This window comes from Canis lupus, chromosome 3 (assembly GCF_048164855.1).
Source record: "Canis lupus baileyi chromosome 3, mCanLup2.hap1, whole genome shotgun sequence".
NCBI classification, from domain to species: Eukaryota; Metazoa; Chordata; class Mammalia; order Carnivora; family Canidae; genus Canis; species Canis lupus.
In genome coordinates this window covers 32,894,190-33,469,266 of record NC_132840.1, presented here as the reverse complement: position 1 = coordinate 33,469,266, position 575,077 = coordinate 32,894,190, and the positions used below count along the sequence as shown (strand labels likewise).

Below are 575,077 nucleotides of genomic sequence, written 5' to 3'. Positions count from 1 at the left end.
GCAGGCGAGGCCTTACCTACCGTTCAAGGTGAGACCTGGGGACCGCCGCCGTGGGCTGGGGAGGGCGGAGGGGCGGGGCTCCTGCCGGTCCCATTAGTCCGTTGGGCCGAAGAGGTGAAGGGTGGGGCGGAGGGCGGTCCTGGGGGGGTGAGGGGCAGGGGGTGCTCCTCCCCGACCTCCCGGAGCCAGCCTCGGGCCGCCACAGGGCCGCCGGTCGAGCTCTGCAGAAACCCCGACGGACACCGGCTGCGCGGGTCGCTCCCACCGGCCGTTGGGTTGTCAGGCGCGCGGGGGAAGCTCACGCCGACGCGCACCTGCCCTGCGGCCCCTGCAGAGGCAAGAGCTCGGGTGAGGGACGTGTGTGTCCGGCCGAGCACGCTCGTGCGCGACGCCGCGGGTTACCGAGAAGCGCGGGCCGGCTCCCCGGCAGGCCCTGGGCGGGGCCGCCACGGAGGAGCAGAGCTACGAGCACGAGCACGGCTCCACGAGGCAGGCTGAGCTGCGGGCTGACGCACACGGCCGTCGTGCGCCTGCACCTGGGCAAGGGCCGCGTGCAGGTGGACGCCGGCAGGTACAGGGGCAGCGGCAGCGGCGTCGGGGTGACGGTGCGCGACGACGGGCTGCGCGGCCTGGCCCCAGGCTGGGCCCCGACCCTGCAGGGCCTGTGCAAGTTCGGCCTCTACGAGGGCTTCAAGACTCGCTCCACCGAGCTCCTGGGCCCCGAGGCGGCGCACGCGTGGAGGACCAGCCTGTGCCCGGCGGCGTCGGCCAGCGCCGAGTCCTTCCCCGACGTGGCGCCGGCCCCCGTGGGGGCAGTGAAGGTGCGCATCCAGACGCGGCCGCTGCGCCGCGATGAAGTCCGCCTGCTTGGAGCGCACGGCGGAGGCGCCCGACGCGCGCGTGGTCCCGCAGCCGCAGCACCGGTGCACCAAGGCCGAGCAGCTCGCCGCCACCTTCGTGGCCGCCTACGTCGCCGGCACCTTCTGCGCCGCCGTGTCCCCCGGCCGACTCCGTCGTGTCCGTCCTGCACAAGGAGAAGGCAGCACGGCCTTCGGAGTGCTGCACACACCGGGCTGCGCGCGCGTGTGGAAGCGCCTGCTCGCCCGCATCCTCGTGATCGGCGCCCCGACTGCGTGCAGTGGTGCATCTGGGACTCGGTCAAGGTCCACTTCAAGCTGCCTCGGCCTCCGGCCCCCCAAGCGCCCCCAGACCAGGAGCAGCAGGAGTAGGAGTGGGTTTGTCAACGCCTGGGGCCACCCTTGGCCCGAGAGCCCATCCACTGGGGGATTGTGTCCAGGCAGCAGTGCCAGCGCGTAACGTTTTGTTTTCTGATTTGGGAGAGGTGACAAGATGTAGTCCAAGTTCTCTTTAAAAGGGCCGATTCCTTCCCCTTTTTGGCAATCCTAGGCAATTGCAGCCGTTTCCTTTAGGAACCCGAACCATTATCTTTGGGGAGTCTGCACAGCTGCTTTAACTCACTAGCTCTCCAGCTACTGTAAGGAGAGCATTCTTAACGGGAAGTAATGTTAGGTAATTTAGGGCCTCTAGGTTATTTCTCCTCTGATGCACCGTTCGGTGGAGATTCCTGAATAGCCCACTAATGAGGTCTTAAGGTCAGCACAACTATATGGGGCTGACAACAAAGTAAAATTCCGCTGCAAGTTATACACCCCAATAGAAATCGTGCACCTATTGAATAGATAAAGGACTCATTCTGTGCTTCCTGTTCGTGTTCATTACAAGTAAAAATTATTAAAAGTTAAACTGTGGCTTCTATTGCCTGATAACTTAGACTGAATTCACTATTTTCAAAGAGACATGACATGAGAAGATCTGCATTTTCTCATTTTGCTTTGTCCAATTCTGTTCCTGATGTTGCTGATTAGAACGTAGTTCTCTCCAGGAAGTTCTACAATTGGATCAATGTGGAAATCCAAAATGAGATGAAGGGCAGGCTCTGGAAATAAATATGTAAAGAAAAGCCTCTGTTCTCTAAAAATTTCTTTTGTACAACTCAGCTTTCAACAACCACACATCCAAAGATCATACCACCCTGACGTTTAAAAACACACACATGAAACCCTGCAATTCCAGTTTTTTGTTGAATGTTGAAGTGTGCTTTTGGTGACTTTGGGAGGAAAATCTCACTTTTAATGTCACAAATGCCATTAATTTAATGTGGTGCATGTTGCCATGATCTCTTACGATGGTTGAAGTTCATAAAATTTACTGAATTATAAGGCACATTCTCAGTTTTCTGTATCCTTCATATCGCTCATTGGGAAAATTATAAAATTAGTGAGACTCTGAATTAGAGATGTTTGTAGAATGTAAGCAATAAACTTCAGTGTGATAGTTGCTGTAATTTACCACACTGTTACTTGATTGCCTTAACTTGTGTTAAAGATGGCAAACTTTTTAACTATGTAATAAGAGTAAATTTAAATTGTTCAGTGGTTAACAGAAGTTAAAAAGTGCCTAAAGTTAACTAAGTTTTTTTGAACTGTCTTGATTGGATAATAAAGAACTTGGAGGAAAAAATCAGAACTTGTGAATGAGCTAGAATCAAATTTATATTTAATGCTTCTGTTTTGTTTATTATTGGGGAAGAGGATGGGAAGGATACTATGTATTATTAAGACACTGACTTTCCTTAGGCAGTTGGTGTCTAGTGTCCAGGTTTTTGAAAAAGGAAGTTCTCAAAGAAGTTAGAATGATAAATTTCATGGCACTAAATTGTGCAGGTTCTTTCCTGGAAAATTTTAAGATAAATATATTTCTGTCTACTGTTGCCTTATAAAATGTAGGAAATTTCTTTGGTCAATACTTTAGTAAGTAAAGTTCTTTCTTTTCTTTTTTTTTTAAGATTTTATTTATTTATTCATAGAGACACAGAGAGTGAGGGGCAGAGACACAGGCAGAGGGAGAAGCAGGCTCCATGCAGGGAGCCAGACATGGGACTCGATCCAGCGTCCCTAGGATCAAACCCTGGGCTGCAGGCGGCGCTAAACCGCTGCACCACCGGGGCTGCCCAGTAAAGTTCTTTCTATCCATACTGTAATTTAGGGATTTGCTGCAAAATCTTGGAGTTTCAGGATATCACTTGTTCTGCTCTGTCGTATTTCATGATTGTTCTATTGAGAATACGAGATAATTTCTGTAATATACACTGTATGCTTAGAGAGTTATAATCTAAGGAGAACTCTTTGGCATGATTCTATCATGGACATGGTCAAGGAAAATTACTTCGTTTGGGTTAGCAGTTTTTCTATTCAGTTCCTAGATTTCTGTTCACCTTTTTCTGTTGCTAGTTTACAAATGTCTGATTAAATAGGAGCCACGGTAGCTAACAATAAAGAATAAAAATTTAAGTAAGGTTAATAAATAAAGGTTAACAAACAAATATGTTTAAGTAAGATTAATAAAAGTTAATTAAGTAATTTAATGACTCTTACATTCAAAGTCATTGGGGATTTTTTTCCTAGTTACTATTCCTTTGGTACAACTTAAACTTCTTCTCAGTGTTTTGCTTTGTCTATAATTACCAGTCTGAAATTACATGAATCTGTTAGAATTAGAAAAGCCATAGTATATGTCTGTGAGTCATTTTTTTTAAGATTCATGTATTCGCCCAAGAGAGAGAGCATGAGCATGCACACACACAAGCAGAGGTGGAGGGCATGGGGGTGGGAAGGGGCAGAGGGAGAGGGAGAGACTCAAAGCAGACTCCTCACTGAGAGTGGAGCCCGCTGAGGGGCTGGATCCCCTGACCCATAAGACCATGACCTGAGCCAAAACCAACAGTCAAATAAATATTCAACAGACTGAGCCACCCAGGCTCCCCGGTATTGTGAGACATCTTTTACATGCATTTTCTCATAATCTCGATCCTTGAAGTTAGTACGTTTTATATATAAAGAAACTGAGACTCAGAAGCTAGGTAACTTTCTCAACATGATATAGCTAATAAGTGATAATAGTCTGAATCAGAGTCCATACTTTCTTCATTACTCAAGCTCAGCACCATGACACAACCAATAATTATCCTTTTCATAAACTCCTTTTTATAGTACCTCAAAAAATATTTTTAAAATTTCTATTTGTAAAAAAAGATTTCTATTTGTATATATTATAAAACTTTCCTAATTTTGCACTAATGGAAAGTTTGTGTTTCAGTTGTGAAAAACCTATGGATAATTGCTTAGAAGTAATCAAACTGCTACATACTTAAATATATTTAACTTAATATTTAATTTTTTTTTCATATCAGGTCAGTGCCTCAGTCCTAATTTGAAGGGACTGATGGTCATAAAAAACATTAGTCTTTTTTTTTTTTTTTTTTTTTTGTAATTTGCGGTACTGCAGTTTCAAGGCTTTATTTCACCACATTTTCTAATTCTTTAATCTTTAGTTCCTACAGCTAAAAAAAGCTTGTTTAGGCTATTTATCTTTTCCCCCAGGTGGTGATAAAAGTAGCTTTTTCAAGTATATGAAATTAATTTTGTGATAGGAAGCTGTAAGCTCATCCATTGATCTGTCCTTTGAGAAGTGAATAAAGAGAGTAGATAAAATCTTAAAAAACAAAGCCATATTTACATGTTTAACCACAATTATAAAGATTGGAAAGAATCAAGGTATTAATGTTATGAGTATTTTTCCTTGCTTTATAAGTGTGTCTTTAGAAAGCATTTCTTTTGAGCCTTTCAAAGCAAGAATAATCACTGAAGTCAGATCACATTTTGATAGGCAGCCATTCAATTATAGTATGCTTGTGCTATGTGCTCTTAAAGATCTTTTTTTTTAATCATAAGCAAAGAACTATTTGAAAGGGAGTTTATTTATTTATCTATCTGTCTATCTATTTTAAGTAGGCTCCACACTGGGTGTGTACTTAACTTACCACCCTGAGTTCAAGACCTGAGCTAAGATCAGGAGTTTGATGCTTAATCGACTGAGCCACCCAGGCACCCCTGAAAGGGAATTTACATTTTAATATTATTTTGAAAGCTTTGTCTTGTTTTGTCTTTTCTTTTTTTAAAAGATATTATTTATTTATTTTTTAGAAAGAGCATGAGCAGAGGGAGGAGCAGAGGGAGAGAGACAAGCAGACTCTGCACTGAGTATGGAGCCCAACTCAGGGCTCAATTTCACAACCCCAAAATCATCACCTGAGCCAAAATCAAGAGTCGGATGGTCAACTGACTGAGCCACCCATGCACCCCCATCTTTTTCTGAATGCCATTTTTGAGCAGGTGGATAAGTAGGGAAAGCTTTAGCAATGTAATTATAACTGAAATTTGTATGTATGTGTGTCCATTTTAATTCATGTATTTTGAGACCTTCAGTGATTAGAGTATCTAATTTTACAGGCAGTTTGGGAATTCTGCCCATACCCAGTCTATAACACTATTGATCAACACCTGTCATATACCAAGTGGTATGCTAGGCAGAAGGATTTTTGTGATGAGCATAATTCATGGTCACTGCCCTTGTGAAGCTTACAGTCTAGTAGGAAAAATAATTTACAGTTTTGCAAAGTGCTGCAAAGAAGTACAGGGTGTTACAGAAGTAAGTTTGAACGTGTAAGTCATGTTTGAGATGAGACCTGGAGGCTAAGTAGGAGTTAGACTGGCAAAGAGAAGATAGATGGCAGTGGACACAGTATGTGCACCTGTCCTGGAGAGAGGAACTGAGAGAGGTTCATTCTACATGAAGGCTTCCATTTGTAGAGGGGCTGGTATGAAATGAAGTAGGAAAGGTAAACAGAAAGAGGGTCACTCCCAGCTTTGTAGTTCATGTTTAAAAAAATGGGACTTCTTTGAGTGTTCATATGGCCATTGGAAAAACCATGAAGGGCTATGAGCATAGAATGACCCTCAGGCTGCTATGTGGAAAGAAATGGAATAGAGGGAGAAGAGATTAGTTAAAATGTTGCTGTAATCCAGGCGAGAGAGAATTTATCAAAGCCTGGACTAGGATGGTGACAAAGGGGATGTTAAAATATCATGAGGAGCCAAAAGGTAGAAACAACCCAAATGTCCATTGATGGATAAATGGATGGATAAATTGTGGTATAGACATACAATGGAATATTATTCAACCATAAAAAGGAACAAAATATTGATATATGCTACAATTTAGATGAGCCTCAAAGACCTTAAGCTAACTGAAAAAGCCAGTCACAAAAGGTCACATGTTATAAGATTTCTATAATACATCAGAATAGGCAAGTCCATAGACATAGACAGCAGATTGGTGGTTACCATGGGTTGGGGTGCAGGGAATGGGAAGTGAGTGATTACTTGATGGATATGAAGTATTTTTCTCAGGTGATAAAACGTTTTGAAATCAGAGAGAGGTGGTGGTTGAATCACCTTGTGAACACATGGCACTTAATTGTACACTTAAGATGATTGTGTGTTAAATTAATTTCACCTCAATAAAGATATTGTGAGATGTTTTATTCATAGGAGCCCCAAAGTGGAAAAAACCCAAATATCCATCAACCAATGAGTGGATTAAAAATGTTGCATATCCATACAAAGGATGGTTTTCACCATAAAAAGGAATAAAATACTATTTGACATAATAAAACACATGCTACAACATGGATGAACCTTGAAATCATTATGCTAAGTGAAAGGAGCCAGACACAGTCAAATATTGTATGATTTCACTTACATAAAATGTCCAGAATAGGCAAACCATAGAAAGTAGATTAGTGGCTGCCAGGGGCTGGTGTGGGGTTGGAGGGATGGGAGGGAAGAATGGGGTTGGAAGGATGGGAGGGAAGAATGGGGAGTGACCGCTAATGTGTACAAAGGTTTCTTTTTGAAGTGATGAAAGTGTTGTGGAATTAGTGATGATGACTGCACAATTTTGTGAATATACTAAAAACAATGATTTATCTTAAAAAGGTGAATTTTATGGTATGTGAATTATATCTCAATAGAGCTGTTGTAAAAAATGTCTTGAGACTGTTAAATACACTTCAAATATCTTTTCTTTCCCTGAGATACAGTCCTTACTTCTGTCTTTCTCAATCAAGTTAAGACTCTGGCTGCAAAGATGGTAACTAGATTTAATGTGGTGATCATTTCACAGTGTATGCAAATATCGAATCATTATGTTGTACACCTGAAATTAATATGATGTTGTATGTCAATTATACCTCAAGTGAAACAATAAGAAACCTAGTGTTTAAAAAAAAAAAAGACTAAAGCTGCAAAAGTATACTACTAGCTGTCATTGTCACATTAAATTCCATACAAATGAAGAGGGAGAAATCTATCACATTGTAAAGGCTGGAAATTGCCTCTAAGGAATGAATGATATCTTAGTCTCTTAGTGATGCAGAGAACATTCATTTTGGAGAATCACCTCACAATGTGAGTTGAGCCACCAACAATTGCGCCCTTTATTGTAAGAAAGAAAGAGGAGCAGATGAATTTTGAGAAAAGCAGATGTGCATATAATGTACAAGAAAACCTCAGTTAACCCAAATGTTCAAGAATTGGTGGTTTTATTAACTACAAGGTAACCAGAAATTTTTTTTTTATCTTCTATTCTTGATGAATTTTTGTCTATACGCTTGATGACTTCTCTTTTATAATATAGTGAATATGATTAACAATCAGAGGTTTGGAAAGCAGGACCCCTGAGTGGCTCAGCGGTTGGGCATCTACCTTTGGCCCGGGGTGTGATCCTGGGGTCCCAGGTTCAGGTCCCGCATAGGGCTCCCTGCGTGGAGCCTGCTTCTCCCTCTGCCTGTGTCTCTGCCTCTCTCTGTGTGTCTCATGAATAAATAAATAAAATCTTTTTTTTTTTTAAAGAGGTTTGGAAAGCCTCTTGGCTATCGGTTATGAAACTCAACGCTTATTGTCTAGCCATAGAAGGTGTAGGGGTTTTGGATGGATGCACACTGACCCTATACATAAGTGGATACGGATGTATGTGTGCGTTTAATCCCCAGGTCTACTTTGAAATCTTGTCATTTGCCTCTTTGCTAAAGCATAGTGAAGGGGAAAATCTGGTTTACTTTAAGATTACTTATTGAGTGTCTACTATATGATATTACTTCTATTCTGCTAGGTATTTCTACGTTATCTTAGTGTGTTTTAGTTATCTTTGTGTTCTATTAGGTTGTTTCCAAAACTGGTGATTTCATATGCAAACTACATGTAGTCCCGTGAGTTACGACAGGGCTCACAATGGTAGGCTGTACCTAAGAAAATGATATCCCTCAGTTATTATATGTTTAATATATGTCAGTGCATCTTGCTCTCCCGCCACAAAGACATAATACATGCTTTTGGAAAATACTAGTAAAATTTGGTATTCTGGAAAGAGATTCGGTGGGTTGAAAGCACTCTGCCCCTTCGTAAGGCTGGTAATTCACATTCGCGTAATTGTTAGTGTTCAGACATGAATCCGAGCTGCTGACAGGGCGATTGTCCGTTTGTAAGAGGATGGACAGAAACCTGGCAGGGAGCCCCAGTCCTTTCATCTCCATTAACGTCCGCACTAGGACTGCAGTTACATCTTACTCCCGGACACAGGATTTGTCGCTGCAGTCATTGTCTTAGGCCTCCACGTCAACCATCAACCCCGACCCTTACCAGAAATATAAAGCTTTTTTGTTGTGCTAAATCAGCACCATTCATTTGATTCATCTGTTGTGTTTGGAAACTTTTGTTCTCTTGGATCATCACCTGTGTCTGATACACGGTGTTACTAATATTTATAGCAACAATTCACTCGGCCAGGTATTATGGTACATAAAAGTATCATGTATTTACAACCAACCACCCTGTGAGGTAGGTATTTGTAGAAGTTTAGGTGTTTTTTTGTTGTTGTTTTGTTTTTACTGCAAGCAACACAAAACCCAATACACCACAGGTTAGACAATAAAAGACATTTATTATTAACGAGAAATCTGGAGATAGGTAAACCAAGTTCGGTTCAATAAAGGAGTGTTGCTCCAAGAACCTAAGCTCTTTCGGTCTGTCCACTCTGCCACCTTTAATGTGTCGATGATATTGCCCCTCGTTTTGAAGATACGGCTGCTGTAACACCAACCACCATGTCTCAGCAACAGCATCCAACTCAGGAAGCAAGAGGGGCAAAGGCAGCCCTCTTTCTCTTCTTTGTCTCTCTTATCAGAGAGGAAAATCTTTCTCAGAAGCTTCTGCCAGATTTCCCCTTTGGCCTCAATGGTCAGAATTAGGTCACTTGCTTTCCTGTGGACCCTGAAAACGGATCACCAGTAACAGCAATGGATGGCTTAGGTCAATGCAATGCACCTGCTGGGATTAGCCCCCCTGGGAGCCAAACAAACACCAGGATTTGTTGTTGTCACTGCTGTTAGCAAGGAAGAAGAGTGAACCAGCTCTTGGGCAAGCAAGCCTGGGCAAGCAAGCCCTGCCCTTATATCCTACCCTATTTCACAGACAAGAAAACGGAGGCTCAGAGAGATCAAGTGAGGTGAAACCATAGTGTCAAAACGAGGATTCACACCAGGGCTGTCTGCCCCCACAGCAGTTTGCTGTCACATTACTTGCTTTAGCTTGGAACTTGCTATGAGGCAGAGCTACTATAGATCATATCGAAAGAGATTTATTACTGAAAATGTCAGAAAAACCGCTTTTGAACAGTGACTAAATCATAATGAAGTCTCAAAGCCAGGAAGCTTTGGACAAGGGCAATCCGTGGATAATGAGATATGATTAAGTATAAATTCTGCTGTCAGGCCCTGAAAAAGAGAAAGTAGGTGAGAAAACACACACAGAGAAACACCTCAAAAGAAAGCAAATGTTTATAATCCTGTTTTGCTGGCATCCTCAGTCTTTTCATTGAACTACCCTTTTCCCCCTGTTGACTTTTCCAGAAATGGCTGATTTCCTTCAAATGCTGCATACTGGAAGAATCCAAAGGATTCATCAGACAAACAAATTTCAAAGTGCCACTACCAATTTTTTTCCTTAAGAAATGCATCAAGCATCTGATTTGCTCCTGATAAATTCTCTGTAAGTAGCATTATAATTAAGCACACACAAAACCGTTCTGTGTTTCCAAGAATACAGCTGGGCTGGCACTGAATCGGCGATAGCGCATGGGCAGCGATCGGGAGGGTTCCATTGCATCTCAACTACCATGTACCTTCTTTGTGTGGGGACCAAGCCGTCCCCCCTCCCTGCCCCAACACCCTCTGAATCGCAGGCCATTGCCCATTCACTCCGTGTCTGTCACTAAGCTGGTTTATTGGGCACCTTCACTGAGCCTTGAAGCTGGCTGTCCTGCTTCCAAGCCCTGGTCAGAAAAACATGCCAGGGAACCGAAATGGTGCACCTCTCCCAGCATGACTCCCTGCCACCCCCAGACTGGTAGACTCGGCTCATGAAAATGAAACAATGGTATGCAGCAAAACTGGGGAAAGAGAGCAACAGTGAGGGGTTGGGGATGGGGGGCAGGAAAGGGCTGAGTGAGTGATGAGACCAAGCTCCCAAACCTGGCTTCACCAGTGTTGGCTTGTGTGGCTTTGGCCAGTTACCTCACCTTCTGCTCCCCAAGTCTCGGTTTCCTCATGGGTAAAATGGGGAACCACAGCACCTACCTGGAAGACTGTGAGAATTAGCAATAAATTATATAAAACATATGGTATAAAATAAAAGCTCACCATATTATTATTATATTATTACTACCAGCTCCTTAGTAAACACTGAAGTCTGTTAGCAGAGAGAAAATTAGCCTGTATTGTTATTGTTCTTATGCTTGTTCTTGGATATATACAAGATATATTTGCTTTAATTTTTAATGCATCATAAAGTACATAACCCTTTGTGGGAAATGCAGTAGATAGGAAAATGAAAAGCAAGTAGCCTGGGGGTGTTGTGTGTATAAAAGCCAATAGTGGCAACCCCATCTCTCCCTGGCTTCTATGCAAACAGTTTCCTTTACAAATGTGTTTTTGGTATGCAAATCACTCTATGCAGATTTCTGTGTGCAAAATACAGCATAGAAAAATGGCCCTCTTGCCAAAGAAGATAGGAGATGTTGGCTGCTGTCAAATGAATTAGCAGCAAATTTTAGATTTCTTTTCCTACTGCTCTTTCTAACAATGGATGGGGTGAGTGTATTTTTTGGCACGTTAAACAGAACTATTTTGGCTTTAGATTGTGTGTTCTCGTGACAAAAGTGCGCTTATTGAAGCCTGTAACTACTTTTTGAAGCTATAACAATGTTTAGTGGTATTTAATTTAGCATTTCACAACAGCGTGCCACCTCCAGTTAGGAAAAGCGCTTGTTCTAAAGTCACAGATGGCTTCCCAGCTCAGGTTAGGCTGCTGGTCAACCTTACTGCCGACTTTTCTGTGAAGACTTGTGCTTACTAACAGATTTAAGTTTATGTTTTGGAAACGTCTTTTCTCATAATTAAGGTATGTCTTAAGGAAAGGAATATATTTAATATTAAAATCCTCCTTTTCTAAGGACAGGAACATGGGAAGCTAGCGCTGATTTCACAGGGCAGTGTTTTACCATCTAGGCAGATAACACATCTTTTTCCTGGTGTTCCTTACTTTTTTCAAAGTCTTTTCCTTTTCTTTTAAAAGTCTTTTTCCGTTGGCTCCTCCTGTAAGGCAAAACTTGGTGGGAGGTCACTTGTAACAAAGGAGCCCGCCTGGGGGTTTGTTTTCTTTTCTCAGTGGGGCTCAGGGGAAAAAAAACGGCACCTGTTGGTCAGTGACCCACCATGACCCCCACCCCCTTCTCGTCTCTCCTTTCTCTTCCACCCAAGCATCTCTTGTTACTTTGGGATGTTTCAAATTTGCCAAATGAGGCACTCATTAATTTTACAAAAACAAGGCTTAGGGCGGAGGCATTTTTCAACACAAAGGACCTCATCCGGGGGAGAGGACAAGTTAGCTTGCTTCCACTGGATACCGGGAATGGCCAGGGGAGAGGGAGGCGAAGGTATCTTCACTCATTTGTGCACTGATCCTGCGTGCGTGCATTCATTCATTCGACGTGGTGCTCAGCATGAGCTAGGCCTTACCTCGGCACAGGAACACAGATCCGAACCTGATCACAACTACTGCGGGCTCGCTGTCTAGCAGGAGCACAGGTGTAGACACAAACTACACCAAACTACACTGCACGGATGTCCCAACAGAGGAGGTACAACATACGAGGGCGGGACCATTAACTCCATCAGGCCCCCGGCGAGGAAAGGTTCCAGACAAGCTGCATCTGTGTTATGTTTTGGTTTTTGTGTGTGTGTGTGTGTGTGTGTGTGTGTGTGTGTGTGTGTGTTATGTTTTAAAGGACAAATAGGTTTTCTCCAGGTGGACAGAGGGTCGGGGGCCAGAGAGCCCTGAAGGCCGGGGGAACAGTAGGTACCCAGGCCCCGGCGCACCAGGGAAGGGTGGGACGTGTTCCACTGGAGGAATGTCTCTGGCCTACGGAAGGAGAACAAGGAGAACGGGAGAGGGACTGGAAATATCCTCAGGGGGCTCCTGCATCTGTTCCCCCATCTGCATTCTCACTCCATGCTGGGTCACCGCAGCGTCCACACTGTTGCCAGAGCTTGGAACTGACCCTGTTGCCCTCAGCCTCTTTCCCTACTAACGTGAGAATATTTCCACTGAGACTCAGTTTCCCCAACCGTAGAAGACGACTGCCTACCTTGTACTGATGTTCTCAGGTGATAAGCAAGAGTATGTTTATGAAGTGCCTGACACATAGTCAGTCCTTGGACATTCGAGCTCTTTTTATTACCATGATTTAACCTTTTCGTGAAATTCAAGGGATGGCAACCACTTAACCTAACTTGCTATGAGGATTGTATAAACTGGTGAGCAGGAAACTCCTATGAACTGAAAAGCCCTTCAGATGAAGCTAAGATGATTGGTATCTCTTAACACATTCATCATCATCTTCATTCATTCATCCACTTACTCATTGAACATTTGCTTAAAATTCCCAATATTTGGTACATCCTAAGCTCAGCATGGGGGAGACCGAGATGAATTTGAAATGTGCCCAGAGAGCCTCACTGGAGACTCACACAGGGAGGCAGTCAAGTCTACAACCAGATGGGGAACCCTGGGATCAGATTGGGCTTCGCAGAATAAGGGAAGGCTCCAGGCTTAGGGATGTGTTCCAGAACCGCAGCCCCTGTGCCTGGGTCTGCTAGGATGTGGTGCAGGGGAGAGAAAGGCATGTCAGGCTCAGGGGCTGGATCACCCTGCCAGAGGGGTGTGAGATTGCTCAGGGTGTTGGGAATCTGCCATCAGGGCCAAAGAACGGGGTCTGGGGCTAATGGGTTAGAGAGTGAGGTGGGGCCAGGTGGTCCTGGGGGAATTGGAGCAGAACAGGGGAGGCCGGGCACAACCCTGGCCTGGGCTGAAGGTTCTCAGTGCTTGTGGCTGGGATGGTCCCAGCAGGGCTGAGAGCTCCTTGAATGCAGAGATCAGAAATCGTTTCAGTTCTTTTTCTTCCCTCATGGTTCTCACAGCCCAGCTCATGGGGCCCCGTGCTGAGCAGTGAGTCTGACAGACCATGATGGGACGTTCTAAAGTGCAGGAAGGACTGCCGCCCCAGCCACCACCACCCCCCAGTTGTGCCCCCTGAGTCGCCAAACCCTCCTTCCTGGCATTGAGCAGTGAGGTTGGCTTGTTTTTACCAGGGAGCTGCAATACCCATAATGTAAAAATGCAAGTCAACAGGAAACTAAAGTTTGTGTTACAGAATTTCACTTTGAGTAAATTTTGCTCAAATGCATATGGTTACAAACTAAAGGACAGTCTGCCAAAGTGCTTTCAAGTTGCAGGAAATGATTCCCTGTAACAGTTACTCCCTTTAAAGCCTGAAGGACAAGGCCAACAACCATGTAGGTGTTAAAATAAACACTAACTTGTTGATCACAAAACAGGTATAGGGTACTGATTACAAATTGCTTGAAGTTGAGGGTTAATGACCTTTTTCCCCCTCCATATGTGGAAAAATAAGCACTTGGAACAGAAACACCCTCTATCCAAATAGGAGGAATCCAGTCAGATCTGGTACTATGTTACTACCACCCTCTGAAGTTAGATTTTGAAAATAAACACTTGAAAGTCTGCCCAGATTGTTGTAATCTTATTAATCTAACAAAGAGACTCAGTAACCGCCTCAACCAGGGGGATCTGTGTTTACCATGTAATTTGCAACAAGCTGATAAACACACCCCTGCCCCACTTGCAGAAAAATCTCCTGCTCCCTGCAAAGAAGCAGTTGGCAGAAAAATAGTAATAAAGGATTAGAGACCAAAAAAACCCATGGTTTAGGTCCTGGGTAAATGTTTGCTCATCTCCTCTACCCCTGGCCTCCCAACCTCCTGCCATCTCCAGGCTCAGAGGTATGGTGTGTCATTTTTCCTGGTCCTGTCCTCCTAAGGGTTTTGTCATGATGCTTCTGGCCCTTCTGGGCAGTCTACCAAGTTCTCCCTATGAGGGAATCTCTGCCCTGAGGTCTTGCTGGTCAACTCTGGAGTCATTCTGGATTCCCGCATGGATTTTTAGGCCTGTCTTCTCTCCCTAGACTGAGGGAGGTCCAGAGGGGCTGTGCTCCCTCCCCCTGGTCTCTAGCAGGCAGTGGTATTTGATAACACCACTAAGCATGGCTCCTCTAAGAGTTCTTGGTTGCAAACCACAGGATGACCTCCTGCTAACTCAGCAGAAAAGGAATTTATTGTGAGCACAGGGGCAGGAGCCCAGGAGGTTAGGCAGCCAGGGCTGTGCCAAGTTACCACAGGGCCAGTGCAGCTGCCCCAGCACATCACCCAGCCATCCCTTCTTCATGGCCACCAGCCCTGCAAATCATCTCCCAGTGTGGTCCAGCGCCTCTATCTCACTCACTCAGGATTAAAACCGCAGGAGAGGGCATGTGTTTGGCTGGCCCAAGCCCACCTTCTTACCTCCTTTGGGCAAAGTAAGCCCTGCTTCCCACCAGGACCCACACAAGAGATTTGGATGCTGGGTAGTCAAAAGATGAAAAATGTCCACTTCACTCCTCTCAATAATAATAGCTAACGTTCACTGTGCCACACACTAGAAGGGATGAACTCATTCAGTCCTCACAACAGGCCTGTGAGCCGGGGCTTCATGTTACAGATGAGAAACGGAGGCACAAGAAACTGAGCAACATGGTCAAGATGACCCAGCTAGAGGTGACCAGAAATATAAGTGACACTTCACCAGTGAGGGTCTAGACAGGTCTGCTGTTGTCTGCAGAAGCTCTGGAAGCTCCATGTAGACCTTGCCAAAACTCTGCCTCTCTCATATCAGCCAGCTCACTTGCTCTCCATCTCTAACCTCTCCTTCTTTCTGCCGTGTTTTGCTTTGCTTCCAGGCCCACTGACTCCCTCGCCCTCCCCATCCATCGTCCATCCAGGCTCTTGCCCAGGCCTGCTCACCCCCAGTCTGTCTGTGCAGCGCCCCTCCTGGCTCCAAAGAGTATGTGGCCCAAATCAGAAATGCATCAGGCTACAAAATGCCAAGATTCACTCTAATAAATTCCTCCACTGTTTTTTATTTTATTTTATTTTTTAACGATTCTATTTATTTATTCATGAGGACACAGAGAGAAAGAGACACGGGCAGAGGGAGAAGCAGGCTCCATGCAGGGAGCCCGATATGGGACTCGATCCCTGGAACCCAGGATCATGCCCTGGGCCGAAGGCAGACACTCAACCACGGAGCCACCCAGGGATCCCCCTTCCACTGTATTTTAAAAACTGTTTGTCCTTATGAGGGTCTGTTCCAGGACTGGAATCATGAAAAGAAAGGAGTATATTAACTTTTACAATGTTAATGTAATTAACATTACAATGTTAATGTAACTGATGTTTCTTTTTTTTATTTTTTAAATATTCTTTTTATATATTTTTTATTTTTTTTATTTATGATAGTCACAGAGAGAGAGAGAGAGGCAGAGACACAGGCAGAGGGAGAAGCAGACTCCATGCACCGGGAGCCCGACGTGGGATTCGATCCCGGGTCTCCAGGATCGTGCCCTGGGCCAAAGGCAGGCGCCAAACCGCTGCGCCACCCAGGGATCCCAAATCTGATGTTTCTAAGTCTGTTTTTTTTAATCTTATCAATCAATGATTATAACATGGATAGCAATAGAATTTGACATCTAGGGATTTCTTTTTTCTTTTTTTAATTGGCATGTTTGGAATCTGGTACATGGTGGGCCCCTAATCAACATTTTCTGCATTAAGAAACAAGAACGAGAGGCTTGTCACTCTGGTAATTACAGCCTTTATTGAAAGATTGACTTTTTTTTTTTTTTTTTGTGAGCATGTTACAAACAAAGCCTCACTTTCAGTCTTAAAGCATCCTATTTTTTTAGTCCTTTATTTCTCTGTTTCTTACCTCCTTTTAGATTACTGATTACCTCTACTTGCACTGTTGGAAAGGGCTTTTTTTTTTAAGTAATTTTTGTTCTCCGCCCCCCACGACACACACAGCATGAGAGAATTCTTCATGTTGCATGCCATTACTGAAATCTAAACATGGCGATTTAGATTCTGAATCTATCAGGCAGGAACGTGTATGTCAGTTTGTCGTCTTCTACATAACCCACATCCCACTGTGATTTCTCAGCAAGACATAATAATTATCCGTAATTGTAGTGGGCATGACTCATAAAGTCTGAACATTAAACTCATCCTTCAAAAAACAAAATATATGCAGCGCACTGTCTTTTGCAGTCCTAAGTTGTGGTTAAAGGTATCCCACAAGCTCCTTAAACTCAACTCTGAGTCAAGTTTCGAAAATGATAATGGGTCAATACTTTCAAAATAAATGTGTTTTAAATAAAAAGGTAATTTAAGACTTAAGATTCCAGGAGGGGGTTCCTGGCTGGCTCAGTCAGTAGAGTGTGTGACTCTTGATCTCGGGGTTGTAAGTTCGAGCTCCACATTGGGGGTAGGGATTACTTAAAAATAAAGTCTTTAAAAAGAGAGAGAGACTCCAGGAGTGATACAAAAAGGAAAGGAAAGGCCTCAAGATGCCTTTTCCTAAATCAGAATGATCGAATTTGTTTCCACCAGCTTGATCCTTTCCTGAAGGCAGTGAACCAGAGGGCATCCAGTCACCCTCACACATCTCATCAATTTCCTGCCACAAAAATGAATCAGTGGGGACAGTAAGGGACATCCAGTCCCTTACCCTACTTCCCTCAGCCAGAGCACTGCCAGGCTGCATTAGAAATGAGTGATGCCAGCACAGATGGAAGTCCACGCACTCCAGGGCTGGGGGGCCCACGGGAGAAGAGGAGCCCCCACAGCCCAACACTGCCTCTCCTCCCAGACACGTCGGGCTCACATTCCCTCCGGCGTGGATCTGTCACAACCCAGGGTCAGCAGCAGAGCAGCCGGGCAGATGTGCGCGTGGTCAGATGGTGGACATGCTGCCGCAGTGGAGTGGCTGCCAGGGCAGGTTTATGCGGGAGGGTGCGGGTCCATCAGCAGCTTCCAGGCAGGCCCTGCCGCCAGTTGCTTCGGGGGCTCGTCTCTCTAAGAGGTCTCAGCCCCATAAAAGTAGGGGGATCCCGGGGTGTCTCAGCAGTTTAGTGCCTGCCTTTGGCCCAGGGCGTGATCCTGGAGTCCTGGAGACCTGAGATCGAGTCCCACATCAGGCTCCCGGCATGGAGCTTCTCCCTCTGCCTGTGTCTTTGCCTCTCTCTCTCTCTCTCTCTCCCTGTGTGTGTTTCATAAATGAATAAATTTTAAAAATCTAAAAAATTAAAAAAAATAAGCCCCATAAAAGCAATTTCCTTAAAACTTCTCTAGGGTTGCTACTCATACTGTGAGCTCCTTGAGCGTGGCCACCTGGCCTGCCAGGGTGAATTTTTAGCAGGTGCTGCATCCACTGAAATGTCTGTGGCCCCAAAGCAGCCATCCTCCTTCTGCCTGGACAGGCAGATGAGAGTCTCCTGAGATCCCTGTGGGGCAGACAGATCTGGAGATAGATTGCAGCACAGCCACCAGGGCAAGTCCCCTAACCCATGTGAGCCTCAATTTCCTCACAGGAAAAATGGAGATAATAATACTCACCTCCAGGGGTTGTCATGAAGCTCAGAAGTGCCTAAGCACAGCACCTGGCGTGGCACCTGGATGCCCTAGATGTTCTCGTTTACTGGATGTGTTTATTGTCCAGAGCTTTCAGACGGCCACCCATGTGGCATTTAAGAGACTGTATTGAGGTCAGAAACAGTGATGAGCCCTGAGGGACTCCCAAGTACACAAGACTCTCCTTTCACTGAGCTCCCTAATGGTGTTTGGACTCCCACCTAGGCCCTGGGACACAGGCCTAGATTCCTCGGGGCTCTCCTTAGCTCGGTCTGTGACAGGGCTTGCCAGCCATCCTATGAGTGCTTCTCTTAAAAGCACTTCCCTCTCCTTTTGTGGGTGCGCCTTTCATAGTTGGCATCAATGACTTCCAAGAGCCAGAAGGGACCATACTGACCATCTGGCTCCCAGATGGGGTAAGTGAGGGCCGTGGCAGAGCTGTGGGTGATACCTCAGGCTCCTAGTCCAGTGCTCCTTCTGTTCCCCCATGCTGCCCTGGGCGTGCGTGTCCTGAAGTGGAGTTACCAGGGAGACACTGTTCAGAGGTGCTCCCCCACGGGCTTGACAGCACAGCTAGCTTGTGCAGACGGGAAGGTGGGCAGTGAACGCTGTGCTTAAAGCCTCTGTTTTGGGGTCTGGCCATGTTGCCTGGGGAGCCTCCCAGAAGGCTGGATGGGTCATCCTGGCCCCGCTGTCTAGAGACTTACATGACTTTCTCCCATGGCTCCCTTCAGATCCTGGGAAGTTTACACCCATGAGTGCACCCCTCCTCCCTGGCCAGCCAGCACCCCCCCCCCCCGCACCCACCTGCACACCTGTGTCCCTCCTCTCCCGGCCAGGCCCACCTCCCCACACCCACCTGCACACCTGTGTCCCCGTCCTTCCCCCACCTGCTGGCAAGCCCACCCTAAGGACATCCGCTTGGGTGTCCTCTGTGCTACCCAGGCTGCCAAGCGTGGCTGGCTTCTCAGCATTGCCGGGCTGTTCCCAGCTGTCACTGTCCCTGTTCCAGCCACCCCGCAGCTCCGCCCCTTGCTCCTCTCAGGAGCCCCCTGCCTCCTCCTCTGGGCCCCTGGCTCCAGCTCTCCCTAACAGGAATCTCAGCCTCCATGTTCCCTAAGCTGCTGGAACCCCCAACCGGCCCCCACTGCCCCTTCTCCTCGTACCTGGGGGTCAGTAGTCCTTGATCCCGTCTCCCTACGCTCAGGCTCTCCTTCCCCATTCCTGCTTCCCACACTCACTCTCGCCCTGCCTCCAGCCTGGCCCCTCACGCAGTCCTCCCCCGACATCCAGTAGGTTAGCAGGCCAGGTCAGAGTCTCTCCCCAGCCATGACCCTCAGGGGTACCCTGGCCTTCTGGGTGGGGCCTACCCCCAAATTTGCCAATATCTGTGGCCCCTGTGCTCTGGTGTCCTCTCCTTCTACGCCCCCTTCCTCCCTGGGACTTCTCTGAGCAGGTCCCCTCCCAGCCCCTAGGAGTCAGCTGGCCGACTCCTGGCCACCCTTTCAGACCCAACTGCTTAGCATCACCACCCCCTGGGGCAAGACCTAGTCTCTAGGGTCAGGTTACAGCCCCTCAACCCCACCCTTCTGTCCAGCCTGGATCCCAAGCCGCTTCTGTCTCCAACTTCACCTTCTACTCCTCTCGACTCCAATGACAAGAATGGGGCTACGCAGCCCGACAGCCCCAACTTCCAAAACTGACTTGACCACTAACTAGTCCAGGGACTTTGGACTCTGGACTCTGGACAACCCCTCTGAGCCTTAGTTTTCCCATGTGTAAAATGATGATAATGCCTGCCTCCTAAGGTTCTGATAAAAAATGAAAAGAGAGGATGCAAATAAGGGACTGGTAGAGGATCTGCATGTAGCAGACATGCGAAAGTGGAAGTTACTCTCCAAATGGGCTTTATTTTAGCCTGAGGCCTTATTGTGATTTTTAGGAACTGAATTCTATTGAAAGGCAAAAGACCAGCATTGGAAGGCCAAGTAAGTCAGCAAGTCCTTACCTGCATGCGTTTCCATCCATGTGAGAAGGTGACTTTCCTTCTAAAGGGGTCAGAGCTAATAATGCCCAAAACAGCCACTTTGGGAGTTTCAACAATGCTCAGCATCCCAGCAATCACCATGAATGGCTGGCAGGAGCTTACGTCTGCAAAATGCAGCCTTCTAGATGAAATTTGAGGCTTTAGACATCACAGTGTTTTCAAATATCATTATTACTGTTCTATAAATATCCCACGCCCACAGTGTATCAGGAGCCACATGGGAAATATTGGATTCAGTTGGAGATTTTCTTAAAAGACTCATAACAGGACCATATGCCAGTCATCTTGGATAATATTTATGTACATGCTGCAGAAGCAAAGATTAGCTGTGTCAATATGTATAGAAAAACCCCACAAAAGAGTCTGTGGTATATGTATTATCTGCACTTATGATCAAAAGCATTTGCCTAAATTGTTCTCTTCTTTAAGAGCTGTTTCACCCATAAACTACAGAAAGGTTGGAGGAGTGAAGAATTAATACAACAATAATCAAGGGGAAATTATCAGAGATCCCTGGGGTCTCCTACTACCACTAGTTCAGAGCCTCTGCAGCTAAACCGAGCAGTTCCATAGCTGTGAACAGCAATTAACCCTTCCATTTGCTTTTAACTACTGGGATTCAAACATAGTCCATTCCTTTGCAGTTGTCTTGCCAGCAGACCAAAGGGGAAATTGCTTGGGGGAAGAAAAGTTTTTGCGTGGGAGCCATGCAAGGGGAAAAAGTATCCCCACTGATACGATTCCAAGTGCAAATTTGCACATGAGCACTGTGCAAACAACCAGCCAGCTATTTTAGTAGGTGGGTGCTATGGACTGAATTGTGACCCCCTCTCCATGCATGGGAACTCTCCCTCCCAATGTGATGGAATTTGGAGATAGGGTCTTTGGGATGTAATTAGGTTTCGATGAAACAAAGAGGATGGGGCCCCCTGATGGAACCAGTGTCCCTTATAAGAAGCAACAGCAGAGGGCTTGCTTCCTCTTTCTCTGTGCCATATGAGGACAGAGTGAGAAGGTGTCCTCTACAAGCCAGGAAGAGTGAGCTCCCCAGAACTCAACCCTGATCTTGAACTTCCAGTCTCCAGAACCGTGAGAAAATAAGTATCTGACCTGTTGTTTAAGCCCCCAGGCTGTGGTATTTTGTAACGGCAGCCCAAGCAGACTACCACGTTGGGGTTCTCACACTGAGCTTTCATTGTAGGCAGTGATGAGATCAAATTCCAGGATTGCATTAAGCAAAGGGACTCACTCAAGTGGCCCTGCAGGCAGTCAGGTTACTGCCTTTGACAAACTGGTGGTGAGGGTGGGTGTCGCTGGTTAGAGCGCTGGTTATTGACTGAGAGGATTGTGACGATCTGTTAGGGAATCGGTCCCAAGCTGAAAATATGCAATTGTTTACTTATTTGGAGAACAGTGCAGTACTAAACGTCTAATGGCACCGAATGGTTTGAAATTGAGAAGCACTATTGTGGAACCCAGGCGGGTGGAGGGCGGGCAGGGAGAGGGGACAACTTGGTTTATTGTGAATTGCATTTCTCGTTACTACACAGTTTTATTTTTAATTGCAAAGTGTCTGGTTGAGCAGTTATTACTGGAATTTATTTTTGTAATAAAAGCCCTTTGTTAAATCACAGTTTTATTAACAGTGACATGAACTGGATTTTGCTCTAATAAATAAGCTGCTGAAGTGCTTTTAAAATTGGAAAAAAAAAAAAAACCCTCTGTAGCCAACCCCAAATCTTACTATGAGTGTGAGGCAGGAAAAGAAAAGTGACCTAATTGTATTATATGGGAATTCTTGGGGTACTTGTGTTGAGCATGCTGTGGGCTTGGCTGGCCTTAGGAGCCTGGTGTTCTGGATTCACCCTCAAAGAGCTGTGTGACGTAGGGCAAATCCCTTTCCTTCTCCGGGCATTGGTTTCCTCGTCTGTTCAAAACAAAACAAAAAACAATTTTTTAAAGACGTTATTTATTCATTCATGAGAGACACACAGAGAGAGGCAGAGGCATAGGCAGAGGGAGAAGCAGGCTTCCTGTGGAGAGCCCAATACAGGACTTGATCCCAGGACCCCAGGATTCCGACCTGAGCCGAAGGTAGATGCTCCACCACTGGGCCACCCACGTGCCCCCAAAACAACACAAAAATTTAAAAAATACACGGAGGCCAGATCCTTCTGCTCTGACATTCTCCTCAGGAATTTGAGTCCACTCAACAGCAGGCAGCTCTGAAAGATGGATTCCCGGCCCTGGCAGAAAATTAAAGGTTAGGGACAAAATTGAAGTATAAGAACCATTTACCGAGGTGAGGAAACCCCAGTTTGTCACCACTATCATCTTGCCCTTCCCTCCACGCTGGCGGCTGGTGGGGCGTTGGTGGGAATGGGCTCTAGGGCCACGTGTGGGAAGCTCCAGGTCAGGGAGAAAGGGCTCAGGCCAAGGGCTACCAAGCAGCGGGCACAAGAGTGGCCTGGTAAAGCAGGCTGTTCGGAGGTGCACCTCGGGCTGGTACTTGGGGGCTAGATGACTCTGTGCTCCCAGCCGGGCTGGGCAGGTGCCAGGTGAGCCCACAGCGCCATGTGCTGACTCCTGCACCCCAGCCTGAGCCAGCTCACAGCAGTCATTGAGGCCAGCCCTGAGAAGCAGACCCGGACAGCTCCAGCAGCCCTCCCAGCCGGCAGGGCTTCTGAATGTTGGGGCTTGGCGGCGTGTGGTCGTTTGCTCAAGCCACCAGAACAAGGTACCACAGGTCACATGGCTTAAACAACAGAAATTTATTTTCTCAGGGCACTTGGGTGGCTCAGTCAGTTAAGAGTCTGCCTTCAGCTCAGGTCATGATCCCCAGGGTCCCAAGATCGAGCCTCATCGGGCTCCCTGCTGGGAGCAGGGAGCCTGTTTCTCGCTCTCCTCCTCCTCACTAGTGCTCTCTGTCGCTATCTCCATAGCTATCTCTGTCTCTCTCAAATGAATAAATAAAATCTTAAAAAAAAATAAATTTATTTTCTCATAGTTCTAGAGACTAGAAGTCCGAGATCCAGGTGTCAGCAGGGTTCATGTCTCCTGAGGCTCCTCTCCTTGGCTTGTAGATGGTCCCTTTCTCCTTTTGTCTTCACATTGTCTTCCCACCGCCTATGTCCAAATATCCTCCTATAAGGTGTATTAGGGATCACCCTAATCACCTCATTTTCGTTTAATCACTTCTTTAAAGGCCTTATCTCTGAATGCAGTTGCATTCCACACGGGCTTCCAGATGGGAACTCTGAGCAGACACAGTTCAGCCCCATGACAGGATGTGCCTGGAACTTTATTTTCATAGGGACCTGTATTGGGGTTTTCTAGGGCCACTGTAACAAATACCACAGACTGAGTGCCTTAAAATAACCTTAATAATCTCCCAGCTCTGGAGGCTAGGAGTTTGAAACCAAGGTATCAACGGAGCCGTAGCGTCTCTGCAATGGCTCTAGGGGAGGTTCTTCTTTACTTCCCCCAGCTCTGGTGTTTCCTGGCAAGGCTTGGCATTCCTCAGCTCGAACAGCCTTCTCTCGGTCTCTGTATCCCCTTCACAGGGCGCTGTCCTCTCTGGGCCTGTCTGTGTCTGGGCCCCTTGCCTTACAGGCGCACCCTGACCTAGTATGACCACCCTTAACTTGGTTACACCTGCGAAACTCTATTTCCTAAATTAGGTTACATTCACAGGTATTGGGAGTTAGGCCTTGAACGTACTGTTTGGGGGGACAAAATCCATCCCTCAAGAGACCTCTTCTCCTTATTCCCCTGTCCTCTTCTGGCCTTAGAACTCCTCAGGTATCATTATTTTGCTGAAAGGTTCAGAAAGGGAGCTAACTGGTTTCCTTTATTTAATACTTTTTTAAAATGAAAAACATCTTTCTCTCTTCCTGGTCCCTTTTCTCTCCCTCTCTGCCTCTCTTTATCTCTTTTTTTTTCCTTCCTCCCCCCACCCCCCAGCTCTGCCCTGTTTTTGGCTCTGCTCTGCCTCTTTCTCCCCTGTCCCCACTCTCCTCTTGGCATCCCACCTTGTTTAGGTACCTGCCCAGAAGACATCATTTTTTTCTCAGACATGATGACCAGCAAGAATGTTTCTCAGATATTATAAAAATCCTGAATCTCTGCTTTGTCCCGGTGAGCAAGCAAAGGCTTTCCTTTCCAGCATGTCATGGCTTGGGGCTGCTTTTTTCAAGTGTTTTATAATAATTGTTTGGCTTTTCACCCTTCTGCATTCTTTCTGGAATTAATAAAGTTAAAAAAAAAAAAAAAAAGACTGGTTGTTTCCTTCTAAGGAAGCCCCAAACTGAGATGGGTCAGTTAATTCAACATGAGTCCACTCTGTGCCCGGTGGAGGAGACAATAGCTGGTCCCTTGTTAATAGGAGCCCACTGTGGGCCGCATGTGGGGTTTGTACATAGAAACAGGATCATGCAATCCCAGCTTTTTCTAAATTTTCCTTGTTAGCACCCTGAAGCTTCTAAACCAGATGTTTTTCTAGACTGCCCCTGTCTATCTGGTTGGTCTCTTCTGGATCCAAATCTTGGTTCATTGCCCTCAACAAGGAATACAGATGCTTAAGTCCCAAGGGAACTATTAGCAAAACAAATCTAGCAGAGTATTAAAAATAGGCCATGACCAAGTATGGCTTATCACAGGAATTCAAAGAAGATTCCAAGAAATGAACCACTGATGCACATCACACCATGGATAAATCTCAAAATCATTATTCTGAGTGAAAGAAGCCAGACAAAACAAGGGTACATATAAAACCCTAGAAAGCGCCAATTAATTTAGAGTGATAGAAAGCAGACCCTGGCTGCCTGGGGAAAGGGGTACTGGGGAGGGGTCAGGAGGGAGTGATTTCCAAGGGGCAAGAGGAAACAAAAGGGCAAGGGGTGTATTCTCTCTAGATGGTGGAGATGGTCTCACAGAAGATACACAGGTGCCAAAACATCAAAGAACACTAAAAAAAGATCAAAGAAGATCCCATGTTTAAGAAATCTGTTAACACAGTCAAGTGTACAAGATTTGGTACAAGGGCTACAGCTTAGCCAGGGCCCCCCAGCGAGGACAAGCTGGGACTTGCCCACAACTCCCTAAGAACCATGAGTCCCCGCTTACTCAGACCCCACGAGGCTCTTGCTGAGGGCACAGCTGGCCAGAGCCGGGGCTCCAGGTCTCTCCATCTCTCCGATCCTGTTCCTTTGTCTCTTCCACAGGGACCTGACTCCCACAGGGCCAGGCTTCAGGCTGAGGATAAGGGGGCTTTCTTGCCTCGGCTGCCCAGTCAGGGGAAGGAAAGAGAGCCTTGCAGTTGCCACCCATTTGGACAAGCAGGGGTCCTCCTGACACCCCAGGAGAGGCAGGCATCATCCAGGAGACTGGATGCCGCATTTTAACGACCTTTAACACCTGCCCATTGAAAAAAGAACATCCACACAGAGAAAATTAAATGAATGCCCTGCTCAAAAGACTTTCATTGGGGAAGGCTTTTGATCAGATCTGGGAGTGCAGCCAGGAAAAAATCATTTCCACAGCACTGCTGGGAATGGAGACAATGACCCTGTTAGAGAGTCTTTGGGAGGGGCCTATCTTGATGGTCCCCTCTGGAAGGGGTCCCTACCACCTCTTTTATCCTGAAACCACATCATCTACACAGTTCTTTAGGACCTTTGGTTGTTCTCTTCTTGAGAGAGGAGCTGGCCCCTCAGCTGGGGGCCAAACCAACTGTGATATATCCTTCCTGTGGAATACTAGTCAGCAATAAGGAGTGGACGACCCACACGTGAAGCAACATCGCTGAATCTCAAAAAGAATAAGTGAAAGAAGCCAATCTCAGCCCACATACTGTATGATTGTGTTTCTCTGAGATTCTAGAAAAGGTAAAGCTACAGTGATAGAAAGTATAGGGGATCCCTGGGTGGCTCAGCGGTTTAGCACCTGCCTTCAGCCCAGGGCGTGACCCTGGAGACCCAGGATTGAGTCCCACATCGGGCTGTCTGCATGGAGCCTGCTTCTCCCTCTACCCGTGTCTCTGCCTCTCTCTCTCTCTCTCTGTGTGTGTCTCTCATGAATAAATAAATGAAATCTTAGAAAAAAAAAAACCTACAGTGATAGAAAGTATAGACGGATTAGGGCTGGTGGTGGGGAGGCATCAATGGCAAAGGGTCCCCCGGGGAACTTCTGGGGACAAGGGAAATGCTCTGTTTGTCAAAACTTCTCAAACTGTGTTAAATAGGTGAATTTTATTATATGTGAATGATCCCTTAATACAACACCCTGACGATCACTGAAAAAGGAAGGAAAGAAGGGAAAGGGAGGAAGGGCGAGGGTGGCTGTGGCTGCCCCCCCATCCCTGTCTTCACGATCACCTGGGAGGGGTTCCTCCCTGAGCTCTCTGAGGAGGAGCAGGCCTGTGGAAAGCCCTCGCCAGGCCCAAGACCCATGGTCACTCACACTTGGAGTGGAGGAGGGACTGCAGAGACAGCATCACCGCAAGGTGCACCTCTGACCACAGCTCTCACAGACGACAGGGATGGCAGGTCCCTGACCCCACCCAGCAGATGCTCCTTGGCAGCTGCTGCCCTGGCTGGTTCCCAGGGACTGCCCCCATCCTTCCCCCTGACCCCACTGAGCCCCCTCTTGGGTGCCAAGTCCCCGAGCTGATGCCAGGACAGGACCCTTCCCTGGCGGTGCTCCCACTCAGCCAGGGAGGTGGAGCTGGGCACAGACAGGCAGGGCAAGGCAGACGGAACCCCTTGACCTCAGAACCCCAAGGAGCCACCTGTCTTGCCGGGAGGCCAGAAAGGCTTCCTGGCAGAAGCGGTGCTCACTGGGCTAGACTGAGAACTGGGTGGGAGCACTGAGCTGGTGCCAGGGGAGCATGAGGAACCAGGACAAGCAAGAGGCAGCTTGGGGTCGGGGAGGGCGTTTGGGGAGCAGCAGCAACTGGTCCTTGCTGGAGAATGAAGACAACGGCAGCTGATCAGGGACCTCTTGGTCCAGCCACCTGGACTTTGAACTGTCCGGAGGAGAGCATCGTCATCAGATTTTCCCTGTAGGAAGGTCCACGTGGCAGGACATTTAGATGAGCCCCAGCCAACACGCTGAAGACACAGCTGGCTCCCCCAGGACACTGAGGGAACAGACACGGAAGCAGTCTGCCGACTCGGTGCAGCTCTGACGACCCACCTCAGCGAGCGCTTGAACCCCATCTCACGAGGGAGGTGAGACTTTCCCAGACTCCCAGTCGCTCTGTGGCAGGCCGACCCCAGAGCTGGGTGCATCTCTCTTCACGCTCTGCTGAAGACACGGGAGAAAGGTCCTGCACACAATTTCTGTGTTCGGTGGTTGGGTGTCATCAGAGGCAGCAGAGCCTGAGCGTCCCGGTGGGGTGCCACCTGCCTGCGCCCAGGAGGAGTGCCAGGCCCACCTGGAAGGCCCCGGCCTGACGCGGAGCAGGGATGCACCCAACCTCTGAACCTCTGACCCTGCTGTAGAGGCCTGAGCTCACCTAAATGCCATTTGGGGCCATGACCAGCAGGGGGCGCCCCAGGACCGACGAGTTCTTTGCACGGGCCCACAAAGATCGCCCAGAAATCCTGTCCTTCACACCCTTAAGACCGGTGTGCCTGCTCTTCTTCTTCTTCTCAAAGCCTCGAAGGTGACATGTCTTCAGTAAATCATGTTCAGACAAGCCCTTCTGCTCCCGACACTCTCCATCAGGCCCGGCCCTGAGGAGCAAGCCCTTCTCACCAGGAGAAGTTTTTCCAGACGATGAGTCTGTCCCATTTATCAAGGAAGGTGGACAGATAATTTCAGGTGAAGGCTGGGGAGACCCTGACTAGACAAGGTGCCCGGGGGGGAGCCCGACTAGCATTCACCAGGGCTGTTTCTCGAAGCCCACTCAACCGGTCCCCTCTTCAGGCCCTCTCTCAGGGATCTGAATGGCAGGAGGAGTGTCAGAATCTTGGGACCCTTCTCCCACAACACCCACCCCGGGGCAAGCTTGGCTCTGACCCAAGGCCAAGGGTTTGGGTCAGGTTTATCCTGACTTCAGTTCCAAGGGTGGCCCAGAACTGCCCTGCGGGGCTGGAGGAAATCTTTAGTGCTTGTAGGGTGAGAGCAGACAGCCTTGCTCAGGAGCATGCAGGGTGCTGTGCAGATAAGCCTCAAGCAAGCAGTTTGGTGCTGTAATGAAGTCCTACGTACAATACGGTTAATCCCACACATGTGATGGCACTTGTGCAGCCTGCTAATTGGACAGAATAGAAAATGTTTTGCGTGAAGGACTATAATTAACCCTGCTTTTGCTCAGCAAACCTTATCACGGCTTCCTGTTCTCTGCTAGTGTTTTCCTGTCTAAAGTAGAGGTAACGGTTTCTTTCTTTCTTCTTTTTTTTTTTTTTTTTTGATAGTTTCTTTTGACCAGTTTCATGTCCATCCTACCCACCTGGACAGAAACATATATTTTTGGAATCTTCCTTTCTCACTTGTAGCCCTTGTGGTTTAAAGATTTTTATTTATTTATTCATGAGAGACAGAGAGAGAAGCAGGCTCCATGCAGGGAGCCTGATGTGGGACTTGATCCTGGGTCTCCAGGATCAGGCCCTGGCCTGAAGGCAGCACTAAACTGCTGAGCCACCTGGGCTGCCCGGTCCTTGTAGTTTAGATGGTGCTGCTATCCCCATGCCCAACCTCAGGAGTAAGCATGTGACCCAGACATGCCCAATCAGAAAATTGCACACACCTGTGCCCCAGTGATCACTTTAGGAATGGGTATGCAACCCAGTCACAGTCAATGAAACCCAACCCTTAGACTTTGGTTAGATCTGTAGGGATGAAAGAAACCTCTCTTTCTGCTAGCCTTGATGTGGAGAAAGTGAGGTCAACCCAACTTATGGTGAGTGAGGGGGAGAATTAAGAAAAAGGCAGAGAGACCAGGTCCTAGTGACATCATTTGATCTCCTGGATCCAACCATGCCTGAAGCCACCATGAAATTTTTAGTTAAAAAAATTCCATTTTTTGTTTGACCTAAGTCCAATTTGACTTAGGTTTATGTCACTTGCAAGTAGAAGTCTCTTACATTAGAGAAATTTAAGGCCAAAGGAAGAGAGATGGAGAATGAGAGGGAATCAATCAGATAGGAGGACCTGAACTTGGACAGGTACTAGGAAGAGGGAGAAGTAGACAGATTTAAGAAGAATTTAATAGACATCATCTGTGGGACTCCCGAAATGAATGGATTTTCTGGGAGAGGGAGAGAGAGGAATGAAGAGGAGCCTGGGGGGTGGGGTCCTGCTATTGTTACTATCAAAGCCAAATGGAGACCAGCCTTGAAATTTTCCTGAATGGACAAAACCAGTGTAGTCATATAAGCAAAGCTTTATTTAGTTTATTTTGCAAGGCTGACTTGACCTGGGTCATTTCTTGCTTATGACTTGGAAATTATAAGCAAAACTTGTTTTCCAAGGATGATATGAAGTAACCACTGACCAATTTCCTATCATTTAAAAAAATTATAATATTATAACCAATCACTGTGAAAAATAAGCAGTCATGGCTTTCTCACTAAGATAAGCTGTTTTACAACTACGTAGCCCTGAGCCTCATTCCATCCATGTTTTGGTTTGAGTGCTCGCAGTTTGCAAGCTGTCTTTTCTGATGTGTGCACAATAATTTTTTACAAACTACTACTTTGGTGATTCTTTGGTTTTATGTTGACTGTTCCTGAAACTTTGACATCATTCGCGGAGGCAGAGAGTATGAGGAGGAGGGGTACGTGAAAGCCACCAGCTTCCACTTTGCAAATATGTTGCTCAGGTGCCCTTGGGCAGCCAAATGGGCTGCTGGCCATGGGGATCTGAGGAGGCACCGTGGTAGGTCAGCAGAGCAGAGCATTTGGAGGCCTTGAGAGTAGAGATGCTGCGGGGGAGAGAGGATAGGAGGACAGGGTATCCTCAGTACTGACCTGCACCTGGTGTCAGGATCAGGAGCTTGGTGACTGCGCTAGATGAATGAGTGAATGACAGAAGGAGAAGCAGCAAGGCTGGTGGACTACAGATACAAATTTGGTCCAACTTCTTACCCCCCCAAAATCAGATTGGGCCGTTAGGACATCAGGTTGGCTTGTTGCTTGGGATGGGCACTTTGTCTGGCACCTCCAAGAGGGCCTGTCTCCTCCAAATCCAGGGCCAGAGTCCTCCCCCACCTCCCTCTCTCCCTTATGCCATCTCAAGTCACAGCCAGGAGGGAGCTGGCAGGGAAACAGGCCACTTGCTTTCATTTTCCTTTGCAAGAACTTGGTCTTCCCTTAATGTAGGTGCCTCTCAGTGCCTGGCTCTGGCTCCTCTGTCCTCTCCTAACTCCCTGGCAACTTGTCCCTCTCCAGACATCTTCCTCTGCTGACCACCATGGGGGCCTACTCAGACCCCGACGGCCAGTAGCCCGTGGGACAGGTGCCTGGCTGCCCATGGGCCCCCAAACCGAACATTTGCCACATGGAAACTGGTGTCTGTCCATGTACCCTGTCCCCCTCCTCCTACTCTCAGCCTTGGTGAATAGCATGCCCCTGGCCCCTGATCATCTTCACTCCCCTCTTTGTCCTCTGACCCCAGCACCACATTCAATTACTCACCCAATCCCTTTGATGCTCTTGCTAAATTCTTCTGCCCACTTTGCTCTTCCTCAATCCCTGTCTGACCTCAGACCTTTGAATCTGACTGGCTCGCCTTCATTCTTTACCCTTCCTCCTCTACCCCCACGCTCCCCTGATGACACAACAGGTGGGAGCCAGAACCAGCCTCGCCCTCATCCATCCCAGGCCTGCAGGGGCTGCTGCTTTCTTCTACCAAGGTTGCCTAGGCTCTAGGCACTGTCCAGCCCCAATGCAGTTATTTGGGGTGCTGAGATGGAAGCTGTGGGTGGAGAACAGGTGATAGGGCAAACAGTCTCTTTCAAACCGCCAGGAGCTGGAGAGCCAAACTGACTGCACTGCCTGAGAACCAACATGACAGAACTGAAATCGAAGCCGTTGTGGTCGTTGTAATGTCACCTTGTGGTTTTAATTTGCATTTATATCTATTGACTGATGACCTGGAGCACATTTGCATGTACTCCTATGCCCTTCCTATATCTTCTTTGGTGCTGTGTCTCTTCAAATCTTCTGCTCAACTTTTAAAATTGAATTTTTATCATCTTATTGAGTGGCAAGAGCTCTTTATATATTCTAGATGCAAGCCTTTTGTTGGATATATGTTGTTTTCTTCACAGCTTCACTGAAATATAATTCACATACCATAAAGTTTGTCCTTTAAAAATGTATAATTCGGGATCCCTGGGTGGCGCAGCGGTTTGGTGCCTGCCTTTGGCCCAGGGCGTGATCCCGGAGACCCGGGATCGAATCCCACATCAGGCTCCCGGTGCATGGAGCCTGCTTCTCCCTCTGCCTGTGTCTCTGCCTCTCTCTCTCTCTGTGACTATCATAAATAAATAAAAAAAAAATTAAAAAAAAATAAAAATAAAATAAAAATGTATAATTCAAAAAAATAAAATAAAAAAATGTATAATTCAGTGGCTTTTAGTATATTCACAAAGTTATGCATTGACCATCACTATGTTGGATGTGTTTGCAAATATTCTCTCCCAGTCTGTGGCTTGCTTTTTCATTTTCTTAACAGATCCCTTCAAAGAATAAACCTTTATGATTTTGATTAAGTCCAATTTATTGATATTTTTTCTTTTGTAATTTTTAGTTTAAGAAATCTTTGCAAAAACCAAAGTCATGAAGATTTTTTCCTATGTTTTCTCCTAGAAGTTTTATAGTATATCTCTTATATTTAGGTCTATGATCCTTTCACGTTGATTTTTTGTATATGGCATGAGATAAGAGCCAAAGTTTTGCTTGTTTATTTTTTGTTAATTTTGTTGTTGTTTTGTTTTGTTTTGTTTTGTCATTTTGGTCTTATAATTGCTCCAGCACTATTTGTGGAAAAGAGCATCCATTCACTTTTTTCATTTTGTTGAAAATCAATTGGCCATCTATGCATGAGCCTTTTTCTGGACTCTCTATTCTGTTTCATTGATTTATCTATTTTTATGCCAATACTACACTGTCTTAATCATTGCAGCTTTCAATAAGTCTTGAAACCAGTAGTATACATCCTTTAAGTTTGTTCTTCTCGGGGCAGCCCCGGTGGCTTAGCAGTTTAGCGCCGCCTTTAGCCAGGGATTTTGATCCTGGAGTCCTGGGATCCAGTCCCACGTCGGGCTCCCTGCATGGAGCCTGCTTCTCCCTCTGCCTGTGTCTCTGCCTCTTTCTCTCTCTCTGTGTCTCTCATCAATCAATAAATAAAATCTTAAAAACAAAAAACAAACAAACAAAAAAGTTTGTTCTTCTCTTTCAAAAGTCTTTGGGCTGTTCTAGATTCTTTGGTTTTATATAAACATTTTGGAATCACCTTGTGAATTTCCACACACTTACAAACAAAGCCTGCTGGATTTTTATTGGAATTGCCTTGAATCTGTACATCATTTTGGGGAGAACTTTTTAATTAATTAATTAATCTAAGAGAGAAAGAGAGGGAGTTGCAGGGGGAGGGGCAGAGAGAATCCTAAGCAGACTCCCCAGTGAGTGTGGAGCCCAATGTGTGGTTCCATCCCATGACGCAGAGATCAGGACCCAAGCCGAAACCAAGAGTCTGATGCTTAACTGACTCTGCCACCCAGGTGCCCCGGAGAGAACTGACTTCTGAACAATACAGTCTTCTGATCCGTGAACACAGTTGGTTTCTCCACTTATTCAGCTCTTAATTTTTCTCAGTATTGTTTCATTGTTTGGATCTTGAGTATCTTTTGACAAATTTGTCCTTAAGTAGTTAATTTTTTGAAATTATTGTATGATATTACTCTTAAAATATCAATTTCCAAATGTTTATTTCTAGTATGTAGAAATACAGTTAGTTGATTCCTCTACATTGGCCTTATATCCTGCAAACTTGTTAAGCTCCCTTATTATTTCTGGTAGCTTTTTTTTTTTTTAAGATTTTATTTATTTATTCATGAGAGAGAGAGAGAGGCAGAGACACAGGCAGAGGGAGAAGCAGGCTCCATGCAGGGAACCCAATGTGGGACTCGATCCTGGGTCTCCAGGATCACGCCCTGGGCTGAAGGCGGCGCCAAACTGCTGAGCCATCCGGGCTGCCCTCAGGTAGCTTTTTTGTAGGAGATGTAAGATTTTCTACATAAGCGATCATGTCATCCGTGAATAAAAAAGTTTTACTTCTTCCTTTCCAATCTGTCAGCATTTTACTTCTTTTTTCTTTCCTTATTGTACTGGCTAGCCCCTCCAGGATAATAGTGAACAGAAGTGATAAGGAGGACATCTTTGTCTTGCTCCTGGTCTTAGAAGGTATTCAGCTTTCTTAGAAATCACTCAGACTTTTACTGTTACATATATTAGCTGAAGGTTTTTTGTGATGCCTTTCATACCAGGTTGAGAAAATTCCCTTCCGTCCTTTGTTTGCTGAGAGCATGAGTGGAGACTAGATATTGTCAAGACATTTTTCTTGTATTAAAATGATGATATGTTTTTCTTTTTTAGTCTGTTGATATCTTAAACTCTCCTTACTTTCCTAGGATCGACTCCACTTAGTCATGATGTTATCCTTTTTTTATATACTGCTGGACCATTAAGAATTTTGCAACTAAGACTGGTGGAGAACACAAATGATTCCCTATTGTGTATGAGGGACATCGTGTCCCCTGCTCCACGTGGGTGGCTCTTTCTATAGCCTTGGGTTGTCTGCACACCACATGCCATGGTGAGTTCTCAGCTGAAGGCATAAGCAATGCAGACCTCCAGAGCTTTCTTTCCTGGCTTCTCTTCTCTGGTGCCAGTGGGCACTAGTGTCATGGCTCCTGGACTTTGTCTCCTCAACTCAGGGGGACCAGGCTCCACCGGGATTCCCCTAAATGTACCACAGCCTGAGCACGCTCTCCAGGCGGGAAGCTGAGGTAATCAAGGCTCTCTCCTCGGGGCAGGGATCCAATGTCCTGTACTGCCTGTTGTTCGATGTCTGAAATCCATTGTTTCATCTCTTCTGTCCAGTGTTTGTCTAGTGTTTCAGGTGGAAGGGTAAATCTGGTCCTTGCTATTCTGTCTTGAATGGACACAAAGTTCTTTTATGTGAGAACTGCTTTTAGGTAGTCAGAATTCTCTGTTTTTCTTACTCAGCATTTTAACATAAGCATTTTCATGGGATCATAAACATTCCACAGATGTCACTGTGAGGGATGCAAAATCTATCCAGGGCATGGCCAAGTTTCATTGATCCTGTCCCCAAGTCTGGATAATCCCCAGCCCGCCACCCCCAAGTCAAAAGAGGTGTGACCCTTCCCACAGCAGGGGCTCTGCTTTCCTCCTCAGACTTTGCCCATCACTCTGACGCACTTCCTAACAGAACACATTTTGTGCCACGAACTTCAATGAGGTGGTGATTAAGGACTGCAGAAGAAGCGTTTTTCAATTTAAACCTTTTTTTTTCCTGAATGGAGCAGGTGTCTGGAAGTCACAGTTACAGGAATGAAAGGATCACATTATTCACAATTTTCCTGTAATTAAACTCATCTACTTTCTGAATGAGGCCCTGTGCCCAAAATAATAATAACTAGAGCTCCCACTTGGGGAGCTCTCACTGTCTGCACCAGGAAACTTCTTTGGCACCCGAGCTGGGCTGTGGTTTGCGCCAGATACTAGTGAACCCCAAGAATGCCTCTCCAGGAGCCCAGAGCAGGCCAAGGCCTGTTGTTAGCTGGTGCTTTGTTTCCTCTGGTGCTCGTGGAGATCTTGGGGAGAAGATAAAGGGAGCACGTTATGAAGGGGTTGATAAGATAAACTCAGCAGCAAGGTAATACTTAATTACTACCATTTATCAAGACTCAGTGCTAAGTGTTTACTCCTCACAAAAACCCTGTGAGGGGCAGATTGGGAAATTACAGCTCAGAGAAGTGAATTAACTTCCTCAAGGCCACACAGCAAGTTGGTGGTATTCTTGGACAGTCTAACTCCAAAAACATTTCTTTGAACCACTATGATTTGTTCAGCTAATAGAAGCCTCCCCACAGCACCCAATTCCCATCTATCCTTCTCCCCCACGAGAAGCCCAGGGGAGCTTAGGTGACTGGATAGCCTGAGAAGTCCTGAGCCCCCAAGGAATCCTGACTGCGAATGACCCGCTTAGATCATCTGCCCAGTGCAGGTCTCTCCTGCCCCCATACCCACACCCTGCCCCCAGGCCCCAGAGCCCTTCTCCTGCCCTGAGCTCTAAAAGAATCAGAAAGTTCTTCAGTGAAGTCTGTCAATTGTCTTGCTGACCAACACTCCCAGTGTGGTATGTTTTCTTTTGGAATTCTCAGGGTGTCATTCTTCCAACTTTACTGATGAGGAAACCAAGCCCAGGGGGTAAGGGATAATATGTCCAGAGAAAGTAAAGGAAACAGGAAAAGAAACAGGGAAGTAAAGGAAAGGGGATTCAAACAGAGGCCTGCTGAGGATCCTGTCATGCCATGCTGAAAGATGACCCACTGGTGCCTTCACGTCTCATCTCATGTATCAATCTACACAAACTTACAGAGTGGACAACAGAAGGTGCTTTGTCCCCCTGGGGGGTGGGGTCCTGGGAGGCACATGGAGGATCAGACACATAATGGATATTACACTTTTAGTCCAAGGCCGCCCTGCCTACACATTGATTCTGAGGCTTCCTCTAAACCATTCTGTAGATTAATTGTGGCACGTACCCTTCAGGGTCGCTGGTGAAGGACAACAAAAATGGGCTGGAGCAGCGTGGGCAGGGAAGGAGCTCATTGAGAGGATATTTTACAGTCAGAGCTGACCTCACCGAGCCCTCTCTGGACCCAGGCACAGGCCAAATGCTTGACTTGCATAATTCATTTTATAGATGAGGAAACTAAAGTTTGGTGAGGCAAAGCAAGTTGCCCAAGATCAACACCCAGGACATGGGAGAGCAGGATTGCAATCTAGCCGGCTAGCCCTGGAGCCCACGCTCCCGAAAACCACAGTTGGCTCTCTTGCTGCTATCTCTGTTGGTCTTCCTGCTTCGTGTCCCTCCTTCAGGAGCCAAGGTACCAGCAGAGCTTTGAACTAAGTCCATGTCCCACCTTTCAGGGAGAGGAGGAGAGACTATCTGTTCTGCCTGGGTTTCCAGAATGGGAGGCATGGCCCTGTATCTCAACTGTCTTGAGATTCCGCCACACGTGGAAGGTGTTTCAGACACTGGCCAATCCTCAAAAGTCAGTGGCCCCTACTGGACTGAGAGGACTCCCAGTGAAGACTGTCTGCTAGGTGCAGCCCTCAAAACCTTGCACTGCCAGGTAGGGAGCTAGGCATGAAGACTTTGGGCTCCATAGCAAATAGGGTTGTTCTTGGGTTTGGGGGTAAAGTGGGTAACTTGGAGCATGGGCTGGTAGTCCTTTGTGGGGACAGTAGGGTTGGGTCCCCTCAATGTCCAGGAGCTGTCACCATACAGGCCAGAAGCCATGTTTCTCAGGACAGTGTCAGCATCGCTCAACCCGTTTTCCTGAGAAACGGTGGCGGCTGCCTCCTCATCCCTGGAGTCACATCTCAAGGAGAGCAGAGCTGCTATCTTTGTTTGGCATTTTTCAATGTCAGCAGCAGAGAAGCAAAATCAGCCCAAAGGGCTGTTTAATTGCAATATAAAAAATCATGCTTTTTCAAGGGAAAAAAGGAGAGTCCCCACCCCTTCGGTTTCTAGCGCAGTACCGTATCTGCTGATTCGGCCTCATTCAAATCCAAACAAGCACATTCATCATCGCAAAAAGTGCCATTCAAGCGAATGCTCTCCACAGGCCTGTGTTTCGCCTGAAATGTTCCCAAGCCCAATTAGGCCTCCTGCAAGCTCCTGGACCCCAGCAGAGCGCTGTGGAGGGAGACACTACGGCTGCACCCTAGAGAAGGCTGGCTGGCTGCTCCGCACTCCTGCCCCAGGGGCAGAAGGAAAGTCAGCAGGAGCCCTAGACTGACTGAGTCAGAAGTCCTGGCCCAAATGCCAGCTTGGACCCAGGATGTGTCCCTTCCTCTCTCTGGGGCTTGGTTTCCTATCTGTAAGATCAGAAGTCAGGCCAGATCAGGAGTAGCGAGTATGCGAACCTTGCACCCCCATTTCCCCCTCTCCTGCCTATGCCCACATCTCTAATTGCTCAAGGGTTTATATATTGAGCCCAGATTTGGTCTCCAAAACCTTTTCAACACAGCACTTCAGGCACTTGAGATGAAGTGCATTGCTGCCGCTGGGCTAGAAGAGTCTCCTGGGTGTCTTCCTGGTCACACACTTGAACTTTGAGAGCAGTAGTAACAGCCACCAGCCCCTTGCTATGTGCTTCCTGTGGGCCAATTTACGTGGACACTTACTTAACCCACCGTCTACCTCATGAGTATTACCATTGGCCCCACTTTATGGAGGAGGCCCAGACTTGGGGTAGGAACTTGCCCAAGGTTACATAGCTGGTGAGTAGAGGAGTCGGGATTCAGACTCTGATCATCCAGTTAAGACTCTGAGCTCTAACCCTTGATGATGAGGTAGGTCAGACAACCAAGAGCCAGCCTCTGCAGAAAGGCAGGGCCACACCTGGGTCATCTCGGCGGCCCCAGCATTCTGCACTCAATAAATGTTTGTCAAATCAACAAATAAATGACTGACTGAATGAATGAATGAAGTGAAAACTAGAGACGGCAGGGAACAACACAATAATAAAGACACTAAGGGGCTGCCACTTATTATGTGCTTACTGTTTGCCAGATGTATCCAATCTCCCCAACTCCAGAGGAGCTCACTATATATTTGTTTAAAAATGAGGATAGTACTACTTGTCTCAGTACCTCCACGCCCCTTTGAGGTAAGAACCACATGGCTTCATTTTATCCGGAGGAAAATAATCCCCATTTAGTTTCCTATGTTAGCAACGAGCAGAGCTGGGCTCTGTGCCCAGGACTCCTAGTTCTGCTCCTTCTGGACTCTACCTAAGTGCTAGGGGAGGATCAGGAAAGAGGGCAGTTGGGGAACTTGGAGTCTGGGGTGTCCTCGTTAACCTGCCTGGGGAACCCCTTCAAGTTGCTGAGAAAAAGCCAGTTAGGAGGCCAGCCTGGGGCAGCCTCCTGGTTTCTTTCATCCACACCTGGTGCTGGCTCTGCCTGGCCCCGGGGCAACAAGCAGGCTGGCTGGCGGGGGGCTGGCGGGGGGCACACGGAGTGTAGCAGAGCACGCGGTATCCCCTCCTGCCTCACCAGCAAAAGCCAGCTGCCAGGGAAGGGAACAAACAGCCTTACCATGCTCAGGCAGCGGCTTTTCAATCCTTTTGACTGTGACCCACAGAAAGAAATTTGTTTTACATAAACACTTGGAACAACAGTCCTGCAAAACAATATTTACCCTTTCTCATTGCCAAGTATTGTGATGATTTTCTATTCTATTCTATCCAAAGAAACTGCTAGTGGTGACGCACTAAGTTGATTTCATGGCCCGTTAGTGGGTTGTGAGATTTGAAAAACATCACTGTAAGGTCATATGTTAATTAATGGCTAATATTAATTGAGCACTCACTACCGCTGTGTAGCTAGGAGCCCATGTGACTCATACAACAGCCCTATTGTAGGTTAGTCCTATCTCTGTTTTCAGGTGAGGGAACTTAGACCCCGAGAGCTTCTGTGACTTAGCAGTGCATCGCGGATGCACCCGCCAACAACTGCCACAGAACTAGCAACCTCAACATCCCAATGTTGCAAGATAATAAGCATTTCTTCTGCCCTCACCAGTCCATGGGTTGGTTGCAGGGGCTTTCCTGTACATGTCTCATCCTTGGCCTGGGACATCAGACCAGCCAGGGCACGTTCTCTCCAAGCAGGTGTAGGGGCACTCAAGCCCATGGCAAAGCACACTTCAAGCTCCTGCTTGCATCACATCTGCCAACTCCAACATTGTGGGGATGCACTATTGCGCTCTCAATTAAGGCTTTGGGCTCTTCAGGAGAAAAGAGACTCATGCATATCAGCTCAGCAGTAGTAAGCATTCCACTGAGACTGCTTTTGGGTACAGAGGTAAATAAGAGGGAAGGAAGGAAGGAAAGAAGGAAGGAAGGAAGGAAGGAAGGAAGGAAGGAAGGAAGGAAGGAAGGAAGGAAGGGAGGGAGGGAGGGAGGGAGGGAGGGGGAGGAAGGAGAGAGAATCCAGAGGGTGGACATGTGAGTGAATGGCCTCACATCTCTGAGCTGAAATTTTTTCACCTTTAAAATGATGACACAGATGAATATGTTTTCACATGCTGTTGAGTGACAAAATTAGGTTATGGCACAGCATGGAAAGTAGGATCTTGTTTTCACAGCTTTGTATTCATATTTAATTAATATATGCATATGCATATGTATTTAGGTGCACATATGTCTGAAAAAGGTTCACCTAAATCTTACCAGTGGTTACCTTGCAGTGGTGAGATTTGCAGTGATTTTTTATTTTTCCTGTTCACTTTATCTACATAAATATTTTTACCAGGAGCATGTATTACATACATCATCAGAGAAAGTGAAAAGGGCAATCATATTTTGCTAAACAAAACCCAAGTCACCAGTGCTTATGTCCCATCCCCATTGCCCTCTGATGGAGGCAGCCCACCTGCTCCGTGTCCCTCTTTTGGTGCTCAGGCCAGCTATCTCCCAGAGAGGATGCAGACTCACGCACACTCCCTCCACATTCTGGCCTGTGTCCTTGTTCCTCCTACTCGCTGCCCTGAACACTCTGGACATCTTATCTGGCACATTTCATTTCCCTTCCCCATTCCCATGACCTTTAGCAACATGGAGTTAATCTCCACTAATACTCTGCGAGGTTGGAATTCATTCATTCATTTTTCCATATATTCATTCATGTATCCATCCATGTATCCAACATCCACTGGTGCCCACTCTGTACTTAACTTTGTACTGGATTCCAGGAACCCAGGGATAAATCAGATGCTAGCCCTCAAAATTCCCAGCCCAGCACATGATATGCGCCAGCTAATAATAACATGTGCAAAATGCCACAGGAACTCAGAAGAACACTTTATTTCTCCAGGTCTAACCTTCAAATTTACAAATAGAGAACTGTTATCAGCTTCCTTCTACAGAGACGCACGACAGAGGCCCCCCTGTTGGAGGTAAGGGAAGGCCCTTAGAGGCATCTATGAGGGATGATAAATACGTGGCAGATGTAGCCTCCCTTCTCCCAGCTCAGACATTCCTGATCAAACAGGCTTCCCCCATGAACCTAGGGCGCCTCTGAATCAACTTCTGCACTCTGATCCAAGCAGCTATACTGGGCAATGGGAGTTGGCCTGTGTGTTATCAAGTCCAGTCCTGGGTTGGGGAATAAATTTAGACTCAGGCTCAAGGGCACTGAAGGTCATTTAACAAGTTAATCTCCCGACTCCTTGCTTTTAGTACCCAGAGAATGGACCGCCTAGGGGTTGTACCAGGGTTTACTAGGTGCTGTTCCAATCTGCCTCCCTGCCCTGACTGGTGAACTCTCAGCTTTCTCCATTCCCTGCCTCCTGGCAAGCAGAGGGGAGAGATGATCCCCGACTGTAGAAATCCAGGAGGCGTGGCAAGGTGGCTTTTTGGCGGGCTCATAAATTGCCAAGTGGATTATGGAGGATAGATAAGCCGGAAGACGCCAGGTGCACACACGGTAACAGGCACAGCTTGGATGTATTTCATTTCTGATCACACCGGAATGGAGCAAGAATTATGGACAAAGTGCATAGACCCAAGCAGCCATGCTTGATCATTTACACTCCTCGCTGTCATTTTTAATCTGCGGTGTCTGCTCTCTCCAACCCCGAAAACACCAAACCCGGCCTCTTGAAGAACCTCTTCATTTGAGTCTTTCTCAATATGTCGAGCCTTTCTCAATATTTGGCATGGTTCCCATGGGAGCTTCCCCACCCTGTGACCCTGCTGTGGGGACTAAACACGAGAATGAGTCTGGTGGAGGGGGCACTTGACATCTGGTTTGTAAATTAACATCAACCACATGTGCATGTGCCCATATCCACACTCCTTTCTCCAAAGCCCCATCACATTTTAGAGATAAAAATGAGTTGGGAGCATAAGCTTTCGGGTCATGTGGAACTGAACTGGAATATTAATCCCAACACTTACAAATGGTGGGAGTTCGGAGGGGACATTTAATCTCTTTCAGCTTCAGTATCCTTATTTGTAAATGGGCTAATGACATCTACCTTATGGAGTTGTTGGACACGTGGGGTTGTGTCCATGCTGAGAACATGCATCTGACACTTGGTAGAGTTCATGGTACCCAGTTAAGACTTTAAGCATGACAGTTATTATCATGGTTATTGTCCAGACACAAGATGATGGACCTGCTCCCTGAGGCCAACTGAGATGCGTCCAGGCTTAGATTCACAGAGTCCATGACTGGACACAGGTTGGATGGATGGATGGATGGATGGATGGATGGACAAGTGGATGGCTAGTTTTGTGGATGGATAGGTAGATAAATGCACAGGTGAAGGGCCAGGTGGTACAATATCTGAATAGGCTCTATTTTGGGCAAGAGAACATCAAAGCAGGGATTTCAGAAGGCCCAAGTTTGCTCTTCCTGACATTCCTCTCAAAGGTGACATTTCCCGCTTCCCTCAGTAACCCATCACTCACCCACCATTAGAGAATTTCCCTAAACTCTTCCCAAACTCGTCAGCAGGACTACACAGATTCAGGCCCACCTCTCACCTTGCTCTGCCCCATCCAGTCCAAAATCCTTACCTTAGCACTTAGGCCCACTGCAGCCAAGCCTGTCCACCCCACTCCCCCTGCAAGCTGGGCAGAGCAGGGGTCTCCATGGAGGGCAGGGATGGCTCTGGAAGAAGTCAGGAGGCCTGCTTTGCAGTTCCACTGAGGCATATAGGGGAGGATCCTGCCAGCAAGCAAGCGGGAGTGGGGTGAGGTTCTGGGCCCCTTCAAATCTACAGAGCTGTACGGGGCCTCTGGTTCTCATCGCAGCTGGGCCCGTGGGCACCATTCCTTCCCAACTTTAATCAAAGGCTGCGAGTCGCCCTGCTTGGCAGCCCACCGGCTCAGCAAGATGCCCAAGGCGGCGCAAGGCGGGGGGGCCTTCCTTGTAACTCCTGCGGTCACTTGACACACAGTAAATTGCTTTTCATGAACTCAGGCAGGAGGCAGTCTGGGGGGAGCCACTGTCTTGTGACGAGTGACATTCGGAAGGTGCAATCTTTATTCCAAGCAGGCAGGGTTGGGGCCGCCTGGCACGGAGAGCCCACAGCAGCAGCTGGCTGCTATTCCCCGGCGCTGGCCCAGGGCCGAGCCCATCAGCGGGGGCAGGAGTGGGGGGCGCTCCTTGAGGCAGCCCCGAACAAAGACACAGGTGGAGGTGGGTGAGGTGCCCTGAAGGGAGCAGTGCTGGCTGCCTGCTGCTAGTTCCCTGGGCTGCAGTTTCCATCTCTTTAGAATGAGTGCAATGGCTTCTCCCATTTCACTGCATAATTCTAAGGATCAAAAAGCAGAAGTCATGACAATCACAGCAACGCTTGCATTTGTACAGTATTCTACAGTTAACCAAGGCCCTTCCTTACCAGCAATCCGATTCAGTTAATGTTCCCCCCTCACCTGTGGACTGCTGCCTAGGGTTCCACCATGAGACTCAAGTTGCTTTATCCTAAGTCTTTATTGCTTCCCTCCTGCTCCTTCTCAGAGGGCCACACTTCGTATGCCCCCGAATAGAATGTTCGGGGAGGAGAAGCAGCAAAGCAGCAGCTGGTGGCTCCCCAGCTAGGGCACTCTGTACACCCTGCCAATCATCTTCCATCTTCGCTGAGGGCAGGTTTGATGAGGAGCATCAGGGGGTGCTGGGGCCTCCCTCTGCGGGGGAAGGGTCAGCACAGGGGTTCTGGGATGCCACAGAGGAAGCTGGGGAGGATGGCAGGGGAAGGAAATGTCACCCTCAAGTGCCAGCTGTTTCCAGATACGTGCAGGGTGTTTCATCAAGTGTCATGTGATGCTCCCAACCACCATTCCTAGGTAGATCCAGATCAGTATCCCCATTTTACAGGGGAAGAAACTGACACCCAGAGAGGGGAGGAAGCATGTCCCAGCTACGAGGCTGGGAGATGGCCATGCCAGTATTTAGATCTGCTCTGTCTGAGGTGGGGGTGGGTCTTGGAAATGTGAATGGACAGGTGAGATGAGAATGGAAGGGTGGTGAGCAGTGAAAGGCCGAATTTGGAAGGTGCAGGTTAAGCCACAAGTTAATAGCAGAAGATTGAGTTAGGCCTCATCCCCACAGCACTGCATTCTCCCAAACTTCTCCAGACTGGGCTACAAAGGGACTTCTAGTCAAGGGCAGGAGAAGCCTTTACCTGGGCACCATCTCCAAGAAGCTTGGTGGGGGGGGGAGGGGAGCAGGAAGGGAGGGTGTGCCCACAGGGATGGAGAGAGAGTGGGAGCAAGAACATCAGAGGGGGGTGACTTCCTGCCAGTCCAACCAAGGCAGGTGGCCCCCTCCTCCTGCCCCCTGTCCCCAGAGGTATGATGGCACAGGCAGAGGGACCAGTTGGCAGGACTGTAGTGGGAAGTTCTACCTGCATGGAAATCGTATTAGAGGGACTCTGGTCTTCTAGAACAGTCAGCCTCACTCTTGTTGGAATGGAAGGATGCCTATGTAGGGGAAGGGGTCCCATGGAGTCCCAGAGTGGTCCAGCCCTGAACTGTTTCCCCCCTGGGGGCCAGCAGCCTCCCCATGTCTCACCAGGCAGGGCTGGCCCCAGGATCGCATGTACCTGGGGCTGGTCCTGCCCTGGTCCCTTTCCCCCGAGAGATTACACATTAAACACTTCTCTTTCTCTGAGCCTTGTGTTATTTTTAAATGTATTCATCTCCTTCCTCTTCTCCTGATCCATATCTGCAGGGACAGCCTTTCCTTCCAGTTGCCCAGGCTACTGGGGTCATCCTGAAAGACTCTGGCTTTGTCAGACACATCCAGTTGGTCAGATCCGTGACTCCTTCAGATTCCAGTGTCTCCCTCCGGGCTGAGCCCCCACCACTTGGGCCCAGATATTCATGGTAGCTGCCCATGGGTCTCCCTGTCCCCAGCAGTCTCTTCTCAGATTAGTGTCAAGAACGAGCCTGATCAAATCCACATTTGATCACAGTCCCCCTGAGCTCAGAACCCCTCGGAGTTCCCAGCTCAATTGAGCAAAAGCCAAAGAAAGTCCTTACAGTGGCCCCACCTGACCTGGTCCTGATCCCTCTCTGGTTCCTCTTTGCCTGCTCCTTGCTCATTCTGCTCCCACCTCACTGGCCTCCTGTCTGCTCCTGGTGATCTCCAGGCACGCTCCCACATCAGGGCCTTCACCTTGGCTCTTCCCTCAGCCTGGAGCACCCACTAACCTCTTCAATGCTGCAACCTATGCCCCCTCCCCCACCCCGGCCTGGGCCCCCACACAACGCAGCACACCCAATCTCCCTCACCTGCTCTCCTTTTTCTCTTAGCACCTTCTAACAGCTGCATCACTTACTTACTTACTGTGTCTATTCTGCACTATTCTCCCGCTCAGGTAAGTCAGAGGCAGGGATCTTTGTCTTATTCATTCATCTTAAATCTAGAACAGTGCTTGGCACATTGTAGGCACTCGAAAAATATTTGTTGAATAAATAAAAGTCATTAGAAATGTTTTCACTGTGTAAGTAATCCACCATGCTATAAAAAGTATGAAAAACAAAAAAGAAAGAAGAAAATTAAAATTACAGTTTTACCACTCAAACACAGCTTTATCATTAATGTCTTGAAAGAGTGTCTTTCAGTCCCTTTTGTTAAAATTTTTACAGCAAGATCCATGAGTTGCTTGTTTCCTACAGACACTATCCTAGACCGTTTCCAAAGATGATCTTATTCACAACAAGCCATGTGATAGGTATCACTCCTATTTTTCAGAAGAGGGAACAGGCCCGGTGGGATGAAGAAATCTGCCCAACATTAAACATTATCTTAACGAATTATGTTAGTACTGGATACAACATTTTTTTATCCTGTCCTTTTCACTTAATATCATGATCATGTCCCCATGTCATTAACACTATTTGTAAACCTAATTATTAATGGCTACAGAATATTCTTCCCAGGGGACATGCTATTGTTTCCTTCATCATTCATTGTTTAAAATTTTGGCTATTTTTAACTTTGTATTACTATAAATAAACAAACATTAAGCTTTTCCCACTTTTGTTGTTGTTGTTACTTCCTTCAGATTTCAAGAGAGGAAACTCCAGGTGTCAAGTTGTACAGACTTTCTAAACAGTCTCTGGACGCCTGTTACTGACTGCTGTGTTGATGTCTGTGACGGAGAGGTTCTCAGTGTGTGAATTATGTGTGGGGTGGTCAACTCTGATGTTTTACGGTGGTGTCTTTGTCCTATTCATGGGCCAGAATGGCTCACATTTCTCTGGGCAAGGACTTTGCTCATTATTGAAGTCTCCACCCTCAGCATGGCTACAGCCAAGGCCTCTGACCAGCCACATTAATATTGCAGCCAGGGCTCCTGAGGACCTAAATATTTGATCAGAGAGTGTGTTGGGCTGTCAGTGAGCCACATTTGGAGCAAGTGAGAGCCTCCTCCTATTCTGCGCAAAGTTGTATGAGGCCTGGCCACCCTCAGACAATGCGGCCAGTTGTCTGTGGAAAGGTACTCGCTGCGGGGAAGGCAAGTTAGCAATAATGACACACATTACAGCAGCCTCAACATTTACTCTTTGATTCCATGTCTGACAGCTGGCAACAGCATCCGCTGTCTGGGTGGGAGGGAAAGGCAGGGTCCATGACACCAAATCAAAGCCCTGGAGTACAGTAGTCCCCCTGCATGGTCATCTGTGAGTATATGGCTTGTCCTTGGAAGATGGGAATGTTCATTCAGTTCAGTCACTCAGCACTTATTAAGCACCTACTGAGTACCAGTCTCCATGCTCTGCACTTTGCACTATTTTAATTGCTCTCAGAAGAGTGCCTAGCACATAGTAATTTAAAAATAATTAGCTATTATAATGGTATTTATAAGAGTATAAAACTAACTTGTTACTCTTATTTTTTATCTCAATTCTGTGAGGGAGGCATGATCATTATTCCCATTTTACAGATGAGGAAACAGAGGCTCAGAGACTTATTAGCTAAGGAGCCAGGAGGCTGACCACAGACCTTGACCATTCATTCTAGATCTAGAACTGAACGTGAATGCCATGGTCCTGGCCTAGGCTCAGAGGCTGCCTGGGACTCCATACTTGTCTATCCAGGCTCCTTGTGCCCTGGCTCCAGCCTCATGACCCCAACACCAGCTCCTTGGCCAGCCGTGGCTACAGGGGGAAAGGAATAGGCAAACTCCTGGGGCCAGTGGACCTGCCTCACAGATCGACATAGCCCTGAGAAGAAAAGATCCTATTTCCCACAGAAGGACCCATAGGTCAAGTTGGCATCTTGCTTACTGCCCATTATGAAGCTCCATTGCCTGGGTGATAAGGACCTGAAAGGAGACAGTAGTGAGCTGTGGGGATGACTGGGAGGTGATACAGTACAGAGGTTGGTAGTGGAAGAGGCCCAAATCACACAGCTAGCCCTCAGGGACAGATTTGGCCATGTGACACTAACACAGAGCTGGCAGCCTGAGATGAAACCAGCTGGAACAGCCTTGGGCTGGGTCCTGGTGAAGAGCGGAGATCCGTGCTACACAGTGGCTAAGGGGAGAGGCCAGGACTCACTGTTTGTGTAAGGGTCATCACCTCATCACCCTGGACGGCCTCCCGACAGATGTGTCCCACTCCCCACGCTCTCCAGCTCTCTGTGTGACACCACATGCCATCCCATGTCCCAAGAATACCAAGGGTACTACCATGAACACAGTGGTGCTCATCATGGTGGTGGTAACGATAATGCTATATCCGCACGACCCCTCTCACAACGCAATCACTGACTCCTTCCTTCCTTCCTTCCTTCCTTCCTTCCTTCCTTCCTTCCTTCCTTCCTTCCTTCCCTCCATCCTTTCTTCCTTCCTCAGGCATGCAAAGAGTTAGCAGAATGTCTCTCCTCTACCTTAAATTCTGGAATGACTTCCTTCACACTTAAAGTAGAAATCTAACTCCTTACCTGGCCTAGAGGCCCTGCATAACCTGCATTCCTCCATTAGCATCAGCCCTTCCCTTTGTCTGAAACTCCCTGCCCCCCCCCCCATCCTGAGTGGTCTCCAGGTCTCAGCCCAGCCCTCCATCCCTGGCAGGCCTGGTGGCCCCCTGCCCCCCTCCCTTCACTCTACCCCAGCACCCTGTTTTAGTTGCTCAATAAATCCTTTTTTTAGTAAATTTACTTGTTTGGTGCCTACTCCGATTTTCAAAGCCGCAGGAGCACGGGGCCTGGTCTTGTTCACTGTGGGCCCGAGCGTGCGTGCTGATGGCTGGCCTTGGCAGGAGAGAGCGGGAGAGAGCCGGAAGGCCAGGCCAAGCAGCTTCTGTGTGAGCCGGCTCTGGGGGTACAGGTGAGGGGCGCAGCCAGCAGAGGCCGGGTGGAAGGCGGGGAAGGGCGCTGCGTGTGCCTATTGTGCCCCAGCGCCGGGGGTCTCTATCTCAGGAGAGGAATGGGACAGGTGTGACTTTGCCCCTTCTGCTCTGCGCTGGGACGTGCAGGTGCGGGAATCGACATCCCCGGCTTGCAGGTGCGGCCGGTGGGAGGAGGGGAGCGGCCGGCTGCTTGTCATTCCAGCCGCGGCTTCCTTCGCTCGCGCCCCCACCGCGCCAGGCGTGGGTTTGTGATAACGTCCGAATAAATTATTTAAGCGCCTTTCCGCGCGAGGGGATGAAACTCCGGGCTGCTGACCGCGTGGGGGGAGGGGGACATGCAGGGCTCCCGCCCTGGCTGGCGGGACCGTGGCCGCCCCGCCCCCACCCCCACCCCCCGCAGGTGCTCTGGCGGCTCCCCAGCAGCGCGCCTCATTTAGGGGGCAGGCCGGTGGGGGGGGCGACGGGGCGGTGGTTCCCTAACTGGGGCTGGAGAACCGCAGGCAGCCGCGGGGCAGGGAGAACAGGCCGGGGTCACAGGCCGAGAGAACCCGAGGGAGCGCCCCCAAGCCCCTCAAAGGGGAGAAGGCCCCTGGGGGAGTGGAGTGCAGGGAGGGCGGAGAGTGGAGGACCTGCAACGGGGATGCGGATGCGGTTGCTGCCAGAGGGACAGCCTCTGAATCAGGGGCAGAGATAGAGCCGGGCCTCACTGGCCTGGCCTTCTCACAATGGGGACCCAGGTGTGCCTGTGGGATCCTGGCAGTCTTTCCACGGGACCCAGCCCGGGCTCCTAACCAAGGCAGGGGACTTAAGGCAGGTGACTTGCTGCCTGTCCATGGAAGATAACAGCATGTCCCCTCAGGTCACCCAGCGTGGGGACGCGATGTAAAGCCTGGCCTGGTGACCACTCACGTGCCCAGGCATGTGAGTACTACCTTACTGTTTTTTCCTAAGAATCAACTCAATCTGCCCAAGGGGGTAGAAGGGGCCTTGTGGCTGAGGTTTGAAGTATAAGTGACGCCTGGCACTACGTAGTCCTCCAATCCCCAGCTCCCGATGCTAGCTGGCCTCGTGGGTCTGGGCCATGTAGGTCCTCGGGTCTCGAAGGGGCTGGAACCATGTGCCCACTTCTGCCTGAGGTCCTGTTGTTTCATGGCCCATATGTCGTGTCCCCCCCCCCCCCAGGACTGCTGTCCTTTCCCTCTGTGGGAATTCCTCCCCTTCCCCCTGCTTTCCTCAGAGTCCCCATCCCCACCCCCTAAGCTGAATTTTCTGGAGCTTTTTGAAATCCAGACCAGAAAGGGAAGTGTCCAGTAGGCAACTTCTGCTTGGGCCCTGCCACAAACCTCTCCTGAGCCAGAATAAAGCCCTTGTTCGGAAGAGGGAAGGGTGGAGCGAGATACCAGGAGAAAGACATCAACCATCAACCAGTGCCGTGTCCTCAGGGCACTGCCCAGACTTCATCCTTTCTCTGCACTGGGGTAGGTGACAGGGAGGGCAGCCTGGCGGCTGCAAGGACAGAGGCAGGGTCCAGTTGGCCCTGGGCAGGAGTACTGGTGGGAGCAGGAGGATTCTTGGCTGGAGAAAGGGCACTTGAGCCCTGGGTTTCTTTCTGAGTCTTGGGGGAAGTGGGTGCCTCGTTGGTGGGCTCTGTTTAAGGTGCCCTTGAAAAGTTTTTGCCTGGGGGACACCTGGGTGGCTCAGAGGTTAAGCATCTGCCTTCGGCCCAGGCCTTGATCCTGGAGTCCCCAGATTGAGTCCCAGGATCGAGTCCCACATCGGGCTCCCTGCATGGAGCCTGCTTCTCCCTCTGCCTGTGTCTCTGCCTCTTTATCTCTGTGTCTCTCATGAATAAATAAATAAAATCTTTAAAAAAAGGAAAAAAAATAAAAATAAAAATAAAAAAGAAGAAGAAGAAAAGTTTTTGTCTAGGAGATTGCTTGAGGCAAAGGACTCAAGCCAAATGGGTTTAAACCCTAGCTGCTGCGAGCCAGCTGTGTGACATTGGGCCAGTGTTCTGACCTCTCTGAGCCTCCCCCATCTCGTGTGTAACTTTTATGTAAAGCACTGTCACGCTCCTCCTCCTGTGGCCCTAGACCTGCCCAGGCAGGCCTGTGTGAGTCTCTCCAGGGCTCAGCACATAGGAGGTGTTCCTGAGCCCCGAGGGCTGTTAGGCAGAGAGCTGCTGTGGTGGTTGATGTGCTGACCTAGGAAATGAGGAGACCAGGAGTGAGTCCTGGTCCCGGTATGTGGTGCTGTGCTCTTAGGGAGCTTTGGCCCCTTCCTGGGCCTCAGTTTTCCTTCTGTTAGTGGGGATCAGAGCCCTTGCCCTGTCCACTCACAGGACACAGATAAAGTAAAACAGCTCATCCCCTGGGCCTGTTCCTGGAGGCTCTGTTGCCCTGAGTGCCGTTTGTGTAGAACCCACGTATCCACACGACAGCCCTGTGAGGCAAGCACCATCACCCCACTTTACAGGTGAGAGCACAGAGATGCAGACAGTTGGATGATTTACCCAAAGACACAGCCCACAGTGGCTAACAGTGGCTAAGGCCGGCTGCCGAGTGGGCCCTTCAACCATCCCGGGGTGCACTGGGGGCAGGGGAGGAATGGAAAGGATTTGCTTTCCAAATTCTTGGGCTAGCAAAGCTAGCCCCTGACACTCCTGAGACCCAGAGACAGGCAGGACTTGCCAAGGCCCCGGGGCCTGGTGGTGAGCTCCGCTCTGCCCCCTCAAAGTGGACCCAGACGAAGCTGAACGCAGGAACTGAGGCAGCTGGGGAGGTGGGTGGGGCTGAGGGGGGAGAAGGGAGGTCTGGGGGCGGGGGACAGACTGTCAGCAGGCTGCCACCTCATCCCCACCCCCTGTCAAGGCACAGATCTGTGTCCCCGGCAGGGCCTCCCACCTCCTGCCAGAACCCGACAGTTGCTCCCTGGTGAAGAGGAGTGGCTGCCCCGGGGAGGGCTGTCTGTGTGTGGCACGTGCCACGTGGGAGGCCGAGCGTCAGGGCCCCCTGGCACCCGCTGCAGGGTGAAAAGAAGGAAGCATCACTCCCACCGAACCTCTGCTGGGCCAGGCCCCAGAACACACTGCTCCTTTGATCCTGACAACAACCTGCAGCGTGCAATTGTGATGACAGCCCATTCGGCAGAAGAGAAACTGAGGGCTAGAGAGCGTGGGAAGAAAATGCACATTTTTCTTTAAAGATTTTATTTATTTATTCATGAGAGACACACACACACACACACACACACACACACACAGAGAGAGAGAGAGGCAGAGACACAGGCAGAGGGAGAAGCAGGCTCCATGCAGGGAGCCCGATGTGGGACTCCATCCTGGGACTCCAGGATCACACCCTGGGCCGAAGGCAGGAACTCAACCACTGAGCCACCTGAGTGTCCCAAAAAGGCATATTTGAAGGCAAAGGGGGCTGCTAGGCATGCAGGGTTTGAAGGCCCCACTGGTGGCACAAAGTGGCAAAAGGGCTAACGGCTCAGCACAGGCACCTATTTTGTCCCTGGCGATGTGTGGGGGCTGGTAGCTCCATTTTACAGATAAGCAAACTGAGGTTCAGAGAAGAGAAAGTATGTCTCCCTCCACCCCCCGGGACTGGGTCACACTGCTGGCTGTGTCAGTGCTGACTTGCAGCCATTCTCTGCCCTCCTGGAAGTTTCAGTCCACTGGGGAAACATTCATACCAGAACCAAGGCAACTGAACTGTGGTTGAGATGCACTGATTGAGATCAACTGATTCCTTTGAGAGACAGAGACAGAAGAGGGGGTGCCCGTCAAGAGCATTTCATGAAGAAGGAAAGGTGTCTGACTGGGCCATCTGGGCTGCCATGCATCAATTTATTTGTTTATTTATTTTAAAGAATTTGTGATTTTTTTATTGTAATTTTTTAAAGTAAACTCTACCCTCAAAGTGAGACTCAAACTCCTAACCCTGAGATTTAGAGCTGTACACTCTACCGACTTGAGCCTGCCAGGCCCAGCACCCCTCCCCTGCCTTTTTAAAAAAAGAATCTGTAATTTTTTATTGTATTTTATTTATTTATTTATTTATTTATTTACTTACTTACTTACTTACTTATATGCTGTGCAGCAGTTTAAAAGGCAAGGTGAAAAAAAAATAAATAAAAGACAAGGTGGAGTGTGTGTTTCAGTTATGGGAACAGTGGGAGCAAAGCCGGAGGTAGAGGGCAGGTCAAGGCAGCGCTCTGAGAATGATGTGGTGTCCGGAAGGAGCACTGGCCCGGAGCAGGGAGGGGAGGGAGGCACCGTAGCCCCTCTGCTGCGGTCCCACAGGGTATGCAGAGCCTCTTTGAGCTCTGAAGCCAGGGAAGGCCAATGGGAAATGGCTGGGAGGAAGGTGAACAGGGCCCAGGCCGCAGGGTGTGAGAAGGAAGAGCTGGGTTTGGAGGCAGGCTCCCGTGGGGCTCCTGGGGTCAGCTGGGCCAGTTGTCTGGGGCTTAGGCTCCAGCACCAAGTTCGTCTGGGTTTGAGTCCTGGCTCTGCCCTTACGTGCCGGGTGGCCTTGGGAAGTTACTTGCCCTCTCTGAGCCTTGGCTTCCCTCTATGTGAAGAACAGCCTCCTGGGGCCATTGTAGATGATGGCTGTGAGCCCAGGGCTTTTCATTTAACCCTCTCCACCTAGGAGGTAGGAGCTTTCATTACCCCCATTTCACAGAGTGGCAAACCAGTGCCCGGTCATGGCTAGGACAGAAAGGCCCAGACATTCAGACCCACCAGGAGATCTGGTGGAAGATCTGGTAGGAAGGGAATGTACCAGGAGGACAGAGGAAGCAGACTGAGGGGCTGGAGGGGCTGGAGAGGCTCCAGGGTGATTAACTCTCTGCGGGGCCAGCATTGCCCTTCAACTTAACTTCTCTCTCAATCTAATCTTGCTTCTGCTCCCTCCCTTCCCTGGTGTCAATCCCTAATAAATGCCCAACACATCATAGTCCATCTTGGGGTCTGCTCCTGGACAACCCTACCTGCCACTGGGCTCCTTTAGATTCCAGCCTGCATGACAGTCCTGAATCCTGGTGGTGCCTGCACACTGCTTTTGTGAGCAGCATGGCCTCAGAGGCCAGTCCTTGAGATGTCCCCACCCGCATCCTCAGGAGGATCCATGGAAATGAGGAACCAGCTGAGCCAGGAAGGGGGCCTCTGGAACCAGCCACTCTTGGCCCTGCAGTGAGGTGAATGGCAGCTCCCCAGAAGATATGTCCATACCCTGATCCTTGGAAACCTAAAATTTTACCTGATTTGGAAAGAGGGTCTTGGTAGATATATAAAGGTTGTGAGATGAAGAGCTCCTCTGGATTATTCAAGTGCATAAATCCAATTATAAGTGTCCTTATAAGAGTGAGATCGAAGGAAAGAGACACACATGCAGAAGAATGGGGTGTGGAGATGGGAGCGTGTGAGCACAAGGCAAGGAAGCTGGCAGCCCCCAGAAGAGGCAAAGGAGGAGAACTGTCAGTGCCCCGGAGGGAGTGCAGCCCTGCCATCACCTGGATTTCTCACTCCTGACCTCCCAAACCGAGAGGGGGTAGATTTCTGTTGTTTCAGGTCATTTAGTTTGTGGTCATTTGTTGCAGCAGCCACAGGAAAGGAATACAGGCCCCATATGTACTTCCCACCCCGCCCTCAAGAGGCTTTCCAGGAAATCCCCAGAGGCTCCGGGGGTCAGGCACTCTGCCAGCTGGGGCTGGGGTCAGAACGGAGATGTAGGCTCTTCAGAGGACGTTTTCTTTACCTTGGATTTTGACTTTGACTAGGAAGTACTTATCAAGAAGGGAAGAGAGAGGAATATCGTTTGCCTGGAAGAATTGATCATCACAGTGCCTTCTAGAAAACTCAACTTGGAGACATGGTAGGAAGGGAATGTACCAGGAGGACAGAGGAAGCAGACACAACAGAAGGCAAGGGCTTGATCTCAGAGGCCACTTGATGCTCATGCAAGGCTTGTTTTTCTAAACTATGTTTTGAAACAGTTTTAAATTTCCAGGACAGTTGTGAGGGTAGTACAGAGAGTTCCTAATCACCCAGTTTCTCCTTCCTCAGGATGGTATGTTGTTATGACTAACCAACCAATACCAGTACATTGTGGTTAAGTTAAGTCCATACTGTACTCAGATTTCCTTAATTTGGGGCAGCCCGGGGGGCTCAAAGGTTCAGCCCAGGGCGTGATCCTGGAGACTCGGGATCCCACGTTGGGCTCCCTGCATGGAGCCTGCTTCTCCCTCTGCCTGTGTCTCTGCCTCTGTGTGTGTGTGTGTCATGAATAAATAAATAAAATCTTAAAAAAAAAAAAAAAAAGATTTCCTTAGTTTTTACCTAGTGTCTTCTTTCTGTCCCAGGATCCCATTCGGATTACCCTGGTTGTCAAGTCGGCTTAGGCCACCGTTAGCAGTGGCACTTAGTCCTTGTTTTTGATTACCTTGACAGTTTTGAGAAGATCTTGTCGGCATTTCATAGAATGTTCCTCCACTGGGATTTGTCGAATGCTCTCACCATGATTCGTCAGAGGTTGTGGGTTTTGGGGAGAAAGAGCAGAAAGATAAAGGGCCATGTCCCTGACAGTGTAACGACAGTACTTACTGTCAGCACGATTTCTCCACTGGTGATGCTGACCTTCATCTCCTGGCTGGGGTAGTGCTTGTCGGGCTTCCCTACTGTTACTGGAAGGTTGCCCTCCCCCTTCCTGTACTGTACTCTTTGGAAGGTGGTTTCCTATGCCCAGCCCTGCCAACGCGGGGAAGAGAGGCTGGAGAGGTGAGGGGTTTCAAACAGGAAATGCACATGGTTAGGTTTTTCTTCTTTAAAATCCAGTTTTGGGGACACCTGGGTGGCTCAGTGTGAGCATCTGCCTTCAGCTCAGGACGTGATCCCGATGTCTCTACCTCCCTCTCTGTGTCTCTCATGAATAAATAAATCTTAAACAAAACCAGTTTAGACAGAGATGCGGGGAAATAGACACCCTTGTCTTCTGTTGGTGCAAGTGTAGATTGGACAGTGTTCAGCAGGACGATTTGACACATCCATCCAAATGCTAAATGCACATACTCTGACCTAGCAAGTCAGCCTTACAGAAATGCCCACTCACAAGCGCAGCAGTATCTAGACGAGAATGCCTGTGGCAGCAATAGTGGTAGCCATCGAAAATGTGAAATAATTGAACACCCACTGACAGGGAAATGAATGAGAAAGCTGTGGTAGATTCATATCACAAAAGACTAAGCAACCAGCTAAAAAGAGAGAGGTAAATCTATGTATGTGACGTGTGAAGTTCTCCAAGATGTGTTACAGATGAAAAATACTTGCAGGCTCTTATTTATGATATGATTTCATTTGCATGAATAAAAAATATATGCACATATGAATAGAAAATGTGTGTCAGGACCCACAAGGAACCATCCACCGTGGTGTGGTGGCTCTGAGGAAGGGGACGCTGTGGGGGACCAGAGGAGGAGGGAGATTTTTACTTTTCACTTTATAACTCTCTGTTTGACATTTTGCACAATAAGCAAGTCCTGCTTTCATGAGAAAATGTTTTCAATATTAAAAATACTTCCTTGAAGATCTTCACTGTAAGAATCCACTGTGGCTGCTTGTGAAGGATGCGTTGGGGGAACCAGGATGGGGTGGAGAAACCAGTTCCCAGCTATCAGGGTGTCAGATGACAAGTGGAGGAGACAGAAAAGAGGGTGGGTTTGGCAGTGATGGGGTCTGATTGAGGGGACTTGGTGACTATGGTGGCAGGGTGGGAGAGGGGTGAGGGTGTTTCTAGCAGAGGCCTGGTGGGAAGCAGATGGTGCACTCGTCAAGGGGGAGGTTTTGGGCCACCCCATCATTCCCAGGTAGGAGATCTTTTTTTTTTTTTTTTTTTTGGAGGAGATCTTTAAACACAGTTTGGTTTTTTGTGGAGGAGTTGGGAAGGGGTACTATCACCCCAGCCTCCAGGAGACTGGAGTGGTCACCAAGTCCTCAGAGGAATGACGATCCTGGAACAATGCCAGCAGGGTGTTTGTCAGGAGAACAGGAACCTGTTGACGCTGTCACACATTCTACAGGATTCAATAATCAGATTAGCTTGCAGGTGGGTCTGGGAAGGCTGGGAAGACTTGCAGGTGGCTCTGGGAAGGCTGGGAAGACCAGTGGGGAGAGAAAATGGCCCAGAGAAAGGCCTTCCTTCTGAATTCTCCTACTCTTGCCTCCCCACCTCCTTCTAAATCTTTACATCTCACCACCTAATCACCCTCCTCAACATTCATATGGGGAAACTGAGTCCCAGCAATGGGGAAAGGACTTGTCCAGGGTCACATGGTGTCAGGGATACTTTGGATATGCCCCAATTCTGTGTTTCTCTATGGGACCTGTTTCCTGGCCCCACTGGTGACAGTCTCATCCCCACCCCATAGAGTCCTCATGCATAATTTGCAGGGCCTGATGCAAAATGAAAATGTAGGGTCCCTCATTTAATGTTATCATTTAAGAATTTCAAGGGGGCACCTGGGTGGTGTAGCCGGTTAAGCCTCCTCCTCTTGGTTTCAGCTCAGGTTGTGATCTCGGGGTCGTGAAATTGAGTCCCAAATTGGGCTCTGCACTGGGCATGGAATCTGCTTAGGAGTTTCTCTCCCTCTCCATCTGTCCCTCCTCGCCTCTCTCTCAAATAAATAAATAAATAAATAAATAAACAAATCTTAAAAAAAGAAAAAAAGAATTTCAAGATGGTGACTACAGAGTACTAATCCCTTTGACTTCAGGGCCCTGTTTGAGGGCACAGATTGCAGGAAGCAGGCCCTAACCCCACCCCCAGCTCCACTGCTTAGCCCTGTTAACTCCTCCCTTCCTCCTGGTGCATCCCATCCCCCAATGTCCGGTGGGTCCCAGCCCTGGGGTGTCCCTCAGCAGTACTGGGGTGAGGAGGCATCACCTCTCACCGTCTGTAAGCTTCCTGAGGGGCCTACTCCAGAGTCCTCAGTGCCCAGCACAGGCCTGTGGGTATGTGTAAGTGATTAAGCACATTTCTTCCCACTAGGACACTGGGGGGAGGGACAGCTTGGAAGCCCCCTCCCACTCTGGCTCCCCTGGGGGCACAGCAAGGAGGGCTCTCAGACACAGTGCTTCCTTCCAGGCTCACCAGGAGGCTTCCCTCCTTCTGTGTGTGTGTGTGTGTGTGTGTGTGTGTGTGTGTGTGAAGGGGAAGGGAGAAGGGGGAGAAGGAATGAATGGTAGACTAAGGAAGATTAAGGTGATAAGGGGATTTCAAGAGAGTAGCTGTAAAACTCTGTGACAGGGGTGAGGATTAATAGATTAGTATCCAGGGCCAGGCCCCTGGCTCCAGACTCTAAACCCAAATCTTTGCTAAGTGTGGCTGAAATTCAGGGAGTTCACAGAGTACATCTCCCTCCAGACAATCAATCTGGGACTGATCATTGATATTATTCCCTTTGTACAGATGAAAAACTGAGACTCAGAGAAATCAAAACTCTTAAAAGTGGCTGAGATGCAGTTTATTTATTTATTTGTTTGTTTTTAAATTTATTCATTCATGACAGACACAGAGAGAGAGAGAGAGAGAGGCAGAGACACAGGCAGAGGAAGAAGTAGGCTCCATGCAGGGAGCCCGACATGGGACACGATTCTTGGTCTCCAGGATCACGCCCTGGGCTGAAGGCAGTGCTAAACCGCTGGGCCACCGGGGCTGCCCTGAGATGCAGTTTAAACCCAGTTCTGGCCCGAACTGCCTCCCTGGAGTACTGGGACTGTCCCTTGCCCCAAGTGAGTCAGGCCCTGTTCCCAGCCTCATGGCACTCATTGTCTAGTGGCTGAGACATACAGTGTAGTCAGAGAAGGCTTCCTGGAGGTGGTGGGGGAGAGATGCATAAGCTGTCTTTGAAAGCGTAACACACTCTCTTCAGGACAGGGTAAGGGTAGCTGTCATCTATAAACAGAGCAGCCTGAACAAAAGGGTGGAGGAGGATCAGTCACAGGGAGTCTCTACACAGGGTTTGATAGAATTGAGGTTCTGGAAGGGTCCCTAAGTGGAGAGCAGCCAGGCTGAAGAGTTTTGCCTCGGTCATCTTGACCAAGGAAGCTCAGACAGGGGCAGGTTGGAGGCCCTGGGGGAGGCTATGATGAGGCAGAAGGCTCCCCTCTGGGCTGCAAAGATCAGGGACCAGCTTGGCTGCAGAATGGTTATGGGGGGGCAGCTCCAGTGGCCCAGCGGTTTAGCACTGCCTTCAGCCCAGGGCATGATCCTGGAGACCCTGGATCGAGTCCCACGTCGGGCTCCCTGCATGGAGCCTGCTTCTCCCTCTGCCTATGTCTCTGCCTCTCTCTCTCTCTCTCTCTCTCTCTGTCTCTGTGTGTATGTGTGTGTGTTTCTCATGAATAAATGAATTTTAAAAATATCTTTAAAAAAATTTTTTTTTAATTTTTAAAAAAAGAAAGGCTATGGGGTCAGACTTAGGTCACCTGGAAGTGGCCAAAGGAAATAATCAAGGACCTGCTTCTGCAGAGTTCACTCTGCTGACTCCTTCCTAGTCCTGCCTCATGAGTCTGTGTGGAAATCTCAGTTCTAGCAGGCACCCCCTCAATTGTTTCAGGTGGAAGCACACCCAGAAGCCCTTGGATCTGTCCTTTCTGGCTTGGGTGCCTCACACGTGCCAGGCCCTAGAACAGAGTTACAGAGAGGAAGATGGTGACCAGCAAGCCCCCAGGAATGCCTGTGTGGCAGATGGGAATGTTGAGGCAGTAGGCAAGGATTTACCCCAGGCTATACAGTTAATGAGGGAGTGGCAGGTTGGGAACATTGGTCCAGGATGGGTCTTTTAATTCCCACTAGGGACAGGAACAGTTTTCAGTGAGCAGGCACACGTCAGGGGCCTGCAGAACAGGCATTACTGTCCATCCTGACTACTTGGCTGACATGCAAGCTCAGAGAGGCTAAGGCCCCTGCCCAAGGGCACACAGGTAGAAAGTGGGCAGGTGACTTCTCCACTGAGCCTTAGATTCCTCATCTGTGCAAGAGGGGATCAGGCTGGAAGAGGGTCCCAAGGAGCAAGGGGTTTGGGAACCTCTCCACACTCGTCTGAGAACAGGCTCCTGGAAATCAGAGTTCCAGTAGTACCAGGCCCTGACACCTGGCCAGACTCTCTCTGTCCCTGGGGCAGGGGCTGGGTCAAAGCCACCCTCAGAAGCTGCCCTTGGGGCTGTAGTAAAACCACCTTATAACAAGGCTGACAGCCTCCCAGTCATCCCTGCTCCCCACTGCTGGACACACAGACCCGAAACCAATGGGATCTTTAAACCAATGGGATGAGTCCCAGCCCTAAGGAGCCCATTGTATGCACATGTAGCTGCTGCAGGTTTCAGGAGCAGAAGGATGAACCTCAGGGACAAAAGAGTAAAGTGAAGGGAAAGTTTATTAAGTGAAGGTAAAAACAAAAAAAAAAGAAAAGCTCTCCATTGAAAGGGGTCCTGAGTAGCCTGCCACTGAGAGCTTTTATGGTCTTTCATAGGAAGCAGATCAGGGGACCTGGTAAATTTCTTGTCACTATCAGGGTGGGTTTGTAAATATCACATCTATATTTGTAACCATCATAATAACAAACAAGATGTTCTTGTAAATATCATGAACACAAACAAGGTGTTCCCTTCTCTCTGGTTAATATCTCCTCCATAACATTTCTCTACATCAGGGATTTCTGTGAGCCTAGTCAGGGAGCCCCCCTACCTATCTCTCCCTACCTAGCCTCACCTGTCCTGTACTCATGGTGAAAAGGGCACATGTGTAGATGAAGGTGGGGAGAGGAGGGGAGGGGATCAGGGAGTGGAGAGAAGAGTGAAGAAAGAAACCAATGGTCACTACAAAAGTGGGTCAGCACCAGGAAACATAAAGGTGAGGAAGCCCAGAGGAGGGAAACTTCCCAGCCTGGAGATCAGGGAAGACATCTTGGAGGAGGCAACTCTGGGGGAGGAGAAGAAAAGCAGGGGCAAAGCATCATGAGCAAAGGGAAGAACAGAAACAAAGGTGGGAGGAGGAGGACCAGCCTGCTATGTCTGGGGAGCTGTGGTAGTTTAGTGGAAGCTGTAGGCTGAGGGATAGGAAGGAGGCACAGAGCCTCAGAATCAAAGAGCCTCCAGTCAGAAATTAGGAGTTTACTCAGCAAGTGATAGGAAGCCACTGAAGTTTAGTGTGTTAAAAAAAAACCAAAAGTTTTGTTATAGACCATTTCATATATATATACTAGTAAAGAGAATGGGATAATTAGCCCCTATGTAGCCATCTTTCAACTTTCAATGGTCATCTGCTTATGACCAAGTTGTTACCTTCACTACCACCCTCCTCTGCAAACTGGATTATTTAAAAGCAAACCCTTGATAGCATATCTTTTACGTTACAGTTTTAATGTAAAGCTTCAAGAGTAAGGATTCTTTAAAATAATAATAATAATAATCACAATTGTTACAGGCTGAATTATGCTCCCCCCCCTCAACTCATATGTTGGGGTTCTAACTCCCAGGACCTCGAAATGTGTCTGTATTTGGCTTTTATTTTTTATTTTATTTTATTTTTATTTTATTTATTTATTCATAGAGAGAGAGAGAGGCAGAGGGAGAAGCAGGCTCCATGCAGGTAGACTGATGTGGGACTCAATCCCGGGTCTTCAGGATCACACCCTGGACCGAAGGTGGCGCTAAACCACTGAGCTACCCAGGCTGCACTGTATTTGGCTTTTAAAAGGGTCTTTAGAGGCACTGGGAGGCTCAGTGGTTGAGAGTCGACCTTTGGCTCAGGTCGTGATCCCAGGGTCTTGGGATCGAGTCCTACACCAGGCTTCCCTGCAAGAAGCCAGCTTCTCTCTTTGCTTGTGTCTTTGCCTCTCTGTGTCTCTAATGAATAAATAAAATCTTTAAAAAAAAAAAAAAAAGGTGGGGAGAGGATATTTAAAGGGGTCGTTAAGTTACACTGAAGCCATTACAGTAGCTTTAGTTCACTATGACTGCTGTCTTTACAAAAACAGATTAGGGCACAGATACACACAGAAGGAAGAAGACAGGAAGATGCAGGGAGAAACTAACCATCTACAAGCCAAAGAAAGAGTCCTCAGAAGAAACCAACCCTGCTGACACTTTGATCTTGGACTTCTAGCCTCCAAGACTGTGAGAAAATAAAGTTTTGTTGCTTAACCCACTCAGTCTATGTGGCATTTTGCTATAGCAGCCTGAGCAAACTATGGAAGATTTATTTATTTACTTGTTATATTGTTAAACTATTAAAACACTTTAAATATTATTCAGAATTCCTTAACATTGTCAAATATCCAATCCCAATTATCTCATGATTTTAGCAGTTGGTTTGAATGAAGATCCAAATAAGGTCCACATATTGCATTAGATTATTAGATCTCATAAATCTCTTAATCTGAGGGTTTCCCCCGCTTTCTCCCCCTACCTCACCATCTGGATTTTCTTATTTGCATTCCGGTTGCATTATTTAACATGTTCCTCTGTCCACTGTATTTCCTGTAAATTCATGGTTAGAGGTAGAGGCTTGATCAATTTTATGCTGATTTTCTAAAAAGAATAATTCATAGGTAGCATTGTGAACTTCACAGGAGGAATAAAATGTCTGATAGTCATTTTTTGATATTAGCAGTCATTGATGAACATAGACCCAATCCGTTATTTTATTAGGGCTTGGAAAATTAAGATATTCTGATGCCCTTATTCCTTTATCATTTTTTTTTTTTAGTTGGAATGTTTCTATAAAGAGAAACTTCCCTTTATCAGCTATTAGGTTACCTTGAGGAACAGTCACTGAAAGTGTTATAGTCTAAGCAGGTGTGGGATAGGATAAAATTTGCATTTCCTAAAAGAAAATCTTAAAAGACTAAGTACCACAGAATAAACCAAGGACATTGTTAAAGAGCTATTCTCTTAAACCATCATCCTCTAAATTTTTTATTATTTATTTTATATGTTTATTATTTTTTAAAGATTTTGTTTATTCATTTGAGACACACTGAGAAAGGTAGAGACAGGCAGACTCCGTGTGGGGAGCCTGTTGTAGGATTCGATCCCAAGACCCCAGGATCACACCCCGAATAGAAGGCAGATGCTCAACCACTGAGCCACCCAGGTGCCCCTAAATATGTTTATTTTAAATGCTATGCCTAGCATGGGGCTCGAACTTACAAAAGATCTAGTCACACACTCTACCAAGTGAGACAGCCAGGTGCCCCTAAATGTTTTAAAGTGGGTTTTTCTCAGCCTTTAAGGAATAGATACTGCCAGTGGCAAGTAAACTGTTCTGGGGCATAAAGGAAGGAGAACTTCCAATTATTTTCATGAAGGCAATTTAATATTGATAGCACAGCAAAGCGCAAAATAGAAAACAAAAACCAGTCTCACATAGGGCACCTGGGTGGCTCAATGGTGGAGCATCTGCCTTTTGGCTCTGGTCATGATCCCAGGGTCCCAGGATCAAGTCCCATATCAGTCTCCCCATAGGGAGCCTGCTTCTCCCTCTGTCTCTTCTCTCTTTGTGTCTCTCATGAATAAATAAATAAAATCTTTTTTTAAAAAATGTCTCATAAATATTGGGGGTGTGACTATCCTAAATGAAACACGTTTTAAGAATTGTAATGATTAAAAAAAAAGAATTGTGATGATTAGTTTATATGTCAACTTCACTGGGCCACAGGTATTTGGTTAAACCTTATTCTGGGTGTGTCTATATGAGAGTATTTCTGGGTGAAATTACCATTTTATTCAGTGGCCTGAGTAAAGCAGATTGCCCTCTCCAATGTGGGTGGGCCTCATCCAATCTGTTGAGAGCTTGGATAGAACAAAGGCTAAGGAAGGGAGAATTCTTTCTCTCTGCCTTTCAGCGCGTCTGGGACACTGATTTCCTGTCTTCAGACTGAGACTAGAACTGAAAAACCATCGGCTCTCCTGTTCACAAGCCTTCAGACTCACGCTGGAACTACACCATTTGTCTCCTGGTTCTGGACTTTCTGTCTCCATAACTGTATGAGCTAAATCTTTATAATAAATCTCTATCTGCACACAGGCACACGCACACGCCCATTGTGTTCTGTGTTCTGTTGCTCTGGAGAATCTTAATAGAGGAATGTAGTTTAGAATTCAGAGCATAGTAAGAAAATGGCACATGTCTGTAATTAATCTTTGCATGGGTCAATTTTAGAAAACCTATTAATGTGGATTAATATCAAGACTGTAATATTATAAAATGTCATCATTATAGATCAAAAGAAGAAAAGTATGTTATTTTATCTATAGATTCTGAAAAAAACACTTGCTAAAACTCAACTTTAATTCCTGGTTTTTAAAAACTTCTTGGTAAAATAGAAATAGAAGGATATTTCCTTAATAGGAAAATATATACAGGGGCAAAAGCATGGTATGTATAACAACTTGAAACATTCTCGATAAATTCATGAGCTAGACAAGGATTCTCTCTCACCAGGCTTGTTTACCATTACAATGGAGAACAAGCAACTATAATTCCACAGGAAATAGCAGGCATAATATCAGAAAGAAAGAGACAAATGTATTGTTTTTGAATAGGATATGATCATACAGTTGAAAAACCCAAGAAAGTAAAAGAATTGTTTCAAATAAGGTTAATAAGTAAGATAACCAGGTACAAAATTAAAATATAAAAATTAATAGCTTTCTTATACATGAACAGTGAATTATAAAAGATAATTAAAGGAAAAATCCCATCTACAAAGATAGCAAAGAAGACAAGATATAAAAATAAAATATCTAGCCATACATTTAATTAGAAAAATGCAAGTTCTATATGAAAAAAATGTAAATGATACCAGACACCTGAAACAAAACAGAAGTAAATGGAAACAGATAGCTGGTTCTTAGATAGGAAGATAGTAAAAGAAATCATTTTTTTCTGTATCAATACATATATATATATATTTGAAATTATTCCAATAAAAATAAAAAATAGGGTTCTTAGTAGTACATATTAATTAGTGTAAGCCAATTGTTTTAATAAATAAACCCAAGTATATATACCTAGAAAATGGTAGATGTTTATTTCTAGCTTATATGAAGCCCAAAAAGAGATATTCCTGATTGGCAGGTATCTGTGTGTGTGTGTGTGTGTCTTTCAATCAGACTTCTTTAATTTTTGGCTCTGCTATTTTCAACACATAGTTTCTAAGGTGAATGTGCTCATGAGTCTGAAGCTGGCAGAGGAACATGAATGATTAAGCGTGGGACTTTTTTTTAAGCATGGAAAATTTTTATGGACACACATCACTACCACTCACATGCCATTGGCTAGAGCTCTGTTGTATGACCACATTTAATTACAAGAAAGGCTAGCATATGGAGTCTATCTGAGTGCCCAGGAAATACAAAACTTGAGTTCAAAGTACTCTTGAGTTCAAAGTTCTCTTTGTCATGGGAAAATTTACAGATTTTAAAGTTCACATGAAAAATATGCAAGAATATTTGGAGAACATTATAAAGTTTATGCAAAATGCAACAATTTGGATGAAATGGACAAATCTTTAAAAATGTAATTCTAGCAAAACTGACAAAAGAAGAAATAAAAAACCTAAACAGACCCATATCTATCAAACAAATGGAATTTGTAGGGGTGCCTGGCTGACTTAGTTGAAAGAGCATGAGACTCTTGATCTCAAGGTCATGAGTTCAAGCCCCAAACTGGGTGTAGAGATTACTTAAATAGATAATTTTCTTTAAAGAAATGGAATTTGTAGTAAAAATCCTTTCTACAAAGAAAACTCAAAGCCCAGATGGGCTTCACTGGTGAATTTTTTTCAAACATTTAAAGAAGAAATAACACCTACTCTACACAAACAGCCTCAGAAAAATAGAGCTTTAAAATCAGCAATGAATGATGAATTTCGCCATCTACGAAGAAAACAGTATGAGCTTTTTCCAACTTGTTATATGGGATCAGCGTATGATACAAAAGGTTGATGAAGATAGGTGGCTCAGTGGTTGAGTGTCTGCCTTTGGCTCAGAGCATGCTCCCAGTCCCAGGACTGAGTACCGTATCGGGCTCCCTACATGGAGCCTGCTTCTCCTCCTTCTGCCTGTGTCTCTGCCTCCCTCTCTCTCTTTGTTTCTCATGAATAAATAAATAAAATCTTTTTAAAAAATATATTATGAGAAAAGAAAATGCAGACAATGAATATAGATGTGAAAATCCTGGGATCCCTGGGTGGCGCAGCGGTTTGGCTACTGCCTTTGGCCCAGGGCGCGATCCTGGAGACCCGGGATCGAATCCCACGTCGGCCTCCCGGTGCATGGAGCCTGCTTGTCCCTCTGCCTGTGTCTCTGCCTCTCTCTCTCTCTCTCTGTGACTATCATAAATAAATTAATTAATTAAAAAAAAAAGATGTGAAAATCCTAAACAAAATATTGAGTAGAATCCAGAAACATAATAAAAGAATAATACATCATAACCAAGTGAGATTTGTTCCAGAAATGCAAAGTTAAACATTCAGAAATCAATTAATATCTTTCATTATATTAACAAAAGAGAAAACCCGTATTACCATTTCAATAGGTGCAGAAAAATCATTTGACAAAATTCAAAACCTACTTTTGATTAAAAACTATCATCAGGGGATTCCTGGGTGGCTCAGCAGTTTAGCGCCTGCCTTCGGCCCAGGGCGTGATCCTGGAGCCCCAGGATCGAGTCCCCATCGGGCTCTCTGCATGAAGCCTGCTTCTCCCTCTGCCTGTGTCTCTGTGTGTCTCTTATGAATGAATGAATAAATAAATAAAATTAAAAAAAAATAAATGATTAAAAAAAAAAACTATCATCAATGGTGAAACACTGAGTTTTTTCCAAGCACAGGAATAAAGCAAGGATATCTACTCTCACCACTTCAATTTGATATTGAGCTGGAAGTTTAAGGTAGTGCAATAAAACAAGAAAAAGAAACAAAAGGTGTAAAGATTAGAAAAGAGTAATCTAAACTATTGGAATCTGCAGATGATATATTATTTACATAGAAAACCCTAGGGAATCTATAAATAATTATAGGAACTGAAAAGCAAATTTAGTAAGGTTAGGGGATATTAGGTAACTTGAAAAAAATCAATTTTACATCTATATGTTAGCAAAAAAAACAACTGGAAAAATGAAATTTTAGAAATATCACTTGCATTGTTATCAGAAAACATCAAATACTAGGAATGTATCATAAAGTATGTGTAAACCTGTATCTAAAAATATATAAAATATGACGAAAAGAAATTAAAGAGTAACAAAATGAACCGGGATATGCATTGTGGATTGGAAGACCTGATATATTTAAGACATCCATTCTCCAGCACCTGGGTGGCTCAATCAGTTAAGGGGCTGCATTCAGATCAAGTCATGATCCTGGGGTCCTGGGATGGAGCCCCACATCAGACTCCCTGCTTCTCCCTCTGCCTGCCGCTCCCCTTGCTTGTGTTTGCTCTCTCTGTCAAATAAATAAGTAAAATCTTAAACAAAAATAAGACATCTATTCTTCCCACATGGGTAGATTTCGAACAATCCCAATCATAATCACAGTAGGCCTTTTTGAAGAGGTTGACAAACTGATTCTAAAATTTATGTGAGAATTTAAGAGTCCAGAAGAGCTGAAACAATTTTAAAATGAAGAAGTTTGAAGAACTAATACTGGCTGCCTTAAAGACTTAAAATTACAGTAATTATGACAATGCAGTATCAATGTAAGTGTAGACAAATAGATCAAAGGAACAGAATAGAAAATACAGAACAGACTTTCCATATATGGTTATCTGAGTTCCAATCAAAGCACTGAAACAATTTATTGGAGGGGAATTTGTTTTTTAACAAATGGTGTCAAAACAATTGGATATTCACATGAGAAAATGTGAGTATGAGAAAACTCAACCTTGCTCTCACACCACACATGAACATTAGTTTGATATGGATTGTAAACCTAAATGAAAATGTCAAAATCATAAAGCTTCTAGAAGAAAACATAGGAGAATATTTTAGAGGACTTAAGAGGTAAGTAAAGATTTCTTGGACAGGACACAAAATAACCATAAACTAAAAGAATGGATGTGAGACTTGGAAATTAAAAGCTTCTGCCATCAAACGATATCACTGAGAAAATGAATAGGCAAGTTACAGACTGGTAAAAAAATAGTTGTAAAACATATATATCTGAAAAAGGATTGGTATCCAGGAAATATAAAGAACTCCTACAACTCAATAATAAAAAAGACAATCCAATTTTTAAAATAAGCAAAAAATTTGAACAGATCATTCACAAAGGAAGATGCACAAATGGCAAAAAAAGCGAATGAAGAAGTGCTTGATGCCTTCAGTCATCAGGGCAATGCAAATTAAACCATGTAAGATACAACTACACCCCCACCAGAATAATTAACATTTTTATTTTTATTTTTTTAAGATTTTATTTATTTATTCATGAGAGACCCACACACATAGAGGCAGAGACATTAGGCAGAGAGAGAAGTAGGTTCCATGCAGGAAGCCCGATGTGGGACTCGATCCCAGGACCCTGGGACCACGCCCGGAGCTGAAGGCAGCCGCTCAACCGCTGAGCCACCCAGGCATCCCGAATAATTAACATTTTAAAAAATTGGGAACATCAACTATTAGCAAGGTTGTGGAGCAACTGAAATTCTTCTTTTTTTTTTTTTTAAGGTAAGCTCTACACCCAACAAAATGGGTGTAGACTTGAATTTATGATCCTGAGATCAAAAGTTGCATGTTCTACTGACTGAACCAGCCAGGAGCCCCTGAAATTCTTATATATATTATTGGTGGGAATGTAAAATGGCACAACCACTTCTGAAAAAAAAAAAAGTCTGATAGCTTCTTATGAACTATACATATATCCACCCTCTGACCCAGCAATTCCATTCAAGAGAGATGAAAAATGTATTCATAAAAAGGTTTCATAAGAATGTGTGTAACACCAGGGTGCCTGGGTGGCTCAGTTGGTTAAACGTCTGCCTTCGGCTCAGGTCATGATCTCAGGGTCTTGGGACCAAGGCTGTTGTGCTCCCTACTCAGCAGGGAGTCTGTTTCTCTCTCTGCCTCTGCTTTCATGCCCCCGCCCCCAACTTGTGCTCTATCTCTCTCAAATAAATAAATTAAACCTTTTTTTTTTTTTTTAAATGAAAGGAATGTTTTAACAGCTCTTGGCAGAGTAAGTCCCAAACTAAAAATAGCCCCAGTGTCTATTGATAGGGGATTGGCTAAATAAACTGGAATATCCATATAATAGAAGAGCACAGCAATAAAAAGGATCAAACTATTGATAGCCACAACAACCTGGATAAATTTCAGAAACATTATGCTGAATGAAATAAGGCTTACATAAACAGGTGCATACCATACAATCCCATTTATGTGACATTTCAGAACAAGCAAAACAAATCCACAATGAAAAAACTCAAAGCTGTGGCCTCTGGCATGGTGGGGGTGGAAACTGGGAATCTTCTGGGAAGATAGAAATGTTCTGTCTTATTTTGAGGGATAGTCCCATATGTAGACAATTGCCAATTGTGTAATCTGAACACTCAAAATCTGTATTTTTTATTATATTTAAATTATATCACCAAAAAACCCCTAAAAAGAATAGCTGGGAAGATGATAAAAAAGAATCCAGAATTAGACAGAAACACATATGAAACTTTAATTTGATAAAGATGTCATTGCAAATGAGTGGGTAGAAATGGATTATATAATAAATGATATTGAGGTAACTGGAAAAAAGCAGGTTGGAACCGTATGTCATTGCTGACACCAGCATTAATTGTGGATGGATCAAAGATTTAAAGGTAAATAAACAAAACTGTGAAAGTACTGAAGCAAACATGGGTAATTCATGATTCTAAATCTGGAACTTTCTCAAAATGATTCAAATGCAGAAGCTTGGAAGAAAATATGAACATGATCTCTAAAATTGAACAGGTCTGACTGGAAAAAAGTTCCACAAATACAATTAAAAGAAAACAATCAAACATTTATGTATCTATAAGACCACAGGTCAATTTTTTTTTATCAAGAATCCAGAAGGAAAATGGGCACAGGACATGAACAGATGGTTCACAGAGTGTGTCTACAAATGGCTTCTAAACATATGAAAAGATGTTCATGCTCAGTGGCAACACAAGAAATGCCATATAGAAACTACATCAAGTTACCGTTTTCCCCTATTGGATGAGATAGACCACATTTTTTGTAATACCCCGTATTGGTAAGAGTAGGGCATCAAGCTCTCTCATGCATTGTTGACGACAGTATAGATTGTTCCAGGTCTTAGGAAGACAATCTGAAGATATCTATCAAATATAAAATTGCACATACCCTGTGACCCAGCCATTCAACTTCCAGGAATTAATTCAACAGATACACTTCATGTGTCCAGAAAGACGAATGACAGAGATATACAGTGCAGCCTTGTTCGCACTGGCAAATTACGGCCATCGAAAGGAGGCTGGTTGAATAAATGACCATGTCTGGATATAATGGAATTCCATGAAACTGCCTGAAGTTCACCAAAGTGGATTAATGTGGTCTCTCAGAATGTGGATCCTGCAGCCAGAATGCCTGGGCCCTAACCCCAGCTCTGCCACTTACTGGCAGTGTGACCTGGGGCCAGTTACCTAACCTTGCCTGTCTGTGCCTCTGTTTTCATATCTCTAAAGTGGGGGTTGTAATTAGCAATAACAGGAATAGTAATACCACCTACCTCAAAAAGTTATGCTGAGACCTTCAAAAAACCGGGTCTTAGGACATTTAGACCAGTGCCTGGCACATGGTAAGTATGTGTAGACAATAATTACTACAAATCTGAATGAATCTCCAAAATATATTAAGTACAGAAAGACAAGGTGCCATTCCAGCTGTATAAAACTGGGGTGTGCAGGATAGCTCTAAATATTCACACTTGTGTGTGTATAAGACATCTCTAGGAGGGCCTGGAAACTAGAGGTTGCATCTGAGGAGCGATCAGGGATGGGAGATGATTCTCAGTGAGTAACTTTTATGGTTTTAAATATATATTTTTGGGATCCCTGGGTGGCGCAGCGGTTTGGCGCCTGCCTTTGGCCCAGGGCGTGATCCCGGAGACCCGGGATCGAATCCCACATCGGGCTCCCGGTGCATGGAGCCTGCTTCTCCCTCTGCCTGTGTCTCTGTCTCCCTCTCTCTCTCTGTAACTATCATAAATAAATAAAAATAAAAAAAAGAATTAAATATATATTTTTACTAAGTATATGTATCATATATTCAAAAATTTTAAAATTAAAAAAATATGTATTTTGAAAAGAAAATCCCTTGGGGTGGTGGAACTGTTGCATGTCCTGGTTATGGGTGTGGTTAGACAAATCTATACGTGTGTTAAAATTCATAGAGTTGTACATCAAAAGAAAAATAAATTTGCTGTAAAAAAAAAAAAGAAAAAGTCCCTTTGGCTCCAATGCATAATACAGAGTAAGCCTGGAGGCCAGGAGGTCAGTGAAGAGGTGACTGCATTTTGGAAGAAAAGAAACTCTTGGAGCCCAGGGAAGGAGTAACAGTAGTGGAGACAGAGAGACGAGAATTCAGAACTGCACAGGAGAAAAGCTTGTGCTTCATTCTCTCATGAAACACAGCCTGACTTAGCAGCACTGTTTGCTGGGCACAGGCCAGGCACCTACTTGGCCTAACAATCCGAGCCCATTGCGGTAATTGTCATTCCAATTTTCCAAACAAGTTTAAAATCATTTGCCCAAGGTGTAAGTGGCAGGGCCTTTGAACCCAGTCTGTCTGACTTCACACTTCTACTCTTTTCCCTAATAAATAAGATCCAGGGGAGTCTGGGAATGCTTCACAGAGGAGGTGACATTTGAATGGGGGCCTCCAAGAGTTTCTCCAGGGTTCTGTCCTGCACCACTCCAAGCATTGCCATTCACCAGGTAGTCTCTGTGATGGGCTCCCCCTGCAGTTGTGCTCTGCATGGGCTGCAACTCTGAGTTCTTCACACAGAAATGGAGAAGGTGCCCCCATTGGATTTTGTTTTATAACAAATCACCTCCCAAATTAGCAGTTGTTTTAAAACAATAAACATTTATGTGTCAGCTAGTGACTTCTTCTAACCCCAGGTGGGCTTAATCCTCTACTTGAGACAGCTGCTGAGACAGCTATAAAGTGACCAAATGTCCTGGTTTGCTGGAACCTTCTCCAGGTACAGCGATGATAGACCCGCATGCCAGGAAGCCCGTCAATCCTGGGCAAATTGAAACAGTCAGTTGCCCTGGCTGACTGGGGCCGTCAAGTCTAGGCTGGCCCGGGCTGATATGGCTGGGGCCTCTCTCCATGGTGTCTTCCCACACCCAGCAGGCTGGCCGAGGCTGTTCTCATGGCAGCAGTGACAGGGATCCAGAGTGAGCAGAGGGCATGCCAGGCCTCTTGAGGCCTTAAAGCTCACAAGTGGCCTTTCTGACACAGTCTATTCATCAAAGCAAGTCATAAGGCCAGGGTGGATTAATGGGGTAGAGAACTTAGCTCCCCTGCTTGATGGGATGGATTGTAAAGTCCTGTTTGCAAAGGACATGGAAGCGGGGGCCAAGGATGGAGAACTGGGGCCGGTTGTGTAATCAATCAGCCACAGAAGGCAAGTCCCGACTCAGGCCCAGCAATAAGCCCAGCTGACTGGTAAATGCCTATTGTTTTCAACCAACTACTGAACTTGGAAGACGGTTTATTACACAGCAAAATCTGACTGATCCACCTTCTCCCCATCTCATGGCGTGTATTTGGGGAGCGGCAGGAAGTTCAGTGTGGCTGTAGCACGGTGGGTTGTCAAAAGATGGGGAGAGAGAGGAGGCTGGCTGGGTCTACATGCTTTCTCGTCTCCTGGACCGGCAGGACAAGGACAACAGGAGAGGGACCATTATTCCTTCATACAGGTGAGAAAGACAAGGGCCCAGAGAAGGCAGATCGCACCCAAGGCCACACAGTCAGTGTACGCAGGCAGGGATGGGAAGCAGGGCTTTCCCCGCGGGGCCCAGGAAAGCCGTGGGAGGAAGGGGGCTGGAAGGTACTTTTGCAATCTCTTTACTTAATACCCAAAAGCCATCATGTATCCATTAAAGAATGGGGAGGGGAGGCCTGCCGGACCTGGGTGGGTGCTGAAATCACGGAAATACCCCGCGGCACCTCTACACTCCAGCAGGACTACATTTATTTATTCTTTCAATTTGAATGATTATTTTCTTTCCTCCAAAAATTCCCTGGGGCTCCCTCTATATCATTAGCTGCAAATGGATTTGCAGGTGTTTAATTAGGCTAGAAAATTATAGACAGCCAGAAGCCTTGACCAGGACTCTCTCGCCTCCTGGGGAGACCCTCAGGCCAGGAAATCAGGCCAGTTCCAGGGAAAGGGCCTCCCTGCTGATGTCCTGGCCAGTCAGCTCTCTGTAATGCCACTCAGCTGCCACTGACCTTGTGGCTTTGGACTAACTGCTTCCCCTCTCTGGGCCTCAAGCTCCTGGTCTGTACCCTGAAGGGTGGACAAGGTGAGAAGGGGTGTGGTGGGATTTGAGACAGCAAGGAGACCGTGTGAACAAACTGGCAGTGGCAGGACCCACCCTGGCTGTGCCAGAGTTCGTTACAGCCCCCAGGGAAGCCGTGGGCAGCAGGCAATGCCGGCACAGCAAGGAGGAAATGGGAGGAGCACTATCCTCTCTTAGAAAGGGCAGAGGATCATCTGGTTTGACCAGCAGTCCTGCTTGTGGCCGATGGCTTGATGGCTCACAGTCTGCGCTGACTCACTTAAGCTTCTCTGCACTCCCAGGGGGAACGTCTGCTACCCTTGAGGACAGAGGGCAGTGACTGTCCCGTACTGCACAGCTGGTGTGAAGCATGGGCAGTCTAACCTGGCTTCCTGGCTCTTTCCACAAATCTGCTAGATGTTTGCAGCAGACCTTTTACCTGCAACTTCCCGGGACTGGACACTCTCCATTTGCCTCTACTATCTGCTCCACTCCCTGCATCACTGGGGCTCCCTTGCCCTTTGGCTTTTGGTTGGTTCCTCGGGTGGGAAGCAGCAGCAGTTGCCCGGAGGGTGGGAGGAGAGAGACAGGCTGGGGATTTGTTGCCTGGATCCCTTCCTGTTGGACCTGCTTGCTTCCTTCAGCAAAGCTGGCTGATGAAACTGGTACCCCACAAAGCCCTTTCCCTGCCCGTCCTCTGTCTCTGCAAATCTCAAGAGCCGGTATCTAGCATTTGCCTTTAATCAGTGCAATTTTCTGTAAAAGGTTGTTTTCTAAAAATTGAATCTGATTTTTAAAAAATAAAATATTAATTTTAGAACAGTTTTAGGTTTACAGAAATATTGTGAAGGTAGTTCAGAGATCAACTCACTTCTACTTTATTTTAAAGGGCAGCTTTTCATTATACTCACAAATGGAAAACCACCATGACTTGCCTCACATGGACTTCAATCTTAAAAATGAACAGGGAAAACAAAACAATGCCATTAAATTTTGAAAACTGAAATAAAAAATTAACAGCCCCATACAAGTACGAATCAACCTGATTGATTTGTTAAAATACATTCTGTGCAGAACTGGCCAGGGTCTCTGTGCGTATGTAGATAAAAGAGAAGGCAGGTTATGAAGCCCTTCACAGTGCAAGGCCGCGGCCGGGCGTCAGGTGCTTTGCCACCCTGACCCACATCCACCGGCCAGCGGAAGCACAGCCAGCATCGACGAGCTCCCACCTCTGGGGAGGCGATGATCTGAGGCCATACATCTATTAGCTCATCAGAGCCTCAAGACAACCCAGCAAGATGTTAGGTACTATTATTATCTCACTTTTTAAATGGAGAGATTGAGGTAGGTTGAAGAACTGTTTCAAGGCCACAGGCAGAAGCCACACTGAGGCAGTCGGGCCTCTAAGCTTGCATTTGCAACCGCTGTGCTCTGTTCCCAGAGAAGGCATGGACTGTCTTTAAAAGAGGATTCCAGGAGGGATTTCCACCTGGTTTTATTTTTACCCCATCAACTTTGTACTCTGAAATTCCTCGATTACACAGAAAAGGTGAGAGCCTAGAAATGAACGCCCTATATCCTTCTCCAAGATTCAACAGTTAACACTCTCTCTCTATAGTTTGTATTTTTCCATTTCAAATTGAAATAAACAAAGCCTCTTTGCCATGTGTCCTTGGCAATAATACCAGGTTTGATGTGCTCGTTATTGTTTTCTAAATACATTCAGGAATAAATAAACTACTGTGAAAATGAGGAGATACTTGCCCACGCATCTCCTAAAATCATCCTGTGCGCTCCTGCAGGTATGACTGCTATATACTGGGAAAATCAGGCCTTAAAATAGGAGGGATTTCTGTGGATCTCTGGTTGTTTTCAACAAGGCTGCCACCCAAACCCACCGGCTCCCTCCTGTGATAGTGTGGGGGCTAGGCGGGGAAGGCAGGAGCATCCTGCCTAAACTGGGATGGAGGGTAGCCCTGGTGGCGCAGCGGTTTAGCGCCGCCTGCAGCCTGGGGTGTGATCCTGGAGACCCGGGATCGAGTCCCACATCGGGCTTCCTGCATGGAGCCTGCTTCTTCCTCTGCCTGTGTCTCTGCCTCTCTCTCGCTCTCTCTGAATGAATAAATAAATAAATCTTAAAAAATAAATAAATAAAACTTAAAAAAAAAAAACTAGAATGGAGGCTATGGGACAGGGGACGGATGTGAGCAGTGTAGACTTGGCTTCACATTGGCTATTCCCTGTGCCTGGACACTCTTCCTGCATATGTGCAGGCACCTTCCCCCTCGGGTCCTGCTTGTGTGTCCCTCTCAGAGAGGCCAGCACAGTGCCCCTCACCCGGCTTGACCTGCCTCATTTTTCAAAGCGCTTCAAACCATGACACTGTTTTTTGCACTAGTCTAGCAGTTCCATATGGGCAAGGGCAAGTGCGTATTTCCTCAGCACAGCACCCCCGTGCCTGGCACAGACCCAACACTAGCGTGTGTTTAATAAATGATCACTGGATGAATAGATGAATGACTGAATCTGTGGCCTGGGGTTCAGATTCAGACTCTAGGCCTGGTGCCAACACCAGGGTTAATTTAGCCCTTGTCTGCAGAACCCCTGTGGTAGAGCATTCAGTCCCTATACTCCTAAAAGGTGACCACATTGGAGGGTTTCTTTTCCCATAGATCTGATTTTTTTTTTTTTTAAGATTTTGTTTATTTATTCAGAGAGAGAGAGAGGCAGAGACACAGGCAGAGGGAGAAGCAGGCTCCATACAGGAAGCCTGATGTGGGACTTGGATCACACCCCGGGCTGCAGGAGGCGCTAAACTGCTGTGCCACTGGGGCTGCCCATAGATCTGATTTTTGATGACCCTTCAAAAGCCAAGACTTCCCTGAGGAAATGAGAAGGAGGTTTTGCATAGTACAAGGTGCATATCAGGTGCTCAGGAAGAGCAAGGACCTTCTTTCTCCTGACCCCATATGCATATTTCTGAGCAATGGTCTAGTTTCTCAGCAGTCTCCAGGCCTGTGGGCTCCTTATGTTCCACAGTTTGCTTTTCCTCCCCACACTTCTTTACCAGTAAGGAGATGGGAACATCCTCCTCTTGGCTTAGAGGACTTATTGACAAAATCCTGAGCTGGATGAAACAGTGGAAAGTGCTCCGGTTGAGACACAGCAGTTCTGGGTTCTCTGCCACTATGATCCACTGTATAACCTTGAGCCTTGCCTTCCATTCCCATAAAATGGGGACAGTGAGCTTGTTCTGAGCCTAAGGATAAGAACACATTCTAGGTCAGATTTCTAAGCCCCAGGGGCTTTCTGCAAATAGCAGCTGAACCACCCCATCCCCAAAGGCCTCAGGCACAAATCAGCAGCAGAGAAACACCATAGCCTGGTTCACCTAAACACAGAATTATGGTGCAGGAACCAGGCGAGGGGCCCCACAGCAGCCTTATTCTGAGTGTCCATGTGACGCTCAGGACAAATTAAGTTCATAAAGTCAGGGTGGGCTGTGGCAACTCAGCAGCAAACCACTCCACTTGGCCCCCTTAGCCAGGGATTGGCAGGGTTGCCACTAGAAAGGCTCAGCCCAGTGTGTACCACGTCCACCCGACCTTCCCAGAGGCCACATGGAGACTGGGCACCAGGCTTTGCTTAGGCCGTGTTCCTGCCTGACATGCTTTCCCTGAGTGGCTCAGCCCCACGGTTTCTAGTCCAGGAGAACGGGGTTTGGGTGGGAGTGGAGGCATTCTCGGGGGTGAGGTGTCCCAGCTAGGAGTCTGGGTTCAAGGCCCAGCCTTGGGGCGAGAGCTGCCCCTGACATCCAAACGGTCAGGAATGAATTGATTCCCAGGCTGCATCAGGTATCTCTTCTACTGTTACTCTCACACCTGTATAATTACCACACATCCTTCAAGGTCAAGGTCAGTATCAGGACACTTCTTCCAGGAAGCCCTCCAGAATGGCCGGGATTCAGCCCCCTGATTCCTTGGCACGGGGGCTTCTCCTGAGGTGGAAATGTCCTGGGGCTGGGCCCAGCAAGGTCTTCAATGGCCACCCTGTGTGAAATTCCGGTATCCACCTCCACTTAGCACATCTGGTCCTCCTGACTCCACTTTTGTGTGGGAGCACAGTTCTTCTGGCCACGTGATGCACTTTAAGTTGGCTTACTGGTTTATTTTCTGGCTTTCCTGCTAATGTAAGCTCCACGAGGGGAGGGTCTTTGTCCTTTTTGTTTGCTTTTATATCTCTGTGCCTAAGCAGCACCTGTGAACAGTAGCCTCGAATATTAGTCAAACAAAGAGTGGATCACAGGAAGGCACAGCAGATGCAGAGTCTTGGAGATGTGAAGGCGCGGGGAAGTTAGAAGGCCCTGCAGAATATGAGACTGGAGAGGCCAGGGGTGGGGGTGGGTGGAGGGAGGTAGACCTGAACCAAAGAGGGAGGAGGGTCATGAATGCTAGACCAACAGTGGGGGGCGGGGGCATGGCAGGGTGTTAGATGGGGAGCAACAGTCCTATCTGGGTTTGCAAAGACCCTTGTGGCTGGGTGGGAAAGGAGTGGAAGTGGGCAGAACAATGAGGGGGCTGTGCAATAGTCAGATGAGGGAAGGCGGGCACTCAGCCCAGGGTGGGCGACATGGGGGGAGTTGTGGTGAAATCAGGAGAGTGAAGAGGAGGCCAGGACCAGGCTGGGGACTGACCAGTGGATGGTGTGCCTGGCAAGCCTCCCCACAAAGGACTGCCCCCACGAGGCACAGGGAGCTGGAGGCTCCAGCCTGGACTCTAGGGAGACTCAGCATCTTCTGTTAAAGGAAACCGGATCCACTGTTGCACACCCAGGGTCTGCCACGTTGAGCATGGAACAAACAGATTAAACCAGTGGTGGGGACGCCTGGGTGCCTCAGTGGTTGAGCACCTGCCTTCAGCTCAGGGCGTGATCCTGGAGTCCCAGGATCAAGTCCCACATAGGGCTCCCTGCATGGGTCCTGCTTCTCCCTCTGCCTGTGTGTCTCTCATGAATAAATAAATAAGATCTTAAAAAAAATAAAAATAATATAAAAATAAGCCAGTGGTGGACGCTTAACTGACACCAAGGGGTGTGTGAGGGACAAATGAGATCCTGGGAGAAATTGACTTTGCCCCAGAGCTGGGCACCTGGTGTGTACTACATACATAGCTGTTAGTATTACTCCCAGAAAGTCAAAGTTTATCTTATTTTTAAAAAAAGGTTTATTTATTTATGAGAGAGAGAGAGAGAGAGAGCTCATGAGCAGGGGAGGAGATGGAAAGAAAGTCCTCAGGCAGACTGCTGCCGAGCAAGGAGCGGATGCGCGGCCCCATCCCAGGACCTGAGACCATGACCCGAGCCAAAATCAAGAGCAGGCTGCTCAACGGACTGAGCCCCCCAGACACCCCCTAGAACTCAAATTTTATAAAACACCAGCACCTCCTCACGGCCCTCTCAGGGCCCTGTGAGGGGGGACCTCTACTGCCCTGGGGAGCAGGGGTAACAGGAAACTGTATGCCACTCACAGGGCTGGTGGGAGGATTAATTAAATGCAGGTAAAGTGCTAGAAAAGAGTCTGGCACCCAGCAGGTGCTCGATAAGGGCTAGTCATCAACACACAAGTCAGGCACTTTTACCATCACGGAGCTCGTGTGCTGAAACATGAGGCCACCGAAGCTTGAAGAGATTGAGACTTGTCCAAGGTCACAGGGCAAGTGGTTTGGAGAGGATTCTTGAGATGGGAAACATGTGACTTCCAGTAGCTGGGCAACGCCGTGAAGTAGGTTCTGATGGCGGGGCTGGGTTCAGGAAACAGTCCCTGGAGAGGGGCAAGGAAACCAGCAGGGCTGAGGGCTGGGGCTGCAGTTGGGCTTCAGCAGCTTGGGTTTCCTCCACTCCCTCCCAGGTTTGCAGCCTGAATCCAGCGCCCTCCATCCCTGCTTATCCACCCAGCAGGCCCTCCTAGTCCAGCTCTTTGCCTTACAGACGGGGAAATGAAGGCCGGACAGGGTGGCAGGGTGGAGGTGCCCAGGTTCTGGTCACCACATTCTCATCCCAGCCCTGCCACTTATAGCTCTGTGACCCTGGCCAAGCCTCTTACCCACGCTGATTCTCCCTTTCCTCATCTGTGATTCGTCAAAACTGTTTACCCTGCACCAGGCACCCAGCTAAAGGCTTTGCATGTACGATTCCATTTATTCTTGACAACGGTCCCATTTCATGGATGAGGAGATCGAGGCTGAGTCTTTCCCCAGGTCACACAGCCGGGGGTGGATTCAGAGTCAGGATTCAGACTCGGGTCTGGGTTCTGAGTGAATCCAAAGCCTGTGCTCTTGAAATGGAGAAAATAATGTGCACCTCATCCAGTCCTTGTGAGAACATGGGAGATAATAAAACATACGATAGTAGTTAAGACTTTCCTAGCCTTTAATGGCCAAGCCAGGTACTGTTCTAAGTAAATCACATATATTTAGACTTTTAACCCATGCCTCAATGCTATCAGGAGACACCAATGCTACTATGGTCATCTCCCTGTTGTAGGTCGGGACACTGAGGCATGGAGGCTAGGTAGCATGCCCAAAGTCACAAACTACTGAGTGGTAGAGTCAGGATTTGAACCCAAGCCTTCGGACACCAGAGTCCTTGCTTTTACCCACTACCCTATGAATATAGAGCACCATGCATGACAGCACATGATGGCCTCTAAACTCACATGGGCTCTTCTCAGCAAGGAAGATGCAGGCCCCTGGAATTTCCATCCCAGATGGTTGCAACTTCCATCACTGTAGCCCTACTCCAGGATCTGGCTGGGTACACAGGCCTTTACCACCAGGACAAAGAATTAACAAGCTGAGATCAGTGAGGGAGGCATGCCATCCATCTCCCTAGAAACCTGGGGCAGGGCTGGCCCAGCCAATACAGGAGGGAGGCATTTGCCTCCTAGTCTCCATCCTCACCCAAGGACCCCTCTCGCTCTGTTTCTTAAGCCTAGCTCTGTGACCCTTCTTGGGTCCCTTATCTCACCCCTCCAGGACCTCTTTTACAACATTGTTCCAATGTGCCCTTTCCAACCTTAAGCTTTTGCTCCAACTATTCCCTCTGCCTGAAGGGTCTCCCTCTGGAAAGACTTCCTCTTCCTTGTGAGCAAAGTTTGTCCCACCTTCCTCCAAAATTCCATGGCCCTAAGGACCTCTGTCATGCCCCCCATCACACACCATCACAACTGTGTGTCTGCCTCTCTCAAACCCTGGTCTGTGTACCTAGCAGTTTTTGGTTTTATTTTATTTTATTTTATTTTATTTTATTTTATTTTATTTTATTTTATTTTTAAATTTATTTATGTATGATAGTCACAGAGAGAGAGAGAGGCAGAGACACAGGCAGAGGGAGAAGCAGGCTCCATGCACCGGGAGCCCGATGTGGGATTCGATCCCGGGTCTCCAGGATCGCGCCCTGGGCCAAAGGCAGGCGCTAAACCGCTGCGCCACCCAGGGATCCCCTTGGTTTTATTTTAAAAGATTTATTTATCTATTTTGGCGAGAGAGCAAGGGGGAGGGGCAGAGGAAGAGGAATCCCAAGCAGGCTCCCCACTCAATGCACAGCCCCATATGGGGCCCGATCCCAGAAACCTGAGATCATGACTGGAGCCAAAACTAAGAGTCAGACGCTTAATCAACGGAGCCACCCAGGCGTCCCTGCATATGAGTTTTATACAAGCACAGAATCCCCTCCTAACACAGCAACACACTAAAAAACACACAGCCACACAGACGTACATCACAGCTCTCTTCTCATAGGGTCCACCCAGGTACCTACACCCCAATTACCAAAGGCATGCATGACCCCCTAACCAAGGCACCCATGTACACACTTAGATTCAAGCAAGCAACAAGGCAACGTCTGTGAACTTACACACACTCATGCACTCACAGTGTATGCCCAAGCACACAGGATCACATGCTTGCAGAAATCGCCTCTACACCCAAATACACACACCAGTATACAGAAGTGCAGAAACACGCACCACCATCCAGCACAGATGAGCTGAAGCGCACACATGCTGGTGTGGGTGCCTGGGGTGGCTGGCTGGCTCCTGGCTCAGCCTGGGAGGACATCTCCTCGGAGACAGGCTGGGGGCTCCTGGCAGGGCCTGGGAAAGTGGGGCTGGAGGGGAAGATAAATGATATGTCTATTGGGCTCCTGGGTGGAGGGTCCTGGAAGAGAGGAGTCCTCTTGGGCTGATTCCTGGCTCCCACTTTCTTCTTGCAGCTGTGCTTTCAGACCACCTGTCCCCTCAGTCCAGGCCCTGCCGTTGCTCTAGGCACCCTTGGCAGTCTTGTCTTTAAATAATCAGAACAAACATTTACCAGCGTCTGCTGAGCACAAGGCCAAACGGGGAGAACTCCACCCCAGGGGCCTCCCAGGCCTCAGCCCTGGTCCTGGCCCAACAGCACTGACATCATCTCCTGGGATTCTCCTGACACCATGGACTCATAGAATTATTTTAAAGGTGTGGAAATGGAGACTCAGAGAGGTGAAGGGATTTGTCCAAAGGGACACCGCCCGTGGATGATGGGGCAGAGATGGACCAGCTTTCCCGAAGGAGCTCCCGGTCCCTGGGCCCCCGGGGTGGTGCGGGGTCCCCTCAGGCCTCACCTGCCACCCAGAGAAGCAGCAGGAGCAGGGAAACTTTGGGTGGGGTGGAGTCTTTCTTTGGGTCTTGGGAAGCAGCAGGGTAGATTTTGCTGGGGAGCAGCCTGGACTTTCTGGCTCTGAGAAGCCATATCTTTGTCACATCAGGGTAGGGGCTCCAGGTCTGAAAGGGAGACACCAGTGGAGCAGCTCCAGCTCCTGCTACTTATTCTCTCCACCCCACTTCCAGGCCCTAACAGGCTGTGGCCTGGTTTCCAGGTGGAGGCAGTGTCCCTGACAGGTTCCTGGAACCCCAGACTCCTAAAACCCCTGATCAGAAGGAATCAAGCATCTCAGGCTACCCCAGTTCCTGTGAGACAACTGCTGGCGCTGGCGCCAAGGGTTTAAGAGATTACAGCAGAAAGAATTTTAAAAACTAAGAAGCCTCCACGCCAGGCTGATTGTCTCTAAGAATTCAGCCCAGCAGCCAAGTGCTGCCAGAACGGAGGTTTAGAAGAAATGTGAAACTGCTCCAGGCGTCACCCCTGCCTAGGCCCTTGGGGTGTCCCCTCCCCTTGCCTGGGACCCCAGGGAACACTTCTCTTGGGACTCTTGGAGTGATGTTGGATGAATCCAGGCTGTGTCTGGGCCTCAGCCTCCCCAGCTGCTGCTGGACACAAGTGGAGATTTTCAAATGTTGTGGGGGGGGCTTGGATGGACAATGCTGGCTCCAGGGCCCTAGGATTGCTCTTTGCCCTGCCACAGAAGCACGTGGTGCCACCACAGGCTGGCCAGCCTTATTTCTTCTTCCTGGGCACACAGAAAGACTGAATTTCTTGCCTAACTTGCCAAGAAGACAAAAGCCGGTGACTGGGGTGTTTGGAAGGGGCGTTGGCAGAAGTAGGGTGTACTGCTCCCAGGCCCAGCTTTAAAGCTCCTCGTGTGACACTCTGCTCTTTCCCTCGCTTCCCACAGTGGCAGCGTAGTGGACTCACATTGTATGCTGTGGCATCATAAGATGGAAGGAACTTGGGTCCCTGAGTCATCACATATGGAGAAAGGGTGCTCGGGAGAGCCACTGACCCACATTGTGTTTGTGTGAGCAAGAAATAAACCTTTATTGTGTTACCCCTTTGAGATTTCAGGGTCTGTTACCTTAGCAGAGCCCAGACTAGCGTGATGAATATAGTCCTCTTGGACAGATCTCACATCTTGAGGATTCACACAGGTTTTAATTTTTTAATTTTAATTTTATTTTCTTAAGTAGGCTCTATGCCCAATGTGGGGCTCAAAGTTACCAGTCCGAGATCAGGAGTGGCATGCTCCACCCATTGAGCCAGACAGGTACCCCCAGATTTTTATTGAAGAAAGAACTCTGTAACTAAAAGCCCACATCCAAGATGGCCTCTCTCAAGGTCCCCCCACTCTGACGTTTTGAGGGTCTATATCCAGACAGCTGTGGGGCAGTGGGAGCCAGGAGTCTTGAGCTTGGTCATATATCCTGTGTGGCTGTGGGCTGGTGTTGTATTTTTCAGAGCCTCAGGATCCTCATCTGTGAAGTACAGGCAGTGATACTTCACCTACAAGGGTGCGGTGAGGATCCAAAAGGAACTGTAGGGGCACTTGGGAGGCTTAGTCAGTTAAGTGTCTGCCTTTAGCTCAGGTCATGATCCCGGGGTCCTGGAATCAAGTCCCACTTTGAGCTCCCTGCTTTTCCCTCTGCCCCTCCTCCGTCTCATGCTTGCTCTCTCTCTCTCAAATAAATTAAAAAAAAAAAAAAAAAAAGAGCTGTTAACTGTAGGGGGGTAGATTGTGCTTCAGGGAACGTTTTCTACATCATTATGCACATTCCACCCCCTACACACACACACCCCACTCCAGGCAAGGACATAGAGACTTCGGGGCTTTATTTCTAAGTAGGGTACCTGGGAGTCCTGTAATCTCATTCATCTAGTCACTGAATGAGTCACTGTTTTAGTTGTAGGGGTACAGCGACAACACAGCAAAGTCTTTGCCTCTGGGTGTGTATACTGGTTGGGACACATCCTGCCCTGTGCTGGGTCCTGGGCCACACGTCTAGTCTCTGCAGTTGAATTGTCTCCACTCCATTAACAAGGATGGTTCATGCTCTTTGAGAGGTTACTATGTTCCAGGCCTTTATGATTCTTTTTTTTTTTTTTTGAAGATTTTATTTATTTATTCATGAGAGACACAGAGAGAGAGAGAGACAGAGACACAGGCAGAGGGAGAAGCAGGCCCCACGGAGAGAGCCTGACATGGGACTCGATCCTGGGACTCCAAGATCACACCCTAGACCCAAGGCAGGCGCTAAACCGCTGAGCCACCTAGGGATCCTCCCCCTTTATGATTCTACTGAGCTTCCATGAGGTAGGTAGATACATTCCTCATCCTTATTTTATAGTAGGAATGTGGAGTTACAGAGATCCTGAGTCACTTGTCCAGGGTGACATGGGTAGGACCTGTGGCAAGGGTGGTACGTGAACCCAGAGAGCCCTGCACCAGGGCTCACACACAGGACCCCTGAGCATGCATGTGTATGGATGCATGGATGCACAGATACACAGATGCTTGGGCGGCCACGAGGGATGGGGGAGGGGAGGCCAATCCGGGGTGGTGTCCAAACCCCAGCACAATAGTAAAATTTCTCTATTACTTTGTCTCCTTTTGTCTCCCTGACTTTCCCCAGTTTTCTTCTTAAGCTCATTTGATACAATTGTCCCTGACTTTATAGTACTTTGTGCCTCCCTGATCTTTCAGTGTTTTCTCACTGCCCTCAGCATAGAGCCCAGGTCCTTAGGCTTGGCATTCAAGGCTCCCGAGAAGTGCCCTCTGCAGTCTTGCTTCCGCCCCTGTGTCACCCTGTGCTGTGTGCTTCACTTAGACTGGCCTTTGTGAACAGCCCTTTCTGAGTCCAGCTGGCTCTTGCCCACCCACTGCTCCCTACATGTTGTCTCCTGTACCAAGACCATTCTTCCTCACTTGTCCCACCCAGCTCCCACCAGGCTTCCCTGAGTCCCCAGGTTGGGCTATGTTCTCCCCCTTGCAGGGCCACACCCCAGGCTGTGTCACTGCCATGATATGCTGGCTTGTCACAGTCTTCATCTCCACCTGAACCTGGACAGCTTTTCAAGGGCAGGGCCCAGACTGGGTCCTCACCATTGCCCGGCATAGGGTTGGGCACAGAGGGGGATGTCAGTGATCCTGGATGAGCCTGCACTGTGAATGAAATTTCCAGGACCCCCTAGAGGATGACCCCACACTGAGTGACAGGTGGAGAAGAGGGCAACATGGGACCTGGGGTAGGGTGGGGTGTGAGTACCAAGGGGCATGGATGTCAGATTGACCAGAAGGGTTCATCTGAGGTCTCAAGGACAGATACCCAGACTGATTCAGAAGAATGCCCAGGCCATTCCACAAATACCCTATTATACTGTGGTCAGACCATGGCCTTGGCATTAAAATTGTATATATTAAAAAAATAAATATATAAAAAATGTATATATTATGTAATAATGGATAAATACAAAACAGACATATATTGCATTTTTATTTTTTATATTTATTTATTTATTTATTATTTTTTTTCATATATTGCATTTTTATAAGAAGTAAATAGGCTAAGGATGCCTGGGTGGCACGGTTGGTTAAGTGTCTGACTTCAGCTCAGGTGATGATCTCAGGGTCCTGGGTTCGAGCTCCATGTTGGGCTCCCTGATCAGTGGGGAGTCTGCTTGTCCTCTCCCTTTCCATCAGCCCCTACCCCTACGCATGTGTGCATACACACGTGTGTGCTCGCTCTCAAATAAATAAATAAATAAACTTTAAAAAGGAAAAAATAGGCTAGTCATACAATTTATTATCCAAATCAGGACCTCTCTTAGAAAGAGGTTGCGATGATTCATTATGTTGGGACAACAGGTATAAATCAAGACTGTCCTGGGAATACCAGATGTATGACCACCCTGGATATGAAGCTTAATAATGGAAACCTTTGAACCCAATGAAGCTATGAGAGGACGACTAATACGTGGGCTTCATCCTTATCCCATCCCCCTGCCTTCCCTATAGAAGTGACTACTATCTAGAATTTTGTTTGAATTATTACCTCTGTTAAAAAAAACAACAAACTTGTATTACAGATCACATGTGTATGAAAACTTAAACACTATGCTTTCTTTTTGCTTGTTTTGGGGTCTTACAAATGTTGGATTGTGCTGTACGCAGTCTTCTGCAACAAGCTTTTCTACTCAGTATTATGTTTCTTTTCTTTTTTTTAAATATTTATTTATTTATTTATTTATTTATTTATTTATTTATTCATTCATTCATTCAGAGAGAGAGAGAGGCAGAGACACAGGCAGAGGGAGAAGCAGGGTCCATGCAGGGAGCCGGACGTGGGACTCGATCCCGGCACCCCGGGCTGCAGGCGGCGCTAAACCACTGCGCCACTGGGGCTGCCCCTCAATATTATGTTTCTAAGCTTCCTTCACACAGTTGGCTGCGGCTGTGTTTTGTTTATTTCCATGGCTGTATAGGATTTCATTATATGAACGTGGCACAATTTAGTACTTCATTTTCCTGCTAAGGATGTTAGCTTGGTTTCTGCGTTTTTGCCATTATAAGCAGCACTACCACAAACGCCCCTGTACGGTTCTCCTGGTGCTTGTATGCGTGAGTTTCTTTAGGGTTTATATGGTAATGAAATCCCAAGTTACAAAATGGTTGCAGTTTTCACTGCATTAGGAATATAGAAGAATCCTTGTTGCTTCACATCTTCACTGAAACTTGTCACTGTGACTACTTAACTCTTCTGTAGAAAATCTCATTGTGGTATTAATTTGCATTTTCCTGATTATTATAATGTTGAGCATCTTTCCTTCACATTTATGTTCCATTCATATTTCCTGTTGTGAAATACTTCTTTGTATCTTTTTCTTAAAAAAAAATTGAGTGGTGCCTGGGTAGCTCAGTGGCTGAGCCTTTGGCTGAGGTTGTGATCCAGGGTCCTGGGATCATAGGAAGCCTGCTTCTATCTCTGCCTATGTCTCTGCCTCTCTCTGTGTGTCTCCCATGAATAAATAAATAATATCTTTTTAAAAACTTGAGTTGTCTTCTTTTATTAAATTATTAGAATTCTTTATGTAATCTAAGTAGTAATGCTTTGTTTGCTATGTGTGCTGCCATATATCCTCCCAATTTCTAACTAGTCTTTTCAATGGTTAGAAAAAAGTTAACTTGGAGGAAGCAGAGACTATGCATGGTGATAAACACCTTAACCAAAACAACAACAACCACTATTGTTAATATTAACATCTTCAAATAAATAAGAAAAAAAATTGCATCCAAAAAAACCCCCACCCCCAATAAAATGCTATAAAGAAGATGTGGTCAGAGAACAAATAAGGAGCTTTGGGAAATATGATAAGAAAAAAAAAAAAAAACAACTCTGTAGGGAGTTGAAGAAATTTTTCAGAATGGAGAAAAAAAAGAGGTGGAAAAATATATATAAGGAATGTAGAGGGGCATCTGACTGGCTCAGTCAGCAGAGCCTGTGACTCTTGATCTCAAGGTTGTGAGTTCAAGTCCTGCATTGGGTGTAGAGATCACTTAAAAAATAGAAAATAAAAAAATAAAAAAAGAATATAGAAGACCGGTCTAAGAGGGTCAATGTTGAAATAATTTAGGAAAGTCAGAAAGAGAAGAGAAACCAACTATAACAACAGAGAAAATGGAGCTGAGGAAATCATTATAGAGGTAATTTTAAAAAATTTTATCCAAACTGAAGATGAGTTTCTCAAATGAGAAGGCCCACTGCATGCCCAATACAATCTGATGGAAATGGATTTATTCCAAGACATAATGAGGATACAGGAGACTAAAAGTTTCAAGAGAAAGAACAGGTTTCCTAAAAAGGTTAGGAAATAGAATGACATTGATCTTTTCAACAGAAACTAGAAGACAATGGATCAAGCCTTCAAAATTCAGAAGGAAAATTATTTCCAACTTAGAATTCTATACCTAGTCAAACTATCAATTATATGTGAGGCACTTTTTGAAATGCAAGGTATCCAAAAATATACCTCAAATACTTTCTTCTAGAAAGCTATGGATAGGTGTTCCTTCAAGTCCAGCAGTGAGTATAGAAAGAGGAAGACGTGGGATCTGGGAAGGAAGAAATTCAATATGAAAGTGGAGAGACCTTTGAGAACTCCAGGTAATGAGGAAGAGACAGTCCAGGATGAGAGCTGAGAGCTAAGCAGCTAGCCTTCCCATCCATCTGTCTGGGTGGAACAGTTGGAGATCTGCAGGGATTTCTTCCACATAAGTAAATACTTAATGTGAGTGAGTGTATTTAGAGATTTAAAAAAATTAAGGAGAGTTTGGGACAAATAAGGGATGAATACATAGAAAGTGAAGCAAAGAATGAAACAATAGAAGCCGAAATATCAATTATTAATTCTAGAAAAGACACAAAGTTGTGCAGGAAAAAAATTCATCATGACACACTAGTTATAGCATGTTCCATTATGATCACATAAAAATCCTTCCAAGATATGCTACCAGAAGCACAGGCAACAAAGAAAACATAGATAAATTGGGGTGTATCAAAAATAAAAACTCAACAGAGCAAATAAGCTACCCTTGGAATGGGAGAAAATATTCACAAATCACATATACAATAAGGGGCTAATATCCAGAATATATAAAGAATTCCTAAAACTCAACAACCTTAACCCCCAAACAACTTGATTTAAAAATGGGCAAAGGACTTGAATAGACATTTTTCCTAAGAAACTATACAAATAGCTAATAAGCACATGAAATGATGCTATCACTAATCATCAAAGGAATGCAAATTAGAACTCCAATGAGATACTACCACATACTCATTAGAATGGGTATCAAAGAAAGTAAAAACAAAAGCAGAAAATAGCAAGTGTTGGGGAGGATGTGGAGAAATTGGAACCCTCATGCACTGTTGGTGAGAATATAAAATGATGCAGTCACTGTGGAAAACAATATGGTTGTTTCTAAAAAAAATTAAAAGTATTTAATTTAGGATCATCATATGATCCAGCAATTCCATTCCTGGATCATCACATGATCCAGCAATTCCATTCCTGGGTGTATATCCAAATTAATTGAAAATGAGGACTGGAAGAGACACCTGCACACCCATACTCAGAGCAGAATTATTCACAACAGCCAAGAGATGGAAGCCACCCAAGTGTCCATCAAGGATAAATAAACAAAATGTAGACTATGCATACAATGGAATATTATTTAGTCTTATAAAGGAAGGAAATTCTGCAATACACTACAACTGGATGAAGCCTGAATACATTAAGTCAAGTGAGATAAGTCAATCATAAAAGATCAAAGAATAGGGGCACCTGGCTGGCTCCCTGGGTAGAGCAGGAGACTCTTGATCTCAGGGTTATATGAGTTTGAATCCCATGTTGGGTGTAGAGATTACTAAAAAGAAATAATAATAAACTTTTTAAAAAAGAGCAAACACTGTCTGATTCCATTTACATGAGGTACCTAGGGTTGTCACATTCATAGAGACAGAAAGTAGAATGTGGTTGTCAGGGGCTGGGGCAAAGGAGAATGGAGAGTTACTGTGTCGTGGGTACAGAACTTTGGTTTTTCAAGACGAAAAGAGCTCTGGGTAGACAGTGGTGATGGGGCATAACAGTGTGCGTGTACTTAATGCCACTTAATGAACTGTACACTTAAGAACAGTTAATATTGCACATTTTGTGTCATGTGTTTTACCACAATTAAAAGTGATTTACAAATAATAATAATAAAAAAATTTTAGGGATGCCTGGGTGGCTCAGGGGTTGAGCATCTGCCTTCGGCTCAGGGCGTGATCCTGGAGTCCCGGGATCGAGTCCCACATCAGGCTCCCTGCATGGAGCCTGCTTCTCCCTCTGCCTGTGTCTCTGCCTTTCTCTCTCTGTGTCTCTCATGAATAAATAGGTAAAATATGAAAAAAAAGTTTAAAAATCACATACCACAATGATAATGGAAGAATGGGCAGGGGTTGACTCAGACAATGAATGCATGGGTGTCTGTACGGCTATGCGTTTACGGGTGCTGGGTATGTGTGAGAGCCAAATCCTCATCTTCACAGTGGGAAGTCAAAGAGAGTGCCTAAAACTGAAAGATCAAAACATAGAAATGAGTGTGTTATTTAATGATAGGAGGTAAATAGCAAAAGAATCAACTGGAAGAACTGAAAGTGTTTGCCTCTGGGGAGAAGGAAAAGGAAGGAGAAAGTGAAGGACATAAGACTTTTCATAACAAGTCTTACAAAACTATTTGATTCTGGAAACAATGGGAAGTAAAACTTTGATAAGAAAAAATAAAATAAAAACAAAACCAAAACAAAAGCACATGGAAAATTGCTGAGCCTCTGCTAGAAAGCCCTGGGACTCAGGCAGTGGGCACTCAGGAACTGGGCGGTCACCAGGTCACCTTGAGGAACTCACTGTCCCAAGCAGAGCGTTCAAGGTTCCTGCCCTCCATCCTTTTCCCCACATTAAATGAGGGAAACAGGGACACCTGGGTGGCTCAGCAGTTGAGCATCTGCCTTTGGCTCAGGTCATGATTCTGGGGTCCTGGGATTGAGTCCTGCATCGGGCTCCCTGCTTTCCTTCTGCCTGTGTCTCTGCCCCTCTCTCTGTGTCTCTCACAAATAAATAAATAAAATCTTTAAAAAATAAATGAAAAAATAAATAAACGAGGGACACAGAGCTGGGGCCTCTGAGAGAAGCAAGATCCATCTGGAAGGATGGACAGAGGATCATTGTTTATTGGAATAGCCATGAGTTCTTTAATGTGTATTGGAAAAACATATTTAGCATCTCAAATCTGTGACTTCATGGAGATTATTACTTAGAATGAAGCTAAGTTTATTAAGTGAAAGGATTTATTTTTTATTTTTTATTTTTTTTAAAGTTTTTTTTTTTTTTTTTTTTTAGTTTTTATTTATTTATGATAGTCACACAGAGAGAGAGAGAGGCAGAGACATAGGCAGAGGGAGAAGCAGGCTCCATGCACCGGGAGCCCGACATGGGATTTGATCCCGGGTCTCCAGGATCGCGCCCTGGGCCAAAGGCAGGCTCTAAACCGCTGTGCCACCCAGGGATCCCAAGTGAAAGGATTTAAAGGAAAATCTACGCTGACAGGAGAGGAAATAGGTGGAAAGGGAGGAAGTCATCTGGGGACTTGGTGAGAAGGACGGATCATGGAAAATACTGACCAAGTCCAACGCCTCATGTGAGGGGGCGCAGAGCCCAGAGAGGGAAAGGTACCTGCCCAGTGTCCAGCAGCAAGGCAGTGAAGGAGGGAGATGCGACGCCAGTTCTCCCGAGAACACACGGCCAGGAGGCCAGAAACCAAGGCAGGGCTGGTCCTGCTCTGTCTGTGGTCTGTTGCGAAACCCTGAAATGCCTCCATCCTCTCAATTCCTGGGTATCTTCATCTATGTAATGAGGGGTTCTGGAGCTAACAGCAATGATGATCCCGGTAATTGTAGATAATCGTTATGCAGTGTGTACTCTGTACTCGCATTACTCACAGAAACAATAATAGCAAACACTTGTATAGGGCGTGCTGTGTACCGAAAACCCTTCTGAGCACTTTATGTATATTTAGTTAATTCCCACTAACTCGTGAAATAGTGCGGCAACCCATCTCCAAGGTGCCCATGGTGATTTTTGTCTTCTGGCTGTCATGCTCCCATATGTATTCCCACACGGGTGAGAGCTGACCTGGGTAACCAGTAGGATATTGCAGAAATGACTCAGTGTGGCTTCCATAGTTAGATCATAAAAAGACATTGTGACTTCCTCCTTGCTTTCTCCGTCTCTCTCTCGAATCAGGAACTGTCAGGGCAGTGGGCCACCATGTTGTGAGAACACTCAAGCAGCCCTGATGGAGAAATCTGGGTGGTGAAGAACTGAGTGGTCCTGCCAACAGTCAACACGAACTTGCCAGCCATGTGGGCGAGACAACCCAGACCCCCCAACTCCACTTAGACCTTCAGAAGACCACAGCCTCACTAACACGGTGACCCGATGAAGCTGCTCCCAAATTCCTGACCCACAGACACTGTGAGAGATAATAAATACTTATTGTTGTTTTAAGTTGGTAATTTTTGGTGTATTTTGTTACGTAGTAATAGATAATTAATACTATTAGGTAACATTGTCATCCCCATTTTACAGATAGGACATTGAGGCACAGAGGGTTCAAATAACTTGACTCAGATCAGATCACATAGTTAGCAAGTGATTTAAACCCTAGTGGTCTGATCTACAAAAAGCTCATGTAATGAATTAGAATCCCCTTTTTTATAGGAATGAAGATACTGTCTAGTCTGAGAGAGAAAGAAAGCAATACAGAGAGATTATGGCAAAGAGAAATTGACAATTGGCTCCCAGTGCAGCATGAAGGACTTGGGCTAGACTTCTGTAAAGTGAAGGTCACGGACAGTGGGAGAGCTCTGCTGCCCTTATAGCTCAGCTGTTATTAGCTCAGGTCACTGGTCTGTTACCCTGGCTGGTGGGTGGCACAGTCTTGGGTACATGGTGGTAGGAATCTGACACCCCCCGAGCAGCCCCATCTGGGGTTCTTATTACCCAGCACTGTCACTGTATGCCCTCCAAGGCAAGGGCGTAGTCTTGCTTATCTGTGCCCCTCACCTAGCACAAGGCCAGTCAAGGGAGTCTAGGGAGATGTATGCAGAAGTTCTTCTAGAAAAAAAAAAAAAAAAAGAAGTTCTTCTAGAAGGCCTTAGCTGCAACCTCTATGGAGGAGGCTGGAAGGCTTCCCAGGGAAGGAGGCACTTGAGCTGAGGATGAAATAGAAGTCAGGCAGTGCATGAGTGTTCTAGGCAGAGGTTACAGACTGGAATAAGCTTGAAGCTCCTGTTCTTGGGAGGCCAGGGTGAGGGAGTAGAGTGTGCATGGGCTGGGCCCCTGGCAGCTCTGGAGGCAGGATGTGGAGACTTAGGAGGGGCACCGTGCTATGCAGACAGCAGGTGGAATGTCACCTGTTTCTGCCTCATGAGGAGCTGGGTTTGAGGATTTTCCTTGGAAACCCAGAAGTAGGCCCTGTATGCTTGAGTTGGCCTAGTGTGGAGAGAGAGATCAGGTGGGGACAAGTCACCTGGGCAGCAGAAGCTATGCCTCAGTGTCCATGTGCTGTCTGGTGTCCGTCAAGGGCCGGGATTTCTCCATTTGCCCCTCCCTGGAATTCACCAACTTATGCGCCCTGAAAAATTCTGCCGCCTGGGTTCAACTGCTGGCTCTGCCATTTACTAACTGTGTGACCTCCCCATTCCTTAGTGTGTTCATCTGTAAAATGGGAGAAACACACGACCTGCCTCCTGGGGATGTTATAAGGACTAAACGGGTTAAAGCATTGAAAGCACTTAGATGGTGCCTGACCCCCAGCAAACGTGCAGTAAGAATTAGCTATTATAATTACTCGATATGATTTACCTTTTAACTTTTTCTTTTTTTTTTTTTTAAATTTTTATTTGTTTTATGATAGTCACAGAGAGAGAGAGAGAGAGAGGCAGAGACACAGGAGGAGGGAGAAGCAGGCTCCATGCACCAGGAGCCCGATGTGGGATTCGATCCCGGGTCTCCAGGATCGCGCCCTGGGCCAAAGGCAGGCGCCAAACCGCTGCGCCACCCAGGGATCCCCCTTTTAACTTTTTCAAACACTTAGACGTCATTTATTTAATGTGTGTTACGTGCCAGGCCTTGTATTTATCCTCTGAAAATAAGGATGAGTAAGTCCTCCCAGGGTACAGAAACCTCAGGAAGACAGAAACAAATATTGGTCAAACGTGCCCCATGCCAGAGACCCAGAAATGCAAGAAGGCTGCTTCCTGTCCTCAGGGAAGTCCCGGGCTGACGAGGGAGAGAAGGAAGTGGTCCAAATTGGCTGGAGATCGAAGAGAGCCTGGAGAACCTTTGAGGAGGGGCTGTTGAGAAATGAGGAGCTGCCCATCTTGGCAAGGGGATCTGGGGGAACCATACAAGCAAAGGGAAGGGAAGGTCGAGGAACACCTGGGCTCAGTCTTCATTCTGTGAGTGTTGGGAAGTCACCAGGGGTTTTTGAACAGGGAATTCTGTTTGAATAATAGTAAATAACTAATAGTTATTATGCACAAACTGTAGCTTTCATGCCACGCATACGTAATCTCACCTAACATAACCCTCATATCCCTGAGATGAGTTCTGTCATCATCCCCATTTTTATTAATTAATTAATTAATTTATTTATTTATTCATGAGAGACAGAGAGGCAGAGACACAGGCAGAAGGAGAAGCAGGCTCCCTGCAAGGAGCCCGATTTGGGACTCGATCCCAGGACCCCAGGATCACAACCTAAGCCGAAGGCAGACATTCAACCACTGAGCCACCCAGGTACCTCCACCATCCTCATTTTAGCTAAAGAAACTGAGCCACAGAGGTGAAGTGAGCTACCCGACATCATGTAGCTGGGAAGAGAAGGAACAGAGCTAAACCCAGGCTGTCTAACCCAGAGCTCATACCCTTAACCTCTCTACCTTGCTGCCTCTGAACTGCCATCCACACAAGAATCTTAAAACTAGAATCAATCTTGAAAATTCCCTGTCTTCCTCATTTCTCAGATGAGAAACTGAAACTGAGACTCAGAGATGGGGACTGGTTTTCTTAAGACCTTGGCGTGGAGGAGGAGGGGCTCATCCAGAGAGGTCAGTCTGGGCTGCTGGAGGGGCTCCATCGTCTCAGGCATCCTGCTGTCATGGTGGGCATCACTGTTTGGAATGGAACCCAAAGTTCTTGCTGTGACCCACAAAGCCCTCATGTGATCAGAGCCTCGTTGACTCCCTCGGACCTCAACTGATGCACCCTTCTCCTCATCATCAGGTTTCAGGCCAACTCAAGACCTCCGCCATGCTGTTCCCACTGCCAGGAATGCCCTTCCACCCGATCTTCACGTGGTTGGGCTCTGAGTCCATTTGGGCTGCCATAACAAAATATCATAGCCTGGGTGGCTTATAAACATCAGAAATTCAATTCTCACAGTTTTGGAGGCTGAATTTCCAAGATCAAGACACCAGTAGATTTGGTATCTGATGAGAGCTCACTCCCTAGTTCATAGATGGCCATCTTCTCGCAGTGTCCTCATATGGCAGAAGGGGCCAGAGATCTCTCTGGGGCTACTTTTATTCCATTCATGTCCTAACTGCCTCTCAAAGGACCCACCTTCAAATACCTTTACATTGGGGATTAGGTTTCACCATATGAATTTGGGAAGGACACAAACATTCAATCCATAGCAGGCTCCTTCTTGCCATTCAGGGAAATGAGACCTCCTCAGGGAGGTCTTCCCTGATCACTTGTTAGGTTTTTTCTCATCACTGTCACATCACCCTGTTTTATTTTATTTTATTTTTCACAGCAGTTATAATGATCTGAAATCTTTTTTGTTTTCTTGCTTTTGTGTCTGTCTCTCCCAAGTAAGACATAAGAGGGACCTCCTCCACTTATACAGTGTATTCCTGGGCCTCAGATAATGCTCTGCACAAAGTGGGTGTTCCATCAGTTTCTGTTGAAAGTGTGCATGCGTGTCATTGCCTGTGTGTTGCTAGTGTGTCTCCCCGCCAGCCAGGGACTTCACCGGGACTGCTACCATGTCTGACTCACCTTGGTATCCCCTAGGCCCAGGAAAGGATTGGCACAGAGCAAGGCTGGGATATGCTTGTTCAATGTCTGGATGAACAAAGGCTAGAAGGGCTAATGGCAAGAACACCGGCTGGGCTCTCTAGGGTCTGTGTCCCTCTCCTATGAGGTGGCCACAGCCACTGCCCAAGGGGGCTGTCCTTTGTGGTAAGGAATAGGCTCAGTAACAGGGCTGATGATGAGACAGTGGCTCCCAGGCCTGGGACTAACAGCTCCTGAAGCTCCTTCTTCTGTCCTTCTGCCATGGATGTGAAGGGCCAGGAGGAGATGGGAGAGGGCCTCACTGGGCCCAGACACCGGCAAGTCTGACTCTTTAGTGGCCAATGCCCTCAAACTTCATTCTCCAAAGACGGTTGTGCCAGGTCAGCCTCACTTACCAGCAGGCAGGGAAAATCTTGTCCTGAGTTAGCTCTCTGCACCCTGGCACAGGTGAGGTGGGGCTGTGACCTGCCAGAGAAGGGGACTTCTCCTTTACACAAAGGGTGGACAGAGGCCCTGCGTGTGTGTTCCCCATAAGCAGGGATAACACATCCTTTTGATGGAGCTCCACAGTCCCCGCCCTTCTCCATCACAGCGAAGCCTAGGTGTTGTCCCTGCAGGTCCCCCTGATTGCCCCTTTGCCTGACCCCATGGAGAGTGCTGAATAGGATCAATGCAGAAAGTCCGAGTGCCAGGCTCAAGCCATCTGCCTCACGTCCTCAGCCATGCCCCACATAAGCATGTAACATGAACAGAGGCACATGGGGACATTAACCGGCTACACCTGTGCACTGTATCTGGGTGGTAGCAGCTCAGGGGTGCAGAGGTTCCGCCCAGCTCCCCAGCGTCTCCCTGGTCTCCGGCGTCCTGGAATGCTGACTCTTGTTCACCACCACCAATGCCCTCTGCTCCGTGTGCACATTGCCCAGGCCCGTGCACCAGGGAACGTCATCTCCCCTCCCACCCAGGTTTACTCCTATGCAACCCTCCAGGCTTCTACTAGCCTGTCACCTCCTCCAGGCAGCCAGCGCTGCTTCCCGCGGCCGGTGTGCTACCTCTGGGGCGGGGACCTCGCCTGGCTCTTCCCAGCATCTGCAGCTCCCAGCTCCGCGGCTGGGTCACCCGCGCCAGGCTAGGGGGGCCTGCACGGAGGACAGGAGGGAGGAGGCCGCGGCGGCAGCAGCGGGAGGAGCGTGGCGCGGAGGAGGCGGCGGGAGGGGGCGCGCGCGCCGGCGGCGGCCGCCCAGGGCCGGGGCCGCGCGCCCAGCCTGAGCCCGCCCCGCCGCCGAGCGTCACGGAACCTGCTTGAAATGCAGCCGAGGAGCCGGGGCGGGCGGCAGCGGCGGCGGCGGCGGCGGGGGCAGCGGCATCCCCGGCGCCGCGGCAAGGACTCGGCGGGCTGAGGCGCGGCGGCGGCAGCCGCACGGGGTGCGCGGGGCGCGGCGGCCGGAGCCCGGGGCCCGCCATGGGCCGCCCCGAGCGGGGCGCGCTCCGGCCGCTGGCGCCGCCGGTGCTGCTGCTGCTGCTGCTGCTGCCGCTGCGGCTCCAGCATCTCGCGGCGGCGGCGGCGGCGGCGGCGGCTACACAGCGCGGCGGCCAAGGTGCGTGAGGCTGGTCCCTGGCCCGGCTCCGCGCCGCCGGAGCCGCCAACAAAGCGCGGCCCGCCGGCCCCCGGGCTGCGGGTGCGCGGGCGCCCCCCGAGCCCGGGCCTGGTGGGATGGCTTCTCGGGACCCAGCGATCCTTCGGGTGCCCTCGCCCCCGCCCCCACGCCTCCTGGTGGCGTCGGCCCTGCCTTCGGCACCTGCTCCTGGGGGATGGGCCCCGTGGGGGCAGGCGGGCCGGGAACTTTGTGCGTTTGTGTGTGCGTGTGCGGCCAGGGATGCTTGCGGGGGCGCCGCGTGATTCGAGCAGCGGGATGTATCCGGCGCGCGCCCCGCGGCGGCGTGGGGCCGAGCCGGGCGACCTCCCCGCCGACAATGCGTTTCCGGCGACCCCTGCGCGGCGGAGAGAGGGGCTGCGTGCCGGGCTGCGTCCGCGGCGGGGCCGGGGGCTGCTGTGGGCTGTGGGCGGGGGAGCGCGGGGGAGCGTTCTCGGGGGGGGGGGTCTGGCCAAGTCGTGTGACCCCGATTGCGTGCGCCTGGCCTTGCAGTGCCACGGAGCAGCCCGCCACCCCGTTGCCTTTCCGCGCTCCTGCGCCGAGGGTGCCCGAGGCCGCGGCGGGCGTTGGCTCCGTCATCGGCCCCCACCGGGGCCCCTCCCCGCCGCCCGGGCTGCGCTGTCCGCGGACCCGGCTCACGCCCCCTCTCCCTGGAGCAGGGCCGGCCAAAGTGTGCGAAGAGGACCAGTTCCGGTGCCGGAACGAGCGCTGCATCCCCTCCGTGTGGAGATGCGACGAGGACGACGACTGCTCCGACAACAGCGACGAGGACGATTGCCGTGAGTGGCCCGCCGGGACCCGCCGGGACCTGCCGGGGACGGGGAGGGGCGGCGGGGGGCGGCTTGCTCAGCGCGCACGTGGCCGCAGCCGCGGGGCCGCCTGCGTGGACCTCACTGCCGGAAGCTGCCCAGGTGTGGCCTCCCCGGGGTGGGGTGGCCCTTGGTGTGGCCCAGTCAGCCGGGCGGCCGCCGCGTCTTAACGGGGTTCGGGGCGGAGCCCGGGGCGGTGCGGCCAGGAAGAGGGCTCGCCCTCGCCGCGCCCGGCTTGCCGGCCTGGACTGTGGGCCGGGGCGCGCGCGGCAGCCCCTACGAGTGTCAAGCCTCCTGCCACCGGACCCCTGGACTCCAGCGTCCGCCCCGGAACGCGCCGGTGTTTCAAAGTTCTCGGCAATTCCGGGCCTCGCCTTGCTCCTTTTCCTGCTCGTTTTTTTTTTTTTTTTTTTTTGTGAATGAATGGGCTCCCCGGGGCCCCTGATTGGCTAGGCGAGGACCACCCCATAGGCCCCCGTGGCCGGAGCGGCCAATCGTGGAGCGGGCGGGTGTGCAGTTTTCGGGCGCCGGGGTGCTTGGGCCCTACCCCGGCCCCGCCCCGGTCACACCCCCGCGCGTCCCCCCGGGGCTCTAAGTGCGGGTGAGGCCGGGCCGCTGGTTGGCTCCCGGCGCCTTTCTGCCTAGTCACGGTGTAGTTCGCTCTGCCCCCCTGGGGAGCCTGCCTGCAGGGCCTGGGGGGAGGCTACGGGCGGACCAGGAAGGAGGGAGCCAGGAGAAGGAGTTCCGCTTCCAGAAGAGGCCCGAGGATCCCCGGGCTGCTCGGAACCCTCAGCTGGTGGTGGTGCGCGCCGGGCTGCCTTGGCTGAGCATGCTGCTTGCACCCTGGGGCTCTACAGCTTTGCAGGTTTCCTCTTGGGGTGCTTGTGGTCTCGGATATCTGCCAGGCAGAAAAACAGGACTCTAGAAATAGACGCAGGTGGTCATATATTCATGGTTACTGAGTGCCTCTGCTCCGGGACAGCCCTGGGGCGCTTTGGAGAACAGGCCCACCTTCCAGGTCAGGGAGCCCTGCAGGGTCTGCAGGAAGGCAACGGGTGGACAAATCCACAGCACCGCACAGGGGCAGGAGGGGTAGAGGGCCACCTGGACAGGCGTGGTCTGCTGAGTCCTTGAGGCTTTTTTTGTGGGTTTGCCGGTCAGCCTCAGGATGCTTTCCCAGATGCAATCCAGAGTTGGTTCTGTGCCTGTCTTCCCCTCCTGGCTTCACCTGACCACTTGGGCTAATGCTTCTCGGCCTGTTTTTGAGCACTAGTTCTAGTAATGTAATTGGAAGTAATGTGACTAACATATGCTGACTGTTCCCTGTGTGTCAGCCCTGTGGTCAGTGTTTATCTTGCATAAACTCTTCTACTCCTCTCAACAGGCTTATTTCACAGGCTAAAGAAACTGAGGTGCTGACAGCGTGCCTGGGTGGCTCAGTGGTTGAGTGTCTGCCTTCAGCTAAGGTCACCATCCTGGGGTCCTGAGATTGAGTCCCACATCAGGCTCTCTGCATGGAGCCTGCTTCTCCCTCTGCCTGTGTCTCTGCCCCCCCCCCCTGTCTATCATGAATAAATAAATAAAATCTTAAAAAAACCATTTTATTTATTCATGAGAGACACAGAGAAAGAGGCAGAGACACAGGAAGAGGGAAAAGCAGGTTCCATGCAGGGAGCCTGATGATGTGGGACTCGATTCTGGGACTCCAGGATCATGCCCTGGGCCAAAGGCAGGCGCCGAACCGCTGAGCCACCCAGGGATCCCCAATAAATTTTTTTTTTTTAAAGAAACCGAGGCACTGAGAGATTTTTTTTTTTTTAAGATTTACTTATTTATTCATGATAGAGAGAGAGAGGCAGAGACACAAGCAGAGGGAGAAGCAGGCCCCATGCCGGGAGCCTGACGTGGGCCTTGATCCCAGGACTCCAGGATGGCACCCTGGGCCAAAGGCAGGCGCCAAACTGCTGAGCCACCCAGGGATCCCGAGGCACTGAGAGATTAAGTTACTTGCTCCACAGTTAGTGAGCTGCTAAGTAGGAGCCTGAATTTAGTTCTTAAAGAGGCCTAATCATAACTCTTCCCATTTCTTCCCTGCTGCTATTGAAATGATGAAAATGGTGTTGCTGGGGTAAAATATTATAGTGAGTCTCATCCCTTGGAGTTGTGTTGGCCCTTTACAGGGGGAGTGGCACAGATGAGGCAGGGAAATGGAAATGGCAGTTCTGGGTTGGTTTTACCTTATCTTCCTGGCTCTGTAACAGCTGTTCTGTGACGGTTGTCCTTGTCATCTTTGTAGATAGGGATGCTATCTCAGAGACGTTGAGTGATTTGCCCAAGGTCACACAGCTGAGAGCGACAGAACTTGGTTAGGACATCCGTGTCTCCTAGCTCAGGGGTACTGTCTTCTGCAGTGGGGAATATGGCGCAGAAGGACCCGAGAGCGTGATCCGGGGGCTGGAAAGCTGTGCTCCACATGTTGGGCCTGTTGCTTTTCATCTCCATGTGAGGCTCAGGGTCAGATGGAGGAATGAAGGCACGGGGTGTCTGGGTGACCCCAGTGGGACCAGGGGAGCTCTCATGGCCAATGTGGGCTCCTGTTTTGCTTCTACAGTGGATGGAGGAAAGTCCCTGCGCAGAGTTCTTGAACAAAAGCGGACGAGTTTGAGGGCTTGGTGTGAGAGGGTGGGGCTCTGGCTCCTACCAGTCCTACATGGCCTAGTTGTTCCGAGCTTGTTTCCTCATGTGCCCAATGGGGCAGCTTGTCCTCCATTGTAGGTTTTGTGTGTGGAAGGTCTTCAGACATGATCGGCAAAGGGAAGGGATGAGTTCATACCTCCTTAGAACGGGACCCGTGGGAAGGCTTTGGGTGGCTGTGTCGGGCTACGTGTTTGAAAGTGGTCTTTCATAATCCTCTCCTTCCCCATGTGGGGAGTTTCCCACCTGCCCCTACCCCCGTTCTGGGCTGCCTGCCCAAACTGCATTTCCTTGAACTACCCTCTCCTCAAGTCTGTTGGCTCCTCCCTGAGCAGCCTCTCCTCTGTCTTATATCTTACCCCTTCCTTTGGCGTTCCAACCCTTCCACCCCATGAGAGAGCCTGACACCGCCCCCCATCCGTACCTCTCTGGGCCTGCATTGCAATTTGTAAGTGAAGTCTACGTGAGGTACATGAGAGCAAGCTCCCAAAGGGGCCAGAATGCCACCCAAGAATACCAAAAAGCTGATGGAGTCTGGAGGGAGGAAGCTTTTATGTGGAGGAAGCCAAGGTAGACTTCCTGGAGGAGGAGATAGCTAATCCAGGTCTTAAAAGATGATACCCAATACCATTCCCACGAGGCTTACCTTTTCAAAATAAGTGGTACGGTCCCCATATTATGGAGGAGGAAACGGGTTCACAGAGGTGAAATGACTCCCCCCTCAAAGTCACACAGCTTCTCAGAGTTGGAGCAGGAACTCAAACGAAGGCCTGCTAAAGTCCTGATCTTCATCCATGGTGGGTGGGACTTGGCACTTGGTGGAGATGTCCTTAGAACTGGGAGGATGGGGAAATAAAATGCTAGTAGGACTCCGGTTCCAGGCTCAAAAGACCTTCAAAGTGGAGGAAAGGGCTGGAAGCCGGATGGCTGGGTTCAAGGAAGCCCAGGGGCAGCCCAGCCCATCAAAGTGGGGTGGAACCCCTGGGTGTGGACCTGGTCACGTACGCCAGTTGGCTCCTTGGCCTCAGTTTCCTGTTGCTCCTTAGTGTCTGGGGGCAGAGTCAGGGGTTCTGGTCTCTGGCCAGCCCTTTTCTCCCAGAGTAACAACAACCACCACAGTGAACGCTGGCTGGGCACTTGCATTGGAGCAGGCGTTGTGCCGAGGTTCTCTATGCGCCGCCTCATGCTCCTCGGCTCTGTAAAATGGGGCAAGTCTCCAAAGTACCTGCCTTAGTACCATTTCACAAAGGGACAGAGTGGTTAAGTAACTGGCCCGAGGGTTATAGGATTTTTAAGTGAAATTGCTGGGGTGTGCACGCAGGCGCCTAACTATGCCACCTGTGCTGTCTCAAGCATGAACTGATGACCTCAGGCAAGTCCTTGTGACCTCCATTTCCCCTTCTTGAGATGATATTGAGCCCACCCCCACCCCCTGGTCCAGCTCTGGGAAGAACTCTGTGCTGCTTTTTGGGGCTGGGCAGGGGATACAGGTGGACCAGTTTTGTTCCGGTCAGATTCTTTCACCTGTTCAGCCCTCCACCCCAGGTTTAATAAAGAGTGGGCACACTGAGCCTCCCATGGCTGGGGGTTCATTAGTGGGCAAGGCTGGGCTGCAGAAGTGCCGAGGCTTGTTGGGAAGGCCCTGGAAATAATGAAAGCTCAGCCACAGCTCCCAGCTGGAGCTTGCAGCGGCATCTGCCTTCAGCGTGCTGCCTGGGCTTGGCCCCGTTCTCACTCTCCCGACCTCACGCCCAGCTTCATGTCCTGTTGGATGGACCGTATGGCTTATTTCTGCCTGTGAAGTCCTATCGACCAGGCTTCTCCACCATCCACAGTCTTCCTGAGCCCTCCACACACCCATAGGGGAAAGTCAACCTAGACACCTATGCATCGGGTTCTCTGACTGGCCCCTGTTGCCGCTCTCCCCCAGCCTCTTCCTAGAAGCCTGCAACCCTGAACAGTAGCTTCCATCTCACTCCTGCCTTCTACTGCTTCTCACCTCCAGGCCTTTTCGCACATGTCGTTCCATCTGCCTGGGACAGTCTTTCTGCAACCTCAGCTGGCTACCTTCTTATTGCCATCTTAGAAGATTCAGTGCAGGTATTATCTCCTCCAGGAAACCTTCCCTGCTACCCTCTATTCTCAAGGTCAAGATTAGGAGCTGAGAGAGAGAGAAAGGACTTAGGGAGCCATGTAGAAATTCTCAATGGGGCCCTAAATCAGACACATAAGATCACACAAGGTGTGTGTATCCTAGCTTTGACCTTTGGTTGATAGGGGTGATGATAGTCTCTCCCTTCCAAAGACATTGTGAGGGTTAAATGAGATAATGTGCCTGGTGAGCAGCAGGTGTTCAATGAATGGTAATAGGTATGATCATTCTCAGAGGGAGGAGCTTCACTGAGGTCTCTAGGTACCTAACTTGGTGGGGGGGGGGGCTGCTCTGTAGGCTACCCAAGACCCCCCCCTGCTTCCCCTGCCCCCATTTGCTTAGCCTGATATCTGAAGGTTCCTGCAGCTGATTGCCCAGCCATGGCAGATGTGGTCCCAAGGCCACTGAGATGGACCTGGAAAGGGCTGGAAGGTGCCCTGGGAGGGGCTGAGGGAAGAAATGAATCAAAAAGCCTGATTGGTCCCAGTGGATGGGTGGTGTGGGGCCCTGGGAGAGGCAGAGGGTGGCGTCCCTCTGGCCCTGTGTTGGTCCGGAAGCAGGTTTCAGTCTTGTCTGGCCAGTGTTCCTTTCCTCCTGGGTGTGCCTGGGAAGGGGAGGAAGACCTACAGCCCCCCAGGGCTCTGCCCAGCAGGCCCCAAGCTTCCCTGTCTTCTAGATCCAGGACTGTGCCCCCATGTCTGGTTGAGTCTCCCATGGGTTTTCCCACAGGCCCTCCTGGGACAAAAGAGTTCTGCTCCATGAGTGCCTTGGCTTTCTCAGGCCACAGGGATCCCAGGTGCCACAGACCTGGAGTAGGTCGGCTTTGTCCTCCTAGGTGTCGGCTGGTAGTTGGCTTGACAGCTTTTCCCTCCTTGGAGAAATAACAGCAGGTGAAGCAGATGCCCTGTGGGGAGCAGGACGGTGTGTGGACCTGGCTGTGTCCACCTCAGGGATGTAACCAAGTGGAAGCTCTCCAGGCCCCAGGGCTGGTAGTCAGAGGCCTGGGCCAGCTCCACCCCCAGGAAGCCAGACCTGGGGCCCCACAGATCTTGCATATCCAGATCACCCCATCTTTGGAGGCCTGGTGGGCATGCCACCTCCCCCAGATTGCCTTCCCTGACCCCTGGTCCTCCAGCGTCCTGGTCCCTGAGCTCCCACAGCATGTCCTTGTGCTTCCCTCGGTCTCAGATTCTCTTCCACATGGTCTGCTCTGCCAACCTTGTGCTGGGCACTAGGGATTCTAAAAGAAGTAGCTCCCTAGAGGAAATTACTCATAACAGATCCCGACTTCTTAACCCATGCCTGGCACCACGTTGGGCAGTTTGCAGTCATTAGCTCACAACCCGGAGAGACCGGTTTTTCTTATTATTCCCATTTTAAAGATGACAAAACTGAGGCTCAGAGAGATGTGACTTGGTAGTGTCACGAGGCATAAATAGTGGAGCCAGGATTGGATTCACATCTGCTCTGGAGCCTAGACTCTTCCTCAGACTTCTTCCTCTCCGAGCGCTTGTCTCCTCTAGTGGGGTCAGAAGGCCTGGGACTCGGAGGATGTAGAGAAAGTGGGTAAGTGGTGGCGATGTCCAGCAATGCCTCCCTGGGCTACAGGTTTCTGGATTGGGGCGGGGGGCCTCTCCCCTCTGGAGACCCCATGAAGCCTCTACATACGGTGGCCCCGGATGCAGCCTCCCGTGGGTATGACCCTCCACAATTTCTAAGGCCTGTCCTGACTATTGCTTGTGAGGTGGAGATTACTGTTTTGCCTGTACAGATAGGGAAACTGAGGACTCAGCAGATTGTTGCCAATACAGGTGAGTTGCTCTAGGAGTGGAAGGGTGCTTCCTCCAGGAAAGTTAAAGAGCCTGAGTCATCAAGAGCATCCATCGAGACCATCAAGGTGTGGTCTTCATTTCTCTGAACCTCCCATGCATGTTCCTGGTTCTGGGTCTTTGCACTTACTGATTACTACCCATCCTTCAAATCCTAGCTCACTGTCACCTCCACGGAGCCTTCCCCAGCTTTCTAATAACCTTTTCTGTGTCCAGTTACTCCTCGTAGGAACCCCAGGCTGTTTGGGAGAGTCTGAGCAGTTTGAGATAAGCACAAGGCCTGGCACAGAGGAGGCTTTTGGGGGATGGCATGCGAAGGCATAAACATGACTGAGAAAATGTCACCTACTTTTGAGGGTGAGAAGCTGATATTGGTCAGCTGGGGGGCCCTTGAGGCCCAAGAAGGGAGCTGGGTATCCCACAGGGACCTCATTCAGGCTCCTGGCTTTATTGGCAGTTACACAGGGTTGCTTCCTTCCCTTGCACGTGCACGCCGGCTTCTCAGTGCTCACCCTGCAAACTTGGGAGCTTTCCCAGCCTCAGGCTCCAGAAGCTGCAACCAGGACCCTGGTGTCCAGAGATCGGCCCTAGCTGTCATCAGGGGCCCATTCCCAGAAGCAGATGTCTTCAGTTCCCCGGGCTAGACTGGGTGGAGACTGTACGCTCCCCTCCCTGCTGCCCCTGCCCTCTCCGTGCCCTGCTGGGTCAGGGAAGAAGGTGTTTCAGGACCAGGGCTGGGCACAGGCTCCTGTGCGAGAAGGGGCTAGGGCCTGCTCCTGGATTGCTGGGAGCTGCTCTAAAATACTGGTGTTTGTTGTAACAGGAGTTAAGGAGTGTGCTTGCCGCTGAGGGCTTTCTCGGGCAAGACCTCCTCAGCCGAGATGGGGAGGGATCATGGCAGCACTTCACAAAGGAAAGGAGTGAGGTCCCTTGCTCAGGGCAGCCTGGCTGGGCAGTGGCAGGACTGAGCCGCGGCTGTCTGGCTGCAGGCTGTCACAAGGGAAAGGAAGTCTAGGCGCTCTCACATCCAGTCACAACAGTGACAGTGCGGCCTTTCCAGGTGCCCCAGGCACCCTTCTTGCTGGCCCCTGCTGCCGGTGGGTGTACTGGCTCCCTCCTGTGTGGCTCTGGCCTCTGGGTACCCTCGGGCAGGAGCTGGGGCTCCTGTTAACCCCCAGCTGTGCTTGTCCGACTCCTCACAGGCTGCCTTATGGCACAGACCCCAGGGACTGCCCCTTAGCTTCAGTGGCTCAGGAAGGGGCTCTGGCTGTGAGCTCCGCACCTGCTGCACCTGCTGTGACCTCGGTGTCCCTGGCAGGGCCCAGCCCAGAGGCCCACAGATTGGCTGCCTTAGGGGTGCAGAACTCAGCATAGCGTCAGGTCCCTCAGAATGTGCTCTGGTGACTGGGAGACTCACCCAGAGAGGCAGAGCCAGGAGGCTCCTGGTTCCCACACACGCCTCCCACCCTCCATAAACCTGTGGCTTGGAACACAGCAGGACAGACACCCAAAGCCTCTCTGGGGACTATCAGTCTAGGTCCACAGGAGTGGTCATGAGGCCAAAATCATCCCCTGCTGCCTCGGAGACCATTTCAGTGCCAGCCCTCTCAGCCTGTGAGAACCACACAATATGGCCTTTGTGGGTTTGTGCCTCATGGCCATCCTTGGAAGAGGGTGATGTAGGAGTTAATTATCATCCCCATTTTCCTGATGTAGAAACTGAGTCTTAGGGAAGGCACCGGGCATCCCCAGGGCCACAAAGCTAGTTGCCGGCAGTGCTGAAGCTGAAGCCCGCCTCAGTTGATTTTATTTATTTTTCCAATGGAAATAATTTTGATTAAGGGGGCCCCTCATGGCTCAGTCAGTTAAGCATCTGCCTTCAGCTCAGGTCATGATCTCAGGGTCCTGGGATTGAGCCCTGTGTCTGGCTCCCTGCTCAGTGGGGAGTCTGCCTCTCCCTCTCCCTCTGCTCGTGCTCTCTCTGTCTCTCTCAAATAAATAAATAAAATCTTTAAAAAATAAAAAAGAAACTATTTTGATTATGCAAAAGTAATCTTATGCTTAGAATTTTACGAAACACACCAGCAGAAAGAGGAAGGTGACCGCCCCCCTTGGCTGTACGATTGTGGAAGCAGCATCGCCTCCCAGGTGTTTCTCTGCATGTGAGCTGGAGTGTGTGAACATGTGTATTTTTTTCATTTAACAAAAATGAGGATGTGTTAATGCTAACGGTCTTCTCCCCACGCCAAATGTGGCTTTCCTTGTCAATTGCGGAGCTTCTTATCCTTGCTCCAAGGCGTAGAGAGTAGTGCACTGCAGGAATTGTCATAACTTAGCGACAGTCTCCTATCGATTGACATGTGTTCAGTTGCTTCATCCCACCCCGTGACGTGGTGCTGGGATATGCGCCCTCGCACTGTATATACCTTTGCACATTCGTCCTTTGGATGGATTCCGAGGAAGGATACTGTCAAGCATGGCAGTATCGCCAGGCAGGCAGCCGGCAGGAGCTTCCTCTTTCTTGAGCACAAGGCGCTCTCATGTTGGCCTCACGGGGCAAAGTAGCCAGATCGAGAGCACCGAAAGCCAGGCCAGGAGAAAGGACAACCGTGTTCTGGCCCCAAGGACTCCTCACCCCTGCCAAAGAAAACAAAAGGGAACAAAACCAGTCTTCGTTCTTCTCCAGATATTTCTAGAAATCCATCCCTGCAGCATTGTAATAGTTGTAGCTGTCTCTGCCTGTAACTTGATGAGTGACCCTAGGCAAGTGTCTCTTCCTGTCTGAATTTTATTTTCCCTTTCCCTTTCCCCATTAGTTCTTGCTCCACCTCCACTGCACCCACCACTCTGAGCAACTCCTCCCTGGAACTGGCTCAGGGCCAGTCCTGGCCTGGGTGGCAGGGGAGGCTATGGGCCTCGAGCTCCTTACTGCCTGGTGAGGGGCGTTCGTGGCAGCAGAGCTGGTTCAGTGGGTGGATTCCAGACAAGCAGATGGAGGGCACCTGGCTTTTCAGGATCTACTTCTAGAACTCAGCCCTGAGGCCCAGGTTCTTTGGGCCACTTTCCCTTTTGCCTGGTTCTCATGCCCAAGATCGATTGGGTTGGAGGCATTGCAGTAATGGAGTGAAATAGCCAGGCGCCCCCAGCCCCATGGGTAGCTGGGGTTCCTAGTGTGGGTCTTATATTCTGAGCCTTTGATCCTTGGTCTGGGAATCAGGGATAATAAGCCCCCCTCTCAGAGCGTGCAGGCCAGTGTTCAGCACCTGGCCCTGAAAATGAGCATCCCTGTTCCCCTTCCCGAGCCTATGATCCCTGTGCAGGGAACGGCCCAGCACAAGGGACGGTCAGCAGCTTCCCTCCTCCTCTGCCAAAGACATGAGGGGAAGCTGCTCAAATGGCAGCAGGAGAGATGTAGGTCAGCTGGCCAGGCGGGAGAATCAGCTGCTGGGGAGAACAGTAGCTTCTCAGACTGGGAAGTTCTAGGAATCCTCTCACTTCTGCTCCCGTCAGCTTGGGGTACCCCAGGGTGACTGCTTCCCGGGTGGCCTGGGGTAGCTGGCTGAGCAGATGAGGCCAAGGAGAACTGGTTCACTACAGGCCTGGCATTGTTAGTTGTCCAGAAAGGGCCTTAGTTCACCGGGTCCAGGTTAACATCAGAGAGTTGGCAGCCGATGAGAGGCAGGAAGGCCCCATTGGGGTTGGGTGAATAGCTGGTGGCCAAGGGTGGATTTTCCTGGTGGCCCGAATCCAGGGACAGTCAGACCGGCGCTCGCCCCTCCCTCCCTCTTCTACTTCCTGGACCCCAAGCTACCATCTGCCGCCCCTGTCACCTCAGAGCCCTCTCTGAGCCGTGTGCACCAGCACACATGTGTGCAGGTAGGGTGAGTGCGCTCCCAGACCGGGTGCATCGGGAGGCAGGTGACAGTTTGGACACACAAAGCTGCAGGGTCAAGGTGACGTTCTTCCTCCCACGCCCGCCAAAGCCATGGAGCAGAGCCAAAGCCATAGCCCCCCACTGGGTGTTTGTGGCAGGGAATTCTTTGTAGCTGGAGAGGCGCCAGCGGCCTCTGTTCCCAGCCTGTCCCCTGCCACGCCGCGGCAGCCTCTCCCACTAACCCCAGCCTTTCTGCGGCCCTCACCTGCCCCCACCCGGGGGGCTGAGGTTGATATCGCCCCATGGCCCGGATGAGAGGCCCACCTCTGCCCCTCCAGCTCCCGTCTTGCCGAGTCACATTGGCAGGTCCCTGCTTCTCTTAGGGTCTCTGCTCATTGGGAGGAGGGCATCCCTCTCAGACCCCGTTCTCTGGGAATCTTCTGTTTTCCCCTGAGAGCCAGGGTGTTGGCAGGAGCTGGAGTCTGCTATGGCCAGGCCCGAAGTGCACGGCCACGAGGAGCTGCCCCCTGGTCCCTGAGGCCAGGAGTTCCAGAGCAGCGGCTGTGAAAGCCAACCTGTCCCACGGGGCACGTGGCCTAAGCCATATATACACACAAAGCCAGACCTGACCATGTATCAGCAGACCCTGCATCCTCTTGGGGGTTTATTCTCTTGCTGAGCCTGGGCCAATTCTTTAATGCCCGTGAGCTAGTCAGTATGGACTTCGTATCAAGGCCATGGGCGATCATGTCCTTTCCCCTTCCCCTGACTGCTCCTTTTGGTGCGGGAAGGAGTGTGGCCCCCCAGCGCCTCCCCACCCCCCAGACCTGGGTCTTGAATCCAGTGAAAGAACCTGTAGTTCTTTCACATCCTAGTTGGAGGCCCTGGGCCAAGTCCCTCAAACCTGAACCTCAGGCTTCTGTACAGTGAGTAATAAGTACTTCCCAGCCTGTGCACAGTGAAACAGAGCCAGGACCTGGGCCGCCCTGGACACAGATGCCCGCCGGCCTGTGTGGTCGCAGCCCCTGTGCTCTGCCCCGCGCCCTCCCGCTCCCTGGCCTTATGTTCGTCCACACTTGCAGATTCTGTGCTGGGAGTGGAGGGCTCTGTGTGGTCACTGAACCCTACAGAGAACCAGTCCACCCCGGCTCTCAGTGCCCTTGCACCGGGACCTAGCAGCCTCTCCTTGTCACTGACTTGCTGAGTGATAGGTGAGTCTCTGCCCTCCCCTGGACCTCATTCCCCCCCCTCCCCTGGGCCTCATTCTCCCCATCTGTACTGGGAGGGAGGGAGGTAGAGTTGCATCTGGAGTTTCAGTCCTTTTGGACAGTGTTTGCCATTCAGAGTCCCTGGCGTGGTCTGGGCCAGACTACAGACCTTTGCTGGCCGGGTAGACCGGTGGGGGTCACAGACGGGAAGACCCCTCCCAAGTCCTCCTACCTCTGACCGCTCCTGCGAGTGTTGCACCATCCGTGAGAGCCTCCACTCTGACACTTGACAGCAGGGCCTTGAGCCAGATGGCTGGGGGGCGGGTCCGCACTTCACCTCTTTCCAGCGGGGTCACCTTGGGCAAGTTACTTCACCTCTCTGAGCCTTTGTCTCAGCTGCACAACGGGGGCCTCAGTGCCTACCTGGGCAAGGTGGTTGGAGGACTGTGTGAGTTCACGTGGGTAGCGCATGAAGAACAGTGCCTGGCCATGGTCAGCGCACAACTCAAGGTTTGCTAGGTTTCTGCTGATCTCCTTCCCTGAGCCTCCATGTCTCGCCAGTCCTGCAGGCGTCCCCTCCTGTGCCGAGCTGCTGCACTGCCAGGTGGGATGGGAGGAGTCAGGGAGCCCCTAAAAAGGCTTCTTTGTCCCTGCTTCTTCCCTGTGGCCCCAGGCCAGAACTTACTGTCCTAGTTTCATTAGGAAGAGTTCTTCCAGGGACTTCATGAGGAAATGAGTCCAGAGCCTCGGGGACCTCTGGGAGGGCGGGGCACGGGAGGAGGCTGTGTTGTGTGTGACCCTGCCCAGCCCGGGGTCTGTGCTCCGGGTGTGCCCAGGAAGATACGGGTGCTCGGTCCATTAGGGGGAGGGCGCAGACCTGTGGTGTAGACGGTGGGCAGCCACGGCCTCTATCCTTTGTCCCCTGCCGGGCGCCAGCTTCACCACCTGCCCCTCACTCCTGGTGCCCCTAGTCCTTGGCCTGGTACAGAGCAGGCCTTAGTGGTTATGTGCTCAGTGAGTGAGGGAGCGAGCTGGGCTCCTGGGGCTGCACCGGCAGCCTCATTTGGCCAGAGGAGCTTGGCCGGAGGAGCCTTCCCACCCGATCCCAACACAGAAATCCACTCAGCAGCCTTGGAAGTTGGAGAAGGTGATGGCCAACTTCTGCTTGAATACCTCCAGGGACAGGGAGCTCACTAATAGACCACATCACTTCTTCTGTTCCTTGATGGCTCTTTCTGTTAGAAAATCTCTTTCTTTCCAGTAAGACCAGGCCTACATCCTATGACCAGCTCTGTTTCTGGGGCCTCTGCTGAGAGAGGCCTATTTTCACCCCCAAGCCTGCTTAGCATCCCTTCCCAGCTATGACACTGACCTACTGTGAGGCCTCAGGTCAGGCCCATTGCCCTCTTGGGCTGCTGCCACTTGGGGCCTGGCAGGCTGCATATTCACCTCCTGTAACTGTGACCTGCTACCCAGGGAAGTGAGAGTGAAGACAGAGGTGCCCTGCCTATAGGTGAAGTGATGCCTCTCCAGGCATCTTGGTCTCCTGGTTAGTAGGGCAGCAGTTCCCGGAGCCCACAGTGACCTGCAGCCTAGCACATAAGCACTCGGGGCTGTGGATGGGCCTCTTCTGGCCCTGAGACCAATTGGCAGCATGGGCACCGCTCTGGCCTTGGTTAGGAACCTGAAGAGTTGTCACTACCCCTGTCTTTCTCACTTCTAAGGGTCACTAAGTCCTTAGATTCCTCCCCTGCCACCTGCCAAATCCAGTCCTTGCCCCATCCTGCTGTGGCCTTCCTGGGCCTCTCTAGCACTGCCAACCCAATCTCTTTTCTTCCCTTCCAATCCATTCTCTGCTCTGCCGTCAGATGCTGTCCAGCATGTCCTATCCTTGCTCAGCATCCTGCAGTGACATCTACTACTTGTAGGATCGAGTTTGCTTGACTGATATTCAGAGCCTTTCAGGACCTAACATGTACCTAGCATCTCTCCAGCCCCAGACCTCACCATCTACTTGCCTCCCAAATGCCAAGACTTTATTCTCTAGCATTACTCAAAATGAGGAGTAATGTCAACAGGGGCATCGTATGTACTCTCACATGTGGTTTCCTCTGCCTGGAAGGTTCTTCTCTGCTTGTCCAATAGCTCTTGACCTCAAGAGTCACCATTTCCAGGGAGTTTTTCCCTCCAGCCCCAGGTGGGCCTGGGCATCCTCTGGGCTGTCCATCCCTGTGTTTCTCTCTGTCCTTACCACTCTGCATTGGGATGGTCTGATGATGATTCTGGTTCACACCAGACCACAGGCCTTGGGAATTGGGGCAGGGGGATCCAGCCAGGGCCCGAGGAAGACAGGATGGAGCTCTGTCTGGGTCCACGTGCCCAGTGCCCCTCCCGACCTCTTTCCACTCCTTACATGGCACATGCCAGGTAGGGGTGTCTCTATGAGTCCTGGGGAAGTGCCTTTGGGCTAAGCTTCCCTGGGTAGGAGTGAGCACAGGTTTTGCTCTATTTCAGGGGAAATGCCCACGGCTGCATTTGCCCAGCAGCTTGGTGTGGCCCAGGGCCTACCCCATCCAGTGTGACTAACTCATCCTGGCTGGCTCACAGCTGTCCTGGTTTGACAGCGGAAAGTGCCAGTGTACCTGTGTCCTACAAACTCCCTCTACATCTGCAGCAGGGCCACCCCATTACTTGTGGGTTCTGCTGCCCTGGTTGGGCAGGGCTCGCTTGAGAAGAAAGAAAAAGCTGACCCTTCCGCAATTTGGGAGAATTCAAGGAGATGTAGAGCCCCTTGGAAGGCCCGGAGGAGCTCAGAGTATCCTGGTCAGGGTGCTGGTGTGGACAGGGCCAGGGCACTTGGCCATTGTTCTCATCCTGCATCTGACACAGCTTTGTGACTGCTGTGTCTGGGCCTCGGTCTCCCCAGCATGGCCCTGCTCACCTCATAGTAATATGGTGAGGATCATCTTGGTGACCCAGTCTCACTTTCCTGCTGCCATTTATAATCTTCAAGCTGTGTTTCTGTTTGTTCATGTCCCATTCCGGTCTCACCACTCCCAAGAGGAGTATTTCCTGTGTTAAATGGGAAGAAACTGAGGACACCAAGAACTTGCACAAGGCTCTACAGTTTATTAGGCCCTTCCCATGTGTTGCCTCTGGGCTCCTGGTACCCGTGGGAGGTGGGCCTGGCAGGATCTACTGCACCACTTGGACGGATGGAGACACTGAGCCCATAGGCCCACGGGGTGCAGGTGTGAAAACAAATGGGTGCTGAGTCTCGGCCGTGGTGTGTGGTGGTTACAAGTAAGTGGGGGTCATTGGCTTGGTCATTGGATGGTCCTTCTTCTCTCCCCACTCCCCCTTCATCAGTGTCTTCATCGGTAGGAGAAGATGGAGACAGATGGAAGGGAAAGGAAGACACGGGGAGGAGGGGGGAACGGGAGGATGGATGTGGGGTAGGGGGGTAGGGGGAGAGTGCTGGGGAGGCAGGGGGAGGGGGAGGGGCCAAACAGAGCCGCTACTTCCTCTTGTGGTTCTCACAGTCTGTCTGCACCAACTCCTGACAGATGGAGGGAAGGGGAGAGCTGGTGCCAAGAGGCTGTCACCGCAGGCGGGCAGAACTGGGGGGAGGGTGCTTTGTGGCCAGGGTTTGCATGGGGAGGGGGCAGCAGCTGGTGGTCTGGCTGCTGGGCTTCCTTGAAGCCAGCTCCCTAGGAACTGCAGTGGCCGAGGGGCATGGAAGCTGCTGGGCAGGAAAATGGGCAAGGGGTGAGCCTATCACCTGCCTGGGAATGGCCATGGCCTTGCTCTGCCCAAACGCGGACGGCCACTCCTCTCTTTCCATATCCTGTGTCAGCGAGGCCCTACCCCAGGGGACACTGAGTGTTGGGCTGGACCGGTGCTCTGGGGCCTGGGGCTGAGCTGTGGTCAGGGTGGACCAGGACAGGAGAGCATGGGCACCAGGAGGCCCTTGGGGCCATGGGGGGCTCAGAGCAGGTGGGGCCTGGCCTCATGTCTGCAGGGCCAGAACTTAGCCTGGGGGTTTCCTAAGGCCTCTTGATTTTTCTCTAGGCTTCAAGAAGGAGTGGACAGGCCTGTTCCAGGGAGACTGGTACCTTCAGCATCCCTTTATAGAGTGTGGGTTTCCCCAGGCAGAGTTAGGTCACTGCCATCTTTTCCAGCACCCCGTGCCCAACACAGGGCCTCACACACAGGAGGGGTTCAGTGGATGCTTGTTCAGTGAATGGATGGATCCTTGCTTGCACACCTTCTGGGGTAGAGACCTCACTTCCTCATATGGCAGCTCTATTTCCAGAAACAGTGTTCTTTCTGATTCTGTCCTTGAAAGGCCTCATGGGTCTCAGACCTGTCACAGGGGCCACACAGAGCCCCTTGCTGACCATGCTGCCTTAGAGCAGCCTTGCAGACCAGAGACACCCCCCAGCTCATCTGTCTCTTTGGTGGCATCGGACAGGGCTGGGTCTCCACCACGACTGATCTGTGGGTTATCAGTAATCACAGCTGTCATTTATCGACCTTTACTCCATGCCTGAGAGTAGCTCATTTGATCTCCCATCAGCCCTGTTCGATAGGTACTGTTTTATCCCCCGTCTTACAGAGGAGAGGAATGAGGTAGAAGGTAGCAGGTGGCTTGAGGTCATGTGGCTGATGTCTAAGTCAGGAGGTGAGGGGCGGCTGGGTGGGCAGGTTCTGTGGCAGAGTTTGGGAATATGTGGGGCTTGGCAGGGCTGAAGAGGGGCCATGCTCTGGAGGTGGATCTGCCCCTACCTTCCTCCCCACACTACTCCTGGGCAGATCTTTGACACTAGGGTTTCAACCGGGCAGTCCTTCGGGAGAGACCTGGGACTTGAAGCTCAGAGCCTGTCCTCGCCTTGAGAGCAGGGTGGCACCTAGGGATCTTACTGTGGCTGGGCCGAGCTGTCAGGTAGGTGGTGGGGAGCTGGGTCTTCTGCTGCTCCTTGATGTTGGTCCTGGCTGGAATTATCCTCCCCATTAATATTAATAATGGCAGTCATTAATGATAAATTATAGTGTGTCCACCTCGTGCCAGACCTCAGCTGGGTGCCCTGGGGGAATGCCAGGAGTAGACAGTGGTACCGATCCTGAGAGCAGGGCATGCACTTTCCACCACATTTATCTCTTCTCCAGAGCCTGTCACTGGCTGGGCACTCGGCGGGGGGAGGGGGCAGCTTAGTAAGTCTTAGTGGTGGAGAAACAGGTTCCTGGGCCCCTTTGGTGGGATGCAACTTCTCTCCTTTTTCCGTCATTCATAGACTGATTCCACAAACATTACTGCCAGGCCCTGTGCCCACCCCACATGGCCCCACCGACTGAGCTCACCCCTCACCTTGGCTCTTTAGTTACCCACTGGCTCGCCAGTGAGTGTACTGGGTTGCTCTGCTTGCTCACCCCCTTGGACTATCACTGCCCTCTCAGTGCCTCGGGTCTGTCGTCTGTACAGTGGGGTTCTAGCAATCCTCTCCTCAAAGGCCTGTGGGAGGATTAGATGAGGTGATGACCACAGGGCACAGTAATCACTCAGGAGGGAGTGGCTGAGATGAAGATCCCAGAACACGTCTGCCTTCTGTGGGTGGCCTCGTGAATCCCCTGACACCCCCAGCCCTCTGCTGCGGGGGTGGCGAGGCACAGAGGGGTGGGGAGATGCAGTGTGTGAGTGGCGAGTTCGAGCCCTGGCGGCTGGGCCTCTGAGGTCTACATATTTGCCACTGCACCAGGCGAGGATGAAGGACTTAACCTGAAAGCTCCTTTGGAATTAGAATTGCAGAAGCTCCTGGCTGAGCTCTTGCAGGCTTCCAGCCCCCAGATCCCAAATCCCTCCTAATCCTAGAAAGGAGGCAGCACCCCCTCCTCCCACATCACGTCCATCAACCGCTCCCAGAGCCCTCCCTGGGCCTGTCACCTCCCACAGGAGCCCCCAAGCGGCAGGCGAGGGCCGGGGCTGCGAGGAGGGGGGATTTCCAGCTAGGGTTGAGATCTGTCACAACATTAATGTTAATTAAGCCTCGTTAATTCAGTCCTCTGCTTACGCAGAGCTCCTGACAGCAAATTACTCATAAGTGAGGCGGTAAATTTATTGCTGCGTTTTCCCAAACACTCAGCAGCAAAGCACGTGCCCCCGGGAAAGTCAGAGGGAAGGCCTGGGGTGCGTGTGGCGTGGTTCCTGCCAGCCTAACACGCCTGGGCCCTGTGGCCCAGAGAGCAGCCGGGGCTCAGCGGGAGACCGGGACAGGATGGACTACGAGCCAGTCAGAGCAGGCTGCTGGGGCATGTAGTGAGCTCCCCCTCCCTAGAGGCATGTAAGCGGGAGGACAGGGGGTATTGCAAGTCCCTCTGGACCTGCCCATTATCTTTACCCTCATCCATCTCATGCTGCAGACGATGGAGCTCTGTGCTTTGTTTCCTCCCAGACTGCCTCACACAGTAAGGCCCCTAAAGAGTGAATTTGGGTCTGGACTCAAGCCCCATAACTGCTGTGCAGTTTGACAGGAGCTCAGTGGCCTCCTCGGGGACCGAGCCCCTGGTCTGCCGAGGCCGGACAGCCCTGCCAGGGATGCTGTGAAGGAGTCTGTCCCTGTCCCGGGTCGTGGGGCAGTCTTGGAACCAGGACCAGGCTCATGTCTGGGCAGATGGCCCTGGAGCCCAGCCCCCCTTGCTAGGCTAGGTATCAACCCTCCAGGGCGGGATATATCCCTGGCCCCACAGTCCTCCCCTCATACCTGCTTCTCTCCTTGGCTTTGAGCTGTGCCATGCCTGAGACGTTTGGAACAAACCCAGGCTCCGCGTACCTAGAATTTTTTTTAATTAATTAGAGCATTAAATGGTAGCCCTCTGGGAGAATCCCACCATCTGGCTGTCGTGAGAGAAGCAGGAAAATCTATGCATATTTGTCTATAGTGTGTGAATGTCATGTGAAGCCACCTGTGCATGTGTGGGTGTGCAGTCCGTGTGCTGTGGCGTGTGTGCACGGTGTGGCGTGTGTGTCTGGGTATGTTTGGTGTGTGGGGCACATCTCAGTGTGCAAGGTGTGCCTTTCTGTATGTGCGTGTGCTCATATGAGAGTACACGTGCCATGTGCATGTGCCTGAGGGTCTGCACGCCTGTCTGAGCACACTTCAGGCCTCGCTTTTGGGGGCGGTGAGTCATGCTGGGCTGTGTGCAGAGAGGGGGCAGACCTCAACCCTCCTGGCTGAGGTGGAGATCACAGAGTGGGCCTCGCACGGGGGAGAGCAGGGTGGCTTTGGCAAGTACACACGTGGCCTGCAGGGGGCAGGCGCGGAGGGTCTTGTTCCCCTTTTGACAGATGGGGAAGCCCAGGCCTGCCCAACCACAGAACCAAGGTGTGGAGGGGCCAGGACTGGCACTCAGGCTCTGGAACTTGCTGTGCCATGCTCATTCTGCTCTGCTGGCCAGTGTCTCTTGCCTTTGGCATCTTTTATGCTGTCGAATTTTCATGGTGACTTGGAGATGTTCTTGAGACAGTACCACCCCCATTTCTCAGGGCTGCTCAGAGGGCAAGGTCAGGACTTGCACTGCAGACCCCATGTCCATCCCATTTGGGGAAGGAGGCAGCTAGGCCACTGTGCTGGCAAGGAGGTGGCATCAGGTCAGGACACTGGGCAGATATAAAGCTGCAGGGACTAGGCCTGTCTTGTCTCTCTCTGAGCCTCACAGGGTGGTTATAAGAACTCAATGAGGAGAGGTGTATACAAAGAGCCTTGTAAACCCTGAGGTGCAGTGGATAGATGAGGGTCTGGACCATAATCAGGGCCACATGTCCCCAAAGTTCTCTAAGGAGATGGCCAGGAGGTGGCACCCTAAAAGGAGGCTGGTGCCCTCCCTAGCTTTGCAGATCGTGAACCTTTCCCCAGAACCATCAACCTGGGTGCTAGCACTGTCCCGCAGCTCCAGCCTCCCATATAACAATGAAGTAGAGCAAGAACAGGACCCATAAAGCAGTGGGACTCACCCTTTATCCAACAGGTGTGATACTAAGGCCCAGAGAGGGTGAGTAACATGCTCAAGGCCACACAGCCCTATGGTTGGTACCGGAACCCAGGCCTCTTGGCTCCTAGCTCTATTCTCCTTGGTACTATGGCTGTGTCTTTAGAAAGGAAGAAAGGGGACATTAGGAGTTTCTTGTCACTGGGGGGAGGATGTGGGAGTGCCAACCAACTAACTGGAGAGAACGTGGGATCCCCTGAAGCCCGGGTCATTATACATAAATGGAGGACTTTTATTTATTTATTTATTTTTATTTTTATTTTTTAAAATTTATTTATTTATGATAGTCACAGAGAGAGAGAGAGAAAGAGGCAGAGACATAGGCAGAGGAAGAAGCAGGCTCCATGCACCGGGAGCCCGACGTGGGACTCGATCCCGGGTCTCCAGGATCACGCCTTGGGCCAAAGGCAGGCGCTAAACCGCTGCGCCACCCAGGGATCCCTAAATGGAGGACTTTTAAAGCAGTGGATTAACAACGATTGTTTTTACTGTGTATGCAGAATGCAGTGTGCTGAATATGGTTTGTAAATTCTGTATAGATAGAAAAGACCCAGGGATCCCTGGGTGGCGCAGCGGTTTAGCGCCTGCCTTTGGCCCGGGGCGTGATCCTGGAGACCCGGGATCGAATCCCACGTCGGGCTCCCGGTGCATGGAGCCTGCTTCTCCCTCTGCCTGTGTCTCTGCCTCTCTCTCTCTCACTGTGTGCCTATCATAAAACAAAAAAAAAAATAAATAAATAAAATAAAATAAAAAAAAAAAAAAAGAAAAGACCCAGGCCTCAAGATTGCTTGTGTTCATTGACTCATTCGTTTGTCCCACACACATTCCCTAAGTGTCCCTTCACTGCCCACCGTGTAGACCTATCCTACCTCTGGTGAGTTGCTAGGCTGGTGGGGAAAGATAGTTGAGTGACAATAATCCAGGGTGATGAGTCCGTGACCAAAAGAGGCCTTGGGTCCCACATGGGGACATGGAAGACTTCATAGTAGAGGGGGAACGTCCAGAGAATGAGGAAGATGTATGAGCCTGTGTGACCCCCTGACCCCCCCAGCCTCCCATGAGCTTGACCTTGGACAGGCTCATCATTCACCCAGAAATGGGCCGTGGAGCACCTTCCAGCTGCCCGCCCTGATGTGGCTCTTCAGGGAACCGCCTTCCTACTTACACATGGAAAAACTACCTTAGAAAGAACCTGGAGGCCCATGGACGACACAGGTTAGGCCTCCCGGTGCCCTTTAGTGTAACCATAATGGGAACATCTCAAGGACCTACTACTATGTACAGAGTCAGGGAAAGGGAGAGCCACTGAGAAAGGTTGTACTTTCCATCACTGAACATTTTCTAATATTTCTATTTTCTGAAATGTTAGAATATCCTAGATATCTTCTAAGTGCCAGCCGTATGTCAGCGGATAGACGAATCTCACAACCAAGTACCCTGCAAGTCAGGATTCACCATCACAATTTTAGATGAGGAAAACCCAGGCTCTGAGAGGTCAAGTCACCTGCTGGTGGTCACATAGCTGCTAAGGGGAGGGGATCTAGGATGTCAGCCCTGGTTCCTTAACCTGCTCCTGGTGGGAGGGGGGCTGTAGTGGGCAGCAGACCAGTATGGCCAAACCTCAGTGCTAGGAAACAGTGTCTACTTGAAGACAAGGTGGAAGCGGCTGGAAGTCCCCGAGCAATGGGCATGTTCACAGAGCAGGCTATTTCAGAAGTGGCTTCCCATTCACTCACGCTGTGTTGGGACCTGTCTTGTTGGAGTTACCATGCTGGCTCAGAACCTCAGGGTAAGGGGTGAGCAGTGGCAGAGATGGCCAAGGCCTGGGCAGGATGTGAGGATCTGCGGGCACCTGCCCACCCCCTTCTCCACTGTTTCCTGCCTAGATGTGGCCCAGAGGCCTCATACCTGTCCTGCTGGGCCCCTGGCTGGAGGCAGTGAGTGGTATCCATGCCATTAACTCTGCCCAGATAGGTGGGTGGTCTCAGCCAGAGCCCTGAGCCCCAGCTCTGGAGCACCCTGAGATGTGGCCAGCTCTGAAGGTCTTTCCAAACTGCAGGGCTTGCCGGCAGCTAGCAGGGCACCTGGTACACAGTAGGCCCCTGGCTTGAGTCTTCTGGCTTCCAGCAATGGAGATCTAAGACTTTCCAGTTAGAGTAGGGGTCATTGGACCCTCCCCCGGTCCCTCTCAAGCACAGGACTGAGGGTGTGGGACGCGGGGAGGCCCTGGGGACCATTGCACCAAGCTCTCCCTGAAGGGCGCCTGGGGACCCCTCTGCCCTGAGCTCTTTGCCAAGCAGTCCAGTGGCAACGCGTGCGTGGGCCTGCCTTTCCTCCCCAACTCCAGCACGGCCGTCTCCTAGGAAACGGGGAATTTTTTCTCATTCCCATCATTAGGGTGCCAGGGCAAACAAACAGCCTAATCCAGATGAGCCCTGGGCCACAATCACATTCTCTTTTGGGGTTTTCTCTTTATTTCTAGCAATTTTGAGAAGACTGAAGTAATTGGTATTCCATACAGGTTAATAGAATTGCTGCCTTCTCGGTATTATGCCTTAATTTCCTTTATCGCGTAGCAAGTTGGAATTAATCGCTCCTCTCCTTCCTTTTTTCCCACCGAAACCTATTACCAGCCTGTCTGGTGGTTAAAGTCATTTTGTGGCAGCTCTTGGCTCCTTTCCACTTCCCTAGGAATCTTTCTGACCAGAGCCAAAGAACAAGGAGGGGTGAAAAACCCATTTGTACAAAGTGGGGATCTCCTGTTGAGAACTTATTTCCCTCTCTGTTCAAGAGGAAGGAACGCGTCCAGCCTCCAGCCGGCACAGCTGACTGAGTCCCCTGTCGCTGAGAGCATTCAAGAGGGCAGGATGGCCATATGTCAGCAGTGGGAACAGAGGATTCCTGCACTGGGTGGGGGAAGGGGCAGGCCTTTGCCAGTCCTGGCGCCTGGATGAGAACCTTCTGGGGCTCTGTCTTCTGTCTGTGGGTTTAAGATTCTCTCCATGATTTCAGAGTTGGACAGCTTCTTCGCATCCACGGTGCTAACCCTGGGCCATTTGGGTGCAAGTGCGTTTTAGACCATGTGTGTTAAGATTCCAAGGGCCTCTCCTAGAATTGAAATGTCTGTTCAGTGATTCTAAGAGTCTGTTTTATGACTGCGAGTCTCTCAGGCTGCAGTTAGTTCTGCTCCATGACTGGGTCTTGGGAAGGAATGTAATTGCTTTGCTGAGGCTGCCTTGGGAGTGTGACCTCTGGGTAGGCTAGGCCCTCTCTGGCCTCCGTTTCCCCAAAATGTAAGAGTTGGACCAGATGGCCTCTGGGGCCTGACTCCAGGTATGTTCTGCTTGTAATCTACCGTCCCGCCCCCCATGGCCCCGTCTGTACTGGCCACCTCCCGGCACCTCGGGGGACCCAGAGCATTCTCCCATCTGAACCGAGCCCCTTGTGTACTTGCCCTTGGCCTCTCCCCTTCCAGCAGGGAGGCAACCAAGTTTTCTTCCAAAGTCCCAGCAGGAAGGTCAGTGGAGGTGATGGTAAGAAACCACACAGTCATGGACAAGAGCTGCATTGCCTTTGTAGGCTGTACAGTTCACCAGATAATTTCAACACCTGCAATCTCCCGTGATCTGTGCCCTCCAAGGGGTGTAGTTAGGGTTAGCCCCATTTAATAGGTGAGGGAGCCGAGGCTCTGGGAGGTTAAGTAGCTTCCCCGTAGTCACACCGGTGGTTTCAGGACATCGAGTGCCCTGCTGACGGTGTAGGCCGCCCGCCCACTGGACAAAACATCAGCAGCCCGAGGTGATGTGGGAGCTGGAGGATGTGGGAGCTGGAGGCCCAGGGGCCAGCTCCCCCAGGAACCTGCTGGGCAGAGTTTCCACATTCCCACGTCCAATGGGAATGGGTTTCCACATTTCCATTCCTAGCCCCTTCCCCAGGATGTTGAGGGGCTTCGGAGAGTGGACCCCACTGCCTTCCAGAAGGACCAAGACACCAAAAAAAAAAAAGAAAGAAAGAAACCACCTTCTCCATCTGCTTTTAGAATCAAACTTTGACTTCTGGATCAAACCAGAGTCCCCAGTCCCCACTGCTGTCAACCAAAAGCACCTCTTCCCTGAGGTCCAGCCTGAGCTCCCAGCCCTGCCCTCCGCCCTGCCAGCTGTCTCCACTTGCAGAGACGGGAGGTGCTGGGAGGGCCAACACCCCCAAGTTCAGTGCCCTTGTCTTCAGCCAGGGCACTGAGACTCCTCAAAAGGGGGGCATGGCTGAGGCCACATGGCAACCTCACCCCCCTCAATTTCCTTGGAGAGCATTATGGATAAAAATGCCTAGTTCTGGTTCTGCTTGAGCCCTGTCACCTTGGGACAATCCATTACTTTTCTAGGGCTTTGCTGCCTCATCTCTCAAAGGTAGTGATGCCCCGGGCACCCTGTGTGCCCCCTCATAGAACTGCTGTGAAGAGCAGGGCCCAGGAGAGAGCTAGGGGCAGGGAGCTGGGGTCCCATATGCCATCAGCACCACCTCCATTTGGGATCTTAGTTCTGCACATTCCTGCTGGACTCTGCCGAGTTTCCAACCAGACAGTCTCCATCCTCACAGCAGCCCTGAGATCCCCCTCCCAGGTCTGCTGCTCCTCTGTGGCCCCGACTTTCAGGGCCCTTCCCCTCTCCCCATGGAACAGCCACCCAGAACCAGTTACCTCCTCTGCTGTCCCTGTCAGCCAGCTGCACCCCTGCTGCCCCTCCTGGAAGCAGGTGCTGACTGTGCTCAGCCCTGCCTGCAGGCCTGGAGAGCCCTTCCTTCATCTGTCCCTCCCGTTCTTGACCTGGTGAGGGCCCAAGGCAGGCCCATGAAGGACACACATGACAAACCTGACTCCTTTCTCCTCCCATGTCTAGATGAGGAGACTGAGGCACAGGGAGGGTAAGAGATTGGTCCAAGGCCACCACAGAGGTCAGGGAAAGCCTGCAGGGGAAGCTCCGAGGCCCCGGCCACTCAGAACCCTCTTCCCCAGCCCAAGCCTGGGTTTGTGGAAGGCTTCCCCCAGGGAAGCCCTGTGAAGGGCTTTCCTGTAGCCAAGGGCCCTGCTAAGATGAGACAGGGAGGGTTTGCTTCCGCCTGAGGCTGGCGTCATGGTGGGTAGCTGGGCCACCAACGGCTGGCTGACCACATCACTGGGATGACTTACTGAGCTCTCACCGTGCTCCGGTCTAGTGGAGGGGAGGCCTCCCCCGGCCGTTGACAGGGAGATGAATGCTGTTCTGCAGGGCTGCAGATCTTCACCTCGCCGCGGGCCGCCGGGCTGGGTGTAGTCTGGAAGGGCTTGCTACGGGCACTGCCCACATCTGACCTGCCAGAAATACGGCAGCAAAATAAGCAGCCATGGGAATGGAGTTTGTAAATGCTTTCCCTGAGTGCTCGGGCCCTGTGGGCCCCAGGCTGGGTCTCCACGCCTCTCTGCCTTGTTGGCTGCAGAGGGAGTGGTCAGACACCATCAGTAGTAGATGCTTGGGTGGCTCAGTCCATTGAGGATCCGACTCTAGATTTTGGCTTAGGTCATGATCTCAGGGTCGTGGGATCAAGCCCTGAGTCAAGCACCATGCTCTGCTCAGAGGCTGCTTGAGATTCTCTCTCTCCCTCTGCCCCTCCCCCTGCTTGTGCTCTGTCTCTGTCTCTCAGATAAATAAATAAATAAATAAATAAATAAATAAATAAACAAATCTTTAAAAAGAAAAAAAAGGTTCTTGAGCTGGTCTTGAGGAGGGAGGAGAGAGGGATGCACACCTCCTGCCTGGCAGAGCTGTGTCAGTCAAGGTAGCTGGTGGGAAAGCCCACGGTTTGTCCGTGACCCTTGTGTGGATGTGGAAGCCATGGGAGCCAGGGATGGAGCCAGAGCAATTAGCAGTGTAGCTTGAGGTGTCCATGAGGATTGTGCTGAGACACTGGTCATCTTCCTGGGGAGGTGGGAACCTGGCAGGACCAGGAAGGATGGTTTTCTGATTATGGAGAGGACTCCAGCGGAGCAACGGCAACTGGCTCTGGTTTTATGGCTCCCACCTGCAGCCACAGAGTGGGCTTACAGGGCCTAGGGACAGAGCCACAGTTCCCACTGTCTTTCATTCTCGCTCTGGACCTCGTGGTGGGTAATACTACACCTCTGGAGGAAAGGCACTAGAGAGCCTCTTGTCCAATCCAGCCATGCCGTGGAGGAAGAGACAAAGCACCCAGTAGGCAGGACTTATGCAAGGTCACGTAATAGAGCCGGGCCTCCCAGGCTAGACACGGGAGATTTGCTGCCGGTTTGTCACCAGGATGGCCCAGTGAGGCACCTCTTGGGAAGTGCACTTCTCCCAGCTGCCCAATTGGTGGAAATGTTTGCAGTTTCCCCTTAGCCAGGGCCACTTCCCCGTGTGGTCAGCCACTGACTGGCAGGTGGAGGGTGCTGCCTCGACATGACCACAGGGGCTCGGTCCCTGACTGCCTGTGGGGTGGGAGGAGGACCGCCCCCCTCCCAGAGAGGCCGGGGTCATAACTCCATCGTTCGCTCCCTGACCACCAGCAGGCCCAACCCGGGCTGTTGCCCCAGGCAGCGCCTGCCCGGTCTGTGTCCTTGGACTCCCGTGGCTTGCAGAGTCTGCCCAGGGAGCTCTTGAAACCTGAGCGGTCCGGTGGGGGTCACCCACCCTGTGGGTGCCAGAGCCTGGTTGCAGTGGGATCTGGAGTCTTTTCTGCAGAGGAAGAGGTAGAGCTGCCCCTTCTTTGATCAGGGGCTGGTGGTAGGAGAGCAGGGCCGGGAGGTGGGGACCTTGGCAGTCTCTGCTGTTGGCCCGAGGGAGGGGGAGCCATGAACCCCAGCTCGGGTGGCCTGGCTAGGGCTAGACCAGAAGGTCCCTGGGTGGGAGGAGGCTGAGTCCCCTCTGGGGCCAGCCGTCTGCTCTCCACCGAGTAGATGGGCAGCAGGAAGCCGGGAGCCCGGCTGGACTGTGGCTGGAGGTCATGCAGTTTTCCAGCCGCACCTCCTCCCTGGAGGCTCTACTCTGAGGGCACCACGAGTCTCCCTCTAGCTGTTTCTGGGGCTCTAACATCTCAGTGCCAAGTGGATGGCCCAGATCCAGGGTGGGAGCGGCCTGAGCTGTGTGCCACCTTATCATCTAAGCAGCACCCTTCTTGTGATGTTTGGTACTTTTGTAGGCACCAGCCAGGCCTGCGGATCCCATTCACCTCTCCCCACACCCACCTTCCCCCACCCCTACAGCTGTCGCTGGCTCAATACCTCCTGTGTCCACAAATCACTGTGACAGTTAGACCCCTTTGTCGTCAGTCCCTCGGAGACGCTCATCTTCCCCGTGGCGACAGGGAGTCCCACATACCCCAGCAAGGGCTTGAACCTCCCTTGGTGACGGTGGGACTGGGGGCCGGCAGTGTCTGAGAACAGCTATGATGTGCTGGGGCCCAGAGCAGGGTCTGGGCTTCGGAAGCCCCAGGTGACCCTTTTGGAGGGACAGCAACATCTCTGTCATAGAGCCACACACCTGGAATTTCAGAAGGGCGTCCTTAAAGACCTGTTCGCCTGGGGAAACTGAGGCACAGAATGGGAAGAGGTCAGAGCCATAGGTATTCTCTGAGCACCCACTTGGCGTGAGACCCCATGTGAGGGGGACAGCGGGATGAAGGAAATGATGGGAATGATGGTGAAGCACTGCTGTGCAAACAGGTGAACATCCAGGCTAAGGACGTTCAGGAAAGAGCCCTGGGCCAGGAGAGACGGGACTAGAGTTCAAGTCTCCCCAGGAAGACTTGCTTAGCCCCCCTCCCCCCCTGGTCCTGAGCCCTCTCTGCATCCTCACCTATGAGGATGGCATATCTCTTGAAGGACCCCGAGCTGAGGGCAGTATGGAGACCCCATCTCCTCATTTAAGAACAACGTAGTGTGGGCAGTTTGTGAGCAACATTTGTGTCCTCCTCCACAGCCGACCATGGGATGCCGTGCGGACCCTACCATCCCTCCGCTGCCCCTCCTCCAGCTGGGGAATCTGGCCCTACCCAAGTGCCACCTCCCCCAGGAAGACCTCTCTGTGGCAGCCTCCCATCCAGTCTCCCCTCTGACCTTCCAGACCTCATATCCACACCTTTTTGTTTTGTTTTATCATCTGGACAGGTTATAAAATGTGTAGCTTCTTAGTGGAATAGTTTGGAAGAGGAGGAGAAAACCTGGAAAATTTTGAGGGAAACTGCCGAATTTAGAAAGCAAAGATGCCCTCACCAAAGAGTGGTCCTCCCAGGCCCACTGCTTTGTTCTTCTTCTTCTCCTTCAACCCTTCTCATGTCCCCCTGTGGGGCGGCCCTCACCAGCCACAGCCTCAAACCCTCCGCCCCCACCGCCCATTCCCAGCACCTGCTGCTGCTTCATTTCCTCTTTCTCCCCAGGTGGGATGAGAGGGTGGGGGACAAAGCACACTCAGATGTCACCTGCTGATGGATGGTGGTGGCCGGAGGCCCCAGAGCCTGCTGGGCCGCACAAAGCTGGGAGCCAAGCCCCGCCCACCGCACTTGGTGGGTGTTAGGACACGGTGGGAACCATTTGCCTTTCCAGCACCGCCAAGAGCCTTGAGTGTGCTTGTCAGCATGTGGGGACGCTCAGATTCAGAGATGTGGTGCCTTGCAAGGATGGAGTTGGAGGCCATGCACAGCTGGTGGCCATGTGTGCCTTATGCAATGACGGTCCTGAGCTGGGACTGCCCGTCATGGGGCTGAAGGTGAGCAGATCACAGCGTGCTTAGAACCTTGGCTCCTTAGAGAGTTAGAATCTTAAATCCTCAGAAGCTGTTCTAAATGTTAGATTAGAGCCACGGGATCTTTTTTTTTTTTTTTAAGATTTTATTTTTAAGTAATCTCCACACCCAACATGGGCCTTGAACTTATAACCCCAAGACTGAGAATCATGTGCTCTACTTAGACTGAGACCACCCACCACTTAGACCCACGAGAATCCTTGACCAGAAGAATCGTAGGAACATCACAAATCCAGGAAGGGCTTTGGGGGGGTGGGAGTTGGGGCTTGAACCTGGTGCTGCTAGGGATAAGCCTTGAACCCAGGGTTTCATGCCCCCGCCCGGGGCCTGTTTCAGAATTGTTCAGGGGATGATGAGGAAATGGGTAATGTGTTCTCCCCTCACCCCATTTCTAGTAAGTAGTGCAGCTCCGTTTTTGCCTGTTTCATATGTCGAGGTTTTACTTGGAAAAAGAGTTCCCCTGCTTAAAAAAAAAAAAAAAACAAGTTTTCAGGCCCTGCACGGTGCTGCAGCTCCGTGCCAGGACCTGCCACAGCCAGGGAGGGTGGCTGTGGCCCATGGGTGACCGAGCAGGCAGCCAGGGGCCTCCCCGGAGGGGGTGCAGGTTGCTCTGGACCACAGTCTCCTCCTCCTCTCACCCCTGCTGTGTTGTTGCTGCAGCCAGAGAACACTTGGGGTCTGTCGTCCCGTTGACTGGGGTGACAGTTTAATAGTAGCTTCCTGGGCTGTCATTTAAATCTGCCTGCCAGGTTAGTAGGCCGGGGCGGGCTGGCACGCCCCCTGCCCCCACCCGGATCTTCATTCTGCTGGCAGCGGTTGTCTTGGCAATGCCAGGGCCTGGCGAGCTCTGCAGTAGGGTAACTGGCAGGGGTGGGGGCGGCTCTTTCATCTCCCGACCCGGGTACAAGTGGCCCAGCTGCCTTAGGGCCAGGCTGTGGGAGCCAGAGCCAGGTCCAGGCTTAGGAGAGGAAGTGGGAGCAGACTGGTCCCTCTGTGCCCTAGGAGGGGAAGGGAGCTACTCTTCAACAGCCATGTCAAGCTGGACTCTACCTTGGCTATGGGTCTTTGCTCTGCCCTCAGAGAATATTCCCCGGGGGCCCACGGCCTGTCTGCAGAAACCTGAGGGCTTGCATTCCTGACGACTCTCCTATCCCCCTGTGCCATGTGGCCCAATACCCGTCTCCTTGCCCCTGCTCTCCTCTGCACAGGTCCCTGCTCTGACAACCGGGATCCCCTTTAGCCTCACTCTGGGCCACGTGCCCTGTGAATACCTTCTCCTGTTTTTCATGGTTTGGTGGAGCTGGCCCAGAGACAGAAAACTAGGTACCGGCTTCAGCTGTGTGACCATAGGCCTTTGTGCCTCCGTGGGCTTCATCTTATCTGCAGGATGAGGGACTTGCCCTGCAGCAGTATTTCCTCAGATGTGCTTCATTGATGCACTTGTTTCCTGGGAAATTAATAGACGTGGCATCTAAAAAAGGAGGTTCCTTGGCTAAACAGGTTTGGGAAGTGCTGGGAGAAACAAAGTCAATCTGATATCTGCAGGCCTTCTCAGGACCTTCAGTAAGCCAGTGGGCATCATGGCTCTACAGAGGAGGAAGACAGCAAGTCTTATCTGAAACATCTGGGTGGATGGCTACTCCTCCCTTCTCTCTCTCCTACCCTTTGCCTCTCTCTTCCTCTGCTAGGGGCCAGTCATCGTCTCTCACAGTCTCACCAGATCCTCAGCCAAGCCCAGGCAGCTTAGAGACATGCGTATTTGTTGGCTACTAAGCAGCAGCCCCTGTCCTTAGTGGAGGCTGGGTGAGTTCAGGGGAAGGGGCCTCTGAGGGGCAGCGTGGGGCCAGGCAAGGCCAGTTGGTCTCCAGCCCAGGGGAGCTCCCAGGCCCCTTGCCTCCTCTCCAACCCCATATGGCCGTCTGCTGGCCCCTCCACACCCCAGGCCCTGTTGTCCCTCTTCTGGAATGCTCCTTGTCCCTCTCGTCACTCCCACCGGGTGGTTAACTCCTCTTATTTGGACTTGGCCCCCTCCTTCAGGATTCCTTCCTTGATTCCTGGGCTGGTCAGCTTCCTGGTCCCTGGCTCTCTGGCGTGCAGAATGGGAGAGCTGTGTGGGAGCTTGTGGCTCTGACAGGACAGAGCACTGATTGCTGAGTGGAGTCACACCAAGCAGCTCCACCTGGCAGCCCTGACCCATCTTTGCTTTGAAATCCCCTGTGTGCCCTGGGGCTGCCAGTGGGGTGTGGGGAACAGCAGTGTGAGGGATGTGTACTGTCCCCTGGAAGGAGGCCTGGAGGTGGAGGAAGCTGGGAGGGGCTGAGCAATCATGATAATTTCACAAGATCATAGACTCTGGGTGTTGAGGGATCTAAGATTCAGTCGGCGTCATACCTCCATCTCCCAACTGAGGCGGTGGCCCTATATGACTGATGGGCCTGAAGTCACGCACACAGCAGCCGAGGCTGCTGACTTCACATGCCTCCCTCAAACTTGCACCTTTAAGCTTCTCCGTTTATGAAGCCCCAACACCATCCTTAGCCCGTTCGCTTCCCACAACCTTGTGTGTTTGGTGAAGCAGGGTTATTATTTCTGAATGTAGGTGAGGAAAGTGAGGCTCAGAGAAGTTGTGTAACTTGCAAAAGGTCACACAGCCCATGTGTAGCAGAGTGGAGTTCGACTGACCACGGCGTGTCTGATGCTTTGCTCTGCCTGTGTTCTTGTTACAAGTGGCAACGCCTACCTCCTTTGTCCCGGATTTCCCATTCTCCCCGGACTCTGCCCTGGGGTCGGCTCCTCCCCACTGCCCTCTGGAATCCCAAATCCTCTGTGGCAGCCCATCTGTTACCATGGTAGCAGATTATGATGTCGCAGACCCTGGATGACTATGCACAGCTCCTGGATGTGGGGCACAGGGGCTCACAGAGGTGGGCATTGTCCAAGGGGCAGACTGGCATGGAAGGAAATAAATCCCTGGAAACTGGGGCCACGGCCTCCAGCCCAGCGAGGGAGTCCCTCTGGGAGCTGGAGCCAAGGCCAGGAATGGGGTCTGGCATGGCCTGCTCCTATGGCCTTGAAAGGCCGCTGAGCCCTCCTGCCGTGGCAGGGCTGTGTAGCCTCACACCTCTGCGGGCTCCTTGCGCTGACCGACCCAACACCGGGATGCTCACCGGGGTCTCCTCGGACAGCCCTGTTGCCTTTTGTCCTTGTACAGGTGCTGCCTGGGAAAGCCACGATCTCCGAGTGCCCGGAGAGGGAGGGAACTAGCCCAAGGTCACCCAGAGAGGAGGTGGCTGTGCCAGGATCCGGTCTTACCCCCTGCTCCAAATCTTTCCATCTGGTTACACTTTCAGATGTGGCGTACTGAGGTGATTTAGTTCTGGTCCACAACCTGAGAGCAACCATGCTGCCTCAGTTTCCCCAGAGTGGTCCATTAGCAGAGACGGGTCACAGGTGCATGTCTATTCTGGCACATTCCACGGGAATACTTTATGGGGTCCTCTGAGCCATGTGATAACACGGAGGTGGCTGACGGCCTTCGTGGAAAGAGCCCAAGCTTCAGCAGCTGCCACGTGGAATTAAAATCCCACTTCTGCTGCCTGCCGGCATCAGGTTCCTCTTCTGTCAGACGGGCTCCACAGCACCACCAGGATAGATGTGCAGAGTCCCTGGGGTGTTGGGTGAAAGGTGCCAGGCCAGAGCCAGGGTGGAAAATGTGCAAACGGGTCCTGACAGTGGACAAATCCCTTCTCTGCACACTGACATGGGACATCCATCCCTGAGGCTGCTGCTTCTGAACCTGGTCGGCCTCAAGGCTGCTGGGCTGCCCTCCAGGACTGCCCTGACCTCCCAGCCTGGCACCTCCAGGGCTCGGCACACGGTGGGGCCGAGCTCACTCCCAGGCTCCCAGAATGCTAGGGAGGAAAGGGACTGATTTTGATAGTGTCAGCTGGCCCAGACCTGTGACCGGGCCAGCCCCTCTGTCCCCTTCTTCTTCAAGTTCACCTTGCTTTTTTGGGTTCTGCCTGTTTTTCCTCACACGGAGTTCCTGGGGGATAGATTGGGCTGGTTTCTCTTCTGTGTGCTCAGTGTGGAGCCTGGGATGCAGTGAGCACGGATGCAAGCTCACTGAACGCTGAGCCGGAGCTTCTGCAGGATTTCCCCCCTCATTTGAGGCTTGTCTTCCACACCTGATGCCGCTGAGTGTTTTGTTTGAAGAGCCACAATGGGGAAGCGAGGGACCTGACTGTGAAGTCAAACTGTGGCCCTGCTCCCACCCACGTGTGACCTTGGCCATGTACTTAACGCCTCTGGGCCAAGATGTCTCCATGGGGTCAAGTGGGGACCTAAGTGGCCCTATGTCGTGAGGTTTCCTGGTAAAGCATCTGCACAGAGATGGGCACACAGACTGCACTTGGAGAATGTTACAACAGGATAAAGAAGACACTAGGATATACATTTCTTTTCTGCGGAGGCCGAGCTTCTTGTTCAAGGGATACGCTGGTCCTCATGTGGGACAATGCACCGGGTGCTGTGGTTCATAGCCGTATTTATTTCAGATGATTGTAGGCTGTGATTTTAAAAGACCGTATTGGCACCTGTTACCAGCACCAGCTCCTCAGTGCGGAGCTCAGGGAGGGCTGCTTGGGGGCTTGGGCTGGGAGGCTCGAGAAGTGGTTGTGATCCCTGCTTTGCTGTGTTTCCCTGGGCCAGCCCCTTTCCTTCTCTGGGCCTTAAAGCCCCCTCCCCCGCAAATCTGTAGGTATGCAGGTTCCTCTCATTTCTTCTAGCTCTGCACAGAGAGGTACTCTCCTAAAGAAAGTGTGAAGAAAGCTCATCTTAGAATGTAGATGTATTTGAAGGATTCCACTGAAAGGCAGATGTATAACTGATTCAGGAGACCCAGTGTCGGTCCCCAAATCCAGGCTGTTCAGGCCAGGGGAGCAGTCACATGGCCTCAGAGGCAGCCCCAGGGCCTGGGGGAGGGTTTACATCATCCAGGACTGGCCACTGGGAAGAAGCTTCCCTGGGAGAAGTGTGGGAGCAGAGGCTGGGCAGCCAAGCCCCCGTTTGGTCAGTGTCCCCAGTGACATCTGTCCTGACTTGGGTCCTGTTCTGAATCCGACAGAGTCCCTGCCCTGGAGGAATATCAGGCCAATACAGGGACAGGGACAAAGGCAGACTCTGGTGGCCCCTACCTTATTATCCCACTTTTTGTTACCAGCTGTGAGAATTTAGTCTCTACATAATGGCCCCTGTGAAGGTACAAAACACCTGTTTCCTTTGCTTCTAAGGCTCAATCCATAAAAACGGGAATAGCAGCAGGGGCACCTGGGTGGCTCAGTGGTTGAGCATCTGCCTTTGGCTTAGGGCGTGATCCCAGGGCCCTGGGATCAAGGGTCCCTGCATGGAGCCTGCTTCTCTCTCTGCCTGTGTCTCTGCCTCTCTCTCTCTGTGTTTCTGATGAATAAATCTTAAAAACCCAAAAAACCAAACCAAAACAAAAAACAGAGTAGCTGTTGCGGACTGCATCTTCTGTGCCAGGACCTCTTTCCATATTCTTCAGACATTGTAACTTGCCGCTCCTCCGCAGAGCCCTTGTTTGCTTCTTCCCATTGTATAGATAAGAAAACAGGCTCGGTGGTTCAGTAACACCCCCAAGGTCACGCAGACAGAGGCAGAGCTGGGATTCAGATGCCTGTGCAGAGCCTCCCTCCAAGGCTGTGAGTGCCTCGAGAGCACTTACTCGCGGGAGATGGAGTGGGTGTCTCACCCAGTAGATGCTTTTTTCATCACCCCCAACAGAACATACCTCATTAATCTTGTCTCAGAGTAATCATTTGCTTTTAGGATTCATTAGCAATAGCTCCCTGGTGCTTCCAGAGGAGCCTGGTAGGGGTAGCAGGACAGGCCAGTGAAGGGGCTGAAAGCTGGCTGAAGGGGCTAAAGTCATTGCCATAGGTGATCAGGGAAGGCTTCCTGGGGGTGGTGGCAGTGAAATTGGACATTGAGGGGAGGAGGAGTGAGGAATAAGACAAGAGAACAAGCAGTCCTTTGGAGGATGGATCCAGGTGCCCTTGCTGACCCTGAGGTCCTAAGCTTGGAGGCAGGGACAGCTGTCACCTGTCTCTACCAGATGCGCAGCAGATGCCTGAGGAATAAATCAGAGCTGCTCTCCTGTCCTCCCTTGGTTAGCGAGGCCCTCTGTGGCCTGTGGGGTGGTGGGAGGTCACATGGTCCTGCTTTCAGACGGAACATGTTCTGGTCCCCCCAGGGCCACTGGACTGTACCCTGTGCCCACTAGGCCCCTCATGCTCTTCTCCTTGTCCCACAGCCAAGAAGACCTGTGCAGACAGTGACTTCACCTGTGGCAACGGCCACTGCATCCCAGAGCGGTGGAAGTGTGACGGCGAGGAGGAGTGTCCCGACGGCTCTGATGAGTCTGAGGCCACCTGCAGTGAGTCCTGGCCCTAGGGTGGGGGTGGGAGTGCTGCTCAGCTTCCTCATCAGATCCTCCTTGTCAGGAGGTTGGGAGGCTCAGTTGAGGTGACCTGTCAGCCACCGCTCCAGACCCTCCTCGGGCCGCACCATCCGGGGCTCCCAGTGAATGGCCAGGCGTACCCAGTGCTAGTTTCTGCTGGTGTCTTGCAGCTTGGGTCCTGCTCCTGGAGCGCCCAGACCTAGAAGCAGCCAGAGCGTATCCTCCGGGTCTCCCTGCAGCCTCCCCCACTATTTTTCTGGAGGACTCTGATCATAATTCTAACAGTACTGGTAACAGCAGGTGCCTATTAAGTGTTGACTGTGTGCCAGACACAGTGCTAGGCTCTTCGTGTGCACTAATTCATCTTCTTCCCACAGCAGCCTTATGAGGTGGGGGACCATCACTTTCTGAATTTTGAATTTTTGAGACTCAGAGAGGTTGAGTGTCATGCCCAAGACCATCCAGCCAGGACTTTGAGGCCCTGGCTCTATCCTCTGAGCCAGCTGAGCCCAGGCACCCTGGCGTCCATGGCAGGCCGGGAGGGCAGTAGAGGCAGCCGGGGTAAGCTGAGGGCCAGAGCCGGAGCCCCAGGCCTGCCTCCCACGCTCAGGCCTTTGTCTCGCCTTGATTTCTTTTCCAGGCCCTAATCCTCAAAGCAAACTTACACCCGGCAGGTCATTCTGTGACATTTGTTAAATTAAAAAGGAGATGAGGAGGGGGCGGGGAAGTCCCCAGCAGTCCCAGGCAGAGCCTCAGCAGAGTAAGACAGAGACAAAAGGTTGGCGAGGAGCACGTGGAGGATGATTGGGCCAGGGAGGACCTCTGAGTCCCAGTCCCCATGCTTGTTAGGGGTCACATTTACCCCAGAGGCAGAGGCGGGGACATTGAGGCCTGCTGCCCATCCAGGGCTGTGGCTGGTGATAACTGGGTTTCTTCGTCTCCTAGCAACAGATCTACTACCAGTCTCTCCGTGAGAGAGAGAGAGAAAGAGAAAGGGAGAGCAGGAGCGACCCTGGGTCTCACACAGCTGCCTGCCCCCGCCAACCCCCCCCGCTAGGCCATCGACCCTGTGCTTTTTCTTACCCCCGGCAGCCAGCCTGTCCTGGGGCTGGTCCTGAGCTTTGTTCTGAGCCACAGAAGGCATGAAGCCTGGCCATGCCCATGGGGACTCTTATCCTCAGGGCAAGCTTGGATCCCTGTTTAGAGAGAAGGAAACTGAGGCTAGGATGTGTTTGGCCACTTGCCCTTGGCTGCCCGGCTAAGGAGGGGCCAGGACTGTGTGTGTGGGAGGGGGTGGTGGCCACAGGGGACTGTGCAGGGGGCACTGTAGCCGGCCGGCCTCGCTCCAGCAGCCACCCTGGACACTGTGGGCGCAGCAGGGGAGGGAGGGGAGCCTCAGCACACTGCTTCCAGGGTCTGTCCTCCAGCCTGAGAGCTGTGCTTCCCCTTCTTCCTGTGTCTTTGTCTCTTTATGTTGATGTTCCTTGTTCTCATTCCTGCTCCCCCTCCAGGGCCCTGCCCACCCTGCTCTCTTGGACCATCTCTCCCTCTACCTGCCCCCTACCCAGCCTCTCTCTTGCCATTCCTCTCCTCTGTGCCCCATGGTTCCCTGTCTTTCTCCCTCTCACCTATCCTAGCAGTTGCTGCCTTTCCATCCCCTGGCTGCACAGGGGCTCTCCAGCCTCACCTCTCCTGCCTCCCAGGCCTGCCTTGTGCCCACTGTAAGGCACTATAATTTGACAGTTGAATAACTGGAGAAGTCGAGGGCCTTGCTTCCAAGACACACAGGTTTGTGGCTGCCCTGTGGCCTTCTTTGATGAGATGGGCTCATTAGCCTCTCAGGTTTGACAGAGCACCTGTGGGAACAGGAGTCCAGGATGAACCCTGGGAGTCAGGAGGCCCAGCCCTCCTCTGGGTTCTCCTAGTGAATTTGCTGTGAGATCCTGCACACCTTCCCGTCCCTCTCTGGGCTCTAGTTTCTAACATCTCAGAATCCCAAAGACCATGATCTAAGATTCCTGGACTCTTAGGACCCTCTCTCCCAGCTGAGGCATAAGGCCCAGGATCCCACCTATTGTGCAGTTACATTGATCAGAGGTGGGCAAGGCCTGTGGGTGGGTTGGGGGGCGCTGCCCAGAGGAGGTGGGCCAGAGTAGGACCTCAGGGGTTAGCAGAATTTGGGACAGCAGGACCTGGCAGCAGGCTTGCTCACTGTTTCCCTTCCGAATGGGAACCTGGTAGCCAACCCACTGCCCATTTAACTGGTGTTGCCATAGCAACCTCCTTAGTCTACCAGGTTCACCTCTTTAGCCTAACCGGGTTCCTAGGGACTATCAATGGCAACTCAAAGAAAGATTATAGGCAAGGGCGCCTGGATGGCTCAGCGGGTGAGCACCTGCCTTTGGCTTAGGTTGTGATCCCGGGGTCCTGAGATCAAGTCCCACATCGGGCTCCCTGCAGGGAGCCTGCTTCTCCCTCTGCCTGTGTCTCTGCCTCTCAATCTGTCTCTCATGGATAAATAAAATCTTTATTAAAAAAAAAAAAAGATTATAGACAGGAGTAAAGTGTAGTGGGTTTGGTGTGTGATATAGTTGGGTCTAGGTCTTTTTTTTTTTTTTTTATGATAGTCACATAGAGCGAGAGAGAGAGAGAGAGGCAGAGACATAGGCAGAGGGAGAAGCAGGCTCCATGCACCGGGAGCCCGACGTGGGATTCGATCCCGGGTCTCCAGGATCGCGCCCTGGGCCAAAGGCAGGCGCCAAACCGCTGCGCCACCCAGGGATCCCTGGGTCTAGGTCTTGTGAGACTTCAGGCAGGTTGCTCAGTCTCCTTGAGCCTCAGTTTACTCATCTGTAAAATGGAGTGATGACATATACCTTATGGGGGTTACGAAGATGAGATGGAAAAGATACGGCAAAGTGTTGGTGCTGGAGTAAATGGCAGTGTTACTCTTATAGACTGTGTTTTGATTCCAGACCCTCTCTCCCATACACCAGTTTAAAATTTTATTTTTATTTTTTTAAAGATTTTATTTTTTGAATAACTTGTTATTTTATGAATAACATGATAGACACAGAGAGAGAGAGAGCGAGAGCAGAGAGAGGCAGAGACACAGGCAGAGCGAGAAGCAGGCTCCACGCCGGGAGCCCGACATGGGACTCGATCCTGGGACCCCAAGGTCACACCCTGGGCCAAAGGCAGGTGCTAAACCACTGAGCCACCCAGGGATCCCTAGTTTAAAATTTTATTTTATTTTATTTTATTTTATTTTTTTATTTATGATAGTCACAGAGAGAGAGAGAGAGAGGCAGAGACACAGGCAGAGGGAGAAGCAGGCTCCATGCACCAGGAGCCCGACGTGGGATTCGATCCCGGGTCTCCAGGATCGCGCCCTGGGCCAAAGGCAGGCGCCAAACCGCTGCGCCACCCAGGGATCCCCCTAGTTTAAAATTTTAGAGTAAGTAAGGGGGTTTGGATAGAGAAGGAAAGGAATTTGGGAGCAGGTCCCCATTTTCGTGCTCCCCTACTATGTCATCCACCCGTAGCTAGCTAGGGTTTCTCCAGGCTTTCTTTCCTCTGGTTCTGGGATTTGTGTCTATCAAATACGGCCAGGAGTCACAGTAGGAAAGCCTGGGACATTTGCCTAATGAAAGTGGCACTTCGGCTCTAATTATAGCTCACTTGATTGGGGACGCTTCTGACCCACCTTCAGGCGTCTGATGGGAGGGGTACGGGGTGGGGATGGGGAGGTTGATTCAAGGTGAGTGAGTTGCAACTTTGGGTACTGCTTATTGAAAATGGGATTTTATTCATCGTCTTAGAACCTTTCCAGTGGAAGAGGGACCTTACAGATGAACCCAGTGCCCCTTCCTATTATCGATCAGTCTGAGAGGCCCAGAGGCAGGCTAGAGGCTGACCAGCTAGGCGTCCTTTGCCTGAGCCCGTGGGAAGGAGGCAGGTCTGACTGCCCCCACCCCCCCTGCCGTGCTTCCTGGGCAGCAGCTGGACCCTGGGAGCCCTACTGCCTGAGTCCCTGGCCCCCCACCCCAGGAGCTGGCAGTCCCCAGTTCCTATCTGGAGGTTGCCTGCCCTTAAGCCTCACATGTCCGGATGGGATGCTGCAGATGTGCTTGCTCACTAAGCAGCCATCATACACTTTCATTCTTTTATTCACCAGACATTTCTCTTTTCATCAATTTGTGAACTCATACGTTAGAGAATGCCAGTGGATTGGATTTCTGGGGCAGGATTCTCTGGGACTTGATAATGCCTCCAGCCACTCTGGCATGCAGTTCCAGGTCCTTGCTGACTTTGGAGGATGCCTGGTATCTTAGAGATGGTGGGGCTCTTCACACCTGCCTCTCAGGACCTCGAGGACACTTGACAGGCCAGGGCATTCCTCAGGGCATCTTCCTCTGCGGAAGGCCCTGTGGACTCTGGTAATGACTACCCCAGGGATGAGAGCAGAGCCCACCCAGCCCCTTGCATTTGCATTTCATGAGAGGAAACAGGGGCAACTGGTTTCTGAGTTTGTTCCAGGCTCTGAGTGTCTAGATTTTCATGTTTCCTCATTTAAGCCAACAACCAATTCTAAGAGAGCATGTAGCCCCGTTTTCAGATGGAGCCTTGGCACAGAGAGGTTAAGTGACTTGCTGGCTGTCCTGAATGTGGACATGAGGTGGCCATGCTGTCTGAGTAAAGGCCCGGTGAGCTTCCTTCCTCTGGTGACCCTGTCTCCAGCCCAGAGGGATTGGGGGCACCAACGGGGCCTGCTTTCCTCATGGGCCGTGGTTAAACAGTGTGTTTGGAGGTAAGAGACCTGGGCTGGAAGTCCAACTCTGCTCTGTCTTTGAGCAAACACCTTACCCTCTCTGGGCTCTGCTTGCCTCATCTGTAAACAGGAGGTAGTAATAGCACTCCCCTCCCTCATAAGGTGATACTGCATGTCAGCACTTACCCAGACCAGCTTCCCAGGGCTAGGCAGTGAGGAGGCCTGAGCCGGGAGCCTAGAAAGTGAGGTTCGCCTCCTAGCCTTGGGGAGAAGCTGTATTAACAACAGCGATGGGGAGGTTCTCAGAGAGAGAGGTGGTTGAAACACCTGGTATCTAGTCTCCTAGATGGTCCCTTCCCCTCTTTGGGCCACTGTCTCCTGTTACCGTAATGGGTGCTCCTCCAGGTGACCTCTCGTGTCCTAGCATTCCAGGACAGTGCCTTGGCACTTTGAAGGTAGGAGGGCTGGTGTCAGGCATTGCTGAATCCTCCAGAGCCTGTAATTAGAGCTGTCTATTTAAGGACACAGCAAATGTCTTATTAATTATAAAGAAAGAAAGCAGACGGATTGTTTAATCATTGTCCTTGCTGAAAGGTTATGCAATTAACTATATAAATATTCATTAAAAGTTCAAGCGGCTGCCTGCTGCACTGGGGTATGCAGAACCAGGCCTTAAGAGGTGAGGAAAGATGGTGAAGGGCCATTTCACTCACCTGGGCTTTGAGGTGTAGAGTTTGGGGCAGGTTTGGACTACTCTACCCACAGGAGCCTGCAGGGCTTGATGGAAAGGGCAGGTTCAGTCAGAGGAACCAGGACTCTGCCTCTCACCTGCTGTGCATCTTTGGATCAGTTCCTTGTTCTCTCTGAGCCTGTTTCCTCATCTCTAAAACGGAGTGCCTATCTTAAGTACTGCTGCCCTGCTCTCCTCTGGGGGTGCTGCTAGGATGACCTTTGTGAATGGCACCCTGGAGTGGGCACTTACAGCCTGCAGGGTCTGCTGACCTGGGAGGTGGAGGGCGATGTGGGAAATGGCATAGCCTGATGCCCTGTGGGTGCTCAGTAAATAGGGCTTCCTTCCAGTTCCCTGCTCAAGTTCTGTTTCCAGAGGCCTGGCTCAGGATACATGGTCACCTCGTCCCTCTGTGTCACTGTTCTCTCGGGAGCTTGCAGGCATACAGAATGCCTCTGTCACCCTTATGGGGGGGAGTTTCAAGGAGATAAAATATTCTATATACTTTAGACTTGCAGAATTTTAACCCAACGACTCTCAGATGGGGTGCATGGGAATCACTGGGGCAGGGGGCAGGGGGACTTGCTGAAATGCATGTTCCTGGGCTCTGCCCTCAAAGTCTGGATTTGGTCTGATATGAGCCAGGCCCAGGAACCTGCACTTTTAGCAGCTCCTCACACCACACCCTGCAGTCAGGACTCTGGGAAACACTGGTCAGCTTCAGCTCCTTCCTGTGCTTACAGGGGTCCTGCAGTGTGGGGGCCATAGAGAGGTGTTCTGGAAGGGCCCCACCTCCCAGCTGCCATACCTCCTTCAACACCCTGCAGTACAGCCCCAAGGCAGCCTTTGTAAAAGATCTTGGAGGGTCAGCGCTCTCTAGGGCTCTATGCCACAGTTACTTGTGAAGGGGAATTTCTAGAAAATGAATCCCATAGATCCTGTATTCCCAATGGGTTGCCTCATATTTCATGAAATGTATTCCTAGGGATAACTCTGGAGTCCAAGGTACTCCTCCCCCTTGGCATAGCAGCGTCTGGGGGCCCTGCCTCAAACACCTGCCCTCTGCCCCATCCTATCCCTTTTCTCCATCTCTCTTGCCCTACCATCCCAGCTATGAAAGTCAGAGAAGGGGAAACTGGTCTGAGATGAGGGGGCGAAATTGAGTGAGGTTTGAGTGACCCTATGCCGGCAGGTGCAACAGACTGTGCCAAGCCTCTGGGGTCAGCCCCAGCTGACTTGGAGTCGTCACGCAGTTCTTAGCAGCTGTGTGACTAGAACCCAGTGCTTACCGCCCTCTGGTACACAGTAGCCCTCAGGACATACTCACTGAGTGAATGTACAAGTCCTTATCTGTCCGTTTGGAGAATACTAGCGGATAATCATCAGTGAGCACTGGGCTGGGCTTTCTTCTACGTGCCTGACAGATGTTAAAAATCCTACGTACTAGGGAATAGTATCAGCCCCACTGTCTTGGCACCAAGGTGAGGACTGTGGGCCAAGCTCACATGGCCAGTGAGTGACCGAATTCATGCCCAGGAAGCCAGGTTCCAGAGCCCCTGCCCGTGACCTCCAAGCTGGAGAGCTTGACATAATCCTCACCCTGCTGGGCTATTGTGAGGATTAAGTGAGTGCCTAGCTCTGTGCCTGGCACATCCTGGAGACGACAGCGTTTATACCATGGAGGGTAGCAGGGAGCCGGCCGCAGAGGTCTGAAATGCGTCTGCCACAGCTGGCTCTGTCACGTGGATCGTCCTGGGATGCTCGGGATGAGAGCTGTGCCCAGCCCTGATCAGGGTTCTCATTCTTTCTTCCAAATTGAGAATCAACCCTGGGGCTCCAGGCCCCTGATTGAGTCAGCCTCTGATTGCTGCTGCAGTAATTATAGCTGTGTGGTCCCGCTGGGCCCTGCAGCGCGGCACTGCTCTGATGCGGGCTCAGCACCATCACCAGGGGAGGGGGCGGGAGGGGGGTGGCGTACCCAGGGAGCTGCTCTGGCCTTGGTGAGCCCTCCTAATCCACAGGTTCAGATCACGGAGCTGCTGATTTGGAAGCCAAACCGAGGCCCAGTCGGGGCATATTTCAGCCCTAGCACACAGTAGGGAAATGGCAGAGAAGCATGAAGGGCAGGGCAATTTTGTGTTGCTGGAGCTCAAGGGGAGGTTTTGAAGGGTGGGAGGCAGGGCTGGTGAGGCAAACGGGTGGCTGGATCCAGGATGGGCCTGAGTGCCAGGGCCCAGGGGCCCACGAGAGGGCATTAGCAGGGAGTGGGGGGATCAGATGTAGGACTCAGAGGGTCTTTGGGGTGGACGACGCTGCTTCTCAGATGAAGAAACTGAGACCCGGGGCAGGGAGGCCCTGATGGATTCCCAAGGCCTTGGGCCAGGTGGCTGGGGTCAGGCAGGAGGACCGGTTGGCGCCATGCCCCATGTCCCCCTTGGCTAAGCCATGCATGTGTGTCTGTCTCTACAGCCAAGCAGGTGTGTCCTGCAGAGAAGCTGAGCTGTGGACCCGCCAGCCACAAGTGTGTGCCTGCCTCGTGGCGCTGCGACGGGGAGAAGGACTGTGAGAGCGGTGCAGACGAGGCCGGCTGTGCCACCTGTGAGTTGGGTTAGGTCCCAGGGTCTGCTGGGAAGTGAGGCAGCCTCAGGGAGCAGCAGCCGTTTCTGGAGGGGCTTTCTGGAGGGGCTCGGTGGGGGGAGAGCAAAGGGTAACCATGAGGACACTAGTAATGGCCAGGCGCTCTGGAGAGACATTTCTGGCTTTCATCCTCACAACCACTGCACAAGCAGCCATTGTCATCCCCATTTTATGGGTGAGGAAACTGAGGCTCAGACAAGCGAGGAATAGCTTCCAATGTCGAGTGATGGAACTGAGATTCAGATCTGGCTCTGGACAGCCGAGCCCAGGAGTCTTTTTACCATATCTGACATCTATTCATCCATTCCATCCGTCTCCACTGAGTTCCGAGCAAGGGCAGGGGGCCAGGGTTGGGCCATAGGGAGTCATGGTGGTGGCCTGGGCCAGGGCACTGGTGGTGCTGGGGTGGGGGAGGGGCAGACTCCTGAAGTGTGAAGGACGCCTGATGCTGAAATCTCAGACTCCAGCAGGAATGTCACAGGGCGGGAAGACAGACCCAGCAGCCTCGGCAGGAACAGATGGAAGCGGTCATTGGGGCAGTTCCACATCACTGAGCTTCAAACACAGGATTATCTCCTGCCCAGGGAGCAGGCCAGCAGGTCCTGGGCCAGTGGGGCTTATGCTTGTTTCAATTGGATGGACACCTACTGTGTGCCAGGCCCAGAGCCAGGCTCTGGAAGGGATGATGAGGTGAATCCTACGTGCCACCTTCCTCCGGGAGCTCATGATTAATAGGGGAGACAGACTGGCTGTCGATAACTAGGCTGCAAGGCTGGACTGAAATATAGGTGGTTTGGGGTATTATGAGGACTTTTGCCAGGCACTTATCCACCAGCCTCTATATTTACATCCCATCCATACTCCCTGGCCCAAGGGAAATGCCATCTCTTTCTGGAGGTGTCTGAGTCACAGCACTCTAGATTCCAAGTCTGGAGTTCTGATGTGTCTGAAGCAGGAAGCATCTGGGTGTGGGGAGGAGATGCTGGCTGGGACCAGCAGTTTCAGAGCCGTCCGTGGTGATGGCACTGGCTTGATTCCTGAGCTGTGATAATTTTGCAGGCCTTCACTGGCCAATATGAATCCTCTTCTCTTCTTACTCCGCACCCGCCTCCCACCACCATCAGATGTTTCCTCAGCTCTAAGGGCCATCAGCCACGATTGCACAGGGTGGGAGTATCTCTAACTAGGGCAAATTGTGTGGCAGGCATGTTCTTCATTAATTATGGGAGACGGGAGGGTGGCTAGAAGGTCCTACTGGATGGCTCTGCTACAGCTCTGGACCAGCTGGGCAGAGGAGCAAAAATTATTCTTTCTCTCCTCCCCCAGAGCTGCTTCCATTTGTGAGTGCTGGGAGTGGGGTCTCTGGAGGCAGGTGTGAGAATATGGCTCTTGAAGTCGTTGTCAACTTTAAAACCTTAGGGAGAACTCAGAATAAGGAAGGACTTCCTCCCAGAACTCTGAACTTAGTGAGTCTTTACCCACCCCCAGACACATGCAAGCTGAGTCTGGCAGGAAAGAGGGGAGCTTCTCCAGGCATCGGTGTAATCTTGGGGGGCAGGCACCACAAGGTAGCATGTGGTTTTCCCACCAGTGCCCCAACATCCGAAAATCCCAGAAGGGGGAGAAACGCAACTGTCAGAAACTTGATAGAGCTGTCAGACACACATGACGAGCTGCCTACATTGTGAAACCTAAGACATCATTCTATTTTATGTTCAATAACAATGAAAAATGACATTTTTCTATCAGAAAATAGAAGCAGACTCTTGGTGCCCCCACGTGGAGAGATCTGGTGCTGCCACCACCATCAGGTTACCCAAGGCTACAGCCCCCAGACCTAGCCGTGGCCTCTGTGTAAGGAATGAAGCAGGGAGGAGATGAGGAGGTCGCTGCTCTGAAAATGGCTTCCATTCCAGGAAAAGAAGAGAAAACAAGGGAACTGAGAGGGGTCAGAGTAGGAGAGAAGAGCCCCAAACCTGAGTTCTGGTTCTGTGTGACCCTGGGCAAGTTGCTCCTTCTGGGCCTCAGTTTCCCCATCTGTAAACTAGCAGTTGGGCTGGTGGTCTCCAAAGCCCTCCCAGCCTCTAAAGTGAGCAGTTCACTAGACAGAGGAAGCCCAGGGCCCCAGGCAGGGCCAGTGACCCGTGCCCTTGACTACTGCACATCCCTTAGTTACTGCCCACACCCATCCACCCACTGCACAGCTGCCCCCTGCAGGGAGCTCTGTGCCAGGCTCTCAGGACAAGCTGGGTCAGTCTCAGCCCATCCCCACGCAGTAGTTGTGAGGGAGACAGAAGGACATGAGACCCAGACACATGAGCGTGCTGTGAAGGGCACACAGAAGGAGAGCAGGGGTGGAGGGAGGCTTCCCAAGTAGGAAAGTACAAAGGGTGTTATAAAAGGTGGACGTGGGGCCCCTGAAGGATGAGTACATGTCACTGAAATACAGAGGCAGCGGTGGGCAGGAGGCGAGCGCCCAGCAGAGGGGACAGCTTGGGCGAAGGCCTCGAGGTGAGCAGGTGGACCAAGGGTCTAGTATGGCTGACTGAGGTGTTGGGGTAGAGCAGCGGCTCCGTGCCCAGCGGCCTGGATGCCAGGCCAGGGGACTGACCCGGATGCTGCGGGCACATAGCTGTGGGAAGAGGCCTCAGCCCTGCCATCAGGAGACAGCTCCAGACCTGATTCCTTGGGGAAGGGTCAGCGTCACGTTGGGTGTCGTGTCCAGGAACATCACCTGGCCTTTCAAGACCGGCCGGGCCTGCCGCCCAGGTGCTCCCAGCCCCACCTCCGTGCTGTTGCCCGAGGGGAATCATCCCCGCGAGGAGGCCGCGAGGTCAGGGAGGGCAGGGTGTTGCCCAAGGTCCCCTGCGAGGCCCCTGCTGGGATCAGAAGCCCCAGTGCCCTCCGGTCCCCCAGTCAGGCCCCCACCTGTGGCCCGTGGGCAAGCGTCAGGGTGTCGTCGTGTCCCCGCCCGCCCGCAGCGGGGCCGACCGGCTCTCTGTCCCGCGCAGTGTGCGCCCCGCACGAGTTCCAGTGCAGCAACCGCTCCTGCCTGGCCGCCGTGTTCGTGTGCGACGGCGACGACGACTGTGGCGACGGCAGCGACGAGCGTGGCTGCGCCGACCCGGCCTGCGGGCCCCGCGAGTTCCGCTGCGGCGGCGGCGGCGGCACCTGCATCCCCGAGCGCTGGGTCTGCGACCGCCAGTTCGACTGCGAGGACCGCTCGGACGAGGCGGCCGACCTGTGCCCCGGGGCCACCGCCGCGCCCGCCGCCTGCGCCGCTGCCGCCCAGTTCGCCTGCCGCAGCGGCGAGTGTGTGCACCTGGGCTGGCGCTGCGACGGCGACCGCGACTGCAAGGACAAGTCGGACGAGGCCGACTGCCGTAAGCCCCCGCTCCCTTCCACGGGCGCGCCTGCCCCCTCACTGCAGGCCCTGGTTACCCGGGTTACGGCGCCCGGGCTTGAGGCAGGTGGAGTCCTTGCTTGGAGCAGCTCGGGTCTGACCGCAGAGGCCGAGGGTCTTCTCCGGCCCTGCCCTTTGGAGCATTTGCCTCCTGGCTGCAGTGCCCGGGACCTTGGTACACTCAGGAGCTGCCCCCCTCCACCTGCTGGGCCTCAACCCTCCCAGCTGGGCTTCCCCACCCGGTACTCCCCGCCTCCCCTGAACCACCATCTCCTTCAGCACAGCTCTGCTGTGATGTCGTCTGTTTGTTCCTCAGCTCCCCTTCCAGTAGTACCTTGAGCTCCAAGAAGGTGGGGAGCCCCCCAGTAGTCTCTGGGTTCCCGACGTCCCACATAGTGCCCGGCATGCAGTAGGTGCTCAGGAAGGATTTGCTGAAGGGATGAAGTCGTTAAGTAATGAGCACCAACACTCAAAAGAGGGCCACGGGTCCACTGGGGACAGGTGGCTCTGGGGAGAGGTGGTGGATGGGAAAACGGGACCTGAGTTTTAGTCCTGGCTCTGCCAGCCAGAGTGCTATGTGATCCTGGGTGAGGCCTTCGCCCTCTCTGAGCTTCAGTCTCCCCATTTCTACACTGAAAGTGCCTTGGCCAGGTGTCCTTTGAGGACTCCCAAGCTCAGCCACTGGTTCTGTTCTTGCTGAGGGTGGATATGGTCTGGGCGTTGGGGGCTGGGGGAGGAGAGAGGTCCTAACACCACCTTGGGCCTGACCCACTCTCTTTGCCCTCTCTTGGCAGCTCTGGGGACGTGTCGTGGGGATGAGTTCCAGTGTGGGGATGGGACTTGTGTCCCAACACTCAAACGCTGTAACCAGGAACAGGACTGTCCAGATGGGAGTGACGAAGCTGGCTGTCTACAGGGTATGTGGGGTTGGGCCACAGGAGTGACACTCTCCCTGAAGAAGAGCCCTGAGCTCTCTGGGCTCCAGAGAGAGCAGAGTTCAGAGAGGTTTCCGCTCGGTCCCTGAGATGTGTCTTCCCCCAGAGCATCACTTGCCCCTAAATTACCTAGATTTACTTCCTGGGGTCCTATTGGCCCCAGAACAGGATTTTAAAGGACTTTGCAAAAGCTGAGAGGACTAGGGGTACATGAAAAGTCACTGTAGGATGTCTAGCCTCCATCATTTGTCCACATCCGGGCCTCCAAGTGGCTTCCTTCCCAGGAGTGGAGGTTCAGTCCCCACGGAGCCCCCTTAATTCTCAGATGACTGTTTGGTTATCACTCCCCGCCTGCAGGAGCCAGGGTCCTGATCAGGGGTCATCTGGGGTAATGGATGAAGGGTTGAGCAGTGAGGTGACCTCCCCTGTGCAGGGCCTCCAGGGCACAGGTCCACCTCAGATGGTCAGTGCAGCCCCCAGGATCTCTGTAGGGCTCCTGCTTTTCTGTCTCCGGGCCCAGCACTGCCAGATAGGCACACACCCCCACCCCGCCCCGGCCTTACCCAGCTAGATGATGCTTGGGCATCCTGATTATCCCTGGGGTCCTGCACTTCTGAGAGCTGAGCTCCCACCAGCCCTGTGTTCAACCATCTGTCCTGGGCCCTCTAGAGACCAGTAGGACTGGGGCTGGGGCTGGAACTCTGCTCGCCTCCCATGGACCTAGACCAGCCCTCCTGCCCAAGGTCTCATAGGTCCTGTCCACTCTCTTGTCCGGCCCGACAGAGTCAACATGTGAGGGTCCCCGCAGATTTCAGTGTAAGAGTGGCGAGTGCGTGGACGGCGGGAAAGTGTGTGATGCTCAAAGAGACTGCCGGGACTGGTCGGATGAGCCTCTGAAAGAGTGTGGTACAGTACCTGTCCACTTCTGGCTGCTGGACTAACCCCCCCACCCACCGCACCCCCTGGCATCCGGGCCCAGGCCCATGCCTTGCCCCTCTGCACACAGTCTGCTCTGACCCTCTCTCTGGACTCTTGCGCTGTCCTTTGGCCTCAGGTGGGACTCTCTGCCTTTGGGGCCTCTTTCTGTATCTCTCCAAATCGAACTGCCTCTCCTTTCCAACCCAGGTGCTCAATTATGCTTCCTCTCACAGACTTGGCCTCTCCTCCCTCCTTCCTCATTCAGACCTCTGAGTGTGTGCTCACTCTGAAACTTTCTTCCTCAGTGATTCTACCCTGCCGACCTAGCCAGTGCCCTGCCTCTGAGGCCTTCCAGGCCCTGTAGGAATCCTGGCAAAGGGGGAGAGATGGGACAGCAGGAGGTAGCCAACTGCGGTGCATCCAAGGCCGCCCACCTCAGGCCAGGCCTGAGTGAGAGTAAGGCAGACCCAGCAACAGGAGGTGGCACTATCCTGAGCCCCAAGGAGCTTGGACTTTCTGGGAGACAAGACTTACAGGCTGGGCATGAGTAAGGGGTGGAATGAGGGAGCTGTCCTAATGGCTAGAGCTGTCAGGGTGGGTTCCAGGCTAAAAAGAACAGGAGAGTCTGGGCTATAGGTGAAGTGGGCATCTGATAGAACATGCCGGAAACCCAGTGTGGGCTCCAGGAAGGTTCATTTCTGAGCTCAGGGGTTTGGACAGAGAATTCCTGGGAGCAAAGAGCCTAGATCAAGCCCTACCTTCCTGGCAGACCCGTTTTCACTCAGCACCTCCCCTCCTGGGCCCTCCAGGGATCCTCATTGTCTAGAACTCCCCAGGAGCAGCATGTTGCCACCCCTGGGGGAGATTTAAAAATTGATTTTGGAAGGAAGAGTAGTTGGGTGAAGGTCACCCACCCTCCACCTGAATTTGCAGGATAGGCGCTCCTCTTGGGCCCTACTGCTCCTGCAGAGGCCCTGCCAAGAAAAGCCCCAGAAGAAGGAGCCTAGACAAAAGAGGATAAGGAAGTGGGAGCACCTGAGTCTGGCTGCCCACCCCACCCTGATTTGGAGTTAGCCAGGGACTGCCAACCTACTAAATCTCTTCTTTCTGGTCTTTTGCATGACACACCTGAGAGAAGTAGGTATGCATGTATTTGTGTCTCTGTGCTGGTGAGAGGCCAGTCTCTGTGTCCATGGCTCTTCTTAGTAAGGCAAGGGAACCACATCTCGTGTCTCTGTGTGTCCCCGTGTCTGTATGAATGTGTCTATGGAGCCCATGGGCCTGTTGGTGCCTCTGCACGTAAACTGGCGTGTGTGAGCATGCAAATATGTGCATGTGCTGGGGAAAGTGACCCTTCCCCTTCCTTCCCTGGTGCCTCTGGACCACCACCCCTCCATCCCCTGCAGGCATCCAATGGAATCGCTTCCAGGCTAGATAGAACCGGGAAGGCCCAGGGAATCCCCTTCAGCCTCTCTGCCTTGGCGGCCGTGGCCTTCCAGAGCAAGGTCAACAAGGTCCAGACCCACTGCTCATTCTTTTGCTCCAATGCACCTCAGCCCTAGAGGACTCTGTGCTTTTCTTCTTTCAGAGAAATCTGAACCCTTTTCCCTTTTCAGAGCCATCCTACACGTGCTAGTCTGTCAAGTGCTTGGTACATACAGCTGTTGAATTGCTGCTGCCTGCGGGGGGAGGGGGGCAGTGAGTGGGTGCATGAATGAGATAGTGACTGAGCAGTGAGCAGATGGATGGACAGCCCTGAGGGAATAATACGGGTCAGGGAAGGCGTGGAGTGATGGAAGATTCCTGGTGTTGCAGTGGTGCCCCGCAGAGACCACCTCAAAATTGTCCTGGCTCAGCGCCCCCCAAGTGGCTGGGCCTTCCCAGGGCTGGGCCCATCTCAGTCACCCCAAACCTTCCAGTCATGGGATTGCTGTGATCTTGTTCTTTCAGTTCCACCAACATCCCAGGCAAACAGGAGGAGGCCCAGGGGTAATGGGGAATAATCCCTAAGCATGGCTTAGGCTGAAGGTGGGGCACCCACAGCTGTGCATGGCCTTGGGTGGGCAGCTCAGACCAGCTGTGTGCATGGCCATGGCTGGCTCCTCTCAGCTCTGCTTGGCTTGGCTGGAGTGGTGATTGCATGAACCTGGTGGGTAGAAGGGTGGCATGGCACCTTCTCTTGGCTTGCAGAGTTAACCTGTGATTCCAAAGTTCAGAAGATGCTGTGAGAACATGGTGAGCCTCGGTCCTGGCCTCTCTGACCTCCCTTAGGACTCTGCCAGAGGGGACGAGGGAGTGGAGGATGGGGAGAGCAGATGAGCTCCTGGCATCCCTTCAGCCCTTGGGGCAGTTGGTATTCCCGGGACCAGGCCTGTGACTAAGTATAGGAAGAGGGACAGGTGCTGAGAGGGGAGAAGGTGGAAATAACAGTACATCATATTTCATGGTAGGAGAGAAGTGGTCAAGCAGCAGCTCTGTGTAGATAAAGCTTGGAGTCCTACATAACCACAAGCTCAGTGGGGACAGCCTTTGTTGTTCAGACTGGCTGGCGGCAGACAAGTTCTGGGCCCTGTCCAGGGAGGGATGTGGACAGATGGGATGTGTCCAGAGGAAGACACTTGAATGGCAGGGCACCAGAAATCAGCCCTTTAAGGAGCTTCTGAGGGAGCCATCAGACTCTGGCCAACCCTACCTGGCAGAGCTGGAGTGGGAGCAGAAGCTTCAGGAAGGCCAGTCCAATGAGGAAGAGCTTCATAAAGAGCTATTGCAGATGGGGCCAGCTGCCTTAGGGGGAAGGAGGCTCCTTGAGGCTGGAGATGTTTAAGCAAGGGCATTTCAGAAGGGGTTCTTAAAGCATCCTGAGGGTTAGGTGTGGTCCACGCACCATGAGGTCACAAGGAAGGAGGAGCTGTGAGGCGAGTGCTTGTGAAGGAAAGGCCTCAGGTGGCCCTCACTGCCTCGAGCCTCCCAGGAGACAGAGTCCTGGCCTGGGAGACATAGGGCCTGAGTCCCACTCTGTCCCTGCCTCTGTGTCTGGCCTTGAGCAAGGACCTGCCCCTCTCTGAGCCTCCTCTTGACCAGTCGCCTGGTTAATGAGGCTGCAGCTCAGTGTGGATGGAGAGCATCTGGGCTCTGCGGGGGTCCTGTCATCCCGAGTCTCTACCTCAGCTCCCAGCCCTGCCCCTGTCCTGCCCCCACCCTAGCCTGGGCTCTGGGACCCTCAGGAGCCTGTGTCCCTCCCCAGGACTGAATGAGTGTCTGCACAACAATGGGGGCTGTTCCCACATATGTACGGACCTCAAGATCGGCTTTGAGTGCACGTGTCCAGCAGGCTACCAGCTCTTGGACCAGAAGACCTGTGGCGGTGAGACCCTCCCCTCTCCTGCCCCTGCCCACCCCCAAGCAGAGGCCGAGCCCCCTGCCAGTTCTGACCTGTGCTCCTCCTCACAGACATTGACGAGTGTGAGGACCCCGATGCCTGCAGCCAGATCTGTGTCAACTACAAGGGCTACTTTAAGTGCGAGTGCCACCCTGGCTATGAGATGGATACGCTGACCAAGAACTGCAAGGCTGTTGGTATGGGCGCCCCGAGGTGGGGGGAACGGGGCAGCTCCGAAGGGGTACAGAAAGCAACATGTCGCCACGTCTGTGAGGAGCAGATGGGCACACCTGTGCATGCACATGCATACACACACAAGGCAGGTTGCACACATGCTTGGACTGTAAGTGTACATCATGCACACAACACATCACACACTGACACCTGCATGGACCCTACATAGAGCCAGTCAGGATAGCATAGAGGGTGCACCTGCACCGCACACATTGTACGGACAAAAACTGGACCATGCAGACAGCACATGGAACAGGTCATCCCCATAGAGAGCATGACATGCGCAGACCTGCACATTGACCAGTTCAGCCACCTGAATACACTCTATTCCATTCTTTATGCTGAACACCTGACACTGTCCTAGGCGCTGGGGATTTAGCAGTAAGCAAAGCAGACACAGGTCCCCGTGTGCCCTTGTGCGACTCATATCCTGCTGGAGGACAGACAAGAAATTTGATAAATAAAATACAGGGTACCCCGGTGGCTCAGTCAGTGAAGCGTCTGCCTTCGACTCAGGTCATGATCCCAGGGTCCTGGGATTGAGCCCCATGTCAGGCTCCCCGCTCAGGGGGATGTCTGCTTCTCCCTCTGCCCCCCAGCTCATACTCTCATGCTCTCTCTTACTATCTCAAATAAATAATAAAGTCTTTTTAAAGTTTTTTTATTTGTATTTATTTTTTAAAAGATTTTATTTTATTCATGGGAGACACAGAGAGGCAGAGATATAGGCAGAGGAAGAAGCAGGCTTCATGCAAGGAGCCTGATGTGGGACTCCATCCTGGGACCCCAGGATCACGCCCCGAGTTGAAGGCAGACGTTTAACTGCTGAGCCACCCAGGAGTCCCTAAATAATAAAATCTTAAAAAAACAAAAACAAAAACACAAAAAAACAGAGCCTGGCAGATGGTGATAATGGCTTAGGAGGAGTAGAAAGTGGGGAAGGGGAGAGGGCATTGCAGGAGGGCAGACAGGGCTACAGTTTTAGAGTGGTCAGGGAAGCCTCACCTTCCTGAGAAGGTAATGTTTGAGTCAAGACATGAAGGAGGTAAAGGAAGGAGCCATGCGTTTATCTGCAGGAACCACATTTCAGGCCAAAGGAGCAGAAAGTGCAAAGGCCCTGAGGCAGGAGCATGTGTGGTGAGTTCAGATAATGGCCTAGCTAGAGCGAGGAGCATAGGAGATGAAGTCAGAGAGGTGACTTCGGGCACATCACAGAGGCCTTCTGGACTATCCTAAGCGCTGACTCTCCATTTCACTCCCAGTCAGTGGGGAGCCTTGGAAGGTTTTGAGTGGAGGAGGGACATGGTGTGCCTTACATTTCCATAGGCTCCTTCTGGCTGCTGTGCTGGGAGGAGACTCTGAGGGGTCAGGGTAGGAAGCAGGAAACCATGTAAGAAGTTTTTGCTATAACCCAGAAGGAGTGAGGGTGGCTTGGACCAGGGTGTCGCAGTGCAAATCGTGAGAAGCAGACAGACTCGACATAACTTTGAACGTCAGGACTTCTTTTGAAGCCACAGGATTCACATATCCATTGAATGCAAGGATGTGAGAGAGAGAGAAAAAAAAAGAGCCAAAGATTACTGCAAGGTTTTTGGGAAAACAGGATTGCTATTTATGGAGCTGGAAAGATGGTGAGAGGAGCAGGTTTGGGGGAATAGTAGGTTGATTTGGGCATGGTAAGTCTGAGAAAGCTGTCTAGACCACCACCCGAGTGGAAGTCGTGAGGAGGCAGTTGGACATATGAGTCTGGAGTTCAGATGTCCGAATACAATGCCCGGTGTGCAGACTATACCAGGACAGCAGCCACGGTAATGGACGCGCACTCTGCAAACTCAAAACCGTGCTGCCCCAACTGCACAAGAGGCGACATGGACATGAGCACATCGTGTGTCACATGAGGCTTGTTCTCCCCTCCCAGCCCTCCCTGTGTGGGATGCATGTAACCCACAACACGGATTATATACATGCAGTGGAGACAGCACACACCTGCCATGTAATCCAAGCCCCTGCAGATGAGCTTCCAAAGTGCAGTCACACAAAAACCCCAGTCATCCACATGCTGGGTTCCTGTCACAGACGGCTCTCAGTGGAGGTCTCCCCAAGATACCCCGTAAACCAGCTCCTGCCTTCTGAAGGTTGGTGCCACTGCTCTCGTTTGGGGGTGACAAGAATGGCAGGTCTTTGAGGTCGGCTTTCCTTCTTTCCCCTTCTGTACCCAGAGCTCTGTTTTTCTGGACTCTCTGCTGGTACCACGTCCTCCTCATCACAACACACAGGTCACAGGCCCAGGCCCACAGGGCTCTGCGCTGGTCCTTCCTGGCCCCCAGGGAACTCATTAGCCTGGCACAGATGCATAGTGACAGGGACCAGGTGCAACACAGAGGGAGAAGGCCCAGGCAGCACCAGGTACAGGTGTCGGTACTTGAGAGTGGCCCGGTAATCTAAAAACGGGCTGTGGGAGTGGCAGCCGGAGTTAAGTGCTAGTCTCTCATCAGCCTCTGGGATAGTGACCCTTGTATTGAGTAGCCAGGAATGTCAGGGTCACTAGTGATCTTCCTAAAAGTGGGTTTTGTGTGTGCGTGGGCAGCTGTGTATTGTCTCCACTGTCCCGTCCCTGCTGCTGTTTCAGAGTCAAGGGCAAACTCTACACCCAGCTCACAGGACCCTTCCCGATCTGGCCCCTGCCAGCCTCTGCAGCTTCATCCCTTGCCGTTTCCCCAGACACATTCCGCATAGACTACAGACTCCGGCTTCAGGGAGAAGAGTCTGAGACTGAGTCTCCTCTTTTAAATCACCCTAGTTCTGATGTTTGTCCTTACACTGTAGCCTCAGGCCCTTTCTAAAACACTTAATGCTCCTGTTTCTCCTTCTTGAACTGTCGCAGTGGGACCCTAAGCAGGGGCGTTAGGGAGCATTGCATTCTAGGGCGAGGGGACTCCTTGAGCAGAGGCGTGAGGCAGCCAAGCTCTGCTGCGGCTGGGTCATAATAGGTGGTCTGGTGGCTGGAGTCAAGGTGTGTTAGGGGTGAGTGACGAGGCCAGACCAGGAGCTCGGGGTCACACCACAGAAGGCCTTCAGTGTAAGCCTAAAGAGGAAACGGGGAGTCATAAAGGATGTGGGGGGTGTTTGTGTCTAATAAAAAGAATAAAAATCCTTCTGTTATGCGTGGTACTTTGTACCTTACTTTTTATACCCATTTTTCATCTGCTCCTTTAAGCTGTGAGTTAGGAATTATCACTCCTATATTATAGGGAAACGAGGCATCCTCACCCAAGCTAGCCAGGGGTAGAGCCCCGCCTTTTGCACTGACCCTTTCTCTCAACCATCCTGCATGGCAGCTGGCAAAAGCCCCTCCCTGATCTTCACCAACCGGCATGAAGTGCGGAGGATAGACCTGGTGAAGCGAGACTACTCGCGCCTCATCCCCATGCTCAAGAACGTTGTGGCGCTGGATGTTGAAGTTGCCACCAATCGCATCTACTGGTGTGACCTCTCCTACCGCAAGATCTATAGGTGAGCAGGGGCAGGTATCCTGCAGCCAGGCCTGGGCAGGGGAGGGGCCTGAGAGGAGAAGAGGAAGGGTGGCCTCTGTCCCCTCTCTGCCTCCAGGGTCCCCCAGGACAGACGGGGACTTGGGAAAGGACGCGGGATCACAGTGGATGGAACTGCCAGAACTCCTCCTGCCCCTGGGCTGGCCTCGGCTGAGAGCCCTGTTGGGAGAGCAGCTTGGGCTCTGACACCTGGGCTCTGACTGGCCCCTGGTGACCCAGTGGGCAGTGCAGGACAGGAAATGTTCCACCGGCCAGAAAGGACTTCTAGAGCAGCTCACATACCTGTGTATGGGATCCTGGGGATGACTCAGGATGACCCAGTCCAAGATGACTTGGATGTGGTCCTGCCTGGAGGATTGCACTCCTGACAGAGTGATGTTCATTATGCTAATCCTGAGGGTAAAGGACAGAGGGGGCCTCTTACCCAATCTGGGGTGTCTGGGAACTCTTTCTGGATGGCACTACCTCCAGTCCAGCCCTTACTTTGTCTGATGCCATAGTTGGTGGACTTTGGCTCTCCACAGGCCCCTCACACACATGAGGAGGTCCTCTCGTAGGTTTTTCTCAAATGCCACAAGCCTGCCTCCCTGCATGTCCAGGCACCTGTTTTGATGTTATGTCCTTTCTGTGTCCTGAGATCCACCTGGCAGGACTGCCAATGACCAAGCACAGGGTAGACTGTTGAAAGAACAATGGGATGGAAGGAGGGATGGAGGGAGGGAGGGAGGGAGGGAGGGATGGAGGGATGGAGGCAGATCTATAGGGTGGTACTCACTGACAACTAGACGCATAGCACACCCTGAACGCACAGACATACTCAGTTTACACTCACTCGTAGAAGCAGCTAGTGCTCAGCAGCTAGAAGCAGCTCAGCCCCTTCTTCCGTTCTTGCTGGCACAGACTCCCTTCATCTCTCACCCGGATGCTGTCATGGCGCCTGGCCCATCTCCCTGTCTTCATCCCCTCCCCTCTAGCGTATCAGGGTCCATGATCCCACATGCCTGTCCGACCATGTCCTCTTACCTGTCCGGTTACTCCCTCCAGAATAAAATCTGGCTGCTTAGCACGTCCTGCAGAGCCTGCCAGGGTGCGGCCCCTGCCTGCACTTGCCCCTGCCCAGTACCTCAGGATTCCAGAATATATACCTCTGGGCACTTGCATGTGCTGTCCCTTCTGCTTTCTGTCCCTTGTGCTCCTCATGACCAGTCTTTCAGGACTCACTACGGAGCCTTCTCCAGCCTTCCAGGATAATGGGGTTTCCCCTTCTCGGCTGCTGTAGTATCTGATGCTTTCTGTAACCACATTGTGCTCTGATTACCTGGCTAGTAATTCCTGTCCCCACTAAAATGGGCTCCTCCAGGCTAGAGGCCGTGGCTGATTCAGGCCAACCCCGGGTGGCCCAGGGAATGTGTGGGATAGAAACTAGCCAAGTTCCTCCAGAATCCACGGCCATATCCTAGAGAGGAGAGAGAGGGGGAAAGGGTTCCCAGGCAGCTCCAGATGGACCCATGGCCAGCTTTGGTTGCTCTTAGCGCCTACATGGACAAGGCCAGCGATCCAGCAGAGCAGGAGGTCCTCGTGGATGAGCAGCTGCACTCTCCAGAGGGCCTGGCGGTGGACTGGGTCCATAAGCACATCTACTGGACGGACTCCGGCAACAAGACCATCTCCGTGGCCACGATGGATGGCGCTCGCCGATGCACTCTCTTCAGCCGTGACCTCAGTGAGCCCCGGGCCATCGCGGTCGACCCCCTGAGAGGGTGAGTGTCTGACCCAAACTTCAGATTCTCACTGTAGGCACTCAGGCCCCAGGTGTCTGTCATCAGAGCTATCTGAGGACTTCGGAAGGTCCCGGGCCACTGAGGCAGCCCAAGACAGACCATGTGGGCCCCCCCAGATTGTTAACCCTTCTTTGGGTATAGTCACCAGGGTTCTCCTGGACTCTGCTGCTCATTCATCATGTCATAGGATCAGTGCATCTCAGAGCAGAGTCGGGCTCTAGAGATTCCTAGTAGAAGCACCTGGGGCAGGAAACCTTTCCTCGGGCCGCCGTCTGCTGCAGGTGGGCATCTGGTGGCTGCTCCCACACTCCCAGAGACACGGAGCTCATTACTTCCTATAGGGGCCGTTTCGTTTCAATGCAGTTCTGCCCATAGAGAATGTTTAGGATTATTTTTTTCCCTTATATTCCCAAATCTGCCTAACTTTGACGGTCTCCATTGGCCTCTGGAGTCCCATCAAGCATGTTACCCCCTGCCCTGCAGGACACCAGTAATACCTGAGGACCAAGATCACTAGGTCTGCTGTGCTGCAGGCTCCCCACCCCTGTGCCCACAGTCTCTGGGCCTCTCACCATCCAGGCTGCCCTGCTCTGGCCACACCTCCATTTTGGGGGTAGGGACTCTGAACAGAGCAGGCCTCCTCCCTCCCTTCCTCAGCAGGGATGTCCCAGGAAGTCATATTAAGTGTGTCAGGATCACCAGCTTCTTCCTGTTATTGTTTCTTTAGTTGTGAAATAGGGATAGGAAACCCCTCTTCTTCCAGTGAGGGCTGCTGGGGGCAGGGTGGCCCCTGAATGTGTGAGGCCTTGGGTGGTGACTGTGACAGCTGTGCTTTAATGATCATGCCTAGGTGTACCCAGCCCAGGGCCAGGCCCCCAATGGTGCTGAGTCGGCTCACTTAACCCCCACTTCCGCCCTGCTCCCTGTGTCCCCCCACACATGGTTATACCTAGCCCATCTGAAGTCCTAGTCCCAGCGGGAAACCCACCGCACACCCAAGTTAAGATCATTTGAGGAGGGCAGCCCCGGTGGCGCAGTGGTTTAGCGCTGCCTGCAGTCCAGGGCGTGATCCTTGGGGACCCTGGATCGAGTCCCACGTCAGGCATCTCTGTATGATGCCTGCTTCTCCCTCTGCCTCTCTCTCTCTCTGTCTCTATGAATAAATAAATAAAATCTTAAAAAAAAAAAGGTCATTTGAGGAGGGTCTGACGAAGGGACTAGTTACAGAGGAGTGGGTGAGGTCTAATGCTCTGTCCCTAACAGTGTAGGCATACCCGGGTCAGGAAGGAAAGGTGGTCACCTTCAGAGTAGCAGCCAGCCAGAGGCAGCTTTGTAGAGAGGAGCCTGGAACAAACATCCTGACCTTAGCCTCTCCCTTCTGCTCAAACATTTTGTTGAATGCAGCTGGAAGCCAGAAGGCCAGGGAGCCAAGCCCGTTGATGTGGCTCACATGTGGGTCAGTGTTTTGGTGTGCAGAGCAGAATGGGTCGAGAGTGGCTCCAAAGTGGCTAACAGAGGGTAGCCAGCATAACTACTCAGCTCCCCAGCTCCAAGTCAGCCTTGGCTTGACACTAGGTTTCAGCAGAGGCAGTTTTGGGGAGAGTTAAGCCCACCATTCGGCTTGACTTTGGGTTTTTTTTTTCTTATTTTAAAGATTTATTTATTCATGAGAGAGACAGAGAGGCAGAGACACAGGCAGAAGGAGAGAGCCTGCTTCTCCTTAATGCAGGACTTAATCCTGGATCCCAGGATCTTGCCCTGGGCCGAAGGCAGGCGCCCAACCGCTGAGCCACCCAGGCATCCCCCTCAGCTTGACTTTGTATTTAAATTTGAAGGCTGGCTGCTTCACTACGTAGTAACAGTGAGATCTGAGGGAAGTCAACTCCTTGAGCCACAATTTACTCATCTATAAAATGGGGCTAATAATTACACTGTCCTGGGGCTGTTATAAGGCTCGAATGAGAACATACATTGTCCAATTAATATTAAATCAGCATCTCTTTCTGTGTCTCACATGAGCTACCTGCCAGGTATACAATGGGGAACAAGACAGATGAGCCTGCCCCTGGTGGAGCTTAGACTAGTGGGGAAAATAGACGGTAAAATACACCAAACTCTCCAAAAGCACATATAAATAACTGATTGTATGAGTGCTAGGAAGGCAAGGGCCAGTAACAGGCACACTTACTTACAGAGTAGGATCCTGTACTGCAGAGACGTTCACACTGGGAGGTTGCCCCGGGATGGGTGGTGACCTGAGGCTCTGTGAAGACAAAGCTCTGTCTGACAAAGGCTTGGTGCCCTGGAGCCCCCTGGGGCACGCGTGGGGTTTGGAAGGGTAGAGTGGTGGCAGCCCCAAAGGGGCTGCCAGAGGCCTGGGCAGGCAGAGCTTTGTCAGCCATGGGAAGGATTTGTAATTTTATTTTAAGGGCAATAGGAGAAGCCACCATGAAGTTTAAACACTAGAGAGTGACAACTTATTTCGGTTTCTGAGAGTTCATTTGCCTGCTCTATAGGGAATGGGATTAACGGACCAGGGATGCTACATTCTCAGTACATGAGGTGAAACCTTTTAGCTCAGTGCCTGGCACATAGTAGGTACTCAATAAATATTTAAGAAAGACGAGAGAGAAACCCTGGGCTGAGTTCTCGCTGCATGACCCTGGGTAAGCTGGCCACTTTCTCCTTTGTAGACCAGGAGAGTAAAAGAGGGTTGATGGGGGCCTTTCCTGCTCTGGCCTCTAGGGCTCTGATTAAAGCTGCCAGAGTGGGAGAGAGGGGCTCAGAGGCTGTTCAGCTGAGGCTGGGGGGACTCTCGGGGTCCCGGCTTCCCCAGGCTTTCAGATGAGGGGAAGTTAACGCACCTGCTAACTCTTAGATTTGATGGTTCCAATGGATTTCAGAGGCCCTCCCAGTCCCCACTGAGTATAATCTTCAACATTCAATGGGTCATTGAGCCCTGTGACCCAGACCACCCACACCCTGGGTGCGGACAAAAAGCCCAATTGAGTTCTTCTTTTATTAGGTTCATGTATTGGTCTGACTGGGGGTATCAAGCCAAGATCGAGAAGTCTGGGCTCAACGGTGTGGACCGGCAAACACTGGTATCAGACAACATTGAATGGCCCAATGGAATCACCCTGGGTGAGCCCTGCCTTCCCTAGGTTGGGGGCCTGTCCTGCGACCTGGTCCTGACTATCATCTGGAGCTCCATGGCTCCTGTTTTAGATCCCCTTACAGTGCCGGTGCCTGTATTTGTGGATGGTTGCCCAGGCTGGCCTCTTTGTGAGGCCTGGCCTGGATATGTGGGTAGGGAAGTGGACACAGGGGAGCAGAGATCCTGGTTGAGGTCCTGAACTCAAGACCTGATGCCCTGTTCCTGTGTTCCTCCCTAAGATTTGCTGAACCAGCGCTTGTACTGGGTAGACTCCAAGCTTCACCAGCTCTCCAGCATCGACCTCAGTGGAGGCAACAGGAAGATGCTAATTTCCTCCCCTGACTTCCTGAGCCACCCTTTTGGGATAGCTGTGTTTGAGGTGAGCCCCAGGAGGGGGGACACTACCCAATCAGGAAGCCAAAGCCTAGGAAAGGCTCATTCAAAGAGGGTGGCTCTCTGAGATTTGTCCAAATGGAGACAAAGGGACAGGGAAGCCAGGTGACTTGTATGTCTGCAAACTGAGGCTTTGCAGCCTGTTGTCTTGTGCTTCCTTCCCAAGACCCCTTTCAGAGCACTTCTCACAGGTAAGTTGCTGGACTGCGTGTGTTCCTCTCTGTACCTTTAGCACCTGGCACTGTACCCCCTGTACAGGAGGAATCCAATAAAGGGAGGGAGGGAAGAAGGAACATATATTTCCTTAGAATCTCCTGTTGAAAGTAGCCTGAGAGACGCTATTCAGTTCCGCATACTCCCACTAACCGTGGCTGGAGCATGAGGTCGTAGAAGTGAATTGGACATCAGCTCGGTCCGGTCCTCACAGAGCTCCTCAGAGGGAGGAGAGGCCAGACCCTCCCGTGCCTGTGTTCTGACCCTGACAACCTTTCTCTTTGGGGAAGGAGGAAGCCAGAACCAACCAAGGTCTAACATATCTATCTCTTCCCCTGTACTCACTCTGCCCCCAAGGGGAGGGAAAGCAAGGGGACAGTGGTCTGTGGTGGGCATTGGCAATATTAGCTTGGAGTGACACACTCAGCACTGCTCTGAAATTGTGGGCAAAGCCCCACCTCCAAGTGCAGCCCCTGCTTCGACAGACAGGTGTGTTCAGACACGTGTGTGTGCTTGTGCATATACGTGGCATGTACGTGTAAAGTATGTGTGCATGTGTATACATAAAGTGTGCATTTCTATATGTGCTGGTGCTTGTGAATATGTAAATATGTATACCAGTACTTGGTTAAGTGTCATTTCAGTACAAGTATGCTTTTCTGTGTGTGTATGAACACATGGGTGTGTGTCCAGACCTGTGCACGAAGCTGCATGATTAAACCTGTAGTTGTGAGTTTGCCCACGGATGTACCTGTGGGCCTGTATGGACTAGATGCAGACATGTGTATACCCAGAGGCTGTAGGGGGACCCAACAGAGAATAGTCCTCTGTGGTTCATACCTCCCTTCCAGTCTCGGTCCCAGGCCTAGTAATGGTAACAACTGGCGAGATCCAACCCTGGGTTTCTGCTGGACTCGGGGAAGCAGGCTTAGCTCAGGGTTAATGAGCAGGCTTCAGGCCAAAGCACAGAATCCACAGATAACCATCTGTGACAGAAGGAAACCGGGGTCTGTGCCACAGATTCGAGGCTGAGAGCCCCCCTTCCTGTGAATCTGTGGATGAGGGGAGATCAGGGGAGATGTTGGGGCAGTTCCTCTGACTATGGTTTGGGGCTGAGCCCTCAGATTGAGGTCATGGGTGTGGGCTCTAGGCCTCCCATCCTCTGCCTCTGTACCCCACAGGACAAGGTGTTCTGGACAGACCTGGAGAATGAGGCTATTTTCAGTGCAAATCGGCTCAACGGCCTGGAAATCTCCGTCTTAGCTGAGAACCTCAATAACCCACATGACATTGTCATCTTCCATGAGCTGAAGCAGCCCAAAGGTGAGCCTTCCGTGGCCCCAGGTCCCCTGCCCACGTCCTCTCCCTGCACTAGTCAGGCTATGCACACGTTGGTGTGACGCGATGTCCCAGCACCCGAGGGATCTAGCTGCAGCCCCCTCTCGTTGGTACAGTGCTTTGCTGTCACACGTTTTATCTCATTTCCTTCAGCTCTTGGTGAAATAAGGCTGGAGATAGAAGCCATATAGACTCCTCTTTGTGCCTACAAAGAGCGGTTATTAGTTTTCTCCTTGAGAAAGTAAAGAAAAGTTGGCTCAGGGAGGTAAACAGACAGAGCTAAAACCCAGGCTCAGGTCTGTCTGATCCCAAGAGCTCCTTCTGCCCCGAGGGAGCACGTCGCCTCTCATTTATTATGTGTGCTCATTTTGCAGCAGTATCAGCAAATGTACCCCGGGGCCTTGTAGCAGTCCAGCTCGTGGGTTGGGACCAGAAGCTGGGAATCCTGCTACTGGGGTGCGCCAGGATCTAGTGCTGAGTCTACCTGTCACTCAGCTGTGGCCAGGGTGCCGGTGGGAAAGCACAGGGGAGCAAGGAGATGAGCTTGGTGCCTGATTCTAGATATAGAAATTTAAATAAGAAAGAGATGTGGCATGTGGCATAGGGGGAAACATAGACTTTGGAGCCCAGCAGACCTCAGGGTAAATTCCATCTGTAAAATTTACGGAGTTATAACTCTGATCAATCTGTGGTTTTTGAGCCTAGGGGTGTTTTGTCTGAGATTCTGGGGCATACAGCCGCCTCTCAGAGCTGCCGTCAGATTGAATGAAAGTGGTGGGGGGTGGGGGGAATCCCTGGGTGGCTCAGCGGTTTAGCGCCTGCCTTCAGCCCAGGGCCTGATCCTAGAGACTGGGGATTGAGTCCCGCATTGGGCTCCCTGCATGGAGCCTGCTTCTCCCTCTGCCTGTGTCTCTGCCTCTCTCTCTCTCTCTCTCTCTCTGTGTGTCTTTCATGAATAAATAAATAAAATATTAAAAAGAAAGAAAGAAAGAAAGTGGTGGGGAGAGGTAAAACATCAGGTACCAGTAACAGTGGTGGAGGAAGCCGTCTGAGCCAGCAGAGTGAGAAGAGCCTCCCTCCTTGGGAGAAGGACAACTTGGTGTCTCATCTTTGCTCCAACTCTCTCTCTCTCTCTCTGCCATTAGCTGCAGATGCCTGTGAGCTAAGTGCCCAGCCCAATGGAGGCTGTGAGTACCTGTGCCTTCCTGCTCCTCAGATCTCCAGCCTGTCTCCCAAGTACACGTGTGCCTGTCCTGACACGATGTGGCTGGGCCCAGACATGAAGAGGTGCTACCGAGGTATGCAGACCTACCAGGGGTCTGGCCCCCTTCCTGCTAAAATCTACTCTCTTGGCTTCTGGGGTGACATAGGCTCCCGGTTTTTATCTGTCTGTTCTGGATGCTTATTGCCTTCTTTACCTTCCTGGAATGCTGGTGTCTCCAGCCCTTCCCAGGCTTTCTCTTCTCACTTCCAAGAGAAACACATGTATACATACAACATTTTAAATTCAGTTTCAGGGTGTTTCTGGAGCCCTTGAAGACCTAAAATTAAGAACCCTTGATCCCTATGGCTTTGGTTATTGTTTCTGTGCAGGTGACCTCGAGCTTACCTATTCCTCAAGTACACTTTAACACAGTACACAGAAGCCTTTTTGTGATATGATTGGGACTAATAGTTCATACTTCAACCGTATAAGTTTATATTCATTGTCTAGTCTTGATCAAAAGTCAAGACCTTTTGTTTGAGATTGTTGTGATTTCCAGGTTCAGTCGCTTAAAGTGGAGTGAGAATTTAAATCTAGCAGTGTGTAACAATAGGCATGTAAAATCCTTCTAGATTTATCTGATTTCCCCTTCTCCCGGTCTTTACAGTGGTCTTGCCCACACCTGATTCTATAGCCTTGTTTTAATGACTTGTCTTAATCAAGTCACTGTGTAGTATAAACACAAAGTGCTTGGGATTCAGCTAAAGGAAAAGTCGGAGCCTATTCAGGAGGTTTAGGGAAGCCTTCCCAAAAGTGGCATTTGAGCTGAGCCATGAGGAGGAGTTTATAAGTATAATTCGTAGAGGCAATAAGTTAGGCATAAAGCGATAGAATACTCTGTCCGAGTGACCTCTGTGGCATTTCCTCTCCAGCACCTCAATCTACCTCAACCACGACGTTAGCTCCTACCACAGCGAGGACACTAGCCGACACCACGAGAGCCCCTGGGACCACCGTCCACAGCCTCACCTACCAGAACCACAGCACAGAGACGCCAAGCCTGGCAGCTGTGGTCCCGAGCTCAGTTAGTGTCCCCAGGACTCCCAGCATCAAGCCATCTACCCCAAGCCCTGGGACCAGCAACCACTCCCAGCACTGTAAGGAACTGAGTTCCACATTCTTCCAAGGCATGGGAGGGGGCCTTTGGGAAGCCAGGATGGGGCTGGGGTGGGTGGATTTGTGGAAGAAGAGATCATACCAGAGCAGAATCCCTGAAGAAGCAGGTAGAGGTGCCCTTCTATAATTCAGGAGTCTCGGGTGCCCCTAACCTGTAGAGGGTCTTGTGGGAAGCTACTTCCCATCTCTGAGCCTCAGTTTCTTCACCTACAAGAGGGAATGGTAATTACCCTTCTCCCACCTGCTTCACAAGATTGCCTGGAGAGACTGAGGAGGAGTGTAAACAGAAGTGCTCACATACACAGCTGCTGGGCCTGTGCCGGGGTTCACGCAGTGCTGATGGGTGTGTCGCAGGGTGTCCCTCTAATCTGTGGACCTCAGAAGCTCTGGTGTCGGTTCTTAGCCCCCTCTGCAGGTTCCCAGATAGTAATATCCATCACTGTGGTCTGCTAGGCCCGCTTTCCAAACCCCGGCATGAAAATAATTAAGCTCAGCACTTATTAAATCATCAGGAGCAGTAATTGTCACTGCTAGGAATGTTCTGTCTCATTAGCCAGCAGATACCTTTTTAATTGAGTCACCTGCCAAGGGGACTTCCCCTAAGAAGATAAACCACCTTTTAAATTTTTTCCCACATGTGGCCCAGAAACCAAGCAGCTTGGCAGCACTTTTCTCATCGGGCCTATCTTGCCTGCAGAAGCTGGCTTTCCAGAGCTGAGCACTTGCCTCGAAGTCTGGAGAGGCAGGTGGCACGTGGATGAGCTCTGGGTCCTCTCATCTGGGGCAGAGCCTCCGAGCATGGAGTCTCCCCGCTGGTTCCCTGCTGCTCTGGGCCTGACTCTCGCTGTCCAGTGCGTGCTCGTGAGCAATGGGGTGCGGCCCTGCCACAGTGTCCCCCTTTGCTCCCCCTACCACTTAGGTTGCCCGAGAGTAATGCAGAGAAACAGGTATGCCGTGAGGACGGTATCCGGGCCATTGCCACAGCAATCACCTGCCCTCCTGGAGTGAATGTCACTGGCAGTTCCTCTTCATGCCTCAGGGGGCTGTCGTGAGCATCCAGGAAAACAGCTTTTTAAACTAAAAAGTGCTATACAGATGTTATCGTAAAGATGGTTGTAAGACTGGGAAGGATGGTGCAACACACTTTGAAAATATGGTACATTTGCTGAGCACTTTCCAGTGTAGAATGTGCTTTTGTATACTTTACTTAGGCCTTGAAACAACCCCCTTTGAGCCAGGCAAGGCTGTGCCAGGCACTGGGCTAAGTAAGCATTCTATGTGAATTGTCTCACTTGACCTTTGCAGTGTCCCCAGGAGGTGGGTAACTTGCCCATGCAAGTAGTGAGGTGGAGAGTAGGGATTTGAACCTAGGGTGTCTGACCCCAGGAGCCTGTGCTGTTGATTCCACTACATTATATTGCATCCCATTTTAATTATTTGTTGAAAATAAGCTGAGAATCCAGGTGGACAGATGGACTATCCAAACAATAGAGACAGGCACTAGCTCCTGGCTGGAAAAGGCATTTGCCTCGATCTGTCAGCAGCATGGAGACCACAGTGTTCACTTGGCCAAGCACATCCCGCAGCTTCCTAGCACTGTGGTCCCATGAGAAGGGTGAGGGACATGGGGCACAAATCCCAGCTTTGGGTCTTAGCTCTGCTGCTTCTCTGTGAGTCCCCAGAACCCAGGAAGACTCTGCTTCCCTATGTGTGAAATGAAGATGACATCTGTCCTGCTCACCTCAGGGCAGTTTTGATAGGATCTGGGAAGACTGAATTGTTAGGCATGAGCCAGGATCATCTCTCTGGAATGGGGACAAGAAGCAGTTGGGGAGTTTTTTCAGCTTGAGGCCAGCAAGGACTTGGGCTCACCGTGATGGAGCATCATTCTGCACATTTGTGTTTTGCAGATGGGAACGAAGGTGGCAAGATGGGCTCAACAGTTACTGCTGCTGTCATTGGGATCATTGTGCCCATGGGTGAGTGTGGCCCCAAGTCACTGGGGAGAAGAGAGAAAGTGCACTCAAGCCCTGGGGAGAAGCACTAGGACAGGACAATGAGCACCCTGACCTGTCCCATCGAGGAAACTAGCTCAGAGATTTTTTTGCCCTGGCAGCCTTCCTGCCCATTCCCCAGTACTGCATTTTGGTTTCTTAGCTTGGCATGTAAGACCCTTTGGGACCTGGCCCCAGGCAGCCGTCCCAGGGCATCCCTATTCCCTGGCCTTCACACTCTGCATGCCACCCACCTGATGGCAAACTATAGGCTCCACGGGCACAGGCCTGGTGCCTCTCTTGCTCGCTACTCTCCCCAGCTCCTGGCAGTGTCTGGTAGGACAAATAGAATATTTGTCGAGTTAATTAGGAGAGCTGCTTGCCATCCCTTTAGCAAATCCTGCTGCCTTGCTTTCGTTCTGTTTGGTTTTCAACAAACATTTATCAAGGTGCTGTGATGTACCAGATTCTGTGATAAGTGGAGAGAAGGTGATTAAAAATGAATGAGACACGGTTCCTGTCCTCCGAACGTTGAGTCTTGCCGGAGAGATACGTGTAACAGACAATCTGATCACGACATGGGAAATCTAAAGTCAAGCCATATGTGGTCCAGAGGAAGTGCTGAGGAAGTACATAACTTGGCATCAGAAGAGAGAGGAAGAGGGCAGGGAAGGTTTACTAGTAGAAATGATAGGAAATTACTCACACTGAGGCAGCCAAGTGAAGAAGAATCCAGAGCAACCCAAGCAGTGAAAACAGCAGGAAGCAAAGGCCAGGAATGGGAAATACCACGGTGTGTGTGTGTGTGTGTGTGTGTGTATAACGAGAAGTTCACTGTGGCCAAAATATAAAATTTGCTTAAACCCCACAGAAAACCCTGGAGGCTGATTTACTCTCTCCCACCCCACTGTCTACATAGTACTCTGAATGTCCCGTCTCTTGCACCAGTCTCATCTCATCTCTTGGTGGAGTCTTCGAATGGCGCCCATTCATAGGTTAATCTCCCTTCCTTGCCCATGAGCCTCTCAAGGATGAGGACTTTGCCCATTTATCCCAGAAATCCCCAGTATGGTGGTGAGCAAGTGAAGGAATGTTTTCAGAAGTTTTGCGCTATGCAAACTGTGCCAAATGCCAGGGATCCAGGGAAGAAAAAGATGAAAGACTTTAAGAGCTTTCAGTCTTTAATCAGACTTGGTCATAGTAAGTGATCCGAGAGAGGTGTTAATGCGTATTACCATGTGCTGCAATAGAAGCGTGATGCCCTGCAGAAGAGAGGGAATGGTACTTGTACAGAAGGTGCCCTTTGAATTGGCCGTGAAAGGCTTTGACAGTCAAGATGATGGCTAGACCATTCTGGGCTGATCTGATTTTGAGTAGAGAGAGTGGGAAATACTTTGAACATTGTTTAGTGAAAGATAAGTCAAGCTCTTTCCTGCCATCCTCTCCTCTACAGAATGGCTGGTATGTGCAGTTTCCCTGATATAACCCACTCTGATATAATTAATATTTTTAATTTCTGCTCATCTGAGGGGTGAAAGAATAGTATTCTTTTCCTGGCATTTCCTTACGAGGTAGAGTATCTTTTCACAAGCTTAATGGCCATTTATATTTCATCCTTAATGAATTGCTTATTCACCGTCTTGTCTTGTTTTTCTATTGGCTTTTGATCTTATTCTTATTTGTAGAAATACTTGTGCATAACAAACATTAAAACTTTGTAATATACATTACAGATATTCTCTCCCATACTCCCACTTGATTTTTAAATATGTATGTGGTATCTTTTGCTATGCATGAATTTAAAAATTACAAGTGTCAGATATGTTCATTTTTTTGTGTTAGAATCTCTGGGTTTTGTGTTTTACTTAGGAAGGTCTGCCTCACTGTAAATTATTAAAATATATCCCTGCATATTTTTCTATTAAACTTTATTTATTTATTTAATTTAAATATTTTATTTATTTATTTGAGAGAGAGACAGAGAAAGCCAGCTGGGGGGTGATGCAGAAGGAGAGGGAGAGGCAGGCTCCCTGCTGAGCAGAGAGCCCAGTGTGGGGCTCAATCCCAGGATCCCAAGACCATGACCTGAGCTGAAGGCAGACACTCAACCAGTTGAGCCGGTCCGGTGCCCCATATTATTTTATATTTAGACAGTAATCCATTTGGAATTTATTTTAGAGTATGCTGTGAGGTAGAGATTTAACTATTTTTTTTCCTACAGACCTGTTTGTCTTGTTTTTCCAAGACCATTATTAAATCATCCATCCCTCTGATGTGAATCATCTTTATTATAAACTCCATGCCTACCCACACTTTGATCTGCTTCTGGGCTGTTCATTCATCACCAATTATCTATCTGTTCCTATTTGCTAGAAGAACTTCACACTATTTTTTAATAGAATACTGGGAGAACAACTTAGCTATTTTTTTTTCAACTTCTCTTCTAGCTGAACTTTAGAATCCTCTTAATTCTATAAAAATCATGATGAAATCTTACGTTTTGGATATATAAGTTGATATGGAGAGAATTCATGTTTTTACAATATAGAAGCTTTGCATCCAGTAACAAGACACATCTCGCAACTTATTTGAGCCTTCTTTTATGTCCTTCTGTAAAATTGTATAGATCATATAGGACTTGTGTATTTCTTATTAGGTTATTCCAGATATTTTGTAGTTTTTGTTGCGCTACTACAAATGTGTTCTTATTCCATTCCATTTTCTAATTGGTTATTGCGATTAGTAAGAAAGCTATTGACTTTTTATGTTAATTTTTGATGAACTAAAGTGATTTCTAAGTTTTTTATCTGCTTTTCCAAGATTTTTCTAAACATACAAAACTGATAATAACACTTTGGTTTCTTGCTTTCCCCTATGTGTCCTCTTCAGTTCTTTTTCTAATCTTACTGCAGAGCTAGATCTCTGAAACAATAAATTGCAGCAGTGCTAACAGGTATCCTTGCCTTATTCCTATCTTTAAAGGGTATCGACCATTACAATCTTACCAAAGTAAAAACTCCCTCTCTAGCAGCCTGGATAGCTGTCACCAGCCTCCACTTGAATGCTCATGATGATTGCCTATTATCTCATGAAGCTGCTTTGCCCCATCTTTGCCCAGCTGTGTTTGAGAACTTCCTCCTTTGCTCATTAATACATTTGTCTATTCCAACTCAGAGCCTGTGTCTCCTTCTAGAGATGCTCCTCTTTTTGCAGAGCCCTAGCTTTGGAAAGAAACGCCCCCACACCCCCATCTACCCTCCATTCCAAGGAAGCAGCTGCATTAGGACAAAGGTGTGGTGAAGAAATTCACTCATTCCCTCAGTACATGTTGCTGAGCTAGGCAGAGAGATGAGGAAGACACAGTCCCTGCCCACAAAGAGCTCGGTCCAGGCCGGGGTACCCGTATATGCAGTGCAGTACCATGCACTGGGGACACTCAGGAGGGGCAGCTGACTCTTTGTTGCTGGAGAAGTTGAGGAGACTTCACATTTGAGCTGGATCCTCAAAGATGAGTAGGTGATAGAGGAAGAGATAGGAGAAGGGCTTCCAAGCAGCAGAAGAATAACGGGGAGAACAGCCTGAAGAACAAGGGAAGTTAGAGAGGTGGCAAGAAATGCACCAACATTTGAGCAATGGGCTGGAGCCTCCTGGAAGCTCAGTGTGTGTGTCCCTTTTGCTAGCGGTAATAGCCCTGCTGTGCATGAGCGGCTACCTGATTTGGAGAAACTGGAAGCGGAAGAACACCAAAAGCATGAATTTTGACAACCCAGTGTACAGGAAAACAACGGAAGAAGAGGATGAAGATGAGCTCCACATAGGGAGGACTGCGCAGATTGGCCATGTCTATCCTGCAGTAAGTACCCCTTAAGTACCCCTTGCTGGAAGTTTGCCTTCCTCCTCCCTCTGTCCCTCCCTCCCTCCCTCCCTCTCTTCCTTCCTCTTTTGTTCCCTCCTTTTCTTTCTCCCTCTCTTCCTCCCTTCCTCCCTTCCTGCCTTCCAACATTTATTAAGAACCTACCATGTGCCAGGCACTATTCTAGGCCCTCGGGACACAGGGATGCTGGGGCCGGTGGTTGGGGTAAAAGTGTGTTAGGACCACCTTGTAGCTAGGGGCTCTTCCTAGGCTAAGGAAGCCAAAGGTCTTTCTTTCTGCTGAGTAAGTTTTCAGAATCTTTGGCCTGGAAGAATCACTGTGGCCATGCAAACTGTGGCCACATAATTCAAATATTTAGGTTTCAGCAAACCCTGTGTGCTGGCAGCAAGCCAAGCACAGCACCAGATATGCATGTTCACAAGGAAGGAAGGAGTGTACTTGCTTCCAAGAAGCTGGTGGGGGTGAGAGGGAGTCACTTACTATGTATAGCTGTGTGCGTAGTGCCCTGGTGGAGCTCAGGAGTCTCTCTTCCGGGAAGCTTTCCCTGGTTCCTTTGTTCTTCCACAGCCTGTCTCCATCACAGCTCCTGCCACAATGTAGTCCACTTGTCTTTTTGCTCATTGGTCTCCCCACGAGACCGTCAGCTCCTTGAGGGCAGGATTGTTCAATTAATCTGTCTCCCTAGTGCCTCGCACAGCATTGCTGGCTCCCAGTACATATTTGCCGAACAAATGCTATGGGAGCATCTACAAGGGAGGGAGTTTTGTTAATTCTGTCTGGGAAATCAGGCAGAGAATGCCTCACAGAGGTGGTGACAAATGAACTGTAATCCTTGAAAGGTTAATAGTTTTTCAGCAAGAGAAGGAGGAAAAGGGCATATTCCAGAAAGAAGCCTGTGCAAAGGTTGAGGGGTACAGTAGGACTTGGCTTCTTGGGGGAGCAAGGACCGCAAAGTGTCTGGAGCAGATGTCATGGTGGTGTAGCAGAGTCAGGGGGCTGAGTGTGACCTCATAGGTCATCCAGTCCATCCCCCTGTCAGGCAATCAGCAGCTTTGATCACCCACTGTGGGCAGAGCCCTGTCTTGGGGAGACCAGAGAACTGGAAGACCCAGCCCCTGCCCTCAAGGAGCTTTTTGTCTTGCCGGGGGACCCAAGGTCACAGCCGCACCAACTCCCGAAGAACCCTCTTTCCGAGCTGCCTGTCGTCAAGTGCAAGGTAGGGCAGTGCCACTTTGAGTCTGAGGGGCTGGCGAGTGAGGGCTTGAGCCTAGGCAAGTGCAGCCAATCCTAGAAGGCTTTCTGGTCCTGGAAGGCTGCAAACTGTAAGCTGGGTGTTGGGGCAAAGAGGAAAGATGAGTTCGTTGTAGACTGAGCAAATGGCGCATGGAAGAAATGATCGCGTATGGGGCAGAGTAGACTGCATTGGTGCTGAAGCACGTTATTCATGAAGGGGAGACATGGGAAATGACGTCAAGCGAGTGAGGAGGGCTGGCAGATGGCCTTGAGACTTCAGCCTCGGCCGATCACGCAAACAGGTGCTTGACCAAGTGTTAGACTAGGTGGGGGCACAGTGGAAGAAGCGCTGAGCTTAGCCTGAGGAGGTGGCTCCCGGTTTTTTCACTGCTCCGTAGCTGTGGTCTTAGTCACTTCTCTCTGCTCACTTCTATTTGTAAAATGGGAATGTTAACCCCCATTCTATCTGCCTCCTAAATTCATAGTGTTCTGGTGAGACAGCACACGTGCGAGAGCTTTGTGAGTTATAAAGCACTCTGTACGTGTGAAGTGGCATTGTGTCCCAGGGAGCAAACTACCACTCTGGAGGAGCGATTTCTGATGTATCTGAGGCCCGAGGAATCAGCTCCTGCCAGCTGCAGGAAAATAGAGCAGGAGAGGGAGGAAATCAACATTTACTGAGAACCTCCTGTGTGTCAGACACTACTTGGTGTTTTACATACATTTCCTCGTGTGGTCTTCACAGCAGCTTTATAAAGTTGATGTGATTAGCCCCATTTTGCAGATGAGGAAACTGAGACTGGAGACTTTGAATGATTTGCCTGGGGTCACAGCTAAGAAGTGGCAGAAGCAGGATAAAAACTCTAGTGTGTTTGTACACAAAAGTCTGTGCTCTTTCCACTTACATCATGGGGTGAATAGCCTGGGAGCTCCAAGAACTGGTGTCCTCAGCAACCTGTTGTCAGGTAGTGCCAGCATCACTTCCGAGACCTGCCTTTGGCCTAGAGATCTGTCTTGGAGAGAGCGGGAGGGTAACTGGACTGGAAGAAGAGAGTCTCAAGTGCCTATGCTAGTAGAGCAAGGCTGTGGCATTCATGCAAAACCACCAGTAACCCAAAGATGACTTGAAAGGCAGTAGGGTCACTTTTTATTGCCTGTAGGCACAATTCCACAGATGGGAAATGTTAGTCTGATTCTTTTTTATTATGCTATCAGGTTGATCTAGAATACTCTGGCCCCCATGTGTGTTACTGTATTAAGTACTCTATAGAGATCATCTCATTTGGTTTCTCAACAACTCTATGTGGTAGGACCTGTTACTACTCCCATCTGACAGATGGTAAAGCCAAGGCTCAGAGAGGTGAAGTGGTGAGCCCAAATTCACTTAGCTACAAGAAAGATATTGATACACTGGGGTCTGCCCAAAGGAATGTATCCAGGAAATGGAAGAGTGGGATACAGGGTTACATCATACCCAGCTAGGGAAAGCCAGATGTGTAGACTGGAGGAGAAAATACTCAGAAGGAAAGGAAGGGAACACAGACACTGTCTGCAGATTTCACAGGTTGTCTGTATAGAACTCACTGAGTCTACGAGGGTCAGGGAACTTCAGAATACTTAAACAGATTTCATGTGGGTGTAAGAAAGAAGTCAAATCCACTGTCCCAATGGAATAGACCAGCTCAGGGGTTAATGGGCTCCGTCCACTAACAGTCAGAGGAAGTCTAGCATCTAATAACTAGAAAGTAGGGTTGAGGGAAAGACAAATTAAATTTAATTGACCTGTATTGCCTTCTGTTCCTGTATAATCAGCTAGGAAAAATGGGGCAGATTGCCTTCCTAATTGTGATTCACAAGCTAGAGGCAAGCAGCTAATGGCCTGGGTGAAACATTTGCCAGAGCTGACCCACTGATGTTGAACAAACCTAAAATCCTATAAGGAAAAGGACTCAGAAAGTTGAGATCTCTAAGCACTGCTTTACATCAAGGCAGAAGGGAGTGATGAAGAAAGCTACAGCTCTGCATTCACACAGACCTGGGTTCAAATTTAAGTTCACCCACTTGCTATGTGATCCAGGACAAATGCTGTTAAAGCTCATTGAGTCAAAAAAAAAAAAAAAAAAAAAAAAAAAAAAGCTTATTGAGTCTCCGTGTCCTCATCTGTAAAATAAGTAAGACAAACCTGTCTCTTGGGGTAGTATGAAGATGATGTGAGCTAATGCCTGTAAAGTAATGGAATGTTTGCTACCTTGTGGGTACTCAGTTCCTGTGGGTCTAATGGTGATCTCTTTGCTCTGTCTCCCCAGCGAGTGGCATTAAGCCTTGAAGATGATGGACTGCCCTGAGGATGGGACCACTCCCTTCGTGCCTCATGGAATTCAGTCCCATGCACTACACTCTCTGGATGGTGTATGCCTGGGTGAAGGGGTTTCTGTACGTGGGTCTGTGTGAGTGAGTGAGCGTGTATGTGTGTAATTTCTTTTTAATTTATGTTGCGGAACGGTAACCACAAAGTTATGATGAACTGCAAACATCCAAAGGATGTGAGAGTTTTTATATGTATAATGTTTTATACACTTTTTAACTGGTTGCACTACCCATGAGGATTTCATGGAATGGCTACTGCGAAGTGACTAACATGATGTACATAACCAAATGGGGCGGGTGGTACAGTAGCTTACTCATCATTTTAAAAGTATATTTACAAGAGGGTATTTGGTTTTGGGGGGGCTTTTTTAGGTTTTGGAGTTTGGATTTGATTTTTTTTTTTTTTGGTATATAAAATGATTATGCTTTGTGGCTATCCATCAACATAAGTGAAAAAAAGAAGAAAACACTTCAACCCCCTCCTCCCACTTAGATTATTTATTAACATATTTCAAAAATAAGATTAGTTCTATAAATAATTTAGAGACATGAGAGTATTTATTTTTGGTATGAGTGGCCCACCATGCAGACTCTGTGTGCATTTACATTTATATGTGTATGTATGAGAGAGAGAGAGAGGTCTGTAGAGAAGAGGTGCACCTGTGGCTGTTCAAATCCATACGGATAAATGCATTGGAAAACAGTCCACAGAGGGATATCTGTAGTTTTCAGAGAAGCCTTTGGCAATTTGGCTCAAAAAAAACGGATGCCATGGTTTGTGTAAACATGTAGTGGAAGAGGCAGATCTTTCCCACCTCTGGCAATTCCTAGGACCCCCGTCAGTCACAAAAAGTCTTTCAGTTCCCCCGTGGCTGCTGTGGCTCCCACTTGGGCTTTCTCTTCTGTGGCTGAAGCCAGGGCACAGACTTGAACCAGTGCCAGAAGTTCTCATGATCTCCTGTGAGAATATGCCTGAACCTTGGCCGCTCCTTGTTTTAAAGTTCAGCATTTCAAGTAACTTCAGTTTCCTTCAGGATGCTTGGGTTGGATTCATTTTGTCTTCTCTGAAGCCCTCCTAGGGTGCCGTCCTTACTCATAGAGAGCTAAGCGCAGACATTTCTAGAACAGCTCAGGTTTCCTGTAGAGACTGGCTCAGGCACTGAACCTCTGAGATATGCTGTGGGTGAGGATAAGGACAGTGGAGTAGGTTCTGTTACATCTCTGTTTCTCCCTTTCCCTTACTCTCTCCCATTTCCTGTAAGTGAGGGAAACAACATAGGTTTGCTACCATCGTGTGTTCATATAGATGAGACTGGTTTTTGGCTTAGGTCAGAAAAAGTGGCCAAACTTGATGTCCTACGAGGGGGAAATGGTATACACAACACTATAGAATACTGGGTACATGTGTTCACACAGGGATTTGGTTTACTACTTTGTAAATAAAAGGAAAAACTCTGGGTATATGTATAGATTTTTTTTTTCATTATGGACACTTTTCTTTGTTTTTCCTGGGCCTTGGGAGAGGTGGGAGAAGTGCTCTTTTCTCTCTGTGGGGTCTACCATTGAAAACGTAATCCTACAGTCCCAGAAGGAAGTCTGTCCCCAGCGGATCTCATCCAAGACCTGATCTTTTCCTAACTCTGCTGTTGTGCCACTTCACGCCCGCCAGACAGCCAGGGACAAGACATGTGAACAAACTCTGACACCCCTCTGCCTTTGGGGCCCCCCAACTCAATGAAGCTTGGATATCTCACCAGCTTGATACCCTTCAAATTTCCAGGCGGGCATTTGGGAGTTCTGTAACCCTGCTCCTAGGACCTTTCTCCACATCACTCATGGTCTCCTAACTTCTGAGAAAACGTGTTCTGGAGCCTCGGCCCTATGCTTTGCATAAATAAGCAATTTTCCTCATGATACGCATGTGTCGATCGTCCCGAAACATTCGTTGAGAGGCAACTGACCTAGAGACCAATACCAAATAGGATTTTAAGAACAGGTGGCCAACTCCTATGGAGCTTAATCACTTGCTACTATTCTTTCAAGAATGGAAAGTAAAATTATTTTTGACTGAAGAAAAATGACAAAAAAATTTTGAGATTTACATGACACAAACAACTTTTTCTATGACCCACCTCCAAAGAAATAGAATTTCCTGGGGAAATGAGAACAGTGACTAACGTGTAGTTTCTAAACTTTCAGTCAGATCCTGGCCTTCACAGAAAAAAATAAATAAAAAGAATGAATGGAGTCAGGATGGTTCAGCCTGAGATCTCAAAATGATGATGAAACACAACTTTCTCAAAGACATCCACGTTTCCTGAATATGTTACAACTGCAGTTTGGAAGAGGTGGCTATGAAAGCAACCTGCAGAAGACAAATTGCAGAGTACCCACATGTCAGATGGTAGTCAATAAGATGAAATCTGAGGTGGTTAGGTCCATCCTCCCTCTGTAATCTTGGAGGCTTCTGAACTTCATTTTGAGGTACTATTGCATTTCTGTTGCCTTTTGCCCCTGTGCTATCATGCACCTACAGCCAATAACAGATCATAGAGTCCTTGGACTGTAGAGCTGGAAGGAAACCTACAGATAATGCCAGGAGGGTAGAAGATTTATCAGACTTTTTTTTTTTCCCTCCGTCTGAAAGAAACTGGTCCCAGACCTTTTCCTCCTTTTCCTTCTTCAGGTGACTACTTCGGACTGTCTGAACATTGTATGAAACCTGCTACCTATCTTATGGCCTATCTTTCCAGTGGAATTATGAAGACACTGGTAGAAATAGCCTTCCAGAAACAGAAAACTAAAATTTTATTTATTTACTCTTGATAACATGATTACTTATAAAATAGGTTGAGGTAACTTTTACCCTCAAGATGAGATCAGAGTTAAATTTATGGCAATAAGTACTGTGATCCCTCTAATCTTCTCCATGATGGCAGTATATTCATTCACTGAAACCATTTGGTAGGTACCAACTAAGTGCAGGCACTGTATATGTACAGGTCACTCAAGTGTTTTCTGTCCTTATGGAGTTCACAGTAACAATAGAGGAAGACATGTGGAAACAAAAAAGGAAGAGATTCTTTTCAGAGTATTATTAAGGCACAAGTGAGAGAGAGAGAGAGGTCATTTCTACATAAGGGGATGAGGAATGGGGTCAAGGAAGGCATTGTAGAAGTGACCTTATGCTAAGTCTTAAAAACTAAATAGAGGTGTCAGAGGAGACACACATGCATGAAACAGCATGGGGGCTTTCAGGAACGGCATGTAATTCATTGTAATGAGCAAAAGGCTCATGGGGGACTTAGCAAGAAATGAGGCTGGATGGAAAGACAGGTTCAATGTAAGCACTTTATAGAACACTTATGTTTAATTTCTGATTCAATTATGCAAACATTTCTTAGTCATTTATTGTGTACGAGGCACCACGTGCATCATGGAAAGTTCGTCAGGATGCATCGCCAGCACTTTGCAGACATGGCAGTCTTTAGCCTCAAGCTTTCCAGTGGCCAAAGGGAAATAGTGACTGCGTTTCGTATGTTTGAGTTGACCCTTTTTTGAATATAAGGGTAATGGAATTTTCACAGAAGTACTCCATGTTGTCAAGAGTCTCTGAGATTTTCTCAACATTGAGAAAACGATATTTGGGAGATGTGTAATCTGCACAGGGAACCCCAAGCACTGTCTAGTCAGGTGCCGGTGGGAGTCAGGAGAGAGCACAGGAATGTGAGCCTCACTCCTCTCCCTGACTCCAGCCATGCTCGTTATTTAACAGAATATAAATGAGTTAGCAATTAAACATTCAGAGTAAATAACTTCATTTCCCATCAATGCATGAAGATAAAGTATCGGAGTCTTCTCACAGTGTATTTTTAGGGTATTGGGGATTTTCAGGATACAGAGAACTTAGAGGTGGAGGAATTACAGCTTCAAATTTTCAGTTAATATAAGAAATCAGGAACTCTGTTCATTCTGGCTATGCACCATGTGCATAGTCAAGAATCAGCAGAAACCCTCTGCATTTGCAAACACTTTGTGCTATAAAAAGTAATTTTAAAGAAGCCACCTGTATATGTATATATATATTTAAAGACATGAAGGTTTTGATACTTTTTTACAAAAACTACAAGAGAAAACATACCTGTACAAAACCATGTGTTTTAAAATAGCATTTTGTTCTATACAGCTGTTGTTAATTTGGGGGTGAAGTACTGGTTTGCAGACTCCATCACATTGTACCCAAATGAATTTTCCTTGTTTGTCTTCCCCACTCCCCACCCTCAAAGGACCATATTTGATGTAACAGGCATGTTAGAATGTTGGGTCACACTAACAGTTTCTGCTCTTTTTGTCTTGTCATTCCGAGTTTCATTAGCTTCTGTACTCAGTGCCCTGTGCAGTCTGGTTTCTGTTCCAGAAGCAAAGGGTGGTGTGCTGCATCTCACTAGCTGTACTGACATCATCTTGGTGAACGAAAAACCAAATGTGAACATTTGTAAAATCAGTGCACTGTTTCTAGAGAGAGATTAAATTCATTTTTTAAAATCTGAAAGTGTTTCATTGTGATGTTTTAAGGGGGGAGGGGGTGGACCATCACTGATTGAGTCCCTACTGTGTATACCCAGTATTCAACATAAATTATTTTAGCCTTAAACAATCGATAAATACTATCGATACTATCATTGCGAAACGGGTGAAGGAACTACCCCAAGTCACACAGTTATATTTAGTAACCCCAAAGTACATGTAGCACATGGGGTGTTCTGTGCCTAGCTTGTCCTCCGCCTCTCCGTCTAATTTTTGCTTGTCCTTGATATTGCGTAGGACTGTTCCTTCACAAATCCTCCATTCTCTTAGACTCAGACCTAACCCGCAGGGTTGGGTAATTTCTGCTTCCATAACAAATTCTGCCTATTTGCATACCAGTACTTCTGCCTCGCCTCTACTTCTATGCCTCCGAGGCTGCTTTCACCAAGGTCCCTTGGGACTTCCTTGATTACAATTTTTTTTTATTTTTTTTTTATTTTTTTTTTAATTTTTATTTATTTACTTATGATAGAGAGAGAGAGAGAGAGAGAGAGAGGCAGAGACACAGGCAGAGGGAGAAGCAGGCTCCATGCATCGGGAGCCTGATATGGGATTCGATCCCGGGTCTCCAGGATCACGCCCTGGGCCAAAGGCAGGCGCCAAACCGCTGCGCCACCCAGGGATCCCTACAATTTTTTTTTAAAGATTTTATTTTTTCTTTATCCATGACAGACACAGAGAGAGGCAGAGACACGAGCAGAGGGGGAAGCAGGCTCCAGGCAGGGAGACCGACGCAGGACTCGATCCTGGGCCTCCAGGATCACGCCCTGGGCCGAAGGTGGCGCTAAACGTTTACCCTGAGCCACTCCGGGTATCCCTTGATTACAAATCTTACAGTTTCAGTCTTTCTCTTCCTTGACCTGGAAGCAGTATCTAACACCGTTGGCACACCTTAGAGTACTCTTATTTTGGCGCACATGACACCATATTCCTGGTTTTTCCTTACCTCTCCGGCCACATCTTAATCTCCTTTGCCCACCCCTTACGAATCCATCCACGTTTATCATCTCCATTACCATTATCTTGGGTGATCATCATTATTAGCAACTTCCTACCAATATTGCAGCTAGAGTGATTTTTTTTCTAGAAGGCAAGAGGTCACGTCACCACCAGCCTTTCTATTGTCCTGCTTAAAGTTCTTCATCTTGTTTCCCTTGCGTTAAAATCCAATACCTTTGAGTTTTGGGCCATATTCTAGTTTAATATGGCTTGTAAGCCATTTGGTTTCTGTCCCTTCTCCAACTTCATTACTATATTCACAACTTCATTCTGTATTCCAACCACACAGTTCTGGGCCCTCTATCTGGAACATTTCCTTCAGGAAGACTTCCCTTAGGCCCCTAGATTGGATTAGGAGCCATCCCATGTGCTTCCATAGTAGTCTGTGCTTCCTCTATTTGTAACCGTTGCTTCTACATTATAATTGCTTGTATGCTCAACTGCTTCCTCTGCAAGTTCTATAAAGGTCTGTCTTGTTCACCATTGTATTATTCCCAGCACATAACAATAAGTGCACAGACCATGTTCTTTCAGCTATACCATGTTGTCTCATGCCCCCAAACCTGGATCCAGTCTGACTGGTGTCCAGTTCCTTTAAGTTTTCTCAAAACGTTTGATATTTGCCACATCTGCAGATGCCCAGATTCAACAGTTAACAGTATAATTTTTATAAGTTCACTCTTGGAAAATAACTTCGTGGTAATTACCTGATGAATCTATATACTTAATTGAATTACCGCCTCAAGACTGTTGTGAGGATTCAAAGAATAAGCATTTGTAAATGGATTCACATTTATTAGGTGCTTAATACCTCGTGGTTCCCTTCTCTTTTTCATACAATTCCCTTGTTACCACCCATATCCCATGCTTTCTTTTTTTAAAGATTTATTCATTTATTAGAGGGGGAGGGGCAGCAGGAAAGGGAGAGAGAGGGAATCCCAAGTGGACTCCCTGCTTGGGAGGAGGGGGAGGGCCCAACATAGGGTTTGATCCCGGGACCTCAAGATCATGACCTGAGCCAAAATCAAGAGTCTAATGCTCAACCAACTGAGCCAGTCAGGTGTCCCCCAGTGTGTGTGTGTGTGTGTGTGTTTAAATAAAACACCCTATAGTTTTATAGCAATTTACAGTTGGCAAAGTATTTTTCCAATTTCCAAGATTTTGTTTTCTATTCTTACAACAGTCCTGCCAGATGTATAACATTATTTTTCTCATTTTATTTTTTATTATTATTTTTAAAGACTTTATGAGAGACAGAGAGAGAGAGAGAGGCAGAGACACAGGCAGAGGGAGAAGTAGGCTCCATGCAGGGAACCCGATGCGGGACTCGATCCCGGGACTCCAGGATCATGCCCTGAGCCAAAAGCAGACAGACGCTCAACCACTGAGCCACCCAGGCGTCCCTCATTTTATTTTTTATTTTTATTTTTTTTTTTTGTCCCTCATTTTAAAGATAAACTTGAGTGAACCTCGAGATTCACTGATCCTAGGAGAGGAAGGGACTGATGACTGTGGCGTGGAAGGTTAGTTCACACCTTCGATCATAGCGAATCAAATCACACAAGGATTATTTTAACACAAGCTTCCAGTGATTTTCCCTCTTCACACCCACTCTACACCAGTTATTTTTGGGGGGAAGAAAAGGAGTAATGCTAAGACTGGGAATGAGAATCAAGAGGCCACTGACCTCAATGAAGAACAGTATACAATTACAGTGGTCAGGCCCCCAGAATGATGCCATCTTAGCACGGTCTCTAGACCTGATTTCACAATTCCCTGCTCTCACTGGAACTTCCACGAACTAATGCAGTTTCCTAATAATTAGGGTTTTGACTGTCCTTTGCCTACTCAAGGAGGAAAATTTTCCACAGCCTGAAAGACTTCACAGAGGTCAACCAATTTGGCCTGAAAGGACAAGGGCCTCTTGGGCATCAGTCCTGCCCCGTTGTTCATCTGGGGCGGGGGGGGGGGGGGGGGGGGGAGGGGGCGGGGGGGGGGGAGGGGGCGGGGGGGTTTGCAAAAAAGTACCAACGCCCAGGTTCAGGGCGGCGAGAGAACCTGATTGTCTGGTTTGGGGTGGGGCCCAAGCATCAGTATTTTTAAGATGCTCCCGAATGACTCCGTTGTGCAGCCAGGTCGGAGAATCCCTGCCGGGTAAGCAGAGCCTAGAAAACGAGAAGGGGAAATTCCATATCCAGTTTAACCTCTACCCGCAGCACCTGCTCTAGAGACCAGTTAAGTAGAAAGGGAAAGGTAGGAATTAAAAAAAAAAAAAGTAAAAGTAAAAGGGATAAAAGGGAGAGGTCAGTTCCAGGGAAACGGCAGCGGCACCACGGATTCAGGAAAGGCGTCTGTGGGGAGCGTTTCCGTGAGCAAAGTTCGGCCGGAGCCAACTTCTGACCCACGCGCCAGCGCGTGCGGCGGTCCGTGGGGTCAGCTCCTTCATCACCGACGGTGAACAGCTGTCTCGGGCTCGCCCACGTTGGGCCCACGCACACGGAGGTCGAGCCTGGGGCGCAGCCCTCGCGGAGCTCAGCCGGACGTCGTGAAGCAGCGTCCCCAGACCCGCCGCCCAAGCCCGGGCGCCCTCGCGTCGCCTGCGGCCTCGAGCCTCGGGAAACCCGGGGGCGACCCGTGGCCGCGCTCCCGCCGGCGGCCGAGGGGGCGGGGCTGCGCTGACCCCGCCTCCGGGCGACGGGGCTCTGGTTTCCGCCGGGGGATGCGCCAGACTTGCCGCCACTTCCGGGAACGCAGACGGCCTGGGCCGCTTCGCCGCGACCGGCAGCCTCGCCTTGACGTCACATCCGCGCGCCCCGGTAAACGTCAGTGTTGGGCGCACAGCGCGGCGACGAGGTTTGCTGGTCAAGTTTCGTCTCCGTTGCCTCCTTATGAACCATGGAGAGTGACTTTTATCTGCGTTACTACGTGGGTCACAAGGGCAAGTTCGGCCATGAGTTCCTGGAGTTTGAGTTCCGGCCCGACGGTAAGAGCGGCCTCTGGCCCCGGCCGAGCGAGGACGGGGCCTGGGGTCGGGCGAGCGGGGAGGCCCGGGCTCCGGAATGTGCGAGGAGGAGCTAGGAGAGGACGGGAGTGATGACTGCGGCGCGGATCTGAAAGGGCCACTCCTGTGACCGCTCCGCTGGTTCTTCCCATGTGCACGAACTTTTTTTTTTTTTTTTTAACTAGAATGCTTCATTCAGCAGACACTGATTGCATACTTTGTGCCAGGCTCTCTTTCACAATTTGGGACAAGTTTCCTCTCATAGCGTATATATTCTGGTGCTGGGAGAGATATAAACAAACAAAGATTTCAGATAATGACGAGTGGTCAGAGCATGAAACAAAACGATGGAGTAATTGCTAAAAAGTGGACTGCTTTTAAGCAGAGTGGCCACTGGCGTGCTCTCTGGAAAGGTAGTATTTGAACTGAATCCTAAGTGACAAGAAGGAGAGCCAGCTTTGTGAAGCTCGGGAAGAAGAGCATTTTGGACAGAGGGAGTAACAAGTGTTAAGGCTTTGGGGCATGAACGAGCATGTTCCAAGTGGCCAGTATGGCTGAGGAAGTAGTGAGCTCCGAGGAGAATAGTAGGAGACAATGTCAGATAAGTAGGGGTACACCATGTAGGTCTTTACAGGCCATGGTGGAGAGTTTGGATTTTATTCTAAGTGCAGCAGGAAGCAACTGGAAAGTTTTAAGGAGAGAAGAGATGTGATCTCTTCCTGAAAAAGTATTCTAATCATGGAGTATGATTAGAAATAGAGTAATGATTAGAAAAAGTAATCTATTCTAATCATTGCAAGAGTGGAGACAGGGCAACTTATTAGGAGACAGTGAACAGTTGTCAAGGTAAAAAGGATGCTGGTTGGGACTAAGGTACTATCAAAAGCGCATAGAAGGGTTCAGGATACTGTTGGAGGCAGAACCAATAGGACGTTGCTGTTTGATAAGATCTGGGGGAAGGACCACTGTGGGGAGGAAAAGGAATCAAAGATGACAAAAATAAAAAAATAAAAAACCTCCCACTAAATGGGGGCACAAAGATGAATCTGACAAGCCCCAGTTGTAAACAAACAATGATAGGATAGTGTGTTTGATGCTGTGGTACAAAGAAACGGAAGGGACTCTGGAGCAGAAAGAAGGCAACCTAACCTAACCCTCAGGTAGCCTGAGGATGGGAGAAAGCTTCCTGCATAAAATGACTTGGGGGAAGAGGAGTGATAGTCTTAGTAATGTGCAGGAGTTGGTTAGGCATTTGGACATCAACATCAAAGAAGCTGAAAACCAAAAAGTGCATGGGATGTTTCAAGCAGAAACCAAGTAAGGTGGTTAACTCCAGCTGTGTAAGAGTGGACTATTGCAGGAGGGAGCCTGAAAGGCAGGCAGGGGCTCAGCTTAGCAGTTATGCCATGTTGAAGAATTTGGATTTTTATCAAGAAGGCAGTGAGAAGGGATCCCTGGGTGGTGCCAGCAGTTTAGCGCCTGCCTTTGGCCCAGGGCACTATCCTGGAGACCCGAGATCGAGTCCCATGTCAGGCTCCCAGTGCATGGAGCCTGCTTCTCCCTCTGCCTGTGTCTCTGCCTCTCTCTCTCTGTGTGACTATCATAAATAAATAAAAATTAAAAAAAAAAAAAAGAAGGCAGTGAGAAGCTATTGTCATTATCAAAGTGTTAGAGTAACCTGGGGCACCTGGGTGGTTAAGTAGTTGAGCGTCTGCCTTTGGCTCAGGTCATGGTCCTGGGGGCCTGGAATCGAGACCTGCATTGGGCTCCCTGAAGGAGAGCCTGCTTCTCCCTCTGCCTATGTCTCTGTCTCTCTCTCTGCATCTGTCATGAATTAATAAAATCTTACCAAAAAAAAAAAGTATTAGAGTAACCTAATTAGATTGGTCTGTTACTACATCACTTTGTCTACCGTATGGAGAATGAACTGAACCAAGAGAGACAAGGCAGAGATAGTGAGTGCAGTGAGGCATCAATTAATCTGGCTCTTTTTACATGTGTAATCCCAAAGGTAAAAATTCATCTATTTCCTTTTCTCTTCTTTTCCTTCATATCTAGCATATAGCCTTTTGGATGCATATACACACAAAAGGCCTTGTATACCAAATATGCTTAATAATAAAACCAAAACTTTTCCACCATAGGAATAGATCAGAGTATTGCATGGTCACATGAATAATATGTAAACAGCATTTTACAATTTTCAAACTGCTTTCACAATTCATCTGAGCCTCAGGAGGCCTTATGTGCAAGTAAGTTACCATCACTATCCCTGTTTTCAGCTGAGGACATTAACCTGCAGAGATATGATTTGCCAGAGTCACAATGTTCTGCTTATGTTCTTTTATCACACCTGAGCTGCCTTTTGCAAGAATTATAATTCAATGTCAGCAATATTCTGGCTTTGAAGCTACTTAATAGCCGAAAATAAAGAACTGAAAGACTGCTATTGTTGGAACATCAGAAGTTTGAATAGTAAATCTGGTAGACGCTGAGGGGAAAGCTAGGATACATTTTAAGCAACAGCTGATAGTCTTGGTGAGCTAATGAAGCTTTATTTATACGTTTTTAATATACACTGAATTTGTTTTTTCGCTCCTCACAGGGAAATTGAGATATGCCAACAACAGCAATTACAAAAATGATGTCATGATCAGAAAAGAGGTAATGAGCCTTCTGAGAGCCTTTCTTTCACTACAATTTAGCCTTTTGTCATGTTTTTGTTCTTTCTGGGAGTAAGTAGTATTGAAAAAGAATAGAGAAGTATAGACATATCTATAGACACCTTCTAAAATTTTTCTCACATCTTTTAGTTTATATTTTCTTTTACAATGTTAAACCACTTTTGTAATCATTTAAAGTCTTGCAAATCTTGGTTTAAACCCTGAATCTGCTATTTACTCTATGCCCCTGGGCAAATAACCTGGCTTGATAAGTTTTAGTTTCTTTGTCTGCAGAAACAGATATAATTAACCTGCCCGCCCCCCCCCCCCCAGTGCTATCACAGAATTAAATACATTATACCTAAAGTGTTTTGTGTATTTCCTGGTGCATAGCTTTCAGAAGAGCTCTTTAATTTGCATTTGGATGGGGGAAAGGGAACATGGGAAAGCAGTTCACATCATTGAATGCAGGTTAGATGCCAGGCTTGGCACTTGGTGTTTTACATATGATTTTATTTCACCCTGATTGTAAGCCTTTTTGATTAGCGGTATTATATACCCTTTACAATGAAGGCCCAGATGTTAATTATGGGGCTTGTTCAAAGTCACCTCATCCTGACGAGCAAGAGATAGAGTGGGAATTCAAAGCTATGCCTGCCTCTGTCAAGTCCATGTGCTCTATTTTGTTTAATTTCTGCCTCACTATTGAGGCTTCATCAAAGCTTCTCTTTCCTTTTAACCACTTTGTCACATTTGAAAATGTCTTAACAGTTACTATATCTTCATACTGTTATGTTTAACTAGCATTCAGTTTTATGTTTACCCACATGTCTCAGCCTGCTTATATACATATATATTTTATGTGTGGACTGATATACAAAATGTATTTTAAAAGATGTGTCTCTGGTCTTCATAAGCATGTCATCTTGGTAGGAATAACCAGGGTTCACTCACAGATCTTTTGTTCTGGGTTCAGGTGTGAATTCAGTCTGTAAGCAAGGAGAAGTTCCAAGTGAACAGGATGTGCCAAGAAGTAGAAACCGGTAGATGGGGTATGATGTATAGTCACTGGGCACTTCTGGCCCTGCCCTCTTGAGCATGCTGAGGTCACACCTGAATGCCATCTACCTTACAGTGGTGCCAGAGACCAGTTTTTATTAGCAGGTTTTTTTTTTTTTTTCTTTTTAATCTTTAATCATTATCTGAGTCAGAACACTTGCTTAGGGATGCAAGTTAAATTCCATTTTTTAATTTGCTTTCAGGCTTATGTACATAAAAGTGTAATGGAGGAACTGAAGAGAATAATTGATGACAGTGAAATTACCAAAGAGGATGATGCCTTGTGGCCTCCCCCGGATCGAGTGGGCCGGCAGGTGAGTGTTAGCAACTGTCCTATAGAGCAGAAGTTTTAAGAAGTAAGAGGAGTTTTACTGCCGTGCGTATGACATTGAATCTGTGTGTATGTATTAATGGAGCCCTACACAAAGTACATTACCAGCACATTTGTCTAAGGAAGCAGTAATCCCACAAGAAGGAACAGAAAGCCAGTGGTGCTTCCTGACCACCTGCATTGGTGGATTTCTTCATGACTCTTCCCCCTGCCAGCCCTTCTCAGAGGTTTTGTTGCCCACCTCACTTACTGAGTAACTACTATGGACAAAGCATTGTGAACATACAAAGAGAACCAGAACATGGTTATTTCAGCAGTCTAATGAAGGAATATCATGCAAGCAGCTAGATATATGTGTTTTAATTCATGGCTTATATATTTATTCTGAAAACCATTTATGGTAATTAAAATAAAAGCCACTGTCATATCTGTGTTAACAAGGAAGCTATTTCTCTCCACTTCAACTGCTACCTTCCTAATTTAGACTTATAATTGATTTCCTTTTTTCTTTTGTCCTGTATAGCCCATTTTTCTATCCAGACTAATCTTACAAAATATAAATGTATTCCACTCATTTTAAGTTCTCTGCTATCTTCCCACTATATCTGAAATAAAATCTGAACTCCCACCTTATCTTCTACCGTTTTCATAGTCTTTTGCCGCATTCAGACCTCACTCACCTTATTTCTGTTCCTCAGACACACCTAGGTTGTTCTTAGATTAGGGCATTTGCATTTGCTGCATCCTGCCTGGAATGTTCTATCCAACATTGTCTTTATTAGTGTAGGTTTCAAACATCTTTTCCTCAGTGATGTCTTGCCTATCCATCCAACCTAAAATGTCCCTCCCTATTGTTTTTTTTTTTAAAGATGTTTTATTTTCTTTGTAGCATTTATTATTATCTGAAATTGCTTTACTTGCTATATCCCTTTTCCTCCCCCTGCTGTAACAGATTGGCATATATCCCTGCAAGCTCCTTCAATACAAGGATTTTACCTATTTTTCCTCATTGCTATATCTGTAGAGACTAAAATAGTACAGTGTATAGTAAAAGTTCAATAATAATTACATTTATTAAAGACAAAAATTCATTTAAGTTAATTCCTAATTTACCTCAAAATGGCAGGGCAACTTTTTTTTTTAATCTAAATCCAATTTAGTTAACATTTAGTGTATTATTAGTTTCAGGAGTGGAATTTAATGATTCCTCAGTTGCATATAAACACCCAGTGCTCATTCCATCAAGTGCCTTCCTTAATGTCCATCACCCAGTTACACCATTCCCCCATTCACTTCCCCTCCAGCAACCCTCAGTTTGTTCCTTATAGTTTAGAGCTCTTATGGATTGTCTCCCTCTGTTTTTATCTTTTTTATTTTTCCTTCCCTTCCCCTATATGTTCATCTGTTTTATTTCTTAAACTCCATATATTAGTGAAACCAGATGGTATTGGTCTTTCTCTGACTTATTTTGCTTAGCATAAGGCTTTCTAAGGCTTTCTAAGCCTTCATCCACATCACTGTAAATGTCAAGATTTCATTATTTTTGATAGCTGAGTAGTATTCCATTATATATATACACCACATCTTCTTTATCCATTTATCTGTCGACAGACATCTGGGCTTTTTCCATATTTTAGCTATTGTGGACATTGCTGTTGTAAACATTAGGGTGGATGTGAATCACTTTGAATCACTAATTTTGTATCCTTTGGATAAATACCTAGTCTAGCTCCTGATGAAAGTGAAAAGAAAATCCTATCCTCAGTATTTTCTAAAGTTAACTTTTTAATTTATGTCCATGGGATCTCAGTAAAATCATGTATTTTGCTTTACCATTAATTTTTTAGCTCTATTAACTCATTCAGCAATCACAGTAGTCCTGTGAAGACGACAGGGCATACTCCTATACACTAGCAATGACCCTCTAGATAGGGTATTACAACAAAAATCCCATTCATCATTGCGGCAAAAGCTATAAAGAACTTGGAAGTAAGTTTAATAAGATATATAAGGTGGGAAAAGGCTTAAAAAAAAAAAAAAAAAAAAAAAAGATGGGAAAAGGCTTGATATAGAAGAACATAAAAATATATATCATTCTTATGGGTGGAAAAACTCAATATTTATATTAATTTCACTAAAATAATTTATAAGTTCATTCCAGTTCAAATCAAAATCACAACAGGATTTTTCCTAAAGCCTAAGAGAGCATTAAATTAAGGGAGGATCAAAGGGACAAGAGTAACCAAGATACTTTTGAAGATTTCTTGAAAAAGAACAATCATCTGTATTATTGAATTCCCTCAGAATTGGCCAGTAAACCAGTGGAGCAGAATAGAGAGCCCAGAAACAAACCCATGAATATATGGGAAGTCAGAGCAGGATAAGACAAAAGTAAACTTTCAAATTAATAGAAAAAGGATGGATTGTTTAACAAATTTTACCAGTACGATTGGCAGTATGTTTATATTTTAAAGTTAGACTATTTATAGAAATAAAACAAGATTTTAAAACATAAAATATAGACTTTTTTTTATTATTTCTAGGTAGAGAAGGAATATTTTAAATTGTTCAAGGGAAAAGACTGAGACATTTGATTTCTTTAAAGTTAAAACTTTTGTTTAGCCAAAGATATCATGATAAAGTTGAAAGATAAGCCACAGACTGAAGGATATGCAAAACATATCTGGCAAAAAGGTTTATATCTAGAATATTTCAAGAACTACAAATGAATAATAAAAAGGTAAGTCAGTGGCAAAATGTATGACAAAGGTTATGAGTAAACAATTTATAGAACTGGAAAAACAAGTAGCCAATAAATACATGAAAATTTCTACATTTTGAAAAATGAAAATCAGGAAAATAATGAGATACCATTTCAAACCCACTAGAATAGCAAAAAGTGAGGGTGAGGGGCAACAAGTTTTTTAGCTTTTTTTTTTTTTTTTTTTTTTAAGATTTTATTTTATTTATTCATGAGAGGCACAGAGAGAGAGAGAGAGAGAGAGGCAGAGGCACAGGCACAGGCACAGGCAGAGGGAGAAGCAGGCTCCAGCAGGCTCGGGAGCCCAACATGGGACTCGGTCCTGGGTCTCCAGGATCACACCTCGGGCTGAAGGCGGTGCTAAACCGCTGAGCCACCGGGGCTGCCCTGAGGGCAACAAGTTTTAAAAAAGAAAGGGGATCTTATATACTAGTGGGAATAACATCGGTACAACCATTTTAGGAAATAATTTGGTAGTATCTGACAAAATTGAAAAAACTTATACCTCACTTCTAGGAATTTTCCTAGAGACATTTTCACATGCCTACAAGGAGATGCATGGAAGAATATTCTCACCACATTGTTCATAGGTGATGCAGCGGTTTGGTGCCGCCTGCAGCCTGGGGTGTGATCCTGGAGACCTGGGATCGAGTTTCACGTCGGGTTCCCTGCGTGGAGCCTGCTTCTCCCTCTGCCTGTGTCTCTGCCTCTCTCTCTCTCTGTGTATCTATGAATAAATAAAATCTTTAAAAAAATAAATAAATTAGGAACTTAAGTATGCTTCAATAAGGATATGAATGGAATATTCTAAAACATTTAAAACTAATGAGCTAGATCACATACAAAAACAGTGTTGAATGAAAAGAAGGAAAGGATGCATATAGTATGATCATTTACATAAAAACTTAAAAACATATTACCAAATCTAAAAAACTTGCGGGAAGGAGAATGGAATGGGAGGTATGACAAGCTATTAATATTTGGTTGTTAAGAACATTGGTCTCATAGTTTCCTATATTTTCTATTAGATTTCTTTTCATAATTAAAGCTTTAAATCAAAAAGAATTAGGAGGGACACCTGGGTGGCTCAGTGGTTGAATGTCTGCCTTCGGCTCCGGGTGTGATCCTAGAGACCCGGGATCGAGTCCCATGTCAGCCTTCCTGCATGGAGCCTGCTTCTCCCTCTTCCTGTGTGTGTCTCTGCCTCTCTCTCTCTCTCTGTGTCTCATAAATGAATAAATAAAATCTTTAAAAAAATAGGAAAAAATTAAGAAAAAAAAAAAGGACTCACTAGATTGTAAATTTCACAAGGGCAGAGACCTTTGGTTTTACTGATCTGTCCCAAGTACCAAAAATAATGGCCGGCACACAATGAGCACCTTCATAGATATTTTTTAAAGATTTTTTTAAAGATAGTACTTGTGTCATTGAAATCCAAAAGCATACAGCTGGTAGTGACAAAGCTGGGATCAAACCCAAGATCTAGAATTCCTTTCCTTGTCCCATTTTGCCCAGAAAGGTTAGATTCTTGGTATTTTTAAAACACAAGATTTATACATGTTATTCCACATGCTTAACAATGAAAACTCCTATATGAAATGTGTAAATTCTTCCAAATCCCAGAAATGGTAGGGCCTCACAAAACACATCTTCCTCCAAGAGTATAAGCTACTCAAGGACTACACCAGTATTTATCTCTTTGTTTCTAGACCCAGTACAGTTTAGTGCTCAGAGTGAACTGGTCTTTATGTGGCTACCTGTTGTAAAGTTTGTATGATTTGACAGATGATATATCCTCTATGTGGTTGATGAAGAATCCAACTTGGCTTGACTTAGTTTTGTTTGTTTTTAATGCTTCTAGGAGCTTGAAATTGTCATTGGAGATGAACACATTTCTTTTACAACATCAAAAATTGGTTCTCTTATTGATGTCAATCAATCCAAGTAAGTGTATATGACCTTTATATCTAGATGTGTCTGTTTTGAAGCAGACTGCTATGAAATTCTGAACCATACTGGAACCATTATGGTAAGATCTGGTACAAATACAAGTCAGAAAGGGTGTCTGGGTGTATCAGGTGGTTAAGCATCTGACTCTTGGTTTCGGCTCAGGGTCATGAGATCAAGCCCCATGTCAGGCTGTGCACTCAGCACAGGGTCTGCTTAAAACTCTCTTCTTCTGCCCCTCTCCCCACTCTCTCTCGCTCTTGCTTGTTTACTTGCTCTCTAAAATGAACAAATCTAAAACAAAACAAAACAGAAGGCATCAGCTTTGTTTTCATCATTAGAGAGAGACTCCCAAATTATTCTCAGGGCCTTGGTCTGATGCTTTTGATGTTTTTTTCAGTCATTGTTACACACAGGGTAATGTCGTAGGAGGAGTAAAATAAGAATTTGGCCAGAACAGAAAATGAAGTATGTCAAAACAGGTGCTTGAGATAACTGTGGAGTCATTGGGTTGATCTGAATACCTTCAGTGTTGGCCATTCAGACTAGCACATCTTATAGTCTGACAATGGTGAAACTTGAAGAGTTTTTAGAATACAAATTTGGAAATTCATGTTGTCAGGGCAAATTATAAAGTTGAGGCATGAATCTGTATGCTACAAAGAGTCTTTAGAATTTAGCAACCTCTGGGGGTTCCTGAATAGCTCAGTTTATTAAGCATCTGACTCTTGATCTCAGCTCAGGTTTTGAGCTCAAGCCCCGAGTTGGGTTCTTTTTTTTTTTGTTTGTTTAATTTATGATAGTCACAGAGAGAGAGAGAGGCAGAGACACAGGCAGAGGGAGAAGCAGGCTCCATGCACCGGGAGCCCGACGTGGGATTCGATCCCGGGTGTCCAGGATCGCGCCCTGGGCCAAAGGCAGGCGCCAAACTGCTGCGCCACCCAGGGATCCCCCGAATTGGGTTCTATCCTGGGCATGGAGCCTACCTTAAAAAAAAAAAAAAAAAAGACTTTGGTAACCTCTAGCTCCTGTGTTTTGAGGATCTGGAATTAGATATGGCTCACTTTATTTTTTTAAATTATTTTTTAAAGATTTTATTTATTTGAGAGAGAGGGAGCATGAGCAGGAGAGAGGGGGAGAGGGAGAAGCAGGCTCCGCAGTGAGTAGGGAGCCCGACATGGGGCTTGATCCTAGGACCCTGGGATCATGACCTGAGCCAAAGGTAAACACTTAACCCACTGAGCTACCCAGGTGCCCCTGTGGCTTACTTCTAGTATGCACTGGGCTTGTCTTCCTTTGGACAGTCTCCTGTTCTTAGCCAGTTGTACCATAGTCATCTTCAGCCTCTTGGACCTGCTTAATACTACTCATTTTTTTTTTTTTTAAGTTTACTTAATTCTGAAAGTAATACATGCTTTCTGTAGAAAATGCAGAAAAGTAAAAAGGGGAAAATCACCCATAAACTTATCAATTAGACAACCATTGGTATCCAGTATTTCTTGTATATTTCTAGTGTGTTAAAAACTTTAAAAAAAAAAACACAAAAAAATATAATTGAGATCAGAAATGTTACCTTTATTATTTTTTTTTAATTTTTTATTTATTTATGATAGTCACAGAGAGAGAGAGAGAGAGAGAGAGAGAGAGGCAGAGACACAGGTTCCATGCACCGGGAGCCTGACGTGGGATCCGATCCCGGGTCTCCAGGATCGCGCCCTGGGCCAAAGGCAGGCGCCAAACCGCTGCGCCACCCAGGGATCCCGGAATGTTACCTTTAATAATGATTTTTTTCATTTAATATAAATAGGTCCCCATTAAAAACTACATTTTAAATGACCTCGTAAAAAAATAAAATAAAATAAAATAAATGACCTCGTAATAGTCTATTTTGATACATAGCATGTAGCCTTTTCTTTCTTTATGGACACTTGGTTGTTTTTGAAGTTTTAATTCTGTAAATTGCTTTATGTAAATACTCTGGGTTACTAAAGGTTTTATTTTTTGGGTTTTTTAACGTTTTTTCCAGATTTTTAAACCTGTTTTTCCTCTTGCATTATAGGGATCCAGAAGGCTTACGAGTATTTTATTATCTTGTCCAGGACCTGAAGTGCTTGGTCTTCAGTCTTATTGGATTACACTTCAAGATTAAGCCAATCTAGATTGATAATTGGTGTGGACACAAGGGGGGTTGGAAGTATCTGTTTTTAATTACCATTATCAGGAAATTTTTGTGTATATCAGGGCAATATTTTTTATAAGCTATAAATTAGTCTTTAATAAATACGTAACAAAATGCACTCTTGTTATTTTATAAAGACCTGAACATGTGAACTCTCCTCAATTGTTTTTTAAAACACTAACATCCTTTGTGAGGTACTGCCAAAAATCTAATGAACTCTGTGATATAACTACCAATTTACAGAAATAAGAGAACAGAAAGGTTAGAAAATACAACAAATCTAATCAACAATTTCCAAAGGAAACTCCAGGACAGAGGATCAGGCTTCTTCAATACACAAATTGCAAACATAAAATAAATAGAGATTGTGTGGGAACCAGTAGATTAAGGAGATTTAAGAGACAGTACAGGGGCAGCCTGGATGGCTCAGCGGTTTAGCGCCGCCTTCCGCCCAGGGGGTGATCCTGGGGACCCCGAATTGAGGCCTGTGTCAGGCTCCCTACATGGAGCCTGTTTCTCCCTCTGCCTGTGTCTCTGCCTGTCTCTCATGAATAAATAAAAAATCTTAAAAAAAAAAAGAGAGACAGTACATATTTGGACCCTATTTTGGTTCATGATTTCATGATTCAAAAAACAAAATCGCCATCATTAAGGAAATTTGAACACTGGATATTTTACATTAATGAAGTATTGCAAAATTTTTAGGTGTGAAAGGGAATTTCTCCCTCCACGTTTGTTGAGATAATTGAGGTTGGGTTTTTTTTTTTTTAATCCTCTTTTAAAGATACATCTGTACGTATTTCAGTATGGAGGAAAACATTTTGGCTTATTATAATGTAAGAGCTAAAATGCCTGGTCTCAGAGGTTTCTAATAATCCATTTTAAAATCAGAATACTGGCGGCTGCATGGCTCAGTGGATGAAGGGTCTGCCTTCAGTCTGGTCATGACCTCTGGGTCCTGGGATGGAGCTGGGGGCGCGAGTCTCCTCCCTCTCCCTGTGCCCCTCCCCTCCTCATGCTCACAAGCACACACTGTGTCTCGCTCTCTCAAATAACTAAATGTTAAAATCCGAATACCAGAAGTCATTAGGAACCGAGACCAGCTGTATGGATAGTCTGGGAACTTGTCCAGCAGGAAGATCTGCAGGAACTTCTTGCTGCTAAATTGCACTGCTTAGGCAAACTGCTGTTTGACCAGTTTGCGGGCACTGAAAGGAAGGCGCTGGGCTTGGGGAGTCTGACTTGAGGGGAGGTGACCAGGGTAAGCTCCCACCCTTAGGTAGGCCAGCTTGGGACACGTCCCAGCCCTGACTCCTAGGCCAGCGTCCTGCCGCCCCCCGCCCCGGCCCCTACACACCATCCGCCCCCTTCAAAGGCGACGGTGTGGAACTCGGGGCCAGATCTGGGACCAGAGACTTCAGGGTTCCTAAGTCCAGGTGCCCCCTCTATACATAGTGCGTAGGCAGCCAAGGCAGTGGTGAAGAGGACAGGACCAGAGGGAGAACCCCAAAGGCGGAGCGGCGCCCGTGAGCTGCGGGCTTCCGCGGCCTCAAGTGCCCTGGACGGGGGCACAGAGCCCAGGTTCAGCTCGTGCACAGCATACACCAGGCGCCCAGGGACCACCCGGCGACGGGGCCGCGGCGGAGACACGGTCACGGGCACCCCCCGAAGGAAAGAGGGCGGGCGGTTCAGAGGAGCGCCCAGCCCCCAGCCTGCGAAGCTGGCCGCGGGCAGGGGAACCCACGCCGTCTGAGGGGCCGCGCGGCTGTTGGGGGCAGAGACAGAGGGAAGGGCCAGCAGACAGAACTGAGGGGCAGGAAAAGCCCTGGCAGAGGCTTCGCGCAGGGACGTCGTGTTTGCTACGCGATCCCTCAGACTAGCATGGTGCCGCCAGGACACCGGCGTTCAGCAAACACCCGGAAGCAGGTTCGGCGGCTCTGAGCGCAGGCTAATCGTGGACTCACGAGACCCCGCCGGTCCCCTTAGAGGAGGGAAGGAGACAACACCGGCCCACGCGGGAGGCAGCTGCCACGGGTGGAGGCCCCGCCCCCTCGACGCACGCCGGAGATGCGCACCCGCACGGTACGCCGGCGGCGCCTACCGTTTACGACAGGCCGGAAAGCAGCGGCCGCCGCTGTCGCCAGGCCGAGTCGGGCCGAGCCGAGCCACGCCACTATGGGGGTGAGGCGGAGGCTGCCGCCGAGGCAGGGACAGGGAGGTGGCGAGGACCTGGGCGGCGGGAGTTCGTGCCAGGAGGGAATGAGAGGAGCGGGCTTGTGCTGGGAAGGAGCAGGGAGGCAGAGCTCGTACTGGGAGGGGCGGGGCTGGGGCAAGGTAGGCTGCGCAGGCGCGGTTGATGCCCTTTCTCCGGCCACCCCCTCTCCACAGAAAATTGCGCTGCAGCTCAAAGCCACGCTGGAGAATGTCACCAACCTCCGCCCCTTAGGCGAGGACTTCCGGTGGTACCTCAAGGTGCGGCTGGAGGGGCGGGGCCCTGGGCGGGAGAAGGGAGGGGCCTGAGAAGCCGCAGCGCCGCGAGGTTCCGAGTGGGGGAGCGACTCCGGAAGGGGCGGGGCCCTGGACGGGAGAAGGGAGGGGCCTGGGAGGCCGCGGCGCCGCGAGGTTTCGGGTGGGGAAGCGACTCCGGAAGGGGCGGGGCGCCAGGGGCGGGGAGAAGGGAGGGACCTGGGAGGCCGCGGCGCCGCGAGGTTCCGGGTGGGGGAGCGACTCCGGGAGGGGCGGGGCCCTGGGCGGGAGAAGGGAGGGGCCTGGGAGGCCGCGGCGCCGCGAGGTTCCGGGTGGGGGAGCGACTCCGGAAGGGGCGGGGCGCCAGGGGCGGGGAGAAGGGAGGGACCTGGGAGGCCGCGGCGCCGCGAGGTTCCGGGTGGGGGAGCGACTCCGGGAGGGGCGGGGCCCTGGGCGGGAGAAGGGAGGGGCCTGGGAGGCCGCGGCGCCGCGAGGTTCCGGGTGGGGGAGCGACTCCGGAAGGGGCGGGGCGCCAGGGGGCGGGGGCGGGGCGCCAGCGGGTGGCGCCGGGAGAGCTTTCCCGTGTCCAGGTCGGCTTATGAGGATCTGCGTCTTGGCAAGATTGGAAATGTATTACCCTTAAATGTTGTTTTCCCGACTAGAATTTGTTCATTTTTCAGAATGTATTGGTTAATTCTTAATTGGCAAGGGCTCGGAATTCCCTTTGTAATTTTTCCTCCGTGAAATATTTCATGTTACGGAAACACTAAACGAAAGGCTACTTTGGTTTACAAGAAGGGGTCTTGGGATTCTTTAGTAAAGAGAGGAATTGCACCTTGTGTTTCGCTTGTACATTGGGCTTTATTTCTCGTGAAATCGTCTTCATGTTGTTCTCCCCTCCCGGTACCGGCGAATCTGGTCTACGGAGGCCCCTCGTGCAGAGCAGGCTGAGGCCCTTAGCTCTCCCAGATCTCGTAGCTTCTGCTCTGTGTCGCTCCTCGTCTAAACCCCAGCGAAAGCTCTGTCCCTTTTAGGAAGCTTTCTAGACACCTTTACTACCAAATACTTTGAAGCTCGAGTCCCAGGGCTTATTTGAGGAATTCATGTTCTTCCGCTTCAGAAAGCAGAGTCTAGCGAAGGAGACAGACGTGGAGTAACAACAGTGATGAATACTTCTACTGGAAACCTACAAGGGAAGCCCCAGGCCCAACGAGGGGTGGGGGTGGGCGCTGTTGAGAGCATTTCTGCCCTTCCTGAGCCCTCGATGTCCAGCCAGACCGGGTACTTCTTAGAGGAGGGTGGGCAAGCCTGCAGGAGAAACACGTGACCTGTTCTGTGCCCAGAGAGAAATCCAGATGTGTTCTTGGGGCTGGTAGTGAAGAGGAGGTGAAACTGGATAAGAAGGTAGTTTGACCCTGCCTACGTCACACTTTTTTGCCGTTTCCTTGTCTGCCCACCTGAGCCAACAACTTTACTAATCCCTCTTTTTCCTCCCTCAAGATGAAATGTGGCAACTGTGGTGAGATTTCAGAGAAGTGGCAGTATATTCGGCTGATGGTAACTGCTTCCCCTACCACGATAGCTGCACACAAACACTTAGGCCTCTAGGCAGGGATCTGGGGAGGGAACTTGTGACCCTAATCTCTCAGGTCTTTGGACCATGTTTTCTGTGGTTTGGAAGGGCAGCCCTGGAACAGGCTTCTTTGGAATGTGAGACAGAGTTCAAAATCAAGGGGAATCCTTTTTTCAGTCTCAAGGAGCTCCCCAGGATTCTTATCCTGGCAGATGGCACTCCCTGTCAGAGTCTTGGTCTCTTCAACTGTCTAAGTGGTAGATGGGATCTTGTCTAATGAATGTGTGGTGACAGCTTCTGTTTACCCTTGCCAGGACACTGTGGCACTGAAGGGAGGTCGTGGCAGCGCCTCCATGGTCCAGAAGTGCAAACTATGTGCGAGGGAAAACTCCATCGGTAGGTCGGGCCACAAATCTTGAGCTCTGCCAGCTGGGCCACATCTTCCTGGTACTGGACCAAAAGCAGGCTCGTGTGACTGTGGGTGGACCTAGGCCTGAGGTGCCCAGGCCGTGGCAGCCGACTCTCCCAGAGCCACATCTGGGCACCAGGATGGGGGCAAGTAGGGACTCAAGTCAACTTTGTCTTCTCTTTGATGTTTCAGAGATTTTGAGCAGCACCATCAAATCTTACAATGTAAGTTTCCTGCTGTGGTGGTAGGTACGGTGCATTTAAATCTAAGCTGGGAACTGGGAAGCCTGGATTCCAGAGTTTTTTTCTGCACCAGAGTGACATGCCATGGGGCACTCATATTCTTACTTGTTCACTCACTCCTATCAGTCACTCACCATGTACTGGCTTTATAGGCAGAAGAGTCCTAAATAAGGCTATTGCAGTGCCTCTCTAATAAGCACTGGGCTATGGGAGCTCAGGGAACCTCTGGCCCAACCTGGCCACTCAGTTTCCATCACTGAAAGCACTTGCTTGTCTACACAGAGGATTGGGGAGCCATCTGTGGCACCCTCGATGTTGATGTTATTAGCTAGTTATATGTTACTGTGTAACAAATTAGTTCAAAGACAACAGAGGGAGGGTGTACTTTGAGTCTCTCTGTTTAAAGGGTAGTTACTTGTTTTCACCTATTCCTTAATTTAAAATTTTATTTATTTATATAAGACAGAGTATGGGCAGGGGGAGGGGCAAAAGGAGGAGCAGAAGGAGAAGCAGGCTGCCCGCTGAACACAGAGCCGAACGGGCTGAGTCCCAGGACCCCAAGATCAGGACCTGAGCTAAAATCAGACACTTAACTGAGTCACCCAGATGCCCCCTTACTTAGTATTTTTGAAACATGTTTGACTTATGCCAAATTTTCAGTTTTGTCTGGAAGTTAAAGGGAGAAGTTGTGTTTTCAAGTAAATGATATATAGTGGATGAAACACCAGTTAACAAAAAGCAAACTAGGGCCAACAGAGTGCCTCATCAGTGCCAGGCACATGGTTGGTGTGTAGAAATGATTTTACAGGGAATGACAGAATGAGACTGAATGGCATCTCAGAGCCCATGGGTCACTTAGGCATGAATTTCCTCACTATACTAGCCCCTTCAAGAGGCACCTCTTCCACATGAAAACCCCATTTCAAAGGCTTTTAATTCAGCCTCCTGCCTCATAGTATGGCAGAGGTTTGGAAGATTTGGATACTTTATAGCCTAACATTCTTGTTCATATTTTTTTTTTTTATGATAGTCACACACAGAGAGAGAGAGAGAGGGGGGCAGAGACACAGGCAGAGGGAGGAGCAGGCTCCATGCCCCGGGAGCCCGACGTGGGACTCGATCCCGGGTCTCCAGGATCGCGCCCTGGGCCAAAGGCAGGCGCTAAACCGCTGCACCACCCAGGGATCCCTCATATTTTTTATTTTGATAATTTTTATCTACCATTTGGGCACAGTGTCTGGCACTTTATATAGTTCAGATTTTCACAGCAAACCTGTAGTGGTTTCCCTCAGCCCAATCTGATAATCTTAGGCCCAGTTGGGAAAAGAAGCAGGCCTGTCTGAGCTCATATCCAGGCAGGCTGACTCCACAACTCAGTCTTTCTTCTGTAGCAACTATGTCCAAGAAGGTCTTATGAGGAGCAGGTGCCCAATGCAGTCTTCTTCCAGAAGGGGAGGAGTTGCCCCCAAGTCTCATTCTGGGCTTACAGGAAGGATAGGGGAATGAGGTCTTCCCAAGGGCCCAGTTGGACCTGCCCCCTTAACACACTTCCTTTCTAGGCTGAAGACAATGAGAAGTTCAAGACAATTGTGGAGTTTGAGTGCCGAGGTCTTGAACCAATTGATTTCCAGCCCCAGGTGTGTCTGTCTTCTTGGGGTACCTGTGTCTTTGGGGAGGGCATGTAGGAAGTAACAGCATAACTTTGCTTCATCCAGAGACCATGGACTAGGACTTCTAAGGATAGTAATTGTTATTTATTAGTGTCTACTATATGTTGGGCACTGTGCTGGTCACGTTTACATATTCATTTAATCCTCATGTAACCCTGTGAAGTTATTCATCCTATTTTTAAGACAAGGAAAGAAGTTCAGAGATTTTTGCCACTTGCCCAAGGTGACAGTAAGCGCTGGAACTGTCATTTGAACCCAGGTCTATCTGACTCCAGAACCAGTACTCCTCCCACTTTATTTTCACCTCATGACAAATCTGTGAAGCAGATAGACAAGTCCATATTCTCATCCCTGTTTCCTAAACAAGAAAACTAAGGTCCAGAGAGGAGAATGACATGCCCAGAGTCTTTCAGGAACACAGGGGTAACAGAAAGGTGTCTACCCCTCCTGCTTCTGGTCCGGGGCTGTAGTTTCAAGGAACCACTTCAGTCCTGGGAGAGCTGCCAGGACTGGGAAGTGCAGTAGTTACTCTAGAACAGGTGCTCGCACTGCACCTCTGTCCTCCCATCTTAAAGGTGGTGTGAGAAGAGCCTGTTCCCTGGCCAGCCCTCACATGCTGGACCAGTGCCTCCTTTCCTCCAGACTAACTGCTGTCTTCCTGTCACCAACAGGCGGGGTTTGCTGCTGAGGGTGTGGAATCGGGGACAGTCTTCAGCGATATTAATCTGCAGGAGAAGGTACAGGACGTGGGGGCCTTGCAGGACACTATTGGGTACCTGGTGGGAATTACCATTTCAGCGAACAAAGAGGACTCCACATTTTTTTTGTTTTGTTTTGTTTTTTGTTGGTGATTTTGGTGTTTAAATGGCCCTAAGTGTAGTGCTAAAGGTGCTATCTAGTGTCCCACAAGCAAGAAGTCTGGGATATGCCTAATGGAGAACATGCATGTTAGGTAAGCTTTCTTTAGCTATGAGTTATAGTGCTGTTGGCTAGGAGTTCAATATTAATGAATCAATTACCTATAAGGTGTTTTTAAACAGAAACCTACCCAAAATAAGATTATATATTGATTGGTTGAAAATGTCATCAGAGGTTTCCAAGATTACCTAACCCTGTATTTCCCCTGGAAGCAGTGGTTCACTGATTACTAATTATTTGTGGTGATTTTGCAGCATAAAACTACCATGAATAATGAAAATCATCTGTATTACTGGACAGGTTACTGCCTTACATAAGCCTTGTGATGAGACTTCAGAAGGAGGACAGAAGCCTCCTTCAGTTTGCATAGCACCTAATGACAAGTGGAATTTACTGAACTCTTACATGGCTTGGCACTATGTTAAATACTTTTACATGGGTTCCCTCATATGCTGCTTTTGACATTCAACATGAAGTCTGTTGTCCCTTTTTTTTTTAAGATTTTATTTATTTATTCATGAGACACACACACACAGAGGGAGAGGGGGAGAAAGAGAGAGGCAGAGACACAGGCAGAGAGAGAAGCAGGCTCCATGCAGGGAGCCTGACACAGGACTCAATCCCAGGTCTCCAGGATCAGGCCCTGGACTGAAGGCGGCGCTAAACTGCTGAGCCACCCAGGGATCCCCCTTTTTAATTTTTTAAAAGATTTTATTTATTTGAGACACACACAGGCAGAGGCACAGGCAGAGGGAGAAGCAGGTTCCCTGTGGAGAGCCCGACACGGGACTCGATTCTCAGACCCGGGATCACACCCTGCACCAAGGGCAGATGCTTCACCAATGAGCCTCTAGGTGTCCCTGTCCCTTCTTTAAATAGAAGACAGAACGGAGGCTCTGAGAAGTGACTTGCTCAGAATGCGCTCTAGCTCTGTTCTGGGACATACATATTCATGAGTATCTCAGTAAGAGCCTGAACTGGCCCTTTAAAGTCCCACAGTGCCCTTGTCCACACTGTCCTAAGCCATCTCGAGGCTGACAACCGCCTTTTTTTCCCCACAGGACTGGACGGACTATGACGAAAAGGCTCAGGAATCTGTGGGCATCTACGAGGTCACCCACCAGTTTGTGAAGTGCTGAACCTTCTTCCTGCACACTTGCCTCTAAGAACTGAGAAGGGACAACATGCCCCAAGCAGCAGAGCCATTGAGGCTAGGCCCCTTGTCCCTTGTCTCCCAGGAGCTGTCCAGGCCCTCACAGCCTGCATGCTGGGCTCTGTCACAGCCCCCCAAGCCCACTAATAAAGCCCCTGTTTGTGCTGCACTGCTGCATGAAGGCAGAGTCAGGCAGAAGGACAGCAACTCCTCCACAAATAAGAATTCATGTTGGAAGTCTCTGATTGCTTCCTGGCACGTTCCCACAGTTTAAGATCCAATTTGTAAAATATGCGGGAGTGCATAGCTTCTAAGGGCTCCAGCCCTTGGGGAGTGGGTAGGTCAATCCAAAGGACCTAAGGTGTCAAGGCCAATGGTGCTAAGGGCAGTTGGGCCTGTGGAATGATTCTATGAGCCCCATGGTCCTAAGCCAAAACACTACATTGACCACCTTCTCTCCCAAGTAAGCCCAGGCATTTTTAGCTGATGTCACTTCATATTCCAGGGCCAGCAGGGACTTTAGAGTTGGCAGTCCAGTCCTGGTATGAATCTGCTCTGAAATTCCTACTGGACCATCATCAAGTCTGTCTACTTGCTGAGAGGGGCAGTCCTCTTCCCATCAGAGGAGTCCATATGAAAGCTCTTCCTTCTGCTAAGTCAGCCTTTATGTTCCCTGGAGTTCCTCCTGCTGGTCCTGCTTGGTCACTTTGTGGTTATGCTTTCATGTTCTACCCCTGGACAGCCCTGTGGACGTCTGAAGACCGGAGTCGTGGCTCTGTGTGTCTTGTGGGCCTGGTTCCCTGGGTCTGAGGGTCCCCTGCAGAGTGGAAAGAGTTGTTTGGTATACGATTAGATCCTGAGGGCATGCTCATGCCTTCACGCTGGTGAACCCATCTTTTGGAAAACTTGTGAGAGACCTTACTATTCCAGTGTTCTGCTGGAGCCAGAATTCTTTGGAAGTAAAAATTATTACCTTAATTTTCTGGGAGGCCCACTGGGAAATGATCTGCCCATTTCCACACTGGTTGTGGTGGGGACTAGGAAGGGGCACTACCTCAGATTTCAGGTAAAGCTGGCTGTGTCCACAGTGGTAAAGAGATGCCTACCTTGTCTGTTCTCCAGTCTGGCATCTCCATCGTGTTCCCTCTATGCTCCCTGTGTTCCTGGCCCCTGCACATGCTCTTTTCTGCATCTGACATAGCAGAGCTGCTGTGGCCCTCCCTCTGCCACCAGGTCTATAAGGTTCTATCACCCACAGGGTCCAATCTGCTGCTTAGCCTGAAAACAAATCAGTGGAAGCAGCCTGAGAAGCAGCCTTTCTGTGTTTTAGTCTCTGTAATAGCCAGTGTGTGTGAAGCTCACAAAGACAAATAATAAAAGGATCTCAAGGTTTTCTTTATATTTTAGATTATTTTCTTATTTTTCAGGAGGTAGAAGAACCCAAATAATCACTAACAGATTAAAGGAAAATTAGATTATGTCAGCAGATGCAGAATAAGTGTTCAGTAAAATTTAGTATCCATTCAACAATAAAACCAACTATAGAAACTCTGAGACTAAGAATAGAAAGGAACTACCCTCACATCACAAAGTAGATCTGTAGAGAATGTAGAGCAAATGAAATGCGTGAAGTATTCCATTCGAGGTCGGGTGAGTGGAGAATACCGCTGATCACTACTACTCTTCCTTATGCTTGAGGTCCTGTCCAGTGTGCTAAGACAACAACAAAAAGTTAAGGGGAAAATATTGAAGAAACAACTCATTTTCACAGATTATGATTTTCCACTTACAAAATACAAAAGCATTATTAATAGGTGTTGGATTTAAGATCAATATACAGAAATCAAATGCACTTCAGTACACTGACAACACGCAAAATGTGATTCAAGGAGAAAGTACCATTTATAACAACAAAAAGTACCTCCAAAAGTAAGCAGGACTTAAATCTATCAAAAATGTTCATGACCTTAGTGGACAAAATTATTAAACTGCTGAAAGCTGTTAAAGCCTAAATAAATGGAGACCTATACTACTATCGGTGGATAGGAAGACTTGATATTATAAAGATCCTCAACAAACGTATTTATAGGGATCCCTGGGTGGCGCAGCAGTTTGGCGCCTGCCTTTGGCCCAGGGCGTGATCCTGGAGACCCGGGATCGAATCCCACGTCGGGCTCCCAGTGCATGGAGCCTGCTTCTCCCTCTGCCTATGTCTCTGCCTCTCTCTCTCTCTCTCTCTCTGTGTATGACTATCCTAAATAAATAAAAATTAAAAAAAAAACCATGTATTTATAAAGTTCTTGTCAAAATCTCAACTTTTTTTTTTTTTTTTTTTTTTTTAACAGAACATAAGTTGATTCTGAAACCTGTGATGCAACACAGGTGTGAGACTCCCTCTGCCAGACGCCATGATGTAATTAAAGAGCAATGGCAATTAAGCCAGCATCATACTGGCACTGTGACAAACCAGAGGAACAGTAGACAGACCCCTGTATGTATGAAAACTGGTTTATGACAGGTGCTGTTGCAGAACAGTAGGGAAAATTTTAACCCACCAATAATGGTGCTGGGGCAATTGTTTAAATGTATGCATTAAATGATATTGGGACCCTGTTTCATTCTGCATACAAAAGTCCATTCCAAGGTTAGTTACCTTGAGTGCTTTGGTGCAGCAGCATGTTGGAGTACAAGAACCCAGGGCTCAGTGTCGGGCTCACTATAAACACTGGGCAGGTACCGTCCCTCTGGCACCTCATTTTGTCCCTCTTAAAGAGCACTTTCAGTTCTGACATTGTTACTAGATAAAAATTAGTCAAAACGGTGTAACATGTTTGAGGCCTGCCCCTTTTCACCAGGAGAGTTAGCTCCCTGCCCCACACTCCAGGACTGGTCTCCTGCCAGTGGATGTATGGTCTCCTGCCATTAAAGCTGATGGAGATGGGCACAAGTGGAAGACGAAACCACCTGAGTCCTAAATTCCCTACTGTCTTGTTTGGACATTCCACAGAGGTCCTCAGTATCCTCTTATGTTATTCCTGAACAGATGTTTAAAAGGTACCATCTTTATCCAATAGCATTTTTTTTAATTCAGGCATGTTTGTAACACTTGACTTTTAATGAATAATGAGATGAAGGTTGGGGAACACGAAGCTGTGTCCTCATGTACAATGGTCATTTCTGTTGTTTCCCAGAAGGGCGGAGGTGCCCAGGATCTTTGCCTGTCCAGGAAGCCTGATCATCTCACAATGCTGCCCTCCTTCCTCTGTATGTCATGTCACACTGGGCTGAGCCCTCACCCTGGTTAGTCATCAGAGTTCCAGAGAAGGCTGCATGCCTAGCCTTCAGAAAGCTCAGGACTCCCAACACCAGACATCTTCACTCTCCTGACACTTAATGTGCATCTTAACTTTCATTCAGCCATCTTCCCTGAAGGCTTCCGCTGCAGCAAGCTCTAGAGGGAGGAAGACGATCAAACCCAAGCTGTCTTGTTCAAGAGTCAAGCAACAATAACCTGCTAACTGAAACAGTCACTCCCAAACAAACAGGTGCATTGGATCGCTGGGAAAGCTTCTGGAAAAGATATGTTATTCATTCCTACTGAATTAGAATCTCTGGGATAAGACCTGAGATTTTATTTTACTTAAAATCATTCTCAAATGAACTGGATATATCCAGACCACACCCTGATTTCACAGCTGAGCTGCTGCAGGGACTAAAGATAATGAAGGCAACATGTTCAGCACAATGTTGGGGGTGCTGTACAGCAGGGAAGGGAAGCAGGTCTGACTTGGTTAGAAATACAGTCCCGCTGTTCTCTAATGACCAACTACCTACATGTTGCTGCTCCCTAAACTGGGAAGCAGCAGTGAATAACTGCCCTAATTTCACAAGTATGGCTGTTCTGAGCCTGCTTCCTATTTAGAAAGAATCGGTTTGGAACCAAAAGATACAATCTAACAAGATAGCACAAATGCCAGGTATTGATTATAAAAACCCTATTAGATTTATAGCAGATAGGGATTGAGTTGCATGGAGGAAAGACCTGTAGATTTTGGATTAATACAAAATATCACCCTATGCCAACTGCAAACTGACTGAATTAAAAGTGATCACAGGCTAGATCAAAAGAAATAGTGGCAAGAGGTAGGGTGAGAGCAGGCCCTCTCCTCCCCCTGATTGGTCAATCCAGGCTGTGGTGAACTGTCCCCATTTGGTCCTCTGCACTTTAATGCAATTACAAACAAAACTCACTAAACCTGGAGATCATTCCTGTGCGGTATAGTCTGAGAACAGGAGAGGTTTATGCAGGAGAAAACACTAGGAAAGATGTGTTGGGGTGGTGGTGGGGGGCACAATATGATCTGCATTTACAGAGCCAAAGGATCCCTGCATGGGAGAGGGCAAAGACCATTATACTCCATACCAAGTGTAGAGTTTCAGGGAGATGGATTTTAGCTCAATATAAGAGAGACTTTCCTAATATTGTTCCAGAAGTAGAATGTGATACATTATAGATCATGAGCTCCCAATCCCTGAAAGTATTCAAGAAAAGATTATAAGGACTCGGGCCTCACATGTGACTCACACAAGACCAGATTTATCACATTAGAATTCCGGTTTTGATGCATCCAGGCAGGAATTACTGGGCTAGATAATCCAAGGAATTTTATGATCTTCAGTTAAGAATCGCTACTACAGACAAACATAGTGGTTGAACTGTCAAAGACTAATAATCAGTGAGAAAACTAAAAACTTTTTTTTTAAGATTTTATTTATTAATGAGAGACAGAGAGAGAGAGAGAGAGCGAGGCTGAGACACAGGCAGAGGGAGAATGGAGAAGCAGGCTCCATTCAGCGAGCCTGACGTGGGACTTGATCCCAGGTCCCCAGGATCAGACCCTGGGTGGAAGGCGGCGCTAAACTGCTGAGCCACCCGGGCTGCCCCTAAAAACTTTTCTTTTGAAATATCCTAATAACAATGTTTTAACAATAACTAGAGAGGAACATGAATTTGCAATCAATTCAATGAGCTAGCTCCTCTGGAAGACCTGGGCTCTTGCCAGGTTGCTACCACTCTTCCTACTCACCTAGCACTGTAGTATATGGAAGGCACTTCACTACATTCTATTTAAGCACTATTCCTTCTCTCTGCTCAGCTCTAGAACCTCTAACTACAGCAACAGTCATCATCTTGCTGTTCCATGGATTACATGGCTCATGTGCCAGGCACTGTGTTGAACATGGGGATGCAATAGCCTTCAGCTCTCAAGACGCTTGCTGGGCCAGTAAACAATCACAGTACAGGGCTTCAGAGGAATAATCAGTTCCCAAATATTTAACAAGCCCTGGGGCCCCCTCTTGTTGCCCACAGTCTAACAATGGAGAAAGTTGCAGACCCTGAAAAGTGCTGTGGGAAAGGTTAGCCTGCCGGGACACTTTGGGCTTATTCAGGAGGGGCACTCAGTCTCAGAGGATGGGCTGAGGGAAGGCTTTCTGGAGGAAGTGATATCTAGTTGAAACCTGAAAGTTGAGCAGATGGCCAAAAGGGCAGGGAGGGAATTGTGTCCCAAGCAGAGGCAACAGCATAGCATGGGATCCCTGAGGAAGTATAAGCCTTGTAAGAAAAGATCAGCTGGGTCAGCTCCATCAGGGACTCAACTGTCACAATGAGAGGTATGGACTTCTTCCCAAGCTAATGAAAAACCATTTTAGAATTTTGAGCAGGGATATGATCAGGCTTAAACTTGAGAAAAATTACTGGCTACAGTGAGAAGAGAGAATGAACTGGAAAGAACAAGTGGCGGCTAGAGGCAGAAAGACAGGAATGAATAGACTCCACCTCCTGATAGGAAGGTAACTTCGTAGCTATCCCTAGCTATGGGTGCCAGGAGGGAACAAGTCAGTGATCTCCAGCAATAACCCACTGTATCCAGCCTCTTAATGGCTAAAACACAAGTCAAAGCTAGGAATAGAAGGATGGAGGACGGGATGACCCTGCAACACCAAACCTCCCTCACTTTCTCCATGCACCACCTGTCTCATGTCTACCTCCTCAAGTCCTGGCTCCCATTCTTTGTCATTGTGTCACAGGAAGATAACTGGAGAGGTGTCACTAGATTTGGAAAGCATGTCTGATGTGGTCTAACTTAAAACATAAACTATTAGAAACCACAACAAGATACCACTTCACACCCACCAGAATGGCTATTTGGCAAAAAAGATAGATGGATGAGAAGTGTTGGTGAGCATGTGGAGAAACTGGAACCCTCATATTCTTCTGGTGGAAATGTAAAATCGTGCAGCTACTGTTGAAAACACCCTAGCAGTTCCTCAAGTGACTAAACAGAGCAATGACGTGGTTCAGCAATTCCACTCCTAGGTCTATACCCAAAAGACATGAAAGCATCTTCACACGAAAACTTATACACAGGGCAGCCCCAGTGGCGCAGCGGTTTAGCGCTGCCTGCAGCCCGGGGTGTGATCCTGGAGACCTGGGATCGAGTCCTGCGTCGGGCTCCCTGTGTGGAGCCTGCGTCTCCCCCTCTCTCTCTGTCTCTAATAATTAAAAAATCTTAAAAAAAAACTTATACACGAATGTTCACAGCAGGATTATTAATAGTCAAAAAGTAGAGCAACCCAAATGACCATCAACTGGTGAATGAGTAAATAAAATGTGGTATATATCCATATGCTGAAACACTATTCAGCAATAAAAAAAAAATAAGTACTGATACATATACTAGAACATGGATAAACCTTGCAAACATTGTGCTAAGTGAAACAAGTCCACTACAAAAGGGCTTACATCAGTAATATAATTCCATTTATATGAAATGCCCAGAGTAGGAAAATTACTGTAGAAACAAAAAGTAGACTGGTGTTTTTAGTGTTTGGGGGTGGAGGAGGGGCTGAGGGAAATGGAGAGTGACCTCTAATGGGTATAAAGTTTATTTGGTGTATGAAAATGTTCTAAAATTCATTGTAATGATGCTGGCACAACTGTGGATACGCTAAAATGACTGAATGATACAATTTACATAAGTGGAATGTATAATATATGAAGTATATCTCAATAAAGCTTTTTTTTAAAAAAACCATAAGCTACATGGTATCCATAACGCTGACTTTGGGGGTCCTGGGGGCACCTCAATGAGAAGCAAATGATTTCCAGAGAGGCTGGTATGGCTGTGAATCTGGAGATGTGCTACACTTGTTCTGGAGTTATGGACAGAGAAAGCCACCTGGACAAAACTTGCCAACTTCCCAAAGCCCACTCCTCACATGGGAGTCTCCATATGGGAGCTGCTTTAGGGTCAGGAGCAGCATGGATTCATTTAGCAAAGTCTGTTCTCCTGAGTTGGGAGGCCAGCTAGTTTAAGATGTAATTACTGGGGGCACCTGGGTGGCTCAGTGGTTGAGCCTCTGCCTTCAGCTCAGGTCATGATCCTGAGGTCCTGGAATCAAGTCCTGCATCAGGCTCCCCACTGGGAGCCTGCCTCTCTCTCTCTCTCTGTCTCTCATAAATAAATAAAGTCTTAAAAAAAAAAAAAAAAAGATGTAATTACTGGAAGCCTAGATGAACAGAAACATAATAGAGCCCTGGACAAGGAATCAAAAGAGCCTGTCCTGATCCTACCACTTACCAAGTGACCTCCCCAACTATCCATCTTCTGTAGATAAACTGGAAATAACTTCTGTGCATTCCAGAGTTGAGGGTATCAAATCAGCTGAATGCTTTACAAAGGTGCAAGACTTGAGTATGAGCCTCAAGTGGGTTGAGACTTCAGTGTTTTTGCCTTCCCAGGTACCACCGTAGAATCCTTCGCAGCAGGCATCCAGGACCAGGAGGAAGGGTGGGCAAGGTGTAAACAGGGATGCGGAACGCAGAGGCAGACCACAGAAGAGATGCCTTTAAAGAACTGCATGTCCCCAGGGTGTACTGCCCGAGGGCACATTCACCCTGAAACATAGGCATGAAATATGACATCTTAGCCCTGCAAGTTTCCCTCAAGGCTTTGGTCTTAAGAGCTCATACTAGGGGACACTGGCTCTTCAAGTGAGGTCAGCGTTTCCATAAGCAATGGAACAGCCTCCGCACGGACATCTCCGAGCAGCAAGAGAACAGGGACTGAGCTTCAACTGCTTGCCCGGTGCCTTACCTACATCATCACAGCTGCATCCCCATGCATAGGCACTGTCCTCGATTACGGAGAGGAGCTCACACACCAGAGACGGAATAACTGGCCTCTGGGTCATGCAGGGAGGACATGACAGAACCAGGACACCAGGCGAGCTCGGGTATGGGGGGTCCGGGGGGGCGGGGGTGTAAATAGTAATCACTATTTATGACAAATATATATTTTTTAAGATTTTACTTATTTATTCATGAGAGACTCAGAGAGAGAGAGAGGCAGAGACACGGGCAGAGGGAGGAGCAGGCCTCACGCAGGGAGCCTGACGTGGGACTCGATCCCGGGACTCCAGGATCACGCCCTGGACTGAAGGTGGAACTAAACCGCTGAGCCACCCGGGCTGCCCTATTTATGACAAATATTGCACATCCACGATCCTCTCCTGTCCTAAGTTCTCTGAAATGATGCCATCGGCTTTGGCCAGAGACGCGGTCATCTGACTCACCCACGCAGCAAACAGCGCCACACATAGCATAGGTTTTACACTTGCTTTTGAACTTACCTGTCGCCCTGTCAACCATTTCCTCAGCCAGCACAGGTGCACGAACCCCCTGGTGCGACGGCCTTCCGCGGCCCGAGGCCCGGAGCACAAAGCGGCTACCACAGAGCGCCGGAGCCCAGGAAGCGACCCCGGTGGGGCGGGGCCTCCGCTAGTGCTTCCGGGTGACTTGCGCACGCGCACAAGAAACACCTTTTCTTGATCAGTGTTTCGAAGAGGGCACGTGATGTTCACGTGCGCTGGCAGTGATCAGGTGTCACTCTCTGATCAAACCAAGGGCTGTAGGGAACCTGGTACCTGTTGGGGAGTCACTGAATGATGACTGAGCGAAGGACGGGGGAGTCCACTGAGAATATGTGAACTGTTCAGGAGAATGAAGGGGGATGATGCGTTGGAAGTGGTTCGTGACTGGCTTCTCCCAGAATTCAAATCCCAGCTGTCCAGTGAGTCGCTGGGCAATCCACCGGGAATGCAGCTACAACCAAACACAAACAAAACCCCTTCCTCTTCGAAACACAAGACAGAACAGGGCAAAATACCTTTCCTTTCATGTGATAGCAGTATTCTAACAATAGATTGTTAACAAAAAATGCTGTGTTCACTCAAAACCAGAGATTTCAAGTGCAAAATGTACAAAGTAGTCACAGGTACATTAGGCCATAGGTAGCAGGCAAGATTCAACTGATTAAATACATACCAATTAAAAATCGTCATTTGGCTGAAACAGCCAAATAATACTCCCCAAATCCATAGCAATACCCTTTACCAGTGCAGACTATCAGAATCAAGCAGACCACTTTCTAGAAAAATCAAGAGGATTTTTAAAGAGATGTCTCAGGAGACATAGAAGTTTATAGGGAGGATGAAACAGCACTTCCCACCTCACCTGAAGAACCAGGAGGCAGTGGGAACTTACTGAACTTAGTGTTGGAAAGTTCTTTGTGGAGATTAGGAAATTAGGTTCAACAACAACAACTAAAAAGAACCATCTCCAAGCAATAATTTTATTTCTGCTTCAACAATAAATACACCTAAGTTATCCTTCCAAATCCCACCTCCTGATTAAATGCCCTTAATATCGAAACTTCTCATTATCTTTACCTGTGATTTAGTCCCACTTGGCAATTATAAGGTTAGCTTTAAAACCATGACTTTGAAGCTTAAGCCTTACAGCACTGGCTGCTTAGGCACCTCGCAATTAGTTTCCTTTGTATACAGAATAGCACCTTTTGGCTACATACACCCCCAATTTTCATGTCAATGAAGCAATGGAGGCTTTTCACCCATCCAGAAGCTATGTTTTGATGCGTTTGCCTTCTATGGCATCAAATATGTCCTCTAAGGCCTTCTCTACACACTGGAGAAACTCCCGGGCATTGCGGCCTGGATAGGAGGAGACGTTGCAGCCTATCCACTTGTCATGAACAGCATACCCAATGCCAAAGCCATCAGGGACCACAGGGGCAAAGCCGCCAATGTTCACTGTTGAGCTGCTCAGTGTACTTGTGGACAGGATGTTGTGGTTTATCTGTCTGTATGCAGGGTCCAGGTAGAGCTCAGGCAGAGCAATCCCCTTGGCTGCTGCCAGGTACCGCAGAGCAAATAAGTGTCGGTCAAAGCCCTGGCCTGTTAGAGACAAAAGAGAAAACCAGTCTCAGAATCCCAGAACTAACTGAAAGGGGCCTTAGTAAAAACCCCCACCTGTGGTAGGAGGCCCCTTCACAGCATCTTTGAGAGTGGAAGAAGCGTCTACCTGCTTATGCATGCACACCTCCAACTCACTAACCTCTACAGCTGAGCCTAAAATGAAAGCACGACTTTTTAAAAATTTTGACAATGGAGGAGAGAGGGGGCAAGATGGCGGAAGAGTAGGAGTCCTTGATTCATCTGGTTCCCCAAACTTACCTAGAAAACTTTCAAAACATCCTGGACACCTATGAATTCAACCTGAGATGTAAAGAGAGAACAGCTGGAATGCTACAGAGAGAAAAGTGATGGCTTCTGACAAGGTAGGACGGCAGAAAAGAGGAAAGGTGGGGGGCGGGGAGCCTCAGAAAGCCAGGGAAGGAAGGCAGAGCAGAGGAAAGCTGCAGAAGGAAAGCGGTACAACAGACAATCAGGAACGTCAGAAATCTGCACCTGAAAGAGCCTTCCCTGACTGAAAAGTGCTCAGTGGGGAAATAGGACAGAATCACAGGAGGGCCAGTGAAGTCTCAATATTCCTGGAGACACAATAAGGATAGGGGTGCCCAGGAGAAAGCTCACCACAAACCATAGTCAGATCCGATAAAGGGCCGGAACGCTGCAACCCTCCTGGAGCATCTAGGAGAAGCTGGCCAGGGATGTGGGCCAGCTCCTGAGCTTCTTTACCCTAAAGCCCGGCAACAGATGGAGGCAGGCTGTACTCCATTCCCTTTGGGAGAGGCAGACCCTGGGAGCACAGGTCCTCAATCCAAGGGTGCTCCAGAGGACAATGCTGGCTATCTTCTCTTCCCTCTGGCACAGGCAGAACTGGGGAGGACCCAGGATGGCGAGAACTCTCCTGCTGCTGGGCGCCCTTCAATCTGTGCTCAGTGCCCCCATGCCTGCCCCTGGGAGCATGTAGGCCAGTGTGCACTGGGAGACTACAGTTTGGTACATGTGTGGAGCTCTGGGCTCTGGGGCTGGAGATCTGGCCACTGCCATTTTAATTTTCTTCTTATCACCTTTCACCTGGGTGAGGTGGCAGCCTCTAGGGAACAAAGGCCTCACAGGATAAACAGCTCACACTGAGCCAGGCCACCAGGCAAGGGGCGGGGCATCTCCCGCCAGGCATGGACACCTAAGAATCAGCCCAGCAGGCCACCCCCATCCCCCCAGAAGACCAGCTGGAAGAACAGGGGAAGAGCAAGTGTACTGAGCAAGTAGCACTGGAAAGCTCCAGGACTCAGGGAAAATAGTATATAGAACTTGAAGTTTTTTTTCTGATTCATGTATCTTTCAGGTTAAAAATTTCCAATATTTTTTTCTCTTTTCCTGCCTTAACTACAATATTTTACCAACTCTTTGTTTTTAAGTTTTTTCCTTTTTGACTTTCAGATTTCCATAATTACATGTCCTGGATATAGTCTTCATTTTGGGATTCCTTTCAATGAATTCAATTTAATTTTAGTAGATATATGAATTATGGGTTTTTGTATTTTGTTTCTTGTTTTTTCTAAAAGATTTTATTTATTCAGGAGAGACACACACACAGAGAGGCAGAGACACAGGCAGAGGGAGAAGCAGGCTCCCCACAGGGGACTCAATCCCCAGACTGGGATCACTCCCTGAGCCAAAGGCAGATGCTCAACTGCTAAGCCACTCAGGCATCCCTTGTTTTGTTTTACAGTGGTGGAAATTAGTGCTTTCTAACACAGAGACCAAAATACACCCAGAACCAAGTGGAACACCATGCTGATTCATTCTGTGAGACTATATTCTCTCTTCCTTCCCATTCTGCCCCCCTCTTTTATCTTATTTCTGTTTTTGTGGTTGATGTTGGGTCTCTATATAAGTTTTGCTGGTTATGTAAATTTGGAATTTAGCATCTTCTAACATACAGAATAAAATACACCCAGAACCAAGAGGATCACCCTCTAGGTCCACTCTGTGAGACGATATTCTCTCTCCACCACCACTTCCTCCCCACCCCAACCCCCTTTTAAAATTCTTACTATTTTTTTAATTTGTTTTTCACTTTCATGGTCCTTTTGTTTTATTTTGTTCTGTTTTTATTTTTCTTTTATTTTCCAGTCACTGACCTCTTTGGAATTGTCTAGGGTGTATTTTACTTAGGTCATGGCTGATATTTTTGACTCTGCTCACTCATACAGCCATTCTACACTGGGCAAAATGACTAGAAAGAATTCACCACAGAAGAAGGAACCAGAAGTAATACTCTGTCACAGACCTACTTGATATGGATTTAAGTAGTATGTCAGAGATATAATTCAGAAATACAATTATAAAATTACTGATGGCTCTGGGAAAAAAAGCATAAAGGACTCTAGAGATTCTCTTACTGCAGAACTGAGATCTAATTGAGTTGAAATAAAAAATACTCTAACTGAGATGCACTCTAAACTGGATGCTCTAACTGCTAGGGTTAATGAGGTAGAAGAGAGAGTGAGTGACATAGAAGACAGGTTGATGGAAAGGAAGGAAGCTGAGGAAAAAAGAGGAAAACAATTAAGAGCCCACGAGGAATGCTTACGGAAATAAACAATAGCTTGAGAAGGAATAATATCTGTCTTATTGGGATCCCAGAAGAGAGAGAGAGAGAGAGAACCGGAATATATTTGAACAAATCATAGCTGAGAACTTCCCTAATCTGGGGAAGGAGACAGGCACTCAGATCCAAGAGACAGAGAGGGACCCCACCCCTTCCAATCAACAAAAACTCATCAACACCCTGACATATAATAGTGAAGCTTGCAAATTTCAAAGATAAAGAGAATATTCTAAAGGCAACTCAAGACAAGAGATTGTTAACTTATATGGGGAGAAATATCAGATTAACAGCAGACCTATCCACAGAGACCTGGCAGGCCAGAAAGAGCTGGCATGATATATCCAGGCTACTAAATGAGAAAAACATGCAGCCAAGAATATTTATCCAGCAAGCTGTCATTCAGAATAGAAGGAGAAATGACGAGCTTCTAGGATAGACAGAAACTGACAGAATATGTGATCACTAAACCCGCTCTGCAAGAAATATTAAGGGGGACCCTGTAAGAAAAAGAGGGAGCCCAAAGAAACAATCTGCAGAAATGGACCATAGTATAGGTAATACTATGACACTAAAGTCATATCTTTCAACAGTTACTCTGAAAGTGAATGGGCTAAATGATCCCATCAAAAGATGCAAGGTATCGGACTGGATAAAAAAGCAAGACCCATCTATATGCTGTCTACAAGAGACTCATTTTAGACCTAAGGACACCTCCAAACTGAAAATGAAGGAATAGAAAACCATTTACCATTCAAATGGCCCTCAAAAGTAGGCTGGGGTAGCAATCTTCATATCAGATAAATTAGATTTTAAACCAAATACTGGGGACGCCTGGATGGCTCAGAGATTAAGCTCTGCTTTTGGTTCAGGGCACAATCCTGGAGTTCAGGGATCGAGTCCCACATCAGGCTCCCCTAAGGGAGCCTGCTTCTCCCTCTGCCTATGTCTCTGCCTTTCTCTCTCTCTCTCTCTCTCTCTCTCTCTCTGTCTCTCATGAACAAATAAAATCTTTTAAAAAATAAAAACATTGTACTAAGAGATGAAGAGGGACACTATAACATACTTAGAGGGTCTATCCCACAAGAAGATCTAACAATTATGAATATTTATGCTCCAATGTGGGAGCAGCCAAGTATATCAATCAACTAATAACCAAAGTCAAGAGATACATAGATAATAATACATTAGTAGTAGGAGACTTCAACACAGCACTCTCAGCAAAAGACAGATATAAGCAGAACATCACCATTACCACAAAAGAAAGAAGGGCCTTGAATGATACACTGGACCAAATAGATTTCACACACACACACACACACACACACACACACACACATAGAACATTCCATCCTAATGCAACTGAATACACATTCTTCTCAAACGCATGTGGAACTTTCTCCAGAATAGACCACATACTGGGTCACAAATCAGGTCTCAGCCAATACCAAAAGATTGGGATTATTCTCTGCATATTTTCAGACCACAATGCTTTGAACTCAATCACAAGAAGAAATCTGGAAGAAACTTAAACATTTGGAGGTTAAAGAGCACCCTACTAAAAGATGAATGGGTCAACCAGGAAATTAGAGAATTAACAAGATTCATGGAAACTAATGAAAATACAGCCGTTCAAAATCTTGGGATACTGCAAAAGTGGTCCTAAGAGGGAAATACATAGCAACACAAGCCTCCCTCAAAAAATTGGAAAAACTTCAAATATACAAGCTAACCTTGCTACCTAGAGGAACTGGAGAAAGAACAGAAAATAAAGCCTAAACCAACCAGATGAAGAAAGATAATAAAGTTTAGAGCAGAACTCAATGAAATAGAGACCAAAAGAACAGTAGAACGATCAACAAAACTAGGAGCTGGTTCTTTAAAAGAATTAATTAGCTAAATCCCTAGCCAGTCCTATTAAAAAGAAAGACTCACATTAATAAAATCAAACATAAAAGAGGAGAGATCACAACTAATACCAAGGAAATACAAACAATTTTAAAAACATAAGCAACTATATGCCAACAAATTTGGTGATCTGGAAGAAATGGATGCATTTCTGGAAACCTATAAATTACCAAAACTGGAACAGGAAGAAATAGAAAACCTGAACTGGCCAATAACTGGCGAGGAAATTGAAGCAGTTATCAAAAACCTCCCAAGACATGAAAGTCCAGGGCCAGATGACTTCCCAGGGGAATTCTATCAAACATTTTAAGAAGAAATAATACCGACTCTACTAAAGTTGTTTCAAAGGATAGAAATAGAAGGAATACTTCTAAACTTGTTCTATGAGGCCAGCATTACCTCAATCCCAAAACTAAAGACCCCACCAAAAAAGGAAAATTACAGATCAATATCCCAGATGAACATGGATATAAAAATTCTCACCAAGATACTAGCCAATAGGATCCAACAGTACATTAAGAAGATTATTTACCATGACCAAGTAGGATTTAACCCCAGGATGCAAGGGTGGTTAAACATTTATAAAACAATCAACATGATAGATCACATCAATAAAAGAAAAGACAAAAACCATATGATCCTCTCAACAGATGCAGAGAAAGCATTGGGCAAAATATAGCATCCATTCTTGATTAAAACTCTTCAAAGTGTAGGGATAGAGGGAACATTCCTCAATATCATGAAAGCCATTTATGAAAAGCCCACAGCAAATATCATTCTCAATGGGGAAAAACTGAGAGTCTTTCCTCTAAGATCAGGAACACGACAGGGATGTTTCCTCTCACCACTGTTATTCAACATAGCACTGGAAGTCCTAGCCTCAGCAATCAGACAACAAAAAGAAATAAAAGGCATTCATACTGGCAAAGAAATCAAATGCTCCCTCTTTGCAGATGACATGATATTGTATATAGAAAACCCAAAAGACTCCACCCCAAGATTGCTAGAACTCATATAGCAATTCAGCAATGTGACAGGATACAAAATCAATGCACAGATATCAGTGGCATTTTTGTAGACTAACAATGAGACTGAAGAAAGAGAAATAAGGAATCAATTCCATTTAGAACTGCACCCAAAACCATAAGATATCTAGGAATAAACCTAGAACTACACTCTAGTATAGTTTGGAACTACACTCCAAAAAATTATAGAACGCTTATGAAAGAAATGGAAGAAGACATAAAAAGATGGAAAAACATTCTATGCTCATGGATGGGAAGAATAAATATTGTGAAAACGCCTATGCTACCCAGGGCAATCTATATTCAGTGCAATCCCTATCAAAATACCATGGACTTTCTCCACAGAGTTGGAACAAATAATCTTAAGATTTGTATGAAATCAGAAAAGACCCCAAATAGCCAGAGGAATGTTGAAAAAGAAAATCAAAGCTGGGGGCATCACAATGCCTGACTTTAAGCTGTATCACAAAGCTGTGATCATTAAGACAGCCACTCTGGAAAACAGTATGGAGGTTCCTTAAGAGATTAAAAACAGAACTACCCTATGACCCAGCAATTGCACTACTGGATATTTACCCCAAAGATACTGATGTAGTGAAACACTGGGACACCTGCACCCCAATGTTCACAGCAGCAATGTCCACAATAGCCAAACTGTGGAAGGAGCCACGATGTCCTTCGACAGATGAATGGATGAAGATGTAGTATATATATACACACACACAAATAGAATATTACTCGGCCATCAGAAAGGACAAATACCATTTACACTGACATGGATGGAACTGGAAGGTATTATGCTGAGTGAAATAAGTCAATCGGAGAAGGATAATCATCATATGGTTTCACTTATATGTGGAATATAAGAAATAATGAAAGGGACTATAAGGGAAAGGAGAAAAACTGGGGAAAAATTAGAGAGAAAAACAAACCATGAGAGACTCTTAAAACTGGGAAACAAAGGGTTATGGAAGGGGAGGCAGGTGGCGGGATAGGGTGACTGGGTGATAGGCACTAAGGAGGGCATGTGATGGGATGAGCACTGAGTGTTATACTATATGTTGGCAAATTGAATTTAAACAAAAGGAAAAAATAAAAATAAAAAAGTAAAAAATTCTGACAATGAATCAGTTTAGTCAAACAGTCCAGAAAAATACATGAAGGGAGCTATGGATTCAAAACCAAAAATAAAACCCAAAGTCTAAGTCCAGTATAAAAGACAAGATTGAGGCCCTGGAACAAAATGGAAAAGGTCTTGACCAGGGTTCTGATCTCAGCTCTTCTTCTCATGTGTTGTGTAATGCTGAGTCAGTGGCCACAGTTTCTTACCCCTAAAATGGTGAGTGAGACCAGAATGTCTTGGAGATCTCTTTTACTTCCAGGACTTTTGGCTGCATGAAAGGACAGAACTGTGTGATCCTCCAGGTCCTTTCCAGGTCTAGAATTTTACCACAGAGAGGCAAAGGAAGGGTGATGTTTAGATTTGCGAAGAGTTTTTGAGATGGCTTATTTATAGGAACCCAACATACTGCAAGTGAAGTAAAGTAAGAGGGGGCTGCAGGATTAGAAATCCTAAACTGTCAAAAGTCAGTCAGATGACCAATAAATAACAGAAAGAGAATCGTGTGTCACAGCTGAAAGTGGCCTTAAATGAGGATGAAGTTAGACCCATTTCTCCATCCCTGCTAAGGAGGAATGAACATCCTGATCCCTAGTGGCTGATCTGGCTGTTCAGACTGCTAGGGTAGAAAATTAATAACTATCCAGGAATTGGCAGATGGATTAAACAATATGAAAATCACATGGAGCAGGATGTTTCTGAGGCTTAGCCCAGCGCTGAGGGCAACAAGGCCCAAGGGCCCCACCCCCCCATCTCACCCATTGCTGCTTCCTTGGTCAGCTGGCCATGATACGTGGAGCACTCGGCCATCATCTGGCAAAGCTCTCCAGCACTGTGTCTGGAGGGTTCCCTGACAAAAGCCTCGGAACACTTCTTTGTGAAGATGGAGGCTGGGCGGATGGCCTCAGTGCGGCCGTGCTTGAATGCTGCAGTGCTACACGACTCGTAGGTGGCCACTGTCCGCCCATACTGCCTCAGGAAGGCCATCTGGAAGGCCAGCTGAGCTACTGCGTCAGGGCTCAGCTTCTGGTTTTTCAAAAACTCTTTGCCCCCTCTCTGAAATTGGATGAAGTCGATGGTGAGGGTTTTCACGATGGCATCAAACTTGTCCTTAGCAGCACCAATGCTGGCCTTCATGGCATCATCCAGCTTGAAGTTAAGTCTCCGCACAGCAGCAGAAGAGTCAGTGTGGGCCGGCTGGCTCTGTGGGGTGATAGCAGGGGCCTGAGTGCTATCCTTAAACACTTCATTAAAAAACCTGAGCACTGCCACACCATCACCCCAGGCATGCTCAAAGTGGACAGCCGCAGTGCCATCCTTGGCTAGAATGAGGTTAAAGGACTTATCAAACCAGCGGTTTGTGCCGTCACTGTGCAGCATGGTGTGAGACAGGTGGACAAGGTCCTTAATGGGGAAGTCATCTAGGCAGAGACAGAACACAGCAGAGTCCACTTTCCTCAGGGCCTCCTCATTGCCACCACTCACCAGCCTCTCCCTGAGCTCTGCCCAGACGTCTCGGTTCTCAGTGGTCAGATAGGCCAGGGGAAAGTCAGGGGTGGCGCTGCTGTCTGAGAGAATGTACTTCAGATGAGCCTGGATTTCAGAGGCGCTCACAATGTTTCCATCTTGATCTAGGACATCAAAAACATAGAAATGTCCTTTCCTTAGGACCAGAAGGTGCCTAGCGCTCTCATCAGTGACAAGTTCATCACGAACAGGCCTGGGTAAACGAGTTGAATTGAAAAGCCGAAAATACTGAGACATATCCAGGGGGTATGCGTTAACTAAGTAGGCGCCATACCAGGACAGAGAGGAAGGCACAAAGCGTATGAGTCTCTTGAAGGTGTCGGTGTCACTTTTGGCAGGGTTCAAATGGAAAACCTCTGGTTCCAAGAGACCGGCCCGGAGCGTCTTCAGAAACCGGATGGCCGAAATGGTCATGTTGGTCGCCCTGATGAGCTGGTCATTATACTCCGACTTTGGGTCAGGGTTGAATGCCATGAATGGATTAAAGTTCAAGACGACGGGATCTCGAGCGGTTAGGTACATATCAAACCAGGGACCTGAAAGATAAAAGTGAACAAGAACATCACAAAAAGTTAATGTAGTCCCTAAAAATAAAATTTGAGAAGGAAAAATCATCAAGCATATGCAGGAAAAAATGATGTCAACCTCCAGAGGGTGAAAAGTCCCAATTATTTTTTCCATCTGCAGTAATTTGTGACATATAAATGGGATCACACAATATGTGGTCTTTTGTATCTGGTTTCTATTACGATGTTTTTAAGGTTCAGCCATGTGGTAGCACATAAAAGACCACATATTGTGTCACTCTTTTGTATTGCTGAATAATGTTCCATTACATGGATAGACCACATTTTGTTTATGTATTCTTCCATTGGTAGACCTTTGGTTGTTTCCACTTTTTGGTTATTATGAATAATGCTGGTGTATACAGGTTTGTGTGTGGATGGTATTCTCAATTCTCTTGGAGAAACAGCTAGAAGTAGAATTGCTACGTCATATGGGAAGTCTAAGTTTAGGCTTTTGGGGAACTGCAAGGTTGTCTTCCAAAGTGGCTGTACCATTACCACTGGCAGTGTGTGAGGGTTCTAATTTTTTGGCAACATTTATTATTGTTACAGTCTGTCTTTTTGACTGGAGCCATTCTGGTAGGTATATCATTGTGGTTTGGATTTGCATTTCCCTAAGTATATTTCTTTTTCTTTCTCATTCTGTTTCCTTTCTTGATTCTTAAAGAAGTACAGTAACACCTCACTTGCATTCCTACTCGAACAAAACAGTTGTTAATTCCCACCCAATTTCCTTATGTTTTTCTTGTTTCATCTCCTTCCAGGGACAACATTCACATTTGGCTGTCTCCCTAACATGGGGGAAAGCATTCATCATCAATCTGTGTACTCTGTACTTTTGCCCACTCACTTTTTTAAGAAATGTTTGAAAAGCAATTAGAAATAACAGTGCAGCGGGGGGGGGGGGGGGGGGGGGGAATCCCTGGGTGGCTCAGCGGTTTAGCGCCTGCCTTTGGCCCAGGGCGCGATCCTGGAGTCCCGGGATCGAGTCCCACGTCAGGCTCCCGGCATGGAGCCTGCTTCTCCCTCCTCCTGTGTCTCTGCCTCTCTCTCTCTCTCTCTATGATAAATAAATAAATCTTAAAAAAAAAAAAAAAAGAAATAACAGTGCATGTGGATCATCCAAACTAGCCTTCTAAATTCCTGGCTATTTTACCTGTAAAAATTCCAGAAGCAATGTTTTATCATAAAATGTGTCTTCCAGAGAAGTTCCTGTTGAGATTAGCAAGTGTGGATAAAGTCTACAACTAAAAACCATCGCCCACTGGAGGGAATAATTTTCACATGTAAAGCACTGGAGGAAGGATTAATCTATTATTTCTTTGTTGGTCCATTCACTCTATGTCATTCCTTGAGAACATGCTGTGCCATGCGCTGCCTAGTCTGGGGGTAGAAAGAGGAATGGGATGTGGACTCTGATCCAGATGAACTCTGGTGAAGGACACCAACAGAATTATAACAAGATGTGACACACTGAAATGGTAAGAGAAAAAGTATTATGGGTAAGATCCATTTGATGAAAGAAGACATGGATTTGTCTCTGATCCCTTCAATAAAAGAATTTTAAAGAGTACATAACCCAATAAGGCAAAGAGAATGAAACAGGAGACAAGAGAAATACTGAAAGTTGGAAAGCATTGAGACACCTGGTAATGACCAAAGCAGACTCAAGAATGCCAACTGTAAGCTGGTGGCTGAGAAAGCCAAGGGATAGCATGACGTGCACAGCAGAACCCCCAGAGTGCTCAGTAATTGGCAGCCTTGATGTATCTGATTGAAACAATGTTTTTAATTGGACCCCAACTCCTACCCCCCAGATTCCCTCCCTGCTCTAGTAGATTTAAGATTTCCTCTCAGGAGAAAGTAAAACTGGGGAGCTGAAGTCACAGCTAAGATCTCAAGCCTTCTTCCCTGATCCTACTCCTTCAACAGTAGCAACTGGACACATCCCTTTTGGCAGTTTAATGGAAAAGTCTTTTCGGGGAGTCTAACCAAGAGATATTAACATTAGGGGCCCCCCAAGGAAATGGTTTAGCCTGTGAAGTGAAGCTGTGATGGACCAGCTCCACCCTTATCCACAGAGCTTCCAACAGCTTTTTATTATCTCGCTTGAATCTAAGACAACAAAGATGGAATACGAAAGATCTGAAGAAAGGAAAGAGGGCAAAACAAACAGGAAAAAAACACCTTGGAGACAGACTATGAAGGAAGATGAGAGGATAAAAAAAACTTCCCCAACAAATTATTAAGCACATAGAAAACAAAACAAACGCATAAGAAATTATCAATGTCAGGAAAAAAACGTTCATACAGGAATAGGAACAATAATTTCAATATGCTCCACAACTCAGCTGACGATAGTGTTCATATGGTCCTAACAGTATAAACAGTAAGTATTGAGCAAACTAAAATGACAAGCACAGTGGTAACCATGGAACGGAATGTGTGCCGTACACTGTACACTGTACACTTGGGCATGTGGAAAGGATATAGACACTGCCCAAATCTGGTCTTCCAGCTGAAAAAGTGAAGATGTAGGAGGATGGGGATATGGGTCAAAAGAAGGACTGGCTGAAAGTGAGGAGCAAGAAACTTAGAGGAGGGTCAGGAACTTGCTGTTTTTCCAAAGAAGCCCAGTACAACTATTTGATTCTTTAAACTATGTGCATGTATAACTTTATTAAAATATAAACTGAATTATAGGACGCCTGGGTGGCTCAGTGGTTTGGCGCCTGCCTTCCGCCCAGGGCGTGATCCTGGAGACCTGGGATCGAGTCCTACATTGGGCTCCCTGCATGGAGCCTGCTTCTCCCTCTGCCTGTGTCTCTGCCTCTCTCTCTGTATCTCTCATGAATAAATAAATAAAATCTTTAAAAATATATACATATATATAAACTGAATTAAAAGAAGTGCTGTGGGAACAGAGGTGGAAACAACTGAATGGAGAGGGAGGAGGACTGAAAGTTTCCCTGGAAAAATCATGCCCACCTGTTTTTGTTTTTTCTTTTTGTTTTAAATTGAGATGTAACTGACAATAAAACATGATATTGCTTTTAGGTGTACAACCCAATGATTTGGTATCTGTATATATTGTATAATGATCAACACAATAGGTCTAGGTAACATGCATTACCCACTACTGTCACAAAATTGTCTTTTCTTGTGATGATAATTCTTAGGATCTATACTCTTAATGACTTTCAAATATACAATGGTATTATTAATTACAGTCACGATGCTATACATTATACCCCATGACTTCTTTCTTTTATAACTGGAAGTTTGTACCTTTTGACCCCCTTCAGTTTCCCCACCACCACCACCACCACCCCAACCCCCACCAACATTTATGGCAACCACATACTTGGGTCTTAAAGAAAGAATTTGCTAGGTTAAAAAATGGTAGTGGGAACAACATGAATAAAGACATAGAAGAACGAAAGACTAAAGGGTTGAGAGAACAGTGAGCTGCCAAGTTTCGTTGAGGCATGAGAGTGTGGGTAACAAAAGAGATGAGGCTGGAAAGATCAGTTATGCCATATTGTGAAGGATCTAGGATGATACACACAGGGCATAGGACTTAATCCTGCATCCTTTTCACAGAATCAATGATTAGGCTCTTCAGCACAAACTCCAGGTGAGATCTTAGTAAAGGAGGAACTCACTTGGCCTTAATGTTACCTCAGAAAGAGTGAATGAGACATTACTCTGGTAAGCTGGTCTTACCAAAAATATTTTAAGACCAAAACAGGAGGAAAGATGCCTTACTTTCCATTGTGGAGGGCTCAGGGAATATCACGCCCACAGTCCAGCCCACCTACCTGAAATGTAGCTCGTATGTTTATTCTGCTTGTCCTGAGCAACCAGCTGCTCATGCAGTTCTTTTCCAATCCCATTTTCAAAACTCTTGCAAAACTGTTCTGTTTTCCTGAAATGTTCAAGAAAAGACAGAATCAATCCATGGCAGGGAATATGTGATTTCTGGACTCATGGCCAAGAACTCTTACACTGAAATTTGGATTTCTGGTAGTATATCCCTAGGCTAAGACCAGAAAATCCCTCTGATCAGAAGAATAGCAGTCAATCCAAAACAGATAAATTTAGGAAAGCTTCTTAAAATGACTGGTTGGGAAGATCAATCAACATCTCATAAAACAATCTGTAATCTAGGAGCTGAGCATCTCCAGCTCAGCATGGAGAAAAGGACATAAGTAGGCTTTAGAGTCAAGAAGAGCGGAGTTTTTAATTCTAGCTTTGTCACTGTCAAACTAAGTGACCTTGGACATGTCACTTGATCTCTCTGAGTCTCAGTTTATGTGTAAAACTGAGATAATATACCACTTTATGAGAATAAAAAATATTTTTAAAGCTAAGGATTCAGGATAGTTTAAAACATAATACTTAGTAATTGGTAGCTATTAAATCATTACCATATCAAGAGAGGCTTCAAGTGACTAATATGAAATATTTAAAAGCAGAGGACTACATTATGAACGATTCATCTACATCCTCCACCATTGTCCAGGGAAGGACTCCAGGATTCTAATGACAGTGCCAGTTATCTGCACAAAACCTTCCAATATGGAAAAGTGAACTGCACTGGGATACAAGAACTTAACACAACCCACTTTTGACAATATCCAGTATTATCATCCAATTCCATGCTGAAGTAACTTCCTAGGACTGCCACAACATCCACAAACTGCATGGCTTAAAACAATAGAAATTTATTCTCTCATAGTTCTTTGAAGTCCAAAATGTTGACAGAACCATGTTCTCAGGACTCTAGGGGAGACTCTGGTCTTTCTGGTGTTACCAGCTATCCTTGTCATTCCTTGGTTTATTTATTGATGCATTCCAATCTGCTCTGTCATCAAGGTCTGTGTCTGTATCTCTTCTCCTCTTCTTATAAGGACACCAGTCATACCAGATTAAGGACCCATTCTACTCCAGTATGACCTTACCTTAACTAATTACACCTGCAACAATCCTATGTCCAAATAAAGTCACATACTAAGGTTCCAAGAAGGGAATGAATCTGGGGGGCATACTACCCAACTCAGTACACATGCTCACCAAGCAAAATTCTGGCCTGCCATATGCTCTCCTCAATGAACTTCCTATAGAGAGTACATGTACCAGCTGGCCTCCAGGCCCACCTGACAGGATATAGTACAAATTTGGCATTCTGGCTTACAAGCCATTGCCTGTTGAGTCTAGTCAGAGAGACTCTCGCTTCAGGGCTGGCTCAGCCCTTCCTGGGTGAAAATCTATTTCCTGAACTTGAAAATGTAAGGACTAGGTCCCAGGTTCCCAGAGACTCAACTAAATCACAGACATTTCCTGAAGCTAGGTCCACTACTAATTGCCAGCCTCTTTTGAACCACCCAACTATGGTCATTCATGGTTCTCAGCATATACCTGAACTGGCCATCGTCTAAGAGAGGTTTCTGTGCACGCAGGTATCTCTTAATGGTGTCTTCAAGTTTGGGAATAGGCAGCCTGGGAAGAAAATACGTTAAGTGTAAGGGTGACAATATGTGGAAGAAATCAGCTTCATAAACCCAAACTAATAAATAATTACTGGATAATTAATTTCCTTCCCCAAAAAACCAACAATGGAAAGCCACAGGCAAATCAGAATAGAAGGATTTACTAATGCAAGTGTCAATGGTAACTTTTTAAAAAGTAAAATAAGAATTTTTTAATGTCTTAATGATGAATTTTATAAGCAAGCTAAATATTCAAATAATAGATTCAAAATGGTGAAACAGAAGCTATCCCAAGCATTCCTGTTTCCTGGTCACAAGTCTGATACCTGTGCTAACCTTGTACTGGCAGTTTTTATTCTATCATTAGTTTGGACAACTGCTTTTTTCTCCCCTGAGATGGAGAAAAGAAAGTTCTATTTTTAAAATTTCTTGTGCATTTTATGACAGAGAATCATACAGAAATGAAACACAGGTCTGTCCAAGGGCCAGCCAAATATGGAATGAGCATGCAGAGAATCAGATCTTCCTGTTGCCTCCTTACTCATTCTCTACCAGTGCATTCCCAATGACAGCTATGGTGATGAAGCTCCTGGTCCACCATGAAAGGAAAACACACAGCACAGTGAGGTGTATCTGCCTTTTCATGTCAGTAATTTTATTGAATGATATATCCTGTAGTACCAAAACTTACTCATAGTTTGCCAAGTTAGCACTGCCAACTTAAAATTAACACTGATATATTCAAAATATCTAAATACAGCAGTCATTTAGGAAAACTGGAAAGTTATCCATCCATAAAACATAGTTTATGTTTAAAACCTTACTATAAGATACACTGTGATTCTTCAGTTTCTCTTTCAATGCATGTTTATCAAAAACATGATGTCAAAATTAACCTGAATTATTTAAAGCCATTATGGACTTAGGCTTCACTGAGTAATGATTCACACTTTAACACTGTTGAGTATGGTCTTTTTATTCATGAACTTACACAGAAAATCCCAAATACTACCTTAGATACCTCATAATTATAGTTACCTACTTACTTTTCTCAAGACTTTGTTTTAATATGATAGGGACATTAACAAAAGTTCTTCGCGTTAAACAAAATTCTAAATTCAAAGCAAAGGCAGTTTTATAAAAACAGTCCTTATTAAAAGCTCAAGTGTTAACTCTAGCCTGAACTTGTTCTAGTGGGGAAAAGCAAGTTTTTGGAATGATGATTTATTTGGAGGTTATTAATACAACAGAAACGGAATTTTCTCAATTTCCCTTCAGAACTAAATTAAGGAAGTATGGATAAAAAAAATCATAAACTTTTTATCATGGATACCATTTTTCTGTAAATTGCCTGTTTTTTATATAAAATTTTTAAAGATTTTATTTATTTATTTATTTTTAAATATTTTATTTATTTATTCATGATAGTCACACAGAGAGAGACAGAGAGGCAGAGACACAGGCAGAGGGAGAAGCAGGCTCCATGCACCGGGAGCCCGACGTGGGATTCGAGCCCGACGTGGGATTCGATCCCGGGTCTCCAGGATCGCGCCCTGGGCCAAAGGCAGGCGCCAAACCGCTGCGCCACCCAGGGATCCCGATTTTATTTATTTAACAGACAGAGTGAATGAGAGGGAGAGTGAGAGATCTAAATCTAAAGATCTTTAGATCTAAATCTAAAGCAGAAGCTGCCCTGAGCACAGAGTCTGAAATAGGGCTTGATTCCACAACCACAAGATCATGACTTGAGCCGAAATCAAGTCAGATGCTTAACTGAGTGAGCCATCTAGGTGTTCCTCCATATAAAATTTGTTTTAAAAGACAATGATATGCCAAATTTACCAGGTTTTTATTTTTGCCTTATATAAAATGCTTTCAGTGTAAATGCCAAATAGCAATACAGTCCACATCACCGGATTATCTAATACTTTAGCAAATGATGGCCATGGTTATGAAGTTACTGGTTCTCAGTGAAATGAAAAAACCAACAGTATAGTGAGCTTTCCACAAAGCTAAATGTGTTTCATTTAAAAGTCTGCCCTTGTGTGATGAGTACTGGGTGTTATACTGTATGTTGCCAAATTGAATTTAAGTAAAACTAAATAAAAGTCTGCCCTTAGTTCTGAGATTTTTTTGGTTGGGGGACAGAAGTCACTAAAAGTCCTTTAAAAAAATATTTTATATATTTGATAGCTCGAGAGAGAGAGAGACAGACAGAGAGAGTGCACATGCAGGGTGAGCTGCAGGCAGAGGGAGAGGAAGAAGCAGACACGCTGCTGAGCAGGGAGCCTGATGTGGGGCTCCATCGTCATGACCTGAGCTGAAGGCGGCCACCCAGAGGCCTCATAAAGATCCTTTCTTTTAGGAAATAATGTCAACAACAATATTTTTCCCCATAATTTTAATGATCTGTGAAATGTAAAAGTGTAAGAACTACTGCCACAGTGGAAAGAGAATGAGATGTAGAAGGAGACCTTGGCTTAAGTCCCAGCTCTGCTACTTCTTTTCTAGTTATATGGTTACAGGTGGCAAATTTCTTGCTGTCCCTCAGATTCCATCCCCTGCCTACGGGTTAGAGGGAGGAACTGCCTCACAGAGAGGTCTAGAATGCTATCAAGTTCCAGCTCCATTTAGCCCATGTTTATCACCAACATGTCTAGTATACGGAGAGGTGAAGTTCGCAGTCTTTGGAATCCCACAGATCTGGGTTTGCCCCCTGGACTGTCACCTACTATTCATGTAATCTTTGGGAAATTTCTCATCTCTTTGCTCCCTCTTTCTCTATTTGTTAAATAATAGCTCACTGGCTACTATGAGGATCAAATGAAATAATATCAAGTACTTAGCAACATATTATCTATTTCTTTCCATCTACTCAGTGACATCCAGTTTGGCCCCAGCTAGCTGTTATTCTTCATTGACTACTCCCACTAGATCTTCTAGGTATTTATTTTTAATTTTTTTTAAGATTTATTTATTTATTTATTTATTTATTTATTTATTTATTTATTTAGAGAGAGAGAGAGAGAGAGAGAGAGAGAAGCAGACCCCATGGAGGAAGCCCAACGTGGGACTAGATCCTGGGTCTCCAGGATCAGACTCCGGGCTGCAGGCAGCACTAAACTGCTGCGCCACCAGGGCTGCCCTATTTTTTAATTAAAAAAAAAAAAATGTGTTTAAGTAATCTCTACACCCAACATGGGGCTCAAATTCACAACCCCAAGATCAAGGGTCACATGCTCTTTAAACTCAGACAGCCTGGTGCCCCTCCACTAGATTTTAGAACCCTCATTCCAGGGGTACCTGGGTGGCTCAGTTAAGCATCTGCCTTTGGTTGAGGTCATGATCTCAGGGTCCTGAGATTGAGCCCCATATCTGGCTCTCTGCTCAGTGGGGAGTCTGCTTCTCCTTCTCCCTCTGTGATCTCTCTGGCTCTTACTCTCTCTCAAATAAATAAATAAAACCTAAAAAAAAAAAAAAAAAAAAAGAACCCCCCCATTGCATTCTGAATAAACTACCCTATATTTTATAACTTTTTCAGGACTTCTCTTACCTCCTCACCTTTCTTAAAATCTGACTATTTTGAAAATACCATTTGCTTTCAGGTTTCTCTCCAAAGAAAGCCACTCCCCAACTTCTAGGAAGGACCGGGACCCTCCTTACCCCATCAACAGCTGCCATCAACATTAAACAAGTCTCTTTCCTCTCAAAGCCAACTGTACCACCCCATCCTCATCTGTTTGCTACTCCAAGGGGTGGTGGGTTAGTAAACAAGCCCTTGGGTGGGCGGGGGGTGATGCCCTGATCTGTAGTATTTACCACTTTCTGAAAATCTCCTACCAGGCTAACTTCAAGTTGCCAACATGTCACTGAATGTGGAGCTGGGAAGAACTGGCTCTTAGGATTACAGTGATACACACAGAGGGGAGCTTGCCACTAAGATCCTTCCTCGAAACCTCTTCTCTGACCTCCACTGGCATGTGGGCTGACAGAGAACAGACACTGATGACTTCTTCCCTTGCCCTCTATCCATCCCTGATTCTTCTCTTGCACCCTTAGTGGGTTATGTGTTATGTCCCTCTCACCATCAGATTGCAAATTGTGAGATCCTTAAGGATGTCAAAGATGGAGTTAGAAATTCTCCCTTCCTAGATGCCTGGATGGCTCAGTGGTTGAGCGTCTGTCTTTGGCTCAGGTTGTGATCCCGGGGTCCTGGGATCGAATCCCTCATTGGGCTCCCAGAAGGGAGCCTGCTTCTCTCTCCATGTCTCTCATGAATGAGTAAGTAAAATCTTAAAAAAAAAAAAAAAGGAAAGAAAGTAAAGAAAAGAAATTCTCTCTTCCTGCCTGGTTGGTTTTTTTCATCATCTTTTTCGGAGTCTCTTTCCAAAATCTCATCATGTCCTCTTGCCCTTAAAGTGCACGTTTTCTCAAGATTCGGTCCTCTGCCCTCTCCTCACAGACTATATACTCTGTCACTAAGCCCCTCTGCTCAGATACTTTCATCTCTGACACTTACGCAGGCTCCTCTAAGCAGGTCCTGAGGGATAAAATGGAAGGTATGCAAGGGAGCATGACCCTGCCAACTGCAGATACATTCTGCCTAGGGTCAGTGTGGTATGCTGGCAAAGCATAAGCATCAAAGCCAGACAAAACTTTTAGTTACAAATAAGTTGTTTTTCAGAAGGTATGTCAATTGTTACCAGGGGTTGGAGGGGATGGGGAGTGACTGCTAATGTGTATGGGTGATTGGCGGCAGGGGTGGAGAAGGGACTGACATGAACCAGACAGTGGTGATAGTCACACAACTCTGGGATTATACAAAAAAAATCTCTGAATTTTTACACTTTTATTTATTTTTAAAGATTTTATTTGTTTATTCATGAGAGACACAGAGAGAGGGAGAGATACAGGCAGGGGAAAAGCTGGCTCCCTCTGGGGATCCCGATGCAGGACTCGATCCCAGGACCCCAGGATCACAACCCGAGCTGAAGGCAGACGCTTAACCACTGAGCCACCCAGGTGCCCCAATTTGTACACTTTAAAAAAGTGAACAATATCTCAATAAAGCTGTTAAAATTTTTTAAAAACAAGTTCCTTTTCATCTCTGGTGATCAGTTTTGTCTTCAGTGAGATGAAGGAACTGAAAGAGGTGGTCTCTAAGGCCTCTCCACAATTCTGTGACTGCTAACTCAGGAGTCACGTTGATTCCTCCCCCTGCAAGCCAGCACACTGCACAGTGGTTAATCTGGCTTCATCATTCACGACCATATGACTTTGCGCACACTACCCAGCCTATACCTAATTTCCCTCACCTATAAAATGGGGATACTATTAATATGTACCTCCAAGGGTTCTGTGCAGATTAAATGAGGCAATCTTTGTCAATGACAGAACAGTGCCTAAGACGTAGTAAGCACTTGATAAATATGAAGTTTTATTATCTACTCAGTCCTCAAATCTTATAGATCCAAACTCTGCCACTAGACTGTTCACGTCCCCAAGGAACTAGCACAGCGCCAGTCCCTCACAGCCTAGCGGAGCATTTCACCAGTTCTGTTGTTCTGTCTGCCTTCCATGTATTCCTGCTATTCTGGTAACAGCGCCCCTTCCTACTCAAGTTCCTTTGGTTCAGGTGGAGTGACTGACCAGTGGCCTTGGAGCTTACTGGTTCAGACCCAGTGAGACCCAGGAAGAACCTATAAAACTAAATTACAGGATTTTTTTTTTAACTGTTAGAAAGGGGAAATCCCTACTAGCTGAGGTCACTGAGAGATTAGAGTGTAAACGATGTTGTGATCGTGCCATTTTGTCACCATAAGGAGAGAGCCTGCCTAAGAATGGAATTACACAAATGCAAAGGGATGAGTGGAAAGGCAAAAGAGTCTCGATGACATCATTTGATCCCCCCCCCCTTTTTTAAAGATTTTATTTATTTAGTCATGAAAAACAGAGAGAGAGACAGAGAGAGAAGCAAAGACACAGGCAGAGGGAGAAGCAGGCTCCATGCAGGGAGCCCAATGTGAGACTCGATCCTGGGACCCCAGGATCACGCCCTGGGCCAGGGCAGGTGCTCAACCACTGAGCCACCCAGGTGTCCCTCATTTGAGCTCCTTAATCCAACCTGGATTTTTCAGGTCTGAGTCCCTATATTCCTGGTTGCATAAGCCAATTTAACTGGGGTCTCTATAACTTGTTACCACAAAGGCCAGTTACTGCTTTTCAATAAGTGTTCACTTACAGTCAACATTTATTCTCTATATTAGAAATCAAGTTGTGAGGTCACCCCTAGTCTCTCTGCAGTTCCTTAAAGAACAGCGAGGGCAGCCCCGGTGGCGCAGGGAGTGATCCTGGAGACCATGGATCGAGTCCCACGTCAGGCTCTCTGTATGATGCCTGCTTCTCCCTCTGCCTGTGTCTCTGCCTCTCTCTCTGTCTCTATGAATAAATAAATAAAATCTTAAAAAAAAAAAAAAAAAAACACCAAAAGTGGTTCTGCATACACTGCACTTCCTTGTGCCCCTGTAATGTGACTCACCAGAGGCCTTGAAAGAGGTAGAGTTAGAGCCTTGTGGGGTGCCTGGCAGGTCCATCCTAACCACGTGGGTTCCTCCCCACCTGCTATCTAGAAAATCCCTATCTAAACATGATCTGCTATAATAAAGGTGGAAGAAAAGTCAGCACCAAGAAGATTTATCTCCCTACTCATTCCCTGTGTAAATGACTCTGTTTAAGTATCATGCTACTTATTACCCAGAGCTGCCATGCAGCAGGCATATACTTCACTGTTCCTCCTGCCAAGAACACATCTAAACAGCCTTTCATATTTTTATACAATCTAGTTATCATTGGGATAAAGCTAATCTAAGGACATGCCTCTAGGGCCCTATTATCCTTCAGACTCAGGAACTTCTGGCCTCACAAGACCAGTCTCCCATTTGAATTCTAGAGAACCTGCCCATTATGTCTGGATCACCAATTATCATCTAAAGTGATTAGGGATTAAAAGAAAAAAACAGATAGACATTTATTGAAAATCAATTATAGGCCTAAAATGGTGACCAATATTTTTTTTTTAAAGACACATGGAGGGGGCGCCTGGGTGGCTCAGCTGATTGACTGTCTGCCTTCGGCTCAGGTCATAATCCCGGGGTCCTGGGATGGACCCTCTGTCAGGCTCTCTGCTCAGTGGGGAGCCTGCTTCTCCTTCTCCCTGCCACTCCTCCTGCTTGTGCGTACACTCTTTCCCTGTTAAATAAGTAAATAAAATCTTAAAAAAAAAAAGACAAAATGGGTCTTCCCTAATTGCTATCCTAACACACACACACAGACACACACACACATACTCAGCCCAACTAATAACTTAGAGCCTAAAACTTTGAGCTGGACCCTCCATAAACTTCTCAATATTTCCGAACATGCCATGTATTTTCAGGTTTCAGTTCCTGGGCACAAGCTGCTCTACCCTTTCCTCACTCCTCTCACTTGGTGATCTTCAAAGTCCTCAAATGCCACCTCCTCTATGAAGTTTTTCTTATTCAACCAGGCATTGTCACTCCGACCTCCACACAGACACAACACAATAATTGTCACCAACTATATCCTACACAGGCAACACATTTGCAGCTATAGTACTTGTGAATATCTACTGAGTACTTGTTACTCTGTGCCAGATTCCTACTAAGTGCTTCATATCAGAGTATTTAATTCTAACAATCCTGAGGGAAAGATAATATTATCGTTCCAGTGTTTAGGTTAGATGACCTGTTCACAGCCATGCAGCTAGTATGAAGGGGTGCTGAATTAAAAATCAGACCTGACTCTTGCCTCATGATCTTGTGGAAAACTGACAGGACTAGAGCCATTTTAAAAGGGAGTTGGAGCAGCCACGGTAGAGAAACTGCCTTACTTGATTTTGTTTGAACTGGCCAAACCTTTTGGACAAAATGTCATTGTCTTAAACAATTGTTTGAAAAGTCAACAGAAGAACAGACACCCTGATCACACGACTGATGGTTATGGATTTTCTGGAAAAAAAAAAAAAAGTCAGCAGTTAATGTATTACCTGGAGTAGTTTGGCTTGTAAACATGCATAGAAACTGTTTTTTCCCCTCTTTTATTCAACTCAGCTGTCTCCTTCCTGTTCCTCATAAAAATCTGTTGCTTTCACCCTATAAGCAGGAATACTATTTGGGTTTATTTACTTGAATCTGTGCTCCCCGCAATGCAGTCCTTTCATCCCAAATAAACATTCATTTGGATCTCATTGCAGCTCTTTATTTTCAGGTTGACAATCTTAGCCACTACGAAATGCTGCTTCCCATTTATCACATTCTTATTTTAACTATCTGTCTACCTGTCAAATCTCCCCCACTGTATGGTATGCTCCCCACCATGGCTGATTGGTCTCCAAATCCATACCAATAAATGTTTCTCAAATTAATAATGTGAGTACATCAGGCTGATCCACTTTGTCCCCTTGAGACTTAGTTTGATATTCTGAGGTTAACTGTTCAGTGTATATAAATATGGAACTTAAAAATAACACCTAATGGGATGCCTGGGTGGCTCAGTGGTTGAGCATCTGCCTTCAGCTCAGGGCATGATCCCGAGGTCCTGGGATCAAGTCCCTCATTGGGCTCCCTGCATGGAGGCTGCTTCTCCCTCTGCTTATGTCTCTGCCTCTGTCTCTGCGTCTCTCATGAATAAATAAATAAAATCTTAAACAACAACAGCAAAAACTTTGGTTAAAATGTTAAATTTGGGGATCCCTGGGTGGCGCAGCGGTTTGGCGCCTGCCTTTGGCCCAGGGCGCGATCCTGGAGACCCGGGATCGAATCCCACGTCGGGCTCCCGGTGCATGGAGCCTGCTTCTCCCTCTGCCTGTGTCTCTGCCTCTCTCTCTCTCTGTGACTATCATAAATAAATAAAAATTAAAAAATAAAAAATAAAAAAATAAAATAAAATAAAATGTTAAATTTTATGTGATATATATTTGAGCACACTAAAAAGGAGCAAAGAAAAAAATCATAACATCTAAATAAAAAACAAATGGCAGTGCAAAGGTACCTAGAGGAAAGTGGTCAGAAGGCAGCAATGATGGGGCACCTGGATGGCTGTAGGTGAAGCGTCTGCCTTCGGCTCAGGTCATGATCTCAGGGTCCTGGGATCAAGCCCAGAGTTAAGCTCCCTGTTCAGCGGGGAGCCTGCTTCTCCCTCTACCTCTGCTGCCTCCACCCCTACTCCTGCTCTCTTTCTCTCAAATAAATAAATAAAATCTTAAAAAGAAAAAAAGGCAGCAGTGATATGACAGGGACAGGAAGAGGGAGGGAGACCCAGTTGGACTACCACAAAGGGACTTCCCCAGGAAAACTAATTAGGATATTTTTGGCATCTTACTTCACTCTGCCCTCACAATAACCCTCTGAAGCCTGTGTTCATTCCTACCTTGCAGGTAAGAACTGTGGCTCAAAGAATTTAACGGAATTGCCTGAAGTTACAAAGTGTCACATCTAGAATCTGAAATCAAATTCTACCAGACTTCAAAGATAGGGTTTTTCACCAAGGGGAACATCAAAATGAGTGCCAAAGATAATACATTTTACCAGTCTAGAATCTGAGATAAAAGGAATCTCATCTCATCTAACCACCCACTTACAGCGAAGGTACTGGAGGCCTGGTGGTCCTTGCTGGAAGTTATACATGGGTGATGACTCAGTGCTACTCTTTGTAACTCAATTCCTATAGATGTTTGCTCTGTAGGTTGGAGGAAATGATCTCAAGTGTTACTCCCAGCTTTCCAATTCGAAAAGGGAGAAGATCCCTTTGATCTTAGATCTGAGCGGAGTCCAGGCTTACATAAAAGTCAAGTGCTACTGGGCCTGGCAAGTGAAGAGAGGCTCTGTCATTCTTCACCTTTCCCCCACATATCGGCTCAGCTCACACACAGGACGTTAAGGAGGAGGTTCTGTCCCAGGCTTCGCCCATGGGCATAAAGGCCATGTTTTCTTTTTCCCTTTCTCCTGACAAATTTAAGCAGTGGGGCTGGGGCTAGATAGTTTCATTTCAGTTTGCTTTAGATGTCTGCACACTGCTATTTCACAAGAACCACCTCAGATGCTATTCTTGAGAGTGTGGGGGAGGGAAAAGAGAACAGTGGGTGATAAGGTTGCTGGATATGGAGAAAAACAGCAACCCAGTAGTTGGGGGTGACACCTGGGATACAATCTCTGTTTGAGGGGTGTGGAGACCTGGCCTCCAATCCCTGGGCTGGGAAGATCCCAGGTGGCAGTTTGGTGAGAAAGGAAGTGAGAAGGGTTTTTGAGACAAATTTGGGACTTGGCACCAAGAACTAACTGGTGAGTGAGCAGAGAAGTTAAAGTCTGGTTTTTGAGGGTAAATGAATTTCAGGAAATTTCTAACATTGGAAAAGGAGCCCTAGCAGGTCAGATTAAGGCTGGGAGTTCAAAGACTGGAAAAACTGGAAGTTGAATTAAAGAAAATACTGGGTGAAAAAAAAAAGGCAAGAAAATAAATACTGGATGAGGGAAAGGGAGAGGTAGGTTTATTGGCATTGTTTTCATAGGGTAAGTAGACTCTGGGTGAAGTGTTTTAGAAGGTGGAGGGGGTAAGCTAAGGTGAGGAGGAACACAAAAATTTGGGTGTGTTCTAGATTTAAGCTGAATAAGAGTTTGGGATGGGCACTGAGGGTGTGGTCTAGAATTCTTCGAGGGTGCTAAAGCTGCAGAGGGTAATGTGGGTTAGGGAGGACATTTTAGGGAAAGAAACCTAGCAGGTAATCGAGGAAGGTCTGGAAGGGGTGAAGTCAGACTTAAAGGCTGAGGTTGGAGGAGAGTAGGTGAGCACGTGAGGAGTGTGCTGGGTGAAGATGGGCAGAGGATTGGAGGCATGCAGAGCCAGGGCTGAGCAACAGGCCTGAAGAAGGTGGAGCGCTGGGAAAAGCTGAGGAGGGTAACTATTATGTTATCAGGAACTGGCCTGTCCATATTCTGGGCAGGAATACAGGGCAGTCGTGAAAGTACTTCAGGGGACACCCTAGTTGGAGGGGTAAGGGTGGTACTGGAGATATGCAGGGTGGACATTTTTCAGGAAGAAATGTGAGGGACTCTTGGGTATCTGGATGGAAGCTGGGTTACTGGAGAGAGAATCAGAGAAGGGCTCAAAATGGAGAATCTGAGCGAGCAATGGGGGGCCTGGGGGTGTCCTGGTAAGGAATGCGAACGTTCCGAGGGTCCGGTGCCAGGAGATCCTCAAAGTGACAGGATTTCCAGATGTCGGGTTGCGACAGCGTCCCAGGTAGGAGTCTGGGGTGGGAGCAGGTTAAGCAGAAGAGTCGTGAGTGACTGGAGCGAAGGCTGGGGCCGACCCCAGCGGGCGGCGGGGACCGGGAGGCCGGGCTCACCTGGGCAGGCTGTCCTGGAAGTGCATAGTGGGCACGATGCTGCGCTGCAGGTACTCGCGGGGCCCCGAGCCTGCGCTAAGGCGCCGACACACGGGTCCTGGGCCCCCTGCAGGGCCCCGCGGCCGGGCGCGCAGCAGTAGCAGGCGGGCCACCATCGTTCCGGGAGGCTGCGGCGGCGAGAAGGCGGAGGATGCGGAGTCCGCGAGGACTGGGGTGAGGCCGCCACCCCCGGGGTAGCCGGGTCGCTGAGTCAGCAGGGACTCGCGTCCGCCCGCCGAGCCACTTCCGGGCCCGGCCCCGCCCACCGAAGGGCCCGCCCACCGAAGGCCCCGCCCACCGAAGGCCCCGCCCACCGGCGCGCCCGCCGCGGGGAGGGTGGCGCCACCGCCTCCGGGCTGTGCGGTCTCCCCCCTGGTCTCCCTTCAGCTCCCAGGGCAGCCGGGGAGACGGGGACCCGAAGCTGCTCCTTGCTCCTGTTTCGGAGCAAATAGAAACTGGAGCTGAAGGAAAAGCAAAGCTGAAAACAATGTTTAGAAACGTGTGAGCCGGGGATCCCTGCGTGGCTCAGTGGTTTAGCGCCCGCTTTCGGCCCAGGGCATGATCCTGGGGACCCCGGATCGAGTCTCACATCCGGCTCCCGGCATGGAGCCTGCTTCTGTGTCTCTCACGAATAAACAAAATAAAAAAAAATCTGCTAAACCTAAATCTGGTGGAGGCTCCGTCCGTCCCTACGAGATCGTGGGCAGAACCTTTAAACCTCTGTTTCCTCGTCTAAGAAGTAGAGGTTTACGACCGATCAAAGTACTTTTCTCGATCCTAGATATGAAATAAGGTGATTTGGTCGGTACAGTGCCTGGCAGGAAACGGTGGCGACGGTGGTGGTTGTAACTGGTGACCCGTGACGTCTGCCCTATGAAGATTTGGGACATAACCGCGGTCAACGCCGCCCAGCCGCCCTGCGACCGCCCCCGAGGTGGTGGTAGAGAAAATGTGTGCAGGAGCGGGAGCCCGTGGAGATGCCCGGCCGGCCTCCGGCTCCGTGGAGATCTGCCGCTGGTTCTAGGGAGTCTTCCGTGCTCTGTGGACTACACGAAGCTGCCTGTCACCACACAGCACCCCCAAGTTTCCTTCCAACTCGGACTCTAAGAGCTTAGGCCTGGGACAGAGATCTGTTGGCTCTCACCCATCACAAAGCAAATAACCCCACCACACTCGGATCCCTGCTCTCTGCTCCCATGTCATAGAAGAAAGAGAAGTATCAAAAGACATAAAACCACGTTGGCTGGCTTGAGGTACAGAATTCCATTCTGGGAACTTGGATTTTTCTTAGCTTCAGCTCTCTTCGTCATGGCCCTCTGTGATGGAGGTACTGGGTGCATTTGGTCTGTCCCCTGGCTGGCCAAGCAGTGGCGGAAGCTGGAGCACATCAGAAAGTGCACTGGCCGGAAAGTCAGAAGACCTGAGTTTTGGTCTCTGCTCTGTCTTTAATCTAGTTAGGTACCCCTGGCTGAGCAGAAAGATCACAGACCAGCTCTGACACTTATACAGTGGTAACTACAAACCCTTAAGAACTGAACATAAAACTTAAAAATACTGAATATCTAATCTGCCTTCCCTGAGGGGAAAACAGACAAAGCTGACCCAAACCTAACAACATCAGTGCCATTTGCCTACAGTGTATAGGGCCAGAGAGAGAGTATGAAATCTTTCCTTAAATAGATTATTCCACCAGCGGTGCTTGGGTGGTTTGGTCGGTTAAACTACTGACTCTTGATCTCAGGTCAGGTCTTGATCTCAGGGTTGTGAATTCAAGCCCTGTGTTGGGCTCCAAGCTCAGTATGGAGGCTACTTAAAAATTAAAAAAAAAAAAAAAAATCATTCCACCCAATTCAACAAACGTTAGGAGCTCTATATATAGAGCTAAGGGGATCAGAGGACACAGAGAAAACAGCAGACCCAGTAGAAGAACAGTATTTCTAGAAACAGAAGGCCAAGGAATAGTACTAATCCATCCAATATAACAGCTGGAAAAAGGGCTCAAAAGCCTTCCATGGGTGCATGACTGATAGGAACAAATCCAGCCCCTCATACCAGTGGCCAAGACCTTCCAATTCTGGCCCTCCTCTGCTTTTCCAATCCTCGCTGTAGGGTTGAAGGCAGGCCACACTGAGATAGACCACTCTGACTTGAAGATTCTTTTGAGTTGAAAGCAATCAAGACCCTACAAGCTGGAGAGAAACTTTTGCCCATCCTTTAATTACATAAAAGAATCTAAATTGGGGGGGGGGGGGTGTTTCCCAGAATAAGGATTATTAGCAGAGATAAATTTTATCTGAGTGACCACATGTATTGCAGGGCAAACATCTCATTTACCAAACATCTGCTCCCGTTCTTCTTCTTCTTCTTCTTCTTCTTCTTCTTCTTCTTCTTCTTCTTCTTCTTCTTCTTCTTCTTCTTTTCTTTCTTCTTCTTCTTTCTTCTTCTTTTTAAAGATTTTATTTATTCATGAGAGACACAGAGAGGCAGAGACCTAGGCAGAGGGAGAAGCAGGCTCCCTACAGGGAGCCCAACATGGGACTCAATCCTAGGACCCCAGGATCACGACCTGAGTGGAAGACAGACATTTAACCACTGAGCCAGCCAGGCGTCCCACCAAACATCTGCTCTTCTTACTGACCTATGAATTGTATTCCTTCCCTCTGAAGTCCCAGACTCCTATACCACTGCCCCTTAGTTCAGCATGATGCATATGCCTCATTTTGCTTGACTATCTTTGGAATGCCCGTGTCCATATGGATTCCCCGTATGTACACTACTAAATCTGATTTTCCCCTGTTCCTCTGTCTCCTGTCAATTTGGTGTTTAGTCCAGCTAGAAGGACTCTTGCTCATCAACACCAGCATGTCACCCCAGGGACCTATGCTGTAACACTGAACTACTCAGTATTCCCAGAAATTGTCCTTACTCCATGCCTTTTGTTTAGATGTGCATCCACCAAGAATGCTCTTTCCATGCATCTCTGCCTTGTACACTCCAACATCCTTCAAACCCCACCTCAAAACCCATAACCTTGAGGAAGTCTTCCTCAGTCTTGTCTTTCCTCTTTCCCACAAGGACATATCTCCCCCTCTATGGCTCCACAGCACTCTGTCCTCCAATGTAAACTGTAAATAGATTATGATTGATTTAATTAATAGTTCATATCACACAATAAAAGTTAAGGTCCTCCAAGGCAGAGATCTTGTTTTTATTTATGTGCCCAGGTGTCTAACACAAGGTCTGTCATGGATAGCTACTTTCCTTCTTTTTCTTTGGGATGGCCTTGGTGCCTCTATCACTTGGTTGGTAACCATGAGCGGGAAGACTGGAAACACCAACTTTTGCTGTGTAAAGGTCAAGAAAGTTCCTCTACTTAGAGAAAAATCCTGAAGAATACATTGTTTGTATCAAAGTAATCCCAGAATTCTGCTCTGCTACAAGTTCATATGAAAAAGCAGAACATAGTGAACAGGTTGTCAGGTTAAAGTTTTAAAAATATATGTATAGAGAGAGCCCCAGGATCTATATATAGTCCTGGGATCTATCTATCTATCAATGTGTATATATACATATGTATATATGTACATATATATATGTATTTTTTTGAGAGAGAGAGTATGCACAGGGGAGAGAGAGAATCTTTTTTTAAATATTTTTTAACCTTTTTATTTATTTATGATAGTCACACAGAGAGAGAGAGAGAGAGGCAGAGACACAAGCAGAGGGAGAAGTAGGCTCCATGCACCGGGAGCCCGACGTGGGATTTGATCCCAGGTCTCCAGGATCGCGCTCTGGGCCAAAGGCAGGCGCCAAACCGCTGCGCCACCCAGGGATCCCCGGGAGAGAGAGAATCTTAAGCAGACTCTGTGCTGAGGCTGACTGAGCATGGAGCCTGACACAGAGCTCGATTCCATAGACCTGAGATCATGACCTGAGCCGAAATCACGAGTCAGATGCTTAACTGACTGAGCCACCCAGATGCCCCTTACAGTAATGTTCTCATTCAAAACCAAGGTTCTTAGGGAAAATAAACTTCAAATAAACATCAGAAAATTTCACATTTCAATGAAAAAGAGACCCAGGTGTTCGAAGAAATTACAGGAACTAGCACATAGTATTGGCTTGGCAATCTCAAGTTCTTTGGTTCTATCAGCTCTTACCTGGACCAAATATTGCTTAAAATAAGGAAACTCATAGACCAGGACTCAAAAATTGATTTAGTGGGATTTGTTATATCAAACTCCAAATCTTTAAAGAGAAACAGCACGTGATAAAGTATGTAAATACAAAAAATTGAAACCCAAGTATAAAAAAATGTGCTCCCTGTCCCATTGTGATGGTTAATTTTATGCATCAGCTTGACTGGGCTAAGGGATGCTCAGCTCAGGCTGGTGGTAAAAACATTACTTCTGGTGTGTCGGTGAGGGTGTTTCTGGAAGAGATTGGCATTTGAATTGATAGATGAAGTAGAGAAGATTACCCTCACCAGTGCAGGGGGGCATCATCCAATCCATTGAGGATCTGGATAAAATGATAAGGCAGAGGAAGGGTAAATTTGTTCTCTGCTTGAACTGGACATCCATCATCTACTGCCCAACAACACCCATATCCCTGGTTCTCAAGCCTTCCGGTTTGGACTGGACCTACCTCACCAGCTCTCCTGGGTTTCCAGCTTGCAGACAGACTTCTCAGCCTCCGTAATCTTGTGAGCCAATTCCCCCTAATCAATCTCTTTCTTTACATCTATATATAATCTGTTGCTTTTGTTTCTCCAGGGAACCTTGACTGATACGCTGTTTAAAAAACTTTTTAAACTCATGTGTGGATACACTAGATATTTGATTAAACTAATGAATAAAGAATTTATGGTATGTGAAAAAAATCTGTCATTTTAACTTATAACTAATCTGACATTCACTTTTTCAAAAAAAAAAAGATTTTATTTATTTATTCATGAGAGACAGAGACACAGGCAGAGGGAGAAGCACGCTCCATGCAGGAAGCCTGATGTGGGACTCAACCCCGGGACTCTTGGATCACGCCCTGGGCCAAAGGCAGGCACCAAACCTCTGAGCCACCCAGTGCCATTCACTTTTTGAAGCATTGTCCAGACCCAATGTGAAATGCTGGGATTTGGGAGCGAATGGTCAAGAAAGAATTCTTGAGGCATCTTTGGTGTTAAAGGGTCGTCTTATTAAAGCATGGGGACAGGACCCATGGGCGGAAAGAGCTGCACTGGGGTTGAGGAGTGACTGATTATATACTTTCAGCTTGGGAGGGGGTTAGAGATAGTGTACTCTCCAAGGAATTTGGAAACAAGGTTTCCAGGACTTGGAGGGGTCAGCTGTTGTTAGGAAAAGGTCATTTACTACTATCTAGTAAATGCTTAGTCATGAGACCCTTCAGATGTATCAGCGGGCCATATGCTTGGGGGATGATTGCTAGCATGTACCTTGGAGGGTGGGGGTAGAGATAAAGGAAGTTCCCAAGAGGATTTTTTACAGGATCCTGGGGTTGGGCTAATGTCAAGCTAACGAGCAAAGTGTTAACATCGAGGCAGCTAAACTCCTTGAGGAAGATCACTCTGCCTGTCTCCAGTACTTGGGAATAGGCTGTAAGTTATAAGGAAGTTTAATTTTTCCCTTTTGCCTTTGTTTTCCACACCAGAACTACTGGAGGAAGAGAACAGAGAGTCAGCGCATAAAGATCTTACAGGGTCTCCAGGTGGTTTAGAAGGCGTACCTTCTGAAGTGTCCAGAGGACCCAGGTCAGGCAGCTCAGACAGGGGTTCTGGTCAGCTGAGCTGCCAGGCCGCTGGGTCCCTGGTTATCAGGAAGCAATGGACAAGGGGCTGTGAAGGCATCTATGCTGGGCTGGGGCGAGGGGAAACTGCTCAACCCATAGTTGAGCACATCTCTGAGGAAGGCTCTGCCCCTCTCTGGACCCGTGACAGTAGATTCCTGACTTCTGTTGTACCCCTGTGTGCACTGAGCTCTTCCAACATCAGAAAGGTTAAACTCACCTCCAGCCTCCTCCAAATGTGGCCATTTTTTCCTTGTGGACTTCTCTGGGAGGAGCAGCCTCTCTGCCCATCGTCCCAAGTCAGCACTGGGCAGAAGGAGAGAAGGGACTCTCAAGACACGAAAATAATGGCTTTGTCCCACCTCCAAGGTGTGATGGGATTATAATAAAAGACAATTTTCCGGGGTGCCTGGTGGCTCCTGGGATCAAGCCCTGCCTCAGGCTCTCTGCTCAGCATCGAGTTCTCTTCTCCCTCTGACTCTCCCTCTGTGATCTCTCTGGCTCTCACTTTCAAATAAATAATGTCTTTCCTAAAAAGAGAGAGGGAGAGACTATTTTCCAATGGAAAACTTTGTCCTCACTGGGTCCTTAGGCCCCTGTTCTTTTGTGCCCCTTTGCCAATTTTAATGGGCAAGACCCTAAATGGGAGAGAGAGAGAGAGAGAGAGAGAGAGAGTGCATGCACATGCTCTGGCTTAAAAAAAAAACTCACAGAATTTAACCACATAAAAACCTCCATCAGATGTTTTAAAAATTATATGAGAAAAGAACAATTAATGACAAATAATCCCATCAGCTCATGTCAATAATTTGGCATTTAAAAAGTCACACACAACTTCCAGGTCTATGGTGAGATCAGTGCTTCCCAAGGGTGACCCAGAGGCAATGCAAAGGTGCGCATCAAAGATGATGAGTATCTGCAGACAGGCCAATAAAATGAAGGCCTTTAGAACAATTTAGGCTTGAAATAAAAGAAATGACTGGCCAATATTCGCATTCTATTGTTCACAGTTAACAGAGTTATCTGAGCTATAGACAGCTATCAGGATATGTGGATGGATGACTGACAGGTGGAGAGGGATGTGATATGCACAGAGTAATGCCACATGGAAGCTAAATGGTGGAGGCATTGGGTAGACAGATAAATGCAGATGCAGAGAATCAGAGAATGCATTTTGAAAAGAGCTCCAGGGGAGTCATAGGGACATTAGTGCTTGAGAAACGCTGGTCTCTTCTGTTGGACCCACACCACCTACCTCATTCTAACAGGGAACATTTGTCAATGATATTTGTATATTTATCACTTTGTAATTCACAAAGCACACTTCAAATAGTAAAAGGAAAGGCAACACAAAAGCATTTACTGCATCCTGTGCTGTGCACTGTATCTATATGATCTCATTAACCCTTACGACCATCCTTCAAGATAGGCAAGGTTCCCAACAGGTGCTCCCAGAACTCGAAGAGTTTGACCGATGAAATCCATCCAGCATGGATTCCCAAATCAGACTTATTTAAAGACACCCTGCTGAGCCAGAGCAAGCCTGTGACTGTGACGAAATCCACATGATTAACATGTATCCTCCTAAAGGATCACAGTATTGTCCAACACATTCTTTTTGGCCCAGAGATCCTAAAGTTCTTTGGTTTAATTTCAGAATGCTACTTTAAATCAATTTGTTTCCATATTTTTGAGGACCTTTCAGATGGGATGCAACCAAAGCCTCTCTGTGATGCACCGAATGTCACGTTATCAGAATTTCCATCTACCTCATACAGCTTCTTTAATTAGCTGAACATGGCAGGAGGAACAATTTTGAACTGTGCTCTATGGGTCATCCACATTGTACTCTATCGGGTTCCTGATAATTTGAAATAGTGTAATATGAGATAACAATAAAGCCTGACTTTCTGTATACAACTTTAAAATAATGCAACTCACTGGAATTAAGAAAAAAAATCAATCAGGACAGATTTCAAAGCTGGGGTAAACTGTGGCTGGTGTTCATATTCCTGCCACACGGTGGTGCCACTGTAGCCAGTGAACAGAAATCCGCGCAGGGTCCTGTCAGTGCCACCTAACCAGGCTGTGGTTCACAGAGTCTTCTAGCAATCGTGTTGGTGGCTTTTATTTCGTTTTTGTGGTTTAAATTCTCTTTAAGTATCTTTTAACGATGTCATCCAGACCTGCCATGAGCGGCAGTGCTCCTGAGAGAGCTGGAAAATCGATTATAATCAAGGGAGATCAGCTGTGTGTAACCCCCTGATACCCTCTGCTGTTCATTAGCAGAGACCACGCCACAAGATATTTGAGATAATATTGAGACCAGACAAAGCAAAAGTATGCTACAGGGGCTGTTGACTGATGATTTCCTAGAATGCATTTCCCTAAGAAATACACTTAAGTGAAAATGAGCAGTGAGTGACGGGCACTTGGATTCCCACCCTGAGTTGACGGGTTTGTTTATTGCACGTTCTTACCCATATGCAGGCAGATCCCTGGTGACCAGAGTCTGGCTTGGCTGCTGGCTTCTCTAGCAGTTAGGCCCATGGACCATGGAGAGACCATCTGGGTTCAAGTCCTGCTCCCACTACTTCCCAGCAGCTTGTTTGGGGACAACTCGTTAACTCTCTGCATCTCATCAGAAAAATGGGCACTTGAGGTGCCCAGCTCACAGGGTTGCTGTGTGAGAACTAAATGTCTCAGTGCCTGGGACAGAGTATGTGCTCATTACCTGTTAGCCCCGGCCCCGGCTCAGGGCTACTCCACATCCCCTAGAGAAGGAGAGTTTCCATCAGAGACAGGGCTCTTCTTCATCTCTATTCATATCTGACACGAAACTAAGCACACTCTTCTCGGAAAAAAATCAGCGTGTTATTCAGCTCCCTGCCAATCTCATTTTGGAATCCGTGGGAAAACTTCTGAGTTTTCCTAAAACCGTAGGAGAGGCTGTGATAGCTCCATGAATCGATGCTGGCAAGATGTTGGCAGAGTCTTCAGGGACCCGTTCCTCCCTTTTGCCCTGTCCCCCCCTCCCACTTCTCTGGGCTTCTCTGGCCACTTCCTCACATCCCTGGACACAGCACCCCACCAGCCAGGCCCAGAGGTCTCCCTGCCCCTCCCTCGAGTCTCAGAGAGCTGCACTCCATTAGAAACATCCTTACTCCTCCTCTGGAGGCCTTCCTCCCATCTCTAGGGAACAGGCTACTTTAGGGACAAGTGCAATGGTGAGAAAGGAAAGAAGGGGGTGACAAGGACACTTTTCTCTCTCCTTCAGAATGGCATTTAGGTGGGAAGATTTAAAGGGGCCAGTTTTGAGGGCTGGGAGTGGAGGTTGCTTCTGATAGGGAGACTTTGACCCAGGACCCCCTAACTCAGCTGCAAAGGTCTGGAAAAGGGAGAGCAGGAGGGGATCCTTGGAGCTCCATCCCTGCCAGGGTTCAGAAGCTTTCTATTTTTTTCCCCATAGACCTGAAAGATTTTAGTTACCAAACTGTATTTGCATTTTTAAAAGAGTCTACTAACTTTTCCATTACACACACACACACACACACACCTGGGTGTATAAACAAAAGAGGGGCCTCAGGGAGGATTGTTGGGGTAAAAGACAGGACAAGAGATACAAGCCTTCCAATGGTCTAGGATTCAGAGGTCCTCACTTTGATAAAGCTCTGGAAAGAGCCCTGGAGACCTGGACTATTACCCTTAACTCAGCCACTAATTTGCTGTGTGACCTTGGGAAAGTCACTTTTTCCATCCTTAATTTCGAAAGTGAGGGCATCTGACAGCATGATCTCTGTGATCCTAGATGAGGGCTCCCCTCTCCATAAAAGGCTCTAGTCCCTGAGAGACACCCAGTCTTTGTTTCTGCCATAGTTCCTTGTACAACTTCCAGCACAATATAGGTACTTGGTACATTAAGTGTTTGATGAGTGAATAATAAAAACAGCTGTCATTGCTGGACATCTCCCATGTGCCCAGCACTGTACCAGGGACCTTTATGGATATTCGTATAATTCTGACAACACTTTGAGGCTGGGGATTTCTTTTTAGCTTCTGATGCAGGAGGTTGAGTTGGTCATGCCTCTTGGCTATTGTCCCGTTGTTGTCATTGGTCTGTGCAATGCTCTTTCTGCTTTAATCCCCCACCCCACCCCCACCCCCGCCACTAATCTCCACTCCTGTCCATCTCCTCTCATGGGTGTCTATTTTAACACCTTTGATACATCTGTAAATATGCATATATTCTTGTAAAATATGTTCTCTTGTTTTGTGCATGCTGTGTTTTGTGTTTATGTCCACAGTATTGTAATACATGTGCTCTGCTTCTTGTGTTTTTACCCAACACTGTTTTAAAGAGTTGCCCACATTGTGGTACGTGTCTAGTCCACGGCCTCTGACTGCTGTCAGAATCCTCCAACTGCAGCCCCACAGCTTCCTTGTTCATTCCTCTGGCGGGGAAACCCTTCAGTGCCTTTGTGGTCTGCTACCTCAGCACCACCGTGACTATCCTCCTACACATCCCCTTCTGTGTCTCTTGTAAGTGAATTTCCCTGGGATATAATCCCCCCCCCCCCAGGAGCCCCTATGGTCCCAATTTTAGAGCTGAAAAACAATGCTCACATCACACAAACAGAAATTGGGGATCTAAGATTAATTTCCAGAATCTCTGCCTCCAGATCCTGGTCTAGTTCCAAGGTGCCTCTATAAATAACTGGTCCAATCAGCTCAACAAGTAGTTCTCTGTTATGTGGATCTCAGTAATGAACTCAGATAAACCGACTGGGTTGTCTAGACATCTTGGCATTTGCTATTAAGGGCGTACTCCCCGTGGTGGGTACATCGCCCTGAGACTGTGGCTTGAGGAACTTAGGCTTCTTTGAATTATGATCTCTTGTGCATTACAGCAAAAAGCAGTCAAAAGCATGTCCCACATGTATCGTCTTACTTCTCATAACAACCCTGTGAGGTAGAAACAGTCATTTCCATTTTATAGTGATAGAAACTGAGGTTCAGCATCATTGAGCTGTACAGGGGCATGGCTGAGAACCAACTCTAGGCCTCTGGGCCTGAGTCTCGTGTAATTTCTACCACCACTCCCACCACCACTGCCCCCTCACCCCACCATCCACCCCTGGAGCTCCTAGCCTAGGGAAACAAGCCTGCCCCCCACAGTCAGGCATTTGGATGAGATCACAAAAGCCCAGAACCTTGAGCCAGTTGTTTGCAAATCCTGTCTGCAGATGTCTGGCATCTAGCAGCGCCAGCTCCAGCCAGGAGAGACCCCAACTGGCACACAGAAGGGAGAGGGACAAGGCGCCAGGCAAAACTTCTTGCCTGGGCGATTCCGGAACTGCGGAGCTCTCCACAGTTTGGGCTGGTGGCAGCAAGGTGCTGACCTGAACCAATGAGGGGACAATCTGGCTTCTCTCTCCTGCCCAAACCCCACCCTGCCCAGACAGTGAGAATGTTAGCGATGGCAGAAGAAAAACTAATAGCCTCTGCTTTCGAAGTCTTTCCTGATAAATATCTCCAGTTTACTTGATTCCATTCCATTCAGTTTGCAAAGCCGTGCACTTTGAAAAATGTACTGTAGGGATCCCTGGGTGGCTCAGTGGTTGAGCATCAGCCTTCGGCCCAGGGTGTGATCCTGGAGTCCCGGGATCGAGTCCCAAGTCAGGCTCCCTGCATGGAGCCTGCTTCTGTCTCTGCCTGTATCTCTTCCTCTCTTTCTCTGCATCTCTCATGAATAAATAAATAAAATCTTAAAAAAAGAGAGAGAAAAATGTGCTGTAGCTCCATCTGACAAACATTTGCCATCTACTCTGCGCCAGGAAGTGTGCTGAACACTGAGGTTTTAAATGATTAAGCTCATGAGTTATGGGACACTGAGCAAGGAACCTCACCCCTGTGAGGGGTCAGTGATTCACTAGTATCTACGACACAGGGTGGTTGCAGGGCGAGTGCTGCTCAGCACAGAGTGAACACTTGACAGTGGGTTTTGGTGGTGTTATTACTCCATGTGGTAAGTGAGGAAGGTGGTAAATATGAAATGTTAGGGAGCCTTGGAGAGGAAGAGCGAATGCCCTCTGGAAAGAGCAGTGAGGCCACAGTGGGCTCTTCTGGGCAGAGATGATATGTACCTGATACTGAACTGTGGGGCATCTTCCCTGGGGAAGAAGCATAGGCAGCAGAGGGAAGTGTGGGTGACATTATGATGTTCCTGCCCTCTGTAAAGTGCCTGTAGCCTGTGTGGGTCTCTTCCAGGTACCACAGGCAACCACAGGCTGTGGTTGCATCTATGTCCTTCCAAGCCTGTCTTCCCCGAGACTAGAGTGCCTGAGGCCTGAACCTATGTGGTCAACCCTTAGCATGGGGGCATCCACAAGGGAAGTCCCCATTAGGGATTTGTTAGGTGACTGAAAAACACAGGAGCATAAAAAAGCATGAGCCATACAAGCAGTGGTAAAGATTTCTGCTGGCTGGCATGTTGAGCAAACATTGGGAATGGCAGGGATCAAAGCTGGAAGTTAGCAGTGGTTAGGCTGTCAAGTGCCCTGTGTGGTGGGCAGGGGATTCCTCTGGATGGCTCAGACTAGAGTGATAGAAATGAGAGAGATGAAATGCAAAAGGGAAAAAAAAAAAAAAAAAAGATCAGTCCCTAAATGGATTTGTAGGGGTGAGGGGTGAGTGGAAAAAGTCAGAGATGGCATTCAGCTTCATCTTGAACTGGCTTCCTGCTTTGGAATAATTTACCATGTTTGGTAAATTTATCATGTTTAGTATATTTGCCAAGAGTTGACAAATATTTATTCAAATGGGGCCTCTGACATTTTGCTGTGGTTGGTTCCCATCTGGATTTCCTGGCATGAAAGGTACTTGAATTGGTCAGGGTTCTTCAGAGAAACAGATCCAACAGGCTATGTATATGCCCCATGTATATATAGATATGGGTGTGTGTTTGTGTGTGTGTGTGTGTGTGTGTGTACAGAGAGGGACAGACAGAGAGACAGAGAGAGAGACAGAGACAGAGGAGACAGAGAGAGATGTATTTTAAGGAGTTGGCTCATGTGATTATGGAGGTGCAAGTCTGAAATCTGCAGGGTAGACCAGCAGGCTGGAAACCCAGGCAAGAGTTACAGTTCAAGCCCAAAGGCCATCTGCTGGTAGAACTCCTTCTTGATCAGGGGAGATCAGTCTTTCTTCTATTCAGGCGTTCAACTTATTAGATGAAGCTCACTCCCATTATGGAGGGCAATCTGCTTTACTCAAGTCCGCCAATTTAAATGTTATTCTCATCCCAAAACACAGAAACATCCAGGATAATGTTTCAGCAAATATCTGGGCACCATGGCCTAGAAAAGTTGATGCACTAAATTAACCATCAGTACTCTAGAAATCAGCCACGTTCTTGACATGGGAAGGCCATCTACAGCAGTGATACTTTCTCTCTCTCTCTCTGTCTCTCTCTCTGTATCTGTCTCTCTGTCTCTCTCTCTCTGTCATTTTCACTCCAACAGGGTCACTTTGGGGAAAATTTCAGGGGATGTCTCCACCCCTGTTTTCCCACATAGGCCACGCCATCCATTATTATTCTCCCCTCAACCTAGGGGCCAGGATATATCTGTAAGGAAGCAATTTCTGTTGTCCTATCTTCAAGTTCACTTAACCTTTCTTCCACCTGCTCAAATCTGCCTTTGCATCCCTCTAGTGAATTTTTCATTTCAGTTATTGCTTTTTGCAGCTCCAGACTTTCTTCTTGCTTGATTTTCAAGTTTTCTCTCTCTTTTTTTTTTAATTTTTTTTAATTTTTTAAATTTTTTATTTTTTTATGATAGTCACAGAGAGAGAGAGAGAGAGGCGCAGAGACACAGGCAGAGGGAGAAGCAGGCTCCATGCACCAGGAGCCCGACGTGGGACTCGATCCCGGGTCTCCAGGATCGCGCCCTGGGCCAAAGGCAGGCGCCAAACCGCTGTGCCACCCAGGGATCCCCAAGTTTTCTCTCTCTTTACTGACATTTTCATTTCATCCATCAGTTTCTTCACTTTCTCCACATCTTCCTTTAGTTCTCTGAGCATCTTTAAGACAGGTGTGTTAAAGTCTTTGTCCAGTATATTTACCATTAGGTCTTTCTCAAGAATTTATTTTTCTGTTGATTTATTTTTTCCCCTTTGAAATGGCCATACTTTCTTTCCTTCAAATGCCTTGTGATTTTTGTTGTTGTTGTTGTTGAAAATTGGACATTTGAATCTAATAATCTGGTAACCCTGGAAATCAGATTCTCCTCCTTCCCCGGGGTTTGCTGGGTTTTGTTATTGCTTTTATTTACTGGTTTTGTTGTCTTGATTATTGTAGGCTATCTTTGTGCTGAGGATCAGCCTGAGATATAAACTTAACATCTTCTCAGGTCTCCTCTGGGCATATGCTTTCATTTTCTAATTTCTCTTGAAAAAAGTTTTTTTAACATCCTAGTCATTAATGTCTGTTTCCCAAAAGGGAAAATAAAAAGAGAGAAAAAGGAAGGGCAGTGGGAACCAGCCCAGAAAATTCCCAGCAAGTCACTTCAGCTGGAGAGGGAGGGGCTTGCAACAATGGCAGGAGGTGTGACAACAATGGCAGCCACCTCTTTGCACCTTCTGGGATCAGAAGCAGCAGTGTCAGAGCACAGATTCCTAGGAGGACGAGATTCTTTTTGCCTGCTCTGGTTCTTGCAAGTTGTGTGCAGTCTCCTCCAGGAACACATGCACAGCTGCCTGCCATGTGGCTGGGATAGGGGATGGGCAGCCGCTACTGTGCTAAGAACTAAAATTGATCAAAATTCACTACAATTTACTGTCCAAGTCTTCCCCCTTGGAATTTGCAAGCCTTAAGCAGACTCCAGAGTTCCAAGATAGTTATATCAGACAGATTCTTCCAGTGCAATTGTTGCCTAGGTGGGAAGACAGATTCCTGGTGCTTCCTACCACTCCATCTTCCCAGAATCCCCTCTTGTGTTTGGTCTTAAAGGATTGTTTGGCTCATTAGATGGGCTGAAAGAAGAGGGCATTCCAGGCATTGGGAATAGCATGTGCAAAGACTGTGACAAGAATGAGTATGAGTCTGCTGGGGAAATGAAAAGAATTTTAGTATACACATGGGACAATGGGAAGATGGGGAAGGGGAGGGGAAGTAAAGAGAGATGGAAACAAGAGCAGTCTTTGGCTTTTGTGGTAAATAAATCCTCATGGCAGAGTTCCTGCTGATGTGAAATTCAAAATTGTATTCAAAACATAGGATATACGGTGATCAACCAAAAGCCCTGCATTTGAAGTGTTAAGTAAATTTAATTTGTTCAGCTTTTCTAAACACAGCTATAAACAGAAATAAACAGAGCTTGAAAAGGATGTTTTGAATTTTTTTTCTAAAGAGGGCAGAGTCAGAAAACTTTTCACTATTTTCAAGGAAATTGTCTTCTCTGTGCTTTGGAAATGGTGCCTACCACCTTGCATAGTTAACAGAAGTGGAGGGTCCTGTGGTCCCAGCATCTCATATATACAACAACCTCTTGGAAGCCTCTTCTGAGGCTTCTTCCTGCAGGCCCTCTGCTTTCCTCACCTTTGCAGCCTCCGACATTTCTCCTCAGTGACAACCCAATAGCCTGTTTACCTACCATCTCAACAACCAAGAGAATCAAGGAACCCCATGGAGAAGGGGAGCAGTGGGTAATGAGAGCAGTTTGCATTCCATTTTATTGGCAATAAATGAGAACACAAGCTCCAGTTGGGCATTTAGTTCAACAATAGTCTCCAAGGTGAGTGTAGCCCCACAGCCAGCACCATCCAACTTCTGCTCACTCTGTGTGGCACTTGAGACTTTTCACAGCACTATTCATAAAATAATAGCATGCCAACTGCATCTTTAAAAAGTATTAAGGTCTGTTCAATGAGGAACATATTCAAGGGAATTTAGACCCTCTGATTTGGTCAACCAGAAAATTCTATTAACTAGAAAATTCCATTTTTCAAAGAATTCAGAGTAACAAAGAGTTCATTGGAATCTCCCTAAAATAAGTCTTCTGGATTTACTCCCCTAAACTTAATCTAAGGACTTGGGAGTTGTGGGGCACCTGGGTGACTCAGTGGTTGAGCGTCTGCCTTTGGCTTAGGTCATAATCCTGGGATCCTGGGATCGAGTCCCACATCAGGCTCCCCACAGGGAGCCTGGTTCTCTCTCTTCCTATGTCTCTGCCTCTCTCTCTGTGTCTCTTATGAATAAATAAATAAGACTTTAAAAAAAGAAAAGAAAAGAACTTGGAGTTGTAGCAATGCATTTCATCTTAACCTAGAGGGCTATTCATTCGTTTGACAATAATTTATTTAGCATCTACTATGTGCTAGGCATTGTACTGGTTGTAGTGGTTCAACTTCATAGGCAATGCTCCATAATGAAGGAGTACGAGCCTACATGTCCTCAGTTGAGCAGAATGGGGAGACTGCCCAATGGAAATAAAGACCCAAATGATAACAAACGGGGGCTATGGATTGAGAGCTTGCTGGAGTAGTTATCCCCCATCACTTGCATTTGGCAAAGACTCAAAGGCAGGCACTGGAGCCAGAAAGGTTTATAGTTAAATAAAGAGCCCCCAGGCTTCATGGGTCCTCTGCCTCGGTGCTGTTGCCAAAGAGAAGCCAGAAACAGCTGACTGGAAGCAGGGTGACTATGTGATTGGCTTGGGATGTCTTTGCTTTTCTCTGCCTAGTCCTGAGTTAGAAGTGGCGGCAAAAAAAAAAAAAAAAAAAAGGAAAGTTGACTGCCATTGATCAAGTCCTGACTGTTTTGGGCTGATTACTGCAGAGGTTTGTGGTTTTCCTTCCCAAGCTGGTTGTTGCAGAGGTTGTGGGTCCGAGTTCCATTGTCATTATGGTCTGGCTGTTGTCTGTTTTTATATTAGGTGTCTCAGGACATACACATCCCTGATTTTCATTTTCAGATTACTTGAGATGTTCATCAGACAGGACACAAGCCAGAAGCAGAACTGGGTTAAAAAGTGAGGAGTAGGGATGCCTGGGTGGCTCAGTAGGTTAAGCATCTGCCTTCAGCTCAGGTCATGATCCTGGAGTCCCGGAATAGAGTCCTACATGGGGCTCCCTGCTCAGCAGGGAGTCTGCTTCTCCCTCTGCCCCTCCCCCTGCTTGTGCTCTCTCCCTTTCTCAAATAAATAAATGAAATATTAAAAACAAAAGAAGTGAGGATCAGAGTTGAGCAGTGATGGACAGACAGCAGACACGGGAGTCCATGGTGCTATCAGTGCAGCTGGGAGACAGGTCTGGGATGTTGGACTTCTATGATGGCTCATCCTCACTTCCTTTCTATTCACTCTGTTTGCTCAACAAATATTTCTATTTGTTATTTCTATGTGAAAGGTTGTCTTCTCTTTTCTCCATGATGCTTCCCTCAGTAACCACCACCTATTCTAATGTGTCAGCAGGCCTCCTTCCCTCACATTTCTGAATCTCCCTTCTTCCAGTTTCTGAATTCTCTTAAATGGGTTGAATGGTGTCCTCTAGACCACACACACACATAAAAAAAAAAAAAAAAAAAAAAAAAGATATGTCTACATCCTAATCCCTGGCATCTGTGACTGTGACCTTATTTGGTAAAAGGGTCTTTGCAAATGTAATTAAGGATCTTAGGATGGGACCATTCTTAATTATCTGGGCAGGCCCTAAATCCAGTGACAAGAGTGTCCTTGTAAGAATGAGTCAGAGGGAGACCACACAGACACGAGGGAGAAAGTGATGTGAATATGGAGGCAGAGACTGGAGGAATGAGGCCACAGAGTAAGGAGCACCAAAGATTGCTGTTAGTCACCAGAAGCTGGGAGAGAGGCATGAAATGGATTCCCCAGCAGAACCTCCAAAGGACTGTGGCCCTGCTGACACCCTTATTTAGGATTTCTGGCCTCCAGAACTGTGAGTGGCTAGATTTCTGTTGGTTTAAGCCACTGTGGTGATTTATTACAACAGCCACAGGAAAAGAATACAGTCACCCATAGGAAAGAGTTACTTTTGTTCAGGTCACATAACTGTATGATTTTGAATGCTTAGTTTATAGAAACACAGTTAAAATCACCTAAAATTTTTTTCAAAAGAAACCAACAATATAGCCATGATCCTCACCAGGCATACTGCTTATTTCTATTCATGTTCTCTTGCATCCATTATACTAATAAGTATTGTAGAGCTAGCATTTGCCATGCTTCCCTTTCATGCAGCTTTACAATGGAGATGTTGTCCCATGCAGCTTCCTTGTCTCCACTGTGATAGTCATGGTTGTGGCTCTAGAGCAGGACAGCAAGCTTTGATTATTTAATCACTTCTCTGTTGTTAGGTATCTAGGCTATTGTCAAACTTTTTTGTTACAGATAATGTTACAATGAAAAAATCAAAACAGTAATAACCACCATTAGTGGTGTGCCCACGATGCCTCATATTCAGACATTTCACCTTATAAGGTTTTATTTAAGCCTCTCAATAAATAATTATTTGAAGCAAAAACAGAAGAAGCTTCTTTGAGGGGGAGACAGGTATTACAGATTAAGAAAATGGGGCTCTGATAGGTCAATCCACAGGCCCCCAAGTCCCATAGAGCTAAGAAGCAATTTGATCTTTCTGACTCCAAAGCCCACATTTTGTCATTAAGCCATACTGCCTCCCAAAATTTAGCACAAATAAAAATTTTAACTTGCATCATATCTTCAAATTACATTTCCAAGAGTGAGATGAGAAAGTCAGAAGTTAAACACCTATCAGGTTCTGAATGTGCGTCATTCAGATGGGCTGGGTATTTGCCATGGTGCCACCCCAGCTGCATCCATTCTGCATCCTTCTCTGCCCTGCTCTGTGACCCAGGAGGCTGACTCCTATAAACCCATCATGCAAGTGGCTTCAGGTTGTGTGGGAGGAGAGAGCGGTTGGATATTTCTTGCTCTGCCTCCTCTGCTTCTGAGGTTTGGACAGTGGCTGTAACCTTCGCCCTCTAACCCACCCAAGAGACTTTAGTCCTCTCTGTTTTCAGCAATGACAGCTTCTTGCGTCTCCCCCTCCAGGCCCACGTAGGACTTGTTCTCCTGTTCTCCTGTTGCTGGTCCCAGAGTGTTTCACCATCACTGGTTGGCTCCCTTAACTCTGTCCACTCCTGCCTGAGCATCCTCATTCTCTCCCTTGAGTTAACCTTCTAAGTATACCATTCTTCCTGCAGAATGGTTATACTGTTCAAAAATTTCTTGACAGTGAATGATCCCATTGAAGCCTGAGATCTGGAAGTGCAAGAAAGAGTTGCAGGACAGGTGTGGAATCCCTTTGGATGAACTTTCCTGTCAAGTCCTCTGGCCATGACTTCTGCATGAGGAGTGTGGGCTCAGCTTCCCTGACTCTTTCCCCAGGTAGACACCTTTTCTATATAGAGCCACCTTCTAGGAATTTGGAATTGTGACCCAGAAACTACTACTATTCCTCATGGTAGTGCTGTAGCAGAAAGGTCAGGTAGGTACTGCTGGGTCTGGGACCAATGGTCCACCATGGCATATTGTAACCTGGCCTATACAGAAAGAGAAAAGATCTGAGACTCAGATCTACTGGAGGGAGTGTGGGTGGTAGAAGGCATGTAACCTGAGATTCAGATCTGCTGGGGGGAATGTGGTGGGGGTGGATAATCCTAAAAGAATGACTTCACTTCTCTGTGACTTAAGTTCCTCATTAAATTGGAATGGTAATCTCTGACCACTTTACAGGATTATTGTGGGAGAAAATGAAATAATGGATAATGAAAAGATGGAAGGAAAGGAGGGAGGGAAGGAGGAAGAAAGAGAGGGGAAAGGATGACAATGGAAAGAGATGGGGAGGGAGGGAAGCGAAGGAGGATGATGGACAAGAAAGAGAAAGAAGAAAGGGTTACAGACAATGCTAGGTGACCAGCTTTTTATAGAGCCAACTCCAGGGCACAACAATATCAGAAAAACAGAAAAACATAAGGCCAGAAGTCTACAGTCCTTGCCTGCATTCTCCAGAAACCCTCTAGGGGAAACAGTGGTAGAAATTAGTTTGATCAAGCATGTTCAACTTCACTGTCTCTGTTGGATCCCAGTGAGCCTATCCTAGCAACATAGGAGTATTGTAGCAGGAGATGCTTTCAAAGAGCTTTTTGTCTTGGGTTTTCATTGCAAAACTATTCCAAACTTCGGGTCTTTCAGTCTCATGCACCTAGTTTCACCATTGAAAATATAAACTCTAAAGAAAATTAGCATGATAGCCTTTATTGGGAATTGATCGTTTTGAAGGGGGAAGGTAACTTTCTTGGCGAGTGACATGTCCATGTATATCCTGTATCTGAATTTTATTTGTCAGTGTTTTTCACCTCCACTTGAGCTACTCAAGAGCAAGGAACCCATCATATGCCCACATAGTAGATCCTCATCTCTATGCTAATTAGTTAACCAGTTAACAGACACCGAGAGTACTAGAGTTGATAATGGATAATGAATGCCTCTATTGCCATATTCTTCCAATATTTCTTACACGTCTGCCACCTGCCAGGCATTGTTCTAAGTGATGGGAGTACAGCAGGGCACAAATACTACAAAATGTAACCCCTCTGCCCCCCCACTATAAACTCTTGCAAAATCTTACCAGAAGCTGGGGCCATAGATTAACCAATTAGTAAAAAAAGACAGAAAAAGAAAAAGAAAAAAAAAGAAGAAAGAAAGAAAGAAGAAAGAAAGAAAGAAAGAAAGAAAGAAAGAAAGAAAGAAAGAAAGAAAGAAAGAAAGAAAGAAAGAAAGAAAGACTGCACTGCCTTATAATGCAGATTAGGATGCAGGAGATGGGTTCATTTTGAGCTTTTAGCGGTATAACCTTGGTAGAGTCACTTGACCTCTCTTGTCTCAATGTCCTCATCTGTAAAATAGGGATAACAGAAATATCTAATAAAATTGTTATGAGGATTAAATTAATGAAGACATGTAATGTGCTTAGAATAATTCCTGGCACATGTTAAATACCCAATAAACGCTGGCTGTTTATTGCTGTTGCTGGTTTAACAACCCTGAATAGGTCATCACAGCTCTGCTTCAGTTCTTCCTCTATAAGATGGGGGATGATATTAACATCTCCCTCAAGGGTAAAATTCAGGTGAGAGAAGAAAGTGGAAGCACTTTATAAATGAGGGGTTTGAGCTAGGGACTCAAAGCCTCTAGTGGCTGGTTGGCCAGGCCAATGAGGGGTGACGAGGTGGAAAGTGGTAGAGAGTCATGGGGACTATGAGCCAGCACGACGCCAACACCAAGCTCCAGCGATTGTGGTCATGCAGATGTTTCCAATGAAGCCACAAATCCAGATTTTTATGTAAGATTCCTAGTTTCTAAATGTTGGCAATTAAGTCAGATTTTTGTTAAACACTTTGAGAGCCAATCAAAACAAAGGTGCAGGCTGCCAATCTGTGACTTGTTATAAACTTTTACAAATATTACTTAATAAACCAAGGAAGGGGGGAGAACTCTGAAAACAGCTGATGCAATAAACCAGCTGGAAAGCCAAGAAATAATAACATTAATTGGGTGCCACGTGTTGTGCACATGATAGCATTTGATTCTCTTAGCAATCCCAAGAGCTAGGCATAAGCATCCCCATTCTACAGTTGGGGAAACTGAGGGCCAGAGATGCCTAAGGTCACAGACCTTATGAGTAGGGTTGGATGCCGTATCTCTGTGACCCCCAAACCCAACTTCTTTCCACTCTGACAGTGTGGCAAGATGTGCAGCACATCTCACCTGAGCCCACAAGTCCCCATCATGACTGCAGAACTAAAATGCTGAAGGGAAACCTACGTGAAGATATTAAAGTTAACCATTTTCTAACATTTGGCACCTGAATTGACCCTCATCTAGAAGAGGGTCTTGGGCATTAGGGTACTCATTCAGTGAGGCATCCGGTCAGGTATATACTGAGAGAATTAAGCAGATATTTCACTCATCCAACAACTATTCCTTGAGCACCTACTCTGTGCCAGGCATAATATTAGTGTTGGAAATATAGTAATCAATGGAAAAGCAACACCCTTACCCTAGTCTAGTGAGGGGAGAAAAAAGTAAACACAATAACATCATTTTAGATATAATTGTCAGAAAGAAAAATGAAACAGGTTAAGAGGATAGACTGTGATTGAGGAGCACATTATTTTATTGTACACATTTTTTTCATTAAGATTTTTTTGAGTAGGTAGTACATTTACATGTTTAAAATAATCAAAATGATAAAAAAAAAAAAAGATATACCTGGAGGGGTGCCTGGGTGGCTCAGTTGGTTAAGAGCCCAACTCTTGGTTTCAGTTCAGGTCATGATCTTGGGGCCATGGAATAGAGCCCCAAGTCAGGCTCTGGGTTCAGTGTGGATCCTACTGGAGATCCTCCCTCTGAGTCTGCCCCTCCCCCTGCTCATGCTATAAATAAATAAATAAATAAATAAATAAATAAATAAATAAATAAATTCCTAAAAAAAATACTGTATTTCTCCTATTTTGAACGAATTGACCGTCTTTGCATATGTTTAAGGGTCATTTGTGGCTTACCCATTCTGGTATCTTGCTCAGCTTTATCTGTTAGATTGATGGTCTTTTTCTCCTCTATTTCTAGAAGCTTTGCATATATTAGGGGGATTTATCCTTTCTGATACAAACTGCAAATAATTTTTCCCAGTCTGTCATTTGCCTTTTGACTTCAAGTTTTTCTTTAAAAAAGCTTTTTTGCTTGTTTTACTTTCATTTCTAATTTTTTTATTTTTATTTATTCATGAGAGACACATAGAGAAGCAGAGACACAGACAGAGGAGGAACAGGCTCCATGCAGGGAGCCCGATGTGGGACTGGATCCTCAGACCCCAGGATCACGCCCTGGGCCAAAGGCAGGCGCCAAACCGCTGAGCCACCCAGGGATCCCCTCATTTCTAATTTTTAAAAGTAAACCTAACATTTAGCTTTTGAAAGTCTGAATTTTGTAACTCATCCAGAATCAATTACAAAACTCACTAGTGCCTGTCAGAAGCAAGTGACCAAGTCCTGATGAAGAAAACTGAGATTCAGAAAAGATTAGTCCTTTGTCTACAACATTTGTATACAAACATTTACGTAGTATATATTCTGTGTCAGGACAAATAAAATGGTTTACTTTTTTCAGTTGTATTTTTTTCCTACAACATTTAATTACAAATATTTGCTGCTGTTTATAATAAGATCCAATAGATAGGGCAGCCTTGGTGGCTTAGCAGTTTAGCGCCGCCTTCCACGCAGGGCGTGATCCTGGAGACCCGAGATCCAGTCCCAAGTCAGGCTCCCTACATGGAGCCTGCTTCTCCCTCTGCCTGTTTCTCTCTCTCTCTCTCTCTAATAAATAAAAAAGATCTTTAAAAAAAGATCCAATAGATGAAATATTTTTCCATGGATGGGGCCAAGAATACAATATACAAAACAGGGTAGAATTTTTTTATTCCCCCAAAGAACAATTATTATTGTAAGAACCAAGCACTGATTTACAACTGAAATTCTGGAATGCAGCCCATTTGCAGTTTCCAAAAAAGTGGTTTGGTACATTTTATGTCTGTAACTCATACTAAGCTTTGTGAAGGCAGAGACCAGGTTCCCCACAGTGCTCACTAAATAATTCTGAGGACAGCTTACTAATTGGTTGATTATGGAAAAAGTGGTCTGGGTACATCAGGTCTGTAAGTGCCCACACCTGTGTACAAGCTGTTCTTGGGGCCTGGAGTCCTTCTGTATACCTGTTCTCCAAAGCCTGGGCCTTGGGAAGTGGGGCCCTTGTCACTTCTGGGTCATGCCCCCCCTCCCCCCACCTGGACTGTTGGGCCTGGGAGGGACCATTTCCTGAAGTTGAGAAGTAGACAATTGGCCAGAGCCTGAGAACCAGTCTTGGAGTGCAGGGTTCATCACAATCTCGGTCAGCCCAGACCCTGAGGCTACGAGGCCCCCTATGACCACAAACCCCCCTGTGAGCTCAAGATAACTCTTCTCTCAGGGAGCTTCTAGAAAGAGACAGAGGCAGAAAAGAGAAAATAAACTAATATTTACTTTTTACATATTTGGTCTTCAAAACCATCTCACTGAAATTGTAGTATCAGTGAATCCCCATTGGTAGCCTAAGGAAACAGGCTAAGAAAGGAAACAAGCTCAGAAACAGGCTTGTTTATGGTCACAGAACTAATAGACACCTGGTCTAGAATAATGACATTATCAGTAACAGCTAACAGTTATTGGAAGTTTGCCCCAGACCCAAAACTGCCAAGCTGTTCTAAGAATGCGCATGTTGGATGCGGTTCTGGTAAAGTTGGTGTGGCCACAGCAGGAAACAACAGGGCTTGAAAGTAAAACATTTTCCTCACAGATCCCAGAAGGAGGTCAGTGCCTGTCATGGGGCAGAGCCACAGGGGAAAGCACCAGTGCTGGTCAGGAGAGAGAAAGAGTGAGGGAAAGTCTAGGCCAGAGCCTTTGTTGGGATTTCTTCCAGAAAGATAAGGCAGGGCAGGGTAGAAAGTTGGAAGAATTCTGGCAGGCTTTGGGCTCTCGGGTGGTCTCTAGTACCAGCCCTGGGATGATTAGGGTTTGCTGTATGAGGGTTAGATAAGGAGGTGGGTGAGGCAGTATAGACTCAAGACTCACTGGTTTGCCTATAAAAGGCAAGGTCAGGGGTAGGTTGATATTGTCATTAGGAATTGCTGGCTCTGGGATGGTCAGCCTCTTCCTGGATCGATAAACCCAAGAAATGACAGTTAATGCAGTTGATTCTGTGGTGAATGGATGCCCAATAGACAAATCCAACATCTAAGGAAACACAGAACATAGTGCTTTATGTGTCAAATTATCTAATGCTCATGATTGTCCTCTTTTTTTTATAAAGATTTTATTTATTCATGAGAGACACACAGAGAGAGAGAGAGAGGCAGGGACACAGGCAGAAGGAGAAGCAGGCTCCATGCAGGAAGCCTGAGTGGGACTCGATTCCGGGTCTCCAGGATCGCCCTGGGCTGCAGGTGGCGCTAAACCTCTGAGCCACCGGGGTTGCCCTCCTGACTATCCTCTGAACAGGAACTGTTATTAACCCTGTCAGTTACTGATGAGGAAACTGAGTTCCCGAGAAGTTAAGTAACTTGCTCAGTGTCGTCCAGCTGGTGAGTGGTACACCAGTGGGATTTACACCTAGGTTCCTAGCACTCCTGGCCCACAGTGCCACCCTGATATTTCCCCTGTACCAAGCACTAGTGCTCAGAAGGGAGGAGGAAAGGTGCCCTCCTAACTGCTCCAGGTGGACTGAAAATTCTCCTCTGCAGAAGCCAGATGCTCTGGTTCTCCTTCAAAAAAGAAGGTCAGAAGTGCTGGGATTCAAATCCTTGCTCTGCCACTTGCTGGCTGACTGTCCCCTGGAAGTTCAATTTTTTTTTTAATTTTTTTAATTTATCTATGATAGTCACACAGAGAGAGGAGAGAGGCTGAGACACAGGCAGAGGGAGAAGCAGCCTCCATGCACCGGGAGCCCGATGTGGGACTCAATCCTGGGTCTCCAGGATCGCGCCCTGGGCCAAAGGCAGGCGCCAAACCACTGCGCCACCCAGGGATCCCTGGAAGTTCAATTTATACAGGCCTAAGTGATCTCGCTTGTAAGATAATGATGATAATATCTTCCTCACAGGGTTGTTGTATAGAATGGATGAAATCAGGTAGGCCAAAGACTCAGCACAGAATAAGTGCTGAGTAAGTGGATTTTCCCTTGGTGTATTGGTTGAGACCAAGGCCTTCATCCACACTGGGGGAGGTTATTTCTCTCAGGATACAGAGGTCTCCTCTCTAGCCCAAAAAAGTTATTTGGCTTCCACCGGTGAGGAGAAGGAGGTACTCTCTCCTTAGATGTGTGAGTGGTGAAGTCTGGGTGGGGAGAAGTCTTACTCCCATTTGCCTGACTTGTCCAACTGCTTCAGAGTCTGTTAAATATGGCAGTATATGCCTTTCTGTTGAGTCCAGGTTGGATTGCAGGAGAAGCTGGTAGAGCCACCAGTTTCTGTGCTTTATATTTCACATATGTGGAGATATTGTGCATCAGACAAGAAATCAAGAACCCAAAACATTTCACTTTCTTTTAGGACATAAACCCACTTCTCCTGGCATACTCAAGTTTCCTAGTTCTGTCTGGCTTTGAAGACAGAACCTTCTTCCTCTGTCGTGTTTGGCTTACTTATACCAAACAACAAATGATTTGAATGACTTGTTAAAATTGTTAGTGTTCTCTGGCATCCCAAGGGAGAGATGGTGCCTGTTCAACTAATATGCCATTAGTTAGTACAAGAATGTGAGCCTGGCTGGGAGGCAGGGAAGAGAGGTGCTGTGCAAAGAAGCTATGTTTTAGGCAGAATTTATTATCTCACTGGGTCATATCTTCCAAGTATATAGTCTCTGGACTGTCTTCCTAAAAGATATCAATATCAGACAAAATAGACTTCAAGGCAAAAAATATTGCCAGGGATAAAGAGGGTCACTGCCTTATGATAAAATGATCAGATCACAAGTTAATGAAAGTTAGTAACACAGCCTTGAGATATATAAATTACAAATTGAAAGGACAAGAAGAAAAAGACAAATGTCCTATCACATTAGTGGATTTTAACATAAGTCAATCAGTAATTGATCAGACACAAAAAAATAAGTACAGATACAGAAGATTTGAACTAATGTACTCTCAAGTTTGATTTAATGGGTATATATATAACAATGCACCATAACCTGCAGAATGTGTATTTTGTCCAAGCACATGTTGAAACGCTTATGAACATCGAACATCTACTGGATCATAAAGTACATCTCTACAAACCTGAAAGGATTACTGTCATAAGTCTTTATTCTCTGTTCACAAAAGGGTTATTAAAAATCAACAAGTTTTTTCAACAAATGTTGCTGGAACAGTTGGATATCTACATGCAAAAAGATGAATTTAGACCCTTACTCATACCACACACAAAAATTAATTCAAAATATATCAGACCAAAATTCAAGGCTAAAGCTATAAAGCTTTTAGAAGAAAACACAGGAGAAAATCTTCTTGACTTTGGATTAGGCAAAGAGTTATTAGATATGACACTAAAAGCATGATTCATAAAAGAAAAAATTGATGGATCAAACGTAATAAAATTTTGTACTTTAAAAGACACCATTAAAAAGATATAAAGAGGGATCCCTGGGTGGCTCAGCGGTTTAGCGCCACCTTCAGCCCAGGGCCTGATCCTGGAGACCCAGGATCGAATCCCACATCGGGCTCCCTGCATGGTGCCTGCTTCTCCCTCTGCCTGTGTCTCTGCCTCTCTCTCTGTGTCTCACATGAATAAATAAAATCTTTAAAAAAAACTATTTAAAAATACGTTAAGTAAAAAAAAAGGATATAAAGATAAGCCACAGACTAGGAGAAAATATTTGTAAATCCTAATTCTGATAAAGGTCTAATATCCAGAATATATAGAACTTTTACAACTCAAGAAGATAACCCAATTTTTTAAATAGGCAAAAGACCTAAATAGACATTTCACCAAAGAAGACATATAAATAGCTGATAAGCACATTAAGAAGTGCTCAGCCATTAGGAAAATGCAAATTAAAATCACAAGGAGATGTCACTTTGCACCTGCCAGGATGGCTATAATTAAAAAGACAAACAGTAATAACTGTGGGAGTAGATGTGAAGAAATCAGAACCCTCATACACTGCTGGCATTTTAAAGTCCCTTTTTTTTAATTAATGAGAAACACAGAGAGAGAGAGAGAGACAGGCAGAGACACAGGCAGAGGGAGAAGCAGGCTCCATGCAGGGAGCCTGACATGGGACTCGATCCCGGATCTCCAGGATCACGCCCTGGGCTGAAGGCAGTGCTAAATGGCTAAGCCACCTGGGCTGCCCACATTGCTGGCATTTTAAAATGATACATCCACTTTAGAAAATAGTTTGGCAGTTTCTTAAAAGTTCAATGTAAATTTGTGTTTAATGACCTAGTAATTTGGCTCATAGATACCTACTAAAGATAAATGAAAACATGTGTCCACAGAAAGATGTCCGTGAGAGTTTATAGCAACATTATTTTGAAAAACAAACCATATGTTACCCATACAATGCAATGCTGTTCACCAATAAGAGGAATGAACTACTGATAACATGCTACTAACAAGGATGAACTTCAAAAATATTATGCTAAATGAAAGAAACCAAAATTTTAAAAGTTCACATTGTATGATTCCACATACAATGGAATTTTCTGGACAGAAAATGTCCAGAAAAGGCAAATCTATGGAGACAGGCAGCACATTGGTGTTTGCCTGAGGATGGAGGAGGGAATAGGGATTGACTAAAGATGTGCATGACAAGTCTTTTGGGGATGGTGGAAATGTTCTACAATTGGATTTTGCTGATGATTGCACAACTCAGTACATTTACTAAAAACCATTGAATTGTATGCTTAGCAGGGGTGAATCATACAATATGTAAATTATACCTAAATAAAGCTTTTTAAAAAAATAACAAAAGATAAATAGGAAAATCTTATGCTGGGAAGTTAAGAAACAGACATATATATAAAAAAACAAAAAGTAAGGGCGCCTGAGTGGTTCAGTCAGTTAAGCGTCTGACTTGATTTTGGCTCAGGTCATGATCTCAGGGTCATGAGATTAAGCCCCACGTGGGGTTCTGTGCTGGGCATGGAGCCTGTTTGGGATTCTCTCTCTCTCTTTCCCTATGCCCCTCCCCACTCGCACTCTCTCTCTCTCTTTAAAAAGAAAGGAAAAATAAAAAGAAAAGAAGTTAAAAAGTAGAAACCCTTTTAGCAAACTAAGAATGAAAGAGAACTCCCTTAATCTGATGAAGAACATGTACAAAAAAGCCTATAACAATAATAATACTTAATGGCAAAATGTTTAAAGCATTTCTCTTTAAGATGAGGAACAAGACATGGATGCCCGCAAATCATGATTTTTCATTCAGCTCTGTACTAGAGGTCTTAGCCACCACAGTAGGCACACACACACACACACACACACACACACACACAGGTTATAAAATGTACAAGGACTGAAATGGAAGAAACAAAGCTGTCACTATTTGCTCATGATATGCCTGTGTACACAGAACACCTCAAAGTATAAGAAAATTTAGTAAATCAACAGGATATAAAATCCAGGTACAAAAATATATTTTATTTCTATACACCATAAACAGAAAATGCAGTAAAACAGGACACTATTTACAACAGCATCAAAATAAATAAAGTATATAGGACTAGATCTAAAAAAAAGATACTCAATTACAGAGAAAAAATAATAAAACTCTGAAACAAGATCTAAATAAATGCAAATAAATAAAATTTTTTAAATGTTCACGAATTGGAAAAGTCAATATCATAAAGATGTCAAATCTATCAAATTGATCAATAATTTCCACACAATTACAATAAAAATCAGAATTGTTTTCTTGGAACAAGTCTCTTTCTAAATTTTTGTGTGCCTTTATTGAAGACCTATACATTCCTGAAGAGGAAGAAAACGTTAAGACGTGTCTGGCAAGGTATCAAGAATTATTATAAACTTATAGTCATAAAGACAGAGTGGTGTTGACTAATATGTACAGAACCCAAATATATACAGAACTTGATTTTACTACAGAGAAGTCATTTTAGTTCAAAGTGAAAGAATAGATTTTTCAAGGTAGTACTGGGACAATTCACTAACTTTAAGGAAAACATAATTTTTGACTCTTACATTAGTCTTTAGCCAGGTTGGTCAGACCTGTATGAGAAAAGTATAAGTATACAAGTTTTAAAATTTACATAGAAAAATAACTTTATTAGAGTAGGGAAGATTTTTAAAAGAAGGCAAAGACAAATCATAGAGAAAAAGATTGATACATTCGATTACATTAAAACTAAGAGATATAGATAAGCCATAAACAAGGACACATATATAAATAATGTGTTGATATCCAGATTATATGAAGATCAATATGGAAAGACAAACAACCGAATTAAAAATGGGCAGAAGAAATGAATAGAAATTTCACTGAAGAGGAAACACAGATGGCTCACAAACATGTTAAAATGTATTTAATTTCATTAATCAGGGAAATGCAATATACACCATAATGTAATACTATTTCACACCTACCAGACTGACAAGAGTTAAAAATTAATCATTCCCAAATGCTGGAGCAAAATGAGCTTTCACCCCTTGTGGATGAATGCATCAGTGAGTCAAAGTAATTTGGAAAACAGGTGGTATTACCTAGTAAAGTTGAACATCTGCATAAACTGTAACTAATAACTCCACTGCCATGTAAAACATTGCTTAATCTATATCAGAGTACTGGGTTCTTTCGAACACATACCTTCTGTTCAGAGGAACAGAAAAGTTTCACATTCCCAGAGGTAATGATGCGGATCTTACAGGGGAACATTCTCCCCTCCCCCAATCTTGGGAATATTCTTGGCTGCTGGGGTTAGGTAGAAACAGCTCCACTAGCCAAGATTTTGTTGAGCTTTTACTCTGTTGTTCATGGAGTCAAAAAAGAGAGGATTTGTATTTATTTTCCAAAAATAAAATTAGGATATTGACTATGCTTTTTAATTTTATTTTTTAAAATAGATTTTATTTATGTATTCATGAGAGACCTACAGAGAGAGGCAGAGACATAGGCAGAGGAAGAAGCGGGCTCCCTGCAGGGAGCCCGATGTGGGACTCGATCCCAGGACCCTGGGATCACGCCCTGAGCCAAAGGCAGATGTTCAACCACTGAGCCCCCCAGGTGCCCCTTGACTATGCTTTTTGAAGGAAAACCTCCCCACCAAGGGATTGTGCTGCACCCCGTCCCTCCCAGAGCAGAGAATTATGTAATCAGATGACTGGTCTGTGTTTGTGCCCAGTTCTGATATGTGGTGTAGATGCCTGAGAAGGTCCAGGAGGGAAGGTCAATGAGCTGGTCTCCTGAGTTCTTCATTCCTGCCCTCGAGAAGGCTCATTTCTGGTCTAAGGATTCTCCGTGATCACTGCAGATCCCTTGTTAGCCAGGCTCTGACTGAGGGTTCCACTGGCCAGCCATCAGCACCAAATTTTCTTGTAGGATTGGCCCCCACCCCCAGCTCTAAGAAAGGGATATCACCCAAACACAGGCATGCATGGCGATGTGGAGGGGCCTGTGTATCATGGACTTTTCTGATGGACAGTTCTCAGCAGGATTTTCCTTAGTGTTGCCCAGATGAGAGTTTTCAGTGGTCACTGCCCATCCCGAAATCCAGGGATGGGTGGGCACTATGGGAGAGAGAGTCTGGAAAAGATCATTGAGGGCCTATAGCCTTGTGCCTTCCTCCCCTCACCTCCATCCCATCAGCTGGTTGAAGCCCTTCTGCTATGTGCTCCCAAGACATTATCTAGTTTTTGTTCATTTTTCTCTGGGAACAAGGAGTTTACTACTTCCAGAGGGAGTCTGTTGTATCTTCAAACATTTATAGTTGTCAGTTTCCAAAGGGCTGAGGAGGTAGGCCTTAAAAATAGTGTTGTAGGGAGAGAGGGGGAAGATGGAAGAGCTTTTGAATAAATTGTTCTTTCTGCTTGAGCTTTCTTAATTGAGATCTCGATAGCTTGCAACCACTTACTGAGCAGCTAGACATGCCAAGCTCATTAATTATTTTTCACGTAAGGTTCTAAACTTCTCCAAACCCCATGAATTAGGTATAATTAATATTCTCATTTCATGGACAAGGAGATAGAGATTCAGAGCAGTGAGGTCTGTCCCACAACCTCTTTGTAGCCTCATGAAGCAAGGAGTCATCTTTGAGTTGAGAAGGTAAAGGCTCAGGTAGGTCAAATGACTCCCTGGTTGCATTCCTTGGTGTCAGAACATGAACCTAAATCTTTGCCCTTCTCCTGACTCCATCACCCTCTGCCCAGAGCCTCCACATATTGATTGCTCTCATCTTGACTTTTTCCAGAAACCAAGGCTCTGTCCATTTCTTATTCAGTTCCTTAATCTGATTCCCAGCTGTGATCCCAGCTGCCCACGACCATCCTGTCACTGGCCGTCATGGCTGTGCGGACAGCTATTCTATGTCGCCCATCCTGCCTCCCCCATTCATCAGCCACTAACCTCAGCACCTTCCCAAAGGACACGAGCATCTGGACCCCAGCAGCAGCAGGGAGCAATGTGGACATGGTTGCCCAGGAAGTGGTAGTGGACGGTGTGTCTACAGCAGAGGGTCTACCCAGTTACCAGCACGCGGTGTAGGGGGTGGAGGCAATTCTGCACCATAAAGGAGATAGGAGCTGAAATCTAACAGCCAGTGACAGGATTCTTTGAGAAGTGTTTCTGGGTTTAGGGAGGACTTAGTGGAAAGAGAGAGACCCCAGTTCTGTTCCTGACTTGGCACCTGATTTCCAAGTGGCCCTGCCTGGGCTTCTTTCCTTCTCCGAGTCCCAGAGAGTGGAGCAAACATATCTCTGGGGCTCTAAACCTGGGTTTTGAACCCTGGATCTCTGACTCTTGGGGGCTGTGTAGATGCAAACAAGTGAGACACGGTGGGCTGAAAAGGAGTGAGAAATCACATGGATCAGACGTGGCCTGCAGTCTCCTCTGTACCTGCTGTACAGGGCAGGGGAGGGGAGGGGAGGGGTGTGCAGGTACCTGATGCCATGGAGGGAAGGGTAAACATCAGAGAAAGCAGAGCAACAGGGTACCTCGAGCAGCTGGTCCTAAGCAGCTGGTCTAAGCAGGGCACCTATAAGCAGCCTTATAGGAGATGTTAGGCAATTTACACAAGAAGGAAAAGAAAGTCGAGGTTAGGCATGATTTGCTAAGAGGTGAGTGACTAGGACGATGTGCCAGGCATTTTCAGTGTCTGCACAGTATGTCCAGTTTTCTAACTGCCACCACACACAGCTCCAGGATTACCACAGAGGTGGCAATTTTAAACAATGTGACCCTGTCCCCTGCCCCGACTGGCCACAGGTGATTGGCCCAAGCTGGGCGAATCATAACCTTCTCTGGGAATTTTGGATTTGGATCAAAACAGACCTGCTGGTAGTGATGGTTCCTTCATAAGGATTGGCACAGTAGCAAAAATGCTCCATTTCTTCTTTAGAGAGAGAATTATATAGCAGAAATGTCATCACCTGAACGTAGGCTCAATGAGAGCAGAGACTGTTGTCTATTTCTGTTTGTTGCTGTGTCCCTAGAATATGCCTGGTGCGTAATAATAATGATAATAATAGGAACATGTATATAGTACTCACTATGATCAGACAACGGTCCTCAGTGCTTCACAGGTGTAATTCATTTAATTCTCATAACAACCCTAAAAGATAGAACATCATTATCCCATATGAGAAACTGAGACACAGGGTGTCTTGTCTAAAGTCACACAAATAGTTGGTCTGGGGGCCAAGATTCAAACATGAGTCATCTAGTTCTGGAGTCTGTGCTCTTGATCACTAGTTGAACACAGAGAGGAGACAATGGCATTCTAAGAAAGGCAAATGATCAAGGAACTTTATGTCCTTTCTTGCTGGTGTAACTTCCCTGTGTTATCCAACCACCGATACTGAAAATGATATAGAAGAGAAAGGAAAGACAGGGCTACCCGTATAGTTCTGCTTCTCAGCCCTTCCTTGCTCACAGTAAACCAAAGGTAGAGAATGTACAGATAGAATGTACATGTATCAAGAGGTGAAACAAAGATTATTGAATTAGTTTTGTATGGTGTTTCCACTGTTCTTGTTAAGAACAAATACATACATATGTATGGACTACTAAATATACATTGTATGATTTGGGTGATTCTGCATACAAAATAAATGCTCTTATATTTGCATTTAAAACTGGCACTGCAGGGGCACCTGGGCAGCTCAGTCAGTTAAGCATCCAACTCTTGATTTCGGCTCAGGCCATACTCACAATGAAAACAGCTTGCCTACAAACTTATTTCCATAGAGTGATGCAGCTGCGCTTAGGATTTGCAATTCAGGGCTCATTTTTGACAAGACTGCTTATCTTCTCTGCCCGTAGCATCTCACTCTATGCAGCTCAAGTCACCTGGGAAGCATCTCCAGGCTTCCTGCTGCCCATCAGTTTCAGCTGCTCTGGAGGGCAACTCCTAGCTCCTTGGGGTGCCCCCCAGCCCCCCAGTATACTCTTGAGGTTTTTTTTAAGGGTTTTATTTATTTATTCATGAGAGACACACAGAAAGAGAGAGGCAGAGACACAGGCAGAGGGAGAAGCAGGCTCCATGCAGGGAGCCTGACGTGGGATGCAATCCCGGGATTCCAGGATCATGCCCCAGGCCGAAGGCAGGCGCCAAACCTCTGAGCCACCCAGGGATCCCCAAATCCTTGAGTTTTGAAGGTGATCCATCAAGGTGTTTTCAAGTGACATGGTAACAGAGACTTCATTCTAGTCTCATAGATCTTTACTTCTTTGTCAGAGTCACTTACAAGGGAACCGGGGTTAATGTGCAGGTGGTGACAGCAGAAGAGCCCCGTGGGAGGAAGAGAAGGAATGCTGTATCTGGGATAGTTGGTAAAGGCTTCAAGAAAGGTGGGGCATTAACCTGTGCCTTTGGAGTCAGAGGGAAAGACATTCCAAGCAGAGGACACAGCATGGGCACAGGTGTGGAGGTCAGAGAGAGGGGCAGGGCTAAGGAACTCACAGTGGGCAGTGTTAGAAAAGCTCCAGGCCTGTCGAATGGGAGGAGGTGGTGTGCTGGAGAGGTGGGAAAATGGATGTCTCTGCTCCAGAAGAGGGCTGAGATTCTGTATCCCCACTTGGAGACTTCCTCCACCATATGTTGTTAGTATTGTAAAACTAAATGGTGAAACTGATAGTAACTCCCTGTGAGTACTGCAAGGCACCAGGCAAAGCTCTGAGCACTTAGCATCCATCACCACATTTGACTCACACAATCTTGTGAACTAGGTACTGTCGTATTATTCCTATTTTATAGAGAAGCTAAGAAATTTACCCAACCCAAGATCACAGAGCTAGTAAGCAATAGACCTAACATTTGAACTTGAACAGTCTGACTTTGAACTGTCCTGGAGTAAAGAACCTGCTTAACTTTGTTTCATCCAGCATTTCCCAACTTGTTTTTTTTTTTTTTCTCAAGATTTTATTTATTTATTCATGAGATACACAGAGAGAGAGAGTCAGAGACACAGACAGAGGGAAAAGCAGGCTTCCTGCAGGGAGCCCGATACGGAACTTGATCCTAGGACCCCGGGAACACGTCCTGAGCTGAAGGCAGACGCTCAACCACTGAGCCACCCTGGCATCCCAACCAACTTGTTTTTTTTTTTTTTTTTTTAAAGATTTTATTTATTTATTCATGATAGTCACACAGAGAGAGACAAAGAGGCAGAGACACAGGCAGAGGGAGAAGCAGGCTCCATGCACCAGGAGCCGGACGTGGGATTTGATCCCGGGTCTCCAGGATCGCGCCCTGGGCCAAAGGCAGGCGCCAAACCGCTGCGCCACCCAGGGATCCCCCCCAACTTGTTTTAATTAAAAATTGTGCATATCTGGTAATATTGTAAGGCAATTGATTCTGTGGGCAATAGGAAGTTATTAAAGAGTTCTTACCCAGGAACCTTTTGATTTGATTTCCTTAGTAAGCTAATCATCAGTCACTCACACTTTAGTGTGAATTAGTCTTAGAGCCCCCTCAATTTTCTTACAAGCTTCCTAAGAGCAAGTACCATGTCACCTCATTGCTGTGTCCCCAGAACACAAGGAGACATGGCATAACATTGTGCTCTAAAAAATGTTTGCTTGAATGAGTTGTAATTTTGCATGTTGACGACAGTGGGAGCAGTGGAAAGAAAGGCCTGGAGTCTGGGAGGCACAGGGTGAAATTGTCAGAGTGGGAGGGACAGGAGGCAGGAGCCATTGTGGGGCAGCATGGGAATCAGAGGCTTGGGGCTGAAGTGGACAGCTAGACTAATCTCTATCAATGGCATGGCTCAAGGCCAGGCCTGAACATTGATTGAAACGCAACTCCAGGAATGCCTGGGTGCCTCAGCAGTTGAGCGTCTGCCTTCAGCTCAGGGTGTGATCCCAGGGTCCTGGGATTGAGTCCCACGTTGGGCTCCCTGCAGGGAGTCTGCTTCTCCCTCTGCTTGTCTCTGCCTCTCTCTCTGTCACTCATGAATAAATAAATCTTAAAAAAAAAAAAAAAAAACCACAAATCCAAATACTCAGAATATTTTGTCTTTTAGACAGTCACTAAACTCACTGGTTAATTGGAGAATGAGGCATGCTTTGGAGTTGAAGGTATATCAGGAAATTCCTGGTTTTAAGAATCAGAGTTGGAGAAAAAAAAACACATCTCAGACTTGTATCTACTCCACCCTCATTCCCCCAAAGTTACTGGCAAAGAGCAGGGCCTTTGGAGAGTTGGCTTGTTGAACTGAGGGGTCCTTAGAAAACACTCAGCCTGTTTTTCTCTTTTTTTTTTTTTTTGAGACTTTTTATTTATTTTTCAGTAGGCTCCATGCCCATCATGGGGCTCAAATTTATAACCCTGAGATCAAGAGTCACAAGCTCTACTGAATGAGCCAGTACCTACTCCTGCCCTCTTCTCTCATTCTAAGGAGAAGAAGACCGGGACCCAGAGAGGATGAGGTCACAGAGCTGTTTAAGTTGGGACCAACGTCTAAGGGTTCCTTCCCAGTCAGGAGCTCTGTGCACAGCTTCAGAGCCTACACCCGGGCCCCTCTGCCTGGCCCCAGCAGTTTCTTGGCCCCATCCTCTCCACCTTCCTCCTCCTCCCCTGTGTCAGGGGAGGCGGCCCTTGTGCACACCAGCCCCAGACCGCAGACTGCACTCCCTGCTGCCGCCTGACTGCCCCTAATGAGATTACAGACTAGAGTTAATTCCCACTAGCTTTAAAGGGCAGGCCAGGCCACAAGAAATTGCGAAAAGAAAACCTTTCACAAAAAAATTGCTAAACGTGGATGATGATCCTAACAGTCCTTTCCCCTTTCAGCACGGCACAGACCGCTGCTCTCACAAATCATCTCTGAACGGGATATTACACCAGTCCCAATGAAGTAGACGCTATTATGTTTGCCTTATAGATGGGGAAACTGAGGCACTGTGAGATTATATGGCTTGCCCAAAGTCACGCAGATGGCAAGTGACAGAGCTGGGACTTGAATAGGTTGGACTGTGTCATTTAAAAAAAATAATAGGCCTTGAGAGCCTACAGGGTTCCCTGCTTCAGGGCAAAGTAATCCTGTGAAGGATGCACAGCAATGAATGGGAGACCCCGAGTCTGAACCCAGATCCACTGGACTCAAATCCTACACTCTGCACAATGCTGCTAAGCACTTTCAAATCCATCTATCTGTCACTGAGGCACCAATCAAACCCACACAGGCCTGAACTCCACTCTGCTACTGCAGGCTCCGTGACCATGACCAAGGAACTCTGACTCCTGGGGTCTCAATCTCACTTTCAGGAAAATGAACAGGGGCACCTGGGTGGCTCAGTGGTTGAGTGTCTGCCTTTGGCTCAGGTTGTGATCCCGAGGTCCTGGGATTGAGTCCTGCATCGGGCTTCCTGCAGAGAGCCTGCCTCTCTCTCTGTGTCTCTCATGAATAAATAAATACAATCTTTAAGAAAAAAAAAAAAGAAAGAAAAAAATGAACGTTGGGATTTTAGGGTTGTTGGGGGGACCCCTACACCTCACACAGGTCAAGCAGGTGAGTGGGTCTGGCACACAGCACATGCTTTTTGCCCTGGTTTCCTCATCTGTAAAATAATACTTATAGGACTCACTTCTAGGAATTGGTATGAAGATTAAATGCACTAATACAAGGAATGTGCGTCTAGAACAGCACCTGGTACATAGTAAATGCTTAATCAGTGTTAGTGACTGCTAGTATCTTCTTGTCTTCAGTTCTTTCTGGAATAAAGTCGGGGTAAAAATCAAACTAACCAAGTGAGTGTCTCTCTGTTTCTCCCCTGTTTGAGAGGTGCACCGGGCTTTGAGGTCCAAACTCCCAGACCACGTGGCCTGCTCTAATTTCCCAGGCCCTAATCTGTCCCTGGCTCCTAATGATGCAGCTGGTAATAGGATTGTGGCTTCCCTCTGGGGCAGCTCAAAGGCCATGGCTGTGGGGCTGGTGACTGGTGCTTAGCAACTCTGCCCACCTGCCTGCTGAGCAGCTGGAGCCTCTGGCTGGGACCCTGTGCCCTCAGCTGGCCTCACGTGCATGGAATGGTGCTGTGCCCTGTGCCAGCAGGCTGGGCTCACCATGGTGCCAGGTGCCATCCTGGCACGAGGGAGGGACGTGTGCAAGCGAAATGGCCTGCTCATCCTGTCTGTGCTATCCGTCACCGTGGGCTGCCTTCTTGGCTTCTTCCTGAGGACCCGTCGCCTCTCACCGCAGGTCAGTCAACCGGAGCTTCTGGGGGGGGGGCTCCGTGGAGGAGGGGTATGTGGGCCAGAGGGATCTGGGAGTCACAGTCCCGCTCCATGGCTCATGGATGACATGATGGTGGGGGAGCCACTTTGCCTCTCTGGGTCCCCGTCTTCTCATCTGTAGCAGGGGTGCAGGACTAGAGTGAGATCTGATAAAATGGTGGAGGAAGTGGTTACAGATGGCACCACCAGGTGAGAGAGAGGCCAGGACGTGGCGTTAGGATGACCACAGGGTGAAGAGGCACGGGAGCGGGAGCCGGGGCCTGGGAGAGCGCGGAGCAGGCATCAGAGAGTACCTCCTACAGCAGCCCACACAATAGAGACCCAGGAAGGTATTGGGGGCAGAAGAATAGCTGGAGCCAGACGCAGGCCCTTAAAAGGTTTGGGTGCGTGTGGAGCAGGCTGTTCAGGGCAGCCAGAACACTCACTCAGGGCCCTGGGGAACTGGCACAAGCACGAGCGGCTTGGGCAGGGGCTGAAGGGGCCAGATCTCAGCCTGGAGAGATCATCTGGTGCTGAGTGCAGGATGAGGGAGTGGTGGGACAAGCAGGGGCCGGGTCAGGAGGTGGCTACGTGGGGGAGACCTGACAGCACCTGGGAGAACTGTCTCCAAAAGAGGAGTCTCCAGGATGTGGCAGCGAATTGGATGCAGGGCTGGGAATCAGGGCAGGTTTCCTCCCCAGCCCCCACCCCTGGGGTTCTGGCCTGTGTAACTACCAGGGGGGACGATGCCTTGCCTGGGCAAGGCTCCTTTCCCTCTTGGGACCAGTCTCCCACAGGACAGGGAGGGACGCTTACATGGCACTGAAGGAAAGATGATGCTGAGCCTTGTTAAAACAGTAAGGGTTCCCGGGATAGGTGTCAAGACCGTGGGAATAGGGGAAAGAGATCAGGCCCAAGTCTGAGACGACAATGACGGCTGGGGACTCACAGCCAATGAGCCTAGACGGGGGATAATAGACAATTGCTAAGAGGAGCCATGGAGGGTGGGGAGCTTCTGCTGAAGTTAGTGAGGGGGTATCCCCCATCCTCCCTAAACTGATGTAGCACAAGTTTTGCTGTGACTGGGCCAGGCAGGCCAAAGACAAGGTCCACGGATGAGTCCTGGCCAAAAACAGGGCCCTCAGTAGCCAGCCTAATGTTTGTTGAAGGAGAAGTGTTTGTCGATGGGTTCCTGGAAGATCCCTTATTTCATAAAATTTCTCTTCCTGCAGCTTACCCACACCTAAAGTGATTGTCACCTGGGGCTCAAGGCATCCGATGTTGCCTTTCCTGAAAAGGGAAACAACCCCTCCCTGAGAACCCAGCCCCTATGACTAGAGTAACACTATTGAGGTCTGGCCCTAGGCAGGATCCTAGCTCCTTTCTGGGCCTCATTTTCCTCATCTGGAGTGTGGGGCACTAGATATCTACTAGAATTGTTGCGAGGATAAACAAGCACTCATCAATGCCTGGCACACATGGCACTGAAGGGCTGGTACTTGCTCCTCCCTCCTTTATCTACCTGTCCAAGTCCTACCTGTGTCAAGAGCCAGCTCATATTCCATATCTTATAAAAGTTCTTCCAGACCTGCCCCCACCTGATATAATACTCTGCTCCCACACTCGCCCCCTGCTCAGCCTTCCACCGTAACCAGCTGCTGGCTGTCCTGCTTCAGAGGCATTTGTGCAGGTGTCCATTGCTCCCGTCAGATTTTGACTTGCTGAATATCACATGTTCTTGCATGAGCCAAAATGTGAGTCTAGCTCAGTGTTTGTCACAGAGAGAAGCTGAATTAAACCGGCCGCGGCACAAGCAATCTGCAATCTACTTTCTTTAATTTCCCTGAGCAACAAAAAATATATTTCCTGCAGGAAGATTATTTTGTGAAAACAAATTGGAATGCTTATTATTAAAAGCCAAGCTCATCTGGGGCCTCTTTTGCCAAAGCTGCCTGCCCCATCTGCTTGGAAATGCAAATGTGTTCCGGTCTGGATTAACCTGCCAGATAAACTGAAGAAGGGATGTGGAGTCTTAGAACAGTTATTTGGCAGGAATTGGCTTTCTCAGCATCTTACTTTGAAATCCAGGAGTTGTTTCTATGATCTCGGCCTGTGACTCAGAAACTAAACCCTTCTTATTTTGTAAGCTTATGCAACAGGCAAAAGTCGTAAACAATTTGGAAAATGGAAGAATGTCCTATTTGTGAAAAGAATTTACAAAACCACAAATTTTATCTTTGGAAATAGTATCTCATTTAAAAATATAGATCATTTTGAGGGGCACCTGGGTGGCTCAGTCGGTTAAACATTCATTTCGGCTCAGGTCACGATCGCTGTGTTCTGAGATAGAGCACCATGTTGGGCTATGCACTGGGCATGGAGCCTGCTTCAGATTCTCTTTCTCTCTGTCTCCCTCCCCTCCCTGCACATGCACGTGCACTCTCTCTCTTTCCCCTTCTCTAAAAATAAATTTTTTAAAAAAAAGATAGTTTTTAAAAAGATTTTATTTATTTATTCATGACAGACACAGAGAGGCAGAGACATAGGCAGAGGGAGAAGCAGTTCCTCTCAGGGAGCCCAATGTGGGACTCAATCCTGGGACTCAGGATCACGCCCTGAGTCAAAGCCAGACGCCCAACTGCTGAGCCACCCTGGCATTCTTGAAATAAAGATCATTTTAAAGAGTTTCAGTGAAACCATAGTGAATTTACAATTGCATTCATTTTCCTTTCCTTCCTGGAATTCCACTAAAATTATAGTAATGGGATTTTTTTAAACATGTAAACTCCCAAGAGAATATAAAAGGAGACAATTGAGAAAAGAAGTTGAGGGAGTACCATAGGAAGTGGATAGAGTTGAATGATCTCTCTTAGTAGAGCATAGGAAACTAAAACTTGAATCTATAGAAGCAGAAACCAGGTCAGTTTGGCTTGGAGAATTCCAGAAAGGTTCTGCCCTTGAAAGTGCACAGAGCTACAGGAGGCCACATGACATAAGGAGGTAAAGTCAGGGACATTGGTTGGAACTTTGAAATTGGAGCAGTTAAGCCTTCCAATTCATGTAATTAGGGGACTCCTCATCCATCCATCTCTACTGCCCTGTCTGCCCAAGGAGCCAGAGAAGCGTGACCTAGGGAATAGGTGACCTGTGTGTGTTGGAGTCAGGGAGGTGATGAGGCACATGCATCCCACAAATTAGCGGACATCTGCATTCGAGGGTGGGATCCCCATAAGACTGTTGTCAGCTAGGCTTAGGCACAGCCTCACCCCCTAGTTGGGGCTAAGAAGAGACTTCTTACTGAGCCTCAGGGAAAAGATCTCCAAATTCTGCTATAAAGGGGATTCCTCCCCCATCCTATCCAGAGTAAAAAAGACTGTCACCCATCACTTTTCCTTGAGGGACGTCACTTGACAAGTTCCACTCATGCACACAGAAATTTAGTGCCTCACACTTACATATGAGCAGAAAGCCAAAGTCAAAGCTTCTAACAGAAACACAGAGACTAAACAAACAGAAAAGATGGTCTCTAATGAAGCAGAGACAATGCAGGAAATAGAAGAATAATTTTAAAATCTTACCTTAAGTTCTTCAGAGATGTGAGAGAAGATATAGTGGCCATAAAACAGAACAGGATGTGAGATAAAAATGTCAATAGCAAAAAAAAAAAAAAAAAAAAATGTCAATAGCTAGGATAAAGTTGCAAAAATCTCCCAGAAAGTAAAGCAAACTGAGATGAAAATAGAAGAAAATCAGAGGTGTCCAACATCCAAACTCTCTAATTATTTAGAGAGAGCAAAAAGAAAAAAATGGAGAGAAAAATTTCCGAGAGCATATTTCACTTTTTTCAGAAGTGAAAAGTATGCACAGCACTCTGAATTTTCTTTTTAAAAGAAAGAAAGGAGAAAATCTCATGCCGTGGTACATCACCATGAAAATTACGGAAAACTGGAAATTCACTGATAGTCCTTAAATGGTTCTGAGGGAATAAAACAAGTCTCCACCAAGGAATAGGAAAAATGGCTCCAAACATCATAAGTGACACTAGAATCTAGAAGACAAAGGTAAATGCTTTTGAAATTTGGAGGGAAAATTCTTTCAAACTAAGAATCTTAAATATGGCCAGACTACCAGAGGTAAGCATAGAATAAAGGCATTTTTGCTCATGTGAGGACTCAAAAGTTTCTCTCCCATTCACCCTTATTTTGTAAAGATTTTCTGGAGCATTGGAAATGATAGTAGAATAGGACAAGGAGGCCTGATTTCTGGTCCTGCATTGTCACTGCTAAGTTCTCTCTGTCTCTTGGCTCAGCTGGACTAGAAGATCTTTAAAACCCCTTCTCAGTACCAAAATTCTATGAGTTGGGCTTTTCAAAGTATTAGATCATTAACCAAGTGTTTAGCTTTGGTTTCAAAAAAAAAGATGGTTGCAAGTGCAAAAATTTAACTTGGTTGGTGCTTGAAAGTCCCTGCAACTGACCTCACCCCACATTACCTTCAGGAACATGACCTCAAGCTAGGTTTGCCAGAAATAACAAAACTGAATTAAATTAAATTAAATTAAATTAAATTAAGAAATTTAAAACCCACAAAACAACAAAATTTGTTGTTCATCTGAAATTCAAATTTAACTGGACTTAGTGACCTCTTCTACTTCAGCTGTAGGTTCTGGTCATGGGACTCTGGAGACAGCTGATGGGGGGCACAGACTGGGTTCCCTAATCCAAGGCCCCACAGAAGGGCCTGTGAGGAAGTTGAATACAAGAACTTTCCCCTTTAGGAGCTCTTTATTCTGGGTGATGTCTCACCAGCTGCATCCGATTCTCTCTCCTTCAGCATTTTAAACGTGAGGACGCTGCTGGGGGCTGGCAAGAACCTGCGATGGTGTGGGGAGTGGGGAGGGAGAGGGGAAGGCCCCAGAGAAGGGACCCGGTGCAGGAGGAGACACTGACTCAAGAATGCTGTGCTGAGTCAGTCTCTTCGTAGACCTGACTGAGACCTTCTCCAGGGCAGGAACCCTGCCTCATTCATTCATGATGCCTGGCCAGTGTGGGTTGAATAACCTGTGAACAGTATCCGGCTCTGCCCCCTTGCCGCTTCCTGTCGGCTCCAGGAGACACACTTCCAGCACGAGTGGGCAGGTGAGCAGTGCAGAGGTTAGGGAGGGGTGACAATCCGGTGATGACTGAGCCTTATTCTCATCCCCGGGCTCTGCAGGGTGCTTTATGTGCCTCCCTTCATGTAAGCCTCCCAACATCTTACAAAGTGAAAACTCAGAGAGGTCGAGTAACTTGCCTAAGGCCACACAGCTAATTCTAGGGGGTCAAGATCAGAAGAACCCAAGGCTGTTTGGCTCCAAAGCCGGCACTTCCTCCCGGACTCTGCAGTCCAAGTGCTACACAGGAGCGCTCGGGTGAAACAGGGCTTTGAAGACCGTAAAGAAACTCTGAAGTCAGTGCCACCTGCTCTAACCCCAGTTCCTCCTGTATTTACAGGAAATTAGTTATTTCCAGTTTCCTGGAGAGCTCTTAATGAGGATGTTGAAGATGCTGATCCTACCACTGGTGGTCTCCAGGTGAGGAAGGGGCAGGTGTTTGGCTGGGAGTTCAGGGGAGAGGGTTCTGTCCGGACTCGGTAGGCGCCACGCTCTGGCTGTGGGGGGCTGGCCTGTGACCACAGGCCCTGGGAACAGTGTGACTGTGGGGTCTCTGTGGTCACGAGGATGTGGCACAGGCCATAAGTTGGTGGTCCCACTTATTCCAGTGCCGTTCAATGGACTTTTCTGTGGCTTGAACAAATGTTGTGGTATCACGGGACATGACCCGACTGCCGGATAGCTCAGGACCAGGGAGGGCAGGGATTGCTTCCCAGAGTGGGGCTCTCTATGGTCACTGCAGCAGTACGTGGGGAAAGACCAGGGAGGCGCTTGTGAGATGATATCTTGGCTCAGCTGTGCAACCTTGGGCAGGTTCCCAGACTCCCTTGAGCTTCAGTTTCCTCATCTGCCAAGTGAGAATAATAATGCCTTACTCCAAGTGGTTGTTGCAAGGACTGCCTGGGGCTATATAGATTTGCATGTGCTAGGTGTTGGGGGGCAGGGGCCTGGGTCACAGGGTGTGAGGGAGGATAGAGGTGAAGCTGGGGGCAGGGTGTTCTTGCTCAAGCCTGAAAGGACTTGTAAGCAGGCTAAAGAATTCACACTTTACTCCCTGAGGGAAGACCCCTGGAAATCATTGTCCCCTGCCACTGACATGCTGGGCCACCTAGAGCCAGCCCCACCCCTCTCTGGGCCTCAGTTTTCCCCATGTCTCAGGACCTGGCTGCTCCAGGAGTTGAGAGCCCTTCTTTGCTCTGAGGCTGTGGGTTGGGAATCCTCACCTCCCGGGACTTCTGTGCAGGGAGGCTTGTGGACACACCTCCGGGTCCTGTGTGTGTGTCGGGGGGTCATGGGCTCTGTCCCCTGGGGCAGGGACATCCTGAGCAGCGAGCTGGCTCCTCCCCCGCTTTCCTTCCAGTGGGGGGTGGGGGGGAGGCCTGTTCATGGTCCCCTCTGCTCCGCTCCCTTCCCTTAGGGGACAGGCGCTTTGTCAGGTACAGCTCAGCTTCACTTCCCGCAGGCAGCACATAGGGCTCTCAGGACTCAGCCTCCAAGGATCCTGCTTGAAAGGCTGCCTCCCTCCCTCCAAAAGCTTTCCCTGACTCCGCAACCCGCTCCAGTTGTTGTCTCTTTATGCATCTTTTGAGTCATTCACCGAGTCAGTGAATCTGTGAGGATCACCAGTAGCTCCCATGTTGCTAAATCCAAAGGCCACTGGGTTCCTGCTCTTCGTGACTTTTCTCCACAGCAGCTGATGCACTTGACAGAGCAGCTGATCTCACTTTGGCTCTTGAAATCCTCCTCCAGCTGCCTCCTCCCCAGTCCCTCTTCCTCTACTCGACTTCTGCTTGTGTGGTCACTTCTCAGGACTTCCCCTCCTCAGCTTTGACATTCCCCCTGCAGACCCAGAGCTCCCAGGTACAGACCCACCCACCGTGGGGGCCTCTCATCTGAGCACCACCTCTCCCCCATCTGACATCTCCCCTGGATGTTTAACAAGTGTCTCAAATAGTGTAAGCAATTTGAGATTATACCCTGCAAACCAGTTCCTTCTCCTGTTCCCGGCAGCATCATTCACCCAGCTCTTCGCACCCTTTCTTACTCGCTTCCCCCCGCCCACTACCAGTCAGTGATCAGTAACTGCTCTGGCTCTTCCTCCGGAATCCAAGCCAGCTTCATCCCCTCCACGAAGGGCCCACACTCCGCAGTCACCTCAGTGGCCCTCTTGCTTCTGTTCTTGTTCTCCACCCATTCTCCCACTCTGACCTCTGGAAGGGCCCTCTGGGCTGTGCTTTTCATGAACCTAAAACCCACTAGGGTTTAGGGCTGCAATGACATTTAGAACAAACCCTTCCACCCTTACCTTGGTCTCGGAGGCCCTGCGCCATCCTCCACTTCCTGCACCACACTTCATCCCAGGCCCCACTCATTCTGGTCCCATTGGCCTGGTCGACCAGAGCAACCCCTCCACCATCTCAGGGTCTCCACACATGCTGTTCCTTCTGCCCACAACACACTTCCCCACCATTTACATCTCTTCCTCCTCCTCTTCTGTTAGATCTCCATTTCACATCCCTGTCTTAGAAAGGCCTGCCCCACCCGTCCCCACTCAACACCACCCTCACTTGGCCTCACCAAGCCCTGCTCCCTTCTCTGCATAGCACTCACCATACTTTGTTATCCTGTGTGCATTCACTTGTTCCCTAGTTCCTTCAACTCCCACAGGCCTGCACACTCTGTAAAGGCAGGGATAGTCTTCCGTAGAGGTTCCACTCTAGGTCTGGCGGAGTGCCTGGTACATAGTCAGTCTCCTTAACACTTGTCAGGTGAATTGGGGAAGCAATCAATAATCATGTGTTGTGTTCCCATGGTGCTTGGCCCTGGAGATACAGAGCCCGCTGAGGATCAGTCCCTGAGGAGCTCATGGGCTGTGAGGGAGATAGACGGGAAAATACAAGGTTACAGGACGTCTACACAAGTGTGTTCATGGAGGAAGCACAAGAGTCTTTTTCTCTCTACCACCCCCCACCCCCACCCCGGCCCCAGGTTTCTTCTGATATAAGTGCAGGACTCCTGTCAGGCAGCTTTGCTGACCTTGACTGTTGACCATCCTAAATGCCTGGGCATTGCTTCTTACTCAGAACAGAAACACCTCACAGACAGAGGCTCTGGCATGGACCTGGAGTCACACAGGCCTGGGGTCCTGCCCTGGCCCTGCCATTGCCTGACTGTGTGGCCTTGAGCGCATCATTTAACTTTTATTATTATTTTTTTTCATTTAACTTTTAAAAAGTCCTGGAGTCAAGGATGCCTGGGTGGCTCAGTTGATCGAGCATCCATTCTTGATCTCAGCTCAGATCTTCATCTCAGTGTTGTGGAGCTCCATGTTGGGAGACTACTTAAAAAAAAAAAAAAAAAATCCTGGAGTCAGAGTCAGAAGCCAGGGTCCTGGACCTGCTTCTGCCACAATTATTATGTGATCTTAGGTAAGGCACCCTCACTCTGGGCCTTAGTTTATCCAGCTTACCTAGTGACTAAGGGCCTGTCTAGCTCTCCAAATCCTGGCTCTCAAACCCAGTCTTTCTCCACCAGATGAAAGTGCTTTCTCCTCGCCGGGAACGGAATGTGGTATTAACTTGAGAAAAGCCAGTGTGTGTTCACACATTTCCTTTGTTTATGATACAGTTTGGGCTGGTGCAGAGCAACCGTGTCACTGAAAAATGGAAGTGCTTTAACATTTTCCTGCTAAGGGAGAATTAAACCTTCTTGGGGGTGGGGGTTAGGAATTAGACATTTCTGAGTCCTCAACCCTCCATCCCTGGCCTCGTTTTCCTTTGGCTTTAACTGGTTGGTAATCCATCCATCATCCAACGGTCCCCCACAGTTTCCTTTCCTCCTGGCCAGTTCCGGGCTGGCGATCCCGGTCCTCAAGGAGCAACCACTCTGGTGTGGCGGTCATCACTTAGAGCAAAATCCCCGGAGCTGCTTTGATAATTCAGATGTCAGGCTTCACACCGGGCTTACTAAACCAGACCTGCCAAAGGGGCCCAGGCAGGGGTTTGCTTTAAACTTTCCACAAGTGTTATAATGGTTCAACAAAACGAAATGAAACAACCCTAATTTCTTGGAATCAAGCATTTGGGTGGATGGCTAAAGAACTTGGTGTGAGGGCTACTGCTCCTCAGTCTCTGGGAGCTCCAGGCTGTAACCCCAGGGCACAGGGATTTTTCTGCAGTATAATCGCTCCAGGGCAGCAGGAGGATCCATATTAAGGTACACTTGCTTCTAGTTCCAATAACTGGCAATTCTGAGCCCCAAAGCCTGGCACCCATGATTCTAGATGCTCCCACCTCTTTTCCAGCAGAACCTGCCACCCTGTTCTTACTCCAGGTCCCCGGAATCAGGCTGGTTACCTCATTGGTCCCTTAGTGTGCCACCTGCTTTTCTTCTTCATACCTTTGCTCATGTTGCCCCTTCTTCCTTGAATGCCCTCTTCTCTTCCTAATTAAAGTCCCACTCTGCATTCAAGGCCTAGCTCAAGGTTCTTCTGAAGTCCTCCCAGCTTTTCTATGGACGATGACCTGTCCGCACCGTGGATGCTGCCCATACCCTGGATGTACTCAGTATTGTTAGTGAAATGAATTCACAGTCACAGCTGGCATACTGCATGACAGGGTACAGACCCCCTGTTTTTATATAGTGGTGACATAGAAATAAATCAGCATTCCGATCTGGACTAGCCACTCCTACTGCTGGCTAAGAGTTCCCTCTGCCAAGGTCACCAGTCACCACGGCCCCTCTGAGGAGAAGGACCAGATACATCCCGGTGTTGTTCTGTGAGATCCTGGGAGGGGCGTCAGGTTCATTTTTCCCCTTGCCAATGGTGGTGGTCAAGGTAACAGATTTTTGCAGGAGATGAAAAACTAATAGACAAGCAAAGAGGGATGATGAGATGTAAAGAAGTCTGGGTAGTAATGGTGGAAAGGTGACACAAAGGATGAAAAGACCCTGTGCCGGCCTTAAAGGGTCTCACCATCTGGCAGGGGCACAGTCACAGAGACACTTTGTTTTAGAGAAAGTAGGCCCAGCTAGAGGGAGGTAAGGCCAGAGGCTTGGGTTGGAGCCCAGCTCAGGCAGTCTGCCCACAGTCCTGCATCTTCCAGTTCTTGGGCATCTTTTCTCTAGAATCCACTCCAAAATGGCACTGGCCTAAGCCCCCTCCTCAGAGGGCACATGACAGTCCCACTGAGGGCCACCTCCCATGGGCCTGGTGTGGCTTCTTAAGCCCCAATGAGTGTGGTGAGGCCCCAGGGCCTGCAGGCATGGCTGAGAATCTTCAGGACACTCCAGGGGAAGAACTGGGGCTTTGGAGTCACTCATTGGGAGTGTGAACCTAACCAAGTCTCTCAGCTTCTGAGGCTTAGTGACCTTCCCTATGAAATAGGAAGAACACCCATCTCCCTTCTGAGAATGAAATAAGATGTCCTTGGAGCACCCAGTGTAGCTCCTGATACATGATAAATGCCACCTGTTTTTTTCTGACTCATGAAAGCTTCATCAGGCTTCTCCCAAGGTGCAGATGAGATGTTTCATGAAACCCTCCACCTCGGTTTCTGCTCTCAGGCAATCCCTTCAGGTGACCCCTGCCTTCTTCATGCTTTTATTTAGTACCTGCAGCGTACTTGTCACTAGTCAGAGGATAGTCTTTGCCTATCTCCCATCCACACACATATCCCTTGCTTCAAACAGGGCACAAATGTAGCAATTTCACTGACAGGAGCAAGATCATGCTCGAGGATTATATTGAGAAGTATAAGCCCTTCAGCCACCTCTTGGTTCTGTCTCTCTGTATATTAGTTATCGATTACTGTGGATCAAATGACCACAAGCTTAGCTCTATCTTACCTACCACTTTCCATAGGTCAGAAGCCCAGGCCTGGCTCAGTTGGATCCTCTGCTTGGGGTCTCAGGAGGCCACAATCCAAGTGTAAGCTGAGCTGTGTTCTTATCTGAAGGCTTGGCCAGGGAAGCATCTATTTCCAAGCTCATCTGGGTCATTGGCAGAAGTCATTTCCTTGTGGCTATTTGTCTGAAGGCCCAGCTTCTTAGCGGCTATGAGCTGGAGGCCACCCTCAGGTCCTAGAGGCTACCGGCAGTTCCCTGTCTTCTGGCCCCTCCCAAAGGCAATTCCCCAAATGGCTTTTTGCTTCCTAAGGCCAAAAGGAGGATCTCTCACTCTCCAGCCTTCTGAGACAGTCATGTACCATAACATGGGAGTGACATCCCATCACCTCTGTCATATTCTATTGGTTAGAGGCCAGTCACAGATTCCATATACACTTAGGGAGGGAGATTATGCAAGGGTATGGATCACTGGAGGATCAACACAGGGTATCCATCTCTTTCTTTCTCTCTCCCTACCTTCCTTCTCTCTACCCCTATTCCAAGACCAGCCAGAAATTCTATCCTCCTTGTCTTTCAAAAGTGACCTCTAGTCATGCCCTGTTCCTGGCGGGGGGTAGGGTGGAGGTGCTACTCAGCTTCTGGACCACATGCCTCATCAAGGAGTTTCTTTCTTTCTGGACCACTCTCTTATCATAAACAAATTCTGAAGAAAATGAATTCCTCTAACCCTTTTACAGGGCCATCACAGGGTCTGCTATACAGTAGGTGCCTAATAAATGAGTTTTACATGAGTAAAGAGCAGGGGGAAGGGCAGCTAAGGCAGGATTCAGGGAAGTTTCATGACCAACATTTGAACTGACCCTCGGAGGGTGGTTAGGAGTTGCCTTTTAAAGATGTTTTTGTACTTTAAAAAATTCTATAATTATAAACATTTTAGACAATCAAAAAAGATCCTCCCATCCTCCCACAATCCTAATTCTGCTACTGTTATTTTTTCCCTCTAAATATTTGCTCTTATCATTCTTAGTAGTGAATCACCAGGCCCAGAATGTAGTCCTTGGCAGACTGGTTCAGAAGCTTACCCTCATCTGAGCCTCTGAGCTGGTCAGGCCAGTCCTCTGTTGCTGGGAAGAAGCAACCAAAAAACAAGATGCCAATTCATTCGTTCACAGAGATGAATACAATTGCCAGGGAGGACAGGTGCACACAGTCTCTGGCTAGAGCATTTCTCCCTGTAGGCTCACCACCTGGGGAACCCACTGGTTAAATGTTTGCTGGCAGGACAATCTAATTTTTTTAATATACAGCCAGTGGGACTCCGGGTCTGCATTTTAACTCATTCCTGGGTCCCACCTGGTGGAATCCCATCGTATGTGCATTTAACTTAAGCAAATTTGATTACACATGCTGTGGAAAACAAAGAGAATGTAAAGGAGGCAGGAGGCTGCCCCCATTCAGAGAACTGTGCTCCTGAGCGAGCTGCCATTAGGAGCGGTGGCCACGCTTCGCACTAAGCCAGTCTCTGTTCCCATGTGCTTCTCAAGGTGCGAGCATCTCTCTGCAGCAGTTGTGATGCTAGGCCCTGCAGAGAAAGGTTGGGGATTTTTTTCTTTACATCGTGGCTTCTGAGTGTGTGTTGACTGCTCCTGCTGGTGTTCACCTCAAGAAACAGCAACCCATTTCACAGCCAGGAAGAAAACTGTCTTGAGTGAACTTAAATAAAATTTCACCTACTCAACTTATGGTTGATTTATAGGATCTCCGAGGCAAATTTTACTAAACTTGGCTTTTCCTTTCTGTACTGACTTTGGAATTGAATATGCCAAATAAGGGCCTGCTCCGCTGTACAGTGGGAAGCCTAACATCTTCCTCTTTTGAGGCTTGTACTGATGCACTTTCCATAACTCTACATGAAGACTTTTTTTTTTCTCATGAGAGACACAGAAAAAGAGGCAGAGACACAGGCAGAGGGAGAAGCAGGTTGCTGCAGGGAGCCTGATGTGGGACTTGATCCCAGGACCCCTGGATCATGACCTGAGCCAAAGGCAGGTACTCAATCACTGAGCCACCCAGTGTCCCTGCATGCAGATCTTAGGGTCTCAAGGTCTTAAGGTATCTCCATCAAACCACAGAAGTCTCTCCTTTCCCTTGAACTAACTGTGCCTTCTTACCTTATATTTTCCATTTGAAAAAAATTTTTGAAGATTTTATTTATTTGAGAAAGAGAGACAGAGCACAGACAACGGGAGAGGGAGAAGTGGGCTCCCCACCGAGCACGAGCAGGGAGCCCGAAGCAGGGCTCAATCCTGGGATCCTGGGTTCATGACCTAAGCCACAGGCAGACACTTAACCCACCAAGCCATTCAGGCACCCCTGAAAATGTTTTCTAAAAATGAAATTAGCTGCAAGATTAGCTGTCTTTACCCATGGACATAGAAGCCTCAGACAAAATTTAGAAAATCCTGCCTCCCCTTGCATAGGAAGAGTCTGATGGTTAGGACCTGTTGCAGCACAGTCATGTCCTTGAACTAGGCCCCTCTCCCATGGGTGGTGCTTGGGCGGGTCCCGAGTGCTTTGCTGCTCTCAGCTCTCCATGCCCCACTGCTGACTGATCCCATGCTAATCACTCCTCTTCCACTAGAAAAGTCAAATCTTTGGAGCCTTGGGGGCCTTCCTTTCCCATTTTCTCTCAGCAATAGCACCTGTCACTACTCTGATCCCTTTTGCTTTTAATTTATTGTTTATCCCAAAGGGCATTGGCAACGTTCTGTTCCTTTAAGATCTCAGAGGAAACATTACTGTAACTTCTGCAAAAATAAGTCTATGTGTTTCTTCTTTTTTTTTCCTTTTACATTTAATGTGATGTTATAAGAATTGCCCACGCCGCACCTCCTCTCTATAATCTTGTTTTCATCTTCCACTCAGGCCGGAGTAGAGGTTGGGAAACGCTTTTTCTTTCCCAGGACATTTGGGGTGTTGCTGGATGTCCTCCTGGAGCATCACTGTGTCTCACGACCCTGGAGTTCCCTCAAGTTCTGTTATTGACCACACTCTTGGCCTCAGCCATAGAATAGACACAATGCCATCAGCTGACTTACAAAGTCATTCCCAGCAGGTGCTTTTTTATTTTTATTTTTTGGTGGCCCATCAAGCCCTGAAATGGGCTGGAGTTTGCTTCTAAGCTTGGGAAGTCAACTGCACCTTGTTTTCACTTACCCCCAGACAAGCGACACCAGGAAGCAGGGGTAGGTCAGACCAGCATCTGGATCCAGCGAGGGCCTCCAATTCTCCGCTTGTTCTTTGCCAAACCCTCCTCTCCCCTCATTCTTCAATTTCTAAAACCAGGCATCATTCAAGGGAAACTGAATCCATGTGTTTGTGATTCACCGATGCCGAACATGGCAGAGTGTTTTGTAAGCTTCACATCATAGCAAAGAAATCCAAGTGCGTGTGTGGGTTCCTGGGGGACTGCGTGGTGCGTGTCTTTACCTGTGTGTGGTGTGCACGTACGTGTGTGTACATGCATTCCTGCGTATGTGTTGTTTTCCTTTCTGTTCCTTGTAAGAATTTTAAGCTGATTTTTCTTAGAATCAGGAAATCATGTTTGGCCAAAGAAACCTAATACTCCCTTCTCCCCCTTCCTGAGGAACTCTAGCTTGGCAGAAAACACCCAAACACCCACGTTCTAACTTATTGGAGAAGGTCCTGGGCCGAGCAGCCGTTGGAGTCTGGTTCAGGAGCCAGGTGGGGGTGGGGGCAGCTGCCCGGGCTCCCCAGCACACAGTGAGTGGGAGACATGAGGAATGGGCAGCCTGTGCCCCGGCTCTGCCCTCCCGCCATGGGGCAACTTCTCTTAGCAGAGCTCTGCTGGCCTCTCTGATGGGAGCCCTGGGATCTGTCCTTGGCCCTCTTGCCCCATCAGCTGACCGCCTTACTCATCAGGAGGGGGAACATGGCCCAGCTGTGGCCTATGGGTGGGGTCAGACCATCAGCCTGGTGACTCCAAAAACCTCCCTGGTTTTATCACCCGTCAGGACTCCCGTGCTCTTTCCCCCACCCAGGTAGAGAATTCTTACTCAACCTGCAAGGATCCATTTGGCAGCCACCTCCTCTGGGAAACCTAGATTCCCAGGCAGGGGCTAGACCTTGCTTCTGGCCTCTCCCAATTATGGCCATGACCCACGGTCTGTGTGGTCTAGTGCAGGTCTCCCCACCAACTGGATGGAGCTCCTTGAGGACCACGAGCCCACCTCGTTCATTTCTGGGACCCACAGCACCCAGAGCAAGTGTGCAACATGGGTCAGGCTAGGAACATATCAGAATTTGGGGAGGTGGGGAGGTTTTGAAAAGTTCCCACTTCCCTTCTCCGTAGAGAACCACTGCACTGGAGGGTCTCATTTGACCTGGAGAAAGCCTCACTCGGGCAGCCCAGCCCAAGCCCTCAGTGGAGAGACACCAGGAGCCCCACTGGTGGAGGGAGAGGAGGAAGGAGACTAATGTTCCCTTAGACTCTGGGGGAGGGGGTGGTTGCTCCTTCCTCTGGCATGGGGCTCCTAACCATGGCATGGTGGCACTGGTCATAACCAGGCATCCCAGGAACTTGTTCCTAATGGTAGAGATGACAGTCTGCACCTGTAGAGCAGAGCGGTGGTCCTCCGGGGGAACACTCTGGCTCCCTCACACCTGATAGTCTTTGCTTTGTGGGAAAGAAAGGGGTAGGGGTTCAGCTCTCGGGGAGTTAGGAACTGGACTGGACCCTTATTACACTTGGGAGCACAGCCTTCCTGGGGCAAAGTGGTTGAGAATAGCCAATGATCAGACCAGAGCTCTGAGGGCTGCAGCGTCAGCGTCTCCAGCTTTTACTTCTGATTCAGTTCAAGCTTGGTAATTGCACATTACATGGGAGCTTGTTATTTGCAAACCCCAATGAAGCATCGTTCTGGGGCCCAGGGGTCTGCCTGGGAGGTAGGGACCTTCAGAGGGCAGTTGGGGAGGAGAAGGCAGCGGAGTCCCGCTCTGTGCCCGCCACCCACCCCGCCCTCCTCCTCTCCCACCCCACCTCTGCACCCTGAGCCCCACGGCATCTGAAGGGGAACCAAAGAGCTTCGGTCCGTGTAGCTCCAGAGGACAGGGCTGGGCCCAGAGTGGGGAATTCTCTTCCCTGGAGGTGGATTTTTTTCTGGCAGTGGAAAGGACTCTCTAATAAGCATAGCCAGCCCATATGGAGGGGCTGACAGAGGGTAGTGAGTTCTCTGTCCTCTGAAGTGTGCAAGCAGAGGCGGTAGAGAAATGTGTGCCCTTGCTACGGGGTGTGGGACCAGATGACCCTGACTTTAGCCAAGTGGGAGTCTGGGCATCCTGCCTCAGGTCTTAGAAGGAGTTGGCTTGCGGGTGCGGGTGTGGCAGAGCCATCTGGGAAGAGTAACGTGCACTAACGTGGCACTTGCTGTCAGCTGCGGGGCCTGTCATCTGCTCTGGGGAAGAAAGCAAGCCGTGAGGCTTCGAAGGGCAGAAGGGGTTCCGTGGACCCCCAGATATCTTCTTCCAGCTGCCTTTCTGGTGGGCTCTCCGCAGCTGTAGCCCTGGGCCTGCCTGGAGGAGCCTTCCTGATGGGTCAGCTGAGGCCAGAGCCTCGGGCTCAGGGCTCCTTCCTGTCTCTGGCATCCCAGTGCCAGGATGCTGTGACTATGAATGTCGTCATGCTAGTAAACCAGGGTTTGAATCTTATCTGGTGGCCTCAGCAAGTTGCTTGCACACCTACAGGCACCAGGAGCTCACTACTGCTCAGGGTGATCTGTTCCAGGGCAGAAAGTTACTCCTGGTGCTGAGCTGAGCACTCCTTCCCTGCGGCTTTGCCCAGCAATCCCAGCAATCTCCAGGTCTACTGTGCCCCCTCCTCCACAGCCCCTGCCCCTCGGCTGCTCCCCAGGCCTGCATCCCTGTCACCACTGCCTACCCCTGCTGCAAGACGCACGCCTCCCTCCCCTGTCCTTTTCCCAGCAGGTCCCAATGTCAGGGTGGGTCCCTCCTGGCCTCCTTGACAAGGTCCCCAGGTTTCTGACCCCACAGGCAGAGGGACACCAGTCCTTTGGCAGCCCCATTCCCTGGGTGACTCAGCAAGCTGCCAGCAAACAAACCCCAAAGTCCCCTTCCCATGTGCTGCTGCGGTGGCTCAGTGCAACCCCCGCCCCCCCTCGTGCTCTCCAAGTTGTGGAAGCTAGGTCTGGCCCAACATGTCCGGATGTCCGGGCTCAGTTTTATCATGTCAGAATTGGCCCTTGGTCCCAACCTGCTGGGATCTGCCTAAGTCCCAGCTTCCTTGTCCAGCACACAAGCTGTTCCTACCAGCTTCCTGTCCTCTGTAAATCTGACCACATGCTGTCGTGGCCTTGGCCGAGCCATTAATAAAAATGACCAGGAAGGAGAGGCTGAAAGAATCGCCTGGAAGCACACACCTCCAGGGACCCTCTCAGATTGTCCTCACTCAGGACAGGGCACTGCCTGGGACGGTCCCTTCCAAAAGTTCCCATCTCCTCCCCAAAGTCCTGGTGCCACCTGCTTCAGCATCACCCAGACATATGGTGCCAGGGTTATTTTCCGAAACCTGGCAAGGGGACCAAAGCTGGTCTAGGTGACTTGTCCTCAGAGAGCCCACCATGGACAATTACGGTCGTTAGAGCTAAGCTGACCTTTTAACAGTGTCATCTAGAATTACACTGTGGTTTAACATCACACACAGCAACACACCTGCACCCAGGCTGGGCCAGGCCCTGGGCTCTGAGGGCCGGGAACTGAGCCAGAGTCAGCCCTCCATCCACAGGGGCAGGCAGTCACAGAAGGGACAAAACATCATGACATTGGAGAGCAAATGCTAATAATTGGAAGGTATTGAATATTATGAGGTACCAGGCACTGTTCTAAACCTACGTTAACCCTCATAACGAACCATCATTACCTCTATTCTATCCTCCAGTGGAAACGGAGGCAGGCAGAGGTTCAGGAACTCGGCCTAGGGGTCCCAGTCATTGAGGGATACAGGTGGGGCCTCCAGGAGCTGCCTAGACCAGCCAGTGGGCTCCAAGGGGCCTTCAGAGGGAAGTGGTGCCCCAGCGGAGCCATGAAAGGTGAGCAGCAGTAGGAAGGGGGAGAAGACAGGCAGGAGGAGCAGGGGCAGGGGACTGGGCTCCTGTGAGGGCAGTGGGGAGCCTCCAAGGACTGGAGGTGGGTGGGGGCGGGGGTGGCCCGCAGTCCAAGGAGTCTGTCCATGGCCACAGTGAGGTGCACAGGCGGCAGTGGGTGCCTCCCAGCGTCGGGTGGGGTCAGCGGCTGGTGTGGGGTGAGGTGGACCAGGTGAGGGTCAGGAAACAGCGTCTTTGTCCTTGGGGAGCCTGGCAGCCACAGTCCCCCACTTCCACCCCCGCACGCCCACCCTCACATGTGGAGCGGTTACCAGATGGAGCTGAGCCCCCTCCCCAGTCACTGCAGTCTCTTAGTCCACAACCCCTGGGCTCTGGGTGGTGGCCTTACGACTCAGGAGGGAGTCTCAGACCTCTCAGTCCCTGAGGCTCTTCCCCAGGGCCCTGAAGGACCACGGCAGCTCCAAGGAGCCCCAGCCAGATTGGGAGCAGGGGAGGGAAGGTTACCTATTCTCTCCCCTCACCATAAATTATGTGCCAGAAGGGACATTGGAGGTCATCCTCATGACCTTCCACTCAGTCTAGAAGCCTCCATCTAGCATCTGAACAGGTGGCTGGCCATCCAGGCTCCACTTGGATACCTCCGAAGACGGGGAGCTCACCACCACAGATCCATCATGGGACAAGTTGTCATCTCTGAGAGTTGAACTCTAAAGGCATTACATGGACTCTGTCACATTAGAATCGTGGTCAGCCAAAACTAGAAGACACTCTTCTTGCATAGGAGTTACGCCAGCTCAGGATCATGGAGGGGCCCGGGAGCCTGGGAACCCCGCAGTGTTCTGAGTCAGAGACCCCTACAGCTGACCCTACAGCTACCAGCTCCGGGGCTCAGCCAATTATCTCCACCTCCCTGAACTCTCAGTTTCCTTCTGTAACTCAAACTGTGTAGTCCCATAAGGTAGCTACTAGTCACAAGTGGGTTATTGAACCCTTGAAATGTGCCTAGTGCAACTGAAGGGCTTAACTTTTTAAAAAATTAATTTAAAGTAGATTTAACACCTGAAGCAGTGTAAAAATGTTTATATTGATCACACACTGAAATGATAGTATTGTGGATATACTGGGTTAAATAAAGTATTATTAAAATGAATTTCCCTCCCAAAATGAATTTCACTATTTTTTTTTCACTTTTTAAAATGTGACCACTAGGGATATTTAATATTTTACAATTGTGGCCAACATTGTAATTCCATAAGGCAGCACGACTTACGATATTTTTCAAGGATCAAATGAGATGGATGTTCTGGTGTTTGGGGATATCTAAGCTCCAGACAAATTATGGTTTCTGTGGCTGCCAGGTCCTCAAGGGATTGTGTTTTCCACAATGCTCATTCTAGAAATAATAATGTGGATAATCAGTAAAAGAGGATTAAAAATTACCCATTACCCCACCACCCAAGCATAGCTACTGTAACCTCTCTAGTGTTTTCTCCTGTGCACTTTCATGCGAGTTCACACAAGCCACCCTGCTCCTGGGGTCCTCACAAAAGTCACTTCAACAGTGTGGCCGGAAAGCCTGAGACTTTGACCCCACTGGTCAATGGCAAGACCTTGAACCTCCTTTCTTGTTACTCTGAGTCCCTGAAGCACCCCACGTGCACAGGGTCCAGGCTCTCCTCTGAGCAGCTCCCAGCTGCTGAGCCCCAGCCAACACCTGCGTCCCTAGCAACTGGACTAGACAGGCAGCTCACCTCCCTCTCTGCTGCTCACCTCCCTCTCTGCTACTCACCTCCCTCCCAGCTGCTCACCTCCCTCTCCAGCTGCTCATCTCCCTCCCAGCTACTCACCTCCCTCCCAGCTACTCACCTCCCTCCCAGCTGCTCACCTCCCTCCCAGCTGCTCACCTCCCTCTCCAGCCAGTAGGAAAACCCCTCCCATTTTGGAGGTTCCAGAGGGGAACTGATTCAGGCCCCAGTGATAGAATTCCTTCCATGTTTCCCATCAGCCCTCCCCTTCCAGAGTTCCTGGGTCAGGGCTCCCTTGCTGTATCTGGAACCTACTCTCCTTCCCTTCCCACATCTGGGTCTGTCCCCGAGCTGGTAGCGCCCCTATGTTAGACCTCTTCTTCCGGGTGTCTTGGAGGGGCCCTTTGCCCCTGTCTGTGTGCACCTGATGGGCGCTCTGTCGTGGAGGCTCTCGCGCCCCCACCCCCCGCAGAGCTGTGGACCCTCTCTAGTACCCTGCTTTCTCCACCTAACGTCAAATATGAACATCTTTCCAAAGGCACCATCGCTTTGAAGGGCTGCTCAGAGCCCTGGGTGGATGTGCTCACATTCTGTCTAATTCTGCTTTGGCAGATCCTTAGGGCAACCTAAAATGCTTGAGATGAGAGATGCTTGCTCTCACAGCTCCCAGTGTCGTACCCTTCCCGTATACCTCACCTCGATGTGGACTAAGGAGTTCTTAGGTCTCTCTTTTCCCACAGCCAGCAAATTCGGCTGGATGAATGGTACTGGACCCTGCTTTTCCCTCTGCCCCCCTTGGCCTGCACTCGAGGCCACCCCCACTCCCAAGCACATCTTATCTATCAGCCCCCATATCACCATTCCTCATGGGCTCTGGCCCCATGAAACAGCACATACTTGCCAGCCTCTCTGTGGGCTTACTGCTGTCTTGTTGCCTGGGATATCTGCTCTACCTCCTCATCCTCCTCATCCTCCCAAGGACCAACCCAATGCCTCCTCCTCCAGGAAGCCCTTCCTGACTCTTCTAGCTGAATAAAGGTAGCGCATCCTACCCTCTCGCTTATGGTACTCATATGACCACCTTGTTGCGGGGCTACTTGAGTCCATGTAGACCTGAGCATCTGACTCTGTCTCCTTCTTGCCCTCCTGCCACACACCAGGAGCAACATGAGGTTGGAGAGTGATTTGGATTTCCTCCTCTGGACACAGGGCATGGCACAGAGTGGGCCCGCACTAAAGCTTTAAACAAATACATAAAGGGAAGAGGATAGGCCTGGCATCAGGGCCTGAATTCTGGTCCAGCTGGCCACCAGTGCTCTGTGTGACCTCGGGCAGGTCCTCCTCTCTGGGCCCGGCTTCCCCATGAGCTGAAGCAGTGGGATTCGGCTGTGGGGGGTTCTGTTGTGTCAGAGAGCTGTTTGGCCCTGGGCTGATGTGCTGGCCTCACTCCAGGGATAATCTCTCTCATGGATGATAAATGCAGGGCAGCCCCCATTTCCCCTTGCTGACACAATCCCATTATGAGCCCTTCAGGATTTATGTCTGAGACCCACCCCCAAGCCCATCACTAACATATGGCACACTGGCAGACAAGGGATGAACGGAGATTGTAAACATTCATTCATTCGTTCACTCCTTCATCAGCAAACTGCTACCAGACTGCATGCTGGCTGGGCTCTGTGCCTGGCTCTGTGGACCCAGCACTGAATTCAGACCCAGGCCCAGTCCCAGAGGCACTTTCAGTAAATAGGAACTCGGTGAGGTGGGGGCTAGGACAGAGAACAGCGTGGAAGCCTAGAGAAGGAGCCTTTGCCCCAGCCAGTGGTCAGAGAAGGTTTCTTGGAGGAGGGGACCCTCCAATTATGTCTTAACAACCCAGGGAAGAGCAGGGTACTCAAGGCAGCAGCTACAGCCTAGGTGGGGAGAAGCTTGCCATGCTCAGCTTGAGGCTGGATGCTGCCTGCGTGCAGTCTAATGATAAGAGGAGCAGGATGGGGAAGGATTATCTACTTTTGTTTACATGATTAAAACCAGACAAATACTTCCTTTATCTGAAAGAATGAAAGGGCTTTGGGGAAAAATCCTTTTGGCAGCAAAGCAAAGCACAAGCCTCTGCATCACTAATCTCTCCACCCACCCAACCAACAGCCATAACAAGAGTAGCTCTGGGGCTGACACTCACCCAGTAGGCAAGGCTGGCAGGGGTGGGGAGGAGCCAAGGGCAGAGAGACCCACAATCCCCCTCAACACAACCTCCCACAATGAAGAGGACAAAGGAGAGTCTGGGCCCAGGTGGCCACAGAGTGGCACCTCTCAGAGAAACCACAGCCCCATTTCAGAGATGGGCCCAAAGGTGTCCCACAAGCAGTGGGCAGAGCCGGGACTAGGGCCAGCCCAGGGCTCTGACTCATTCACATTCAGTAATTCACTCAGTAAGTCTGCAGTAACCACCTACTGGGTGGCGGCGCCGAGAGCTCCTGCTGCACGTGCACTGGGGATGCACAGAGAAGTCACACCTGCCCCTCTTGTCTCGTGTCCTCAGTCTGATGAGAGAGACTGGTAGACAGTGACAGAGGCCAGGGGCTGTGGAAGCCCCAAAATGAGCTCCTAACCCGGGGGAGAGGCAGGTGGCCCAAGGAGACTTCACCAGAGAGGTGACACTGAGCTTGCTCTTACCTAGTGAGTAGCAGGCAGTCCAAGTGGAGGAACCTGGTAATAAGACACCAGACACGGAAACGGCCCTGGCAAAGGCCTGGAGGTGTGAAAGGCACGACTGGGGGCTGGGGTGTGGGCCAGAGGACAGAGCAGGAAACCAGGCTAGAGGGGCCAGAGGACGGGATTGCTGGGGGCGGGGGACTACATGCCTGCACGGGCACTGTGAGGGTGCAGGGCAGAGTCGGGAGGGGTGTGAGTGGGTCCACCCGAGTGCCCCCCCCACCCCAGACCCTGACGACCCTGACCCACATTGCTCTCCCAGCCTGATGTCCGGCCTCGCCTCCCTGGACGCCAAGACCTCCAGCCGCCTGGGCATCCTCACCGTGGCGTACTACCTGTGGACCACCTTCGTGGCCGTCATCGTGGGCATCATCATGGTCTCCATCATCCACCCGGGCGGGGCGGCCCAGAAGGAGACGATGGAGCAGAGCGGGAAGGCCATAATGAGCTCAGCCGACGCCCTGCTGGACCTCATCCGGTAACTCCTGCCACTGACACCTGGTTGGGGACGCCATGCCTGGGCTGGGGCCACCGGCCCCGCGTGCCTACCAGAGGCAGCCTAGGGCACGGGGAGGGGGTGCCCAGGGTCCGCTCCTGCTGACTTGTGGCACCTAGAGAGGCCGCCCTGTGCCCTCGCCCCTGTGCCGCCCGCCGGGTTCACACCGCGCTGTCTGCCTCCGTCAGACCGGAGCACCTGGAGGGCAGGGCACGGGCGAGCTCACCTGGGAGCCAAGCCCCAGCGCGCGGCCTGGCACCGAGTCGGCATTAGCGGGCTTTTGCTGACTACCCAGCTGCTACTGGGGGAGGCCAGCGGTCACCTGCCCGCCTCTAACCGTCTGTCTTTTCCTGATTGATCCTCTTCTTGGTCCTCTTCGTGCAGACAAGGGAGCGAGGCTCAAAGAGCTGACTTTTCCAGGGCCATCCAGCGGGCAGGTCATGGAGCCAGGGCTCCACCTGGGCCTGACTCCAAGGGCTGTGATTTTTGCCCTGTGGTGCCCCTGCCTAAGCCTCATGGACGCTGTAACCATCTGTTTTGGGGATCTGAGCCCTGCTCCCAGGAAAGGGCTGTAGACCCAGCAATGCATTCAAGTCCAAACCCCTTTTCCCAAGACTCTGTACGGGCCATGCCCCTCTTCTCCATCACTCATTCTCTCTCTTGCCAAGGCCCACCCTGTGCCACGCACTCGAGCTTGGCCCTAGTCCCAGAGGAGGGAAAGGTGCATGGACAGACACAACAACACGGGGGTGGGAGCCCCGATGTGGGAAGCGGGGCTGTGGTGAGTGCAGAGAGCAGGCTCAGGGGAGGCCGAGCTGCCCCAGGTAAAGGGGGTGGTGAGTGGCAGGGCTGGGGAGCCAGGAGCCCATTCTTCATGAAGGCAAAGATATGCCAAGGTCCTGAGCTGAGAGGGAAGGTAGGGGGAGAAATCCTCACCCGCTCAATCTCCCTGCTGGGGAGGGGAGAGTGGACAGCCACTGCTGGGGAAGTGAGGGGGTCATATCATGAAAGACAATGTGACCCAGGCTGAAAACTTGCTTTTATCCTAAAGGGCACAGAAAATGGGCTCGGAACACAGAAGTGGATGATCCCATTCAAAAGGCTCACTCTGGCTGCAGAGTGATGGGGGGCATGGGTAGGAGGGGAGAATGGCAGGGATGGGACCCGGATCGTGGCCAGGGCACAGGAAGAGGGCAGACGAAGGCTGCTCAGAAGACAAACCCAGCAGGGGACGGGCAGGGGCAGAAGGGAGGAGGGGCTGGGGGAGGTGGGGGTACCGATCCCAATGGCCAGGACGCCCCACTGGATCACAACGTGGTCACTGAGTCACAGAACAATGCCAGAGCAGGTATGGGCAACCTGAGGAAGGTATCCACTGGTGGCTGGCTGGTGGATCTGAGTCTGGGAGAGTCTGAGTTAGAGACAGAGGTTGGGAGGCTGCCCATCACGGGCCACCATCACTCATTCTCTTATCCAGCATCCAATTTGTTGGCAAATTCAAGATAATATCCCAAACCTGTCCCTTCTGTCCCCCTGTGCCACTCTCACCATCTTCCAGACCACTATCACCTCTCACTAGAGTTGTCCAACCCCATCACTCTGCTTTCTCTCCACTTCCCTACGGCCTGTTCTCAGCACAGTCGCCACAGGGATCCCGCTCATGACTCACCACATGTCAGCACACTCTGCGGCACTCACTATGGCCTACAGGCCCTTCCCTCTTGACGCCTCCACCACACACGCGCTGGCCTGTGACCTCCAACTCTCCCTCTCACCCTCCAGCCACGCTGGCCTCCTGCTGCTCCCCAAATGTGCTTAAGATCCTGTCCTAGTGCCTTGTCCTCATCACTGCCTCTGGCTGGATGGACCTTCCCACAGGTATGCATGGCTCCTCCCCTCGTTCCACCTCTGCTCTGTGTCACCTCTTCAGAGGGACCTCCCAACCTCTGTTACTCTCTCTTCATAGCCTTTATTATTACCTGATATTATCCTGTTTTTTTTTATTTCTTTTGTGACTCTGCAACTGGAATAACATATGTTCCACGAGGGCCAGATCTTTAAAAATCTGTTCCCTGCTGCATCCTGGAGCCTAGAACAGCTCAGAGGAGGTGCTCAGTGTTTGCTGTATGCAGACCTGGGATACGGGGCCACCGATGTGGTTGGGATCTGAGCCGTGAGAGGAGACACACTTGCACGGGGGAAGGTGCCTGGGGTGAGCCTTGTCCCACAGCCACGTTGGAGGTTTGCTTGGATCTGACAGAGCAGCAGCAAGCAGAGGGCCAGGAGGAGAACTGGGACAGCAGACATCCTAGAGTCCAAGGGAAGAGGAATTTCGAGAAGCTTCATTTTTAAAATCCATTATTTCTAAGATTTGGTGGTTATGATTCATCCTTTCTTGGATTCTATGATTCAAAACAGTCTTTCCTCGTGGTGGAAGGAGCTGGTGCCCAGGGAGTCCCCGCCCTCCCCACCAAGGCCTCCCCTGCTGAGGGGCTGAGGGCTCTGGATCTCACACACGTGTCAGAGTCAAATGTTCCAGGAGTGGCTCCTGCTCTTGGTTGCTTTTCACGTGGTGAAAGTTGATCCTTCTGGTTTCAGGCTTTTCCCCAGTTGCTCTCAACCCCAAGGCAAGTTGTTTTGCAAAGCTGAGTGAGTGGTTGAACATCACTGTCACCGTTCCTTAGTCAGAGAGTGCGGCTGCCGAGAGAGGTCACATGCTTCCTGGGACAGGGAATGAGAACCTTGAGGATGTGAGGTCTTGTTACAGTTCTGCCAATAAGGCACAGTGTGGCCCTTCCAGGCCTCAGTTTCCCCAGTGGTTTTCAAGATCCCTTCTAGCTCTGTGGTTCTGAAACACAAAGGCCGACAAACCAGTGAGGAAGCTGCAGGGCATGAGCAGAAGCTCCTAGAGGTGGGTTCTAGGAGATGAGGTTGGGAGGACAGTGCAGAACCCAACCTTGAAGATCTTGCACCCAGGCTGAGGGGATTGGCTGCTATGCTTTAGAAATAGGAAGCTGGTGAGTTTGGGAAGGATGAATTGGAGCAGGGCAGAGTGGTCAGGATGTGACTGGAGGCAGGAGGATGCCCCATTTGGGGTGCAGTCACTCCTCCATTCACTACCTGCCCCCCTTTTAAAAGATTTTATTTATTTATTCATGAGACAGACAGAGAGAGAGAGAGGGGCAGAGACACAGGCAGAGGGAGAAGCAGGCTCCACGCAGGGAGCCCAATGTGGAACTTGATCCTGGATCTCCAGGATCACACCCTGAGCCAAAGGCAGGCTCTAAACCACTGAGACACCCAGGCTGCCCTGCCCCATTTTTATAAGGCACCTGCTCTGGGTGAAGACGTGCCGAGAGGGGGCAAATGTAAGTCCTACCCCAAATTGTCCTCTGTCTTAGGACAGACAGATGAGAAGAATGCATTGGACAGAATTTCCTAGATGCTCTGACGTTCTGAGAGGCTGTGCAGAAAATGAAAACACGAGGATGGCGGGTTCCAGGGGCACCTCACCCTCTCTGTGGCCCAGAGCAGGTGGCTAGCATGTGTGATAACTGAGTGAGGACAGGGATGGCCTGAGCAGGGAACTTGGAAATGCGGGCAGGTGTGACACATGAAAGGTCAGAAAGACATAGGGGCCAACCGAAGAGAGGAATGAGGCGGTAGGCATACCTCAGGTCCAGGAAGATAGGCTCTTCCAGAATCATCTCTCAAAGATGATTCTGGAGGAACACAACAGGCCATGCCCCCAGACAACTCATGGAGACATGAATTCATTTCCAGGGCTAATTCGAGCTGGGCCCCTTCTTTTTTTTCAAATCTTATTAAAACACCAGAGAGATGAGGTAATGAGTTGGCCCTATTTATAGCTTTCAGTTACCCTCTCAGGGGTGGGATGCAGCTCTCAGGAGCCATGCTTGGGAAGGAACAACCCCCACCTAGGGGTTGGGAACATGGGATAAGGAGCAAGTATGGAACGTCACAGAGGGGACTCAGGACGGGTATGGAGAGGAGTGGCACAATGGCCCTGCCCCAAGTGACGTGCAGGAAGGCCCAGGCCAGAGGGTGTGTGTGCTTCATGGGCATGGCTATTATCGTCTCCCAAGCACATTCCATCCACATTTAGGCCACCGGGAGTACAGGCTTCATGGGGCAAACAGGAGGACTTCCCGTGGGCATTCAGAGTCAAAAGAAAATGTTGTACATTTTTCTGTTTAATAGTCAAAAGTATAATTCTTCATTAAAGTCTGCAGGATAAGTTAGTTGATTATTAATATGAGCACATGTATGAGTCAGGAGTTGCCGTTGGCCGCTAGTTAAGAGAAACCCGGAGCAGCAGAAGCTGAACTACGGTAAAGGCTTTCACTTTCTCGAAATCAGCAGTCCAGCGTGGGCAGCTCATGGGCAGCAGACTCCCACGGCCCCCCTACCATGCTTAGCACTTGGCTTTTATTATCAGTATGTCCCATGGTCCAAGAAGGTTGCTGAAGCTCTAGCTATTGCACCCATGTTCCAGGCAGAAAGAAGGCAGTTGGAGGAAAGGACCAAAGGGTCCTGACTGAGTGGGCACCTTTTCAAGAGTTTTCCAGAAGCACCACCCAATAAGTCCCATTCATCTCCTGGGCCAACCCTTTGGCCAAAGAGGCTGGGAAACAGGGTTTGATGGCAGAGCCCGTAACAGGCTGGGGCTCCTGTTGGTAAAGAAGGAGGAGAGATAGAAACCTGGAAGGCAACTAGCTGTCCCTGCCACAGCCCATGTTTTAAATCATTCTAATTTTCAAGGAGATCGTAAAGAGATGTACCTCCTAGGTGTAAGCTCCATCTGATCTCCTACAACTTGAATGTTCCTAGTTTCTGCTCTGGCTAAAGCAGACTTCCCTCCAAGTTTCATCAGAAAATCACCTTGTAAATCCCTCACACCTCTGGGGTTGTGCCCAGGAGAGATTTTCAAACTATGAACCTCTGGCATCATCCTCTCTGGTCATGATTTCCTGGGGTCTGATGGACTGGTGCGTCCTGGCAGCATGTGCCTGGCGAGCCCCCAGCGCTAACCCTGGCTTTGGTGTTTCGGGTCTGCTTGATGTCAAACGCTCTTGCAGGCAGCTTCTATTCGGGTGGCAGGAATCTGCTTATAACTAGAGGGGGAAACGCCTCATTTGAGCTTATGAGATCCCAGTCCCTGATCCCTGACAGCTTCTTCTCTTTCTTGTGATAAAGCTGAAATGAATGGGAAGAGCCACGACCACTCTTTCCCAGTTTTCTGCCTTGGTGGCTCATTCTAAGCACTCTTCCTCCTGCCATTTGCTTAGACTGAACCTATATGTTAGCAACAGTGGAAAAAAAATTATAGTTTACACTTTCCAACAGTGGCTGCTGGGGTATAAGGTTAAGAAATAACACACACCCACACTCTTGTATAGAATTCCAGGTATGTACGAGCTGAGTCTTAAAAGAGGTTTGCCAAGAACAAGAGTGAGTGAAGGCTGGTCCATGTGGCCTGTTTAAGAAAATACAAGCACATGAACAAAATATTTGTCAGTGTCTCTAAATTAGAAAAGATTCCTAGAAGTGGATCCTAAAGACAAAGTTGCAATGGTTTTAATGATTTTAGCTCCTCAATAAGAATTGCAAATTGCCTTACAGAAAAGTTGCTGCCAGGAGGTGGGAGAGGGGCAGGGGAAAGGGTGGAGCTTGTCACCAAACGTCCTCAGCATTGAGCATTGTCATCTAAAAATTCTTTACCAATTTGGTAGGTGAAAATGTCTAATTTATTGATGAAGATGAACATCTTTTAAAAAGCTTTTTTCCACTACTTACGTTCCTTCCTTTGCTAGGTGAATTGCCTGTCCATGACTTTTCAATCATTTTTCTATTTTGGTTCTAATGTTTTTGTGGTCCAATTACTTATGGAGCAAATATATACACTGAGTTCCTGTTATGTGTCAGGCACTCTTCCAGTTGTTGGAAACACAGTAGTGAACAAAACAGAGATCTCTGCCTTCCAGGAAGCTGATGTTTTGGAGAGAAGAGACAGTGAAGGAGACAAAGATGACTTGTAAAAGCTCTTTATAGATTTAGGACGACAACACTTTGTCACATAGTTCCCCTTGTTTGTCATTTGCTTTATGATTTTATTTGTATTTGGAACTGTCTAAAGAACTTCTCAATTTATTTAACTTCTTATTTTGGCATAATTTTAAGTTTACAGAAAAGTTGCAAACATCGTAGAGAGAGTTCCCGCATACCTTTCTCCTAGCTTCCCCTGATGTTAGCAGCATACGTAACAATGACACAGATGTCAAAACTAAGAAATTAAATTAGTACGACACTGTTAACTAAATTACAGACCTAGTTTGGATTTCACTGGTTTTTCCACTACTGTCTTTTTTTCTACCCCCAAATCCAACCCAGGATACTATGCTGCACTTAAGAAATTCTTAATTTCTACATAGTAAAATCTATTGATTTGTTTATTGCTCATTTTTTTCTTAGAGGATCCTTCCATATTCTAAGATTTGAAAAATATTAACCTATATTTTCTTCTAACTTTTTATGGTTTCATTTTTTACATTACTTATTTCTTTAATGGAATTTATTTTGATGCAAAGTATAAATAAGAATTTTTTTTAAAAAATAGTTGGTTTGGCTTCATTATAGTACTCTATAATGAATTCTTCCTTTGCTCACTGATCTGTGACACAGCTTTAATCAAAAATGAAATACTTAGGGGTGCCTGGCTGGCTCAGTTGGAAAAGCGTGGGACTCTTGATCTCAGGTCATGGGTTTGGGCCCCACGTTGGGCACAGAGATTACTAAAACAAGTAAATACATTTTTTTTTTAAATGAAGTACTTAGATGTACTAGGTTCTGTTTTTGGGCTACGGGTTCTGTTCTCTTGATTTTTCTGTTGACAGCTGTGTCAATATTGCATTTTATTTTATTTTATTTATTTATTTTTCAATATTGCATTTTAAATTGTATCTTTATAGTTTATGTTCTTATCTGGTGGGATAAGACCCCTCCTCCCTTAGCTTTATGAAAATAATGTTAATAAGAATTATGATCTCATTTACGTGCCAGGTCATGTGTTGGGCATCCAGATAAGATAGGACCAACTGAGTTTTCAAGGAAGCCAGTCTGTGGGGAGGCAGACCCGTGAGCCCATGCCACACTGCAGCACACTGGAACATAGGTGACTCCCAAGGGGACGGTCACAGAGTCGACCATCAACCAGAGAAAGTGTGGCCTCCAACTGACTGGAGTAGGAGTCAGAGAAGCAGGAAGGACCTTCTAGGCAGAAGGAACAGTGTGGACAAAGGCCTGGGTGCTGGAAAAGTATGCAGTATCTCTAGGGAACTGTATGCAACTAATGTTGGAGTGTTGAGTACTAGGGGTCAGGAGGTGGAGTGGGGAGTGGCTGGTGGTAAGAAGAGAGAAAGCCATGGAGGGAGGTGGGCTAGGTCATGGAAGGCCTTGACTGGCTGCCAGGGGAGGTGTTCAGATGACCCCACAGGCCCTCCTGTCCTGGGCTGGGGAATTCTTCAGTTACTGACTCTCTTCCCAGGAACATGTTCCCTGCCAACCTGGTGGAAGCCACATTCAAACAGGTGAGTGGGGTCCTGAGGCCAGGGGGGTGGGCCAGGCTGAGAAGTGTCAACTTTACCCACCAAGTCTCCCTGCCTCCTGGAGAGGAGGAGAGTTGGGGAGACCTAGACCCTTACAGTCTCCCATGGCCACACCCCTGCCCAGGGTTCTAGCTTCTCAAGAAGAGAAGCGACAGTGGAGGGAACCCCCCCCTGCTCTAGGGGCAACACCCACGCTCACACACACCACCTCACTGGGGGCTCAGGTAACCCTGCCCTCAGTGTACAGCCCCTGTCTCCAGTGAGGAAACCTAGACTCAAGGCTCAGGAGGACTAACGGATCTGCCCAAGATCATACTGCTAGTAAATGACGGCGCTGGTAGGAAGACCCAGGCCTGTCTGGCATCTAAGCCTGTTTTTCCTTTAAAATAATACTTTTTTCCCCATAATAAGAATAGCAATAATATTCAGGGTAAAATATTAGGAAAATGCTAGAAAATATGAAGCAGAAAATAAAAATCATCTCTTGTTCCAGGACCACACAACAGTGGTTGTAGTGGGTACACTTCTAATCTTTTTTCTTTGCCTAAGTATGTTTTGAAAAGATACTAGTAGAATAGTAGTACATAGACAGTATATATCTTGCTTTTCTCCCCACTCCCATTATATCATGAGCATTTGCCCTGGTTATTAAGTGTTTTTTAAAAATACAATATTTGCGGTGATGTAAGAGCCCATGCTGCACGGGGAGAGAGGGGCTGTAATTTATTACCATCCCCTCCTTTCAGTGGGCCTCTAGGTTGTTTTCAGTTTTTCCTTTTTGGAAATTATGGTAAATATCCCTGTGTGCCAATTTTTGTCTGCCCTTCTAATAACTTCTAATTCTTTTCCCCTCATAAAATGTCGACTGGTTGGTTGACAATCCAGCAAGCACTTCCCGATCCCCTTGCTGGGCCCTGACTGGGATTGAGGATGCAAAGGAGGAGGTCAAGGGTTGGAGAGGAGGATCCAAAATAAGGAGCTGTGAAACTTTGAGCTAATCACTGTATCTTTCCTTACCACCTGGGCCTTTATCTATGAAATGAGCCAGATGGTGATGTGCCCCGAGGACTAGGCTAGAGAGTTCTGATTTTATTCCAGTAGTGATGGAGAACTATTGAAGGTGAGAGAGAGAAAGACTGAATGTTGCTCTACTTCATACCTACCTGGAATGTCCTTTGTCTTTTGGTGAACTCCTACCCACCCTTCAAGACCCAACTCAAATGTCCCTTTCTTTGTGAAGCCGTCTGACCCCCTGAGGCAAAGTAAATCCCTCCCTCCCCAAAGCTCTCAGAGCAGATTCACGTCTGGTTCATCTTTGTGTCTCTGGCATCCACCCCAGCATGTTCAATGTTGGAACAGTGATGCCAGTGGTAGTGGCATGGTAACAGTGGTAATGGCCACATCAGGCATGCCACACACCAGGTGCTGTTGTAAACATTTCATGTATGTTGTCTCCTTTAATCTAATGAGTTAGATACTATTGTTATCCCATTTTACAGATGAAGAAACTGAAGCACAAAAACTTGAGGTCCCATATATCTCCTGAATGGTTACCCCACTCCACTGCACACCCGGAAGGCTTACCTTATTGACACCGTGGTGTTGGGAGGATAGAAGACTCCCTTGTTTGGGCTCCTAGTGCCGGAGAAATGAGAGGGAAAGACCCAGGGACACCCTGGGGCAGAGGAGGGAAGGGAGACAGTGTGAATACTCAGTTCCTCCCAGCTGGGTCCTCTTCTCCTCTAGAAGGCTTGGGGCTAGTTGAACTTTTCAAAGAGAAGGTCCAAGGTTCCACCAGTGGCAGGCAGGGCTGGCTGGGGAAATGGATGCTTGGAAGGGATAGATGGGTGAATGGAAAAATCATCTGGGTAGAAGAGGAGATGGGTAGAGGGGAACCCAGTGATGCAGAGAAGGAAGAAGAGGGAAGAAGGGTTGGAGAGGCCCATGGCTGGGTAGTGTGTCCATAGATGAAGAAATCTCAATTTTCTTTTTTCTTTTTGGTAAACACTATTGTCAATCAAGTAGTTCTTGACCACATACAAATACGCCTCCAGGATGTTATTATTGTTGTTGTTGATGATATTAAGAACAACATTTGGCCCTGACTCCATCCTGGTTGGGTGTCACCCACTAGTACCGCACCAAGACCACCCCCATCATCAAATCCCCCAAGATGGCGTCGGAGGAGGCCGCTCCCCGGCAGATCCTCATCTATGGGGTCCAGGAAGAGAATGGCTCTCGTGTTCAGAACTTCGCCCTGGACCTGACCCCACCACCTGAGATTGTTTACAAGTCAGAGCCTGACACCATCGATGGCATGAACGTGCTGGGCATCGTCATCTTCTCTGCCACCATGGGTACGTGCTGCCCTGCCCACCCCGGCAGGGGCCTGGAGCCAGTCCCTCTCTGCATCTATCCTTCTCTACAACCCTGTGTCCACTAACATGAGTAACCTTGGAGTCTCCCAAGTTCCAGGTTTCTTTCCTATCCAGGGGAGTGGCTCAAGTCCCCCCTCCATGGCCAAGGGGTGTCTCTAGCCCTGCCCCAGCTGGCGCCCATGTTGCTCACTCCGAATTCTCCATCCCTGGATGCTCATTTGCCTCCAGGGGCCCCTTGGCCCTCTCCCAGCAGCCTGTTCCATTTCACTGAGGTCTGGGGGTACTGGGGCAGAGTGGGGGGGGGGGTACAGTAAAGAACAGGAAAAATCTAAGACTCATCAGTCAGCACCATCTCTCTCCCTCTACCTCCCACAGGGGCTTCTCACCGGCCATTCTCTCCTCAGGCATGTCTGTGTCATTTCTCCACCCACAGTTGGCCTCCCTGACCTCACTCTCCCCTTTACTACTTTTCTCGAGGTGCTGAGACCCCCAACCATAGGCTAGTACCATGAAGCTGGTAAAGCTTAACTTGCAAAGGCCCTTTTATACCCTTTTACAAAAAGAGAAAAAGGAAGTAAGAGAGAGAGAGAGAGAGAGAGAGAGAGAGAATTCTTTTTCTTAAAGAGGGCCCCAAACTATGTAAGTTTCAGATCCCACAGAAACTTCAGATGCCTCTGCCAGCAGTGCCCCCTCCACCACCACCGACATACCCACAAAAATCCTTTTCCTACTTGGGGACAAGCCATCCAGAACATTCCAGATCATCAGTCCCCCTGTCTTTCTAGACCATGCCAGAGGTCACTGTGAGTTTTATTCTAAAATTGTCATCAACCTCTTCATCTCCATCCTAGGCCAAGGGCCTGGAAGGGCCTCTTATGCCTCCCTGACTTCACAAGGTTTTCCCACCATCCTCCTGGTTGCTCACTTGGGAAATCCAGGTGCTGTTTTCTGCCTTGGCCTCTGCCCCAGCCTGCATCCAAATCTGTCAGGTCTACCCCAGAAACCTCTCTCAGAGCCCACATTTCCCTCTGCCCTCCACCACCACCGCAGTTCAGGGCCACCGTCATCTCTCACCTGGTTTCTGCAAGAGCCTCCTGAAGATCCCCTGTCCTTTGCGTCCCCCTCAGCCGCTGGCAAAGTCCTGCCCAGGGCCTCGGGGCTCTCCAGTGCACTTGGAAGGGGCCCGAGCACTGTATGCAGCCTGCGGAGCTCTGCACGATCTGGCCCAGCCTGCCCCGCAAGCTCCTCTGCTCCTGTTCTCTTCCCCCAGCCACACTACCTTTTCGTTTCTGGAAGGTGCCTCCCCAAAGTCCTTCCCTAAAGCCTGGCTGCTCCTGACCCTTCCTCTCCCCTGCACCTTTCCCATCCTTGCCAGGCGACAGGTCTATCTACATAAGCATCTCATCCTCAGCAAAGTCTTCCCGGCCAGCTGCCCAGACCAGTCAGGTGCCCCATGTTCCTTCTTAAACATTTGACCCTCCTGCAGTTATCGATTTGTTTCTGTGTCTAAGTTGCACAGAAGCAGGTGTAAGCTCCATGCAGGCAGAGACAGGAAGAGACCCTTGGACTCAGTTCAGTAAGTGCTTACTGAACATGTGCAACTGTCCATGTGTCAGGGCATATATGTTTGTATATGTGTCCAAACAGGTCTGTAGGTCTGTACATGTGTGTCCAAGTCAGTGTGTGCCTGCATGTGCCTCAGTGCCTCAGTGGGTGCCCGCATCTGAGTGTGAGCTAGCACACTTGCCCAGCTGCTCTAAATGGGGCTTTCTTTGGTCCCCTCCACGTAGCCTCCTCTTCCATCTCCTCCCTAGTGTTGAACGTAGCTGATGCTAAGTCCTCATTGGCCTTGACTATTGCAGGAGGCCTACAGCCACACCCTGAGGTGCCTCTTGGGAAACTAAGTGGAGACTGCTTCAGGCAGGACTAGCTCGAGAGGGGTTGGCACTGATAGGGGACTGGGGGATCCGAGCTCAGCGGGGCTTCCACAGGCCAGGTGGATGGGGCTAGGCTATGTTACCTCCAGCGTGGGCCTCTCCAACCCACACCAGCAGGGCTCCCGTGCCATCCTGTCATGTGGTAGCTATTCTGTGGATGGTGTGGGTCTGGGGCTTCCTGGAACAGGGAAAGAGCCTCTCTCTGGAGCCTCATAAGCCAGGGTTCAAATCCCTACCCTCTTCTCCCTGGCTGAGTCAGGTGATGAGTCCCCGAAGCACCCTGTGAGGAAGCTTTCCAAGGGCAGCCACAGAGTGGGGACAGCTGTCACTCATCACTGTTTCAGAAGTGGCCTAAGGGCGCTCACTTGCATACAGCTCACCATGAACACAAATGAACCCCCCACATAGGAGAATGACAGAGGCTCTAGGAAAGGCTTTATTATTCATTCCTTTTTTCTTTCATTGATTAGGTGCTTATCGTTGAGCATCTACAACATGCCAGCTAAGGAGATACCTTTGTAGCCCTCACGGAGCTAACCTCTGGGAGGAAATGTAAAGAACAACAGACAACTGGAAAATAATAGTTATAAGTTGTAATAAGTGATATAAAGGGATCAGAAAGAGATGAGACAGAGAAGAACAAACGGGGAGTGTGCCAAGGGGAGGGGCGATGGGTCTCCAGGCCGTGTGGGCAGCTGGGCAGCCAGTGTTTCAGGCACCAGTACCTACATGGGCGAAGGCCCTGAGGCAGCAAAAAGCTTGATATCTTCTGGGAAGGTAAAGAAGGCCAGTGATGCTAGAGTGTAGTGAGGAGGTGAAAAGCGGGCCAGAGGGAGGTGAAGGTGTAGACAGGGGTCAGGTCACTGGGAACCTGAAGCAGTGGGAAACTGGGCTATGGTCCGAGTGCCCGGGAAGCCAGTGAGGGGTGTTCGGCAGGGAGCATTTTCATGGATTGGAGAGGAAGAGATGACAGCCCTTGTGGGGTGGTGGAGGCCAAGGAGGAGGCAAGGGGAGGGTGTAAGCACAGGCACATCGAAACTGCTGGGAAGGCAGCCAAGGCCCAAGGTCTCCAGTGCACATGGCTCTGTCCCCATTTGGCCACCAGTGTGTGCTGGCACGTGCTGATTTGTGGCATCCATGACATTCTTGTGTCCCTGCCCCGCAGGCATCATGCTGGGCCGCATGGGTGACAGTGGAACCCCTCTAGTCAGCTTTTGCCAGTGCCTCAACGAGTCGGTCATGAAGATTGTGGCAGTGGCTGTGTGGTAAGCGTCACTGGAGCCAGGGGTGTCCTCCTCTACCCTCACCCTGCACCCCCTTTCAGCCCTGCCCTGGCTCCCTTTGCTCCCCTTGAGTGAGCAGAAAGCTGCACAGAGGCTCAGCCCTGCCCTGGGGCCTCCAGAACTGCACATTTTCCCCTGGATCCGGCCCCCTCACCTCCCCAGCCCTGACCTAGCCTCGTTCCAGCCCTGGGCCGGCTGTTTCCCCGCCAGGTCAGGCCCCTGGGAGGAAAGTTATGAGCTAAGCATAGCTCTGCTTGCCCGGCCCAGGTCCCCTATCACATGGAGTCTCATCAGCTCAGCGTTTGGAAAAGGCAAACACTGGATTGGGAACCAGCTGCCACGCTTGGTTTGGAGCTCAGGCCTTAGGAATCTTAGGAATCACATGTAGTGTGTGGCCCTGCTGGGGCAATAGGAAGGCTGGCTAAGGGCAGGACGTTCCTCCCAGGCCTGGACAGGCAAGCACAGGGACCAGAGGTTGCACAGGGCTGGGCTGGTTGAGGGTCATGGTATTAACGATGCCATGTGTTGGGCACCTTGGTACAGTCCCCCTGGGAGCGCAGGAAGGCTCGGGGGGCATGAGGCCAGGCAGCGATGCAGTGCCTGGGACACTTGCCTGCCTGGCACTGAGCTGACTGCTGGTCCCCATACTGCCCCCAGGTACTTCCCCTTTGGCATTGTGTTCCTCATTGCCGGCAAGATCCTGGAGATGGATGACCCCACAGCTGTCAGAAAAAAGCTGGGCTTCTATGCAGTCACCGTGGTGTGTGGGCTGGTGGTCCACGGCCTCTTCATCCTGCCCCTGCTCTACTTCTTCATTACCAAAAAGAACCCCATTGTCTTCATCCGTGGTGTCCTCCAGGCCCTGCTCATTGCATTGGCCACCTCCTCCAGGTAGCCCTGGGTGATGGACAGGGTGGGGAGATGGTGGTGGCTGAATTTTGTTCACCTGTCCAGTCATCATGTGTCCACAGCCGTAGAACCATGGCAGGTGTCAGTAGGGCCCACTGCACAAACCGGGGCGTAGCTATAGTAATGAGACCTATTTCTGAAACGGTCTAAATGGCAGAAAGATCTCGTTGCATCTTAAAGCCTCCCCTCCCCTATTGCCAGCATCCTTAAGGGGCACTCAGTCCACAAGGGGGTGGCTTCTGCATACCTGGGGTCGGGACAGCTGACTAAGGATAAATCTGCAATTGATTGCTGTCACCTTTCACCGCCACATGGTGATCTGTTGGAGTCAGGCCCAGCATTGGTCAGGGACTTGGTCTGATAAAGGCCACAGGCACATCCTGGCTGGATGCCCTGTCTCAACTTTGGCAGCGTTACTAGCCAGTGGGGATTTGAATCACGGTTCCCTCACCTACTGGCTGTGTGACTATGGGCAAGTCACTAGACCTCCCTGGGCATCAGTTTCCTCATACACAGTTTGGAGATCATGGTGGCCTCAGCCTCAGAGGGTTGCCATGGGAACGAGTGGAGATGACCCACTAAGGGCAGGAAGGCCGTCTGGGCTGGATGAGGCGGCACCCGGTCTCCAGGACCCCAGCCCACTGCGGAGCCCAGGGGAGCCCAGGGGGTTGGAGTCATGCAGACCTGACCGTCTATCAAGGGGAAGAAAGTGATCTTTACTCTGTGAAGAAAGGATGGCTCTCCCCTTAGCAAGTGCTCAAGCTCCACATGGAAGAAGTCACCTGAGCTCAGGCCAAAGCCTGGCTCATCCTCCAGCCCTTACTGCCTTCTCTTCTTTGGGCCTCACCTTCCCGATCTGTCAAATGGGAATGAAGGCCACCACCGAGCTCCTTCCTCACAGCCCCACAGCCCCACCCCTCATAGCCGAAGCACCTCAGGAAGGACTGAGGGGGAGCAGAGCCCCAGGGAAGCAAATCCCCAGATGCCTCATCCTGGAACCTCCACGAGGGCAGGGCCGGGACGTGGACAGGACAGACAGTCCCAAGTGGCTGCTGGCCCCCACGCCGCAGGCCAGCCCCGCCAGAGCCAGCAGCGTGGCAGGAACCACAGCCTGGGGGCCCAGCACACGGGGGCTCATTGGAGGCTCTGAAAGTGGACCTGGGCCCCCAGGCTCTGGCCTGTGGGAAGGGGGAGGCCCTGCGGCCACAGCAACCTGAGCCAGAGTCTCAGCACTGACGCCAGGAGCTCTGGTAGCAGAGCACCAGGAGCGGCTCCCGCGGCCGCGTGCTCGCCACCGCCAGACACTGCGCGAGGCGCTTCCCCGTTGAACCACCTCTGCGGTCAAGGTATTGTGTGGGGCCAGGGACCGAGGCCCACGGGACTGCCAGGGTCCCTCGGCTAGTGGGACGCTGGAATCGAAATCCAGCAAGTCGGCCCCAGAGTCCTGAGGTTAGCACTTCGTTGAAGCTGGGCACAGCCTGTGACTGGGTCAGCCCCTCGGCCCTCCGGCTTCGGGTTCTCCATCTGTCAAACAGGCTCAAACCACTGCCCCTCGGGGAAGGAGAAGCGTGTAAAGCACAACGCCCGGCACGCAGCAGGCGCTCTGTGGGTGGTGGCGCCCCCTCCCCGACCGTGTGCTTGGTGGGGTGTCTCAGGCCTTGGCCTGGGCGGGTCTGGATGGGCCTCTGCTGACACACTGCCCCGGACGGCGCCCGAGACCACCTGGACGCTCCCTCAGCCCGCTCCCCCCGTGGTGGCTAGGCCGTCGGGGCGGGGCCGGCTTCCTGTTCCAGGAGGCCCCAGCAGCGGGTGGGAGGCAGACCTGGCCCCTCTGCCCGCAGCTCAGCCACGCTGCCCATCACCTTCAAGTGCCTACTGGAAAACAACCACATCGACCGGCGCATTGCCCGCTTCGTGCTGCCCGTGGGCGCCACCATCAACATGGACGGCACAGCTCTCTACGAGGCCGTGGCCGCCATCTTCATCGCCCAGGTCAACAACTACGAGCTGGACTTTGGCCAGATCATCACCATCAGGTACACACCCGACACCCCACACCCGGAGTGGATTGGCTGGGAGGGAAGGAGGGCACCGGAGGGGCCTTTGGGGTTCTCGAGACCCAGATCTAAGGGGGTTTCTGAGGTGCTGAGGGGGCAAGGGGGGGAGGAGGGCCTGTTCCAGGCCACAGGGCAAGTCAGTGGCACAGCTGGGACTCGTAGTGTCTGCCTCGGGGCTCCTTCCCCAGCGGCACCCTGCAGAGGGGGAGCGAGGGCCGCAGACAGGCACACGCAGAGCAGAGGCGGGGGATGACGAGGGATGAGGGCGGGTGGCCAGTGTGGCTAGAGCGGAGGGAAGGGCGCTGGAGTGAGGGGCAGAGGCCGTGGGAAGGCCTTGCATGCCAGCTGGAGGAAGAAGTCAGGCCTTAGGAGCCAGGCCCCAGAGAGGAGCTGGGCAGGGCTGAGGGGCGGACGACCTGAATCTCTGGTCAGCTTCCGGGAACCCTATGGAGGCAGAGGCTCCGGGCACAGTCTTTTCCACAAACTCTCAGGAGGTTCTGCTAAGGCCAGGGACAGAGACCATGGGGCCAGAGGACCTTGAGCAGAGGCCTGCCCCTCCACCACCATGAGAACTTTCCCAACAACCCCTGCCCCATAGGGCTGTCCCCAGAGGCCCCGGCAATCTGGCTTCCTTCTTGGAACCCGGGCCCCAAAAGCGAGGCCTGCCCCTCCTGCTCCTCCTCTTCCTCTCCCTGCCCCTCTTGCAGCATCACGGCCACTGCGGCCAGCATCGGGGCAGCTGGCATCCCCCAGGCTGGGCTTGTCACCATGGTTATCGTGCTTACCTCCGTGGGACTTCCCACTGACGACATCACCCTCATCATCGCTGTCGACTGGGCTCTGTGAGTGGGGTTCGTCCCCCCACCTGCCCTACCCCTCAGGCAGCAGGCTGTGGGGGTGGCCCGGGGGTCCCTGCCTTCCTCAAGGACACCAGCCTGGCTGCCTAATGTGTGGGGCCCAGTGTTCAAAAATGAAAATGTGCCTACTTTTGTTAAAAAATTATAAAGAGGGGATCCCTGGGTGGCGCAGCGGTTTAGCGCCTGCCTTTGGCCCAGGGCGCGATCCTGGAGACCCGGGATCGAGTCCCACATCGGGCTCCCGGTGCATGGAGCCTGCTTCTCCCTCTGCCTGTGTCTCTGCCTCTCTCTCTCTCTCTCTCTCTCTCTCTCTGTGACTATCATAAATAATAAAATTTTAAAAATATATATCAAAATTAAAAAAAAATTATAAAGAACTTCAAGAGGGTGAGAGCAGAGCGTTAGACCAAGCCCAGGCCCTTCTACGGTTGGGCAGAGTCACGCACCCATGAAGCCAGCTGTGCATCAAACCTGTTTTGGCCTTGCCAAGGTGGGGGGTGGTAGGCTCAGGAAGACCAGAAAGGCCTTGCTGCAGGCGCTGCTGGGGTGAGCGCTGCCCTCTGCCAGCCCCTTACCCACTGCCCACCGTGGCTCACCAGGGACCGGTTCCGCACCATGATTAACGTGCTGGGTGATGCGCTGGCGGCGGGGATCATGGCCCACATCTGCCGGAAGGACTTTGCTCAGGACACAGGCACTGAGGTGAGAGCAGTGCCCCCTTGCTGGCCTGGACCCTCTGTTGAGTGGGTGGAGCTGGGGTGGGAGTGGGGGCAGCAGTTCCTCTCACCTGCTGGGTACCTGCCCATCCCTCCCTGCCTCTGGCCTTGGTCTCCTCACCTGTAGGGGGCTGACTGATGCCCCTAACGGCTAGTTGTTGACCACTTACCGTGGCTGTCGATCCGGGGAGGGGCACTGGTGAACAGGGTAAGATGAACCCCTGCCCTCAGGGTGCCTGTACCCTGTGTGGAGGTGGTATCTGTCCTGACTACCACAACACAAACATCTGTATGTCTGCATGGGGCTTCGTGGTCTTCAGGGCTCCTCCAATAACTGTGCAGCAGGCCATCCCACTCTGTGGGGAGGACAGGCCAGATAGCCACCAATTCCCTCACCGGAGGGTGTGGTCCCTCCTCCACTAAGAGCCTCAGAAGGAAGCAGGTTTGAACGTGGGGCCCAGAGAGGCCCTGGGTGACCTATCAAGGTCCCACAAGGCATCTAGAGGAAAACCCACTACATGGTTTGCTCGTTCAGTCCCCCCTAGTGTCTAACCTCACCCACTCCTGCTGCTACCAAGGTCTCTCTCCCCTCCCCAGAAACTGCCGCCCTGTGAGACCAAGCCAGTAAGCCTCCAGGAGATCGTGGCAACCCAGCAGAATGGCTGTGTGAAGAGTGTGGCTGAGGCCTCGGAGCTGACCCTGGGCCCGGCCTGTCCCCACCACATCCCCATCCAAGTGGAGCAAGATGAGGAGTCAGCTGCCACACATCTGGACCACTGCACCATTGAGATTAGTGAGCTGGAGACCAATGTCTGAGCCCGCAGAGCCGCAGGGGGCAGGGGGGCCCCCAGCATTAGGGCCCAAGGGCAGGATCTCCACTCACCTACTTTCCTAAGCACTGGACAGGAGCCAGGCTCACATTGTCTTCCCACCCTTGAGAGGCCAGAATCAGCCCCACTTGTCAGACAGCGGAGTCTCAGAAAGGGAAACACTGCCCGTGGGAGCCCCAGCTGGAGAATGATGAGCTCACAGCCCAAGCTCCGGCTGTGACAGCTCTACTGTGATGGCCTCTGAGGGTGGCAGGCAGAGGCTGTACGGTCCTACTTTCTGGATCACAGAGTTGAGGCTCTGTGAGCTGAGAACACTTGCCCCAGGGCTCAGAGCAAGTAATGCTTGCCGGGACTCTAACTCAAGTCTTCAAGCCTTGGCCACTCCTTCCCGAAGGACAGAGGCCTACAGGGCCAGATGCCAGGGGTCCCTGCCCCCTTCCAGGAGCTCTGCAGCCACCACTGCCTTCAGTTTATGAAGACATAACAACATCCTGGTTCTGCCCCAGCTGTGTCCCTGCCCAGCCAGTCCCCCCTCCCTGCCCTATAACATGTGGCCTCAGACAAACAGCTCTCCCCGAGGATGGCCCAGCCCAAGGTCAAGGCCCATGCCTGCCACGTGCCACAGCCCATCCCATCAGCTGTATCTCACAAAGCCCAGCCGATGTGGAGAGGGGATGTCTTCAGAAGAGCTGCAGGAACCCTTAGAGACATCTGGGCCAGGACTGGGTTGGCAGGCTTGCCTAGGATGCTGGGTCAAGCTACCCATGGAGCCCTGGGGTCAGCACTGTCCACAAGCCTGAGTGACGAAGTGGTGTTAGATTTTCTACTTCCTTTTGTGTTTGCAACTTCAGTGATAACTCAATAAAAGTATTTTGTTTTTCAAGTCTTGTGGGCGTAGCAACCAGACCCTGGCCAGCATTTCTTTATCAGGCTAATCTAGGCTGTTACAGTACAGACTGGCCCGACTGGGCAGACGGCATTCGGTCAGGCCTGCCCAGGTGGCCAGAAATACAGGCTTGTCCGTGTAGCCGGAGTAGAGACAGGTGTAGCTGGCCTGTCGGTGTATGGACAGGTCTGCCTGGACAGGGTGAATGACGACAGGCCTGCCTGAGCTGTCACAGGCAGGAGGCAGGGTACAAACTGGCTTCCCCAGGGGACTGCCTCACAGCCACAGCATCAACAGACTCCTTGAGATCAGTCCCCACAAAAGAGATTAATTTCCTCAATAGTCTGGCTCCCATTGGTGAACACTTTGCTTTAAGGAGGGGACGTGCCCACACATATTTCCAGACCCTCTCATTCTCCACAGCCCCGGGGTGCCTCCAGGAGGCTGGCAGGGACACAGAAGAGCCCTGGCCACACAGCCTGCTCTGAACGTGCCTTCGGACGAGGCTCTTGGGTCTTGCACAGAGGAGCCCATGAAGACACTGAGGATGGGTGAGGGGATGAGCTTCCCAAAGTCACTCAGAATCAGGAGGACACCTGCCCTCCCAGCCCTCACTCCTGAACGACTTTCTATCCTCCTCCCAGGGCCGTAGCCTGGGAATCCAGGAAGGATCCACAACTCCCGTTCCACCGCAGGGCCAGGGACTCCAGGGCCTACTATGGGAGCATCCTTCCTTCATTAAGGCCTAATCACTGAAGAGAGGTCAGAGGTCAAGCTATCCATCATTCCTGTGACCGTGTGGACTGGCTTAAACATCCCTTCCCTGTGTCACATCCCTAGGCCCTTTGAGCAATGGAGCCTGGAATCTGCTCTTTATCAGGCTTGACAGGAGGAGTGCTGACACACACCTCCAGCAGTGGGAGGGCACTGCTTCCTGGGCGTCTCACCCACCGTGGAGCCGCTCTGCTTGTCAGGGGTTCTTCTTTGCCCCTGAGCTGGGTGCTGCCCTTCCCGGTGCCAGCTCTGGCCCTGTTGGGGTGGTGGGAGCACTAGGCAGAGACCTGGGCCCCCCAGGTAGACTGCTCTAGCTCTCAGGTGTGCCTCCAGGCTCTGTCCCATCCCTGCCATCCTGGGGACACACCCTATCCATAACGCTCACTCCGTGCACAGGTGATCCTCCAGGTGAGCCAGAGCAGCCCAAAGCCGGTAGGTGTTCTGCTCAGATGCTGAGCCTCTGAAGTGCAGAGCGAGCTCACCTGCCCGGTGTGGTGGTCCTGGCGGGGCCTGCTGACCCCCACGAAGTGACGGGCTGCACAGGCCTCCAGGTCTCCTTACTTGTGACTAAACCCCCACAGCCCTGGACCTCTGCCTTTGTGATTACTCCGTGGGTCCAACGACTGAACTTTGTGCCGACTCCTGCTAGTCTGGACAGGCCCTGAGGTGCTTGTACCCTGCCCCCACTCAGCCGGGCACCAACCCAGCCAGCACCCGGCAGGAAGCACACACAGACACAGCCATGGGCTGCCAGAAAGGGGTAATGCTTTTATATTAGCTTTTCTGTAACAAGAGAAATCAGCTTTGAGTTCTTTATCATTTTTTTCTTAAAAAGAATTCAAAGTTCAAAGGCACCCAGAACTCCCCACAGGCCCAAAGGGAAACAAAAGATATGTCATTAGGGCAGCTAGGCCCTTCCTCCCTGCCTGGCCCTGCCCCTCCACCTCACTCCTGAGGTGCCCAAGGCCTCAGCAGCCCCAGGAGACTTTCCCTCTGGCCTCAGTGGGACTTCCATCAAAGACGTGCCTGTGGCCGGCCAGGACCTGGCAGGGAGTGACCCTGGGGGCCAGGGCAACAGTCCCACAGGGAGAAAAAGGAACAAAAATCAGCTTCTGTGGGTTCCAGAGGGTGGCAGGCACCCGGCCACAGAGAGCACCAAGATAATTCTGTCTTCTCCAGTGGACGGACGGACAGACGGATGAGCAGATGGCAAGCTGTTCTGGCCAGTTCTGGCTGGGGCAAGATATGTAGGTGGCAGAGGCCACAGAAGGCTGTTTGCATGTGACTTGGCTATGTGTGTGCACACGTGTGTGTGTCTTTGTGCACGCGTGTGTACACATGTGGGTCCAGGGCAAAGGGAGTAGGCACCCGTGAGTGCCAGGGCAGAGTCAGACCCTCCCGAGTCTGCATGAGTCCAATGGCATGATGGCAACGGAGGGCGTGGGGTGGAGAGTAGAGCTGTGTGGCGGGTGCCATGCAGCCGGCAGGGTGTGGGTGTGTCGTGGTGCCTGCACATGTCTGGCTGTGGGTGCTGCGGGAACAGGGTGGGGATGGGAGGCTGTGTCTGGCCTATGTTGTGGTGGCAGGTCACAGGGGCTGGAGGGGGTGGCACTGGGTATGTCTGTGAACATGGCCGACTGGGGCTCACAGGGCACAGGTACGTGCTGCAGAAAGGGGTCTGGTGCTCCGTTGTCCTGCAGAACACGTGGAAGAGTCAGGAAGGCCAGGGAAGACCTGCCAGCTTTGGGGAGGTGGATTAAAGCTAGGGGGCCCACATGAGGGGACTGTGGGAAAGCCAGGCAACCACAGGCCAGAGGGCAAGTGGCCCCTGGGAGCCCAGAACCAGCAGGCCACCTGCTGGGGGTGTTCTTGCTGATGAGACCAGGCCCGGCATCCACTAGAAGGCCTCTGGGTCTCTCTAGCCACTCCCCAGGGTCCCTCCCAAGGCCCCCGCTCAACAGACCCACCCGAGGCCAATGTCCCTCAGAGAGGGCAGGTTCTCTCCCATCCCAGGACCCCACAGCCCCCTCTGAGGACCACAGTGTCCTCACTGACATCACTGAGCCCTGGCTCTGCCCCAGCACAAAGCCTAGAGAGGTCGCCTCCACCTTCATATCCCCAGGCCCTGGCGGCAGAGGACAGGGACTTCTGAGCACAGCCTCTGGGCCTGTTCTCCAAGCTAGGGTGACCACCCCATGCAGTCTTCTGGCAGCCCCCTCACCCTCTGTCACTCACCCACAGGGTCCTCACCACCATTCTGCCGTCTCCTCTCTACCCCAGGCCCCTGCTCTAATTCAGGCCAAAACAGTGGCCCAGAGGCCCCTTCCCATGGCCACAGCCTGAGCCTGTGACTCCCCCAGCACAGCTCATTCTGACAGTCCCTTCCAACCACACCTCTCCTCCTGGCTGCTCCCCACACTGCGCCCACCCTCCACCGACCTTCCGCTGAGGCCCTGCCCGCCCACCCTCTGGTCTATACCTCCTTCCTTTCCCAGACTGGCCCCTGGCATCCCCAACGACTACAGCCATTCTCTTGCTAACACCCTCAACATCCTCATTCCTTACCCTTCTGTCCCACACACCTGGCCAAAAACCCCGCCACGGATGGATCCAATGGTCCATCTTCTCCACACCCACCCCGGTCTGCTGAGCACTTCCTGCTGCACAGAGAAAACAGAAGGCTGAAGGCATCAGGCTGATGTGACATCACGTCTGGCCACCAAGCCCCTAGCCTGTGTGTGACGGCAGCCACTTGGTCCCCCATCCCTCCTGCCACCATGGAAGGAGCATGGCCCCTCCTGCCAGAGCCAGTCCCTGCCACTGTCCCCACAGGGCTAGCTCCTCCCTGCTCCTCTCCTCTCGCATGTCTTTAACCCCCATCCAGGCCAGCGCCCCCAAACACCAGCATTCCAACAGCTCTGTTTCTGACAAGGGCACAAGGTAGATGGAGCTGGGAGGGACCTTCTCACCCCCTTCCCTCCTGCCACCCTCTCATCTCATCTCTTCACAGCTAAACTTCTTGATAGGGTTGTGTCGGCTCCTTGGGTCCACTGCACTGTCCCTGATGGCCCTCCCCATGAGGTCACGGGGTGGGTGGGGCAGGGTCCTCCTCGTGGATAAATCTGGTGGGCTCACCTCTACCTGTCTGTCAGCAGTACTGACACAGCTGCTCTCTCCACAAGGGCCTATGTGCCTGGGGATGCACATGTGTAGTCACACACACACACACACACACACACACACATCCTCCAAGTGTGCGCAAGCATGTACATGTTCTGCACCATGAATGTACCGTGAAACACCTGCGTGTGTGTCCACATGCACTATGTGTCCTGCAAGTGTGTGCTCTGAGTGTATGCACATTTAGACACGTGTATGAGTGTGGGTACACGTGTGTTGGTGCCCCATGTGCACGTGAGTGCTCGTGCGGCATATGTGCATGATCCCCCTCTATCTTTGGCTGCCTTTCCTGCCTCCTTCCCTCGCTGCTCCCCTCCAGTGCCTTCTGCAGGCTTCCCTGCCGCAGCCATGGCCTCTCGCTCTCCCCAAGCCTCCTCCCCCAGCCTGTTGAAGCCTAGTACTATTTCCAGGCTGATGATGTCTGGACCCCCATCTCCAGCCCAATCCTACATATCTGGCCCTACCCCCAGCCCCACATATCCAGCCCCCTTCCATCTAACCCAACATTCCTACCACCTCCACAGATCTGCTCCCCCAGCACTTTCACCCACCTGGGACCCCAAGAGCTCACTCTGGGGGCTTGTCTTCTCCCTCACCTCATGCCCAGTGGGACCACTGTGACCTCTGGAGTCCGCTTGTCCCTCCCCAACCCCCTGAAGTCCCTGCTTGTCTGTATCCTTGCTGCCTCCCCTATCACCTGCAGCTTGGCTCACAGCAGTAGCCTCCTCCTAGGCCTCACATCCATTCCCTGTTCCCACCATCCCAGCCCCTGTGCCTGTCCCATCAGGGCACTCATCACCCTTGGGAGTCCCCCCTGCCCCCGCCCCCGTGCTGGCTTCCCACAGCCTTGCCAGGCCCTCACCCAGGATCTGTCCTGGGGTCAGGGACAGGACAAGTGGGGAGAGGTTAACGCACCCCCCACGCAGATCACCTACCTATATCAAATCTGGTTCATCCTGTCACTATCGCCTCTCCTCTTCCTCCTCCTCGTCATCCTCATCTTCCTCATCCTCTTCCTCCTCCACCTGGCCCCGGTCCTTGGAAACGTCACCAAACTCAAAGTTGCCCTCTATGTCCAAGACCTGCAGGTGCTTCAGCCTCCGGAAGGCACTTTCCATCACAGAGCCCACAGCCAGCTTGTTGAACCTGTGCAGTCAGTGCGGTCAGTGCCAGAGGCCCAACCTCAAGTCCCCACACTCACCCACTCGAGAATGAGAACAGGAGGGAATAAGCTTTCCAGGAAGATGGCATAGAAGGCACAAAAGGGGTGCAGGGCGGGGGGTATGCGGGGGCAGGGAATGTAGGGGGGCGTGAGGGTAGGGAGGTGCAGGGGATGTGGGGGCAGGGGGCTTCAGGGGCTGTGCTGAGAAGCAAGGGCATCATGAAGAGTCCCGGCTGTTCCCGTTCCATATAACTATAGCTTAGGGGGTGGGGCAGGGGAGGACCCTGGGCCACTCATCTCATACAGTGAGGGGCAGGCCCCCACCTACCTAGCTCTCAGGTCTGGGGTGGCAGTCACAGGGGCCTCCTCTCTGCCTGGGATTAGCTCCCTCTGGGATTAACCCCAAACCTGAGGCTGCAGGGTGGCACCAAGGCAAGGCCAGGGTCAAGCTGGACCAGGCACGCGCTCGGGTTGAGGGGAGGCAGAGGCTGGGCTCTGATATCTGGCCCCCTCATCTCCTTGGGCCTTAGTCCCCACAGTATCCAAGGCACAGGTCACCCTCCTCCCCAACCCAGCCTGGGGCCTGCTGGGCCACCAGTCCCCCGGAGGTGCACACTCTGCCCCTTCTGAGTGCAAGGGGTGGTTAGGGAGGGTATTGGGCAGAACCACACTGACTCTGCTGTACCCAAGCTCCTCATTTCCTGGGGAGTTGGCTCCCCAGTTAGAATAATTCTAAGGAGCATCTGACTCTAGGGTGGCTCAGTCGCTTAAGCATTGGACTCTTGATTTCAGCTCAGATCATGATCTTCAGGGTCGTGCGATTGAGCCTCAGCTCCAGCTCCACGCTGGGCTTAGAGCCTGCTTGAGATTCTCTCTCTCTCCCTCTGCCCCTCTGCCCCCTCCTCTCTCTCTCTTAAAAAAAAAAAAAAAAAAAAAAAAAAAAGAAGTAGAAGAATCATTCTAAACCTCCAGAGCTCGGTGAGGACCTGAACATCTGCCACCTGCTCAGGTACAGCCCGGCCAGCTGTGGACACAACAATCACCTGTGCCCTCTGATACCCCTTCCTGCCACATTAACATCAATAATGTCCACATGCACTGCTTTTTAAAGTTTCTGAAGACCTTCTATAAATCTATAAACCTCACCAGGCCTGGCTAGGACTGTCCCCACCCTTGAGAGCTGAGGAAACAGAGGCTGAGGGGGGTTCTGGGATGTACCCAGGGTCATGCAGCCAGTCAGCATGAAGCCAGGCTTCAAACACTGCCCTCTAGCTGGGAGCTGTTCCCCTCTGCCTCAGCTATCCTGCTGGAGCCAGGCTGACCCCAGAGGGGCCTGTGCAGCCCCCCCAGGGGACCTCCTACCTGAGAAAGATTCCTTTGAGGTTGGGTGTGGAATCAAAGGCATTGGCAGGCACGGTGCTAATCTTGTTGTTCTGCAGGTACAGGTACTCGAGTGACTCGGGGAGCCCCTCAGGGATCTCTGTGAGTTGGTTCCCAGCAATGTCCAGCAGCTGTATGAGTGACCAGGGGAGTAAAAGCATTTAACATCTTGCAAAGATCCCACCAGCCCCTTGGCCTATCTAAATCTTATGATAACCCTGTGAGGTGGGATCTCTAACTATTCCATTTTCCAGGAGAGGAAACAGAGGCTCAGAGAGGTTAAGAGATCTAAGGCCACACAGCCCGTATGAGGCTGGACCCCAAACCCTTGTTCTGATATATGTCCTACCCAGCTCCTTCTGCCTTTCCACATGAATTCACAGCCAAGATATCTGGGTGGCAAAGTCCTTCCTCCTGAGCACACCTGTCACCCCTATCAGACTAAAGGGCCTAAAAGGGCAGAGGCCAGGGATCCTCCAGTCTTTGAATATTCCCACACCAGATGAGGGTGGGGGTGGGGTAAGGGTCCATATGAGTGTGGCTGCTCATTCATGGACTTCAAGGCCATGTGGGCAGGAATGAGGAGCAAGAATGAGGCCCACAGCAACCCTTGCATGGCAGCCAGTCCTAGGCTGGTCAGTCTCTGGGTCACCACATGCCTAGAATGCAGGAAGCAGGTGGCCAGGAAAAATGGGGTGGTTTTCCCAAGGAGGAACAAACATGCAGTAGGCAGGAGATGTGTGCATGGGTCCAGCTCACTGCCTTCCCCTCAGGCCATCAGCATACACTCGCTCACACACACCTATGCAAGGTGGATTCCATCATCTCTAATCTCCCTTCCTCACCCTGACAGGTGGGGGCTCAGGGTCAGGAAACTGGGGCCATGAATCTAGATTCAAGATTCAAGGGGAAAACAAGCTTTATACCTTAGGGAGCCTCCCTGTCATCTCCCTTACCCAGCAGGTCTCCCTGCTCCCCACTATGTTCCCTCCACACAGCTCTGGCACTTCCTCATTCATTCCAAACATCCTCGGTGCCCAGGGCTGCCGGGGATATGGAATCCACCGAGAGGCTGCCTCTGCACTGGAGGTTAGGGTGGGGGAGATGGACACAAAATCTGATGACGACAACTGGTGGAACTGGGCTGTGCTGAGGGAGCCCAAGGAGCGGCCTGACCCAGCCTTGGGCCAGGGGAGCACAGCAGCCAGCATCAGCGGGGCTCTGAAGCAGGGTGGGGGCAGCTGCTTATAGAAAGATCCAACAGTGTGAAGAAGAACCCCCAACCTCTGCAGATACCTCATCCCTGACTGAATCCACCCAGACTGCACCTGCCCATGACTGAGGGCTTCCTGAAAGAGATGGAATGGGAGCTAAGTCCTAGGTATATTATAAACTCTAGGAGGGTAGTGACCCTTCATCTGTCTTACTCCCTGCCAGGTCCTCAGTTCTAGAGCTGTGTCTGCACATAGGGGAGGCCTGGGACAGGCTGTGGGAAGAACAAGTGAGCAGGTGTTCCCAGGATGCTGTGCTTCAGCAGCAGGGCCAGTATAAATAAAGCCCAGTATGCCTAGGAGACTAGGGAGCTCGACTGGGAGCAGAGGCAGACCAGCCCTGAGAGCTGTGGCAAGGTTTCCGATCTGGGTTCTAAGAGCAACAGGGAGCCATAGAAGGGTTCTGAGCAGGAGTGTAGGTGAATGAGTGTTTTTTAAAGATACCCACCAAGTGCACATGGTATAGGGGAGTGGAGAGTCCTACGGAGCTGGGGTTCAGGTGAGAAATGGGGGTGTCTTGGCTTGGAGTACAGCAGAAGGGATGGAAGATAGTGAGTTGAGAGATGTGATGATAGAATTAGCAGAATTTAGTTAACGATGGGTGCCGGGGGGGGGGCAGGTGGTGTGACAAAGGGGTATCGGGTCAGCATCCAGGTCTCCCGTGGGCACCCCCTACAGAGAGTTAGAAAATGCAGCAGGAGGAGCAGGTGTGGAGGAGAAGACGCTGGGATCTGGACTCCTGAGGAAAACTCAAGAGGGAGCGGCCCAGGCAGCTGGATCCTGGCGTCTGGCCCTCAGCAGGGCCCTCTGGGTGAGGAGACCACAGCCAGCTGCTCCTGCAGGGCCAGCTGCTACCCCTGGCTCCCATGTTGATCTCCCCTCACCCATCTGCCCCCCACTCTGGGGGCTCTCCCCTGCACTCCCCTCAGATAGCCTCATCCTGACAGCTCTCCCAAAATACATGTACTGAGAGCCTAGCACACAGAGGTCCCTGGGTCCAGCAGTGAATACAACAGACGAAAATGCCTGCCCCTCATTCTAGCAGAGGAGCAGGCAACGAACCAGCAGACAGATGACCTAATGCCTAGAACAGATGAGGATTATGAAGAAAAACAAAGCAGAGGAGTGTGATGGGTGGTGAAGGAAGACCTCCCAAGGAGGTGACATGTGAGTAGAGCCCTGAGAGAGAGGGAGGAGCAAGCCATTGGGAAGAAGGCCCCCCCTGTGCCCCCACCCCGTCCAGGGCAGCAGAGTGGGGGAATGGGGGCATTTCCTGACCTTGCAATACTGAGGCCCTGCCTCCCAGATCTCTCTACTCAAGTTCCCTCTGGGCCCTCACTGAGTGGGAGCTGTCACCTACAGCCAGCTATCCCTGCTGACTGACCACAGCAGCCACACCCACTCAGCAGCCCCAGTATGCCTCGGGTAGCCTCCCCTAGCCCTCCGCACCAGGTGAGGGCAGCCTCCCTTCCAGGCCAAGCCTCCCTCCCCTCACTCAAGCCCAGCCACCTGTTTCGGAGCCTTCAGATGGATGAGCTTGACTCTCCAGTGCCAACCAAACTGGCCCTACCCCCCAGTCTTCCTGGAGGGTGAGTCCCCTACCTGCAGCCATGACCTCCCCTCATCTCCACAGCCCTCCTCAAGCCTGCAGGTGCTGAGCTCAGCCTGGCCACACTAGCCCCTCCTGCTGCACCCAGGCATGCCAGTCATACCTTCCCTTTCCTCAGGCTAGCAGGTCACCCCACACCCCGCCGGGCCCTCCTACCCACCCCTCACCTGAGCCAAGATGCGTGGGCTCAGGGCAGCTATGCCAGCAGCCCCTCACGCGGGCATGACCCGGCCCCAATCCTCTCCCGCCCCTTTCCCCTCACCTGCAGACGGGCCAGGTCGGCCCAGGCACGGGGACCCAGAGCCCGGCTGCGCAGCCGGTTGCCGGTGAGGTAGAGCTCACGCAGCTGGGCCATGCCAGCCAGCGCCCCGCGCGCCAGGGCGGCCAGCTCATTGCGCTTGACCTTCAGCACGTGCACGTTGCGCGGCAGCCCGGGGGGCAAGGTGTGCAGCCGGTTACCGGACAGGTCCAGCGAGCGCAGCAGGCGCAGCTTGCGGAAGGCGTCGCGGTGCACCTGCGGGCTGGTGATGCGGTTGTAGCTGAGGTTGAGCTCCTCCAGGAAGTAGGTGGTGGCGAAGTCGTCGCGGCCGATGCCGGTGATCTGGTTGTGCAAGATCATGAGCGTGCGCACGCGGCGGGGCAGGCCGCTGGGCACGCGCTCCAGCGCGTTGTTGTACAGGTGTACGGTGTGCAGCCGCTTGAGGCCCTGGAAGGCCCGCGGGTGGATGCCGCGCGCGTGTAGCTGGTTGCTATGCAGCAGCAGGTACTCGAGGCTGCGGATGGGCGTCAGCACGTCGGCGTCCACGCTGCGGATGGCGTTCTTCTCCAGGTGCAGGAGCACAAGGCTGCGCGGCAGCCCTGCCGGGACCCGAGACAGGTTGTTGCTGGACAGATCCAGGTATTCCAGGCTGGAGAGCTTCCTGCGGCGGGTGGGAATAAGGATGGTTGGCAGAGGCCCACCGGGTGCTTGTGTCCACCCTTAGTCCCGAGGCGGGGGGAGGGGCAGGGGCACTGGTCTAACTCGTCCCAGCTGGGCCCCTGTCTGGCCCACTGGCGACCTCTGTCCTCTCCAGACTCTCCCTGGGTTTATTCAATGCCCTATTGGTGGAGGAAGGACCTAGCATGGCTTCTGTCATGAAGGAGCTTCTTTGAAGACCGTCTAAGGCCTTTTGTAGCTACCCTGGACCTAAAACATGAGAATATATTTGCCTTCAACAAGTATACTCGCTTCAACTTTGTACCACGAAGCCAGCCTCTGAAGATGCCTCACTGGAATTCTGGCCTTGTCCGTACACATCACTCGTGCTGGGGGACAGACCTGTCAGCAGAGGCACAAGCCCCATGGTGCCCTCTCTGGGAAGCTGGCCAAGGCCCGGGGGCGGGTGTGTGTGAGAGACCTGGCTGCGTGGGCCCCAGGAGCAGCTTCCCCGGCACGGAGCTCACATGGACGGCCCAGCCGGGGCTCACCAGAAGGTCTCATTGTCCAGGCCCTCGTCGGTCAGGTAGTTGTTCTGCAGGTACAACTCACGCAAGTGGCTCAGCTCACTGAAGGCGCCTGGTGGGATCTTCTCCAGCTTGTTGTTCTGAGGGACAAGATGGTTGGGAGGGCAGCATGAGGGATGGCCAAGGGGCCAGGGCAGAGCCTCGGAATGAGAGGGGGCAGGGGAGCCAGGGGAAGGGGCTGTGGCTTGGAGCACCCTGCATGTGATAGGGACAGCCAGCTCCCCAGGCTTCTGCCTTGTTCTCCACAGCAGACACTGTGCCTGAGGCCCCACAGCCTCCCCACTGTGCCTCAGTGGACCTGGGCTCTTCCCTCACTGCAGGTCCCTGCTTTTCGGCTGCCCCTCCCCACACTCTTCCTCCCACCTTGAGGTGCAGCTTATAGAGCGCGGGCGGCAGGTGCTTGGGCACGTGGCGCAGGAAGTTGCTGGACAGAATGAGGATCTCGACATTGCTGGAGCCATTGAACATGTTGTCCGGCAGCCCAGCATCCGCCAGCTTGTTGTTGTGCAGGTACACGGACCTGGGGGATGAGGCACAGGTCCTCAATACCAGCTCACCTGATCAGCCTTCAGACCTTGCTCAGGTCAGAGCTGGGGCCCAGGGTACCATCCTCCCATTTGAAGAACCTCAGACCCCCCTGATCCAGTCCCCCTTGCACAGCCAAGGAGACTAAGGACCCACCAGAGGCTGCCCCACACATCCGTGGCAGAAAGGGGATTTCCCACCCCCCTGCCTGTGCCCCTCCATACCCTTCAAGGTCCTCAGTCACTCCCTGACTGTTGCAGCCCCAGAATCCCTGCCTGTCAGCCCCACGCAGCTGGTTCTGAGTTCTGTGGGTCTTCCCGTACATGGGGACTCTCCCTGCCACCTCTTCGTCTCAAGTGTCCAGTCCAGGGCCTGGCTCAGAGGATGTAACCTCTCATTCATTCAGCACATATATAGTGAGTGCTCCTACGTGCCAGGACTCTTCTAGACTCTAAAGATAAAAGCAGTGGACACAACCAACAAGACCCTGCTGTCATGCAGCTCACATATTAGAGGGACCAAGATCAGAAATAAGAGAAATGTAAGATGTTTCAACACAAGATATTCTAAACATAGAAGATATAACTCAGTCTTGCTGTGTTATATCTTGGGCCTCAGCCCTCTCATCTGCAGGATGGAACCACATACAGCCACCCCAGCTCCTTCGGGGTATGGAAAGAATTGAGTGGGGTGACAGATTTGGGGAGAGAAGCAGCACTGGGGGTTGTCAGTATCCCCTCTGCCCCCCCTGCACCACCCTGCCCTGCTCACACTCCTCCCAAAGCAGCTCTCACTAAGGGCCAGCTGTGCCTGTTGGAAGATGCTTCCTTCCCCCAGGGACCGGAGGAGGAGGGGAAAAACTCTCACCCAGCTCCTCATAATTCCACAGACATTACTCTCTGTCCTTGCCTCCCGGATGGATTCCTCCCAACCTTCAGGTCCTGCAGCCCTGGGCATTCCTTGCCAGAGCCCCGAGCCGGGGGCATCATGCCCACCCAGCATGCCTTCCTCCACAGCCTGGCCGGGCTTGCTCTGCCGTGCTCAGGGCTGGGAGCGTCTGTCTCAGCTCTTTCTCCTTCCCCAGCCAGGGCCCAGGGCCCCTGTCTGACTTCTCACCTCAAGTTTGGCTTCTGGCCAAAGGTGAGCCCATAGATCTTGGTGAGATAGTTGGCAGCAAAGTCCACACTGATCAGGGTGTTTGGTAGGAATCGGGGTGCCAAGGTCAGCTGGAAAGGGAAAAGTTGGGATAGAAAGACCAATGGAGGGCAGAGGCCAGCTCTGGGTCCCACTGCCTGCTACTCATCCGGGCCCCTTCAATTTGTCACCTCCTTATAACCAGAGCCATATTTCTAAACTGGAAACCCAGGGCGCCTGGTGGCTCAGTCGGTTGTGTCTGCCTTTAGCTCAGGTCATGATCCCGGGGTCCTTGGATTGAATCCTGCATCGGGCTCCCTGCTCAGCTTCTTCCTCTCCCTCTGTTGCTCCCCTCTGCTCATGCTCTCTCTCTCTCTTAAATGAATAAAATCTTTTTAAAAAATAAAGTAAATAAACTGGGAACCCATCCCACTCCCCTGATAACACAAAAACCAAACCTCCATGGCTTTCTGCATCCCTGAACATTCCAAGCCTTCTAGTCCTGTCCCTGGCCCTGCCTGTCCTCCTGGCCCCTCCCCTCACTGCAGGCCTGGGTCCAGGTGCTAGACATGTCCTGGGGAACAAAACAGAGAAATGCCCCCATTCCTACCCCCCAAAGCTTACATCTTAGTGGAGAAGACAAGAAACAAGGAACAAAAGCATCTGATAGTGTTAACAAGCTAAAACAGACTGGAAACAGAATAACTGGGTTGGGTGCTCAGGAACCAGGTGACACTTTGGGCATGAAGGCCTCCCGCTCGTGCCATCTGAGGGGCAAGCACCTGTGGCAACAGGGGCGGTGAGTGCAGTTCCCACTTGGGGGTTGCCACGTTTGGGAGCTGGAGGAGAGGGAGGGAGTGGGACGGGTGTTGTGAGGTCCACACAGAGGCCCTCCGACCACAGGTCCTCTGACCACAGCCATGGGGAGGAGCGTGGTTTTCATTCTGGGTGGAAAGTGAAGCCTCAAGTATCTGAGCTGGCAGGAGGTGGGGATGGGTAGAAGCAGGCATGATTTTTAAAGATCACTCTGGCCACTCTGAGAAGGAGCTGCAAATGAGGAAGCAGGGCTGTCCCGGTGTGTTGCAGGTGCGGTTGGTGGACCAGGCCGAGAGGGGAGTGCAGGCTTGCTGCGGGTGACCAAGGCACCCCGGGGTTTGTGGCTCAGATGAGTGGTGCTTTGGTGGTTGCAGATATAGAGAGGGGTGCTTATAGAGGTGGGGGGCGCACAGGAGGGAAGCAGAGTCCCATTTCCACTGGACATCTAGGGCAGGCATCAAGGAGTCTCAAGTGGGAGGAGTGGGATGGGTGGGGATGGCCACTGGACACGGCCATGATGCAGATGGGTGCTAATGCCCTGGGGAGGGGACGAGGCACCTCAAGAAAGCTCTGAGAGAAGTGGCCGGGCCAGAGCCCTGGGGCACACCAGCTATTTTGAAGTTGAGTGCCTCTGCCTTTCCTCATGTTGCCTCTTCCGCAGTGCCTCTCCCATGGGGCCCCCGGCTGAAATCCTGTTAGCCTTCATGGCCTGCTCAAATGTCACCTCCTCCGAGAAGCACTCCATGGACTCCCTCCCTGGTGGGAATGAGCTGTCACCCCCCACACTTCTAGAAGGCCTAGGCCTCTGTTTTCATTATCTGGCCATTCTGATACCCTGCATTAAGGTGTGGGGTCTCACCAGGTCCACGTGTGAACAGCAGTTGGGACCCAGTGGCCACCCTAGAAAAGGCCCTGGTGAAAGTTCCCAGAGCTCAGCCCCAGACACCAGGGGTCCCCTTACCTTGTTATTGGCCAAGTACAGGTAATTGAGATTGGTCAGATGCTCAAACGCCTCCTCCGGGAGCCCTTCAAAGGACAGGCATCGGTCAGAGCCCTGGATGAAGGAGATGCTACAGGGGAGCACGCCACCACCAACCCCCCCCACCCAGTGCCCACCCCACTTGCCAGGACTGGGGAGCCGCCCCCCCCCCCACCGAGACAGGTTGGATTCTGATCCCTTCCCAACCAGTCCCAGCAGGCCTGCCCAGCCCCCTTTTTCCCTTGCTCACCACCCCCACCACTGCTCAGAGGAGCAAGTGGAAAGGGCTCAGAAATGACCAATCCTTCACTTGCTCAGAGCCACCTCGGTGGGAATGGGTCTTCATAAGGTCAGGCCACAGGGCAGAGGACCCAGGCCCACCCTTCCCCATCAGGAAGGAGTGCTCCCCTGAGGTGTGGCCCTAAAGGGTCTCTCTGACCCTCCTGATACCCAGCTCAGGGCAGCACAGAGCTGTGGCCCTGGCACCTCCCGACCCCCTAGCCCACCCCTGCCCCAGCTGGCAGATGTAGTGTCAGGACTCGGCTGTTGCTGGGAGCCCAGCCAAACTGGCCCTCCTCCAGGCCGGAGGCCGGCCTCTGACACTCAGTTCTGGGCTCCTGGACCCTCAGATGCTGGGACTCACCCAAATATCTAAGGAGAGGGAACAGTTATATAAACTGTGCAGCGTCTCTGCCGCTGTGTAAAATGATGGCCACTGAGAGTTTTTAGGAACCTGAAAAATGCTGCTGTGCTAACTGCCCTATGGTGGTTATGGTATAGTATCTATCCTACAAGTTCAGCTATGAATTTTAAAAAAACCCAAAGAAAAAAGACTAGATTGGATTGTGGTGATGGTTGTACAACTGTATAAACTTACCCAAACTCATCAAATTGTACTTTTACATTGGATAAATCTCACAGTATAGAAATTATACCTCAATAAAGCTGCTTTTTTAAAAAGTGGATAGTCCAAAACATCAATAGTGATGAACTCCGTGTGTCAGAATTATGAGTGGGTTTCTTCTTTTCCATTTCATTTTCTACATTTCCAAATTCTCTATTATAAATTATTTTCATATCAGAAAAAAATATAACCTTTTACAATTAGAGGATTCTACAGCTCTTTGATTCTGAAGGCCTTCTGTAAACATACTGGTCCATGACAAAGGCCCTGGCAATCCAAGCTTCTCTGAAGCCTGTCCCCTGGTCCAACACCCAGCTCAGGGACACCTGGGGGTGGGGTGGCTCTCAGGAAGCCGCCAGCCCAGCCCTCTGTTTTCCGTATCCTAGGGTCTGCAGGGTGGAGCTCTTCCCATGGGCACCTGGTCCCTCGCCTGGCATCCCTGTCCCAGGCTCTGGGTGATCCCTCACCTCGGGAAGTCAGACGGTTGTTCTGGAGGTTCAGAGTTTCCAGCCGATGCAACCTGGAGAGCTCCTGGGGGTAGATCTTCTCCAGCTGGTTGTTCTGGGGAGTGCGGGATGGAGTGGTGAGGAAGCAGCCTCACCAGAGGCCCAGGCTCCTGCCTCACTCGAGGCTCACCCCCACTCCTGTCCCAGGAGCCAGTCCCTCTGTTGGGCACCTCCCTTGGGGTTCACCCCACACAGACAGACCTGGGGCTAGGCCAGGCCTGGGCCTCAGTATGGGAGGCATGCAGGTCCCGCCTTCTAGGAGCCCATACCTGGGCATCTACAGACAGTTCAAACTTGGGAGTGCCATCTCCCCTGCTCCCTCCATGTTCCTATGTGGTGACAGGCATCCCCAGCCCATTCTCCCCATCCTAAGCCAGAAACTACTTTGAGTTGCCTTTCCTGAGGGGGGGAAAAACCTGTGGTCCTCACTCCTTCTGGAATGCTTTAAAACACTGGGTGGGGGATCCCTGGGTGGCTCAGTGGTTTAGCGCCTGCCTTCGGCCCAGGGTGTGATCCTGGAGACCAGGGATTGAGTCCTGCATGGGCCTCCCTGCATGGAGCCTGCTTCTCCCTCTGCCTATGTCTCCGCCTCTCTCTCTGTCTCTCATGCATAAATAAATAAAATCTTTAAAAATAAAATAAAATAAAATTTAAATAAATAAATAAATAAAATACTGGGTGGGGTATCACCTCCTCCAGAAGCCTTCCTGAATTGGATTGAGGGCTGGATTAGGAGCTGCTCTGGGCCCTACCACGCTAGTCCTCTGTCTCCATCTGTTATCTTCAGCTGTTTAGATCTCTGCCTTCCCCCAGACTGTCCTCCCTCCATGACCAGCCCCTGATGCCACATCTGAGGTGTAGACCAGGTACCCAGGGGACGTGAATGAACCAATAGTAAGTGTTGCCTTAACTTGTACCTTTCTTCCACAGGCCACCCTGGCCTTGAGCTCCCTCTGCCCTCAACCTGGACGCATCAGTTTGGGTGACCACGGGCAGGTCCCTTTCCTTCACCTGGCTTGACCTCTTGAGATGAGTAGAACAGCCTCTCCCTCTGCCCCAGGGCCGCACAAAACCGATCATGGGTGCACCCACTGCCCCAGAATCCCCGTCTGGAACACTGTGTCCCGATTCTCACAAGCTCGCCTGTGCCCCAGCCAGAGAGGGGACTCTATCTTCTGAGCCTGCAGAGCACCCTATCAGATCCACTTTCTCTTATTTTCCTGGCCTGGGTGTCCAGGGCATCCTGCCCATTCAGAGGGTCAGCCGCTGGGCAGATCTGTGTCCATTTTTCACAGGGTCTGACTCTATTTATGGGTCTTAGCCCAGACTCCTCCAAGCAAAACAAAGCAGTTGTAATAGCACAGTACTCTGTGACCAGGACGTCGGAGCAGGGAGTGCCCTAGCGCCCTGTGTCTGGGGGTCTGGACAAGCAGGGGGGTATAAGCATTGTGGGTGGGGACAGGAGCCATGAGCTTAGGGGCCCACCCCTGTGACCGTGACTGTAGTGCCCGTGTCACCTGCAGAGACAGGTGGTTGGTGTGCTCAGGAAGGTCCCCCGGGAATTCGCGCAGGTCGATGCCACCACAGTCCACGACACCTTCCTGGGAGCAGGCACAGTCGCGGGGGCAGTTGATGGTGGCAGGGCCGGGCCCCGGCTCCTCGGGACTCAGAACCAACACTGGCTCCTCCTCCACAAATTCATTCTCTTCAGGGCTCAGGCTGTGGGCCCCACTTCGGCCAAAGCCCGGCGACCTCGCCGTGCCTACTGGTCCCAGCTGCAGCTGCGGTGGCAGCAGCAAGAGGACCAACAGCACCCCGCTCCGGGCCATGGTACCTGTGGGAGGACTTAAGTCAGGCCTCACCTGGCAGGTGCAGTGGACACAGGGCTGGGACCCACATTGTTCACACTGGGGCCTGCCTGGGCACAAGACAGAGCCTACTCGAAGGCTCTGGGCACGCATCTGATCTGCTCACTGCTACACTCCTGCACCACCCGCCTCCCCGTCATCAGAGCTGCCCTCTGGAGGGACGAGGTGAAGCCCTGTCCTCAGGCAAGTCAGCACCCTCACCAGGCCTGGCCCCAAGGCATCTTTACCCCCAATTCACAGAAGGGGAAGCTGAGCCTGGGGACAAACTGTGACTGGCAGGGCTTGGCTAGGACTTTGCCAAGCTCTTGCTGCCCCGGCATGGGCAGCGCTGGGAGGCTCTTACCTCCTCCAGAGCCATGGAGCCAGCACCAGCAGGGTGCATCTTCAGCTTACCATTCTAGGATGTTCAGGATTTGACCCTGTCTCTCTTCTAATACCCCCACCCTAGTTAGACAGGTCTACCTAGGAGATCCTGTCTCTAGGCCTTTGCACATGCTGTTCCTTCTGTCTGGAACTCCCTGCCCCTTTTTGTGCAGGCAGCAACTTCTCTAAGAATCAGTGTAGCCATTGCACCCCCTGGAATACCCTGAAAAACCCTGAGCTGACCCAGGGCTCTCATGGGGCATGGCATGAGTTGGGTCGGGCTGTGAATACATGAAGTTATCTTTCTCCCGCAGAGGACTGTGAGCCTCTCAGTGTCTGGGTGGAGGCCCAGCGCAGAGCCAGGCACAGAGCAGGCCTCCACTGAATAGAGCTGCTGCCATTCTCCAGGACCTTCTAAGCCTCTTCCTGATGTTCACACCCTCAGCTGGCCTCACCAGAGCCTACTGAGCTCACCTGACTGTCGCTACCTGCAAAAGACCACCCCCCAGCATGGTCCCCTAGGGCAGCAGGGGAGGAGGAGTGGGGATGGCCTCAGGCCACAAGGAAGATGCAAGGGTCCCTATCTTCTAGGCAGCGCAGGGGCCTAGCTTGGCTCCGAGCCAGTCCCTGGAGTTTTTTTTACAGAAACTCACTTAGCAAACATCTCTGGGAAATGCTAAGTTGTGAGAGGCCACAGCTCAGTTGCATGGACTCTAGAATCCCACAGACCCCAGTGGGAGTCCCTCTCCAGCACTTAGCATCTCTGGCCTTCCTGAGCCTCTCTCTTCATCTGACAATGCAATGATACATCCCAAACCACAGCAACTACAAGGAGTCAGCAAGGTAAGAGACGTGCAGGGCCTGGTACCTCCTAGGTGGTGAGGTGTGGTCACCACTGTGACAGCAATCACAAATGCAGGTACATAGCAAGCACTTGGCCCTAGGTGGTGGTGGGGGGGGCGTTGGGGGGAGTGGAGGTATGCCTCAGTCTGAGGCTCTCATGCTGGCACTGGATTAAGAACCACACCTCAGACGGCAGATACAAAGGTCTGAGTTGCTGGGCCTGAGGAGTCGGGAAGCTTGCCACTGCTGCTGAGGTCTGGTTAGGAAGGCGGGCGCTGGAGCCAGATGCTGGGGCTGCAGTCAGCTCGGGCTCTCGGTTGACCTTGGGCAAGTCACCCACTAAACCTCAGCTTCCTCACCCATCCACAGAGGTTACCAGAGCTGCCCTCGTGGGGAGACTGGGAGAGTCAGAGAGAGGCGCACACTGTGCACCATGAGTGCTCACTAAATGTTCGCTCTTTGTACCACTAATATCACGGGCCCTGCCCACTCCAGAGCCCCCCTGATTCTTCCCCTTCTCTTGCCTAGATCCTGCCTGGTGTTTGCAGTCTAGCCCCAGGCCCACCTCCCCACAGCTTTGCAGACTCTGGCCTCCTATGAATTCTGGCTGCCCTGAGGCCGTAATGGCATTTCAGACACTGCTTTGTCTCACTCGCTGCCCAGCCCCCTCTCCAAGGTGAAGTCCCCTCTGCCCTCAGCCCTGTGCTGGCGCAGGAGACACATGCAAGCTGGCAAATTGCCCTGCCCTCAGACTAGAGGGGGCAGCAGAGCCAGGACAGTAATGCCTGCCCCACCCTCCACCCCAGATGGGGTGAGTCCTGTGAGGCCCCAGAGAGAAAGGTGTGAGGAGTAGAAGAGGGGCAGCACCCTTGAATCCATCTAGGTCTGTGAGGCTTAAGAAGACTCAGGCCTCAGCCACTGGCCTGGCAGGAAACCAGGGACCTAGTACATGCACAGCTCCCGGGCCCCAGGGAACAGTTGGCAGGGCACACCCTGGCCCTATGCCCACCCTGTCACTCCCCTGTTGCCCCATCCCCTGACCAAATGGGCAATTCAGCCTCCAACAGTCTACAGACCATCATTCCCACGTACATTATAACCCTTCCCTTCCCCCCTGCCCCAACTAGCTCAACAGCCTTCAGCTCCTGGAAATATCAGACCAGAGTCCCCCTCTCTGCCTGTCTGTGTGACCCCAGACCAGGGTTCTGGGAGGGGGAGTGTGGGCACAGGCCTAAGCCCCAAATCAACCAGGGCAGGAGGCCAGGGAGAAGGGTCCTCCCCACATATCCTGTGTACTCACTAGACCAGCTAGTTTTCCTCCCTCCCCTTTAATTTGTAACTTAAAAATACTTTATATTAACATTATGAACCATATTGAAATGTTACCACCATCACTTTTTAAGGGAGCTGCAGCCCAATGGGATTGGCCAGTGCGACACAGCTGTTAAGTGGTGATGCTGAGCTCCAGCCGGGGGCCTTAACCATGATGCCCCTGGGCTCTCCCCTGGGCCAAGCACAGCTGGGCACTAGAGACCCACAGAGACCACTCAAGTTTGGCTCTTGCCCTTAAAAAGTTCACACCTGCCCTATCCAATGTGGTGGCCATATGCAGCTACCCAGCACTTGAAATGTGACTAGTCTAAGTTGAAAGGTACTGTAAGTATAAAACGCAGTGTGCATGGATTCCAAAGACTAGTACAAAAGAGGATGTAAGGGCAGCCCAGGTGGCTCAGCGGTTTAGCGCCACCTTCGGCCCAGGGCATGGTCCTGGAGACCCGGGATCGAGTCCCACGTCGGGCTCCCTGCATGGAGCCTGCTTCCCCCTCTGCCTCTCTCGCTCGCGCTCTCTCTCTGAAGAATAAGAATATCTCTCATGAATAAATAAATAAAATGAGGATGTAAATATCTCATTAATATTAATATTATCTCATAAATATTAATTTTATATTGATATATTTCAAATAATTGAGTTAAATTACTAAAATTAATTTTATCTGTTTCATTTTATTTTTTTAAATATTTTATTTATTTATTCATAGAGACACAGAGAGAGGGAGAGGGGCAGAGACACAGGCAGAAGGAGAAGCAGGCTCCACGCAGGGAGCCCAATGCGGGACTCGATCCCAGGTCTCTGGGATCACGCCCTGGACCAAAGACAGTGCCAAACTGCTGAGCCATCTGGGCTGCCCTCATTTTATTTTTTTAATGTAGCTTCACATTGCCTACATGGCTTGCATTCATGGCTCACATTATATTTCTATCAGGCAGTGAGGGCATGGATGCTAGATGTACAATGAGCATTATAGGCCCAGTGTCATCAGAGGTATGACGGAGGGAAGCTAGAGTCCACAGGGGGCCAGAGAAGAGCTAACCTTGTCTGAGATCAAGAAGACTTCTCCGAAGAAATGATGCCTTATCTAGTCATGAAGGCTGAATATCGGGCAAAAGGGAGAGGGTGACGTAACAAGGAGGGAAGAACCTACAAAGACACAGGTGCAAGAGAGCCCATCGGTGACCTCCACAGAGCTTGCTAGAGTGTCTGCCAGGTATTGGGGACTGGGAGGGATGCAGGTGGGTAGTCCAGCTAAGAAAGGACTTGGAAGCCAGGCTAGGGAGAGCGATCCTTATCTTAAGATCTCAGGAAGAATGAGGAGCCACTGCAGAGCAGGAGTGTGCCACAGGCAGGTTTATGGATGGAGCAGTGGGGAGCTCTCCGAGGCTGTGCAATGGGTACGGAGTACGGGCAATGGGTAGTAAGCCTGGTCTGGGCAGAGAGAGGTGCTGGGATGGCGAGGAGGAGCTAGATTCACAGGAGAGGAAGGAATATCAGACAGGGCTTGGAGAGTCTGGTCTCCTCCTCTGGACCTTGGGATCCTGGGAAGCCTCGGCTCCACCACCTGCTTTTCTGTATGACCTTGGCTACATTGTGGCCCTTCTGAGTCTCAACCTGTTGTTGCTGTCTTCTAAGAATGTTGAGCGAGATTAGCCCCTAAAGACCCTCTGTGTGCTTGGACAAGTTGGGAGCTGTGTGTGGAAGAGCAGCGGAAAGAGCAGGCCCCTTGGCTCTAAGAGTCCTGAGTGAGGGGCCCCCTGATGACGAACAACTCACACCACTGGGACAGCAAGTGGACAGCAAGTGGCTAGTGAGAGGGGCAGCTCGGCCTGCCCTGAGCTCTTTCTCAGGGGGAGTGCTTTTGCAACAGCAGGATCGGGTTCCCCTCCTGACTGCTGTGTGAGTCTGGACAAAGCACTTCACCGCCTGAGCCTCTACCAGTCTGGACAATGCTCATGAGGGTTAAATGAAATGACATGTCCATCTGACGTTGGTGTTGAGCAAGTGGGACACACGGGGTTACCATTCCCAAGGAGGTCCCTGCGACCTGCTGCCTCTCACCCCACCTAGCACCCCTGAGGAACCAAACCTCAAGGCCCAGAAAGGCTTACATGGGGGATTAAGGCAAGACTAGAAGAAGGAAAGGGAAGGGAGACCCAAACCAGGACACAGATCCTCAGTCCCTAGCAGTAGCTTCCTCCTTCGCTCAAATTTAGTAAAAATTCACTAATCACCTGCTTTGTGCCGGGCCACAGACAGCTGCATCTTATCATCTCTACTAGAAATCCCCAAACTAAGAGAGAGTCTTCCTACTCTGGAGATAGGAAACTCAAGCCCCAAAGGGGCTCGCATTACTGCCCATCCCCAGCAAACTCCTACTCAAATGCCCCTGCTCTGAGAAGCTGTTGCCCCTTCCTTGACCGGGTTAGGAAGTTCTTTAGTGCTCGCACAGGACCCCTGGCCCGCTGCAGCTTGCAAGACTTTCTGGACTCCCCAGGCATGGACTGGGTGCTCAGGAAAGGTTTGCTGAGTGCAGAGATGAATTTGTGAGAGGTAGAGTTGGAAATGATTTGCATCATTATCTGTCTGACCCGCCCCCGCCCCCGCCCATTTTACAGATTAGTATGTTGAAGTTACAGCCAGAACTAGAATCTGTGTCTTCTGACTGCTGCCCAGAACCTTGAACTGCTCCTGGAGGCCGAGTAGGAGCTCTCCAGGCAGACAAAGGGGAGGAAGAGTACTCCAGACAGAGGGAAGGGCATGAGCAAAGGCACAGTGTTGGGAGGGTGGGGAGGAGGTGCCTTTAAAGAAGGGATGAGGCAGGGGATGAGGTTAGGACTGGACGACCAAGTCTCCAAGGGTGTCAGCCACTAGGCTAAGGTGCCGGTGATAGGGAGCTGTCAAGGGTACCAGGCAGCTCATGGTCAGAGGTCTTATGTATGACTCTACAGCACCTTTAGGCCACTATTAGTCACCCATTCCCAAAGATTCAGATTAAAAAGAACAAAGTATGTTCCCGAAAGATTTCGTGAACACAGTCATGTGAATCTAACACTTCTTAACTCGCACTCACGCTGGAGCAGTGGGCCCGGAGCCCTAAAAGGGGCCGTGCGCCTCCTCCGCAGGGGGCTGCGGCGGGTCCCAGCAGGGGTGCCTCGGAGCTCTAGGCCCGGGTTCCACTGCCCCTCCCGCCCCCGCCCCCGCCCCCGCGCGCCCGCAGCCCGCAGCCCGGGAGCAGCCGCTCCGGGGTGCGGGCCTCAACAGGTCGGCGATGGCCTCCCGGCGCCAGGCGCGCATCCCTCCGCGCCTTGGGGACCAGGGACGGTCCGCGCCCCCGCACCTCGTCCGGCGCCTGCTCAAGCTCCGGCTGCCACTGCCCCGCGCCCCAGGGGCTGCCAGGGGCTCGCCCCGCCGCCACCCCGTCTTCCACCCCGCGGCGCATCAGGTATCCCAGCCCCCGCCCCAGCCTGGCGGTTCTGGGACCTGCAACCCCGGCCTCCCGCCAGCTGTCCCCGCGGGGAGGCCGCCGCGCAGACCGACAGACGGACACCAGGTGCGGGCCGAGAGCTCCGGCTCGGGGAGTGCGCGGCTCGGCGGGGGAGCCGAGCCCCGAGCCGGTCCGGACGGAGGTCGCGCGGGCTCCCGCCACACCTGTCCGCGCCTCCCGGAAGCGTACCTCGGGCCCCTCCGGGCCTCAGTTTCTCTGCCTGTAACCGGGTCGGAGGGAGGGCGAGCCGGGCGAGCTGGGGCGGGGGTCCACGCCCCTCGCCGCTGCCACCTGCCCCCGCATTCCCGCCGCCGCCCGGTCCTCCCACTCCGCCTCCCATCCGCCCTCAGATTCTTTCCAGATGTGCGCAGCGGGGGGGGGGGGGGGCAGTCTCGGGCCGGCGAGCAGGGAAGGCCCCCGCCCCGGCCGCGAGCGCGGAGGGGCCGCGGGGGGCTGCCGGGCGCGCGGGGTGCAGGGCTCCCCCCGGGGGCGAGTGCGGCGGCCGGCCCGGGGCAGCTGCTGCGGGAGCCGAGCCCACCGCGCGGGCCGCTCCCCGGCCGCCGCCCCCCCCGGCGCCGCCCCCGGCCCCCCCGGCCGCCCGCGCCGAGTACCTGCCGCGCCCCCGCGCCCCGCCGGCCGGCCGCGCTGTCCCGAGTCCCCGCGGCGCTCCGCGGGCGCGGGCTCCTTCCATTCAAGCCGAGCCGGGAGCTCGGCGACGCAAGTCTCGCTGTGGGCTTTCTCCTCCCCGCCTCCCCCCGCCCCCGCCCCCGCCGCACCGCGTGCATCTGCTGGACGCCGGCCTCCTCCGGACACGCGCGTCGGGTCCCCGCGGGCGCGCGGGGGCGGGGGCGGGGGCGGGGGTGGGGGTGGGCCCCTCCCCGGGAGGGAGAGCCCCCGCGCCGACCCCTCTCCCCTCCTCCGCCCCGGCCCGGCCGCCCCACCACGCCCCCGCCGCCCCCCACCGAGAGGCGGGGGAGGCGGGGTCCAGCCCGCACCGCGCCCTCGTTCCCGCCTTCCGCAGGGCAGCCGGACCCCCTCTAGGCCCCAGCACCTGAGAGGAGGGCAGGGCGGAGGCCCCTTCACCCAGGTGCCTCTGAGCCCACTTTCTTCCTCATGCCTGAGGATTTTGCAACCGCTCCAGGCACGAGTACCTCTCCGTCCACTCTCCCACCCTGGGGTCCTGGGCCGTGGCTAACGGGGCCTCCAGCCAGGACCCCGCTGGGCCCCTTCCCGGAAAAGTTCCCCGCCCTCCCCACGCCCACGTTGACCCTGCGCCCAGAGCCTCGTGAGCCTTGAAGGACGGTAAATTGGGCTGGGAGTAGGGTGCATGCGGATCTCAGTCGCCGGGAGACAAGGGGGGGGAGTAGGGAGTCCTCGCCGCACCATATTGCTCCCAGGAGCTGAGACCGGTTCCAAGTAAAGGAGCACTAACTGCTAGCAGCTGGAGCAACACTGTTTGGCGCCAGGGGCTTTGGCGGTAGACCGCAGTGGGGCTGGGTTTAGGTGGTACTTGGCACTTCCACTGCCTCTAGGACGCTCTCCCCATACCTGCTCTCGCCTGTGGGCAGGGCACCCCCAGCCACCTTACCTGGCTGCCCTCCTCCTGGGCAGGGAGAAGGGTAAATAACTCAAACTTGGGACCACTTGCTCAACTTAAATTGCTAATACCCTGAATGAATGAATGAATGAATGAATGGCTCATGTAAAGCATCTTTCATGGGCTTCTGCTGCTGCATCCAGACTGGACCACATACATTACTCTCTAAGCTTGACTATCCTGAAAGAAGATTGTTTTTGGCCCCATTCACGGGGAAGGAGATCACCTGACAAAGGAGAAGTGGTTTATGGAGCAAAATGGCCAGGTTTACCCTTCTCCACAGCCCAGGTTCTTTCCGTGACAAACATGGGCAAGTAACTTGAGAAGGCAAATGCAGAGACTGAATTTGAACCCAGAGCTGTCTGTTTCCATTACATCAATAACTCAAAAACTTAGCAAGCATGAGAAAGGGAAACATTTTGCCTTCTTTGGCTTCAGATTTCACTTCTCTCTGAGCTCAAACTTGAGAGCTGGTATGATTCACACAGGATTGGACAGGGGCCAACCCAGAGATGTATCTCCTGTCTTCTCAACATTGAGCCTAGATTCAAGTGGAGCTAGAAGAAGATTCTTCTGACTTGAATACCCATAAACTAAAGGAAATTTTCTAGAAGGACAATGAGAACTGGCACATACTGAATACTTATGAAGTGCCAGGCACTGTGTGAAATCCTTAAATATCTTAATCACCCCAATCCTTTGGGGAAGGTATTTTCTGTTACCTGTAACTGCTGGGGCCAGCCACAGCACACACCGTATCTCCCCTGCCCCCGCCCCCAGAGAAATAGGCTTTTCTGTGGAATGCCAAGCCGGTGCCCACACAAACACTGTAGCTGTCCAGCACTGTAGACACACTAAAATCAGCTGTCTGAAATAGAAGATGGAGGTATCACTTTGACTGTCTCTGGTGGAAAATGGAGGTGATCCTGGCACTCTAGAAGGAAATCCTCTAACCTTCCAAATAGCGGTAAAGAGTTGAGTTTGAAACTGAGGGTTCCCAATCCACTTATGCTGCTTTGGCTTCCTTATGCCTCATTTTCAGCTCCTGTTCATATTACTCTACTGCATGGTGTCAAGAACAAGCTTTGGACTTAGATTTGGGTTCAAATCCCAGCTGGGTTCAAATGGAGATATAAATAGTACCTAGTCCTTGCAGATTGTCTAAATTAAATGAAAAATTGGAAGTAAATAAGAAACTGGAAGCACAGAACCCTGCACAGCATCCGGCACATGTAAGTGCTCAATAAATGGCAGCTGTTATCATTGCAAAACTGTCACCGAGACCTGATTAAACATCTATGAAACATTATTAAAACAAATGACACGTGGCAAGAATTAACCAGAAATCTCTGCTTGATCCAGGGTAAGTGCCTTCTAATTCAAAACAGTAAGAAACAAGAAAACTCAAAGGAGGGGAGTAAAGACTGAGAGAGCTAGGAATGAAAGACAAGAGGGCTCTCATGGGGTGTTGGTGAGGATAAGGGGAGATAAGGTGTTGTTATACCTTCATCATCAGAAAAGAAAATAATTCTTCTTACTTTGACCCGAGGGCTCAAGACCTTTCCTTATTAAGTATCAGAGTCCCTACTCTGGGAGCTCTGGGAGCAGCTTGTTTTCTGAACATTTAGAGATCAAATCACATGGTGTTGTTTTGGTATAGGGATTCCATCGGAAGGATCTTGATAAAAGACAAAATATCTGGGGTGCCTGGGTGGCTCAGTTAGGCGTCTGCCTTTGGCTCAGGTCATGGTCCCAGGATCCTGGGATCGAGCCCTCCATGGGGCTCTCTGCCTGGAGGAAAGCCTGCTTTTCCATCTCTCCCTGCTTGTGCACGCTCTCTCTCTCACTGTCAAATAAATAAAGCCTTAAAAAAAAAAAAAAGACAAAACATCAAAGAACAAGCAAGGTATGATGGAAGAACCACACAGGCCAAGTCAGATACAGAAAAGGTCTTTTGGGCTCCTAGAACATCCCATAGAAACTTTTTATTATTGGACTCATTTTGCTGTATGTTTTTCCTCTCTTTCCCCCACTGGACTGTAAAGGCTTCAGGGCAGGGACCTCATCTCATGTTCTGTAAGGTCCCTTTCCAGTCCTAAAATATGACTGTAGTAGGCAGCATGAACCCCCCAAAATACCCACACCCTAATCCCTAGAGCCTGTGAATGTTACATTATGTAGCTAAAGGGACTTTGCAGATATAATTAAGGTTATGGACTTTAAAACAGGGGGATTATCTTGGATTATCCTGTGAGCCTAACCTAACACATGAGCTCTTGAAAACAGAACATTCTGTGGCTGGAGGTAGGAGGTAGGAGAGGTGAGGCAGAAGGGAAGATCAGAAAGAGGTGAAACATGAGGACTCGGCTAGCGGCTAGCGTTAAGGGTGAAGGAAATGCAGGCAGCCTCTCCAAGCTGAGAACCCTCGGCTGCCAGCACGCACATGGGGACTTCAGTCCCACAGCAGCAAATCACTGAATCCTGCCAACAACCTCAGTGAGCATGGAAACGCATTCTCCCCTAGAGCGCTCAGGTCAGAGCCTGAAGCAGCCAATGCCTTGACTTCAGCCTCGAGAGACCTGGAGCAGAGAAACCAGCCAAACCCACCCAGACTTCGGAGCTACAGAACTATAAGACAATGGACGTGGGTCAAGGTAGGCCACTACGTGCGTGGTAATTGTTACAGCAGCAATAGAAAACTAATACAAACATTAATAACTGAAACCAGTACATGGTACAACAGCATTTTCCCATATGTCATTTCACTTAATCTTCAACCACAAGTAGGATGGTATTATTGCCTCCTATTTTAGGAAACTGAGGCTCAGGGAGGATAAGAAACTTGCTCAGGTGACCAGCTAATGAGTGCTTGAGTCAGAATTCACACCCAGGATCCAACGTCAGAGAGAGTGGTCTCCTACGCTGCAGCTGCCATTCTGTGGCTTTAAAGGTCTACTGCCTTGAGCTAAGTAAAATGAACTTCAGAAAAGACAAAAACAAACACAACTGAGGCTGCTTTCACACTATGAAAACGGAAAAGCTCTGAATATTCATTTCTCTCTGTGTCTTCCAAAGTTATCTAGTAAGTCACAGAACAAGTGAAGTTATAAACAAGGAAGTATAAAAATACCTAGTCTTCTTTCTGACACATGGAAGAAAAGATTTTGATCAATGGCAAAAGGAGCAATCCTCAAAAGAGTGGCTGTCGACCAAGTATTTTCTCCCATTCAGATGCTCTTCTAGCCACTGTTAAGGTATATCTTGCACAGGTGCCCTGTTTTGCCAATCTGGTTTAGGGACGTCTCTGTGTTGGAGCTTTTTGTCCACTCTGGACCAGTTTTTATTTGTCAGGAAATTCAACTGACTTTTAGTCTGAAATTCCCCTTTTATAGTTCTTCCCCTTAGTTCTAATAACTAAGCAACACAGCCCCTCCCTCTCATTGGTCTTTCCATCTGTTGAATATCTGTGAACTGTTATCACCCCCTGCCCTTGGGCATCACTTTGCTAAGCTGAAGACTCTTGTCTGCTTGCCTAAATCTTTCCCTTATACTGCTTGTTGTATCTTCACATCTGAACTTCTTTTCCATTTATTTCTGTTCGAATGAGGTGTCTAATCTTGAACAGAGTGTATTGCACACTACAGAAGATGCTGTATTCTAAAAGGTGAACTTTACAATATTTTACAAAGAAAAAAGAAAACATCCTGCTGTTTGGTAGTTGGTAAGAAAACTGTAGCACTTACTGCTTCTCAGCCTGCAGCTTAAATAAACAGCAGACTGCAATGAATTTCCCCCAGTTTTACATAAAAGTTTATGACCACAAAATCAGTAAATAAAAGGCCAAATGCTTACTACATGCTGCTGAAAACAGCACTGTGACTATTTACAATGTATTTAAATGACTATTAATAGGATAGATTAAATGGACATCACTTTTTGCAATAAATTTTGGATATGATACATTAAAAAAATATTCCTCCAAGAAGTCTGGTTAAAATTCCATACCAGATTAAACTTCCTGCCAAATAGAATCAGACGCCACATTTCTTAAGGGCCAGAAATCTGGCTGCATATTCTCTGTTCTAACCAAGAACTAAAGAGCTGTTTGTTTGCAGCAGTCTCCAGATAGATATTAATACTGGACCTTTCCAGTAGATTTTGTAACTCTCTATTGAGAAAAACTCTTAAAATTTGGCTAGACACAGCTGTGGTTCCTGATAGCACATAATTCTTTCAGGGCCCTTATTAGCTGTTTAGTACTATACCCCTAATTCCTAACTCATATCAGTGTGGTCTCTAAACAAACCCAGTCCCACAGATTAATTTACCTACTGATTTACAATCTGGCTGATTACCATTTTTATTCTGGTCTATAACATCCAGTAAATTCTTTGTGTTCAGAAAGCAGTTATGCCATGGGCAGCTACAACTGTGATCTTTGGCTGAAATGCAAACCTTCTGAAAGTCAAACTAAAGAATTCTATATTCATTCACTAAGTTACAGAGACTATTAAATTTTAATGAAGAAAATATAAGGATGTGGACAGTCCACAAAAATACGCAAATTGTCCCCAATCCTGAAGCTAGCATATTATCTGAACTCAAAAGATTATCACAAAATGTTCCAATGAATCAATTCCTTCCTGTTAAAAAATTTCTCAAATAACATTAGGAACCATCTGTTAAGTACCTACTGTGTGGCTTGACATTTTATACCTATAATTGCTAATCCTCACAGCCAGCAAGGGAGAATTATTATTCCCTTTCTACAAAGGGAGAAGGAAGCTCAGAGTCCTTACTTATTATTAGCCCAAGGTCCCGAAGCTGTTTAAGTGCCAGAGCTAGGACCAAAACTCACATCTGATGGACCCCAACTTTTTTATACCAGGTTCCTCTAAAGTATTATTTTCTGTAATTGCTAATGTTTCAGATGATAAAGCTATTAATATAGGATTTAAGTTCATATTTATTTTTTCTAAGGTGACATATATTGGGAGAACAGAAGGGGTTTATATTTATATGTGATTGAAACTTTCAAAGGGATTTTACAATTTAAAAAGAACTTTAATGATCATTGTCCAAAACTTGAGAAACTTTATTGATGCTTACTCTGGTAGACACTGTATTAATACAAGAAACACAGAGATGAATAACAGAGTTTCTACCCTCAAGGTGTTCACGGTTCAATGAGACCATTAGAAAAGAATTAACAGTGTCCTCCTTTTGCACAGGAAGAAACTAGACTGTGAGGTCTAAGTGCCTTACTCTGATTTAGCTTCCCAGAGGCAGACAGGACCTGATCCAAGATTCTTCTGATCACAATTCAGTGACTCTTCCACAGGCCCTACCTCCCCATCCACTTCCTAATCATGTTCTCCATTATTGTTTACATATTCAACAAGGATTGTAGAAATCTGAGAGTCTGAATTAATCTGGACAAGTACAGCAGCAAGGCTAGTGATTTTAATGCACACAGAACCCAGTAGGTCACTTTTTTAAAAGCTGTGATCAAACCACAAACTGACTTTTCTTATTACTTTGGGCTGCTACAATCTTAAATTGAAAGACTGCTCTAAGCTGCAAATATTTTCAAAGAAAGAGCAGGGTTAAATCAGACTAAAAGAGAACTCTCTTTTCCTTCCTTCCTTCCTTCCTTCCTTCCTTCCTTCCTTCCTTCCTTCCTTCCTTCCTTCCTTCCTTCCTTCCTTCCCTCCCTCCCTCCCTCCCTCCCTCCCTCCCTCCTTTTTTCTTGTTTATTTGTCAGAGAGAGAACAAGCAGGGGAAACAGCAGACAGAGGGAGAAGCAGGCTCCCTGCTAAGCAAGGAGTCCAAAGCAGGACTCAATCACAGGACCCCAGGATCATGACCTGAGCTGAAGGCAGAGACTTAACTGACTGAGCCACTCAGGGCCCCCCTAAAGGAGAACTCTTAATGTTCTCTTCCATCATTAGGGCCATGAAGGTCATTGTAGTAGAGAATGCATTTCTGTGATGTGGTTCCTATACTCAGAAATGCCCCCTGTGAATTGTTTTTAAATTGTTATTCAACTCTCATTCATATACTTGATGACAGCAAGCCAAGACTTTGTACTGGAGGAAATGGATACAAGAAATGCAGTCTCTGTTCAGGGGAAACTAAAACAAATTACTACAAAGGAACTATTAACTCCACTTGTGGCAAAAAGGGACAGCTTCCTGAAAGCTAAGGCATGAAAAGGATGAAAAGGAATTTGCCAAGCGGATGGTGGGGGGGTGGGGGGGGGTGGGCAGGGAGAACAGCGAGATGCTGTTGTTGCTGTTGCAAGATGCGTGGTACGCGAGATGACCTAACTTAGAACTAAAAGCATTAGCTAATGTGCTTGCTCTGTTTTAATCACTTGGAAACGGAGCATATCACTACCAAATGGAACTTTTCTGTTCTTATTATTCATAGCTCTTTATGAAGCCAATTCCAATCTAGCTTTTATCCCTCCTACTCCCCTGAAATTGATTTTGTAAGTAATCACCAGTGACCTCCATGTTGCCAACTCTAATCCTATACACACTTTCGGACATCATTCTACTTGACCTTGCAGAGCAAAGGACATAGATGACCATTCCCACCTTTTGAATATATATACTCTCTTCTTGAGAAACTTCTCAGTCTTTCTAGCCCCTCTTCTTCATCCCCTTTGCCAGATCCTCCTCCTCTCCCTGATATCTAAAGCTGAAGTTCCTCAAGGCTTCCTCCACCTCCACCAAGCTCCTCAATGGCTGACAGCAGCCATTCCTATAGCTTTAAATATCACCCAGATGCCCATGGCCTCCAAATGTGTATCTCCAAGCTGATCTCACCTCTGAGCTCCAGTCTTATAAATCCAACTGCCTCTCTGATATCTCCACTTGGAAAACTCTCAGGTATCTCAAAGTTAACAGGTTCAAAAGTAGAGCTGATTATTTCAACTGCTCTCCCTAAAATCCACTTGTCCCCTCATCATATCAGTCAGTCAGGACACCTGGAAATGATTCTTGCCCTTACCCCCAGTCATCAAATTTTGTCAGCCCTCCCTCTGCCTACTTTTCCACATCCATCTCTGCCTCCAACACCCTAGTCCAGGACACCATTTTCTTGCACCTGGACATCCAGTCTTCAGCCTTCCACCCCCAGTAAAGGGGTATATTCTCTACACAGCAGCCACAGTTAAATTTTAAGTCATGTCATTACACTGCTTAAAGCCATTCTGTAATGGTCATAGTTCTTTCACAAATATTCAACTCTATTCTCTCCCTCTGGTACCTGGTAAGATTTTGAAGTTAGGTGGAGTATATGGCTTTCTTCGGATGATGAAATGGGAGCAAAAGTGATATGTATCACTTTGGGGTGGAAACTTTAAGAGCCAGAGTGTAGTTCACCTTTTTCTCTTCCTCTGCCTTCCTCTAATGATCACAATGCTCCAGGTGATAGCTACTCCATTAGCCTGGGTTCTAGACTTATGATATAATGGCAAAGTGGATATGCAGCATGAGTGAGAAATGAATGGATGTAAATCTATATCTTCAAGAGATCAAGTGCCTTATCGTAACTAACAAATTCCAATCCAATTGGTTGTGTCTGCCTATCCAACCTCCTCGTGGACCTACCTGTCCATCCAGCTCACTGGACACCACTCACATGGACCCCCTCCCCACCCTTTCATGCACTGTTCTTTGCATGGCTCACTCCTCAACCTTTACACCTCAGCTTAAATATTGGTCTTAGAGAGGTCTCTCTTAACTACTTTATCAAAGAAGGCCCCTCATTGTGATTCTTCATCACAGCACCCTGACCATTTCTTGCATGGCACATCAGTCTGTAATAATTATTCATCTTTGATAAACTGTCTCTCCCTTTAGGTTGTAAACACCATGAGGGGAAAAGCTCATCACCACCTCCAGTGCCTAGCATCATACCTTCAATATATTACCCTCTATTTGGTAGGCGTTCAATAAATATTTGTTTAAAAAGTAAAATGAAAAGATTCCAAAAATGGGACATAAGAAAACAATATAGACATCATATCACCTATCCCAGAGGCAAGACATGGCAGTAGCTGTGGTACTAGCATGGCAACTCACATTTACTGAGTGCCTATGATGTACGTAATAGGTACTTAGGTTCTCTCTCTCTCTAGATTCTCAGTAATCCAAGGAGGTCAATATTAATATCTTTACTTTATAGATCAGGCAACTGAGACTCAATCTGCTCAAGTGGCAAACCAGTAACAGCAGCAGTTTTAGCCAAGACCTGTTAACCTTTCCTCCAAACCATGATGCTTCCTTCTCTAGAAATTAAACTGCTACTAACCATATTTGATCATTGAGTTTCTATTATATATATAAATTGCATATATACAAATACATTCCTACCCAAGAACCAGGGTTTTTTGTGTGTGTTTGTCTTTTTTTTTTTTTGGTTCATCCTAGAGGCTATTTCACGCGTCTGTTGTTCTCTCGGACGAGTGATAGCAGAATGATAAAGCAAAACCAAACTACAGATAAATCAGACATTCTTTTGGAACTTTTTTCTTTAAGTATTTTTCTTCTCAGAGTAAGAAGCTACTACAATTAGGAAATAGGTCTGAATTCTGAGTTCATTTTCTAGAACTTGAGATGGGGTCCCTGGGTGGCTCAGTTGGTGAGGCATTTGCCTTCGGCGCAGGTCATGATCTCCATGTCCCAGGATGGAGCTCCACATGGGGTACCTTCTCAGAGGGGAGTCTGCTTCTCCCTCTCCCTCTGCCCCTCTGCTTGTGCTCTTTCAAACTCTCTCAAATGAATACATAAAATCTTTTTAAAAAAGAAGAAAGAACTCGAGATCAATTTACATTGGTTTAATGTGCTGTCTTTCCTCATCACCAGATGCTTCTCTGCTGGTCACAGAACATGTAAAGCTGAATGGTCGAAGGGGATCAGACCCATAGTCCTGATCTGATTAGCACGGGCTCCGGGTATCTGACAAATGAGCCTTGGCTTTTCTAGCTCTGACTGCCTTTTGGTGAAGTAACATGTTAACAGCAGAAAGGTTGAGTCTGTATAACTTCCGGAAGAGTTCTGCTGGGTTCTGAGTAGACTCACAGGATTATCAGAGCAGAAGGGACCTTAGAGACCATCTACTTAATCCCCAATTTTAACAGTTTAGTGAACAGGCCCAGCAGGCAGTTACTTGTTTGCCTAAAAGAAGCAAGACTCTTGTCTCCTGGCCAAGTGCTCTTTCCACTACAACACCCTGCTTCCCCAATCAAGAACTAGTCATTTTGTCAGAGTAACCAGTAGATGACACCTGAATAACACGGACTCTAAATCCCCCAATGTTTCTCTTAATCTCCATTGGTGAGAAGACCCTGAACAAAAAGAACATACACAATAAACACAAAGGAGATCAGGAAAAGCTATTTTAATTTTCTATTAAACATTCTTCCAAAAGCATTATTTTACTCCGTATCTTACTGAGTTATAAGAAATAACATTAGCATTAGAAAAAACAGGAAGAAAGATAAATTAAATGTGCATAATTAATTAAACTTATATGAAAAAGGAAAATGAGAACAAGGGACTGAGAGCTTTACAGAATTAAATATGAGATTATACTTTGAAACCTGTGCATCTCAAAGCAAACTTTATTTGTTCAGTTATTTTTAACAACAGCATTTTTTGACCAATACACTGATTTTTTTCAAGAAGGAAACTCATTTAAAAAATATTTTTACTTTAAAAATAGGCTGCATTCAGCTGTAGACTCCCCGCCACCACCCCAGGCTCTGATCAGATTTATTTTGATTTGGGAAGAAAGTACCATTTTGATGGCGTGAAATGCAAAATTTAAGTTTTTTTTTTTTTAAACAGCCCGCTACAGAATTTTAAAAACTATTAATGAAAAATAGATTAAAGTCATTAAGTGCACAACACTAATTATTGGCCAGCTCCTGGTATTCGGTTTCTTCCCTAGTTCTCCAAAGGAAAACTTAAATTGAATCTTCAGCAGAATGATCTTTAAACATACTTTATAAGCAAAATGAGAGCTTCTGTTTACATAGTTTTTAGATTTTGCTGTTCCTAATTTTATTCTGAAACTCAGTTTTACCCCAAACCATAATTACCATATTAACTTTGTAATGCACAGTTCTATGCAATTCAGCAAGCAGTAGTACACTATTAGGCTCTGTCCACCCCGAGCTTAGGAAAAACAAGATTGGTCACACCCAACTAAAGACAAATCTCACACTGTTTGCCAATGTGTAGTTTCCATCCAAGCCTTGACAATGAAATATATGGATATATATCTATATATCTCATCTTAATTTTCAAAGGCAGGCAAAGGGAGTTCTTCACAGCTTAGCTTTGCCTGGCTGAAGCTGAAGATTTTGTAACTTCATAGCCAGACCCATGTTGCCAGTGATTTTCAATTTGCCTTGAAAGAAGGCCTGTGAGTAAGAAGAAAGAAAATTTGTTACTCGGTGTTTTTTGTGATTGCTGATCTTTCTAGGCGATCCAGCCCTGAGATCATTTATTTATCCAGGTTTCTTAAACTTTCTTCAAAATATGAAACTTGGCTTTCTGGAATAGATTTAGAACTAGATTCCTCAAAAGGAAGGCTTTGTAAAAGGCATGCTTTACTAAGAGCAGTCATACGACTATCTCTCCCAAATGTCTTCTCTTAGAAATTGAGTCTACCTTTATCTGCCTTCGTCACCGATGGTACATTTTCCAAATAATAGGCAAAGTGGGTTTGAAATAGATGGATTTTGTTGAAAAATACTACATGTGGATCAAGAATATGAACTGAGGGGTCCCTGGCTTGCTCAATCAGTGGAACACGTGACTTGATCTCTGGGTTGTGAACTGGAGCTCCACATTGGGTATAGAGATTACTTAAAAATAAAATCTTAAAAAAAGAAAAAAATATATGAACCAAAATTTTCAGTAGTCTGAAAGAGAGAAAAAGCACATTCATAACACACTTAGATACTCTAAGGGTTCAATACACTGTGGATGAAATGTCACCAAATTTTTTTCCCCTTTCTAGGTCTACATAATAAAGGATTTATCCCTACAGAGGGAGGACAGGCAGCCTGCTGAGACTGAGGTGCTGGTGTTAATCTTTGGCTTAAGAAGAATCAAACCAACCCTAAGTGCAGAGCCACAATTTGCTCCATTTAACAACTGCCTGTGATTAGATCACTGATCACTTGATGTTTGCTAAATTTATCATGTAACAAAATCCCGGGAAAACTTTAGAGAAATGATAGCAAATTTGCAAACACAGCGTGATTTCCCTGCTATGATCTCAGTCTTCTAACTCAATTGTTAAAATAAGGAAGAGCTACATGCAACAAGTTTCTGGTAGTCTTAGCTTTTTAAGCAAGTATAATAAAGATGTCAGGAGCTCTTTTACCTTATCCCTAGGAATGCACAGAACTCTGCTTTGTCTACACCTCCTGGTAAGGGTGACTAATTCCTTTTTTTTTCCCCTCCTCTGTCTGGACAAACTAAATATTTCCTTTCTATATGGCACACAGCCTTCTCTGTCTGATGACTTAAAGGTCCGGTGTCTCAGAACACAATATATTTAACATATGTCCTTAAAAAATATGGACCAGTAGCACCTAAAAGAGAAACTCCCCATCTTTCCTTTCTTTAAAATTAAAAGAGAAAGTGACTTTTTATTTACTAATTATTATAGAGAAAACATGAGTCTTCACAATATCCAAACACAAGGATCATTTTAATCTGGCCCCTAGGTATTGGGTGTGCTTTACACTGGAGAGCACACTGCTTTGTTTCAACTGTAGCCAAACACTGATACTATAATTTCCAATGCATTTAACGGTTTCCAGTCAAATCCTCTAAGCATAAGGGAAGACCATTAGCATATTAATAGAATTATCTGCCATTTTTATCTTTAATTCCTTTGGGTGCTAACAGGTGCTCAGGAAAATGCTGATACTCTGCCCCCCAAAATGGGTGGTAAACAGATAAACCAAGAACCAGGGTAGCTTATGTGTGAAGTCTGATCACCCTGCCAAGGGAGTGCATGGAGAGTGCATAGTGGAACAAGGAACAGTGGGTGGGAAGGAAGAAGACAGCCAGCTCCTATACTGGTGGCCTCTGTTGTGTCCAGAATTTTTGGAGCAGGCTCTGAGGGTAGAGATGTCAATGCCAATGGTGTATATTAAGCTGAAACATCACAGATGCAAGTTTCTCACTTGTCAAAGCATCAACTACAATAGGCTTAGTTGCTTGGAGAAGGCATTTTAAAAAGGAATATTAGTGTGTGTCAGATTGTTGTTTTATCCAATCTTTTGAATTACCAGGAGGCTGTAGGAATAAGACCTAAAACAAATCAGGCTGAGGCAACGAAACAATAAGTTTACAATGGAAAGCAGCATCTCAGTTTCTTTTTTTTTTTCTTCCCCCGTGGCTAATGAAAGCTCAGTGTATCAAGTCTGTTCAACACTGGCTAATGATATACGAAGACCCTTGATGATTTGGGGACCAGGAAAATCCATAAGAGACATAAATACATTTCAGACAAATACAATTTAATCAAATTGTATTCAGATGAATACAAATTAAGCAATTGTTGAGTGAAAACCTAAAAATGTCAGACACTGTGCTAAGATCTTGAGACATGAGGACAAACAAAATGTGGTTTGTTCCTTTGAGACACTCACAACCTAATGGAAAGGAAATAGGCACATCATGACTAATATCATGTGACAAGTGCTAAGCTTTCTTCCAATTGATTGCCCAGAAGAGGGACTGGCTACAGTCCCCCAGTAACTTGTAAGGAGGTCTTTGGGGATAATATGTAAGCTAATTTGGAAAGAAAAGGAGTTTGTCAGGGAAGGCAGTTTGGACAAAGAGCATGGGCAGAGAGATGAAATGTAAAAGGTCACGCCTTTGTTCACACTGTTCACACTGCTCCCTCCCCATGGATTGCTCCCACTCTCCATCTGTGCACTGCTAACTTCTGGTCACTCTTATACTCAGTTTAAGTGTTTCTTCCTCTGTGAGACTTTCTCTGATGGTCCAGGGAGACATGGCTCCGCCCACTGCTGTCCATAAGCTAGGCATAGCACTGTGGATATTCGGATACACTTACTCTTTTACAGATTTGTCTCGTACCAAATTGTGACTGTCCAGTGCAGGAGAACTCTTTCTAATTCATCTGGTTTTACACAAGACACAAAACAGTACCTGGCACATGGCTTGTGCCACAAATGTTTGTCATTTGTTAAGTAACATTTTAGGGAACACTAAGTTTTGTCAGTTTGACCACTTTGCACTTTATGGTATAAGGCTGAGGCAGGAGATGAAATGGAATGGACTCAAAGACCCACCTACTAGGAGGAAATAAGCCCCTTTATACTTACCGACTGAGGATTCATTTTACCAGTCATTAAAGCCAGTAAGTCCGAGTCAGCCATTGTGATTGTGCAGTCGGCCTTCTTATCTAAAACAGGTATGAAGGAAGAGCAAGGAGAGTATTCAGTTTCAGGTATTCACCTCCAGTACTGGAGCAGTGCGGGGAAAACGTTACTCATGTACTCTTCTACGGCAGCCTGGTGAAATGTGGCATAAATTACAAGCAACCTCAATATTTAACAAGAGGGAATTGATTAATTACCAGGGTGCCTGGGTGGTACAGTCGGTTAAGTGTCCAACTCTCGGTTTCGGCTCACGTAGTAATCTCAGGGTCATGAGATTGAGCCTTGTGTCAGGCTCCGTACTCAGTGCGGAGTTGGCTTGAGATTCTCTCTTCCTCTCCCTCTGTCCCTCCCGCCTGTGCTCTCTCGCAAATATATAAATAAATCTTTAAAAGGAATTATCATATTCATATGATGGGATACAATGCAATCATTAGATGATGTGGATCTACATTTATTGACCTGAAAAAATGTTCATGTTACACTGTACCATGCATGATACTGTCATACAAGCCAGTTATAAAACAAACTGTGAGCATGGTCCCATTTCTGCTTTAAAAACAGATATTCAATTATATATGCATAGGAAATAACATCTATAAACTTAGATACCAATATATTAATAACAGTTACTGTGGCACCCAGACTCTAAGGTGATCCCTGTGATGCCTGCCTCCTGGTGTTCACGCCTTTGTATGTGCCCTTGAATATGGGCAGGACCTGTGACTTGCTTCTAGCCAAGAGAATGTGGCAAAGGAGATGGGATGTCATCCTTGTGGTTCTGTTATGTTATGTAAGACTCTGTCTTGCTAGAAGACTCTCTGTCTCTCCTGCTGGCCTTGAATAAACTAGCTGCTGTGCTGTGAAGTGCATATATGCAAAGGACCATGTGGTGCGGTGCTGGCTGTTAGGAGCTGAGGGTAGACTCTGGCCTATGGCCAGTAAAAAAAACTCAAGTTATCATTCTCCATGGCTGCAAGGAAATGAATCTCCAGCAACCGGAGTAAACTTGAACACCAACCCTTCTGCAGTCAAGCCTCCCGATGAGAACCTAGCCCAGGCCAATACCCTCACTGAAGTCTGTAAAACCCTATGCAGAGGACCCAGCTACATGCAGCCAACTCAGCCCTGGGAACTATGAGGTAATAGATGCATGTGTTGTCTTAAGCCACTACCTTTGTGGTCAGTTGCTATATAGTAATAAAAAAAAAAAAAAGAGTATACAGTTATCTATAGCAGGAGTTATCAAACTTTTCCTGTAAAAGATTGGCCACTAAGTATTTTAGACTCTGCCAAAAGCTACTAGGTCTCTATCACAACTATGCAACTCTGCCACTGTAGTGCAAAAACCACCATTGATGATATATAAACAAATGAGTGTGGCTGTGTGCCAATAAAATTTTCAAAATAGGTAGTAGACAAGGAAAGGATATACACAATTCATGTATCTGCCAAAAAAAAAAAAAAAAAAGAAAACAACTTGTATCCAGACTATATTAAAAAAAAATTCCTATCATTCAATTAGGAAAGGTTACATAATCTAAAATAAAAACAGGCAAAAAATAAAATAAATAAAATAAATAAAATAAATAAAAACAGGCAAATAACAGACACTGTACAAAAGATCTCCAAATAGCCAAAAAAGCCTATGAAACTGTGTTCAACTTCATTACTCATCAGGGAAATGTGAATTAAAAGCACACATGAGATACTATTATATATCTACCAGAAGGAATGGGCAAAAAAGGAAATAAAAAGACAATACCCAGTGCTGGTTGGGATATGGAGCAACTGAAAAGTTGATGCAATGCTGGAGGGACAGTAAAACGGTACAGCCACTTTAAAAAACAGTCTAGAAAGGGCAGCTGGGTGGCTCAGTGGTTAAGCATCTGCCTTCGGCTCAGGGCGTGATCCTGGGGTCCTGGGATGGAGTCCCACATCGTACTGCCTGTGAGGAGCCTCCTTCTCCTCCCTCTGCCTGTGTCTCTGCCTCTATGTGTCTCTCATGAATAAATAAATAAAATCTTAAAAAAAAAAAAAAAACAGTCTAGAAGTTTCTTAGACTAACCATACACGTGCCATGACTTAGCAATCCCACATTTAGGTGTTTAACCAAAAGAAATGAAAACATAGTCCAAACAGAAAAAACTGTATGTGAATGCTCATAGTGGCTTTATTCAAATGGCCAAAAGCTGGGGAAAAAAACAAATGTGTATCAACTGATGAATGGATAAACTACTCAGCCACAAAAAGAAACACAGCCCCCAGCCTCCCAGTGTCGCCAGAGCCTTCCAGAAGAACTCAAAGTTCAAACATATTCTACACAGCAGCTTATTCTATACATGAAGAGCAGACTTTTGTGGGTTTTTTTTTTTTCATTTTAATGATTCTCCAATGTATTAAAATTTTTTAATCGGAAGTAGTGGATTCCTAAAGGATTCCAAAGTCATCTGCAATTCTTTTGTTTTTGTTTTGTGCTGGTTTTTCCTTCATTTTAGCTTTGGGTAGGAGGGAGGGGCAGGTGACACTAAGTATATTTTTTTATTTTTGAAATCTTTTCCAATGACCAGCTGAAGATCTGCACTGAAATATAACTTACATGCTTTGCATTTTTAAAGCCTGCTTCTCGAATTTAAGCAGAGTGATAGTGTTCAAAGAACCAGCTCAGTCTGTAACATGTTTAAAAAGACATACTGCACTTTGAGGTCCCTTTCAAATGCCATTTGCTAGACCTCTCAAGTGTTTTAATTGCTACATTCATGTGCTTCACAAGTCCAGGATGTCGGATGTCCTATGGCATGGAAGACTCAAGACTTTGGGCAAAGCTTATGGGCTGGCATTGGGGGGGTGAGGGGGGAAAGGAACAGAATTTGTGTATTTGGTTGATTTAGAAATAAGGCATCTGGGAGATGCCATTATTTTCTGTTTAAATTAAACTGCATTTTTGTCTTTTGGTTGAAATATGAAATGTACTATCCCGATATAAAACAGTAACTATCTGACCTTTGGAAAAAAGTGAATGAATCTCAGTTAAAGAAGCAGGCTCAAAAACTATATACTGGGGACACCTGGCTGGCTTAGTCAGTAGAGCGTGTGACTCTTGATCTCAAAGGTTGTAAGTTCGAGTCCCACTTTGGGTATAAAGATAACTTAAAAATAAAACCTTTAAATAAAACAAAAACTACATCCTGTGTGATTCCATTTGTATGACATTCTGGAAAAGGTAAAGGTACATGGACAGATATCGGAGTAGTGGTTGCCAGGGCCTGAGTGTGGGAGGAGGGGATTGACTACAAAGGGACATGAGAACACTTTTCAGGGTGGTGGAAATATTTTATCTCTTGATTTTTAGTGATGGTTACACAATTATATGCATTTATCTAAATTCATAGAATTATACATCTTAAAAAGGGTAGATCTTACTGTATTAAATTATACCTCAATGAATCTGACTTAAAACAACTGCTAGTACCAGGTACTATCAAAAACGTGGAGCAAAAGAAACTCTCATGGAATGCAGAGGGTAATGTAAAATAGTATATTCACATCAAAAACTGTTTGGCTCTAATGTACCTTATGACCTAGTATTTCTACTGGTTATGTGCCAAGTGGAAATGAGTACATGCATCCACTAGAAGACCTATATAAGGATGTTCATAACAGCTTTATTCATAAGGCCCCAAAATGGAAACACTGAAAAGATATATCAACCATGGAATTAATAAATTCTGGGGCATTCACATAGCAAAAGCAAACTACTGCTACATACAACAATATTAAAGAATCTTATGATGCTGAGCAAAAAATAGACAAACCTAAGAAAATAAATACTATATGAGTCCGTGTAAATGAATTTCCAAAATAAATAAAATCAATCTACAGTGACAATCTGGAATAGTGGTTTCTTGTGGGAGTGATTAGCAGGGGGCGTAAGAGAAGCTTCTAGATTGCTGGCAACATTGTGCAGCTTGATCTGGGAGATATATTCATCTGTAAACACTTATCAAGCTGTACACTTCATATTTATGCCTTTTATTATAAGCTAGACTTCAATACAAATTTTCCACAAAACAAACAAAAAAACAGGTGGTAGGTTGTTGGATTTGGCCCACAGGCCATAGTTTATCAACTCCTAACATAGATGGTGGAATTATAGGAGAGTAGTTTTTCCATTTTGTTTCTCTACCTTTTCTAATTTTTTTAAAGATTTGTTTATTTTAGAGAGAGAGAAAAAGAGAGCACATGAAAGGGGAAAAGCAAAGGGAAAACGAAAGGGAGGGAGGGAGGGGGAGAAATGGGGGTTGGGGAGAGAGGGAGAAAGAAAGAGAGAGAGAGAAGCAGACACCCACCAAGCATGTGTGTGTAGACCTTGACACAGGGCTCCATCTCATGACCCTGAGATCATGACTTGAGCCGAAATCAAGAATTGGACATTTAACAGACTGAGCCACCCAGGTGCCCCTAAAAATATTAACTTTAATATCAAAGTATAATGAGTAAAAAAGTATACAACAAAGACTAATATCTCATTGCTAAATCAACCATGTCTACCTTGGACAAGTAAGTTTCAAGTGCAAAAGGAAAAATTCACCAAGAAAAAAAAAAACCTGTCAGCAGTGTTAGACAATTAATATGACCACAGTCCTCTAACAGTTGGCTCCTCCTCAAATTAAAGTTGGCCTTTCCCTGAAACCAAGTTGCTTTCTAGTTTACTACTGTTTTACTTTTCTTTATTGCATTTATGTCAAACTGCCTTACTTATTTGTATGTTTTTCTGTCTGTCCACTAGAACAGACACTTCACAGGGCCAGGGCCCTTGTCAGGTTTGTCCACTGCTATATCCCAGGTCCTTGAAGAGTGCCTGACACATAAGGGCAATCAATCCATTGAATAAGTAGATTACGTAGCATTCAAAAGATGATCAAATCATGGCCCAATAGCTAATCAGATAATCTGTGCCTTAATTAAGAGATTAGGGGTTGCTATGGTCTGAATGTTTGTGAAGAGACCCCCAGCCCTTTCCACCATCTTGGACTTCCAGGTTCCAGAACTGTGAGAAATAACTTCCTGTTGTTTATAAGCTACTCAGTCTGTGGTATTTTGTTACAGCAGCCCCAACGGGCTGCTAAGAGAGCAGTTAAGTTATGAAAGCACAGCATACCCATATTATCAAATAGTTCAAACATGATTGAAAGTTGTAAGTTTTATTATATGTCTTAAAACTCAGGGATAGCCCCTAAAAGACTGAGATTCAACAGCTATTCCATCTTTGCTTCTAACAAAATTTTCTTACTATTGAAAAAAAAAAAGGTGTGAAGTTTGAAAACGAAGGGACTTACAGTCTCGAAAATTCAGTTCTCACGTAGATTTATATCCTCAAAGAACAGGAGGAACAAAAGCTAGCAAACTGAGATCCTCGGACTTGATTTATAGTTGGACTTGATCCAAATATTCCAAGAAAGGACTCTTAATCATTGAAGAGTGAGTGTAGGGGTACTCAGTTGGCTTAGCTGGTTAAGTATCCAACTCTTGATTTTGGTTCAGGTCATGATCTCAAGCCCCATGTTGGGCTCTGTGCTGGGCATGGAGCTTGCTTAAGATTCTCTCTCACTCCCTCTCTATCTGCCTGCCCCTGCTGCCTCTCTCTCTTCCCACCTCTAAAAAAATTTAAGTTTAGGAAAATGAAGTCTGCTGCTGCTGTAAGATCAGCATCTATTGAGCGCTTCACATACATGACTCATTTGATCTTTATAACAACTCTATGAGGATTGGAGAGGTCAAACAACTTGCCCACAATCACACAGCTAGATTGAGCTAGATCTGAAAGCAGATTCCTGCTACTGAAGCTCATTACTCCCAAGTTCTATGGCTTCCTATCATTATAGGAAGGATACAAACATTGAATAGCTCAGTTTGTTGTTGTTGTTTCTAAGTAGGCTCCACGTCCAACACAGGGCTTGAACTCACAACCCTGAGATCAAGACCTGAGCTGAAAGCAAGAGTCGGATGATTAACCAACTGAGCCACCCAGGTGCCCTGATAGCTCAGTTTTAATTGGGCCTTCACCAGTTCATCAGGATCTGATGAATCTAGATGCTTCCTCAGTTCCCCAAGTCCTTTTGCAGAGTCTTGGACAAGTCTCACATTAATTAATTAATTAATTAATTAATTAATGTTTAATATATGTACTGGGGAGGAAGCAATGATTTATTGAGCACTTGCTACGCTAAAGGGCTTTATATATCTCATTCAATCCCCACAACAGCTCCATGGATAGAAATCATTCTATTTTCTAGACAAGACCTTTGGATTCAGGGAAGGTATACACCTAATAAGTGACACAGCTATAGTCTGAACTCAGTTTGAGTGTCTCCGAAGGCTATGCAATTTCTACTGTACCTTGGGGATGCAAGATCCTGAGCCCTTCTAGATCATGTTGCCCACAATGGGGCAGTGTTGAGAATTCAAGTAGATGCTGAGAGGGCAGAAAAAATGAACGAAAGATACTGTGTCATGTTAGATGAATCAAAGTTGGCTTCCTAGAGATATGCTATATGAGTTGTTTTAAAAGAGAGGAGGGAGGGGCGGAATTCATAGACAAAGACACCAGGCAGGAGGAAAAGATTATGGAAAATGCATAAAATCTAGAAGTCCTTAATATAACCACCTGTAAATCATTACCAAACTCTTAGAATATAAGCAAATGAAATACTTTTAAGGAAATCTTACTTCGTCAACAGTAAGTAAACCTCTCAACACTGTGTACATGCCAAAAGAACTAGCAATTCTCTTTAAGGTGGTAGTTCAAACTAGGACAGGTTATTAATGCTTTAACATACCTGATCCCTAACAAATGGGCATTTGTTGGCTGATGTAAAAGAAGCTGGCAATTTCCAATGGTGGCTTTTACTGGGTAAGTCCATATTTCAACGCCACTCCTAGCTGCCAACAAGTGTCAGTTTCAGCAGAAATTACCTTGCTCCAGGGGTAAAATCCCTTCAGGTATGGGATGGGGCACCTAATACGGGGAGAGCTCACAGCCAGGGTACATACAAGGTTTTCTGAAATTATGTAATAACTTTCCATAAACATATTATCTTTCATGACAAACAATAACAAAAAACAAATTTTTTTAGAATATCACCTTATCATCTGCCTGGGCATATCAGAATATAATCCTGAAATAACTATTTTCCAAAAGTTCTTTTTATTTTTAAAAGCTTAAATCTAGACAATGCATTGTTTTTCTTCCTACACCACATGAGAGTGGCAGCTCATAAAATGCAAACTTACAGTTCTTTTTCTGCCTACCCATTTGGAGGGAAAAAAAGTGACTATATATATCATTCGTGAACTTTCCACAACACCACCATGCTGCCCATATAAGATGCCCTTACTACTGCCTCTTTCTTCTATTCTAGTTGATTCCTTATTCAAAAGCACTACTCATAACATTTTCTCCTCTCTCCAAGCTCTAAACTCTATTCCAAGAGCTCTGCCAACGTCCTTTCTGCCTCAGAGTGTCCCTGAATATTTATCTACCCTCTCAGAGAAACAAGTATCGTCCCTCCTTGCTACTTGCTAGCCTTCCCTCTGTGCTCCTGATATCATGCACCACTCAATAATGTATCAGTAACAAAACTCTCCCATCTTTGATAGACTTCCTTCTCCTACACAGCTTCCAGATCCCATCAACTTCACCCCAAATACCCTGGTAACTACAATGTAACAACATCTTTTTTCTCACTGCCAATACTCAGGCTATCCTTTTTGCTCACTTAGACATGGCAACATCCATCTCCCCAATTGCTCTCTCTGTATCTGATTTCTCCCTTTCCAATTCATCAGATCTAATACACCTGCTTCATCCTCTAAAATACAGCCCTCACTTTTCTTTTCTACTTAAAAAGCTTTAACTGGATTGATTATAAATCAAATCACTCTCAAAGTTCATAGCATGGTATTTTAAGCGCTCCAAAAAAGTAGTCCTCATACATCATGTTTCTTAATAATACCAGACTCTCTGTGAGAAATGAACATATGAAACACATATAATACAACATACAAAATGTAACCTCCTGAATGCTTACTGAACACCATCCATTCATTTTGCTGTACATTTTTATTTTTATTTTTTTTTAATTTTTTTATTTATTTATGATAGTCACACACAGAGAGAGAGAGAGAGAGGCAGAGACACAGGCAGAGGGAGAAGCAGGCTCCATGCACCGGGAGCCCGACGTGGGACTCGATCCCGGGTCTCCAGGATCGCGCCCTGAGCCAAAGGCAGGCGCCAAACCACTGCGCCACCCAGGGATCCCGAGGGTTCAGAGACACAGAGAAAAAGAGGCAGAGGGAGAAGCAGGCTCCATGCAGGGAACCTGATGTGGGACTTGATCCCGGGTATCCAGGATCGCACCCTGGACTAAAGGCAGCGCTAACCCACTGAGCCACCAGGGCTGCCCAAGTCTCATGCTTTTAAAACCATCCCTACACTGATGACTCCCAGATATCTTTAGCATGGACTCAGCCACTGAACTCTAAGGTGTATATCCAACTGCTTAACTGACAAGTTTACTTGGATACTTGATAGTTATGCTGAAGCTAATATGTATAAAACTTAACTCCTGATTTGCTCCTACTCCCCTTTAATATTCTTCCCACCATCTTCTCAATCTCTATAAATTGCTTCTCTGTCCTACCAGTTCCGAGGTCAAAACCTTGAAGTTCTCATTGACTCCTCTTTTGCTCACATTGAGCAGTCTAATCCATCAGCAAATTCTGTTTTCCTCTACTACCTTGGTCTAAGTCTCTATCATTTTTCTTTTTGCCTGATTTTCCTGTTTCTAACCTTGCCCCCTGTAGGTTCTTCTCCACACACCAGCTGGAGTGATCAATCGGTCGATTGACTGATTGGTTTTTATTTTGGGGGGTGATTTATTTAATTTATTATTATTTTTTTTTTTTTGGAGTGATCATTTTGAAACTTAAGTTTGATTGTGATTCTCCTCTGCTCACAGCCAGGGTACATACAAGGTTTTCTGAAATTATATAATAACTTTCCATAAACATATTATCTTTCATGACAAACAATAACAAAAAACAAATTTTTTTAGAATATCACCTTATCATCTGCCTGGGCATATCAGAATATAATCCTGAAATAACTATTTTCCAAAAGTTCTTTTTATTTTTAAAAGCTTAAATCTAGACAATGCATTGTTTTTCTTCCTACACCACATGAGAGTGGCAGCTCATAAAATGCTTCTCCCTCTGCCTCTTTTTCTCTGTGTCTCTCATGAATAAATAAATAAAATATTTTAAAAATAAATAAATAAATAAAAATAAAAGCACGAGACCTGAGGAGATCCCCAGGGAGTGAATAGAGATAGAACTGAGCCTTGGAGTACACCAACATTAAGAAATTTGGAGATGAGGAGAAAATAGGAAGAGAAGCCAGGAAGAAACAGCCAATGAGTAAGAGGAAACCCTACAAATATATCATGAAGGCTGAGAATTAACCACTGAGTTTAGCAACATGGTGGTCACTGGTGACCTGGATAAGAATAGTTTTGGAACAGTGATGAGGATAAAAAGTGATTAGAGTAGGTTCAAGAAAGACTAGGATGAGAGGAAATGGAGATAGTGATTATAGATAGGACTTTTGAGGCCATGTAACCATATGCTGGACCATGTGCTTTATAGGATACTTAAGAGATAATTCTCTTAATCCTTCCATCAACCCTATGATATAGGTACCATTTATTATTCTCATTTACAGATGAGAAAACTGGGGCTAAGAGAAGTTAAATAATTTGTTCAAAGCCAGAATGTGTGAGTGGTAAGGCCAGCACCCCAACCCAAGTCTGTGTAAATTCTAAGGCCTAAAATTGGCAACTCTGTGATGGAGGCTCCCAATCTTTGGGAGGAGGTAGCTGTGACCTATCCCTTTTCCTAAGGATTCACTAGTTCTTTTAACAAGGTCCTATGCCTCTGAAGCCAGCCCTTTTGGAAAACACCAAAGCAGATCCCCATTTTCCCTTGTGTATTTGTTCAAGCCTCCTATTAATGAAGTCATTATTGCACTGACCTGAGTTAGGAAGCACTGATCCTTTGCCGTTTTTCACATCCACCACCCAAGTAGCTTCTTTCCCCTCAGGGCCATTCTTCACCTTGAAGGCAAAAATACCACCGATTTTCTTCACAAACTCTTCCCCTTCCTGGACAGGAAAAAATAAACAAAAAATAAAAAACCAAAATTCTGGGAGTTGTATTAAGTTTGTTTCTCAGGCTTTTTCTCTACATTGAATGTTTAAATAGATATATGATGTGAGCAGCTGGGCCAGCAGCAGTCGCCAAGCTCCCTCAGGATCTTTCACCCAGAAAAATCTGAAAGGCAACAACTCCCTCATCTGCCAAATCTTTTGTTAAAAATGGCTTTCCCAACACAACTGGTAGAAGAAAAGAGAGAATGAGGGTAGCACAGCAGCATGTTCTACTGAAGTAGCTTTCCTTTATCTCAATTTCTGAAAGATTCACTCTGGCCTGTCTAAATGTAGGAACCCCCACTCCCTTTTTTTTGCAGGTAAATTCTTTTACGTGTGTTTCTGGCTTCCCACAATCAGAACTTAAAGAGAAATGGTTCTGAGAGCAAAGTCTTTTATTTGGGCGGGGGGGTGTGAGTGGTTTATGGCAAATACATAAATAACATATTAATCGTTGAATATTTTAGAATTGGCTACCTTTTGAATTCTCTTATAATTTTTTTCTCTTATAATTTCTAGTAGTTTTTATTTCCCACCTTCTTTATTTCAGCTTTACATCCCTGCAATAATTTAGATATAAGATTCTTCCTTTTGGTATCATAATATTTATTCTTCTATTTTTTTAGCTTATTTTAGTTAAATTCAACTAGTTAACATATCATTAGTTAACAAATAGCTCAACTAGTTCAATTAGTTAACATATCATTAGTTTCAGAGGTAGAGTTCAGTTATTCATCCATTGCATATAACATCCAGGGCTCATCACATCACCCAGTTACCCCATTCCCCCACCCTCCTCCCCTCCAGCAACCTTAAGTTTTCTTCCGAGAAGTAAGAGTCTCTTACGGTTTGTCTAATATTCATTCTTTTAAAAAAGACTGAAGTGTTTACTATGTTCAGGCACTATGGTATAAGTACCTGAAATACTCAAATAATTATTATCCCTGAGGAACTTACATAGACTGATATCAGATACTAACCTCTGTTTCTATGTAAGCAGAGAACCTGGCTTAAGTTCTTTCTTTTTGTTGTGTTTTGTTTTACAGTATACAATTCTGTGGTATTTTAGTATATTCAAAGTTGTGCAACTAGCACCATTATCTAATTTTATTTTATTTTTTTAAGATTTTATTTATTTATTCATGAGAGACACACACACACAGAGGCAGAGACACAGGCAGAGGGAGAAGCAGGCTCCATGCAAAGAGCCCTATGCGGGACTCAAATCTGGGAATCCGGGACCACCCCCTGAGCCGAAGGCAGGCTTCTCAACCGCTGAGCCACTCAGGCGTCTCCCATTTTCTAATTTTAGAATGTTCTTATCACCCCAAAAGAAACTCATAGCCATTGGTCATCACTGCCCTCTACTTCCCTCCTGCTAGTCTCTGACAACCACCAATCTACTTTCTATCTCTGTAGATTTGCTCATCCTGGACATACTATATAAATGGAATCACACAATACATGGTCTTTTGTGACTTTCACTTAGCATCTTTCACTCAGCAAAATGTTTTAAGGTTATTCCAATCCATGCTGATGCATGGAATTTTTATGACCAAATAACATTCCATTGTATGGATGTGGCACACTTCATTTAGTCATTCATCAGTTGTTGATTACTTCCCCTTTTTAGCTATTATGAACAATACTTCATAGGCATTTGTGTACAAATTTGTGTACTTTTTAAGTATATATTTAAAAGTAAAACTGCTGAATCATAGGATAATGTTTAACCTTTTGAGAAACTGGCCAAACTGTTCTCTAAAAAGTAGCTACACCATGTTATAATCCAACCAGCAATGAATGAAGGTTCAATTTTTACACACTGCACAGACCTTTGTGTTTTTATTTTATTTTTTTTAAGACTATTTAATTTTTTTTTTTTAGTAACCTCTACACCTAATGTAGGGACCGAACTCAAGACCTGGAGATCAGGAGTTGCATGTTCTTCTGACTGAACTAGCCGGGCACCCCAGGCTTTTGTCTTTTTAATGTTAGTTATCCTAATGGGCATGTCAATCTTTTTCTTATTTATACTAGATAACACACCTGAACTTATTCAAAAGCAACCATGTGTCTTAGACTCCCAAGAAGCTATTCTAAAAATATTTAGTCTAGGCCTACTTATCTTGACTATCATGGGGGCATTTCCTACACGTGGGTGTCTTAGAATTAACTATTACTATTTTCTAGTTAAACCAAGAAACCAAAATTTCTTGTCAGATTTTTAAAGAAGAATTCTTATTTTGGCTTCCCTTAAAATATCTCACTCAAATCATTCTAAGTTAGCTTTAGGAGAAATTATTAATGACAATAATAATCTTTTTAGGGCTATAAAGTGTTCAAATCCTTTTATATACATTATTTCTTTAATCTCCATAAAACCTTGTAAGTAGGTGGACAGATATTAATATCAGCTCACTGAGCAGAAAAAACTAAGGCTCATAAAGGTTAAAAATGCTTCGGACTATTCTGTCTCCTATTGCCAAGTAAGCCATTTAACATAATCCATCTAACACACTAACGTAAGCCATCTAACACTTACAGGTGTGAATTTCTTAAAGGTGGCTCCCCAGAGCCTACAAGAGGAAGTCTGTCTTTACATATCATTCAAGATTTGTCATAATCTGAGGGATATTTATCTGTTCTTACCTTCAGTCACTTTTTTCATCCTCCTCAGGCTGTAGGTTCCAACAATACTGATCATCTTGAATTCCATAAACATATGAGCCTCCCATGCTCTTGCTTATGCCCTGTCCCAGCTCACTCACCTATTTACATTCCACCCCAACCTCGTGAAGTCCCCGCTTACTTGCTAATTCTTCTGGGACAGCTCTTCTATCTCTACTGGACACTTTGATAGCCATTTGCACATGTATCCATGTTTCTTGTAGTTATTATTTTTTTTTTCCAGGGGAAAATTTCCCCATGTCTGTCTTCCCACTAAACTCTGTTCCCTAAAAGGCAGGGACACATGGTTGTAAGTAGTACAACCAGAATTCAATCCCTGTTTGGTTTAACTTCAAATTCAGTGCTCTTGTCGTTTGACCATACCATTCTGCGAAGCAGGTTACATCAATACTTCCAACGTGAGCCTATGAAAGCAGTGTGTCTCCATAAATGAATTTTAAATTCAAGTCTTCTCTACATTCCTTAAGATCTTTTGTCCCTCAAGTTTCCATGAAGACAATCTAGAAGAGTGGGTTAATTATCCTAGTATGGTGGGCCACCCAAGAGCCAGGCTTCCTTTGGGGCCAGCAGCCCATGAATGACTATTTCTAGGTGCATCCATGCCATCTGCTTGCATAATGCCTCAGGAACAGACACCAACAAGTTAGAGCAGGAAAACACCAGCAAGTATTTAGAAATTCTACTTAGCATACTTGGAGAGAAATTCTCCCCACTTCCTTAAAACAGATGTAGACTAATTTGCACTTGCTGTTACTTTTAAAAATCAACTGATCCGGGCAGCCCCGGTGGCGCGGTGGTTTAGCGCCGCCTGCAGCCTGGGGTGTGATCCTGGAGACCTGGGATCGAGTCCCACATCCGGCTTCTTGAATGGAGCCTGCTTCTTCCTCTGCCTGTGTCTCTGCCTCTCTCTCTCTCTCTCTGAATAAATAAATAAATAAATCTTTAAAAAATAATAAAAAAATCAAATGTCCTCCTTTAAAAAAAATCAACTGATCCTTTTATAAAATAACATTTTTCATTGAAGAAGATGTGAGACAGGGTAAGGAAATGGACAAGGAGAGAGCTAAAAGGGGAAAGAAAATACACATTTGTTGTAGAACTAAAGTTCATTAATACTAAGAAAGTTCTAAGTTTGCTCCTTGAGTGAAAAAAAAGTATTTCTTTCTGAGTAGGCAAAAGGTCAAGGAGTAGGTTCTGTCTCAAACTTAATTGGAACAAAAAGTTAAGACAGAATTCAAAAAAGGGCAACAGGGTATTGCTAAGACAAAAGTGGAAATAAAATCTCTGGCCAGATTTCCTTTGCTAAGGCAGAAAATGCATGAATTGACAAAAGATTCCAAGACTTTCACTTTCTAGTCCTTACAAACATTTAGGAAACTTACAATCGTGGGAAGGAAACAAGGGGACAAGGTCTGCTCAAGTGAAGTTTAAGAGGGAGGAGAAAAGAATTAAAATAGGAGCAGGAGGGATACAACTGCAAAGCTAAGACTGTGAAATAAAAAGAGCACTTCTTTGTTAACCCCAATAATGAAGTATTCAGTGACTGACACATAGCTATCAGATATTCTCTAATTATTTTTATTGACAGAATAAAGTTGAAAAAAATGGGACAATTTGGCAGAAGCAATTATCCCATAGGTTGCTCTGCAGGCAAATGTTGTTGGCAAGGAAAAAAATTCAAGTTGAGCCCTTACAGAATCCAACTTCAGTTTAGTGGACAAATATAATGAAGGTAGTTAAACAATAATGAGAGGCTGGCTCAGTCATTACAGCATGGGCCTCTTGATCTCAGGGTCATGAGTTCAAGCCCCATGTTGGGGGTAGATTACTTAAAAAACAAACCAATAATGAGATATTTTTTCCTACTAGATTGGCAAAGATTTTTTAAAAACCAGCCAACACAAAGCACCGGAGAAAGTAGGAGGAAAAAAACAGTCACTCCCATGAATTGTTATGAGGTTTGTCAATCAGTATGCTCTTTTTGGTGGGTAGCTTGGCAATATATACCAAAATGTAAAATATGCATATCCAACAACTCAACGATTTCCCCCTTTAATTACTCATGCTAAGATGATCATGGCATTAAATATTTAAAGATGAAAAAAGAGGAAATTTATTATACCACTACTTTACTTGCAAAAACTTAAATACAAGCAATGTTCACCGTAGGAAGCTAGTTAAATAGATTATGATACATAAAAATCAAAGTGTACTAGGTGGTCATTCAAACTCATGGTAAGGATTTATATTTATGTGCCTGGAACACTGTCAAGAGAAAAAAGTGGGTTATAAAACACGTTTAACCCCCATGTAGGTGTATCCCCACAAGATGGTGGCAGGACAGGTCTGCAGCTCCTGAGCCAATGCCTGCCTGCCCAGAACCGGCAAACCTAGCCCCCTCTACCTCTGGAAGGTCATTGATCACAAAAATCCCAGAAACGCAGGGTCTTTTTTCAAGACACATCAGTCACATTGACTGTTTTCCACCTACAGTGCAATCACCTTAGATGTTAATAAGTTCTTTGTGCTACAATAAATTAGAAGATATGCACAATGTATGCCTTTCACACTGTAGCCCAAATGAAATACACAGCTTACCTATTCTGAATCCTTTTATTTCAGCCACTTTGGTCAGCTTAATAGATGTATAATTGGAATTGTGTAACTGTGACTATAATTGTGACTTCTTGGTTTGAAAATTAAAATCAGTAATAATATCCTGAGATGCCTTTAGGTTTGAAACAATGATATAAGTAGTAATTTTGCTTAAAGAAAATAGTTCTTAAAAAAAAAAGAATAGCTCTCTTTTTAATATAAGTTATTGTTAGATTGCCTTTGTATGATTATTATCTATGAAGAACTAATTATTGTACATAAAAATAAATTTGTATACAGAGTATAATTTAAAAACCCAACATGTATCATATGATCCCAGTTATGTAGAACTGCATATTCATATACAAAGAGAGATGTCTGAAACAATGTCAACCACTGTTCACATTTTAGTGAACTCCAAGTGATGGAAATTCAAGAGATTTTTAACTTTCTTTTTCATATGTTCTATATTGTGTGACTTTCTTTTAAATTAGCATTATTTTTAAAGAAAAAAACTACTCTGAAAAAACTGAAGCACGAGAGATTTTTTATAAGGAGTGTTGATATTAGGTACCTTTTAAAGACACATTTTAAACATTCTTTTTTAATGGTTCTAAGTAAAGTCTTTGAATTAAAAATTCAATTTTAATTCTTTTGAATTAAAGGGAAATTACACAAAATAAGTGAGAATCCTTTTACATATGACCTTGGTCCAAAATTATTATCTTCCTGACAAAGAGAGGACTGAGGAGAGTAACAAGGACTAGCCTTTCCTCTAGTTCAGATTATCACAGCATTTTACCATAGCTCTTTATAGAACTCAAGTATGGAGGCTTGTACATCTCTGAAATGCATTCTTACCAGAATTACAAAGAAACTATAACAGACACTCAGAAATACAAAAGACACTCACTACTTGACAATATTATATAAATTTTTAACTTGTATCACTTCACAGAAACACCAGAAATCTATTATCTGCTTCCTCTAGCTTCAAAGTCCTCCTGGTAGAATTTTATAAAATTCTTACTTACCTCTTCAAGCTTCTTCTCAATCTCCTTAAAGACCAAATTTGCCTTAAATCCATCAACTGCAGAGCTGGTTGGAACAGCCTCAATCTGATGAGTTCTGTAAGAAAATGGAGAAAAGAACCAATTTCAATCCATGGAGTCATACAGACACAAGGTTTTCACCATTTAACACTAGTAATTTTCAAAAAATCCCTAAGAACAGAGATGCTGTGGCTCTTACCCAAAGAAAATCATAATTAAGTCCATAAAACAATTAAGCTTTTCTTCCCATTTTTTTTAACAAATACTGAGTGCTCACAAGACACTAGGCATTGTCCTTAAAAATAAAGTAAACCAAAAAAATTTACCCTAGTTGGGGAGAGAGACAACAAACAAGCAAAAAAATAAATATAAGGGCAGCTGGGTCACTCAACTGGTTGAGCATCCAAATCTTGGTTTTGGCTCAAGTCCCATCTCATGAGTCCTGAGATGGAGTCTGCTTGAAAATTCTCTTCCTCTGCCCCTCTACCCACTCTTACACACACTCTCTTCTCTAATAAATGAAGGAAGGAAGGAAGCTACTATGAAAAAAATAATGGAGTACCTAGGTGGCTCATTTGGTTAAGCACTCAACTCTTGATTTCAGCTCAGGGCATGACTCTGGGTTGTGGGATTGAGCCCCACATCAGGCTCTGCACTCAGAGCACAGTCTGCTTGTCCTTCTCCCTCTGCTTTTCCCTCCCACTCATTCTTTTTTTTTCTCTCTCTCTCTCAAATAAATAAACAAATAAAACCTAAAAAAAAAAAAACTATGAAGAAAATAAGGCAGGTTAAGAGGATATAGAGAAAGAATATGTGTCTGTTGGGTATTTTATTTTTATTTTTTAAATTTTACTTTATTTAAATTCAAGGAATTAACATATAGTGTATTATTAGTTTCAGAGGTAGAGTTCAGTGATTCCTCAGGTGCATATAACACCCAGTGCTCATTACATAATGTGCCCTCCTTAATGCCCATCACCCAGTTACTCCATCCCCCCATGCACTTCCCCTTCAGCAACCCTGTTTGTTTCTTATAGTTTAGAGTCTCTTATGGTTTGTTTCCCTCTCTGATTTCATCTTATTTTATTTTTCTCTCCCTTCCCCTACAGTGTTCTATTTTAGATAGCCTGGTCAGATAGGCTTCTCTGAGGAGGTGATATTAGCTTTTAAATTATATAAATGAGCTAGCCATATAAAGATTTAGGTGGGGAAGCCAGTACTAAACTTCCAGCATAAAAAACTTAAGGAAAAAACTAGTTTGGCAGTTAAAAGAACTATAAGAAGGCCAGTATGACTGGAGCAGAGCAGAGACGTAGAAGGATCTAAGGTCACAGAAACACACAGAGCAAGATAATAAAGTTAGGTTGTTGTTGTTGTTATTATTATTATTATTAGGAGTTTGGATTTTAAGTATAATAAGAAGAACTGTATGGTATAAGCTACAGAGTAGCAAGATCCAATTTACATGTTTTAAAAAAACAAATCTGGGTGCCAGGTGGAAAACTATAAAGCTGCAAAATAGGGAAGCAAAGAGACTACTGCAATAGTCCAGGCAAGAACTGATGGTGATTAGATAAGCAGAGATTGGGCTCAAGATTTGTATTTTACCTGTGACACAGATATGAATTTAACAACTGTCTGCCTATTGGTTGTTTGATAGTTAGGGAACAATTATAGATGAATGACCTGATGTAGCAGAAGGAACATAGTCTTTAGAGCTACAAAGGCCTGGGTTTGAATCTCAAGGGTTTCTTCACATACTAGCTATATGATTCTGAGTAAATTACTTGACCTCTGTGAACCTCTGGTGGGGAGGTAGGAAAGAAAGTGGAGAGGGCCAATGACTTTACATAACTAAACAGAATCCCGGGGTGGGAGGAGGGTACCTAGCAGAGCCCCTGGCCCATGGTAAAAAGGGATAGCATGACTAGAATAGGCTCCAGAGCTTCAAGTATTAGATACAGACAGAAACTGGAGGAGTCTGAGGAAGAGGAGGATGTTAGATAATTCCTTTGACATGGCAAGCATTGTTCAAGGTAGTAGGAGTATAAGGGTGGACAAGTCCGACCTAGGCCCTGTTCTCACTGAGTTTATATTCTTCTAGTGGGAGTAGAAAAAGGAGTAAATAGATAAAATAATTTAAAGTAATAGGAAGAACCTACTTTAGGTAGAACAGTCAGGAATGACATCTCAGAGCAGCTGAATTTAAGCTAAGATCTTATTAAAAGAAGAAAAGGAGCTAGCCATTCAAAGAGGAAACTGCAAAGATCCTGAGAAAGGAGCTTGGTATGTTTAAAGAACAACAAAAGCAGTCACTACAACACAAGTGGGGGGAGAGTGATAATGAAAATGAAACTGAAAAACTGGGCAGGGGTCAGATCATAAAGGCTAAAGTAGGGAATTTGGGAAGCTACTGAAATGATTAAGCAGGGAAGTGAGATGCAGTTGACTCTTGAACAACACGGGTATGAACTGCATGGATCCACTTACATGTGGGTTTTTCCCATAAATACAGTACAGTACTGTAAATGTATTTTCTCTTCCTTATGGTTTTCTTCATATCACCTTCTTTCCTCTAGCTCACTTTATTGTAAGAATACAGTATATATATATATGTACATATATATATATATATAAAAGAATACAGTATATAGTACTTATACAAAATATGTGTTAACGGACCTTTTATGTTATCGGTAGGGCTTCCAACCATCAGTAGGCTCTTAGTAGTTATTAACTTTTTAGAGAATCAAAAGCTTTGGGGAATTTTCAACTGTACAGGGGGCCAGCACCCCTAACTTCTTCATTGTTCAAGGGTCAACCGGGGGATCCCTGGGTGGCGCAGCGGTTTGGCGCCTGCCTTTGGCCCAGGGCGCGATCCTGGAGACCTGGGATCGAATCCCACATCGGGCTCCCGGTGCATGGAGCCTGCTTCTCCCTCTGCCTGTGTCTTTGCCTCTCTCTCTCTCTCTCTGATGACTATCATAAATAAATAAAAAAAAAAAAAAAAAAAAAAGGGTCAACCGTAGTTTGTTTTGTGATTACTCTTACAACAGTGTGCAGAATGAACTGGGGAGGGTGTGTGTGTGAGAACAGAGGCAGGGAGAATAGTAAGGCTACTGGAATAGTCCCAATAAGAAGTGATGGTGGTTTGGACTACAGTGGGGACAGTCTGCCAGTGGAAATGGAGAGGAAAAAGTGTATATTTTAGAGACAGAATCCATAGGCTTTACTACTGGGAAATGAGGGGGATCTCACAGTAGGGGGAAGGGCAAGGATGATTCAGTTTTCCTATATAACTGAGGGGATGGCAGTGCCATATAGTGATAAAAGGAAGAATGTAGTGGGAGGGGATCAAAGTTCCATTTGAGGCACAGGAGGTATGAAATGTTTGTGAAACAAGAAGGCAGTTGGGTATGAGTCTGGAGCTCAGAGGAGAGATTGAGGATGAATATAAAATAAGGGTGACCATCAACATAATGAAAGTATTTAAATCCATGGGAAATGATAAACTTGCCTGGAGAGAATTACAGAAAAAGAAGAGAGCCCAGGACAACACCATATGGTACTCCATTATTTAAAGAGGAAGCACGAACTAGGGGTGGTAGAAGGGGAGGAGGGCGGGGGGTGGGAGTGAATGGGTGACGGGCACTGGGGGTTATTCTGTATGTTAGTAAATTGAACACCAATAAAAAATAAATTAAAAAAAAATAATTAACATAAAAAAAAAATAAAGAGGAAGCAGCAGCCAATGATACAAAAGGAAAAACCAGGGATCCCTGGGTGGCGCAGCGGTTTAGCGCCTGCCTTTGGCTCAGGGCGCGATCCTGGAGACCCGGGATCGAATCCACGTCGGGCTCCCGGTGCATGGAGCCTGCTTCTCCCTCTGCCTATGTCTCTGCCTCTCTCTCTGTGTGTGACTATCATAATAAATAAAAATTAAAAAACAAACAAAAAAAAAAAACAAAAAAAGCAAACAAAAGGAAAAACCAGGGATCCCTGGGTGGCGCAGCGGTTTGGCGCCTGCCTTTGGCCCAGGGCGCGATCCTGGAGACCCGGGATCGAATCCCACGTCGGGCTCCCGGTGCATGGAGCCTGCTTCTCCCTCTGCCTGTGTCTCTGCTCTCTCTCTCTCTGTGACTATCATAAATAAATTTAAAAAATTAAAAAAAAAAAAAAAAAAGAACAAAGAAGAAACTAGGACCTGGGTCTTTAAAAAAAAAACAAAAGGAAAAACCAGAAGAACATGGTGTTGCTGAAGCTGAGAAGGGAGATAGAATCTGGGAGGGAGCATTAAACTATGCCAATTACTGCCAAAGATCAAACACCCACTGTATCTGGCACCATGGAGAGTACAGGGAACTTCGACAAAAACAATCTGAAGAAGTTGGGGAAGGTAGAAGTCAGAGTACAGTGAATTAAAGAGTACACAGAAGAGAGAAACAGAGACATTTTGAGTTGATGGCATGAGAAAGATACGAATTTGGGGGCCAAGGACAAATTTTGTTATAGCAACTTGAACAGATGAAGATAGCAGGCCTCAATTTATCCAAGATAAAGCTCAAAACCAGAAAGTAGTAACAGAAAAAAGAAAAACTGTTCAAAATTGATCTAAGTGAAGGTAAATAAAAGTTTAACTATAAATTAAATGCAATTGGTCACAGCTCTTAAATATGACCTCTCCTTCTTATTTTTCTGTTCCTATTGCAGCACTGAACATTTCTTATCCACACACACTGCTACAACTGCCTCCCCTAAGGACTGCTGGCCTCTGGTCTCTGCACCATTCAAATCAAAGTAATGCCAGACTGATCTGCTTAAAGGGCAATATAACCACATGATCTTTTGATAACACTCATTCTGTGGGCTCAGTTCCAAATTCCTGAGTAGAGGATTTAAGGTTTCAAAACCATAATCCAATCTGGTTACAACTGTACCTCCTGTCACCAGCACACTATTGACTCTGCCCATCTACCAAGGCACACACATAATCTACTCTGTACCCACACAGTACAACCACTCATCAAATCCGGTATTTCAAATCTTTGTAACTATCTATGTACATGCCCGGAATACCCTTCCTCTAAGTTTCTGCTGGGCAATCCTAGTCATCTGGTTTAAATTTACCTTCTCCATAATAATTTCTTCCTCTGGGCTTCAACAGCATTTTGAAAAACTTACGTCTGCCTTCCCCACATACACAGAGGGCCATTCTTGGGGGTCTAAGCATGTAGCAGTTGCTCCATCAAAGTTAGCTAAATAAGGAACTAAGTAAATCAGATCATGTGCAATATAATGATTGATATTACCTGCAATAAAATGATTTATAAGAAATATTTGGTCATTCAGATGACTAAAATATACTTCTCAGATATATCTGGTCTTCATCCACAGTTCCTGAAAATGCTTCAAAGCCATAAAGGTGAAGTGAATGACTTGGTATTAATGAAAGTGACTTATGCACCCTACCACACATCACTACCAGTGAGAGGAAAGGAGCTGGAGGTTGATGAATCAATGGCCAATGGCTTGGTCAATCATGATTATGTACTGCAGCCTCCATAAAAACCCAAGACGACAGATTTTTGGTCCTTTTCAGAGAGCTTCCACAATCAGGAAACCAGAACCCTTCCTCATACCATTAAGCCAGGCCCCAAACTCCTTTGTATGGGACCTTGCCCCATATATCTCTTCATCTTATTATTGATTCGTACTCTTTATCATGTCCTTTAATAAACTGGTAAAACAGAAGTAAGGGTTTTTCAGAGTTCTATGAGCCACTCTAGCAAATTAATCAAACATAAGGAGGAGGCCTTTGGAAACTCCAACCTGTAGCCTCTTGGTCAGAGGCCCAGGTAACAAACTGAAGTTTGTGACACATCTGAAGTGGTGGGTGGGGGCCAGTCTTGTGGGACTGAACCCTTAAACTTTGCAATCTGATGCTATCTCTGGGTAGATAGTGTCAGAATTGAGTTGAATCCAGACCTACTGGTGTCTGAAAATTGCCTGGTGTTTGCGGACAGGTAGTGGGAACTCCTATTCTCCACGTTGGAACTGGGTCTGGGAACCCTAAAAGAATACCTTAAAATGATCTTGTTTAAAACTGTATTTGTACCATTAGACTCAAGAACCGTTTTCCCAGCTTTGGCCTTTATAGTGAGTTATGTTATATCATAAAACTATCAATACTACCTTCAATATTTTCTTATTAGTCATTAATTCTTATTAGTCATGTATACAGGTATCCCTGCTTTTCAAAAGTTCATGTTACTTTGCTTCTATGACAGGCCTATATTAGTACCTGTTTTTGCTAACCAAAAGAAATCCAAAGAGGATTTTGGTTTAAAAAAAAAAAAAAAGGAAAAAAAAAAGTTAAAAAGAGGTAATAGCATTTAACGTTTGTTTTGTAGCAAGCCATTTTAGAGGCAGTGTGTACATGGAGAGTGTCACCTCCCCCATGTTCTCTCCCCAAGAACTACACTAAGCAGGAGCCACAGCTGTGGCTGTGAGCATCTGTGCTTTTTCTCAATTTATTCTGTGCATCCGTTAGCAAGATGTGTCCTAACAGAAAAGCATAAAAGAGGTCATTCTGGGGTCTGGGAAACACTCAAGAATTTTTCCATATAGGTTAATGGTATAACTTCTTTCCTTCACACCATTTTGGCTTAAGAAAAATTTCACAGGAACGCTCTACTTTTGGACAGCAGGGGAAACCTGTATATCATCTGGATTTTTTTTCATACTTCTGCCTTCCTACAAATAACACTGTAGTTATTTTGAACAACTCAATCTCCCAATTTTTTAGTCTCCTGAAATTAAAAAACTATGAGACTCCCATGTTTAAAATAGAATTTGTTGCCGCCGATTCATAAACTTCTAATCTGAGCCAATTAGATACTATTCTAATACTGCAGTTAGCTCTTTATAGTTTGGCTTTTACCGAGTGTTTTCAACTCCAAATATGAACTAGATGGAATTCTAGAAGACAGTACAGACTGATGATCATCTTTAGGAGGAAAATTCGAAAATTCAACATCTTATCACCTTTTTATTTGATTCAATTCAAGAAACATTCACTCTTTATGACAGAGAGCCCTACAGGGGTTGAAAGAAGTCACAACAGTCTTAGACCTCAAGGATTTCATATAATAAGGGGAATAAAAGTGTGGATATACTACAACTAAGCCCAAACTGAATATGGGTCCAAAGGAACAGAGTGCTGTGGATATTTAAGGAAGATGGTACTGGAGATGGGCCTTCAATGATAGAACTCACAACAGAAATGATATTCCAGGAAGAGAAAAAAAAGTGAAAGCACAGAGAGAAGAGACTTATGAGCTTGTAAAACATAAGAATATAACGGATTCTGAAAAGAAGTGTGTCACATACCCTTTGTGGAACCGGAAGTGTGAAAAATAAATAATTACCAAGAATTTCCAGGAGAAAAAGAAAAAGAGAGCTAGTTAGTGTTGACAGCTACCGCAGGGTTAAAGTTAAACAAGAAAAGAAAACAAAGACAAGAACATTTCATAATCACCGGTAGCCTTACCTGATCTCAGTGGTGAGGTAAAAAAAAAAATAGACATTAAGATAGATACTTCAGCGTGGGGGAGGAAAAAAAGTGGCCCAGTATAAAAGGCTCATGGCAAAAGGAAATAAGGCAATAAAAAAATAATTGTTATCATATGTAAGACCTGACCATGTTTGCTAACAGAGGAAAGAAGTCAGTAGAAAAGCAAAGGGAAAAGACTCAAAAGGGAGAAGGTATAGTTAATATTTGGAACGAAGTTACAGAACATAGTTGGAAACAAAAGCATCCAAGGAGGTCAGCTAGGCCTTGGGAAGGAAGAGGGACTTTTTGCCTGTGGGAAGGATGAATGAGCACTAAAGAGACGGGAGCGAGGAAGCTGGGGGTCCTGAAGGCCTGGACCAGAAAGCGCTGGCGGAGTGGAGGTGCACGGGCATTTGATAAGGACAGGAAGAGAACCAGCAAGAGCCCAAGAAAAGGCTTCTAGCAGCAGTGAGGCCTTAGCTGCATTCAGAGTCATACACGTGCAGAGATCCAATCAGCGTATTTAATAACTTTCTCCAAACAATCTCAGAAACCTGGGAGGCTATGCAGGGAGAAAGCAATTCTGAGAAGGGAATCGTAAAAAGTGAATCACTCTGGTTGTCAGGTCCAAGACGAGTATTTTTAGGTCAGCACTCTCTTTTGACTGTGCTGGGGTTTTGGGGGGTCTGTTGTTTTGTTTTGTTTTAAGTAGTCTGCACACCCAGCATGGAGCCCAGTGGAGGGCTTGAACTCACCACGCGGAGAGCAAGACTTGAGCTCAGATCAAGAGTCCCTCCCTTAGCCCACCGAGCCACCCGGGCGCACCGGTACTGCCTCCTTTGTGTACAAAATTTTCCCAAGGCTGGTTAAGTCTAAAAGCTGCTAATTGCCAGTTCAAAGACCTTAAAGCCGGACCGGACCACCAAAGCAGAGCCATGTGGTATTTATTGAGTTCTGGACGATAAAATACGGACTTTGCACTTGTGCAACATCATCGGCTACGAAAAAAATCAAGGCTCGTTAGCAGGCGACACCCAGAGAGCCACTTACCTGGCAGCTTCAGGAAAGCCCATCTTGTAGAGCGTCACAACCACGGCTCCTCCAATGCCTAGATTGTGCTGCAGAGCAACCTTTGCACCGGGAACTTGCCTCTTTCCGGCTTCCCCTCTCAGCTGCCAGCAGAGCTCGGCGCACTGAGCCAGACCTGACAAGTCGAGCACCGAGCAGTCAGGCTCCGCGGCGCCGGCACGCGGCCCCGCCCGCTCCTCCCGCCGGACCCGGACCGGAGCCTACGCGGGATCGGGCTCGTGAGTAGCAGGCCCAGAGAATATTCGCATAAATAAGAACTTCGCTTAAAAGCCACGACAGTATCGGCGGCCAGTTTTGTAGGGTCGGTTTTTTTCCCCCCTCCTAAATCTGTACTTAGACAATATTCTTCAGGCTTAAGAAATTTCCTGCACTCTTTAAAAATCCAACCTGTTGGGGGGGGGGGGGGGGGGCTCAGAGGTGGAGCACCTGCCCTGGGCCCAGGGCGTCATCCTGGAAAATTAAGTAAACTGTGAATGGTTACAAAGTAGGCTCCTCTAGAACTGACATTTATAGAACCCCTGTCTCCTGATTTACATTTGTCTTTCTACCAGACCAACTATTCAAGGATACCCGAGTTAAGAAGATTCTAACAGGATAGACTGATTTCCATCCTGGAGGCAGAGCTCTACAGGTCTACCTACAATGTATGTTCTTCCATCTACATACCCAATCACGTGTTCTTTTTTTTTTTTTTTAAGATTTTATTTATTCCTGAGAGAGAGAGAGAGTCAGAGACACAGGCAGGCTCCACGCAAGGAGCCCGACGTGGGACTCGATCCCAGGACCCCAGGACCACGCCCTGGGCTGAAGGCAGCGCTAAACCACTGAACCATTTTCTGCCCCCAATCACATTTTCTGATTCCTGAGTTACCCGTGACAATTTCCAAGGAAAACCACAGGTCCAAAATGCTGTCATTTAGACTGAGTTCACAAACCAAGGCTTAAGTCCTCATCTAATTGTAGTTTCAACCTCCCCCAGAAATGCAGTCTTAACTAGTCAGGAATTTTTTGATCAGTGCCACGGAGTCTGCCACCTGGGCCCTCTGCATCTCCCAAAGATGAGGTAGCCTGCATGATAAGACCCTTTGCTTTTCCACCTAAGGGAAAGCACTCTGGCTGGAACAATCCTTTTGCTAAGAACTTTTTGCCTCACTCTCCTGTAAAAACCTTCCATTTTGTACAACCCTTCAGAGCCCCCCCTATTTGCTAGATGGGATTCATGCCCAATTCATGAAACATTTATTAAAGCCAATTAGGTCTTTAAAATTTAGTCAGTTGAATTTTTGCTATTTAACAGACCCAAACCTCCTCAAGAAATTTAACTGCAACTTATTTCCAAGCAGTAACTGTGTATTTACAGAATATATATCTTAAGCACTGTTTTATAATAGGTAACTCTACAACCTATAATGATTTTTTGAATTGTGAACATTCTGAATATTAATGAAGAAGATCAATGTGAAACTTTGGGGTAATTAATTTTACTAGAAATCTGCCCTATAGAAAGCTCAACCATTTAATGAATATCTGAAAGGCAAAAAGTATTCACACGCATCTTATATACACATGGGCAGAAAAGTACAGCTAGTTTTCTTCACAAAATAATAAATATACATAGTTCGTAATATTTGAGAAAATACTCAACCTTACTTTGGTTAAACAGAAAAATGCCATTTTTTAACCAAATTGGTAAGGATGCTTTTTTGTTTGTTTTGTTTTAGGTAAGAATGTTTAAAATAGGACTAATCAATGCTGGGGAGACAACCAAGACAGTCACTTCCATACAGTACTGGCGAAAGTTCAAATCAGTGCAACCTTTTTGGAAAGCAATGTACAAAATTAAGAGCCTTGAAAACCATTCTACAGAAATAAGCATAGGCAAAGTTTTACAGAAAAGGCTATCTTCATCATATTTTAACAGTGAAAAAGTAGATAATCTAGAATGGTTATATAAATTATGAACTATCCATCCATATAACAAAGCACTATGTTCCTATTTAAAACACTTATAAAATGTTTAACAATTTAGGAAAAATTTAGGAAAATGTTAAACAATTTAGGAAAACAATCGTATATATTATTTATATATATATACACAAAAAAACTGACATATAATCTTAGTAAAACATGCAAAGAACCAATATTAATCTAACCATCCATCTAACAAATATTTTATGGCCTAATATGTTCCAGACACTCCTCAAGGCTCAGGAGATCCAGCAATAAACAAAGTAGGCAACTTTTTTTCCCTTATGAAGCTCATAGTCTTGCAATATAAAGATGCAAGCATTTACGATACAGCCTACTATGGGGGTAGCATTATCATAATGGGGAGTGGCAGGTAAGGAGGCAGGCAGAATGAGAGAGAGCAGGAGGAGAAGAAGAAGGTCTTGTTATTTATTTGCTTTTGACAAAAGATGAGTGTACGAAAGCATACTGATTATTTGAGGTTTCCAGTTGTCTACTTTCATAATAAATGGGATTTCTTGAATTTCTAGAATCTGGACCTGTGAAGGTGGAAGTCAAAAGTTGACCTCAGAAATCCACTTAGCAAGAAGGCATAGCAGTTATGAAAGCATTAGCCTAGGACTTCACTACATATAGTCTGGTTGCTACTGAAAACAAACAACTCAAATATAAACCAAGCAGTCCACTATTAAATATATAAAGAATTGACAATGTAATATAAAGTGCTAATAAAGATAAGTACTAAGTGCAATGGAAAACCTCAGAATGGAAAGACTAGGGAAAAACATGTTGAGATACTATCTGAGGTCTTTTTCTTTTCCTGCTTCCTTGACCCCATCACTCTTCTTTATACCATTAAGACAGCCAAGTACAAAAAAGTCATAATTCAGTTTTAGTTTACATTAGACATCTAAAAGCCTTAAAATAAACAACATAAAAAAAGGCATGGTTTTCTATTATCAGATCCTGGCTTTTTGAGAAAGAAAAGCGTTGCTGAACTTCAAAAGCAAAAAACTTTACTAGACTCAGCATGCACCAAAGAGTGCATATTTATGGAAGAGCAGTTTTTCCCTCTAAAAGTTACCAACCCAGAATGCTATCAAATACAAAATATATTTCAAAACCAAAAGTAACATAAAAACATTTTTATTTTTTTTTTAAGATTTTATTTATTTATTCATGAGAGACACAGAGAGAGAGGCAGAGACACAGGCAGAGGGAGAAGCAGGCTCCATGCAGGGAGCCCGATGTGGGAATCAATCCCAGGACCCCAGGATTATACCCTGAGCCAAAGGCAGGCGCCAAACCACTGAGCCACCCAGGGATCCCCCTATATAAAAACATTTTTAAACACACAAAGCTGAAAGATTTCACTACCATACTGCAACATCCACACCACAGAAATGTTAAAAAGGAAGTCCATTAGGCAGAAGGAAAATGATAGTAGATAGAAAAAAAGATCTACACGAAGGAATGAAGAGCACTGGAAGTAGTAACTATATGGGTAAATGAATAAGGTCTTTTTTTATTATTTAAATCTCTTCAAATAAGATAAAAATAAAATGGAGTAAAAAGTAATCCAAAAAAAAAAAAAAAAAAGTAATCCAAAAGAAGGCTGAAAAAAAAAATAGGCAAAAGGGAGTAACGAATAGCAGTGACAGAGAGAACACAAATAACAAGACAAACTCAAACTAAGCATATTAATAATCACATCAAATGTAAATAATCTAAACACCCAATTAAAGGCAGAGATTCTAAGAATGGGGGGGAGCAAGACTAAATTAAATGATGCTAATGCATTTTATGTTTTTAAAGATTATCTATTTTAGAGAGAGAACAAGAGAGCAAGCAAGCAGGGGGAGGGGCAGAGGGAAAGAGAGAATCCTGAAGCAAACTCCCCACTGAGCACAGAGCCCAACATGGGACTTGGTCCTAGGACCCTGAGATCATGACCTGAGCCAAAATCTTGAGTCAGCCACTTAAACAAATGAGCTATGTAGGTGCCCCAATGTTAATGCACTTTAAAGTCACAAATAGGTTAAAAGTAAAAGGATGGAAAAAGATACACCACATTAACATTACTTAAAATGTGAAAACTGAAGCAACTATATTCAATCAGCTAAAGCAGATTTCAGAGCAAAGACTTGCCAGGGAAAAAAGGCCATCTCATAATGATAAAGATTTAAACACAAAACTGTCTTTATTCACAAATGATATGATTGTCTATATAGAAAACCTGATGGAGTTTTTTTACGGTTAATAAATTTAAAAAGTAGTTTTAGCAAGGTTAGGAGATGAACATACAAAAATTGGTTGTATTTCTACATACTAGCAATAGAAAATTGAAACTGAAAAATATCATTTACAGTAACATCAGAAATATGAAATACTTAGGGATAAATCTGACAAAACATGCATAAGATCTATATAGTAAAAACTATAATACATTCCTGAGAAAAGCTAAAGAAGACCTAAATAAATGAAGATAAATAGTTTAAGAGTCAGAAAACTCACTATTACTTGGATGTCAATTCCCCTTAAATAAATCTATACATTTAACATAATTCCCCCCAAATTCAAGGATGATTTTCTTTAAATGGAAATCAACAAGCTGATTCTAAAATTTCTATGGAAATGCAAAGGAGCTAGGATAGCCAAAGAAGAATAAAGTTGAGAGCTAAGGCTACCTAATTTCAAGAATTATTATAAAGCTACAGCAATCAAAGCAGTATAGTATTAAAGACAGAAAATAGATTAGTGAACAGAAAAGAGAGTCCAGAAATAATGCCCACATATTTATGAACAATTGATTTTTGACAAAGGCAATGCTATGGAGAAAATATAACTTTTCTAATAAATGGCACTATAACTGGAAATACATTAAGTAAAAAATGGACTTGGCCTCATACTTTGTGCCATACACAAAAATTAATTCAAAATTAATTACAGATCTCAATATAAAACCTAACATATAAAATATCTAGGAGAAAACAGAGGAAAAGGTCTTGGTGACCCTGGATTAGAGATTGCTTAGATACAAAACCAGAATTAAATCCATGAAAGTACAGATAGATAAGTGGGAGTTAATAAAAATTAAAAATTTCTGCTCTTCAAAAGACACTACTAAGAGGATGAAAAGGAAGTCACAGACTGGGAGAAAACTTTTGCAAAGCATGTATCTGATAAAAAAAATTTAGACACATAATATATCAAAAACTCTCAAAACTCAATAAAAAATAACCAGGGGTGCCTGGGTGGCTCAGTCAGTTAAGCGTCCTGGGATCAAGCCCTGCATCAGGCTCCCTGCTTCTCCCTCTGTCCCTCCCCTCTGCTTTTTGCTCCCTCTTTCTCTCTCTCTCTCTCTCTCAAATAAATAAATAAAATCCTTAAAACAAAACAAAACAATCAATTGTGTCCCAAAATGTGCAAAAGGTTTGAATAGACTCTTAAGAAGAAGATATACAAATGGCAAATAAGCACTTGAAAAAATGCTCAACATCATTAGTCATTAGGAAAATGTAAATTAAAACCACAAGGAGATGCCACTACACACTGGTTAGAATGACTAAAATTAAAGACTGACCATACCAAGTCTGATGAGAATGTGGAGGAACAAGAACTCTCATTCATGGCTAGTGGTAACGTAAAGTGGTTTGACCACTCTGGAAGTCAGTTTGACAGTTTCTCAAACTATGGAAAGAGATCAAGTGGCCATTGACTGATAAATGGATAAAGAAGATGTGGTACACACACACACACACACACACACACACACACACAGAAATATTAGTCGGTCATTAAAAAGAATGAAATGCTTTGCGATAAGAAGTGGGGAGTAATGAGTGATTACACAAAAGTATATAAGAAGAAACTTTTGGTTCATGGATATGTTCACTATCTTGACTGTGGTGATAGTTTCACAGATAAATACATATATATATCAGAACTTAAATTTTACACTTTAAAATCAGTTGATTATAAGTTGATTTTACCTCAATAAAGCCATTAAAATAATAAAATAAAATATGAGATATATAGGCACAATTTTCCTTTCCCTTCCTTTTACTTGGCAAGAGCAATAAAAGTCAGAGCCTGCTCCTAGTTATCTCTACCTGCCAACAGGTATCAAGAGTAAACACTCTTCACTTGGGTTTCATTTCCCCTTGCACTGGAGAGTATTCATTAGACTCTAATGATAAAACTTAACTTTCCTCACATCACAATGGCAAAAATGCAAAGTTCTTAACAATGGGAATAAGGCTACGTAGCCTGTAGAACATGATAAAAGGCTAAAATAGATGCTTTGATAAAAAGCTACTTAGGCCTTACTGACTTACTGACATTTTAGAGTCAGTATTAGATTTAGGTCTTGCCAGTCATCATCCTAGGATGTATTTCTTTTGGTGACCTCTTACAGAGTAGAAGAGGAAAGCCATAATTTGAGTATGCTAGGTCTGGTCTCCTGCCTCAAATTTAATTTACTCTCTTTCCACTTTCATCCAAATCTTTAAAACCTATGTTTATAATACCTACAAAAGTATTAAAACATGTAAACAAAAATCACGATAGAATAATGTGTACCATTAAATATATCAAGAACAATGTGAATTCAGTAGGACAAATAATTATATCACATTGTAGGATCAGAACATTTTCAAATTAGAAAGGATCTAAGATCTCATCAAATCTCAGGCCCTAACAAATAGGCAGTTCCCCTTACAACATTCACATCAAATTGGTAACTTGTATTTTTCATACACAGCCTCTGGGCAAGGAAATACATGCTCTCAGGAAACAACCAATTCCACTTTTGGGAAGCTATGTGAGACAGTAATTTCCTACATCAGCCCCAAATCTAGCTTCCCATGAATTTTTCCCAATTCTTCCCACACTAGACAAGTTTATCCTCTCTACTCCATGCCACCTTTCAGATGTTAAAGGAACTATAATTTATTCAACCATCCCCTTTACATTTGCAAACTCTTGTACTGAGCACTGTTTAGGGTACAGAGACGAAGGAAATACAGATTATGCCTTTATAGGCTCAGTCAAATGGGGAGATTTTTTTTAAAAGCCACAAATGTCATTTGTACTATACAAATGACATTTGTACTATAAGTACAAATGTCAAAAAAGAAGCACTGAGAAAGTATAATGAGTTCAAAAAAGAGAAAGATTAATTCAATCTATGGAAAGGATAAAGAAATTAGGGAAAGCATCATAAGGCAAGTAACACTTGAGACGGACCTTGAAGATGGGCATTTCTCCAGAGGAAAAAGCATTAGTCAGTATAGTGGTTAAGAGCTTGGACTCTAGAAATACACTGTCTGGGTCTGAATCCTAACTTTGCCACTAGTTTGGTGACTTTGGGCAAGTTACTCTGTGCTTTTATTTTCCACTTTTATAAAATACAAAATCAGACATGAGAATTGAATGAAGAATACTTAGAACAGTGAGTGCCCAGCACTTTGCACCATGTAAATGTTTGCTGTTGTTGTTATTCAGAAAACATCAAAGATAAGAGTTTGCAGAGGTGAGGAATTAAAGATACCTGGGAAAAGCAAACAGTTCATTTTAACTTAAACATTTCAACATTTTGGTTTCACCCAAACACCCAGCTAGATATAAATGTTAGCACAAAACCTGGCCTGTGGTAGGCAATTAGTAAATCTTTATCCTGCTACTTTTCTTTCCCGTTTTCTTCTCCTCATAGTTCTAGTTTATATTTTGCCTGAATTTGTGCATTGTGCCTTGCATAATGATTATTTGCATGATCACATTACTTGTCTGTAGTATCCTTCCTGAGGGCAATGTTCTCTTGCATATCCTAGCCCTAGATCCCAAACCCAGCTGTGCAGGAGAAGCTCTTGGCAGGACTTAAAAACATACAAGTTGTTAGGCTCAACCAGAAAAAGGACAGAGTATTTCCAAGGGAGGGCAGGAGTATTATATATTTTTAAAAGCTATAGGAGATTCCGAATCAGTACATCAGTAGACACCATATTTGAGAACCAATCACTTAGATCACCCAGTGATAAAGTAGGCACACAATAAGCATTTGTCGAACTCTCATGGACTGAAAAATGGAAGATCAGGACCTAAAACTAGGTCAAAGCCATACAGAAAAGGCACTGAATGCCAGGCTTAATTAGCACAAAAGGCCAAACTAAATAACCAACTTTCAGCTTCAAAACAACAATCCCTTCTAAGAAGCTTTATCTTAAATCACTTTCATGCCTTTTCAGCAGATCACAAATATTAATATGCATTTTCAAAAACAGGGATAGCTAATAATAAGCTAAAGTCAAATTTTATTTATTCATTTCAAACAAGTGTTCAGTAAACTTTAATGCAATATCTATGAAAGCACATTAAAAACAAATAAAATATGATACTATTATTTGGATACTAACAATTTAAAAATCTAAGTTTTAATGTGATTTTTCTAATTGGAAAAATCTAAAAGGGCGGCACCTGGGTGGCACAGTCAGTTAAGCATCCAACTCTTGGTTTCAGCTCAGGTATGATCTCAGGATCATGAGATCAAGCCCTACATTGGGCTCCATGCTGAGTGCAGGACCTGTTTAAGACTCTCTCTTCCTCTGCCCTTCCCACTGCTCTGTCTCTCTCTCAAAGAAATAAGTACATCGAAAGAAAGAAAGAAAGAAAGAAAGAAAGAAAGAAAGAAAGAAAGAAAGAAAGAAAGAAAGAAAGAAAGAAAGAAAGAAGAAAGGAAGAAAGGAAGGAAGGAAGGAAGGAAGGAAGGAAGGAAGGAAGGAAGGAAGGAAGGAAGAAAGAAAGAAAGAAAGAAAGAAAGAAAGAAAGAAAGAAAGAAAGAAAGAAAGATCCAAAAGGAATCATGATTTTGAACTAACAATAAACAAAGTATTCACCTCAAATGCTTAAACCCTATTTTTTCCTATTACAGGTACTGTTATGGCAACTAGAAGCATTTTTTCATCCAGATCTGGAAAAGTTAAAATTGGAAACCATATCATGAAGCTTTAATTTTAAAGCTAATTTTCCAACACTGAGTTCCCACCAGAGTAGCAATATCTTACAATTAAACTAACACCATTTGTAGAAGAACACTACACACTGTCCCCACCCCATCATAAGTTGGTATGTTTTGGAAGCACTTAACTATTTTCTGATTTTCTTAGAATCCTATTGCAATTTGTTATCCAAGTAACCAGGGCAAAATATTTAAACTACTTCAGAGCTGTCATTCTGATACATTTTCCAAGAATCTGAATTCTTTCTTGACTATAGCTAATAGCCATGTGTCAGATTTACTTGAACTATATTCAAATCCTAAATATGTACCAAGTAAACATTTATACTTCAATAATTCCTTATCCCTATTCAGACTACAAATCAAATCAGCAAAATCAGTACGTTTTCCTCCCAAAATGCTACCCCTCCACTAACCATTATCCCTAATGATCGATAATAAAAGGAATATGTTACCGACAGCATTGACTAAAATATTAGAAAGGGTGGGGTGCCTGGATGCCTCAGTTAGCTGAACATCAGACTCTTGATCTCAGCTCAGGTCTTGATCTCAGGGTTGTGAGTTCAAGCCCTGCATTGAGATCTACGCTGGGGGTGGAGCCTAGTTAAGAAACAACAATCAATCCATCCATCAATCAATCAATAAAAATATCAGGTGTTTTATGTTAGCTTTTTAGTGCCAGGGTTAAGAAGCAGATGAACTGCCAAGACTGACAAAATTTCTTACATTTGATAAAAGAATCTAATGTTGACATTAGATTTAAAAAGAAGTATTCCTGGGGTGTCTGAGTGGCTCAGTCAGTTAACTGCCTTCAGCTCAGGTCATGATCTCAGGGTCCTAGGATCAAGCCCCACATCAGGCTCCCTGTTCAGTGGGGAGTATGCTGCTTCCTCTCCTTCTGCCCCTCCCCACTATGCTCAAGCTCTCTCTCTCCAATTAACAAATAAAATCTAAGAACAAAAACTTTACAAATTTGATGAATAAAACATTATATTATTTTTAAAAATATAAGTACACTCTATTGTTGAGACTATACATTGTATTATCTTTTTTGAAAAAATTTGGCAATGTCTTCCAATTTTTAAAGATATACTAATCTTTGACATAGTGAGTCCATTGTTTTGAATTTATCTTGATCTACGTGCAAAAGTATGCAAAGACCCAAGGATGCTTATCACAGCATTGTTTATAATAGAAAAATCGACACCACAAATATGTCTACTAGGTAGGGCTAGGTAAATTTCTTATAATGAAAATACTGTGCAGGCATTTAAAAAGTAAATAATATCTATAAGTGATAATATAAAAAGATTTTTAAGATGTAAGTAAAGCCATCTACAACATGGTAATATACATATATATAACACATACATATAACACATACATATAGAAAGGTTGTATATAGCCAAGATATGGAAGCCGCACATGTGTCTATCCATAGATGAATGGAGAAAGAAGATGTGGTATATACATATATACAATGAACTATTACTCGGCCATAAAACAGGATGATATCTTGCCACTCACAACAACAATACCTAGAAGGCATTATGCTAAGTGAAATAAGTCACACAGAGAAAGGCAAATACCATATGATATCACTTATGTATGGAATCTAAAAAACAAAACGAATGAACAAGTAAAAAGTAGAAACAGACCTATACATATAGAGAACAAACTGATGGTGCCAGAGGAAGGGGGTGGGGAGATGGGCTAAACGGGTGAAGGAGAATGGGAGACAGGCAGTTATGCAATGAATAAGTCATTGGGATAAAAGATACAGCATGGAGAATATAGTCAATGGTACTGTAATAGCATTGTATGGTGACAGATTGTAGCTACACTTGTGGTGAGCATAGCACAATGTATAGACTTGTCCAATCACTATGTGATACACTTGAAACTAATGTAACATTATGTGTCAACTATACTTTATAACAACAAAAAAGAAAGATTGTAAAAATCACACATAGAAATATACATTTCTAAAAGCATAACAATTTGGGAGAAAATACCAAAAAACTAATAAAAGAGGTTGACTCTAAGGAATAGAACTAAGGGTAGAAAGGAAGAGAAAGACATGTTAAATGTTAAATTTGTCATCCTGCTAGAATATTAAAAACCATATGACAATCCTGTGGAGAACTATTTGGCAGCTTTTTATACAGTTAAACATACATCTGCCCTCTGATTGACCTATTTTACTCTGAGTTACTAACCCAAGAGAAATGTAAAAGGTATGTCCATAAATAGGTTTGTACAAAAATGTTCATAGCATCCTTATTAATAATGGCCTCAAACAAGAAGGAACTCAAATATCCATCAATAGGAGAATGGATAAACAAACTGGTATATGGAATACTACTTGGCAATAACAAATGACGAACTATTGATACAAGAAAAATTTGTATTAGTCTTAGCCTAATTGAATGAGAAGGGTTTAGAGAATGGGGAAGATGTCTGAGGGAAGTCAAGGTTCGTCTATGTTGTAGCATCTATCAGTACTTCATTTCTTTTATGCTTACGAATATTTCATTGTATGAATATACCACATTTTGTTTATCCCTTTATTAGCTGATGACAGACATCTAGGTTGTTTTCATCTTTTTGGCTATTATAAATAATGCTGCTATAAACAATTGTGTTTTGTGAAAATGGTGTACTTTATTACATGAAAGTCACATCTCAATTTTAAGAAAGAATATGGATGTGAAAAATCATATTGTTACTACAAAGCATGATTTCTGAGTGTTTCAGTGAATGGCAGAACAAAAATATCTCAGAATGGCAAACAAGTTAATTATAATAAAAATATGTTCCTTCAGGGGTGAAAAAAGTTATGTCGATAAAAGCAACCTGAAATGCCACATTCATCTCCTGATGAAAACAAGTGTTTCATATGAGAGCGAAGAAGCTGTCTAAAAGAATTTAAATCACTATTTTTAATGTAAACTGCAGTTCTTTTTTTTTTTTTTTTTGGTCTTTTTCTAAATTTTAATTCCAGTAGGGTTAACATATAGTGTTATATTAGTTAGAGGTATACAATACAGTAATTCAGTAATCCTACACATTACTCAGGGCTCATCAAGGTAAGTTTACTCTTGGGGCACCTGAGTGGCACAGCCAGTGCCCAAATCTTGGTTTTGGCTCAAGGTCATGATCTCAGGGTTGTGAAATCAAGCCCTATGTCAGGCTTTGCGCTCAGCATGGAGTCTTCTTAAAAGACTCTCCCCCCAGACCCCCTAAAAAAGAAAAAAGACTCTCTCCCTTGGGGCACCTGGGTGGCTCAGTGGTTGAGCGTCTGCCTTTGGCTCAGGTCATGATCCCTGGGTCCTGGGATTGAGTCCCGCATCTGCTTCTCCCTCTGCCTATGTTTCTGCCTCTCTCTCTATCTCTCATGAATAAATAAATAAAATCTTAAAAAAAAAAAAAAAAAACCTCTCTCTTTCCCTCTACCCTTCTTGACCCCCTGAACTCTCTTTCCCTCAAATAAATAAATCTCTAAAAATATATATTTACTCTTAATCCCCTCACCTATTTTACTCCCCCCCCCCACACACACACCCCTGCACTCTGATAACCATCTGTCTGTTCTTGGGCTGCTTCCATAATCTGGCTCTTGTATATACAGCTACAACAAACATAGGGGTGCATTTATCTTTTCAAATTAGTATTTGAGTCTCTTGTAGGCAGCATATACATGGGTCTTGCTTTTATATCCATTCCATCACCTTGTCTTTTGATTGTGGACTGTTTAGTCCATTTACATAAGGTAATTATTGATAGGTATGTATTTAGTGCCATTTTGTTACTTGTTTGATGTTTGTTTTTGTAGTTCTTCTCTGTTCCTTTCTTCTCTTGCTTTCTTCTCTCATGATTTGCTGGCTTTCCTTAGGGATATATATACCTGGATTCTTTTCTCTTTATTTTTGCTCATCTATTACTGGTTTTTTATTTGTGGTTACCAATAGGTTTATATATAACATTATGCACACAGCAGTCTTATTAAGTTCATGGTCACTTAAGTTTGAAGCTAATATTTACTCTTCTCCCCACCTTCACATTTTGGGTATAGGGTGTCACATTTCACATTCTTTTATTCTGTGAATACTTTGATTTTTATAGATATTTTTACTGCTTTTGTGCTTCCTACTTTTCTTATTCCTACTTATGGTCTTTCCTTTCCACCCAGAGTCCTCTTTAACATTTCTTGTAGGGCTGGTTTAGTGGTCAAGAATTCCTTTAACTTTTGTTTGTCTGGAAAATTCTTTATCTTTCTTTCTATTCTGAATGATAGCCTTCATAGATAGAATATTCTTGGCTGCAGGTTTTTTTTTCTTCCAGCATTTTGAATATATCATGCCACTCTTTTCTGGCCTGCAAAGTTTCTGCTGAAAAAAATCAACTAACAGTTTTCAGGGGTTTCCCTTGTATGTAACTTTTCTTTTTTCTTGATGATTTTAAAATTTTCTCTGTATCACTACTTTTTACATTTTAATTACTATGTATCTTGGTGCATCCCTCCTTGCATTGATTTTATTGCCTTCTGTATTTCCTAGATCTAGATTGCTGGTTTCCTTCCCCATACTTGGGGAAGTTTTCAGCTATTACTACTTCAAATAAATTTTCTGTCCCCTTTCCTCTCTTCTTCTGAGATCTCTATAATGCAAATGTTATTACACTTGTTGGGAGTCACTGAGTTCCCTATTTTCTTTTACTATTATTGATTTTTCTCTCTCCTCTTCATCTTGATTGCTTTCCATTATTCTGTCCTCCACATTGTTTATCCATTTTTATGCTTCCCCAATCTACTATTTATTCCATCTAGTGTATTTTTAATTTCAGTTTTGAGTTATCTCTGATTGGTTCTTTGTTATGTTATCTATCTCTGTTGAAGGTCTCACTGAAGTCCTCCACTCTTTTCTCAAGTTCAGTGAGTATTTTTACGACCATTACTTTTAAATCTCTATCAGGGATATTACTTTTCTCTGTTTTGTTTAGGTCTCTTGCTGTGATTTTTGTCTTGTTCTTTCATTTGGGACGTATTCCTGTCTCCTTATTTAGTTTAACTCTGTGTCTGTTTCTTTTTATTTTTTTCTGTGTCTGTTTCTATGTGTCAGGAAAGTCAGCTACATCTCCTACTCTTGAATGTAGCGGCCTTATGAAGGAAAGGTCTTATTGTGCTCTGCAATGCAATGTCCCCTATTTACCAGAATCTGGTGTCTCTTATGTATGTTGCATGCATTGTACTGTTGTAGCTGAGCTGCTTTTGCCTTCGGTCCAATCCTCAGTAATGACTCTCTTTGCCTGCTGTGGACAGGGTTTGGTGCCTGTGTTGTTAGTGGGTCAGTCCTGAGCCACCTTGGGCTTAGTTGAGTCAAGAAATTTGTCAGAAATGCAGTAGCACCAAACTGCGGGGCACTTTCCCTGTGTTGTCTCCTGGGAAACATGGGTGGGCAGGACCTGCAGTGTGACCAGATGTCTGCCCCTAGCCCACTGCTAGGGCTATAGTTAGACTGGTGTGTGTGGTTATCTTCCCCTTTCCCCAGGGCAAGAGTAGCTCTGGAGTGGTGCTGGCTCCTTTTGGGGCTGCCTGCACACTGCCAGGCTGGTAGCACTACTTTGGATGGGCCACAGCCAACGGTGTATGGGAAAAGGCTGTTCCAGAGGAAAATGTGGGGGTTTGGCATGCAGTGTCGGCATGGTCTGTGCTGGTCTGCTGCAGAAGGGGACCTGTAGTCATCCTGTAAAATTCTTACCGAGGCTAGCTAGGTTGGAGGGGGCAGGTCTGTGAGGACTAGGTCTACAGTTAGCAAGCTAGGTGGAGAGTGTTGGCACTGTACTAGTTCACAGGTGTCCATGTGTCTAGGTTGGGGGTGAGGGCCAGGGAGGGAAATGGCACCTGCCAACTCTTTTGTTTTTAGAGAAGTCTCCCAAAGAACCCTGCCCCTCCAGCACATGCTCTAAGATTTGTAGGCAAATCTCCCCCCTATATACCCCAGGTGTTTTGCAAACTTCTGTTTCTATGCTGTATCTCCACAGAGCTGTATGTTGTGCTATCCCTTTAAGGGCTGGGACTCAGATTCCTATAACAATAGTGCAGAAATATTTATTATCACTCAGATTTTTCTATGTCCCATTAGCAAAAAATAAACACTGAAGTATGACGAACTTTTTTGAGGGCTAAAGAAAACAGTTTAGTATATTTACCAAACGCAGAAAAATCACTTTATAATGTCTGTGTAGCACTGGGATCAAAATTTACATAGAGAAATGGATGCCTTGAGGCTGTCATATTGGAAGAAATATTATTTTCCTTATAAATTAAAGATTGTTCTTTCCCCAAAATGGTTGTAAATTATTTTTCATGTTGTGATACAAACATGGATTTTATTACTAGCTACAAACAGTTAACTGGATCCATTTGGCTTTTCTTTTTGTAAAAATAATAGGAGGAGGATACTAGCAATTATTGTTTTTCTACTCTGTTTTGGGAATTCTGCTAAATGCTTTACATATGTATATTTCCTCATTTAATCCACAGAACAACCCTGTAAGGTAGATACTACATTTTATTCTCATTTTGCAGATCAAACAAACAACAAAAACTAGGAACAACAAAGTTATATACTGAAAAGAATGAAGAGGGTAGGATCAAATCCAAGACTTCTTTCATACAAAACACACACCTGCAACCGAGGTACATCCCCTGCATCTTCTTTTCCATTCACAGCCGCTGTTCCTAATCTGTGCTATTGTTGCTACTTTCCCACTTCTATTTCTTTCTGTATTCCCATGTATTTTCATGTATAATATTTCAATAAAATTGTTCCAGTATTGCCAATACCTTGATAATAGCCAAATCCAAAGGACTTTTTTCACTCTATCAATCTAACTTTTCTGACCTGACCACTTAACTTTTGAAACATTCCTCCTTTGGATAACTGACCAGGTCTCTTCATTATTCTTAAATGTCTCTTCCCCACTTACACCTTTAATTTTTATATCCCCTAGGACTGTATTCTTGGTCTTTGTCCTGGATTTGCCAACATAGCATTTCACATAGTATTTCCTCTGATTAAGAAGCTCGTTTAACAGCCTCAATGAATGAAATACAGAAAGAACACCTGCTCACAGCATTCATTGGGCTTACCATGTATTCTATCACCCTGAAGCAGTTGGTCTGAATAATGTAAAGGCCTTTGGAAGACTCTATAATTGTGCCAGCAATACTTTGCAGGGCTGGAGTCATATCCTCTAAAATACTGAACATGCTGGGGCACCTGGGTGGCTCAGTGGTTGAGGACCTATCTGCCTTTGGCTCAGGTCATGATTCCAAGGTCCTGGGATCAAGTCCCGCACTGGGCTCCCTTGCAGGGAGCCTGTTCTCCTTCTGCTTGTGTCTCTGCCTCTGTGTGTCTCTCATGAATAAACAAAATCTTTAAAATATATATATTGAATATGTTCTGAATTGATGGTGCTATTTCTCAACAGCCTGAATACAAAATGGATCACTATTATCCCTGATGATCCACTAGCAAAATTTTACTTGCCATTCTTGAAACTTTGGGCTCTGTTAGTTTAAAAGTCTTGAAAACAACAGTAGCTTCACTGCAGTGAAAGAAGAGCTTGGTACCTGGCTTTTACTGCTGTATACATTTGACAAATGTATAACCACATGTGGCCACCATTGTAGGATGATATAGAACAATCTCATGCCCTAAAAATGCTCTATGCTATACCTACTCTTCCCTCCCTCTCCCCTAACCCATGATCTTTCTATATTTCCCTAGTTTTGCCTTTTCTAGAATGTCATATATTTGGAATTATATAGCATGTAAACTTTTCAGTTTGGCTTCTTTCACCTAAATAATATGCACTTAAAGTTCTTCCATGTCCATTCATCACTTGATTAACTATTATTTTTTTATTTTTAGCAATGAATATTACATTGGCTGTACCAGCATTTATTTATTCATTTACCTTTTGAGGGACATTCTGATTGCCTCTAAGTTTTGTCAGTTAAAAAGAAAGCTGCTATAAACGTCCATGTGCAGTTTTTGTGTGGACGTAAGTTTTCAACTCATTTGGGTGAATGTCAATGAGGACAGCTGCTGAATTTTGTGATGGGGGATGATTCATTTCTTTTTGATTAAGTTTTTTTTAAATCCAATATAATTAACATACAGAGTTACATTAGTTTCAGGTGTACATTATAGTGATTGAACAATTCTAGGGACACCTGGGTGACTCAGCAATTGAGCGTCTGCCTTTGGCTGAGGGTGTGATCCTGGGGTCCTGGGATCGAGTCCCACGTCAGGCTCCTGCATGGAGCCCGCTTCTCCCTCTGCCTGTGTCTCTGCCTCTCTCTCTCTCTCTCTCTGTGCTCTCATGAATAATAAACGAAATCTTTAAAACAAACAAAAAAACCAATTCTACACATTAGTCAGTGCTCATCATGTTTCATTTTGCAAAAACTTGCCAACATTTGGTGTTGTCATCATTTTGGACTTTGAACATTCTAATATGTATGTAGAGGCATCCTGTAGTTTTAATTTGAAATTCTCTAATGACACATAATGTCGAAGATCTTTCCATATGCATATTTGCCATTGTATATCATCTTTGGTGAGGTATCTGGGTCTTTTGCCCAATTTTTAATCATATTGTTCATTTTCTCATTATTTACTTTTAAGAGCTCTTTATATATTCTAGATAATAGTCCTTTAGCAGCTACAACTTTGGCAAATATTTTCTCCCTGTCTGTGGCTTGTCCCCTTATCCTCTTAAAATTTTGTCTTTTCAAACCCTCTTTTTCTTTATTATTTCCTTCTTGTGTGTTACATAGGTATTTCTAGAATATCATTTTCATTCTTGTCATTTTACTATATAATTTTTCACTATATATCTTTACTATATATTTTAAAGTTATTTTTTAGTGGTTGCTCTAGGGATTAAAATACCTTAATTTATAGCAACCTAGTTTGGATTAATACCAACTTAATTTCAATAGTATACAAAAACATTAGCTTTGCTCCCTCCACTCTTCTTTGTGTTGTTACTGTCATACAAATTATATCTTTCTGCAATGTATGCCTATTGACTCAGATTATTGCTTCATAGTATTGGATAGGAGGGGAGAAACTGACTAAAGACTACACTTATATTGTTCTTATATTTATCAATTTGGTTACATTTATTAATGCTCTTTACTTCATATGCTCTTTATTTCACGGTCTAGTGCTCTTTCATTTCAGTCTGAATGACTTTATAAAGTATTTCATATAGGGGAGGTCTAGTGATAAATTCTCTCAACTTTTATCTGAGAATATCTTCACTTCTTCATTTTTAAAGGGTGCATCAGGGACGCCTGGGTGGCTCAGCGGTTGAGCGTCTGCCTTCAGCTCAGGGCGTGATCCTGGAGTCCTGGGATTGAGTCCCATTTCAGGATCCCCACAAGGAGATTGCTTCTCCCTCTGCCTCTCTATGTGTGTCTCTCATGAATAAATAAAATCTTAAAAAACAAGTGGGGGTGTTTCACTGAACACAGAATTCTTACTTAGCGCTTTCTTTCATCACACTGCCTCAACGGTTTCTGAAAAGAAATCAGATGCTAGGCATGCCTGGGTGGCTCAGATGGCTAAGCGTCTGCCTTCAGCTCAGGTCATGATCCCAGGGTCCTGGGATCAAGCCCCACATCGGGCTCCCCGATCAGTGGGGAGTCTGCTTCTCCCTCTCCGTCTGCCCCTTCCCCTACTCACGTTCTCTCTCTCTCTCGGTATCTCTCTGTCTCAAATAAATAAATAAAATCTTAAAAAACAACAACAAAGTCCCCTGTTAAGCCTCACTGAGGACTGCTTCTACAGGATGAATCTTCTCTGTTTTCAATATTCTGTCTTTGCTTCCAACACTTTGACTATGATGTGTCTAAGCATAAATCCCTTTGAGGTAGTCCTATTTGAAGTTGTTGAACAAGAATATAAATGTTTTTTTCCTCAAGTTTGGGGAGTTACCAGCCATTATTCCTTCAAATACCTTCTCTGTCCCTTTCTTTCCTTCTGGGGCTATTATTGTGTATACATTGTTAGAGTTGCTGCGGTCCCACAGGTCTCTGAGGCTCTCCATTTTTCTTCACTTTTTTTTTTTTTTTTCTGTTCCTTAGCCTGGATAATTTCAACTGACCTACCTTAAAGTTCACTTATTTTTTATTCTGCCTATTTAAATTTGGTGTTAAGCTCCCCTAGTGAATTTTTCATTCCACTTACTGTAATCCTCAAAACCAGAATTTATTTGGTTCTTTTCTATCATTTCTACCTAGTAATTGCTATTCTCTGGTGATATACTGTGATATCTTCCTTTAGTTCTTTATATATAGTTTTCCTTTAGTTCTTTGAACACACTTAAGTAGATGACTGTCTCTGTCTAGTAAATCCATAATTTGAGCTACTTCAGTTTCTATTGACTGCCTTCCTCCTCCTGTGTATGGGCCATATTTTCTTGTTTCTTTGTATGTCTCATAGTTTTTTGTTGAAAACTAATATTTTATATAATATAACATGGCAAATCTAGAAATCACATTCTTCCCCTTTCCCAGAGTTTGTTGTTGTTGACCTAGGGACTTTACCAAACTAATTCAGTTTTTTCTTTAAGTTTTTTGATTGGGTTGTTTGGCCATTTGTTATCAGTACCTCAGGCAGCTATGTGGTTAAGCCAGTTGTTGCTAACTGTTCTTAACAAATGACTTTGAAGAAAATACTCTTTGCACTGCACAAGTTCTCTGTCAGGTTATAAAAAGACAAGCTTTTTAAGAATGTTTTACCAGGCAACTGCCAGACAGGTCAGATAAGGACAATTTTTTGGAATGGGGCTTTAAAAGAGCTCCAACTCCATTATGATTCCTCCAGTGCCAGCTAGGCTGATGATTGCAGGCTGCTCTTTTCAAGACTACCATGGAGCTGAAGAAAGGGGGAGTGGTATTAGAACAAGTCAAAATGCCATAAAGTTCAGTATTCTTATGGAGAGTCATCTGTTTGTTTTTTAAAATGTTCCCCCAAATTGTTGTCTTTGGTTAATTTCCAAACTTGATCTTGACAATTTCTGCAAGTGTTCTCAGAACTTTTATAAAGGAGAGCATTTGTCAGATGTTGTTATTCCATCACTCCCAATGATACTCTCATTCCCCTCATTTTCAGATTACTTTGAAATATATTAGACTGTTTAAAGAAATAATAACAACAGTATACAGTGGGGTTTATTACATATTTAGAAGTGTATAGATATATGCTGTTGTAAAAACCCCTTGTATTATATGTGAAATGGCATAACATTAATTGAAGGTAGACTGTGGTTAATTTAAAGATGCATGTTGTAGATCCTAGAGCAACCACTAAAAAATAGGAAAAACAAATAATTCAATAGAAGAGAGAAAATAAAATGCTATAAAATACCCAATTAATTAAAATACAGCATGAAAAAGAGAAAAGACCCAAAGAACAAATAAGACAAAATAAATAGCAAGGTGGCACATTATCCTGCAACTATTTATGTATGCATACCTGTCTACTTATCTTTTGATCTTTATCTATCTACATCTATTTTCTCCAATACTAAATTTCAGTGATAAACAGAAACAAACCAAAGTTAATTCCTGTAATGGATACACTATTAATTCTAACTTCTTTATTTGGAATTTGCAATAATTTATCAAAATTTTAATTAATATCTGACAATAAGAAAAAAATACAAAGCTCACCTATCTTCATAACAATAAATCCCAGATATTAGTGCTAAATTATTTTATAAACTGTACAATTTCATTCTACAATTAAGGAAACTAAAAGTCAAAGTGATTAATTGACAAATTAATTAATCAAAACGGTCACATGGCCAGTCAGCAGTAGAGCCCCAGTAAAATTCTTATTTCATAACTTCTAGTCTGGTTCTCTCAAGAAAAAAAATCTACATGTAACACCAACGACATCTACAACTATATGCAAATAATGTGCCCATTTCGAATTATTCTTATCTAGCAGGTCTAGCAAGATCTCTATTTGAAACATTTTAAGTTAAACCTTATACCTATTTAAAAGTAATCAAACTTTTAAAATATATATATACTGTTGAATTTCAAGTTTCAACTAATTCAAATTCTCATCAGTTATTATTGAAGTACACTGTACTTAAACTTTAAAAAAAATAAATTAAAATTAAAATTAAAAAAAAGAAACTTTAAAATACTGTGACTAAACAATCATTTAAAGCACTGGCTACCATGTTCAGAGAATACGATCTTTCATCCAAATCAATGGCTAAACCATTCATACTTATGTGAAATATGATAACAAAAAATCAGGAAATCTGTTTGTAGAATTACCTGTAGCTCCCAGTGGATGTCCCTTTGAAATTAATCCACCGCTAGGATTTATGACCCACTTTCCTCCATAAGTATTATCTCCCCTATCAACCAGTTCTCCACCTCGTCCTAGAGAAGGAAAAATAATATTCATAAAGGTTAAAAATAACATTGGACCAGGGGTGCCTGGGTGATTCAGTTAAGCATCTGATTCTTTTTTTTTTAAAGATTTTATTTATTTTATTCATTAGACACACATTGGGGGGTGGGCAGAGACACAGGCAGAGGGAGAAGCAGGCTCCATGCAGGGAACCCGACGTGGGACTTGATCAATCCCTTGGCTGAAGGTGGAGCTAAACCGCTGAGCCACCCAGGCTGCCCAGCATCTGATTCTTGATCTCAGCTCAAGTCTTGAGCTTTTGTTTGTGAGATCAAGCCCCTTGGGCTCCACACTGGGCATGGAGCCTAAAAAAAAACAAGACAAAGCAAACAAACAAACAAAAACATTGGATCAAATAATATGTTTTGTTTTTTTAATTTCAATATAGCCAAGAATTTCTTATAGCAAACATTTCTTAATAGTTCAAACATTGGGGTACCTGGGTGGCTCAGTCAGTTAAACAACCACCTTCAGCTCAGGTCATGATGGTTCTTGCTCAAGGGGAACTTACTTTTCCCTCTCCCTTTCCCCCTGTCTGCCACTTCCCCTGCTTGTGCTCACCTTCTCTGTCAAATAAATAGATAAATAATAAAAACCCAGCTCAAATATCAAATTCATAAAAGCACTTCTAAAACTTGCACAATAGGGGCATCTGAATGGCTCAGTTGGTTAAGCAGCTGACTCTTGATTTCAGCTCAGGTCCTGATCTCAGGGTTGCGAGCCAGCATCAGGCTCCACATTGGGCATGGAGCCTGCTTAAGATTCTTTCTCTCTTCTCTCTCTCTCTCTCTCTCTCTCTCTCTCTCTCTTTCTCCCTCTCCCTCTGCCTCTCCCCTCTTGCTCACGACCTCTTTCTAAAAAAAGAAAAAAGTTACATAATAAATATTGAGTAATAAAGATTTATATTTTCAGAACATTTCATGCATGAAACAGAGCTCTTAATAGTTCCTAAGAGTTCTCTGGCTTCCAAAATAGCTACAACTAAAATAGAGACTCAGAGAACCTGAAGAATGAAACTGGATATAATACTATAACTAATATAATTATATTAGTTTAAAAACCCATCATTTTGGGATCCCTGGGTGGCTCAGCAGTTTAGCGCCTGCCTTCGGCCCAGGGAGTGATCCTGGAGTCCCAGGATCGAGTCCCACATCAGGCTCCCTGCATGGAGCCTGCTTCTCCCTCTGCCTGTGTCTCTGCCTCTCTCTCTCTCTCTCTCTCTCTCTCTGTCTCTCTCTCTCTCTGTCTCTCTCTCTCTCTGTCTCTCATGAATAAATAAAATCTTAAAAAAAAAAACATCATTTTGCCCAATATTTTCATTTCCATTTTTAAAAAATATTTTATTTATTTACTTGAGAGAGAGAGAAATAGCACAAGTAGGGGAGAGGGGCAGAGGGAGAAGTAGACTCCCCACTGAGTGGGGAGCCCGACCTGATGCAGGGGCTTGAACCCAGTGATGAGGGAACAGAGGACTAGCTGGGGACAAAGCACACTGACAAGTCCTTGAAACAGACAAAGAGACATTCCTCTACAGACTCAACTGCCTCAATGTTTATACTTTGCTAAGGGCAAAAGGCAATCTTAGCCTGACCCCCAGGAGCCTGTAAGTCTACTTTAACATACAAAAATTCCTTTAGAAATTTCCTTTATCTCTAAGCTCCCAAGATAAATGTTGGCAATCATCCTCCAAACACATGGCCCACCAATACACATCTGAAGGGTCTCATGACTCAAGTTTTATTAGACGATAATAAGTGACCTTTTCCCAACAATTAGCCCCCTCAAGGTCCTGGAAACCTTGCTTCCAAAATTCCTTAGAGAGTACAGCTATCCTCAAAACCTTCCCAACTCCCAGGTATATAATCAGCCACCCCTCATAGGCCCGAGGCAGCAGTTTTTTCTGCCCAGGGGTCCTGTCCCTGTGCTTTAATAAAACCACCAGTTTGCACCAAAGATGTCTCAAGAATTCTTTCTTGGTCGTGGGCTCTGGACCTCACCTATATTCCAAAACTTCATCACCAGGACCCTGGGATCATGACCCCAGCTGAAGGCAGACACTTAGCCACTTAACCAACTGAGCCACCAAGGTGCCCCCACTTCCATTTTCAGCTGCACTGTTATATAAACATTCTTTGTAGATGGAAGGGATAACGTAGGGGGTGGCGGAAGGGCAGGGGACATGAAATGAAGGGCAATGGCTGAAAATACTGTTAAGACATAAATGCAAGCTTAAAAGAAAATGAAAATTACATGCTTGATAATTTCAACATTCCTATCAATTCTCTGGTCATTCTTCCAGGTTGTTAAGAAGTAAATTAAAATGAATGCATTGTATAAAATATTCTTCCAGCTAGAATATAATGAAGTGGAATCTCCAAATAAAGATGATACAGGTGGTTCTGGCACCATCAGAGGTAGCTAATAACTTTTAAGTATTCACCCTGTGTCAGGCATTGTTGTAATTATTTTCCATATATTTACATAATTTAACCCTCAACCCCGAGAAGCAGGTATTATTCTCATTTTATAGGAAACGGACACAAAGAACTTAAGTAACCAGCCCAAGGAAACAGTAGGGGATCAATCTAGGGTTAATCATCAGGTAGCCTGGCTCCATAGCTTTCCTTAATCAATATATTTTATTGCCTTCAAAAACCAAAGAGTTTCTCCATTGGTAAACTGAAATACATATAAGAATTTTTTATGGGACAGCCCCGGTGGCTCAGAGGTTTAACGCCACCTCCAGCCTGGGGTGTGATCCTGGAGACCTGGGATTGAGTCCCACGTCAGGCTCCGTGCATGGAGCCTGCTTCTCCCTCTGCCTGTGTCTCTGCCCCCCACCCCCCGTGTGTCTCTTATGAATAAATAAAATCTTTTTTTTAAAAAAAAAGATTTTTTTATGACTGATACTTTTTTTTTTATTTTATTTTTAAGTAACCTCTATCCCTTATGTGGGGCTCGAACTCACAATCCCACGATCAAGAGTTGCATGCTCCTTTGAGCCAGCCAGGCATCCCTATGACTAACACTTCTAATTTTACTTTAAATCTAGGTTGTAGATTAAAAACCACCTATTGAGGCATTCTTTTATTTTTTTTATATATTTCTGACATAGAACCTGATACAAGGCTCTGGTCATAACAGGTATTCTATCTGCTATTACAGCTTTTAAAACTCCTCCAAGTATTGTTACTGTACCAAGTAATACCAGACTGGACACAAATCAACCCCAAGAAATGAATAATTCACTGCGTGTTTTCTTTGATAATATATATAATTCTATTAAATATTGGAAGATTCTACTAGGAAGTTATCTTGAACTCATCATCTAAAAGTGGTAAGAAAATAAATGGAAGGCAATCATTGTGCCTATTATGTGCCAAAAACTGCCCTGGGAACTTAGGGATACAAGAGTAAATGAAACAAACATCCCCGCTCTCATGGAGTTTACTTCATTGTCAGGAGAGATGTGAGGAAGAGACAGATAATATGTAATGTAAGTAAGATATATAATAGAGTTGTGGTAAGTGCCATGGGGGAAAAAAAGGCAGGAAAGGATGTGTAAGGAGTTCACATTTTAAAACAAGTAATTGGAGAAAGCTCCCACTGAGAAGGTGAAATTTGGTCAAAGATCTAAAAGGAATAAAGGAACAAACAATACGGAGATATGTGAAGAAAGGCCCTGAGCTAGGAATAGGCCTAGAGTGTTTGAAGAAGGAGGCTCATGTATCTGTTGCAAAGTAAAAGAACCAGAGATGTGGAAGTCAGAGAGACAGCAGAGGGAACTAAAGAGAAAAGATCACATTTGGCTTTTACTTCTGAATGAGATGAACAGAGGAATGACATCAATCTGTGCTATGCTTTTAACAGGATCATTAAAGATTCATTATAGAGAACAGAGTGTAAGGAGACAAGGCAGAAGCAGACCAGTTATGAGACTACTACAATAACGTACAGGAGAAATAATGGTGGTCTGGACTACGCTGTTAGTGATTAAAAAAAATCGATAGGATATAGTTAGATTCTGCATATACTTAGACGGCAGAGTCCATAGCCAACAGGACTTGGGAACAGATTCAATGGGAGCTGTGAGAGAAAGAAAGGAACTGGAGCTACCTGGAGAATGGGGAAGACTGAAGAAGGAAGAAGTCTGGGTCACATCAGAAGTTCAGTTTGGACTTAGGTTTGGGATGCTAATGAGACATCCAAAATATCCCTGAAAATTGGGCAGTTAAACATATGAGCCTAGAGATCAGGGAAGTGGCTTAAGCTGGGGATATAATTTTAAAAATCATCATCATATATCAAAGTGTATACATATTTAAAACCTTGAAATTGGGTTCCAGTTCCACCAAGGAACATAGATTCACTATAGCCTGTGTCTCCTACTGTTTACAACTAAAAACATTGGGTAAATACAAAAAACAACTAGCTGAAGACTCTGAAAAGTAAACAAAAACAGAATAATAACAGAAGGAGTTAAAACTTGGAGAACCCCCTTGGTGAGTTTCAAGTTTTCTCATTTTAGGCTCTCACAACAACTTTGGTCCAAGGGTGAGCACAGTCCTGGAGCAGACTGGCAGCAGGACAGCACTACCTCTAACAAAAACCCCATCTTTCTAACCAGAGGGACCAGGAAAAGAAATCCATACCAGGTCAGAGAGTAAGAGAGAAAGCTCACAGTGGAAAGAGCCAGAGAAGAGGATCCCTTATTTCTATGTATGGACTTAAAAGTCTCAGACTGGGCAGCCCAGGTGGCTCAGTGGTTTGGTGCCGCCTTTGGCCCAGGGCCTGATCCTGGGGACCCAGAATCGAGTCCTGCGTCAGGCTCCCTGCATGGAGCCTGCTTCTCCCTCTGCCTGTGTCTCTGCCTCTGTGTGTGTGTGTGTCTCTCATGAATAAATAAATAAAATCTTACAAAAAAAAAGAAAGTCTTCGGACTCACTCTTGAGCTAAGCATACATAGGAGAGATCCAAAGCAGCACAGCAAATGCTTGGACAACTGAACAAAGACTTTAACCAGTACTCACAGAAGTCAAGACAGAAGGTATCTGAACACAAGTGGGTTGACTGCTTGCTAAAACAAAAACAACACTCTCTAAAGGATCTCAATGTAACAATCACCTGTCCCAGATACAATCCAAAATTAATACAGAAAAGAACTAGGAGGGCAGCCTCGGTGGCGCAGTGGTTTAGGGCCGCCTGCAGCCCAGGGCGTGATCCTGGAGACCCAGGATCGAGTCCCATATCAGGCTCTCTGCATGGAGCCTGCTTCTCCCTCTGCCTGTGTCTCTGCCTCTGTGTCTCTATGAATAAATAAATAAATAAATAAATAAATAAATAAATAAATAAGAACTAGGAAAAGGAAAGTTGACCAATTCTCATGGGAAAAGATAATCAACAGATAGAAAGCCCAAGAAGTCCCAGATCATAGAATTACCAAAGACAAAAATAGACTAAGAGGTAAAGAAAACACACTAAAAATGAATAAAAAGATATGAGTTCTCAGCAAAGAAATAGAACCTATGAAATGAACCAAATGAAACTCTTAGAATTGAAAATGCAATATTTAAAATAAAAAACTCAGGATGTCTGGGTGGTTCAATCAGTAAAGCAGCTGCCTTCAGCTCAGGCCATAATGCCAGGGTCCTGGTATCGAGCCCCGCATCTGGTTCCCTACTCAGAAGGGAGCCTGCTTCTCCCTTCCCTCTGCCTACCACTCCCCTGGCTTGTACTCTCCCTCTCTCTCTCTCTCTCTCTCTCTCAAATAAATAAACAAAATATTTAAAAGAAATAAATAAAATACAAAACTCACTCACTAAAGATGGGTTCAAGAGCAGAAAGAGGATGAAGTAGGAGTCCGTATATTTAAAGATATATATCATTATAAAGGTATAAATGATCAAATCTGGACAGAGAAAAACAGGATTTTAAAATGAACAGAACCCCAAGGACCCGTGGGACAATATTAAAAGGTCTAATAAATGCATCATTGAAATCCTAGAAGGAGAAGAGAGAAAAAAATGGAGCAGAAAAAAATACTTACAGAAATAATGGTTAGACACTACCCAAATTTGGCAAAAGACATTTTACAGACTCAAGAAGCTCAGAAAATCTCAAGCAGAGTAAATTAAAAGAAAAGCAAGCCTAGATACAACACATTTGACTGCTTAAATGTACTTCTCATTGGAAACAATGTAGGCCAGAGAATAAAACAAGATGCTTTAAGTGCTATTAAAAAAAAAAAAAAAAAAAAAAAAAAAGACCTGCCAACTCAGAATATTCTATATCCAACAAAAATCTCCTTTAGGAATTTATGCTAAGTAAAGACATTCTCAATGAAAGGTAACTAAGAGAATTCATCTCCAGACAATCTGCTTTATAAAAAAATGCTAAAAAAAATGCTAAAATAAATTATTTTGGCTGAAAGAAATCATAACGAAGAAAAACCTGTATCTTCAAGAAAGGAGAAAGAGGGATGCCTGTGTGGCTCAGCAGTTGAGCATCTGCCTTTGACTCAGGCGTGATCATGGAGTCCTGGGATCAAGTTCCACATCAGGCTCCCTGCACGGATCCTGCTTCTCCCTCTGCCTATGTCTCTGACTCTCTCTCTCTGTCTCTCATAAATAAATAAATAAAATCTTTTATTAAAAAAAAAAAGAAAGAAGAAAGAACAGAAATGATAAAAATCTGGGTAAATATAAAGAAATTTTGTCCTCTAAGATCTTTAAAATATGTGTAATTGTTGAAACAAAAATTACAACATTGTGGGATTTTTTTGTGTGAATGTACATAGAGTGCTTGCTTCGGTAGCACATATACTGAATGTACATAGATGTAATACATATGACAATTATAACAGAAGAGTTGGTGTGAGGCAGAAAGGAGTTGGTAAATGTATATATATGCTTGCAAGATTTCTACATTTTATGTGAGGTAGTACAATATTAACTCTACAGAGACTATGAAGGTTAGGTATGCATACTATTACACCTATACCAGCAGTTCTCAACTCTGAAATATTTTGCTCCTCCAGAGGACATCTGGCAATGTCTGGAGACATTTTTAATGGTCACAACTGTGGGGAAGTACTCTTGGCATTTAGTGGGTAGAAGCTGGGAATGCTGCTAAACATCCTACAATACACAAATCCCATGACTAAGAATAATCTCATTCATCAACAATGTTGAGGTTAAAAAACCCTGTATCAGCTAAGACAGAACAAAATAAAAAACAAAAATACTAAAGAGATACGGCCCAAAAGCAAATTTACAAAATAAAAGTCATACTAAAAATATTCAAATAATCCAAAAAAGCAGGAGAAGGAGAACAGAAGATCAAAAACCAGAGAGAACAATAAATAACAGATAATGGTCAACCTAAGTCTTATTGTATCAATAATTACTTTGAACATTAATGATCTAAATCACACTCTCAAACAAATATAATGCAAATCACATATGCACTTTGAAATTTTCTAATACATATTTTGTTTAATATATATTTTAACCCAATATATCCAAACTATTTTCACTTTGACAAGTAAGAAATAAAAAAATTAATAATAAAATACTTTACATTCTATTTTTCATAGTAAGTCTTCAAAATCCAATGTGTACTTCATACAGCACATCTCAATTTGGACTAGTCACATTTCAAGGACTCAATAATCACATACAGTTAGTGGCTACTATATCAGACAGCATAGGCTTAAACATCCAGTTAAAAGGCAGAAATTGACAAATGATAAAAAATACACTATTGCCTACAAATCTATCTACCTTATGCAGATAGATTAATACCATAAATATGTTAAGAGCAAATAAACAGAAAAAAATGTATCATGCAAACAGTAAGCACAGGAAGACTGGAGTGGCTTTTTTTTTTTTTTTTTTTTTGAGAGTGAGAGAGAGAGGATGGGGAGAGAGGGAGTGAGGGAGAAGCAGAGAGAAAATCTTGAGGCTCCACACACAATGAGGAGCCTGAGGAAGGGCTTGATCTCACAACCCCAAGATCATGACCTGAGCAGAAATCAAGAGTCAGATGCTCAACCAACTAAGTCACCCAGGTGCCCCTGGAGTGGATATTTTAGCCAGATAAAACAGACTTCTAAACAAAGAATATAACCAGACATAAAGAATGATATTTCATAATGAAAAAATGGAAGACATACAACGATAAATGTGCTTTATAATAGAATCTCAAAATAAATGAAGCAAAAATTGACAGAACTAAAGGGGAAAGAGACAATCCCACAATTAATATAAGAGATTTAAAAAAAATAAAAAATAAATTAAAAAAAAGAGATTTTAACACCCCTCTCTCAGCAACTGATAGAGCAAAACAAATAAATCACTAGAGACATAGATCTGAAAATCCTATCAATCATCTCAATTTAATTGACATGTTTAGAACATACGCCAGTAACTGCAGAATCCGCATTATTTTCCAAGTGCATATGATAGATAAATTCACCAGTAATATATACCATATGTTGAGCCATAAGATAAAATTCAAGAAATCTTAAAGGATCAAAATCAAAGTATATTCTCTGACTACAGCAGAATTAAATTAGAGAGCAATAACAGTAAGATTTTAAGATATCCAGGAAAATTCCAAATACCTGGATATTAAACAGCATACTTACAAATAATTTACAGGTCAAAGACAAAATTATAAGAAACATGAAAAATATTTTGAACTGAATAATGATGAAATATATCAAATTTTGTGAAAGGTAGCTAAAATACCATAGAGAAAAATGTACAGCTTTAAATACTTATATTAGAAAAGGAGAAAGATCTAAAACAAAAGACCTAAGGTTCTCTTATAAAAAACTTAAAAAAAGAAAACCAAAGTAAAACCAAGGTAGGTTGAAGGAAGGAAAATATAAAGAACAGGAATCAATGAGATGAAAAAAACATACAATAAAGAAAATCAACAAAACCAAGGCTGACTCTTTGTAAAGCTTAATAAAACTGACAAACCTCTAGCTAGACAGATCAAGAAAAAAAGGGAGAAAGAACATCAATCACCAATACAAGGAATAAAAAGGAAGTTATCTCCTTAGATCCTATAGACATTAAAAAAATAGAGAATAGTTTGCACAACCTCAGTCAATAAATTTGACAACTTAAATAAAATGGGTAAATTTCTTTAAAAATATAACTTATAAAAATTGATAGACACTGGAAGAAACAGAAAATCTGAATAGGTCCATATTTATTAACCAATTTTAACATCTCAGAAGTTTTCCCAAAAAGAAAACTGAAAATCATTTGATTACACTGGTAAATTCCACGAAGCAGTCAAGGAGGAACTAATACTAATCTTACACAAACTTTTTCAGAAAATACAGAATGAATGGTCACTGCTCAATTTGTCTTATGAGACCAGCATAACTTTAATGACACGTTGTCACAAATGGCAAGATCTCATTCTTTTTTATGGCTGAGTAATATTCCATTGTGTACATATACACAAATTAACCCCCCCCCCACAACACACACCCCACATCTTTATCTAGTCATCTATTGATGGATACTTAGGTTGCTTCCATATTGTGGCTGTAGCAAATAACACTGCTACAAACATAAGGGGTGCAAAATCTTTTCAAATTAGTGATTTTGCTTTCTTTGGGTAAATACCTACTAGTGACATTATGGATCGTATGATATCTCTATTTTTTTAATTTCTTGAGGTAAAGGCAATTAGTGAATTCCTTTTTTAGTGGCAAAATGAAATTTCCTCAGTGAAATTTGCTAAGTTAATCTGCATCTCACCAAAGATATTACCTTCTGGACAGAGTCCCAGTGCTTCATAAGTAAGGAGTTCATTGACAGAAAAGCAATCATGAAGTTCTATAACATCAATATCACTTGGTGTCAGGCCAGATTTCTCATAGCACTTTTTGGCAGCTTCTTTACTCATATCATAGCCAACCTAAAACCAAAACCACATATAAATACATTAAGGGCATCAATACTGGGACTTTTATATAAGATTTATAAGAGATTAAATGCATAATCTTTGTTGCTGAAAATGGAGTGCATATATTGAAATCTTGGTTGATTGTATATTACATAGAAGTCCAAATAAAAGAATATTCAGGATGGAGAATGTACAAATTAAATTCTGTACTATAAAGAACAGAATTTTTTTTAAGACTTTCTTTCTTTCTTTCTTTCTTTCTTTCTTTCTTTCTTTCTTTCTTTCTTTCTTTCTTTCTTTGAGAGAGCAAGCATAAGTTGGGGGCAGGGCAGAGGGAGAGGGAGAAGCAGACTCCCCACTGAGCAGGGAGCCCAACACAGGCCCAATCCCAGGACCGAGACCATGACCCGCAGTCGAAGGTGGACACCCAACCAAACGATCTACCCAGGTGCCCCCTGGGTGGCGCAGCGGTTTGGCGCCTGCCTTTGGCCCAGGGCGCGATCCTGGAGACCCGGGATCGAATCCCACGTCAGGCTCCCGGTGCATGGAGCCTGATTCTCCCTCTGCCTGTGTCTCTGCCTCTCTCTCTCTCTCTCTGTGACTATCATAAAATAAATAAAAAAAAAAATTTAAAAAAAAATAAAAAAAAATAAAAAAAAAAAAAGAATAGAATTTTTTTTTAACATTTTACTTATTTATTCATGAAAGACACAGAGAGAGAGGCAGAAATACAGGCAAAGGGAGAAGCAAGTTCCCTGCAGGGAGCCTGATGCGGGACTCGATCCCAGGACCCCGGGATCATGACCCGAGCCAAAGGCAGACGCTCAACCACTGAGCCACGCAGCATCCCAAGAACAGAATTTTAAATAAGATATATAAAAAGGGGGGGTAGCCCGGGTGGCTCAGTGGTTTAATGCCACCTTCAGCCCAGGGTGTGATCCTGGAGACCCAGGATCGAGTCCCACATCAGGCTCCCTGAATAGAGCCTGCTTCTCCCTCTGCCTGTGTCTATGCCTCTTCCTCTCTGTGTGTCTCTCATGAATAAATAAATAAAATCTTAAAAAAAAAAAAAGATATATAAAAAGGACTTATGGCAACCCAGGTGGCTCAGCGGTTTAGTGCTGCCTTCAGCCCAGGGCGTGATCCTGGAGACCTGGGATCAAGTCCTATGTCAAGCTCCCTGCATGGAGCCTGCTTCTCCCTCTACCTGTGTCTCTGCCTCTCACTCTTTCTGTCTCTCATGAATAAATAAATAAAATCATAAATAAATAAATAAATAAATAGGACTTATAATTCCTCAGGCCATATCTTGTGCAGTTACAAAAACTCTATCAAACCACAATGTGTTGTTGTGGTAAACAGGCTGGAAGATATTGACCAATAGATCATTATGACTCCGATACACTAAAAAATAAGAGGAATTTCTACATGAAAATAAACAATCTTCTTTTAAAAAAGTCATATAGGATTCCATTTTTCCAAATCCTTGCTTTTAACACCTCTTTGGTCTCAGATAATAACAAGAAAACTCAATTTTTCTCCTAGGCATAAAATTGTGGCGTAAATATACTATAATCAGAAAACCTGAGAAGTTCTACCTCAGCCACATCCCAGCTTTGTGATCTTGGGCAAGTTATAGACCCATTTTCAAATTCAAAGCATTATTGCAATATCATTTTTATCATAAGCTCTAATTACCTTATGATTGGTATATATGTGTGTATGTTATGCACATTTGCATTTTTTAAATATATGTGTGTATCTTCAAATATTCAACTAACTTAGCTCTGCATTCTCATTTTCTTAACCTCCTCCATATTTACTCAATCTTTAATTAGGATTTTTAAAGCTCTAAGGGTCAAGAAAATTCCCTGACGATATCCTTGTTTTTCCCTTAACTCTGTAAGAAAGGAGTTTTGGGCATATCTAGCCAACTCAAAAATTAAAAAAACAAAAAAACTAAACCCCACCAAAATAGCATGTCTAGTTAGTTAAAAATGCATGCGTGACAAGGATGGGTTATAATATTGAATTTTCTGGACTTCTAGAGCTAGTAACAATATGTCATCTTGACATTTTTAAACAGAAATCCCTCAGGCAGCCCGGGTGGCTTAGTGGTTTAGTGCTGCCTTCAACCCAGGGCGTGATCCTGGAGACCCGGGATCGAGTCCCACATCGGGCTCCCTGCATGGAGCCTGCTTCTCCCTCTGCCTGTGTCTCTGCCTCTGTGTGTGTGTGTGAGTGTGTCTCTCATGAATAAATAAATAAAATCTTTAAAAAAATCTTTAAAAAGAAATCCCTCAATTGATAAATAAAATTGAATCTCAGACATACCGCTTTAATAACGCTTTTCTCTTCAAATGAACTTGGCAAGTCAGTTACCATCTCTTGTGCCAAAATTTCCACAGCTTTGGATTGCAGGTTGTACTTCTGTACAAATTGTTCACTAGCCAAAACTGCTGCTGCAGCACCATCTGAAGTGGGGCTAAGAGGAAGTAAAAATAATTATTTACACCTAGTCCTTGTTCTTTCTATGCAGAAGGAAGAGCTGAATGTGCTCGCTAGTCATTGCACTGTCTTCTTTGTGAAACCTACCGTTAAAGATTACACATGCTTCCCAACTGAGGCCTGAACCTCCATCAAGAACTGAAATGGGGGCAGCTAGGGTGGCTCAGCAGTTTAGCGCCACCTTCAGCCCAGGGTGTGATTTTGGAGACCCAGGATCGAGTCCCACATCGGGCTCCCTGAATAGTGGCTGCTTCTCCCTCTGCCTGTGTCTCTGCCTCTCCCTCTCTCTCTGTGTATTCTCATGAATAAATAAATAAAATCTTAATAAAAAAAAAAACTGAAATGGTACCAGTCACTGTTTGGGCTCAAAGAGTCTCTCCCAGGAAGTTCTTACTCCAAAGAATCCTGGATTTGCCTCTGCAAATGTACCAGGCATCTTCTGGTGACTCCTGAGGAGTCCATAAGGTTAGTTCTATCCCATTACAATAAAAATTCTACGATAGGCCTAACTAGCTCCAACTTTGCTATCTCCCAAATAACCAGCCTTGGAATCCTTTTGAAAACTGGGAAAAAATAGAATACGAGATACCAGAAAGTCCAAAACAGAAAGTGGTTTAGTTAAGACTCTTGAGATCTCCCCAAAACAGATATTTTCCTGATAGCAAGCTCTGAAGGAAAGTGGCAAACACCAAAAGCCTTCTCTGAGTTCAGCTGGTCTTTATAAACGGGCAGACCAGTTACCCTGGGTGGCTCAGCGGTTTAGCGCCGCCTTTGGCCCAGGGTGTGATCCTGGAGGCCTGGGATCAAGTCCCACATCGGGCTCCCTGTATAGAGGCTGCTTCTCCCTCTGCCTATGTCTCTGCCTCTCTCTCTGTGTCTCTCATGAATAAATAAATAAAATCTTTTTTTAAAAAAATAAATGGGCAGATCTTCGTATTGCAACAGATAAAAGCTGACCCTGTTTGTTCACCGGCATCCCAGTCCATATCTTCCAGGTGAGAAGTGGGCACAGGCAGGAGCTCTGCAGTACTAATTCAATCTTCTGGGGGACAGATACTGTCAAGCACTTTTCAAGATGCAACTATTTATCATTATTAGAGGGTTTTTTTTCTTGTTTTTCTTGGTTTTTGTTTTTCTTGTTTCACATTTACTCTTAGTTACTAGCAGTGAGTAACATTTCCTAAGGTAAACGCATACAGCAGAGAAAACAAAATCCTCAAGGGAGAAACTCTGGACTCCACTGGCCTTCTAAGCCATATTTAAATGAATAAAACACAATTTTTAAGAAGTTGGTAGAACTCATGAAAGAAGGAAATAAAATGCATAATTTTCCAAGAGAAAACATGGTCTATCTCCAGATACTAATAGGAAGTAAAGGTCCTCATTCCAGAGTGAGGACTACATTAGCAGGAGTGCTATAAAAGCAGATACAGATACAGATTTACCCAGACACACAAAGCCTAAGGTTACCTAAGGTGGGAGGAGGGAGCAGTTACTTTTTTCTATTAAATATTAAAATGTGGGGGTGTCCGGGTGGCTCAGTCAGTTGAGCATCCAACTCTTGGTTTCAGCTCATGAGTGGTGGGAACTAGCCCCATGTCTGACTCCGCACTCAGCAGGCAGCCTGCTTGAAGATTTTCTCCTCTGCTCCTCCCCACCCTCCAGTCTCTCTCTCTCTCAAATAAATAAATAAATATATTTTTAAAAAATGAATACTGAATAAATATTAAAATGTGGTTTTCTTACCAACATTGTAAGATGGTCAAAAAATCAAAAACGTTTTGAGATGTCATCACTTCGTCTAAACTGAATTCCTTTTGGAACTGGGAATTCCTAAACACAAAATAAGTAGTTATAGAATATGAGGTAGCAATTACAATTTCTTTGAAAATGTTCTAATCCAGAAGTCAGAGAATAATAAGTAAATATTCTTTTTACAACCAAAAGACAGGCTTTTATGAGCAGTTTCAACCTTTAATATAAGTTGTTTGAAGTTTTAAAAAATCTGAACTCCAAAATACCATATGCTGTATAATAAAAAAAATTTGTCTAATTTTTGTCCTGGGTTCCTAGCAAGGAGCTTCTAAAACCCTTGCAATTTCCTGAGTTACAGGAGTGTCTTTGTTATGCTAATAGGGTAGTGACTCACAGTGGGCCCCTTGTTAACTGAGGGGGGAGTAGGTTGGACACAGGGGGCTGGTCACCAGAAACATCAACCATGTGAATACAGGGTTAGGACTTCTCAGCCTCTTTGACCCCTAAGGAGAAGGGAGGGGCTGGAGATTGAGTTCACTCATGTGGCCAATGATTTAGTCAAGTTTAATAAAGCCCCAATAAAAAACTCTGGACACTGAAACATGCTGGAGCTTCCTGGTTGGTGAGTACCTTCATATACCAGGAGGGTGATGTGTCCTGATTCCATGAGGAGAGGGTACAGAAACTCTGCTTTAGGAACATTCTCAGACTTTACCCTATGTGCCTTTTCATTTGGTTGTTCCTGAGTTGTATCCTTTATAATAATACTATAATGACAAGTATAACACTTTCCTGAGTTCTGTGAGTAACTCTAGTGAACTGTCGAACCTAAGGGGTCATGGAAACCCCTGAATTTATTGTCAGTTGGTCAGAAGTGCAGGTGACCTGGGGACCCTACTTGTGGCTGATGTCTTAAGTGAGGGCAGTCTTGTGGAGGACTAATTCAGGGGTCTGCATGAACTCGGGTGCTTAGTGACAAAACGGAATTACAGTACATCCAGTAGGTGTCAGATCAGTTGGAGGTTAAAATAGAATACCATTTTCTTTCCCCTGCAGAATTATTAAATACTAGTTCCTTAAAAGCAAAACAAGGGCGCCTGGGTGACTCAGTTGGTTAAGCATCTGACTCTTGGTTTTGGCTCAGTTCATGATCTCAGGGTTGTGCGATTAGAATCCCATATCAGGCTCCACACTCAGCATAGCATCTGCCTGAGATTCTCTCCTTCTCCCTCTGCCTCTCCCTCCATGCTCACACATGCTCTCTCTCTCTCTCTCTCATTCAAATACATGAATAAATAAAATATTTTTTAATGTTATACAAGGTGCCATGGGACATCAGAGGCTGGGCATCAGACCCAGATACCAAAGGGAGCTTCCTCTCTGGAAGCAAATAAAAGAAAGTAGGAGATAGAGAATTCCTGGCAAAAAGATCAGTACACACAAACCCTCTTTAGTTTAAAGTAGTTCATTGAAGCTAGGGCACAAAGTCTGGGAGGAAATGTGGATTCAAGTTGAAGAAGACAGAGTAAGAGAAATAAACAAAAATCAGATCGTGAAAGGCCAGTATATGGATTTACATTTTATACTGAAAACAATGAGGAACTACTAAAGGATATGTGACAATCAGACTTAAATTTAAATAAGAAGGCTACAAAATGGAAAAGGGATGGTAAAGGTCATCACCAAAAGCAACTAAACTATGAAATTAGGGCAATAATTAAGGCAAGAAATGATAAGGGTCTAAAGTAGGAAACTAAGAAGTGAAAGATAGAGAGAAGGGATGAATTCAAGAGAGTAAGGAGGCAGAATAACTAGGCTTCAGTTCATCCTCAACTCATCTGCAACTCATATGGGACACTGAGGAAGAAGGCAAAGTTAAGAGTGACTTCTAGGGATCCCTGGGTGGCGCAGCGGTTTAGTGCCTGCCTTTGGCTCAGGGCGCAATCCTGAAGACCCGGGATCGAGTCCCACATCGGGCTCCCGGTGCATGGAGCCTGCTTCTCCCTCTGCCTGTGTCTCTGCCTCTCTCTCTCTCTCTCTCTCTCTCTCTCTGTGACTATCATAAATAAAAATTAAAAAATAAAAAATAAATTAAATAAGAGTGACTTCTAGTCAGGGTGCCTGAGTGGCTCAGTAACCCGCATCCAACTCTTGAACTTAGCTCAAATCTTGGTCTCTGGGTCATGAGTTCAAGCTCCACACTGGGCTCCACACCCCACACGGGCTCCACACTGTGTGTGGAGTCTGCATTAAAAAAAAAAAAGGAATGACTTTTAGTTTTCTATAATTAGGTATATATTGATACATACTGATGTCATTCATGGAGAATACTGAAGGAAAAACAGGGTTGAGGGGAATGATACATTCCGTATGGACATGTTGACTCTGAGGCACTTGTGGAGCATCTAAGTACACACAACTAGGAGAAAGTTATAACTTTCATATATAAAATTATATAACAAGTCTGAGGGCTCACGTAGCATGAGCTATCCCCTAATTCTATCACTACTTATCACAGAATCTCACGGCCTTTAAGTATTTTTTTTTAAGATTTTATTTATTTATTCATGAGAGACACAGAGAGAGAGGTAGAGACACAGGTTAGAGGGAGAAGCAGGCTCCATGCAGGGAGCCCAACACAAGACTCAATCCCACGTCTCCAGGATCACACCCTGAGCCAAAGGCCACGCTAAACCGCTGAGCCACCCCAGGTATCCCACCCTTAAGTATTCTTATAATTTGTGAGAAAACATTTGAAAATAGTTTTGTAATTCAACCTTCTGAGAAATAGGTAACAGGGTGGGACGCCCATAAAGATGGTCTAAAGACTACTCATCCAAACCCTACAATCAGTGACAGCAAAGTTTTATTGAATATATACTATGTTCCAATAACCTGCCAGATAGTGAAGATTATTCACTTCAGGACAAGACAGGATGTCTGCTCAAGAACCACCATCATCAAGAAGAAAGACTTAAAAATAACTAAGTATGGTAGTGCGATGTGTTATAATAGAGGTTATACAGACAGTGCAACTGAGCTCATGAGAAGAGAAACAATTAAGCCCAGGAAGCTTTAAAAAGGGTATTAAGAGGGGACCTCTGGGTAGTGCAGTCAGTTGAGCATCCAATTATTGGTTTCAGCTCAGGTCATGATCTCAGGGTCATGGGATCAAGCCCCGTGTTGAGCTCAGCAAGGAGTCTGCTCAAGTTTCTCTCTCCCTCTGCTTTTGCCCTTTCCTGCACTTGCTTTCTCTCTTTCTCTCTCTCTCTCTCTCTAATAAGTAAATAAATCTTAAAAGAAAAAAAAAGATGTTAAGAGAAGTGACATTTGGGCTGGGGGATTGATGAGTAAGTAGATATCTACCAAACAAAAGAAAAAAAAAAAGATGTTAAGAGAATGACATTTGGGCTGGGGGATTGATGAGTAAGTAGATATCTACCAAACAAAAGAAAAAAAAAAAGATGTTAAGAGAATGACATTTGGGCTGGGGGATTGATGAGTAAGTAGATATCTACCAAACAAAAGAAAAGCAAAAGAATAACTAAAAACACAAAAGTGAGTAATGTGTACTATACTCAGGAAAAAACAATCTGGTGAGGATAGAGATTAGGAACAGCCAGAAAGTGGTAGGAAATAAGACTGGCAAAATAGAGCAGGCCAAATTATAGCCATATTATTATGTCATATGAAGCAATTCATATTCTATCATATAAACAATGAAAAATCACTAAAGCTTTTGTAATACCCTTATATCTTTCATAAAATACCCTTTGATCCAGGGCATGGGATTAGATACTATTTGTTAATTAGGTATGCCCTGAACTCAAACATCAATTTATTTATTTAAAAAAAAAATTTTTTAACTATTCCACTTACCTATTCATGAGACACAGAGAGAGAGAGGCAGAGACACAGGCAGAGGGAGAAGCAGGCTCCACACAGGAAGCCTGATATGGGACTTGATCCTGGGACTCCAGGATCACGCCCCAAGCCGAAGGCAGATGCTCTACCGCTGAGCCACCCAGGCATCCCTCAAACATCAATTTAAAATTAGGGTAATCAGAGGCACCTGGATGGCTCAGTGGTTGAGCATCTGCCTTTGGCTCAGGTTGTGATTCTGGGTTCTAGGATTGAGTCCCACATCAGGCTCCCACAGGGAGCCTGCCTCTCCCTCCGCCTATGTCTCTGACTTTCTCTATGTGTCTCTCATGAATAGATTAAATCTTTTAATAAAAAAATCAATTAATTAATTAATTAACTAAGTAAAATTAGGAGAATTAGCAGTAGTATGTAGTATTAGAAATATGTGGTAATGATCCTTTGGGGTATAAAATATTTCTTGTCATGGTTTTATGTTAGTAAATATGACAAAATCTGTTTAATAGTTCAGAAACAATTTACTGAGCACCTATCATGCTCCAAGCTCTATGCTAAGCATTAAGAACAGGAAGAGGGCAGCCCTGGTGGCTCCACGGTTTAGCGCAACCTTCAGGCCAGGGCGTGATCCTGGAGACCTGGGATTGAGTCCCACGTCAGGCTCCCTGCATGGAGCTTGCTTCTCCCTCCCTCTGCCTGTGTCTCTGCCTCTCTATGTCTCTCATGAATAAATAAATAAGATCTTTAAAACAAAACAAAACAAAAAAGAACAGGAAGAGATGACTCTGGCCCTCAAGGAGTTTATAATCTAGTAGGAAGAAATATAAACATTATTTTACCACTACTTAGAATGATCCTGTGCAAGTTGCTTTATTTCTGTAAGCCTTGTTTTCCTTATCTATAAAATGAGAATAAAGATATCTACCTTATAGGGTCCTTGAGAGGATTAAATCAAAATGCATATAAAAATGCCTAGCACAGTGACACAGAGTTGGCATTTAATAAAGCTAGCTATTACTCTTTCATTGCCTAGTGGTATTGTTTTCGTAGAAATTATAGTTATGTGGCACTTATTCAATTGCCAGTGAACCAATTTTATCAGCAACCATTAAGAACATGCTACGAACCAGGCATTGCACTAAGTTCTAGGGATTCAAGGATGAATGATCTGTAATACACAGGATTTAATTTTACTTAAGATCATTTAGGATATAAATAATCATATTATTCTACCAGAATAAAAGTTAATGACACTAACATGACTAAAACACATTACTAAAGCAATACAAATAATTTAATAGAAAGTAATTTATATGGCTACTGATAGGCTATTTGCAAACATTTTAAGAAAAGTTTTAAGGAATGGTTTAAAATGGTTATTTTCAACTAGAATTATCACAATAAACTTCATTTACTGCAGTTGTAATGCATGACCAGTTACATCTTTAACACCAACCATTCACATTCTTTCTTAAACTTACATGGCATTCTAAATATAAATAGACCCGAAACTAAAACTATAGTCAAAAGTTTACTTGGGCACAAGCCTTTTATATGAAAAACAATAAAACATTCTAGTTAATATTTTTGAGGTTTTGAATTTACTCTTTAAAAAAAAAAAAAGATTTTATTTATTTATCATGAGAGACACAGAGAGAGAGAGGCAGAGACACAGGCAGAGGGAGAAGCAGGCTCTATGCAGGGAGCCTGATGTGGGACTCGATCCCGGAACACCAGGACCACACCCTGAGCCAAAGGCAGATGCTCAACCACTGAGCCACCCAGGCGTTCCTTGAATTTACTTTTCAAGTATAAAGTTGTGCATTACACAGCAGGATAACCCAAATTTTCACTATTTCATATTTCCAAAATACTTACGGGTTATTAACTGAATGTTTATGATTTTTCCATCCAATTTTCGCAAACTGTTTAACTGTTGTTCCTGTAGAGAAAACAAACATCTATTAGTGAGATCATGCCTTCCTGTTGCTTATTAACAAATGTTGCAATGGACTGAGTGTCCCATTAAATATTTCCACATTTTCCCTTGTATAAATTATGAGTACTGACAACTTCAACAGATTTCTCACATAAATATTTCTTTAATTACACCTGAATATAATTAATGAATTGAATCTATTAATAAGCATATGAAATGAAAACAGTTCAAACTGGTCAAGTCTACCTAGTATAACTAGAGTCCAATTTCAAAAACCAGAAAATATAGCCTGGGATTCACAGTGGATATAAAGCAGGAAAGCACTGCCAGAAATTTTTCAAGGAGTCTGCCAAAGCATCTCAATGCCCCTAGACTAAGTGAATTTTATAAATCATACCCTCCAGGACCTGATCCTTCTCCTTCCTCATGATAAGGCAAAAGGGTCTTCAGAAAAGTTACAGCCTAACAAAAAATACGTTATGTTTTTAAATATCTTAACAAAAAGCTTAAAGATTAGTGTCAGAAAAACAAAAGTATATATTAAGAAAGTAAAATATGCAAGGTTTTTTTTTTACTACTTAAAAAAAAAAAATTTTATTTGTTTATTTGAGATAGAGTGAGACCCAGAAAGATCACAGAGGGAGAGGGAGAAGGAGAAGCAGACTTGCCACTGAGCAGAGAGCCCAATGCAGGGCTCAATACTAGGACCCTGGGATCATGAACTGAGCCAAAGGCAGATGCTTAACTGGCTGAGCCATCCAGGGGCCCCCACTACTTTTTTTTTTTTTTAAGATTTTTCTTTTATTCATTTGAGAGAGAGAGCACGAACAAGGGGGAGAGTCAGAGGGAGAGGGTAAAGTAGATTCCCTGCTGAGCAGGGTGCCTTACCCGGGGCTTGATTCCAGGACCCCAGGATCATGACCTGAGCTGAAGGCAGACACTTAACCAACTGAGTCCCCCAGGCACTCCCCCTTTTTTTTTTTTAATACTTTTAAGAAGACAAAGCAGCACAAGATAGGTTCTGAATCCTGCTTTAGAGCCAAAAGACTAAGGAAGAAAAAAAAAAGTCCACTGATAGGAGCTGATAATGTTATGTTAATGCATGGCACAGGAAAATGAAGAGTCCCCATTTCTGCTTCATCTCTATCTTCTCTGTCAGGAGGATGATCTTCAGAGCAGAAATGATATATGTATAATTGAGCAAATCTTGAAAGAAAGAAAGTAGAGTCCATGCCAGTGATCTTTTACCAATAAGGGTGATGATCAGGAGGCAGCCAACATGGATTCAGTAAGAACAAGCCATAGCAGATTAATATCTTTTTTTCATTGGTTTGACTGGCAGATCAGATGAAAACATAGTATCTGTATATCAGCAAGGCAATGAAATGTTTTAGGACATCTTTTGGGACAAGGTAAGGAAATACTATTGTTGGGTTTTGGTTTTTCTTTGCCGGGAGCATTTTGACGTTACTAAAAAAACAAGGGTTCTTCTGTCAAATGAGTTTAGATAATACTGGGTTAAACAAAGTTAAACAGATTTCTTTATAGCAAGACATTCAGAGCCTTTACTATTATTACATGTGTATTATTACTGTCTAAAAGGGGGTTAAAGGATGAAGCATCTCCCAACTTATCTGACTCATGTCATTAAAGAACCATACAAAGTTAATGTCCCATGGAACACATGCTGTGAAACCACCAGCATGACTAATGCGTATTAACCTGGAGAAAAGTCTCTAGGCTAATCTCTAACCTCAGTCATGCTCTAGCTAGTATGTCTACCAAAAATTGGATTAGGAAATTAAATATATGCTCACCAAACCTGAACCCGGGAAGGACTGCTTTATAATGCTGAATCCAAATAGATTTCAACAAGGCTTATTAACCTTATTAATGGGTTGGATCAGAATGTAATTAATTAAATGACCAATTCTATTCCAGAAACCCCAAAACAACCTGGGAAAAGAAGAAGAAACTATGAAAAAGGCTCTGAGGTTCTGTTTGACTACAAGCTCAATATGATTTAACTGTGTTACAACTACCAGCAAAGCTCACATGTGATCACGGTATCTGCAATGAGACCGGTGATGATGGCTCATGAAACAAGTCAGATGAGAAACGGTTAAGGAGAAGAGAAGTTAAGCACAAGGTCTGGCTGGCTTCGGATATCTGAAGAGCTATAAGGTAAAAGAGGCGCATCTCTTGTGAGCCTCAGAAGACAGAAACAAGACCATGGGTGGAAACTATAGAGAGATCTGAGTTCAAAGTGGAAAAGAATACTGTAACGATTGGAATCATCAAAAAAATAGAGTGGGCTCAGTTGGTGGCAAGTTCCTTGTCGCAAGAAGTACAAATGCTTTATTGTCAGGTATTAGATTTACAAGTAATTCATTCATGGATTGATGAGGGAAGAGGGGCAAATGAACTCTATAAAAGCACTTGGCATACTGTCTGACATAAGAGATATTTAAGAAGTGTTGATGTCTTTTCTTTTCGTTTTTTCTTACCCTAGGACCCAATTAATCTATAGAAGACAGCAACTCTTTAAAAAATATTCCGCCAGTGACTTACTATATATTTATTAAGCCTGGGTACTAATGAAAAGGCTTGTTGACTACTGATCCTGAACTGCTAATTCAGATTTTTGGTTATTCAAAGGATATGTCTAATATAAAAACATTTCAGGGATGTCTGGGTGGCTCAGTTGAGTGTCTGCCTTTGGCTCAGAGAGTGATCCCGGGGTCCTGGGATCGAGTCCCGCATCAGTCTCCCTGCAGGAAGCCTATTTCTCCCTCTGCCTATGTCTCTGCCTCTCTCTGTGCTCTCATAAATAAATAAATAAATAAAATCTTTTTAAAAAATTTTCAACCTCCTTGAGTCAAACTTTGAAGCCATAAAAATCTGCTGATTCTACAGCAGAACGTAAGCTACTACATTCTTATGCAATCATGTCTAGTCACAAACAGCAATTTCAAATGACAATTTAAAAGCCCGTAAGAGGGATGTCTGGGTGGCTCAGTGGTTGAGCGTCTGTTTGCCTTCCACTCAGGGCATGATCCTGGAGTCGGGGATGGAGTCCCACATCAGGCTCCCTGCAGGGAGCCTGCTTCTCCCTCTGCCTGTGTCTCTGCCTCTCTCTCTCTGTGTTTCTCATGAATAAATAAATTAAATCTTTTAAAAAAATAAATAAAACCCCATAAGATTCTATAATTTATTAATCTACTGGATGAAAAACAACGTTTCAACTAAAATACTGTACATTTATACCTCAAAGTTTGGGCTAGAAAATTGTCCAACTATTCTGAATAATATAAAACTTGAGAAAAGATATAAGCTTAAAAACACACCAGACACAGGACATCCAGGTAGCTGAGGACAACAATTTAGCAACCTAAATCTCTCTCTCCATATCCTCCAAAAACAATATAGAATGACAAGAAGATTTTTAACTCTTTGAGGAACCTCCCACACAGTTTTCCAGAGTGGCTGTACCAGTTCACATTCCCACCAACAGTGCAAGAGGGTTCCCCCTTCTCTCTTTTTTTTTTTTTTAATTTTTATTTATTTATGATAGTCACACACACAGAGAGAGAGAGAGAGAGAGAGAGAGGCAGAGACACAGGCAGAGGGAGAAGCAGGCTCCATGCACCGGGAGCCCGACGTGGGATTCAATCCCGGGTCTCCAGGATCGCGCCCTGGGCCAAAGGCAGGCGCCAAACTGCTGCGCCACCCAGGGATCCCGAGGGTTCCCCTTTCTCCACATCCTCTACAACATTTGTTGTTTCCTGTCTTGTTAATTTTCGCCATTCTCACTGGTGTGAGGTGGTATCTCATTGTGGTTTTGATTTGTATTTCCCTGATGGCAAGTGATGTGGAGCATTTTCTCATGTGCTTGTTGGCCATGTCTATGTCTTCTTTGGTGAAATTTCTATTCTTGTCTTTTGCCATTTCATGATTGGATTGTTTGTTTCTTTGTTGTTGAGTTTAATAAGTTCTTTATAGATCTTGGATGCTAGCCCTTTCTCTGATATGTTATTTGCAAATATCTTCTCCCATTCTGTAGGTTGTCTTTTAGTTGTTTTCTGTTTCTTTTGCTGTGCAGAAGCTTTTTATCTTAATTAAGTCCCAATAATTCATTTTTGCTTTTGTTTAAGGGGACAAGATTTATGTTATCTTTCCTACTTCAATTTTTTGGCATGGAACATTCTAGATACTTCCCATATGATGTTCTATATATAAATACTTTTTTCACAGCTAAATCCTATATGGACTATTTCTTCAATTTAATTAAAAAAACACTTTATATTTTATATATCCTAGCATTGTCCACAGATCCGAATAAATTCCTGTTGTTTCTCATCACATGCATACAACTAACAATAGGTCTAAAAATTTTTTTAACATACCATATTTTTCCATGTGCTCTTTTCCAGCACATGCAAACATCTGAGGAACAACTGGTTTGGCAGACAATCCATATTTATTGATGAAGACCTCAACATGCTTATCAAGTGGATTGGTCTTCTGTGAAGACTAAAGAAGAGGAAAAAAAAATCAATAAGTACTTGACATGATAAGTGTCTCTTTCAACTGTTACAGTGTTACTAAGACATACACATACTCTAAGCACATAGTAAAAAATAAGCAATGTGAATAAAATTAGTCAGGAAATGTTTTACAGGAAAACAAGGAAAGGAAAAATAATCAAATGAGATATTAATTTTTTCACAAAATATCTATAAATAATCCAGTAAGCAGGGTGTCTGGGTAGCTCAGTCAGTTAAGTGCCCAACTCTTGATTTTGGCTCAGGTCATGATCTCACAATATGGGATTGAGCCCGACATCGGGTTCTATGCTCAGCCTGGAGTCTGCTCTGGGTTTTCTCTCTCTCTCTCTCTCTCTCTCTCTTTCAATTAAATAAATAAAGTCTTTTAAAAATAATAAAATAAAAGAAAGAAAGAATTCAGTAGGTACTCATACTACTCAAGGTGCTGGGAATAAAATAGTGAGCAAAACAGATAAAAGCTCTGCTCCTCTGGCATTTACATCTGTGTCAGGGAGAGGGCAAAAGGTGATGAAGACAAAGATAAATTAGAATGTAAATAGGGGCACCTGGGTGGCTCAGTTGGTTAAGAGCCTGACTCTAGATTTCAGCTCAGGTCATGATCTCAGGGCTGTAGGATCAAGCCCCACCTCAGCCCTGCACTCAGTGCAGAGTCTGCTTGTCCCTCTCCTTCTATTCCTCCCCCCACTCACTTGTTCTTTTGCTCTCAAATAAATACACAAAATCTCTTTTTTTAAAAATGTAAACAATAATGCTATATAAAAGAATAAATCCAAGTAAGAGAATAAAGACTGAAAGTAGGGGATGCTTGGGTGGCTCAGTGGTTGAGCATCTGCCTTTAGCTCAGGACATGATCCTCGTGTCCTGGGATCAAGTCCCACATCGGGCTCCTCAGAGGGAGCCTGCTTCTCCCTCTGCCTGTGTCTCTGCCTCTCTCTATATATATCTCTCATGCATAAATAAATAAAATCTTAAAAAAAAAAAAAGACCTGAACTGTTAAGAATCAGATGCTCACCCAAATGAGCCACCCAGGCACCCCAAGAAAAAAATAGTTTTAAAGAAAGAAAATTATTGTTAGATATTATAAACAACTCAACAATCCAAAGGCTATATTAATATAAATGGGTCTTACAGAGCCTGAACACAGAAACCTTAAAAATAAGTACATATAATTATGTATTTGGATAGCCAGAGATGGAAATTTTTTTCCTATCAAAAGAAATTTTTAAAAAAGAGAGAGAATATGTTTGTTGCTAAGTAAAAAGGAAATGCTAATTAAAACAGTGAAATACAACTTCTACTTCTAGACATGATGGATTACAGAAAAACAGATTTATCCTTCTACCTTAACCAACTAAAAACCAGGATAAAATATAAAAAATCAATCATTTTCAGTCAAGTAGAAAGAATAGTATAGTGACCTCTGAGAGAAGGAAAATAAATAAGATGAGCATTATGACTGTCCTCAGATTACTACCTGGAAACAGTATGAAAGAGTAACATAGGGTCCAGTAGTCTTCCTAAGTTGAATAAACAGAGTTTAGAGAAGTCAAGCAATCTCGAATTCACAGAGAAAATAAAGTGAGAGAGAGGGTGAGCATATGCACATGCTCTGAACATCTAGAGTATTCTCCTTGAGTCTTCAGTGAGTCTGATCAATACATGAGTATGAGGAAACTACTTAGATAAGGGGGAAAAAATTACTGGATAGGAGCAGATAGAACAATTCCCAATGCACACACAAGGCCAGAAATAGTTTTTATTCTCAAACCACAATAGAAAGATCTCCTAATATATGGGTTATCAATAATCCTAAGGTTATTGCCTGGAAGTCCAGGCCAGTTTGGCCCACAAATAAAGGCTTTTCTGATTCTACCTAACAGAGCTTAAAAGCAAATCTCAAAAGGATCAAACCATTTCTAAAAGAAACTGCCCCAGAACAAATCCCCAAATAGTTAAAGGAATATAAAAATTCAACACTCAACAAAGTAAAATGTACAGTGTCTAGCATCCAATCATAAATTATAAAATATGTAATAAAATAGAAAAATAAAACCTGTAAAGAGTAGATTAATTGATCAATAGAAATAGACTTAGAAATGACACATTAAGACAGCATGTAAATATACTCTAATTGTTCAAGAAGGCAGAAGCAGAAGCATGACAATGAAAAATATGGAAGATATAAAAAAAAGACCCACATGAAACTTTTAGAGATAAAAAAGTACAGAATATGAAATTAAAAACACACTAAATGGAATTAACAGCAGACATGGCAATATAGCTAATTAGTGAACTTAGGTACATAACAAAATAAAACATAAAAAGAAGAACTCTAGAAAAAAAATTAACAAAGCATCAGTGAGTCACAGAACAACAATCAAGTTTAGTAAATGTGTCACTGGAGTTCCAGAAAAAGAGAAGATGGAGAGAAGGAGAAGTCAGAAGAAAAATATTTTAAGACATAATGGCTAGAGACATCTGGGTGGCTAAGTTAGTTAAGCATCTGACTCTTGATTTTAGCTCAGGTCATGATCTCAGGGTCATGAAACTGAGTACTGCATTGTCTCCATGCTCAGCACTCAGTCAGCTTGCCCCTCTCCCACTGCTCCTCCCCCCACTCATGCTCACTATCTCTCTCTCAAGTAAATTTTTTAAAAAAATCAAAGACATAATGGCTGAAATTTTTCCAAATCTGTTGAAGACTATAACCCACATATCCAAGAACCTCAACCAACACCAAGCACAAAAAACATGATAAAAGTTCAACAAAGGGGGTATGGGGGTGGCTCAGTCAGTTAAGCATCTGTCTTTTTTTTTTTTTTTTTTTTTAAGCATCTGTCTTTAGTTCAGGGTCCTAGGATTTAGCCTCCATCCAGCTCACTGCTCAGTGGGAAGCCTGCTTCTCCCTCTCCAGTCTCCTGCTCCCCCTACTTGTGTTCTCTGGCTCTCTATCAAATAAATAAAACCTTTAAAAAAATTTCATCAAAGTACATTATAATAAAATTGGTTAAAATCAGTGATAAAAAAAAATCTCAAAAGCAACCAGAGAAAAAGATATATTAAGAATATAGGAATAATTCGGGGTGCCTGGGTGGCTCAGTTGGTTAAGTAAGGGACTCCTGACTTCAGCTCAGGTCTTGATCTCAGGGTCGTGAGTTCAAGCCCCACACTAGGCTCCACACTGGGCATGGAGCCTACTTTATTTATTTTTTTATTTTATTTTTTATTTTTTTAAATTTTTTTAAGGTATTTATTTATTTATTTATTTATTTATTTATTTATGATAGTCACAGAGAGAGAGAGAGGCAGAGACACAGGCAGAGGGAGAAGCAGGCTCCATGCACCGGGAGCCCGATGTGGGACTCGATCCCGGGTTGGAGCCTACTTTAAAAAAAAAAAAAAGAATATAGGAACAACAACAGAAAAAGAAGGATAGCAGACTTTACATCACAAAAAATGAAAGCCAAAGACAGTGAACCAATATCCTTAAAGCACTAAAATTTTTTATTTTTTATTTTTTTATTTTTTTAATTTATACAGAGGCAGAGAGAGAGAGAGGCAGGCAGAGAAGCAGAGACACAAGCAGAGGGAGAAGCAGGCTCCACGCAGGGAACCTGATGTGGGACTCGATCTTGGGTCTCCAGGATCACACCTCAGGCTGCAGGCAGCGCTAAACCGCTGCACCACTGGGGCTGCCCAAAGCACTAAAATTTTTTAAAAAGTAATGCTAAATTAGAATTCTGTACCCACCGAATATATCTTTCAAAAAATAAGATAAATAAACATTTATTAAAACATACAAAAGCTAAGAGAACTCATCACCAGCAAACCAGCACTATACAAAATGTTAAAGAAAATTCTTCAAGCAAACAGAAAATGACCCTAGAAGGAAATATGAATCAATATAAAGGAATAAAGAGCACTGAAAATGATAACTATGTGTATAATTCAAGTTACCTTTAAAACTACTTTATTTTTTTTAATTTATTTTTTATTGGTGTTCAATTTACCAACATACAGAATAACCCCCAGTGCCCGTCACCCATTCACTCCCACCCCCCGCCCTCCTCCCCTTCTACCACCCCTAGTTCGTTTCCCAGAGTTAGCAGTCTTTACGTTCTGTCTCCCTTTCTGATATTTCCCACACATTTCTTCTCCCTTCCCTTATATTCCCTTTCACTATTATTTATATTCCCCAAATGAATGAGAACATATAATGTTTGTCCTTCTCCGATTGACTTACTTCACTCAGCATAATACCCTCCAGTAAAACTACTTTAAAATTATCTTTAAAAAATAAAAAAAATCGACTAAGGTAAATTCAATAACTGTTGTAGAGTTTATTATATATATATGTGTGTGTGTGTGTGTGTGTATATATATATATATAGAGAGAGAGAGAGATGTAAAATGTGCTTCTAGGAAGAAGCAAAAAAAAACTTTATAAGGTTCTTATAATACTATAGTGTACAGTCACAATACTACTCAAAGGTGGTCTGTGAATAAGTTAAAGGTATATATGGTGCTCTAAGAATATGTTAAAAAAAATCATTAACTACAATCAGTTGGGCTTTATTCTTGGGTTACAAGAGTGGTTTAATATCCACAAATCAATCATCGTGACACATCACATCAGTAAGAGAAAGGATAAGAACCATATGATCGGGATCCCTGGGTGGCACAGCGGTTTGGCGCCTGCCTTTGGCCCAGGGCGCGATCCTGGAGACCCGGGATCGAATCCCACATCAGGCTCCCGGTGCATGGAGCCTGCTTCTCCCTCTGCCTGTGTCTCTGCCTCTCTCTCTCTCTCTCTCTGTGACTATCATAAATAAATAAAAATTAAAAAAAAAAAAAGAACCATATGATCATTTCAATAGATGCAGAAAAAAAATTGACAAAGTACAACATCCATTCATGACAAAAGCCTTCAACAAAGTAGGTTTAAAGGGAACATACCTTAACATAATAAAGGCCTTCTATGAAAAACCCACAGCTAACATCATCCTCAATGGGGAAAAACTGAGAGCTTTTCCCCTAAAGTCAGGAACAAGACACTGACACCCACACTTCTACTCAACATAGTACTGGAAGTGCTAGCCACAGCAATCAGACAACAAAAAGAAATAAAAGGAATCGATATCAGTAAAACTTTCACTATTTGCAGATGACATGACACTATATATCAAAAGCTTGAAAGACTCCACCAAAAAACTGCTAGAACTGATAAACAAATTCAGTAAAGTCACAGGATACAAAATCAACATCAAGAAATCTGTTGCATTTTTTTACACCAATAATGAAGGAGCAGAAAGAGAAACTGAGAAAACAATCCCATTTACAATTGCACCAAAAATAATAATATACTTAGGAATAAACCTATCCAAAGAGGTGAAAAACCTGTACCCTGAAAACTGTAAAACACTGATGAAAGAAATTTAAGATGACACAAAGAAATGGACAGACATGGGGTGCCTGGGTGGCTCAATCAGTTAAGTGTCCGGGATCCTGAGATCAAGCCCTGCATTGGGCTCTGTGCTGAGCATGGAGTCAGCTTGTCCCTCTCCCTCCTCTCCTCCTCTCATTCTCTCTCTCTTTCAAATAAATAAATAAAATCTTAAGAAAAGATATGGAAATACATTCCATGCTCATGAATTGAAAGAACAAATATTGTTAAAATGTCTATTCTGCTTAAAGCAATCCACACATTTAATGCAATTCCTGTCAAAATACCACCAGTGTTTTTCACAGACTTAGAACAAACAATCTAAAAATTTGTATGGGACCCCAAAAGACCCTGAATACCTAAAGCAATCTTGAAAAAGAAAAGCAAAGCTGAAGACATCACAATTATGGACTTCAAGTTACATTACAAAGCAGTAGTCATCAAAATAGTGTAACACTGGCACAAAAACATAGATCAATATATCAGAATAGAAAATCCAGAAATAAACCCATAATTATATGTCTAATTATTTGTTTTTCTTAAAGATTTTATTTATTTATTCATGAGAGACACAGATAGAGGGGGGTGGAGGCAAAGACCTAGCCAGAGGGAGAAGCAGGCTCCATACAAGGAGCCTGATGTGGGACTCAATCCCAGATCCCGGGATCACGCCCTGAGCCAAAGGCAGACACTCAACCACTGAGCAACCCAGGCGTCCCTATATGGCCAATTAATCTCTGACAAAGCAGGAAAGAATTTCCAATGGGAAAAAGACAGTGTGTTGGGAAAACTGGACAGCAACATGCAAAAGATGAAACTATACCACTTTCTTACACTATACACAAAAATAAATTCAAAGTGGATTAAGGACCCAAATATGTGATCTGAAACCATAAAAATCCTAGGAAAGAGCACAAGCAATAATTTTACCAAGATCAGCCATAATAACTTTTTTTTCTAGAAAGTCCCCTGAGACAAGGGAAACAAAAGTACAGCAAAAGAAACAATCAACAAAACTAAAAGGAACCTATGGAATGGGGAAAAAAAAATTGCAAATATCATATCTGATAAAGGGTCAATATCCAAAATATAAAAAGAACTTATAAAACTTAACACCCCAAAAAACAAATAATCCAATTAAAAATGGGCAAAAGATATAAACAGACATTTCTCCAAGGAAGACAGACAGATAGCCAACAGACAGATGAAAAAGATGCTTATTATCATTTATCATCAGGGAAATGCAAATCAAAAGTACAATAAGATATCACCTCACATCTGTCAGAATGGCTAAAATCAAAAACACAAGAAACAGATATTTGCAAAGATGTGGAGAAAAAGCAACCCTCTTGCACTGTTGGTAGAGATGCAAACCAGTGCAGCCACTGTGGAAAACAGTATGGAAGTTCCTTCAAAAGTTAAAAATAAAACTACTTTATGATCCAACACTATTGGGAATTTACCCAAAGAATACAGAAACACTAATCTGAAGAGATACATGCATCCCTATGTTTATGCAGCACTGTTTACAACAGCCAAGATATGGAAAGAGCCTAAGTGTCCATCAAATGATGGATAAAGGAAATTTGATACACACACACACAATGGAATATCATTTGGCCATAAAAAAGAATGAAATCTTGCCATTTGCAATGACACGGATGGAGCTAGAGTAAAATGTTAAGTGAAATAAGTCAGAGAAAGACAAGTACCATAGGATTTTACTCATTTGTGGAATTTAAGAAACAAAATAGAGGAGCAAAGGGGAAAAAAAGAGAGAGACAAATCAAGAAACAGATTCTTAACTGCAGAGAGCAAACTGATAGTTAACAGAGAGGAGGTGGATGCAAGGGTGAGTGAAACAGGTGATAGGGACTAAGGAGTGCACTTGTCATGATAAACATCAGATGATTAAAATAAAAACATCTTTTGAAAAGTTAAATTATTGTATTTACTGTGTTTTGAGACTAAAAATATTCTACTGGAGAAAAATAAGAAAAATTTCTGTTGAATAGGAAAAAAATATACACTAGAAATCCTAAAAGCAGGACAAAACATTAGAGATATAGTTAATGAGCTTATATAACAACTAAAGCGAAATTACAAAAAAAAATCTCAGATGACAGAAAAAAAGAACAAAGAAGATATTGAACAGAAAGAAAACAAGCAGCAAGATAATAGATTTAAATTATGTTGTCCTAGTAAATGTTTAATAGCAGGATCACAAAGGTGGGAGAGACCTAATTGATGGATTTACCAATTTTTTTGGTATAAATATTTCCACTATAGGTAGTTTAAATCACTTAAAGCAAAGATGAAAAGAGATATGCAAAATCAGATCTTGCAAGCTGGTATGAGCCAGTAAGTATCAGTTTCAACAAAACACTAATTTGGGGCACTTGGGTGGCTCACTGGTTGAGCATCTGCCTTTGGCTCAAGTCATGATCCTGGGGACCTGGATCAAGTCCCGCATCAGGCTCCCTGCAGGGGTCCTGCTTCTCCCTCTGCCTATGTCTCTGCCTCTCTCTCTGTATTTCTTCATGAATAAATAAAATCTTTATTAAAAAACCCCACTAATTTAAACTCTATATATCAATAACCACAGTAAATGAAAAGGATATTAAAAGCCCAATTAAAAGCAGAGATTGATATATTGTTAAAAAGCAAGACCCAACTATATGTTGCCTACAAAAATCTAATTCAAAAACCACAAGATACCACCTTGCATAGCTTTTATTAAAAAGACGAGAAATCGCAAGTGTGAGGATGTGGAGAAAAAGGAACCTTTGTGCTCTATTGGTACACATGTAAATTTCAGCCACTATTAAAAAAAGGCATGGAAGTTCCTCAAAAAATTAAAAACAGAACTACCATATGATTCAGAAATTCGACTTCTGTGTATTTATCTAAAGAAAACAAAAACACATAACTCTAAAAATTATATGCATCCCCATGTTGTTTCCTGCAGCATTATTAACAACAGCCAAGAAATGGAAACAATCTAAATGCCCATCAATGGATGAATGGATAAAGAAAATGCAGGGTGGGGGCATGTAGGTGGCACAGTCAGTTGTGTCTGACTCTCAGTTTTCACTCAGGTCGTGATCTCAGGGTCATGATCCTGAGGTCATGAGATCAAGTCCTACAGTGGGCTCCATGATCAGCAAGGAATCTGCTTAAGACTCTCTCTTCCGGGGCAGCCCAGTGGCTCAGCGGTTTAGCACCGCCTTCAGTCCAGGGCCTAATCCTGGAGACCCGAGATCCAGTCCCACGTCGGGCTCCCTACATGGAGCCTGCTTCTCCCTCTGCCTATGTCTCTACCTCTCTCTCTCTCTCTCTCTGTGTGTCTCTCATGAATAAATAAATTTTAAAAATCTTTAAAAGAAAAAAAAAAGATTCTCTCTCCCTCCCCACTGCCTCTTTCCCCACTATCTCTCTCTCAAATACATTTTTAAAACTTAAGAAAGAAAGAAAGAAAGAAAGAAAGAAAGAAAGAAAGAAAGGTAGGAAGGAAGGAAGGAAGGAAGGAAGAGAAAGAAAGAAAGAAAGAAAAGAAAGAAAGAAAGAAAGAAAGAAAGAAAGAAAGAAAGAAAGAAAGAAAGAAAGAAGGAAAGAAAGAAAGAAAAAATGCAGGAGGGGAATAAATATACAATGGAATATTATTCAGCTATGAAAAAAATGAAATCTTGGGTCACCTGGCTGACTTAGTCAGGAGAGCATGCAACTCATGATCTCAGGGTTCTGAATTCAAGTCTCATATTGGGTGTAGAGGAGATAACTTAAAAAGCAATAAGAAGAATGAAATCTTGCCATTTACGATAACATGGATGGACCTTGAGACATTATGCTAAGTGTTACTAGCCAGAGAATGACAAATATGATCTTGATTATATGTGGAATCCAAGAAAATAAATAAGGTGCATCTGGGTGGCTCCGTCAGTTAAGTATCTGACTCGATTTCAGCTCAGGTCATGATCTCAGGGTCACAAGATCAGGCTATGTGCTCGGCTCCATGTTCAGCAGGAAGTCTGTTTGAGATTCTCTCCCTCCCCTTCTGTCCCTCCCCACTGCTCACATATGTGTGCATGCTCTTGCTTTCAAATAAATAAATCTTTAAAAATTAATTAATTAATTAAATATGCTCATAGATACAGAGAACAGACTGGTAGTTGTCAGAGGCAAGAGGTAGAAGGTAGGCAAAATAGATGAAGGGAGTCAAAAGGTACAAACTTCCAGTATAAAATTAAAAAGTCATTGAGGATGTGCCTGGCTGGCTCAGTTAGTACAGCATGCAACTCCTGATCTCAGTTCCGGACACACATTGAGTGTAGAGATTAATTAAAAATAAATTCTTTCAAAAAGTCAGGGAATATAATGTACAACATGGTAACTCTAGTCAATAATACTGCATTGCATATTCAAAAACTGCTAAGACTGTAAATCTTAAAAGTCCTTAAAAGTTCTCATCATAAGAAAAAATAGTCTATCTGCCTCATGATCTTGTGGAAAACTGACAGGACTAGAGCCATTTTAAAATGGAGTTGGAGCAGCCACGGTAGAGAAAACACTTTATCTGCTTTCGCTTGAACTGTCTAAAATCTTCTGGACAAAATAGTAATTATTTTAAGCAATTGTTTGAGAGGTCAAAAGAACAGACTTTCATCATTAGACTGGTGGTTATGAACTTTCTGGAAAAAAAGTCGACAGTTAATGTATGACCTGGAGTAATTTGCCTTGTAAACATGCGTAGAAACTTGTTTTCCTTCTTTTATTCAACTCAGGTAATTGTCCCCTTCTTCTTCCTCTAAAAACCTGTTGCTTTCACCCTACAAATGGGAATCCTATTGGGGTATTTACTTCAATCTATGCTCCCCACACTGCGATTCTTTAATCCCAAATAAATGCTCATTTGGCGCTCAAAAAAAATGTCAATAACTATGTTTGGTGACAAATGTTAACTAGATTTATTGTGGTGATCATCTCACAATATATGCAAATATTGAATCATTACGTTGTATACTTGAAACTAATGTAATTGTGTATGTCAATTATACCTCAACTTAAAAAAAATTAATTCAGGGACACCTGGCTGGCTCACTGGTTGAGCATCTGTCTTCAGCTCAGGTGGTGATCCCAGCCAGGGTCCTGGGATGGAGTCCCACATCAGGCTCCCCATGGGGAGCCTGCTTCTCCCTCTGCCTACGTCTCCAACTCTTGCTCTGTGTGTGTGTGTGTGTGTGTGTGTGTGTGTGTGTCTCATGAATAAATAAAATCTTTTTAAAAAATCCAATTCAGGGATCGCCGGGTGGCGCAGCGGTTTAGCGCCTGCCTTTGGCCCACGGCATGATCCTAGAGACCCGGGATCAAATCCCACGTCGGGTTCCCTGCATGGAGCCTGCTTCTCCCTCTGCCTATGTCTCTGCCTCTCTCTCTCTCTGTGTGACTATCATAAATAAATAAAAATTTAAAAAATCTAATTGAAACATAAAGACAGAATAAATAAAATCTTAAAAAAAAGGGGGATGCCTGGGTGGCTCAGTGATTGAGCATCTGCCTTTGGATCAGGGTGTGATCCTGGGCTCCCCACATGGAGCCTACTTCTCCCTCTGCCTATGTCTCTGCCTCCCTCTGTCTCTCATGAATAAATAAATAAAATCTTAAAAAAAAAACATAAAGACAGAAATAGGCAAAAGGATGGGAAAAGACATACTATTCTAATTCTATTCAACAGAAAGCTGAAATGCCTATATTAATATCAGACAAAATAGATCTAAAATCAAGAACCATTATAAGGGATAAAAGATGGTTATCCCACAATGATGGAGTCAATTTATCAAGTACCTAACAATCCTAAATATTACTATATCTTATAGCAGAGCTTCAAAATACATGAGACAAATACTGATACAACTGAAAGAAATAGACAAATTCACAGATTTGCAGAAGAGCTCAATAACCCCCTCAATAACTGATAGAACAAGCAGACAGAAATATCAATAAGGATATAGAAGATTTTTTTAAGATTTTATTTATTTATACATGAGAGATGCACACAGAGAGAGAGACACAGAGAGAAAGGCAGAGACACAGGCAGAGGGAGAAGCAGGCTCCATGCAGGGAGCCCAATGTGGGACTCAGACGCCAGGATTCCAAGATCATGCCCTGGGCCCAAGGCAGGCGCTAAATCATGAGCCACCCAGGCGTCCCAGGATATAGAAGATTTGATCAATATTAACAACCAATGTAATTTAGCTTTTATAGAACACCCAATAACATCAGAGTATATATTTATTTTAAGTGCACAAAGACTATTAATCAAAATAGACCATATTCTGAGCCAAACAGTAAGTCTCAGTAAATTAAAAAGTATATTCTCTGACCACAGAGATTTAAAACAGAAATAACAGAAAGATATCTGAAAAATGCCCAAATATCTAAAAATTAAGCAACACACTTTTTTTTTTCTTTTTTAAAGATTTTATTTATTTATTCATGAGAGTCTCAGAGAGGCAGAGATACAGACAGAGGGAGAAGTAGGCTCCTTGCAGGGAGCCCAATGTGGGACTCGATCCCAGAATTGGGATCACACCCTGAGCCAAAGGCAGACGCTCAACCGCTGATCCACCCAAGGGTCCCATGTAACACACTTCCAACACATGGGTGAGAGAAAAATCACAATGGAAATTTTTTTTTCAAGTCTTTAGATTCCAGTTAGTTAATATACAGTGTAATATTAGTTTCAGTTGTAGAATTTAATGATTCATCACTTACATACAACACCCAGTGCCCCCCTTAATAATCATCACCCATTAAACCCATCCCCCTCACCCAGCTCCACACTGGTAATCATCAGTTTGTTCTCTATTTGGGTATTAGTTCTCTTTTGGGTTTGTTCTCTATTTGGGTTAAGAGTCTGTTTCCTGGTTTACCTCTCTCTTTTTATTTTTTGGGGTAAAAAATTTTTCAAAGATTTTATTTATTTGAGAGAGAGAGAGAGAACACAAGAGGTGGGGAGGGTTACAGGGAGAAGGAGAAGCAGGCTCCCTGCTGAGCAGGGAGCCCTACACAGGTCTCTATCCCAGGATCCTGGGATCACAGCCTGAGCTGAAGGCAGATGCTTGACAGACTGGGCCACTCAGCATCCCTTTTTTTTTTTTTTTTGAAATTTTAAAATAACTTGAAATAAATGAAAAGAAAAGTATGACATAAAAAAATGTGTGGTTTGCTGCACAAGAGGTTTTTGGGTTTTTTTTTAAGATTTCTTTTATTTATTTGAGAGAGAGAGAGAGAGAGAGAGCTTGGTGTGGGGAGGGGCAGTAGGAAGGAGAAAAAATCTTAAGCAACAGACTCCATGCTGAGTGTGGACCCTGATGCAGGGCTTAGTCCCACGGTCCTGAAATCATGACTTGAGCTGAAAACAAGAGTTGTGAGGATCCCTGGGTGGTGCAGCGGTTTGGCACCTGCCTTTGGCCCAGGGCACGATCCTGGAGACCCGGGATCGAGTCCCACGTCAGGCTCCCAGTGCATGGAGCCTGCTTCTCCCTCTGCCTATGTCTCTGCCTCTCTCTGTGTGACTATCATAAATAAATAAAAATTAAAAAAAAAAAACAAAAACAAGAGTTGTGAGCTTTGGGGTGCCTAAGTGGTTCAGTTGGTTAAGCAACTGCCTTCGGCTCAGGTCATGATCCCAAAGTCCTAGGACCTTAAGCAACGTTTTAAAAAACTCTACAGCATCAAATACCTACATTTGAAAAAAGGACACATTTAAAAGCAATGACCTAAGCTTCCAACTTAATAGACTATAAAAATAAAGAGCAAGTTAAACCTAATGTAAGATAAAGGAAATATTAAGGATCACAGATCTAACTAGAAAGTGAACAGAATGAAATAGAATGAATAGAAATTAGCAGAATGAACTAGAAAAGAGAAAAAATTGAGAAAAATCAATGACAGTAAAAGCTGGTACTCTAACAAGATCAATAAAATTGGTAAACACTTTTATTTTACTGATCATGGGAAAAGGAGAGAAGATAAAGATTAACAACATCAGAGAAAGAGCAAGGACATATCCAAAGATCTTACTCTAAAGGTGTACTATGAGAATAATACAATCAACTTTTTGTCAATAAATTCAACAATTTAGATGAAGTCGATAAATTCCTGAAAGGGCATTATCAAAGCCCTCAAAAACAACAACAACAACAACAACAACAAAAACCACCCAAATAGTAATATATTTACTGAAGAAATATACTGAACTTAAAAGGTTAAAAACTTTCCCATAGAGAAAACTCTAGACCCCGATGTGGTTTTTAATAATTTTCAAATAAAAGTTATCAAGGTATTTATCATTCACCACTTAAGAAAAAAATCTATTTTTCATATATCATAAATGCTAGGTACTCCTATTAGGGACTTACCTAATAATCTTATTTTGTACTGTTCTCCGGCTCCTACCCTCCAATCTAGTTTTTCAAACTATCTCCTGAACATATTATTATTATTTTTTGTAGGCTCCACTCCTAACTCAGGGCATGAACCCACAACTCTGAGATCAAGACTTGCATGCTCTACTGACTAAGTCAGCCATGTGCCCCTGAACATATCATATTATGATCATTCCAACATCTATGACTTGGCATATGATGCTTTGTCCCATACCCAGAAAGATCCATCTTTCCCTCTCTTTTATTATCTTTGTTTTATTATTATAATTATCCTTATTTGTGATATAATCATTTCACATAATTATTATCTCTTATTGTCTTTAAGACCCAACCTAACATTTTCCACTTTCTTGAAATGTTTCCTGAGGGAAAAAGGGAAATAGCTCTTATTGATTTGAATGCCTATTCTGTGCCATTCTCATGATTACTAAGAGATTCTATATCTAATTGTTTATAGAGATATTTTAATGTTTCAACAGAGAACTGAATCAGATTGACCTCATAAATTAGATAAATAGTATAATCTTCGATGAATAGGCTAAAAGTTATCTTCAACTCGTTTTCTAACAATGGCTCTAGTTTTAGGGACGCCTAGCTAGCTCAGTCAGAAGAGCATGCAACTCCTAATCTTGAGGTCATGAGTCTAAGCCCCATGTTGAGTGTAGTGATTATTTAAAAAAATAAAACTTAAAAAAAAAACAGGGGTACCTAGGTGGCTCAGTCAGTTGAGCATCCAACTCTTGGTTTTTGGCTCAGGTCAGGATCTCAGGGTCCTGGAATCAAGCCCCACATCAGGTTCCCTACTCAGCAAGAAGTCTGCTTCTCCATCTCTGTCTGCCACTCCTCCCTGTCCATGCACTCTCACTCTTTCCCTCTCTCTTTCTCAAAATAAATAAATAAAATCTTTTTTTTTAAAAATGTCAGTAAGCCCATACCTATCAATAATTACTTTAAATATAAATAAAATAATTCTCCAATCAAGAGACAGAGTGGCTGAATGAATAAAAAGACAAGACCCATCCATATGCTGCCTATAAGAGAATCACTTTAGATGTAAAGACATAGAGATTAAAAGTAAAGGGATGGAGTGGATGGAACTAGAGGATATTATGCTAAGCGAAATAAGTCAATCAGAGAAAGACAAGTATCATATCTCACTCATATGTGGAATTTAAGAAACAAAACAGAAGATCATATGGGAAGAGAGGAAAAAATAAAACAAGACAAAATCAGAGAGGGAGACAAACCATAAAAGACTCTTAATCATAGGAAACAAACTGAGGATCACTGGAGGGGAGGAGGTGGAGAGATGGGGTAACTGAGTGATGGACATTAAGGAGGGCATATGATGTAATGAGTACCAGGTGTTATATAAGACTGATGAATCACTAACCTCTACCACTGACACCAATAATATATTACATGCTAATTAATTGAATTTAAATTTTTAAAATGTGCATTAAAAAAAAGTAAAGGGATGGAAAAAGACTTTCTATGCAAGTGAAAACCAAAAGAAAGCTGAGATTGCTATAGTTATATCAGATAAAACAGACTTAAAGACTAAAATAAGTGACAAAGGTCATTATACAGGATAAACTAAAACTTACTTCTATTTGTTACACATAAGATTCAAATATTCAATCTTTTTTTTTTCAAATATTCAATCTAAAGAAAAACACTTCATTATTTTGGCTGTCCTCCACATTCACATGTTGATATACTTATTAAAGTATAATTATGTTTGGTCTTATTATTTTAAGTCAGCTTTAAAACCTCAAAACCAGCCACCCAATGACAAAGGGGTCAATCCAACAAGACAACATAATATTTGTAATTATTCATACACCTAAGACAGGAGCACCTAAATATATAAACCAAATGTCAACAGACCTAAAGAGAGAAGTGGACAGCAATGCAGTAATAGTATTGTACAGAGAACTTTAATACCCTACTTGTATCAATCGATAGATTATGCAGACAGAAAATCAATAAGGAAACATTGGACCAGATGGACTTAACAGACATATACAGAACATTCCACCCAGAAGCAATAGAATATACATTCTTCTGTGGTACACATGGAATATTCTCCAGAATAAATCATGTGGTAGGCCACAAAACAAGTCTTAATAAATTTAAGAAGACTGAAATCATCAAGCATCTTTTCCAACCACAATGGTTTAAAACTAGAAATCAACTACAAGAAGAAAACTAAAAATTCACAAACAAGTGGAAATTAACACGCTACTGAACAACCAAAGGGTCAAAGAAATAAAAAAAAGAAATCAAAAAGTATCTTAAGATGAATGAAAATGGAAACACAACAACAAAAATTTACAGAATGCAGCAAAAGCAGTTCTAAGAGGGAAGTACATAGTGATAAACTCCACTGAGAAACAAGAAAAATCACAATATAAACCACACAAAAACAAACAAAAAACCCATTTAACTTTACACCTCAAGGAACAAGAAAAAGACACACAAACAAGGCCCAAAGTCAGTAGAAAAAGAAAATAACAAAGATCAGAATGGAAATAAATGAAAGAGAAAAAAAGCAAATAGAAATGAGTGAAATTCAATGCTGTTTTTTAAAGAAGATAAACAAAATGTCCATGCCTTACTTTCTCACCACTTCTCCATTAATTCAATCAAACATAATTATATCTTATCACACTGTCTTCCATTTAACATCCTGCCAATTTTTCATCTTTTTTCTCTTTAAAATGTATTCTAAATAATTATTTTTAATCTAGTCCAGTTTCACTAATTCTCTTTTCAGTTATGTACAATCTGTACAATCTGTATCTTTTTGATTTCTTAATTTTGATTTATTAATTTTTATTATTTTATTTTTCTCTTCTAAAAACTCTATTTGTTTTCATGTCTATAATGTCCCTTTTAGCAGTTTCCTATGTCCTTAGGATATTTCCAAGCTTGTCTTTTATTCCTTTAAACATAGTGTGTCTAAATCTACGTTCAAGAAATCCAGTTTCTGAGGTCTGAGATCACTTTTTCCTGTGCCTTCTTTCTCCTGGTTCCCAATTATGGTGCCTTGATCCTTTAATGCCTGCTTATCTTTGACTCCATGTCTTAGAAAATTACTTGAAGAGTTCTCAAAGTTTCCAAAAGAAAATGCTTTCCTCCAAAAGCAAATTCACACTTATGTCTGTGAAGTGCCTAAGTAACTACCATTCTGGAACCAATTTAGCCTCAATTCAAATTTATGGTTTGTTTTTTTTGTTTTGTTTTGTTTTTTTTGACTGCTCTGTAATGAGAATTTTGGTAGCAATCTCAATAAGGACTAGCTTGTAGTTTATTAATTATCAGTGAAAGGTTTTTCTGGGGGATTTCTTTCCCTCTCTTATTCACCCCTGTTCTACACAGGGCCATGCCAACTCTCCTTGTAATCTCATGAAAGTGTGGAAAAGAGGGCATAGGGAAGGAGGACAGTTTTTTGGGGGGTTCACACTTACCCAAGGGTTTGTCCCAGCAGAGCCCCAGTTTAATGTGGGGAGTGGATATTAAACTTCTGATCATGGGAGGACCTCAGTTTTGACTACTTTCCTCTTCATTCTAGGGGGCCATCAAAACTGAAGCTCACAACTTCCTGATCAAAGGCATTCAAGGTAAAAGCAGCTTCAAATACTGATCCTGCAATTCCCTTCTCTCTTTAGCACATGAATGCCTTTAGGATTTTTTTGTTTATATCCTATTCAAATATCTTAACTGTCATTGGTAGAATTGGTTCAAATAACCTGGCTTCCCATTACCAGAATCATAAGTCCCACACTTTAGTTATCCTCTTCAATGTTAAATGGAATTAATTTTTGAATTAATAACTCACAAGTTAAATAGGTAAGTCACCTCAAATTCGATTATTTGACCTCTCTGAACATCGGTTTCATTACTGACAAAAAAGTTAAACGAAATTATCTCTCTGATTCTTTACTGCTCTAATATACCAGAATTTATGCATATATATCCAATGTCACTTTTCAGATTGTGAATTGTATCAGCTCATTTAATAACTATGCCAAATTATGCTTTATAATGCTTTTTAACAGGTTCTATTTACAATAGTCAGATAGGCAAAGTATTCTCGCTGTGTTTTAACAACTCCAGAATAACAGTAAATAAGACTCACATTTAATAAAATGGCTCCCTTCTCCATCTTCTCAAACCCAAGAGCCAAGACACAATCTGCCACACCTTGAAAGAAAATGTAACTATTAGGGAAAATTAAATTTTCAGACACCTAGCAAAGTATCATTAAGTACTTTAAGGAATTTATATAAAATGGAAAAAGATGCTATAACTCTATAAAATGTTTAATAAGCAAAAAATTAGGGAAAATTCTTACATGATTCTATTTTTTTTAAGATTTTATTTATTTATTTATTTGAGACAAAGAGACCAAGAGAGAGCACAAGCAGGGAGGAGGGACAGAGGGGAAGAAGGAGGAGACTCCCCACCCAGCAGGGAGCCCAGTGCAGGCTCTCAATCCCAGGATCCTGGGATCATGACCTGAGCCAAAGGTAGATACCTAAAGGACTGAGCCATCCAGGTGCCCCTACATGATTCTCAGTAAGAGGAAAAATTAGGAAAGTATTAATTTTTCCTTTGATTCCCAATATGCTAACAAAACTTTTTATTAATATGGAAATATGGTTCAATGAAAAATAAACAGCTAATTTTGAATTTTACAATACTAAAGAAAATTTTTAAAATGTTTAAAGGATCCTAATCAAAATCTTTTCAATTTTTTTATTTATTTATTCATGAGAGAGAGAGAGAGAGGCAGAGACATAGGCAGAGAGAGAAGCAGGCTTCTAGCAAGGAGCCCCATGTGGGACTCGATCCCAGAATCATGTCCTGAGCCGAAGGCAGGCGTTCAATGGCTGAGCCACCAGGTGCCCCTCAGCTCAGGTCCTGATCTCAGAGTTGTGAGTTCAAGCCCTGTCTTGGACTCCATGCTGGGCACAGAGCCTACTGAAAGGAAGGAAAGGGGAAAGAATAAGTAAAGGAAAGGAGAAAGGAAAAAAAAGGAAAAAGGAAAGGAAAGGGAAAAGAGAACTGATGAAAGGAGGGGGCAATAACCTCATATCTATTTAAGCACACCAGACAAATAAGCGATCCTCACCACCCTGAATCAGATTCCGGGCCATAAACAAAGCAGTAGAACCAGTGGCACAGTTATTGTTGACATTTATTATAGGAATTCCAGTCAGTCCCAAACTGTGATAGATAGACCTCTGCCCACAGGTAGAGTTACCTGTATAAAAAGAAACAAAAACTGTAATATCTGCAACATGGGAATTTATGAAGCTGCAATGTAACACAGGATACCACATTAGGGTTTTTTTTTTTTTCAGTGTTATGCCTTTGCCTAGCACAGACACACGTGCTTAGGCACAACAGTAAACTACTGACATCTTATTCAGAAACAGTTTTAGAATTAAGCATTACTTACATTCCAAATATAAAAAGTCCTCAAAACACAGTATATGTATACTTTCTTTACGTGTTACAGATGTAGGAGAGTCGAGAAATGACCAAGTAATAGCAAACAATTCAAACTGGCTAGGACTACATGATAAAGGAAGCAATGTTTCATTTATACCTCAGCTATGAATCTTTAAAACAACACCAATTGATTAAAAGGCTATGATTTTCTCTTCATATAAAGGTTCTACAACTTCAAAAAGTTTAAAAGATCCTGTATGGCAGGGTGCTCCAGAAAAACAGTGATGCAAGCTGAATACACTTTTGACTCCCTTTCCCAAGTCACATGGACACCAAGGCAGGCATGCTGGAGCGATATGATAGGAATACCTGAAGGTACAGACTCTCCAAGAAGTCGTTAGGGATGGGCAGCCCCCGTGGCGCAGCGGTTTAGCATCGCCTGCAGCCTGGGATGTGATCCTGGAGACCTGGGACTGAGTCCCACTTTGGGCTCCCTGCATGGAGCCTGCTTCTGTCTCTGCATGTCTCTGCCTCTGTGTGTGTGTGTGTGTGTGTGTGTGTGTGTGTGTGTGTGTATGTATGAATAAATAAATAAAATCTTAAAAAAAAAAAGTCTTCAGGGAAAACAGCAAGGTTCAGGACCTTCTTTTGAATAAGTACATTGTGAACCTCTTTGACCTAATAAATTTCCTTTTGAGGATTCTCTTTATACCTTGAAATCTCCAAAAATAATAATAATAATAATAATAATGATAATCACAAATAAGCACAAAGATTCATCTACGGTAATGCTTACTATAGCCTTTTATGATAAGTAGAAATTAGAAACAATTTTAAATGTCCAATAAATACACAAAATGTCCACAAACAGGATATCATTACAACTACTAAATAAACTGTAGTAAATCCCCAAAACTAGAAAATCATGCAATCATTAAAAATGCTACAAAAGGGACGCCTGGGTGACTCAGCGGTTAAGCGTCTGCCTTCCGCTCAGGGAGTGATCCTGGAGTTCGGGGATGGAGTCCCGCATCGGGCTCCCTGCATGGAGCCTGCTTCTCCCTGCGCCTGTGTCTCTGCCTGTGTGTGTGTGTGTGTGTGTGTCTCATGAATAAATAAATAAAAATAAAAAATAAAACTTAAAAAAATAAATAAAAATGCTACAAAAAGACTGGGCATTCTAATTGTCCATTAAAATGCAGTGGATTGGGCACTTGGGCAGTTGGTTAAGCATCTGCCTTCGGCTCAGGTCATGATCCCACACGGGGCTCTCCCTCTCCCTCTACTCCTCCCCTCTGCTTGTACTTTCTCTCTCTCTTTTTTTTTTAAAGACTTTATTTATTCATGAGAGACACAGAGAGAGAGGCAGAGACATAGGCAGAGGGAGGAGCAGGGTCCACGCAAGGAGCCGGATGTGGGACTCGATTCCGGATCCTGGGCAAAGGCAGACACCCAATCGCTGAGCCACTCAGGCGTCCCTGCTTGTACTTTCTCTTGCACATTCTCTCTCTCTCTCTCTCTCTCTCTCTCAAATAAATAGATAAAAATCTTAAAAAAAAAAAAAGTTCTCTTTCTTCCTCTCACTCTGCCCCTCCCCACTCACTGCCTCTCTCCCTGCTCTAGTGCATATAAGTGCATGCACTCTCTCTCTCTTTAAAACAAAACAAAACAAAAAAGGCAGTGGATTTTATGATACATCTGTGCAATGGAATTTTACGCTATCATAAAAAGAGAAAGACCAAGGAAGCTCTTTATGATACAATTTGGAGCAGTAGCCAAGAACTACTAATTAAAAAAAAAAAAAAAAAAAAAAAGAAAAAGAAAAATCAAGATACAAAATAGTGTGTTTAGGGATCCCTGGGTGGCGCAGCGGTTTAGCGCCTGCCTTTGGCCCAGGGCGTGATCCTGGAGACCCGGGATCGAATCCCACGTCAGGCTCCCGGTGCATGGAGCCTGCTTCTCCCTCTGCCTGTGTCTCTGCCTCTCTCTCTCTCTCACTGTGTGCCTATCATAAATAAATAAAAATTTAAAAAAAAAAAAAAAAAAAACAAAATAGTGTGTTTATCATGCTACTATGTGTGTAACAAAAGAAAGGGGAAAGGGGAACTTACATACTCACACCCACTTGTATGTACAAATCACCTCTGAAAAGACTAGAAATTAGTGAAATTGGCTATCTAAGGGAAGGGAACCATGTGACAGGGAAACCGGAATAAGAGTGAGACTTTCCACTATATAACCATCCACTATTGGTATTTTTGTATCATGTAAATATTTTATCTATTCCAGAAAAAAAAAACTTAATCGAAAAAATGTTAATAATAATATAAAGAAAGACTTAATGGGGAAGATGAGAAAATAGAAAAGTAGATTACCAAAGGTATGTATGCTGGGATCTTCACTTTTTTTTTCTTTTTTTTTTAATTTTATTTATTTAAGTAATCTTTACACCCAACATGGGGATCAAACTCACAACCCAGAGATTAAGAGTTGCATGCTCTTTTAAGTGAGCCAGCTAGGTGCTCCAAGATCTTATTTTCTTTCTTTCTCTTTTAATTCTTCTTCTTCTTCTTCTTCTTCTCCTCCTCCTCCTCCTCCTCCTTCTCCTCCTTCTTCTTTCTTCTTCTTCCTTTTTCTTTTCTTTCTTCTTTCAAAGGATTGCTTCAAAACCATGCCTCACATAGACTCAATTTGACTACAACTTTTTTCCATGTTTTATTTTATTTATTTTCTTTTTCTTATGTTTTTACTTATTTATTTGACAGGAGGGGGGAGCACAAGCACAAGAAGGGCGAGTGGTAGGCAGAGGGAGAGGGAGAAGCAGGCTCCCTGCTGAGCAGAGAGCCTGTCTTGATCCCAGGACCCTGAGATCATCACCAGAGCCCAAGGCAGACATTTAACTGATCTTGTTTTCTTTCAGAGGAAATTCCATGTGCATGCATAATTACATACATTCATATTCACTGGAGGATTACATAAAAAAATTAATGGTAATAATTTCTGGACTGGACAATGGGATTACAGGTGACTTTTTTCTTGCTTTTTTTTTTTGTGTGTTCCTGTTTTTTGTTGGGTTTTGTTTTTGTTTTTTGTTTTTGTTTTACAATTAGTGTATACTGTTTTCCTAAATAGGAAAAAGTTTAACGAAGAAATTTTCTTGAATACAAAAAAGTCAATAAATACAAACTTTAAGGTCATAAAAGAGCAAACGTTTATCTTCTAAACAGTTATTATCTTTACATGGTAGAACTATGGGTAATTTTTTTCTTTTTCAAAGATAATGTATTTTAATTTACTTCCTGTTTTGGCAATAAACAATAGCAAAAAAACATATACTAACTAGGCTGGCACACAATGGTAATCTAGGAATGATGGGAATAAGACTCTGAATTCTGAGTATGGAAGGTTAAAATTCACAAAGGCCTCCGAATTGTTCATGAAGCTGCTGCTAGATTAGGTGAAACATTAAAAAAATATATAGTTTACCACATACCATAAACGTAGCCAATACATGCCTGTTCCACTACCGAATAAGGGATCTGTGCATCAGCTAAAGCCTTCTGGCCTATAAAAACAAAAAGGTTTTATCAAAGAGTGCTTTGAGTATTTTCTTTAGGTGAGTCAAAACTAAGTTTAGAGTTTTCCCAGAGTAGATCTACCTCTAAATAGTCCCTGTTCAATTCAAATGACAAATCCTTCATCAAGTCATCTCAGATCCCTACATTCAGAAGTAACTATTTCTTCCTCTATTTCTTCCTCTAAGCTACTACTTTTTCACACCTGCTTTTTGATACTTAACATCTTCTGTCCTAACTGTACACGTAACTATAAATACATTAAATCCCAAAGTCTTTTTTTTTTTTTTTTTAAATCCCAAAGTCTTAAAGCTCCTTAATGGCAAGGTCCTTGTCTTACTCATCTCTGTAGGTCCACTGCACATCTAAAGGACAAAACTATGAATATCATTACTAGGGGCGGGGGAATGTGGGGTGGTGGGACACTGCCACAGAGCCCTTCGATGTCCCAGCAAACAGCTGGACAGTACATAATATCAGGCCACTGTTTGCCCTGGCTATCTAGCAAAGAATGCCCAAACTCTTTTCCCTTTGTCCTTTCTAATGAATCAGTAGCAATTGCCTATATAGATTCCTCTTCCTTGACTGAGGCTCCTTTTTATGGTTGCAAGGCTACTCTACAACCAAGATAGACTATATAATAACTCTAATGTTCAAAGATCTAAATTTTATTACCTGCTTCTCTTGCCAAGTCAGGGTAGTCTAAATTCTCAACTCCAGGCTTCAGGAACTAGAAATATAGAAGGAGATAATAAATAGAAGAAATACAGTTAGATTTTTCTCACAACAGAGCCCTGCAAAAATTCATTCATCTATTAAATTTAACAAAAACATACTAAGCGCCTATCATGTTCCTGGACTCTGATATCATGTTCTTTGTCCTTACTAATCTACAGTATTAAAGGTGAGAAGTCAGCATAATGGTAAGCCTTTGCAGGTGAGGAGCCAGTGACTGAAAAAGAGCAAAAAGGATATTTCTGAGGTGCTGGTAATGTTCTATTTTCTTAGCATGTTTTTTTTTAATCAAATAAATGCAAAACAAACAAACAAAAAGCACCATGAGGCTTATAATAAGGCTTAAAATAAAAAATGGCAATCCTGTTTGACTACTCTCCACACACTAGTCTTACTTGTTCCCCAAACATCCACTTTTAACTCTTAGATATTTTTTCTTCTATAAACTGCTGCATTTATAAATATTCTATACTATTATATCTTTATCAATTTAAGAAATTATACCACAATCTCCAATAAGGGCCAGTGGAGATTAGGTCTCTTAGGCCCCCGCACATGTACATTTACACATCCCCCATCCTGCTTACACAACTGAATAAATAATTTTTTATTAAATCAGTACTCAGTGTTCACCTTATCAAGTAAATATTTAACACTGGGCCAAGTTGTGTGCTATGGTTACAGTTCCTTTATGGGACAATTTTCTTTTTCTTATCAACTGCCTCATTCATTTTTTTAAAGATTTTATTTATTTATTCATGAGAGACACAGAGAGCCAGAGATATAGGCAGAGAGAGAAGCAGGCTTCCCACTGAGCAGGGAACCCAATGCAGAACTCGATCCCAGGACTCTGGGATCACGACCTGAGCAGAAGGCAGACATTCAACCACTGAGCCACCCAGGTGCCCCCAACTGCCTTAAGAGTTTTAATCTTTTGGGGGCATCTGGCTGGCTCAGTCAGTAGAACATGAGACTCTTGATCTCGGGGTTGTGAGTTCAAGCCCCATATTGGGTGTAGAGATCACAAATAAATAAATAAATAAATAGGCGTTAAGAAGTAATAGTAAAAAAAAAAAGTAAGTTTTAGGAGTGCCTGCGTGGCTTACTTAGTTGGTTAAGCATCTGACTTCAGCTCAGGTCATGATCTCAGGGTCCTGGGATAAGCCCTGTCTGTAGTCCTGGGATAGAGCCCTGCATCAGACTCCCCATTCAGCAGAAAGTCTGCTTCCCCTCTCTCTCTGCTCGTCCTCTCCATCTGTTTCTGTGTGTGTCTCTCAAATGCATAAATAAAATCTAAAAAAATAAAGTTTTAGCCTTTTTAAAAGGTTTTTATTTAACTAATAAAAGTGTGTGTGTGTGTGTGTATGTATGTATGTATATACATATCTTAGTGAATTATTGTTAAGGCAAACATTCTTGCAACCACTGACAAAGATTCTCTTCTCCCGTTCTACCCTAGCCACACTCCTCTGAGCCCTTTTGACTAAGCCTCCACTCTGGTCTATAAAGACTTAAACACTAACAATTTCTAACAGCTCACATCCCTAGATGACCCTAGCCCTACTTAAAGTGTCTCAATGCTACTGAAAAGAAGTTACTATTTGTTCCCACAAACACCAGAAGATACTTCTCTGTCTCCAAGTCTCTGTGGGAGAGGAGGAGCCTAAGTTTGAATAAGCACCAGTTAGCAAATCCAGATGGATTCCACATAGACCAAGCCCCCCTGCCCACTACTTACAAGTTTTCACTTCCCTACTGAGCTCCAATTCACTCTCTATTCCCTCATTTTCCCTTTAAAACAGCCAGTCACCTCTGAATTAATCAATATTGAATTCAGTTCACACTGGACCTTCCCTTTCCCAATAGTATATTACTGACTGAAATCTGTCCTGATGCTTTACCTAGCCTAGCGTCTATTTTTCCTTCTTTGACACTACGACCCAGACCAAAAAACTGAACTTTGCCTTCTATTGCAGAAACTCTTCTAAGCACTCAGTCTCAAACTTAATCTCCATTCTATCCTCAAGGTAGTTATTGTGCCCTTACCATAATCACTCCCTTATGATATTTCATAATTTTATCATCCAAATGTTTATCTGTAGACAGTACAGTTTAGTCTTGCCCGTTTATCAAAATTTTGTGGGTCTTTTGATTCTTTTTAAATCTATAGGTCTTCCTCCACTTCACATTCCCAGTCTCTTCCCTCAGGACTGTAACTAATACCGCCCACACCCCCACCTCTTAACTTCGAAAAAGAAACAAACTACTTCTCAAAGGGTTAGAAAGTTCTGTGCTTCTCTCTACAGCCAATATAATCAGATACTCAACAGCCAAGGGAGGATCTGACTACATTAATATCATACTGAAAAGGCTTTTATTGGGATCCCTGGGTGGCGCAGCGGTTTGGCGCCTGCCTTTGGCCCAGGGCGCGATCCTGGAGACCCGGGATCGAATCCCGCATCGGGCTCCCGGTGCATGGAGCCTGCTTCTCCCTCGGCCTGTGTCTCTGCCTCTCTCTCTCTCTCTCTGTGACTATCATAAATAAATAAAAGTTGAAAAAAAATATTTAAAAAAAAAAAAAAAGAAAAGGCTTTTACTGTCCACCTATATTAGAAGTCCCCTCTCCTATGAAACAATAGGATGAGCTCCAAGTATCTGCTTCATAATGATTAGTTGACTTTTCTACTTATATGTTTTGATCAAATTATGTACTCTCACCCCATTTGGTAAGATAATAAAAGATTTTAGGCTGTTTTCTCAGGAAGAGCACTTCTACTTAGAAACTCTCTTTCAGGGGCGCCTGTGTGGCTCAAGTGGTCTACCTTCAGCTCAGCTCGGGTCATGATTCCGGGGTCCTGGGATTGAACCCCACGTCGAGCCCCACGTCAAGCCCCACGATGAGCTTTCTGCTCAGTGGGGGACCTGCTTCTCCTTCTCCCTCTGCCATTCCTCCCACCTGCACTTGTGCTCTCTGGGTCTCTCTGTCAAATAAATAAATAAAATCAAGAAAGAAAGAAAGAAAGAAAGAAAGAAGAAAGAAAGAGAGAAAGAGAGAAAGAAAAAAAGAAAGGAAGGAAGGAAGGAAGGAAGGAAGGAAGGAAGGAAGGAAGGAAGGAAGGAGAAAGAAAGAAAGAAAGAAAGAAAGAAAGAAAGAAAGAAAGAAAGAAGAAAAAGAAACTCTCTCTTTTTTCTCTTTTCAAAGCATATCCATTTAGTACTGTCCAACTAACATTCAGGATCTTTAGCACCAGGCATTCTCGAGGTACTACATATTCAGCAACAAACTAGACATGGTACTCACCCTGGAGGAACTTACATGCTGAGGAAGAATATGAACATATAAACAGAGAACTTCAGTATAATATAATAAGTATAGGTTTCCCCTGCTATCAACTGAAATGTCATAAAGAAGGAATTACCATTAACTTAATGGAAAATTTTTTGAGTGTCCTCAGACCCCAAAACATAACCTCTAGGCTTTGCGGATACCTTAGGACACATCTTGATAACGAACACACCAAATAAATCAAGATAAAGCACAGAGGCTCACAGAGGCAGTTCAAAGCGATGGCAGCTTAAGGCTAAGATGTTGAGGATATTTCCAAGGAAGGAGCTTGACAGTTCCACTCTGGCTGCTGTTTGGAGTGCTCTCTGCCTCTGTTAACAACTCCCTGCAAAACAAACGCTGGATGCTATTTTCACTTTTTGCCTTTTTCTAAAACCAAAGATCCTCTTCGAATTTCAGTTAATGAAAATAAGGTAGTAGCATAGGTCTTTTGTGAAGGTGAAGCGATATAACTTGAGCTTTCCAGCAGCTGGGTATATCTGCACCAAAGCAAAGGTAAGTACAGGCAGGGCTCTCCTCGAAAGTCAGAAGGATCAGAGACTTCTTGGAGAAGATCTGAAGTCAACCAAGTACAGTGAGAGTCTGGTTTCCGGCCAACCCCTGCTCTCAAGTCAGTCTCAGGCGCCACCGAGTGAGAACAAGAGAAGCAAAGCAGGAGAGATGTAAAGCAGTGTGGGGTGAAACGAACAGCAGTGTGGCATGACCAGAACGTGAAAGCAGTGGGGGGGCCAAGAAACGAGACTGGGAGCCCCTGGCTTCCTGAGAACCAAGCAGAGTACCACCTGCGGAACAGAAAGGTGGTCGGAGGATCCAGAAAACCTGCCGCTTGTGCCAACTTAACTAATGTTCTTGTGCCAACATACTGAACTTTAAGTGTTTCTCCTCCTCATCCTCACTTCTGATGTAAAAGGATCCTACAAGGGAGTCTCCTGGGTATACAGGGGGGGACATTCCCTACCTGCTTTCCTTTCCAGGGTAAGGAAGGTCTTGCCTCGTCCAAAGTCCACACACCTGGAACTTCACTCAGAAGCAAAGGAGGTGTGGACTTCGGGTCATGCTGGGGTGTATGTCAGCAACTCTGATCCAAGGAGAAAAGGGAAGGACGAAGGGGGGGGGGGGGAATGGCCGCAGGAACACCCCCCAGCCACTGTCATAGTTCAGAGACAGTTCTAAACCACAAGCCATCCGAGTAGCCAAGAGTCAAGACGCCGAAGCTGGGCAGTGGGATGCCTGCGACCCCCTCCCGGGAGGAAGGATAAACCACGGGGCAGCGCCAGGCCCTGATCTGCCCTTCCTCGCTTCCCGGTCACCTGGGGGCTCCCCGACTCCTCGGCCTCTGCCGACCAGAGCCGACCAGGGAGCCCGCCTCCAGGGGTCCGCGGCTCGTTTACCTTGGTCATCCCAACCCCCACCACGAACACCCGGCGCAGGGCCCCAGATGGAGACGCCATAGGGTTGGCTCAGACGTGCCCGGCGGAGGCGAGAGCGGCAGACCCTGGAGCCGCTGACGTGCGCGCGCACGGACTGAGGCTGCGGCGACGCGGGCTATCGCTCCGGGGCGGGAGGCGGGGAGGGGCGGGGCGGGAGGCGGCGAGGGGCGGGGCGGGAGGCGGCGAGGGGCAGAGGGACACGCGCAGTGAGGAGAGAAAGAGAAAAAAAAGGGGGGGGGGCGCGTGCGCGTGCGCGTGCGCGTGCGCGTGCGCGTGCGTAGAGGCGCCGGAAGGGCGCGCTCTTTTGAGCGAGGGGAGCGCTGCGTAGTTCCCTGCGGGCTGGGTTCGGCCGCGGCCCACGTGGCGGTGGGGGATGAGGTCCGTCTCAAACATCGGAAAAAGACTTTATAACCGAGTACAGCCATCTGGGTTTAAGTCCTCTATGATGAGAGGGAGTGTGGCCTGAAGTGGCGCCTGAGACTGACTTGAGAGCAGGGGTTGGCCCGAGATACGTCTGTGGAGTGTTGTAATGGTTCTGCATCCTGAGTCAGTGCAGGTGTTAAAACCCCTAGGGCCGTACACCAGCAAGAGTGCGGTGTTTTCAGCTTATATGAAATATGATTAATTAAACCAAGATAGTTAATTGCTAATTTACCATATCTAAAATAACCCAAATTGGGGCAGCCCGGGTGGCTCAGCGGTTAAGCGCCGCCTTCGGCCCAGGGCGCGATCCTGGAGGCCCGGGGTCGAGTCCCACGTCGGGCTCCCTGCGTGGATCCTGCTTCTCCCTCTGCCTGTGTCTCTGCCTCTCTCTGTGTGTCTGTCTCTCATGAATAAATAAATAAAATCTTTAAAAAATATACAAAATAAAATAACCAAAATTCATTTACTAGTTATGTGACCTCCCTTGTCAATATCTGAAACTCTCTCTTGTTTCGCTCTAGCAAATTATGCCCAGAAATGAGATTTGTCTTTGCCAATAGTTTATGTAGTACAGGTTCCCTGCAGGGACTCCTAATTTATAGTGGTATTATGTCCCAAGCCAGTAGCACACAGGTAAATGTGGGATCTGCGGAAACATTGGTACTGCTGCCAAATGTATGGGTGCTGGTGCTGCAACAGTGAGAGTGGGTGGGTCTGGAGCTGGTATTGGGCCAGTCTTTGGCAGCCTCATCATTGGTTACGCCAAAAACCTTTCACTGAAGTAGCAGCTAATCTCATATGCTATCCTGAGATTGACATTGGCTGAAGCTATGGGTCTCCTTTGTTTGATGGTTGCTTTCTTGATTTTGTTTGCCATGTAACAGAAATTATTGTTTGAAATGTTGGCATTCATATTAATTACAGATGTAATTCTGTGTATCTTACTGTGAATCCGAAAACTGTAGTATCGGTGTCTTGGAATATATGTTATTTCCAAGCTCATTTCATTGAAGATGAAAATTTAATATTTTTTAAAGATTTTATTTATTTAGTTGAGAAAGTGCACACTCTCAGGGGGAGCAGGAGCGGAAGAAGCAGGCTCCCTGCAGAGTAGGGAGCCCAATGATGATGATGATGATGATGGTGGTGGTGGTGGTGGTGGCAGCTCCATCCCAGGACCCTGGGATCCTGACCTCAGCCAAAGGCAGCCGCTTAACTGACTGAGCCACCTACGTGCCCCAAGGACTCTTTTATATAGTATTTTCCAGATTGTAATTTGTAGGCTTTTAGTTATTAAAATAAAGGAGAAATTAGTGTTTTCAGCTTCTATGAAATATGATTAATTAAACCAAGATAGTTAATTGCTTAAAAAAAAGTATGATATACCTTATGAAGAAAATAGGTGTTAGATAAACTTAGTTCGGACTTGAGTTATAGAGGCCTTGAGTTCAATGTTAACGAATCAACAATATATATCAAATAAGGTGCCGTTAAACAGAACATAAAACAAGGAAGGTTATGTATAGATAGGTTGACAAAACCAGAGACATCCAAAAGTCTAACTCTGTGTTTTTCCTAAGAGCAATGGTTCAGTATTTACTAATTTATTTTTTTAAGAATTTATTTATTTATTTATTCATGAGAGACACATAGAGAGAGGCAGAGACATAGGCAGAGGGAGAAGCAGGCTCCCTGCAGGGAGCCTGATGTGCGACTCAATCCCAGACCCCCAGGATCACAACTTGAGCCAAAAGCAGATGCTCAACCACTGAGACACCCAGGCTTCCCAGTAATCACTAATTTAATGTTCACAGCAACTTTTAGGACATAACTACCACAAAAAAATTAGAAGGGTATGTGTATGTGTAAAGAGGCACCTTCCTGTTGTTAGGGTCTGTGATAAAAGCTCCTTATGGATCTCTGGGACATAAAGCATCAGAATAGCTGGAAGTTCACTCCTAGGAAACCACCTATCATTGTTCCTAGGACTGCAAGGCCAGGTGTTCATTTCATAGAAATTCCTTGGCAGAGAAACCATTGGGCAGGAGGGGGAAAACAGGGTCGCTACAAGGAAGGACCAAAGGAAGGACCAAAGGAAAGATCAAAGGAAGGACTTGGGGCAAACAAAAATGTTCTGAGGCTGCAACATGCTGCCTCTGTGGGGGTTAAGTTCCCTGTCTCTGGGTGAAGAGATGTATTCAAATTGAGGCTGACTGGCCTCAGGGATACAGTGGGAGGCAGCCTTACCCCAGGAGGGAAATGGAACCAAATGGACCTTGAGTTCACAGGATATTTTCATGATTTCAAAAGGCCTTATAGAAATTATGATTATACTCACCATACTACCCCCAATAAAAATCACCATAGGTTCAAAACATCCATATCCAGACCCCATTTCATACCAAATCAGAGCCTCTGGGAGTAAAGCCTAGGCATCAACATTTAGAAATATCCTTCCAGGTGATTCTAAGGAGTTCCCCTCCCCCAACACTAGGTAAAGAACTACTGGCCCAGGAGTAGGTCCATTTAGTAAAATCCCTGGCTGCTCAGAGAAGGGGCAAAGAATCCCCCCGCCCTTTTCCTGCCTATCCGTAGAGCAAAATCCCTAGCACAAAGCAAGGCACTGAAGAAGCTTTTACTAAGTGCAGAGTTCTTTTTTGAAATTCTGATTAGCCAATAAAGTTAGTGATGTAACTGGTAAATAAGACAGGGCTACCAACCCAACAGAACAAGAAGTCACAAGATCCAGATTAATTATTATGTAACAAATCCTGGCTGTCCCCTGGATATTGGTTTCAAAGTAGAAGGCCATGGAAGTGGAAAGACACTAGTAAGAAAATAAAAGTTGCTGGAAATGTTAGGAAAGAACATTTTCATTTTCAGTGTGGAGGACTAGATAATCAAAAAACTCTCCTGCCGAGGACCCTGGATGGTTCTGTTGGTTGAGCAGTTGGCTCTTGGTTTTGGTTTGGGTCATGATCTCAGGATCCTGGAATGGAGCCCCATGTTGGGCTCCTTGCTCAGTGGGGAGTCTGCTCAGGATTCTCTCCTTATCCCTCTGCCTCCCTCCCCCCACCTCCACTGACATGTGTGCTCTCCCTCACACAAATAAATGAATCTTTAAAAAAATTCTCCTGCCAAGAAACACCCAGAAATGCTGGATAAAATAAAATAAACATTCTTTTAGGGACACCTGAGTGGCTCAGTGATTGAGCATCTGCCTTTGGCTCAGGGCCTGATCCTGGAGTCCTGGGACTGAGTTCAGCATCAAGCTCCCCATAGGGAGCCTCCATGCAGGGAGTCTGAGGTGGAACTTGATCCTGAGACTCCAGAATCACACCCTAGGCCAAAGGCAGGCGCTAAACACTGCGCCACCCAGGGATCCCCAATAAATAAACTCTTTAAAAAAAAAACCAATAAACATTCTTTTAAATGCATACAGTATGAAGGAGGGGCATTTTTTCTTTTAATTTCATACCCATCTGTACTGTTTGAATATTTTGACTTTGTGTATTACTTTTATTTTTATTGTATCATGTCTTTAATTTTTGTCATGTTTTGTTTTCATTTTATTTTTGAGGTAGATAATACTCAACACAGGAATTAAGATTCAAAAAAGACAAAAAGTCAAACTCAAAATTCTCCCTCCTACCCTTATTCCCAGTTTCCCAGTTCCTCTCCTCATCGTAGAAATATTTTATGTAACCACAACCAAATACATACATGCACACCTCAGTAATGTTACCTCCCTCTATAACAAATTTTAGCTTTCTTTACATGCTATTTCACATCTTGAATTTTTCATACAACAGATGTTGAAGATTTTATCAGTACATAAAGAGCTTCTTGTGTGGTTTTTTTTTTATAACTGCCTAGTGCTCAGTTTACGGATGTACCATACTTTATTTAACCAATCCTCTGTTGATGCATGTTAAGATTGTTTTCAATCTTTTGCTATGTTTTTTAAAGATTTTATTTATTTGAGAGAAAGAGAAGCATGAGCATTGGATAGGGATAGAGAGAGAAGCAGACTCCTCACTGAGCAGGGAGTCCTATGTGGGGCTTGATCCCAGGACCCCAGGATCACAACCCAAGCTGAAGGCAGATGCTCAACCAACTGAGCCACCCAGGCACCCCAAGTCTTTTGCTAGTATATGCCACATGCTGCAATAAATAATTTTGTGCATGTGCCATTGCATACCTGTGTGGGTATATCTATAGGTGAAATTCCTAAAATTGGAATTTGTGGATCAAAAAGGAGATAAATTATAATTCTGATACATTGCCAATTGTTCTCCATTAAAGACATTTCCACAGGAATGTGAGTGCTTTGTGTATATTCTTTTAAAACTATAACTATAGTTCAGGATAGATTACTGAGGGGGCACCTGAGTGGCTCAATCAGTTAAACTGCCATTTGTTCAGGTCATAATCCTAGGGTTCCAGGATGGAGCTCTGCATTGGACTCTCTGCTCAGCAGGGAGTCTGCTTCTCCCTGTACCCCTCGCCCCATTTATGCTCTCTCTCTCAAATAAATAAATAAATAAATAAAATCTTAAAAAAAAAAAAAAAAGGATTACTGAGGAATTATTTCTGCTTACAACCAGCAGGATTTGGAACGCCTGGGTGGCTCAGCGGTTTAGCGTCTCCCTTCAGCCCAGGGCATGATCCTGGAGTCCCAGGATCAAATCCTGCATCGGGCTCCCTGCATGGAGCCTGCTTCTCCCTCTGCCTGTGTCTCTGCCTCTCTCTCCCTCTGTGTGTCTCTCATGAATAAATAAATAAAATCTTTTAAAAAAACCCAACAGGATTAAAAAGGAGACAAAATGTTATTACCTATGGCCATATCGTTATTACCACTTTCGTCCTATCCCCATTGCTCCTCTGTTGATCTTCCCTGGAGTCTCAGAAACAATAATAATATAGAGGAAGGGGGGCACCTTGTTATTTTAAAAACCAGGCACCAGATTTCCTCTTAACAAAAAGGAATTCTTTTATTGGTATATTAGTTTACTAGTGCTGCGCAATGAAGTACTATAGATTGGGTGGCTTAACAGAAATTCATTTTTTCACAGTTCTGGAAGCTGGAAGTCTGAGATGAAGGCCTCAATAGGGTTGATTTTGTCTGAGGCCTCTCCTTGCCTTCTAAATGGCCATCTTCTCCCTCTGTCTCACATGGTCTATCCTCTATTCCTATCTGTGTCCAAATTTCCTTTACTTATAAGGACATCAGTCATATTATTAGATTAAGTTTTACCCTAATGACCTCATTTTAACTCAATTACTTTTTTAAAGTCCCTATCTCCAGACACAGTCCCATTGTGACATACTAGAGAGTAGGACTTCAACATATGAATTTAGGGGGACACCTAATTCAGTCTATAACAGTTAGCATTAACCTCATGAAGTGTGAGAAGTTGAGTCCCAAAGTTGCTCCCCAGCCTTTCTTTCTCACACAATCTGTGTCTGTTATTCTTTAAGGAGTGAAGGAATTGGAATTGTGTCCAGTAATATATAGAAAAGGGACACAGAGGGATGGCCAGATGATCCATAACCTGAATTAATTCATTGGAAGCAAAGGCAAGGGATGAAAAATGACTAGGACTGATGTAAACTCTAATTAATCTTTTAGGTCACAGAGGGGAACTTAGAGATTCCCACTAAACCCAGGAAGGAAATGAGAGTCCATTTCTGTTTAGATTTTAATGGACACAGTGGTGACCCCAGCAAGCACCAATGACTTTAAAAAGAGAGAATTTTATTTCTGGATCACCCAACAGTCCAGCTACTGGTTGGAGGTGTGGATTGTTAATGACTTTTGGGTCATTAACAAGTGGGAAGTGGGGGAGAGAGTATTCACTGAACACTCTTTATTGATCCACCCAGAAAGAACTCATCAGGGCCACTGCTGACCTCGGCAAAAGCAGTTTGGGTGGGTAGTGGGAGCAGAAGCTAGAGACTGACATTCACAAATATTTTTGTAATCTAATTGTTGATCATAAAATTGGAATGATTGAAGTGTAACCTGGGCAGTGAAGCAGTGAATGGCATTGTCCATTAATGTGGACAATGCCAGAATGAATAAATGAAATGACATTTTTAAAATGAAATAACGTTTATTGGGCATTTGTGGAAAAAGGTTCACACACCCCCATTCAATCATCATAATACAACCATGACATAGTGACAAAGATACTCTTCGTCACCAAACTCTAGTCCCGCTCCTCTGAGCCCACTTCTCTACTAGGCCTCAACCTCGGCCTACAAAGACTTAAACACTAACATAGTTCCTAGCAGCTCCAGGCCACATTCCTAAGATGACCCTAACCCACCCACCCCCTTTAAGTGCCTGCCTGAGAAAATTTAAGCCAGCTGTAGAAATTAACAAGAAACCTTACTAAAAAAAAAAAAAAAAAAAAAAAAAAAAAGAAACCTTACTAAAATTGCAGTCAGGTGTCTAGAAGGGGGGGGGGGTCTCTGGCATCCTACTACTAGACATCAATCACAGGCAGAATGGTCAGAGGCGGCATCAGGAGAGGAAGGACACTGTATCTCCATTTTTTTTTTTTAGATTTTATTTATTTATTTATGAGACTCAGAGAGGGGGGGTGCAGAGGGAAAAGCAGGCTCCATGCAGGGAGCCCAATGCGGGTCTCCATCTGGGGTCTCCAGGGTCACCCCTGGGCCGAAGGCAGGCTCTCAACCGCTAAGCCACCCAGGGATTCCCCGGGCACTGTACCTCCTTCAAGCAACTTAGTAGGTCAGCGGCTCAGCCAATGAGAATCCATCATCACTGAGAACTCTTGCTTTTCTCCAATGGGTCTGAGCTGCAAAACAAATCTTCCCAACTTTCTCCATAAAAGATGTTTCTCTCCCCTGGTGGACTAGCCTACGGTTGTTTACTGCGGCTTGTTTGTCCCAAATTGCAATTCTCTGCTATTCTTAAACCTATTTTTGCTGGTAAAATAACTTTTTTTTTTTAAGATTATTTATTTATTTATTCATGAGAGACATACAGAGAGAGGCAGAGACACAGGCAGAGGAAGAAGCAGGCTCCATGCAGGAAGCCCGATGTGGGACTCGATTCCGAGACTCCAGGATCACGCCCTGGGCCAAAGGCAGGTGCTCAACCGCTGAGTCATCCAGGTGTCCCTATACCTGTTATTTTTAAAGTCAACACTGCCAAAAGAATTTACTGCTTGCTGCAGCCAGCACCTGCAGACCACACCCCCCACCCTGTCCTTAGTTTCTGTGGGAGCCTGAGGTTGGACAGGCCTTGGCTTGCTGACCCCGGGCGGGTTTCACGTGGCCTAATACTTTTCCCGATTTTTGTAATCTCACTTCTCTGTCTTCTAGAGCCCGGGTCACTCACCTCCATGCTGTCTCCTCCTCCCCTTAGAGCTCTCAGTCACCTCCGCACAGACGGAAGCCGAGGTCAGCTCGCACCGGACATTTCCCCTTCGCAGCAGGACATTGCTGAGTGAAACGTGTTCTCGCTACTTTAGCCTCCCCCCTTATCTATGACCGTGGTCACTATCATTACCCCCGCTTTGGTGATTAAAACACTGCTGCCACCCCGGTCCCAGGCCGCAAGGTCGCCTAGCCCGGGCTCCAAGCGTCCCTGTGCGCGCTCGGCCGGGAGGTGGCGCAGTTGCGAAACCCTGGGGCCCAGCCGCGAGCTTTCCGCGGGACAGGAGGGACGGCGGGGGGCCCCTGGCACCTGCCCAGCCTGCGCCCCGATGCTGCGCGCCCTGACCAACGCCCGGCGCCTTGCACGGCCCTGGAAGGCCCTGCGGGCGCGCAGCTGCGCCTCCCACGGGCCGGCTGGGCCCCCCGAGATCCAAGTGCGCGCCCTGGCGGGCGCCGACCACGGTAAGCGCGCTGTCGCGGGGAGCGCCCCGGAGGCGGCCGCCCGGGTCCGAGCCGCGCTGCCGGCGCCGCGGCGGGGGTGGGAGTCACGGCCCGCGCGCTCACCAGGCGCCGGAGGACGGGTCGTTGAAGGGAAGGCGGGGCCGCTCGCTGCGCTGGGGGACTCGATCCCTTCCCAGGCCGGGCTCCAGGCGCGGAGGTGGGTGGCCGCCCTACCAGCCGCGCCGACCCCAAGTGAGCGGGAACCCAAGTGGACGCCAGGCCCTGCCGTCGCCCGGGGCCGGGGAGGAGGGGAGGGGGCGTCGCTCGGGGCTGCGACTCGGCACCGGCACCGCCAGCACCACCGCTTCCACCCCAGGAACTGCACGGGGCCCGGCGTCCCTCCTGGCCCGGAGTCCCGGCTGGGTTCCGGGTCCAGGCGCAGGAGCCCGCGGCGCTGGCCAGGCCGGCCCAGCAGCGCCCAGCAGCGCCCAGCAGCGCGGCGAGGACAACCTAGCGGCGGCCGCAGCAGCCGCGCGACTCCCCGCGCGCTGGCCCTGCCCTCGGGCCGACGCCGCGAGCTTCGGAATCCACAAAGTTCACGCTGCTCCCCGGTGGTGTGGTTTGCACCCTAAGGCCGAGAAAGAATTCTTGTTACTGATTAAGTTTTGGGACATAAGTGTCCGCTGCCCACCACCAAGAAGGAACTCTTGAGACGTCTTTGGTGCAAAGTGGTGGTTTTCTTAAAACACAGGGACAGGACCCCTGGGTCCTGGGAAGAGCTGCCGCCCCGGCCTGTGAGGGGTGGCTGATTATATATATATTTTTTAACCTTTTTTTTTTTTTTATTTCTTTTTATTGGAGTTCAAGTTGCCAACATACAGCATAACACCCAGTGCTCATCCCATCAAGGTGGCTGATTATATACCTGGGAGTTGGGAGGGGTTTGAGGATAGCTGTACTCTTAAGGAATTTTGGAAGCAAGGTTTCCAGTACCTTGAGGGAGCTAATTGTTGGGAAAAGGTCACTTATTACCATCTGATAAAACCTGAGTCATGAGACCCTTTATTTATTTATTTATTTATTTATTTATTTATTTATTTATTTATTTATTTTTATTTATTTTTTTTCTTCATGAGACCCTTTATATGTGTATCCGTGGGCCATGTGCTTGGGGGATGATGGTCAACATGTGTCTGGGGGGGTTAGAGATAAAGGAAATTTCTATTTTTTTAAAGATTTTATTTATTTATTCATGAGAGACACACAGAAAGAGACAGAGACACAGGCAGAGGGAGAAGCAGGCTCCATGCAGGGAGCCTGACGTGGGACTTGATTCCGGGACTCCAGGATCACACCCTGGGCCAAAGGCAGGCGCTAAACCGCTGAGCCACCCAGGGATCCCCTAAAGGAAATTTCTAAAGGAATTTATATAAAAAACATATAAGTTAAAGTAGGGTTACAGGCCCCTGGGGGTCGGGCTAAGATTGCCTTTTGCCTTTAGCAAAGTATGAACAGTATGAACATTGAGGCCCTGGAGTCTGTAGAGGAGTGTCCCTTTGCCTGTTTCAAGGACTTGTCAGTGTGCTGCCCCAGGCTCACGCCTTGTCCTCAGCTAGCCCTGGCATCAATACTAACTCGGTGCCAAAAGGTGGTTTTATTATAAAGCACAGGGACAGGACCCATGGACAGAAAGAGCTGCTCTGCGGTTATGAGGAGTGATATCTAAGATTTTCTAGCCTTTGGAGGGGCAGATAACGTTAGGGCTCCCGGACATTGAGTCTATAGGTTTCTGGAGAGGGCTTATTTTTTTCCTGTAAATCATTGAGACAGTTGCAAACTGATGAAGACTTAAGTCTTGCAGGACTTGCTTTTCCCTTTCCTTTGTTCTAGGGCAGCTGCGAGTGCCCCAGGGATGTCACACAGATTCCACCTGTGGGGGTGGGAAGTTGCAAGGTGTCAGCTTGTGCTTTGCCCTCAGCATGCCTTCTCCTCCCAAATTGATCGGCAGAGAACATTCTCTCTCTCTCTCTCTCTCTCTCTCTTTTAAGGTTTTATTTATTTATTCATGAGAGACACAGAGAGAGAGGCAGGCTCCATGCAGGAAGCCTGATATGGTACTCATCCCGGGGCTGTTGGATCATGCCCTGAGCCAAAGGCAGATACTCAACCGCTGAGCCACCCAGGCGTCCCACATTTTTTAATGCACCCATTGTGTTGTGTTGTTTTCCCCCTGGTGAGAGGGGACTTCAAAGTAGGTTCAATGGCTACTCATGCCTTCAAAATACTTCATGGCTACTCATGCCTTCAAAATACTTCAAAGTAGGTTCAATGGTTACTCATGCCTCAGTCCAATGCATGTTACCATTAGGGTGAAGCCGTTTTCTTAGCTAAACCCCTCTCCCTATGTTTGATGTAACATAGTTTGTGTTTTAATTTACACACTTTTAGTGTACATAGATGGTATTGTACTACACATCTCGTATTTCTTCCTTCCTTCCCGGGTTGATACGAAGTTTTGGAGAGCTACTTTGCCATATAAGTCTGGTTCCTTGCTCTCTGCTGTTGTATACTGTTCCCTACTATGCATCCCCCACGCGAACAGGAGGGGCTTTCTCCAGCCACTTGGGATTCCTGTGTCTTTCTCTCATGCTTAGTTCATTGCCAAACTCAACAGCACTTGCCTTGAGATTGTTATAATTATTCTCCCTACTTTACAGACTAAGGAACTGCATAGGTTAAACTGTTTGAACCAGGTCTGATTTCAAAACCTGTGTTCTCAACTATTAAGCAATCACTGACTCAAAACACAGATTGTACTTCAATTAAAAAAAAAAACACACACAAATTAGGGCTTACTTCCAAATAACAGAATGTTTTATCCAGAAAAAACAAAGGTCAGCAAGTTAGGACTCTGCCCTTGCCAGAGAGCATATAGAAGGCAGGATAAAGTCACTGAGGAAACAAACTACAGAGAAAAGGTGGAGGAGGCAAGAGGAAGAGACTCACAAAGGAGAACACCCCTCCACCCCAAAGTGACCATTTAGGGTCATTTGATGTTCATGTTAGAAGCCACAGGTTCTGGGCACCTGGGTGGCTCAGTGGTTGAGCATCTGCCTTCAGCTCAGGTGGTAATTCTGGGGTCCTTGGATCAAGTCCCCCATCGGGCTCCCGGCAGGGAGCCTGAACTCTGCCTATGTCTCTGCCTGTGTCTCTCATGAATAAACAAATAAAATCTTAAAAAAAAAAAAAAAGCCACAGATTCTGCTTCCACTTGAGCTGATGGCACCCCAGCATTGTCACATTTTACCTGTTATCCTCGAAAACCACAACCTCACCTTTCCATCTTACCTCTTCTAGCCAGGGACTCATTTTAAACTGTCCCACCTATGTTTTGCTCATTTGGGTTCTCTTTCCTCTCTGCCTGTATAAGTCCTTCTGGAATTATACACCCCTCCCCCTCCTGTCATCCCTTTACTTTCCCCATATCTGGATGTGTCTGCTTCATAGGTTGTTAGCTCTTTGAAAGTGAGGATTGCTAGCTGGGTCCGGCTGTTAACTTAGGCACAATCTCTAGTTTTCTGGGCCTCAATTTCCCCTTCTGTATCATAAGAGGTTGTAAAACCAGTTGGTCTCTAATAGCTTACAGTGCTTTCTTTTTAAAAAAAAAAATTTTATTTGGGAGAGACTGAGAGAAAGCATGACTAAGGGGAGGAATAGAGGATATCAGAGGGCAGAGGAAGAGGGAGAGGGGAAGGAAGCCAAGTAGGTTCCCCGCTGAGCAGGGAGCTCAATGTGGGAGCTGGATCCCAGGACTCTGAGATCATGAACTGAGCCAAAACCAAGAATCATACGCTTAAGTGACTGAACTACCCAGGTGCCCCTTACAGTGCTTTCTATGGACTCCATTGGGGAACAGAATTTTCTGTCCCCTTCAAAGTCTTTCTAGCTGGACTAAGAATCAAACTAACATGAGATGGATTAACGGGATAAAATCAAATTTAATTTTGTATGTATAGGGAATTCACATAGATATGGAAATTCCCCAAACAGGCAAAATTATATATATATATATATATATATATATATATATATATATATATATATGTCATTCTGGGCTAAGGAGAAGAGACTAGAGGCTTGGGACTTCAAAGGGAAGGAATATAATTCACAGGAAGATGAAAAGGAGTAAATATTTGGTAAACAAATGTTTGCTGGGCCACCAGAAACAATGGGACATATAGGACTTTGATCAAACAGGCCATGTGACACCTGGATGGCACAGTACTTAAGCATCTAAGTGTTGGTTTCTACTCAGGTTATGATCTCAGGGTTGAGAGGTTGGGCTCAACATTCAGCCAGGAGTTTGCTTAAGACTTTCTCTCACTCTCCCCCTGACCCTCCCCCCTACTCTGTCTCTCAAATAAATAAATCTTAAACAACAACAACAACAACAACAACAACAACAACAACAAAAATAAACCAAACAGGCCTTGCTAGGTTCCTCTCAGTCTTGCCATACCTAGTTCATAGTACAATGTAGTTATCTATGGTGATAGCGCTCTTCCTGGATCAGATTGTCTATCCAAATTCCTTTTAAGTGTTTGTGTGGGGAGGTAAAGAGCTTTTCCTGAGTCTGCTGAGTTTGGTTGCTTTTTAACTCAAATAGTCTTCATGCCAGTCTTGGGGCAGCCTGTCCTTGGCCCCTACAACTCCCACCTGCATTACCTAGCCTGTAATCTAGGCCATCCAGATAGAAGTGACCCAAGGTCAGCTGCTAAAGAAATTATCAGCCAGTAGCATGGTGGGTTTGGAAGAGTGGAGACAGTGTGGTACAGACCTATCCCTACTGCAGACATCCAGCAAGGGTAGTATTCTCATAATCAGGGCTCAACTAAAAATTTAGGGACTATGGCTGAGTCTTCACCATTTCTGCAGGATCTGACATGTGGTAATACAAAATAAATGAAAGCCAAAGACACCCTGTCTGGCTCCTCCCAGCTCCCAGCTTGGAGTTCATTCCATCTATTGAATCGTATAATTTTCTCTAGCATCTGTGCCTTTTTCCTGCTCACTATACCCATAAACTCTGGCTAAGCACTTATGGCCATTATCTCTCTCCCTCTCTCTCTCTCTCTCTCTCTTTTTTTTTTTTTTTAGATTTTATTTTTAAGTACTCTCTACACCCAAAGTGGGGTTTGAACTTACAATCCCAAGATCAAGAGTTTCGTGCTCTACCAACTAAGCCAACCAGGTGTCCCAAGACATTATCTCTTTTAATCTTCAGAAAAATCTTTTTGTTATATCTATTTATAGATCAGAACATTGAAGGTCAGAAGGGTAAAGCAACTTGCCCAAGGCCAGTAGAGCTAGTATTTGTCCAAGCTGTGACTCGAGCCAAGCACCCTATTTGTATCCTTGAGAAGGAGATAAAGATGGAGAGGGATACAGATGAAATACAGTAGACAGTCAATCAGAAAAAAAGGGGACAGAACAGGAAAGTGAAGAGGAGAGAGTAAAGTTTCTATCAATCTCAGGACAACATGACTGTGTTGGTTTTCTATTGCCACATAACAAATTACCACACACTTTATTGCTTAAAATAATACATGTTTATTATCTTGTAGCTTCTGTAGGTCAGAAGTCCAAGCCCATTTTAGCTGGGTTCTCTGTTTCAGGATTTTACTAAGCTGCAATCCAGGAGTTGGTGAGGAATGTGGTCTCATCATAGGCTTGCCTGGGGAGAGATCTATTCCTAAGCTCCTGTTGCTAGAACTCACCATGTGTGGTCGTAGGTCTGAAGTCCTGTTTTCTTCCTCCTGGCCTGGGGGGCCATTCTTCACTCCTCGGAGCTGCGTATAGCTCCTTGCCACATGACCCTCTCTGTAGGCCCACTAGTTTGTCTAGTGTGCCCTAGCAAGACAGTCTTATATATATTACAACCTAATCACAGAACTAACATCTCATTACCTCTGCCGTATAACTGAACCTTCATCTTGGAAGCGACATTTTATGACCTTAGCTGTATTCTGTTGGTTAGAAGCAATTCATAGGCTCTGTCCAAACTCCAGGGAAGGAGATTACTGAGGATATGAAGATTGGGCCCATTCTAGAGTCTGCCACAAAGACCTTGGACCTCTAGACTCTGATGTGGCTTTTCTGTATCTACCAGAGTTTCCTTTCCCCAGAGTTGCAGTATTTTCTTTCCTGGAGCACTAGAGCTGAAGACCTTGGGGACATCTGAGTTCTGTGGGACCTCCAGGCCTGCTGGGCTCGAAGAACTTTTTGAAGGTTTCTGGGGAGGCTAAGGAAGCCGACCTAGTCTGAATGTTAGTTTTCTGTCCTGAACCACGGTTCTCTAACTCCTGGCTAGAAACTCTGTTCCTTGAGAGCCCCAAAACTTTCATTGTCTTTTCTCCATGTCTGTGCTATCTTAATAAATACTGCTTGTTCCACTGACAAGGCTAAGAATCCTGGGATAAAATAGTAAGAGACCTTTGAAGGCTAAAGGACTGGTAAACACAGGAGGGAAAACAGCCAAGAAGGTGTAAGAGTATTTGAGCCCTTGCCTGGAGTTGGTCTCTCTTCCCTACAATTGACCCAGATTGTGGGTGAGTTGAGGCTAGAGTGGAAAGCAATGGCCAGATTAGGGAAGGGAGGCATCCTTTGGGTGGTATTAAGGAATTTGACCTAATTTTGGTGAAAAGGGAAAGGGAGGGACTTGGTTGGATTTGGGTTAGAAAGAGGATTCTGACCCAAATAAGGGAATGCATGGGGAGGGGGGAGGAGCAAGACCAAAGGCAAGAGGGCCAGTTAGAGGAATGAACCCAGACCAGGTTACTGGCTGCAAGGAGGGATATGAGCTGAGAGATCTGAGATCTACTTAAGAAGTTGAATTGGTTGACGAGACTGAGTAAATTTCATGGGTGAGGAAGAGAGAGCAAAAGGACACACTTCTGGGTTGATAGATTATTTGCTCACAAAGGGTACAGGAGAAAGACTGATCCATGGGCTTTACAAGCCCTTCCACTTCTTTGGTGAGGCAGAAAGAACGAGGGTTTATTCTCTCCACTTTATAGTCAAAGAAACTAAAGCTTGGACGTGTGTGACGTGCCCCAAGTCACGCTGCTCATGAAGGGTAGTAGAGGTTGCCCAAAATCCAGGCTGCTGCCTCCAGATCCCAGCCCAGGAGTGAGCAGACCAGCTGGCTCACCCAAGGCTGCCCTGTCACCTGCAGGAATCGCTGAGATTCTGATGAATAGACCAAGTGCCTGCAATGCCCTGGGGAACGTCTTGGTCAACCAGGTGAGAAAGGGCAGGTGCCAGGGTGGGGGGGTGGCTGGGCTGGGGCTGGGCTGGGAGGTGTCTGACAAGGTCTCCTCTGCAGCTGCTGGAAGCTCTGGCCCAGCTGCGGGAGGACCAGCAAGTGCGTGTTCTGCTATTCAGAAGTGGAGTGAAGGGTGTGTTCTGTGCAGGTGGGTTTCCTCCCCGGCCCCAAGCCCAGGGCTCAGCAGGGTTCCCACCAGTCTATAGGGGGTAGGGGCTTAGATCAGCTTTAGCATAGGACTTATTATTCCCATTTCACAGAAGTGAGGTCAAATACTCAGAGGTAAAATTTCTTGCCTGGTGTTAGACAGCTAGTAAGAAGTAGAACAGAATTTGATTTTTAACCTGGCCCCTCTGACCCCCAAATCCATATTCTTTCTGCTACACCATGCTCTGTTCTGACCCTTCATTGAGGAATTGAGGAAACGGAGTCCAGTGACATTCACAAGCTCTGTGGCCAAGATGGGACTCTGTGCCCCTTTGCCCACCCACAAGAGCTAAGTCCCTGTCACCATAGCCCTCCACCGCCCCCGGAGGATTTGGTCCTCAAAACAGGACAAGCACCATGAGCTTCTGTGTCAAAGACAAGAAACATCCCATCCCCACCACAAGAAGTAAGTGAGTGAGAGATGCGCTGGGCTAAGCTAAGAACGCAACTCTGGTGTGACTGGGGGAGGGACAGCAATGGGCAGTGGGGAAGTCGGAAGAGGCCATGGACGTCTAGGATAGGAAGAGTATGATTTTCAGGGACTTTCAAGGGGATGTGGCTGAGTCCCTAGGTCTGAGCAGTAGGGATCCCAGTGCCCAGTTTGGGGTCTTGCCTAGCAGGACCAGTCTGCCTGACCCAGCTGCCCTGGATGAGGCCCTCACTCCACCCTGGCTTCTTCCTTTGGCTCTGTCTGGCATCCTCTTTCAAGGTTGCCTTTAGCCCCACTATCCCAGCTACGCACAGGGGAGTGGGGGTGACTGCTGTAGGTCTGGGTCTGTCCCTGACTTGCTCTGGAATTCTGGGATAGCCCTTACTCCTCTCTGGGCCTCAGTTTCTCCATCTTTCGTTGAGGGGTTGGAACTACTCAAAGACTTGCAAGGACTCTCAGCTCTGACTTCCTAGTCTCAGACTTGAAGAGAATATATTCACCACCACCCCCTCTTGTGTCAGCCCTCTGCCATCTGGCCTTAGATGACTCCACCGTGGTCACTTCTCTCACCAAGGTCCTTGCCCACCTACCTCCGTGCCACTCTATCCTGCCCTTGCTTCTCAGTTCTCATCTTACCTGACTCTTGTCTCAGCTTCCTTGGACTACACTGACCCCTCCTGTTAAAAAATAATATGTCACCTATTTCTCTTTTTATTTTTTTAAGTCACCTATTTCTCAATAAAACTGGAAAGAAATGATACATTTTAAAAGTTATTTTATACATTTAAAACTGTGGTAAATATATACATCACACAGAGTTTACATTTTAACCATTTTTAAGTATAAAATTAAGTGCCAGTACATTCACAAGGCTGTGCAACTATCACCACTGTCCAGTTCCAGAAATTTTTCATCATCCTAAACAAATTGTATACCCATTAAGCAATCCCTCCTCATCCCTCCTCCCGCCACCAGCCCCTGATAATCTCTGTTGTACTTTCTCGCTCTGAGTTTGCCTGTGCTAGGTACCTCATACAAGTGCAATCGTGCATTTGTCCTTTTGTGTCCGGCTCCTTTTACTTAGCATAATGTCCTCAAGGCTCATCCATAATGTAGCATGGCACAACTTCATTCCTTTTTATGGCTGAATCATATTCCATTATATATACACCTCATTTTGTTTATCTCTCTTGATGGGCACTGGGTCATCTGTGCCTTTTGACTATTGTGAATAATGCTGCTATGAACACCAGCATGTAAGTCTCTTTAATTCTTTTAGCAGTGGATTGCTGGATCATATAGTAATTCAATGTATAACTTTTTGAGGACCCACCAAAGTGTTTTCCATAGTAGCTGCATCATTTCACATTCCTACCAGCAGTGTCCCAGAGTTCTCCACATCCATGCCAGCCCTTGTTTTCTGCTTCTGTTGTTTGTAATAACCAACCTAAATGGTGTGAAGTTAGTTTCTCATTATGGATTTGATTGGCATTTCCCTGATGATTGATGTTGTTGAGCATCGTTTCTTGTGCTTATTGGCCATCTGTATATATCTCCTTTGCAGAAATGTCTATTCAAGTCCCTTGTCCTTTGTGATTTTTTTTAAAGATTTTATTTATTCATGAGGGACACAAAGAGAGAGGCAGAGACATAGGCAGAGGGAGAAGCAGGTTCCCCATGAGGAGCCTGATGCAGGACTCGATTCCAGGACCCCGGGATCAAGATCTGAGCCAAAGGCAGATGCTCAACCACCGAGCCACCCAGGTGCCCCGTGACTTTTGTTGGGTTCTAGGAGTTCTTTATGTATCCTAGATATTACTACCTTATCAGACATGTGATTTGCTAGTATTTTCTTCCATTCTGTGGATTGCCTTTTCACTCTCGATAGTGTCCTTTGATGCACAGAAGTTTTTTTAAGTCTGATGATGTTCACCTTGTCTTTTTGTTGATCTTGCACCTGTTCTTTTGACCCACTCCCAATCCCTTTCCTCCTTGGCTTCCTTGACCATGTTTTCTTGATGTTTTTGCCTTCCTCTCTGGCTGCTTCTCTTCAAGTCTCCTTTGCTGGATCCTTCAACAGCCTGGGATTCAGTAATGGGTTATTTCTCAAAGGCTGTCACAAACCCCTCACCATCTGCAGGTGCAGACCTGAAGGAGCGAGAACAGATGAGTGAGGCAGAAGTGGGGATCTTTGTCCAGCGGCTCCGAGGCCTGATGAATGAGATTGGTGAGGGTCTTGGAGTGGGTTGGAGGAGGGCATTCAGGGGCCCTGCTGATCCCAGCCCTACCTCACCTGCCATTCTCTCCTATAAAGAAAGGACAGTTTCTGTTGTAAGCTCTGTTGGAAAGACAGATGACTCTCCCAGGGGGAATGGGCACAAGGAATTCGACAAGGAGACAGGTGATCAGGAGACTCAGAGGGCATTTCTCCCAGAGGGAGCTCTGGCCCTCAGTCTTTGTGTCCTGCTAGTTCTGATCCCTCACCCCTCTACCCTCAGGGTTCAAGTCCAGCTACTCCATAGGAGTCAGATTTCACCAAGCATGCTTCCAAAAGGCTTTGACAATTTCCCTCCTCATCCACTTGAACTTTTTACTCATCCTTAAAGGATGAGTAAACTTTTTACTCATCCTTCCCAGGAAGCGTTCCCTGACCTATTCTCTAAGCTTTTTCAGAGCACTTATCACCTCGGGTCATCATTGCCTGTTGATAGCTCTGCCTTCCCCATGTCTATTCCTAACATCCAGCGTGGGGCTTGACACACAGAACTTAGAGGAAGAGCAGGAAGGCTGGTCCAGGAGGCCAGCAGGAAAGTGGGCCTGAGTGGGGATCATCTAGCCCATCTTCCCACTCCAGTACCCCAGCTGATTCCCCAGCTTTTCCCCAATAGGAAAACCGTCTTCTACAGTAACCTGGCTGGTTCCAAACCTAGAGCCAGTGAGGTCCTCTGTCCCAACGAGCGGGCCATCCCCTCCCCAGCCTTGAGTCCTGCCAGGACCTCGCAGGCTAAGTCTTTCTTCATCTCTACAGCAGCCTTTCCTGCGCCCACTATTGCAGCTATGGATGGGTTTGCCTTGGGTGGCGGCCTGGAACTTGCCTTGGCCTGTGACCTCCGAGTAGCAGGTACTGGGCAGAAAGAAAGGTGGGATGAGGGTGAGAAGTGTAAGTAAAACAGAGTAGAGTGGGGACTCTGCAAGGTTAGCCACTACTCTGGGTTTTCCAAACCAGCCACAAAACTAAAGGGATACAGAGAGAATTTGGGCATAAGCTGTTCGCCTCCTGGCCCAGCCACAACTGTAGTACTGTCACCTCAGAACCAGCCTCCCTCACCTCAGGAATGTTTCTACCAACTCCAGAGCAACTTGCTAGAGGACAAAAAAGAGAACAGAGAGGGGAGACTGAGGACAAAGATCAGTTGTTGAAGTTTCCAGTTCTGTTTGTCATGTTTTGCACAAAGAGAGTTACAGTGGCAGTTTGTCACCAGCCCAGCTACTCACAAACATGCCTGAGCAGGAACACTGCCCTCTAGTTTAATGGCACCACCACCAAGGTTTGCATTACTTGTTCAGAGCAGTTGAGTTTTGAAGAGTGGAGGGAGGAGATAAAGATAATTGATCTCCTTTAGCCTTACTGACTTGATGGTTAGCTGTGCCCTTCTTGGAGGCAGTTAGAAAAAGTCCAAGTGCTATCTGGTGCTACTCTCTTCTCTCCCCTTCACAGCTTTCTCCTGCCACTCCAGGTAGAACATTTAGAAATGTGTACCTCTGGGCATAGAGGTAGCTTGTTTCTACATGATGCGTATGTATCAAAGAGAAGGCATCATAATAGGTCAAGCTACAACTGTGCTTCTCATGAGCCCCATGTTTAGGTCAACTAACTTGCAGGGTTTTGGTAGATGGCAGAGTGTGAATACAAAACCCTTTATAAGTAAGAGTAATGGCCATTCACTGCTGTCATACTGTATGGTTCAGATGTCTATGAGGGAATTCAGGAGAAGTCTGTGGGGCGGGACACTCCAGGAAAGCTTCATAGAGGAAATAGAACTTGGAAGGAGATGTGAACTGGAACATAGGGAAATTTCAGACTGATGGAAGCTGGGAGGTATAACTGTGGTAGGAGCAGGAGTCATTGATGCTCGAGGTCAGGCCAGAGCTAAGGGTCCATGAGACAGAGAATCCATTAACACACAAATAGACATTGGGCAACTTCTAAGGACTCCTTCCTCGTTACAAGCACTATTACCTCACTTGATCCTTAGAAGCTCTCTGATGAAGGCAGAAGAGGGATAACTATATTTCTTTTCATCTATGAATGAGGCTCAGAAAGGGTGAGATGAGCCTGGATGCATACCTCCACCCCTGAAAGAAGCAGGGTGAGGGCCTGAGCCTCCTGACTTCCACACTAGGGCTCTTCCCAGGGCAGAGTCTTGAGAGGTCTGCTGTGACCAGCTCACGAGGGAAGTGGTTGGCTGGAGGGGTGAGCAAAGCTTAGAGGCAGGTGTCTCTTCCCTCTGGGGAATGGCATTGCAGGATAGTGGGGTGCTTCACTTTGTTCTGTTTAAGCAGCTTCCTCAGCTGTCATGGGGCTGATCGAGACCACCCGAGGGCTCCTCCCAGGAGCAGGTAACTATACCCACAGTACCCATCCTTCTCTACTTAGTCCCACTCTATCCAGGTTAATTCCCTGCTTTCCTCTTTTGCTTTGTGCTCTGCCTTTCCATCCTAACTCAGGATCTGCTCCTCTGAGAAGTCTCAGTTTACTCCCAAACTGGGCTTCTCTGGGCTCCCACTTCCCAAATGGATTTACTACCCCTGCTTCATCCTGGCAGGAGGGACTCAAAGGCTGCCTCGATGCATAGGGGTGGCCCTGGCAAAGGAGCTCATCTTCACAGGCCGAAGACTGAATGGTGCACAAGCCCAAGCCCTGGGGCTGGTGAACCACACTGTTTCGCAAAATGAGGACGGCAATGCTGCCTACCATCGGGCACGCGAACTGGCCCAGGAGATCCTGCCCCAGGTGTGGTTGCAGCCCAGCACAGGAGGGAGGTCCTGTGCCATGGGACAGGTGGGGGGGAGCACACCTGTGGGGAGGCTGGGGGTATTGTCCCATGGGGCCACATAAGATCCACTTATCCAGACTTCTATTAAAAATTTAGTTTTTCAAAAACACGACTGACTCAGTAAAGCACACAACTCTTGATATCAGGGTTGAGAGTTAAGTTCACACTAGTGTAGAGATTACTTAAAAATAAATTTAGTTTTGGGCAGCCCGGGTGGTTCAGTGGTTTGGCGCTGCCTTCGGCCGAGGGCCTGATCCTGGGGTCCCAGGATCGAGTCCCGCATCGGGCTCCCTGCGTGGAGCCTGCTTCTCCCTCTGCCTCTCTCTCTCTGTCTCTCATGAATAAATAAATAAAATCTTTAAAATAAATATATTTAGTTTCTCAGTTACACTTCCCCATTTCAGATGCTAATAGCGACATGTACCTACTGCCAACATTGGATAATATGGCAATAAAATGTCCCCAAAACTAAAAAAAGAAGATTCTAAAGCAGATAAAGAACTTATCTTTCCAAGCATACAACATGGTGGAGAATTTCCTGAAATACATCATGTAAGACATGTGCTAGGACCCAGCCTAGGTGTAATCCTACCAGATGCCAAGTCCAGAGCCTTCAGCAGGACAGGCCAGGATGTGGCTGATGTGGTCTCCAAGGACCTGAGAGCCTCTCACTACTCTAAGAGGACCGAGAGGAAGGTCTCAAGTTTCCATATGAAAGCAGCTTGAAATGGAGCTAGGTTTTATAATTTTTTTTTTACTTTTTAAAATATTTTATTTATTTATTCATGAGAGACACAGTGAGAGAGAGGCAGAGACACAGGCAGAGGGAGAAGCAGGCTCCATGCAGGGAGCCTGATGTGGGACTCGATCTAGGGTCTCCAGGATCACGCCCTGGGCCGAAGGCAGTGCCAAACCGCTGAGCCATCTGGGCTGCCCTAGGTTTTATAATTTATAATAAATACTGACTTAGCCCATATGGAGCACTTTCTATCCATCAGAAACAATCCTAGGTACTTTACAAGTTTCTCAGTTACTAGTACAATCCAGTTGAGTTGATTATCCCTATTGTATTTGTGATATCACAAACCCAGAAAGATAAATAACTTGCTCAATAAAGATCATAAAAAGTGATTGCAATACCAGAAAGAAAGATAATACTGGTATTTGGGGTTTTATTTTGCATAATACAAAATACAATATAAAAACTGGTATTCTAAAGAGTGCAGAACATATATAAAATTTTTGAAACTCAAACCAAATATCAAATGCATTTCCAACACAAAAATTGACAAAGGTTACAAAACAAAGATTTTGTTTATAAAAATGTTAACTATATATTATTTTAATATTAACAGAGGCATTTGAATTAATCACAAAAATAAGTATTTTATTTCAGAAAAAATCTTGTCTCCCTTAAATTTAAATAATCCTATAAATTTTAAAAATAGTTGAGTATAGTCTAAAAGAAAGCATTTGTTTGGTGTTTTTCTTTTCTTTCTTTTCTCTTCATCACATACAAATAGAATCTTATGCTGTTACCTAGACCATTTTAATGCTGCCAGGTTTCTATTACACCTGAGCAAAAAGTCTCTGAACCAACACAAAACTCTGACTCAAGGTAGTGTGTAGCTGACTGCACTTCCACAAGGGGTGCTATCTAGCAAAGACCTGTCAACTGTAGGGTTTCTTTTTGCATAAACTGAATGCAAGAGGATTCAGATTTCAGATTTTTGAATATACTGAAACAATGGTCAATGGTATTCTATGAATATAATTACTAGTATATCAGTACTTAAGAGTAGCTTTATATACCAATACACCATCTGACCAAAACCTAGTTCTACATTCACTAATCCCAATCTTGGATTTCTAGCTAAATTATGAGGTACCGAGAATGAGAGGTTTCTGGATGGGGCAAGTGCTGGGGATGGTATGGTAAATGGCTGGGCTCTAGTGGATAAGCCGCCAAGACTAGGGAGTCATATGATATATATAAGCCACACATTCAGGAAAAAAAATGTGTTTTCAACACATACACATACATCTATATAGTTTTTACTTTTCTTTGGTGAGAAATCAGTTTATTAGGGTAGTTACCTAAATAATAATGCATATTCATGACAAACAAAACAAATAGAACAGAATAAGGGCATAAGGTAAAAATCAAAAGTAGGTAACCTTGTCTACGTAAGGCTATTCCAGTTAAAAGTGAAAAGTCCCACATCCTGATTAACTCAGTCACTAGCAAACCAAGAGAGGTGATCACCAAAACAGTTCTCAAGTCCCCAGTCCCTCTCCCCAGAGACCATGCCTGGTTGTTTTTTATTTTTATTTTTTGAGATCACCAATATTAACAACTTACACAATCTTCCTGAAATTTTCATTATATTATGCACATATACCCACATATCTAAATAACTCTGAATTCCTTTTGATGGTTTGGGGGACAGGAAAAACACTTTTAGAGGGTAATCCAGTTCTAAGAGACATTTTAAAAACATGGAATTAAAATATGCACAGTAAAGAAATTTAACAGTATGGAAAAGTATAAAACAAAAAGTGAGGTTCTCCATTCTCCTGACCCTTCTCCCCAAAGGCATGTTATGTCAACATCTACACAAATGACATAATGATATACATATTAATATGCACTTTATTTTTTTTTCACCCAGTATTTTGGAAGACTTCCCACTTCAGCACAAACTTAGAGCTCATTCTTTTAAATAACTCGGTACAGATACGCCATCATTACTTAACCAATACTCTAATAATGAACATTTATGTTGCTTTTTGCTACTATAAATAGCTAGAGTGCATAACTCAACATCTTCATGTATTTCTAGAGGTATATCTGTAAGGTAAATTCCTACATGGAATCGCAACATCAGAGTATGTTCATCCATCTAAGAACATTTGCCAGTTCTTGCCAAGTTGCCTTCAGAAGCACTGTACCAATTTACTCTATCAATAATGTATGCAAATACCTATTTTCTGAATCAGCAATAGTGGGCATTACTAGCATTTTACTATCTACCTATTTATTGGGATGGATTAAATGACAAGAACCGCATACTGTCAGAATTGAGAGGGACAGGGATCAGTCAGGCTTTCTTCATTATAGAAAAGAATATCAATTGAGTAGTAGGTACTAGCACTAAGGAAATGTAACAGTGAGTACAGTAGCTGGAACTTGATCCAGACCAGTCTCCCTGTCCATGAGTCTTCCCTTACCATGAAGCTGTGTCCCTCTCTTTATTCCAAACCCCCTTCCTCCACCCCTTCCTCCACCAACTATCAGCACTAATCCCCTCAACCAAGTCTTTTTTATTTTCCCTAGGCACCCATTGCTGTGCGGCTGGGCAAAGTAGCCATTGACAGAGGAATGGAGGTGAGCAGGTTCTGGGTCAGAACTTAGGTCCACTCAAGTCAGTGAGGTGGGTGGGAGACAGTGCTTTTACGCCAATGCAGATTGAAAGCACAGCTGGAAAGAATTCAGAACTGGACTCTTCTAACAGACATTGAGTCTGACCTCTCTGTGCCTTAGTTTACCCATCCATGAAATGTAAAGTTAGATCAGGTGACATTCTGAATTACATTTTATCTTCATCTCTCTTCCTTAGAGAGAAGGTAATTGAGGTTCAGAAAGAATAAATGACTTGTCTAGGCTCACAAAGCAAGTGAATAATAAGAATGCAGCTCTGTGTGTCTCCCAGTCCATATTCTGGGTTTGTGCTGGTGGTAAAGTGGCCAAAGGATAGGGCTCAAGGTGGTGCCTTGGTTGCAGCTAATCCAACCTAAGACATCAATTTCCTCATCAACCTATCTATTACATACTGAATCTAGACCTGAGCTGATAACTGGTACACAGAGAGAAGTAAAATATGGTTACTATCCCCAAGGTGGGAGAGAGGACAGATACAGACACAATCACTGATACAAGATTAAAGATACCAAGCAGGGAGGGGGAAAAAAAGATACCAAGCAGGGGTGCCTGGCTAGCTCAGTCACTAGAGCATGCAACTCTTAATTTGGGGTTACGAGTTTAAGCCCCACGTTAGGTATAGAGATTGTTTAAAGAAAAAAAAGGGGGGTATGAAGCAGACATCCTGGAGGGGTGAGAGCTATGCTGTCGATGTGGCTAGTGGCTACTACTAATGGGTAGTGCTGGGTTAGATAATGATTTGTAGAGTTGGGCCTTGGGAAGGTTGAGGGTTTCAGAAAAAGAAAAGTATGAACAAGAGCACAGAGCTGTATAACTAAGCAATCTGACTGAGTGGGAGTGAGGGGTGAGTGAAGACTGCACAGCACAGAGATAGAGGCACAGGCTCTGGTGCTAGCCTGCCTGGGTTCAAAGACTTGCTCTGTGTCCCAGTTTTAGGGAAACTAAGGATTACCATGGACTAAGGTCCATGTTGTGACCTTTACTATCTCTGCCTTTCTTAGCTATAACCCTTGCTGTAAAAAGTAAATGAATTTGAACACACATGGTACTTCTCTTACAATAGTGCTTATAAGTGACAGTAAACACTGGACAGTAGAGGCTGGAAAGTTACCAGAGGCTCAGCCATAAAATCTGAGGACCTTATTCCTCAGGGCAATGGAAAGCCTGAATGAAGTTCACTTACCAGGAGTGACAGGAGGCATGGAGAGGCAGCCAGATGGGAAGAAAGGAACACTGGCTATAAGATAGCCTCAGCTCTCCAGGCCAAGTGTGATCCTATCTACTGTTCTCAAAGCTCCCCCCCACCTTTGTCTAGTATTGTTTTATCACCATTAGAATGGTGTTCCCTCTCCAGATAGGAAATTCCTTATGCTAATCATCTCTGTATGGACTTGTATATAGTAAGCCTCAGTAATATCTTGCTGGAGTAATCTATGGAACAGTAGGGAATGATCTAGGCAGTAGGGTGGGCTGGCACCCAGTACAGATGGAGGTGGCTAATCAGGCTGATCCAGGCACCACTTCTTTCTCACAGGTGGACATTGCATCAGGGATGGCCATTGAAGGGATATGCTATGCCCAGGTATGTATATGACTGCTGCCAGTCTACACACACTTGCAAGCAAGGCCAGGCCAGAGGTGGGGAGCCTTGTGTAATACATGACCAATTTGGTAGGTTCCTCCCAACCCGAAGAGTTAGACTCTGGACCACTCTCCCTCTCCCAATTAGCTTGGGGTGGTCTTAAGGAAACCATACTGCTTCTCTCTGGGAGGGTTTCCAGCCATCTAATAGTGGTACATCCTGTCCCACTTGGTACACACAGAATCACAGAGCACACAGGTAGGTACTTGACAAAGAACTGCTTCTACTATCTCTGTACAAGTGGCTGCTATAGAGGCCAGGCTGGAGCTGGGATGTCAAGGCCTTGGTTATAGCTGCAGGTTCTGTGTGTTCAATGGGCGGTGGGGGGATGAGGATAGTGTTGATCTGGGGCTGACTTATGTAGCCCTGGACTCCTAGTTGAGTCAAAAATACTAATTTCCAGGTTAACAAATATTCATAATACTCCTAAACAAGGAGTCCTGGGCCTTGGAAAACCTAGTGTGAACTACACACCAGGACTCAAAGCCAGATTTCTTATTGCAAAACTTAATTGTTTTTCTCAACTAAGCAGCTGCATTATCAGATTGCTGCAGATTATCAGCTCTCTGGAGGCATATAAGCAGTGTGCTAAGAGGCTAATGTGATAGGCAGATGCTAGAGAGGTGGCCTCTTCCTCAGGAGACCAGGAAGCCACTGAGGCCCATACGTTTGCCTAGTCCATCACCAGAGTCCAGAGATAATGGAAAGATTTGGATTCTGACCTTGTCGTGGAGTGAACAAGCTTGAGCAAGTCTTTACTGACCTCTGGCCTTGCAGCTATCCCCCAAATTAATACTCTTGTGTTGTTGTTTCAGAATATCCCTACCCAGGACCGGCTAGAGGGCATGGCAGCCTTCAGGGAGAAGCGGCCCCCCAGATTTGTTGGCAAGTGATTCCCATTTAATATAAGTATGGGAGATGCCTGCGTTCCAGTGCAGGATCCAGAAGGAAAATTTGTGGGGTGACTGGTCTCATCGTTTCACCTAAGCTTTAGTTTCCTCATAAGGACAAGGACAGATATAAAACCATTGGCATGGTGTTTGATACTAAGGTACATGCCATCTACAGCTACCTTCATAATTCCTCATCCTGGCTAGATAATCACTAGGGTCAAGTTGGCTTTGGAGAATGTCTCTCCCTGCTCGAATGGTAAACTACGGATTAAAACAGACCACTCTGGGCCTTTGTATTGTTGGCTCTCAGGCTTGATCTTTGCCTCTTAGTTATCTGGTGCTCACCAGAGATGGCAAAATGTTGTTAAGAACCCTCCAGTTTCTTCCTCTGTACAATAAATACAGAAAGCCTGGCAGTGGTTGACTAGGCATCTGGAATCACACTGCAGATCCCAACTCTCTGCCAGAGAGTTCCTCTCTGTGTGCCTCAGCTTTCTCATCTGCAAAATGAAACTGTTGTATTAAAAGAAAAAAAAAGCCTATGCCTCATGTTCAATAAGTGAGTTATTTTTAATGTACAGTGTTCTTCTGAGAACCAAATGGAATTATCACTGTGGAAATCTTTTGTGAAGTATATAGGATGGCAGGCAATCTTTGATGGCTGTGGCACATAACCTTCAGGAGCACTGAGAAGGGAGCAGTTAAGTCTGAGGGAGAGAATAGAGGGTCAGGAAATGGGCAGGTAACACTGGAGTGAAGCCTGAAGGTTCAGTCAGCATTTATGCAAGGAGAGGAAGGCTGAGGGGAACAGCAAGAGTGAAGGTGAGTAAGAGGATGACACACTTATAAATAATGGGGGCTGATAAACACATATGCACACTAGCTAGCCTTCCTCCTATACCAACGTAGGAAAAGAGAAGGCTGCATCTTAAGCTGTGGCCTTATGATTATTCTTTAATTCATTTGAGTTTCCCAAGCCTAGGCTTGGCCTAGAGACACTAAGACAAGGGCACTGATATATACCAGTAACATTGTTGATTTGCTGCTAAATGCAGGTGTGCCCAAGGCTATGCTCCTTTCCTGGAAAGAAGAGTAACACAGAAGAGCCTAGGTCATAAAATCAGAACCAACCATATTAGCTGGAACTATGCATTAGCTGTAACACTCTAGTAACCACCGTGTTGAACTTCCTTTTTCTCATCTGTTAAATGGGGAGAATACAACTTATCTATCAAGTACTAGCATCCAGGTCAGGAAATGAAGACACCCTTTGGAATTATGCAGAAAAGTGAATAACAGAAAATACAGTGCAGTTTCAGAACTATAGAAACAGTTGGGCAGCCCGGGTGGCTCAGCGGTTTAGCACCGCCTTCAGCCCAGGGCCTGATCCTGGAGACCCAGGATTGAGTCCCGCATCGGGCTCCCTGCGTGGAGCCTGCTTCTCCCTCTGCCTGTGTCTCTGCTTCTCTCTCTCTCTCTCTGTGTGTGTGTGTGTGTGCATGTGTGTGTCTCTCATGAATAAATAGATAAAATCTTAAAAAAAAAAAAAAAAAGAACGAAACAGTTTACAATTTCCCCTTATTCAGTGGGACACTGATGAACAATCATTTGGAATATGATTCAGAGTAAGGATAAGCCTCATTTGATTCCAAAAGATGTTATATAGTACTCTAGTTAAGAGTCTGGCCAGATAAAAGTACAAATATCTAATATGAAAATATGCTACTAACCAAAAAGGAATTTACTTTTGTTCTTTGGAAAACTTAAGCAGATGAATGGTGAAACACATTTCGTTAGCTGTCAGTAACAAGGAAGGAATTCATACTCTGTCCCACAGGACACAAACAGAAGCTTCTGGTAGTTTATACTGCAGTTGAAACTGGTTCTCAAAAGCCTCTATTTTTCTTGCCTCCATGTTAAGTAAGAGCATTCTTTTTTTTTTTCTTTTTAAGATTTTATTTATTTATTCATGAGAGACACAGAGAGAAAGAGAGGCAGAGACACAGGCATAGGGGGAAGCAGGCTCCATGCAGGGAGCCCGACATGGTACTTGATCCCAGGACTCCAGGATCACGCCCCGGACCGAAGGCAGCGCTAAACCGCTGAGCCACCCAGGCTGCCCCAAGTAAGAGCATTCTTAAAACCTACAGCAAAGTCTTTTTGCTAGCTTCTTCTTCCTCTTGGTCATAATCCTACTAAAATCAAAACCTTACAGGATCAATATTTAGTTCCTAGATAATCTTCATCTAAACACTCTACTCATAGTCCTAAATCCTACTGTTTTTTACCACCATACCTACTTACACAGAATGTGTTCACTCAGCCTAATGTGTAAAGGTGGAAGAAAAAGGCCAAAGGCAGAATATCCCAAATGGTAAAAAAAAAAAAAAAAAAAAAAAAGTTATTTTTCTTCCCTGTACCCCACAAGTGGAAGATACTTGGGTGTTTATTTTAAAAAATTCTTTTTAACCTCTTTCTCCTCCCCTCCAAAGGAGATTCTGCCTTCTAAACAACATATTTATAAGCATGTATTTCCCAGAACTTTTTCACGTACATTTCTAGTAGCCTCACGTAAGTACGAATAACAACTCAAGATATTCTTTCAAACATGAAAAGTTAACATAAACCTCAAGATCTTCCTGCACATTTTTCTTTCCTCCTTCCTCTGACAAACTCCCAGAGACAAACTCCCAGAGTTAAGAAACTGTCCAGGGTTAGGAAAAGGATCTGGCAGGGCTGTTGCAACACAAGCTCACAGGTCTTCCCACACGGTCCGAGGCTTGACTTTTCAAAACTGTTGAAAGGGTGTTCCCAGAATGATTCCAACTTTACTTGGGATTATGGCTATCATTCAAATCCAACCTTTTTGTAGCCTATAGAAAATCAATAATAAAAAGCCAGTGAGGCAGCCAACTCACAAACTCCAGTGACAACTGGCAAGGCAGAGGTCCTGACACTGAGGATCAGAGAGCACGTCTGAAGCCCCAGAGGTTATGAAGGGCATTCAACACAGATGCGGTCTCTGATAATTCATAAAATGCATTCTGAAGTCCTCTAGAATAGAGGCTGCAATCTGCTGTGCGTGAGGGTCTGCCTCACTGTGCTCCTGGATGTCACACAAAAGCTGCAATCCTTCTTCTTCAACTAACATTTTGCAGTATTTGCTGGCTGAAAGAAAATGAAACAAAAAAACCTGACCGACAAGTTGACATTTTAAATATTTCCAAGTCACCACATTCACCTTTTTGAAGTAAGGGTACTAAGGTTTAAGCCCCTTGACACAGGAATTAACAGATAAAATTAGTCAATTTAAAAGAATTATATTAAAACTCAAATAATGCTTGACTTGTGTAGTATGATAACAAATGATTATTTTTGTATGTTTACTTCAAGACAACTTTATGCTTCAAAATCTCTAAGCCTAGCTAAAAGAATAAGAACTTCTTTTATATTATAAATAATACACATTTCAAGTTCAGGCAGTATATTGAGCTAGATAACCTGAAAACACCAGATGCTGGATAAAATGTAACAAAACATTTTAAGTGCATAGTGATGTACAAAGTAAAGCATTTGTCCAGCAGTCTGAGAGCACCTAAGCTCATGTAACTTTACCTAGGACAGAAAAGGGGCAGAAAAGAGAGCTTTAGAAAATGACTGTCAGTTTCAGTAATCCAAGAATTTAGGTTTTAACTTACAAAGTTAGAAGCACTACATATATAATAAAATATGTATCAGTGCATAAAGTTGATCCCTCAAAGGACTATACAGAAGGGATAAGACAATGAAACATCTTTAAGATTGGTCTGGGCTCTAGGTTGATATACAGGAGTGGGCTGGAGAAGTCTTTCCCAAGAATTCATAACCACAGTACTGAGTTGGTATAGGATTTGAATTTATACTACCCAAATGTTCTGGGAACCCCTGAGCTGAGAAGTTAACATAAAAATTAATTCAATCCAAAAAATAATTAATTAATTCAACCCAGAGAAACCTCTAGAGCACCTGACAGAAGCAAATACAAAGCTGCTGAAGGAACATGTCTACAACACAGTCTAAAAAGGATTCTCTTAATAAGTCCAAAAGCCAATTAGGCACAGAGAAATATAATGATTTAAAAACACTGCAATTACTAAGAATGTAGCACAAAGAAACAAAGACATGGAAATTACTTTTTAAAAACATTCTTTAAAGATTTTACTTATTAATCTATTTGGTGGGAGGGAGTATGTGGAAACAAGCAGGCCCATGCCCAGCACAGAGCCCCACGTAGGGCTTGATCCCACGACCCTGAGATCATGACCTGAGCAGGAATCAAAAGTCGGACACTCAGCCAACTGAGCCACCCAGGTGCCACTGAAATTATTATTTTTTAAGTCTACAGGATGTGAAGGATAAAGTAAGAGAAGATACAAGATATTTCTAATAGATATTCCATAAGAAAAGTATAGGGTAAGAATAATATTTTCAAATAGCTGAGAATTTTCATCAATTTTGTAAAGTGTAACTGTGGCCTGAAATTCAGAGGCCATATAACAAAAGGCTGACTAAACACAATGAACAAAGTCAAGATGATAAACTGGGAAAAAAATATTTGCCTCAAAGAGTTCCTTCAAATTAAAAAGAGAAAGACAAACGAATAGTAGACAAGAAGTGAATAAAGAATATCAACAGACAATCCAAGGAAAAGAAAAGAACTCTTACATATAAGATGGTTAACCACACTTAAATGTCAAATGAGACCATCACTCTCACCTGAGATTGGCAAAGATCAAAAAGTTCAATTAAACTTTGTTTTTGTGGGGTGCCTGGGTAGCTCAGCCACTTAAGTGTCTACCTTTGGCTGTAGCATTTAAAAAAATGTTTTAATTTAACATATACATATTATTAGTTTCAGAGGCAGAATTCAGTGATTCATCAATTACATATAATACTCAGTGCTCGTTACTTTAAGTGCCATCCTTAATGCCCATCCCCCCAATTCTGTAGCATTTTTAAAATCAAAACCTTTTCCAATTTCTTTTTTAAAAAACTTAAATTCTGGGGCACCTGGGTAGCTCAGTTGGTTAAGTGTCCAACTCTTGATTTTGGCTCAGGTCGTGATCTCAAGGTCATGATTCTGAGTCCTGAGTTGGGCTCCATGCTCAATGGGGAGTCTGCTTGAGATTCTCTCTCTCTCTGTCTCTCCCCGCTCTCGCACTCTCTCTCTAAAATAAATAAATAAAACCTTTAAAAAATAAAAGAGTTAAATTCAGTATGCAGGTGAACAAAAATTTCCAAAATTCCATTTGAACTTAGTCTTTATACAGAAAAATAACTAAAAAACTACCATTTTGAATACATACGGTTTTTACTGCAGACATGATACATTGCCCATAGTGCCCAGAGCTGAACTGCTGGTTGAGAGAAGTTGCTAAGGAGTGGGAAAAATGCCTTGAAGGATCTAAAAGGCACAAAGAAGTTAATTCAGAACTCAGGCTAGCATCAGAGATATAATAATTATTTTCAACCTTTTCCCCATAGGGTTATTTCCTCACTGAGACAAACATATTGTTGAGCATATCTCAGAAGCTAACATTTTAAGAAACAGCATTTGTGTTAGACATATTTTACATTCAATATCCCATTTCATCCATAATCTTGCATACTATCAGCCTCATTTTACAGATGAGGAAAACTGAATCTCAGAAATCTTCTAAAAGTGATTTTCCCAAAATCACAGAAATTGGATTTGAAACACAAGGCCATTTGACTATATTTTATCACTGTACCATGGCCTCTACATAATATAATGAGGACAAGCTTTAAGAGAAGTATTACACCACGTATTATATCACAAGATTACCTGTAGGTCACCAATGCTGTCATCTTACAACTTGAACTGGGCCAATTCTGGATGGTTGCATACTATACAAAAAAGAGAAACCAAGATTCTAAGTATTGTATTCCATAATTTGTAAAAGGTCATAATTGGCTGTTTCATGTCATTTATAATTACATGTATATGAAAAAAAAATTTTCAAAATATGGAATATCACCCAAATTAAGGTATCCCTACCTGCCAAAATATCAATTAGGTAACCATTATATATATTGAAATACAAAGTCTTGTGGGAAAAGGTGCAATGAAATGGGCTTCTGTTTAAAGATGCAGGATTGAGCATGTATCCATTCCTTTCCTAAATCCCATGAACAGAATAGTATAAACGGTTTAAAGTAAAAGAAGGCAAACACATAAGAACAAAGCAGAAGGAAAATGTTAACAGATCTAGCACTGGGAGAGATTTAAAAAATGAACCAATTTCAACAGAACCCCCAAGAGACTTAAAAATTTGGCACACCAGGTACTTCAGGAAGTGAGATTAGAGGTAGGGTTGAAAACAGGAGTGGTTCAAAGTACTAAAGAATCCAGACTCCCAGATCTTTTCCCCCACTCTTAAAAAAAATCTCTGGTCTAGGCAACCTTGTGAACATCTGAGGGTGGGAGTACCATGCTAAAAATAGGGGATGAAGTGAAAATCTAAATAATAAATGCTGAGAGTCCCCTGTCCTCAACTCTTTTCCTGTACTGGACTTTCAGTAAGAGGAAACCAAGAACGTCATTTTCAGTCAGGAGAACAGAAGATTCTTCCTCAGGTAAATTCCAACCAGATCAGGACAAAAGATCTAATGACAAGGACAATGAATAATCCAGTCACTCTAGGTGAAGCCTATGGTTGACAAGTTCTACCCATCTGCACACAGCTTCCAAATAGCCTCACTCTTAGATATGACTGGACAGCTGAGGATCACCACATACTTTAAGAGACTCTGTAACATAAAGGAACAAAATAGTGAAGATAAAGAAATCATAGGAAACAGAGACCTTGAAGGAAGAGAAAAACTTAAAAAAAAAAAAAAAAAAAAACAATACCTTTAAAGAGGTAACAGATACAGCAACCACAGAAAAAGAGTGGATATAAAAAAGAAGCACTCAGAGAACAGAGAAGGAGTTCTTGGAAATTAAAAATAGAAATATATAAATAAAAATAGAACTATATAAAATAAATTATAAATATATAAATAAAAATAAGTTTATAAATAAGTATATTAAGTATACATAATAAACATGCTTAAATATATTATATATAAATACAAAAATATATTAAAGTTATGTTAAATTACATAAATTATGTAACAGAATTATATTAAAATATATAATTTATAATAAAATACATAAAAGAAAATGTAGGTGCAAAATCCAATAGGAGTGGAAATTTTAAAAGATTTTTTCAAAAAAATAAAATAAAATAAAATAAAAGATTTTTTCAAGAAGGACAAATAAGAAAAAAAAAAAAAAAAAAGAAGGACAAATAAGGAAATAGGCTTAAGAAAAAATGAATCCATGAAGGCTGACATCCTGGGAGGGGGGGGAAGGAGGAGAGGGAAGGTAGGGACAAGGGAAGGAGAGAGAGAGAGGGAGAAAGAAACTTCCCAGAACTAAAGAAAACAAGCTTCCAGAGCAATAAGTAGCCAACATAATATAAGAAAATAAACCTACATCAAGGTACACTGCTGAGATTTCCAAACACTGCGGACAAAGATCTTAAAGGTTCCAAAGGAAAATGGCATTTAGCTTCTCAACAGTGATACCGAGAAATAAATGACAAAGCAGCAATGACTTAAAAATTCTGAAGGGAAAATATTCCAAAACAAAAATTCTATGCCTAGCCATGTGACCAACCAAATGTAAAAGTAAAATAATGGCCTTTTCAAACAGAGAAGATCTGAAGTTTTCTATTTCACACAGTTCTTAGGAAACTACTAGATACAATCCAACAGAATAAGGAATAAAAAAAACAAAAACAAAAACAGGAAGGCATGCAATCCAGAAACTGGGACTTCAACACCAAAGAGGCAAAGAGAATCCCCAGGATGATAGTAAAGGAATATCCTGGGATGACAGCAACATAGCAGATATACAAATAAGCAGACCAGATAGGAGAAAGAAGGTTCTAGGAAAGAAGTCTCTGAGAAACTGAAATGGATAGAATATGTTTGAAATACTGAAAGGAGATTTATACTTTGAGTATAGTAAAGGGTGTGCATAGGGACAATGAGAAAAAGAATTTTCATTTTTCCAGAGTGGGAAAATGAATGAACAGATAATGCCTATTACTCCAAAGTCAAGAAGTGACAACCGTTGTTATTTAGAGATATGGAGGTAAATACCAAAAGAAATAAACTTGAAAAAGAGCTGAAAATGGGAAAGAGAACTGGTACAGCCATATACAACTGTTTGCGTGTGTAACTTTTATAAAATAAAAATATCAGAAGGAACGTAAGATGTTGACAAGGTTAGTGTTGGATGGTAGGGTATGAGTGATTTAGAATATATTTTTATACTTTTCTGTTTCTCATTTTCTACAATGAACATATATTTATAAAATTCTTATGATCTAGAAAAATAGGTTTCCTACAAGAAGAGATTACTCCAGAGTTTGTAAAGAGGAATGATCCTTGTACCAGATCCTGGAGAAGAGCACTCCTCTGAAGGTCATGGGACATCCAGGGCTGTTTGTCAGATGTCAGGTGGGCTATGATGCCTGCAGCAAAATAGCTGACTTCCATTTCTTTGCTGTGGAGCAAGTTGCTAATATGTTTCACCACATCTTCGGTCACCAGCTTGGAAGAGAGTTCTCTAACTTCAGCTATGTTGTTCTACAGGTCAGATGGAGCAGGAAATATCAGGGATAGGGAAGGAAGAGAGAATCAGACACTGGCTCCTCTGCCTCTTCTACTGCTTAGCTCAGATACAGTCAGAACACTTAGTCCCATCCTCCTCCCTCTCAATTTAGCCTATTACCCCCACAATCCCACCCCCTGATGATGAGGATCATCACAAATCACTGAGTAAGCACTTACTAAGTGCCAGGCACTGTACTAGATAGACAAAAAAGTCTTTTTATCTGCCTATCTCATTTAATCTTTTTAAAAAAGATTTATTTGAGAGAGAGAGCATAGGAGTGTGCACAGTGGGGAGAGGCAGAGGGAGAGTCTTAAGCAGACTTCATGCTGAGCTCGATCCCATGACCCTGAGATCACTACCTGAGCTGAAACAGACACTCATCTGACCTGAGCGTCAGATGCTCAACTGACTGTGCCATCTGGGCACCCCTCATTTAATTTTTAACATAGTTGTACAAATAAGTAAGTCACTCAGCAAGACTTAACTTGTCATTCAGTGAACTTGTCAGGTTCATATTGCTAATAACTGGCTGAACTAGAATAAAATCCAGGTCTGACTCAAATACTTAAAAGTTCCTCGAGCCTACTATAGGTTACATTAACTTGAAATTTAATAGTAACAGTGAAAGGCAAGTGGTATTTTATTTTATATATATATATATTAGTTTTCTATGCTGTTTAACAAACTACCACAAACTCGGTGGCTTAAAACATTTTTTTCTCTCACAGTTTCTGTGGTTTAGGAGTTCATTCATGGCTTAGTTGGCTCCTCTACTCTGAGGTCTCACAAAGTGCTGACTGGGTTGCATTCTCATCTGGGGGCTCCACTGGAGGGAAACCTACTTCCAAGCACACTCAAACTGTCGGCAAAATTCATTTCCTTGCAGCTCCAAGACTGAGGGTTTCAGTTTCTTGGTGGAGGCCACCCTTAGCTCCTAGACACTGCCCATAGTTCCTTTCAATGTGAGCTTCTCCCTACTCCAACCACTTATTTCATGGCAGCTTAACTTTTTCAAAGATAGTAAAGAAGAGTCTCTCTCTAGCATGTCTACTGCAAGAGAGATTAATACAATAGTCCCCTCTTACCTGTGGGGGACATGTTCTAAAACCCCAGTGGATATGCCTGAAACTGCAGATAGTACCAAACTCTCTATATATACTATGTTTTTTTCTACACATACATACCTATGGTAAAGTTTAATTTATAAATTAGTCACAGTAAGAAATTAACAACAATAACTAAAGAACAAAGATAATATGTTGTAATAAGTTATATGAATGTGGTCTCTCTCAGAATAACTTATTCTACTGTACTCACCCTTCTTCTGCTTGTGATGAGATGATAAAATGCCTATATGACAAGATAAAGAGGTGGATGACGTAGGCATGTGACATAGCATTAGGCTACTAGTGACCTTCTGACCAATCCTCAAGAGGATCATCTGCTTCCAGATTGCAGGTAACTAAAACCTGCTGAGCAGAACCTGACACTAGGCTCAATCTCATGCCCCTGAGATCATGACTGAAGAGCAGGATACTTAACCAACTATGCCACCCAGGTGTCCCAAAGGAATTTCTAAAAAACTGACTGCCTTGATAAAAAGGAAGTAAAGTGGTTATTATCAAAGGGTCTAGAGCCAGGATGCCTGATTCTGCCTCCTTTACCTAGGTAACACAGGGTAAACGGCCCTTCTGTGCCTCAGATTCTTGTCTATAAAATATAACTAAGAATGTATGGTAGGGTATAGAACATAACACAATTTTTCCTAATGCTGTTTGACTTAGTCATGGGATTTCCCTGCTCCTCCCATCGAGGGATGGCCACTTCCTTTAATCTGGGCTTAACCATGGGCATATAATAAGGAATATATATTTGGTCTTTGTCCCCTGCTCTTGAAAGACAACTCTTAAGTCCCTTGGAATTTACCAAGTGATAGGAGTACCTTTGTTCTAATGAGGGAACTCTTGACAGGCGACTAAACAGCTTCAGGATGAGGAAGCCTGGGACTTTCAGGGCCACCTCATAACCTCTGGGACATGGGAGAGGAGCTGAAGACTGAATTAATAATCAATTGTGCCTATGTGATGAAACCCTACATGATGGGTTTGGAGAACTTCTGAGTTGGTGAACGTATCAAGGCGCTGGGAGGGTGGTGTATCCAGGGAAAATATGGAAGCTTTGCATGTACCCATCCTTCCTTGCCTTATACATTTCTTCCATTTCATTGTTTCTGAGTTGTATCCTTTATTATCCCTTATAATAAACTGATAATAGCAAGTAAAGTACCTTCCTGAGTTCTGTGAGCCATTCTAACAAATTATCAACCTGAGGAGGGGGTTGTGGAAACCTTACTTGATAGCCAGTCAGTCAGAAGTACAGTTGGTGCAAAACTTATAACTGGCAACTGAAGTGGGGGCAGTCTCATGGGACTGAGCCATTTAACCTGTGGGATCAGAGGATAACTCCAGGTAGTCAGTGTAAGAACTGAAGTGAAGGGTAGGATACCCAGTTGCTACCAAAGAGTTGGAGAAGTGATTACTGGGAAACACCCCAGACACCTGAATGTGCTCTGCCCAACAAGACATTAGAAAACGTGACATAAGCAGAGGCATCAGAAGCACTTGTACAGTGGGACTTGTTTTCTATTGCTACTCTGAAAATGCCAAATAGAGAAACCCACAGAGATACGAGACCCAGCCAACAACATGCACCCACTGTCACAGCAAGAGTCAGGCCATCTCAAAGCATCTAGCTCTAGTTGAGCCACCAGGTAACAGCAGCAACATGAGTAACTCCACATGAGACCAGAATAACTGTACAGCTAGGTTCAAACTGTTGACCCACAGATTCAAAGGTAGATAAAATGGCTACTGATTTATCTATTGTTTGTTCACAGCAACAGATGACTAATATGGTATTATTTTATAGGGAATCATGTGAAGATTAAATGAGTTAATATACAGAAATTGCCTACAAAAGTGCCTAGCATATAGTAGGTGCTACATAAGTGTTATTTACTTATTTTAGTAATTAGAATTAACTGAAAACAATTCACCTTACCCAAAGACCAAGTACTTTGCTCTGAATTGCTGACTCTGAAAAAGTCTGTCAAAAGAATATACAGGTTACTTTATCATGAAGAAAAGAACCTTACATACAAACTCAATCCTGTCTTCCCACCTCCAAGACTTGGATAAAGATCGCCAATCCTTGATTTTCCATAAAGTGATTGCAGGCAGCTGGAGACTCATCTGTAAGATTCCAAAGTGCTTTCAAAGTAAACAAGAGGGTGACATCATCTAAATTCTCAGTAGTCTTTTGTTTTACTATTGCTAGAAGTTCCTAAAAACCAAAGAGACAAAAAGTTAGATGCCCCAGTGATTGATTCGATTACAAGAAAAGCCAATAGTTTTTCTACCGCTTAATAGCTTTATGATCCATTTTCTCTATATATAATGAGTTACACCTAACTCCTAAGGTTTTTATGAGGATTAAAGGGAAAAAAAAGTTAAAGTTTAATGAGCACTTAATCTAGTTCTTGGGGAACCCTGGGTGGCGCAGCGGTTTAGTGCCTGCCTTTGGCCCAGGGCGTGATCCTGGAGACCCGGGATCGAATCCCACATCAGGCTCCTGGTGCATAGAGCCTGCTTCTCCCTCTGCCTATGTCTCTGCCTCTCTCTCTCTCTGTGTGTGTGACTATCACAAATAAATAAAAAATAAAAAAAAAAAATCTAGTTCTTGGTCCTTACTAAGACTCATAATCAAGTACATATTAGCTACTCCATTATTTATTGAGACTGCTTAGTTAACATCTCCTGGAAATCAAGCACTTATTCAGGTGAGGCAGATTTAAAAAAAAAAAAGTCTGTTTTCCCAACTAAATAAAAGAATTTTAGGTTTTGGTAAACGTTCTGAAGGAAACACATTAAAAACACATTTTATTTTAGAAAAGGTAGAAAAAAGAAGCCTCCATGTAAAGGTAATACGTAAACTGAGGCAAATAAGACGAGAAGAGCAAGAGGGTAAATAACAAGAAATGGAGACACGGGGGGGGAGGACATGCCAGGCAGAGCAAAAGTATGCTTTTCTAGGTCACTGAGCAAAATCAGGATGGCTAGAGAGTAATACTAGTACTACAACCATATGTCCTAATAGCTTAAAAAAATCATGGGTTCACTTTAATTGAGATTCCAAAACACCATTTCAGATCAGAGTATTTTTGGACACAAGTTAAGCTAGTATTCATGCTTTCTTTCAAGCACATTCAACTGTCATAGGAGAGGGAAAAGATAGCAGTTTTCACTCAGCCACCTAATGAAAAGGAACATAATATATAATAGCTCTAAACAAATCAGAGTATGTCTATTTTTAAGAGGAATGAGATCACTTCAAATATTTTACCCAGTAAGCAAAGAAAGTACCAAAAGAGTTTGTCATAAAAATAAAGCTATGAGGACCAACAGGGAAGTGTAAGAGTGGCACACACAATTGGTAGCAATCATCTAGACAACCAAGGGAGTGAGTGGCACCAAGGCAAGGGAAGTGAGGTTGACCTTGAAACTAATGACCATGGCCAGGCCCATGGTTAGATGCTTTATATATTTCACCTTAATGACATTCAAAATAACTGCAAACTACTACTCCTATGACATTCCTGGGACAGATGCCTGTTTTTCAGATGATGCCAGTTTTCAGATGAAGATTCGGAGGTAGAGAAAAAATAGATAAATTATCTAAGGTCTTACGACTAGTGGCTGAACACAACCGGTTTTCACCCAAAGTCTGGGTGAATTTTTGGTAACATCATTTAAAACTGTTTTTCCAAGTGCTACTCTTCCCTTCGTATTACTTCAGTACTTGTTCTCTATCTCACTCCATTTCTGTATCTCTGTCTATCCTGTTACCATTTCCAGCGACTCCATCATATCATCTTGACAAAAGTGCTGCCTTAAACACCCTACTTTATGCTCCAGGTCCAAACATCTGAATACTGAAAAAGACTGCTGCAACCTCACTTTCAATATTTGTCAAAATACTTTAAGAGGGTATTCAACTGTACCTGGAAATCCTACCATATTTCTCAACAAATTTGCTCCCAAGACTACTCATTCTTTCTCTATTCCAATTTTATTCACTGTCTTTTTACTCATTTGATCCCTTCATCTAGTTTGTCACTGAAAACTATTGCTCTTCTTCCTAACAAAATCTCCATCTACCTGCACTTGCATCAATGTACTCCTCTTTCCCCTTCTGCTCTAGCCTAAAACCAAAATCTTTACTCCTGCTCTATATATAATTCTGTACACACACAAAGATTTGGCACCAAATTATTTCCATCTTCCTTTGCCATCAATTTTCCCATGTAGTGTCTTCCTTTTTATTTCTTTCTCATTAAAATGTATCAAAAAGTTGCCTCCATTTCTCACATCCCATTTGCTCATCACTGTAGTCTACACAAGTTTTGTCCCACTTCTCCACTAATATAATGTAAGCAAGATGACTAACAACTTCCAAATCCAACTGGCAACTCTGCTCTCATCTCACTGAACTACTCAACAGCATCTGATATAACTGTTCAACTTTTCTTGAAATAATTTTCTTGGATTCTAAGACATCACTCTTTCCTAGTTTTCTACTAACTCATTCTAACTAACTCATCCTCTCTCTCCTTCCCTGGCACCTCTTTCTCTTCAAATATACTCATTTAAGTCCTTTTCTTTTCTCTATACAACCTCCACACTCTTTAGGTACTTGCATTCCACATCAGAATTGATGACTCAAATTATTCTCTAGTCCTGTCCACCCAATCCTCTGAGCTATACCCCCTATCAAACTGCCTCCTTGACATCTCAAGCATCTTAGAACTTAACATGTCTAAAATCACTCGATTTTTATCCCCCAAACTTACTGACTAGATCCAAATACTCATAAGATTCCACTTGTAACAGGAATGCAAAAGACAAAGACCTTAGGAATAAATTTAAGAAATACAGAATATCAACATGAAGAATAAATCCACATACTTCTGGGGGACATGAAAGACTGAATAAATGGAAAAACATACAGTGTTCTCAGAAGGAAAAATCAGTGTCGGAAATGTCAATTCTTCTACGTCAATCTATACATTTAACAAAGCCCAAAGAAAACAAAGCTTTTTAGAACTAGACAAGCCAAGGGACACCTGAGTAGCTCGGTTGATTAAGCATCCAATTCTTGGTTTCGGCTTGGGTTATGATCTCAGGGTTGTGAGACCGAGTCCCATATTGGGTTCCACACTCAGTGGGAGAATCTGCTTGAGATTCCCTCTCCCCTCTCCCTCTGCCCCTTCCCCTCTTCTCAGCTGCACACCTGCTCTTTCTCTTTCTAAAATAAATAAAATCTTAAAAAAAAAAAAAAAAAAAAAAGAACTAGACAAGCCAATTCTGATGTTCACATTAAAAAAACAAACAGGGGGATCCCTGGGTGGCGCAGCGGTTTAGCGCCTGCCTTTGGCCCAGGGCGCGATCCTGGAGACCCGGGATCGAATCCCACGTCGGGCTCCCGGTGCATGGAGCCTGCTTCTCCCTCTGCCTATGTCTCTGCCTCTCTCTCTCTCTCTCTCTGTGTGACTATCATTAAAAAAAAAAAAAAAAAAAAATTTAAAAAAAACAAACAGGGGCAGCCCAGGTGGCTCAGCGGTTTAGCGCCACCTTCAGCCCAGGGCCTGATCCTGGAGACCCAAGATTGAGTCCCACATCGGGCTCCCTGCATGGAGCCTGCTTCTCCCTCTGCCTGTGTCTCTGCCTCTCTCTCTCTCTCTCTCTCTCTCTCTGTGTCTCTCATGAATAAATAAACAAAATCTTTAAAATAAAAAAATAAAAAAAACAAACAGGATACAGATAATTAAAAGAAACCCAAGGAAAGATCTTAACTGTTAAGGAATTTATAAAGACAATTAATAAGAAGTATGATATCAGTATATAAATAGATATACAAATTAACTCAGCAAGTCCAGAAATAGATGCAAACAGATACGGGAATTTAATATATGAGAGAGGCAGCATTCTCCACTAACAGTGGAGAAAAGATAATGTATTCAATAAAAGGTAGAGAGGCAGTACTGAGAAGAAAAACCGTTACGTCTTAAAAAAAAAGAAAAGGAAAGAAAAGCTTCAAGTAAATCAAGTTATTTTTACATGTTAAAAATAATGAAAAACTTTTGGAAATACTTTCTAAATATGCCATCTATGCCAGAGGAATAAAATAATAAGTTCAATCCTATAAACATTTTAAAATTACTACATGGTGAAACATGCCATAAATAAAGTAAAAACAGTCAAACAGCCAAATGCTGAAAATATGTCTAATATCACAGTCAAAGGTTCAATTCCTTAATATACGAAGAAATCTTATAAATCAGAAGAAACCTAGCAACCCAAAGGAAAACATTTCAAGGCTAAGAGTGAATAGTTCACAGGAAACAAAAATGATTTGGAGTTGAGGGGCTAGGTATCACAAGCCTCATCTCAAAATAAGTGCAAAATAAAACAACGGTACATGTTTTTTTTAGTGAGCAATGTTAGCATAATCATAATGTAAATAATGATTACAAATTATGATATATTTAAGCAAGAGCACTATGTGTTGCATGCAACTGATGAATCACTGAATTCTCTGAAACAAATAATATAGTATATGCTAATTAACCTGAATTTTAATTTTAAAAATTAAGTTGGGAAGGGAGGTAATTTGTAGAGATACATATGGGAGAGCTACGTTCTTATTTACCATAGCAGTAGAATTACTACAAAACATCTAAAACTGGTAAGTCGGGATCCCTGGGTGGCGCAGCGGTTTGGCACCTGCCTTTGGCCCAGGGCGCGATCCTGGAGACCCAGGATCGAATCCCACGTCAGGCTCCCGGTGCATGGAGCCTGCTTCTCCCTCTGCCTGTGTCTCTGCCTCTCTCTCTCTCTCTGTGTGACTATCATAAATAAATAAAAATTAAAAAAAAATAAAAATAAAAATAAAACTGGTAAGTCAAGTTAAAAGCATTTTATTTAGAGATGTGGAGGTAGATATCAGAAGTAGCTCTAAGAGTAGGAAGTAGTATCTTCTGGGAAGAGGTCTTACAGATTTTTTTAAAAGCTATTTAAGAACTATCTGACTTTTTAAAATTATGTTCACAATTTTTTTTATTGGAAAAACTATGAAAGTGGCAATCCACCTACCTTAACTGCCATGAAGAGCTCTTCCTTAAGTTGTGCAGTTTGCTCAGGTGAGAGCTATAAGCAAACAAAAAGCCAAAAGTGAAATACTGGATGTCTATCAGAGCTCCATCAAGACTAGGAAGAGAAATCCTGCCTTTAGCAATCACATACCTGCAAGGCTAGGATAGAGGTGATGCTCACTGCCATTGTTTGCATCTTCGGGTTCTCGTGCTTACAGAGCCATCTCATAACAAACTTGGCAGCATCAAACCTGAAAAGCATATTTTTCTCACAATAAAGTTTTCAACTGTATACAAGGAGAGAAGAAATCACTTAGGCTCCTCATCAAATCCTGTATCTTAGATTTTTAAAGCCTCAGCTATGAAAATCAAGGGCATATGGCCTAAGGAAGAGATGAGAAGAGGAAGAGAGCAGGCAAATAAGAATGTAAGGAAAATGTGTAGAATTCAAAGAAAGATAAGCAGATCTAAAAAAGACTTATTTTTTAGCATTCAGTTTCTGCTATGATGGGTCTGAAAAAAGGAAAGAAGTTCCTCCACAGGTAGCAATTTATTATCTGAATTCTATACAATGCTAAAATGCCACAGCAAACAAATCACTTAGCTAGAGAGAATGCATGCCTTTCTATGCATGCATTATAGGGACAGCTGGTAGTCAGCTCCTATTGACTGCAACTGTAGGAATGAAGACAGTTGAGAAAGTTCTAACTTTTCAAGAAGGTAGAAATAGAATTCTTTTTTGAGGACGACTACCTTCCTTACTGTAATTTTAAAAGCCAACTCCCCCCCCCAAAAAAAGCCAACTTCCGTTTCATTTATTTATTTGTTTATTTTAAAAATTTTATTTATTCATGAGAGAGAGAGAGAGAGACACAGAGGCAGAGACACAGGCAGAGAAGCAGGCTCCATGAAGGGAGCCTGACGTGGGACTCGATCCTGGGTCTCCAGGATCAAGGCCCTGGGCTGAAGGCGGCACTAAACTGCTGAGCCACTCGGGCTGCCCTCAACTCCTGTTTTATATACACCTTTTAACTGGATTTGAGAATGGCTTAGCCTACAACCCTGCACCCCAGTATCACAGGTCCTGTTCATGTCAGTCTGCGCTTCCTGTTGTTCTGCCATTACCAGCAACTGTGATGTTTTTGGGCTCATGAATCTGGAAGACTATAAAGGCCTCAAGAGAAGCCCCTTTGGAATCTAGGATGATGTTGTTATTATTTTATTGATAATAATGAAGAAAATCAAGAATGACTAATGTTAAAACTGCCTCTACTTCTTAAACTAGGCACTGACTTAAGTACTCTGCAAACATTATCACGTCTAATCCTCATAACAGTCGCCATTTTACAAATGAGGAAACTTATGCACGAGGATAATGATGGACGGGCTAGGACATGAAACCAAGTATGTTTAACTCTTTGGAGCCCACATTCTTACCACTCACTACCCTAAAATGGAATCACACTTTGAGAGACAACATGTGTGAACCCAGCGGACCCTGGAACAACACAGGTTTGAACTGTACTAGTCTACTTATACACAGACTTTTTTCAATAAATATATTGGAAAATTTTTTTAGGAGATTTGTGACAATTTGAAAAAACTCAACCCACAAGCCTAGAAACATCCAAAAAATTTAAGAGAAAGGTATTTATAAATGCATAAAATATATGTACATAGTAGGTACTAGATTCTTTTACTATTTTATTACTATAAATTATACACACATCTACTATAAAAGGTTAAAATTTATTGAAATGTACACAAACGCTGACCATACATGACACCAATCGATAGAAATGTAAACAAAGATACAGTATTAAATGATAACTGCATAAAATTAACTGTAGTATATATTATACTACTGTAATTATTTCACAGCCACCTCCTGTCAATATAGGAGTGAGCTCAAGTGTTACAAGTATCCACTTAAAATGTCATGTAAAACTAATCACTCCATATGAGCAGTTTGTCTTTCCAGTAAATTGCATACAGCAATAAAAAGTAATCTCTTATAGTTCCTGTGTATTTTGTGTTTAATGAAATATTGTAAATTTGGAGTAACACCATGGGGGGAATCCACATAAAGTGCTACTAGTGATGTTGGAAGCGCTCCCAAGAAGCAGAGAAAAGTCAAGACATTACAAGAAAAAGCCGACTACCTGATACCTACTGCAGACTAAGGTCAGCAGCTATGGAAACCCATCATTTCAAGACGAATGAATCCAGTATAAGGACCAAGGTTAAAAAAAAAAAGTGGATAAGGAAATTTGTGAAGTTGTTGCAGCTATGTCAGCAGGTATGAAAATCTTGTACTTTTTGCACAATACCTTTTTATGGCATGAAAATGCAGCTTTTGTGTGGGTGCAGGATTGCTATAAAGGCATATTACAGACTCTAATATGACTCCACAAAAAGTGACATCATTCTGTGAATAATCTAAAACTGTAAAATTCAATGCCAGCAAAGGATGGTTTGATAATTTTAGAAAGAGGTTTGAATTTTAAAATGTCAAGATAGGGGATCCCTGGGTGGCTCAGCAGTTTAGCACCTGCCTTTGGCCCAGGGCGTGATCCTGGAGTTCCAGAATTGAGTCCCACATCAGGCTTCCTGCATGGAGCCTGCTTCTCCCTCTGCCTGTGTCCCTGTCTCTCTCTCTCTGTCTCTCTCATGAATAAATAAAAATGTCAAGATAACAGGAGAAAAAGCTTATGCCAATCAAGAGGCAGCAGATGAGTTCCCAGACACCATTAAGACAATCATAGAAGAGAAAAGAGATCTACCTGAACAAGTTTCTAATGTAGACGGAAAGTGCCCCATTCTGTTAAAAAAAAAAAAAAGGCCACAAAGGACATTTATTATCGAGAGAGAAGCAAACACCAGGATTTAAGGCAGGAAGAGACATCCTGGTTTGTGCAAATACAGTCATTATCTATAAAGCTATTAATCCCCACAACTTGAAAGGAAAAGAGAAACACTGGCTGCTAGTCTTTTGGTTATACAACAAAGAAGGCCTGGACAAGAATCCTTTTTCTTGATTGGTTCCATCAATACTTCGTCCCTGAAGTCAAGAGGTACCTTGTCAGTAAAGGACTGCCTTTTTCAAATTTTTAAATTTTTATTTCAATTCTAATTAACATATAGTGCAATATTGATTTAGGACTGCCTTTTAAAATTCTTTTGATATTGGATAATACCCCATCCAGAATCCCATGTGTTCAACACTGAAGGCACTAAAGAAGTCTATATGCCCTCAAACACAGCACCTCTAATTCAGCCTCTAGATCAGAGGGTGATAGAGACCTTTATGGCTCATTACACACAGTATTCTATGGAGAGGACTGTCAACACTATGGAAGAGAATCCCAATAGAGAAAACATCATGAAAGTCTGGGAGGATTACACCATTGAAGACGCCACTGTTGTTATAGAAAAAGCCATAAAAGCCATCAAGCCTGAAATAATAAATTTCTGCTGAAGAAAAGTGTGTCCAGATGCTGTGCGTGACTTCATAGTAATTATAACAGAGTGAATCTGTTGATTCATGATTTCAAGGGAATCATGAAAGAGATTTTAGATATGGCCAAAAAAAATAAAAAGGTGGGGGATAAAGAGTTTCAAGACATGGATATTGGAGAAATTCAAGAGCTAATAGATACCACACTGGAGGAATTAATGGAGGTCAATTTGATGGAGATGAGCACTTCCAAACCAGTGCCCAACAATGAGGAAGAAGATGTAAAAGCAGTGCCAGAAAATAAACTGACATTAGATTATCTGGCAGAAGGGTCTCATTATTCAAGACTGCTCTTGGCTTCTTTTATGACATGGATGATAGGATATGAGCAAAGAAACTAAAGCAAATGGTGGAAGAAGGATCGGTACTATATAGAAATATTTTTAGAAAATGAAAAAGCAAAGAAGTCAGACAGAAGTTATGATGTATTTCTGTCAAGGTACACCAACTGTACCAGCCTCACCTTCCACTACTTCCACCTCTTCCCCTCTTCCACCCCCAAGATAGCAAGACCAACCCCTCCTCAGCCTACTCAACATGAAAACAATAAGGATAAAGACCTTTATGATGATCTAGTTACACTTAATGAAGAGTAAATAATCATCATGCTTACAGTTAATAAGCATTATCTGTTGTGTATTTTCATGTGAACATCTAATAACCGTATAGCAACTATGAAATGCTTCTGTGTCGTCATCATCATCACCACCTAAGTATTCGTGATCCAGAATATCACATGCAAGACTTGCATGGAAGTGAACAGCCTACCTTTACCTATGCATAAGGTAAGTGAAATTTATTTATTTTTAAATATTTTATTTATTTATTCATGAGAGACACAAAGAGAGAGAGAGAGGCAGAGACACAAGCAGAGGGAGAAGCAGGCTCCATTCAAGGAGCCTGACATGGGACTTGATCCCAGGTCTCCAGGATCATACCCTGGGCTGCAGGCGATGCTAAACTGCTGCGCCACCGGGGCTGCCCGGTAAGTGATATTTAATATAAAATTAGCAATGTGTTAGTTTTCTTACAGCTTATAACTTTGCTTTCAAAGAATTACATTACCATATAATATGCCTTTCTGCCATAATTGTAGAAACTGCGTTATCAGTCTATCATTACAGGTAGGTAGTTTTTAAATGTAACAATATTTACAGTATTGTATTATAAAAATGACTGCTATACTATATGCCATAAAAATTTTATAGTGATTCATTCAATAGTGTAAGGCTAGGCTACCATGAAGCAACTCTATTGATTATATACAACATTACCATAAAGCAATCATATTGCTGCTTCTTCATTATCCCATGCATGAATATACCTGTGTGTGTACAAATTTATATATATATATTTATATATTTTATATATAAAATATATAAATTTTTGAAAGAGAGAGAATGCAATACAAAGGTACACTCTGATGGAGGGTTCCATCTCATGACCCCAAGATCATGACCTGAGTCCAAATCAAGAGTCAGATGCCTAACCAAGTGAGCCACCCAGGCGCTCTGTAAATAAGTACTTCTTTTTCTTTTTAAAGCTTTTATTTTTATTCATGAGAGACACACACACAGAGAGAGAGAGAGAGAGAGGCAGACACACAGGCAGGGGGAGAAGTAGGCTCCATGCAGGGAGCCCGATGTGGGACTCCATCCCAGGTCTCCAGGCTCACGCCCTGAGCTGTAGGCGGTGCTAAACCGCTGAGCCACCCAGGCTGTCCAAGTATTTCTTTTTCATATTATCTTTTCTTTCTTTCTCTCTTTCTAAGTAAACATCATCCCCAACATGGAGCTCAAACTAACAACCACGAGATCAAGAGTTATATGCTCTACTAACTGAGCCAGCCAGGTACCCCACATTATCTTTTCTTTCTTTTTGTAAAGATCTATTTAGAGAAAAAGGACATGCACAGGAGGACGGGGAGAGGGAGAGAAGGGAGAAGTAGACTCACAGCTGAGTGTGGAGCCCAAGATGAGATCATGACCTGAGCCAAAACCAAGAGTTGGACATTTAACTGAGTGAGCCACCCAGGCACCCCTACCTTTTCATTTTTGATATCTAGTTTTAGTAACACATACAACATCTACAGTGTTTTGTATCATATAAGATGATACGGTTGTGGGTACTGACAGATAATTCATCTTCTAAACAGATAATGTAAGCTTTTGGTATCAATAAATACAGTACTGAAAATGTATTGTACTTTCTCTTCTTTATGATTTTTCTTAGTAACATTTTTTTCCCTAAGTTACTTCATTGTAGAATACAATATATAACACTTAACATACAAAATACATGTTAATCAACTGTTTATCACTAAAACTTTCCAGTCAACAAGAGGCTATGAGTAAAGTTTTTGGTGACTTAAAAGTTATACGTGGGGATCCCTGGGTGGCTCAACAGTTTAGCACCTGCCTTTGGCCCAGGGTGTGATCCCGGAGTCCCGGGATCAAGTCCCATGTCAGGCTCCCTGCTTCTCCCTCTGCTTATGTGTCTGCCTTTCTCTGTGTCTTTCATGAATAAATAAATAAAATCTTTAAAAAAAGTTATACATGCATTTTTGACTTCGCAAGATGGGGATAAGGGAGGTCAGTGTTCCTAACCCCCCACATTGTTCTAGGGTTATCTATAGGGGACTTTTTTTTTTTTTAAGATTTCATCTATTTATTCATGAGAGAGAGAGAGAGGCAGAGACTAAGGCAGAGGGAGAAGCAGGCTCCATGCAGGGAGGCTGACATGGGACTCCATCCCGGGTCTCCAGGATCATGCCCTGGGCTGAAGGCGGCACTAAACCGCTGAGCCACCCAGGCTGCCCCTGTAGGGGACTTTCAATCACCTCTGTGGCAGAGGCTCAACAGAAAATCCTCCTCAAACACCTTAGCCCAGCCTTAATCAAACCCTTGCTAAGAAGCTAATAACCAAAAGTCAACAATGTTCAGAATAACGCTGGTAAATATCCCAAAATCAGATGACCAAGTTTTATACTTGCCTGTCAAATGGAACATCCACAAGAATCCTGGAATTAGTTAAGGAGAGAAGACAATTCTTCTGTAACTTTAAGGAAATAAAGAAAAATAATTTTGAGCAAAGGTATACCTCATTTCTAAAAGATTCTAAGCACTTGGAAGGTGCCACCAACGAACTTTTCTTACTGAGAACTCACTGTGTATCTGGCCCTCTCCAAGTTCTTCATTTAATCATTCACCTCTGCCTAAAGAATAACCCCCCTGCTACTTTTTTTTTTTTTTTTTTTTTCTGGCAAAGGAAGGGATCTCTTTCCTCTGAACTCTAGTGGCCTGCCTATGTGTCAATCCAAGTCAATTACCTGAAGCCTGGCCATCTACAAATGTCCTTACCAGATCTCATAACTAACTCTGTGTTAGAGCTATACTTGCAACCTAAGACTGGCAGGGGTTGAACTGAGTCTATATGGACAGGAAAGAAAGAGAAGGCTGCCTGAGAAAGTTGTAGGAATAGAAAAATACACCATCTCTTTGAAAGGCCATGAGTAGGCCAGTCTAACTGAAGTACAGGGTATGAAGCAGGGGCAGCAAGCCTGAAATGCCAACAGAAACTAGGCAGTAACATAAATAAGTGAAGAGGGCTGAGTGTGACACAGCAGGGCAGTGGTGGAAATTATGGCCAAATGGAGAATTCATGCCCTTTTATAGGGGTAGTTGTTACTCCAACTGATGCCTTCCATGAAGGAATTAATGCTAAACTGTGAGGGAGCTTCCATTTCAGAAAGTGGAAGTGTAGATTTTTTTTAATGAGGAAAGGCCACCTTCCTTATTTTATTTTTTAAAAATTTCCATTTTAAGTATACACTTAAATTAGATTTGGCAAATTGATACAGCTGTATAACCACTACCATCCACCATCACCATAACTGAGATAAAAAATATTTCCATCACCCCAAGAGTTGCACATACCACCTTCTAGTCAATCCCAAACTTACAAACCTCAACCCCAGAAAATTACATTGTCATTACAGATTAATCTTTTCTCAAGTTTCACATAAATAAAATCATATAATATTTACTCTTCTGTATCTGGCTTATTTTGCTCAGCATATAATGTTTTTGATATTCATCCATGTTGCATGTTATCAGTACTTTATTCCTTTTTATTGTCAAATAGGAGTTTCTTATATGAATAAACCATAATTTATCTATTCTCCTGCTATTCAACAACTGAAAAGTTTTCAGCTTTAGGGTATGTATTATGAATAAAGACATTATGAACATTCACATACAAGTTTTTGTATGAAAATATGATTTTGTTTCTCTAGAAGTGGAATGACTAGGTAGTAAAAAAGGTATGTCTAACTTTGAAAGAAACTACCAGACTGAACTGATAGTTTTGTCATTTTACAATTTTTTTTTTTAAGATTTTATTTATTTATTCATGAGAGACACACAGAGAGAAGCAGACACAGGCAGAGGGAGAAGCAGGCTCCATGCAGGGAGCCTGATGTGACTCGATCCCCGGACTCCAGGACCACGCCCTGGGCCGAAGGGAGGCACTAAACTGCTGAGCCATCCAAGGATCTCTCATTTTACAACTCTTAACATCTATATATGAGAATTTCAGTTGCTCTACACCTTTGTCAACATTTGGTCAGTCTTTTAATTTCAACCAATCTTGGGACACCTGGGTGGCTCATCGGTTAAGCGTCTGCCTTCAGCTTAGAGTGTGATGCCAATCCAGGATTGGGTCTTGAACTGGGCTCCTTGCAAGGAGCCTGCTTCTCCTTCTGCTTGTGTCTCTGCCCCTCTCTGTCTCTCTCTCATGAATAAATAAAATATTTATTTAAAAATTTCAACCAATCTAGAGGCTGTGTAGTAGTATCTTGGTATGCAGTGGTATTTCAATGTGGTTTTAATTTTCATTTCCCTGATAACTAAAAATACTGAGCATCTTTTCACATGCTCATTTGTCATCTGCATATCTTCAGTAAAGTGCTCAAATCTTTTGTCTTAAGAAATTGATTTATTCATCTTGTGCTACTGAATTCTTTATATTCTCTATAAAAGTCCTTTCTCATATACAAAAAACAAACATTTTTCCCAGCCCATGACTTAGCCTTTCCAATTTGTGGGTGTGTGTGCATGTGAGAAGCTTTTAATTTTGATGAATTCTAATTTATTATTTTTCTTTTAGGATGTGTGCTTTTTGTATCCTAAGAAAACTTTGCCTACTTTGAGGTCACAAATATTTTGTCCTGTTTTCTTCTAGAAGTTTTACAGTTTTTAGCCTCTATATTTGTATCTATGATTCAATTCAGTTTAACTTTTTTTTTTTAATTTAACTTTCACATATGATGTTAAGCCTACAGGGATGTGCTGAAGTGTTAATAGTACATGGATTCTGGGTTACTGGTTTCTAAAAAACTTTTTTTTAAATGTAAACCCAAATGCTTATCCAAATCTGCTATTTTTTTTTTTAACAAAAAGATTCCTTATCTATTCTCTCTCTCTTTCAGGGTAGATGAAAAATAATAAAAAAATACTAATAATAGCTAATAATAATTTTTTTTCATATATTTTTTCTGAAGGAAGAAGCAGTCAAGTATTCAATTCAAATTACCTGCTGGTAATGGGGGAAATTTTTCAGAGCCTTGAAAAGCAGACAGGTGACCTCTGACAACAGACGAACAGGCATTCCCCTGGCCAGGCCCTGGCGTGTTAAGTTGAGGGCGCAAGCACTGGCTGTGAACTGCACTGGCAAATCCAATGGATGATTCCTCATTCCTACAGCCACAAGCTGAAGATGAACTGGTTTTTAGTGGCATATGACAACATGAGCATTCTTCATACTATCTTGTTTTTGTGTTAGCTGGCAAAAATATTTGCTCATTGGGACAGAAACATTTTTTCCTATCCTCAGCATTTGCTTTTTTAGGACACCAGCAATACCTACCCATCCAAGTGAAACCATTAACTAGCTGTGAGACTTTAGCCAAGTCACTCTCCTTCTCTGGACTTCATTTCCTCCATGATTTCATAACCATTTATTGAACCTCACTTCATACAAGGCATTGTGATAAGCACTACAGGGGACAGAAACATGAATCACACCCTATTCCTTAGCATAAAGCCTTGTGGAAAAAAATATAGTATGTAAACAAATAACATTGCTAAGGCTATCAAAATATGAAACTGGGAAAAAAAAAAGCACCATAAAAGTATATATAAAGTGCTGCCTAAGGTAGCTGTGGAGGGAGCATTCATTTCTGGTATGGCTCAGCATTCTTCATTAAGAGAGCATATTTAGGAAGGATCTTAGATAAGAATTGGACAGAAGGAAGTGGTAGGGATGGAATAAAGAGGAGATTCCTAAGGAAGGGAAATGTGATAAAGAAATACACAAAACAGGGATCCCTGGGTGGCGCAGCCGTTTGGCGCCTGCCTTTGGCCCAGGGCGCGATCCTGGAGACCCGGGATCGAATCCCACATCGGGCTCCCAGTGCATGGAGCCTGCTTCTCCCCCTGCCTGTGTTTCTGCGCCTCTCTCTCTCTGTGACTATCATAAATAAATAAAAATTAAAAAAAAAAAAAAGAAATACACAAAACAGACAAAAGGATGGGATGAACCCACCAACAGAGGAGGAAAAAAATCTGAATTTAACAGAATTTTGAACAAATTTGAAAACTGCAAACATAACATTAGAGAGGTCTCTAGGGGACAAGACTGTGGAAGACCTAAAACACAGATGTAACATGAAGGTGTTGTACTAAGCTTAGACCACACCTGCACTAACATTCAGCAACAATACAATCTGTTCTGTCTCTCTCTAGCTCAGAAACTGGCATGAACCATGATTTTAAGAGACCAGAGCCCCTCACTCTGAGTAACAGAGCCTAGAGACAAACCTAAGACACATTTCAAGTATGGAAGAGGACTTTTTTCTATATTGCTAAACTATTCCTAGGATTTCACTGGATTGTCATCTGTAAGTTAAATATGTAGAAATAAAAAAAACACAAAACTTGATTTTCAAAAATCACAGAATCTTAGATATGAAAAGGACTTTAGAACATCTAATTCAATCTCATTTCTAATGGGAAACAAAGGTCCAGAGTTTTTTTTCACTTTATACAGTATACTTTTAAGTTACGAATAAATCTAATCTCTCACAGTACAGAAACACCCAATTTTTTAAAGGAACTATAAAGAATTACAAATAATAATAAAGACAAAGTGGCTTCAATTCATTTTCATTTTACATTTCACTTTAAATAACTGCTCTTTTCTTTCAAACCACTCAGTATTTCCAGTAACATTTAAAATAAACTCATTCTTCTGAAAACCAAAGTAAAGTCTGACCCTATCAATACTGGTAATTTTACTTTACTCACAAAATACTGTTAAGTAGTAGATCTGGCCACCTTCAAATATTATACTTTGCCCCAATTCTGTTGGAGACATTGTTGTTTTCTTTTAGAAAACCAGGTATTAGATTTTAAAGAGTAAACAAATGAATAAACAAGAAAAAACATTTAGGGTAAAGTGAATACATGTTTATAGATTAAGATATCCTATTTTAGGCAAAATAGTACAAATGTCCTAAACTCCCTTCTCAGACTAAACCAAAACACTGGATGATTCTAATTTAGATGCTCAAAATGAGAGATGATCTGGCAGTTAAGCCAAACATTGTTTTCCTTTTTCCATGAGGGTACTTTTTGGCTCACTATAGAATAAGGCACATAAGTTGTTGTACTCTGTTTGGTAAATAGCTTTAACTGAACTAAGTAAAAAGTAGTAGCAAAAGCCTGTCTGAGGTATAGTTACCTTTAAAATAGCAGGCATGGTTACCTGCATTGAAAATGTCTCTGTGAAGAGCCTATAGAGAGCTTCCTTCATAAAACATGACCTATTCCTGTATCGGCTCAGTGCTTCTGAAATCTGAGTCACATTGGCTCCTCCAGCAACCTGAAAAAGAAAGATGTTACCAATAGGTTTCACAGTTCAGGCTTTTTTAGATGCTTTGAGTATTTGAAACAATGACAAGTGCTCAATTAAATGTTTCAGGTGTTTTACAAAGTTGCTCTATTGAATCCTAAGTCTAATATGGAAATGTTCACCTCAACCTCATTTTTCCAGATGGGGCCAGAGAAGTGAAGGAAGGCACTAAATGTAACAAACCAATTAAGTGATGGAGCCAAATTCAAATACCATCTCCCTATAACTACATTAGTTAAGACCTCAACTGAACAATGGGGAGCACATAAATTTTTAAACAATCAATAACCATGACTGCATGTCTTCTAAGTATTTACATAGGACAAATTAGACAATAAGAGAAAGAAAAAAGGCCACATAAAATAACTAAAATGGAAAAGGGAATTAACTTTTGTAGTAATATTTTATTATTTATTAAATGTTAACATAATTCTTCCTTGTTACCATTTAAGTAATAGTTTTTAAAAATCTATACATAGACTCTGGGTCTGGAAGATAATAGTATCCCCTCCCCAGATCCAAAACAAAAAATTAACAAGGAATGCACATAAAACTATATATGACCCAACTTTCAGCATTCCTGGGTAGTGAAGGGAAAAAAAAGAAAATAAGGGAGAAAACTCAGTATCTTATAAAACAAAATAAAAAAACCACTCCCCTCTCTACTGTATCATGACCAGTAACATCACTGAAAAAACCTCATATTGCTAAATGACATCACTAATGGACATGAGGAACTATGTCAATTAAATAACAAAAAATATAAAATTCAAACCAATTCCATATAAAGCTATTATTGTAAGAAATATGTAAGCAGGAAATCTACACGTTTCAGCAAAATTATTTTCTATAAACCAACAACAGGAGTACCTGGATGTCTCAGTTATGTGTCTAACTCCTCATCTCAGCTCAGGTCTTGATCTCAAGGTCATGAGTTCAAGCCCTGTGTTAGGCTCCACGCTGGGTGTGGAGCTTATTTGAAAAACAAAAACAATAAAAGACCCAACAACAAATCAGAAGAAAATTTTAACATGGCACTTTAAACTGAATTACCATAAGCATTTTGGAATGTGAAAAAAATAACTTTAACAAAAAGATGAAACAACTCATTAAAATGGAAAGAAAGAGATAAAATTATATCAAATATAAAAAAACTAACTTACAAGGTACTCAAAGAAGGATGGATTTGAATCAAAATTTAGTAAGGGGAAGAAATTCAAGAAAACAAAATTTTTTAAAAAGAAGAACAAAACTGATCTAAGATTGAGTGTTGATATGGAAGAAAGACAAAGATCTATGATACGTATATTTGAAGTTCCTGAGGGGGAAACTAACTAGTATTTAAAACTATTATCTAGGGCAGCCCCGGTGGCGCAGCGGTTTAGCGCCACCTACAGCCTGAGGCGTGGTCCTGGAGACCTGGGATGGAGTCCCACGTCAGGCTCCCTGCATGGTGCCTGCTTCTCCCTCTGCCTGTGTTTCTGCCTCTCTCTCTCTAGCTGTATCTCTATGAATAAATAAGTAAAATCTTAAAAAAAATAATAAAACTATTATCTAGGAAAGCTTTCCAGAAATAAAAATAATTTAAAAAAAAAGAAGACCTAAATCAATACACTGAAAGAATCCACCAAGTTCTGGGAAAGACTAACCTAGATCATCTGAGACATATCACAGTACAAGGACTAAATTTAAAAACAAAGAAAAAAAAATCTTCAGGGCTTATAAAAAGATTAAATAAATTACACAGAGAATTAGACTGTCATCAGACTTAACAAGCAACATACAAACCAAGTCACCAGTGAAGAAATTGTTTCAAGGAACCAGGAAGAAAAAGGTAAACAAGGATTTTATACCCAACCCAGCCAAGCTATACTTCAAATAGCAAGGCTATAAAAGATTGAACATGAATAACAAGAACTCAAGAGAGTAGGACATAAATCTCCTTCCTGAAAAATCTACTAGAGGATAAGTTTCATACAACCAAGAGATGACTGAGTAAAACTGTGGCAAAAGGACAGATAGTGACCATTTAATGTATTTAATTATAGATCAGTCTCCCCACAGAGTGAACAAGTACATTGGGAAACTTTGTGTAACATAACTATGTTGGAACTCTGGAGTTTATTTTATTTTATTTATTTATTTAAGAGAGGGAGAGAGCACATGCACACGAGCAGGAAGGGGGACAGAAGGTGAGGGAGACCTGGGGCTCAATCCCAGGACCAAAAGCAGACACGTAACGACAGAGCTACCCAGGAACTCTGGAGTTTATTAAAGGCTTCCAGAAGAAGCCTTGGACAGTAAGTTGTGACTTGTTTCCATTAATTTCAGCTCTTAGCACAATAGCAGCTGTCCATTCCCCAGCCAGTACACCCAGAGCAGCATGCACTTAGTTTGTGGGAGCCAGAATGGGGAAAAGGACCATATCCTCAATTTATCAGGGATCTGTTTTCTGATCACAGATTGCTGCTTCTAATAGGTACAAACAAGTGAGCAGTCACTGCTGTTGCACCTCCCCAACTGTTCAATGTATCCCTCCCTCCAACCAAAGTGATTTCTAGGGAAGGTAAAGGGTTAGTATCCTTTATATTTCCCTTGTCTTCATTTAATTCTTTTTCCAATTTGGGGAGCCAGACATTAAAGACTAAGACATCCAAAACAAATGCACAGGGGTACCTGGGTAACTTAGTTAAGTGTCTGACTTTAGCTCAGGTCATGATCTCAGAGTCCTGGGTTCAAGCCCGAGCCAGGCTCTGTGCTCAGTGGGGAGTCTGCTTGTCCCTCTCCCTCTACCCCTCCCCAATTGTGCTTCACTTTTCTCTGAAATAAAAATCTTAACAAAACCCTCCAAAACGCACAAATGCATATACAAAGAAAATTCCAAAGTGACTGTATATACCCAAGAAAAGGCTCAGAAAAGAGCTAAAAAGACCTTATAATTTATATCTCAGGCTGATACTTGGCACAGATCCAAACAAAACAAAAACAGTAACAAACAGCAAAGAGATTAGAGAAAGGAAACAATCTGATTTCCAGAGTTACCATATTGTTAGTTCCAATGTCCAGTTTTCAACAAGAAAAAAAAATCACAAGATATGCTAAACAATAGGGAGGTATGGCTCATTTAAGAGAAAAAGAAATCCACGAGACTGTTCCTATAAAAAAAAAAACCTGATGGAAGATCTTTTAGGAAAGACTTCTAGACCATGATTCTTAAAGATATTCAAAGAACTAAAGGAAGATATAAAGTCAAGGAAATGATGTAGAACAAAAGAGAAAAACCAACAAACAGAAAAAGAAAAGAAATCCTGGAAAAGTACAATAACTGAAATACAAAACTCACTAGAGGGACTCAAAGGCATATTTGAGCAGGCAGAAGAATCAACCAAGTTGAAGACAGGACAATGGAGATTATTGAATCAGAGGAACAGAAAGCAAAAAGACCTAAGGAAGTGAATGGAGCTTCAAGAACTTATGAAATACCAACAAGCAGACCAAACTAAACATTGTGGGAGTCCCAGAAGAAAGTGGTGGCGAGAAAGGACAAAAAGAATATTAAAAAAACAACATGGCTGAAAACTTCCAAATTTGATGAAAGACATGAATATAAGCATCCTAGGAGCTCCAAAGTAAGATGAACTCAAGAAGACTCACACCAGAACACACTAAAATCAAATTTTTGAAGGCTAAAGAGAGAGAAAATCTTGGAAGCAGTGAGAGAGAAGCAAATCACACACAAGGGGTGCTCAATGAGATTATCTCCAGATTTCTCATCAGAAACTTTGAAGGCCAGAAGAGAGTGGGCCAATATGTTCAAATTGTTAAAAGGAAACAAACAAACAAACAAACAAACAAAACACACACAAAAAAACCCCCTGTCAATCAAGAATTCTATATCCAGCAAAACTGTCCTTCAAATGTGAGGGAGAAATCAAGATATTCCCAGATAAACAAAAGCTGAAGAAGTTCATTACCACTAGACCTGCCCTGTAAGATATGCTCAAAGGAATCCTGCAGTGTAAAATAAAGTAACACTAGACAGTAAGAAGAAATCATATGAAGCAATAAAGATCTCAATAAAGGTAAACACAAGGGCAATTTAAAAAGCTAGAGATATATTAAAACTGGTTTGTAGGAGTCCCTGGATGGTTCAGTTGGCAGAGTATGTGACTCTTGATCTTGGGGTTGTGGGTTCAAGCCCCATGTTGGGTGTACAAATTACTTAAAAACAAAACAAAAAAAACAAACAAAAAACAAACCCAAAAACTTGTTTGTGACTCTTTTTGTTTTCTATAGTATTCAAGAAACTAATACATTTTCTAAAAGATTTTACTCTAAAAACTGTTATAACTTTGGTTATAACTCCAAATTCTGTTTTGTAACTTGGGTTTGTAACTCCAAATTTTGGTTTGTAACTCCAAATTTTGTTTTCTACATAATTTATAAATTTTATCTTTTTATTTTAGAGAGAGCATGAACAGGAAGGAGGGGAAAAGTAGAGGGAGCAGTAGACTCCCCTGCTGAGCAGGGAGCCCAACATGGGACTCAACTGCAGGACCCAGACATCATGACCTGAGCCAAAGATAGATACTTAATTGACTAAGCCACCAAGGTGCCCCCATTTTCAACATAATTTAATAGGCAAATGGATCAAAAGGAATTACCATTTTAAACTCTGGGGCAGACACTGTATAATGATGTAATTTGGGGACATCATTGACTAAAAGGGTGGGGATAAAGATGTAAATTAGCAGTTTTTTATGTTATTGAGGTGAAGCTGATATAAATTCAAATTAACTTTAGGATATTAAATGTAACTCCATGATAACCAAAAGAAAATAGTTACAGAATATACATAAAAGGAAAAGAGAAAGGGGGTTAAACATTTTGTTATAAAAAAAATCAGCTAAACAAAAAAAAAAAACAGGAAATGAGGAACAAAAAAGCTGCAGAACATATAGAAACCACAGAGCAAAATGACTAAGTCCTTCCTTATCACTAACTGCTTGAAATGTAGATGGATTAAATGCTACAAAAGACAAAGATTGGAAGAATGAATAAAAAAACACATGATCCAACTATACACTGTCTATAAGAGACCCACTTTAGAACCAAAGACACAGCAACATGAAAAATGAAAGGATGGAAAAAGACATTCCATGCAAATATAACCAAAAGAGAGTAGGGCTGACTACAGTACTTTACACAAAGTAGACTTTAAATCAAAAGAGGTTACAAGAAGCAAACTGACATTATATATTAATAAAAGGTTCAGTACAACAGCAAGAAGATATGATAAGCCCAAACATCTATGTGCCTAATGACAGACCACTAAAACATGACACAAAAACTGACAGAATTAAATGGAAAAATAGATATTTCTACAATAATGGAGACTTTAACAACCCACTCAATAATGGATAGAACAACCAGACAGAAGTAAAGAAACAGGCCCTAACACAATAAACCAACTAGGTCTAACAGACATATGAAAACACTCTACCAACAACAATAGCATCCACATTCTTTGAAGTGCACATGGGACTTTTCCAGGATAGACCATACGTCAGACCACAAATTAGGATTCAATAGATTTTTTTAAAAGAGACCTATACAAAGTTGTCTTTTCTGAAAACAGGATGAAGTTAGAATAGAGGTAAAACCAGAAAATTTATAAATTTATGGAAATTAGGTAATATACTTTTTTAAAATTTAAATTCATTTTGCCAACATACAGCATAACACCCTATGCTCATCCCATCAAGTACCCTCCATAGTGCCCGTCACCCAGTTCTCCAAGTAATATACTCTCAAACAACCAATAGCTCAAAGAAGAAAATCACAGAGAAATTGGAAAATATTTAGAGACAATGAAAACAAAAATACAACATACTAAACCTTATAGGACCCACTGAAAGCAGTGCTAAGGGGGAAATTTATAGCTATAGATGCTTAAATTAAGAAAAGAAAAATCTCACATCAACAACTATCTTTACAACTTAAGAAACAAGAAAAAGAACAAATTAAACCCAAAACTAGCAGAATGAAGGAAATCATAATGATTATAAGCAAAGATAAATGAAATTGGGAATAACAAAATTAGTAAAACCAAAAGTTGGTTCTTTGAATAACACAAACCATTAGCTACCAGATGGACTAAGAAAAAAAGAGAGGATTCAAAATACTAAAATCTGAAATCAATGTGGGGATATTCCTACCAATCCCTACCCAAAAGTCGTAAGAGTATTATGAACAATTATGCTGCAATAAATTGAATGACCTAGATGAAATGGACAAATTTCTAGAAACATAAGACTTAATAAGACTAAATCCAGAAAAAATAGAAAATTTCAAGAGACCTATAACTTAGTAAGGACGCTAGATCAGTAATCAAAGATCTCCTGATCTTTTCTACAGAAAAGCCAGATCTGATGGTTTTGCTAATAGATTCTACCAAACATTTAAGTAAGAATTAATATCAATTCTTCTCAATGTTTAACAAAAATTGAAAGCACTTCCTAATTCATTCTGAGTTCAGCATTACCCTAATATCAAAGCTAGATAAAGACACTACAAGAAAACTACAGATAAATACACTTCATGAGCAGAGGTTCAAGATTCAACAAAATATAGGCAAACTAAATTCATCAGCATATTAAATGGATTATATGCATGGCCAAGTGGAATTTAGTCCTGGAATGCAAAAATGGTTTAACATATGGGAATTAATTGATGTAATACACATTAACAGAACTAAGGGAAAAAAAGATGATCATTTCAATTAATGCAGAAAAAGCATCTGACAAAACTCTCATGGTGAAAACACTCAACACTAGAAGTAGAAGGAAACTACCTCAACTTAATAAAAGCCATGTATAAAGAAACCTACAGCGAACATCATACTCAATGGTAGAAGACTGGAAACATTTATTCTAAGATCAAGAACAAGACAAGGCTACCCCTGGGTGGCTCAGCAGTTTAACATCTGCCTTCTGGTCAGGGCATGATCCCGGGTTCCTGGGATCAAGTCCCGCACTGGGCTTCCTGAAGGGAGCCTGCTTCTCCCTCTGCCTATGTCTCTGCTTCTCTCTGTGGGTCTCTCATGAATAAATAAATAAAATCTTAAAAAAAAAAAAAAAAAAAGACAAGGCTACCCACTTTCATGGCTTCTACTGAACATGGTACTGGAATTCCTAGCTAGAGCAATTAGGCAAGATAATGAAATAAAAGACATCCAAATTGCAAAGGAAAAAGTAAAATTATCTCTGTTCGTAGATAATATCCTCTTATATGCAGAAAAGCCTAAAGATTCCACGCACACACAAAAAACCATGAGCACTAATAAATGAACTAAGAATTGCAGGAAACAAAGCCAACATACAAAAATCAGCTACATCTTGGCGTACCTAGGTGGCTCAGTAGGTTGAGTATGCAACTCTTGGTTTCAGCTCAGGTCATGATCTCAAGGCTGTGAAATCAAGTCCTGCATCTGGTTCTGCACTCAACAGGAAGTCTGCTTGTGGATTCCCTCTCTCTGCCCCTCCCCCACTCACTCTCACTCTCTCAAATCTTTTTTAAAAATCAGCAATATTTCTATGATAACAATGAATAATCTACAAAGGAAATTATTAAAACAATTCCATTTATAATAATATAACAAAGTACTTAGGAATTAACTCAGAAGGTGAAAGACACAATGAAAACTATAAAACACTGTTAAGGGATCCCTGGGTGGCGCAGCGGTTTGGCGCCTGCCTTTGGCCCAGGGCGCAATCCTGGAGACCCGGGATCGAATCCCACATCAGGCTCCCGGTGCATGGAGCCTGCTTCTCCCTCTGCCTATGTCTCTGCCTCTCTCTCTCTCTGTGTGACTATCATAAATAAATAAAAATTAAAAAAAAAAATAAAATAAAATAAAACACTGTTAAAAAGTTAATTAAGAAATGAAAGACACAGGGACGTGTGGGTGGCTCAGCAGTTGAGCTTCTGCCTTTGGCTCAGGACGAGATCCTAGAGTCCTGAGATCAAGTCCCACATCGGGCTTCCTGCATGGAGCCTGCTTCTCCTTCTGCCTACATCTCTGCCTCTTTCTCTCTCTGTGTCTTTCATGAATAAATAAATCTTTAAAAAAAAAAAAGAAAAAAAAGAAATTAAAGTCATAAATAAATGGAAAGACATGTTTGTGGATCAAAGACTTAAGATATCAATATTACCCAAAATGATCTACATATTCAAGATAATCCCTACCAAACTCCTAAAGAGATTTTTTTTTTACAGAAACAGAAAAGCCCATCCTAAATTCATACGGAGTTCCAAGGAACCCCAACTAGACAAAGCCATCTTGAAAAAGAACAAAACTGGATAACTTACCTTCCTAATTTCAAAACTTAACTATAAAGCTACAGTAATCAAAACAGTGTGGTACTGGCATAAAGACAGACATATAGAGAAATAGAATAGAGTAAAAAGCTCCCAAAACAATCACTTGCATATATGATCATATATGTGGTCAAATGATTTTTGACAAGGGTTTCATAACCATTCAACAAGGAAGGTACAGTCTTTTTTTTTTTTTTTTAAAGAAATTGTGCTAAGTAAACTGGATATGCACATGCAGAATAAAATTGTGGGCCCTTACTTTACACCATGTAAAAAATTAACTCCAAATGGATCAAAGACCTAAACATAAAACCTAAAACTACTTAACTCTTAGAAGGAAACATGAAACTTTATGACAATGGCATGGCAATGATTTATTGGATAGGATACCAAAGCAACAAAAGAAAAAAAAATCTATATATTGGACCTAAAAAAAAAAAAAAGTTTTTTTAAAGTAATCTCTACACTCAACATGGGGCTTGAACTCACAACCCTGAGATCAAGAGTCATATGCTCTACCAACTGATCCAGCCAGGCACCTCAGACCAAAAATTTTTAATTTTGTGCATCAACAGAGTAAAAAAGAAACCCACAGAAAGAGGAAAGTATCAGCAAATCATATATCTGGTAAGGGATGGATACACAAATAGGTATCTATATTCACAATATAGAGAAAACTCCTATACACAACGACAAAAAACAAGCAACCCTACTCAAAAATGGGCAAAGGAGTTGAGTAAGACCTCCAAAGAAACAAATAGTCAATAAGCTCATGAAACCATGCTTAATAATCACTGACAGTAGGGAAATGCAAATCAAAACTTGAATGAGATACCACCTCACCCTCACTAGGATTATTACCATTTAAAAACAAAAACAGAAAGTAACAAGTGTTGGGGCACCTACATGGCTCAGTCAGTGAAGCATCTGCCTTTGGCTCAGGTCATGATCCCAGGGTCCTGGGTTTAAGCCCCACATTGGGCTCCTTGTTCAGCCAGGAGGGCTGCTTCTCTTTCTCCCTCTGCCTGCCACTCCCCCCTGCTTGTGCTCTGTCAAATAAATAGATAAATATCTTTTTTTTTTTTAAGATTTTATCTATTTATTTGTGAGAGACACACAGAGAGAAAGAGAGGCAGAGGGAGAAGCAGGCTCCAGGCAGGGAGCCCAACATGAGACTTAATCCTGGGTCTCCAGGATCACACCCTGGGCCAAAAGCGGCGCCAAACCGCGAGCCACGGGGGTTGCCCAAATAAATATATAAAATCTTAAAAAGAAAAAAACAAGTGTTGACAAGGATGTGGAGAAATTGGAATATTTATGCACTGTGGGAATATAAAATTGTACAGCTGCTGTGGAAAACTGTGTGGCAGTTCTTCAACAATTACCATATGATCCAGCAACTCTAAGTCTGGGTATATACCAAAAGAACTGAAAACAGAGTCTCAAAATGGTATCTGAATACCCGGTTCATAGCAGCATTATCCACAATAGTTGAAAGCAACATGGAAGCAACTCAAGCATCCAAAGACAATAACTGGATAAGGAAAAATGTGCACACACACACATATATATATTATTCAATCTTAAAAGAGAAGGAAATTCTGCAATATGTTACAACATGGATGAACCTTGAGGACATTATGCTAAGTGAAATAAGCCAATCACAAAAAGACAAATACTCTATGATTCCATTTATATGAAGTACTTGGTCAAAATCATAGAAACAGAAAGTAGAATGGCGTTTGCCAGGGTCTGGAGAGAGAGAGGAATGAGGAGTTAGTGTTTAATGTGTATATATAATTTCAGTTTTACAAGATGAAAAGAGCTATGGAGATGGATGGTGGTGATGGCTGCACAACATTATGAAAGTACTTAATATCACTGAACTGTATACTTACCATCATAACTTTATATTAAGATGGTAAATTTTACATTATATAGTTTGCCATTCAAAAAGTTTTTAAAAGAATGGAAATATTAAGACACCAGGCTGGCTCAGTTGGTAGAACGTGTGACTCTTGATCTCCGGGTCCTGATTTTGAGCCCTATGATAGGAGTAGCAATTACTTAAAAAAAAGAATGGGGGCAGCCCGGGTGGCTCAGCGGTTTAGCACCGCCTTCAGCCCAGGGCCTGATCCTGGAGACCGGGGATAGAGTCCCACATCGGGCTCCCTGCATGGAGCCTGCTTCTCCCTCTGCCTGTGTTTCTGCCTCTCTCTCTCTCTCATGAATAAATAAATAAAATCTTAAGAAAAAAATCTCTTAAAAAAAAGTGGAAACATGAACTGACATGGGGTGATTTTCAAGACACAATGTTAGGTAATAAATGCAAAGTGCCTACTACCTATTGTATAAGAGGAAATAAGAGAACCTGAATACATCCATCTGCTTAGTACCTTGATTATACCCTCAGTCTAGGAAGAAAAAAAAAAAAGAACAGCAAATGAATCTTCAACTCTTTTTTAGCAGGTCTGTGTTTCACTGTAGTTAGGTATAGCAATTCTGAAAACTCTTTTATATGTACTGTAGGATTAAGCAAATGTGCTGATGCTGCTAAAAATCAAGTTCTCACTGTGGAAAAGAGATAAAGAGATAAAAAAACAGAATGGGGAAAGGCGAAGGAGAATGGTGTGAGGATGAACACTTGGAAGTATTATTTTATTTTATTTTTTATTTATTTATTTTTTTAAGATTTTATTTATTCATGACAGAGAGAGAGAGAGAGAGAGAGAGGCAGAGACAAAGGCAGAGGGATAAGCAGGCTCCATGCAGGGAGCCCGATGCGGGACTCCAAGGTACTAGGATCAGAGCCCCACATCAGGCTCCCTGCTCAGCTGGGAGCCTGCTTCTCCCTCTCCATCTGCCTCTGCCCCTGCTGTGCTCTCTCTCACTTTCTCTGTCTCAAATGATAAATAAAATCTTAAAAAAAAAAAGTCAACAAAACAAAGCTAGTCTATAATCTTAAAAAATATCAATGTCACAAAGGACAGGATGGACTAGGTAACTCTCCCAGATTAAATTACAGAGGCACGTGAAAAATAAATGCAAAAATGACCCTGGACTAAAAGGAAAAATATTTTACAGAGGGCATTACTGGGATTAATCAACATTGTAAATGTGCATAGTAAGATTATTTAAAGCACTGCATCAGGCAGTCTGGGTGGCTCAGTGGTTTAGCACTGCCTTCAGCCCAGGGTGTGATCCCAGAGACCCGGGATCGGGTCCCGCGTTGGGCTCCCTGGATGGAGCCTGCTTCTCCCTCTGCCTGTGTCTCTGCCTCTCTCTCTCTCTCTCTCTCTGTCTCTCAAGAATAAATAAATAGAATCTTTTAAAAAAAATTGTTTAAAGCACTACATCAATGTTAAACTTCCTGAAACTTGGTAACTACAAGTTACCATTGTAACTTGGCCATTAAGGAGAATATCATTGCTCTTAGGAATACAAAACTCAAGCATTAAGGGCTAAAAGGACATGATGTATGCAACCTCTCTGGAATGGTTCAGAAAAAAAAATTCTGTGTATAAAAAGGATACGATAGGGCAGCCCTGGTGGCTCAGGGGTTTAGCACCGCCTTCAGCCCAGGCGTGATCCTGGAGACTCGGGATCGAGTCCCACGTCAGGCTCCCTGCATGGAGCCTGCTTCCCTCTGCCTCTCTCTCTCTCTGTCTCTCATGAATAAATAAAATCTTTAAAAAAAAATAAAAAGGATACGATAAAATAAATGTGGTCAAATAAATAAATAAATAAATAAATAAGTAAATATGGTCGAAATGTTTAAAATTAGCGACCCACCAAGTTAAAAGTTTTTTCAAAACAAATTTTAAGTACTATACATAGATTAATGGCCCAAGGACCTACACATAATAATCTAAAGAATATATTCTAAAATTTTTAAAAGTTTTATGATCATGGTGCCTAGGTGGCGCAGTAGGTTAAGTGTGTGCCTTCAACTCAGGTGATGATCCCAAGGTACTGGGATCAAGTCCTGCAGACTCCCTGCTGAGCAGGGAGCTCCCTCTGCCCCTCCCCCTACTTGTGCATGCTCACTTGTGTTCTCTTTCTCCTCTCTCACTCTCAAAACAAAATAAAAAAATTTTTAAAAAAGTTTTGCAATCAGATGTAAGAGCTGAAAAGGGACAATGAATAAGCCACAACAAAACCAAGCAGAAGACCAAACAGTTGTTGCCTCACCCTCTCTTCTCCTTGGCTTCCTGAAGATGCCACTACAAAACAATCTTCAAAAAGGATTCTTGCCACACCCCACCAGTGGATCAACAGGATTTCCTACCTAATGAAGATATTGCATGGCTTTTGATACTAATGCTGGGTGCCCTTTTTGCCTGTTTTTTATTTTTTTAAGTAGGCTCCACACTCAACATGGGGCTTGAACTCATGATCCTAAGATCAAGAGTTGTATGCTCTACCGACTAAGTCAGCCAGGCACCTCCCCCTTATGCCTACTTTCAAGGAATTAGGTACATGTTACCCATTCTAATTTGGGGTGCAATAAATAACATTTGTTGTATTTGAGGGTCTTTGCTGACATTTAATTTTATCCATATTAAATGTGAGCAAATTTTTTATCAAACAACTAAGATACTTGGTATACTCTGCATCTGATATGAAACATACATTTCCACTAAATAAAAGGTTTCCTGAAACATACCTTTTAAATTTGCCATACCTGGGATCCCCTGGGTGGCGCAGCGGTTTGGCGCCTGCCTTTGGCCCAGGGCACGATCCTGGAGACCCGGGATCGAATCCCACGTCAGGCTCCCGGTGCATGGAGCCTGCTTCTCCCTCTGCCTATGTCTCTGCCTCTCTCTCCCTCTCTCTCTGTATGACTATCATAAATAAATTTTAAAAAAAAATTTTTTTAATTTGCCATACCTTACAGTCTACATAAGGCTGGCTTAAGATCTTTTAGAGTTTCTTAGTACTGGATAGATTGTGGTCTCTCCTCTCCATCCCAATAATATCAAACACTGTATATAATGCATAATTTAAAATTTTCAAAGTAAACTAAATTTACACGTATACCAGATAAGGTCACTGAAACATAGCTTCCCATTTTCTTTTAGCACACCCACTTTGATAGTATCTCAACTATATGCATAATCCAGCAATAAAATATTCCAGCATTTGTCCCATATTATTGCATATACCAAGAGCTCTAACATGCTAAAAACAATTTTTCCCCAATTCCTGCAGTCTTTTAATTATTGTGACACTAAATGCTATTCATCTGAAACAGGCCTAGGTATACATTCCTGGTAAATAATTCTCAACATCTGAAAGTTCACATTATCTCTATTACAAGCCTAATGATATGATATGGCTTCCACCTTCATTAGACATGCCAGAAATTTAAAAGGACTTCAGGGGCGTCTGGGTGGCTCAGTTGGTTGAGTCACATTCCTGATTTCAGCTCAGGTCTTGATCTCAAGTGTCATGAGATCTAGCCACGCTAAGGCTCCATGCTCAGTGGAAGTGTGCTTGGATATTCTCTCCCTCTGCTCCTTCCCTCATTCACATGCTCTCTTCCTAAAATAAATCTTTTTTAAAAACATAAAAGGACTTCAAAATACAATTGCTATTTTCAAATCAAAAGAACAAAAACGTGAAAACAACTCTCTCTTTTGTTCCACCATCGTGGTGTGTGTGGTTGACTGTCATCATGTCTTCTCACAAAAGTTTCAGGATCAAGTGATTCCTGGCCAAGAAACAAAAGCAGAAGCATCCAATTTCCCAGTGGATTCGGATGAAAATTGGTAATAAAATCCAGTACAGGGGTGCCTGGATGGTTCAGTCGGTGGAACGTGCAACTCTAGATCTTTGGGGTGTGAGTTCAAACCCCATGCTGGGCATAGAGCCTACTTAAATAAGTAAGTAAATAAATAAATAAAAACAACTAATAATTGCAAATAACTTTATTCTCTCATTCTAAAAAGAATTACTTATTGTATAATTATAAAGCATTTTAAAGCAGTGGTTCTGAACCTTGGCTACAAATTAGAATTACATGGGAACTTTCAAAATTTTGATGCCCACATCAAGTCCCACACCAGTTAAATCAGAATCTGTGGGAGATCAGACACAGGCATCAGTACATTTCAAAGCTTCCAAAATAATTACAATGTACAACCAAGGTAGGGAACCACTGTTTTGTTTTGTTTTTAAAGATTTTATTTGACAGAGAAAGAGAAAGCACAAGCAGGGAGAGCGGCAGGCAAAGGCAGGCTCCCCAATGAGCAGGGAGCCCGACACGGGGCTTCATCCAAGGACTCTGTGATCATGACCTAAGCCAAAGGCAGACACCTAACCGACTGAGCCACCCAAGCACTGCACTATTTTAAATAAGAAATATTCTGAGACAGCCCCAGTGGCTTAGCGGTTTGGCACCACCTTCAACCTGGGGTGTGGTCAACCCGGGGCGTGGTCCTGGAGACCTGGGATCAAGTCCCACCTCGTCGGGTTCCCTGCATGGAGCCTGCTTCCCCCTCTGCCTGTGTCTCTGCGCCTCTCTCTCTCTCTCTCTCTCTCTGTGTGTGTGTGTCTCTCATGAATAAATAAATAAAATCTTAAAAAAATATATTCTGGAACACAAATGCTTAAATATATGCTGTTTTAAAAACAGCACCAAGAGTGCTCACTTCAGTAGTACATATATTAAAACTGAAACAATACAGAAAAGATCAGCATGGCCCCTAAGCGAGGATAAGATGCAAATTTGTAAGGTGTTCCATAGTTAAAAAAATATATATAGCATGATTAGCTATAAATTTATTCTGGCAATGTTCAAAACTTTTTTCTTTCTTTTTTTAAGATTTATTTATTTGAGAGGAAGAGGGAGAGAGAGAGAGAGAGAGAGAGAATTTGAACATACCAGCAGGGGGAGGGACAAAAGAGGGAAAGGGAGAATCCCAAGCAGACTTCCCAGTGAATGTGGAACCCACACAGGGCTCGATCTCACAACCCTGAGATCATGACCTGAGCCAAAATCAAGAGTCAGGCACCTAACCGACTGAGCCACCCAGGTGCCCTGTTAAAACTTTTTTTAAAGATTCTTTTCAAAATTGTTTTCTCTCATACCTTCACCAAAAATGTTGATCACCTGCCTAACTAATTATATAAAAGTGAAGAGCGTAAGTTTTAGAGTTACAAAGACCTGGATACAAGTATTAGCTCAAAAAAAAATTTTTTTAATAAATAAATAAATCCTAGCTCTACCATTTAATAGGTAATTATATGATAATGAATAATCAGTTTAACCTCTGAGTTTCCATTTCCTCATCTGTGAAATGGGAGGATTAAAGAAGAAAACAACATGCACAATGTGGCATCTGGTACATAGGAGGGAATGTATAAATGGCTATATTTATCATACCAAACTAGCCTAGAAGACCCTGGAGGCCTGGACCATATCTTGTTTAAGGTCATAATTCCAGAACCGACCACATGGTAGCTACATAAAAATTACTGTTAAGCTCCTTAAGGAATTTTATCTGTCTCTGTAACTCTAATACCTAGCATAGATTCTGATATACAATAAAAGCCTAACAACATTCTGAACAAAGGAAACAAACTTATTTCAAATAAAAAACAAACCCTCAAGCCTTGCTTTGCAGTAAAGAAGTCAGAATAACCAGCATCCGTAGCCAATAGTCCCACAAACTGCATTGCAGGCCGTTGTTGTATAAACAGTTCTACAGCTCCATCAGTGATGTAATTGCCCCCCGAAATATCCAGCGACACAATATTAGGCAGAATATCCTTTTGCTGCAGCAAATGAAAAGCTAGATCTGATTTGAGTTGCCTGTGATCAGAAATATCAAGGTGAAGCAGACATTTAAGTTCTCTAATAACTGCAAGAATTTGTGGTTTGGTCATAGTCAGGCATTTCAGATAGTGCATAGTCAGAGATTTGAGTCGATCCTTACAGGTAAGGAGTGCAGAAATGTTAGTCACCAGAGTATTGGAGATATCCAAGCTTTCCAGTTTTGGTAACTGAGAAACATTAGCCAGGTCTTCACTATGAAAACAAACATTGAAAACACTTAAAACGCGAAGACCAGTGAGCTGACCAAATAGGAGTCTTGAATCTTGAGGGATACTTGTCGAGTCCAACAGGAGACACCGAAGGTTTTGCTGGATCCAACTATTGCTGCAGAGTCCGCTTAGGATGTCTGAAATTGGGAGGTCAGTGTGCACTGCAGTAGCATCTAGCTCAATGACTTTGTGATGGCAGAAGGCTTTTGTGAATGCAGCTGTCGAGATTTTAGCTTTTTGAATATTGACCAGCTTCAGTTTCATTTGGTTGCCTTGGAAAATGCTTGCTGTTCTATCAGTCAGCTTCCCTATAAGAGAACCAAAACCAGCTTGTAATAACTAAATCTCATGCCTTTTCCAGGAAGCATTGTGGCCAATGAACAATGACAGATGCTAATAATAACAATGACTACATTTACTGCTTACACCCTGCGAAGCATTGTTCTAAACCCTTTACTCAGATTACTTCACTTATTCTTTTTTTTTTTTTTAATTTTTATTTATTTATGATAGTCAGAGAGAGAGAGAGAGAGGCAGAGACATAGGCAGAGGGAGAAGCAGGCTCCATGCACCGGGAGCCCGACGCGGGATTCGATCCCGGGTCTCCAGGATCGCGCCCTGGGCCAAAGGCAGGTGCTAAACCGCTGCGCCACCCAGGGATCCCGACTTATTCTTTATAATACTATAGCAATACCGTAATACTATTACTATTATAACTGAGGAAACTGGAGCTTAAAGAGCTCCAGTTACCTCCAGTAACTTGTTCAAAGTCAAAATATGTGGCAGAACCAGGAATCAAAACTAATTCAACTCCAGAGCCCATAGTTTTATCCATAGTAACTTTGTTCATACACTCAACAAAACAACAACAAAAGACAAAACAGATAAATAAGTAGAGGATATATAATATAAAAATAACACTACCAATGATTACTTTTAACCAAATTAATGGACAGCCTCTGACAAGTCACTTACCTCTGTAGGCCTCATTTTCCTCATCTATAAAATGAATGGGTTATACTAGATTTTATTTAGAAAAGATTTACTACGCATCTCCTATATGTGAGATCCTGTGTTAAGAAATGGGCACACAAGGTAATTTGACCCCTGTGACGACAAGGAGTTCAGTTAGAAAGGCATGTCAGGTAAATAAAGGATTATAATAGTGTACTGACATGCAGTACTAATTTATACCATTCCTGAGCTGGTGCACATAAGATTAACTTTGGGAAAAGTTTTGAAGACTAAATATCAGTTTGGGGGAGTGAAGGGAGACGGTGAAGGGTGGAAGAACATATCAAAGACAAGGAGGCACAGATGAGCAGGTTTATTTGGAAAGATCCTAAGTAGACCAACACTATTGGAACACAGTGGTGTAAAAGCTAAAAAGGAAAGTGGAAGGAAGGTAAAAGGCAGATGGGGTCTGTACACAAAGCTAGGAAACCCAGACTTTTATCCTATGGACAATAAAGAACAATTAAATTTTGAAGCAGAAAAAGGAATGGTCATAACTACATTTTTAGAAAGACCGATTATGTGACTAAAATAATTACGATGGTGTTTGGTGGGAGTGAGATACGGCAAGATATTATTAATGTTTTTTCAAAATGAAAGATAAAAGTTTAAACTAAGACTGACAGAACATGGTGGCTGAACAGACCAGGGCAAAGAACTGAGAAAAAAAAAAAAAAAAAGTATATTAAGCTGATTCCCAGCTTCCCAGTTTGTGTTAAGTTGCACTACCAAGACAAGAGGAAGGAAGTCACTATACCTCAGACTTTGAGGAAGAATTCAGTATTTTCATTCATACATTTATCCAACAAATTCCGAGAGTTCACTGTATGTGAAATGTCAGCTATGCTAGATGCTAAGAATGGTGAAGGAAATAAACATGGCTCCTGCCAACATGGAGCTTCTTTACACCCTAGAGGGAGAACACTGAACAAGCAGAAAACTACTAACATTAAAAATATAGTGGAAAAAAAAATAGTGAGTGAAAAATAGAACTACTCTATGATCCAGCAATCACATTACTGGGTATTTACCCAAAGAATAAAAACAATACTAATTCCAAGGGACACATGTACCCTGATGTTTTTTTTTTTTTTTTATAGATTTTATTTATTTATTCACCAGAGACAGAGAGAGAGGCAGAGATGTAGGCAGAGGAAGAGAGGAAGGAGAAGCAGGATCCATGCAGGGAGCCCAATGCAGGACTCGATCCCAGGACTCCAGGACCATGCCCTGAGCCAAAGGCAGACAGACACTCAACCACTGAGCCACCCAGCCATCCCTACCTTGATGTTTATAACAACATCACCAACAACAGCCAAATTATGGGAAAGAGCCCATCGACTGAATGGATGAAGGAGAGATGGTACGTGTAAACACACACACACACACACACATATATGTAAATGTATGTATGTGTGTGTGTATATATGAGAGACAGAGAATATTATTCAGCCATAAAAAAGAATAAAATCTTACTATTTGCAACAACACAGATGGAGCTACAGAATATTGTATTATGCCAAGCAAAATAAGTTATGAGAGTGACAAATACCGTATGATTTCACTCATAGGTGGAATTTAAGAAACAAAAGAAAGGAACAAAGTGGGAGGAAAAGAGAGAAAGAGGTAAACCAAGAAACAAACTCTTGGGACATATGGGAAGCTCAGCTGGTTGAGTGCTCAGCTCTTGATTTCGGCTCAAATGGTGATCTCAGGCATGAGATCAATCCCCAAGGCAGGCTCCACCCTGAGTAGAGAACATACTTGGGATTCTCTTCTTCCTTCTGTGTCCTACCCCACCCCAAGACCCAAGAGTATACAGTCTCTCTCTCTCTCTCTCTCTCTCTTTTCTCTCTCTCAGTAGAAGAGAAAGGAGAAAAGAAAAAAGAAACAAACTCCTAACTATAGAAAACAAAATGATGGTTAGGAGGGAGGAAGTGGGACAGACAGATTACAAATAGGTAATGGTGATTAAGGAAGGCACTTGTGATGAGCATCAGCTGATACAGGAAGTGCTGAGTCACTAAATTGTATACCTGAAACTAATATTACACTGTATATTAAATAACTGGAATTTAAATTAAAACTTTAAAGAAATGTAGTAAGTGTTCTAAAGGAAACAAACAAGAACATAAAACGGGGTAAGGAAAGGAAGAAGGATGTCAAGAATCTTCTTTGTCTCTCTGGAGTTTGAGGAGGTGATATTTAAGCTAAGACCTAAGGACGTAAAAGAAAGATTACTGTCACTCTAGATTGAAGGAAGAGCTAAAGTCCTGAGATGGGAAACAGGTTGGCTTTTTCTATGAAATGAGAGGAAACCAATGTGACTGAAGCACAGCTGATGAAGGTTAGAGACAGAGGCAAGAGTCAGATCTGTCAGACCAGAGCAAAGAATTGACATTTTATCCTAAGTATAAGAAGAAGCCTTTCAAGTGTGACAGAAGAGTGGCCAGATCTGACATGAGGACTGTTTGCTATGTGGCAGAGCTTGGCAAGGGACAAAAGTGGAGGTAAAGAGAGCACTTGTGAGGTCAGGGAAGAGGAAAGAGAAAGGTGTCATTGATAGGACTTTTTAAGAAGAAAAGAATGTTTGAGATAGATATTTTGAAGGCAGAAAATGTTTCAATAGAATCAAGGAGAGAGGGATCCCTGGGTGGCTCAGCAGTTTAACGCCTGCCTTTGGCCCAGAGCGCGATCCTGGAGTCCCGGGATCGAGTCCCGTGTCGGGCTCCTGGCATGGAGCCTGCTTCTCCCTCCTCCTGTGTCTCTGCCTCTCTCTCTCTCTCTCTCTATGTCTATCATGAATAAAAAAAAGAATCAAGGAGAGAGGAAGAAGAAATGAAAAACTACTCCTAAGTCACTGAACAACAAGGTAGATGACCAAGTCATTCTGGAGATGGGGGAAATGGCAGTGTAGTGGATGTTGTAATATGACACCTGGATCCTTAATAGGAACAAAGAACTTACTATTAGAGCTGCTGGGAGCGCAGTCAGCCCTCATCTATGGGACATCAACTGAAAAGAGCTGCCCTACCCAAGGTCACACCATTTTCCATGCAGACCCATATATGAAACTGATCTGGATGGTATAAAGGTCCAACCCTCGTATAAAGGTCCAGCCCTCACATCTCAAATCTCAACTCAGCACAGATCTGAGTCATTGTTTCACCTTCAGGATTCCCCAAATGATCAGCTGAGGTATTCTAGATTCCATAGAGTTTAAACCTATGAGACTAAAGGACAAACACTTGGAATTAACTGGCATAGAGACAGTATTTAATAAAACTGTGGGAGGGACACCTGGGTGGCTCAGGTCGTGATCCCGGGATCCTGGGATCAAATCCCACATCAGGCTTCCTGCATGGAGCCTGCTTCTCCCTCTGCCCATGTCCCTGCCTCTCTCTCTCTCTGTGTCTCACATGAATGAATGAATTAATTAAATTAAAAAAAAAATGTGGGAATTGGGACATCTGGGTGGCTCAGTCCATGATCTTGGGGTCCTGAGATCAATCTCCACATCAGGCTCCCTGCTCAGTGGGGAGCCTGCTTCTCCCTCTCCCTTTGCCCTTCCTCATGCTTCTGCTTTCTCTCAAATAAATATTAAAAAATAAATAAATAAAAGCTGCTTCATTAAAAAAAAAACTGTGGGAATGGATGACATGGGAATGTAAGAGGAGGAAGAGCAAGAACAAAATATGGAAAATAACTATATCTGAGGTCAGTAGAATGAGGAATAATAGTCATAATAGCAAATAATAGCTGCTGAATGTTCTAAATATTTTAGATATATTAATTCTCTAAGTCTTCATAAAACCCAATGAGGAAGGGATTATTATTAGTCACCTTTTACAGATGAGTTGAAGCATAGGAAAGTAACTGGCCCAAGGAAACATCTAATAGTCAGGACAGTGTATAAACCCAAATAGTCTGACACCAGAACCAGAACTCTTAAATCTTAATTTGTACTGCCTTTCAAGGAGAGTTGGATAAGGAGACAGATCAGCAGCAGCCACTGAAGTAGAAGGAAAACCAGAAGAATATGATGACTGAGAAGCCTAGAGAAGAAACACAGTAGACCCAGGACACATCCTGGATATATGGTTCTGAAGCTTAGAATAAAAGTACTATGCTGAGAACTCTAAGGAATCAGAGTAGAAGTGGTAGCTTCTAAAACAAAACAAAAAGACCTACAGACCTACAGAATGTACAAAGTACTATTGGGTACCCAAATCAGAATCTCAAGGAAAATAAAATATTTAAGGTACATACAGAAAAACAACAGCATACAAAGGAAATTGTGAAAGAGTAACCAAGAATACAAGAAAAAAAAAAAAAAAAAACAGAAGAATGAAATACTGTAAGTCAGAAGAAGGTCAAGAGTAATTAATACTAAAAGTCAAAAGTACAATAATCTCTGATGATTTAATGAATCTAGGCAATGATCATTTATGGCCACCAAAATACAAAACCAACCAGACTTAATTAACTCCCTTAAGGAAGTACAAGGCCCTATCAAAAACATCAAATCTAAATCTAATCAAGCATCTACCTCTAACTTCCAATTTAAAGGAATTACAGCTATCAGAGGAACAGCAAAAAATTATAGCACTGTCAAACAATGGCAAAATCCAGACTGTGTAAAAACTCTACATAACAAACCACCACAGTTTCTTTGAAAAAAAATAATAACTGGAAAACCCCCAAATACATAGAGATTAAACAACACACCTGTAATTAAAATGTGGATCAAGGAAGAAATCTCAAGAGAAATTTTAAATTTTGAACTACATGAAGACACAACTTATCAAAATTTATGAGATGAAGTGAAAGCAGTGCTTAAAGGTAAAGTTATAGATAGCTCTGAATACATACATTAGAAAAGAAAGAGCTAAAACCAATCATCTAAGTTTCCACCTTAGGAAACTAGAAAAAGAACAAATTAAATGCAAAGCAAGCAGAAGAAAAGGAATAATAAAAATTAGAACAGAAATCAATGAAACTGAAAATGTGAAATCAATAGAGAAAAATCAACAAAGCCAAAAGCCGGTTCTTGGAAAAGATCAATAAAAATCAGCCTAACTAAAAATAAATTAGCCTCGGGCAGCCTGGGTGGCTCGGCGGTTTAGCATCACCTTCAGCCCAGGGCATGATCCTGGAAGTCCCACATCGGACTCCCTGCATGGAGCCTGCTTCTCCCTCTGCCTGTGTCTCTGCCTCTCTCTCTCTCTGTGTCTCTTATGAATAAGATGTCTCTTTATGAATGGATAAAATGTAATGGATAAAATATTTTAAAATAAATAAATAAATAAGTTAGCCTCTGGCCAGGCTAACTAAAAGGAGACAAATTACTAGCATCAGAAATGAAAAAGAGGACATCACTATCCCTTGAATATTAAAAGGATAAGAATACTATGAACTAATTCTATGCCCACAATATGATAACCTAAATGAAATGGACCCATTCCTAGACCCATTAAGTGTATGCCTTAATCCCCATCACCTGTTACACCCATTCCCCCGCTCCTCCCCCAACCATCAGTTTAGTTTGTTCTCAATAGTTAAGAATCTGTTTCTTAACAGAAAGACACAATCTACCAAAACTCACACAGGATAGATTATCTGATAAGGTTTATTTATTAAAGAAATTGAATCAATAATTAATAACCTTCCAAACAGAAAGCACCAGGTCCAGATGAGTTTCGTGATGATTTCTACCAAACACTCATGGAAGAAATTATACCAGTCCTCCACAATTTCTTGCAGAGGACATACTTCCTAACTCATTCTTTGAGGCCAGCAATACCCTAACAACAAAACCACATAGCTATTATAAAAGAAAACTACTGGGGATCCCTGGGTGGCTCAGAGGTTTAGCGCCTGCCTTTGGCCCAAAGTGCGATCCTGGAGTCCCGGGATCGGGACCCACGTCGGGCTCCCTGAATGGAGCCTGCTTCTCCCCCTCTGCCTGTGTCTCTGCCTCTCTCTCTCTCTCTTTCTATGTCTATCATGAATAAATAAAAAATTAAAAAAAAAATAAAACTACTGACAAATAAACCTCATGAACACAGATGCAAAAATCCTCAACAGAATATTAGCAAACCAAATCCAACAATGTATAAAAAGAATTCCACACCACAAGCAAACAAACTTATTCCAGGTATGGAAGGCTGGCTCAACATTTAAAAATCAATTAATGAAAAAAAATAATAATAAAAAAATAAAAATAAAAATCAATTAATGTAATCTATCACATCAACAGACTGAAAAAAGAAAAATCACATGATTATATCACTAGATGGAAAAAAAAAAAGCATCTGACAAAATCCAACATTCATTCCTAGTAACAACTCTCAACCATAAACAGAGGGGAACTTCCTCAATTTGAAAAGCCTTAGTACAAAAAAATCTACAAGTAACATACTTAGTGGTGAGAAACAAAACTTTCTCACTAAGATCAGGTAAAAGGCAAGGATGTCCCCTCTCACCACTTCTTTCCATAAATACAATATCATTTACATCAGCACCCCAAAACAAGGAAATATTTAAGTATAAATCTAATATGTACAAGATCTCTATGAGAAAACTAAAAACTGATAAAATCCAAGAAGAACTAAATAAATGGAGAGATACTGGATATCATGGATATGGAGATATTCCATGTTCACAAATAAGAGGACTCAATATTATCAAAATATCAGTTGGATTGTTCAGTCATAAAAAACAATGAAATCTGATCATTTGCAACAACATGGATGGAACTAGAAAGTATAATGCTCACTGAAATAAGTCAGTTGGAGAAAGACAAATGCTGTATGACTTCACTTGTGTGGAATTTAAGAAACAAAACAATGAGGAAAGGGGAAAGGGAAAGAAGAGAGAGAGAGAAACCAAGAAACAGACTCTGAACTATTGAGAACAAACTGATGGCTGGGGGAGGATCAGGGGAATGGGTGTAACAGGTGATGGGGATTAAGGAGTACACTTGTGATGAGCGCTGGGTGATATACAAAACTGCTGAATCACTAATTTGTATACCTGAAATTAATATAACACTGTATGTTAATTATATGGGAATTAAAAATTTTTTTTAAAGTTACCAGTTTTTCCCAACTTCATCTATCAATGTAATGCAATCCTAAGAAAAATCCCAGCAGGTTATTTTTGTGAATATCAATAAAGTTTACATGGAAGGCAAAAGACCCAGAACATCCAACATAACCTTGAAAGAGAAGAACAACTTGGAAAGCTGACACTACCTAACTTCAAGACTTCCTATAAAAGCTACAGTAATCAAGACAGTGTGGTACTGGTGGAAGAATAGAGAAAGAGATCAATGGAAAGGAAGAAAGAGCCCAGAAATAGATCCAACTGATCTTTGACAAAGGAGTAAAGGTGATTCAATGCCTCAAATACAATACTACAGCAAATGATGTTGGAACAAATGGACATCCATATGAAAAAAACAAAAACCAAACGTGAATCTAGACACAGACCTAAAACCCTTCATAAAAATCAACTCAAAATAAATCAAACATGTAAATGTAAAACACAAAATTATAAAACTCCTAGAAGGTAACATAGGAGAAAACCAATGGGTATAGTGATGTCTTTTTAGATACAATACTAAAAACACAATCCATGAAAGAAATAATTGAGGGGCACCTAGCTGGCTCAGTTAGAAGACCATGTGACTCTTGACCTCAGGGTCATGGGTTATGCATTACTTAAATAAATAAAACTTAAAATAATGATAATTGATAAGCTGGATTTTATTAAAATTTAAATCTTGGGGTACCTGGGGCTCAGCTGTTTGGGCATCCAACTCTTGGTTTCAGCTCAGGTTATGATCTTGCAGTTATGTGATAGAGTCCCATGTTGGGCTCTGTGCTCAGTGCAGAGTCTACTTCAGGTCCTCACTCCCTCTTCCTCTCATTCATATACTCATTCACTCTCAAATTAATTAGTTAATTTTAAAAAATTAAAATCTTACACTCTATTAAAGAGTATATTAAAAAATTAAAAGACAAGCCAGACTGGGAGAAAAATCATTATAAAAGACATATCTGGTAAACTAATCCAAAATATACAAAGAACTCATAACAATAAGAAAACAAAAACCAGTAAGAAAACAAACATCCCAATTAAATAATGGGCCAGAGACCTTAACAAACACCTCATCAAAGACCATATATAGATGGCAAATAAGCATAAAGATGCTCCACATCATATGTGATTAGGGAAATGCAAACCAAGACAACAAGACACTACTATATACCTATAAGAATGGTTCAAATTCAGAATACTGATAACGCCCAAAACTGGGCAAGATGTGAGGCAATAGGGACTCATATACTGTTGGTGGGAATGCAAAATGATACAAAAGACAGTTTGTCAGTTTTTTTACAAAACTAAATATATTCTTACCATATGATCTAGCAATTGCATTCCCAAAGGAAGTGAAAACATGCCTACACAAAAACCTGCATAAAGATGTTTATGGCAGCTTTATTCTTAATCACCAAAACTGGAAGCAAGTAAGTAAATGAATAAACTGTTACACATCCAGACAATGGACTATTCACCACTAAAAATATATGAACTAGGGGTGCCTGGGTGGCTCATTCAGTTAAGTGGCCAACTCTTAATTTGGCTCAGGTTGTGATCTCAGGGTCATGAGATTCAGCCCCAATTTGGACTCTGTGCTCAGCAGGGAGTCTACCTGAGATTCTCTCCCTCTACCCTCCCCCCCTGCTATGTGTGCTCTCTCTCTCAAATAAATAAATCTTAAAAAAAAAAAGAAAAAAGGCATGAGCAATTAAGCTATAAAAGACATGGCGAAACACATACTGAGTGAAAGAGCCAATCTGAAAAGGCTATATAGTGAATGATTACAAATGTGCAAAACTATGAAAACAGTATAAACATAAGTGGTTGCCAGGAATGGGAAGAAGATATGAATAGACAGAGGATTTTTGGGGCAGTGAAAATACTTTGATATAATGATGACTATGTCATTATACTTTTGTCTATGCATTATAGAATACAGAACACCAAAAGTGAACCTTAAGGTAAAACAAAGACTCTGAGGGACACCTGGCTGGCTTAGCGGTTTGGCACCTGCCTTCGGCCCAGGGCATGATACTGGAGCCCAGGGATCAAGTCCCACATTGGGATCCCTGAATGGAGCCTGCTTCTCCCTCTGCCTAGGTCTCTGTCTCTCCCTCTTTCTGTGCCTCTCATGAATAAATAAAATATTTTTAAAAAAACAAAAACAAGGACTCTAAGTGATTATAATGTGTCAAATAAAGAAAAAAATACCATTCTCATGAGTGATATTGATAATAGGGAAAGCTACGCATGTGTGGGGGCAGAACTAATGAGAAATCTCTGTACCTCCTCTATTTGGTTGTAAACCTAAAACTACTTTAAAAAATAAAGACTTAAAAATATACATACACACACAGATACCCACACACATAACATACATATTGCAAAATAATACAAGAGACAGGTGGAAAACCTATAGAATAAAAGAGGCCTAAAAACCCCCATCAACCAATCAAAATATATGGACCTCACCGGGATACTAACTGAAACAAAGGTTTTTAAAAGTTGTAAGACAGGGGCTGGGTGGCTCAGTTGGCTAAGCAGCCAACTCTTAATTTCAGCTCAAGTCACGACCTTGGGGTCCTAAGATCCAGCCCTGTGGGATCCACATTCAGTGGGGGAACCTGCTGCGGGATTCTCTCTCTCCCTCTGTCCCTTCCCCACCCCTCTAAAATAAAACATTCTTAAATAAATAAAATCTTTTTTTAAAAATTAAAAAGTTCTAAGACAGTCAAAATGAACACTCATTATATATTTGATATTAAAAATAAATACTGGGCAGCCCAGATGGCTCAGTGGTTTAGCGCTGCCTTCAGCCCAGGGCATGATCCTGGAGACCCGGAATCTAGTCCCACATCGGGCTCCCCGCATGGAGCCTGCTTCTCCCTCTGCCTGTGTCTCTGCCTCTCTCCCCCTGCGTCTCCCATGAATAAATAAATAAAATCTTTAAAAAAATAAAAAAATAAAAAATACTAAAATTTTAAGTGTGAAATTAAAATTACAGTGTTATATATGTACATATTCATACACACATACATATACACAAACATACACAGAAGTCCCCACTCCTCAACTACATTTACAGTTGAAATGATAGAATATCTACAAAATATCTGGGCGTAGGACAAGGGTGGGTAGAGGTATAAATGGTACAAGATTGGCCATGAGCTGATAATTATCTAAGTTGAATATACTGAGGTTTAGTTTCTCTAGTTTTGTACATTTCAAAATATTTACATAAGTTTTTTAAAAATCAAATCTACAGAGATTAGAAGATATAAAATTTATCTTCTTTTCTTGCCAAACTATATGCCTTCACTTTGAGGAATATATGGGCCTCAGAGGGTAAAAGCCACAGGATAGAATGCATTTTCTTTTGGTTAATTTTTTTGCAAATTTATTTAACTGGTGATATATAGCATCTTTATATTAAAACTTAATATGAGGGGTGCCTAGCTGGCTCAGTCAGTAGAATATGCAACTCTAGATCTCAGGGGTCATGAGTTCAAACCCCACATTAGGTTCCTGGAACCTGCTTAAAATACAATAAATATAAAAAAGAAAAAAAATACAATAAATACATAAAATTGAACATGTAAAATCGGGGGGGGGGGGGGGAGGCGGGGAGAATGAAAAAGTAGCACTTTCAGGGACTCCTTAAGGGGAATACAGCTCAGGGTTTGAAGCTTTAGCTCCTAGCACAGTATCTGCTGAGTAGTGGGGACTTGATGAATTAAGAAGTGAAAATTGCTGTAAGCACATAGTTATTTGCAAGAAATCTGTCACAAGTCTCATGAAAAGGTTATCAAATAAGCATAGCATAGTGGTTAAAAAAACAAATAACAAAAAACCACTGTGTCTGGATCCAGAGTGTCTTGGTTCAAATTCTGACTGCCACTTCTTAGCTATACAACCTTAGACCAAAAGTTATTTATCTCTCTGATCCTCAGTTTCTCCATCTATAAAAAGAGATAACAGTATATACAAAGCTTAATAACATATGGTTGATATATTCCTTATCTCTATTGGGAAAAACTGATGTGGGAGAGGGAGGGGGTTGTTCCTAACTAAACCACAGAACAAAAGTTCTTAATCTTCAGCTTCAGCCACCAAATCTCTAGCAACTGTACCCTTGTGAAGTTATCTTATGGACTCTTGAACACCAAAAGTATTCTTTGTCTCTGACATAAACTGAGTGAGTCAATGAACACTGACTTTACAAATTGGTTATTCCAACCTCAACCTGGAAAAATAAATCTCTTTATTTCCTTCTCTTCAGAACCTATCTTCAGCCAACAAATAACCTAGAATCTTTTGAGAATGGCTTTCCTCCCCACCAACATCAAACACAGCTCTTACCCCACCCTATTTTCCTTTTAGTTATTCATCATTTCTTCCTTCCCAGGCAAACCTTACTGACCTAGGCTCATGATTATCCTTCAGCCACCACAGGACCTTGTGTCATCAATTTTTAGCTCTTACATATTTTTAATGTTTCAGTCTTCACTGGCTTTTCCCTTTTTGTATACAACAGATCTGGGCTATCCTTTCCCCCACCCTAACCCTCAAAAAATTACCCATCCCTCTTTTTTCTTCTTTGTTAAATTTCCTAAGGGTATATGTGTATCCCATTAGCATGAATTACAAAATGGATTAAAAAACCTTTTCAATGTAGGCAAAAGATCCAACAAAAAAAGGTTAAAAAAAAAAAAAAAAAACCACAAAGGTTAGAACAACATTATAAAAGACTAGATCCGGACGCCTGAGGGGGCTCAGTGGTTGAGCGGCTGCCTTTAGCTCAGGGCATGATCCTGAGGTTCTGGGATCGAGTCCTGCATCAGGAGTCTGCTATTCCCTCTGCCTATGTCCCTCCTCTGTCTCTCATGAATAAATAATTTTTTTTAAAAGTCTTAATACACATGGGAAAGAAAAAGCAAACTAAGCAATGTAAGCAAGAGGAAGGAAATAATAAAGATTGGAGTGGAAATTAATGAAATAGAGGATGGAAAAGATACAGAAGAAAAAAAATCAAAAGCTAGTTCTCTGAGATCAACAAAATTGATAAACCTGTAGCTTGACAAAAATTTAAAAAATAAAGGGGAGGGGGATCCCTGGGTGGTGCAGCAGTTTGGCGCCTGCCTTTGGCCCAGGGCGCGATCCTGGAGACCTGGGATCGAATCCCAGGTCGGTGCATGGAGCCTGCTTCTCCCTCTGCCTGTGTCTCTGCCTCTCCCTCTCCCTCTCTCTCTGTGTGACTATCATAAATAATAAAATAAAAATTTTTTAAAAACCTGTAGCTTGACTAACAAAGAAAAAAGAGAACTCAAATTACTAAAATGAGAAATGAAAAGGGACAGAACCACTTACACTACAGAAATAAAATATTATGTAAGAATACTAAGAAAAAAAAAAAGAATACTAAGAACAACTGTATGCCAACTAATTAGATAATTTAAACCAAATGGATAAGTTCAAAGAATACCACAAACTACTAAAACTACTCAAGAAGCAATAGAATATGGGGGTGACTGGCTGGCTCAGTAAAAAGAGCACATGACTCCTGACCTCAGGGTTCTAAGTTCATCCCCCACTGGATGTAGCAATTACTTAAAAATAAAATCTTGGAGTGCCTGGGTGGCTCAGCTGGTTAAGCATCCAATATTGTTTTTGGCTCAGGTCGTAATCTCAGAGTCAGGAGGATCAAGCCCTCTGTCAACTCCTCACTCAGTGGGGAGTCTGCTTCTCTCCCTCCGCGCCTAGTAAATATATCTTTAAACTAACTAAAATAAAATCTTTAAAAATAAAAAAAAATAGGGACACCTGGGTAGCTCAGTCAGTTAAGCATCTGCCTTTGGCTCAGGTCATGATCCCGGGGTCCTAGGATCAAGTCCCACATATCAGTCTCCCCACAGGGAGCCTGCTTCTCCCTCTGCCTATGTCTCTGCCTCTCTCTGTTTCTCATGAATACATAAAATCTCAAAAAAAAAATTGAAATTAAAATTTTAAAAAACCATTTCTGTACACTAAAAATGACCAATCCAAAAATGAAATTAAGGGAAGGAGGGCGGGGGGTGGGGGTGAATGGGTGACGGGCACTGAGGGGGGCACATGACGGGAGGAGCACTGGGTGTTATTCTGTATGTTGGCAAATTGAACACCAATAAAAAATAAATTTATTAAAAAAATGAAATTAAGAAAGCAATTCCATGTAAAATAGCATCAAAAGAATAAAATACTGGGGTGCCTGGGTGGCACAGTCAGTTAAGCATCCAACTCTTGATTTCAGCTTAGGTCATGATCTCAAGGTCAAGAGATCAAGCCCTGCATTATATCCCTGCTTGGGATTCTCTCTCCTGCTCACCACTCCCCAACCCCTCAGTCACATGCATGTGCGCACTCTCTCTCTAAAAACAAACAAAATATTTAAAAATAAATTTAACAAAGGAAGAATAAAATTTATGTGCATAAACTAAAAAAGAAATTTGAAAGATTTTATTTATTCAAAATGGACTAAAAACCTAAAAGTGTAAGAGTAAAGAAACCAACACTCTTAGAATAAAATACAGATGCAAATACCATGACTTCGGATTTGGCAATGGATGTTTAGATAGGATAGCAAAAACATTAAGCCATAAAAGAAACAGATAATTGGGTTTCATCAAAATCAACTTCTGAATCAAAGGATGCTATCAGCAAAGTGAAAAAAGAATTCCTAGAATGCAAGAAAATACTGCAGGCCATGTAATTGATTAAGGACTTGTATCTAGAATATTTAAAGAATACAGACATAGACACAGAATGTACAGCTTAGGGAATATTGTAATACTGTAAAAACTTTGTATGCTGACAGATGGTAACTAGGTTTACCATGATCATCATTTTGTAACATATGCATTGAATCACTGTCTTGTACACCTAATGATGTCAATTACACATCAATTAAAAAATAAAAAAACAGAAACAACTTTTAGGGCACTTGACGGGCTCAGTTAAGCAACTGACTGGATTTCGGCTCAGGTCATGATCTCGGGGTCATGGGATGGATCCCAGCAACGGGTTCCACACTCAGCATGGAATCTGTTTAAGCTTCTCTCTTCTTGTGCCCCTTCCCCTGCTCACGCTCTAAACAAATAAAATAAAATCTTTAAAAAAAAAAGACAATCTAATTAAGAAATGGGCAAAGGATCTGAGTAGACATTTCTCTAAAGAAAATATACAGGGGTTGGGACACCTGGGTGGCTCAGCGGTTTAGCACCTGCCTTTGGCCCAGGTGGTAATCCTAGAGTCCCGGGATTGAGTCCCACATCGGTCGGGCTCCCTACATAGAGCCTGCTTCTCCCTCTGCCTGTGTCTCTCATGAAGAAAAGAAAGGAAAAGGAAAAGGGAAAGGGAAAGGAAAAGGAAAAAGGAAAAAGGAAAAGGAAAGGAAAGGATACAGGGGCACCTGGGTGGCTCAGTCAGTTAAGTGTCCGCCTTTGGCTCAGGTCATGATCCCAGAGTCCTGGGATCAAGCCCCACATCAGGCTCCCTGCTCAGTGGAGAGCCTGCTTCTTCCTCTCCCTCTGCCACTCCCCCTGCTTGTGCTCTCTTCTCTCTCTCAAATAAACATAATCTTTTAAAAAAATAATAAAGAAGATATACAAATGGCCAAAAAGCACATAAAAATATGCTCAACATCATTACTCATTAGGGAAATGCAAATCAAAACCACAATAAAGGGCAGCCGGGGTGGCTCAGCGGTTTAGCGCCACCTTCAGCCCCGGGCGTGATCTTGGAGACCTGGGATCGAGTCTCATGTCAGGCTCCTTGTATGGAGCCTGCTTCTCCCTCTGCCTGTGTCTCTGCCTCTCTTCCTCTCTCTCTGTGCCTCTCATGAATAAATAAATAAGATCTTTAAAAAAAAAGATTTTTTAAAAAAAACCACAATAAATATTTCACATCCACCAGAACAGCTATAATCAAAAAGTCAAGTAAGGACTCTTGGTGAGGTTATGGAGAAATTAGATCTCTTGCATGCTGCTGATAGGAAAGTAAAATGATACCACTTTGGGAAATAATTTGGAAATTCTTCAAAAAGTTAAATATAGAGTTGCTGTTTGACCAAGCAATTCTACTCCCAGGTATACACCCAAGAGAAATGAAAATGTATGTCCACACAGAAATGTGTACACAAATGTTTGTAAGTAGCATTATTCATTGAATGAATAGCCATAATCCACACAACTGAATATTATACAGCCGCAAAAATGAAGTTGTGACTAATGCTACAACATGGATGAATCTTAACAATATTATGCTAAGTAAATGAAGTCAGATATAAATGGGCACATACTGCATGATTTGATTTATATTAGTTGTTTAGGAAAGATAAACTCATAGAAAGTAGATGAGTAGTTGTTTAGGGTTGGGGGACGGGTTAGGAGTTTCTTTTTGAGATGATGAAAATGTTCTGAAGTTGACAGTGAAGATGGCTGGCCCAAATCTGTGATTTAAAAATACACACACACACACACACACACACACACAAATCCACTGAACTGTATACTTTAAATGGGCGAATTATATGGTATGTGAAAATATATCTCAATAATTGATTACCAAACCCCACCCCCATCTTTTTTTTTTATTATTTATTCATGAGAGACAGGGAGAGGCAGAGACACAGGCAGAGGCAGAAGCAGGCTCCTCTGGGGAGCCAACGTGGGACTTAATCCCAGGACCCTGGGATCCTGACCCAAGCCAAAGGCAGATGCTCAATCACTGAGCCACCCAGGCGTCCCCCCCTAAAAATCTTTTTATTATTAAAAAAAAACTGTAGGGCTCCTGAATGGCTCATTTGGTTAAGCATCTGCCTTTGGCTTATGATCTCACGGTCCAAGTTAAGATTAAAGCCCTGTATTGGGTTCCCCACTCAGACCATTCCCTGGCTCATGCCTGCTCACTCTCTCTCAAATAAATAAATAAAATCTAAAAAAAAAAAAAAGCGGGGGGGCACCTGGGTGGCTCAAGTGGTTAAGCATCTGCCTTTAGCTTGGCTTACAATCCCAGAGTCCTGGGATCAAGTCCAAAGTCAAGTTCCCTCCTCTGCAGGGAGCCTGCTTCTCCCTCTGCCTATGTCTCTCCCTCTCTCTCTCTCTCATGAATAAAATATTTAAAAACACAAAAGAGAAAAGAAAAAAGAAAAAACTGTAATATGGTAAATTAAACATAGCCCTTTGAAAGCCCCACTACGATGCTAGGTAAAGGAAAAACATTTTTAAAGGTTTTTTTTGTTTTAGATTTGAGAAAGAGAACATGTGTGCAAGCACCAGTGGGAGGGGCAGAGGGAGAGAATCTCAAGCAGACTCCTCGTCAAGCTCAGAGCCAGATGCAGGGCTTGAATCCAGGACCCTGAGATCATGACCTGAGCCTAAATCAAGAGTCAGTTGCTTAACCAACTGGGCCACCCACATGCCCTGGAAAAAATGTTTTAAGTCTCATATTCACAGTGAAAAGAGTAGGAGGGGTACCTGGTTGGCTCAGTCAGAAAAGTACAGGACTCTTGACCTTGGGGTCATTAGTTTGAGCCCCATGTTGAGTGCGGAGATTACTTAAATAAGTAAAACTTAGGAAAAAAAAAGAGTAGGAGACAAGACTACAGCAACAGCAATTCAGAAGCTAGAGAGCAGAGAGATGGAGGAGTGGGAACTTGGTTTAGTTCTCCACTGTCTTCACTCTGCTAAGCCAATAGCAAGGTAAGCCTAGAACCAAGATCAATTTCCGTCAAGGGTTCCCAAAAAGACTCAGAGATTCAAATGTCTACATAAATAAAATGGGAATCATTTCCATATTTCCCATCCACTTGTAAGGAGCAAAACAGAAATTGTATATGAAAATGCTTTTCAAATAGTAAAGTGCTATTAGGGTACAATATAAAGGATCTTTATTTTAAAAAATTAAATAAAATAAAAATTAAAGGAGCTTTATCTTTACCTTGCCATGTCATTACCCCAAGGAATCGATCAGCTACTTCTTGAGGGAAGCTCCAATGCTCTGGAAGGCACAAGGTTCCATCAGATCTTTCAGAACACAATTTCTCTAGGTTAGCAATGAGGACGTTCAGGCAGATGTTAACCAAAGAGTAGGGAGATGCCTCCTCCTAGAAAATAAAACTTTGTTAAAATACATCTACAAAAATTCAACATGAAAGTAGTCATGCAAAAAACTCAAACTACTTGATGATGATATCTGAAGATACATTCTCTTTACCCTAATAGTGATTTCTATGATTTATAGGTAATGAAACCACCTTATTCCAACTGGTAACTGAATGGAAGATTTTATTTTCTATTCTACCTTGAAAAAAAATTAAGTTCTCTCAATACTTCATTCATCACCTGTTCTCTTACCAGCCACTAAAAATACACAGAAGAGCAAAATATAGTACTAATCCTTTTGGAGCTAACAGATTAGTGGAGAATACCACCAAGAAATCTGACAATTTCAATACAACACAAGGGACAGGGATCCCTGGGTGGCTCAGTGGTTGAGCACGCCTGCCTTTGGCCCAGGGCATGATCCTGAAGTCCTGGGATAGAGTCCCACATCGGGCTCCCTGCATGGAGCCTGCTTCTCCCTCTGCCTATGTCTCTGCCTCTCTCTTTCTGTGTCTCTCATGAATAAATAAATAAAAACAACCACTGAGCTACCCAGGCATCCCATCCTTTTAATAGTCTTGTACTGGGGTGCCTGGGTGGCTCAGTTGGTTAAGCAATTGCCTTTGGCTCAGGTCCTGATCCCAGGATCCTGGGATTGCACTGCACCAGGCTCCCTGTTCAGCGGGGAGTCTGCTTGTTCCTTTCCCTCTGCCCCCACCCCCCTACCCCACCCTGGTGTGTATGCACACACTCTCCCTCTCTCTCTCAAACAAATAAAATCTTAAAAGAAATAAATACGCTTGTATTTACCCCGTACCTTAAACTGAATATACCAATATTTAGAGTCCCTTACTGTGTCCCTCCCTGATGCTATTTCCCATCCCCTCATCCAGTGGTAATCATGATCTTGAATACGGTTTAGTTCTCTATGTGTGAACTTTATGTAAATAGAATCATGCAATAGTATTCTGCTACTGGTTTTTGTTTTAGAAGTCAGTAGATGTCTTAGAGAAACATCCTATGCCATTCATTCTTCAAATCACTCTATCAGGTTTCCATCCCTCGCCAAGACCACTAATGACTAATGCCTCTTTGTATTATTTGACTACTAATAGCATGACTCTAAATATTAACCTACAGGGGCACCTTGTTGGCTCAGTCAGTGGAACATGGGACTCTTTTGACCTCGGAATTAGAGCTTCATGTTGGGGTAAGCATTACTTAAACAGATACTAATCTATATAAACCCAATGAACTCCAGATAATCTCCAGGTCATATCTCATTAAGCTAGTCCTGGATACCCAGCTGCCTCCCTGACATGTCTATTTAACTGTCACAAATACTCCAAATCCACCATGAAGAAAACTGAACTTCCCCAGTCAGTAAAATGCTCAGTAAAATGGCATCACATCTATTTGGTTGCTTAATTTTTACTGATACTTTTATCCCTTGCTTAGGCTTTAATTTTTGATCAACAGCAGCAGATATTTACTTGTCAACATCCTCTGTAATTTCACATAAAGAACCTCTTAGGAGCAGCTAGGTGGCTTGCTCAGTCAAGCGTCTGACTCTTGGTCTCAACTCAGGTCTCGATTTTAAGGTTCTGAGTCAAGCCTTGAGTTGGGCTCCACACTAGGCATGAAGCTTACTTAAAACAAAACAAGAGAATCTTTTACACTGTTGCCATGGCTGGTAATATAGAAAATACATTTTTAAAAAAAGAAAATACATTAAAATGCTGAATCAAATAATAACCAAGTTGTCAGGCCATCATGCCGCAGCTCTACCTTGGCATTTCAATTATGTATGGCATTAGAGTTTTGAACTCCACAATGCGTTGAGAGTACACAGGAAACAAGACCATTTCTTCTAAAAAGCATCATTTGCCAAACTTTCTTACCAACAATTCTAAATCTTCCAAGTTAAGAGAATCAAATAATATAAGTTCACATTGTCATCTCGATCAATCTAGCTTTAATTAGATTTCCCCTTTTTCTAGAAATTAGTGTGCTAAAAATGGTATGTTTTCAAATAAGCTAACATAATGACTAATTGTATTCCTTCTACTGTCTTGGATGGATATAAACTAATAAAAAAATTTGCACTCAAAAACACTTTAATTCCCTGAAATACAGATAGTAGAAAAATTCTAACAGTTTTCTGTAAGATACACCAATTTAAGATAAAAAATTGTCTATTGTGGGCAGCCCGGATGGCTCAGCAGTTTAGCGCCGCCTTCGGCCCAGGGCCTGATCCTGGAGACCGGGGATCGAGTCCCACGTCAGGCTTCCTGCATGGAGCCTGCTTCTCCCTCTGCCTCTGTCTCTGCCTCTCTCTCAATCTGTGTCTCTCATGAATAAATAAATAAAATCTTTAAAAAAAATTGTCTGTTGTGGTTAACTCTATTTATCAGTGGTCTTAAAACATGTACCAGAACTAGATGCTGTGCTCAAGTACCATCTTTTGAAAATCAGAACACGAGAACAAATTCTGACCTGCCAATAGGCCGTCAACAACCTTTCACTTAGATATTAAATTTCCCCAACCCTGAAATTAGAATAAAAAGCAGCTGTGTCTTTGTGACTGTTCCCCACATCAGTACAACCTGGGAAACAAAGCAAAGGCTCAACAAGCATATGTTAAAAGAATAAAGATAATGTCAAGGTTCAAGAGTTTACAATATGTACCAAAAAGTAAGAAATATTCAGACACTTTACTTTTGGCAATAGATCAAACTGCAAAAAAAGTTACAAATATGGATCTTTATAAATTATTTCATTTCCACTATACCTTGCTATCTGGATGACTCTGCATTACTGCATCCTATAAAGAAAAGTTGGTGGCTTTTTATTAGAATGTGAATAATTTCCTAATTTATCTATTTTGTAACTCTGATGATACTGGATTTGTTGCTGTTTCCTTCTTTCTAAAAGCAGAATATGAAGATATCTTAAATTCGTTTTGGAAGTATGAAGAGGATAAATACAAGTAACTAAAAAATGAAGTACCTGTAGCTTCAAATAATTATTCTTAATCACTCCTTCATATAAACACATTGGGGAATGGAATAGCACTGAAAGAGCATTTCTAGGATTAATAACATAATTTGATAAAGAGTAGAACATATGGACAGAATTAGGGAGAACAGGCAGTATCAACCTATCAAAACCCATTGTTTTCTATTTTTGTTTTACATGACAGAGCCTTACATGGAAGGCATCCAGTACATTCAAGTTAAATTAAAACAAAATCATATCCATGCTTTTCTTTTCTCAGTAGGCTCTGTGTCCGATGTGGAACCTGGAACTCATGACCCCAAGATCAAGAGTTGCATTGCTCTACTGATTAAGCCCAGGTACCCCTCCTATCCGTATATTCTAGTATATACGCTGCCGAAGCAAGCACTTACTTTTATCCATATATTCTAAAAATACAATTTTATAAAGCACTCTTGTGAATCTGGAACATGCTCCTTGTGACATGTAACCATTACAAGTTCACATCCAAAGCCCATGCTATAGCAATAATGTTCAATGTAAAATTCTATTTAAGCGTAAAATAGATTCCATTATTTCTCACTTTAAAGACCTATACTTTCCATTAGTAAGAACAAATCAATTCCCTGTCCTAGATAACCACCAAATCAAACTCCAGAGTTGCAAACTTTCTAATTTAGAGTCAGCAGCTATATGACACAAGAAGTTTTACATTGATGTGTATTATCACTAAGCTTCTCCACAATCCCTAAAACAGAATTTTAATTTAAGGTTACAGAGGCAATGTACACACACACTGTGTGCTAAGAGGTCTAGGACCTTCTACTGATAAGAGAAATTACTGATACTTTCTTGTCCTTAATCACCCCAAACACATATATCCAATACATTAGCAAAATCCTACCAGTTCTACCTGTGCAGGTAGCTTCAATTTGCCACCTACCTCTCACATAGATTCCCACACTTACTCTTCCCACACTTACTCTTCTCTTTTAAAACAGATATTTTAATTCATAGATACAAAGGAAAACATAAACATGTGAGAATAAATATGGACTCTCAACAGAAAAATGGAAGATCAGAAGAAGACTCAGTGGAACTTCCAGAGTTGAAGGGAAAAAAAAAGCAGAAAGCCCCAAGTGACAATCTTAAACAGTATAATATGTGTGACTGAAATTTCAGAAGAGAGGAGATATCAACAGGGAGGAAAAAAACTATTGTAAATAATGGTCAAAAAGTACAATGTCCTATACTTGGAATCTATGAAATTGGTTTTTTATTTTATTTTATATATTTTATTTATTCATGAGAGACACAGAGAGAGGAAGAGACACAGGCAGAGGGAGAAGCAGGCTCAATCATTGGACCCCAGGATCACGTCCTGAGCCAAAGGCAGATGCTCAACCACTGAGCCACCCAGGTGCCCCCTATGAAATTGTTTTTATTTTTATCTTTTTTTTATTTTTTTAAGATTTTATTTATTTATGAGAGACACACACAGAGAGAGCACGACATAGGCAGAGAGAGAAGCAGGCTCCACGCAGGGAGCCCGATGTGTGACTTGATTCCAGGACTCTGGGATCACACCCTGGAGCCAAGGCAGAAACTCAACTGCTGAGCCACCTAGGCTTCCCCTGAAATTGTTTTTATTAAATATTTATTGAAGCATACAGTTAATTCACTGGGTACAAAGAAAAATTTAAACAAATTTGATGGCTTTCTTTAAAAAGTGAAAATAGGTCTAATTAGATACAAAACATAAGCCCGCTGGGATGTCTGGGTGGCTTAGTGGTTGAGCATCTGCCTTTGACTCAGGTCATGATCCTGAGGTCCTGACATTCCCTGGGGTCCCACACTGGGCTCCCGCTGGGAAGCCTGCTTCTCCCTCTGCCTCTCTGTGTTTCTCATGAATAAAAAAATATTTAAAAAGCAAAAAAACACAAAACATAAAACCACTGATCCCAGGAGCGAAATGGACCCAAAATGAAATAAACAAAAGACACCACAATGTGACAAATGTCTAAAAACCAATGATTAAAAAAAAAAATCCTAACATGGAAGGTTGGGGGAGGACTGTGGCAGTTATTTTTCTAAAAGTATAACAACTGGGATCCCTGGTTGGTGCAGCGGTTTAGCGCCTGCCTTTGGCCCAGGGCGCGATCCTGGAGACCCGGGATCGAATCCCACGTCGGGCTCCCGGTGCATGGAGCCTGCTTCTCCCTCTGCCTGTGTCTCTGCCTTTCTCTCTCTCTCTCTCTCTCTCTGTGACTATCATAAATAAATAAAAAATTAAAAAAAAAATAAAAGTATAACAACTGAATTTTCATCAGATGCAAGACTAGCCAGAAGACAATGAAATACCTTTATGAAGTAGGCACCACCCCCACAATAGAGCCCAACATGGGGCTTGAATCCATAACCCTGACAGAAACCTGAGCTGAGATCACATGTTAAATACTTAACTAAGCCACCCAGGTGTCCCAATGAAATATCATTTTTTTAAAGATTTATTTATTTAGGGACACCTGGGTGGCTCAGTTGGTTGAATGTCTGCCTTCTACTCAGGTCATGATCTCAGGATCCAGGGATCAAAATACACGTAGAGCTCCCTGCTTGGCAGGGTGAGCCTGCTTCTCCCGTTCTTCTCTGCCCCTCCCGCCCACACCCACACCCCTCACACACACGCTTGTGCTGGAGCTCTCTCTCATATCTCTCTCTCTCTCTCTCTCTCTCTCTCAAATAGATAAATAAGGGACACCTGGGTGGCTCAGTGGTTGAGCTTCTGCCTTCAGCTCAGGGCATGATCCCAGAGTCCCAGGATCAGGTCCTGTACCAGACTCCCAGCATGGAGCCTGCTTCTTCTCTGTCTATATCTCTGCCTCTCTGTGTCTTTCGTAAATCGATAAATGAAATCTTTTTAAATTTTTATTTATTTATCTTGAAGAAAGAGAGAAGAAGAGAGCACATGCATGCACTCAAGGGAGGGGAGGGGCAGAGGAAGAAAGAGAAAGAGAATCTCAAGCAGACTCCTTGCAGAGCACACAGCCTGATGAGGGGGCTCAATCCCATGACCCTGAGATAATGACCCGCGCCAAAGGCAGATGCTCAACCACTGAGCCACCCAGGCATCCCAGTGGGCTTATGTTTTGTATCTAGTTGGACATATTCTGAGTCAGATACTTAACCAATTGATTCACCCAGGTGCCCCCTGTCTTTTTTGTTAAGAACGGTTTTTTAAAGATTTTATTTATTTATTCATGAGAGACACAGAAAGAGAAGCAGAGACACAGGCAGAGGGAGAAACAGGCTCCATGAAGGGAGCCAGATGCAGGACTTGATCCTGGGACTCAAGGATCACACCCTGGGCCAAAGGCAGGTGCTAAACCGCTGAGCCACCCAGAGATCCCCAAGACCAATTTTTTAAAAAATTTTCAAAAGCAATTTTTTTAAAGGTCAGTGACAACAGCAGCACTGTTTTACATTTTGCAAATTTCATTAGTGTGTAGCTTAAGAAAATAGGAGTCTTAGGGGCACAAGGGTGGCTCAGTCAGAGAGGACTCCACCTTCGGCTCAGGTCATGATCCCAGGGTCCTGAGATTAAGCCTCCCACGGGGCTCCCTGCTCAGTGGTGAGTCTACTTTCCCATCTCCCTCTGCCCCCCTCCTTCTTGCCACTTTTGCTCAAATAAATAAATAAGAAAAAAAAAAAAAAAAAGGAAGTAAAAAAGAAAATGGCATCTTAGAGACCACAGAGGTCCTGAGTTCACACTTTAAAAACTGCTACTGGGGATCCCTGGGTGGCTCAGCGATTTAGCGCCTGCCTTTGGCACAAGGTGTGATCCTGGAGTCCCGGGATCGAGTCCCACGTCATGCTCCCAGCATGGAGCCTGCTTCTCCCTCTGCCTGTGTCTCTGCCTCTCTCTCTCTATCATTCATAAAATAAATAAATAAATAAATCTTTAAAAATAAAAAATAAGAAATAAACTGCTACCTTAAAAAAAAAAAAAAAAAAAACAGGGCAGCCCCAGTGGTTCAGCGGTTTACTGCCACCTTCAGCCCAGGGCATGATCCTGGAGACCCTGGATCGAGTTCCACGTTGGACTGCCTGCCTGGGGCCTGCTTCTCCCTCTGCCGGTGTCTCTGCCTCTCTCTCTCTCTCTCTCTCTTTATCTCTCATGAATAAATAAAACCTTTAAAAATAATAATAATAAATAAAATAAAAAAATAAAAAAAACACAAAGAACTGTTACCTTTGAGTGACCATTAAAGACTGAGGGAAGGGGAAAGAAAGATTGAGAGAAAGAAAAGGAGAAACAGATTAAATCAATAGAAGAGACAAAATGGAACTTTAAAAATGTTCAATTCTGAAGTCAGAGAAGGAAGAAACAAAACAAGACAAATAGAACACAAATAGCAACATAGTAGACTTAAATCCAACTATTTTGAGAATTACTCTCATTTACTCTCATTCAAAAGGCACACATTGTCAGACTGGATAAAAAAGATCTTTGTTTACAAGAGATATGCTTTAAACATAAACAATACAGGATTGGTAAACACTGATTATAAGGAAAATGGAGTTAACTATACTAGTGTCAGAAAATGAAGGCTTCAGGGCAAGAATATTACCAGAAATCATAAAGATAAAAGGATTAATTCATCAAGAAGACATAATTCCTAAACATATATGCCCTTACTAACAGTTTTAAAATTCATGAAGCAAAAACTGAAATAAAAAGACAAATCCACAATTACAGTTGGAAATGAACACTCATCTTCAGCAATTGATTAAAAAAACTAGTTGGAAAATGAGTAAGAATATAGAAAATTAACATTATCAACCAACTTGATCTGACATTCATAGACTATCACACCCAAATGTACAATACATATTCCTTAAGTGCATAAGAACCTGCGCCAAGATCGAACATATCTGAGCTATAAACAAATATCAATAAATATAAATGAATTAAAATCATAGAATATGATCTGACAACAATTACATTAGGGGTCAATTTTTTAAAAATGTGAAATAGGGGGATCCCTGGGTGGCTCAGCAGTTTAGCGCCTGCATTCGGCCCAGGATGTGATCCTGGAGACCCGGGATCGAGTCCCGCGTCGGGCTCCCTTCATGGAGCCTGCCTCTCCCTCTGCCTGTGTCTCTGCCTCTCTCTGTCTCTCATAAATAAATAAATCTTTTTAAAATAAAAAAATAAATAAAAAATAAAAAATGTGAAATATACCCAACTATTTGGTATTGAAGCAATACATTTCTAAATATCTCATGGCTCAAATAAAATCTCATAATGGAAATCAGAAAACATTTTGAACAATATATCAAAATTTATGGGTATTAACCAAAGCTGTGTTAGAGAAAATGTATAGCTCTAAATGTTAATATTATAAACAATAAGGATATAAGATTAATGACCTAAGTTTCCACTTTAAAAGAAAAAAGGGGGCGCCTGGGTTGCTTAGTGGTTGAGCATCTGCCTTTGGTTCAGGTCATGATTCTGGAATCGAGTCCCACATCAGCCTCCCCGAGGGAAGCTTGCTTCTCTCTCTGCCTATGTCTCTGCCTCTGTGTGTCCCTCATGAATAAATAAAATATTTAAAAATAAATGAAAAGATTAAAAAAAGAGAGAAAGTTAAACCCAAAGTAAACATAAGAAATTATAAAGATATGAACAGAAATAAGAGAAAACAGACGTGCAGGGCACCTGGCTGGCTCAGTGGGAAGAGCGTGTGACTCTTGATCTTGGGGTTCTAGTTCGAGCCCCACTTTGGGTATGGAGATTACTTACATACATAAAATTAAAAAATAAAAAGGGGGGGGGGACTCCTGGGCGGCTCAGCGGTTGGGTGTCTGCCTTTGGCTCAGGGCATGATCCCAGTTCAGGGATTAAGTCCCACATCAGGCTCCCTGTGAGGAGCCTGCTTCTCCCTTTGCCTACATCTCCGCCCCTCTCTCTTGTGTCTCTCATAAATGAAAAAAATTTTTAAAAATACACAAAAAAGGAAACAGATGTGCAATGGATATAAATCAAAGCCAAAAGTTAGTTCTTCAAAAAGACTAATAATATTACTAAATCCCTAAGTACAAAGACTAGAGAAAGAAAAAAGAGAAAACAATACCAGGAACAAGACTGAAGACAATTACAGATCCTATAAGCATTAGAAGGACAATAAAGGAACTGTATGGACAATTTTGCCAATAAATTTGATAACTCAGATGAAATAGGCAAATTACTAGAAAAACTACAAAAACTGACAATCTGTTGGTAAGTGCACATACATTTAGGAATGTTATGATCCTTTTACAGACATAAAATGAAAGTATGCTTTGGCCCAGTTGTGCTGGGAACATGACCTGGGCCAAAGATAGATGCTCAACCGCTGAGCCACCCAGGTGCCCCGAATATGAAAAAAACCTTGATAGGGAATATTTCCCAATTCATTTTTGGAGGTCAGCATTATCCTAATACTACTAAAACTAGATAAAATATTTCTGAAGAGCAATTTCCTGCATAAACATGGACACAAAAATACTTAACAAAACATCAGCAAATAGAATCCTGTGATATATAAAAAATAACAATACATCATGACCAGCTGGGGATTATTCCTAGAATGTAAAGTTAAATTCACAATCAATAAAATCCACCACATTAACAGAGTAAGTGGGTGGCAGGCATTAAGGAGGGCACATGATGTGATGACCATTGGGTGTTATACTACATGTTGGCAAATTAAAAAAAAAAAAAAAAAGAGAGAGAGAGAAACAAAAAATGCTGGCAAACTAGGAATAAAAGAAAAACTTTCTTAATTTGATAAAGGGCATCAATGGAAAAACCTATAGCCAGTATCATACTTAAAGGTGAAAGATCTAGAATACCAAGAGGTCCACTCTTACCACTTCAACATTCTACAAAAGTCCTAGAAAATGCAATTTAGAAAGAGGTAAATAAGAAGCATAGACTTAAAAGAAAAAAAAAAAAGCCAAATTAAAAGGGAATAAAGTTTGTCTTTATTTGCAGATGACATGATTGTGAAGAAAATCTTTTTAAAAATCTAAAAAAAAAAACTGGAGAAAAGGGAATCTAGCAAGGTTGTAGAACACAAGGTCAATATACCAATAAAAAAAGCTTGTATTGTTTTTAAAAATATTTACAGTATCGAAGATAGAAATCAATTTAACAAATATGCGAAAGACCTTTATATAAAAAAAAACAAGAAGTTATGGGACGCGCCCGTGGCTCAGCAGTTGAGCGTCTGTCTTCAGCCCAGGGCATGATCCTGGAGTCCAAGGATCGAGTCCCACATCCGGCTCCCTACACGGAGCCTGCTTCTCCCTCTGCCTGTGTCTCTGCCTCTCTCTCTCCCTCTGTCATGAATAAATAAATAAAATCTTTAAAAAAAAAAAAAAACCTACAACACATTACTAAATAAAATCAGACAACATAAACAAATGGAGAAACGTGTCATAAATGAAAATGTACTCATGCACTGTATTAATTTTAATTAAAAATAAAATCTTATAAAGAAAGCGACTGTATACAGTACACAATGGAACCAGACAGAAAAAGAGTTGATCACTTTTCTAAGGAAGTTCGTTATAATTCCAGTCAGGGGCAACAAAAATGTGCTCGAGACAGTACTAGTACATGCTTAAAAACCCAGCTTTTCCATTAGCTACAAATTTACAAATTATATAGTGGTGTTCAAAAGTGAGTCCAAAAATAAAATAATAAATAAAATAAATTAAATTAAATAAATTTTAAAAATAAAAAAATAAAAAATAAAGAGTCCAAGAGTACACTAGCACAAGCCAGATCTTTGCAGGGCACAAGCCTTCCAACAAGACGTTGAATGTAAAGTACAACCTCAATGCATCTTTCCTTCCCTCCGTATTTTACGTTGAGCCTTTACTAGATTTTTGAGTTCTAAGAGGGTGGTCCTTGGGGCGCTGTAGAATGTGGAGTCTGGCCTCAGAACACCTGATGTCAAGTTCAGGTTCTTGAGCAAATCAACTAACTTTCAGAGTTCTCAACCTCTCTACTACGCACCGCTAAAATGGAGACTCTCAATGCCTAAAAAGAGGGAGATAACCGAATTACTGTAGAAACGAAATAACAGACCGTAAGCAGCAAATAGGCTCTTTCGGTTTGCATTTTGAGAAGTTCCGTCTAATAGGAATCCCGTGAGGGGAGAACACGTGAACTGAAGGAATTTCGGCCTTGGGGCTCCGGATCCCTCCCGCCGGGCTCAGGAGGACCGTCCGGCACGAGCTCCCGGGCCCAAAGCCTCGGGCACTAGGGACTGCCGCGTCACGGCCTCTGGGGGGTGCCACGTCCGCCCCGCACGTGGCCCTACGGTCGAGGTCTGGGGCATCTGGCTTCATTTTGACAGTAATAAGCGCCACCGTGTAGTGCCGGTGACGCCTGCGGCAGGACCAGAGCTCACCTCCGAACTTACACCACCAGGCAAAACGCCGGCTGCCTCGGGCGGACCTGGGTCAAGAGTCCGAGCCCTGAGGCGACCGCCACCCCCGCCCCAAGGTCACCCGGGGGCCGGACTCGCCCTCGCCGCGCCTCCACGCTTGGCGCGTGGTCCGCGCGCTCCGCCCTGAGGTTGGGACGCCCCGGGCAGGGCACTTCCCTCCAGCGCGCACTTCCCCGGCGACGACGCGAGCCCAGCCGCCGCTCGGCCTCTTCGGACTCTACCCCCGTCGGCCAAACGAACCGACAGGTGCCTCCCCGCCGTCCCCGACGACTCCCGGACGAGCGCGGCGTCCGCCGCAGCCCGCGTCCCCGCCCCCTGGCTCACCTGCACCACGCACCAACCCAGCGCATCCTTCTGGGCGTCCGGAGGGACAATGTTCCGCGGCGAGAGGCCCGGGTGCAAGAAGTGAACCATGGCGACCCCCGTCGGCGGGGCGTCAGGACAGAGCGGGCGTCGAGGCGGGACCCGGATCCCGCGAGAGGAAGAGCCGATTCCCGCCCGCAGGCAGCTGAGCAGCGCCGGCTCCCAGGCAGCGCACGCAGCGCTCACGCCGCTCCGTCCCGGCCGCAAGAGTTTGAAACGCCCGGCGTGACGGCGCGCACGCGCCCGCCGCAGCCTCGCCCCTCCCGCGGAGGCCGGACCGGCGCACGCCCCGCCCCCAGGGTGGGCCCTCCCCCCTCCCCCCTCCCCCTCCCCCCTCCCACGCCGACCACTACCTCGCCCTGTCACGGCCCTCCCGCCTCCCCTCCCCCCCTGCGTCCCCTACCCCCTCCCCCTCCCCCCTACCGCGCCGGCCACTACCCCACCCTGTCAGGGTCCAACCGTCCTCCTGCGGGAACCGCCTTCGGCCTGCTCTACCGGCACACCCACCTTCTCACCTCTCTGAGACCCACTGCCCTCCGACCCACGACTCAGTGACTTAGACCGCTTTCCTGTTGCCTCTCTAAAGCCTGCGCACAAATACGCTCAATGAAGTTGGGAAACAGAATATATTCTTGTTTTTTATTTTCGTAACCTCTACACCTATCGTGGGGCTCGAACTCACAACCCAAGATCAAGAGTCGCAGGCTGTACCCACTGAGCCAGCCAGGCACCTGTAGAATATATATATATATATATTTTTTTTTTTTAAGACTTTCAGATATATGTTTAAAGACCTCTCTCCTAAAACTCGGGCACGTCTATTACAGTAGCCTTCTCTTCTGTTCTCTTCTCTTCTCTTCTGTTTCGACTCTTACTGACATTGGAGGAATCAAATGCCAAAACCACGTCTGACCTTAATCCACAAAACCAACTACTTTACTTTCTTCTACCTACAAGATACCAAGAAGATCTTTATAACTTGCTCCAAGAAAGAAGCCCTCAAAGAGCAGGAAATTAGTACATTTCAGCTAATTTAAGAAAAAATATACCTTGAATAGCATAATTCTAAAGAGCATGAGCCTTTATGGGATCCCTGGGTGGCTCGGCGGTTAAGCATCTGCCTTTGGTTCAGGGCGTGATCCTGGAGTCCCCAGATCGAGTCCCACATCGGGCTCCCTGCATGGAGCCTGCTTCTTCTGCCTGTGTCTCTGCCTCTCTCTCTGTGTCTCCCATGAATAAATAAATAAAAATCTTAAAAAACGGGGGGGGGGGGGGGCAGCCCTGGTGGCTCAGCGGTTTAGCGCCGCCTTCAGCTCAGGATCGAGTCCTACGTCGGGCTCCCAGCATGTGGCCTGCTTCTCCCTCTGCCTGTGTCTCTGCCTCTCTCTCTCTGAATAAATAAATAAATCTTAAAAAAAAAAAAAAAAAAGAGTACGAACCTTGGATTCGAATCTTGGATTGGAATATCCGCTCAACTTTGTCTACTAAATTGCAAACTTGGGCAACATTCTTAATTTCTCTGAAAGTCCACATCCCCATAGGTAAAGTGGGATAAGGATGTATTATTAGCACACAAGATTGATGAAAAGATTAAGCAAGATAATGTACATAAAAAATAATAATGCTTGATACATAACAAGTCCTTGATAAGTAGATTTAAAAATTAAAGTTGTTTTTCAAGTACAAATACTTTGCAAAATGCTTTCCTTTCACATTTATTCTTTAATCCTCTACCAAATAATAATAATAAAATAATCCTTATCAGTAGGTATCTCCATTTTACCCACAGAGAAACTGAACACCTGAGAGGTTGAATAGATAAGTTAAATTGTATACACCTGGTGAGTGGAAAACCTGGGAGTCAAAATCCAGTTTTCTAACTCCGAGTCCAGTCAAGTTTTGGGTTTTTTCCCAGTGGACTATTTTATAACTTCTTCTCTATCCTCAAACTTCCAACACCTCCTCCTCCAACCATATTCTCTGCTGCCTGTTTTACTAAAAAAGAAAAAAAGAAAGAAAAAAAAAAATCCCAAGCTCTCACCATCACATCTACCCACCAATCTGTATGGGCTGTTTTTGCCTTACCACCAACAATTTTGCTTTTACCTAAGGCCAGCTCCTCGACTTGCACTTGTCCACCAGATCCCATACCCTCTTGCTTACTCAAAGGCATTATCCAGCACCATCCTTTCTTTCTCCCGCATTTTCCCCCGCTTTCTTGAATCATTGCCACCAGCATATAAACAAGCTGAGAGGTGCCTGGCTGGCTCAGTCAGTGCAGCGTATGACCCTTGATTTTGGTTTAAAGTTCCAGCCCTATGTTGGATGCAGAGATGGCTTTAAAAAAAACTTAAAAATTGGGGCACATGGGTGGCTCAGTTGGTTAAAGTGTTTGGCTTGGTCTCACGTCCTGATCCCAAGGTCCTGGGACCCAGCTGGGGATTGGGCTCCCTTCTCAGCGGGGAATCTGCTTCTCCCTTTTCCTCTGCCCCTCCCTTCACTCATGCTCCCTCTCTCAAATATATAAATAAATGTATATATATTTTTTTAAATTGAATTTAAATAATAAATAAACAAGCTGATGGCCATGTCACCCTTCTGTACAAAACTCTCTGATAACTTACTATCTCACTAAGAATTTAAAAATTCTGGGCAGCCAGGGTGGCTCAGCGGTTTAGCGCCGCCTTCAACCCAGGGCATGATCCTGGAGACCCGCATCGGGCTCCCTGCATGGAGCCTGCTTCTCTCTCTGCCTCTCTCTCTCTCTCCCTGTATCTCTCATGAATAAATAAATAAAATCTTAAAAAAAGAAAAAGAATTTAAAAATTCTTAAGGATGGTGTTCTGTAAGATTCTACATAGTCTGTTCTCTTCATGCCTTTCCACCCCAGCACTGTTGGACTCCTTGTTATTCTCATGGATGGCTCTCTTACCTCCTTCAGGTTTTTGCTCAAATACTGCCTTATCAATAAGGACTTCCCTGGCTGTGATACATTAAATAGCAATCCACATAATCATTGCCATGCCACCTCATACTGCTTGTCTCTCTTCCTCTGCTTCCATTATTTGTTATGCTATTTATTTTATTTCTTTCTTTTAATTTTCTGGCTGCTTCTCTCTAAGGAAAAAAAGAAGTAAGCTTTATGAGGACAAAGACTTTATTTTGTTGTATCCCCAGGCCTAAAACAATGACTAACTTTTCGAAGGGGTCAATAATATTTGTTGAAAAAATACGTGGCTACCTGGAAAAAATGAATTGTACCTCTAGAGGAAAGTTTCTCTGAAATCAGAGACAAGGTTGTATCTATTTAGGGAAGGAGAAGTTTTTGATAATTGGTTCTACTATCCCTTTCTCTCTTAATTTCTTCTATGCTTATCCTCCACCTATTTGTCAGTTTTGCACTTCAGTTTGACAGTTTTTGAAGATTCAGTCCATGGTCCTAATTGACCTGTTACTAGACTCATCCCTTCTAATTCTTCAGTGAGTGCTCTCCCTAAAACACAAATCTGACCACCTTTCTTCCCATTTCCATGTTCCCATTGTCCTCAGAATGGAACCCAAACTTCTTAGGATGGCTTTCAATGGCCCTTCATGAGCTGGCTCCTGGTTACCTCTCTAGTTTAAACCGTGAGTACTCTCACTATAACCTTTCATTTGGCCATTTCGTACTGAAGTTGCTTCACTTCCAGAAATGTACTTTTGACTTTTGCACACTCATTGTTGTCCACTCTATTGCCCCCTACTAAATTCCTATTGATCCTTACTTAGATGTCACTTCCTCTATAGAGCTTTCACTAACAGACCCCACCCTCTTCCTGCAAACTCTGAAGAAAAGGTAGAAGAAAGATAGTGCAGATGCAGAAAAATTAAGAAGTTGAAAGAAATTAAACTTCTGAAATGAAATTAGAAAACTGTTTTCAAGATCTCTTTAAAGCATAGTCAAATTTCTTCAAAAACTTTATTATTTTTTTAAAGAGTTTATTTATTTATTTATGAGTGACAGAGAGAGGCAGAGACACAGGCTCCTGTGAGGAGCCTGATGTGTGACTTGGGCCAAATGCAGATGCTCAACCACTGAGCCACCCAGGTGCCACCATGATTTTTTTTTTAAGATTTTTTATTTATTTGAGAGAGCTGGAGGGAGAATCCATAGCAGATGGCTTGCCAAGTTCATAGTCCAATGTGGAGTTGGATCCCATGACTCGTGAGATCATGACCTGAGCCAAAACCAAGAGTCAGACGCTCAACCAGCTGAGCCACTCAGGCGCCCCACAAGATGATTTTAAACAGCTGTCCTACTGAATGTATGGGAATAAACCTTTCATTTGCAGCATCTGACTACAAGTGTCATTTCCCCCAAATATGTTCAAAAGACTTACTTCTGAAAACTAAGAGCTTGCTGTGGGTACTCCTACTCTATGACTTGCTCTTTCATAGGCAGGAGCCTGTGTAGAGGCTGAATTTTGAGAGTGCATTGGAATCTAAAATTATCAGGAAAAAAGGATTAATGTGAGTGCTCACAGTTTCTACCTTTATCCCCTCTTCTCAATTCGAGGAGTTATGCAGTTAGTCAGATCAATTCACTGGACTCCTAAAATGCAGATTAAGAATGGAGAAGAGGAGATGGATGGGTAATGAGGAGGAAAGGAAGAATTTTGTCAAGAGAGATTGGGTCAATTTACATAATAAAAACTGTGACAAAGGAGGGAGGGGGAAGAATGGAGGAGGGCTTTTACATTTTTGGTGTTGGCTATAGACTACACAGCTTATCAACTTATTTGGTTAGGTATTAGCCAAAAGTATTTATGTTCCTCAGTATGTATGGCTCATAGTAATACCATGTCACTATTGAGTGAATTATTGGACAGATAACAAGTTAATGAAACTAGTAATTATTATGAAAATTATTTTTTTTAATTTTTTTTAATTTTTATTTATTTATGATAGTCACAGAGAGAGAGAGAGAGGTGCAGAGACACAGGCAGAGGGAGAAGCGGGCTCCATGCAGGGAGCCCGACGTGGGATTCGATCCCGGGTCTCCAGGATCGCGCCCTGGGCCAAAGGCAGGCGCCAAACCGCTGCGCCACCCAGGGATCCCTTATTATGAAAATTATAGTAAAATTTAAAAACAAACAAACCCTGTCACCCTAACACAGCTAACCTCACGTCTGTGTATTAGTGAAGCAATACTATTTGTAGTGGTCATTCATTAACAATTCTATAGAATTTAAACACTAATGCTGCCTTAGAACACTTCCTCAGGACAATCTCCACTTTTCTGACCATTTGGTGTACAATCTTTTCTGAATCATTCATTTGATGCTTAACTACATAATGCCTAAGATCTAAGAAATCTCATGGTATTATGTAACAATATGGTGGGGAAGAGAGGCCCACTGGATTGGAAGTCTGAAAATAAGAACTATAGCACAGTGTCCGTCACTGACTTACTGTGTGACAAGCAAGCTCATTTTATCTAAGAATAAGTTTCTTCAACTAAAAAATGAGTTTCTAAAACTAAAATAACTAAGGATTCTTCCTGGCTATGGGGTTCTTATGCTCTGTTGTTTGGTAATCTGCTTCATCACATGCACTTAATATGTATAATATCAGTTAATTACCTCAATAGTTGTGTGAATGGACATCAACCCAGATATTATGTTCTCTAGGAAGTCTTGTTGGGCTGTGTAATGGGTACCTACTTTGGATTAAGTTGATCTCTGTGGCTCTGTAACAAGCACTTTGGACTGGCCTGTGATACAATGTTAACTAATATTTATATGCTTAATATTTCTTCTTCTCCATAAAACTCCACAAAACTCCCCCTTGAGGGACTTATAAATTATATAAATTCCAACACTTTAATAGTACCTACCACAGGCATTTAATGAAATCAATGGAGTTCCAGGATTGGAAACTTCTGCAGTAAAACCACTGGTAAGCAATTGTTACAAGTGAATAACCAAGGAATCTAAATCTTGCATTAAATTTAAAGCAAATGCCTAGAAATAAAGTAAACAAGACACACTTTACATTAAATTTATAACATTTATTTAGGCAAAAAAAAAAATTCCCAAAACAAAACTCTATACATACAACACTTGTAACTAAGTGATGTCCTGATTGAAAATATTGCGTGATTCATGTACAGAACACTCTCAGTCATCTGGCCAGAGTGAGAACAGTACCTTCAGCTCAGATAACTGAGAGCCTTTGAAATGAACACATTACACTTCCCAATGAATTTTTCATATCCTTTGAAAAGTTAAGCTCTTCCATCAAAATTCAAGCAAAGGATAGCTTTTCTCACACAAGTCCATGGGAATTTGACAGTGGGAATTCTACAAAAGTCAAAGATTTAAAAATTTTATTCTTGCATAAACATCTTGACATTAACATTGTCCCATTTTTAAAGAAAAAAAATGCTCTCAAGAATTTCTTGCTTTTATGAAAGTATCTCAACTTTCATTAGCTAAGTAGGTTCTTGCTTCTGAGCTGATTAAAATAATCTTTTTTTTTTTTAAGATTTTATTTATTTATTCATGATAGTCACAGAGAGAGAGAGAGAGGCAGAGACACAGGCAGAGGGAGAAGCAGGCTCCATGCACCGGGAGCCCGATGTGGGATTCGATCCCAGGTCTCCAGGATCGCGCCCTGGGCCAAAGGCAGGGGCCAAACCGCTGCGCCACCCAGGGATCCCTGATTAAAATAATCTTAAAAGAACCTATTTGAACTGTTTTCTCAAAAGTAAGTTCAAAATTAAGCACATATTATTAATGAACGAGATTTATGATTTGTTATGGAGTAATTTTCATCAATTTGGATTTTCTAAATATTCTTAATAGCCGTTCTATATAGTCCTGAAATTTGGTTGTGCCCTCCAAACAAACTTTGCTTCATCCAGAGAAGTGAGAAATTGCATTGATTTTCCCATAATTTGCCCAAAAAAATTGAGTGAGGGGAGAAACAGGCAGAGAAAGCTCTTTCTCAGGTTACCAATCAGTTAATATAGAATGTCTTAGGTTAGGATTTGGAAACTAAAGAATGCATAATTAGGAGTGTACCGTGTCATGCAAAGTCTATGAGATGCTAAAAAAGAAAAAAGCAATTAATCCTTTAAAGCACATTCAGCAAATTCCTATTATACTGCTATTCTCATCACTGAATGAAGGCTTGATTTGCATTATTCCTAAAATAGTGCATGAGTTAACACTAAAAATGAAAAATATTGTCAATACAAAGCAAATGGTAAAGATTAAACATCCAATATCCACACAACCACTTGCAACTGCTACAATGGATTTGAGAGGGCAACCATAAGTTTGCAAATTGCTCTGTAAGCTGTCTTGGAACACTACTCTGAAGCCCTACCCATATAAAGTTCCCAAATAAGTAACATACAGATAAAACTGTCCACATCAGCAGATATTATGATACTGCCTTTAACTTACAACTTCAGGGATGCCTGGGTGGTTCAGCAGTTTAGCACAGCCTTTGGCCCACGGCATGATCCTGGAGTTCCGGAATCGAGTCCTACATCCGACTCCCTGCATGGAGCCTGCTTCTCCCTCTGCCTATGTCTCTGCCTCCCACCCCCTCTCTCTGTGTCTTTCATGAATCAATAAATAAAATCCTTAAAAAAAAAAAACTTACAACTTCAGTTTAATAATACTACTTATTTGAAAATAAAAGTTGAACAATGACTTAATAGTCTAAACATACCAGTAGAGGGCAGGAGAGGGGTGGGTTTCAACATAAAACTGTTTTCCCTATTACTCATGACCTCTTTTCAACACTGGGTACTGCTGCTGCACATTGTTCTACGGTGGTAATGCATTTTATTATATTTTATTTTATTTATTTATTTTTATTTTTTAAATGGGACGCTAAACAAATGCCACTTTGTTTTTTTAATTAATTAATTAATTTTTTTTACATTTTTAAAAATTTAAATTCAACAGGCCAACATATAGTATAACACCCAGCGTTCATCCCATCAAGTGCCCTCCTCAGTGCCTGTCACCCAGTTACCCCATCCCCCTACCTACCTCTCCTTCCGCAACCCTTTGTTTCTCAGAGTTAGGAGTCCCTCATGGTTTATCTCCCTCTCTAATTTTTCCCCACTCAGTTCCCTTCCTTTCCCTTATAATCCCTTTCACTATTTCTTATATTCCACGTATTAGTGAAACCACACAATGATTATCCTTCTCTCATTGACTTATTTCACTCAGCATAATACCTTCTGTTATATCCACATCGAAGCAAATGGTGGGTTAGTGTTAGGGATGGGGTTGGGCTTGGGGTTGGGGTTAAGGTTAGGGTTGGGGTTAAGGTTAGGGTTGGGGTTAGGGTTAGGGTTGGAGTTAGGGTTAGGTTTTTTTTTTTAATTTATTTTTTATTGGTGTTCAATTTACCAACATACAGAATAACCCCCAGTGCCTGTCACCCATTCACTCCCACCCCCCGCCCTCCTCCCCTTCTACCACCCCTAGTTCGTTTCCCAGAGTTAGCAGTCTTTACGTTCTGTCTCCCTTTCTGATATTCCCCACACATTTCTTCTCCCTTCCCTTATATTCCCTTTCACTATTATTTATATTCCCCAAATGAATGAGAACATATAATGTTTGTCCTTCTCCGACTAACTTACTTCACTCAGCAGGGTTAGGTTTTAAGTATTGGGGACTAGGGGTTAGTGTTAGGTTTTTGGTTAGTAATAGGTCTAGTTTTAGGCTTAGGTTAAGGTTAGGATTAAGATTAAGGTTAGGGTTATTTCTGTGTATAGTTGGAGGTTGGGTCTGGCCCCTGGGACTCCCAGTATCTTCACCAGGTTAGTTTTAAGCATTATAGTTATGTTTTGGATTAGGTTATGTGCCTGGCATCCATCAGTTCAGAGTTCTCTCCAGAGAAGCAAGCTCCAGGCTTCTGCTGGGGTGAGAATAGACATGGCAGCCATTTCTTGAGCTGAGATAAGAAGGGGATTTGTGGCTTTAAATACTCTTTATATGGGTATTCAATTTCCTTTCTGTCTCTGTGTGTGCACCTGTTTCATGAATACTAACAATTGTTATTTTAAAACTTTTATTTAAATTCCTGTTTGTTAACAGGAATACTAGTTATATATAATACTAGTATAATACTAGTTTCAGGTGTATAATATAGTGATTCAACACTTGGATATAACTCCTGGTACTCATCACTGGGTGCCCTCCTTCATCCCCATCCCCTGTTTCTCCATCCTCCCCTCACCGTCCTCTAGCATTTATTAGTTTATTCTCTATAGTTAAGAGTGTTTTTCCTGGTTTGCAAAGTTGTTCACCACACTTTGCCAGTTTTTTTTTTAAGATTTATTTATTTATTCATGACAGACACAGTGAGAGAGAGAGAGAGAGGAGAGAGAGAGAGAGAGAGATTGGCAGAGACACAGGCAGAGGGAGAAGCAGGCTCTATGCAGGGAGCCCAGTGTGGGACTTGATTCTGGATCCCTGGATCACACCCTGAGTGGAAGGCAGATGCCCAACCACTGAGCCACCCAGGCATCCCTGCCAGTTTGTTTTGTTTCGTAAAATCCACATATGAATGAAATTGTATGGTATTTGTCTTTCTCTGGCTGACTTATTTCAGTTAGTAGAATTCCTTTTAGCTTCCATGTCTTTGTAAATGGCATCGTTTCATCCTTTCTGATGACTGAGTAATATTCCAGTGTGTATATTTTCCACAACATCTTTATCTATTCATCTGCCAATGAACATCTGAGCTATTTTCAGAGTTTGGTTATTGTTGATAGCACTGCTATAAACATTGGGATGCATGTACCCCCTCAAATCTCTATTTTTGTATCCTTTGGGTAAATACCTAGTTGTGCAATTTCTGGATTATAGGGTAGTTCTATTTTTACCTTTTTGAGGAATCTCCTTACTGTTTCCCACAGTAACTACACATCTTTACATTCCTACTAACAGTGCAAAAGGGCTCCCCTTTCTTCACATCCTCACCAATACCTGTTGTTAATTTTAGCCATTATGACAGGTATGAGGTTATATCTCATTGTGGTTTCAATTTGCATTTCCTTGATGATGAATGATATTGAGTAGTTCCACATGTCTGTTGGCCATCTGGATGTCTTCTTTTTTTTTTTAATTTTTTATTTATTTATGATAGGCACACAATGAGAGAGAGAGAGAGGCAGAGACACAAGCAGGCTCCATGCACTGGGAGCCCGACGTGGGATTCGATCCCAGATCTCCAGGATCGCGCCCTGGGCCAAAGGCAGGCACCAAACCGCTGCACCACCCAGGGATCCCCATCTGGATGTCTTCTTAGAGACAATATCCATTCATGCCCATTTTCTTTCTTTTTTTTTTTTAATTTTTATTTATTTATGATAGTCACAGAGAGAGAAATAGAGAGGCAGAGACATAGGCAGAGGGAGAAGCAGGCTCCATGCACAGGGGGCCCGATGTGGGATTCGATCCCGGGTCTCCAGGATCGCGCCCTGGGCCAAAGGCAGGCGCCAAACCGCTGCGCCACCCAGGGATCCCTCATGCCCATTTTCAATTGGATAATTCATGCTTGGGATATTGAGATTTATATTTGCTTTACATATTTTGGATACTAACTCTTTGTTGGACATGCCAGTTTACAGATATCTTCTCTCATTTTGTATGTTGCCTTTTAGTTTTGGTTGTTTCCTTTACTGTGCAGGACGTTTTGGGTACTAACCCTTTATCAGATACTCATTTGCAAATATCTTCTCAGATTCCATAGGCTGCCTTTTAGTTTTGGTGATTGTTTCCATCAGTATGCAGAAGATTTTTAACTTGAAGTTCCAGTAGTTCATTTTTTATTTTGTTTCCCTTGGCTCCAGCAATGTGTCTAATAAGAAGTTGCTATGGCCAAAGTCAAGGGGTTTCAGCCTGTGTTCTTCTCTATGATTTTGATGTGTTCTTGTATCACATTTAGGTCTTTTATACATTTTAAATTTATTTGTGTGTGTGGTATAAAAGAGGGGTCAAGTTCCATTCTTCTGCATGTGCCTGCCTGATTTTCCCAACATCATTTGCTGCAGAGACTCTATTTTTTCCATTGCATATTCTTTCTGCTATGTTGAAGATTAGTTGATCATAGAGTTGAGCTTCTGGGTTCTCTATTCTTTACCATTGATCTATGTGTCAATTTTTGTGCCAGTACCTTACTGTCTTGATGACTACAGCTTTGTAATATAACCGGAAGTCCAGAATTGTTATGCCTCCAGCTTTGGTTTTCTTTTTCAACATTCCTTTGGCTATTTAGGTTTTGTTGTTGTTGTTGTTGTTGTTGTTCTGTATAAATTTTAGGGTCATTTGTTCCAGCTGTGTGAAAAATGCCGGTGGTATTTTGGTAGGGATTTTATTAAATGTATAGATTTTTTTGGATAGTATAGATATTTTAACAATGTTTGTTCTTCCAATCAATGAGCGTGGAATGCTTTTCCACTTCTTTGTGCTCTTTGTACATTTTTTTGTAAGTGTTATGTAGTTTTCAGAGTACAAATCTTTTATCTCTATAGTTAGGATTATTTCTAGGTACCTTCCAGTTTTTGGTGTGATTGCAAATGGGATCGATTCCTTTATTTCTTTTTCTGCTGCTTTGTTATTGGTATATAGAAATGCAATAGATTTCTGCCCAATGATTTTATATCCTGCCTTTTCCAAATTCATCTTTGACTTCTAGCAATTTTTGATGGAGTCTTTTGGGTTTTATATAGAGAGTATCATGTCTGCAAATAGTGAAAGTTTGACTTCTTCCTTTGATGATTAGGATCTCTTTTATTTCTTTTTGTTGTCTGATTACTGAGGCCGAGACTTCCAGTACTATGTTAAATAGGAATGGTGAGAGTAGACATCCTTGTCTTGTTCCTGACTATATGGGGAAGACTCTCAGTTTTCCCCCGCTGAGCATATTAGCTGTAGGTCTTTGGTATATGGCCTTTATGATGCTAAGGTATGTTCCTTCTATTCCTGCCTTGATGAGAGGTTTTTTTTTTTTTTTTTTTAATCAAGAAAGGATGCTGTATTTTATCAAATACCTTTTCTGCATCTATTGACAGATCATATGGTTCTTATCCTTTCTTTTCTTAACGTGGTGTATCACTTTGATTGATTTGTGAATGTTGAACCATCCTTGCAGCCCAGGAATAAATCCCACTTGATGTAGTCAATAATTCTTTTAACGTACTTCTGAATTTGACTTGGTAGTATTTCACTGAGAATTTTTGCATCTATTTTCACCAGGAGTATTGGTCTGTAATTCGCCTTCTTACTAGGGTCTCTGTCCAGTTTTGGGATCAAGGTAACGCTGGCCTTAGAGAACTAGTCTGGAAGTTTTTTTGGAAAGATTTGAGAAGAGTAACTACTAACTCTTCTTTATTTATTTATTTTTTTTTAATTTATGATAGTCACAGAGAGAGAGAGAGAGAGGGGCGAGCAGAGACAAAGGCAGAGGGAGAAGCAGGCTCCATGCACCGGGAGCCCGACGTGGGATTCGATCCCGGGTCTCCAGGATCGCGCCCTGGGCCAAAGGCAGGCGCCAAACCGCTGCGCCACCCAGGGATCCCCTAACTCTTCTTTAAATGTTTGGTAGAATTTCCCTCGGAAGCCTTCTGGCCCTGGACTTTTATTTGTTGGGAGAGTTTGTGCTTTGTTTTGTTTTAGAGATTTTTTATTTGTTTATTCATGAGAGACACACAGAGAGAGGCAGATATATAAGGAGAGGTAGAGGTAGGCTCCCTGTAGGGAGCCTGATGTGGGACTTGATCCCAGGACTCTAGGATCTTGACCTGAGCCAAAGGCTGAGGCTGAGGCCAAAGGCTCAACTACTGAGCCACCCGGGCATCCCTGTTGGGAGAGTTTTGATTGCTGATTCAATTTTTAAAAACGATTTTATTTATTTATTCATGAGAGACACACAGAGAGAGAGAGAGGCAGAGACACAGGCAGAGGGAGAAGCAGGCTCCAAGCAGGGAGCCCAATATGGGACTCGATCCCGGAGCCTTCAGGATCACACCCTGGGCCAAAGGTGGTGCTAAACCACTGAGCCACCTGGGCTGCCCCTGCTGATTCAATTCCTTTGCTAGTTATGGATCTGTTCACATTTTCTATTTCTTCCTGTTTCAGTTTTGGTAGTTTGTACATTTCTAGGGATTCATCTATTTCTTTCATGTCTCCTGATTTGTTGGCATCCAATTTTTCATAGTATTCTTTTATAATTGTTTTATTTTTGTGATGTTGATCGTGATTTCTCCTCTTTCATTTGTGATTTTATTTATTTAGGTCCTTTTTCTTTTCTTTTTGATAAGCCTGGCTGTGGGTTGATCAATTGTATTAATTATTTTGAAGAACCAGCTCTTTGTTTCATTATTCCATTCTACTGTTTTGTTGTTGTTTCTCTATTGTCTATCTCTGCTCTAGTCTTTGTTTTCCTGTCTTCTGCAGACTTTAGGCTTTATTTGCTGTTTCTTTTCTAGCTCCTTTAGGTGTAATGTTAGGTTGTGTATTTGAGACTTTCCTTGTTTCTTGAAGTATGCTTGTATCACTATGTACTTCCCTCTTAGGACTGCCTTTGCTGCATCCCAGAAGTTTGGATAAATATGTTTTCATTTTCATTTGTTTCCATATATTTTTTAAATTTCTTCTTTAATTTCCTGTTTGTCCAATTCATTCTCTAGTAGGATGTTCTTTAATCTTCATGTATTTGTGGTCTTTCCAAATTTTTTTCTTGTGGTTGACTTTAAGTTTCATAGTGTCATGGTCTGAAAATGTACATGATATGAACTCAATCTTCTTGTACCTGTTGAGGGCTGATTTGTGGCCCATTGTGTGATCTTTTCTGAAGAATATCCCATGTGCACTTGAAAGGAATGTGTATTCTGTTGCTTTAGGATGAAATGTTCTGAATATATCTGTTGAGTCCCTCTGGTCCAGTATGTCAAAGCCATTGTTCCCCTGTTGAATTTCTGCTTAGATGATCTGTCCATTGCTGTAAGTGGATGTTAAAATCCCCTATCATTGCATTATTATCAATGAATTTCTATATGTTTGTTGTTAATTGGTTCATATATTTAGATACTCTCATGTTGGGGGTATAAATATTTACAATTGTTTGATCTTCTTGATGGATAGTCTTCTTAATTATGAAATAATGCCCTTATTCATCTCTTGTTATAGTCTTCGGTTTCAAATCTAGTTTGTCTGATATAAACATGACTCCTCCAGCTTTCTTTTGATGTCTGTTGGCATGATATATGATTTTCCATCCCCTGACTTTAAATCTGCAGGTGTCTGTAGGTCTAAAATGAGTCTAAGTAGGCAGCATATAGATGGATCTTGTTTTTTAATCAATTTTGATACTCTATATCTTTTGATTGGAGCACTTAGTCCATCTACATTCAGAGTGATTATTGAAAGATATGAATTTAGTGACTTTGTGTTACTAGTAGGTGTTTCTGGTGATATTCTCTGGTCCTTTCTAGTCTTTGTTGCATTTGGTCTCTTTTTTTCTCCACTAAGAATGCCCTTAACATTTCTTGCCAGACTGGTTTAGTGGTCATGAACTTTTTAATTTTTTTCTGTCTGGAAACTCTTTATCTCTCCTTCTATTCTGAATGACTATCTTACTGGATAAAGAATTCTTGGCTGCATATTTTTCCCATTCAGCATATTGAATATTTCTTTTCACTGCTTTGTGGCCTGCAAGCTTCTGTGGACAGATCTGCTGTGAGCGGGATCCATCTTCCCTTATAGTTAAGGACTTCCCCCCTGCCCCCCACCCCCACTTTCAGGACTCTTTGTATTTGTGAATTTGACTGTGATGTGTCTTGGCAATGGTTGGCTTTTGTTGAATTTAGTGGGAGTTCCCTGTGCTCTTGGTTTCAGTGTCTGTGTCCTTTCTCAGGTTAGAGAAGTTTCATAATTTGTTCAAATAAATCTTCTGCCCCTTTTTCTCGCTCTTCATCTTCTAGGACTCCTTTGATATGAGTGTTATTGCTTTAATAAGTCACCAATTTCCCTAAGTCTGCCTCTCTGGTCCATTACCTTTCTTGTTTTTATGGCTTCCACTTGGGACTACATCTCAGTTATAACACTTTTAATGTTGGCCTGACTAAATTTTAGTTCTTTTATCTCTACAGTAAGGGATTCTCTAGTGTCTTCTGTGCTTTTTTCCAGCCCAGCTACTATCCTTATAATCATTGTTTTAAATTCTAGTTCAGACATCTTACTTATATCTGTATTGATTAACTCCCTAGCTGTGAGTACTGTCTCATGTTCTTTTGGGGGGATGAATTTCTCCATCTCATTATTTTGTCGAGAAAAGAAAGAAGAAAGAAAAAGAAAAAATAAGAGAAACTACAATAACAATAACAAGCCCCCCCCAAAACAAACAAACAAACAAACAAACAAACAAACAAACAAGATCCTGGGTGTGTTTTGGCCTGCTTTTTAAAAGAATCTAGATCCCAGGGATGCTTGGGTGGCTCAGCGGTTTAGCACCTGCCTTCAGCCCAGGGCGTGATCCTGGAATCCCGGGATCCAGTCTCACATGGGACTCCCTGCATGGAGCCTCCTTCTCCCTCTGCCTGTGTCTGTGCCTCTCTCTGTGTGTGCGTCTCTCATGAATAAATAAATAAAATAAATAAATAAATAAATAAATAAATAAATAAATAAATAAAAAATAAAAGAATCTAGATCCCGAAATAAGAAAGAAAAAAGTACAATGAAAGTAAACAAAAATAAAAATATATAAAGTATATATATAAATTAAAATTTAAAAATTAAGAAAAATGAACTGAAGAAAATAAATGAAAAAATAATAAAGAACAATGTACAAAGGAAGCCTGATTCAACTTTCTCCCTAGAGCTGAATCTTTGCAGCCCTCTGTGATCTGTAAACTTGGTGGGAGGGAGTTGTTTGTGCCAGTCTTCTGGGTGAGGGGCCTGTTGTGCTGATTGTCAGGCAGCACTCTTTCTCTCCCTGAAGACTTTCAGCACTGATGGGCAGGATGAATATGGACCCACTGGGTTCCCTGGCCCTGGAGCTGAATGTTCCGCTCCCCAGTCTGCAGGGAGCCTTCACAGAAGAGCCATCAAGCACTCCTGTCTCCGCAGTTTCTGCCCTGTGTTCACCCTGCCTGTGTCCGAGCTTTTTTATCTCAGGCAAGTGACTGAGTTTCAAAACTCCAAATTTTAGAGACTCCCATGGTGGAGATCTGTGCTCTTCTTCCTGGGGAGGGTCTCCTCCCACTTTTGCCCTTTGCTGGCCCATCCCAGGAAAGCAGTCTCATGACTGTGCTGGGGTTTGCAGTCATGAGAACAGAAAGCTGGCCCCTAGACCCGCGGCTCTCAGCCAGTTTCCCTGCTCCCATGCCTAGGAACAGTTGGCACCACCATCCTTGTGATAAGCCCACCTGAGCCCACCCTGTCGCTCTTGGGGCTGCCCCCCACTTTGCCACCTGAGCACCGTTAAGCCCAGGATGTCCCCCACTCTAGCAGACTTCTAAAAGTTCCAATTTTGTGCTCTGTTGCTTATGATACTGTGCGTAGACCCATAAACTGGCTCCCTGGCCCCTGTGGGATTCGGGGCTATGTCTCCCACAAATAACTGATTGCTCTTTTTCTGAAGACTTTATTATTCTGTAATCACTACCCCAAGATCAAGAGTTGCATGTTCTTACCAACCACACTGAGCTGGCCAGCCTCCCTTTGATACTTATACATTAATTGAACCAAACATGCAGCATGTGTTTAGGGCAGAAATTGAGCCCACACTTTGAGGTTTTGTGGAGTTGTTTGGACCTTAATAACTATTAAAGAAAGCATAGCTTCCCTAGGAGCCCAGAGAGCGGAGCCCCCACATGTTAAAAGCTGACAATTTCCTTTACTGGTATTCATTTAACTGATGATTTATTTAAAGTGCTATTCAATGGCAAACATCGTTCTAGGATTGGGATATAGCAAGAATGTTCTATGATTTGGAGGTAGCTAAAGCTCTCCTCTCATGGATTTAATGTTCCAGTTGGATGCAGAGATAGGCAAGCAAGCAAAGATATATAAAACATGGCATTGGGGCACGTGGCTGGCTCGGCCAGCGAAGCATACAACTTTTGATCTCGGAGTTGTAAGTTTGAGCCCCACATTGGGTATAGAGATTACATAAAAATAAAATATTTAAAAAATAATAAATGGATAAAAAAACAAAACATGGCATCAAAGATAAGTGTTTGCTTCAGAAAAAAAAATCAAACTGGAATATGTCTAACCTACAACCTATTCTTTATCCAGCCTGCTTTCACTACTTTGCCCAGATGACGTTGTCTATAAGTGATTGGTCCTGTCCGCGTGGGAGTGGGCTTCTTTCATTGTAAGACCTGTGTTCCCCCTTGTTCTGCAAGGAGAGAAGAGTTGTGAAGGCATGAGTTAGGTGGATCAGCATAAATCTAGGCAATCATCATTCCTGAAACCCGTAGCCAAAGCTCTGCCTCCTTTTAGGACCCAAAGTCGTAAAAAAGCCTGTATGGTCATTGGCTTGGATGAAGGGAGGGGGCTGAAATAGAATTATGAAGAACAAAGTAGGGGAAAAACAGAAGTTGAAAGAGAGAAGGACAGATTTCACCATCTGCAGCCTTCGAAAGGATCTAGTGTCCTTTCCTAAGAGAGAGCCCACCCTCTGTAAAATGTTTCCTACTGCTCCTCACTAATTGTCGGAACCCAGCAAGCCATTCCCATGCCTCCTCCAACACCTCTCTGCAGTCATGGTTTATAGTATCGTCAATCTATTCTATTGTGTGACTAGAGCATCGTGTATTTAACCATTCTGTTGCTGTTTGACAACATGCAGGGAGATTCCAACATTTGTTCGTTTTGGGGTGTGTGTATCTATTGCCGTGCAGCTATCTGA

General features: G+C 45.2%; 9 protein-coding genes, 3 long non-coding RNA genes, 1 other non-coding gene and 1 pseudogene across 49 annotated transcripts in view; 9 read left to right on the top strand and 5 right to left on the bottom strand.

Moving 5' to 3' along the window:
* LOC140630322 (uncharacterized) overlaps positions 1–24,436 on the top strand; it is a 24,669-nt gene extending 233 nt beyond the window's left edge. Inside the window, exons 1-3 of the long non-coding RNA XR_012028094.1 lie at positions 1–28; positions 9,887–10,025; positions 24,126–24,436. The exon at positions 1–28 is cut by the window's left edge and continues 233 nt beyond it. This is a non-coding gene — a long non-coding RNA (uncharacterized lncRNA). The remainder of the gene's footprint in view (positions 29–9,886; positions 10,026–24,125) is intronic.
* LOC140624253 (solute carrier family 25 member 3 pseudogene) lies at positions 147–3,396 on the top strand (annotated as a pseudogene).
* Positions 24,437–96,213: 71,777 nt separating the features above from the next.
* On the top strand, positions 96,214–176,141 carry LRP8 (LDL receptor related protein 8). Of its 11 annotated transcripts, XM_072820282.1 has the most exons (21): positions 96,214–96,368; positions 97,085–97,204; positions 132,155–132,277; positions 140,272–140,400; positions 143,451–143,822; positions 144,637–144,759; positions 145,561–145,683; positions 147,646–147,684; positions 148,940–149,059; positions 149,146–149,271; positions 152,647–152,821; positions 154,392–154,619; positions 157,666–157,784; positions 158,037–158,176; positions 159,585–159,726; positions 160,887–161,039; positions 161,878–162,102; positions 164,032–164,100; positions 167,796–167,968; positions 169,029–169,205; positions 171,529–176,141. In XM_072820282.1, exons 1-21 carry the CDS (start codon positions 96,233–96,235, stop codon positions 171,565–171,567), a joined length of 3,051 nt encoding a protein of 1,016 aa, XP_072676383.1. In that variant the 5' UTR covers positions 96,214–96,232; the 3' UTR covers positions 171,568–176,141. The 11 variants fall into 11 exon arrangements, with proteins under 11 accessions (XP_072676383.1, XP_072676384.1, XP_072676389.1 ...); XM_072820283.1 differs by lacking the exon at positions 147,646–147,684; XM_072820288.1 differs by lacking the exons at positions 143,451–143,822; positions 147,646–147,684.
* A 3,768-nt stretch (positions 176,142–179,909) lies between these two features.
* Positions 179,910–191,230, top strand: MAGOH (mago homolog, exon junction complex subunit). The gene is made up of 5 exons (XM_072820281.1): positions 179,910–180,158; positions 182,782–182,840; positions 184,102–184,212; positions 188,852–188,934; positions 190,997–191,230. The coding sequence occupies exons 1-5, from the start codon at positions 180,071–180,073 to the stop codon at positions 191,094–191,096; spliced, it is 441 nt and encodes a 146-aa protein (XP_072676382.1). The 5' UTR covers positions 179,910–180,070; the 3' UTR covers positions 191,097–191,230.
* A 1,908-nt stretch (positions 191,231–193,138) lies between these two features.
* On the top strand, positions 193,139–200,946 carry CZIB (CXXC motif containing zinc binding protein). 4 transcript variants are annotated; one of them, XM_072820277.1, is made up of 8 exons: positions 193,141–193,297; positions 193,505–193,588; positions 195,083–195,139; positions 195,470–195,551; positions 195,757–195,788; positions 197,366–197,443; positions 198,148–198,213; positions 199,456–200,946. In XM_072820277.1, the coding sequence occupies exons 1-8, from the start codon at positions 193,184–193,186 to the stop codon at positions 199,531–199,533; spliced, it is 591 nt and encodes a 196-aa protein (XP_072676378.1). In that variant the 5' UTR covers positions 193,141–193,183; the 3' UTR covers positions 199,534–200,946. The 4 variants fall into 4 exon arrangements, with proteins under 4 accessions (XP_072676379.1, XP_072676378.1, XP_072676380.1 ...); XM_072820278.1 differs by lacking the exon at positions 195,083–195,139 and having other exon boundaries at positions 193,139–193,297; XM_072820279.1 differs by lacking the exons at positions 193,141–193,297; positions 193,505–193,588 and adding an exon at positions 194,104–194,212.
* CPT2 (carnitine palmitoyltransferase 2) lies at positions 199,085–235,856 on the bottom strand. 4 transcript variants are annotated; one of them, XM_072820270.1, is made up of 6 exons: positions 235,548–235,671; positions 232,035–232,152; positions 224,055–224,135; positions 222,455–222,561; positions 217,299–218,603; positions 209,229–209,864 (listed from the first exon to the last, which is right to left on the bottom strand). In XM_072820270.1, the coding sequence occupies exons 2-6, from the start codon at positions 232,076–232,078 to the stop codon at positions 209,533–209,535; spliced, it is 1,869 nt and encodes a 622-aa protein (XP_072676371.1). In that variant the 5' UTR covers positions 232,079–232,152; positions 235,548–235,671; the 3' UTR covers positions 209,229–209,532. The 4 variants fall into 4 exon arrangements, with proteins under 4 accessions (XP_072676373.1, XP_072676371.1, XP_072676370.1 ...); XM_072820271.1 differs by lacking the exon at positions 232,035–232,152 and adding an exon at positions 216,750–216,858 and having other exon boundaries at positions 209,726–209,864; positions 235,548–235,856; XM_072820272.1 differs by lacking the exons at positions 209,229–209,864; positions 232,035–232,152 and adding an exon at positions 199,085–200,364 and having other exon boundaries at positions 235,548–235,856.
* Positions 235,857–241,547: 5,691 nt separating this feature from the next.
* Positions 241,548–285,148, bottom strand: LOC140630319 (uncharacterized). 2 transcript variants are annotated; one of them, XR_012028089.1, is made up of 5 exons: positions 284,905–285,148; positions 281,664–281,923; positions 277,480–279,900; positions 268,734–268,795; positions 241,548–241,694 (listed from the first exon to the last, which is right to left on the bottom strand). It is a non-coding gene; the product is annotated as an uncharacterized lncRNA (long non-coding RNA). The 2 variants fall into 2 exon arrangements; XR_012028090.1 differs by lacking the exon at positions 241,548–241,694 and adding an exon at positions 264,673–267,744.
* On the top strand, positions 273,483–316,470 carry SLC1A7 (solute carrier family 1 member 7). 4 transcript variants are annotated; one of them, XM_072820273.1, is made up of 11 exons: positions 273,483–273,887; positions 279,394–279,473; positions 296,762–296,977; positions 304,560–304,602; positions 306,755–306,977; positions 310,101–310,200; positions 310,876–311,109; positions 312,969–313,163; positions 313,892–314,026; positions 314,641–314,743; positions 315,355–316,470. In XM_072820273.1, exons 1-11 carry the CDS (start codon positions 273,711–273,713, stop codon positions 315,571–315,573), a joined length of 1,725 nt encoding a protein of 574 aa, XP_072676374.1. In that variant the 5' UTR covers positions 273,483–273,710; the 3' UTR covers positions 315,574–316,470. The 4 variants fall into 4 exon arrangements, with proteins under 4 accessions (XP_072676374.1, XP_072676376.1, XP_072676375.1 ...); XM_072820275.1 differs by lacking the exon at positions 273,483–273,887 and adding an exon at positions 278,834–279,039; XM_072820274.1 differs by lacking the exon at positions 273,483–273,887 and adding an exon at positions 279,030–279,139.
* On the bottom strand, positions 298,963–341,309 carry PODN (podocan). Of its 5 annotated transcripts, none has more exons than XM_072820265.1 (11): positions 340,300–340,472; positions 333,734–334,050; positions 332,178–332,271; positions 330,789–330,853; positions 328,994–329,103; positions 327,716–327,872; positions 327,317–327,432; positions 326,112–326,769; positions 322,952–323,100; positions 321,363–321,573; positions 298,963–299,843 (listed from the first exon to the last, which is right to left on the bottom strand). In XM_072820265.1, exons 1-10 carry the CDS (start codon positions 340,448–340,450, stop codon positions 321,390–321,392), a joined length of 2,001 nt encoding a protein of 666 aa, XP_072676366.1. In that variant the 5' UTR covers positions 340,451–340,472; the 3' UTR covers positions 298,963–299,843; positions 321,363–321,389. The 5 variants fall into 5 exon arrangements, with proteins under 5 accessions (XP_072676366.1, XP_072676369.1, XP_072676368.1 ...); XM_072820268.1 differs by lacking the exons at positions 298,963–299,843; positions 340,300–340,472 and adding exons at positions 317,996–318,941; positions 341,162–341,309; XM_072820267.1 differs by lacking the exons at positions 298,963–299,843; positions 340,300–340,472 and adding exons at positions 317,996–318,941; positions 340,722–340,872.
* Positions 341,310–351,103: 9,794 nt separating this feature from the next.
* On the bottom strand, positions 351,104–455,030 carry SCP2 (sterol carrier protein 2). 3 transcript variants are annotated; one of them, XM_072820260.1, is made up of 16 exons: positions 454,871–455,030; positions 450,074–450,128; positions 449,317–449,388; positions 445,501–445,632; positions 444,505–444,569; positions 426,308–426,434; positions 421,841–421,904; positions 416,075–416,161; positions 414,155–414,305; positions 411,685–411,832; positions 401,752–401,859; positions 380,357–380,510; positions 371,737–371,830; positions 365,242–365,371; positions 355,098–355,177; positions 351,104–352,145 (listed from the first exon to the last, which is right to left on the bottom strand). In XM_072820260.1, the coding sequence occupies exons 1-16, from the start codon at positions 454,928–454,930 to the stop codon at positions 352,050–352,052; spliced, it is 1,623 nt and encodes a 540-aa protein (XP_072676361.1). In that variant the 5' UTR covers positions 454,931–455,030; the 3' UTR covers positions 351,104–352,049. The 3 variants fall into 3 exon arrangements, with proteins under 3 accessions (XP_072676361.1, XP_072676363.1, XP_072676362.1); XM_072820262.1 differs by lacking the exon at positions 454,871–455,030 and adding an exon at positions 454,438–454,525; XM_072820261.1 differs by lacking the exon at positions 416,075–416,161.
* Positions 380,532–414,665, top strand: LOC140630313 (uncharacterized). Its single transcript, XR_012028083.1, has 3 exons — positions 380,532–380,696; positions 380,947–381,039; positions 414,360–414,665. It is a non-coding gene; the product is annotated as an uncharacterized lncRNA (long non-coding RNA).
* Positions 455,031–462,984: 7,954 nt separating the features above from the next.
* On the top strand, positions 462,985–482,720 carry ECHDC2 (enoyl-CoA hydratase domain containing 2). 6 transcript variants are annotated; one of them, XM_072820255.1, is made up of 10 exons: positions 462,985–463,204; positions 470,418–470,485; positions 470,568–470,655; positions 473,285–473,371; positions 474,173–474,265; positions 475,708–475,764; positions 475,971–476,158; positions 479,539–479,589; positions 481,178–481,225; positions 482,101–482,720. In XM_072820255.1, the coding sequence occupies exons 1-10, from the start codon at positions 463,072–463,074 to the stop codon at positions 482,176–482,178; spliced, it is 891 nt and encodes a 296-aa protein (XP_072676356.1). In that variant the 5' UTR covers positions 462,985–463,071; the 3' UTR covers positions 482,179–482,720. The 6 variants fall into 6 exon arrangements, with proteins under 6 accessions (XP_072676356.1, XP_072676357.1, XP_072676355.1 ...); XM_072820256.1 differs by having other exon boundaries at positions 462,988–463,204; positions 474,176–474,265; positions 475,705–475,764; XM_072820254.1 differs by having other exon boundaries at positions 462,990–463,204; positions 475,705–475,764.
* ZYG11A (zyg-11 family member A, cell cycle regulator) lies at positions 482,098–558,320 on the bottom strand. Of its 6 annotated transcripts, XM_072820249.1 has the most exons (16): positions 557,111–557,314; positions 545,125–545,290; positions 526,591–527,339; positions 510,433–510,573; positions 508,225–508,401; positions 505,625–505,689; positions 499,267–499,366; positions 499,117–499,170; positions 494,087–494,248; positions 493,967–494,011; positions 492,224–492,256; positions 490,684–490,878; positions 488,024–488,085; positions 487,524–487,621; positions 487,228–487,385; positions 485,215–485,346 (listed from the first exon to the last, which is right to left on the bottom strand). In XM_072820249.1, the coding sequence occupies exons 1-15, from the start codon at positions 557,198–557,200 to the stop codon at positions 487,237–487,239; spliced, it is 2,286 nt and encodes a 761-aa protein (XP_072676350.1). In that variant the 5' UTR covers positions 557,201–557,314; the 3' UTR covers positions 485,215–485,346; positions 487,228–487,236. The 6 variants fall into 6 exon arrangements, with proteins under 6 accessions (XP_072676353.1, XP_072676349.1, XP_072676352.1 ...); XM_072820252.1 differs by lacking the exons at positions 487,228–487,385; positions 557,111–557,314 and adding an exon at positions 558,199–558,320 and having other exon boundaries at positions 482,098–485,346; XM_072820248.1 differs by lacking the exon at positions 487,228–487,385 and having other exon boundaries at positions 482,098–485,346; positions 557,111–557,312.
* LOC140631368 (U6 spliceosomal RNA) lies at positions 525,628–525,734 on the top strand. Its single transcript, XR_012028993.1, has one exon. It is a non-coding gene; the product is annotated as a U6 spliceosomal RNA (small nuclear RNA).
* Positions 558,321–575,077: the final 16,757 nt, after the last annotated feature.

Bases quoted from the DNA above. Each gene is read 5' to 3' on its own strand.
- CZIB (XM_072820277.1), top strand. From the start codon at position 193,184: ATGCGCACCCGCACGGTACGCCGGCGGCGCCTACCGTTTACGACAGGC. The intron at 195,789-197,365 runs GTAAGTTTCCTG...CTTCCTTTCTAG, and splicing joins GCACCATCAAATCTTACAAT to GCTGAAGACAATGAGAAGTT. The intron at 198,214-199,455 runs GTACAGGACGTG...TTTTCCCCACAG, and splicing joins ATATTAATCTGCAGGAGAAG to GACTGGACGGACTATGACGA.
- SCP2 (XM_072820260.1), bottom strand. From the start codon at position 454,930: ATGGCGTCTCCATCTGGGGCCCTGCGCCGGGTGTTCGTGGTGGGGGTT. The intron at 444,570-445,500 runs GTGAGGATCGCT...TTTTCTTTCAAG, and splicing joins CCGGAATCTGATTCAGGGTG to GTGTGGCAGATTGTGTCTTG. The intron at 414,306-416,074 runs GTAAGAAAACCA...ACTTCCTCTTAG, and splicing joins TTGACCATCTTACAATGTTG to CCCCACTTCAGATGGTGCTG.
- PODN (XM_072820265.1), bottom strand. From the start codon at position 340,450: ATGGGAGGCGGAGTGGGAGGACCGGGCGGCGGCGGGAATGCGGGGGCA. The intron at 332,272-333,733 runs GTGACACGGGCA...CGCACTCCCCAG, and splicing joins CCAACCACCTGTCTCTGCAG to AACAACCAGCTGGAGAAGAT. The intron at 330,854-332,177 runs GTGAGGGATCAC...TGTCCTTTGAAG, and splicing joins CAACCGTCTGACTTCCCGAG to GGCTCCCGGAGGAGGCGTTT.
- ZYG11A (XM_072820248.1), bottom strand. From the start codon at position 557,200: ATGGTTCACTTCTTGCACCCGGGCCTCTCGCCGCGGAACATTGTCCCT. The intron at 499,367-505,624 runs GCAAGTATAAAA...TATGCTTTTCAG, and splicing joins GTGGATGTTCCATTTGACAG to GTTTGATGCTGCCAAGTTTG. The intron at 499,171-499,266 runs GTATGTGATTGC...GTTTGCTTATAG, and splicing joins CCTCTATCCTAGCCTTGCAG to CTCTCACCTGAGCAAACTGC.
- ECHDC2 (XM_072820254.1), top strand. From the start codon at position 463,072: ATGCTGCGCGCCCTGACCAACGCCCGGCGCCTTGCACGGCCCTGGAAG. The intron at 470,486-470,567 runs GTGAGAAAGGGC...TCTCCTCTGCAG, and splicing joins GGAACGTCTTGGTCAACCAG to CTGCTGGAAGCTCTGGCCCA. The intron at 479,590-481,177 runs GTGAGCAGGTTC...TCTTTCTCACAG, and splicing joins CCATTGACAGAGGAATGGAG to GTGGACATTGCATCAGGGAT.
- CPT2 (XM_072820269.1), bottom strand. From the start codon at position 235,702: ATGGTGGCCCGCCTGCTACTGCTGCGCGCCCGGCCGCGGGGCCCTGCA. The intron at 224,136-235,547 runs GTGAGCCCGGCC...TTTTCTTCCCAG, and splicing joins TTCCAGGACAGCCTGCCCAG to GCTGCCTATTCCCAAACTTG. The intron at 218,604-222,454 runs GTAGGTGGGCTG...TTTATCTTTCAG, and splicing joins ACATACGAGCTACATTTCAG to GTCCCTGGTTTGATATGTAC.
- MAGOH (XM_072820281.1), top strand. From the start codon at position 180,071: ATGGAGAGTGACTTTTATCTGCGTTACTACGTGGGTCACAAGGGCAAG. The intron at 180,159-182,781 runs GTAAGAGCGGCC...CGCTCCTCACAG, and splicing joins GTTTGAGTTCCGGCCCGACG to GGAAATTGAGATATGCCAAC. The intron at 184,213-188,851 runs GTGAGTGTTAGC...TAATGCTTCTAG, and splicing joins CGGATCGAGTGGGCCGGCAG to GAGCTTGAAATTGTCATTGG.
- LRP8 (XM_072820282.1), top strand. From the start codon at position 96,233: ATGGGCCGCCCCGAGCGGGGCGCGCTCCGGCCGCTGGCGCCGCCGGTG. The intron at 132,278-140,271 runs GTGAGTCCTGGC...CTGTCTCTACAG, and splicing joins TGAGTCTGAGGCCACCTGCA to CCAAGCAGGTGTGTCCTGCA. The intron at 149,060-149,145 runs GTGAGACCCTCC...TCCTCCTCACAG, and splicing joins GGACCAGAAGACCTGTGGCG to ACATTGACGAGTGTGAGGAC.
- SLC1A7 (XM_072820273.1), top strand. From the start codon at position 273,711: ATGGAATGGTGCTGTGCCCTGTGCCAGCAGGCTGGGCTCACCATGGTG. The intron at 279,474-296,761 runs GTGAGGAAGGGG...TTGCTCTCCCAG, and splicing joins CTACCACTGGTGGTCTCCAG to CCTGATGTCCGGCCTCGCCT. The intron at 314,744-315,354 runs GTGAGAGCAGTG...TCCCCTCCCCAG, and splicing joins CTCAGGACACAGGCACTGAG to AAACTGCCGCCCTGTGAGAC.